Source organism: Bos taurus, chromosome 29 (genome assembly GCF_002263795.3).
Source record: "Bos taurus isolate L1 Dominette 01449 registration number 42190680 breed Hereford chromosome 29, ARS-UCD2.0, whole genome shotgun sequence".
Taxonomy (NCBI): domain Eukaryota; kingdom Metazoa; phylum Chordata; class Mammalia; order Artiodactyla; family Bovidae; genus Bos; species Bos taurus.
In genome coordinates this window covers 28,526,657-29,103,372 of record NC_037356.1, presented here as the reverse complement: position 1 = coordinate 29,103,372, position 576,716 = coordinate 28,526,657, and the positions used below count along the sequence as shown (strand labels likewise).

Below are 576,716 nucleotides of genomic sequence, written 5' to 3'. Positions count from 1 at the left end.
TGAAAAATTGAAAGCATTTCCTCTAAAGTCAGGAACAAGACAAGGGTGCCCACTCTCACCACTACTATTCAACATAGTTTTGGAAGTTTTGGCCACAGCAATCAGAGCAGAAAAAGAAATAAAAGGAATCCAAATAGGAAAAGAAGAAGTAAAACTCTCACTGTTTGCAGATGACATGATCCTCTACATAGAAAACCCTAAAGACTCCACCAGAAAATTACTAGAGCTAATCAATGATTATAGTAAAGTTGCAGGATATACAATCAACACACAGAAATCCCTTGCATTCCTATACACTAACAATGAGAAAATAGAAACAGAAATTAAGGAAACAATTCCATTCACCATTGCAATGAAAAGAATAAAATACTTAGGAATATATCTACCTAAAGAAACTAAAGACCTATATATAGAAAACTATAAAACACTGATGAAAGAAATCAAAGAGGACACTAACAGATGGAGAAATATACCATGTTCATGGATTGAAGGAATCAATATAGTGAAAATGAGTATACTACTCAAAGCAATCTATAGATTCAATGCAATCCCTATCAAGCTACCAACGGTATTCTTCACAGAGCTAGAACAAATAATTTCAGAATTTGTATGGAAATACAAAAAACCTTGAATAGCCAAAGCAATCTTGAGAAAGAAGAATGGAACTGGAGGAATCAACCTGCCTGACTTCAGGCTCTACTACAAAGCCACAGTCATCAAGACAGTATGGTACTGGCACAAAGACAGAAATATAGATCAATGGAACAAAATAGAAAGCCCAGAGATAAACTCATGTACCTATGGACACCTTATCTTTGACAAAGGAGGCAAGAATATACAATGGAGAAAAGACAATCTCTTTAACAAGTGGTGCCGGGAAAACTGGTCAACCACTTGTAAAAGAATGAAACTAGAACACTTTCTAATCCCATACACAAAAATAAACTCAAAATGGATTAAAGATCTAAACATAAGACCAGAAACTATAAAACTCTTAGAGGAGAACATAGGCAAAACACCCTCCGACATAAATCACAGCAGGATCCTGTATGACCCACCTCCCAGAATATTGGAAATAAAAGCAAAAATAAACAAATGGGATCTAATTAAAATTAAAAGCTTCTGCACAACAAAAGAAACTATAAGCAAGGTGAAAAGACAGCCTTCAGAATGGGAGAAAAGAATAGCAAATGAAGCAACTGACAAACAACTAATCTCAAAAATATACAAGCAACTCCTACAGCTCGATTCCCGAAAAATAAATGACCCAATCAAAAATGGGCCAAAGAACTAAATAGACATTTCTCCAAAGAAGACATACAGATGGCTAACAAACACATGAAAACTTGCTCAACATCACTCATTATCAGAGAAATGCAAATCAAAACCACAATGACGTACCATTTCATGCCAGTCAGAATGGCTGCGATCCAAAAGTCTACAAGCAATAAATGCTGGAGAGGGTGTGGAGAAAAGGGAACCCTCTTACACTGTTGGTGGGAATGCAAACTACTACAGCCACTATGGAGAACAGTGTGCCCTTAAAAAACTGGAAATAGAACTGCCTTATGATCCAGCAATCCCACTGCTGGGCATACACACTGAGGAAACCAGAAGGGAAAGAGACATGTGTACCCCAGTGTTCACCGCAGCACTGTTTATAATAGCCAGGACATGGAAGCAACCTAGATGCCCATCAGCAGATGAATGGATAAGAAAGCTGTGGTACATATACACAATGGAGTATTACTCAGCCATTAAAAAGAATACATTTGAATCAGTTCTAATGAGGTGGATGAAACTGGAGTCTATTATACATAGTGAAGTAAGCCAGAAAGAAAAACACTAATACAGTATACTAACTCATATATATGGAATTTAGAAAGATGGTAACGACAACCCTGTATGCAAGACAGCAAAAGAGACACAGATGTATAGAACAGTCTTTTGGACTCTGTGGGGCAGGGGGATGATTTGGCAGAATGGCATTAAAATATATATAATATCCTATAAGAAACGAATCGCCAGTCCAGGTTCGATGCAGGATACAGGAAGCTTGGGGCTGGTGCACTGGGATGACCCAGAGGGATGGGATGGGGAGAGAGGTGGAAGGGGGGTTCAGGATGGGGAACACATGTACACCCGTGGTGGATGCATGTTGATGTATGGCAAAACAAATACAATATTGTAAAGTAAAATAATAATAATAATAAAATTAAATTTAAAAAAGAAAATAAAAAGATTAGGATTATGAAAAAAAAAAAAGATCTTCTGACTTGAATTCTGGATGCTGTTCCTTTCAGTTAGCCTTCTACCTATCTGACTAGCATCCTCTCATTCTAAAGGTGCTTCCCTCATCCAACCTTGTATTTATTTTGATTTTTTGGCCACGCCATATGGCTTGAGGAATCCTAGCTCCCTGACCAGGGATTGAACCTGGGACTTCTGCAGTGAAAGCACAGAGTCCTAACCACTGGACCACCAGGGAATTCTTCAACCCTTTAACTTTAGTGTTCCTTAGAATTCCATGCAGTTCCTATCATTCAGCACCTGGGTCACTAGAAAACCACCTAACTCAGAATTTTAGCAGTTTATACATCCTTGGTTAGCATGTAGCCATTTATGATCCCAAACTTCACATCTCCAACTGTACAATTATCCAAGTGTTCATACCTTTGTATCCATTTACCAAGCCCATCATTTCTTATGTGGCCAATAAAGAATTCATTATGTTTGCAGAGAAAGGATCTCCCTTTCAGATTCTGTATGATTAAAAAACAAGCCACCCATTCAGCGAGGAGCTAAAACCAGTGTGAGAGATGAGAAAATGCAGTCAAAGTCCTAACCAATGGACTTCCAGGGAAGTCCCTGCAATGAAATAGTTGAGATAACAGTGACAGACTGTTTTTGGGGGGCTCCAAAATCACTGCAGATGGTGACTGCAGCCATGAAATTAAAAGAAGCTTGCTCCTTGGAAGAAAAGTTACGATCAACCTCAACAGCATACTAAAAAGCAGAGACATTACTTTGCCAACAAAGGTCCGTCTATTCAAAGCTATGGTTTTTCCAGTAGTCATGTATGGATGTGAGAGTTGGACTATAAAGAAAGCTGAGCACTGATGAATTGATACTTCTGAACAGCAAGGAGATCCAACCAGTCCATCCTAAAGAAAATCAGCCCTAAATATTCATTGGAAGGACTGAGACTAAAGCTGAAACTCCCAATACTTTGGCCACCTTATGTGAAGAACTGACTCCTTGGAAAAGACCCTGGTGCTAGGAAAGATTGAAGGCAGGAGGAGAAGGGGACGACAGAGGATGAGATGGTTGGATGGCATCACCGACTCTATGGACATGAGTTTGAGTAAGCTCTGGGAGTTGGTGATGGACATGGAAGCCTGGCATGCACAGTCCATGCAGTTGCAAAGAGTCAGACATGGCTGAACGACTGAACTGAACTGAACTGACTCAGGAAAAGGGTTGACATGTCCCCATGCCTCAGTCCTCAGAAATTAATAAGGTAAGACTTTGCATCATTGTTGTTGTCCGACCTCATGGACTGTAGCAACTCTTTGCGACCCCATGGACTGTAGCCCACCAGACTCTTCTGTCCAGGCAAAAATACTGGAGTGGGTTGCCATTCCCTTCTCCAAGGGAATCTTCCCAGCCCAGGGATCGAACCTGCATCTCCTGGGTCTCCTGCATTACCGCTGAGCCAGCATGGAAGCCCCAGGGTCCTGAGCACCAGTACCCAAGTCTCTGCCTCAGTCCATACAAGTCAGTTGTATCCAACTCTCTGCGGCCCTGTGAATTGTGCCCTCCAGGCTCCTCTGTCCGAGGGATTCCCCAAGCAAGAATACTGGAGTGGGTTGCCATTACCTCCTCCAGGGGATGGTCTGGTAAGACTAGATGATGCTGGGCCTTGAATGCCAAGCTGTGAGCTTTCTAGATTGTTCAAGAAAAGAGAAGGCTTGGGGGATCCACAAGGAAGACTAGAGGGAGCCTTGATGACTGCAGTTACAGAAAAGCTGGCAGGGACCTGAGCGGCCCACCTTTCTCTGAAGGAGCCTCTTCCTCTCCAGGGTCCCTGATGGGGGACTTCCAGTCTCCCCGGCTTCCAGGATGGGAGTTCAGGCTGGGACCAGAGTGGAGCAGGGTGACTAATGCCACAAGATCCATAACTGGTCGGATCTGGGCTCAAATCCTGACTCCAGCACTTACTGGCTGGGACAGTGGCCAAGTTACGTAACTTGTCTGAAAGCATCAGCTGCCTCATGGACTGCAGCCTACCAGGCTCCTCCATCCATGGGTAGGCTACACGGACTGCAGCCTACCAGGCTCCTCCGTCCATGGGATTTTCTAGGCAAGAGTACTGGAATGGGTTTCCATTGAAGGCAATGGCGACCTATTCTAGTGCTCTTGCCTGAAGAATCCCACAGACAGAGGAGCCTGGACAGCTACCATCCATGGGGTCACAAAGAGTCAGACATGACTGAAGTGACTTAGCATGCACACATGCATACCAAAATACAACAACAGATATCTTTAGGTGATATAATTATGACGTGTTTTTTCACTTTTCTTTTTGTGCACAAAAAGTCATTTTCACAGCCAAACAAATGTCACTTGTTGGTCCTGTCATCATACCCAGCACATCATTTATGACTCCCTGTGTAGGATCACCAGCTCCTTAATTCAGGTTGATGTAATTGGAAATGTGAAACTGCTTATGGCTGCAGTTTGCACCTGTGGTGGTTAGATTCTCAGGGCAGCTTTTTTTTTTTATTCTAAAGAAGTACAGCTGACTTACAATTTTGTATTAGTGTACAATAGGCACGCTATGCAATAGCTGTATAGCAATGTGATTCAGTTACACATCAATCAACCATCCTTGTGTCTCTGGAATGAATTCAACTTGATCATGGTGTATGATCCTTTTTATGTGTTGTTGGGTTCAGTTTGCTGAGATTTTATGGAGGAGTTTTACACCTATATTCATCAAAGATATTGGCCTCTAATCTTGTTTGGTAGTGTCTTTATCTGGTTTTGGTATGACAGGTGGCAGGAATACATGAAGGAAAAAAGACAGCTTCTTCAGGAAGTGGTATGGGGAAAATTGGACAGATACATGGAGAAGAGTGAAATTACAACATTCTCTAACACCATATACTGAAAAATAAATAAATAAATAATGATAGCCACCTCAAAGTAGATTAAAGACCTAAATCTAAGATGGGACTGTCCACTGATCAAACTCAGGCGCCCTCTTCCATCCACTACGACCCGCAAAGCTGCTTGCTCCACGCATTCTCACTAAAACCACCAGTGGAGGGAGAAGTTAGAAGTGTGCTTATGAACAGATAAAGATCTTCCTGTCCCCCCATATATGTCTCTGTGTTTGGCTTGAGCCACCAAATGATAGAAACCAATCCCTTTCATTGCTTCTCAGCTTGGCTTCTAAACCTACTTCCCTCCCTCCCTCCCAGTGCTAAGCATATTTTTACCTCTTAATGTTTTTTCTCTGTGTCAATTATCAGGGTTTTCATTGTGATTTTTATGGAAGGAAGAGACACGGAACTGGTGCATGGAAACTGATGGAAGGGCTGATTGGGATGGGGGCCAGCGATTCCATGAGAGAGAGAAGACTGGAAGCCAGCATACAGTACCAGGGGGTGGGATTGTTCTTAATCTTTCAATAGTCCCAAACAGGCTCTAGCCAATTGCGTAGGTTCCATAGTTGCCAGACAAACTGCTTGATCCCAATCATGATTTTCTTGCCCTTATGCCTTGCCAGGCATTCACTCATGAGTGTGTTGACAAGAGAAGACAAGCAAGGTGAAGGAAGCATTGGAAGCAAGTAAGCCATGTTTTAGGAAGAAATGAAAAGTCATGAGTAAAACTCAATCAAAACCAATTGGAACCCCCGTACATCATAGGATTATAAAATGGTGTAGCCACTTCTGATAACACTTGGGCAGTTCTTTTAACTTTTCTTTAAAAAGTTAAATAATGAATTACTGTGTGACATAGCAATTTCATACCCAGGAATTGGTGAAATAAAAATTTGTTTAAGGCAGAACAAGAAAAAAAAAAAAAATTAAGCATAAAATCCTGTCTCTATCCATTTGGGCCACTACCCCTCTTCACTGTGCATTATTTGCGTGCTCAGTCGTTGAGTCGTGTCTGACTCTTTGCAGCCCCATGGACTGTGCATTATAACATCCACATTATACATTAACCAGATCTCCTTGAAAGATGTAGGAATGCCTGCTTGACTGAAAAGAGAATTTTCTTCTGGCACCAGCAGGGTAAGTCCTTAGGAGATAACATTCTTTTTCAGTTCTGTAAGGGGTCACAGTGATCTGCTTTGGAAGTACAGATAATGGACTACGTAGACTATCCATACGCTGCTTTCACAGATAACCTTTCATCTCAAAAATGTACATAACTGTGCTTTGATCTGTTATAGGTGGAACAGGCCTCAGAGATTTCTGAAAGACTGTTTCCTGGGTTATAATCCTCAGATTAGGTTGAATAAAATTCTCCCCTTCTTTCTTAGATTGACTATTACTTTTTTCGACAGTATACATGTACAGCTATGAATTGTGAGTTTATGTTTTATTCAAGGACTTACTGAGGACTATAGCCTGGACACCAGCCTCTCAGTAGCTCTAAGGGGATTATCTGAAGAGGCAGAGGGGCTTCCCAGGTGATGCTAGTGATAAAGAACCTGCCTCCCAATGCAGGACATGCAGGAGATCTGGGTTTGATCCCTAGATCAGGAAGATCCCCTGGAGGAGGGCATGGCAACCCACTCCAGTAGTCTTACCTGGAGAATCCCATGGACAGAGGAGCCTGGCAGGCTACAATTCATAGGGTCACAAAGAATTGGACACGACTGAAGTGACTTAGCAGGCACACATGCACCTAAGAGAATTAAAAACAAGCTGACACAAAAATTTGCACACAGATGTTCATAGCAGCATAATCCATAATAGGCAAAAAGTAGTTGGTGATGGACAGGGAGGCCTGGCGTGCTGCGTTTCATGGGGTTGGAAAGAGTCGGACACGACTGAGAGACTGAACTGAACTGAAAAGGAAAAAAAAAACCCTATCCATACAATGAAGTGTTATTCAGCAATAAAAAGAAATGCTGTACTGATACATACTTGTCTACTTAAAGAAAAGTGTACAGCTAAGAGTTGTGAGGTTATGTTTTATTCAGGGACTTACTGAGGACTATAGCCTGGATGACAGCCTCTCAGTAGCTCTAAGGGGATTATCTGAAGAGGCAGAGGAGAAGCCAGTTTGTGGTTTTTGGCTAGGGAGTACATGAGGCCAGGTATACATCTTGATGAAGGTTAACTGCTAGTCAAAAAGAACACCTGTCTCAAGTTAATGACTTTAGGGTTTTTCCACTGTATAGGAAGATGCAAGAATATGGGGTTATTAACATTTTTCCTGAGATATATATCTAAGTACCTAAGGGGCCTGCTTGTCCACAGCACAGGGTGCCTCACCTGTTATCACCTGAATTTCCACTCAAGAGTGCCCAGTGAGGCCTGCAGTGGGTTACAACTTAACCCTTGAGAAACCGGGGAGTGAGCAATGCTCTCTGTTCTTCTTTGTTAACATGCCACAGCATGGGGGAACACTGAACAAACGAAGAACTATAGAGAAATGGTAAGTGCTTTCAAATGTCAGCTGTGCCTTCGTCTTTGGGTTTTCTTGCCGGGGACTAGCCCCGGCTGATCCAGGGTATTCGAAGGAGAGACGGCGTAGGCGAAGATCAGGAAACAATTGCTTAATTAAATGTTAATTAAGGATATAAAGAGTAATAGAATGAGGATAGCTCAGTAGGAAAATTCAGTGAAGAAAAGAGGCTGAAATAAGGATAGCTCAGTGAGGAAATTCAGTGGAGAAAAGAGGCTGAATAATTCAGCCAGAAGGTAAGAGAAAGAACGACATGGTGAGACCAAGTTTCGGTGAACAAGGCCCGTACTTTATTTTCCAAAGTAGTTTTTATACCTTAAGTTATGCATAGAGGATAATGGGGGAAGGGGTAGAGTCAGGCAGCAAGCCAGGCTTTCTTCCTGCAAACTTAGCATATGCAAAAGTTAGGTGATTTGCATCATCTTCTGGCCCGGAGGCCTGTTAACATTTTAAGACCCTTTCTTCAGAAAACTTATTTTTCTCTAAAGGTGATTGGTCAGGAGCCACCCTCCAAAAGCATTAGATAAAGTTACATTCCTACAGAGCAAAGGTGTGGTGGGCTATAACAAGAAAAAGAATTAACTCAAGGGTCGCAGGTTACAAACATTAAAGCTACTACTTACACCAATTATATTAATCAATACACTGCCAGGGACACAGCAGGTAAGGGATATGGAGACTTAGCAGCAAACATTGGCCCAAGAAGTGAAAATCCCTTCACCAATACAATTTCTAATCAATCTTTTAACTGCTCAAAGGAATCTGTATTTAGACAGTTTAGAACATCTCCTGCCTCTCACAGTTGGGAGGCTCTGAACAATCACATGAGGCCGGAAAAACCTATTCAGGCAGGCTAGAGGATTTCCAAAGGAGTTTGTAGGTTAAACACTGTCACACCCAGGAATTATTAACTGGAGCTGTAAGCTAACTTTTTTCAGAGAGGTAGTGGGGGACAGCCCCCCATAAAGTCAGAGGTGTAGGTGAAAGCACAAAGCAGAAAGTAGGCAGACTCTGGTTTTGGGGGTAGATTGCTCGAGAATTTCCAGGGAGACTCCTGAGGCTTGATCCCGCCTTTGCGTATGCCAAGCCTCCTTCCTCATGACCTTTGCCAGAGGCGGAGCTCACTCCCCGCATTTTCTTCTTTCTCAAAAGGAGTTTGAGATGGACGTGTACACACTGCTATATTAAAAATGGATAACCAACAAGGATCTACTGGATAGCACAGGGAACTCTGTTCAATGTTATGTGTCAGCCTGGATTGGAGGGGAGTAAGAGGGAGAATAAAAGAAAGTGAAAACTGCTCAGTCATGTCCGACTCTTTGTGACACAATGAACTGTATAGTCCATGGAATTCTCCAGGCCAGAATACTGGAGTGGGTAGCCATTCCCTTCTCCAGGGGATCTTCCCAACCCAGGGACCGAACCCAGGTCTCCCACATTGCAGGCATTCTTTACCATCTGAGCCACCAGGGAAGTCCTTGAGGCAGAATGGATGCATGTGAATGTATGGCTGAGCTCCTTTGCTGTTCACCTAAAACTATCACAGCATTGTGTTGTTTTAGTATATAGTGTCCTTTATTCTGTTTTCTTTTTCCTTTGGCCAGTTTTGGCTGCACGGGTCATCTTTGCTGCTCGCGGGCTCTCTCTAGTTTGGCGGGTGGGGGGCTTTGAGGTGGGTGGGGGGCTTCTCCTCTGGCAGCGTGCAGGCTCAGCAGTTGTGTCGCATGGGCTCCGGTGACCTGAGGCTTGTGGAACCTTCCTGGACCAGGGATCAAACCCACATCCCCTGTACTGGCAGGCAGATTCTTAACCACTGGACCACCTGGGAAGTCCTATCACAACATTGTTAATGGACAGTACCCCAGTACAAAATAAAAAGTTTAAAAAAAAGAACAACCTTTTAAAGACTGGAAAATTCAAGAGAAGAATAGTATTTTATAACATGCAAAAGCTACAAGAAATTCAAACACAATATTGTAAAGCAATTTTACTCCCATTAAAAAAATTTAAAAACCTAAAAAAAACTATATGAATTTTAGAACACAGCCATGCTCATTCCTTTACCTATTTTCTGTGGCTGCCTTTTTGCTACAAATGGCAGAGTTGAGTAGTTGTAAGAGATCTTTTGACTCATAAAACCTAAAATATTTACTCTCTGGTCCTTACAGAGAACATTGATCTGTTCTTACTACAATCAATAACTTTTGGATTGGAGAGCAGTACTGTAAACTTTGGAGACATATTGTCTGGGTGGAAATCTACTGCCATAGTTTTGGGAACTTACCACACTTCTCTAGTCTTTAGTTCCCTCATCTGTAAAATGGGAATAATAGTACCTCCCTCAGAGCTGTGAGAATAAAAAGATACAATGGATACAAGGGTACTGCTTTTGATACGTGCTACTTATGATTATTATTGTTATTATTATTATTGGCTACTTCACAGAAAGATATAAAGGCTGACAGCAGACACAGTCCCAAAGGTGGGATACACTGTCGTGACATTCAACGCCTTTGCTAATGAAATGCACCTTTGGGTGAAATATTTAGACATCAAGCATGGGTGGATGAAAAATGGGTACTCAGTGCACCAGAATTAGATCACATATGTACTCTGCTGCTTTTAAAAATATATTTATTTATAAATTATTTATTTATTTGGCTGCTCTGGGTCTTAGTTGCAGCATCCGGGATCTAATTCCTTGACCAGGGATAGAACCCAGGCCCCCTGCTTTGGAGGCATGGAGTCTTAGCCACTGGACCACCAGGGAAGTTCCTGCATTCTGCTTCTTATTCTAAAGATAATTCTACCACTCAGAATTGTCTCCAGTCTTCCGTTCTTTGCAGATGGGCTTTCTCTGGTTCTCCATCATGTGACTGAAGATGGATACCCCAAAGCAGCTGAGTTTCATATTACAGTTCTAATCACATTCAAAGAATTAGTTTCTAAAATCCAATAACAAAATGCCAGGAAAGAGAATTTTATTGAGTCAACTCGGTGGCAATCACCACTGACCCAGTCAACCCAGACCAGAGGAAAGTCTTAGTATGTTTTGCACCCTCGAGGAGATGTATCTATTAATACACTCATTCTCCCGCCCAGCCTGCGGCATGTATTCTGTGAATACAAAGCAAGCTATGGCCATCCAGAGACCATTATCAGGTAATAACCAAAAAAATGCAGAAGGCTGCAAACAAGAAAAAGAGTTTATTGAGAGTGCTAAGAATTGCATTTTGGGAGGCAACCATTTGAATGGCAACTCACATGTGCTCCAGGTGGGGCAATAGACAATAGTGGGGGATTATAAAGGCAACAGAGACATTCTAGAGAAGAAACAAAGGTTATCATTACAGAACTATGACTGGTGCTGGCAGGCATTCAGTCACTTGCTGGCAGCAGATTGGTTGCTAAGCTGTGCTCTCTAAGGAGAAAAGAAGAAAGTTCTAGGTGGTCTCAGGATGTCTGGGTTCAAAGTTTATGTTGGGTTTAGCAGTTGATGTGTGTAAGTTCCACTTCCTTAATGCCTCCCAGCTCCATCTTGGATCCCTTTGACATAAGCGACTCCATTTTTTTTAAGCCACTGATACTTAAGAGATTTGTGTTACAACACCTAGCCCACTGAACTAACCCATCATTTATGGAGCCCCTCACACTTCTACTTTTTTCAGCCTTGGAAGACTCCCCCTCCTCCTTCAGTTCCTGCCTCCAGAACATGCAGAATCACAAATTCAGCCTTCCCCAGACCCTGCCTTTTTAAGCAGCCAATCAGTGTGACTGCCAATTAGGACCTGAAAAGGAAGAAAGTATCCTTGGACCTGGCTATGCCCACTAATCTTCATCCCAATTTGGTTTCAAAGACTACATCCCTGGGGCTTCTTGCAGTGAAGGAAAAGGAGTTTGAAGACAGAACAAGTCTGAGACTGCTTCTCATAGGGGATTCACATTCAGATCAGAGAATCTTGGAGGCTGCAGTGGTTGCAATTTAGGGAGAGTCCCTTGGACTGCAAGGAGATCCAACCAGTCCATTCTAAAGGAGATCAGCCATGGGATTTCTTTGGAAGGAATGATGCTGAAGCTGAAACTCCAGTACTTTGGCCACCTCATGTGAAGAGCTGACTCATTGGAAAAGACTCTGATGCTGGGAGGGATTGGGGGCAGGAGGAGAAGGGGACGACAGAGGATGAGATGGCTGGATGGCATCACTGACTCGATGGACGTGAGTCTGAGTGAATTCCGGGAGCTGGTGATGGACAGGGAGGCCTGGCATGCTGCGATTCATGGGGTCGCAAAGAGTTGGACATGACTGAGCCACTGAACTGAACTGAACTGAACTGAAATTAGCTTCATCCATAAAAGATCAGGGCAAAAGCTGGGGGCCCTGACTTTAGAACTTGTTGCAGAGAGGCGAGTCATGACAGCATTTATATTCCACAATAACGCTGGGATTAAAGAGCTTCATGGGAATACATAGTTGGCTACAACCCTGGTGTCCGTAGGAAAGCGTGCCATCTGGAAAGGAGAAGAGAAGACAAGTGAGACCCCAGAACCTAGGACGCAGCCCCAGCTCAGCATATCCTGGGGGTACTGCTCAGTAAATATTCCTGAATGAAGCACAGGATTAATGCATCAACCAACTAATCAAGAATGAGGAGGAAATAGCACATTTCATGGAGGAGGACTCATACTCTTAGTAGAGAGAATGTCAGCCATCTGGGACTGACAGTCTGGAGGTAGGGCCCCCTGGTGGGCTCTCCTGGGATAGCTTTGCAAGCTCTGTATGCAAGCATGCATGCTCAGCCGCTTCAGTCGTGTCCGATTCTTTGCGATGCCATGGACTGTAGCCCGCCAGGTGCCTCTGTCCGTGGGATTCTCCAGGCAAGAACACTGGAGCCATGCCCTCCTCCGGGGGATCTTTCCGACCCAGGGAAGAGTCTCCTGCACGGCAGGCGGATTCTTTATCAGCTGAGCTACCAGGGAAGCCCAAGCTCTATATATTAGAGTACAATCCATCCCCCCACAAAAGAAGGCAGAAAGGATGAAGAGAAACTGTCCTCTCCGCCCTGCCCATTTCTCCCCCAATACATGTCCCTAATTCCCCAAAACCCCATCCCAGTCAGTCCCACTCAGCCTAGTTCCAGTTTCCTTCGGGAGCTGAACTCCCTGCTTTCCCCCTCTGTTCCTTCCTCCTCTCTCCCTCAGTCAGCCTTCCCTCTCTCCTTCATCCCTTTCCGCCTCCCCTCTCCTCCCCCTCCCTTAAAGGTCCCCATTCTCGTTAAGGGCCAGTGGCAGCCCAGTACCAGAACGAGGGGATATGCTTCACTAATTTAGCTTAAAAAAAGAAAACCAACCCCTTTCTATGTGGCTCCTGCTCCCAGGGTTCCTGAGGGACCACTTTCCTGAGTCCCACAGCCACCCCGACTTGTCCTTGGGGTCCAGGTACTCACAGGGTCCCATGGAGGGTTCATACTATCCCCTGAGCCCCTCTCCTGGAACACCCACTGTCAACCCCTAATCTCCAGCAAAGTTCACCCCCGAGACCTGTTAGGCACCACCTACTTTCGAAGATCCTCCTCAGAAAGCACTGCTGGCTGCCTTGAGTCTGGCAGGTGCTTCCCCCAGTCTCGCAGACCCCGCTGGCGTTGACTCTGTTACACTGGAAACATTCTAGAGCTGGAAAGTGAAACCAACATAATAAGGTTCTTCCGGACCAGCCTCCCGGCAGCTCAGGAGGGAGAGCACCCTTGACCCAGGGGCGCCTGGACGCTGACGGTTTCCCTCCTCCTGATGAATGTTCTGGAAGGCAGGTGATTTTTCCCTGCTTGGCTTCCACCCGGGCGGAGGCATGCGTGCCCCTAGGCACAAGACCTGCACCCGAGCACAGAGAGCTCCGCAGTCCTCCCAGGGACCCGCGGTGCCGCTGGAGGAAGGGCAAGTCCATCACTGCGGCTCCACGGATCCCACTTGCCAGCTGATTATCACCCCAACCCCAGGGGACGCCACTGAAGATGTTCCGTGTGAATGGCATCTGCAGGAGAGGCTCGATGAGGGTTGGAGTAAGAAGTCAGCACCGCCCACTCCCCTCCTTCTCGCAGAGCCCCCCATCCTCCACCCTTTCTGTTCATCTAAAGAGACAACTCTAGGACTCAGCCTAAAAAGGGGCAGGGAAGAGAGAGACAGGACAGGTGGGCGGAGGGGGTTGGGAAGAAAAAGAGATCAGGAGAGAGTAAGGCAAGATAGGGGGAGAAGAGGAGCAGAGGAAGGGAGAGAGAGAAGAGGCGGAGGAGGGAGAGGAGGGGAGGGAGGAAGAGGAGAGGGAGGAAGAGGGAGAGCAGAGAGGAGAGGAGGGGAGGGAGAGAAGGGGGAGGAGGGAGAGAGGGTGATTGACAGAGGAAGGGAGGGAGACGAGGACCAGAAGAGAGGGAGGGATCTGCAGGACAAACGCATGCGCCTGGGGTCACAGCTCCTCACTCCCTCCTCGCTGGTCCCCGAGTTATTTACCAAACAGTGAGTTCCTGCCAGTGAGAGGCGCTATTCTAGGTGTTGGAAATAGGGTGCTGAAGGGAGCACCGAAATATGCATTCCACCTGTCAAATACTAAACAAATAAATTGGGGAAATGGCTGACAATGAAGAAATAAGAAAGGTTATTTCAGGTCCTGGTGACTCATGACAATGGGAAGGAGGATCATGGAGGAGTGAGCGTGAGGAGGCTGTGGGGAGGCAGAGAGCTTTCTCAGGGGTGACTTGAGCTCAAACCTGATTTTTTTTTATGCTAACCACTAAAACAACTGGCAGTAGCTAGCAAACTGGTTCCAGCAACACACGGGCCAGTGCACAGACAGTTTCTGAGCTGCAGTTAGCTTGGCCAGTTTGAGAAAGAGAAGCATCAGCACAGGCAAAGTGGAAAAAAGGGCGAGAGTATTGTAAAACCAGACTGAAGAGGTTGATAGGGGTCAGACCACATGCACGCATCTGCTTGGACCTGCGCTGTTGCGGTGGTATTCATGGACCATGTGTGGCTGTTGAGCCTGTGAAATGCCAGTAGTCCAAATAGATGGACTGTAAGTCAATTTCAAACACAGCACACACAAATCGTTTAAATTGCTCATCAGTGACTTTGATGTTGATTGCATGCTGAAATGATAGTAGTGTCCGACTCTTCGTGACCTCATGGACTGTAGCCCACCAGTCTCCTCTGTCCATGAGATTCTCCAGACAAGAATACGGGAGTGGGTAGCCATTCCCTCCTTCTGGGGATCTTCCTCACCCAGGGATTGAACCTGCATCTCCTGCGGCTCCTGAATTGCAGAATTCTTTACCACTGAGCCACCAGGGAAGCCCAATAGTTTAGATATATTGGGTTAAATAAAGTGTATATTAAAGTTAATTTTCCACATTTCTGAGTTTTTTAATATGCCTACTGGAAGAGTAAAAATGATGTCTGCAGCTTGGCTTGCATCTTATTTGGACCATCATTTAGGCCATCATAAGAACTGACATTGTATTCAAAGTTGGAAAAGGCCATAAGAGGCTTTTTCAATAGGCAGTGACATTGACTAGCTTTTTGCATGTACACTCTGGCAACTCTGTAGACAATAGACTTTAAAGGAGAGAGTAACAGAGGCCCAGGACAGGGTTGGTGGAAACTGGGAAGTTGGGACGGAAGCCACAAGTCAACTGCGTCCAAGCAAAAATTTGAGAAATTATAGGTCAGGTATATTGAAATAGGATTTCTCAGGTGGTGCTAGTGGTAAAGAACCCACCTGCTAATACAGGAGATGCAGGAGACCCAGGTTCGATCTCTGCGTGGGGAAGATCCCCTGGAGGACAACATGGCAACCCACTCCAGTATTCTTGCCTGGAGAATCCCATGGACAGAGAAGCCCGGCAGGCTACAGTCCATAGGGTCACAAAGAGTCAGACACGACTGAAGTGACTAAGTTTGCACACATAAACGAAGTGTGTATGTGGGAAACAGGGACTAGGAAACCTACAACAGAGCAAATAGAAGGTCATTGCCTTGTGCTTCTCATGGTTTCATCTTTTTGTGTCATTTAAAACTACACATTTATGTTTTTATTTACTCACACGTTTTTATTTTGCAAGAAACGTTCCAAAATTTCAAAAATAATGAACTTTGAAAAATTCACACTCAGTTAAAAAAACTGAGCTCTCGATTCCGCTTCCTCTAAACTTAATGATGATTGTGTAACCTGAGCAGTCTGTCTTGTCAGTATTCACTGTCAACCCTGGATCTGTGATGTCCTTGAGCACATGAAACCCTACTGGAGATACGAATCTGCTTGAGGATTTCAGTGACTCTCTTGAAAGTTATAATCATTTCATTCGAACTGTGCCCTTGGATAATTTCATATGAGCAGCTGCAACAAAGGCCTCAAGTGCCACTGGCTCAAGCAGGTGCAATTCTTCTTGCCCAACCCACAGCCCCCAGCCTCCACCTGCACACGCTGAGGCAGCCCCTGCAGCACATGTGACTCTGACACACTCATCATGCACATCAGGCAGCTCAAACAGTGGAGAGCAAATGCCCCTGGGAGCACCCTTCTTCCAAGAACAGATGGGTTATTGGTGGATGAATACACCAACTTTCCTCCCGTGACTTGGATCCCCTACACTGCCCTCCACAATTTCCGGCAGGATGGGCTCCATTTGTTCACCATAGTGTCCAGCTTATTAATTTCTTTGCGTGTTCCCAGGTGGCACTAGTAGTAAAGAACCCGCCTACCAATGCAAGAGACATGAGAGATGTGGGTTCGATCCCTGGGTTGGGAAGATCCCTGGGAGGAGGGCATGGCAACCCACTCCAGTATTCTTGCCTGGAGAATCCCATGGACAGAGGAGCCCGGCGGGCTACAGTCCATAGGGTCACAGAGAGTTGGACATGACTGAAGCAACCAGGCATGCCTGCACATTGTCTTACTTCCCCACACCCCTCCTGGTATTTCCTGGAATCAGCTTCCAGACAAATGATTTTTTATTCCTATCAGCTTCAGATGATGGATTTTCATTTAGATCAAGTGTATGCTCTTATAAATTAATTTTTCATATTTTGTACTCCAAGTCTTCTTGTGCTTTTACAGAACAAACAAAACATTGACTATTAGCAGGCTGATTCCATTTGCTAAAGAACATTGGGAAAAAAGTGGTGCCTGTTAATGCCAATGATCATTCCAGTTTTAATCAATCATGGAATTAAAAAAAAAACTATGAAAGTATATTCTGTAGAAGGTGAAACACTTTTTGTAATGCTATAATACATTTAATTGGAAAATCCACAAAGCACATAAACGTGTTAATTTTTGCAGTGGAAGAATAAATACAAATGCCAGTAGAATATGATATTGCAGCAAAAGTGACTAAACTGAGAACCCAGAGAGTGAAAAATGCCCTTGCAGTTGGTTTTCATGCACACATAATTGTGAATTGTGTCCTGTGTCCAAACAAGATAGTATATGAATATAAATAAATATATATGTAAGTATATTTTAATATTTATACATTATAAACATATCATATATGAATATTAAAATACACAAATATCTATTAATACATGAATATTAAAGTAAGTGATGTCTTTGTATAGCATATATTATGAACCATATATATGAAAATATACATTCTATATGTATGTGCACACACACACCCACAGGTAAAATAACTGGACTGTAAAAGTTGTGTGGTAAAGGTGATGTGGAATAAAAAATAGTCTTCAGCAAAAATTCTCCCTGCTCCCTGTCATCAAGCAGATCAGAAAATGGTTACGCTTCTGAAGAACTACACTGGGATTCAATCTGTGTTCTACAACAAGTAAAGGACATTTTGTAAAAGGTCCTGCAAGTATTAATTGCATTTTGGTCACATAATAGAGTGTCTGACTCCGGTTTTTGATGTTTCACAGCTGGCAACCTTGAAGTCTTGCCCCTCGTGCCTCACATGCGGGCCCCAGGGGCTCCTTCTTTCAACATTGGTGGGAGTTTCACGCCACACAAGCCCCTACCTGAATGCAAGAACCATCGCCCTGCCTCTCTTCCTCACCATCATCTAAATTCAAGAGTCTCCTTTCTCTGATCCCCCAAGCCATCACAAGACACCTGGCAGTAAGCCCTGCTCTCCCAAGAAAGCCTCATGAGATAACTAATTAAGGCTTTTCACACCCTCCTGATAAATATGTGGCATCATCAGTCTTGACATGTAATCCAAGTTTGGGTGAGGATTCATCCTGTTTCTATCATATAACCCCAACAGTTTAACGTCAAGTGTTCAACAAATGAAGTACCCAAGTATTTCAGCTTTCAAAAATGTTTAACCAGTTGAAATGATGAAAAATAGACTTTCAAGCAAAAAAGATATAGAAATATATTCCTACAAAAGCAGAATGCCCCAGATTATAGGGTAAATGGTAATCTTATCTCTTGGAAATTCTAATGTCTAGGCAGGCAGACAAAGAGTGGAAGAGACAGGCAATGCCTAGAACCCTAAGCCGCCATTCAGCCAGGTTCCCCTCTGCCCTCCTACATGCTGAGCGCGGGGGGAGCAGGGGAGCTTACCTTGCGGGAGTCCGAGCAGTGAGGACAGGACCACCAGCAGCAGTAGCAGAAGGCACTTAGCCATCTCTGGATCTGGCTCAAGTCCCAAAGACTTACAGAAGGCAGGACCGAACCACAGCATCAAGAGCCTCTGAGATCCCGACTTTATAATTCCAGGCTGGGAGGAGCAGCCAATGGCAGCCCAGACAAAGGCTTGCACTTTCCCAGACAAAGAGAAGAGTGCCTGAAGGAACTAGGGCCCTACATTCTTTATAGCAATTACTGGTCTTGCTCACTTCCACTGGCCCTACTGAGGAAGCCAAGGTATGTAAGAAGAGCTGACTCTCCTGTGTCCCCATTGCGCAATTATAAAAATTGAAGACTAGAGTCTGACTTACATCACCTAGGGACTTGGGAATTCGGTCGAATTCATGATGTTTTACCATTTAAGAGGTTTACCATATTGAACGGAACTACTGAAGTATCGGAGAAGGCAATGGCACCCCACTCCAGTACTCTTGCCTGGAAAATCCCATGGACGGAGGACCCTGGTAGGCCGCAGTCCAAGGAGTCTCTAGGAGTCGGACACGACTGAGCGACTTCCCTTTCACTTTTCACTTTCATGCATTGGAGAAGGAAATGGCAGCCCACTCCAGTGTTCTTGCCTGGAGAATCCCAGGGATGGGGGAGCCTGGTGGGCTGCCGTCTATGGAGTCGCACAGGGTCGGACATGACTGAAGTGACTTAGCAGTAGCAGCACTGAAGTATGGTGTGGGGGAAGTGGGAACAAGCAACAGGTTCATTGCTCACTTACTCGCTCAGGGGGGGCAAGCTGGTTCCTTATATGGGGCGACGGTAGGGGTTTGTCCAGGGGTCAGGCAAGAGGAGTTACTTAGGTGGTTGCCCACCCCTTTAGCAGTGCTGAGTGCAGGGGCCATGCATATACCCTACATTTGCTCCCAGCTCTTCAGAAATTGGGTTTTTGGTCTCTTTTTATCTTGTCCATAATCTGCTCCAACTGCACATGTACGCAGTCATTTTTAGTTTCTGGGAGGTTTTTTGCTCAAGGAGCATTTGTCAGATACAAGGCCTGGAGCAAATTGTCCCAGCCTGTTTGTTAGATACAAGCACTTGAGCAAAGGATCCCAGCCTGTCTCAGTAGTATTGTCTCCTTTCTTGGAAATAAAACACAATTGCATTTGTTTTTTTCACTTTTTGGCTAATAGGAGCAAAATGGAGTATTTCTCCCCAGGTTATCAAAATCTGTACTACAAGTGTTACTGAAAGAGTGTAGGGGGGTCCGGCTGCTCACCGCTCAAAAGCCAAAAAACAGGCCAGGTTGGTGGAGAGTTTGCTTTATTTCAGGTGTTGGCAACTGGGGGTGGGGGCGGAGGTGGGCAGGGAGGGTGGTGGACGTCTGTCCAAAGGCTGGCTCCCCTCCCTCCCCTGGCAATCAGTGGGGCAAGAGCTTTTATAGACAGAAGGAAGGGGCCACATGCAGAAACAGCACAGTCAGCTGCTTCACATTGGTCACTGACGGTCTGGCCCCCATCATTTTGACTTTTAGGTATAGTGAATCTTCAGTTCCAGGGTCCATTTGTTCCCCCCGTTTTTAGACGAATTCTCAGAATTGTGGCAGCTTATGTCATGGGTACAGTTTGGTCATAATGTAACTAAGTTCTTCACCCTAGTGTTTTGGTATCTATAAAACAACTCACAGGATGTAGCTTAAAATATTATCTGTAGTCCTTGGTGGCTCAGATGGTAAAGAATCTGCCTGCAATGCAGGAGACCCGGGTTCAATCCCTGGATCAGAAAGATTCCTTGGAGAAGCGAATGGCAACTCACTCCAGTGTTCTTGCCTGGAGAATTCCACAGACAGAGGAGCCTGGTGGGCTATAGTCCATGGGGTCACAAAGAGTTGGACAAGACTGAGTGACTTTCACTTCTCTTGAGAAAGAACTAAAGGTCCTTGACATGACCATATTATTATTATTTTGGTCTCCGTTGACTGTTTTCCTTTATTTCTTGATTTCTCATTTGTCTGATTAAACTTATTCTTTGACTAAAGTTTCCCACAGACAAAAGGCAGATAGAAGACATGGAGGGAGTGGGTTGGGGGGAAGGACCATAGGGTCCTGCCCTGTTTCACAAGTGACCCAGAGTTTTCATTATTTTTTTAATCTCATTTTTCCTTTTTAAATAAAATTTTCTTTTCTATTCTGGATGCTGGACTACAGCTAGTGGAGAACTCACTTTCCAGAATGGTGTCAGAAGAAAATCTGCTGACCCATCCCCACACCATCCAATGAAATAACTAACTGGCAAAAAGGATCTTAAATACAATCATTCTAAATCTCTGAAAATTGTCATAACGGCATACAGCAAATCAGGAAACTATTTTTTTTCCCCAAGAAAATCTACTAAATCTCTGTAGGAACAGTGAGAATCTGGGCAGGTGGTGCCACCAAAAGTGGGATCCAGAGGCTTGCCACTCAGAAGCCACTGAAGAGGCCAGGTTGGTGGAAGGAAAGTTCGCTTTAGCTTGGATTCCAGCAGTCCATAAGAATATAAGAATCTGAAGCTCTCCCCCAAAAGAACAACCTTGATTTTAAACAGAGTGTGGGGATGTTCAAGAAAAAGGGCGCCCTCAAAAACAATGGAGATTTTGGTGGTAAGTAAAGAAAAGATTCTTACCTCCCTGCAAGGACCACCATAAACTATAGGTTAGCTAGTTTACCAGAGAGACCCAGAGAGAGAAACAGCTAAGAAAATCCTACTTGGGGCAGAACAGATTTGAAAGACTGGCCTGAAGGTTGACCTTTGCAAAGGGTCAACCCTTTGAAAATAATTGGATCAGACTCTGAAGATTTTCGTGTCTCAGGAGGCCATCAGCAGGTAAGCATGAAGTCCACAGCTTGGTGTAATGACAGTTTCACAGAAAATCAGGGAAAGATCTGGCATACCCTTCTCATCCCAGGATGACTGTGACCATGCACTGAACTGTGCCCTCTAAGAGTGACGTCAGAGCTGACACACTACGGGGGAAATAGATTTCACTACATTTGAAACCGCTGGGGTGTCATCTCGGGCGGCTCTGAAGAGCACTGGTACCATAGTCCCTTATGTCTCAGCACAAAAAGAATTCGGTGACCGGCAGAGTGATAGATGAGGTTCCCAGGTGGTGCGGTGGTAAAGAATTGCTCTGCCAATGCAGGAGATGCAAGAGACGCAGGTTCAATTTCTGGGTCAGGGACGATCCCTTGGAGTAGGAAATGACACCCTACTCCACTATTTTTGCCTGGAAGATTCCATGGGCAGAGAAGCCTAGTGAGCCATAGTCCACGGGGCTGCAAAGAGTTGGACACAGCTGTATTACTGAGCACACACAGCAGAGTGATGGATAAGAAGTGATGTATTAGAATAGGATGCTTGTGAGGCTTACAAGTAGTGGACAAGAGGGTACCATGCCTTGAGAACTTATGGGGCTACAGTTTTATAATCAAAGGAAAGGTGGGGAAGTGGAGAAGAACTTCTTGGTCTTTCTTGAATAGACATCATGTTTCTGTCATCAGCTCCTCCTCCAGTTGACCAGGGGAATTTTCTTGTTTCTACATGGTCAAGCTAGGCTCGCAAATTACTGTTTCTGTGTGTGAGAGCACATGCCCTAGGGATCATTAATTTACTGAACTCACCGGGTAGGCTGTGGGTCTCATGCCTCCATTGTTTTATTGTTTCGGGGCATGTCTCATGCTTCTGTTTCATGGTTTTGTTGTTATGCAAGCCTGCTTGGTTTTGTGATTAAGCAAACCTGCTTTCGTGAGTAATCATTAGCTTAGGGGGTCTCTCACATTTTTTTCTACTTACAATCCTCTAGTGGGATTAACTAATCACCGACTTTGTCCCTTTGTGCTGTCCCTGTCACAGTAGTCCAACCAAGTCACTAAGCAAATAAACAGAAAATCACAACAAAATAACAAACGCTGGGAGGCAAGGTGAAAGAGCAGGAATCAATATCCAGAATTGCAGTGATGATTTATTTAAATGTTCAGTTTTCAACCCCATATCATGAGAAATGCAAAGAAACAGGAAAGTATGACCCATACACAGAAAGAAAATAAAATAGGCGATAAAAACCTCCTATGACTGGGGGGTGGGAGGTGTGGAGGGGGAGATGCTGCTCAGAGGGCACAAATTTTCATTATAAGATGACTAAGTTCTGGAGATCTAATGTACAGCATGGTGACTATACTTAACAAAACTGTATCGTGTACTTGACACTTGCTAAGAGAATAGATCTTGAGGGTTCTTACAACATACACACACACCCAAAGATAACTATGTAAGGTAGATTTTAAAAAATAATTTTTTTATTTAACATTTGTTTTTGGCTATACTGGGTCTTCGGTGCTGTGTGCTGGCTTTTCTCTAGCTGTGGCAAGCAGGGGTTACTGTCTGGTTGCAGTGCTCTGGCTCCTTATTATTGGTGGCTCTTTTGTTGAAGAGCACAGACTCTAGGTGCGTAGGCTTCAGTGGTTGCAGCACATGGGCTCAGTAGTTGTGGCTCCCAGGCTCTAGAGCACAGGCTCAGTAGTCATGGTCCATGCACCACATGCTCCGTGGCATGTGGGACCTTCCTGGACCAAGACTGAACCTGTGTCTCCTACATTGGCAGGCATATTCTTTACCACTGATGCACCAGGGAAGTCCCATACATGTTTTAATTAGCTTGACTGTGGTAATCATTTCACAGCATGTACATACATGAAACCATTACACTGTATCTTCTAAACATACATAATTGTCATTATCGATTATACCTCAGTAAGGGCTTCCCTGTGAAACTAGTGGTAAAAAACCTGCCTGCCAATGCAGGAGACATAAAGACATAAGTTTGATCCCTGAGTCAGGAAGATCCCTGGAGAAGGGCATGACAATCCACTCCAGTATTCTTGCCTGGAGAATCCCATGGACAAAGGAGGCTGGCAGGTTACAGCCCATAGCGTCACACAAACTCACACTACAGAAGCAACTTAACATACACATATACCTCAATAAAGCTGGGGTAGGGGTTTCAGCTGGAAAAAAAAAAAGCGCAGTCTAAAAGTTGAGTTGTTGTTCAGTCACGTAGCTGTGTCCAACTCTTTTTTGATCCCATGAACTGTAGCCCAACAGGCTTCTCTGTCCATGGGATTTCCCAGGCAACAATATTGGAGTGGGTTGCCGTTTCCTTCTCCAGGAAATCTTCCTGACCCATGTCTCTTGGATTAGTAGGCAGATTCTTTACCACTGAGCCCCTGGGGAAGCCCATGTTGAAAGATATGTCAAACGTTTACTGATACTTAAAATCAGATATCCCAAGTTAAGGAATTTCGTGCTTTTCTATGTATGGGAAGATCCAAGAGTCTGAGCTCACTAAAATCTTTCCTTTGCTATGCACCTCAGCTATCTGGGGCTAGTATTACATCCTAAATTCCCTCAGGGCTCACCAGTGTTGCAGAGAAGAAGCCAATTGTGACTCCATGTTGGAAGCCGTTTCTTTGACTTGCTTTTCATTGCTGCTGTTATTACAATCATGCATAATGGCTTGCCTCATAGGACCCTACCTCTATGCCTGAATGTTAAACTAAAGTGCCTTTGTTCAGCTCACAGAGAGATAATCTGACCCTGCCCATGTGTGAATGGCTACAAAAAAGAGATTAACACACCCCTTCCAAAGGCTGGCCCTTCCCAGAGATGTTTTGCAAGACTGAAGACCCTTTTTACTTCCTCACCGCCTCTCTATTCTGCCTTATGACTTTAGTTCCTCATTGCTTCTCTCTCTCTGACTCTATAAAAGAACCTGTCATCCAGACCCTGACAAGATGGTCGCTTTAAGACATGAGTCTGCCATCTTCTCGGTCAGCCTCGGATTTATTGGCCTCTTGTGCACTGAGCAGAGAGAGCTTGGACTCAGTAACAAACTTGGAAAACCAGCCAATAAAACTGAGAGATGAGATGCTGAGGCAAGGAATATGACTTTATTTGGAAAGTCGGCTGACTGAGAAGATGGCAGACTAATGTCTCAAAGTAGCCATCTTGTCAGAGTCTGGATGCCAGGTTCTTATAGAGCCAGAGAGAGAGAAGCAATGAAGAACTAAAATCAAAGACAGAACAGAGAGGCAGAGGCAGTGAGGAAGTACAAAGGGTCTTCAGTCTTGCAAAACATCTCCAGGAAGGGCCGTCCTGTGGAAGGGGTGTGTTAATCTCTTCTTTTTGTCTAGCTATTCACAGGTGGGCAGGGCCAGATTATCTCTCTATGAGATGAACAAAGGCTCTTTAGTTTAACAGTCAGGCACACAGGCAGGAGCCACTGATGCAGGCCATTGTGTATGACTGTAATAACAAAAGGAACAAGAAGCAAGTCAAATAAATAGTTTCCAACATGGAGTCAGAATTGGCTTCTTTATAACAATATGGTTGGTTCTGTTTCTCTGCGGAACCCTGACAGGCACATTATCCAGAAAGCTCAACAAATTCTTAATAGGGTAAACCCAAGAGAGATTTACACCTAGGATTATCATGGTAAAAATGTTTAAAGATCAAAAACGTCATGTAAGTAGCATGGAAAAAAAAAAATGACCCATGACATACAAGGGACTTCCTAAATAAAGTTAAAAGCTGACTTCTCTTCAGAATTAGTGGAGGCCAGAGGACACTGTGACACTACCCCAAAGTGTGTGCAGAAAGTGAAGAGGAACTGAAGAGCCTCCTGATTAAGGTGAAAGAGGAGAGTGAAAGAGTTGCCTTAAAACTCAGCATTTGAAAAACTAAATCATGGCATCTGGCCCCATCACTTCATGGCAAATAGATGGGGAAACAATGAAAACAGTGACAGACTTTATTTTCTTGGGCTCCAAAATCACTGTGGATGGTGACTGCAGCCATGAAATTAAATTCTGTGTCCCCTTCCCTGAATTCCAAAGGGCAGGTTCAGGCAGTTGCCAATCATGGAAGGGATGAAATGCAGAGATAAGGGAGGAACAGTCAGAATGCAATAGTTGTAGCCTTGGGAGCAAGGCTCTGGTCCCCGCTCAAGGCATACACAAAACAATAATTTTGAGCTGTTTTTCAAATAGAGAAACCCCTCCAGGTGGGAGAGGCAAGCTGCCCAGAGGCACATAGACCCAGACAGCTGGAACCAGAGGCTAAAGGTGACCACTCTCACTGACCTCACCACCAACCAATTAGAAGAATGTCCACGAGCTGATCAGACCCTGTTCCTTGAACACTATAAAACTCATTAGTCCCTCTAGGTTGGAACACACAGTTTTGATGGCTCTGGACCCCTTTGCCTGGCAAGACGAAGAAGCTATTCTTTTCTACTTCACTCCAAACTCTGTCTCTGAGATTGAATTCGGTGTTGGGGCACAGATACCTATTCAGCTTCACCTTCTTCTGTCCTCCATGAGCATACTGACTGAAGAAAGCTGCTTTACCAAGTGGTTTTTCTAGTCTCCTGATTATGTGGTTTCTGGGGGCCTCAGGTAGGAAGAGGGATCTTCAGCTTAGCTCAGCCCTGTGGGATTCAGTCCCTGGGAGCTTCTCTACAAAGAATCCAAGTCTAGGGAAGCTTCCAGCTCACTGGGTGTTACAATCACATACTGCTCTCCTTGATGGAGAATGCTGACATTAGGCGGGGTTGGGGGGGGGGGGCAGGGAGCACAACATGAGGGTTGTGGTTGGTTTTATTTGGGGGGAAATGAGGACTATAGCCCAGGAGATTGCATTTCAGATAGCTCTGAGAAACTGCTCTACAGAGGTACGGTGGAGAAGGTCAGTATATATGTGATTTGGTGTATACTTTGGTGAAGAGGGAATTCATGCACTCAGGCACATTTTTTTTCCCCAGAAGATTTCTGCTAGTCAAGAAATTTCTGCTACATCATCATGAAGGATTCTAGTACTTTTCTAGATATGGGGAGATACAAGAACTGGGCTCATAAAATTGGCTCCTGAAGATATCTATCTAAAGACCTGTTCTGCCAGTTTTCCCCAGAGAACAGAATGTCTCATTTCTGTTCTTCGCCCTGAGCTTTTCAGGGGGGTATTCAAAGTCAGCAGCTGCAGCAGTACATAATTTAATCCTCGTAGAGGTAGATGGCAAGTGCCCATGGCAAGTGCTGATTTAAGAGGGAAAGATCTCCACCTGGGGTTATGAAGATGGCTAAAGACACAGCAAGTAACAGTCGGACAGGGGAGACTGATAGCAGTTTATTAGTCGTGTGTGAGTCTGTGTGTGTGTGTGCTCAGTCGTGTCCAACTCTTTGCAGCCCCATAGACTGTGGCCCACCAGACTCCTCTGTCCATGGGATTTCCCAGGCAAGAACACTGGAGCGGGTTGCCATTTCCTCCTCCAGGGCATCTTCCTGATCCAGGCATAGAAGCCATATCTCCTGCATTGGCATGCAGATTCTTTACCACTGCACCGCCTGGGAAGCCAGTATTAGTCACACAAGATGCCCCAATTATGTGGCAGGATAACAAACGGACACACTCAACTCTATCCTTTCCCCCTTATCCTTCCCTGAAGAACTCTAATTTCTTCTAAGAGGCTTCCAAGCTTTTTCAAAACCTGGCCTCACAGAGGGTTTTTGGCAAGCACAAACAGAAGTCGTCTAGGACAACTTCGGGCTTCTCAGCTGGCTCAGTGGTGAAGAATCCACCTGCCAATGCAGGAGACACAAGAGACATGGGTTTGATCCCTGGGTCAGGAAGATTCCCTGGAGGAGGAAATGGCAACCCACTCCAGTATTCTTGCCTGGAGAAATTCATGGACAGAGGAGCCTGGTGGGACCCCCGTCCATGGGGTCCCAAAGAGTTGGACATGACAGAGCAACTAACACTTTGGAACTTGAGGTCTTGTAGACTGGTGAGGTAAAGTTTCATTCATTGTTCTTTTAGGGGATTTTCCTCATTCTCTTAATTGAGAGTCATTCCTCTGCATTTTCATTTTACTGAACTTCATCTGTCTCTATGAATTTTGGAGAAACTATTGTCTGCTGTGGTGTTGAAGGAGTATTTCTATGTGGGAGCATCCCTGTGTAGTCTGTGTCCAGTATTTTTGTTACAAGGGCTGGTTTTAGTGTGGATGCCAGCCATGTCTTTCCTCCAAGTGCGCTGGCCATATGCCCTTGGTAGACTGTGTGTGTTGTCTTGGGGTTTTAGAGCCTGTGCAGGATATGAGGTGGGGCTTCCTGTCCACACTGTGCTGTCCCTGCTCTGGCAAGGGTGGGGTCTGCTCCCCAGTTGCTGAAGTAGAGGTCCAAGGGTCTGGTTTGATCAGGCTCCATTGCTGTGGAATGCATTCCTGGCCCCAGAGGAGAAGATTGCTGAAGCGAGTGAAGCCTGTGCAGGCGCAGAGGGTCCAAACGTTCCTGCCTAGGTATCCGTGGTTCCGTTCAAGTCAGTTCCAACTTCAAGCCTTTTCTGTTGTGTTGATCTCAGATCTAGGGTATGCCTATGGTGCGGAGTGGTGGTGTAAGTTTGGAGGTTGGGGTGTTGTGGCTGCAAGAATTGAGGTGACTGACATTTCCCAAGACCTGTCTTCCCCAGACCCTGGGCTGTAGCTAAACCAAGTCCTCTCCCAGGGCCTATCCGATGTTCAGCGCTTAACCACTGCACCCTCTGTGGCACCACCCAGCCTCTTGTGAAGGTGGTGGCCACTAAGGCCTATCCGAGTCATAGGCCAGCCACCCTCATCTGTCTGTGCTGAGCGCTTAGTCACTACGTCATGTCCGACTCTTGCAACCCCTTGGACTGTAGCCCACCAGGCTCCTCTGTCCATGAGGATTCTCCAGGCAAGAATACTGGAGTGGGTTGCCATGCCCTCCCCAGGGGATCCCTCCAGGGGATCTTCCCAACCTAGAGACTAAACCCAGGTCTCCCTCATTACAAGCGGATTCTTTACCATCTGAGCCACTTATGCACGCTTGTTCCTTGGAAGAAAAGCTAAAACCTAGACAGCATATTAAAAAGCAGAGACATTATTTTGCCGACAAAGGTCCGTCTAGTCAAAACTATGGTTTTTCCAGTAGTCATGTATGGATGTGGGAGTTGGACTATAAAGAAAGCTGAGTGCCAAAGAACTGATGCTTTTGAACTGTGGTGTTGGAGAAGACTCTTGAGAGTCCCTTGGACTGCAAGGAGATCCAACCAGTCTATCCTAAAGGAAAAGACTTTCCTGCCGGGGTCCAGCCCCGGTGGATCCAGGGAATTCGAAGCGGGGACGGCGTCGGCGAGGATCAGGAAACAACTGCTTAATTAAACTTTAATTAAGGATATAAAGAGTAATGGAATAAGGATAGCTCAGTGAGGAAATTCAGTGGAGAAAAGAGGCTGAATAATTCAGCCAGAAGGTAAGAGAAAGAACGACATGGTGAGACCAAGTTTCGGTGAACAAGGCCCGCACTTTATTTTCCAAAGTAGTTTTTATACCTTAAGTTATGCATAGAGGATAATGGGGGAAGGGGTAGAGTCAGGCAGCAAGCCAGGCTTTCTTCCTGCAAACTTATCATATGCAAAAGCTTAGGTGATTTGCATCATCTTCTGGCCCGGAGGCCTGTTAACATTTTAAGACCCTTTCTTCAGAAAACTTATTTTTCTCTAAAGGTGATAAGTCAAGCGCCACCCTCCAAAAGCATTAGATAAAGTTGCATTCCTACAGAGCAAAGGTGTGGTGGGCTATAACAAGAAAAAGAATTAACTCAAGGGTCCCAGGTTACAAACATTAAAGCTACTATTTACACCAATTATATTAATCAATACACTGCCAGGGACACAGCAGGTAAGGGATATGGAGACTTAGCAGCAAACATTGGCCCAAGAAGTGAAAATCCCTTCACCAATACAATTTCTAATCAATCTTTTAACTGCTCAAAGGAATCTGTATTTAGACAGTTTAGAACATCTCATGCCTCTCACAGTTTGGAGGCTCTGAGCAATCACATGTGGCTGGAAAAACCTATTCAGGCAGGCTAGAGGACTTCCAAGGGAGTTTGTAAGTTGAAACACTGTCACACCCAGGAATTATTAACTGGAGCTGTAAGCTAACTCTTTTTTCAGAGAGGTAGTGGGGGACAGCCCCCCGTAAAGTCAGAGGTGTAGGTGAAAGCACAAAGCAGAAAGTAGGCAGACTCTGGTTTTGGGGGTAGATTGCTCGAGAATTTCCAGGGAGACTCCTGAGGCTTGATCCCGCCTTTGCCTATGCCAAGCCTCCTTCCTCATGACCTTTGCCAGGGACGGAGCTCGCTCCCCGCACTTTCCAGTGATGCTGGGATAGATTGAAAGCAGGAGAAGGGGACAACAGAGGATGAGATGGTTGGATGGCATCACCGAATCAATGGACATGAGTCTGAGCAAGCTCCAGGAGTTGGTGATTCACCGGGAAGGCTGGCGTGCTGCAGTCCATGGGGCATAGAGTTGGACACGACTGAGTGGTTGAGATTCGGTGCTTAGCGGCTGCGCCCTCTTGTGGCGTCTCCTAGTACATACTCTGACGTCAGCTGTGGCTAGAGACTTGCTGCCCACTCACTGTTTATGGGCCCTCAGTGGACTCTGTGGCTCACGACCAATCACACCCCAGGCGCCCTGGTCTGTTTTTGTAGAGCTAGAGCAAATCTTATCCCAGATCTCGTGTCAGCCTTTGGTGTGTTGTGAGTGGGCTAGGGTGTTTGCACCTTCAGGTTGGGAAGTAATGCAAGCAACAGCAAGCCAGCATGCACGCATTCCTCACAAGTACAGTCTAGCCTTCTCCAGTCCTTGGTCTGTGTCAGTGGATTTCCTGGGAACCTGATGGGATGCCCTAATTTCAGCTTTCCTTGCTCACCCCCCAGGGCAGGAGTCCATCTGTATGGACCTTCTCTTCCTTACACATCCCATCAAGCGTGCAGGTTCCGAGGCAATGCCTTTGTTTTCTATCCTACTAGGTTACATGAAGATCTTTTTTACAGCTTTGATTGTATAGTTCTTTTGCCGGTTTCCAGTTTTAAATGGAATTTTTTTTTCATTTCTCTTTCTCTTCATTATTGGTGTATAGAAAATCAACAGATTTCTGTATGCTAAGCTTATACTCTGCAACTTTACTGAATTCATTTATTAATTCTAACACCTTTTTGATGGAGACTTCAGGGTTTTCTTTATAAAGTACTGCAAACAGGGACAGTTTTACTTCTTCCTTTTGTCTAATTGCTGTGGCTAGGACTTTGAACACTGTGTTAAACAGACACCAGCCCCTACTATTTTCTATTTTCTTAGAGTTCATCTGAGTTGCCACTTGAATCTGCCAGCTCCCTGATTGGAGCCCAACCTCAAGTTCAAGTTGGAACTGATGCCTGAAGGGCAACCGCTAGGAGCTGGGAGACTCGGGGAAAGGATCTGCAGAGGATCCTCTAAGAGGAGGAAGATGACAGACGGGATGACAGCTAGCTACTTCAGGGATGTGGCCCTCTATAACACGGGTGATGGAATGAAGGAGTAAACAGCTATGTTACATCTGTAAAGTAATAATAACTTTATAACTTATTATAACATAATATTATAACATTATAACATAATAACTTTATCGCACCCTTTTTCTGGGTTTTGGGGGGGAATGTTTTATCTGATACTCTACATGGAAAGTACAGGTATCTCCAACTTCTGGACATACTCTGAACCCGAAAGTGGTGGAAAGTAGCCTCTCTGTTGGACTTCCTGGGTGGTGCTGTGGATAGGAATCCACTTGCCAAGGCAGGGGACATGGGTTTGATCCCTGGTCTGGGAAGATCCCACATGCCTCAGAGCAACTGAGCCTGTGTGCCACAACTGCTGAGCTCTAGCTGCACCGACTGAAGCCCGTGCACCTGGAGTGTGTCCTCCGCAACAAGAGAAGCCACCACATTGAGAAACCGTCCCACCGAGAAGCCCAAGCACTGCAGCAAAGACTAGCCCCTGCTTGCTGCAACTAGAGAAAGGCTGTGCGAAGCAACGAAGACCAAGCACAGCCAAAAATAAATATTACTGAAAAGAAAAAGTAGCCTCTGTGTTACAACCAGGTCTTCCTTCCTAGTTAACTAAAATACTAAAATCCTAATTGCATGTCATCATTTAGAAACAAACTATAATATATTTACTTTCCGAGTTCAAACCTATTCCTTATGTCCAGTGATCCTCACAACTGTTCATGTGTGAAGCCAACTGGATTAAGTCCAAAGAGCATCCAACTGAGGTTCAGGGTCCTAATTCTGCTGCAATTGTTTTTCATTTGTAGATTAAATACTAAGTTTATGGAACCTAACATTCTTATTTCTGGTACCACCATTTTTGTTTTTCAATTTCCCACTTTATTTTTGCAATCAGAAGAAGCAAAATGAAACAATTTTGGAGTAACCTCCCGAACACTGCTGAGACCAAGCTGCCTGAGTTAAGTGAGGTGGGGCTGGTCAGTGGCTCCCTCTTGTGTCAAATGTGAGCATTCTTTGTCAGTAGCTCACAGAGTCGGACACGACTGAAGCGACTTAGCAACAGCAGCACCAGATTCAGCATTTAATGTTCAAAAGTACAGATTATGTAGTAGCTCAGCTGGTAAAGAATCCGCCTGCAGGAGACCCCAGTGTGATTCCAGGATTGGGAAGTTCCTCTGGAGAAGGGGATAGGCTACCCACTCCAGTATTCTTGGGCTTCCCTGATGGCTCAGAAAGTAAAGAATCCATCTGCAATGTGGGAGACCTGGGTTCCATCCCTGGGTTGGGAAGATCCCCGAGAGGAGGGCATGGCAACCCACTCCAGTATTCTTGTCTGAATAGAGGAGCCCAGCAGGCTACAGTCCATGGGGTCGCAAAGAATCGGATACGACTGAGCGCTTAAGCACAGCGCTGAACGAAAGTAGAAATGCATAGGACTGCCAGCATGTCAGTTTAGTGTGTTTCAGCAGCCAGCAGTCTGACAAAATTCATATAAGAATTAACTGTCAGAACTAGACTTCTGAGCTTTTCCATAGGTGTGAGCCATCAGACTTAGTCCAGGACTTCCTCCTCAGATGTACAGAAAGCCCTGTACATAGCCAAAGTTCAAAACTGTTTTCTGAATGCCTGCTAAGAAGTCTAGAGAAATCTACTGGCATAAATGGGTATTATAGATTAATGAGAGGAGCATATTATTCGTGTAATGGAGAAATATAATCATTGCAAACACTAATTCTAAGCGAATTGGCATCTCTTGGATGGATTAAGGTCCCTTCTGATGATGGCAAGGAAAAAACAACAAACTTTTCCAGTTCTGAAAGCTAAGGCCTCTGTTTCTGTAGAGAAATGGTGGAATCTGTACATCTGTGAAGGCAGAACCAATGGTAAGATAGGGGTTGGAGAAGAAAATTGTTCTTCCTAAGGATGTGAGGATGACTGGGGGAGATTTGTGGTTATTAGGGCTCCAGGGAAAAGAGAGAGAGGTGTGGAGAGGGAAGAGCAGCTGTAAACAACGCAGGTTGTCTACATCCTCAAACCCCAGACTCTCAAAAACCCTGGGCACAAAAATGTGGTGTGTTTTTTTTGGTCACACCACACAGCATGTAGGGATTGAAACTACACCCCTTGCATTGGAAGCGCAGAGTCTTGAGAGAGTCATTTCCTAGGCAGGTTGATAAGAAGTCTAGGGGTCTGGAATTGTTAAGGAGGAAGAAAAGACAAAACATTTTTTTCCTTCTCTACATTCCTTAGGATTATACAACAATAATGTATCCTGCCTGAGGACAGCCGCTGGATTAAATCTTATGGCTAATTCTGTTATCTTAAAATGTAAATTATGGGAGTTCAGTTCAGTCGCTCAGTCGTGTCTGATTCTTTGCGACCCCATGAATCGCAGCATGCCAGGCCTCCCTGTCCATCACCAACTCCCGGAGTTCACTCAGACTCACGTCCATCGAGTCAGTGATGCCATCCAGCCATCTCATCCTCTGGCGTCCCCTTCTCCTCCTGCCCCCAATCCCTCCCAGCATCAGAGTCTTTTCCAATGAGTCAACTCTTCGCATGAGGTGGCCAAAGTACTGGAGTTTCAGCTTCAGCATCATTCCCTCCAAAGAAATCCCAGGGCTGATCTCCTTCAGAATGGACTGGTTGGATCTCCTTGCAGTCCAAGGGACTCTCAAGAGTCTTCTCCAACACCACAGTTCAAAAGCATCAATTCTTCTGCGCTCAGCCTTCTTCACAGTCCAACTCTCACATTCATACATGACCACAGGAAAAACCATAGCCTTGACTAGACGGACCTTTGTTGGCAAAGTAATGTCTCTGCTTTTGAATATGCTATCTAGGTAGGTCATAACTTTCCTTCCAAGGAGTAAGTGTCTTTTAATTTCATGGCTGCAGTCACCATCTGCAGTGATTTTGGAGCCCAAAAATAATAAACTCTGACACTGTTTCCACTGTTTCCCCATCTATTTCCCATGAAGTGATGGGACCAGATGCCATGATCTTCGTTTTCTGAATGTTGAGCTTTAAGCCAACTTTTTCACTCTCCTCTTTCACTTTCATCAAGAGGCTCTTTAGTTCTTCTTCACTTTCTGCCATAAGGCTGGTGTCATCTGCATATCTGAGGTGACTGATATTTCTCCCGGAAATCTTGATTCCAGCTTGTGTTTCTTCCAGTCCAGCATTTCTCATGATGTACTCTGCATATAAGTTGAATAAGCAAGGTGACAATATACGGCCTTGACGTACTCCTTTTCCTATTTGGAACCAGTCTGTTGTTCCATGTCCAGTTCTAACTGTTGCTTCCTGACCTGCATACAGATTTCTCAAGAGGCAGGTCAGATGGTCTGGTATTCCCATCTCTTGAAGAATTTTCCACAGTTTATTGTGATCCACACAGTCAAAGGCTTTGGCATAGTCAATAAAGCAGAAATAGATGTTTTTCTGGAACTCTCTTGCTTTTTTGATGATCCAGCAGATGTTGGCAATTTGATCTCTGGTTCCTCTGCCTTTTCTAAAACCAGCTTAAACATCAGGAAGTTCACGGTTCACGTATTGCTGAAGCCTGGCTTGGAGAATTTTGAGCATTACTTTATTAGCATGTGAGATGAGTGCAACTGTGTGGTAGTTTGAACATTCTTTGGCATTGCCTTTCTTTGGGATTGGAATGAAAACTGACCTTTTCCAGTCCTGTGGCCACTGCTGAGTTTTCCAAATTTGCTGGCATATTGAGTGCAACACTTTCACAGCATCATCTTTCAGGATTTGAAATACCTCAACTGGAATTCCATCACCTCCACTAGCTTTGTTCGTAGTGATGCTTTCTAAGGCCCACTTGACTTCACATTCCAGGATGTCTGGCTCTAGGTAAGTGATCACACCATCGTGATTATCTGGGTCATGAAGCTTTTTTTGTACAGTTCTTCTGTGTATTCTTGCCACCTCTTCTTAATATCTTCTGCTTCTGTTAGGTCCATACCATTTCTGTCCTTTATCGAGCCCATCTTTGCATGAAATGTTCTCTTGGTATCTCTAATTTTCTTGACGAGATCTCTAGTCTTTCCCATTCTGTTGTTTTCCTCTATTTCTTTGCATGATGTAGAGAAAAGGCAACTGACTCATTCCTTCATGCAGGAAAAAAAATCTATTGGGGTGGCCAAAAAGTTCATTCTGGTTTTTCCATAACAGCTTATGGCCAACCCAAGTGAACTTTTTGGCCTACGCAGTATTAAACACCTGTTGTGTGTCAGCATGCTCTCAGGTAGCAAGGACACAACAGTGATCAAGACAGACTGAAACACCACTTTCATAGAGCTTAAAGCCTAATGGGGGAGAAGAGCATTCAATACTTATAAGAGTGACAAATACGTCTGTTCTAGATCCAGCATTCTGTGGTATACGTAATGAAGGGTCTAAGAGAGGTGGGCAAGGAAGAGGGAGGAGATGGGAGCTAGGTAGACCTCTGCCACCAGTCGTGTCTGTAGCCCTCCAGGCTCCTCTGTCCATGGGATTCTCCAGGCAAGAATACTGGAGTGGGTTACTATCCCCTCCTCCAGGGGATCTTCCCGACCCAGGGATCAAACCCACGTCTCCTACGTCTCCTGCACTGGCAGGTGGCTTCTTTACCACTAGCACCACCTGGGCGGCCCCGTCTTCCGAAAGTTCCAGTGAAATACCAGGTAGACGCTTCGCTGCACCCGTCTTTTCAGCAGTCAGCTCGAGGCTGGAGATCCCTTTTCCATGTCCATATCAGGTACATTCTCCTGTCACCCATCTGAGTTTGCCATCTGTTTCCTGCCGAAACCATGATTGATATGGACCTTTATGAAAAGATGATTGACAGAAGTGAGCAGGATTAAGGAAACAAGAAAAATAAAGTTGGGGCATCCAGGTTTAGCAACAGTAAGAAATCATCATCCTCCTTAGGCCTCAGCGGGGAGGGGAAGGAAGCCATGCTCCCACAGCCTGGTGGAGAACCGGAACCATGAGGAGAGACACTGAACAGAAACTGTCCTGTCAAGACCCAGCCAGCGTCTGAACTGTGGTAGGAAGGTAATAGAAGGAATAAATACTTCAGTCTCAATCTGTGTGTGTGTTCCCTTCTCCAGTGTTCCACTGGCTGAACACAATCTGAAGCCAAACCCAACCAGCCTTCAAGGTGATCAGCTCAATAGAGATCAGCCTTCTGAGGCCCCCGACCCAAATAAAAGGGCTCATACAGAGAACCAAATAAAAAAATAACCAGCTAATCACACCTCACTGTCATGAACACTTTAAAAAGCGAGTAGATGGCTTTTAAAATTTATTACAGAGAGTATATATGTTATTTTGGCAACTTGATTTTTTAAAGAAAAGGCAGAGAGCCACAATAAAGTGCCAGGCACGGGGCATATCAGCCCTCACAGTATGGTTTGCTGGGGGTTGCCAGAGCGTCAACATGCCGGATCAGGCACCTGATCAGCACAACCCATTGTGAGGAATCATGGATTGTTTCTGAGGTTCTAGAATTTGCAGACTCTGTGGCTCGGCACTGGAAGCCTCCGCTCACAGGTTTTCTTCACTGCTCTTGGGTGCCCCACACCAGGGTCCCCTCTTGCCCAAAATCCAGATGAAGAATTTCCTTCTACTAGTGAGTCTGTGTTTCCTTGGATCTGCCAGAGGTGAGTCCTCTCTCTTGGTTCCAGGTGGACATGGAAGAGGCCTGTTTAAGGCCCTTGAAGAACGAAGACCAGTATCTTAGTTACCCAGACCAATCTGAAGCAGGAGTGGCTGAACAAGTTCAACTCTGAGAGTTGCTGAATCGGTTGATTCCCCCTAGTTAATGGCTTCACCATCACAGACTAGCTTGGCACAGCTCATTCCTAATACTTTCAGCCACTTGACGTTGTACCTGATGCTCTGTGAAATGAGAAGACAGGTCTAGGGTTCTGGAAGTCTGGGAAGGTTTGCCCCAGTGAACTGAGTGTGTGGGATCCTCGTGTACTTAAGGTAGAAGGAAAGACACAGGAGAAAGGAGTGAGGTATGCCTGAAAGTCGTCCCGGGGCCAGAGATCCTAGAAGCCTCCCCTTCCCGGTTCTGGTCTATCTGTTCAGTCATCTGTTTCTCCTCTCTCAGGATGCCCATTCAGGGTGAGCTCTATTCCCTTCTTCCTCCTGCAGAGGCCAGAGGCCATGAGTTTCTAGCTCTCCATTAAATGAGAGTGTTTTCTGTAATGTTGGTTCTCTGAGATTTTGTCTTTTGCCCTCTTCGGTTTTCAAAAATTGACTCAGAAACAAGCTACATACCAGATGGTAGTATGTGCCAGCCACTTGGTGAGGCAGTGAGTCATAAATGATAAGAATGACTAAGAAAGGAGTGTGCTTTTTCAAGCCTCTTTTTTTTTGTATTAAAAATCTCTTTGTTGAAACTTCTGTTCACTTTTGAAGAATCAGTCAAGCAGGTAGTATTTCTGTAACAACTTTTTAAAATTAAAAACTCCTAAAAGCCTTAGTCGGATTTCCCAGGTGGCACAGCGGTAAAGAATGCCCACCTACCAACGCAGGAGATGCAGGTTCTATCCCTGGGTCAGGAAGATCTTCTGGAAGAGGAAATGGCAACCCACTCCAGTATTCTTGCCTGGAAAAATCCCATGGGCAGAGGAGCCTGGCAGATGCACAGGGTTGCAAAGAGTGTACACAACTGAGCACTTATGCAAAAGCCTTAGTCTATCTTATCTTTCCTTTATCAACATATTCTAATGTTAGTCTTTTGAAAGTCATTGGTTATAAGGACTTCAAATCACTCAAGATACACACACACACACACACACACACACACACAAATTCTTACAGGATTATAATCAGGATGATACTGACTATATTACATTCCTCTCAGCTTTTTGATAGGATTAATAAAATACTCATCATTAAAGTCTATTCACCACCCTCTTCTAGGTTATTCAGCCTAAATCAGTTACTCAAAGAGTAATAATAATTTAAAAAAGAGTAATAATCAAATTGTCTGCATGATGCTACACTTAATAAAATAAAAGCTGTACTTAAGGAGTATTCGTCTGACGGTCATTGATAAACTGGATTAAATGTAGGAGAGACAAGTCAGAAGAGAGTGACCAGCTAAGAGTTTTGGAATTCCAAATGCAAGGTCAGGAGAAGGAAAAATTAAAGTTAATTGAGCACTTCAGCAATGGACTAGGCACTTCACAATTTATCTTATTGAAGACTCATGACAACTCCATGAAGTAGGAGTAAATGGTACATCAAAAGGAGTCTCAAAGCAGAGATATAGAAGTATATCATATTTTTATCTTAATAATTCATGGCAACTTGGTTTTCGGTTCCCAACCACATGGATAGGGGATTGGGTGTGGGAAAAAACATGAACTTGCCAAATAAAGGTCTTAATCCCTTCTGGTAATTTTCGTGGCCTCATTATATATTTGTCCTCTCTAGTTTCAAAATCATTTTGTTTGGAGTTTAAAATCTTCCGCCCTTGGTTTCAGCTAGAATTACTCAGTTGCTGAAACACTGCAGAGTCTCTCTCCGTTGTATCTCCATTCCGACCTTTCACCCACAGGGGAACCGGAGGGAGGCGAGCGGTGGAATTCTGGTTACATGAACGATGGGATGTTGATTTCCTGATGCTGTCTTTGTCAGGGAGGCACAGGTGCTTTTGGTGCCCTGTGCCCACTCAGGGTACACAGATCCATACAAATACTGCGGATCTTAAAATTCTTCCCTTCAATCACAAAGGTAGCCTCTGCAGTTCCTTAACACCCCTGGCCTTCACGGTCCCTCGAGCAATCGGTTGACTGCCTCCAGCCTCTGCAGTATCTTCAGGTGCTTGACCAGACCCCCAGAAACCCAGCGCTCCCACAACATGAGCCTTGCTTCATAGGAAAGGACGCCTTACCGGGGCATCCTCTCTCACCCTCACCATCTCTCTTCTATTACTTCTCCACCGCAGCAGCATCAGCTCAATCTGATGAGTTTCTTGGCTCTATGGATCATCAAGCATCAGTTCAGCAACTCTCAAGTGACTACTTTTCACTTGCAAACCCTTTGGATGAGGCTTTATATGAGACTTCTTCAATCGACAACACTTTGAGTGAGCGTGGCTCAAGTGAGACCGCCGCAGCCCAACACGCTTCCGGTGAGCCCTTGGCAGTTGAACACGCAAGTGGGCCCACTCCAGTTGATCACGCTACTGCGGTTGAGCATGCTCCAGGGGAGGCTGCTGCAGGTGAGCACACTCTGAATGAGCACACTCCCGGTGAACAACTTTCTGTGGAACAACCTATAGGTGAGCAGCCTCTAGGCGAACAGTCTGTCGGTGAACAGGCCGTAGGTGAACAGCCCACAAACGAACAGGTTGCAAGTGATAAACCTGCAGGAGAACAGTCTGCAGTTGAACCGATCTCAGCCGAACAGGTCTCAGCCGAATCATCAGCGGAACAGCCCTCAGAACTCCCACCTTCAAGCACATTCTCAGGTGAGTCGTATTTGCATGGGTACCCTTCCTTGACTTGCGGGGGGAAGTAGGTGACACATCAAGAAAGCCAGTTTTAAGACATTCAGAAGAAAGAACAGTTCAGACAGAACGAACAACTCTCTCAAAGAATCTCTTTACATTTCTTTGCAATAATCCCCAGAGGCAGAATTCAGGTGTTGTGGGGCTTTTGAAGGCTAAACAGTTCAGAGGGCCCTCTTTAAGAAAAACAAAATACAAACTGCCAGCTGTCCCTGCAACTTCATTCCACATTAGAAATTAGGAAAATGAATGCCCACAGCTCCACTGGAAGAAGGGGCTCATGGAAGACAACCTTGGTGAGCTTCAGGCTAAATCAGCCTATTCACAAACTATGTTAAAATCTTTGCAAATCCTCCAACAACATGGCTAGCACCAGACAGGTAGCTCTGGGCTTTTTTTGTCTGAACATGATGTCAGTGGAAATAATAAACAATCATTAATAATAGAAAAGTTTTATTTGAGCCAAACTGAGGACTAGTTGGCTTCGCAGATTAGTCTGAGAAATGGCCCTGGAGAAGCAGTTTTCGGCAGTTTTATATCTCGTCCAGACAAGGCATATTGAACAAGTCAGGGTTATATTTCTTCGCGGTTTAAAAAAAACACAACAGACCAGTTCATACACATACAGCACGTACAGTTTGGGCTCCCCACCTGGAAAGGGAGTTTAATCATCAGTGGAGGACTTGAATCGGTGTCCCAGAAAGAAGGGTATTTAATCTTTATTTTTAATATGAACTTTTAACTTCTTGTCAATGTGACGTTTTCTTTACTAATTAAAAGAGATGTACAATGTATGTTTAATAGGCCACAAAGAAGCTATTGTAGTTAGCAAAAAATTCAAGTTAACTCATGTATAAGCCAGAATGACTTCTCTAGACCTCAATATGTGACCGTTTCTTTTATCATTGGAAAGTAAAGCATGCCAACACTTTTGTCTGCAAGATACAGAAATAAGTTCCCAGGACAACTGCAGCTCTTTGGCTCTTACAAGGGTTTGTTCAGGAAGAAAAACAAGATTTAAGGTTATCGTCTCAAGTTATTACTAGACATAAACACTTTATGTTCACCCCATTTGTGTAAGTAGCAGTATTCCAAATTTTCAGAAGAGAGAGTGAGGTTTACCTCATCTGGCTAGAAAGAAGCAAAGCTAAGATTCACACTGAAGTATGACTCCAAAGCCCATAATTCTTTCCACTTTATGCTTCCTTAATTAGGAAATTGCCAGTGGAAATAGGCAATATTGAGTCATTTCAGAGAGGCTCTGCCCTTTGTGACAAACTGCCCTGATTGAGGTGAATTTGAGAGTAGCAAATTGATACAAACACTTTACCAGGTTTGCAACATTAGAACATTCCAACGAGTTTTTCTTTTTTTTAAAGCAATTTCTCTTTTCTTTGTTATTTACTTTTGATGCATACTATTTAAAAAGTCTTTATTGAATTTTACAGTACTGCTTCTGTTTTATGTTTTGATCTTCTGGCCTTGAGGCATGTGGGTTCTTAGCTCCCCAACCAGGGATTGAACCCTCCCCTCCCCCTGTATTGGAAGGAGGAGTCTTAACCACTGGATCACCAGGGAAGTCCTTAACACAGCTTATTAATCAGTCAAATTTTACTGCAAGTGTCTGTACTTTATGGATAACTGAGAATATCGTGAGGAGTATGAATGTCATGTGAAAAGTTCCATCGCTCCTATTGAGTTAGACACAGCAGAAAGGCATCTAATGATCAATGTCCAGGAAGCCACTGGGCTATGAATTAAAGTCAGTACTGGAGGGAGAAAGGTGGGATTCATCAGCAATGAATATCATAGATGAAGCAGTAAGGATGAAGTCATTTTCTCTGGTATGGAAGGGAAAAGATGCTTTCTCAGACCTACAAAATGGTTCTACTTATTGTCCATCATCCCTTCCCAGATGTGTGACTCAAGGCTACACACCTGGATCACAGGGTTATTTCATCAGGCTGATCTTAAATTTTTCAGGCCCACCATTAAGCTGCCACACATGCTCTTATATGAATGACCAAGGGAAATGTCTTCGTGGAGAGGGAGTCTGCTCCACTCAGAATTCCCAGCAGTGCATGTTAAAGAAGATCTTTGAAGGTATGTGGGGACTTCATGGGCTGGTCTTTGACAGAGAACTCATCAGCCAGCTTGAGTACTGATGGGGGAGGGGGTGGTTAGGGTGGCAGGGGCTGGAGGAGGAATCAAGCTGAGATTCCCTAGAAGCTTAGAGATTCAAGAGGACCTCAATTCTTACAAGAATCAAGAGTAGAATTCCAGCTATTGAGGGAGAGGCCCTTCCCCAAAGGCCTCCGATGTCTTAAAAGAAGACAGGGAGATTGTCTCTTCCTATTAATGTGTGAGTTGCCCCTTGAGCCAGTGGGACATTGACTGCAAACTCAGGAATGTGTCTATCTTGTTCATGGCTATATATTCCTAGCACTTAGCACAATGCCTAGTCCATGGCAAGCATTTAGTAGTATTGAATAATTGAATATTCAATTGAATATTGAATAAGTATTGAATAAATGAATTAAGTAGTCAACAGTTGTCCACTAGTCTGTGTTCACAAGTTGCCAGGCCTGAGTGTATTCCGACACCCCTCCACCCTTACACTCAGTCCTTTGTGCTCGGTTGCTCAGAGGTGTTCAGCACTTTGTGACCCCAGGGAATGTAGCCCACCAGGCTCCTCTGTCCCTGGGATTCTCCAGGCAAGAATACTGGAGTGAGTTGCTATTTCCTACTCCAGGGGATCTTCCTGACCCAAGGATCGAACTTGCATCTCCTGTGTCTCCTGCATTGGCAGGCGGGTTCTTTACCATAGTGCAACCTGGAAAGCCCGTATTCAGTCCTTATCCTTCAAATAAGGGAAGGGATCTTGATTCCTTTATCCTGTGAACCCCATTGCCTGACTTCTCTTGTGGTTTGTCTGGTCCCTCACTAGAAAGCGTAGGCAACTGATGGGGAAACAGCCCAGAAGAAGCAGGTAGAAGGGGAGGGGAGAAAGAATATGTAAGTTGGAGGACTTGGTCATGCCTATGCAAGGACTCTGGGGACCATGATGAAAGTAAGATTCAGCAAGGAAGCTCTGTGCTCTTTACAGTCTGTTTCTGCTTCTTCCAGGTGGAAAACTTCAATTCATGGTTCAGGGCTGTGAGAACATGTGCCCATCCATGAACCTCTTCTCCCACGGAACCAGGATGCAAATTATATGCTGTCGAAATCAGTCTTTCTGCAACAAGATCTAGCAGCCTATGCCCTGGCTTCTTGACCTGACTCAGGCAGCAAAAATCCTCCACACTAATGGACTCAATTTAGTGTCTTCCCCAGGCAACTGTTAATGACATCTTTCTCTGCCTGTCAGACCAGAAGCCCTAATATCCTCTTTCCTCTCCATGCCATTACCCATCCTTCTCTGCCCTCCGTCTTTCCTATTCCTTCACCCTATCTCTCAACATTTTTCTTTCTCAATAAATTTTGCGTAATTAAAGAGTACTGACTCTAGGCAGACATCTTTTCCCATCAACCAGGGGCAGGGTCACCCTGAGCTTCCTTTTGCTCCACACACTACAGTGGTTGCAATTTTTAAAAAGATTTATTTCATTTTTTGGTTTGTTTTTGGCTGTGGTGGGTCTTCGCTGCTGTGTGTAGCTTTCTCTAGTCGCAGCTGCGGAGCACAGGCTCTAGGCACGCAGGCTGAGTAGTTACAGCACACCGGGCTTAGTTGCCGCGTGGCGTGTGGGTTCTTCCCAGAACAGGGATTAAATTGTGTCCCTTGCATTGGCAGGTGGATTCTTTACCACTGGACCACCAGGGAAGCCCCAAAGTGGATGCATTTTTAAACAATTCCACATTCCTCAAAGTTAAGGGGTCCCCCAGGGCAGGGACCATGAAGAGGAATGTAAAGTAGGTTCTAACATTTTAGGAGCTTAAAATAATATTGCAAGTCCTTGTCTCTGACCCCAACCTTTCCATCCCTATGGAAACCAAACTCACTTCTACTTACCACGATGTTCAAAACCCACCCTTTCTTGGGACCTTGAGAGTTATAAGTGGAGACTCTATGCTTAACAGAATTATAATAATGATTCCTTTTAATTTATCTACTACATAAATAGAACAGGTCATAATTATCTTAACTAAATCTTTTTCTCACACACAATGTCACTGGTTTGTCTCAGCATAGAGGGCAGGTGGAAACTGTATACAGCCCCTTTCATCTTGTATTAGAGTTACACTCTTCAAAGTGTTTTTACATCTAATCTACTGAAAAGGGCCCAGAAAGGCAGACAGGAAAGATAGCATCATCCTGAGTTCACAAGTAAGAAAGTCTGACATAGAAATGTTTTATATATTCAGATTCCATGTCATTCCAAACATATCAAGATTTCAGAGCAGCAGTGAGCCAGGGCCAGATTGCATGATCTCAATCTGAGCAAATAGCACAGTATAAATATTAGGTAAAACAGTTCTTTCAACACCAAAACCAAACCTCTGTCCCACACAAGCCCATTTCTTATCAGCCACTGCTCCCACACCTCTGTTTAAAAGCCCCTGAAAAATCAATGTTTTTGCTCTGGTTCTTATCAAGGATTTTATGTGTGTGTTTGTAGGAAAGATTTACTTGAAGAAATATTACAACATATAAAAACTACATTAGGTCTCAATTTCCACTCATACAGTGGTAAATTTGATATGATACATAATAAAAAACTTAAAAAATCCAGAGTAGACACAGTACTGCACAGTTTGATCAGTAAGTCAAATTAGCTAATAAGCAAACCTCACAGAACAATCTCAGCCAAGGTCAAAAACACCATGTACAACACATCTGAATTGACAGATTTTAAAATATATTAAAAATATAACAATGGTAGTGCATGTTGGGAACCCCTGGTGTCAGAAACAAAGAGAAATAAAATCCTACTAACATTATAGATGCTATTTTTTTGATGGAGGGAGATAAATATTAGCTAAATGTATCAAACATAGCTAAATCTACTGTGCTGTGCTTAGTCATTCAGTTGTGTCCGACTCTTTGCGAATCCATGGACTGTAGTCTGCCAGGCTCTCGTGTCCATGGGATTCTCTATGCAAGAACACTGGAGTGGGTTGCCATGCCCTCCTCCAGGGGATCTTCCCAACCCAAGACCCCCGCATTGCAGGGGGATTCTTTACCGTCTGAGCCACCAGGGAAGCCTAATCTATTAGCTATGTATTTTGAGGAAATAAATTCAAATATGTTGTAACAATTGAAGGGTGGGGGAGTTTCGGCTTCCAATAATGCTGGATTATTCAATATCTCAGTATTCAATATCCAAGTCTATGCCCCGATCAGTAATGCTGAAGAAGCTGAAGTTGAACAGTTCTATGAAGACCTGCAAGACCTTCTAGGACAACACCCAAAAAAGATGTCCCACTCCAGTATTCTTGGGCTTCCCTTGTGGCTCAGCTGGTAAAGAATCTGCCTGCAATGAGGGAGACCTGGGTTCGATCCCTGGGTTGCGAAGATCCCCTGGAGAAGGGAAAGGCTACCCACTCCAGTATTCTGGCCTGGAGAATTCCATAGACTATACAGTCCATGGGGTTGCAAAGAGTCGGACACAACTGAGCAACTTTCACTTTCACTATAGGGGACTGGAATGCAAAAGTAGGAAGTCAAGAAACACCTGGAGTAACAGGCAAATTTGGCCTTGGAGTACGGAATGAAGCAGGGCAAAGGCTAATAGAGTTCTTCCAAGAGAACGGACTGGTCATAGCAAACACCCTCTTCCAAAAACACAAGAGAAGACTACACATGGACATCACCAGATGGTCAACACTGAAATCAGACTGATTATATCCTGTGCTGCCAAAGATGGAGAAACACTATAGAGTGAACAAAAACAAGAGCGGGAGCTGACTGTGGCTCAGATCATGAACTCCTTACTGCCAAATTCAGACTTAAATCGAAGAAAGTAGGGAAAACTACTAGACCATCCAGGTATGACCTAAATCAAATCCCTTATGATTATACAGTGGCAGTGAGAAATAGATTTAAGGGACTAGATCTGATAGACAGAGTGCCTGATGAACTATGGATGGAGGTTCGCGACATTATATAGGAGGCAGGGATCAAGACCATCCCCAGGAAAAAGAAATGCAAAAAGGCAAAATGGCTGTCTGAGGAGGCCTTACAAATAGCTGTGAAAAGAAGAGAAGCAAACAGGAAAGGAGAAAAGGAAAGATATACCCATTTGAATGCAGAGTTCCAAAGAATAGCAAGGAGAGATAAGAAAGCCTTCCTCAGCAATCAGTGCAAAGAAATAGAGGAAAACAATAGAATGGGAAAGTCTAGAGATCTCTTCAAGAAAATTAGAGATACTGAGGGAACAATTGCATGCAAAGATGGGCTCAATAAAGGACAGAAATAGTATGGACCTAATAGAAACAGAAGATATTAAGAAGAGGTGGCAAGAATACACAGAACTATACAAAAAAGATCTTCATGACCAAGATAATCACGATGGTGTCATCACTCACCTAGAGCCAGACATTCTGGAATGTGAAGTCAAGTGGGCCTTCGGAAGCATCACTACACACAAAGCTAGTGGGGGTGATGGAATTCCAGTTGAACTATTTCAAATCCTGAAAGATGATGCTGTGAAAGTGCTGCACTCAATATGCCAGCAAATTTGGAAAACTCAGCAGTGGCCACAGGACTGGAAAAGGTCAGTCTTTGTTCCAGTCCCAAAGAAACTCAATGCCAAAGAATGCTCAAACTACCACACAATTGCACTCATCTCACACGGTAGTAGAGTAACACTCAAAATTCTCCAAGCCAGGCTTCAATACATGAACTGTGAACTTCCAGATGTTCAAGCTTGTTTTAGAAAAGGCAGAGGAACCAGAGATCAAATTGACAACATCTGCTGGATCATCGAAAAAGCAAGAGAGTTCCAGAAAAACATCTATTTCTGCTTTATTGACTATGCCAAAGCCTTTGACTGTGTGGATCATGACAAACTGTGGAAAATTCTTCAAGAGATGGGAATACCAGACCACCTGACCTGCCTCTTGAGAAATCTGTATGCAGGTCAGGAAGCAACAGTTAGAACTGGACATGGAACAACAGACTGGTTCCAAATTGGGAAAGGAGTATGTCAAGGCCGTATATTGTCACCCTGCTTATTTAACTTATATGCAGAGTACATCATGAGAAACGCTGGGCTGGATGAAGCACAAGCTAGAATCAAGATTGCCAGGAGAAATATCAATAACCGCAGATACACAGATGACACCACCGTTATGGCAGAAAGTGAAGATGAACTAAAGAGCCTCTTGATGAAAGTAAAAGAGGAGAGTGAAAAATTTGGCTTAAAACTCAACATTTGGGAAACTAAGATCATGGCATCTGGTCCCATCACTTCATGGCAAATAGATGGAGAAACAATGGAAACAGTGACAGACTATTTTGGGGGGCTCCAAAATCACTGCAGATGTTGACTGCAGCCATGAAATTAAAAGATGTTTGCTCCTTGGAAGAAAAGCTATGACCAACATAGACAGCATATTAAAAAGCAGAGACATTACTTTGCTGACAATGGTCCTTCTAGTCAAGGCTATGGTTTTTCCAGTGGTCTTGGATGGATGGGGAGAAGGAAATGGCAACCCACTCCAGTATTCTTGCCTGGAGAATCCCATGCACAGAGGAGCCTGGTGGGCTGCCGTCTATGGGGTGTCACAGACTTGGACATGACTGAAGAGACTTACCAGCAGCAGCATGTATGGATGTGAGAGTTGGACTATAAAGAAAGCTGAGCGCAGAAGAATTGATGCTTTTGAACCTTGGTGTTGGAGAAGACTCTTGAGAGTCCCTTGGACTGCAAGGAGATCCAACCAGTCCATCCTAAAGGAAATCAGTCCTGAATATTTATTGGGAGGACTGATGTTGAAGCTGAAACTCCAATACTTTGGCCATCTGATGCGAAGAACTGACTCATTTGAAAAGACCCTGATGCTAGGAAAGATTGAAGACGGGAGGAGAAGGGGACAACAGAGGATGAGATGGTTGGATGACATCACCAACTCAATGGACATGAGTTTGAATAAACTCCAGGAGTTGGTGATGGACAGGGAGGCCTGGCGTGCTGCAGTCCATGGGGTCACAAAGAGTTGGACAGAACTGAGTGACTGAACTGAACTGAATGGTGGATTAGTTTGGGTGAACTAACCTTCCTTCAGATAAGAATTAAAAACTATGAACCAAAAGTTAGAAACAACTACTTAAAAATTCCTCGAAAGGGAACCAGAGAGAAGTCACCCCTAAAAAGACTAGGACAGCACTGGGTGAGACAGACAGTTCTGAGGCTTTATGCCTAAGGGTAATCTCAATCCATATGTCATAGGGTGGCAAAAATCCAGTTTACTGGCTTGAGGTCAGAGAACATAGGCTGGAGCTGGCAGAGCAGCTGTAAAATTAGGGGGAAATCCTGGAAAGGGAAACACAGAGGGGATAAACTCCAAAACTTGAGTATAAACTGTGACCACATTCTTGGTTGACACTGATCCGAGGAGGCTCAACAATAGCACCTGGAAGGAGAGAGAACTGAGCAGAGATTTCAGCTATTGTCCACCTCAAAGACCAACTTTGGAGTTCAGGTCAACCCAAGCTACCTATCTACCAGAACAAATGTCAATACTCTTCAGAGGAACAGAGTCCAGAATCTCTCAAATACATCATTCACTATGTCCACCACATAATACAAATCATCAAGCAGAAAAAAAAAAACAAACAAAAAACAGGAAAATGTAACTGATAGCTAAGAAAAATTTTTTAAAAAGATACTGGCCCCAAGATGAACCTGACATTGAAATTAGTGAACAAAAGCAATAAACAACCATTTGAGACATGTTCAAGAGCTAAAGGAGAGGATTAAGAGGTGCAAACTTCCAGGGACAAAAGAAGTCAGGGGAATATAATGTACAGCATAGGAAACACAGTGAACAATAGTGTAGCAACTTTGTATAGTAAGAGATGTTAACTAGACTTATTGCGGTGATCATTTTGTAATGTATAAAAAACACCAGGGACTTCTCTGGAAGTCCAATGGTTAAGACTTCACCTTCCAATGTAGAGAGTGAAGGTTCGATCCCTGGTGGGGGAGCTAAGACCATACATGCCTCATGGCCGAAAAAAACAGAACATAAACAACAGAAGCAATACTGTAACAAATTCAATAAAGATTTCAAAATGGTCCACATAAAAAAATCTAAGAAAAATATCAAATCACTATGTTGTACACCTGAAAATAACAGAATACAAGTCAATCATGCTTAAAGATAAATGAATCCAAAATTTAAAAATTAATTTAAAAGGAGGGAAAGAATCTAAAGGAAATTAGAGTCATATGAATAAACAGATTCCCAAAGATTTTCTTTGGGATTTTCTCCCAAGATTTTTATGTTTGGAAACATAAAAACACAATTCTAAATGATCCATGAGTCAAAAAAATAAAATAAAATAATTAGAAAAAAAATTTGAGCCAGGTAACAAAAATCCAACACATGAAAAGTCGTGGCATTAAGTACAGTGAAACTTAGAGAGAAATGCATGATTTTAAATAGTTATATGCATAAATACTTAAGTGCGACACACAGGGCTTCCCAGGTGGCCCTAGTGCTAAAGAGCCTGCCTGTGGACGCAAGAGACAGGAGCCCCGGGTTCAGTCCCCAGGTGGGGAAGATTCCCCTGGAGGAGGGCACGGCAACCCACTCCAGTCTTCTTGCCTGGAGAATCCCCGTGGACAGAGGAGCCAGGCCGGTTACAGTCCACGGGGTCACAAAGAGTTGGACATGACTAAAGTGACTTAGCACACACATGCAACACATAAAACTGACACAGGGCTAGTATCCTGAAAGTAAAAAGTGCAAGTGTTAGTCGCTCAGTCATACAACTCTTACTGATCCCATGGCCTGTAGCCTGCCAGGCTCCTATCCATGGAAATATCCAGGCAAGAACACTGAAGTGGGTATTCTTGGGGAAGGGAGAAGAGTCCCTTCTCCAGGGATCTTCCTGACGCAGGATCAAATCTGGGTCTTGTTCACTGCAGGCAGATTCTTTACCATCTGAGTCACCAGAAAAGCCCAAATGTCTCTATTTACAGAAAACACAACGGGCAGTTGAAACATGTAGAAACTGAACCACAGTGATGCAAATTCAGACTAAGAATTAGATAGTCAACCAGCTGGTTCTTCTACCAATAAATTACAAGGAGAAAAAAAATCAGACAGAGGGAGAACAAAGGGGGAACTTGCAACCAAAAGCAACTTAGACATCAGTCAATTTCTAGTATGGACTTTATTTCAATCCTGATTCAAAAAACTGTAAAAAGTAAGAATTGGAAATCTGAACACTGGATGGATATCAATGAAGACCCATGGGGAAAGGATAATCTTTTCACCAGTGCTAAATTAGATAGCCATATGGGGAAAAAAATGCTACCTGACCTCCTATTATACACAAAAATCATTTTTGGGTAAACCGTAGATCTAAAGGTGAAAGCCAAAACTATAAAGCTTTTGGAAGATAACATAAAAGAAAATCTTCATGATTTTGAAGTAGGGAATGAGTGTTGAAGTAGGAAACAAAAACTGCTAGACAGAGGCAAGTCTTAAACTACATTAAAACTACAATCTTATATGAAGTGTGAAATAAGTCACAGAATGGAAATACACATGTTGTTGTTGTTCAGTGGCTCAGTTGTGTCTGACTCTGTGACCTTATGGACTGCAGCCCACCAGACTCCTCTATCCATGGGATTTTCCAGGCAAGCATACTGGAATGGGTTGCCATATGCCCTCCTCCTCCTCCAGGGGATGTTCCCAACCTAGGGATTGAACTTGAGTCTCTTATGTCTCCTGCATTGGGAGGCAGGTTCTTTAACAGTAGCGTCACCTGGGAAGCCCTATTTTGTACATATTTGCTGAATTAAATAGGAGCTGCTGAACTGAATTCAGAGTATGAAAACCATATCAAGGATGATTTCTAGAGTTTTGGCTTAAGAAACTAGGGGGCTAAATGTAGCACTTATTGAGGTGGGGGGAACTAGGGAGGAGTAGGTTGGAGGACAGGGATCAAAAGTTGTATTTGGTCAGGAGATGACTATTAAGTCAAGGGGAAATGTCAGGTAGACCATGGCTGTAAAAGTCTGGAGTTCAGGGGAAAGGTCAAAGCCAGGGACAACTTTGTTTATGAGAGTTACCAATGGTTGGCTGACAATTTTCTCTCTTCTTTTATTCTTTTGGCCATGCTGTGTGGCACGTGCGAACTTAGCTCCCCAACCAGGGATCAAATCCTCGCTCCCTGCAGTGGAAGCTTGGAGTCTGAACCACTGGACCACCAGAGAATTCCCTGGTTGACAATTCTCAAGAACAAAATTTCTTATTTGAGAATATACTGGCTTAATTCTTAGAAGTTGCCTGCAGGTTTAAATTTATTCCTCCTGTGGGTTGTTGTTGCTCAGTCACTCATGTCTGACTCTTTTTGACCCCATGGACTGCACCACACCAGGCCTCCCTGTCCTTCACAATCTCCCAGAGTTTGCTCAAACTCATGTCCATTGAATCAGTGATGCCATCCAATCATCTCATCCTCTGTTGTCCCCTTCTCCTCTTGCCTTCTATCTTTCCCAGCATCAGGGTCTTTTCAAATGAGTCAGCTCTTTGCATCAGGTGGCCAACGTATTAGAGTTTCAGCTTCAGCATCAGTCCTCCAATGGAATATTCAGGACTGATTTCCTTTAGGATTGACTGGTTGGATCTCCTTGCAGTCCAAGGGACTCTCAAGAGTCTCCTCTAACACCACAGTTCGAAGGCATCAATTCTTCGGTGCTCAGTCTTCCTCATGGTCCAGCTCTCACATCTGTACATGACTACTGGAAAAACAATAGCTATACGACAATAATACCATTTACCAAGATAAACAATATATGATAAACTCTATAAAGTTTCATGTTCTTGGCTTCAGACTAGAATAACTGGCTAATATTTATAAATCACCAAGAAACGGGAATACTGGGACACATTCAAATGTTAATATAAATTTCATTGAAAGAACAAAATCTTACTAAAATTAACAGGTGAAAAAAGCCAGGAATCAGATCAATTTCCATTACTTTCTTACATCTCCAACCTCTTTTATTCCTCACCATCTAGAAGTTTAGTCACCAATGAGTTTACAGAGTTAGCTATTCATTTTCAACATAGAATTTATTTATGTAATAAAGAATTAAAATATGGCTGTGAAAGTAGAAAATAATATAGAAAAATATTTAATATGTGCAACAGTAATTCCAAGTAAAGGTAGTTAAGCACTAGAGTTTATGCTCAACTTCTATTTGAAAGACCAATCATACATATTAACTATACCAGAAAAAAACATACCTACTTGCAATTTTAATTATTGTTCAAAAACAGCTTTATATACCTGGTCAGGCCCTTTTAAGTACAAATCTTGGGGTATACATTTTGAAGCTGGCTTCACTTCACAGACTGACTGATAAATTTACTGTCCCACAAATAACAAGGTTTTTTTTTTTTTTTTAGTTTATCCATGTGATTAAGTCAATGTGCAGGAAATATGTACTTTTTGGATGGAACCAAATGTTTTGGTAGAATGGGACAAGAGTATCGTTTTTCATTATATTGGTATAAAAGCTGGTAAACTCATGTAACCCCAGAGCATGGTTTCCACCAGGCGGGTCTCAATTCAGACGCTAAATGCAAATGAAGGAATATCTAAATGAATTCTATCTACCCTTTCCCCAAAGTTTCACTTACAGTTAGGATATAGATTATTATTTGTATGAAGAATATACAAAAGAATTGGAAAATGTTTGGCTAGAGGGAAGACAACTCTTCAGGGATTATTGTTTGCAGTTTGCAGAATAGATAATCTTCTCTAGGAAGAATAATGTCCACATAGCAGCACTATATTCACCAGGAATCCCAGAGCCAGTGGATCTATCATGTGACAGGAAGCCAAACCTTCTGGCTGCTCACAACATCACTCAGCTTCCCCTTGATCTTCAGGAAGTGTCTCTTGAATTCCAATCCATCACCCTATATTAGGAATATCCAAAACTCATGTTAAAAAAAAAAAAGACTATGCCATAAAATCAAACTTTCTTTAGTGGTACATAGAGACAAACATCCATAGATATGTCCAGCTATCCTCATCTTCAGGTCCTCTTACAAAGACAAAACACCTTCATAGAAGAAAAGTGAAAGTGAGAGTCGCTCAGTTGTATCTGATTGTTTGTGACCCCATGGACTATACAGTCCATGGAATTATCTAGGCAAGAATACTGGAGTGGGTAGCTGTTCCCTTCTGCAAGGGATCTTCCCAACCCAGGGACTGAACCCAGGTCTCCCGTTTTGCAGGCAGATTCTTTACCAGCTGAGCTACAAGGGAAGCCCACGAAGAAGAAATGGCTACATAAATAATTCTGACTGGACTTTGGGCCCATTACACTGGGCCCAGAGAGCAGAAACCAATGGCATCTTGTTTGTTTCAACTGTTGATAGCTCTGGACCTAGGTCACTGTTTTTCATAGGTACTGGGAGTTTATAAACTAAAAATAAGCTACACAACTACACTTAAGTCTTGCCAAAACACTGTGGCAACAAAGCCAGTGATTCAGTTATGAGAAGGATTTCACTACTCTAGTATCTTAATTTAATTCCATATCAAGCATCTGGACAATAGTATTGCAGCAAGCTGCCAATATAAAGAAAGTGACCAACTCTTCCAGCCTTGTTCAGAGCCATGTACAATCTTTCAGGAAATATAGAAAATGCTATTTTGGTCTTATGTATCAAGGGCTTTAAAACTATAACCTCAGAACCACTAATTTCTACAGAAAGAATCAGAAATGTGAGTAAAACTCTGTATATGATTATGAATCACAAAGTAGCTTGGAACAGATAAAGGCTATTAACTATAATGTGCAAACATTTTGACAAATCACAATTTTTATGAAAAATACCATATACAAATTCAATAAGGAAAAGCTTAAAATGCTACAAAATGCCAAAGGTAATTAAAGATAAAAATAATCTACGACTATTTTTATTTTGTTATTTACAGATTACACAAAAAACAAAAACTTTTATAATAAAGAATATTATTTGAAAAACTGTTTTAGAAGACTAGATAATGACAAGAACAAATGTTCATAATATTAACTAAAAAAAAACAAGTTAACATATATCTAAAATATAATGCCAGTAAAAACCTCCACATGAGTATTTCCATATAGCATGTATTACAAGTAATAGGTTGCTGCTGCTGCTAAGTCGCATCAGTCGTGTCTGACTCTGTGCGACCCCATAGACGGGAGCCCACCAGGCTCCCCCGTCCCTGGGATTCTCCAGGCAAGAACACTGGAGTGGGTTGCCATTTCCTTCTCCAATGCATGAAAGTGAAAAGTGAAAGTGAAGTTGCTCAGTCGTGTCCGACTCTTAGCGACACCATGGACTTCGGCCTACCAGGCTCTTCGGTCCATGGGATTTTCCAGGCAAGAGTACTGGAGTGGGGTGCCATTGCCTTCTCCCAATAGTAAGGTTACCCTAATACAATATCAAAAATAAATCTGTTTTCTATGGATGATAAAATTAAACTCGATTCTTACTTTCTTCTTTACACTTTGTGTTTCTAAAATTTCTAAAATGAACATGTAATACTTCTTCAAAAATAACAAAACAAAGTTTTCTCTCTTAAAAAATGTGCTAATCTATATACCTTAGAAAGCCGGAAGTCAACTAAGATCTTCTCATCCATTTCTACCAGATTCACTTTGAAAATCAGCTTATTGTTTCTTCTATCAGTTGTTGATACAGTAACCTAAGACAATAAAAATAAGGTTAGAGCATATGTGTGGATAGAAAATACTCTAAATAAAAGCTGTAATCTCAGTTCAGTGATACTACTGGGATGCAAATTTGAGAAAAGCTTCTACAATAGGAGCAGTGTCGCCGAACACCCCATTCCTTCCAGGACTTTTCCTCTCCCGACGGGTACGTGTGTGACCACCAAGACCAACGTGTAAACAGAATGCAGTGCATCACTAGGGATTGAGTCTATGTGAATGGTTAGCAACAGAAGAAATTTAGTGTTTTATCAAAATACAATTGAAAGAAGAAACAATTGAAGAGAATGAAACCAGAATGAGAGGGAAAACAAGATTATTAAAACAGAAGAAAGAAAAAGAGAGGCTAGGTTTTTGGGTAAAAAGCTACAACAGTGATCACAAGATGGCGAAGGTTCTAAGAGGTCTTTCAACTTCCATGTTCAGTGTTTTAGAAGCACAGGTTAGAAGACTGATTCGGAAAGAAAGGCCCAGCCAACAGGCAGCACCAAGATCCCAAAAGTGGATGAGGCTGCCTTGGATCACCAGGCATAGAAAAGCCATCAACTTCAGCTGGATGGATAAGCCCAAGATCAGCAGATTTGTCTAGCTAAGCCCAGCCCAAAGTACAAAAACATTTTTAATAATTCTCATCTCACACAGGGAGGGCTTTCATTAAAAAGAGACAATAACAAGTGTTGACGAGGATGAAGAGAAATTGGAACCCTCATACATGGCTGGTAGGAATGTAAAATGGTGCTGCTGCTTTGAAAAATCACTTGGCAGTTCCTCAAAGGATAAACACAAGAGTTACTGTATGCCCAGCAATTCTGATCACAGGTACATACCAAAGAAATTGAAAACATCTTCTGGACTGACACTGTGTCCCCTCAAATTCAGATGCTGAAGCCCTAATTCCCAATGCCTCGGAATGTGACTATTCTGGAGATAAGGCCTTTAATGAGGTAGTTGTTGTTGTTGTTCAGTTGCTTAGTCGTGTCCAACTCTTTGCCACCCCAGGGACTATAGCACACCAGGCTTCCCTGTCCTTCACCATCTCCCAGAGCTTGCTCAAATTCATGTCTATTGAGTTGGTGACGCCATCCAACCATCTCATCCTCTGTCGTCCCCTTCTCCTGCCTTCAATCTTTCACAGCATCAGGGTCTTTACCAATTAATTTGGCTTTGCATCAAGTGACCAAAATATTGCAGCTTCAGCTTCAGCATCAGTCCTTCCAACGAATATTCAGGGTTGATTTCCTTTAGGATTAACTGGTTTGACCTCCTTGCAGTCCAAGGGACTCTCAAGAATCTTGTGCACCACCACAGTTCAAAGGCATCAATTCTTTGTTGCTTAGCCTTCTTTATGGTCCAGCTCTCACATTCATACATGACTACTGGAAAAACCATAGCTTTGACTATACAGACCTTTGTTGGCAAAATAATGTCTCTGCTTTTTAATATGCTGTCTAGGTTTGTCATTGCTTTTCTTCCAAGGAGCAGGTGTCTTTTAATTTAGAGGTGACTAAGTTCAAAGGAGACCATTCAGAGGGCCCTAATCCAATCTGACTGCTGTCTTCATTAGAAAAGGAAATCAGGATACAGAAAGTGACAGATACGGGGGATGTGTGCACAGAGAGGACAAAGCAGAGGAGGGGACAGCAAGAGGGTGGCCACATAAAAGCCAAGGTTCCAGAGGAAACCTGCCCTGCCAGAACCTTGGTCTTGGACTTCAGTGTCTAGAACTGTAGGAAAATAAATTTCTGTAAATAAACAAATAAATACCTCCTAGTCTGTGGTATTTTGTTATGATGGCCCTTGCAAACTAAAATACCTGTGTTCATACAGAAACCTGAATGCTCACAGCAGCATTATTCTTAACAGCCAAAAAGTAGATACATCGTCCCAAATGTCCATCAGTAGATAAATGGTTACACAAAACAGTCTATTCACATAGCGGACTATCATTCACCCATTAAAAGGAATAAAGTACTGATAAATGCTATAACATGAATTAACCTTGAAAATACTATGTTAAGTAAAAGAAGACAAACACAAAGGGTCATACACTATATGATTCCATTTATATGTAATGCCCAGAAATAGGTAATCCACAGAAAGTATATTAGTGATTGACAGGGAGGAAGGAACGAAGAATGACTGCTAATCGGTACAGAGTTTATTTGGGGGACACTGGGAAGTTCTAGATTTAAATGGTGATAACTCCACAATCCTGCGACATACTTAAAACCACTAAATTGTACACTTTAAAATGGTTAAAGCGATTTTTATATCATGTGAGCTTTATCTTAATAAATCTACCTAAATTTAAAAAAAAAGTAAGATATCTATATAAGTGAAAGGATAATCAGGCTGGCTTCAGGTTTCCTCACAGTAACATTTTCCCCTAACTTTTAATTTTGAAAGTTTACAAATCTACAGAAAAACTGAAAGAATCCTACAATAAATAACCACAAATGTTTATTGGCCTTATAAACCTAGATAAGCATGTTTACTTCTTTTTTACGTGACTGTCTTTTTTTTTTTTTAGTTTTTAAACTAAGTTATAAGTTACACACACTACCATGTGTCTCCCGCAGACATTCTCTTACAAAGCACAGTATTATGATCACACCAAAGAAATCTGACACTGATACAAAAACATTATCTTACATAAAACTCATGTTCAAATTTTCCCAATTGTTCTAATAACATCATTTATAGCTTTCTTTTGGAGAAGGAAATGGCAACCCACTCCAGTGTTCTTGCCTGGAGAATCCCAGGGACGGGGGAGCCTGGTGGGCTCCCGTCTATGGGGTCGCACAGAGTCGGACACGACCGAAGTGACTTAGCAGCAGCATAGCTTTCTTTTTCTTTAAATCCATGATCTGGTGAAAGATCATGCATTACATTATTTATCAAGCCTCTTTAGTCTCCTTTAATACAAAATATTCCTTTCTCTTTGTTTTTCACAATATTAAGACTTTTGAAAAGCCTAAAGACAGATCAGAATGTCAGTATTATAAATATGCTATAACAATGCGAACAACAAAAATCAGCAATTGGGAGCAGGGAAGATGGAGGAAGCATGGGATTGTTAATGGATCCATCTTTCACAGAAGGAAGCCCATCGCTGTTACAATTTAAGTATAATGCATAGTTTTAAAGAAAATAAGACTTGAATCTCTTAGTATTTGTAATAACCTTAGAGAAGTCTTCTTTTAAGAAATACTAGTTCTTAAGGAAAAAACATTGTACTTAAAGTTCAATGGTTTCTTTTTCAAATTAAACTAATTACTTTATATTTTTAATATACACATAAATGATAGCACTTTAAAATTTGTTTTTAATTGAAGGATAATTGCTTTACAGTATTGCATTGATTTCTACCAAATATCAACATGAATCAACCATAGAATGATAGCTCTTTTTTTTACTCAAATATTTTAAATTTTTCTTCAGGAAAAGATCTAACAAAAATCAATGAAACATACCTGATTCATACAACTTTTCTTCCACTGATAGCCCAATTTCTCACAAGTTTCTTTCAGGCATTGATAAGATTTGTCTGCATCCAATTTGGTAAAAAATCGTGTCATTCTTTTGACTAAGCGCTGCCAGGGGTTCTACAAGTCAAATAGAGGAAAGCTGAATAAATGATCAGATTTACCACCAAAAGTAATCATACTATAGCTATTTGGCCTGAAAATTCTTTTTTTTGACTTCAGATTCTTATACATAAGTGTCTCCCCTAGGGAATTCCCTGGCAGCCCAGTGGTCAGGACTCTGCTTCCAGTGCCTGGGTTCAATCCCTGGTTAAGGAACTAAGAACCGCATGCCATGATGTGGCTAAAAAAAGAGAAAAAAAAGCCTTGAGTCTCAGGATTTCTCTGGTGGTCCAGTGGCTAATACTCTGCACTCTCAATGCAGTGGGCCCAGGTTGGATCCCAGGTCAGGAAACTATATCCCACATCCTGCAATGAAGACTGAAGATCTTGTGTGCCACAAATAAAACCCAGTGCAGCCAAATAAACATTAGAAAAAAACGTCTCCCCTAATTCTCTCCTCCATGACCAAAAAAAAAAAAAATCTGTATCAAGTGTTAATACTGTATTTCTTAGATTGACAAAAAGACTTTAAGACAATAAAAAATAGAGTTGCCATTATTTATTTGAGGAACTAAATTCCCTTACCTGTGAGGATCCTGGAGTGCCGAGCAATTGACTATTCAGAAGCATGTGATCAGGACAAGTAGGCTGGGAAAAGCTGATCCCTTGTACCAGTTTGTCAATGTATGAAGGGCTGGTATCCCATAACGAAAGGCCTGTCCGTGGTTCTGGCTGAGAACTGGAGTACTTCACACTTTCTTCACTGAGGCATTATGATATGGAGAAAAATATAGCTTTAAATAAAGTTCTTTAGGCCTTTCTTATAAGGCATTATCATTCTCACACTGAAAAAAATTATATTCATCTTCAGAAAACCTTATGTACATGGATTATTTTTCATGGGGACTATTATATCCAACAACTACTTGATTTTTTATTAATTATTAACTGACCTTACCTAGAAGCACAGTTTACTGGAGAGAAGTCCAAGTTGGATTGAATGTGCTTAGAGAATCCACCAGGAGACTCTGATACACCACTAGAAGTGGCCCGGGGCCTCTTTGCCCCTAAAAAAGAGAACAAATACAAATGCTTTCCCAGTTGGCAACTGGAAGAAGCAAAACCATACCTAAATTCATTTCTTAAACACAAAATACTTATACAATAGATAGTGGCTTTTCCTACATGATTTTATGAGATATGTAGTTAGGAACTTCTGACTCGGACTCACTTGTCAAATTGCGCAAACCACACATTTCATAAATCTTGACCTATAAGTATGTCCCAAGTGCATAGTGTCAATGTTAAGGCAGTCATTTTAATGGTACCGTTTTTGGTAACAGAACAATGTTCTATGAAGACTGAGAGACCCAGCAACAGGATCAAAACCTTTTAAAATAAAAAATAATTCGTGATAATGACAATGAAAGTTATGAATCTGCTCTACTCAATCTTCTTTGCTTGTGAGAGAGTCAGTTCCTAGGTAGGTTGATAAGAAGTCCAAGGTTTCCAAGGAGGAGAAAGGGGTCTGGGGCTCTCAAGGAGAAAAGGTCAAACCTTCTTTCTACATTGCTTTGTCTTAGTCAATATAACAATGTTTCTTGCTCAATGACATGTTTCTCCTCAGTAAGAACTTTCTGACTAATCCTGTCATCTTAAAATGTGTATTATGGGGGTGGGTGGTAAGATCTTTCTATTGTTCGTTCTAATCTTATTAATTTAAGATGTATGTTGTGGGAGTGGGTCTGATAAGGCCTTGATAAGACTAGCTGGCAGGGGTGGGGGGCGGGCATTCTCCCTTCTGATGTCTATGTCATACGCTTTCTTAGTCCCTTTTCACTTTAATAAAACTCTGCTATACAACAGCTCTTGAATGATCAAGGCTGGTCCCTGGTCCCAAAGTTAAATCTTCTTTGAAGATCACTAATCCAAGATGGTTCACAGTAAGCTATCTGCTGCTGCTGCTAAGTCGCTTCAGTCATGTCTGACTCTTTGCGACCCCAGAGACGGCAGCCCACCAGGCTCCCCCATCCCTGGGATTCTCCAGGCAAGAACACTGGAGTGGGTTGCCATTTCCTTCTCCAATGCATGAAAGTGAAAAGTGAAAGGGAAGTCGCTCAGTCGTGTCCGACCCTCAGCGATCCCATGGACTGCAGCCTTCTAGGCTCCTCCATCCATGGGATTTTCCAGGCAAGAGTACTGCAGTGGGGTGCCACTGCCTTCTCTGAAAAGCTTTACGAAAAATAATCATTATAGAGAACAGGATGCCACTGTAAATTCACGGCTACTCCCCTCCACTGGATCCTCACCCCTAACACGCTATGCTACATTTCTCTAATCCGTTTCCTCTTCCTTTCCCCATAATGATTCTTTCAAAACTTCTGTACTCCTGTCAAATTACCAAGACACCCTCCAGTACCTCATTACTTACATATATCTCCCATTTCAGTCATTGGAAGCTCCCTCAATTTGCCACTACCAAATCTAATTTACTTGTATTCCTACCTGTCCTCTCTTCCCTTCCATCCTCCCATCAAATGTTCATTTCTCCACTTGAAAAGGAGCCCATACCCTCCTTTCTCCTTAGGGACCTTGCTGCTTTTTTCTTTCCTCTCTCTTAGACTTTTAGCATCTTCCTCCCAATTGGATCTGGTGGCTCAATGGTAAAGAATCTGAAATTCTAGAAAGATCTTTTAAAACCAAATATATAAGTATGTCATTTTCTTGCTTAAAATCTCCCAGAAGGTTTTCCCATGGCCTTCAGTTAAAGCCCAAGATTCTTAGCATGGGTTATAAGGTCCTCCATGGCTTGGTTCCTATCTACCACCTCATCTCAAATCTCTCTCCCTCCCCTCCTTCTCTACTCACTTATTCACTCCATGAACATTTATGAAATGCCTACAATGGACTACACACTGTACTAAGCACCGGTGATGCAATGCTGAACAAGCCAGACATGGTCCATGCCTCACCTGCCTTTTCCAAGCTCCTCAAATGCACTACTTTCTAACCACCAGGTCATCCCTGATGCTGCTGCCGTATTTGGAATCTGCCACTCGTCTTGCTGCTACTCATCTGGCTAGCCCCCCTTTAATCTTCGAATCTTAGATTTAATGTTATTTCCTCAGCAAGGTAAGCGTTCTCTGTCACTTAAGATTAGGTCAACTACTGTATAGCTCAGAGAACTCTGCTCAGTGTTTCGTGGCAGCCTGGGTGGGAGGGGAGTTTGGGGGAGAATGGATACGTGTATATGTATGGCTGAACCCCTTCGCTGTCCACCTGAAACTATCACCACAGTGTCAATCAGCTATACTCCAATACAAAATAAAAAGGTAAAAAAAAAAAAGACTTGGTCAAATTCTTAGCTACAGTACCCTGATTTTCTACTTTATAATTATTAATGAACTAAAAATTATTTTTTTATATTTCTGTTTTTTGTACCAGAGGCTATCATCTCCACGAGGACAGAGACCACAGCTATCTTGTGTTGTTGCCTTATGCTGACTTTACAAGTACCTTTTCTTTCGCAAAAAAAAAAAAACACTTAAAAAAAAATTTGTATTTTAAGCATATTACCTTTCTTGAATGGTTTGTTGTACCATCTGTCTTTCTTAATGTCTGAGATGGTAATCCTTACTGATGGGTTCTCAACTAAGATTTTATGTAGCAGAGCTGAAAACAAAATATTAAGACAACATTTACAAGAGTCATGCAGATTAGAAAAGCCTATAGCTTGTAGTGTAAACACACATTCTCTATTGCTCTCCTTATGTCCAAATATTACTTCTGGGAAGAGAAAACAAAGCCACTAAATTTTTGCTTGAATGTCATGCAATTATTCCTTGCTACTGTCTATATCTTTGAATATTCTTCCCAGATCAGACTCTCAGTTGTTTGCAAACAGAACAAGAGCCAGGTGGAAATGTTTCTCTCCACTTGATGATATTTACACAAAGATAATAAAAAATAAATAAAAACCCTGAAAACCCCTATTTACACAAAGATAAAAAAAAAAAAAACCTCATCCATTTTCAATACCAAACTTCATTGTTCTAACATATCATATTAAGTTCTCATTCACACAATTTTATAATGAAAATTTACTTTCCAATAACTTTTTAAGAGACAGTAATAAAAGCAACAATCATCCTAAAACCTTAATTTTATTGATAAAGAATTCATACACCTCCCAATACCAAAGAATCTTCTAATGGACCAAAGATTTAAATGGAAAACAAAACAAAACAAAAAAAGCCATGAAAACACAGGTAATTTTTTTCTACTGTTGAGGGTAGAAAAGCGGCACCCCACTCCAGTACTCTTGCCTGGAAAATCCCATGGGCGGAGGAGCCTGGTGGGCTGCAGTCCATGGGGTCGCTAAGAGTCGGGCACAACTGAGCGACCTAACTTTCACTTTTCTCTTTCATGCATTGGAGAAGGAAATGGCAACCCACTCCAGTGTTCTTGCCTGGAGAATCCCAGGGATGGGGGAGCCTAGTGGGCTGCCGTCTATGGGGTCGCACAGAGTTGGACACGACTGAAGCGACTTAGCAGCAGCAGCAGAGGGTAGAAAAAACCTTTCCAAACATGACAATATAGTCAGAAATCAAAAAGGACAAGATACTAGATTTAAATACATAAAATATAAAACTTCTGTATGTTCAAATAGCATAACATAAAGTAAAAATACATGACAAACTGTCAAAAATACTTGTAACAAATGCAATGATATGACACTAATATTTTCTTAAAAACGTCATATAGAATAAAAGGAAAACTTCCTACCAAAAATGAGCAAAATAGACAATTCCACAAAAACAGACAAAAAAGCTAATAAATCCAAAATGGATGTACAACTTCAATGATACTAAATTTAAAATAAAAATTTTAAAGTTAGAATATATTTCTTATAGGTAGGCCTATTAGATCAGTCAAAAAGAAAAATGTGTAAGGGGCTTCCCTGGTGGTCCAGTGGTTAAGACTCACTGATTACACTGCAAGGGTACAGGTTCATTCACTGGTGGGAAAACAAAGACCCGTATGCCTCAAGGTGTAGCCAAAAAATAGCTTAAATGTAAACTAGGTAGACTGTGATGAAATGGTACAAACTTTCTGGAAAACAATCTGGCAAAGTAAACCATAATAATTAAACGCTGTATACATCTTTGACCCTGCAATTCCACTTCTGGGGTTTCACTTTAAATAACTGAGACGTATGTACAAAGATTAAGGTATATGGATGATAATCATCTCTCTTTCACAACAGTGAAAAATTAGAAAAAATTCTGAATCTCTAAAAAGGTGAACCGGAGAAATGTAGTAAGGCAAGTCCATATAGCAGAATACCATCACAGCTTTTAAAAACAGTGATGAATACTTACAAGTATAGTCATGAAAAAGTGTTCACTTAGCATTAACACACACACTCACACAAAGTTTACAAAATAACATGTATAGTGTGATGTCATTTTTTTTGTGAAAACAAATATACTTATAAATAATATACATATATAACAAACATATATACTTACATATTTTCTACTACAAAACACAGAAGCAGATATCAAAATATTAAAGGAAGCTATTTCTGAGTACTAGAATTATAGGGTTGGATTTTTAATATTTTATTTATTATTTTTCTACTTTATCTACAAAGATCATGTATTATTTATATAATGAATTAAAAGTTAAAAAGAAAAATATACATAAAAAAAATTCAAACAGCACTAGGTTTCATTATCCAGGAAATCAGTACTTTATATCAAGATAACCCAGTTACCTAGAGGAGCAGAATCAATTTTTTTCCAAGGGTTGAGGTATGTTTTCTTTTCTTTCCAATCACAATATTCCTGACAACTATCACTAGGCTGGTCCCACGGCAATTCTAAAAAGGAAACAAGACTTGGTTTTCTGAATGTTCAAATCATTTTACAGTAACGATTTTAAGGGAAAATAATCAGTGACACAAATCCATTAAAAGTTTTCTTCAAATTAATTAAATTATGGTTTAAGAAATTTTAAAGACACTTCTAAGACAGATAATCCACTTCCGTCTTACTATTTCCAAAGTATTCACATAATTTTAAGAGAGAGCTACTGTGATATTTCATTTAATAGCTACACATAAATCATTTTTTTAAATCTTTGGGTTTAAAAGTTCCAACTTAGTTATAAATAGGTTAATATTAAAATACTATAACATAAATATGGACCTCCTTGATTTATTTCATTTATATTGGTACAGGAAACCTGGTTTTCCAAAGGACAGGAATTTCATCATGATTAAACAGCTCTTACCTCCAGCCAACATTGCAGTAAGTACTATTCCACAGGACCAAATATCGACTGGCTCTGCATGAAATTCTTTTCTCTTTAGAAGTTCTGGAGCAACATATGGTAAAGTACCACACATCTTGTTCAACAAACGCTCCCGATTATTATGCCGAAACACGGTTGCCAAGCCAAAGTCAGAGATTTTGAGGTTATCTAAGCCAAAGGAAAAAAGGATGGCACCGAATGAGAATGTTTTATAAATAGGCATGCTTACAGGGGCTTCCCAGGTGGCGCAATGGCCAAAGAATACACCTGGCAATGCACAAGACTCGGGTTCATCCCCTGAGTAGGGAAGATCCCTGGAGGAGGAAATGGCAACCCACTTGGTGTTCTTGCCTGGAGAATCCCACGGACAGAAGAGCCTAGCAGGCTACAGTCCATGGAGTCACAAAGAGTCGGACCCGACTGAGCAACTGAGCACACACAAATACTTAAAGGAATCAAGGTTTACTGGGAAAACTGCTGGTGTTATTTTAGATTTGTGGAACTTCTCTACCTTAAAGTGATCAAAAATAAATTGTAATAAAGAAGAAATAAGAGACATCATCATATAACTAAAACTAGAAAAAGGCCTCATGACTTCTATTAACGTAAGACAAATACTGTCAATATACACACAGCATGGACCAGGTTATAGAAGATCCTGGAGTCAAAAGGGTCTTCTAGAAAAGAGCACTTAAACACTGAGAGCAGAGCCATGTCCTCACCCGGCTGTGCAGAGGCAGGAGGTATCAATAATACTCTAGGCACAACGTTCTCAGAGATGTAAAAACCCAGCTGGCTGGAAAGAAGCATATAAAGACACATAGAAACTCAAGATCCACAAACCTCCAGAGCTTCTCATCAAGGTGGCTATGTTTATAAAAGGAGGAGTAACTCTGTACAAAAAACAAATAAGAAGAGCAAATTTCCTCTCTAACTTCCCACCTTTAAGACACACAAACCGTAGGCAGAACTTTCACCTTAACTATACTTACTGAATATTTACCGTAACTGAGTGGCAAATTAAGAAGCTGCCTTGAAATTTCAGTAATGCAAAAGCCTTGATCCTGCCTTTGTAAGGCTGTATTAAAATGATTTTGGTATAAGTGACAAAATGCTAAACTTACCCCTTTCATCCAATAGGAGATTTTCGGGCTTAATATCCCTGTGAGTTATTCCAATACCATGCAGATAAACCTAAAAGAGAAGCAGAGGGAAGCATATCAGAACTGAGTAACTTATTTCACTAAGACTAATTTTAAATAAAAGGAAAAGAGACCACTGTACCTACCACCCCTGCCATAAGTTGATGGAAGAACCTCTGAGCATCTTGTTCAGGCATGCCTATGTCTGGCTCTATAAGAATTAATTGTGAAAGTTAGTTTATCAGGTAAATACAGTCAGGCATCAACCACATAGTTTCCTAATTCTAAAGTTAAACATCTATGATCGTACTTTTGCAAAGAAAATCTAATGCTTACAGTGAAATGATTCTGGAGTCCACTAATAAATATATTGCTAACAATTCACATTTCCCCAGCTGTTAAGTGGCAAAAATAAGTTAACATCACAGGAAAATTAGAGAATAACAAAATATAACCCAAATCAAGAATGCAAGATACACCTTGAAAGCCCTGACTTATACTACTTATGATTTACTTTATATCCTTCAAATTCACCCCTAATTTCTTCTAAAGGCTATGCCAATATTTTTTCTACTCCTGAAATGTAACTGTCAAAGCAGAAGCCTAGGCAAATCTGATTTCCTAAATATTTAACAACAAATTTAAATTTCATATAATTTCTCACACCACAAAGCCATGCATGTCTATGAATTGATTTCTTGTATACTCAATTCTTTTCTGAGATACATTTCTTTGGAGATTCTAATAATCACTTTTTAACTATTAATACATCTAAATAATAAATTTAGGTCCACAAAATATATTTTATGTACTTCTTGGTATTCTTTAACATCAAGACTTTTAATCTTTAGTAGCAAAAACAGTACTTAATATATATATATAAATCCTATAAAATTCTCAATTATTTCACTTATATAACAACCTCTTATTTCAGATCTGTAAATGAATGCAACAATTTCATGAGACTAGAATATCTACAAAGAAAACAACTGCATAGGCATACAATACATTGCACTTAGGATACTTCACGCACCAAGAAACCACAGCTTATCATTCTTACACTCTGCAAAACAGAAATGCCAACCAAAATCACTTATACAACTTGGGGAAAAATTTCTTTGATGATTCTACCTATGTATTCAGTGTTGACATAAGTTGTAAAAACAAAAAAATTTACTCCAGTTTCACTATTGCATAAGCAATTCTGAATGGACAGTGAACAAACAGAAGCCCCAAGATTAAAAGACAAATTTAAAAACTTATTTAGCAGAAGAGTTATCTGAAATTTTTTCCATACCTATTCTATCAAAAAGTTCTCCCCCACTGCAGTACTCCAAAAATAGATATTGGATATTGCCTTCTCTTCTGTGACCGTAAAATTTCACTACATTCTCATGATTTAACATTTTATTGATACAGATCTCTTTCTTAATATTTTCTGGACAGTCTACGGCACGTTTCATATCCACAATCTTCACTGCAACTGCTTCTTCAGTTCTTCTATTCACAGCAAGTTGAACTCTAAAAAGGAAGAAATATAATATTCCAGACATTTGAACTGTATTTCTTTTAAAACTTCAAAAGATTAAACATAACTCATCCAAAACTATTTTACCTTTATTACTTTCGCCACCTGGAAGAAACCATGGGAATGGTTTCTGCCATGTCCTCAACAGATAATACTCCTTTCTGAAATGTGAAGTATAATAGCTAATGCTCCAAAGAAGTCATTCCGTTGCACATCCAAAAGTAATATATAAACACTTGATAGATTAAAAATGGAATAACAGCAATTCTGGGCCACATCACACATATACATGCTCTACTCATTTAATTTCTCTTCCAGTTTTACTGAGATATAATTGCCATAAAGCACTGAAATGATTACCACAATAAATTTAGTGACAATCCACTTTTTACAGATAAAAAATTTAAAAAATAGAAAAAATAACTTTCCTTGTGATGAGAACTCTTATTATTTACTAAATTTAATGTATAACTTATAGCAATGTTAATAATATTAATAATGTTGTACATTACATCTCTAGAACTTATTTATCTTATAACTGGAAGTTTGTAGCTTTTGACCATCTTCACCCAAATACCCCTCCCCCCACACCCTGCTCTGATAACCACAAATCTCATCTCTTTTTCTATAAGTCTGTTTGTTTTTGAAGTATAATTGACTTACAATGCTGTGTTAGTTCCTGTTACAAAATAGTGATTTGATATTTCTGTACATTTCAAAACGATGACCACTGTATGTCTAGTTAGGATATGCTACCATACAAAGATATTACATAATTACTGACTATACTCTCCAATTGTACATTTCATACTGGAGAGTTATTTTGCAACTGTAAGTTTGTACCAGTATTTCTCTCCCCCTCCCACCACCCTCCCCTCTGGCAACTACCTGTTTGTTTTAACTCTGTTTCTCTTTTGTTACTTTTGTTCATTTGTTTTGTTTCACCTAGTAAGTGAAACCATACAGTATTTGTCTTTCTCCGTCTGACTTATTTAAACTTGGCATAATACCCTCCAGGTCCACGTTGTCCCAAATGTCAAGATTTCATTCTTGCCCTAGTCATTTAATTTTAATAACACTACCTAACATTATGTCTATGGTAAATGTTCTAAGTACCTACACGATATGTACTATTACTGCCATTTTACAGCTGAAGAAACAGGCACACAAGGATATTAGGAAGCTCACCTAGGGACTTCCTTGGTGGCCCCCTGGTTAAGACCCCACCCCATGTTTCTACTGCTTGGGACACAGGTTCAATCTCTGGTCCGCCTCCCTGCAAGCAGGATGGCACGGCCAAAAAAGAAAAAGCTTGCCTAAGCTTCACAAAACAAAGGCCAGTAATGTGGCTCCAGTCTGTTCATTTGCTCATTTAACCACTATGTTTAAATCCCAGGAAAGAATATATGGGAGGAGAAACCGACTTCAGAAATCTCCTCTAAATTTTAGGGGGAAAATGCTTTGCTTTGCTGTTTTGCACCCCACCCCCCCAAAAAAGAAGAAAAAACAGTTAACCCTTACAAAAGACTGTGTAGCTTCAGTTTCCCAAAGTTTTGGAATTTGCATGCAAAGATCTGTTCTTTTGGGCGCCACAGTGTTAAAATAAACAATTCCAGAACAATGAATATGTACTCAAAGGAGACAGAAAACTAAACAAGTGTGAAGGCGGGTAAAATGGACTCAGACTCACTCTCCATAGGCACCTTCTCCCAGGGTTTGCACCAAGTCCCAGTCTTCCACAAAGGGCACTGCCATGACTCCACTCAGTCCCGCGGCTGTAAGAGCAGGAACCCAGAAAAGACGGTTGGTGAGGACGAGCCTCAATCATTTCTAAAGCCTCTGAGCTCCGCCTCTTGCCGTGATTCCCTCAAGATAAATCAGCTCCTGGTTTCACATCATCCGTATTTTATCCAAGTCTTTTAAAGCATGAGCAAATATCCTAAACTGCGGCATTTGATTGATAACTCACAAGCCCCACTGCCACGCAAACCCAAAGCTGAAACCCCTCTTTCTAGGCGGCAGAGGAAATGTACTAGCAGCGCCGAGGAGCTGGCGACCAGTGCTGTACGGTGGGGACTGGTGAAGGGGGTGAGAAGTGAAGTCTCGGGTTAGAGTAAGGGGGTGAGGGCTAGTGGAGGAGGAAATAACCGCGGGGACCGCAGCCACTCCTCCCCACCCGCTCACTCCCAATTCCCACCCCTACCCCGTCCCCCAAGGCCAGGAGGAGCCCGGGGCGGGGCCAAAACTGCCCCAAGAAGCGGAAGGAAGGGCTGGGTGGCACGCGGACCGCCGGGCCCCAAACCTTGGGGGCTCCCAGCCAGCAGAGGCGGCTTCTCTCCAGTCCCTGTACAACGGGGACCCCAGCCACCATATTCCTCCACCCTCCGAAACCACCCCTCCGAGGGAGCCTCTCCGATCCTTTGGGATCGGAACCGAGAACGTTCTGTCACCGTGCCCCTCCTAAATCATGTAGTCCCCGAACCCCAGCTCCAGGAGCCCATCCCACTCTACCGGCCGCCCTTCCTCACCAGGCCGTCCTTTGCCCGCCACCACAGGAATCCAAATGCAGGGCTTTTCCCGCCAAAACTTGCTGGCGTCACATTGTCGCAAACGCGCGCTCCCTTGCCGTAAAGCAGAGAGGTGCGCGTTCCCGGCCCGGCGGATCTGCAGATTGGCAGCGCCTGGGGCCAGCGTTGGTCCTCCGTGCCGGCGGAGACCGGCAGGACCAGGGTTATTTTGGAATCGGGACGAGATCCTGGCGGAAGAGGTTCTGGAACTGCGGACTGCATCGGTTGCGAATGACCTCCGGGCCCAAACGCGAAGTGGGACTCGGCCTGTGACTCGGCCTCGCGCTCCCGGGGAGAGCGGCCCCGCGGGGCTCGCTGCCCGCCACCGAACCCCCGAGCACCTCGCCCCGTGGCCTGGCAGGGTAATCAGGAGCACACGCCGTAAGAGCTGCTTCAGTGACTTTAAAGCTCGGCCCAGGTAAAACTGGAGCCTAGAAGCTGGGAACAGCTGTCGAGAATTGATCCTGTTTAGAATGAAAGGAACTTTGTGATGTGAGCGAGAAGCATCAAACACTGGCCACACAGCAGTGGGGTGGGAAGGCATCCGGGTGAAGAAAGCTATTCTTTTGTGGCTTGAAATAATGTCAGGAAAACCAATTTTGCCCTGTCTTGTCCGAACAGGCACCAAAACAATACCTCCAACTCAACCTTTTTGAAGGAAGTGCAACTGCATAGCTTAGTTCTACCCACTGTCTTTAATGTATAAGAAACAGGCAAAACAGCGTTTTGTATAAGCAAAAACGCTGCGTTTTTACAATGCATAGTTTAAAAGCATAATAACCAGTTTAGGTGGGAAAGTAAATTCTGGGAAAGAGATTGGCTAGAGAACAAAACAATGTGGAAAAACTGAAATAGATACTCCCTCTCGACAGTAAAGACTAGGAACTCAAGGCGCAAGTAAGGTCATCTTCATCAAATTCTCCAGTCCTTAAAACTGGGCCACATACATTTAACGTAATTAGCTCTTGATTGTGATACTGGTAAAATAAGTGTATAAAAACGCACGCACTGGATTTAAAGTCAGGGACAAAAAACAAGTCAGAACACTTCGAAATTCAACCACGCCTGAGGTTTCATGTAAGTTTTCCAGGTTGTTTACTCCATTGTCTCTAGTTTCTGCACGGCCTGTTGCAAGTAAATATGAAGCAAAGGCCTGCACAGTTCTTTGTGTCTGGACACAGTAACGGTATCTTACCCTGAAAAAAAATGAGGTATACACATTTCAGGCAGAGGATCAGCTAAAGACAGCATATGGGAGAATAGATACAAAAAGCTCTGTTCCTTTCTGAAACCTTACTAAAATAGTAAATTTTAATAGTAAATATTAAAATATTCCATTAATTTAGTTTAATATTTACTATTAAAATTTACTATTTTAGTAAGGTTTCAGATTGGAATAAAGTTTACTATTTTAAAGTAGACTTTTTAAAGGCAATAACCTACAAATATAGATGAAGAAATAAAATTTTAACATAGATGAAAGATGAATTCCATCTTAGAATTGCCTAAAGGCTCAAGTTAAATTAGTTATATGACAACATGTAATTGAATGGTGTTTTGCAGGTGGTGCTACTACTAAAGAATCCACCTGCCAGTGCAGGAGACACAAAACACAGGTTCAATCCCTGGGTTGGGAAAATGCCCTGGAGTAGGAAGTGGCAATCCACTCCACAACTGAGCACACACATACATGTAACTGAATGAGGCAAAAGTGAAGTTGTTCAGTCTTGTCCGACTCTTGGTGACCCCATGCAGGCTCCTCCATCCATGGAATTTTCTAGAAAAGAATACTGGAGTGGGTGCCATTTTATTCTCCAGGGGATCTTCCCAATCCAGAGATCAAACCCGGGTCTCCAGCATTGCAGGTAGACACTTCATCCTCTGAGCCACCAGGGAATCCCTGGTGGTAAATGAGGCAAAGGTGAGGCTAAAAGATGGTGAAGGACTATTTATGAAGCAAACAGATCCCTGGTCTCCTCCCTTTTCTCTGTAGGGAAGGAACTGCCCCTCTCTAAAGTAGGTCCTAGACTTGAGAGGGAAAATACATGGTTATCTAAACTGCAGAGGATCAGGCCCAGTTAAGTCTTGGGTACCTAACTGAAAACAAAAGGATTAAGTTTATACACTGCAGGTTATTTTCCAATCCCAAAGAAAGGTAATGCCAAAGAATGTTCAAACTACCATACAACTGCACTCATCTCACATGCTAGCAAAGAAATGCTCAAAATTCTCCAAGCCAGGCTTCAACAGTACATGAACCATGAACTTCCAAATGTTCAATATGAATTTAGAAAAGGCAGAGGAACCAGAGATCAAATTGCCAACATTTGTTGGATCATCGAAAAAGCAAGAGAGTTCCAGAAAAACATCTACTTCTGCTTTATTGTCTACGCCAAAGCCTTTGACTGTGGATCACAACAAACTGTAAAATTCTTCAAGAGATGGGAATACCATACCACCTGACCTGTCTCCTGAGCAGTCTGTATGCAGATCAGGAAGCAACAGTTAGAAAAAAAGGAGTACATCAAGGCTGTATATTCTCACCCTGCTTATTTAACTTTTATGCAGTGTAAATCATGCAAAATACCAGGCTGGATGAAACATAAGCTGGAATCAAGATTGCCAGGAGAAGTATCAACAACCTCAGATATGCAGATGACACCACCCTTATGGCAGAAAGTGAAGAGGAACTCAAAAGCCTCTTGATGAAAGTGAAAGAGGAGAGTGAAAAAGTTGGCTTAAAACTCAACATTCAGAAAACAAAGATCACGGCATCTGGTCCCATCACTTCATGGCAAATAGATGGAGAAACAATGGAAACAGTGAGAGACTTTATTTTGGGGCACTACAAAATCACTGCAGATGGTGACTGCAGCCATGAAATTAAAAGATGTTTGCTCTTTGGAAGAAAAGTTATGACCAACCTAGAAAGCGTATTCAGAGAAGGCGATAGCACCCCACTCCAGTGCTCTTGCCTGGAAAATCCCATGCACAGAGGAGCCTCGTGGGCTGCAGTCCATGGGGTCACGGAGAGTTGGACACATCTGAGTGACTTCCCTTTCACTTTTCACTTTCATGCATTGGAGAAGGAAATGGCAACCCACTCCAGTGTTCTTGCCTGGAGAATCCCAGGGACAGGGGAGCCTCGTGGGCTGCCGTCTATGGGGTCGCACAGAGTCGGACATGACTGAAGTGACTTAGCAGCAGCAGCAGACAGCATATTAAAAAGCAGAGACATTACTTTGCCAACAAAGGTCCGTCTAGTCAAAGCTATGGTTTTTCCAGTAGTTGTGTATGGATGTGAGAGTTGGACTATAAAGAAAGCTGAGTACCAAAGAATTGATGTTTTTCAACAGTGGTGTTGGAAGACTTGAGAGTCCCTTCAACAGCAAGGAGATCCAACCAGTTCATCCTAAAGGAAATCAGTCCTGAATATTCATTGGAAGAACTGATGCTGAAGCTGAAACTCCAATACTTTGGCCACCTGATGCAAAGAACTAACTCATTGGAAAAGACCCTGATGCTGGGAAAGATTGAAGGCAGGAGAAGGGGACAATAGAGGATGAAATGGTTGGATGGCATCACCGACTCAACAGACATGAGTCTGAGTAAACTACAGGAGTTGATGATGGACAGAGAGGCCTGGCGTGCTGCAGTCGATGGCGTCGCAAAGAGTCAGACACAATTGAGCAACTGAACTGAACTGAAGGTTAAACCTCTGAACCTTTTTTCCTCACTTGACTCCCAGAAGTCTGGCAGCCTGGCTTATATTCTTCCAAGGACATAAAAGCCATCTCAAGGAAATCTTACCTACACAGAAAAGATTTAAAGATAGCGATATCAGGGACTTCATAATGTTAACAACTCAGCCAGATCACAGGAGCATGAAGCCCACATTCAGTAATTCTCTACCCCACCCCCAACCCCCACCCACTTCCAATCAGCTTTTTGGGGTCCTTCTTTTTTTAAAAAAAGAAATATTTATTCATTTGGCTGCACGGGTCTTAGTTGCAATATATGGGATCTTTAGTTGAGCATGTGGGATCTAGTTCCCTGGCCAGGGTTTGAACCCAGGTCCCCTGCACTGCGAGCACAGAGTCTTGGCCACTGAGCCATCAGGAAAGTCCCAGGGTCCTTCTTTTTAAAAACAGCAGACAAGCAAGAATTTGAAAAGGACTTCAGTACAAAAGATGTCCAAACAAAGGAATATTCAAACACAAGCAGCTCTTGGATATTAAAAAAATACGATAGTAGGAAAAAAGGAAACAAAATAGATAGGAAAAAAAAGTTTAGGAGGTCTCCAGAAGGAATAATAAAGATAGAAAACAGAGGAATAAATATAAGGATATTGGAAGACTAATCCAAGAAGTCCAAAATCCAAATAACTTGTTTTTCAGAATGTAAAAGGGAGTTGGGGGAATCCAGAAACAACTGAAGGAAATTTCCCAGACTGAAGAACTTGACGTTCCGTATTTTTTTCGTATTTTTCCAAGTTTAAAGTACCCAGCTTTCTGGATACATTATTGGGAAAATTTCAAATTTTACATACAAAGGGAAGAATACTAAGAGTCTGGGGAGGGAATGAGATGGAATAAAAATTATGAATCGGAATATCATTGCACTTCTCAGCATTTGGAAGACAGAAAGCAATGGGCCAATGCCTTCAAAAATAATTCTAAGGAAAAGTTATTCCCAACCTGGAGCTCTACACCAAGCTAACCTATGATTCAAGTGTGACAACAGACACTCACGATCTCAAGAAATTACCTCCCATACACTTTTTCAGGAAGGTAGTGGTGATAAAGCAAGAAAGAAGTCAGGAGATTAACACACAATATGACAGTGAAAGGACACACGACACCAAGTCCAAACTGGAATACACCAAACAGAAGGCACTGCTAAGAATGAATACCTGGTGGATCTGAACACACCATAAGGAAGCCGGCACAAATGAAGGAGAACTAGGGGAGAAATTAGTGACAGCTACAGAACACCAATGAAAAACCTCGCCCCCTCAAAAGTTATACAGAAACAAAAAACAAAACTTGTTGCAGTATACCACATGGTCTCGTGAACAGCCTTAAGGTAAAAACTACTGAGTTAACCTCAACCATAACTGTAATAGAACCTTGAGATGCTAAGGATGTGTCCTTGGGAATAGCAGGATGGTGAAAAAGAGCTAAATCCTCATTTTCCACACCAGAAAGTCAACAGATGATACTAAAAATTGAAGACCCAACACAGAGCAAAATAAAGCAAGTTATTTAATGATATAGAGGTAAGTAATGTGAGAATCAGCAGAGTTGAAAGTACCTGAACCTTTGGGTACCTCTGAGGGGGGTTGAAAACAGTGTTGTCTCTTTTTAGAATTAATGTTTTTTTACACTCAGTTCACTGTAAAGTGGAAATTACAAGTAATTAAAAAATATATATATATAGCTTCATGTAGTCTAGAAAGTAACAAAATCATAAGAGCAGCAAGTGCGGTGATAAAGGGTTATCATGCTTACAGAGGAAGACACTAATGATCTCTGGTATCCCATTGATTTAAAAACAAAAAAAAAAACCACCTTAGAACAACCTCTTCCACTAGGAAGGAATTCTGTATATAAATCATGTATTTACATACAGTAAGTCAAGTCTTAACATCAGTTCTAAATCTCACCCACAATTGAAGCACCTGATTCATAAATTGTCTTGGAAGGCTGCTTCCTGGGTACACAGGTACACCTTTAGGAACACCATTCTGACTTATCTCAAAGTCATGTCATTGCTCCTATTTCTTAAACAGGTAACAGAAAAGAGTTACCTTTTTCTTTTTTTTTTCAAATAACTAAGGGTTTATATATCTCACTGATGTAAGTCTTAAAATACCCTAGTATAACTGAACATAAGGCTGTTTGTCCTGACATTAAATATGATGGGACTCCTGTGCTTTCTGTAGCTAACTTGGCAAGGCCTTCAAAACCAGATCACAGAGCTTCTTAGTAAGATGTAATAATAAAGAAGCTGAGACAAAGGGACAAAAGCAGCTCACCTTTAAGTAAAACCAACAGGCTGAGTGCACAAGCTAAAGGAAACTAGCAGAGACATGGACTATATCATGGATGGGTGAGAATGCTAAAAAGCGAGATTTCAAACAGCTATGTATGGTTACAAGTCAGCTAATTCAAGAACACCTACTGACCATCAAGTTCTATACATAATGTTGGAGGAGATTCTTCTGTTCCATTGAGAACACTGTACTGTTTGCCTCAAGTCTTCAAAACTATTGATTTAGTCTCCCTGGATGAACTCCTGCTCAAAAATAAAAACACACAAAAATACCTAGGCTAGTCCCAAAGAAGACTGGTGTGATCAGGTCTGGGTAGCCACTTCCTGTCCCTTTGTAGTCAAAGCACCGCTAAGGACAAGCGATGTTGAACAGAGACATCATGGCAACACAGCTGCCTTTCCTACCCAGAAATGGCACTCCTCTGGTCCCGTGAACTTTTATTCATTCAGTAAATGCTTAATGAGCACCCACTATGTGCAAGGCATTGGGCTAGGTGCTGCAGTTTTTGAAATGACAAAACTGTGTATGTAGGATCGGCTAGTCCTTGATAGTTTTCCTGATTTGAGAGAGGGAGAATGACAGAATGCCCCCATACATGGCTCATTTAGAGAGCTAAGACCACAGATGAGGTCTGCTCTCTGTCCTTCTACCAGCCTGGCATAAACTTTAGGCTTCCTCAAATCAGTTATAAGTCAAAACAAATAAGGCACATTTAAAAAAAATTCCCCCCTTTAATTGACCAAAGTAAAGCCATGACATTTCATTTGGTAACCTGCTCAGAATTAAAAGATCATTCCATTTGGCCCAGCCCACACTGCCCAGGGCAGAACCTCCGGACAATTCTAATCTCATCGCGCTCTGTTCATATCAACTGCATATTTTTTAAACCATCTTCAGCGCCCTAAATGGGACGCACTCAGTGCGAAGCAGATCAGAACCAGACGTAACATTTATGTTCTTGACAAGCCTCGATTATCCAGGTCCTTCACCTGCAACACAAAGGTATCAGTTTAACGTTTATAATCAGGTCAGCACGGGAGAGCTTTTCTACTGAGTTGGGTTCACCCAGACAGGAAGGCGTTACACTGGATTCTGCTCCCTGGTTTGCCTCTGGTGTGAGACTAGCTATTCTCTGCTGAGCTTCTCAGGGTACCTTGTAAGGAGCTGTGTAAATGATCTATCCTCCAAATACAGCAAAGGTTCTCAACCTTTTCTTATGTAAGAGATACAACACACTTCTATGTGACTCTGAGCACTGAAGAATTGATGCTTTTGAACTGTGGTGTTGGAGAAGACTCTTGAGAGTCCCTTGGACTGCAAGGAGATCCATTCAATCCATCCTAAAGGAGATCAGTCCTGAGTGTTCATTGGAGGGACTGATATTGAAGCTGAAACTCCAACACTTTGGCCACCTGATGCGAAGAGCTGACTCATCTGAAAAGACCCTGATGCTGGGAAAGATTGAGGGTGGGAGGAGAAGGGGACGACAGAAGATGAGATGGTTGGATGGCATCACTGACTCGATGGACATGAGTCTGGGCAGACTCCAGGAGTTGGTAATGGACAGAGAGGCCTGGCGTGCTGCGGTCCATGGACATGACTGAACGCCTGAACTGAACTGATGTGACTCTCTATGCCATAAATTCTTCAGTGGGAGAGAAGAAACATAGTTCGAACAACACATACACTCTCCTACTACCTCCCCCAAGCCTGAGAATCACTAAAACAGACCAAGCCTAACTCCAACTGGGAAAATATCACTGTAACCACTGCCAGAATGACAGCAGACTGGGGTGTCTACTAAGAACAATCTAAAATAAAAGAAAAATTCCAAACAGGCTATTTTTCAGACACAGAAATATCCCTATTTTAGAAATACGTGGCCTATTTTTAAGCACTAGAGCTGCTTTCACAGTGTAACACCTGCTCACCTTGTATATCCTGACCAGCCAATGTTCTGTGGTGTATGCTTCTTCTAGGACATCAAGCTCGAAGTCTTTATTCCCAATCTCAGCATTCCGGACACGGTCATAGCCTAGTGGACGCTCTAGAAAGGCAGGAAAAAAGACGATAAATTTCTTTCTACAGTGCTCATTTCCTAAGGAAACAGTAAGTCCATGTGCTAAATCATCCCACTGGAATGTTACTCCCTAGCATGCAGTTTGTGTAGAGAGTAGGGCCTACAAAAAAGGACATCAGTCAGGAAGGTCAAATTGAGTGCTAGCCTAACTCACATCTTCCTCAAGATGGTGCTTGGCAGAGTCCACGGAGGTTCTCTCTTCTAAAAGACAGAGGCCTGACCTCCAAGCACCTCTATTCCTGAGGACTACCACCCAGGACCTCTGGGACACACCAGTAACCCTTCCATGGGACAGAGAAGAACTTTCCAGATGTCACAGCCTGCATCCACGAAACAGTCCCAATTGCAGAGCCAAGAAATTGTGAGTCAGAAGGAAAGACTTAACCTAAGCACATTCCTTTCAATTTATCTGAAGAAATGTAAAGTCCTTTATCATACTCTATTCCCTTTCATAATCCTTTCTCCGGTAAAACACCTTTTACTGAGAGGTAAAAAAAGTAATGAATAAAAGCACAGACTTTTCTAGAGCCAGACTGCCTGAGTTTAACCTGACTCAGCACTAGTTATAGGACCTTGTGCAGTTAAGGAACCTATTTGTACCTCAATTTCATCACATATAAAATGGGAATAATATTAGCATCAACCTTTTGGACTGCTGTAAGGTTACATGAATTAGTAGAAATAAAGCATTTAGAGCAGTGCCTGGAATATAAAAAATATCCTGTATGTGTTAGCTACTACTCTTCTTACTGTTGTTAAGGTTCTCAGGAATCACTTACTGGCTTCTGTGTAAACCTGTCCAAATCGGTAGTAACACATCTTGTACATAAGGCAGTTGAGCAGCACTGGAGAGCCCTCACGGTCCACACGAAACTCCCCAGTTGGAGTATAATAATCGTGCTCCTTGATGTGTTTCCCTGTATCTGTGCTCCCTCCAATCCGGACCATCCACAGAAATTTGTTGATGTCTAGAAACAGAAAAAACTGCTTTATACCAAGGTAGCTACAGCTAAATCACATAATGAAAGTTCATTATTTCTAATCCTTTCCTGGTGGCATACAGTACCATATAACTCTAAAGTTATAAAAATAAGAAAGCTACTAATGAGCATTGTGATGAGGGTGAAAGAAGAGAGTGAAAAAGCTGGTTTAAAACTCAGCATTCAAAAAACTAAGATCATGGCATCTGGTCCCATCACTTCATGGCAAATAGATGGGAAAAAAGTAGAAGCAGTGACAGATTTTATTCTCCTGAACTCCAAAATCACTGCTCATGGTAACTGCAGCCATGAAATTAAAAGATGCTTGCTCCTTGGAAAGCTATGACAAACCTAGATAGTGTATTAAAAAGCAGAGACATCACTTTGTTAATAAAAGTTTGTATAGTCAAAGCTATGGTTTTTCCAGTAGTCATGTAAGGATGTAAGAGTTGTACCATAAAGAGGGCTGAGTGCCGAAGAACTGAAGCTTTTGAATTGGAATGCTGGAGAAGACTTGAGACTCCTTTGGACAGCATGGAGATCAAACTAGTCCATCCTAAAGGAAATCAGTCCTGAATACTCATTGGAAGGACTGCTGCTGAAGCTGAAACTCCAATACTTTGGCCACCTGACGTGAAGAGCTGACTCACTGGAAAAGACCATGATGCTGGGAAAGATGGAGGGCAGGAGGAAAAGGGGACGAAAGAGGATGAGATGGTTGGATAGCGTCACCAACTTACTGGACATGAGTTTGAGCAAACTCCAGAAGACAGTGAAGGACAAGGGAAGCCTGGCATGCCCTACAGTCAACGGGTCGCAAAGACTCGGACACCACTGAGCAACTGAGCATGCACGCAGGCAAATCAGAACTACAATGAGGCATCACCACGTACCTGCTAGAATGACTCTTGTCAAAAAGACAAAAGTCATGCTGGTAAAGATGCTAAATAAAGGGAATCCTTGTGCACTGCTGGTTGTAATCTAAATTGGTACAGACACTATAGGAGTCAGTAAGTAGGTTCCTCAAAAAATTCAAAATAGAACCACCATGTAATCCAGAAATCCCATTTCTTGGGATATATACCCAGAAGAAATGAAATCACTATTCCCAAGAGAAATCAGTATTCACTGCAGCATTACTCAAAATAAACAAGATATGGAAATAACCTCAGTCTATCAACAGATGACCTAATAAGAAAATGTGGTAGACAGATACATATATGTCTCATGGAATACTAAAGATTTTAGGGAACCATCTATTTCTACCACCTATGTGTATACATTCACACATATAAAAATACATATGCATACAAACACATAAGCACACAAACATACATACACAAAAAACTTTCTGTACTTTTTGCATATATTATTATTATCAATAAGAAAAAAACCTAGAGTCACACATAACCAAATAGTGCCGAAGCAATTGTTTGTGAAAGTGCAAGTCCACGGGAACACATCCCGGCTATTGTCATTCCTCCTCTGCCTGTACAAGACACACATAGAAACTAGTCTTACTACATTATACTGACACTTTATACATTCAATCCAGGTGAATCCGGTAAGTCTGTCCATATCAGAAGCCAGATATAATCTAAAATTTGAACATCTCTAAGAAGCAACCATATAGTCAAAGAAAATTAAGATAGAAATAAGAGGTAATTATTAACTGCAGGAAAACAAGTTATTCTAGATAAGAATGTTAACCCCAGTGTACAGGTTGACTCAGCAGTGCACAGTATTTATTTAGTCATGATTGTGAAAACGCTTTATCTGGATTTAACCAAAAACTGATCATTAACTCTAATGAGAAGATTCAAGATGAGAAGGGGGAGAGGGAAATACAGAGAACTAAATTCCTTATCTAGTACAAGAAGTTGATAAAGCGTATCTAAAATGATCGATCTGTGAATAGAATATACATATTATTTAGAAATATGAATATAAGTACTAGAAGAAATAACTGAAGGAATAATTTTCCTGGGAACTGATATTATAAGGTGGTTTAGAAGCAGAAGCACCATTTTTATTATAAACTTTCAGAAGTGTTTAACCTTTTAAAGTTGAAACAGGTATTGCTTTAAGTTTTTCAAGGATTTTTTGAGGCAGAGAACTGTATTTGGATGATTCTTCTAACCACAGGATTTGCTAATAATTATAAGGAACATGGTTAACATATGCCATATATATATATGTATATATACACACAACACACACACATATATATATATATGAGAAACATTTTAAGTTGGGAGATGATTCTATGGCTTAAACACACTAAAAAATGCTAATTCTTAAGCTCATTTTCAGAGGCCTTATGTTCTTTATTGTTCACTGCTTGTGGAACTATTCCTAGGTCTTCAGACAATTATAACATGCCATACTTACAATGGCACCCAACTCCAGTGCTCTTGCCTGGAAAATCCCATGGGCGGAGAAGCCTGGTAGGCTGCAGTCCAAGGGGTCACTAAGAGTCAAAGACGACTGAGCGACTTCACTTTCACTTTTCACTTTCATGCATTGGAGAAGGAAATGGCAACCCATTCCAGTGTTCTTGCCTGGAGAACCCCAGGGACGGGAACCTGGTGGGCTGCCGTCTATGGGGTCGCACAGAGTCGGACACGACTGAAGCGACTTAGCAGCAGCAGCATACTTGCATGGAGCTTCCCTGGAGGCTCATGGTAAAGAATACGCCTGCAATGCAGGGGACCCAGTTCAATCCCTGGGTTGGGAAGATCCCCTGGAGGAAGAAATGGCTATTCTTGCCTGGAGAATCCCATGGACAGAAGAGCACAGCAGGCTACACTCCATAGGGTCACAAGGAGTCAGACATGACTGAGTGACTAACACTTTCACTTTTCATACATGCATGAGAATTCTTTACATCTACTTCCTACTTGTTTGAAACAAAAATCAAAATAACCAAACCTCAAGTTGCATATATGTATCAACTAAGAAAATATGTTGATAAAATTAGTAAAAGGATAGAAAAGTAGGATTTCATCTAGTTTTCTTAGTCTTGTAGCTAGAAATATATCAATTTCATTACCATCTGAAGAATACCCAGTGAGGCCTCCAAAAATGACCAGCACATAGCTGACATCAAGCTCCCTCATGATCTCATAGGCTTTTTCTTCTGTGGATGCCATTGCCTAGAAAAACACATGCACATTTCTCAGAGCGAAATTCCAGGCCATATGATCCCTGGTGGAGAAGTATTTCCCATGAGACCCTGTGCATCAAACACTCAAATGACCCCTTCACCTTACCTGCCCTACTCGAGATATATGGGTATTATTCCACGTGTTATTATCCACTAAAATCGTCCGATTCGCCATAGCTGTAATCTGGTAGCCATAATCCCACCATGACATGACCTTCGCATCCTGAAAAGAAGAATGAGAAACAGAAATTACAAGTGTCTCACCAACTCCAAAAATAAAATACTAGTAGTGGAAGGGCATTTGACAGGAATTAACATACAGCTAATTAACATCTTTACAGAATCAGTTCAGTTCAGTTCAGTCGTTCAGTTGTGTCTGACTCTTTGCAGAATAACGCGTGCCTAACAAGAAAATAAATCTTGGCACCTGGTCCTACCTTTGTATACCATAATGAAATCTTAAGGCAAATTATACAATCCAACATTGCCAATACTTTCATTCCAGATAATCTTATAAAAATAAACATAATGGCATGGAAGGTGTAGGGACCTATGTAATATTTCCAAATAAACAGCTTGGTGTCATCAGAGAAATGATCATCATAAAAAATGATCATAAACAATATCATAAAAATCAGCTCCTATAAAGAAAGGAGGTAGGAGGTGGGAGGGGATAAATCGCAGGATATGACGAATAAATAAAAAGAAATTCTTATAAGAATCTAACTCACAATTGCCAATCTCAGTAACTACTGGAAAGGAAATGCTCCAAAGGTATAACCAAAATATTAAAAGTGGTTATCATTAGGTGATCCTTTATAGAAAATTTGTGTCTTTGTTTTTTGCTTCTGTTTTCTGATTTTTCTACAATAAACATGCATTACTGTTAACCTTTCTCTTTTATAATTGGGATGGCCTACCTCACAATAATATCACCATGCTGTCAATACAAATGTCCAAGCAGAGTGCAGATAATCTGAACCAGGAAGCACTGCTACAGAAGACATCCTAACTTGAGTGGAGGTTGACCTTTAAGGCCCATTCAGCACCAGGTTCTATAGTTTCAATTTCTCCAAGCTTCCTACCATCTAAAAGCTATTTGATTCACTGTAACAGCAAATGTCTTTCCCGTCCTCCTACCCCACAATCCCACACCTCCCAAATTTTCACCTCTGGAGTATTGTGACGAAGCCAATAGTACGCTTCTCGAAAATCATCAAAAATGATCCTACTGCCATCTCCACCACGAGCAGACAGCACAATGGAGGGAGAAGAGTAGGCCTCACTGGTCACCCAGGTCGAGTGGAAGGTGTAGGTAATGAGAAAGAAAGCCATGACCAGTATCATGCCACTTGCCACCTAGACAAGAAGAATTGTGTCGTAAACCAAATTAAATTTACAATAGCACAGAACAGCTTCTTACAGACAGTAAATGATTTAGAAAAAATGAACCAAAATAAGTGAGAGGCTATATGAATTAATCCTAACTTCTGGTGACAGTGTTCCACTTTACTCCCCCTCACTCAAAAAACACCCCACAGATGCTTGCACACGTGCGTGCACACACACAACACACGCAGTTCCCCCAGCCTGTTCTATGTGTCGCTTCTCACTTCATTCTTAATAGGGTAAGTAGAATCCTGCTGTTTCTTGCTCTTCTTGTCTTGTCGACTTATGTCCAAATTCTTCATGTAAGTGGACAGCACCTGAGAGACTCCAATGCCAGAAAGAATGCACATAACAGGCGCCAACACCAGCATCAGACGCACCTAAAAAACAGGAAGCGAGATCACAATCTAATTGGTGTTTTACAAATTACAGGTTTCAACCTATTAGTAGATGATGACATCTGTTTAGGGGTTTTCAACAAACATGGTCAATGGAACAGAACAAAAAGGAGAGAAAATACTTGACACATCTAAAATAGAAGTTATGTGGGTTTTTTTTAAACTTTTTTTTTCCCCCCAGTTCTACATGTATGAATGTATGTACATCTTGAGTAATGACAGGCTATAAAAAGTATTTCTTAATCGTGGTTTGGAATCAAAAAAGTCTGAGAAGCACTGTCTTTAACTGCAATATATAAAATCTCTCCTCTCTCCTTTTAACAATCTGGCACTCAGCACCCAAGCCTTTAAGAAAAAAACATCATCTCCCTTTTTGAGACTCCAGGAAGACGGGGGAAAGAACCTGCACAGGGCCTCTCCCTGACACAAGGGTACGAATCCAAGAAAGGTGGGCCTCACAATCAGAAAATGTGAGTACCCTGTACCTTCCCGGGAAAGGTCAACAACAGTGAGCAGCTTTACCACGCAGCCCCTCAAGTGCTCAGAAGGAAGCCTCTGCACAGCTGTCAGCACTGACTCCTCCCGTGCCGGGGGAAGAAGAAAACCCCCGGAGTCAAGATGGAAAGCTGCACCAGGACTGAGGGCATTCCAGCACTGCATCCTCCCGTGCCAGGGGAAGAAGAAAACCCCCGGAGTCAAGATGGAAAGCTGCACCAGGACTGAGGGCATTCCTCACCATTACAGCTGAAAAGTACATGCTGGTCACACCATACATGATGATGAAAATCCGGGCATCAGACAGGTTGCTAAAGCAGTAATAGAGACCAACTACAAAAATAAAGGGAAAAAAGAAGTGAAGAGCTGGAAAAACAATCAGACACATGCAAAGATGTTACTATGGCACTCTAAAATAGCACAAAATCTGAAACCACCTAAATGTCCAACATAAAGGAGGTATTTAACTACAGAATATTTATAAAACAGAATAAAACACATCAATTAAAATTTTGCTTTGGAAGTTTATGGACCATTTGCCACCTTCTTTACATACCTCTGTACTTAAAAAATTAACAAATGCTGTATCTTAAACACTATTTCACTGACGTAATCCTAAATAACATAAATTATGATTATAAAATTTTAGAAGTCAGGAGAAAAACTCTATCATCTGACTTTTAATCAGTAAACAACTGGATGAATATACATTCCAACTGTTAACAGGAGCAACAGGTGTGTGGTGAGAATTCCTGAAACTTTAATATTTGTCTCTATTCGTATAAAAGACAACTTATTTTCACAGTAAGAAAAAATATAGTTATTTCAATTAAAAAAAAAAGTTCCCTACCAGTGGTAAATTCTTATCTCTGAACTGGCCAGAAGGTAAGTTAGATGAAGAAGCTTTACAATCAGCTATGCCTACTATCAAAATAATATCAAGAAGATAAATGGGAAGGAGTCAGGGATGAGGGGTTGGGTACACTAGAAGTACTAAAAAAAAAATCTGAATTAGAGTTGAATTTTATAATACAACTGAACAGAAAACTGTGACACTCTGAACTTGCCAGTATCTGCAATTGTTCAACTTCTGATTTCCATTCTGCTTCAAATATTAGAAAAACGTGTTTAGCCATCTTCTGTACCACATAAATACACAGGCAAAAAACAAAAACAATAAAAATATATGGATGGGGGTATTTTACTTATTTTCAATCAAATAATTCTTGCAAAGAAGACCACTTCAGAACAAGGCAGACAGACCTGGAAACATGAAGACAAGAAGCTGTAGGTCGAAATAGTACGAGGACCAGGTCGTAGGCTGATGCTCAGACACGGAGGCGATGATGGGGATGTTGTTTTTAGCATAGGAAGGGTCCAACAGTGAGTAGAAACGCCCCGTCCAGGGAGATATTTTTCCTGGCAGCAAAGAGGCAACAAATATTTCACAATTACTTCTGAAACAAAATAACATCTGATCCTAACTAATCATAACTTTCCATTTTAATAAGATTCTCTGAGACAAAGCAAGACTAGGTTTTTGTCTAAATGTCACGAATACCTTGAGAACTTCACTGATTCCTTTCTTTCAAATTTGAGAGTACTTATGTCAGCACAGTCAGCAGAATAAAGTCAGGCTGTATGATAAACTCAGAGAAGGAAGGTGGAAATGCTTCCTGGAAGGGTTAGACTAAATCTGGTCAAACCAAGGCCAATGCTATAAACTAAGTCAGGCCGTCCTCCAGTGTTGCTCTGAATTAGACAATACAGAGGACTGGGCAAAATCAAATTAGACTCTGAGACATCACGTGAGGAAAATGTGCAATGCTAACCAAACTAAACAGACACAGTCCTGTCATTTAGGATTAGATGAAGTCACGTTGTAGGGCAAACAATGTTAGGATTTCCCCTACCCTACCAATACAGGAAAGAAAAGGACAAAAGAAAAAAGAGAAAGACAAGCATGGTAAATATAGTTCTGTTACCAAGTGTGAGTCTTCTGAGGTTAAATACTGATCCAATAAGATCTTTTTTCTATGCTGAATCCAAACACTGGCTGACAAATGGATTGAGTGTGTAATATGGATTTTATATGCATGAAATCAAGACAAAGGGGAGAAAAAGAATGCATCTTCCTGTGGTCAGGAAATAACCCATGTTTTCGGAGTTTATGCTATGTTCATACCCATTTATACTTAATACTAAAAGCCTTTCCTACCTGTCAGCATGAGAAGAGCTCCAATGGTGAGAAGGACAAAGCCCACTAGGGAGATGACACTTCGGAAAAGAACTTCAAATTGCTGTGGATTCAACTTGCTGCGTAGATAATCCACAAAGGCATGAATCTGGCAGAGACCAAACACCCCAAAGGCTGCCATGTGCTCTGATGAAAGGACGGGCTGCAGGTGAAAGCAGATGTGTGAGAATGTCAGGAAAACAACGGGTCCAGCCTTGACCTGAATTATCCAGACCAAGTTCAGACCAAAGGGTCCAATGAGTTCTGAGGCTACCAAGGAATTAGGGCCAATCCAGGGGAGGGTCTAATTTACCTGCCACATTTCCACAGAATACCTGGAGTCCAAAGTGTACCATAGTCTATCAATATCACATGTCTGGCCTTTGCTCAGGCTATTTCTTGAGCCTCGACTGTAATTTTCTCATTTTCCCAAAATTTGCATTCATTGAAATTCCCTTCAAGGCCCCAAGCAAATACTATTGCCTCCTACTCTGCCAAGCTGAAATCCATTGCTCTCCTCTGTATCTACACACCTTAGATCTCTCCTGTAACTTAGACAAACGGTTCTCAAACTCCACCAGGCAGCATAATCATGGTAGAATGAAGAGGGGGTGTTCAGACACAGACAGCTGAGCCCCACCGCCAGAGCTTCTGAAACTCAGTAGATTCAAATCCTGAATTTGCATTTCTAATGTATTCCCTGATGCTGCTGAGCCTGCTGGTCCAAGACTACATTTCTAGGACCACTACATCACAGAGAGCTACATGGGTGTCTTTCCCAGAAAGACTTCCTTAAGGACCAGGATCACATCTTTACTTTTTACATTTCCCAGTTATTAGCAAATTGCACATTGTAGGGGATGAGCAAAGGAATACTTGCTGAGCTGAATAAGGGTTCCACTTTTCGTAAGAATTTTACATGAAAAATCACACATATCGCATCATTCCTCGGATTTAATAGCTGTCTCTTAACCCTATGGAGTAATGTGGTTAAAAGCTCTATGTTCTGCTTCCTAAAGGACTTAATTACTTGGCCCCATTAACAAGTTCAAGGGTCATTACTACTGAATGGGATCATTCACATTAAGAAGGACTGAAAAAGATAACTGTGATCACTCACATCAACTCAGTTCTACCAAAATACCCCTGCTTCTCCCCAAACTTAAGCTAACTTAAGAGCAATTAAACAACATGAACAAATATTAACCCTCTCAGGGGGCAGACTTTATTGACCAATGATTCTGTTGTTTCAGTTAACACAAGCAGTCCAAGGTCAGACCTGTAAGTTTTAACATCCTCACCAGAATCCAAGATAAATCAATTTAGTTGGAGATGATTAGGAAAAAAGTGGAAGAAACTAAAAACTCCACTCAGTCTAGGGCTCACCTGGAAACCCACAAAGGAGATCTGCATGGAAAGAATGGTGCCCAGGCAGTAGACAGTACAGTACGCCACGTAGATCCGGTGCGAGAAACGTCCCGTGAGCATCAGCACTAGTACATGAAGAGGGATCAAGTTGATCAAGAACACATAACCTCCCCAGGAAGAGACCTAGGACAGGAGGAAAAAGGACAGCTCCTTTCAGCACTCCTCCTCGTTACCTGTGACCTTTTTACAGAACACCTTTTTATAGTAACCAAAAATTTTATTAATGCCAAGTGGTTTAAACAGTTTAAGTAACTGACTTCTTTAAACAGGAAAATCAAATTAAACCCATTACTGTTAACTCAGTCCTCTGTTCTATATGGCTCTTGTCATTGTGATCACAAAACAAAAGGCCCCTAACCCTCGGCGTTAATCTGGATGCGACCTACTATAAGGTCACATGGAGGATTTAGGGATACACGTGAAATGTGAGCAAGCGAAACAGTTAAGGGAAGAAGTCTCAGGGTTAATGAAAGATTGAACAGAAAAAAGTATGTGTTAGGAAAGAAAAAATTTAAGGGAAACATATCAGAAAAGAGAGCTAGCCAACCAATATGTATCCATAAGAAATACAGTATCTGGAGACCTCTAAAAATTAAAAAAAATTTCCTCTATCTTATCATCCGCCTGCCTTGGGTTAGGCTTTGTATGGACACAAGAGACCATAAAGGCTTCTGTCCTCTACTCTATGGTCTCAAACCCCAAGAGCTACTTCCAGTTTACATCAGTTAATCCCAACAGGTATGCAAACATAGAGAGACTCCTGGAAGAAGGGAGTGAAGAGTTACCATGTAGAAGTAAGCAAGGGCACACTTTGCTGCCCAGTAGATGGAACCAGTCTTGACTGCTTTGATCCACATGTAATAGGTAAGCAGCATGCAAAAGATGGCAATCCCTGCAGAAGGAACACAAAATTCAATAAAGCCACACTGGGATATTAAATCCTGATCTGCAACAAACTACCTGCATATCTCAGACCTACAACCCAGTAACAGTGTAACTGCTCTACATCTCTTTGAATTAGTTTCTGGTAAAAGAAAAAGAGTCCATAATAGTGTCCACTTCATAAATGTGTCATAAAGACCAATTTAACCACTGCATGTAAAGCACTTGCAACAGAATCTAGCCTGCAGCAAGCACTCAGTGTTAGTCATTATTGCTACTCTTCTTTTCAGGCACTGAACCTGCTATCTGAGTCCTAATGATATCCCATACTATCAAGCACCACCCTGCTTCTGCGTTTTACCACAAGGTGGTCTTTATGCCCTGACTGCCTCGCTCTTTAATATTTGCCTAATGAAGTTCCAACTTGAGGGCCCAGTTCAAACACAACTACTTCCAAAAAGCCTTCCCTGATCCCCAAATTGGAATCTCTTCTCTCACTGCGCTCCCAAAGTACTCTGTTCATATTTCTCTCATAGCATACAATACTATCTGCCCGTTAAGATTTATTTTTATAGGTCTGCATTAATCTGCATTAATAGATTATGGGCTAAATTATTTTGTTCATTATCTATCTCTGTAATTCCTTAACTATAAGCCAATACTCTTATTCATTAACTATTTCTGTAATACCTAACACTGATTACCAATAACATTCAATAAATACAGTGATTTGGAAATAAGTCAATAAAAGTCATTATGGTTTTAAGAATATCCATTCCTTTCATCTAAAATAAAGCAAATGATTACAGTGTTAAAACAACAGTATCATTCAACCCTGGAGCTTCGTGGGATACAGCAAATGAGATCGCAAAAGAATCAGACACCACTGAGTGAATAAACAATAACAAAAACCCATCCAACCCTAAAACCTAACTCTCCTTTTAGTAATACAGAGATGAGCCAGAGGCCTTATTTAAGGAAAATTACCAGCTACCTTTCTAGAGAAAACGAGAGAGAGAATATAAACTTAACAGTCTGAGGTCCCTTCCTGCCCACTTCTAATCTTCTCACCCAGACACCATTTTTCCTATTGCTAAATAGCAGATTTGAACCCAGATTCTATTACCCTTCACAGAGCTCTACTGGATAATAAGGTGAACTTTAAGTCTTACCTTCATTATCATAGGAGCCAGCCACAGACCGGGAGATATAGCCAGGAACCACAGCAATCATGGCGGCAGCAAGAAGCCCAGCTCCTGCATCCTGTAAGACAAGAAGGGTAACAGGAAGTCAACACCAACACAGCTGTGGGAGAGGAGAGGGTCCACTAGTCCCATCTGCTTCTACGGGGCCCAGAGAATAGTTCGACACTTTGCAAGGGAGATGTGATGCTAGGAAAGCTTGCAGCACAAGAAAGTTACACACCTCACAACCAGTTCCCTCCCTGCCATTGTACTAAGTCTGAAACTGAGTACACGTGTGCTAAGAACAGACAAACCATGAAATCAGGCAGATGCTGCCCCAGAACGGGCGGCTGGGTCGGAGTACCCCCAGATTTGAGTCCCCCTTCAACAACATGTGCACACCACAGGAACACGAGTCACACCCCTAAAAGCTATGCAAGCATAGACAAAGGAAGACATAAGTATTTGAGCTAAAAAGTCAACAAACAGAGGTGATAATATACAGTAGACTAAAGATACCAGCTTAGATAATAGAGCTGGAATATTATGAGTCAATCTGTGAACTCGGGAAAAAGGAAAAACAAAATATAACCCACACAAGGAAAGAGGAAGGACCTGTCTGTTGATACGCGTCAAATCTGTAACAGGGCAGCAAGGAGAAGGATGAAAGAGCTTTCAAACTAAACTCAAGTTTCCCAAGCCCTCCAACTGGTTTAGCACATCTGGTATCTCCCTGACACCACAGCCACAGAGAACAGCATCCTAGGAGCCAGGGTCAGCGAGGCAGACACCTGGGGAAGCAGAGCCCGTATCACAGACTCTAAGTATAAAAGCCAAGGGGTTTCAGAATTTTTAAATAAATGTTTCTTTAAAAATCAACAAATAATTGTTAAGCTAAGTGTCCGTTTCCAGTAAGAAGAACTACCTGTTTTGGAACATATCTTGTAGCTATTTTCTCTCTCCCTTAGTAAGGGATACTAGATTCAAAATCTAAATCTCACTTTATATATTCTTTTCCTAAGACTTCCTTGGTGGCCTGGTGGATAAGAATCCACCTGCAAATGCAGCGGACACAGGTTAGATCCCCAGTCCAGGAAGATTCACACGCTGCAGGGCAAGTTAAGCCCGTGCGCTGCCATCATGGAGCCTGTGCTCTAGGGCCCTTGAGCCGCAACTACTGAAGTCCATGTGCCTAGAGCCCAGGCTCTGCATTAAGAGATGCCACCACAAATAAGCAGCCCCCCCTCGCTATCTGCCCAAAGCAATGAAGACAAAATGCAGCCAAAAATAGTTTAAAAAAAAAAAGGCAGTCCTGTGATGAGTAAACTAACACAAAAATTCTTTTTCCATATACAACAATTTATATTTGACCTTCAAACATTCCCTTATATGGACAAACAGTTGTTAATGATAAGACACCACATATTCTAGGGAGGGATTGGGATGAAACTAGCAATTCGGCTCATCAAAAGCTGTCTTTAGCCCCTAGCTCCCTGCCCTTCTTAAGCTCTCAGTCCCCCACCCTTTAGCATCTACTAGAGAGGTTCAACAACATCCATTCCCAAGCCTCCTGTCACCCCAAATCCTTCACCTTGAGCTCTTTGGTAAGGTGGTACGTGACGATGGTAGTGAAGGAAGAGAAGAGAGGGGCCAGGAACACACAGACATTCCGAATGTCGATGGTGATGTGGAAAAAATGGAGGACATGGTAGATTGCAGCAGAAGTGATCATTAAGCCTGCAACAGGAAGAAGAGAGGCCAATAGGTTATCCCCTAAGACAAAGAACGCAAGGGAATGAGAAAGGGAAAATCCAAGTTATCAATACGGTGGTAACACGGGTCTCAACAACCCACCAGAAACACTAACATAGCAGCTGCAGGAGACCTATAAATTTCCATCCTGTGCATTCAATGAGAAGTCCAGAATTTATGAAACGCTACCCACTCCCACTCTCTCATACACGTTCTCCCTTCTATATAGGATCTACTTTTACGAATCTGTAATCAGAATGAAATTACAAGTGTCACAAAACAAAGATATTAGGAATAAAACACACTGTTCCATATTATACAAATAAGTTACTGCTGTAAGGAAAAAAAAAATCCTGTTCCCCTCACCTGGGTAAATTGTTCCTCCAATGATTCGTCCCAAGGGGTACCAGGCCCGGTCATCAAACCAGTTATGGAATTTATAAAATCCCTCCTCAGCCAGGAACCGGGTGGTGCGATAATTAAAGTACCTGCAGAAAGACAGGGAAGAACTGTGTCTGCTCCTCCCCACACCCAGGTATTCGCCCCAGTGTGCAGTGAATCTGGCTCCTCAGGTTATACCACCGAGGAACTTATCATCACTCCAATCAAAGTCAGTTTGGTACCCGAAAGTATGCGAAGCAGGAAAATCACTTCACATTACCACGAGTCTCCTCATTTGCAGCTCCACGTTTGTCTCAGTTAAACGCTGCTTCTCTCGTAAGGAAATGCAACTGGAGGCTAATTAAACAAAGGACACTTCACCAGGCTGGCATGTAGTAGGCATCAGCCCCAGCCAGAAGATTCAAGCACTCAGAAGACAGGACAGCTGAGATGTGGGCACCAACAGATTTGACTCTTTTCAAGTGACAGCGACACACAAAAGAACATTTCCATAACACACACGAGAACACACGGGGAACTTCAAGTGAGGAGCATCTCTAAAGATGTGGGTGTAACACCAGATGCAGGATGAACATTTTTTAGTCTACTCTATAACACACACCTCTTAATGAGTATTTAAATTTGTAATCAGATCTACTCATGTTGTTATTTAAAATAGTTCTGAATGCCACCTACATGGTAGCATAAAAATAAAAATCACATAAAAAGCATTTTATACAAAATGCTTAAGAGTTATACACAAAAAAACACAGTTCTTTAGGCTCAAGCTATGAAGCCCCATAAGTTTCTCATTTAAAAAGTAAAAAAGAAAGACAAATAACATATTATGTATATATATATATATAATTTATCATATAATTCATTTTATATATCACATATATATTAACAAATTTATTACAAATAATAAAATATAAACAAGTAAAATGAAAAGAACTGTTTAATCACTAAAGATGATTATGACTAACCATCTTTCCTGCCCACTGCTCTAACCCTATTTCCTCCTTGGTCAAATTTTAGCAGCTGAAGTGAGTAAAGTAGCAGATGGCATAGATATCTATCCTTCTATTTATTCTGACGAATGTTATTTTGGTTAACTGTCAGAGAGACAGAAAGGATAGGGGTAGCAGGCAGTCACCAGGTGTCAGAATCATGTCCTTCACCTAATGGCAGGAGCAGCAGAGTGAGACAGAGAAGTGCAAGTTAGTGGGAAAAGGTCTGGCCTGGGGTCACACTCTGGGCATCAGCTTCCTGCTCTGCAAAAGGAAGTGTCAAATCACATGATCTGTACCATCCCTTCTGTCACTATGACTACAGAGCAGATACTCTTGCTTTCCCTGACCATCTCATCTCAATGTTCACTCATCTAGAGGGTGTGAGAAAAAGCCCTAACATACTGGTGATCAAGAACCAAAAGAATGTAAGTTATCTCATTCCTGAGGGAAAAAAATTGATGATTGTATGCCTCCAAAGTGCTTTCAAATATCTACCCAAAACAATATGACAAACTTGCAAACTTATGTGGGTATTAAACTTGAATCAATGTTCCATAAGCCTAATATTCTATTTTTATGATATCAATGACGCATCAAGATTCTATGATTCTAGCTCTCTAAATTTTAATTGAAGCCTTAACTTTCAGTAATACAAGTTACTCCAGTGTCTAGAAACAGAGACAAACCTCAGTTCAAATCTTGGCTCCTCCATTTACTATACATGTAACATTTATTATATGTGTTAACATTTACCATACATGTGACATTTACCATATATGTAACATTTACTATACATGTGACCTTGAATGGCCTCTGCCAGCCTCAGTTACATTTGTAAAAAGGGGACACTAATACCTCCATCTCATAGGGTTACTGGGAGGATTTATAGGTAATCTGTACAACAGCTCTTGGAACAGAATGAAGCTCAGTAAATGTCTTTCACCTATGCCTCTTTTTAGCTAATAAAATCCCTAATCAAAATCACAACTTTAAATTTTCCTCAATGTCTTAGAACTTAACTGACAGACCCAATTTATACCACACAAATTGTTAAACAGAAAAAAGTCATGGATCTCAAGTTTACGACCTCTGATTTTTCTCTTGAGCCTCAAACACACACCAGGCCCAGTCCCCTTTCCCGTAGCCTGTACCATTAAGTGTCAACCAAGCTGAGAAGTCAGACTTCTCTTAGCTTACCCAGGTCTTAAGCAATAGGTAGGCACACCAGCAAGGCCTCTCTCATTTTTTATAAGTTTGAGAGACTCACTTGGTCTCAAATTCCACTGGAAATGTTTCAAAAAGGGGACCATTGTAGAAATGCATAGAAAGTACATCCCCATTACCAAGAGTTCACTGGAATTTGAATCTGAAACCCATTAACCTGAATGCTTCTTGAAGGAAATACCAGACCAAGCAAAGGTACTCACGGATCAAATTCATGGATGACACTTTCAAATCTCAAGACAGCAAAGAGACGAGTGGAGAATGCTGCACAAAACAGAGAACTAATATTTAATGGCAATATACCATGAAAAACAACAGTAGATAGTAATGTTACACAGACAGTAGTATTATCCAGCACAGAAGTCACAGGAAATACAAAATAATGACTGAATCAAGTATTTATCCATCCCTCCCACACACAAGAAACAAGGAAGTTCATTTTCCCGTGACAATAATACCCACATTTCCACTGAAGTAGGACACATTTAACTACTTGTTATCAAGGCCTATAACACCACATTCACCCACTAGTGTTGCACCTAATTTACATGGTCATCTTCTAATACGTTGACCTCCCCTTTCCACAACCTTAGCTTTGGAGTGAACTAAGAAGTAAGGGAATCTAGACCACTTATGACTCATGAAGAGCAAGAAAAACCTAAGAAAACAGAATAAGTGCTGGAAAGACTTTCAGAAATACTGAGGCAGGCAACTACGGAAGACAAATATCTTTTACAAAACTCAGTATCCCAGGGTCTCTGGTACCACTTTCAGTTCTAAGAAAAACCAAAATTGACACAGCACGCTTCCCATTCTTTCCCAGATGATCACTAGTCCAAACTTCTACAATCCTTGTGTTTCTTTTGATTTCACAAAATTCTACTGGTTGAGAACACTAAAAAAGAACACATTACAATCTGCTGGAAGAAAAGCAAAGCATTTAAGAAAGCCATTGCTAATTTTTTTTTTTCTTCAAAATTTTCTCCCTTCCATATTCTGAAGAAAGGGAGGTCCACATGCACACTCACATAACACAGCAGCCATCGACAGAATCAGAAGCTTCAGAAGTGTGTCCTGCTTCTCATAGGACAACCGCAAAAATCCCAGCTTGGTCATCTTCACATCAATGGGCGGCAACAGATGACAGTCAAATAGCTAAAACTGGAAAGCCAAGACCATGAGATATCAAACACCTTCAATTTAGCTAATTCACTTTCATATTTTATGGTGGGAGAGAACCACAGAGAGAGGAAGTAGTGAACACACAAGAGAGGGTCAGGACTAACTGAGACCCAAGCTGACCCTGAATTATGACCAACAGACAAGGAAGTTGGCATGTCAGAGCTGTAAGTCAAGGATGAAAAGGAATGATGAGACTCTATCACCATAATTCTGTTTCTCAGTCTTTGCAGCTACCAAGGAGCACAACTGGCAATCGTGTGGTACGACAGGAGTAAAGAAGAAACACATAGAAAAAAAGAGGGTTGGAGGAAGAGAGGCAAAGCAAACAGGAAAGACTGAAAACAGAGAAAAGAATAATTAAATGGAGAAACACAGCATATAAGAAAAGGCAGGAGTGTATGAAGGAAAGCAGGGAATGAGCACAGAAGAGAAAGCAGAAGGCTGAGAAACAGAAGTCATGACTGAATCGGCACCGTTTACATCCCTAAATTTCAGCTCCAAACTTTCTGGCTACACGCTTCTTTCTGTTCCAAATCCCAATGGGGTTGCAGGGTCAACTAGAGCACACGACTCTTCAGGAATACAAGTAGTTATGCACTCAGGAGGGGAGGGAGAGGCACACAGACAGATCACTGCACTTTCAATCTCTTCTATCACACTTTAACTGCTGCTCAAATCTACACCCACTTCCCATCAGCTGTCTCAAAGCATCCTGTAACTGACACTGCTGATTTAAGCCACTGATCTGAGAGACAGAACCAGATAATGATCTGGAGGGTAAAGAAAATAAAATTTCCCTACTAAGGCCAAAAAAAAAAAAAAAGATTGGACTGTATGTGGGGCCGGGGGGGGGGGGGGGCGGTGTATTAGATTAAAATAAAATGTTGAAGGAGGGAAGTAGTCTCTAGACCATTCAGACCATTCAGAACGGTGATCACTTGATGAACAATATTTTATCAGCACTCAGTAGGAGCATAGGTATTTCTGTTTAAAACAGCACTGCCTTCTTAAATCATAAGCTGGTCAAGGGCTAAGTGATAAAGAATATGCAACACTAAAGACTGCAGGAAAAAAAAATAAAAGGAACCTGGATCCCTCCTGATCTTTTTCCAACTATTACTAGAGGAAAGGAGGGAAAAAATTAACACTGGACTAGATGGAGGGCATCAAGAATCATATATTCCTAGCTCCAAAAGTAAGGACTCAAGCATCTTTTTCCATAATTAACTGTCCCAGAGGAGCAGATGTACATTTATTTTTAATTATAGTCCCAAAGGAAAACCATACCTTGCAATCAAAAATAAACACCTAACTCTAGGAAGTCCATAACACAGTTACATCCCTCAGGACTGTACTTGTTTTCTCCAACGCCTGAAACAGGAAAACTTACCACTACTGAGCTGATAGGAGCCACATGCCTAGAAGACTAAGCGGAGGAAATGAGAGCACTAGAACCTTTCCTTGAAAACGGAGTAAAGAAGCTGGTAATTTAGGCCAGGATCTCAAGGGAGTTTCTATACTGTGCTCACTGGTAGTGTTTGCACATCGCTTAACGGCAAAGACACTTTTCTTAAAACACTGGGCATCTATCCTCCACTACAACTGTGCCTGCAAAGTGCGGCGTCTTGTCTCACCCTGGTTCTTGTTTCCAACTTGCTCACACTTCCTCACGCCTGTCCCTCCCTCCCCCACTTCTGCCCTCTACAGCAGGTCCCTCCCTCCGTCTCCCATTTTCCCAGAACTCAACACCTCCTGCACCACCCGGCGTGGGACACCCCACCACCCAAGGATCCTAAGCGCCACCCCCTCCCAGGACTAGTCGGTGCCCGAGCCCCATCTTTCCCACGCCCACCTGGCCTATGTGCATGATCCATCCCAGACGCTCACATCCTTCCATGCCCCCCACACCACGTCCCACGCCCCCTCCTCTGCAAGGCCCCAGACTCTGCCTGCGCCCACAGCCGCCGCCATTAAAGCCGCACCTCCTGCGCTTCGCTCAGTCCCACCAACGCCTTGGACTGCACCTGCCGCTAATCCTCAAGTTACATCCCAAGGCCTTCTCACCTGACCGGCGTTCCTCAGGAATCCGCTCGCCTCCCTCTGCCATCTGTTCAACGGTGCACCCAACCCTGGCAGCGCCGGGTCCGCCTCCCGGACTGCTCCCCATTGGCTAGTTCAGGTACAATTCGACACTTGAAGAGAGCGATAGGGTTCTGGAACTGTCTGTCAGACTCGGAGGCGTGAACGCAACCGCTCTCCCATGTTTTAACTGGAAAATACAGATATCACTTAGTACCAGGAAGGCGGGACTTCGTCCAACTGCCCAGCCGTGATAGGCCGGCTCTTGAGAGCCCGAGCACGAAAAGAACACGCTCGGAGCAGTTTGGTTGAGGGACGAGCAGTGACGTGTCGGTCTGCGGACGGCGAAGGAGTCGCGGGCGGAAGATTCGGCGCGTTTAGCCCAGTAACGTGACAAGAAGCGGAAACGACGCAAAGGCATAGGCCGAAACTGCAAATCCCCCAAAGCTGAACTGAGACCGCCCGCTTCCGTTTCAGAGTGTTGTTTTTTTTTAAGGTAGAAATTGACGTTACCTTAATATAAGGTTAAAGGAGAGGTGAGAAAATTTTTTTTTTTTTACTAATTCTCAATGAAAACTCAAGCGCTTCACAATCCAGACTGTTACATCTTGTACAGGATCTTGTCTGACAGTTCGCTGGAAAGTCATTTTGACTTTGCTCTGGTAAACCGGTGGACGAGAGACCTGCAAATACCACGAGGCATTTCTCTTAAGCCCCTGATTCGTGAATGGGCATGCCTAGGCTAAAGGGGTCGTGGGGTTTCAGTGGAAGAGCCGACGCGCGGGCTGCGTCCACCAGGACTGCAGAGGCGGTCCTCCCAAGTTATAGACAGGCTTCTTCCTGGAACCAGTTTGCAGCCTGGCGGTGCTTTGCTTATCCCTTTGTAAGTTACCTGCCAGTGAAAAGTGTCCTAACTGCCCCATCTTACCCCTCACACCCAAAGAAACGTTGCTGAGGGCAGGGAAAGGGGCGAAGTTTCAGCAACCGATTCTATCATCTCTCAGACACGCACTTCCGCTCCCTAGAGACCTCAGTGAACAAGAGCCACACCGAAGAAAATGGGAGCATCTGGCAATTGTGTAAATCTAGTGCCAGTGTACTCAGTTCTCTTTAGCAGTTACAGTACTATGAATCAGATCAGATCAGATCAGTCGCTCAGTTGTGTCCGACTCTTGGCGATCCCATGAATCGCAGCACGCCAGGCCTCCCTGTCCATCACCAACTCCCAGAGTTCACTCAGACTCACGTCCATCAAGTCAGTGATGCCATCCAGCCATCTCATCCTCTGTCGTCCCCTTCTCCTCCTGCCCCCAATCCCTCCCAGCGTCAGAGTCTTTTCCAATGAGTCAACTCTTCGCATGAGGTGGCCAAAGTACTGGAGTTTCAGCTTTAGCATCATTCCTTCCAAAGAAATCCCAGGGCTGATCTCCTTCAGATTGGACTGGTTGGATCTCCTTGCAGTCCAAGGGACTCTCAAGAGTCTTCTCCAACACCACAGTTCAAAAGCATCAATTCTTCGACCCTCAGCCTTCTTCACAGTCCAACTCTCACATTCATACATGACCACAGGAAAAACCATAGCCTTGACTAGACGAACCTTTGTTGGCATACAACCCACCAAACTTACCGAAAGCATATTAAATTATTGCTTTTAAAAAAATAAATTAGTGCTTCAACATCACAAGTACTTTTTACAAAATTCACATGGCCAGGTTCACCCCAGGACGTCATGTTCCAATAGATCTGCTTTTTCATTTTGTCTTTATAATGTATTCAATGTAATTGTATTAACAGAAGGAAACTGAAGCTGAACCTGAAGGAAACTTCAGAAGGAAACACACAACTTCAAGTAAATGCTTCTTCAAAATGAGGTTTTTTTTTTTAATGAAATAAAATTAGGAAGATTCCTCTAAATGAGAAAACATACCGTTTCAAGAACATTAAGATATCGAGATTCTCAATTTTTTAAAATTACTGAATCTGTTTCTTAAAGGGCATACATTTAAGTTTCCAAGTGGTAAAATTAAGTCAATTTTTTCAAAAGCCGAAATATACATCTAAAGAATGAAGTTCAAAATCTAAGTCAAAGGACTTTAATGGTGGCCCAGTGTAGGGGCCTGGGGTTGGATTCCTGGTCAGGAAACTAGATCACATGCTGTAACCAAGAGTTCCAGTGCTGTAAGTAAAGATCCTGAATGCTGCGACTAAGAAATGGCCCAGCAAAATATAGTTTTTAAAATCTCAGCCAATTTTTAGGATGATACTTTAGTATCAATTGATAGGGAAAGGCTGAACTACAGGTAAAACTCAGGATGGCAAAGTTGTGGGGTGGTGGGGGGGAATTATTATAGACCCAGAGATTATATATGAACATTCAGCATATCAGTTAATCCTTCTCCCTCCTAACTTATTGCACCAAAAGTTTTGAGTTGGTTGTTTCAGAAAAATGTTTTACAATCCCATCATTGTTTAAAATAATGCTATTTTTTAGCTTGCTTTGTAGGAGTTGACTTGAAGAAAGTAGGGAAAACCACTAGACCATTCAGTTATGACCTAAATCAAATCCTTACAGTTATACAGTGGAAGTGACAAATAGATTCAAGGGATTAGATCTGATAGACAGTGCCTGAAGAACTATGGATGGAGGTTCGTGACACTGTATGGGAGGTAATGATCAAGACTATCCCCAAGAAAAAGATATGCAAAAAGGCAAAATGGTTGTCTGAGGACACCTTACTTACAGCTGTGAAAAGAAGAGAAGTGAAAAGCAAAGGAGAAAAGGAAAGATATACCCATCTGAATGCAGACTTCCAAAGAATAGCAAGGAGAGATAAGAAAGACTTCCTCAGTGATCAGTGCAAAGAAATAGAGGGAAAAAATAGAATGGGAAAGACTAGAGATCTCTTCAAGAAAATTAGAGATACAAAAGGAACACTTCATGCAAAGAAGGGCACAATAAAGGACAGAAATGGTATGGACCTAACAGAAGCAGAAGATATTAAGAAGAGGTGGCAAGAATACACAGAAGAACTATACAAAAAAGATATTCATGACCTAGATAACTATGATGGTGTGATCACTCACCTAGAGCCAGACATACTAGAATGCTAAGTCAAGCAGGCCTTAGAAAGCATCACCAGAAACTAAGCTAGTGGAAGTGATGGAATTCCAGTTGAGCTATTTCAAATCTTGAAAGATGATGCTGTGAAAGTGCTGCACTCAATATGCCAGCAAATTTGGAAAACTCAGCAGTGGCCACAGGACTGGAAAAGGTCAGTCTTCATTCCAATCCCAAAGAAAGGCAGTGCCAAAGAATGTTCAAACTACCACACAATTGCACTCATCTCACACACTAGCAAAGTAATGCTCAAAATTTTCCACACCAGGCTTCAACAGTACATGAACCGTCAACTTCCAGATATTCAAACTGGATTTAGAAAAGCCAGAGGAACCTGAGATCAAAATACCAATATCCACTGGATCGTCAAAAAAGCAAGAGAGTTCCGGAAAAATATCTACTTCTGCTTTATTGACTATGCCAAAGCCTTTGACTGTGTGGATCACCACAAGCTGTGGAAAATTCTTCAAGAGATGGGAATACCAGACCACCTTAACTGCCTCTTGAGAAATCTGTGTGCAGGTCAGGAAGCAACAGTTAAAACTGGACATGGAATAGACTGGTTCCAAATCGGGAAAGGAGTACATCAAGGCTGTATTCTGTCACCCTGTTTATTTAACTTCTGTGCAGAGTACATAATGAGAAATGCTGGGCTGGATGAAGCACAAGCTGGAATCAAGATTGCCAGGAGAAATATCAATAACCAAGATATGCTGATGACAGCACCCTTATGGCAGAAAGCAAAGAAGAACTAAAGAGCCTATTGATGAAAATGAAAGAGGAGAGTGAGAAAGTTGGCTTAAGACTCAACATTCAGAAAACAAAGATCATACCATTTGGTCCCATCACATCATGGCAAATAGATGGGAAAACAATGGAAACAGTAAGAGACTTTATTTAGGGGGACTCCAAAATCACTGCAGATGGTGACTGCAGCCATGAAATTAAAGGATGCTTGCTCCTTGGAAGAAAAGCTATGACCCTAGACAGAATATTAAAGAGCAGAGACATTGTTTTGCAAAGAAAGGTCCATCGAGTCAAAGCTATGGTTTTTCCAGTAGTCATGTATAGATGTGAGAGTTGGACCATAAAGAAAAGCTGAGTGCTGAAGAATTGATGCTTTTGAACTGAGGCATTGAAGAGTCTTGAGAGTCCCTTGGACTGCATGGAGATCCAACCAGTCCATCCTAAAGGAAATCAGTCCTGAATATTCATTGGAAGGACTGATGCTGAAGTTGAAATTCCAATATTTTGGCCACCTGATGCGAAGAATGGACTCCTTGGAAAAGACCCTGATGCTGGGCAAGATTGAAGGCAGGAGAACGGGACGACATGGGATGAGATGGTTGGATGGCATCACTGACTCAATGCACACGAGTTTGAGCAAGCTCTGGGAGTTGGTGATGGACAGGGAAGCCTCGCGTGCTGCAGTGCACGGGGTCACAACGTCGGACACGACTGAGTGCACTGACGGAACTGACTGTAGGAGTTGTCATTCCTGTGGAGCGTTTGGTCTTTCCTGAAGTGTCTACTTATCTCTTTTATGTTACTGATAAACATAAACACGTCTTCATCTAATCGGGAGCAGATCAATATGACATCTGATTTTTTCTTGAAGACGTTCTCCCCAGAACCACCTTTCCAGGTTTCACCATAGCTATAATACCAAGATTTCTCCTCAGCACATTCGGGTTCCACTGTTTCACTTTGTTTGATTGGGCCTTTGTTTTAATTAGTTATCTATTTCTTGGACTTTTTCCCTTTGGTAGATTCTTCAAGTAACTTTTTCAGAAAAGTTGAATGGAAAGCAAACAATGCCTTTATTTTGTCCTTGATAATATCGTTAGAGTTGTTAAGAACACAAAAGGGACTCACCAATCCTACACACACACACAAGCACACATAAAAGCACACTTTCAGGGCATTACAATTTTATCTTCTATTACTCAGAGTTGTTCTTGAGAAGTCTAATACCAATGTGAATCACAGTCTCTTGGAAGTAACCTACTTTTCTGATATTTTTCCTTAGAGATCCCATCTGGCTTTTGTTTTTTCCTTTCATTGCTTTTCACTTGGCAGTGGAAAGCATCTTATATGGAAACTACTGGGACTCCCCTGGTGGTGCAGTGGATAGGAATCCACCTGCCAATGTTGGGAACACAGGTTCAATCCCTGGTCTGGGAAGACTCCACATGCCTTGGGCAACTAAAGCCCAAGTGCTCTGCTGCTGCTGCTAAATCGCTTCAGTCGTGTCCGACTCTGTGCGACCCCAGAGACAGCAGCCCACCAGGTTTCCCCGTCCCTGGGATTCTCCAGGCAAGAACACTGGAGTGAGTTGCCATTCAAGTGCTCTAGGGCCCTCAAATGACAACTAATGAGCCCCTGTGCCACAAGTACTGAAGCGTGTGCTCCTCAACAAGAGAAGCCACTGCAATGGGAAGCCCAAGCCCCCACTCACCACAACTAGAAAAGTCCATGCAGCAACAAAGACCCAGGACCATTAAAAAAAAACCCTGTAGATGAAACTATCTACATGAAAACTCCGATTGTAGACCCAGCACCACCAAAAGAAAATAATTTAAAAAAAAATAAAACTCCAGAGGAAACTATCTATATGAAAACTCCAATTGTCATGATCAGTCCAGAAAAATTTCCTGATTTTATCGTCTCCATGCTTCTGTTCATTTTTTGAAATAAATGTTGGATCTGATCCTTGGACATCTCCATGATTGTTAACTTCTCCCACGTCTTAGTCTTTTTGGCCTTTGTACTGAGAAATTTCCTCAAGTTTACGTTGTGGTTCTTCAGCCTCCTCAGCATCATTTTTATAAGCCATCTCATTTTACTTCCACGTTTTGTTAATTTCCAAGAACCTTCCTATTCTGTCCCCTTTTCACAACAATCTGTTCTTACTTATGGATGCAATAGTTTACCAAGTTCCTGTGAAAGTAGTTATTAGAATTTAACTTTTATTTTTAGCATTAAATTTCCTCCAGGGACTTCCCTGGTGGTCCAGTGGTTAAGAAACCACCTCACAATGCAGGGGATGGGAGTTCAATCCCTGGTTGTGATCTAAGATCCCACATGCTGTGGGACAACTAAGACCACAGCAAAAGATCCCGCATGACACAACAAAAACCCAATGTAGTCAAATAAAAATGCATTTTAAAAATAATTCCAGGTCCAAGTGGTGTTCCTGTGCCTCTTAGGAAAGTCCTCAGATGATGCTGATGTTAAACCCCTGGTTAAGAACTACATACTTATCTAAATGATCAAATGGTCACTACTTGTCTCATAGGTCTGAAGGTGCAATAAAACATTTAAACTTGAGATCAGAGAATAAGTCTGAGGATGGGAGGCTGAACACATGGGAGAAACTCTTATCTTACCCAGAGCTTCTCTGAATTCCAATGTTTTATCCAGCTTTGAGACGTATGGGAAACAGAAGGTATTTGAATACAGAATTCTTCAGAAATTGATCATTTCTCAGTCTCCTACACGGTACTGTTAGATCCAAGAGGACAGCAATCATCTCTCTGGCTTACCCTTGAGTCCTCAGTGCCTTGCAAAGACTGACAGGGAAGGCACTCAAATGGTCATTACATGAGTAATGTTATCTTTTAACGTGGTTCACTAACCCCTAACCCATTAGTCACCCTCTTCTGAGTTTATCCCAGTTTGTCACTTCTCTTAAATTTAATCTTGGCCCCTGTCTATGTTCAGAGCACCGAACAAGTCAGTGCATACATATGTCCATTTAAACACTTCCAGCAGACTTGAACATACTCATGTCTGAAGCTTTTACTTTTTAGAGTTGCTATAATGGACAACTCGACTCTAGATAGGATAAAAGGGTCATGCCTGGAACCACACATACCTGTTCCTAAAGAGAGCTTTGTGCATGTGATTACTTAGATCCTCCTGGCTGCATGACTGAAGGTCAAGCTCTCATTTTCATCTGTAGTGATGTGCTCTCCCTTATTTTCAGTTATTATTAGTCCACCTTAAGCTGACCAACCTAGATAGCATATTGAAAAGCAGAGACATTACTTCGCCAACAAAGGTCCATCTAGTCCAGGCTATGGTTTTTCCAGTGGTCATGTATGGATGTGAGAGTTGGACTGTGAAGAAAGCTGAGTGCCGAAGAATTGATGCTTTTGAACTGTGGTGTTGGAGAAGACTCCTGAGAGTCTCTTGGACTGCAAGGAGATCCAACCAGTCCATTCTAAAGGAGATCAGCCCTGGGATTTCTTTGGAAGGAATGATGCTAAAGCTGAAACTTCGGTACTTTGGCCACCTCATGCGAAGAGTTGACTCATTGGAAAAGACTCTGATGCTGGGAGGAATTGGGGGGCAGGAGGAAAAGGGGACAAGAGAGGATGAGATGCCTGGATGGCATCACCGACTCGATGGACATGAGTTTGAGTGAACTCTGGGAGTTGATGATGGACAGGGAGGCCTGGCGTGCTGCGATTCATGGGGTCACAAGGAGTTGGACACGACTGAGCGACTGAACTGAACTGAAGCTGCCATTGTGAATTTGGCAAAAACAGAGCCTGCTCTCCCTTTGATCCCAATTTCCTAATCACTGCCCTCACTTCCTGTGTGCTAGTGAAAAGGCAAGAGCAATTTACACTGCTTCTGTGTACACCTCGCGAGATTAGGCTTATCTACAATAGACATTTGCTAACCTAGCTTTTGTACACGCCTGGTCTCTCAGTCACACTAATAAAACTTTACAGATCCCTCACTTCCAGTAACTTAAATCATTTTCTATAGCCAGGCATATACTGGATAATATCACTTACCTTTATCTACTCAGTTTCCCTCATCCTTCTAAGACCAGCTTAGCAGACACAATTACTAATTTCAGACAGCAAAAATGTGACCTTTTAAAATTTCATTTTAAAAACTACAACAATTTATCTTAAATAAGGCAACTGCCGATCAGTTGCAAACTGATGAAACAAACTACACACTACTTTAAAACCTTCTGTATTCAAACTTGGTTCACATCTCCTGGCAACGATTTTTAAATCCTTATTTTTGTCTTGTACTTAGTAAAGGTTTCTGTTAACCAAATGTCTCTTCTCTTCCCTCATGAGAATGTCCAATTAGTTGAAGTCTGGAAGGACCTCTCTTCTTCACAAATACAGAGGAGATGTATAGACTTTAAAACAACTCAATTCCAAATTCTTTCACTAGGTGCCAACACGATTATAACAACATAACCCAAACTTCCTCAGGGAGTATTTTTCAGAACTAATTTTTAGAATTAATCATGACAAAGTCTTGTGTTCCATGAATATGTTTCCTGAAGTGACAATTTATAAATTCGACGATTACACATATGTGAGAAACCAGCTCACACCTGTGACATCTTAACACTGTACAGGTGTTTTGACATCTGCCCCCTCCCTCCATATTTAGTCTCTTTGAAATGACAGGAAAAAAACCAACCAATCACAGGTTTAATGGGTTTAATAAGTTTACCCCTTCAGTTCCTATTTGCAGCACCCAATATTCCTTTGAAACACCAGACAGACCCAGCAGTGGCCAACAGTCAAGATCAGACCTCCAGAGTTTAAAAGTTCAGGTTCTCTGAGCATCCGTGGTGCAGTGGCACTTGTCCGAAATTGGTACCTCCCTATCTCTGGGGAGCTTTAAATGTACCAGTGAAAAAAGCTTTTTCCCCTGCAAGGGGAAGAAGGAAAGTCATTCCTCAAACCCAGTGGAGATCTGGCTGAGGTCTTTCTTCTGTCCCGTGTCTTCAGGCTTGTGTTTTTGTTTTGTGTTTTTTTTTTTGCAGTGGAGCAAGAGACCAAAATCTAACCTGAGTTACAAGAAACAAGACAGTGATGGCTATAAAGGGAGTGACCAGGAGCAGCGGAGCCACCTGTCCCTCCCACATCCAATATATGTGCTTCACAGAAAAACAAAAAAACAGGTCCACAAAACACAACAGCTAAAATTACAAAAATCCATTCATCCAAGGGCGGTGGGAGGCAGAAAGGGTAAATGGAAGGGAAATGGCACAGGGAGAAAAAGTATTCAAATCAGTCCAGGCACGGGGCTGGCAAATGCTAGAAAAGAGCTGCAGAAAAACCTGTGGTCCTTTCAGACTCACCAGTGTTTAAAATCCATACTGGTCGCAGGAAGATTCTGCCTTACGTGCACCAGAGACAAAAATCTGGATTCCTCAGAGAGAAGGGAATGTGGGCAGGGCCCTTGGCAGGGTGGGCCCTGCCTTCCCTGGGAGAGGTGGAGGTGAACCAGAGAAGAGCCGCCACAGCATCCTTCCGATCCCACCCGGCCCCTCCAGATGGCGGGTGACCGACTCAGCGGCCTGTGGCAGCCTTCAGTTTGGCAGGAGACGGGTGCGGCGAGGGTAATTTTTCTGCAGAAGTGGAGCTGCTCAGGGCCGACTGTAGGTAGACCGTCTTATGGAAGAGTCTGTTGCTTAAGAAAACCACCAAGGAGAAGAGGCGCAACTGGAAAAGGCTGCAAGGCAAGAGAGACCCAACCTGTTAGACCGGCCAGCTGAGAACAACCGTTTTAATCATTTGGCCACTTATTTGACTATTTTCAATTTAAAATGATACAGGGGAAAACAAGACCACTGAAATTTGATTAAGCGACTATAGATATTGGACACGCAGATTAAACAGGTAGCAACTACAGAAAGCGCTGGGATTGTCACTGTCAGGAGGGCCGTGGAATCGGGTTCGATCCCTGATCCAGGAGGATCCCACATGCCACGGAGCAACCAAGCGCGTGCACCACAACTACTGAGCCTGTGATCTAGAGCCCACGATCCGCAGCACGAGAGAAGCCACCGCAACGAGAAGCCCGTGCACTGCAACTAGAGAGAAGCCCCTGCTCGCTGCAAACAGAAAAAAGCCCATGCAGCAGCAAAGACCCAGCACAGCCAAAATAAAGACTTCAAGCTGTGGTCTGAAGATATCATATGCTAGGTATGGTTCACTTGCAGGAGAGTTCCAAGAGAAAGTCAATTACGCTAAGATACACACTTAACATTAGTGGATAGCAAGAACATGTGAGACCCTAAAGCAGACTGGAAATTTTTCTAATGCATGTGTCCTCACTGACTTAACCAAAACTGTCAAAAGATTGAGTTTTTTTCTGAAGTGATCTAATTTCCAGAGTGCTACTATTGCTAAAGATTCAGTTTTAAAATACTGTTTTGTTATCATTATCAATAAACTCATGTGGCCACATCACATGACCCAGTATTTTTAAAAATGTGGCCATTCTCACAAAATGAGCTTAACTACAGGTATAGGCGTCTTATTCAGTGAACTGTTACATTTTAAGAATATGTATAAATATGTATAATAGCATCAATTTTTGAAACAGAAATGCACACATATGCATGGGGAAAATCTTGGGATATATCCCAAAAGTGCTACTCTCATAAAACTGTATATTAATATTTTCCTGCAATGTGAGGAAAATAATGTCACAAACTTCAGCAACTTTTCAGTTGTAGAATAAGCACCCTATAGTGTGTTAATGACTGAAACTGTAATTGTCTTCAGGTTGTGTCCTAGTCTGTCAAGTTCTGCTAGACAGAATTGTAAAATTGTTTCCTTAATAAACATTTTTCTCATTTGTAAAAAAAAAAAAAAGCATCAGTTATACAGTTTTTTTTAAAAACTGTAAAAATGTCTCATTCACATAACTGCAGTGTTACAACCCCAGTATTTTACACAGAAAATACTTGCTACATTTTAGCTAATACTGGCTAATACTTACTATGCTTTGCCAGGGGTCTTTGCTTCATTGGCGCTGATAATGAATAAAGGAAAGAGGATAGAGAAGAGGCAGCCACTGTTTGTGAGGGAAAAAAAAAAGAATTAGTCACCTTCAAAATAGCCATGACTTTGAAGATATTAGAAGCCCAAAGTTAGTTACCTCCAGTGCTAAATAGCATGGCTTGATGGACCCTTAATCTATCAAACATATGTTTAAATTTTTTTTTTTTTAAAAAAAGGATTTTTCTAAACACAGGCTATGTTTAACATTGTTCCAGGAAGCAACATAGAAGAAAGAATATGGGATATAGGATCATGCAGACAATATTTTAATGCTAGGAATTCCTTGGCAGTCCAATGGTTACAATTTCATGCTTCCACGGCAGGGGGGCTAAGATCCTGCATTCTTCAATGTGTGGCCCCCCACAAAAAATAAAATAATGCTAACTGACAGACATCTGTGACTATCTGTCAGGGAGAAAAATCCTACAGACCTCTAGACGGCCAAGTAAAAATGCAGAATGCCTAGCACAGAACCAGTGCACTCAAGGCGCTCCCTACACTGAGTTATTATTGCTATTATTATTACTTTTTTTTAAACTAGTTCCCGCCAAGTCCTTGCAGTCCAATTACCTGACAATGTAGGAGGACTGCATTGCTGTGAGGAAAGCCAGGGGCAAACCAAATCCAAAGTAGTAAGGCCAGTTCCTTTCTATGTTTGATAAGCGCTGGTGCATTTCAATTCCTAAAACAAGGAGCCAACATAATTAGGCTGCGTTACCTCCTTTTAGTCAAATGACTAAATATCACTGACAATTTATTTGAGGTTTAAGTTTTAGGTTCAGATCTGCTATTTACAATACAACTAAAGTATACTGGAATTGCCCAAATCCCATAAAGCTTCCATGCAAAGATTTTACAACTGAACCATCACAATTCAAAGCTGGCAAGCCAAGTGAATTCTGCATTCAATACCAGCAGCATCATATGTCAGTATTAGTTTTGAACAAAGCAAGATATATCAAAAAAAAAAAAAAAAAGGCAGCCATCCTCTAGAAATCAATTAATCTCTTTCAACCATCCACACCCAAATATACCAAGGACTTTCAACACATCCCTCAAATGATCTGTATGCACCAGCATCAAACTAACTTCTCTGATTCAGAATAACTGGGGCTTTTACGCCACCTTATGGCTCTGTCAGAGCTACATGACATTGAGCTCCACAGGGTAGTCCTACAGGGCTACACCCCCCAGCACCAAAGGGTTAAAAAAAACCTCTAAGCCAAATGTAAGTCCCCTCTTGACAAAAAGGCTGCTTCATCCCAATGATGGGTTTGCCAAGGGCCTCAGTGTTGAAGAATTTAAGAAGTTTCCTTGGCAGCACCATTTCCAAACTGGGCCTCCAAGCTCTTGAGTTTCTTTGGACAGGCTTACCTTTATTGAACCAACGATATTCGAAGCAGTATAGTGAGTAGAGGAGAGACATATGCAGGAGACTAACCAGCTGACCAACAAGATGGATGGGAAAGAGACTCACAAACATCCCCTGAAGAACAAGTATGGAAAAGCTTAATTCCAACACTTCAGAGACCTAACATTGTTCACCTGTCACTCTGAGTTATTGCTCTCGCTCTCTACCCAGACAGCCAGAGAGCTGCTTCTAAAGTTTCTAAAAGAGCAGGTGAGTGCAGAAGGCTCAGGGTGGCTGGTAAGAGCAGGTAAATTCATGTTGTTTTTTTTAAAAATAATTTTATGATTTTAAAAGTCTCTAGTTGTTTCTATGAAAAATGATTTAAAAATCAATACCTCCCATAAACATATCTGCTCAGTATAAACGGGATACCCTGTTTTTGTGAAGCTCCCTCTAGTGGATCTTTCTTTAATCCGCCCATGTGCCCGGAAGGCCAGTCTCACCTGGAGAAGGAAGAGAGCCTGAAGCAAGAGGTTGAAGAGCATGTCAGCAATTATTTTGCTGACACTAGGAAATGGGTGAGGTTTCCTCCCAGATACCTCGAAAGCCAAGTCCGCTATATCCTGCAAGAGAGAAAAGAGCTCACCAAAACGTTCAGTCACTCAGTCGTGTCCGACTCTGCAACCCCATGAACCGCAGCACGCCAGGCCTCCCTGTCCATCACAAACCCCCGGAGTTCACCCAAACCCATGTCCATTGAGTAGGTGATGCCATCGAACCATCTCATCCTCTGTCGTCCCCTTCTCCTCCCGCCCTCAATCTTTCCCAGCATCAGGGTCTTTTCCAATGAGTCAGCTCTTATCAAGTGGCCAACGTATTGGAGTTTCAGCTTCAACATCAGTCCCTCCAATGAACACCCAGGACTGATCTTCTTTAGGATGGACTGGTTGGATCTCCCCGCAGTCCAAGGGACTCTCAGGAGTCTTCTCCAACACCACAGTTCAAAAGCATCAATTCTTCGGTGCTCAGCCTTCTTTAGAGTCCAACTCTCACATGTCCACTGGAAAAACCATAGCCTTTACTAGACAGACCTTTGCTGGCAAAGTACTATCTCTGCTTTTTAATATGCTGTCTAGGTTGGTCATAACTTCCTTCCAAGGAGCAAGCGTCTTTTTATTTCGTGGCTGCAATCACCATCCGTGGTGGTTTTGGAGTCCAGAAAAATAAAGTCAGCCACTGTGTCCACTGTTTCCCCATCTATTTGCCATGAGTTAAATGGCCTAATTATCCATCCCCAAAGTGAAGGCCACTAATTTGCCACGAGACCTACCAGGGGAGAAAAGCCCCTGGACACCTGGCCATGAGACACCCTTGTGAGCTGAGAGAATAATTTCATTTTACAAGAGCCCAGAGCTCACCCGCTGGCTGCCTGACCAAGAAAAGTTCAGGCTGTGGAGTCGCTCCCTACGTAGCTACTAAATTGACAGACTGAAATCTGCCACCTGGTGACCAATCATGCCGTCAGACCCAGACTCCATGCTGCCCTGGACCGACCTGAAACCAAATCGCGTTGACGACTTTGCTGAGCACAAAGAGGGGGAGCACCCAGAGAGCACTGAAAATTGATGTGAGGAAGAACTCCAGCCACGACCAGACATCCCCGTGTAGCAATGGGTCACCTAGGACAGCAGGGAGGGCTTATTAGTTTACCTGGAGAAAGGGAAAGCCAGAAGAGCAAAGGTGCATCCCCTGATTTGTGACCGTGCTTCCCCTCCACACACACACCTTTGCTTCTTGCCAGCACATCACTGTACCTGTGCCAGGTAGTCTTACTTTGTCATAGAAACACCACATTCTGGCCATGACTCCAATTCAGAGCGGCCATGGATATGTGCTGCTTACTCGGACACAAAAGTGCCCACTTGGTGGTGGCTGACAGGTCAGTGACTAGTGGTCACTGGATGCAGGAATCCACCTGAGTTCATATTCCAGCTTCGCCACTTACTAATGGGTTAACCTTGGTAACCAATTTGCATTTCCTCATCTACAAAACGGTATCCACAGCAATACCTACTCAAAGGGTTGCTGAGAGATTTGACTTAGAGGAATCTGCCTTGCAAAGCAGGGGCCAGGGGTTTGATCCCTGGTCACAGAACTAAGACCCCACATGCCTCAGGACAAATAAGACCTGATGCAGTCAAACAAATAAATACATAAAAAACCTAAAGCTCCGGGTTCAAAGTAAGTGTCCAATAAACTGAGAGAGACAGGAAAAACCTCCCCCCTCTATCCTGGGCAGAGAGCACAGAGCAACGGAGTTACTTACCAATAATCTGGGCCGTTACTGATTGAAGGACAGGAATAAACACTCGATAAAACAAGAGGAGACTGAACTAAAGGAGAGAAGCAACAAGGTAAGCATCAAAAGCCCTTCTTTAAAACAACAATTTCAAGTTTCAGCGTACTCATTTTCCAGATGGAAGTGCCTTTTATCAATCAGGAGTCCTGCAGTGGCATCAAAACCGGACTCGCTGTTCTTTACCAGTCCTCCAGCGAGAGGCACACACCTGACACTGCCTAGGCTGCTCTTTACCAGTCCTCCAGCGAGAGGCACACACCTGACACTGCCTAGGCTGCTCTTTACCAGTCCTCCAGCGAGAGGCACACACCTGACACTGCCCATGGAAACAAACTTTGGGGGCACAGGAGCACAAGTCAATCAGTATTCGTGCCAAGACTAAGAACGCAGCCATATTTTATTAATTAAAACTAACACCTAAAAACATCTGTGAAATGTTTAGATTAACAAGTTGAATTATACTGAATTTCAAGTCAAAGAAAATATTTTGACTCTTTGTTTTTCAAAGTACTCAAATTTCTCCTGGGGCTGTGTTGGTTCTCGGTCAACTGTAGACAACTTTCTGGTGTGAGTTTCCACAGTAATCAGTTTGAGGACACTGCTATGACCAGCTGACGGGAGAGCCTTGCTCATGTCCATCTGTCCCTCCCCTTTGAGCTTCCACAGTCACTCTGAACCAAAATGTCCAGACAATGTCATGAGAAATTGTTACCTATGACAATAAAACTTGTTAAGTCATTTAACAAAAGAGTGTATGTGCAGGGCTGTCCCTGACATTTACATACACGAAGTCTGAGGGGACATAAAATGACTGAAAATGCACAGAATCCCGAGTGATGGCCTTAGCAATGTATTACTACGTGAAAGTTACCTGTCTCAGGTTTAAGAAGACAGCTGAGAACCATGAACACTGCAACAACCTGAATAAAGATGCTTCCAAGGCACTTGGAATTTGAGGAAAAAGAACTTACCCAGAAAACTCCACCATTCCAAGCGCAGCACTGAAAAATTCTGCTCACAATACGTGGTTCACTGGAAAAGACCACATGTGTTTAGCTCAACAGGTATATAGGCTATTTCCATATTGTCATTCAGCAGCTCTGTAGCAGCATATTATTTTTTAGCACCTATTGTTCTTCCAATGTTCTCTCCTAATATCAATGGGAAAGGCTAAAAATATTTCAAGAGAAGCATTTTTTTCTTAAAAACAAAACAAACAAATAAACTCCTTTATTTCCTAAGTCCAAGACTGGAGAAGATTAGAAGGGAATGTCAGGTTCTTTTATCAAATTCCACATAGGTGCTCCTAGAAGCATCCACTCAGCCAAAAATATTTTTTATGCTTCTCTATTCACCATTCTTGGAGAAGGAAATGGCAACCCACTCTAGTATTCTTGCCTAGGAAATCCCATGGACAGGAGCCTGGTGGGCTATAGCCCCTGGGGTCGCAAAGAGACGGACATAACTTAGCAACTAAAACAACGATATTCATCATTCTGATTTCTTTTAGACACCACAATATTGTGAACAAGGATTACTGCTAGACCTCAGTTTAATTCAGTGTGAGGGAAGTGGGGAAAAATCACCTGTAAATTTTATGGGGAGAGAGTACAAAAGACAAATAATGCGGTACTGAAACTCCACATCATTATGTAGTGTCTGAATTTTATGCTCAATCTGATCACTTCCTAAAGTGCCCCCCTACCCCCGACTGGAAGGGAGTTCAGATGCTCCCTGACCTCAGCCTCCACTCCTTACCTCTCCTGCTTCCTCTCTATGCTCTGGGCTCTCCTCTGAGCCAGGATACTGCTTGCCCTTCTTCGACGCTGCTCCTCTCTCTTTTGTTGAATTCGAGCATCTAGCTTTGAGATGGTACAAATTCCCCAGATGGAGTCTTTGATTCCCTGTCGACACGAGTATTTATTATTTTTAAAGAGGGAAAATTATGGATCAGAAGACTTCTCAAAGTTAGATACAATGAAATAATAGTGTAAATCATTCTACTTAGTTTGATACAAGGCTGAAGTGACCCTTGATATTCTTCTGTTTAGAAATCATTCCCAATTTACAGAAGAGTTGCAAGAATGAAGAAATTCCTAATATCCTTTCTCGAAATCACCAGTTGCTGTGCCACACTGTTATTTACGGGCTTCCCTGGTGGCTCAGAGGTTAAAGAGTCTGCCTCCAATGCAGGAGACCTGGGTTCGATCCCTGGGTCAGGAAGATCCCCTGGAGAAGGAAATGGTAACCACTCCAGTATTCTTGCCTGGAGAATCCCATGGATGGAGAAGCCTGGTAGGCTACGGTCCACGGGGTCGCAAAGAGTCGGACATGACTGAGCGACTTCACTGTATACATATATACTCATTTCTTTCTGGATCATTTGAGTAGGTTGCTATATCGTGTCTCTTTACTTACAACTGTTCATTGTGTATTTCCTAAGAACAATGATATTCCTTAATACAAGATCAGTTCAGTCAGTTCAGTTGCTCAGTCGTGTCCAGCTCTTTGCGATCCCCATGAACCGCAGCATGCCAGGCCTCCCTGTCCATCACCAACTCCCGGAGTCCACCCAAACCCATGTCCATTGAGTCGGTGATGCCATCCATCCATCTCATCCTCTGTCGTCCCCTTCTCCTGCCCTCAATCTTTCCCAGCATCAGAGTCTTTTCCAATGAGTTCATACTACAATTTCCCCATTTGTCTCCGAAATGCCCTCTATAGCATTTTTACCCACCGCATACCAGACATCAGTTCAGAATCACACTTTGCACTTAGCTCTAGTATCTCTTTAGCCTCCCTCCATTAGGAACAGCTCTATAGCTGTCTTTCTTTTTGAAGTATACACGTCAGTTATTTTATGCGGTGCCCTCAATTTAGGTTTGTGACTCATGATTAGACCCCAGGTTACACATTTTTAGCAGGAGTTATCACCTAAGGGGGGCTTCCCAGGTGGCTCAGTGGTAAAGAATCCACATGCCAGTACAAGAGACATGGGATTGAATCCTGGGTCGGGAAGATCCCCAGAGAAGGAAACGGCAACCCACTCAAGTATCCTTGCATGGGAAATCCCAGAGAGAGGAGTCTGGTGGACTGTAGTCCATGAGGTCGAAAAAGAGTTAGACACGACATAGCGACGAAACAACAAGAATCACGTAAGTGATGGTGTGCCTTTCCAGGTGTTACACCCAGAAGCACGTGATGTCTGTGTTGGCCCTTGCAGGTGACACTGATTCTACATATTTGGAAGGTGTTATCCAGCTCCATTGTATGGCTGCAAATTTTTCTCCTTGCAACCAGTAAGGAATCTGTGGGCAGACATTTCTGAGACCAGGCAAATATCCTGCTCATCAAGTCCTCTTCCCTAGATTTGGGCATCAATTAACAAGTCTTGATCAAACCAATCTTGAATAACACGTTGCAAAATAGTGGTTTTCTAATCCGTCTAAGAGTTACCAATACTGTTAAGCCAAGTTATAGCCTTCCTTTATACTCTTCTAATATCAGTTGAATGCCTACAAGTATGATTTACATCCTGTATCAAACCAGTGATACAAGGATAGATTAAACACTGGTCTCCAAAAAGGACCGGGGCTGGACCAAGGCTGAAGAAGACACAAAGAAATAATTAGCATAAAAGTATGAAAAGCTATTGCTGAGTAAGACAGAAACAGCATGGCAGTATAGCTGGAGAAGAATGTCTTTAAACATGTATGGCGAGGGAGAGAATGATTAAGTCTATAAGTCACTGACGGAACCACTTGCCAATAACTTTAAGAGCCTCAGTGGTAGAAAGGTTACTGTCATTACCACGAACATTAGACCTGCCTATTACCCAGTTCAAAGGACTACCCTCATTCATCGACCCACTTTCATATCGAGCGTCCTTAATGAGCTAGACATCAGTCATATGGACGTGCTTAAGAAACTCATAACTCGGCAGGAAAAGTACGTAAGTAAACAACAACAACAATGTATAGTTTAGTAAGTGCCAGAACAGTTTTATATCCAAAGTAGAGAGGGAAGAACTAGGGTATTCAACATCATCGAGAAGCAGAAAAAGGTATTCTAGAAACAATGGTCAACCTGGATTTAAGAATGACATTTTCTCCTATTATGAGCAAAAACAAATTTTAGAGAAAATTGTCAGAATACAGAGAAATGGACACGTTTATGAACTACACACTGAAAGGAGCATACATTGGCAAGGTTCACATGATCTTTTACCTATGAGTAATGTTTATTCTTATTTTGCTTTTTAACTTGAGTCTTCCACCAACAGTTTAAAATTTTAAGATCATTAAGTTCAAGTGGCTTAAGGCCTAGCATGTGCCAGAATGACGACAGGATCCCCACCTCTGATACTTGCAGTCTGTCTGAGGCAGACAAACACACAAAGTGCATGCTGTATAACTGATCCACAGTTGACATTTTATCGCACAAGAACGGCAAGACAAGGATGTAAGGTATTAAAAGAAGGTCACATTGCATGAATTCGCTTTGGCCCTTCTAAGATATTCCTTCAATTCCACCTCTTTTAATCAAAGGAAATAAACTTATAAACACTCCCACTCCCAGGCAGAACTGGTCTCTCTCCTGCCCTCAAGAATAAAGCGACAGGGGCTCCAACTAGGGCACTGGACCTCAGACATCATTATAATGGAATGTCACACGATAGATCATTCGGGTTACTGGGTCCTAAACAGACCTTTATGGCTCTGTTGATTAGGGGGTCCTAAATGTCCCTTTAATGGGACATTTTCCTAGAGCATCATCATCTCCACCTTGTAGAATTGGAGAATAAGAGAGGTTCTATACTGTAGATCCAAACAAAGTAGGTTAGGTATTAGCATTACACCAATGTTCATTGCTTGGTTTTCAACAATATACCACAGTTACATAAGATGGCAATATTAGGAGAACCTGGTGAAGGATACAGTGGAGCTCTCTGTATGACCCTACAACTTTTCTGCAAGTCTAAAATTATTCCAAAATAAAATTTAGGGAATTCCCTGGTGGTCTAGTGGTTAGGACTCCATGCTCTCAAGGTCAAGGGCCCGATTCAATCCCTAGTAGGGGAACTAAGATCCCACAATTTACTTGGCATGGGAAAATACAGTTAAAAAAAAAAAAAGACGGTCTGGGCCCAAGCTGAACAGGGTCCCCATACTACAGACATTCACTAGACAGGTCTCCCAAGTTTCTGTGAGATGCAGGATAATTCCTCTCTCTTAAGTAGTATGGATTAGAGTGAAAACCTGCATGTGAAGAATCCAACAAATACAACAACACTACGTAACAGATTTTCTAGTCCGTTCTTGCAGCAAAAGGGTCAGAAGAAGACTGGACGTACTCACCCTGGCAAGGTCCTGCAGAAAGGTTTTGACACTGTCAGCCATCTCTTTACCGCCCAAACTATCAGCTACACAAAGGAGAGAGAAGTGTCCCCAGATTTTTCATTATGAAGGACCTGCAAATAGATGGAGTATAATCAAGGAAAAATATTTATCTTCAGGTTACATGACGACGTTTTCCACATACTTGTCTAACAGGAGTGCAGTAGATTCTATCAGTTACATAGATACTAGCAAGTGAACCAAGTGAGATTATAGCTGTAACTGCTGAAAAACCTGAAATCAACCATTTTTAAGTCACTTACCTACCTTTCACTTTTATTCGGGGTAAATGTGCTCTTGGACCAGTAGCCTCTTCTCTGGGCCATGATGTCCCTAACTATTCCTCCTCCGTCGTCGTTCAGTTGCTAAGTTGTGCCCAACTCTGTGACCCGTGAACTGCAACACACCAGGCTTTCCTGTCTTTCACTATCTCCCAGAGTTCGCCCAAACTCATGTCCACTGAGTCGATGATGCCATCCAATCATCCCTGTCACCCTCTTCTCTTCCTGCCCTCTATCCTTCCCAGCATCAGGGTCTTTTCCAATGAGTTACATCAGGTTACCATCCCTTCTACATGTCCCAAGTATTTTTGAGATCCAAGATCATGAGTGACAATTACACTTCAATATCCTCTTAAGCAATATTTGTGCTTGAAGTTACGTGAATGCAAATACAAGAGCAAGATGAAAGTTCTAACAAAAATTGTTAAATACGCACTTCATACACGGGGCCCTCCGGCAGAGGTAAGTTTGGATGATGATGTGAAATTTCCCGCCAAGACCCTCAAATACGCCTTTCCTGTTTTCCAACTTTAAATATATACATACATATGTAAAATTTTAATAAGCATGCAAAAAATAATAAATTTTAAACTAGGCCAAAAAAAGGTTAAGTTCACATATACAAATATTCTTTAACACACTATAACTTTCCCACTGTATTTTTTGAATCCATCTATGTCTCTGTAAACAACTCAACTTTGCTCCTTTTTACGGCTGAGTAGTACTCCACTGTTGTACTTCCTCTGTTGATGAGTATCTAGGTTGTTTACATGTCTTGGCTATTGTAAACAGTGCCGTAATGAACATAGGGTTGCGTGGGTCTTTTTGCATGTGACTTTTTGAGTTACGGTTTTCTCTGGGTTCCCATTGTATTTTTTTATTAGGTGAATGAAAAACCTAGCTTCACAAAATAGTAACTTGAAAGTTCACATGTATAAATATTCTTAGAATATTATGCTCCCAAGTAATGTGTTTAAGGTGAACAAAGAACCCATTTTCAAAAATTTAATTAAGAACTTGGGATTCTAAACTTCTCAAATGTGACTTAATCAATCTGAGATACCCTCAGTTTAAGAGAGAGCGCATAGTGACAGTATCACAGGCAGCTTCTATAAATCTCAAATTTCAAAACATAAGCACCCTTTGCTTAATGACCACTTCATCAAACTATACCTTACTGACCCAACTGGACTACTGCCACCCAGAACAGGAAGAGCAGGGAATACAGCAGTAGGAAGGCAACTTGCCCAACACTGTATGTTCCATCTGCTCCTTGGGTCAAATCCTACACAGATACACTCAGAGTCAGGTGAACAGTTAATGCTCATGATGATACATAAGACATGGTTGCTAAAGACTATCACAGATTCACTCTTAATCGTCTACTTCCTCATTGATGAATTAAAGGTATTAAATTTCTTCCTAGGTGTTGAGTATACAGTGCAATAACATGAAAATAAAACCTTAACTTCTAATATAAACATAATCCTACTACAGAATGAGCTAGTTTGGGAGTTTAAGGAAACAGATTACTTAGTCTGGGTTTCTCATAAGGCCCTGACACAACTTGAAGCATGTTGGTCCTAATTCAAGGGGAAGAGCTCTGTTATCTGAACCATGGCCATTAACACCTGGCTTCTGCAGGGCTTCCCTTGTGGCTCAGCTGGTAAAGAATCCGCCTGCCATGTGGGAGACCTGGGTTCCATCCCTGGGTTGGGACGATCCCCTGGAGAAGGGAAAGGCTACCCACTCCAGTATTCTGGCCTGGAGAATTTCATGGACTATACAGTCCGTGGGGTAGCAAAGAGTCAGGCACGACTGAGCGACTTTCACTCTGCAGGTAACAAGTCGCGAGTTACCTACTGACCAACAGGGGCTTTTGAGGACAAGTCACTTCAATTTTACACGGAGACCCTAGCAGCCTTGCTACAGAAATAGGTGAATTATCCGGTTTGACAAAAAAGGTCAGATATGGAGAAAAACCTGCCACAACTGGAGACCAGAGACTGAATAATAATACGGAGGGAATCCTCGAACTGAGGTGAAAATAAATGAGATACATCTAGTTCACATGATTTCACAGACGGAGGAACTGAGTCTCTGAAGTTAAATGGCTTGCCCAAGATTACAGCACGCGAAAGGCTACAGAGAACTTCAAAACCCCGGTATTCAACCCTCAGTCGAGACTGTCTACTCAAGCTTTGCAATGAGGAATTTTGTTTAACCAGAGCATCCCAGGGACAAAATGTTTCTTACGCCTGTAAACACAGCTGGCCATTAAATTCCTAAGCAGTCATGAGAACGGACCGAGTATCTACTGAGGCACAGTCCTGTACTTTCATTTCTAAGTCACTAAACCCAAGTCCGGAAGGCAGGTGGCTGTCACATCCCACTCCAGGTCCGCTAAAGGTAAGCATCCTCTCTTCTCACCGGGCTTCGCGGACGCTCGGAACCCACAGGTCCCTTCGGACCCGTCTCCCTGCAGCTCCTGGGCAAACTCCAGTAGAGGCTGGTCTCTCTCGGCAACCAGAGCCGTGCACGAGGCGCGGGGCAAGCTCACTTCCCGTCACACGGTGAGCTAAACCGAGCCGCGCCGCACCTGGGCAGAGGTTCGCCAGATTCTGCCGGCTGCGTCCCCCGCCCCAGCCCCGTCCCGCCGCCGAGGCACTTTCCGGTTCGGGATCCCCGCCCGCAGCCTCCGCCCGCACCTCCCATCCCCGCGCTCGGGCCCTGCTGCCCTCCCACGCCCTCGCCGCCCAGCCGCCGGGGTCCACCCCGCGAGCGTGCTGCGCGGCGCCAGAGCCTGGCTCGGCCGAGCTGCACCTACCCGGCAGCTTCGCCGCCGCGGCTCCGGCTCCGGCTCCAGCCGGGTCTCTCGCCCACCGAGGGTCCGCTCGTCTCCTCCGAGCCCCTCCGCACCGGGTCGCACGCTCCCGCCCGGGCGCTGCCAGGGCCGGGGCCGCTGCGCCCGCACTGGGCATGCCCGGGCCGCACGGGGCCGCTGGGAAGTTGGGCGGGCGCCGAGTTCAGCGGCCCAGGAGGAGGGGGGCGGGGCCACGGCGGAGGAGGGGCGGGGCTACGTGCGGACGCAGCCTGGAAATGCCCGCGGTGCGCAGAACCGGTTCCGCGCGCCTGGTCTGTCGGCGCCGCTTTCCCGGACGCTGTTCCTCCACCGTCGCCCGGTTGCCCTCCTTCCTGATCCAGTATCTATTAACAGTTCTTTGCTCTCTCTTTTTTACTTCTCCGAGGTTGCCTGTCTTTCTTTTATAAAGCCTAACAACGGAACAATAAGATGCAGAAGTCATTTTGATCTATTTGGTTAGAGATTTTCTATAACCAAAGAGTACTAAGGAATGCTGGGTTTAAATCAAGCTCATTCACCTATTAAGAATAAAATGACTAAGAATAGGTCAGTGGGCCTTCCCTGGTGGTCCGGTGGCTGAGGCTCCCGCGCTCCCAACGCAGCGGATAAGGGTTTGATCCCTGGTCAGGGAACTAGATCTCACATGCCACAGCTAAAATCTGCTCCTGCTGCTGCTGCTAAGTCGCTTCAGTCGTGTCCGACTCTCTGCGACCCCATAGACGGCAGCCCACCAGGCTCCACCGTCCCTGGGATTCTCCAGGCAAGAACACTGAAGTGGGTTGCCATTCCCTTCTCCAATGCATGAAAGTGAAAAGTGAAAGCGAAGTCACTCAGTCGTGTCTGACTCTTCGCGACCCCATGGACCACAGCCCACCAGGCTCCTCCATCCAGGGGATTCTCCAGGCAAGAGTACTGGAGTGGATTGCCATTGCCTTCTCCAACTAAAATCTGGCGCAGCCAAATAAATAAATAAATATTAAAAAAAAAATAAGAAGAAGAATAGGTCAAGCTGCCATGCAGTTTAGCTGCATTAGACTTTGTCTTCTGGCAGCACAGTGTTGGCTGAGTAAATAGAAATGAAACTGTTTTCACCTCTGAGGCCCCACTCTGTCTACCCCAGGGCGTCGAACCATCAAGCCTGACTTATAACCTTTTTCTCCCCTATTCCCAACCTCCTGTATCTCTCACTCCACATATTTTTTCTTTCCATTTCCGTTTTCCTTCACCTCTAGGTGTGCTTAGAGCTGCTCTGCTCGGGCCACCAATAGAATCAGAATTTTACAACTAGAAGCTATTTAGTATAATCTTACATAGTGTAAGCCCAGATGTCTTCTGACTTACTCAAGGTCAGTGACAAATACCCAGACCTCTTGACTCTCCTTGAGTTAGTTACTGACCTCTTCTTCCCTGACCAACTTCCAGCCCCATTCCAGAATAGCCAAGACCCCTACCCTGAGCCTGTGGAAACTACCGGGAAGACTGTCCCGGAGTAGAAACTAACAAGATGGGAGAAGAAAACTAAGTGTTGAGAATAGCACAAGCCTCTGAAATAAAGGGCCAACCTGGAATTTATATATGTAAACCCCTTGGGAGGGGAACTTTTTTCTTATTTGTTTTGCCTTGGCAATAATTTCATTTTCACTAAGAATAGATCTATGAATATCCAGTCAAGTTTCCTTTTCTTATAAATCTACTGCTTGATTTTTCCACAATTAAAGAGAATGGAAAGGTGGAGCAGGAAGAGGTCTCATCTCACTTGCCTTCCCTCTCAGGATGCCTGTTTCGTGTTGCCTGATAAATTGTTTCATGTATGTTGTCTGTTTTACTTAATGCATTTATTTTATTTTTTGGCTATACCTCACAGTTTGCAGGATCTTAGTTACCCAACCAGAGAGCGAACCTGCACCCCTTGCAGTGGAAGCATGGAGTCTTAACCACACCAGGGAAGTCCCTGTGTTGTCTGTTTTTGTATTGTTTCAAATGGAAGGTGAATTCAGGTCCTGTTACTGCATTGTGGCCAGGAAAGGAATTCCCCTTCCTACTTAATTTGAGTCATAATTACTCTGCAGGGCTTCATAGGTGGTGCTAGTTGTAAAGAACCCTCCTGCCAATGCAGGAGATATAAGAGACTCGGGTTCAATCCCTGGGTTGGGAAGATGCCCTGGAAAAGGGAATGGCAACCCACTCCAGTATTCTTGCCTGGAGAGTTCCATGCACAGAGAAGCCTGGCGGGCTAAGGTCCATGAGGTTGCAAAAGAGTCGGACATGACTGAGTGAGTTAACACTTAAAGTCATCACAAAGAGGAGACAATCCTAAACTTCCTTTTTGTCACAAGAGTAAATATCTTCAACTATTTGTTATAAGGAACTACATAGAAATGATTTTTATTTCTTTTGGAACTTAATTTTGATTAAAATATAAGCAGGTCATCTGCTGAGTCTTAGCTATCTTGTTATAAAGAGATTTAAGTGGTTTAATGATAAACTGATTATTGTAATTATTACAGTAGCAGTGATTCCTCCAAGCTGCAGCCTTTCTCAAAAGTGTGAATTTAACTGCTTTATATAAAATGGATAACTAGTAAGGACCTACTGTAGAGGATAGGAAACGCTGCTCAATGTTCTGTGGCACCCTATATGGAAGGGGAGCTCGGGGGAGAACCAACACATGTATATGTATGGCTGAGTTGCTCTGCCATGCACCTGAAACATGTCATGGTCCGGGTGCAGGTTGGAAAAGAATTTCCAGACATGAGGCAGAGTGAAAGAAGAATCAAGTTTATTAGAGTGGTGAGGGGAGAGTCGCTGCCAGCACAGGGGGCCAGCTTCCTGATAGTCAGAGAGAGCTGATGTTGAACAGGGGTCCTTGATTCATTTTTGTACCCAGGGTGTAAGGAGCAGGATAGGGGTCTTGGATGAGGCAGTTATATGGGAGGGAGGGCGGGAGAGAAAGACATACCTTCTCCCTATATGCGGAAGGAGAGGAGACGGGTTATGCTGGTCAGGAGGATCTGAAATTGATTAAGAGTTACAACATTGGGGATGGGAGGGAAGGATAATAAAGGTCTGGTTTTTCCATTCCTGTATTCCAAGACCCTCCTTGGTTTTATCTGCTCTTTCCTCCTTCAGTTCAGTTCGTTGCTCAGTCATGTCCGACGCTTTGGACATGTTGGACGCCAGCCCTCTCTGTCCAACACCAACTCACAGGAGTTTGCTAAAACTCATGTCCATCGAGTTGGTGATATCATCCAGCCATCTCATCCTCTGTCGCCCCCCTCTCCTCCCACCTTCAATCTTCCCCAGCATCGGGGTCTTTTCCAGTGAGTCAGTTCTTCGCATCAGGTGGCCAAAGTATTGGAGTTTCAGTTTCAGCATCAGTCCTTCCAATGAATATTCAGGGCTGATTTCCATTAGGATGCACTGGTTGGATATCCTGGCAGTCCAAGGGACTCAAGAGTCTTCTCCAACCTCAGTTCAAAAGCATCAATTCTTTGGCGCTCAGCTTTCTTTATAGTCCAACTCTCACATACATACATGACTACTGGAAAAACCATAGCTTTGACTAGATGGATCTTTCTTCACAAAGTAATGTCTCTGTTTTTTAATATGCTGTCTAGGTTGGTTATAACTTTTCTTCCAAAGAGCAAGCATTTTTTAATTTCATGGCTGCAGTCACCATCTGCAGTGATTTTGGAGCCCAAAAAAATAAAGTCTGTCACTGTTTCTGCTGTTTCCCCATCTATTTGCCATAAAGTGATAGGACCAGATGCCATGATCTTAGTTTTCTGAATGTTGAGTTTTAAGCCAACTTTTTCACTCTCCTCTTTCACTTTCATCAAGAGGCTCTTTAGTTCCTCTTAGCTTTCTGCCATAATGGTGGTGTAATCTGCATATCTGAGGTTATTGATATTTCTCCCTGCAATCTTGATTCCAGCTTATGTTTCATCCAGCCCAGTGTTTCTCGTGATGTACTCTGCATATAAGTTAAATAAGCAGGGTGACAATATACAACCTTGATGTACACCTTTCCCAATTTGGAACCTGTCTGTTGTTCCATGTCCAGTTCTAACTGTTGCTTCTTGACCTGCATAGATTTCTCAGGAGAAAGGACAGGTGATTTGGTATTCCCATCTCTTGAAAAATCTTCCACAGTTTGTTGTGATCCACACAGTCAAAGGCTTTGGCATAGTCAGTAAAGCAGAAGTAGATGTTTTTCTGGAACTCTCTTGCTTTTTTGATGATCCAGCAGATGTTGGCAATTTGATCTCTGGTCCCTTTGCCTTTCCTAAATCCAACTTGAACATCTGGAAGTTCTCGGTTCACATACTGCTGAAGCCTGGCTTGGAGAATTTTGAGTATTATTTTGCTAGCGTTCATGATAAGTGCAATTGTGCAGTAGTTTGAACATTCTTTGGCATTGCCTTTCTTTGGGATTGGAATGAAAACTGACCTTTTCCAGTCCTGTGGCCACTGTTGAGTTTTCCAAATTTTCTGGCATATTGAGTGCAGCAGTTTCACAGCATCATCTCTTAGGATTTGAAATCCATCACCTCCACTAGCTTTGTTCCTAGTAATGCTTCCTAAGGCCCACTTGACTTCAAATTCTAGAATGTCTGACTCTAGGTGAGTGATCACACCATTGTGATTATCTGGGTCATGAAGATCTTTTGTGTATAGTTCTTCTCTGTGTTCTTGCCACCTCTTCTTAATATCTTCTGCTTTTGTTAAGTCCATACCATCTATGACCTTTATTGTGCCCTTCTTTGCATGAAATGTTCCCTTGGTATTGCTAATTTTCTTGAAGAGATCTCTAGTCTTTCCCATTCTATTGTTTTCCTCTATTTCTTTGCATTGATCACTGAGGAAGGCTTTCTTATCTCTCCTTGCTATTCTTTGGAACTCTGCATTCAAATGGGTATATCATTCCTCTTCTTCATTGCCTTTCGTATTTCTTCATTTCATAGCTTTTTGTAAGGCCTCCTCAGACAATCGTTTTGCCTTTTTGCATTTCTTTTTCTTGGGGATGGTCTTGATCCCTGACTCCTCTACAGTGTCACAAATCTCCATCCATAGTTCTTCAGGCACTCTGTCTATCAGATCTAATCCCTTGAATCTATTTCTCACTTCCACTGTATAACTGTAAGGATTTGATTTAGGTCAGACCTGCATTGGAAAAGACCCTGATGCTGGGAGGGATTGGGAGCAGAAGGAGAAGGGGACGACAAAGGATGAGATGGCTGGATGGCATCACCGACTCGATGCACATGAGTTTGGATGAACTCCGGGAGTTGGTGATGGACAGGGAGGCCTGATGTGCTGCGACTCTTGGGGTCACAAAGAGTTGGACACGACTGAGCAACTGAACTGAACTGAATGGTCTAGTGGTTTTCCCTACTTTTTTCAATTTAAATCTGATTTTAGCAATAAGGAGTTCATGATCTGAGCCACAGTAAGCTCCGGGTCTTTTTTTTTTATTTTCTGACTATATAGAACTTCTACTATCTTTGGCTGCAAATAATATAATCAATCTGATTTCGATATTGACGATCTGGTGATGTCCATGTGTAGAGTCTTGTCTCGTATTGTTGGAAGAGGGTGTTTGCTATGACCAGTGCACTCTCTTGGCAAAACTCTATTAGCTTTTCCCCTGCTTTATTCTGTACTCCAAGGCCGAATTTGCCTGTTACACCAGGTATTTCTTGACTTCCTATTTTGCATTCTTTTGTCCTTGGGTCACCACGAAGCTGTCACAACATTGTTAATCCACTATGCTTCAATATAAAGTAAGAAGTTTTTAAAATAAATAAATGCCCAAAAAGTGTGAGTTTAGAAAGAATTTAATAGGTGAATCTAACTTGCCTGATGAAGGGCATTTTACAAATTCCAACATGTATAATACAATCTAGATTTTAAAAACAGTAACAATTATACCTTACATTTTTAAAGAGCTCTTGCATACTTATTGAATATTGGGTGTCATCCATGAAACAAGTAGAAGGTGTATTATTTTCCTAATTGTATTTTTGTGTAATTATTTATTTTGTGCAATAATTGTGTATTATTGTGTATTATTTTCCTTACTGAGGAAGCCTTGTGGCAGAGCCCTGAACTCAGAAGACTTGATCTCCAGTCTAACCTCAAGCCTTAGTCTCCATAACACAGGGCTGCTAAATGGGATCTATGTGAAAGTCCCTTCTAACTCCGTACTTTCTTGATTTAGTGAATTGATGTCAATACTAGCTCCAGAAGCCATAAATCCTAGTTTCAAGCCTTAGAATATTCTAGGGGAGAGACATTAGTACTATAATTTATTAGGTATCTACTATGTACCAGACCTTTCCCATTTATTATTTCACAACCATCTAAGTGTCATAATTGATTTAGGAAAAAAGAATCCAACCTGGTTTGCCAGGTTCCCAGAACACTGTCTTTTTAAAAACATATTTATTTGTGTTTATTTATTTGGCTACACCAGGTCTTAATTGTGGCATGCAGGATGCATATGGGATCTAGTTCCATATGGGATCTGTTTACTACTATTGGCAGGACCAGAGATCTAACCTGGGCACCCTGCATTGGGAGCACAGAGTCTTAGCTACTGGACTACCAGGGAAGTCCCTCATGTTTTTCTCCTTACCACACCTGCCTTCCCTTATGGCTCACAAGGCCACTCAGTTAAATTAGGGCTTTGTGTATCATCACTAAAGTAGCACCCCTCAAATTCAAAACCCATCACCTGGAGATCTTGCTAAATAGATTCTCATTCAGTTCATCTTGGGTAAAGGCGAAGAGTGCATGTCTAACAAGCTCCCAGACATATAAGCATTTACCTAGTGCCTATTCTGTATCTATTGGTTGGCCAAAAGGTTCATTCGGGTTTCTCTGTAAGATGTCATGGGAAAACCTAAACAAACTTTTTGGCCAACCCAGTACCTATCTTGGCTATGTGTTTGCCCTCAATTTGCTTCCCTCCAGTGGGGCTTCCCAGGTGGCGCTAGTGGTAAAGAACCCGCCTGCCAGTGCAGGAGATATGAGATGCGGGTTTGATCCCTGGGTTGGAAAGATCCCCTGGAGGAGGGCATGGCAACCCACTCCAGTATTCTTGCCTGGAGAATCCCGTGAAGAGAGGAGCCTGGCGGGTATATAGGGTCACAAAAGTCAGACAGAACTAAAGTGACTTAGCACACACATGCTTCCCTCCAGTGGGAAAACAGACAAGAAAATGCAATGGGATAAACGCAAAGTCTCGAGGGACAATGAGGAATTAGCAAAGAGAACAAAGGATGGCAAGGGAATTCTACTCAGAGGAAAAAACACCAGCAAAGCTACCCAGAGTATTTAGAGCACTGTAATTTGTCCATTATGGCCGGAATAGAAGAGGAGGAGAAATGGCAAGAGATAAACTTCCTATTTACTGAGTGCCCTCGATTTGCCAGACTCTTTTCAAGTAATAGGATTAAGTGGTAAGCAAGACAGACAAGATGTCTGCTTTAATGGAGTTTACATTCAAGTAAATAGAATAAAATAATGTAATAGTGATAAGTGATTTTAAAAAGTAAAACATGAATATGTCCTAGAGACTGATTGGCAGGGCAGCTGCCACTGGCTCTTTGAAGGGAAGGCAAGTTTGAGGAGCTGATCTTGTCTTTAGATTTGAATACAGAGAAGAAGCCAGCTATGTAAAGGTCTGGGATTAGCAGAGGAAACCAAGGATACAGCTGTAAGATCAAAACTTGCTTGGTCTGTTCCGGGAACCAGGACAATGAGGCTGCAAATATGACGAGGCCGTATTTGGCTGCCTCTCCTTTACCTCCCATATCCAATCAGTTACCAAATAGTTTTTTTTTTTTTTTAATATGTATTTATTTATTTGGCTGTGTTGAATCTTAAATGGGGCACACAGGATTTTTAGCTGTGACATGCTGGATCTGGTTCCCTGACCAGGGATTGAACTCAGGCTCCCTGCATTGGGAGTGCAGTCTTAGCCACTGGACTGCCAGGGAAGTCCCAATTACCAAGTAGTTTTGATTGTACTCCCTAAAGAAATGCTCAAATACATCCCCTTGATTCCATCTCTACTGGGCTTCCAATCAACTGCCTCTAATTGATTCCCTACACAGTAGCCCCTCAACCTTTAGGAAATGGAAATTCAATTACTCTTTCTTCTACCTAAAACCCTTGAGTGGCTCCTAATTCCATCAGAATAAAGTCTAAACTTTTTATCATGATTTGTAAGGGCTCTGGGGGGTCTGTGTCTGCATACCTCTTTTACCACATGCCTCTCTGTACTCTCTCTGTCAGTCATCATTCCTAAAACACACCAATTTCCTCTGCCTACTAGGTCTTCACATAGCATTCTTTCTGCCTCCCTCCATCCTCCCCACATACATATCTTTCTTCTGGTGAGTCCTCCTCATCCATCACATCTTCTGTGAAACCTTCTCCAGCTACCTCCCTGTTCATCCTTTGAGCTTCTGGGACATCCTGAACTTCTCTTATCAGAGTGTTCATCCTGCTAAATTGTAATCACTTATTTAATCTGTTTCCCCCATTTATATCCACATGTCTAGTATTGGAGTAGTAGGGCCTCAAAAATTTGTTAAAAGAATAAGTCAATAAATTAATGGAAGTCAAGATAGGCAGTTATATCATAGCTTTAGGTCACCACATGAAATTTGGACACTATCTTGATGGCAGCAAGGAGCCACTGAAGAACTTTAAGGAAATGATTCTATTTGTATTTATGAAAGATCAACGAAGCAACAAGACACAGATTTCAAGTGAATGAAACTGGAAATAGTGAATGTAAAGGTAGGAGGCTGGTTGTTTCCATTACAGAAGGGAGGAATGATGAATACCTGAATCTGAAGAAAACAGTTTAGAGAGATAGCAAGAAAGAAGAAATTTAAGGACTTGGTAGCTGGATGAGAAGGTAGAGAGAAAAAGGGCTCAAGATTGGCACCTACGTTTCTAAGTTGGCTAACTTGATGGATAGAAATGCCATTTCCTGAAACTGGAAATATATAAGTAGAAATTAAAGTAGAAGATAAATTCAGTTTTAGACATGTTGAGTTCCAGGCCATATGTACAAGTGGAGATATTTTGGTAGGCAATTGAATCTGGACTTAGGAAAGAGATCTGGGTGGCAATACAGATTTGGGAGTCATTGGCATATAGATGAGATTTAAAATCATGTAGGTGGAAGAGATCACCCAGAGAAAATGCACAGATATTAAGCAGCATAAACTGAAACCACAAGCTTAACAGTTTTCAGTGAGTGGTGTATATCCTTCTAGCAAATTGTCAGAACTAAGGAAGGTCTTGGAACCCATGACTTGCAACTAGTGTCAGTAGTACGGGTGATCTAACAGGCTGTGCTCCCTCAAATTTCACAATTCACCAAAAGTCACACCTAAGGATTCATAACAGCACTCTTCCTAACTGTCAAGTTCAAGAAACAAACAAACCCCAAAACATCCATCAGCAGTAAGTGCATAAAAAAATTTTCAGTGTATTTTTAAAGTTGAATACTATATACATAAAAGTGGATCAATCTCATACATGTTAAATTTGGGGAAAAAGACCTACACCTAAGGTAGCTCAGAAATTAAAGCATCTGCCTGCAATGCGGGAGAGCTGGGTTCAATCCCTGCGTTGGTAAGATCCCCTGGAGAAGGAAATGGTAACCCACACCAGTATTCTTGCCTGGAGAATGCCATGGACAGAGGAGCCTACCAGGCTACACTCCATGGGGTCGCAAAGAGTCAGACACAATTTAGTGACCAAACATCAACAAGCGACTTAGCACACATGCACTAAGAGCCAGGAATACTTTGTGTTCCCACCAGCCACAGTGGGAAAAACCTGACAATTAGAAATTGCCTCAGCAGGAGGGAAAACTAGCCCCTACTAAAGGCTACTCTGGTCCTCCCTTAGGTGAAAGTTTAAAAGCTATCCTTATTCTTGAAAGTACCAAAGTATTTCAAGTAAGATAACTATGTCCTAGGTTTCCCTTGTAAGTCAGTGGTAAAGAATTCACCTGCCAATGCAGGAGACAAGAGTTTGATCCTGGATCAGGAAGATCCTCGGGAGAAGGAAATGGCAACCCACTCCAGTATTCTTGCCTTGAGAACCGAACGGACAAAGGAGCCTGGTATGCTGCAGTCCATGGGGTTGCAAAGAGTCAGACATGACTTAGTGACTAAACAACAACAACCATGTCCCAGGAAAAAAAGCTCAAGGATATGTATATGAATCCAAAAATATCCAACTCCCAACAAGAAAGTATGCATAGTGTTTGGCATTCAAATAAAAATGACCAGGCATGCAAAGATGCAGGAAAATATGATGTGTTATAGAATAACTAATCAATAGAAACGTCCATGAATGAGGTAAATTATAGAATAAGTCGACAAAGACATAAAAACCCTTTTTAAAAAGACAGTTTATTTATTTGGTCGCATCAGGTTGTAGTTGCAGCTCTATGGATCGTCATTGCGTCATGTAGGATCTTTCCTTGCCAACTCTGTATAAGTGTTATGTTATCGATTGTTTCTCTCTGAACTAACAGATAAGAAACTGAGATTTAGAGAGGTAAAGTAATTGCCCAAGGACAGACAGATAAGTGGCAGAACTAGTCCAAACACAGATCCATGTTACTCCAAAGTTTATACGCTTAACCATTGTTCTATGCTGTCTCCTGAAATTGAAGAGGAAACTACTGGTTCAAGATGGTCACTGATACCAAATAATTAACAACTGCCTTAGACCCAGTTCTGACACAGATGCTAAGGATACAAACACACACACACACACACACACACATATATATAGATAGACATATATTTGGGCTTCCTTGGTGGCTCAGTGGTAAAGAATCCATCTGCCAACACAGGAGACTTGGATTCAGTCCCGGGGTCACGAAGATCCCCTGGAAAAGGAAATGACAACCCACACCTGTATTTTTACCTGGAGAATCCCATGGACAGAGGAGCCTGGCGGGCTACGGTCCATGGATCACAAAAAGTTGGACAAGACTTGCAACTAAACGACAGCTATATGTGTAACACATATTTATATACATACACAGTATTTGTGGTATTACATCAGTTGTAACTGAATGAGTTCACTGAACTTCTCAGTTTTTCTGTCATTTTCGGTCTTGTCAAGGTCTTATTTGTTTTACTTGTTTTTTAATTGACGTATAGTTGATTTACAATGTTTCAGGTATATAGCAAAATGATTCAGTCACATATATATTATATATATAATAATACATACATTCTTTTTCAGACTATTTTCCCTTATAGGCTGTTACAAATACTGAGTGTAAGTTCCCTGTGCTACACTGTAGGTCCTTGTTGTCTGCCTATTTTGTATATAGCAGTGTGCATATATTAATCCTAAACTCATAATTTATCCCTCCCCAGCCCGATTTCCCTTTGGTAACCATAAGTTTGTTTTCTATTTCTGTGAGTCTATATTCATTATCACAGTAATCCAAGTCTATGCCCCAACCAGTAATGCTGAAGAAGCTGGAGTTGAATGGTTCTATGAAGACCTACAAGACCTTCTAGAACGAACACCCCAAAAAAGATGTCCTTTTCATTATAAGAGACCGGAATGCAAAAGTAGGAAGTCAAGAAACACCTGGAGTAACAGGCACATTTGGCCTTGGAGTACAGAATGAAGCAGGGCAAAGGCTAATAGACTTTTGACAGGAGAACGCACTGGTCATAGCAAACACCCTCTTCCAACAACACAAGAGAAGACTCTACACATAGACATCACAAGATCTTCAATACCAGAATCAGATTGATTATATTCTTTGCAACCAAACATGGAGAAGCTCTATACAGTCAGCAAAAACAAGACCGGGAACTGACTGATGGCTCAGATCATGAACTCCTTATTGTCAAATTCAGACTTAAATTGAAGAAAGTAGGGAAAACTACTAGACCATTCAGATATGACCTAAGTCAAATCTTTTATGATTATACAATTGAAGTGAGAAATAGATTCAAGAGATTAGATCTGATAGAGTGCCTGAAGAACTATGGATGGAGGTTCGTGACATTGTACAGGAGGCAGAGATCAAGACCATCCCCAAGAAAAAGAAATGCAAAAGGCAAAATTGTTGTCTGAGGAGGCCTTACAAAAAGCTATGAAAAGAAGAAATACGAAAGGTAATGAAGAAGAGGAATGATATACCCATTTGAATGCAGAGTTCCAAAGAATAGCAAGGAGGGATAAGAAAGCCTTCCTCAGTGATCAATGCAAAGAAATAGAGGAAAACAATAGAATGGGAAAGACTAGAGATCTCTTCAAGAAAATTAGCAATACCAAGGGAACATTTCATGCAAAGAAGGGCACAATAAAGGTCATAGATGGTATGGACTTAACAAAAGCAGAAGATATTAAGAAGAGGTGGCAAGAACACAGAGAAGAACTATACACAAAAGATCTTCATGACCCAGATAATCACAATGGTGTGATCACTCACCTAGAGTCAGACATCCTAAAATGCGAAATCAAGTGGGCCTTAGGAAGCATCGCTAGGAACAAAGCTAGTGGAGGTGATGGAATTCCAGTTGAGCTATTTCAAATCCTAAAAGATGATGCTATGAAAGTGCTGCACTCAATATGCCACCAAATTTGGAAAACTCAACAATGGCCACAGGACTGGAAAAGGTCAGTTTTCATTCCAATCCCAAAGAAAGGCAATGCCAAAGAATGTTCAAACTACCGCACAATTGCACTCATCATGAACACTAGCAAAATAATACTCAAAATTCTCCAAGCCAGGCTTCAGCAGTACGTGAACCGAGAACTTCCAGATGTTCAAGCTGGATTTAGAAAAGGCAGTGGAACCAGAGATCAAATTGCCAACATCCAGTGGATCATCAAAAATGCAAGAGAGTTCCAAAAAAACATCTACTTCTGCTTTATTGACTATGCCAAAGCCTTTGACTGTGTGGATCATGACAAACTGTGGAAAATTCTTCAAGAGATGGGAATACCAGACCACCTGACCTGCCTCTTGAGAAATCTGTATGCAGGTCAAGAAGCAACAGTTAGAACTGGGCATGAAACAGCAGACTGGTTCCAAATTGAGAAAGGAGTACATCAAGGCTGTATATTGTCACCTTGCTTATTTAACTTATATGCAGAGTACATCATAAGAAATGCTGGGCTGGGTGAAGCACAAGCTGGAATCAAGATTGCCGAGAGAAATATCAATAATCTGAGATATGCACATGATGCTATCCTTATGGCAGAAAACGAAGAAGACCTAAAGAGCCTCTTAATAAAACTGAAAGAAAAGAGTGAAAAAGTTGGCTTAAAACTCAACGTTCAGAAAACTAAGATCATGGCATCTGGTCCCATCACTTCATGGCAAATAGATGGGGAAACAGTGGAAACACTGACAGACTTTATTTTGGGGGGCTCCAAAATCACTGCAGATGGTGACCGCAGCCATGAAATTAAAAGACGCTTGCTCCTTGAAAGAAAGGTTATGACCAACCTAGATAGCATATTCAAAAGCAGAGACATTACTTTGTGAACAAAGGTCCATCTAGTCAAAGCTATGTTTTTTCCAATGGTCATGTATGGATGTGATAGTTGGACTATAAGGAAAGCTGAGCACAGAAGAATTGATGCTTTTGGACTGTAGTGTTGGAGAAGACTCTTGAGAGTCCCTTGGACTACAAGGAGATCCAGCCAGTCCATCCTAAAGAAAATCAGCCCTGAATATTCATTGGAAGGACTGATGCTGAAGCTGAAACTCCAGTACTTTGGCTACCTAATGTGAAGAACTGACACATTTGAAAAGACTCTGATGCTGGGCAAGATTGAAGGCAGGAGGAGAAGGGGATGATAGAGGATGAGATGGTCGGATGGCATCACCAACTCAATGGACATGAGCTTGAGTAAACTCTAGGAGTTGGTGATGGACAGGGAGGCCTGGTGTGCTGCAGTCCATGGGGTCACAAAGAGTCAGACAGAACTGAGCGACTGAACTGAAATGATTTCTGTTCTTGTATGTAAGTTCATTTGTATCATTTTTTTTGATTCCACATATAAGCGATATCTTATGATAATATTTGTTAGTTTTCATTTATATGTTCCTCTTTATCACCAATAAAAGTGATGAAAGAGATTCTCCCCTCTATCCTTTCCTACACAGGTGTTCCAAAATGTTTGATAGCTATGTATTAGTTTATTTGAATTTGTTCTTGTAAAATGTGAATTGTTTTATTATGGGTACATAGTTTTAGTTTTTGTAAAAGATGGGCTTTTACAAAAGGATGGCTCTGAGCCTGTTTCTTTTTTCCACTCAGCTCTGTTTTGAAAATGGCACCACATTTGATACTAAATGACAGCTAACCGTTTACCTCTCATTGCTGCCTGAGGAGACAATTTTGTTTTTTGACTTTTTCCTGCAGACCCAGAGGAACATTCAGACATGGTTTTGAATGTCAGATGTCTGCAGGGCCTGTGACAGGCTGAACAGGATGCTCTTGGTGGAGAAGGCTGTCACTTGGGTCCTGGTAGTTGCTGCCATTTGGTAGTTAAGGAAGTGCCACAGAATGGTCACACTCATCGAGAGGCCAGAATCAAGATTTTCAAGTAAAATCTCCTTATTTTTTAAGTGTTGGAAAAACTGAAGACTAAACAAAATACTGGCTTCAGCAGCCTGGATTCAGCCAAGGATTGCTCCAGCCTGACTTTTACATTAAAACGTTTGAATCCGAGAAGGAATGAGATCAGATTTGTTTCAGAAATTAAGAGGAGGATGAAATAGAGTAGAGGGTAGAAGACGGAAGATTAGTAATGGAGGCTTAAATGTGAATGAACCTACGGCTTATGGGTTGAAATTCCAACACATGCTACATGGAGGAACCTTGAAAACATTATGCTAAGTGAAAAAAACCAAGCACAGAAAGACACATATTGTATAATTCTACTTCATGAAGTACCTAGAATAGAGACAGAAAGTACAATAGTGGTTCCGGAGGGGAGGGCGGCGGGGAGGCTGGTGCCAGGAGAGGGTGGGGAGTTATTGTTTAATGGTTATGAAGTTTCAGTTTGAGATGATGAAAATGTTGTAAAGATGGATGGTGGTGGTTGCAACACTCATGTGAATGTGTTGCAGAGAAGCCCAGGTTCTGATTTCTTGGTGGATTTGTTTCTTTGACTTTAACCTTTGCTTCTCATTGTTTTTATCATTATAATCACATGTAAATGACCAGCCTCAAGGAACCCTGCCCCCTCTGATTAACACATCCCTGCCCTGAGGTTGGTCATTCCAGGAGATATCTGCATGATAATAGCCTTTACTTCCTCAATTCCTACCCTTCTCCATCCTATAAAGGAACCTGGAATGGTGGTCAGCCAGCTCTGTACCTTGTCTCTCAGTTAACTGGCCTGCCATGCGGTGAGCGGACTGAGTTTGGACTGGGTAACAAAGCACTTAATGTCATTGAACAATACACTTAAGGGTTAAAATGGTAAATTTTGTGTTGTGTGTATTTTATCACACACAAGCTTACTACCAAATCAGCCCTCTTCTGTTAACAGGACAGAGCTGAGTTTATTTCTTAGGACAGTAAAAGGGAACACCACCAGGACAGAACTTTCACAGTGTCTTAGAGGTCAAGGTTAAGTTAAAATTTATTGAGAAATTGCAGTTTGGTTCAAGGCAATTCTCCCCGTACTAGGGACTTGATTGGATAAGATGAGTAAGAATCGATAATCAGACTAGGCATGGTAGAAAAAGCAGGCTGAGGACTTGAGAGGAAGAATTTAAAGAATCTTTTAAAATAGGAACTTTATGGAGATATAACTCCCATACCATTAAATTCAACTATTTAATGTGTACAATATGATGGGTTTTAGTAACTTCACAGAGTTATGCAGCCATCATCACAATCAATGTTTAGATATTTTCACTAACCCTCCAACTAAACCCCCTACCCATTAGCAGTCACCCCCATTTTCCTCCAATCTTCTGCATCCCCTCTGTTGGGAGGAAAATCTTTCCTCCTACCAAATTAGGTTCAATAGTTTGAATTAACAATTGAGTAACTGGAGAAAAGAAAGCAAGTCTTATTTATAGGCAGACAGGATCATTAGTCACTTTCACTTTCAGGACCATTCAGATGAAGAGGCTCTCTGAACTGCTGGGGTGTGTGTCCGATTCTTTGTGAGCCCACGGATTGTAGCCCGCCAGACTCCTCTGTCCATGAGATTCTCCAGGCAAGAAGACTGGAGTGGATTGCCATTTACTTCTCCAGTGGATCTTCCTGACCCGGGGATCAAACCCGGATCTCCTGCATCGTAAGCAGATTTTTTACCATCTGAGCTATAGGGAAGTCCCAAACTGCTGGGGACAGGAGTTTATATATCATTTTAATAGGGTAATGAGAAAGAAGAAAAAGAGCTTCCATGGGAAGCACAGAAGGCTTGCTGTTGTTTATTTTGTTTTAAGAAAGACAAAAGGCTTTATAGGAAAACAAATGCATTGACAGTTCTTGATAGTTTATGCAATTTCTCTTACTGGGAGTGAAGCTCCCCCAGGTGATTAATGGCAGTTTTACACTTGCAAGGACTTGTCTATTGATCAGATAGGGATGCTCTTGAAATGCTTCTTTCTGCATTTGCTATGTCTCTAACATCTTCCATTTAAAGTAATCTTTATGTTCACAACACTGTAAATCAACTGTATGTGTATGCTCAGTCATGTTCAACTCTTTGTGACTTCATGGACTGTAGCCCACCAGGCTCCTCTGTTTAAGGGATTTCTTAAGCGAGAATACTGGAGTGGGATGCCATTTCCTTCTCCAGGGAATCTTCCCAACCCAGGGAGCGAACACCCTCTCCTGCATCTCCTGAATTGGCAGTTGGATTCTTTACCACGGTTCCGCTTGGGAAGCCCAGGTTAATCAACTGTACTTCAATTAAAAAAAAAAAAACCATCAGTGAGACTTCCTTGGCGGTCCAGAGGTTAGGGCTCCGCGCTTCCACTGCAGGGAGAGAATAGGTTCAACCCCGGGTCAGGAAACTAGGATCCCACATGCTGCATGGTGCAACCAAAAACACGACAAAATCATCAGGAAAAAAATCTTTTTTCTTTCTTTTGTCTGCATTGGGTTTTAGTTGCCTCGTGCAGGCTTCTCTCTCTGGTTGTGGCTTATAAGCTTAGTTGCCCTGCAGCATGTGGGATCTTAGTTCCCTGACCAGGGATCATATTGTCCTGCCTGGGACAATACAATATGATGTTAGGGATTGCCCCTCAATGAATGTTTAGGAAGGTTAGTCACATTTATTCCCTTCACTATGACAACATCCAGGAGTTAAAAGTAGCAAGACATTTATGGCAGAGTTAAAAACAAAGGTTCTGGACTGAATTTGCTGAGTCCAGGAATTAGGACAAACTTTAAAACAATCCCCTCCATAGTTAACTGGAGATTCAGGCCAAGAGGTCTGCTTTGCTTGTCTTTTTGCATTAAGTTACTAGAGCTACTGGAACTCAACAGTTTAGTAAGATCTAAATACTAGTTTTGTTTTTATTTTTCAATTTTTAAGAAAAGTTTTACTGAGATATAATTCGCATACCATACACTTCACACATTTAAAGAGTGTAATGCCATATTCCCTGGTGGTTCATATGGTGAAGAATCTGCCTGCAATGCAGGGGTCCTGGGTTTGATCCCTGGATCGGGAAGATCCCCTGGAGATGGAAATGGCTACCCACTCCAGCTGCTCTCTCTTGCCTGGAGAATTCTATGGACAGAGGAGACAGGGTCGCCAAGAGTCAGACATGACCGAGGGACTAACACACACACGTACGATGTTTTATAGTAAATTATTCCATGTAACTGAGTGGGGCCCTCTGGGGCTCCCGGGCACGGAGGCCTCTTTGTCCCCCATTTCTTGTAGGTGTTGACTAAAAAAAGATGCACAAAGTGAAAGTTGTAGATTAAGTTTTATTTGGGGGCAAAATGAAGACTGCAGCCTGGGAGACAGCACCTCAGATAGCTCTAAGAAACTGCTTCAAAGAAGTAATGGGGAAGGCAAGACTACAGCCTTTATGACCTTTCCTGTGTTCCTAAGGTCGAATTTAAACAGTTGCTAATTGAGGAAGGAGCCGCCAAGAAATCATCTGATACAGATTAAGGGACTAGAGAGGAGGCTGACCACCTGAGATCCTGCACACACCCTAATCCTGTCAGACCCCACCTTTGACCCACGGTTATGAAAACCTTCATCAAGTTCTCTGGGGTTGAGATGCATAGTTTTTCTAGGCAGAAGTCTGGTGTGTCTCCCTTTGCCTGGCAAAGCAATAAAGTTATCCTTTTCACTAGCCTGGTGGCTCAGATGGTAAAAAAAAATCTGCCTGCAATACAGGAGACTTGAGTTCAATCCCTGGATTAAGAAGATCCCCTGAAGAAAGGAATGGCTATCCATTTCTATGTTCTTGCCTGGGAAATCCCATGGACAGAGGAGCCTGGCGGGCTACAGTCCACGGGGTTGCAAAGAGTCGGGCACAAATGAATGACTTTCACTTTTCTAGTTTACCCAAAACCCTGTCTCTAGGACTTAATTCAGTACCATGTACAGAGAGGCCGAGATCTCGATAACACAACCATCACATGGTCCTCAAAAATGAACCGTTCCCAGTAGCTGTCACTTCCAGTCCCACCTCTCTCCCAGCCCTAGGTGAGCACTAATCTTTCTGTCTCTATAGATGCCTATTCTGGACACTTCACATACTTGGAATCTTACAGTATATATCTTGTGTGTCTCGCTTCTTAGCTTTTCAGGTTCATTCATGTTGTAACATGTAGCAGTTCTTTCTTCCTTTTATAGCTGAAATAATATTCCATTGTATGATAGACTATCCATCAGCTAATGGACTGGTGGCTTGTTTCCTTTTGTTTTTTGTTTTTTCAGGAATAATGCTACTGTGAACTTCCCAGGTGGCTCAGCAGTAGAGAATCCACCTGCCAATGCAGGAGACACAGGAGACACAGGTTCAATCCCTGGGTCGGGAAGATCCCCTGGAGAAGGAAATAGCAACCCACTCTAGTATTTCTTGTCTGGGAAATCCAATGAACAGAGGAGCCTGGAAGGCTACAGTCCATGGAGTCACAGAGTCAGACACGACTAAGTGACTGAGCATGCATGCATGCATGAACTTCCTGCACACATTTTTATGTGGACATATATATTTTAAATTTTCTCCTGGGTATGTACCAAGGCATGGAATTGGTGGGTCATATGGTAAGTCTATGTTTGTTTGTGTTTCTTAGATTGTGGTATAACGCACATAAAATGTACCCCCTTAACCATATTTTAGTGTACAGCTTCGTATTAAGTATATTCACACAGTATGACCCATCTTTAGAAGTTTTTCATCACATAAGCTGAAGCTCTTCACTCATTAAGCAATTCCTCATTTCCCCCCTTTCCCTAGCCCCCCAGCAACCACCATCCTGCTTTCTGTTTCTCTGAATTTAGATACCTCAGAATTTATTTTTCTGTAACTCATTTATCTCAGTTAACATAATGTCTTCAAGGTTCATCTTTATTAGAGCATGTGTCAGAATTTCCTTTTCAAGGGTCAATGGTACTTGTATTCCATTGTATGTGTCTGTATATACTACATTTTGCTTATCTATTCTATCTATTGTTGGACACTTGGATCCCCTGGAGAAAGAAATGGCAATCCACTCCAGTATTCTTGCTTGGAGAATCCCATGGACAGAGGAGCCTGGCAGGTTACAGTCCATGGGATCCCAAAGAGTTGAACACAACTAAGTGGCTGACACACACACACACCTGGGGCCTGTGAATTAAACTGACAAAAGGCCAATCGAACAGGAGCTGCCGCTGCTGCTAAGTCGCTTCAGTCGTGTCCGACTCTGTGCGACCCCATAGACAGCAGCCCACCAGGCTCCCCCGTCCCTGGAATTCTCCAGGCAAGAACACTGGAGTGGGTTGCCATTTCCTTCTCCAGTGCATGAAAGTGAAAAGTGAAAGCGAAGTTGCTCAGTCGTGTCCGACTCCTAGCGACCCCATGGACTGCAGCCTACAAGGCTCCTCTATCCATGGGATTTTCCAGGCAAGAGTACTGGAGTGGGGTGCCATTGCCTTCTCCAAATTGAACAGGAGAAAAGACACTTAATTTTTAATAATGTTCATATGCATGTGAGATGACAGAGAGTAAAACTCAAAGAAGTGTTTACACTTGGACCTAATTTACTCTTTTAACAAAAAGAATTTGGGCTTCAACAGACAATAAATTGTGGGCAAGTGATTAGGAAACAGGAGAAATTGATGGGAGATAAGGACAGTTTCAGTAAGGTCTATTTATGAAAACATATCTTGATGTCAGCTTCCCATCTTCAAGGATAAAAGTCTCTTTTCTCTCAAAGACAAGTTTACCCAGGTTTTAGGCACAGAAGGTCTATGTTTTCCTGAGGAACTGCCATTTTAATTGACAACTAATAGAAGCAAAGACAAAAGACACCATAGCAAAACCTGAATAAACTAAACTGTATTCCAAAAATGATGTTCCACAATTACCCTATACAAACCAGTAGCAAACAGCAGCAGCAACAACAAAAAGCTGTTTATTTTTAAGAGAAGAAGTAAATATTTTGATTTTGGAACCATGAATGATTTTTTCCTTTGTTTTTGAATTCTGTATTTTAATCCACTTCTTTATATTTAAGAGAAAACAAACTTTGTTTGAAAAAACAAACAAACAGTCCTGGTGTGGCCTAAGACAGTCAACCCAGGGAGGAACACCATAAGGAGAAAAGCATATTCTCAGAGAAGATACCCAACAGACAAGACCACAGAGTGTGTTTTGCCTTTTGCCATTTTCCTAGCCAGAGCCAGACAAACAGCCCAGAAATATTAGTAAATTTACATATCAACCTGGTCTTCACAGTCTCCTGCCTATTTGGACCCCACACTAGGTGAAACAATGGACTTGAACTACTGCTGGGTGCTCTCTCCCTAGGCTTAAGGAAGGGAGAACTTGAGTGGAAGCCGCAGGATTTGGTCCAAGGTCCAGCCTGGAAACATCAAAGATAAACAAATCTGTCCTTCAACATCCCCTGGACTGAGATCCCCTTTGGTCCCCCTTCCCTCCCCCCTCTCCGTTTTTTTTGCCCTGGGGGCCATGCTGGTCTTCTTTTCTCTTTTGTTAGGTAGGTGCTGCCTATGGGAATGCAGCAGCTCCTCTTAGTAACCATGGGAACCTTATTGGCATGGCAACCTGGCAGCCCGAGGGAAAGGCAGCAAGAGGAGGAGGATGGGAGTGGTAGGAGGTAGTTCTATGGCAGAAGGGAGGGGGTAAAGCCGGCTTTCTCCCTGCTGAGGCAAGAAAAGGAGCAGAAAAGATGCCCACCTCTCTAGATGGCCCCAAGGAGAAGCCCCTGATGAGTTTAAACCTCACTGCATAGTCCAGTTCAGGAGGAGCTTGGGCCACGGCTGTAAGCCAAACTGGACACCAGGTCCTAGACCTACGGTGCTTTTTTATTCTATGGCATGGCTCAGCAGGGGCAGGGGGGCTGGGAGACACAGTGAAGCATCTCATGTGAGCACGTTCTGACACTACATTCTAATTACAGGCAAAATACCACGTGGAGCTGTTGTTAGGCTCCGAGAGTCCAAGCAACTTTTGTTAAAGATGTCTAGGGGCCAGGAAATTTCCAAGCAGCATCTAAAGCAAGAAACAAATCTGTGCAATACGATTAAGGAAGGCTATTGATGGGAGAGGGGTTTGGGGGAGAACAGATACATGTCTATGTATGGCTGAGTTCCTTTGTTCTTCACTTGAAACTACCACAACATTGTTTATTTGGCTATACCCCAATACAAAATAAAAAGTTTAAAGTTTGGAAAAAGAGAAAAGATTAAGGAAGGCTGTTGTTTAGTCCCTAAGTCATGTCCAACCTTTGGAACTTTAGCTCACCAGGCTCCTCTGTCCATGGCATCCTCCAGGTGAGAATGCTGGAGTGGGTTGCCATTCTCCAGGAGATCTTCCTGACCCAAGAATAGAATCTGAGTCTCTTGCTTGGCAGGTGGATGGCTGAGAATGTAGTAAAAACAAAACAAGATTGAGAAAGTACTTCTACTGGAGAGGAAGGAGTGAGCAGCAGGGTCGCTGGCAGTGCCCTGATGGTCCTGTTGCTAGGCTGAGCTAGAATCCCTGGCTTTCTGGGTTTCTCCGGCAGATAGGTGTGACCTGAGGCTACCCTGCACCATGGAGTCTGATGCTGCCTTGCACGGTACTTACCTGTGTGTGCCTCAAGCAGATTGGTCTCTCAGAGTCCATTTCCCCTTTTCCTAAGACAGAGGATAAGAATACTCTATAGGGCCATTGTGGAAATGAAAGGAGATTAAGAACTTTAATAAACAGTAATAGTAATTGAAACTCCTTGCATGTCAGGCACACAAATAACAGCTACTCTGGTTACTCTGCTGCTCTTTAGAACTGGCTCTCTTTGTCTGGTTCTGTACCATCACCTGCGATTTGACCAATGTTTTTTTTTAATGCATTGACATTTTTTTAATGTCATAAAATTTTTAGTTAGAAAAATTAATAAGATTTCTAGAATATATATATTATACTTATTATTTATATATGTGTATACAAGAGCTTTTCTACACTTGATAAAGGCTTGAGAAAGAACATTAAAAAAAAGAAGAGATGGAGAAATCAGAGAACATAAACTAAATGAAATTGGAACACTGAATATGAAATAGAAAAAGTGAAACAAACTAGATAAAAGTAAAAGATCTTCATATAATTCAATTGTTTTCAAACCTGGCTTTAACGCATTGACTTTTAAAAAAGCAACTTTATTGAGATGTAGTTATATATCATTAAAGTCACACTTTCCAAATTGTACAATTCTGTGGATTTTAGTATAGTTACAGAGTTGTAAGCATCGTCTGATTTTAGTACATTTTGATAACCTCAAAAGAACCTAGAGAGGGCCTTCCCTAGTAGGCCAGTGGTTAAGACTCCAAGCTCCCAATGCAGGGGTCCCCAGATTGATTCCTGGTCTGGGAACTAAGATCCCACTTGCTGCTGGGTAACTAAGCTCACAGACTGCAGCAAGAGAAAGTTCGTGTCCAACATCGAAGACCCAGTACAGCCAAAATAAAAACAATTTTTTTTTAAATGAATAAAGCTGCTATGAATTCGGTGAGCCCTGAAGAATTGATGCTTTTGAACTGTGGTGTTGGAGAAGACTCTTGAGAGTCCCTTGGACTGCAAGGAGATCCAACCAGTCCATCCTAAAGGAAATCAGTCCTGAATATTTATTAGGGGAACTGATGCTGAAGCTGAAACTCCAATACTTTGGCCACCTGATGTGAAGAGTTGACTCATTTGAAAAGACCCTGATGCTGGGAAAGATTGAAGGCAGGAGGAAAAGGGGATGACAGAGGATGAGATGGTTGGATGGCATCACTGACTCAATGGACATGGGTTTGAGTAAACTCCAGGAGTTGATGATGGATAGGGAGGCCTGGCATGCTGCAGCCCATGGGGTCTCAAAGAGTTGGACACGACTGAGCGACTGAACTGAACTGAACTGATGAATTCAGGTATAAGTTTTTGTGTATATGCATTTATCGAGTTTTAGTTCATGGTTTATCATGCCCCATGGCCTACATATGACCAGATAAAGAAAATATAAATATGAAAGATAGGTTGACATGATTATTTCTTTTTAAATTTCCCTCAGACTACTTTCCTTTACTCCTATTCTCCTCCTTACTCTTACTCTCATCTCTCTCTAGAGAACAATCTAGTCAATCTCATGCATATTTCCAGATATGGCATCTGAAATGCTCACAAAGGATATTTTCCCCCACAAAAATATCCTTAAAGTGTGGAAAGGGGAGAGGTAGAGAGGGACAATGAAGTGTAGGCCAAGTTTATTATTCAATGACAATCAAAATATCACTTAGAAACATTGTTTTAAACTTTACTGAGATAGGCTATCCACTCTAAAAACTGTACAAGTCAATAAATTATCACACACACACCACCATTTAGGAATTGCCTACCTTTACCAGTCCGTCCTAAAGGAGACCAGTCCTGGGTGTTCATTGGAAGGACTGATGGTGAGCCTGAAACTCCAATATTTTGGCCACCTCATGCGAAGAGTTGACTCATTGGACAAGACCCTGATGCTGGGAGGGATTAGGGGCAGGAGGAGAACGGGACAAGAGAGGATGAGATGGCTGGATGGCATCACTGACTTGAAGCACATGAGTTTGGGTGAACTCCGGGAGTTGGTAATAGACAGGGAGGCCTGGTGTGCTGCGATTCATGGAGTCGCAAAGAGTCGGACACGACTGAGCGACTGAACTGAACTGAACTGAACCAACGTAAGGATAGATGTAGAGTAGCCAGAAAAATTACAGAGATAGACTGCCCAGTGACATTTGAATTTCAGATAAACAATGATTAATTTTTTTGTACAAGTCTATTTTAGGCAATATTTGTGACAGTTTTTTTTTTTTTTTTTAATCCATTGTTTAGGGCTTCCCTGGTGGCTCAGTGGATAAGAGTCTGCCTGCCAATGCAGGGGACATGGGTTCGATCCCTGGTCTGGGAAGATTCCACGTGCTGCAGAGCAACTAAGCCAGTATATGCCACAACTACTGAGCCTGCTGGAGAAGGAAATGGCAACGCATTCCAGTGTTCTCGCCTGGAGAATCCCAGGGACGGGGGAGCCTGGTGGGCTGCAGTCTATGGGGTCGCACAGAGTCGGACACGACTGAAGCAACTTAGCAACTGAGCCTGCACTCAAGAGCCTGGGAGCTGCCAGCTACTGAAGCCTGTGCTGTGCAACAGAAAAGCCACTGCAGTGAGAAGCCAGTGCACCGAAACCAGAGAGTAGCCCCTACTCTCCGCAACTAGAGAAAGCCTGTGCACAGCAGTGAAGACCCAGTGCAGCCAAAAGTAAATACATAAATAAATTTCTTAAACAGTCAAAGACAGGGATTGAAAAAAAAGACTAACTGGATGTCCCTTATCTTCCCTTGGAAAATCCCTAGAAGGGGAAATTAAAGAACATCCAAAGAATAGAAATAATTTTCATGACTGGGTAGCAACTGAGGTTTAGTTGTAGGAAATCTCAGAATAAAATGGAATTTAGAGCTAATTTGTTGATTTAATTTACTTTGCTCTCTCCCTAGGGTTCTGTGCGACTAAGTGTTGTGTCATCTTTCTTTCTCACAATATCTCTATGAATTACTTAGGAGTCTACACATGGAGAAAGAAAAGCAGAGATATTTAAAGATACGCCAAGGACTCCCCTGGTGGTCCAGTGGTTAAGACTGTGCTTCCAATCCAGGGGATGCCATTCAGTCCTTGGTCGGAGAGCTAGGATCCCACATGCCACGGAGCTACTAAGCCCATACATCAACTATTGAGCCTGAGCATCACAACTAGAGAGCCCAAGCACCGCAAGGAAGACCCAGCACAGCCAAAAAACAAAAGTACATATATATATATATATATATATAAATATATATATATATACATTCGAAGTGAGTTTGGAGTCACTTTAAACAAAATATCAGGAATGGTTTTTGAAAGAAAACATAGATTTTAAGAAGAAAGGTGTGAGGATGGATAATCGGGAGACTAGGATTGACACGTACGCATACACCACAATGTATAAAATAGATAACTAATAAGAACCTACTGTGGAGCACAGGGAACTCTACTCAGTACTCTGTAATGGCCTATACAGGAATGAAATCTAAAGAAGAGTGGATATGGGTATATGTATAACTGATGTACTTCGCTGTACACCTATAACTAGCACGACATTATGTATCAACTATACTCCAACAGGAATTGAAAAATAAATTAGAAATATACATTGTAGATTCATTAAACTTAAGATTTTACTGGAAGCCCTTTACATTAATATTATGAAAGAGGAAACCAAGATTCAGAAAACCTAAATAATTTTCTCTAAGTCACAAAGCTCACTAAGGGTAAAGTTGATACTGAAATCTCAAACACTGGACTCCTAGCCTATGGAATTTTTCCTCATTTAAACTAAATTGTGCCCCTTCCCTTTAGTTCGTGTGCTTCTGTCTCAGTCGCTTCAGTTGTGTCCCACTCTTTATTACCCTGTGGACTGTACCCTGCCAGGCTCCTCTGTCCATGGAATTCTCCAGACAAGAATACTGGAGTGTGATGCCCCTAGAGTTCTTCCCAAACCGGGAATTGAATCTGTGTCTCCTGAATTGCAGGAGGATTCTTTACCGCTGAGCTACCGGGGAAGCCCTCCCTTTAGTTTTCCTCTCCATTAATGTGGTCTAGATAATCAGATCACCCATAATCACACAATTAGTGAAATGTGAAACTGGGAATTCTCCTTAGATCTTCCAAGTATAAGAGCTAGATTCCTTAACACGGAACAAATAGTTTCCTGTTCTAAACAAGATTTCTCGAAGGGTTTGAGATTAATTTCTTTTCATATCTTTTAGCTGCAAAGAGTTGCCGTGATCGAATTTGGGGATAATCTTTCTTTCCTAATGGGAGCTTTCCTAGCTCAGCTGATAAAGAATTCGCCTGCAGTGCAGGAGACCTGGGTTGGGAAGATCCCCTGGAGAAGGGAACGGTTACCCACTCCAGTATTCTTGCCTGGAGAATTCCATGGACAGAGGAGCCCGGCGGGCTGGGTAATGAGTGAGATTCCCCTGATTTATACATTTTGCATTTCCAGTGTCCAGTCATTATACCCAACAGGCAAATTCTTACTCCGTAAAGTAGCTGGATTTGTTTGAATATGCAAATCTGAAAAAATAAGTCAGCAGATTTTTGAATGCTCATAGATTGCCAAGCCTCTCAAATCTTCTGGTTTTACATTCATTCTATGTGGAACTAAAACAACAGTTTTAGTACTTGGCCTCATTACCTTCTCACACATTCCAGGGATCTGATCAATTTCCAAAAAAAAAAAATTTTTTTTCCTTTCATAGCTCTCCAAAACTTCCAGTCCTGGGTCATATCAGTATTTTTATTTATTTATTTAAAAATTTATTTCGGTCCGTGTATTTTATTTAATAAATTACTTTATGTTATTTATTTACTTGGCTGTACTGGGCCTTGGGTGCAGCAGGCAGGATCTTCAGGTTTCGACTTTGGAATTCTTAGCTTCAGCATGTGGGATCTCGTTCCCTGATGAGGGATCCAACTGGGCCCCCTGCATTGAGAGTGCAGAATCTCAGCCACTGGACGGACCATCAGGAAAATCCTGGTCTGTGTACTTTAAAGGGAAAAATCTTGACCATCACCAATCCAGCATTCTTCTTTGATCTTGGTATTCAATATGGTCAAACTGTCACCCTGCAGGATGTGACAACTAGAAGACTTACATGACTTACATGACTTACAAGACTTACATGACTTACATGAAACCTGGCTACGATGACTTTGCCAAAAAGACTAACTTGAAACTGAGACTTTGGGGAAGAGATGGCTTCTTTGCTCATCATTTTCACAGGGTTGAAAACGCTGTTGTCGCCCATGCCTTAGGATAGCTACGGCCCAGGGCAGGATTTGCAGAGTGTGCTGGGCTCTAGGGGTTTGCAGGTGAAGTGATTTTTATCTGGCTAGACTGGTGCAGTAAAATGGCAAAATTTTTTTGGCATTTTATTCCCTCAAGTTTATTTCTGATTTGTCTCTGAATACCAGGGCATCCTGGGGATGGCAGAAAATAGAGACGTTCCTTGAGATTGAGGGGATGGGAGTCAATCTTCAGGGATTTATACAAATGATGTCCCTGAGTGGACGAGGGAGGGGCTCATAAAGAACCAAAAGTTAACCTAAAAGTGAGCCTGTGGAACTGAACCATGTCATGAGTGGCTTTCCCTCATGACACTGCCTCTAGGCTCTTTCCTATTGTGAGGACGTGGCAACAATAGCCCAGTCTATTCTGTCCCCATTCACCCAGGGCACATGCTGATTTGTCCTAATGAATCACTTAGTAGCCACTGAGAAAGGGAGATTAATGACCTTTATTTTATTTTATTTATTTTTGGCCGCACTGGGTCTTTGTTGCTGCTTCGCTGTGGGCTTTCTCTAGTTGCAGTGAGAAGGGCTACTCTCTTGTGTGGTGCACGGACTTCTCATTGTGGTGGCTTCTCTTGTTGCAGAGCATCAGCTCTAGGCTCGTAAACGTCAGTAGTTGCGGCATGCAGGCTCTAGGGTGCAGGGACCTCAGTAGTTGTGGCTCGTGGGCTTTGGAGATCCTGCTCAGGACTTGTGGCGCACAGACTTAGTTGCTTGGAGGCATGTGGAATCTTCCTGGACCAACAAGGTATTGAACCTGTGTCCATCCACTGGCAGGCATATTTTTATCCATTGTACCAATAGGGAAGTCCAGGACCTTTCTTTTTGACCACTGTAGACATGAAAGCTTTCCTCACACTGGGGACTTCATTTGTGTTTTCCTATTAAAATTTGTAGTTCTCCTTTCTTGAAATATCTAACTCGTTTCTAGAATAAAAAAGTTGTCATCACATTTACACTTACAGCATGTCCAAGGGAAATCTCATTCTTTAAGGGATGAGATTCTTCAGGATCTTAAGGGATCTCATTCTTTGCCAACTAGCTCATGTATTTTGTCTTTTTTCATCAGAAAACAGAAGTGACTGTTCTAGAGTTTATCATTGTTCTTGGGTGTGATTTATTGTCAATTTGTATAATGTTGCTTACTCTTTTTGAAAGTAATATAGTCTTGTTCTTGGTGCACGCACGTGCTTTGTGGTAGGAAGTAATTACTTGCTGACTGTATGGTTATGAATGGAATTTGAATCTTGGGGAATGTTCCTTTTCCCTTGTGGAAACAAATCAGGGAGTTTAATTAACCCTGGAGCTTGAGGATGGAGATGAATATAGGCTCAAACTGAATGTTGCTGTTCAAGAACTACCAGTGATAGAAAAATCAAGTAATCTTACAATGTTAGCAGGTGTGATGATCTCATCTTTATTTGCTGGGCTGTGATAGACATAAGTTTTCAATGAAGATTTAGCTGCTCATTTCCAGAATGTCATGGAAAACTGGCTTCTTCAAGAAGGGTCCTTTTAAGGAAGATCAAATACGATGAGCACAATACATATCGTGCTTTCACTGAATTTCTAAATTGAAAAAGCCATTTCTAGCCTTGAAAGCCATTTAAAAAAAAGGAATGGGCAGCCCTGTAAGATCAAGTTTCTCATCACGAGAGGCATCTAAGTAGAAGCTGTGTATAACATAATCTAGAAGGATATTGGTTTCTGTATCAGGTGAGTGATTAGACCAAATGACCTTTAGGTGCTCTATTTATGCTAAGATTCTTTGATTCCATCGAGTAAATTTGGAACTAAAATAAGTTCAGTTCAGGAACTAAAATAAGACCCTAGAAAGTTTTTGGCGAAATTTCAAGGGTGGTGGTTTACCCTGTATTGTCAACAATCAGTGGTTTTTACCTCTAACCCAGTCTTCATCTTTCATACTTAAAAGGTGTGTGTGTCTAGGCTTTAGTCCTGCTAATGCCCTCTGTAGGAAAAGCCGCACCATTCTAGCAGAATGTTTACTCCTGAAAGATTTACATCAAAGCTAGTGGTTTTCAGCTGGGGCAATTTTGTAATTTTTTTTTTTTTTTTTTCAGCCCTGCAAATCCAGTCTGGAAACATTTTTGGTTGTTACAGCTAGGGGGTTGCTACTGGCATGTATTAGCCATGGATGCTGTTAAAACATCCTACAGCGCCCAGGACAGCCCCCAAGGACAACCACTCAACTCAAAATACAACAGTGCCAGGTTTGAGACCCTTGGTCCAAGTTAGGTGACCTTTTGGGCGACCCCCTGCTCTGTTCTCCACTATCACATAGCAATCGTGTGTGTGTGTGTGTGTGTGTGTGTGTGTTCAGTCTCTCAGTCATGTCCGAGTCCCTGACCCCATGGACTATAGCCTACTAGGCTCCCCTGCACATGGAACCCTCCAGGCAAGAATGCTGGAGTGGGGTACCACTTCCTACTCTGATAGCAATTATAGAGCTTTGCTTAAAACGCTTTTTAACTTCTTTAAAACACATATACCTTTGTCCATTGGGAGTGTCATATTTTAGAAACTTTTAAAGCTCTAGGATGGAGAAGAAAATGGCAACCCACTCCAGTATTCTTGCCTGGGAAATCCCATGGACAGAAATGCCTGGTGGGTTACAGTCCATGGGGCCGCAGAGTCAGACGCGACTGAATGGCTAAGCACACACTGGGTATTGTATATCCTAGGGCAAAATTCCTCTCCATTTCTGGACCTGTGAAACTGATCTGCTTCCAAAATACGATGGTAAGACAAAGGATTGACTTTCCCATTCAGAAAGGGAGAAAATGAAAGAAGAAAAGAGATTACTAGTGTAAAGCTAGTTCAAAACCCAGCAGGGCAAGTTCCATGAGGTTTCAAGGACTGAGAATCATCCTCTGAGGCTCGAAGCTCCATCCTCTTGGCCCTGCCTTCAGAGTCATTCTTTCTGTTTCTCGAAGGATAACGTTCACCTCTATCAGCCTGTTTCTTAAACATGAAATTTCAGAAGTCTTAACGGTCTATCTTTACCGTGTTCCATCTCTGTGCCTTTCAGTTCAGGCTGGCAGTGTTTCTGCTGGGATAACATTCTCAGAAACGTTACATGCAATTTGATGCTTCGGAGCGAAGGGTGTCCAGGCCATCATCCTCACTGCATTTTAACATCAGCAGCAAGTAGAAATCAGGCCACATCCTCCACACTTTAAACATCTCCTCAGCTAAACATCCAAGTTCATTGCTTACAAATCTACTCACCACTCAACAGCAAAAGACATTCCAGCCAAGCTTTCTGCCACTTTCTAACCAGGCTGCCTTTTGTCCAGTGTCTAATAACGTGTTCCTCATTTCCATCTGAGACCATAATTACGAGAAGCACTTTAACATTCATATTTTTAGCAACATTCTGCTCATGACAATACAGGTACTCTCTATGATGATAGAAGCTTTCTCTATAATTCATCTTTTTTTTTTTTTTCTGAGCATTTGCCAGAATTGCCCTTTAACCCATATTTCTACCAACAATGTCTTCAAGGCAACCTAGGCTTTTTCCGTCATGTGTCTCAAAGTTCTTCTAGTTTCTATCTTTTTCCCAATTCCAAAGCCATTTCCACATTAAATTCTTTTTTTTTAAGCTGCACTGTGCAGCATGTGGGGTATTAGTTCCCCATCAGTGATGGAACCCATCCCCCATGCTTCAGAAACTCAGAGTCTTCACCACTGGGCCACCAGGGACAGTGTGTGTTAGCCTCTCAGTTGTGTCCGACTCTTTGCAAGCCCATAGACTGTAACCCTCTAGGCTCCTCCGTCCATGGGATTCTCCAGGCAAGAATACTGGAGTGGGTTGCCATGACCTCCTCCAGGGGCCCTTCCCAACCAAGGGATTGAACCCAGGTCTCCTGCACTGCAGGCAGATTCTTTACCATCTGAGCTACCATGGAAGCCCGGATCACCAAGGAAGTCCTAAATATATGTTACAGGAGCACTCCACCACCAAAGTCTGTGTTATTTCCCTAGCATTGCTGTAACAAATTACCACAAACTGATGGCTTAAAACAGGAGAAATTTACAGTCTCACGGTGCCGGAGACTAGAAGTCCAAAATCAAGGTGTCAGCAGGGCCATGCACCCTCTGAAAGTTCTGGGAAAGAATGGTTCCCTTCCTCTTCTTGGCTTCCTGTGGCTCCTGGCATTCTTTGGTGTCCCTTGACTGGTAGTTGTATCACTCCAATCTCTGCCTCCATCATCACGTAGCTTCTTTCCTATTTCTCTGTGTCCTTTCTTCTTATGAGGATATCATTCACTGCATTTCAGTTCAGTTTAGTTGCTCAGTCGTGTCTGACTCTTTGCGACCCCATGAACTGCAGCACGCCAGGCCTCCCTGTCCATCACCAACTCCCGGAGCCTACCCAAACTCATGTCCAATGAGTTGGTGATGCCATCCAACCGTCTCATCCTCTGTTGTCCCCTTCTTCTCCTGCCCTCAATTTTTCCCAGCAGGGTCTTTTCAAATGAGTCAGCTCTTTGCATCTGGTGGCCAAAGTATTGGAGTTTCAGCTTCAATATCAGTCCTTCCAATGAACACCCAGGACTGATCTCCTTTAGGATGGACTGGTTGTATCCCCTTGCATTTAGGACCACCCTAATCCACTACAGCCTTTTTTTAACTAACTATATCTGCAAAGATTCTGTTTCCAAAAAGGTCACATTCTGAGGTTCTAGGTGGATATAGATTTGGGGAAAGACATCTTTTAACCACTACTGGTTCCAAGTAGCAGAGTGTGGAAATTGACAGACTAAATTCTGCACCTCTTGACGACAGGCCTGAATTTTTACCTCCTCAGTGTCTAGCACAGGTCATAGAACAATGTATTTTTTTTTTTAGAACAATATTTTTAAAATGTTGCCTGAAAAGTGTACCCCTATGTTCAACAGCTGAAAGGCAGAAACAACCCAGGTGTCCAGAGATGAAAGAATGGATGGGTCTAACTCTTTCATGACCCCATAGACTGTAGCCCAGGAGGCCCTTCCCTTCATGGGATTCTCTAGCCAAGAATACAGGAGTGGGTTGCCATTTCCTCCTCCAGGGGATCTCCCCAACCCAGGGATGGAACCCCCGTCTCCTGCCTGAGTATTTTACATTGGCAGCTGGATTCTTTACCACTTGAGCCACCTGGGAAGTTTGTTTTATGTACATTCAATGGAATATCACTCAGCCTTATATGGAAATAGAATGCTTCCACATGCTATAACCCGGATATACCTTGATAGCCTTATGCTAAGGAAAATAAGACAGACACAAAAGGACAAATGATTCCACTGACAAGAGGTACTTAGAATAGCCAAATTCATTGAGACAGAAAGTAAAATGGTGGTTACCAGGGGCTGCAGAGGACTGAGGAGTTAATGTTTAACTGGTACCGAGTTTCTGTGTGGGACCCATGAAAAAGTCCTGCAGATGGATAGTGGAAATGTTTGCAGCTTTCTTGGCCTGAAGCCAGCCCCTACCCTGCATCTTTGGGTGCTAAAAGCGTTTATTACTTTTGAAACCTCGAGTGGGTTGTAGGCATGCCTCCGCTTGCTCACGCCAGTCCCCAGCAGAATAAAACGGGGAGTCCAGAAAGTCCAGGGAGGTCTTTGAGTGTGACTGCGGGCATCCGCCTGCGCACCCCGCCCATCCATTCGGCCACCCGCCTACGCTTTCATGGTGAAGCTACAGTGCCCGGCCCTCCCAGTGAGAAACCTACACTGGGAGTTACTGCAAGTTCGCATCTTGAGCTTCTGAATATTCATGAGCGAAGCAGAAAGGCCAGCGCTGAAGGGTAGGGGGAGGAAAGAGAAATAGTAGTCATAAATATTCATAAAGGCAAGCCACAGGCACCAAGGAAAAGCAAGGAATGTTAACGAGAAGATGACGTCCGGGTCCTGAGCGTGCCCGCTGTGCGGGTGCCCGGCGCGCGCCACCCTACCCCCTCCCCGGAGCCCGGGCACGAGCGCGGGGAGGGGGCAGAGGGGGCGGAGTGGAGGAGGGGAGCCGAGAGCAGGGCGCCGGCGGAGCTGCGAGGGGAGCGCTCTCTGGCTCGCCGCTGCCGCTGCCGCTGCGCTCCGGCCGCTCGCCGCGGCCCTTGGATGGGGGTGTCCAGCTGAGCCCCGCGATCCGCCTGCCTCTGCCAGGACCCGCACAGGTGCCGTCGCGGGGGGCGACCTTTAGTCCGGACCGACCCACTGCCGTGGGTGGGGGGTGGACCGGGTTGTTGAAGGAGGCCCCGCGCGACTTGGGATGCTCCGGTGGGCAGGGCTGGGGGCACCGAGTCTCTGCACCCCATCCTGTCCCATCCTGGAATCGTAAAGGGAGAGTCCGAGGGCCATCGCCCTCCTGCCCAGCCCTTCGCGGGAGAGCACGGTGGGCTGCCGTGCCCGGGGCCGTGGGATTCGGGAAGACCCGCATTTTGAGCATCCTCAGAGCCGCGGCCCGCCAGCCAGGGGCGCTCGCGCGTGTGTGTGTGTGTGGCTGGAGGCTGCCTGGTTTGGGGCTGGGGGAGGCAGGGGACGCTGCCGGGTGGTGCTGGAGCAGTGGGTCAGTACCTCCTCCCAGGACTGTCATCTGTTCCGGCTCCCTTACACGCCCCAGCATCTTTCATGCCTGTAAGAACCTGGCCCTCAGCCCGCCCGCGCCCCTCCCTGGGATGCCGAGCCTTTCCCCAGGACCGTGCATTCCTGCAGTGTCAGAACCACTGGCAGCTGCCGCAGACGCTGGCGGAGCGATTGTTTTACTACGAACAGGTCGGAGAAAGGACGAGTGTGATGCTGGTGGGGGCGCACTGCGCTCCTGTGGGCCCAGGGCCTCTGGGGGCTGGGGGCGCATCCGACAGAGCCCCCCAGGGGCCTATCAACGCCCTCTCTTCTCCTGTCTTGCCCGTCCCTTCCCTCCTCGCCGCGACACCACCTCCTGACCCCCCATTCGTCCCCCGCGTCCGGGTCTGGTTGGGCCGAAAGGGCCGTGGCCGTGGAGTATGTGTGCGGCCTGTGCGGGGTGAGCCCGGCTTTCTCGGAGCACCAGGCTTTGTGCTGCTTGGAGGGGCCTTTCTTTACCCCGGCAGCCTGGGGGAGGGGATGTGGGATGAGGGTGGATGGAGCAGCAGGAGGGAGAAGGGGGGAGCAGAACTACAAAGAGGCTGCTGACTTCTATGCGGTCAAATACTCTCTGTCGAAAGGTGCGGCTTGGCACTGGTTTTTGCTGAGCAGCAGTGGGGAAACCGAAGGTGGGTCAGTGGACCATCAGCTTCGGGGACGGTTTGGAGGGCGGTGGGCACATAGGATCATTTGATCTCTGGGGCAAGTAGTGGGAAGAAGGGGAGCTGGAGTGGGGCCTGTGTGGAGATGCAGAGGCCCGGCAGGGGGAGGCATGGTGAATTCTTTGCTGCTCAGCTCAGCAGAGCAGGCACTGGGAAACCGGTACCCGCAGCCTGAGCTGCGGCCACCGTGTATCATTGTGCTGCACGAGAGGCTTGTTTCCTACTGGGTCTCTCTTAAGCTCCCCGCGGTCCTTTCTTTTCCAAATTACACCATCTCTTGGGAGCCTAAATAAACGGAATAGGACATAAGCAAACTGTAGTCCTGCACTCTCGTTCTATGATAAAGAGAAAAAGACAAGACCACCCTCCTATGAGTCCTTTTTTTCTGCCATTCTTCATTTTTATGTTTCTTCAAGTTGATTTTGGAAGTACAGAGGAGGAGGATAAATGCTCAATTGAATTCACCCCAGCTTTAAGGGAAGGAAGCTTCTGAAATGAGCTGTGACTGAAGACAGGCATGAGCTTGCCAAGATACAAGAGTAGGACATCTTATTTGGGGGCAGAGGCACTCCACTAAGAGAGAAGAGGAAAAGGAGGAGAGAAGGGGCACCGTTTAAGAAGGATGGCCAGCCCCAATTCAGGGAGCCCTCCTTGAAGCTGAGGTGGGCCAGATGCTTGCCTCTCACCTCCTCTGCCACAGCCTGGGCTCTTTCTACAAAATCTGGGCTCAGTTTGGGTGTCAAGTGCTTTCAATTTTAGCTTCATCCGCAGCTGGTCAATCATGCAGACCTTCTTGGCGCTTGGGGAGCAAATGAGTTGATGAAAAGAAATAAGGCTATATTGAGAGTTTTCCAGTGATCATGTTTCTGAACTCCAGAGTGAGTGGTGATATCCATTTCTTCTTTTATAATCTTCTAGGTGAATCCATTTTCTCTAGAGCCTGTGCTGAGGACAGGTGCTTTTAGAACAATCTTGCTTGTTGCTGTCACTCAAAACTCAATTGTAGTCTTAGATTCTGATTGGATTGCCCTCTTGTTACTGGTTGATGGGATAGATTCTGTTGTTTGCAATCAGCATCCTCCTTGGTATACCTTCTCATGCCAGCTCCCTTGTCCCCTCCAGGAAGAGTACAGATTTAAAGAAAGTGTGAATATTTGGAATACAAGCTGGTTAGCTTTCATGTCTTGCTGAAATGGAACCAGTGATCTGAGAAGCTTTGACCACATGAATTGAAAATAGCAGGAGTGCCTTAGTAAAAAGCATGATAACATTCATTCAGCGATAGTTCTCTCTTTTGATAAGCATTCTGAAGCATCACACAGGGAATATCTTGGCAAGGGTAGTTTTTATTTTACTTGAAGCACTGTCATCTCACATTTTCATGTAACTATCTTTGCTTTCCTAATATTGTTGACATTTTTGGACACTTCATGTATTCCGTACATTGTGAGTAACACTTCAAAGATTGTCTCATTTATTGCACAAAGCAACCTCCAATATAAGTACTATTGTAAACCCCATTTTACAGATGAGGAAATGAAGTCAAAGAGGTTTATAATTTGCCCAGAGTCTCAAAGCTGGGAAGTGATAGGACCAGGATGGGAACCTGGGGCTCTCTCAACACAAATCTCTCGTCTGTAAACCTTTCCCTAATTTCTGTCACGCTGAGTGATCTTTTCTAAACTCACTCTTTTGGCACTCAGGGATTCCTAATCTTTTTTGTGCGATGAGCCACTTTAGCAATGTAGAGGAGTGCTTTGGGATCTTTCTCAGAATATGATTTTATCTCTCTTCTTTTTTTTTTTGGCCACATTGAGAAGCATGTGGAATCTTAGTGCCCCAACCAGGGATCAAACCTGTGCCCCCCGTAGTGGAAACTCACCGTCTTAACCACTGGACCACCAGAGAATTCCCTGAAGTATGCTTTTAAATGCAAAAAATGAAGTGTGGTATATTCAAAGAACCCTCAGGAGTCTGTTGACCATAGGTGAGGAACCTCTGACTGGCAACTAGTTGTGTATTACTTAATAGTTGGGGTGTCCGATATGGTAGCCACTAGCCATACGTGGCTGTTGGACACTTGCAATTTGACTGGTCCAAATGGAGACACAGTGTGAATGTAAAATACACAGTATATTTTGAAGACTTAGTATGAAAAAATAGTGTCAAATGTCTCATTAATATTTAAAAATTTGGATTAGATATTTAAATGGTAATATTTTGGATATAACTATAATATTCAAATATACAGTTAAATTATTAATTATGTTAATATCTTATTAAAAGTGACTTCCAAAAGTATTAGCTCTATACCAACACTTTCTTTTTAACAGTTGAGGAAATCAAGACCCACAGTACTTCTTACTCAGTCAGACATTGGCAGGTCTGTTGACTCTTGACCTGTGTTCTTTCTAAGCTGTCATACTGCTTTTGTAGCTTTTTGTATTTTGAGGTCTTAATCACATTGCCTTTGCAAACCATAAATACTCAGAATGTGTTTTGTTGAGATGTGGTGGTAACTGACTCAATCCCAGTAAAATCCCAGGAAGAACTGTCCAGGTCCTCACCTGGCATGCCATCTGCCCTGCTTATGTAGAATTTTAGTTTTAAAGGTAGGGGTGGAGGATGTTTTTGCTCTCTGTTTGCTTCTCCTTGGGTAGTGGTTCCAGTTTAAGCATCTGACTGGATCCGTCACCACACAGATAAGAGATAGAAGTTTGGTTGCCTTGCTGTGTTCCAGGGAAGGAAACGGAGTAGGTAGAGAAGGGCATGATAGACAATAAGCTTGTGCAGCCTGCAGTGGAAAATGAAAACTCTGTGAGGGGGACGGAAGATCATTTGTCAGTGAGCACACATTGATTGATTACCTTGCCGCAGGCCGTGTGTGCTAGAAATCGTGGAGGGTATCCAGAGGATGTTCATGTCCTCGAGGAATTTAAATTAAAATTGGGGAAGGGCTTGGTTGTATACATACGGATGGATAAATCACAGCTGAAGGCCCGGAGCTATTGGGAAATAAAGGGAGGCCTGAATGTACAGCCTTCTGGGGTGTGGTGCCCCAGGTGGCTGTGGAGTCTGGCTTTGGAGGACACGGGTAGTTGGGTCTCTCTCTTACAGGTCACTAATCCACTCTTCTAGTTCCAGACGTAAGCTGTGTGTCTGGAGAAAACTCAGGTACTTGTATGAAAGTCTGTATTAGTGCTCTATTAGTCCACCGTTTATTGATGAGAGTAGTACTACCCAGGTCCATGAAGCCCTGTCCAAAACCCCTGGGGCCAGGCATGTTTCAGAATTGAGATGATCTCAGGTTTTGGAATGCAGTAATAGAGTGCATATTCTGCATATCATCCCTTGGGGGCTGGGGATGGGCAGCCATCTCTATAATTTAAAAAAAAAATTAAAATTTCTGCAGCAAAACACACTAAATGGGATACATTAAAACCATAAACAGCTCTGTAAGCATGTAGATCAGGTTTAGTTGCCACATGAGTTTAGGTCATGGCAGGTTTTGCCACCAAATAAGTAATGGAAAACTTCCAGGTTATTTATTTGTTTTGGCTGTCCTGTACCACGTGTGGAATCTTAGTTCCCTGACCAGGAATCAGACCCGTTCCCCCTGCGTTGGAAGTGTGGAGTCTCAACCTACTGGGCCACCAGGGAAGTTCCTTTTCAATATTTATTAAAATTAAAAAAAATTGCTTATTTGGCTGTGCCGGGTCTTAGTTGCAGCACGCAGACTCTTAGTTTTGGCATGTGGGATCTAGTTCCCTGACCAGGGATCAAACCACGGCCTCCTGCCTTGGGAGTGCATGTAGTCTTAGCCACTGGACCATCAGGGAAGTCCCACAAACCTCCAGTTTTGAGAGCACATGGTTAAGGATGTAGACCCATGTTAATCATCACCATCATAATACAAAGAACATAAATTGAACAACATCGATGTTTATTATCTCCCAGGCACTGTTCTAGGCACTTACCTGTGTTTACTCCTTTAACCTTTAGGACAGCCCTTTGAGGTAGGTCCTGCTATTATTTCTGTCTTAAGGAGAATAAAAGAGGAGCAGAGAGAAGTTAAATTACTTGTACGATTACAGCTGGGCAGGAGCTGAGGCGTGAGCAGATGCACACCTAGGCAGGCTGGTCTAGGTGGGTTGCATCCTTAACCTTTGTTAAAGTTAGGCTTTGTTTCCGGGGGCAGGGAATGGAAAGCAGGTGTGTCTCCAAAATGCATGCTTATTAAGTTAGCATTATTCACACTGATAATGACATTCGCACTCGTTAAGGGTATAATAGTGAGGAAGCACAGACAATGGAGCCAGTAAAGCAGGATCTTTGTTTTTAGGGGCTGAGAGTAATGAGTGATTATGTAATAAGTGATTGTGGCTCCTCAACAGAGCTGGCATAAAAGCCCAGTCCAAACTCACATTACCGTGTCTATTTCTTCCAGATAAACGAATCCTGAACGTTGCAGTTTTCTGATTGCTGTGCAAGGATGGAGGCCCCACTGGTGAGTTTGGATGAAGAATTTGAGGACCTTCGGCCCTGCTGCTCGGAAGACCCTGAGGAGAAGCCCCGGTGTTTCTATGGCTCGTCTCCCCACCATCTCGAGGACCCCTCCCTATCTGAGCTGGAGAATTTTTCTTCTGAAATCATCAGCTTCAAGTCCATGGAGGACCTGGTGAATGAATTTGATGAGAAGCTCAACGTCTGCTTTCGGAACTACAACGCCAAGACAGAGAACCTAGCTCCTGTGAAGAACCAGTTCCAGATTCAAGAGGAGGAGGAGACCCTGCAGGATGAGGAGTAAGGCGTCTCAGTTGTTCTCTGTTGTCTCAGATTAGAGCCCTGGGGTCTGGGGCTCCCTGACATAGAACGAGTTTCTGTCCGTGGGTTTATGGCATACTACTTATATTTTTGTATCAGTGAGACCACACCCTGGTAACTGCTGACCTTGTTCCCTTATATCCCTTTACAGTCACCTGTAGAGTTTTCTTAAGTTGAAACCACAAAGGAATAAAGTATTTTTAGGAAAGAGATTTCCTTAGATACAAAATCAAAATTCAGGAGCATGGGAAATTTGGGGGTCTGTCTATTTTCAGCTTTCTTTATATCGTAATAATCCATCCAGATATTAGAGATAAGGGCAAGAAAAAAAAATGAACTAAGAGGAACTATGTTGTTGAAACAATTTGCTTTACAAAACACCAGAACTGTGAAAATCTCCAAGTTGTTTACACCCCCTCAGGACTGGAAAGATAATCTGCAAAAGTTAAGTCCAAATAAGAAAGCATGAACATTGAACCAAGAGATTGGGGAATTACCCTGGACAAAGTAAAGATGATAAGCAGGTGAAGTGGCTTTTGAGTATTCCCTGTGTCACTTAATAGTCACATTCCAGGGTCTTAACCGGAGAAGGCAATGGCACCCCACTCCAGTACTCTAGCCTGGAAAATCCCATGGACGGAGGAGCCTGGTGGGCTGCAGTCCATGGGGTCGCTAAGAGTTGGACACGACTGAGCGACCTCACTTTCACTTTTCACTTTGGTGCATTGGAGAAGGAAATGGCAACCCACTCCAGTGTTCTTGCCTGGAGAATCCCAGGGGTGGGGGAGCCTGGTGGGCTGCCGTCTATGGAGTCACACAGAGTTGGACACGACTGAAGTGACTTAGCAGGGTGTTAACAGAAGTCAGGAACAGAGATTTGAGAAAAGTGCTGTTCAAGGAGGAACTAGAAAGAGAAGAGGGTGTTTGTTGTATGAATTTGGGGTATTTAGTAAAAATAGGCATAAATTCCCCATAGGGATAAATATGCATCAACTATTCTTTAGGGATCACACAGGAAATGTCGAGTAGTTGGTAGTGGAAGTTTCAGCCAAAAGAGCAACTGCACTTTGGGTTTCTCTTTTTTATGTACTTGGGGGGAAAAGTTGCCCATAAGTAAGTGGGGGAAGAAGACCCCTTCTACAGCAGGGGTCCCCATCCTACAGGCTGTGGACTGGTACCTCTTGTCAGGTCAGCGGTGGCATTAGATTGGAGATAAAGTACACAGTAAATGAAATGCGTTTGTCATCCCCAAACCATCCTCCCTACTCTCGGTCTGTGGAGAAATTGTCTTGTACAAAATTGGTCCCTGGTGCCAAAAAGACTGGGAACCTCTGCACTACAAGATTGAACCTGATTATATTTGGCAGATAGTTGCTTATTGGAAAACTACTGAGATTGTATCTCTGTGAATATTAGGGCTGTCTGTCTGCCTTACTCGCTATTCTGTCTCCAGTATCTGACACAGTGCGTGGTATGTAGTAAGTGATCAAATCATGTTTTTTGAGTGAATATTGAATGACCTGGATGAGCAATAATAGCTAGCCTCATAGGTACATGTAATGCATTTCCTTTTCTTTTTAATTAATGCTAGCCTGAAGGTACGATCACAAAGGACATTTCACTCTGGTGACCAATACTGTGACTGTGGGCTTCGTGTTTCAATTCAATTTTAAGTTTCAAACTGATTTTTTAGATTCGGAGCCTGTTACAATTTGCTCAACTCCTCGAGGTCATAAAAGAATGGTTCTGGGGCTTTATTATAATACAGAGCTTTTTTGACCATAGTTCACTGCAGTGCGCGATGGACTAGAAACACTATGAACTGCCATTTTTACATTCTCACTCCCTGTGTGAACTTGGGCTCATCGCTTAAGTCTAGTTGACTGTGATGGTGCTCATCTTTGGAACCTTGGAGCTCAGTTTTGATGCAGCAGGGCTAAGGACTGGCTAAGAACCTCATTTCTCACCTCACCCAGGCTGTGCTCTGAAAATTCCTTTGCTTCCAATAGATCATGTCTCCTTGTCTAAACCCCCCTCTGCCTCATTAAGGACAGAGGTTCAACAACCAGGTTCTTACCCTTTTCTAGCACATTAGCAGAGGCCACTCAGTGTGAATTACCATCACATGGGATTATTGGCCTTATCCTGATTTCTCTGACTTGCCTCCTTCATTGACTGCTCAGCTAAATGACTGAAAGCTGAATAATTCTTTAGAGGTAAAATATGATGTGGGGATAGTGTGGTGGGAAGAATCTGGGGAGAGAAATTGTAATACTGTGCTCTCTGGGCATTCAGCGTGTGTTTCATACATATCTAAAGCTTTACTGCTTAAAAATTTGAATCAAAAAAAAAAAAAGAAAAAATTTGAATCAAATTATACAGTTTGTTTTATAGACACCCATCCAGCTACTTCAACTGTAATATTATGATGGGGTAAAAGAAAAAGATAATTTAATATCCAACCTGGTTAATAGTCTCCTAAGCCCAGCCTTCTTGTTCTAATAAACTTGGTAGGATTTGGTAGTTAGAGGTTTCATCTGCCAATGAATTGCAAGTCTTTTGGATGGGTTAGAACTACATAATGGAAGCTTCAAACAAAAACAATGAAATTCTTAGCCAAAGTAATCTGAGTGAGTGAGTGAGTGAAGTCGCTCAGTGGTGTCCAACTCTTTGCGACCCCATGGAATGTAGCCCACCAGGCTCCTCCTGAAAGATAGCACAAATCAGAAAGCAGGGGGAGTGATTCCCTTTGAAGTTTTGGTTTTTTTTCTTTTCTTGTTCTTAGCCCTGCCATGTGGCAGGTGGGATTTTATTTCCTCGACTAAGAATCAAAACTGGACCACCTGCATTGGATGCACAGAGTCTTAACCACTGGATGGGCAGGGAAATCCCAAAGTTTTCATTTGTAACTATTTGGCTCAAAGAGAATTGGCTGAGATATCAACTTATCTCTGCCTTGTCAGGGCATGGAAGTCATTAAAAGAGAGTCAATCTGTATGAAAATGTATTTTCACTTTTTTAAATTTAGAAAATACTCCAGAATCTCTTCTCTGCATATGTAGACTCACCCTTTCTTTGTCATAAGAGATCCAACCTGGAGGCCTACCGAGTGGGAATGGTCAGCCTTCACCCCACTTCCTACTTTTCTGGATTTCCCTGTCTGTCCTCTTACAAGGCCCCTAGTGACAGAGGGGCCAAATATATAAGAACACTGAGTTTCCTGTTCCTCCAATAGAATTACTGAGTTAAAAGTGAAGTGAAAGTGAAGTCGCTCAGTCGTGTCCGACTCTTTGCGACCCCATGGACTGTAGCCTATCAGGCCCCTCCATCCATGGGATTTTCCAGGCAAGAGTGCTGGAGTGGATTGCCATTTCCTTTTCCAGGGGATCTTCCTGATCCAAGAATCGAATCCGGGTCTCCCGCATTGCAGGCAGATGCTTTACCGTCTGAGCCACCAGGGGGTCATGTTAAAAATCAAGTTCCCATGATAAGTAAACAGATTGTAGTCAGCCATGCTTTAACTTGAAGACAAGTAAATCCTAAATAATCAGATAGGGAAAGTCGACAGATAGCTGTGGTTTTTAGGAAAGTTAGTTCTCTTCTCAGAGGTTCTGTTTCCCCATATGGAAGGCAGACATAGTGTGGATTCTTTTGAAGCATTTGAAAGAATCTAAAAAGTTGTTCAAGGTCATTGGTGTGTTAATAATTCGTAATTCATAAGCGTTAACAGCAAAGGTGTACTCATGTTAACACACATCTAAGTGTGGATATTGGCCTGACTTGAAACCGATAAAACAATGGATGAAGGCAGTACAGCCTAAGAGATGTTACCAAGCTGGAATTCTAATGAGCACCTTACCCTGTCTACCATCGGGTCAGGAATATGTATATGGGTGTGTGTATGTGCAGCAGGATTGAGGTAGCCTTGATGGCTATGTTGCCAGTTCCAGACCCAGATTTTAGTGTGCACGTCTTGTCCAACTTCTCTTGTGGCTCAGCTGGTAAAGAATCCGTCTGCAGTGAGAGAGACCTAGGTTCAATCTCTGGCTTGGGAAGATCCCCTGGAGTCAGAAAAGGCTACCCACTCCAGTATTCTGGCCTGGAGAATTCCATGGACTGTATAGTCCATGGGGTTGCAAACAGCTGGACACGACTGAGTGACCTTCACTTTCACTTGTCCAATAAATTCTATTCGCTTTGCTCATCCTCTGCTAGCATCTTTTTCCAATCCCTAGCCCTCCACGGTAAAAGACAGTTTTGTCATTTCTACAGGTATATGTGTGTGCTCAGTCATTAAGTTCTGTCCTACTCTTTTGCCACCCCATGGACTGTAGCCCTCCAGGCTTCTCTGTCCATGGCATTCCCAGGCAAGAATACTGGAGCAGGTTACCATTTCCTTCTCCAGGGAATCTTCCCTACCCAGGGATCGAACCCAAGTCTCCTGCAACCATGTAAGCCCAAGATATAAAATATGCACTTGAAAAGGCATTTCTATTATTATAGGGACTGAGGAAAGGTGGCATAGTGGTAAAGAGCCTGTCTGCCAATTCAGGAGACATAAGAGAGTCGAATTCAATCCCTGGGTCGGGAAGATCCCCTGTAGTAGGAAATGGCAATCCACTTCCGTATTCTTGCTTGGAGAATTCCAAGACGTGGGAGCCTGATAGGCTACAGTCCATGGGTTGCAAAGAGTCGGACACGACTGAAGCAACTGAGCATGCATGAGGGAACAAACTGGATTTCAGGTGTCATGACAGCATAATACCGAGAATTGCAGGAACTTGTTTAATCTGAGTTTTTTTGATGAAAGATAATAGTGGATAGCTTTCAAAGTCTCCTTTCCCTAAGATAAGAGTAAATAGGAGGATTCCTCTCAGGAAGTGGAATTTTACAGTCCACCCAGGGTACTTCTGACAGGGAATACATCTCTTCCCAAGGATCCTGCTTAGGATAGGATGGACAACCTCTCTGGGGACAAAAGTCTAACCCATTCTCTCCCTCCAGAAAGCTTTGTGTTTTCCCCTCCCAGGCCTCTCTTGGTTCCCGGGGCTGCGTGCCTGCCAGTGTGCCTGCCTTTGCCTTCCATTTAACCTTCCCTGGGCTGGAGATCTAAACAGAAAGCAGGCGTGTACCCCTGCTGACCTTGCCAGTTCTCCTTTCACAGATTGATGAAAGCACCATGTCCAGAATAATGCAGTTATAGACCTTTCACACAGAGGCGGCTGCTGCCCTGCTGTTCTCGGTTGTGATTTTTAACTTGGCATATGTTCTGATGCTCACGAGAATCATAAAATTTATAAAGAATTGGAATAGTCAAGTGGGTAGGAATATAGGCTGTAATAACTGTATTGCCTGGGTTCATATCCTACCTCTGTTATTACTGTGTGAATTTTGATTAATTAACTTCTCTGTGTTTCAGTGTTTTTTTCCTCTGCATCTGCTTTACAGTGTTACTGTGAGGAATGAGTGAATTGATCCACATAGAGAGTTTAGGATAGTACCTGGCTTGTGTTTAGTAATTGCTCAGTAAGGTTGGCTGCTATGGTAATTATTGTTAAACAAGCACTGAATGAATATGGGAAGGCGTGCAAATGATGACAATGAGTCATTCTATTAAAGGTTGCTTATAACCTCAAAGGATAAAAAATATGTCTGTGAGAAAGGAAGGAGAAAACTTGAAAGAGAACAAGGATGCCTTGAAATCCCAAGGAGATAAAGGTTTAGGGGATTGTCACTAAAAATCTGGAACTAGATGAAATCCAGGGTCTGTCAGTGAAGGCTCAGGTGAGAAAAGTTGCTGCCCTAAATGATTTTAGAGCATCTTCATGTGTCACTTTAAAGATGTAAACAGTTTCAAGGTCATTGGAAAGTGTGTAGTCCCCCATTCAAGGTCCCAGCTTCCACCCTATCTAGGAGAGGCACAGAAGGCTCCTGCCTGTTTTGGGCTTTGCTGAAACAGTTTTCCAGGCACTTGCTGCAGGGTCAGACTTCAAGGTCAGTGCCTGCATGCATGCCGTTCATTCTGAGTGTAACGCCGTGATGCTCGGAGGGTTTGTCTGTTGATCTTCCTGGTGGGTGTAGTGCTGGGATGTTTGTCTTGAAGGCAGCAAATCGTGTTTGCTCCTTGGCGTTCGAGTGCTAACAAGACTTGGATTTAGAATTAGGCTGGATTACTGACGCTCTAATAGTGCTTGATGGAGGCTGGACTGTCACCCATGTTTAAGATGTAGACGCTCAGTCCTGCTGAATGAATGTCTAATGAACACTTGATGAGCTCTGTGGAAGTGCTTCCTTATAATTGTAGGGGAAAAAATGAATCGGTGGAGAGCCAAAGCAGTGCCATTAAGTTGTGTTTTCTTGATTGCTTTTGTTTCATCACCAAATTGTGTGCATTGTACACTAGGAAAATCTCCCTGTTTATATACTTGTATATTATACATTCCATATTCTATATATGTTAAGAACACTCCCCTCCCTCATTTTATGTATCTGATTTCAAGTGTCTGTGCTCTGACATATATATATATATACACACACACACACACACATATCTACTTGTATATATATCTATATACTTGCTATATATATATAATGTACACTTATCTTTTCAGCATCTTAAACCATACTTTGTCATGTTTTGATTTGATCCATTTGTGTACATATTTGCTTGTTTTTAAATGGCTATTTCCTTATATTTGTATAGCTAAATAAAATATCCCTTCTTGCACTTGTTTCACAGGTATCAGTCCTGTTTGATGTGCACAGGCATCTGAAGGAGATTGCATCGAGCCCTCATTATTTCATTACTTCATATTAACTCAAGTGCTGCTGACTTCCATGGAGAGCGTTGTTTTAGGAGCTTGGTTTACTGATTTACATGAACTCTTGCTGTTAACTGATTTATTTATTTTCCTGTGTGTGAAAGTTTGTGACTTCAGGATTTTCCCCAATCCCCTTCCCACTTTTTTCCCCAAGAAAACCTTTCTGAAATTGTGAGCTAAACAAAAAGAATTGTGGAATATCCTTTTTTATAATGTACCTATCAGAAAATTTTTTTAAAAATATAATAAAGGGGACCCCATCTCCCCCCACTAAAAACTAATTGAGTAGGCACTGGTGTGTTTCATATTCCTTTCATATATTTTCCTTAGAGTCTCTGTGATGGAGACAGGGCACCTTAAACTCTGCATTCCTAGAGGACAGGGTTGTGCCACCCTGGGATCCCCAGAACATTTTGGGTAATAAGAAGCTTAATAACATTGGCATCATCCCCTTACCTCCATTAGGGGTCAAGGAGTTAATTCCGGACTGGATTGTAGGCATCTGAAACTGAAATACAGTTAACCCTTGAACAACAAGGGGGATTAGGGGTGCTTACCCCTTACGAAGTGCATTTTTCTGCTATTTATGCCTCAAAAACAAAGGAACTGATAAATGACAAGGGCAGGAAGCTGAAATAGTTTGAAGAGAATCAGGACTCAAACCCTAGTTCTTTTGATTCCACATATTGTGATCTCTAAACTAACACAAACTTTCCCCTGTACTTTTTAGTTAATATAAAGATCTGTGAGATGAAAATATTGGTACTACAATATTCCTTGGAAAAATATCCACATGTAAGTGGATGCTCACAGTTTAAACTCGTGTTGTTCAAGGGTCAGCTGTATCAATAAACCAGACGATGACCTTGTTCTTAATGAGATTCAGCCAGAAAATCTGCCCAGATCAGTCTGTCTCTCTTTTCCTTCCTCTTCCTCTCATTCTTCTCTGCCCATAAGAAAGGAAACATGGACATTTCTTAGATTCATGGGACAGGAGCCATTTGGTTGAGGGGCAGATTTAGTTCTGGAGTAGTTTCTTTATTGCCAGTGGTGTTTTAATTGTAGACGCTACCATTGGTATCTCAATGATGAGAAATTCCTCCTTTTTTTTTTTTGGCCCTGAAGTTCCTGGCTAGGGTCCATTCCCTTGGCTCCTTCTCTCCTGGTAGTGCCTGAAATTCAGTTTTTAAGCTGCTTCACTCCTACATGCTGGAAGGCAGATGATCTCAGCCTGGCACGCACAGAAGCCTCTCTCCTCCCCCGGCCTAGCTCTTCCTTCCTCCAGGCGGGGCCAGGCCACAGATGTGCGCTAATGAGAGCTTCTCTTTGTTTCCAGGGTTTGGGATGCTCTGACAGACAATTACATCCCTTCACTCTCAGAAGACTGGAGGGACCCAAACATGGAGGCTCTAAACGGCAACAACTCTGACACCGAGGTACCTCTGGGGCCCCTAACTTAACAGGGCTTGAGGAGCTGTGGATTCCAGTTTAAAAAAAATTAAAAAAAAAAACACCCAGTAACTCAGCAGTCTTCCCCATTATGTAACGAAGCTCAACATCATTGCTGGGAAGGCAGGGATTGTGGAGGAAGTGAAAAGTAAGATGAAGGAGGACATCCAGGGTATATGAGGTGAATGGAATGATTGTAAAATAGTGTAAATGCAGGTCACTTCTGTTGCTCATCTCTGTCCTCAATGTGCAGAATTAGGTGATCTGAAGTAAGACAGGAGGGTGAGTATCACAGGCTTCTTTTGTGTTCAAACAATGATGGTTAAAAAAAAAAAATCAGGGTTTACCATCTAAAATGAACAGTTCAGTCCCATCAAAAAACAGTATTGACAACATGCATGGCTGAATTCCTTTGCTGTCCACCTGAGGCTATCACAACATTATTAATTGGCTATACTCCTATATGGCGCAGAGGTTAAAGCGTCTGCCTGCAATGTGGGAGACCTGGGTTCAGTCCCTGGGTTAGGGAGATCCCCTGGAGAAGGAAATGGCAACCCACTCTAGTATTCTTGCCTGGAGAATCCCATGGACGGAGGAGCTTGGTGGGTTACAGTCCACGGTTCGCAAAGAGTCGGACACGACTGAGTGACTTCACTTTCACTTTCATACTCCAATATAAAATAAAAAGTTGAAAAAAGCAGTATTGACAGGCTTGTGACAAGCTCAGGGCCTGGCTAATGGCCACGGTTGGGGCCCAGATAATAAAGAGGTCGTCATGCAATAGAGAGCAATTCTTTTTTTTTTCCATGTAATTTTTGTTGGCATATAATCGCTTTACAATGTTGTGTTAGTTTCTGCTGTACAGCAGAATGAATCAACTACATGTATATATATCCCTTCCCTCTTGGGCCTCCCTCTAACCCTCTAGGAGTAATTCTTTATGAAACTCAACCAACCAGGCATGCACATGACTGGACCTGAGTCATAGTCTGTGGTTACTGACACCAAAGAAGAAGGTAGCCTACTGGCTTCTGAAAAAAGCAGAAAAGGGAATACTTGTTTTGAGTTGATTTGCATAGGTTAGAGGAGCTCCAAAATGTCCCTCCTAGCTGAATATACGTGTAGAAAACTATTACTAAATCATATAATGGCTCTGTCCTTGGTCAAAGCCTCATTCTACTCTGCTTAGTTTTCTAGTTTTAGCTGCAAAGCAGATCTGACAATTCCCTATCAAGAAGTGCTGTCACGATTCTGTGGGCTCGGCAAACGAGGGAGGGAGGTGGATCTGATCTTTCTAGGTGCTCCAGGATTGAGTCCAGGGAAGGGCAAGAACCAGATTTCCCTTACCAGGCAATATTTCTGTAGACCATTGCCCAAAATATCACAGCAGAGAGATCAGCAATCAGTTGATTTGTTGAAAGCTGGCTCTATATAGCCTTTCTAACTCTTCTAATGATTAGCTATTCAAAATACCCAGAACCTTGAGGCTTCATTTACTGGGCAAAATAGACTTTGAATCTCAGAGATTTGCTACAATCCTACTTAGCATGGATATAGGATGTCTCAGGTGCTGTTTTGAACTCCTGAGTGCTTTTTTTCCTCTTGTAGTGCTTATATGGATAGTGTTGAGTCCTTACCCAAAATGCAAAGGAGAAGATAAGCAGTAATAGAGTAAACCTCATCACTGAGATGAAATCAGGCCTGTCGTGTGCAAAAGGCAGATTTTGCTTTATTATCTCCTTTGTCACCTTTCTAACTCATTTTGTGGATTTAGCCAAAAAATATATAAGATAACCTCCCCTTCGAAAGGACTCTAATTTATCCTCACTTGCAGATTTCCCTTAAGAGGGTTAATATTTCAGGGGAAACTGAGTGACCCTGGGAAAGATGATCTTGATCTCCTCATAGAGTTTTCTCTATCTAACCCACGGAAAAGGACGGGGTAGCAATAATGGATGGATTAAGGCTGTTTTATTTCAGCCTCCTTTATTATCTGTGTTCATTACAGCAGAAGCCCTTTTCACTGACCTCAGTTTAAATCACTTGCTATGTTACCCATGCTCTGTATTCCTTCTGTAAAACATGGTGACCAAACACCCTTGGCATGCAGTGTCCCCACGGCTGGTCGGCCTCTCTCTCTGCCAAGTCCTCTTCTCTCTACTTCTGCTTAGTTCATTGCCAAGGATCAGTTATATTTGCTTTCAAACCTGTTCATGCTTGTCCTTGTGACTATAACCAATTTAATGAAATAGAAGCTGTAGGGTTATGACTGCAAAGAGGGTCATTTTTGCTTTTATAAAATTAAAGTAACACATGTAAGTAATTTTAAAAGTCAAATCATGCTTTTAAAATAATAGGAGACAGCAAAAAATACATACAGCAGCCCCTGACTTACCTTTCCCTGTTCCACAGAGGCAGCCACATCTGCTGTTTTTAGTTATTTTTTGGTCAGGCATCTACAGTTTCCTAAATAACACTTTTATATTGCTATTTCTTTGATTATTTAAAAAAGCAATTTTGTTTGTTATCTATTATGGAAGAGAAGATTTAATTCTTTTGCATCACCTCAAATACTCCCATTTGGCCTTCCCTCTTGTCACCAATTTATCGTTAAATCAATCTTATGTAGAGATACTGGGCTTCCTGATGGTTCAAATGGTGAAGAATCTGTGTCCAATGCGAGAGTGCTGGGCTTGATCCCTGGGTCAGGAAGATCCCCTGGAGAAGGGAGCAGCTACCCACTCCAGTATTCTTGCCTGGAGAATCCCATGGACAGGGGAACCTGGTGGGGTACAGTCCGTGGGGTCAGAAAGAGTCGGACAGGACTGAGCGAGACGGGAAGAGGATATGTAAATACGAGTATAACTGAGTAAATACTCTTTGTTGCTGAATCATGGAGTTTTTGAAAAAAATACTTCCTGTCTTAACTCGGAGTGAAAAATTGCCTTGGTTTTCATTTGCTTAGTTTCCTGTACATCTATCATTAGTTCAACTCCAAATTCTGAGTGAACTCTAAATCTCATATATATATTTTTAAAATCAGATAGTCTTTTAATTTTTAAAATTAATTTTAAAAAATCAAAATTAGTACCCTCTATCTTTCTTCTCTAAACGAATATGGTTGTATTCCAGATCTAGTGCACAGCTCTTGTCTTGGGAATTCTCTTGCCTCTCTCTCCTGTCCTGATTGCCATATTTTTATCTTTCTGGGTGTATTCTCTTGTTCTAGTGAAAATAAATTCAGTATATTCTTAAGAAAGGGTGGAAGGAATGTATTTGTTAGAATAGATGAGCGTGTTTTTATTTTCCTGTCATACATGTGACTGAGAATTTGACTTGATAGAGTTATTTTAGGTTGCAAAGGAATATTTACTTAAAATTGCATAGTACCATTCTCTTATCTTGCAGCTTTCAGTCACTATTGAGAAACCCCAAATCCATTCTGATTCTTTGTCTTTTATATGTGACTCTCTTTTGGTTCTCTTTAGAAGCTTTGAGGATATTCTCTTTTTCCTTTCTCATTTCTTTTACAGTAATGTGCCTTAGAGTGAGCTGTGTTTTTTCATCCATCCTGCTTTATACTCCGTGGGCCCTTTCCACCTGGAAGCTCATGACTTTAACTTGTGGGATGCTTTCTTGTTATTTCTCTGAAGACAAACTGTTTCTGTTTTCTGCCTCTATTGAGATGATTATATGGTTTTCTCCTTTCTTATGTCAATGTGATGAATTACATGAATTGATTTTCAAATGTTAAATCAACCTTGCGCTCTTGAGATTAAACTCACAGCTTTACTGAAGAATAATTGGCATGCAGTGAACGGCACATGTTGAACTGCGCAGTTTGCTAGGTTTTGACTTATGTTTCTTATGTTTATGTCTGTGAGACCATCACCACAAGATATTAAGCAAGATAGGAAGCATGTCTACATGTCCATCGCTCTTCCTTCCACCCCCTATCTTCAGGCGACCTGATTCTGTCACTGTAGATCAGTTTGCATTTTTTAGAATTTTGTATAAATAGAATCATGAAGCATGCACTCTTTTTGTCTTTTTTTAAAAATTCAGTGTAATTATCTAGATATTCATTCATTTAATTGCATGTATCTACATTCATTCCTTTCTATTGCCGAGTAGTATTCCATTATATGGATATACCATTATTTTCCTATTCATTCACCTGTTAATGGACATTTGGGTTGTTTCCAGCCTTTGAATATTGCAAATAAAGCTATTATGAACATTCCGGTGTAAGTCTTTTTGTGGACATATGTCTCTGTTTTTCTTGGATAAAATTCTATGAGGGAAATGATTGGGTCATATTGTAAGTGTATGTTTCACTTTTTAAGGAACTGCCAAACGGTATTCCAGTTTAGAACTCAAATTACCCCACCAACCCTTGGCATGCACAGCCTTTTTGATTTTAGTCATTTGAGTGCGTATAGAGCAGCATCTTATTTTGATTTTAATTTGCATTTCCCTGATAATATATGATGCTGAGCATCCTTTCATGTATATCCTCTTTGGTGAAGTGCCTGTTTAAATCTTTTGCCCGTTTTCTTAGTGGGCTGTTTGTGTTATTATGGAGATGTTCGAGTTCCTCATGTTAAAAGATAAAATGAAGCATATTAAGTCTTTGACAGTTTATTTGAGCAAAAATCTGTTGAAATCTGACAGTGCCAAACCCAAAGTGGTTAAGAGTGCTCCGCCCACAGAAGTCAGAGGAAGGACTTTTACAGAGAAGAGGTGGAAGCAAAGGAAGGAAATAAGTTGATTGGCTCTAGTTTGAGTGGGTGTATTATTTGGGAAAATCTGATTGGCTGTTTGTGAGTGGTTGTCCTTTGGTTTGATTCTTAACTTTGAGGCCTTGGGGGTTTTGGTTTTGCTTTGCTTAGGAACCTCCTGAAGCATTGAAGTCACCTTAGCCTAATGGTCTCTTTGTTTAATTAATTTAACACGTACATTCTAGATACAGATCCTTTGTTTGTTGTATGTTTTGTGAATATTTTTTTCCTGTCTAAGAAAGTTAGAACTTTCTTAACATTATCTTTTGAAGAGAAAATGTTCTTTTAAATGAGACAAAATCCAATTTATTCGGTTTTAAAACTGCTTGTACTTCTTATGTAGTATTTAAGAAATTGCCAAGCCCAACATCACTAAGGTTTTTTCTTTTCTCCTAGAAGTTGTGTAGTTTTAGCTTTTATATGATTTATGATCCATTTCAAGTTAGTTTCTGTATATGGTGTTAGGCTAGCTCAGGGTTCATTTTTTGTGCATGGGTATGGCTATCTAGTTGTTTCAATACAATTCATTGGAATATTATCTTTTTCATATTTGATTGTCTTGGCATCTTTGTTGAAAATCAGTGGACCTAAATGTGCGGACCTATTTCTGAATTCTCGATCATGCATCTATCTGAGTGCCAATACTCTACTGTCTTCGTTACTGTAGCTTTATGGTAACGTCTTGACAGAAAGCATATGTCTTTCCACTTTGTTCTGTTTTTTCAAAGTTGCTTTGGCTATTTTAGGTCCTTTGCATTTCCATATAAATTTTGGAATCACCTGATAAATTTGTACAAACAAACTTGCCAGAAGTTCCACTGTGATCGTGTTAAGTCTATGGAACAATTTATGTGTATAGATCAATTCTTTATGTTAATGTGATGAGTTACTGCACTGGGTCTCCATTGCTGCGTGCGTGGGCTTTCTCTAGCTGTGAAGAGCAGGGGTTACCCTTCCTTGTGGTGTGCAGGCTTCTTAGTGCAGTGGCTTCTCTTGTTGTAAAGCACAGGCTGTAGGTGCTCAGGCTCAGGAGCTGCAGTGCATGGCCGTAGTTGCTCCGTGGTGTGTGGGATTCTCCTGGACCAGGGATCAAAGCCCGTGTCGCCTGCACTGGCAGGCAGACTCTTATCCACTGTGCCACCAGAGAAGTCCCTTGTTAACATTTTATTAAGGATTTTTGCTTCTATGTTCATAGGACTCTTTTAGTTTTCTTCTCTTGTAATGTCATAAAATGAGTTAGAAATTTTTATTCTCTTTTCTGAAAAAGTTTCTGTTATGCTGGTATTATTTCTTCCTTAAATGTTTGATTGACTACACCAGTGAAACCATCCTTCTCTGTGAAAGTTGTTTTTTTTTTTTTTTCTGTGAAAGTTTTTGATTACCAATTTAATTTCTTTAATAGATATAAGGCTATTCAGATTTTCCATTTCTTGCTGATTTTCTTTAATTTTGGTAAATTGTGTTTTTCAAGGAATTTATTCATTTAATCTAAGTCATTGAATGTACTGATCACAAAGTTCTTTCTGATATTCTCTTATTCTTTCAATGTTAATAAGAGCTAGAGTGATGTTCCCTTTTTTAATACAGATATTGTTGATTTGTGTTTTCTCTCTCCTTCTGTCCCTTCCCCTTACCCCCACTGCATCAGTTTATTTATGAGTTTATCACTTTTATTAATTTTCCCAGGGAACCACTTCTGTTTTTTTTTCCTTTGTTGTTTTTTCATTTTCTGGTTTGTTTATTTCTTCCCTTACCTTTACTGTACCCTTCTTTGTGCTTAAACTAGGGTTTTACTTCACCGTTCGTTTCTTTAAGCTTCTAAGATGGGAGCCTGTGGCTTCCTTGGTGGCTCAGCAGTAGAGAATCTGCCTGCCAATGCAAGAGACTCGGGTTTGACTTCTAAGTCAGGAAAATACCTTGAGAAGGAAATGGCAACCCACTCCAGTGTTCTTGCCTGGGAAATTCCGTGAGCAGAGGAGCCTGGCGGACTACAGTGCATGGGGTCACAAACAGTCGGACTCGACTTACTGACTAAAAGCAGCAACAAAGGTGGGAGCTTAGATCCTATTTCAAACTTAGAAAAAATGATTTTGTTCCATTTGGGCTACAAAGTACCACAGACTGGATGGCTTATGAACAATAGAAATTTACTTCTCACTGTTAGGGAGGCTGGATATCCACAATCAGGGTGCCAGAACGGTTGGTTCTGTTAAAGGGCCTCTTCCAGCTTGAAGACTGCCAACTTGTGGCTGTGTCCTCACAGGACACATTGTGCAAGGGAGCTCTGGGAGCCTCTTTGATAGGAATACAGACCCATTCACGAGGGTCCCACCCTCCTCCGCACCTCCCCAAGGCCCTACTTCCTAATGCCATCACACTGGGGGCTAGCATTTCAACATACGTGTTGGGAGGACACAAACATTCAGACCATAGTCATAACACAGCATCTTAAAACAGGAAAGTTTTAAGCATTGCCTCAACTGAATCTGCAGTTTTAATATGGTGTGTTTTCATTATCATTCAGTTCAGAATATTTTACACTTTTCTCTTGTGCTTTCTTCTTTGTCCCATGGGTTACTTAGAAAAATGTTTATAGATATCATTTTGTCATTGATTTCTAATTTAGTCAGAGAACAAAATCTGTACAAATAAATCTTTTAAAATATACTGAGACTGATGTATGACCAAGCGTATGTTGTATCTTGGTGAATGTACCGTGTGCCATTGAGAAGAATGCTTATTTTGCAATCGGTTGTGATGTTTGTACAGGTCAACTGGATTAAGGTGGTTTATGGTGCTGTTGGACTGTCCTATATCCTGATTTTTTTGTCTCTTTGTTTTATCAGTCATCAAGAAAGAAGTGTTAAAATCTCCAATTATTAATATTAAATCATGGATTTGTCTGTTTCTTTAGTTCTGTTAGTTTTTGTTGTACATATTTTGAAGATCTGTTATTAATTACACACACTTTTATTATTGTTGTATATTCCTGATTGACCCTTTTATCATTATGATATGTCTTTTAATTTTATTTATTTACCTATTTTTGGCTGTGCTGGGTCTTCATTGCTGTGCGGGGTTTTCTTTAGCTGCAGATAGCAGGGGCTATTCTCTGTATGTGGCGCATGGGCTTCTCACTGCAGTGGCTTCTCCTGTTACAGAGCATGGGCTCTAGAGCACAGGATCAATAGTTGTGGCGCACTGACTCAGTTGCTCTGCGGTGTGTGGGATCCTCCTGGACCAAGGATCAAACCTTCCTGTGTCTCCTGCATTGGCAGGTAGATTCTTTACTCCTGAACCACTAGGGAAGCCCTGAAATATCCTTCATCTCTGGTAATACTCCTTGTTTTGAAATCTACTTTGTCTGATATGAATTTAACCACAAAAGCTTTCTGTTGCTGTTAGGTAAACATTTTTCAATCCTTTTACTTTTCACCCATCTGTGTCTTTAAAAATATATCTTTTATAGATTATATGTAGTTGGCTCTTTTATATTTAGTCTGACCATGATGATCTGTGCTTTTTAGTTTATTGTGTTTAGTTCATTTGCATAGTGTTTAATTCATTAACTTTTAATGTTAATAGTTTGTGTTTAGGCATACCATCTTGCATTTCTATTTGTTCCACCTGGGTTTTTCTTTTATTGTTGGTATTCCTCTGTTTCACCTTCTCTGCCTTCTTTTGGGTTAATTGAATACTTCTGGTCTTCCATTTTATTTCTGCCATGGATTTTTAGTTATACTTCACTCTTTTATTAATTTAAAAATATTTTTTAAATTATGAAAATATGATAACACTTTCATATTATCATGTCATATCATATAAAAGTATAATATGAAAGTTTACAGGAAAATCAAAAAATACAGAACAAAGTTACATATAGTCCCACTATATCTTAAATTATTTTTTAAGCAAATAAATTAAGATTTTTAATTGGAATTTCAATATCAAACTCTCAAAAATTAATAGAATGAATATAAGAGAAATAGAAGAATACAGTAGACTTGAAAAGCACTGTGAACCAATTCAACATAAGTAAGATTTATTCAATTTTCACACAATAAGGATACAAATTCTATTCAAGTTCCCATACAGTGTAAACTAGGAGACACTGGAATATATCCAGGGACATAAAACAAGCTGCAAAAATTTCATGGGATCTGGGGACGTATGAGTTAGGTATAGCTCCCATGTTACCAGGAACTCAGTAGCTTTCACACATGTCTGACTCTTTGTGACCCTGTGGACTGTAGCCCGCTAGGCTCCTCTGTCCATGGGATTATCCAGGCAAGAATACTAGCGTGGGTTCCTAGTCTCTCCTCCAGAAGATCTTCCAGACCCAGGGATCAAACCTAGGTTTCCTGAATTGCAGATGGATTCTTTTACTATCTGAGTCATCAAGGAAGCCCTCACAAGCTTACAATTCATTTCAAATCTTGTTTTGCCCACGCCTGACAAATCAGACTAGTACACTGTACAACAGAGAGAAAAGAGAAGGCTCTAATTAGGAGTCATCCATGCTGCTGCCCAGCTTCCATGCTTCCATAATGTCTGAATGGCAAGAAGGGTCAATGCCTAAAAACTCTCTCCCCGCCTTCACCAGGAGCCCAGGGGAGGACCTTGGGCAGGGGGCTGGGATAGTTGAAAGATGCAGTATTAACAGTCAGTGAGGTAAACTCGCTAAAATTGGCCATATCTCAGAAAATGTAAATATTCCATTTAAAAAATATATTTACTAGGACAAAAATTCTGTTTAGAGACTGACTAACACTGGCTGTCAGATGCTTATATATTATTATGAAAAATAATCCAAACAAGAAAATAAAACTTTCTGAACAGGAGCCTAACTCCTACCACAGGATTTCCTAGCCCTAAAGAAAGTTCTACCATGAGAGAGTAGCTGTGAAGAAGCCTACAGGAGTTTCCTTCTACACAGCTGGGAGCTGTGGGAAGCAGGCATGTACCACAGGCAGTGGGCTTGGCAGAGAAAGGAGCATATGGGTTCAACAGCAGAAATAGATGTCACCATCTGGCACAAAAGCCCCTCAAATAATCCCATTACCTCGCTGTCCTACCCCTTACCCAGGTTGAGAGCAGATGGCCTTTGAGATTGTTGTTTTTGTTCTTTTATGACATAGTCCTGGTTTTAAGCAAAAGTAGATAGAAGGCGATACATTGTTGGGGGTGCCTGCCAAGGTAGAGTTTAAGGAAACGGGGAGATGTTTCTGAGGATGGATTCCCTCTGACATGACTGCTTGGACTGGAACAGGGGTGTTTCCTGGGGGTGCTAATTAGAACAGGAAATGTGTAATCCCCAGTAGTCAGACAGACCAGCATGCCAGCTGTTGGTGTACAAGTGAAATTGATTCCTGGATGAGAGGTGTCTGCAGAAAGATTTCCTGGAGACACTTCTTGCCAGGCTGGAGATGACTTTCAAATGAGACTCCTGGACACAGACAGCTTGTTAGTTTGTTAATGGCTAGTTGTTCAGTCACTCAGTCGGGTCCTACACTGCGACTCCACGGCAGCACTCCAGGCTTCCCTGTCCTTCACTATCTCCCGGAGTTTGCTCAAACTAATGTCCATTGAGCTGGTGATGCCGTCCAATCATTTCATCCTCTGTCTCCCCCCTTCTCCTCCTGCCTGCAGTCTTTCCCAGCTTTGTGCTTATTTGTGCAGGATTTGACCAGCAGTACCAGGCCTCTTGGGACACAGATAGTAAAGTCAAACACGTTGTGAATACCTTGCCGGGCTTCAACATCTAGAACCTCGATGGTTGTTGACTTTCAGTCTTGCTTGGGATGGAATTTTGGAGACAGTGCAAATATTTCAGTATTTTCTATTGCCGTTGGAGTTTGTTCTTTGGTTTGTGTGGTCAGGTTGTTCCATGGCATGTCCTGTGGAGCTCTGACACATCCTTCATCCTTCATCAGCTATGACACCATGCCTAGATTCCAACACGATGACTTTTTGTCAGATTTTAAAAGCATGACTATTTGGGCTGGAACAACTCACCCTTTATGATATCTGCATGCTAAGTGGCTCCAGTTGTATCTGACTCTGTGTGACGCTATGGACTGTAGCCCGCCAGGCTCCTCTGTCCATGGGATTCTCCAGGCAAGAATACTGGAGTGGATTGCCATGCCCTCCTCCAGGGACTCTTCCCGACCCAGGGATCAAATCCATGTCTCCTCATTGGCAGGCAGGCTCTTTACCACTAAAGCACCATCTAAAGTAAAATCTGGAAACAGAGTCCCATTTGAAAGTCCTTATATAAACAGATGTGCCTTTGCTGCAGGAGTTGGTTGCCATTATTATTCACCTTGAGAAGGTTCCTTGTTCACCTGAAGGTGACCTGTCTATGGGTTAAACAACTATACTTCTTCCCTTGGGTGAGAATGGTGCTGGCTACACATGCCTTACTGTCTTTTTCTGACCATGTTGGACCCAGTGATGTATGCTGTATGGACAGAGTATTCTTGGAATTGAATGAAACTCTGCACACCTCTCAGATTCTCTCTTTACACAGTGGATAGCCAGGGTGGTCTCTGCCAGTGCCATCTGTTCTAGAGACTGGAGAGAATCCTAGTTCTGCTGATGGTCAATCAAAATTCCATCCCCCTTCTTTACCCCTTTCAGATCCATGAGAAAGAAGAGGAAGAGTTCAATGAGAAGAGTGAACACGATTCTGGAATCACTGAGGAGCCTCTACTCACAGCAGATCAGGTATGAATATGTCTTGGTTCTTGGGACTTTTAGTTCTTTTGATAGAGAAAAAGTTTGAGTACGCACTTGCCACATCCCTTTAAGGTGACAGAAAAATGTGTGGTCTTGTGGTGGCTATGTCCTGACTGAGAGTGTGTTTGATAAGGGATTGCATGTCTCTTTAAGACTCAGTTTACCCACCTGCAATAAATGGGAATGTAACTCCTGACATGTGTGTCGGGTGGGGTCCGTGTTTGGTAACAGCCAGAGAGGGGCCCAGCATTTACTGCCTCCATTTCCTGGAGGCAGTAAACCTTTTTATTGCCTTTTTATTGCAACTCATTGTACTTGGTGTCAAGATACTTAAACAAGGGTCCTAAATCCTTGTTCTCACGAGAATAGAAATGACAGATGAGGCTTTCAAGTGATGGATATTTTCTCATATTTCATAAAACATTGAAAATGTTGAACCTTCCTAAAAGAGTCTTAGAAACACTCATTTGGTAAAAAAAAAAAAAAAAGATATGCTTCACGTTTTATTGACTTACTTACATTTTGGTTTTAATAACTTGTTACTTAGGGAGAATACTCCTGGATCTCTGGATTCCTCATTCAACCTTTCAGTCAACAACTATTTATGGGCACTTGCTTTGAGCAGGCACCTTTCAAGCATTTTTACAGAGCGATTCTGAAAAAGCTCTACCAGGAGCCTTTGGTGCCAGAAAGTGCTTTTCAGTAAAAGGAACTCTTTCATATCTGTGGTAAAGGGTGGGATATAAACAGATAAGGATCAAGAGATTAAAGGGAACTGGATTGAAAAGAAGAGGTACTAGCATTTATTCTTGTGAATTTCGAGAAGAAATGCAGTTCAGTGATCCAAATTCAATGATAACGACTTCGAGGGAAAGAGGAACTCTGCCATAAAATTCCAAAGAGGGGTCATGTCATTTGCTTGTATTCCATGAACGGCTTAAGTATCCCTACATTTGTGAGTGGAGATGGGGAAGCTTTGGAATAAAATGGAAATTATTCCAAAGGAGGGAACTCTAAGCACCTTTATCTTTGGTCCAGCCTAACATAAAGGAACCCACTTCAGTGACCAGTGGCCTTGGAGCCGGAGCCCATCACAGCATCGAGAACAAATATACAGATGCCCTGTTCTGACCAGACTCATCAATGGCTCCTTCCAAAGAAGCAGCCTTTGCTCATTCCCTTTTCTTCATGTGTGAACAATTAGTGTCCAAAGTCTTGTGCATTGTTCAATAGTTCACACTTTTCCCTTTTGGCAGTTACCTAATTTTACTCTCATCTTCTAGAACCAGTCCCCTACAATAGTCTAGATTATAGCTGAGTTTCTTACCTATTTTCTGCTGTCCAGACCCTACTTTTTCTATTATTATTTGTCTTGATTTGCACTTGTTGGTCAGCTTTTGTTCTTGTCCTGGTGAATTCTGGAGGTAGAGGTCTTTTCTTCTATGTGAAAAGCAGTACATGAGTTTGAGCTGTCCTAGGAACACGGCCATTTCCGGTCATAAGCATCATCACAATGAATGGACTGGATTTTGTGTTCGAGTTGGGTGGATGAAATATTCTCCCACTCAGGAAGAAAGTGCTCAGCAAATTGAAGTAAATGTTCCCTTCCAGGCAGCTCTGCTTTGGTTCCTGAAAGAGCAGTTTATTTCCAATAAAGCACTCATCTAAATGGTGTTCTTGGAAGAGGTTTGACGTTAAAGAGGGCTTTGTATTAAAGGGAGAATGTTTGCAAGCCTTCAGTCAGATCTATTTTTATTATTATTCAATATTTATTAAGTAACAATATTGCTTTAGGAATTTTACAAAGAAAATTAGGCACATCCTTCATTGATCATCCTTCATGCTGAGATATTCCTGCAGCAGAGAAGAGTGAGTGCTGTCTTGTGTACCCTCCTCAGGTGATTGAAGAGATTGAGGAAATGATGCAGAATTCCCCCGACCCTGAAGAGGAAGAGGAGGTCCTGGAAGAGGAGGATGGGGGAGAAACCTCCTCCCAGGCGGACTCGGTCCTCCTGCAGGAGATGCAGGCCTTGACCCAGACCTTCAACAACAACTGGTCCTACGAAGGTGAGGGTCCTGGGGGTGGACTCGTGAAGGATGAACTCAGCTCTGCTGGGTAGGGCATGAGCTTCACGTGTCACTAATAGAGCCTCAGGATCTAGGGAGTTGACGTCACTGTTCTTACTGTATATCAGTAGAGAAGTTCGCATCACAGAGGGTGGGGAGGAGGCAATCGAGCAAAATTAAAATGGTAAAATGAACCAAAGAACAAGTAGAGGAAATCTGAACTCACTATTCCAAATGATGCTTCCCTGGTGGGCTTCCCTGGCAGTCCAGTGGTTAAGACTGCAGTTCCAACACAGAGGGTGTAGGTTCAATTCCTGGTTGGGGCACTACGGTCCCACATGCTGCACAGAGCACCCCCCGAAAACCCCACTTGATACTACCATAAAGTCAATGAAAAAAATCTACAAACAGTGATGATAATAATAGCTTATATATTTAGAGAGCTTTGGAGTGCCAAAGCCTGTTCTAAAGCTTTGTACGCATAATCTCATTTCATGCCTGTAGCAACCCCATTAGGACTGAGCTAACTGAGTTTCTGGACGAGTAAGTGACTTGTTTGAGGCCATTGTCGGGGAAATATGATTTAAAAATAATATCTCCTCCCCACCCGAGAAACCTTTTCACAGTAAAGGAGAAAGGAAACAATTTTATTATCGAATAAGCATTAAGCCAGAATATGGTGCATATCACAGTTCAATCAGTTCAGCTGTATCCAACTCTGCGACATGAACTGCAGTCTGCCAGGCTTTCCTGTCCATCACCAACTCCTGGAACTTGCTCAGACTCATGTCCACTGAGTTGGTGACGCCTTCCAACCATCTCATCCTCTGTCGTCCCTTTCTCCTCCTGCATTCAATCTTTCTCAGCATCAGGGTCTTTTCTAGTGAGTCAGTTCTTTGCATCAGGTGGCCAAAGTATTGGAGCTTCAGCTTCAGCATCAGACCTTCCAATGAATATTCAGCACTAATTTCCTCTAGAATTGACTGGTTTGATCTCCTTATCACAGTCATCCACCAAAGGGCTTGCGAAACCAGAAAGAAATCTCACCTTTACCTACAGGCAATTGGGCACAACCCATTACATTGAGGAAGTTTTGCCATTTGGAGTCAGGTGACGAGTGAGGCCCCTGTTTTGTTTCTTGGTGATGACTTTTCAAAGCAGTGGCTCCCACATCCTTGAGGAAACATTCCTGAGTCCTGAGACTGGCAGGAGGTGTATTTAGCCATGAAAATGAATGACACACATTTGAAAAGGACAGAGAAGGAGATTCTGGAAGAAAAGGAAGGGAGGGGGGAAGTCTCTTCCCTCATTTTCAACAGGGAGAATCAAGCCTCTTTTTTTTTTCCCCATCATGTGGCACGTGGGATCTTAGTTCCCCAACCAGGGATTGAATCACACCCCCAACAATGGAGCATGGAGTTTTAACTGCTGAACCACCAACGAAGCCCCAAGCCTCTTATTTTTAATGCATATTTGCCCCTACACCACCTTCAGGTCATAAGGGGTGGAGCCAAAATTTGAAGGCAGGCAGGTTAGCTGCAGAGTCCACACTCTTAATCTGCATATCGTATTAACTCTCTGACACAGGTTTGTAGTAATTATGATCCTGCAAACAAAGAGGCAGATGAAGCATGAAATTAAAAGATGTAACACCAGTGGCAAAAACGGGTATAAGCTTATCAGTCTGCAGGGATAATGGTAACCATGCTGCCTGAAGGGCCACGTTCCCTGGGAGTGGATTTGCACGGGGGTAGCGGGACTTAACAAACGACAGAGAGGGAAGGCGGGATGGTTAGGGTATAAAAGTCCAAACTCTGATGAGAATAGTGGCGAAAACAGAGGCGTGACCTGAGGGACCGAGTCCTATAAGTAAGACCGTGGCTCCAGAGAGTGGAAGCAGGGCGATGTTAGCAGAAAGAATCTGTTGGGAGCCATGGATTTGGCCCCAGCACTGCATTCACAGCGGCTCCAATCAGGCCATTCTCCGCCACACAAAGGTCCCATACAGAGAACTGCTCAGTGAAAGACTGGGGAAAACAGCTGAAACGCAGAGTTAAATGGCAAAAACAGAAGGAGGAGGACAACTCCAAAGAGTGAATTGAAGGAGAAGGTTGAAGTAAGTCAGCAAATACCCCGGGCAGAGCAGGGAACGCAAAGAGAGAGGAGAATGGATTCTGATGTAGAAGAAACAAAAGATGCCATTAGAAAGGAATACATTCGAAAAGATGCTCCCGGATCTACTTTAAATGAAGAAGTCTGAGGGGATAAGAATTTAAAATAAAGTGATCTGTGTTCTGTTCTCCCATGTTTTTCTTTTCTCTAACAGTAGCAGTAGACTCGGTGCCAACAGGCCAGGCTTCATTTTCCCATGTGTGTTGCCTGTCTTTGCATGTCTCACGTATTTTTGGACACGTATGCTGTGACGCAGGACAGTCAGTGTAGAGAGGCCTCAGATGACTCTGCCTGTTTTGCTGTTGGCTCTCTCTTGATCAGGTCTTGGGAACAGACACCACCTCTCTATTGCTCTGCGACACAGATGTCAAAATCTTCATGTCCCCCTTTCCCAATTCTTGACCCATTTCACGTGAGAAATATTATATGTGCTCAGTCGCTCAGTCGTGTCCGACTTTCTACGGCCCCATAGACAGTAGCCCGGCAGACTCCTCTATCCGTGGAATTTTCCAGGCAAGAATACCAGAGTGAGTTGCCATTTTCTACTCCAGGGGATCTTCCTCACCCAGGGGTCAAACCAGCCTCTCTTGTGTCTCCTGCATTGGCAGGTGGATTCTTTACCACTGGCACCATCTAGGAAGCCTGAGGAATATTATAGAGACAGAGGAAAACTAGGGAGACCAATCAAGCGATCAAATGTCACATGTGTGTCCGCCTGCATTTTTGTGGACAGAGTCCACAGGTCTCCCCTGGGGTTGGTTTTTCTCTCCCCTTTGTTTTCCCGAGATGATGTTTTCTTTCACAGTCCATAACTGGTCCTCCCCTCTGGCATGTGCCTGAATCGTGCAGGTCCTTCCGGGCCCCGGGAGCCTCTCCCGTGGGCTGGAGGCAGTGACCCTGCAGGATGGTCTTCCCCTGCAGGCCTGAGGCACATGTCTGGGTCTGAGCTGATGGAGCTCCTGGATCAAGTAGAGGGAGCCATCCGAGACTTCTCGGAGGAGCTGGTGCAGCAGCTGGCCCGCCGGGATGAGCTGGAATTCGAGAAGGAAGTGAAGAACTCCTTCATCACGGTGCTCATTGAGGTGCAGAACAAGCAGAAGGAGCAGCGAGAACTGATGAAGAAGAGGCGGAAAGAGAAAGGGCTGAGCCTGCAGAGCAGCCGGATAGACAAGGGAAGCCAGATGCCTCTCAAGGTAAGAGGACAGCCCGGCACGAGGACCAGAGGTGTCCAGCTTCTGGGGTCCCCATTGCGGGTCCCGGGACCAGACCAGCTGTGGCCCCAGACAGACCTGTCCTGAGCCATGACTGGGCAGGAACCCCGGGCAGACAGTGAGGCCACGAGAGGGAGAAGAGCCCACCCATCTCCTCTGTGCCCCCAGAGGATGCCTGGTCTAATTGAAGGAGACAGGCTATAACTCTAGAAGAGAAATAAGTACAGCTATGTGCTTTAATAGGCAAGACTCTAGGAAGTGGGGTGACGGTATTTAAGACTGAGTGGAGTTGTGCCCTGGGACTCTGGGTTCAGAGTCCCTGTTACCAGCAATTTATAGCTCTGACTCATCTCTATAGGAGGTCATTGGGGTGTTTCAGGATTGAAAATTATGACACCTTGTTATAGTGACCAGATTCTTCCAACCAGTGGTTTTCAATCAGGGAGGCTCAGCAGAATCATCTAAGGAGATTTCTCAAAATACCTATTTCTGAGTTCTCCCCGAGAGCTACTGAATGGGGCCTTGGGCATGTGCATTTTGGAGAAAGCTTCCTGGATGAGGACAGGTGCTTCACATCCATCCTTCCCAATGACTAGGCATTTTGTTTTCTTCCCTGAGACATTTTCATCGTCATCTGTCCAAGTTTCCCTGTGCTGCTTTATTTTTCTATTTACATACAGAGGCTGAAATGAGGAAATCCAGGAGTACCTGGGAGAGGTGGGGGGGTGCTGGGGTTGGGTCTTATCACCCAAGGGACTTACTCAGATAAGAGACTTTGAGATGCTGCTATTTCTTCTTGCAAAGCACAGGCTGAGGTGCTTTGCAAAAATTTTGGCCCAGGTCTTTACTTTCTAGATATAAAACCCCAGGGCCCTGATCTGGGTTGGTGTAGAAACTGACAGGTCTGGGTAGCTTAGGGAAGACTTGCCCTTCTGAGTCTTGCTGTCCTCCCCCAGCGCTTCAGCATGGAAGGCATCTCCAACATCCTGCAGAGTGGCATCCGCCAGACTTTCGGCCCCTCGGGAAGTGATAAGCAGGTACGGCCTGTCTCTCTGCTCCCAGTTTCCTTCCCAGGCTCTTGCCACTCGGTCTCCTCAACAGAGTGGGGGATGGGGATACACTAGAATTATCCCAGCATGGGGGAAGATTGAGGGCGTGGGAGGATGTCCTAACAATTTCTTCCATTAGGGTCTTCCATTCGAAGGAGAAGCAGAATGTGTCTTTTTAAAGGCAAATGGTTTTTTGAACTTTTGTATTAGAGGCCATGGTGAAAACTCAACACTCCTTGTAGACCTGTGAGTTCAGTTGCTTTCAGAACAAAATGCGTTAAGGGAGAACCTGCTTCATGAAAGATGCTGTCCAAGAGCTTAATTAGCTTTACCACACTGGGCTTCCCTGGTGGCTCAGTGGTAAAGAATCTTCCTGCAATGCAGGAGTCACAAGAGATCAAGAGATGCAGGTTTGATCCCTGTGTTGGGAAGATCCCCTGGAGGAGAACATGGCAACCTACTCCATATTCTTGCTTGGGAAATCCCGTGGACAGAGGAGCCTGGCGGGCTAAAGTCTGTAGGGTTGCACAGAGTCAGACACGACTGAAGCAACTTAGCAAGCACACTGGCCTCCTAGCGGAGCCAGTCCCACCAAGACTGCCTCTTCAGCTGCCTTGCTGACTGTAACCCACACTGCGGGGTCTCCAGTTTGGCTTCACTTAATCAATTACTTCCCTGAGAAATGGTTTGCATTTCTGGCTATCTGGTGCCTGCCATGTGCTGAGCTCTGTTGCTAGGCCCCTAAGCAGTACAGAGATGAATGAGTCCTGGTCCTGCCCTCATGGAGTGCATAGTCTAACAGAGAAAGTTGGTATGTCCAAAGACATCTTTGAGATCGTGCACAAAACTGTATGTTTTAGGCCTATTTGTGACTGAATCCTAAGTATTCGAATTCTGGAGCTACAGGCTGGGAAGAGATTGTTGTTGTTGTTGTTCAGTCGCTCAGTCGTGTCTGACTCTTTGCGACCCCATGCACTGCAGCATACCAGTCTTCCCTGTCCTTCACTGTCTCCTGGAGCTCTCCCTGGAAGAGATTTTATGAACATGTAACTTGGTCCCCTGAGTTCACAGAGGTAGAACGAAGGCTCAGAGAGATTAGGCAATTTCCCCCAGGCCACACTGCTAGTGGCAAGGCCACGGCTAAAACACAAGCCTCGTGCTTTAGAGCTTTTCTCAATCGTGATGTCAGGCTCCCTCAGGACCTTCCAGGTCCCTCTGGCCAGTGCTTTTGGATAGCGCCCTGGGCAGTAAGATGATTTTGTTGTAGGAGCACCTCATCTCCACCAGAGGGAGCAAAACCAACATCCCAGATCCTGGGCAGGGTTGAGGTTTTCTCACTAGTCATTTTGACAAAAGAGAAAGCATTCATTCTCTAGTTGCACTGCAGAGGAGAAGAAAATATCATACGCCCGTAAAATGTTCTCTGCTTTTAGCCTGGAGGACCAAAAGCTCACCAGTATTCCTAAATAAATAAAGTTTCTAGTGTTAAAAGAAGACTTTGTTAGTTGGAGGGACCCTTTTCCTGGCTAATATGATCAAGTCTTATTTTGGTGGGAGGGAATTGTACTTTCTTTTTTATTTTTTTAAATTACGAAAGTATGGTAACATATTTACAGGAGACCTGGAAAATACAGAACAAAGTTACATATACTACTACTACTACTAAGTCGCTTCAGTCGTGTCTGACTCTATGCGACCCCAGAGATGGCAGCCCACCAGGCTCCCCCATTCCTGGGATTCTCCAGGCAAGAACACTGGAGTGGGTTGCCATTTCGTTCTCCAGTGCATAAAAGTGAAAAGTGAAAGTGAAGTTGCTGAGTCATGTCCGACTCCCTAGCAACCCCATGGACTGCAGCCTTCCAGGCTCCTCCGTCCATGGGATTTTCCAGGCAAGAGTACTGGAGTGGGTTGCCATTGCCTTCTCTGAAGTTACATATAGTTCCACTATATATTATAATTATTTTTTAAGTAGATAAATTAAGATTTTTAGTTGGAGTTTCAATATCAAACTCTCAAAAATTAATAGAATAAATAGACAGAAAAGTAGAAGGATATAGTAGACATGAAAAGCACCATGAACCAAAATATGGGGGTTATTTTCAAATATCTTTTGATATTGATTTCTAACATCCCATGATGATAGAAAAGACTCTGTTGATTTCAGTACCTTTAGACCATGGCATTTTTGCACTCTGCTTTATGTCCCCAGATATGTTCCAGTGTCTCCTGGTTCATAGTCTATGGGAACTCAGAATTTGTATCCTACTGTTTTGTGAGAATTGTATAAATCTTAATTATGATAAAGTCTTCCTTTAAGAGACATTTTCCAAAGATGGGGGGAAATCCTGAAACAATGGTGTGCACATTGTCATGTATGTTGTTGAGAACATCAGATTTGATGGAGCGCGTGTGTTTTAGAGAAAAACCCAGTTCCTGTGCAAGTTGTCGACCCCTATCTCGGCCCCGGGAATGGGGCTTCTGTCTCACGTGCAGCATGCCCTGTTTGTCTCCTAGTACCTGAACACAGTCATCCCTTACGAGAAGAAGGCCTCGCCCCCGTCAGTGGAAGACCTCCAGATGCTGACTAACAGTGAGTTCCTCCCATTCTCAGCCAGATCAACTGCTCATTTCTGTCCCTCTTGCCCTGTGAGTTATACCCTTGGTGTCTCGGGTCTGAGGTTTCCCCAGGGCAATTTCTTTTTTATTTTTGTTACTATTATTATTTTTAATTGGAAGATAATTGCTTTAAAATGTATTGGTTTCTACCATGCAACAATGTGAATAACTCATAACTATATATGTGTGTGTGTGTGTTTGTGTGTATATATATATATCCTCTCCTTCCTGAGTTTCCCTCCCATCCCCACCTTTAACTTTTATTTTATATTGGAATACAGTTGATTAACAATATTGTGTTAATTTCAAATATACAACAGAGTGATTCAGTTATTCATGTACATGCATCTGTTCTTTTCAAATTCTTTTCCCAGTTAGGTTGTTACAGAATATTGAGCAGAGTTCCCTGTGCTATACAATAGGACCTTGTTGGTTATCTATTTTAAATATCTATTTTAAATATAGTGCAGTTTCAATGGATCAAAATGTGCTCCACACCATTGCATCATGTCCCCTCCATGGGACAGAATTAAAGAGCTCTTCAGTGATACTAGGAGCTGCTTTGTCTTTTCCTGGTTCCTGGAAGGGAAGAGACTTGCCAGAAAAGACAAGCTGATGGAGGAGGTTGAGCAGGGGAACTTTCTGTGGTTCACCCACAGGTCTCAAGGCCATGCGCTCTCCGCCTTGCCTGCAGTTTGAGGTTGCCTTGTGTTCCCAAAGCAGGGAGCTCCTTCTAAGGGACTGACTGTATTTAATGAGAAGCAAGGTTTCTTGGGTGGGGTAAGGCTGATGGGAGAGAATAGATTCTGGTTTTCCTCCCAGGCCCTGACTCTATTGTCAAGTAATATTAGCAAGCATTCAGAGTGGTTGGGGAAAACAGCCTGTGATGGAGAGCCTTTTTAGGCAAAATCTCTTGATACCCATCAGACACTACAGCCCCCAAAGGGCTGGGGCCACAGGGTATTAGCCATCAGTGCCAGCTTGATTTTTTAGGAAGAGAAAAATCCTAGGCTGAGATGTGAGGAAGGGCTCAGTAAATCACAAGGCCATCCATCACCCTGGCAACCGTGCTCTGCATTGAGTAACACACTAACGGGATGCCCGCCGTTGCTGTGCTGCCTCAGAGGGAATGGGCCGCCGTAGGGCTTTTTGATGCCTAAGGGGAGGGAAGGGGGTCTTCATCTATTTGGCTGAAGAAGATAGATACCTCCTGGGCCCATTGCTTAAGGTGTCCAAAGATTTCATTTTTATCATTTTGGAGAACGAAAGAAGACATTTCTGATAAATGGAAATCTTGCCTCCATCAATAGACACCACGTCCTTGAGAACCTGGAAGTTTAAATTCAAAGTGCATCAGCTTCCTCTTAACTCATCTGAAGCTCTTTTATTTGCATAAATATGCACTAAGATTTTTTTTTAATGGGAGCAGATAGAAATGAGCTGACATTTATAGGTGTTGGTGTTTTCACAAGCAGCAAGCATTTGGAAAATAATTTGGACAAATTATGAAGGTTGATATATGTAGAGCACTCTATCATGCTGTTTTTTGAAAAATAAAGAGCTATAAATTTATTACAGATCCCCATTCAGAAATTTAGTGTGAAATCCTTTCATTTTAATCAAGAAACAGTGGTTTGTGTACACTTTGAAGTTCATTTAAAAAATTAGGGCTAGAGTATATCCATCATTTAGAATACTTTGGAAACAGAAATGTGAATAAAGGGAAATAAATAGCTTCTTCCTCCCTTCACTGTGGTTACTATATGGTGTTTTTCAAGCATAGTATTTTATGTCTTTCCCATATAGTTGGGATTACACAGGCTATTAAATTTCATATCATGATTTTAGTCACATCAGTTAACATTTGGTTAACATTCTTTTTATGGCTCTCTCTTCTGTCGTATAGACATACCACATTCCAATATTTTATTCTTTTTAAAAAAAGCTGCCAACTTCCCTGAATACCAACTTCCCTGTATGTTATGAGAGCTCTCTTTTTTGGCACATCTGTGTATGGGTTTGTAAACAGTAATTCTTCTTTTCCCAACTCCTGAGTCAAGAACATAAGCCCAAGACTGACTCTGGGGACTGGACAATTCTTATAAATTTTGGATTTTGGAGACCACCTGAGTCACATGTTGGCTGGGCTGAGTGCAATTATTGTATTTTTATTGCTATCTTCTTGGTGGGCAGCATTTATTTTAGTCTTCACATGCCCAGCTGCAACGTATTTTCAGCCTGTTATGTTGAAATGAATCCATGTCTAAAAATGCAGAAGAAAGAAAACAAACCATCGCCTGAATGGCCTGAGGTCCAGTCTTTTTCTGGGCCTAGCCATGGACTCATGCCAACGTCAGCCTCTGTCTCTTACCCCCTCCTGAGTTTTGGAGTCAAGTGGGCTTCCCTGGTGGCTCAGATGGTAAAGAATCCGCCTTCGGTGTGGGAACCCTGGGTTTGATCCCTGGGTTGGAAAGATCCCCTGGAAAAGAGAGCGGCTACCCACTCCAGTATTCTGGCCTAGAAAATTCCATGGACAGAGGAGCCTGGCAGGCTACAGTCCATAGGGTCGCAAAGAGTTGGACACGACTGCGCGACTTTCACTTTCCATGACCTTGATTTGCAGCTTGTTAAGGTAATCAATGGAGAATAGGACCTCGGAATGGACTGGGAAGTCTCTCAATTGTCAAGTTGCCTCCTGACCTCAGTCATCAGGGCCAGTTGATCTTCAGTGTTTTCTTCACTTGCAAAAAGCAATACATGTACACACTGCTATATTTAAACTGGATAACTAACAAGGACCTACTTACAGCCCAAGGAACTCTGCTCAATGTTTTGTGGCAGCCTGGATGGGAGGGGAGATTGGGGGAGAATGGATACAGGTATATATATGGCTGAGTCCCTTCCCTGTCCGTCTGAAACTATCACATTACACTGATAACTGGCTATACCCCAATATAAAGTAAAAAAGTTAAAAAAATGAAATTAAGTGCAAAGATTATTGTATCCAGTGGAAAAAAAGAGTAATACATGTTCATGGAAAAAATCTGGACCTTATAGCAATACGATGCTGAAGAGAACATGACCTGGGGCCTCATACTCAGAGGTAACTGCTTTTAAGTTTCATGCACATTCTTCCAGATTCTTTTCTATGAATATTAACATTTATTATTTACTCTTTTAAAATTAATATATTAAGTTCCACAGCCTCCTTTCTTCATTGATAAGTATGTCTTGTATACATACACATCTATCTTTTTTTATGAAGCTGTTTGACATGGCATAGATAGCATATACCAGAGTTTACTTAAGGCATCTATTGATGATGAAATTTCTTGTTGGATACTCCCATCCCTTCCCTCATTTTTTGATAGTATAGACAAGGTCCAGATATTAATTTTTTTGAAGGATTTTTTTACAGCACTGATTTCTGCATCATGAATAATGAATATGAGAAGGTACTTCTTAGTTTAATAACAGAAAAATCTGTTCTATGAAAAACCTTAAGTTTTAATCGCTTTCCTATTGTTCGCTTCATATGTAGTTCATATCCCTTTTCAACAAAAAGTCTGTAAGCTCCTTGAAGGTCATCAGTACTTTTGCATTTCCACAAATTCTAGTGCTGTACTGGGCATAAAGTAGAAGATATTTGTTGAATTAAATTCATTTGCTCTTAATAAACTGGAGATGAGAACTTTCCTAATAATATCTGTATGAATAGGATGTCTTTAAAGACAGATTTGTCAGAGTTTCAGCAGTGTGACAGCTGTTATTCTTAACATTTGGATTGCATCTAAAAGTTGATTCCTTTTTTAAATTGCTTTATTTATTTTTATGATCATTAAAGACACATAATTCATAGGTGATGGGGAAATTACAGATGAGCACATGCCTACAAAAAGGAAAGACTAAAAGAAAAAGAGAAATAAGAGAAAAGAGGACGTCAACTCATCAGTAGGGCTACCCTGATCCTTTTGGTGGCTTCTCCTTCACCAGCAGGTGAATGCTGGCTCTTGACAGAGGCTTCTAGACTTTGCTCAACACTCAGCAAGTGTCTGATTTCCTTGACTTCTCTCTCACTGTCTTTGGGTTGGTGGACTGTCTGGCCCAGAAGTGAGCTTATGTGTCCTGATTCGTCTTGACTCTTCTCTCTCCCCTCCCACAGTTCTCTTTGCCATGAAGGAGGATAATGAGAAGGTTCCCACTTTGCTGACGGACTACATTTTAAAAGGTAAGAGCAGCCCAGGTCTCTGGGAGCAGAAGTGGCCTCCGGGGCTCCCCTCCCCCAGGACTCTTGTCGGCTGGACGCACAGAGCCCACACTGTGGGCCTCCCAGAGCCTCCACACTGGGCCAGACCAGGCAGGGCCGGGGAGCTTCGTGGACAACTGTGAGCGGGCCCTTGGCTTTGGATGTTGCTAGGAGGCCTGAGGAGAACATTCCATCACCCCCGAGTCACCAGCGCGACTCCACACAAAGAGCAGCCAAACCAGTACAAAAGGCTTATTGTTAAAGTTCTGTGGCGCTTGGGCTGTTTAGTTGGCAAAAACAAAGCCTCAGGATACCTTTAACAGTCTCGACTACTTGAAAGGCAGCAAACTAGGGACATGATTAGCTACATCCTTTTATAGCTATTTCTTGTTTCATCTTTCATTGTGGATGATAGTTTTTTGTTTCATCTTTCATTTAACATATGCAGAAGTAGAGCAAATGGCGTAGTGCAGCAGTACCCAGCGTTTCTGGCACCAGAGACAAGTTTTGTGGAAGACAGTTTTTCCAGGGGGAGGGGAAGGGGATGGTTTGGGGATGATGCAGGTGCGTTGCATTTATTCGACACATTATCTCCATTATTATTACATCAGCTCCACCTCATATCATCAGGTGTTAGATCCTGGAGGTTGGAGACCCCTGGATAGTGAACCGTCACGTGCTTAGCATGTGGCTTTAAAAATTATTGACTCCTGGCTGATCTAGTTTCATTTATAACCATACCCAGCTTCTCCCCTCCATATTATTCTGAAGCAAATACCAACCATTATATCTTTTTTCATCCATAAGTATTTCAGTATGTATTTCTAAAACATGATCACAAGATCATGATCACAGCTAGAAAAATACAACATTTTAAAGTATCTTTGAGGGACTTCCTTGGTGGTTCAGTGGTTAAGACTCCACACTTCCACTGCAGGGGGCAAGAGTTCAATCTCTGGTTGGGGAACTAAGATCCCTCATGCCATGTACATTGGCCCCACCCCCCACCCCCGCCGTCCCAAAGTATCTTTGACTCTTCAACCAGTGTTCAGATTTCCCTGTAAAATTTTTTCAGTTTATTTCTTTGAATTAGGATCCAAAGAAGTTCCATACGTTACAATTTCATAATGTTTCTCTTAAATCTCTTCATTTTATTTATTTGACTGCACCGTGTTTTATTTGCAGAATGTGGACTCTCTAGCTCCTGCATGTGGGATCTAGTTCCCTGACCGGGGATGGAACCTGGGCCCCTGCATTGGGAGTGCATAGCCTTAGCCACTGGACCACCAAGGATGTCTTTTAAATCTCTATTAATATAGATTCCCTGGCGGCTCAGATGGTAAAGCGTCTGTCTACAATGCAGGAGACCTGGGTTTGATCCCTGGGTCGGGAAGATCCCCTGGAGAAGGAAATGGCAATCCACTCCAGTACTATTGCCTGGAAAATCCCATGGACAGAGGAGCCTGGTAGGCTACAGTCCATAGGGTCGCAAAGAGTCGAACACGGCTGAGCGACTTCACTTTCACTTTCACAATATATATACAGTTTCCCCTTTCCTTCACCTCTCACATCCTTTGAATTTTATTTCATGAAAAAACCAAGTGATTTGATCCATAGAATTTCCTTATTCTGGCTTTTCCTTGTTAGTTTCATCCTCGTGGTTTCATTTAATATGTTCTTCCACCTTTTGCACTTCCTGTTGTCCAGCGGAGCCAGAGGGCTGAACACATTCAGAGCATCCACACCAGACCGGACTGGGGAGGGCCAGGGGACTCAGTACACTAGCATCCACAGTTTTTTGGAAAGCATTAGTTATCAGTGGTTGAGAACTTCCATTAAGAGACAGCTACCATCTGGTTGTCTTTCTTTTGGGGGATGTTAATATCTATATTAGTGTGCTCAGGCTGATAAAACAGAATACCACTGGGTGGCTTAAACATCAGAAATTAATTTTCTCACAGTTCTGGAGAGTAGAAGTCCATGATTAAGGGGCCAGTAAATCGGGTTTCTAGTGAGGGTTCTCTTCTCAGCTTGCAAGCAGCTACCTTCTTGCTATGTCCTCACATGGCCTTTCTTCTGTTGATGAGAGAGTGCCAGAGCCTCTGTGCTTCTTCTTACAAGGACACTAATCCTAGCAGATCAGCACCCCACCCACATGACCTCATTTTAACCTTTCTTTCTCAGAGGCTCCATCTCCACGTATACCCAGGGGTTAGGGCTTCACCATGAATTCTTGGGTTGGGGACACAAACGTCGACTCTGTAACACTTTCCACTGGCTGTCATTCATAGTCCAGATCCTTTTTCTCATTAGATTTTGCTCCACAGGCGCAGACAACCTTGGGTGCAGTTTCTGAAGGCTTGTAGACCTCAGTTTAGAACCTCTGAGCTGTACTGTTCTGTAAGGATCAGAAAGATGAATCTTAAATTTCTGCAGGATGGATTTAGGAAGAACTCAACATTAGGAAGAACTTCTGGCTCTTAAAGATTTTAAAAGAGCATCCCATTTCTCAGAGGAGGTTTGTGGAAATGGGTTCTATAAGTCTGGGAGCCCAGGGGCTAGACTTCACCCCTCACGATCAGCTGAAATGTCAGTGAATGTATAAAACTAGTTAACATTTATGAGTACTTTCTGTTTGCCTCTGAGCAACGCTGTGGGCTGGGCAGAGGCACAGGCTACTGTATACATGAAGAAAAACAGACACAGGTTATTTCCAGAAGGTTGTGGTTAATAACAGCCAGACCTGGGATTTGAACCAAGGCGGCTGGACAGCAGAGAAGACCCACTTCATCACTACACTGAACCACCAGCCATCAGTGGCTCATTCTCCTTCTGGAAGGAAAACACGTGATTGCCATCCTTCCCTGGTTCTAAGGGGGCGGGTGGTTCTCTGCTCAGGACACTGGCGAGAGGTCAGGGCCACCCTGGGCCGGGAGGTCCGGCCCCACACTTGCTCTGACATGCCCTCTCGCTTCTCTTTCCAGTGCTCTGTCCCACCTAACCTTGCCCTTGGGAGCAGCCTTGCTGCGGAGGTCACCGAGCAAGAGTCATCCCACCGCAGGGACTGCATGACACCGCGTAGCCTCCGCCGTGTATTTAAACGTGTATAGCTTAACCCGGATTAAACATGAGCAAACGCGCGGGGTCCTTTGCTGTTGGCTTCTAGTCCTAGTAACCATTGGATGCATGACTGTCGGGCAGGGCTGGTGACGTCGCCTCTTCTCCGCCCGTGTTGGAGGGAGGCAGATGCTGTCACCGCTCATGATGTAGTCTGGCTCCAGCCCTCAAAAACAGCTTCTACTCTAAGACTAATTTTGAAATAAACCTTCATTTAATTAGTATGCTTCATGTGCTTTGGCGTGTGGTGTCCCTCGGCGCTCTGGTACAAACCTCCAGAGAAAGGACGTGTCGCTGCCTCCACGCAAGGCTCCTGGCCACGGCAGCGGTGGGGTGTTAGGGGATGGGGTGGTACCTGTTGTGACCTTCGGTGGGTTCTGGTGGCGCTGCCATTGTCCACACAGGGAGGAGGCCATCCACAGACTCCTAAGATCTTGTTGCTTGACAGTTCCAGATGGGGCCACACAAGGTGTGGTAGGAAGGACTGGCTGGGGAGGAGACTGGGAAGTTAGCAGCTGGAAAGTGAGGCTTAGGGGTAACAGGGCGGCTCTAGTGCCTCCTGTTGGGATGGCCGGGTCGACACCCTGAGGTCTGAGGGCTGGACGGCTGAGCTCCACTGGGCTCTCTCCGTGTGGGGGCTGCGGCTGCTTTCCTGACCGCCCCTTCTGACCCCTGGTGGCCTCTGGCTGTCTGTGTCCTCCCCACCTCCCCGAGGCCCTTGCCTCCCACATGCTGTCCCCGGCATTGGTGACAGGCAGCTGCAACCAGCCAGCAGGTGAAAGCTGTCCGTGTGTCTGGAAGGGGCTCCGCTTTGGCACAACCTGAACTGTCTTGGCTTCCATCTTCTGGCTTGAATGGCATTCATTCTGCGGATTCTCCCAGTCCCATCTTTAAAAAAAAAATCTATTTTTTTTCTCGTGGTAAAAGTCATGTCATATAAAACCTGCTATTTTAACCATATTGAACTTACAGTTCAGTGGCACTAAGTACATTCATCTTGTTGTGCGACTCTTACCACCATCGTCCAACTCCCCAGTTTTTTCACCTTCCTAAACTGAAATTGTCCCCATTAAACACGAACTCCTCATCCCCTTCCTCCTTCCCAACCCCTGCCCCCTGGCTTCTACCAGTGTACTTTCTGACTCCATGAATTTGACTATTCAAGGTACTGCATATAAGTGGAATCAGTGTTTGCACCTAATATATATCGGAATGCATTTTTAAGGTTAACTTAATATATGTGCTACAAACAGGACTTTTACCCCCCATGCTATACAGTAGGTCCTTACCAGCCATCCACTTCATACGTAGCAGTGTATATATGTCAATCCCAACCTCCCAGTCCATCCCAACCCTTCTCCCCCGTCGGTGTCCATACATTTGTTCTCTACATCTGAGTCTCTATTTCTGCTTTGCAATGGATTGGTTCATCTGCACTGTTTTTTCTAGATTCCACATGTATGCGTTAATGTACGATACTTGTTTTCTCTTTCTGACTTACTTCTCTCTGTATGACAGTCTCTAGGTCCATCCACCTCTCTGCAAATTGCACAATTTCGTTTCTGTCTTAAAAACTTTTCTCAAGTACTTGCTATGTACCTGCCACTGTCATAATCACCTCGAAATCATCTTGCGTCTCAGCATTGCCCTGATAGACGGACGAGGACACCAAGAAGCAGAGACGCTCAAAGCGGTGGAGTCAGCTTGGCGCTTGCCTCTTGTGCACCTAGATCTCCACGCCTCCTTAGGACTTTGGTGTTTGTGTGCCACACGGAAAGCTGTGCTTCGTCCCACGGGCAGCTCCCTAGAAGGTCACAGATGGACGCGGGTGACAGTAGAAGGCATCTTGGCACTCTCTCACTCCCTGGGCCTCTGCTTTTCTAGGAGCTCTGCTACAGAGCAGTAGCAATCTCCCCCGGGGGGAAGGGGGGACCCACCAGGGAAACCACCCCACTGCCGGCAGCTCTCCAACTCAGGCATCCACACAGAGCAGGGCTTCCATGTGGACGGCACCCTGGCCACTACAGGAAAATGGAAACAGCACGAGGTAGTTTTACAGATGCTCAGGCTCAGCACGTGGACCTAAGTACCCGAGCTTTGATAAAAGGGACACCTGCAGCTCTGCGTTCCCTGGTGCCACGGTCACGGGGCAAAGGGCCACTGGCAGGGTGAGGTCCTTGGCACAGTTCACGCTTTGCCAGCTCTGGGGGAGCAGTGAATTCCCCAGGAGCCTGCCTTCCTGCCTAGGGTTTGTCATATCTGGGTCAGCTGCTCCTTTCCCCCAATTTATCCTGCCAGCAGGTGTCTGAAGCAGCAGTGACAAGCTAATCAAAGCGGCTGGCAGATAAAAATAAATCTCAAGTGTCAAGGAGATGCTCCATCTCCGAGGAGGTGAGTCTCGGAGGAGGGGTGGGAGCAGTGACTGCTGTTTCTCGCCTATGGCCCACATCGGGAGCCTAGTGGGACGGTAGGTCCATGCCTCTGGTTTTGCATGGCTCTTTCCTCTGTCCTTGCTCCTCAACACGTGGGGCCCAACCCAGCAGCAGAGACAAAACATCTAGGAGTTTATTACAAATGTAAAGAGCTCAGATCGCAATCCCCCGCCCACCCATCCTCTACCCCAGTCAGAAGCTGCAGGTTTTTTCCTTTTTGCCAGGCCATGTAGCACGTGGGGTCTTAGTTTCCCTGACCAGGGATCGAACCCATCCCCTCGGCTGTGGAAGCCTAGAGTCTTAACCCTGGCCTGCCAGGAAAGTCCCTGGAAGCTGCATTTTAACGCAATTTCCAGGCAGTTGGTGTTTGTGTTAAGTTCAGAGACACTTTGAGAGTTGCTGGAGCCCTGACTCTCAAAGACTGAACCTGGAAAGCATGGATAGTGTGATTAACACGTGACTGCACCTCTCCTCCCCTCATCTTTCAGGAGGAGTCCCTGGGCAGATGATTCTTCAGGCCCCAGTCAGTTTGGACGGCAAAACTCAAGTCCACCCAGGGTGTCCACTCTCAGCCAGAGCACTGGGGAGACAAGTCCTGCAGGTGCCCTCCTGGGCAGGTGGGACTTGGCCTGGCCAGCGGGCTCCTTTACCGAGGCTTGTCTCCATCAACTGAAGGCCTCCATGTGGGTTTGCGAAGCCTAATCTGATCCAGCCCTGGTGAGGAAATGTCCCTGTAGGGCCTGACGCCAGCCTTCAGTTGTGTAGAGTTGAAACAAATGACCCTGTGAAAGTGAAAGTTGCTCAGTGGTGTCCGACTTTTTGCGACCCCATGGACTATACAGTCCATGGAATTCTCCAGACCAGAATACTAGAGCGGGTAGCCTTTCCCTTCTCCAGAGGATCTTCCTAACCCAGGGATCGAACCCAGGTCTCCCGCATTGTGGGTGGATTCTTTACCAGCTGAGCCACAATGACCCTGTGGGGACAAGCTATTGTCCAAATGGAATGTCCTCACACTCCCTAATCTTGTATCTCTGCTTCAGCGTGGGAGACAGATGGGGTATCTCAGAAAGAAAACCCAAAGGGAAGGGTGTTGGGGCAATACGTTTTATGGGGTAAATTGGATTTTTAAAATGAAGTAAACCTTTTGCATATGCACTGGAGTATTATCTGGACTAGAACTGTCTTCACTTAGAGGTCAGGCAAGAGATGCGAAAAATCCAAAAAGGTGCGCTCCTCTGGATGTCTTAGGATGCATGATGAGCCAAGTCCTAATGGACGTGATGAATCTGTTCTGTGGGCTTTGAGCACCACTGTGTCCTAGGGACTCCTTGCATAGCCCCGTTATGCAGACCACTTCGTCTCACCAAAGGCCAGGGGCAGGGGGCACCAGGGGCCACCCCCTCCTCAGCAGAAGCCTGAATCGGAGATGGGGGCCTCATCTCCAAAGGAGCCAGGAGAGGTGACTCTCACCAGGGCCAGCCTCCACGATTAGTATGCGTGGAGGGGAGAGTAATTAGATGCCGCTCTTGGAGAAGAGACACTCACATTTTGTTGGGGCCTGATTATTTATTTTCTTGGGAGGATGAGAGGAGAGTCCTTAAGCTTTCTGTCTGAGCCTCAGCTTTGCTCTCTTCCTCTCTTCACCAGAGAGGCGGACGTAGAGGCCACTCTGCTGACCAGGAAGGTACTTAGCTTCATATTAATGCCTTTCTTTAAAAAGAACAATGAGCCACCTTAGCCCACAGCCCTGCAGCTCCACACCCCCACCCAGGCCCTCATGCATATTCATCCTGCTTCAAAGAGCACAGCATGGAATATGCAAATCGGCCAGGCAGGAGCTGGTTGGCATTTTGATAATAGCTTTGTCTGAAAAACCCCAGAGACAAAAGCACATCTAGTCCCTCTCTCTCTCCCCTTCCCTCCCTCTCTCTTCTTCCTCTATCCTAAGTCCCCGTCTTGGTTCTCTCTTCACTCTCCAACTGCCAGAGAACAGGAAAATGAATCACAGAACCAGAGGAGGGAGTCAGTGAAAGGCCAGGGGTCTGTCCTCCAGTCCCATGTATTTCCACTTCTTTCTCCTCTAATCCTCCTCAAACAGAACCATTTTGTTTCTCCCATTAAAGCGCTCCCGACCTGACCATGTTGGGGTCCCTGCGCCTGCCCTCTGCTCTCAGCAGCCTCCCCTACTTCATCTAGGCTCCATGCTCCATTCTATCTCCCAGAGATGAGCTCCTTTCTCTTTGTCCTTCCATCTTTCAACCTGGTTTTACTCTCAGTGCATGCCTGCTCGGTCCCTTGGTTGTGTCTGACTCTTTGCAACACCATGGACTGTAGCCCACCAGGCTCCTCTGTCCATGGGATTTCCCAGGCAAGAACACTAGAGTGGGTTGTCATTTCCTCCTTCAGGGGATCTTCTAGATTCAGGGATCGCACCTGGGTCTCCTGCATTGCAGGTGGATTCTTGACTGTTGAGCCAGCAGGGAAGCCCTCGGTATTCCAGCCTAAAAAACCCAGGAATCTGGCCTTGCCCTCTGAACAGAACGGAGGGCATCATCTACAGAGGCCGGAAGTGAGGGAGGGAGGGCTGCTGTCATACTGTCAGTTCACTGACCTCACGCGTCCATCTCTACTAGAAAAGGACGCAGAGAAATTTCTTAAGGGCTTACGTCCTGCCCCTCCTCCCAAATGTAAATAGTTCCAGTGGGAGCCAGTGGACTAGTGGGCAGATGATCTGTTGTGGGAGAAGCAGCTAAGGTCTGGATCCTACTTCTTTAAACTTTTTTGGCTGCACTGTGCACCATGTGAAATCTTAGTTCCCCAAACAGGGATTGAACCAGCACCTCCTGCATTGAAGCACAGAGTCTTAACCACTGGTCCACCAGGGAAGTCCTGGACCCCATGTCTTTGAAGTCTGTTTCATCTCAGAAACTAAGAGGAGGAAAGCAAAGGCAGATGCAGGCATGCATGGACCTCCAAGGAATTCAGGGACCAGAGGAGTCTCTTCCCTTGGCCTTGAAGCTCAGCCCTGATCAGGCCAAAGCTCAGGAGGCAAATTATCTCAATCAAGGAGTGTGGGTTTGAGGCCTGGGGTCAAATCCCAGCTCTACTACATATTCGCTGAATACTTTTTGAGAAATTTAATTTCTCTATCTCCTTATTTTGGGGCTTCCCAGGTGGTGCTAGTGGTAAAGAACCCAACTGCCAATGCAGGAGACATAAGAGACACGGGTTCGATCCCTGGGTCAGGAAGATCCCCTGGAGGAGGGCATGGCAACCCACTCCAGTATTCTTGCCTGGAGAATCCCATGGACAGAGGAGCCTGGCGGGCTACAGTCCATGGAGTTGCGATGAGTCGGACATGACTGAAGTGATTTAGCATGCACACATCTCCTTATTTTAGAAATGGGAATATTAATATTAGCAATAATACCAGTAATTCTCTCAGGGTTGTTTTGAATCATTTACAGTATCTAGCATATAGGCAAAGTGCTCAAGAAATTGTGACTTTTATTTTTGCTGGTAAACTTCAAGGAACATAAGAGAAAGAACTGAGCCCAGGGCTTCTTGAGCCTCATCATTTTTTCAAACCAGTGGTCACAGAAGATCTGAAAACAAGACCAAAACAAGACAGGCTGTGACCTGTTCCCCTAAAATCAGCCCCACCCCACGCTTTATGCTCTCTAAATCCTGCTTAGTGGTGGCCCATCTGACTCTAGAACCCATGGCCTCCAGGCTCTCCTGCATAAAGAGACAAGCAAAGAGCTGGATCATGTTCTGATTTCTCAGCAATTTCACTCAAGGCAGGCAGTGGAGGAGGGGCAGTGCAAAGTCACATTTATTTTTGCGCTTAGAGAAAAGATTCTATTTTCACTGGCAAAGAGACAGGTGGAGTGACAGCAGAGGAATCACACAGACCACCCCAGACACACTTTGAGAAGCCTCACATGCTTTGTGATTAGGCCACACAGGTGGGGCCTAAGGAGCTTTCTGGTAAATCAGTTGGTAAAGAATCTGCCTGCAATTCAGGAGACACTGGTTCAATCCCTGGGTGGGGAAGATCCGCTGGAAAAGGGATAAGCTACCCACTCCAGCATTCTTGGGCTTCCCTGGTGGCTCAGCTGATAAAGAATCACATGCGATGAGGGAGACCTGGATTTGATCCTGGGTTGGGAAGATCCCCTGGAGAAGGGAATGGCAACCCACTCCAGTATTCTTGCCTGGAGAATTCCAAGGACTATATAGTCCACGGAGTCGCAAAGAGTCCGACACGACTTTCACTCTAGAGGTTGGGGAAAGGTGTTGCAATCTCTCGCATAGGCGTTAAGCCTGGAAGACCGCCACTTCCTCCCCCCGCCGCCAGAGGGCAGCTCTCAGCTCGCAGGGTGGAGGTTGGCGAGATCACCGGGAGACACTGGGTTCCCTCGCTGGACGTGGATGGTAAAGGTGGATGACAATTTACAATGCTGTGGATGGGGCTCACACAGAGGGTGAGAAAGTTGGGTTTAATGACCTTAAGTTCCCTTTCCGGGACTGAGAAACGATTGTTTTCACTCTAGACTTGGATCCTTGTCACCTGCAAAGACCCCTGGAGGGGGAGGTACTGAGGGCCACAAGGCTCTTTCAGTTCAGAGCGACTGGCCGCAGAGCTTTTTCCGAAATCAGGCTTGGGTGAGACAGTGATTCGGCATCTCTGGGTTGCTATTCAAAATGCACTGACCTCGGCCCCACTGTTGGAGGGTCTGCTCTAGCAGATCAAGAATAGAACCTGGGTGCCTGCACCTCCAAAAGCCTGCTCAGCAATTCTAAGGTGCCCCCAGCAGAGTAGTCCAAGGGTGGGAGTTGGGGTGTCATAGATGAAGATGGCCTTGGACCGGGAGGTGCTGGGGGATTTCATCACAAGAGTGCTGGGTTATTTCATCTCCTTCCAAAATGTTGAGGGACTTCCCTGGTGGCTCAGACAGTAAAGTGTCTGCCTACAATGTGGAAGACCCGGGTTTGATCCCTGGGTCGGGAAGGTCCTCTGGAGAAGGAAATGGCAACCCACTCCAGTACTCTTGGCCTGGAAAATCCCAGGGACAGAGGAGCCTGGTAGTCTACAATCCATGGAGTCGCAAAGAGTTGAACATGACTGAGCGACTAAACTTTCCAAAATGTTGACCCCACGTGGATACCGAGCACCATACAGTCAAAGGGGCAGCAGGAAGTGTGGAGAAGCCCGGCTGCTGGGAGCCTGGGTGGTGATGTGGTTTCAGCTTCTCCAGCAGGGTGGGGGCTCCCAACAGAGGAGCAGCACTCCTAGGAGATGCTGGGGGCTCGCAGTACTGTCGTCTGTAGGACAACATAGAAGATCCCCCGAAGGCGGACTTAGCAACCATCCCTTCTCGCTTTCTCACTGTACAAGGGAGGAAGTAAATTTAGATGGTCCCTGTGTGTGAGGGGCTGTATTGCCAGAGTCTCCCCCAAATCCAGGGGAATCCAGTGTTCTTCCTTTTGCTGCAGAGGACCCATGGGAGGCCCACAGGTGGGCAAAGCTGGCCTTCCATGAGTCTGATGTCATAAAAATATTGCAGTACCATTGGGGGAACAACCACCCAGAAATGCACGAAAGAACAGGTGGATGAGAAAACTACACACCTGATGTGAGTGCTCTGGATAATGCTTAGGTGTAATAAGATGGAAAAAAAAATCTGAAAATGAAAAGGTATAATGAGATGTACACAACTGAAGGGAATTGTCTTAAATGGCTGATTGTAATGAGATGTACATAAATTGTCAGACTTGTAATGAAATGAAAAAAAAGTTCTTGCCTGCTAATACTGGGTGTAATGTCTACACCTGAAATAAGTCGTCTCAGTGCACTGAGTAATGAGATGCACATAATTCTAAAGAGTGTAATGAGATGAAAAATAAATCAAACACTTGTCTTAAAATGAAAGATGTACTAAGATGCACACACCTGAAGGGCATTGTCCTAAATGGGTTTGGTTTAATGAGATGCATTTAATTTGCAAAGGGGCTAAATGAGATTGGCCCAGAGAGAGGCTGAGAAATATAGAAGTGTAAGGTACACTTGACAGTGGTATAATAAAATCTGCCTGGGGGCTTCCCTCGCCATCCAGTGGTTAAGGCTTCACGCTTCCCCTGCAGGGGACTCTGATCCCTCAAGGGGGAACTAAGATTCCCAAGCTTCATGGTGCAGCCAAAAAAAAAAAAAAATCTGCCTGGTCCGAGGGATGAAAATAAGACACCACCACCGAAACATGGAAACATGTGAGGCTTCCCAGGTGGCTCAGTGGTTAAGAATCCGCCTGCCAATGCAGAAGATGCAAGAGATGCAGGTTCGATCCCTGGGTTGGGAAGATGCCCTGGAGAAGGAAATGGCATCCCACTCCAATATTCTTGCCTGGGACATCCCATGGACAGAGGAGCCTAATGGGCTACAGTCCATGGGATTGCAAAGAATCGGATGTGACTGAGTGATTGAGCACACAACTACATAAAAACGTGTGGCTGCTGCTGCTAAGTCGCTTCAGTCATGTCCGACTCTGTGCGACCCCATAGACGACAGCCCACTAGGCTCCTCTGTCCATGGGATTCTCCAGGCAAGAACACTGGAGTGGGTTGCCATTTCCTCCTCCAATGCATGAAAGTGAAAAGTCAAAGTGAAGTCGCTCAGTCGTGTCCAACTCCTAACGACGTTGGAGTAGGATGCTATTGGCATTCTTTCTGCCAGTCCTCTGTGACCCTTGCCCTGGGATACTCTGCAAAGTTGAATCATCCTCTGTCTCTCATTCGATGCCAGGCACATAGTAGGCATCCGTGGATGCTCACTGAATGATGAACAGGTTCAGGGGGTTGTAGTGTGTTTAGCAGAAGGAAGTTCATGGGAGCAGCTGTAAAGCAAGGAACTTCTAAAAGGCAACTGAGAGCGATTTTCTGAGAGCGGTGTTTCTCAAAGTCTTCAGCATCTTGATCAGAATCTGGGAACAATTAGTCGTCGTGAGACCTGATCTGTGTATAGCACAAGCAGCCCTGGTGGCTTTTATGCCCCAAGGCTCACGACCCCCTCTGGAGGTCAGGCAGACAGGTAACACAGGACTGAAGGCGTCTGGTTATAAGACCCAGGTACCTCTGCAGTTAAAGGTAGGAGATTCTTCTCTTCCACAGGCAAATATATTCTCCCCATTTTTTATTTTTAACTGCAGAACCCTCTTGGATTATCTTGTTTTCTCACTCTGGATGGAGCAATGGGTATAGAGATATGTTTTCCTTTTTATTTATTTTTTAATTAAAAAATTTATTATTGTTATTTTTGTGGCTGCATGTCATGTGGGATCTTAGTTCCCGACCAGGGATGGAACGTATACCCCCTGCTTTGGAAGCTCAGAGTCTTAACCACTGGACCACCAGGGAAGCCCCAAGTTTCCTTTTTAAAGACAACTGCTCAAATATTGGAGGGAAAGGTAAAAAAAGGAAAAAAGAGAGGAGAAAACATAATTAGCCAGTGAGCCAACTGAAGAATGGCAGCCCAGTAACAAATGGCAGCTGACCCTCAAGCTCCGTGTTGGGAGACCACATGAGTGGCCAATGTCACGACAGCCTGGAGGCCACGTTGTCAGGGGGTGCAGTGACTCAACTACCCTCAGCCGTGGCTGGGTGGGAATCTAGGTTCTAGGTTGCCTGTTTGCTCGATTTTTCGAGATAAATCAGGAACCCGCATTTTATGTGCAAACTTCTGACTTAAATGTTGGCCCGCAAATTTTCCAAAACAAAGTATGGTCCAAACAAAACATGACTGTAAGCTGGATTTGACCTAAGTGTCTCCTGTTTGCAACTCTGAATGATCAAGTTGGAGGTTATTGTCTAGGATATGGTCATAGCTCAACCATTATGAGGATATGATGAGTTCTCTTTCAGTCTCAATCTTCCCCTAGAGTGTGAATTCCCTGAAGGCAAGAACTGTGTTTTTGTTGATCACAGCTGTAGTCTCAGTATCTAACACTGCCTGGGACAGAGTGTTGCTCAGTGCTTGAATGAATGAGTCCGTGCTGGCTGTGTTGCGACAGTCAATGCCATCATCTGGTCATGTGCAAGGCAGCAGAGAGGTCACGTGGTCCAGGAAGTTGAGCTCTGGTCAAGAACTTCCTTGGGCAGGAATCTCCAATCAGGTCATCCCTGATGGGTTTACGGGGTTGGGGCCAGAAGTCAGTCTGAACGTTCCAGGGTCTGGATATCACAGCTCCGTCTTGAGGATAAAGGAGATCTTCCTCATCCCCACACCACCTTGTCCCATCTCTTTCTTTCCACATGGACTTTGAGACATCCCCACGGGTTGGATAGGGTCGGGGTCTAATGCAGACAGAGGTTGCTGCCTTCTCACAACACAACCACCCACATCTCAGATGATTTAGGAGACCACTTTTTAGTTAGCCGCTTTGTATAAAAAATGGCAGAACTTGAGAGAAAAACTTAGGAAGGGGTGGGAGAGGCTGGGCTCAGGCTATTACGTAAGTTCTCAGAGGTTTGTTTCCTAAAATGCGTTTTGTGCCATGCTAGTACGATTGATTAGCTATTACTTGAAAAACAAAAGATAAATACATTTGGGGAACACGTTAAACAGGTTTCTTTCCTGTAGTACCTTTCAGAGGCTTTTATATTCTAATTCACATTACGAAACCCCTTTAACAAAGTATAATATGCACTTCATCCTAGACTAAGCCAACTATCTCTTAAGAGTGTGTTCCTTAACTCCAACTACAAAATCTTAATTTATCACCTTCAAAAAATAATTGTCACATATAGTGGAATGATATGTAACTTTGCTCTGCATTTTCCAAGTCTCCTGTAAATGTGTTATCATACTTACATAATTTAAAAAGTTAACAAGAAAGAGGGAAAAAAGTTTGTTCCTCGCAAATCACTGCTTTGAAAGTTGTCTTCCTGTCGCCAGCCCTTGCCAATGGGAACGAAGAATTCTAAACCCATGCCGGGACGTCTCAGCACATGGCCCAAGTAAGGAAACCTCTAGGATCAAAGTAACAAGGCTGCCTCTCACTTAGTTGGGGATATTAGCTGTCTCTCAAATTCTTCCTGCCCCAGGGAATATAGTGCTGAACTCTGGGATTCAAAGGGCAGGCTCCCCTCCAAACACAGCTCCTGGATTCAATGTGTCAGTCAAGACTGCCCATCCTTCCTGATTCCTGGGGCCTTTCGCACAAGGGATAGGGCGACGGGGGCATGTGAGGCTGGGGGATGGGCAGTGTTGGCACCAGCTTCGATGGAGGTGGGATAAGCAAGGGTCTTTGAGGGTTGGGCGAGGTGAAGAGGACACGGAGTTCTGAGCTCCCCTGCCATGACAGCAGACCGCCAGGAGAGGGCAGTGCAGAGCCTCTGCCTGTCTTTTGCTCTCTGTCTTAGAGAAGATACCGCTGCGGTGATTGTGCCAAACTTGGCCATCTTCCTCCCCAGACTGGCAAGCTGAGGACACCCAGAAAGCCCTCTTCCTCGGTCCCTTTCATGGGTAGTCGAATGAACAAGGATTGTGATGAGGCCTCCAGATTTCCTCTGGTCCAGGGTCCCCCTAACCCTTAACCACGTGAAAAGAGAATCACGCACCAGAATTACGGTAGGTAATAAGGTTTACTGAAAACTCGGCCACATTCAGTACTGGTTTGGTGGATACATCAGAAGAGGTTGCATAACATTAGGCAGGTGGAGGGGGGCTGGGAGGAGGATGTGTGGGCACGTGTGTGCAAGAGTGTGGGGTGGGATGCCTGTCCAGAGTGATAAGTGGAAGGGTGTATGTGTGTGTGTGCATGTGCGCGTGCGTGTGTGTATGAACAAGAAAAATGAAGCAGAACAGGAAATGTATTTATCCCACTGCACGTTGCAAAAGTCTCACGCCAAAAAAGCTAGACTTTCCTCTACCTATGGCATCAAAAGGGAGTAAAAAATGATTGGATCACCCAGATTATAAATAAGGTTATTTGTTTCTCAAAAATCCCTATTAAAACATTAAATATCAGCTCTTTTGGGGGAAGAAATACATTCATTTCAGGGAGACCTCAGGAAAGCCACCATCCTTTTGCTCCACCTTACAGGGCCCTGGCAGGGGGCCCTCGAGTTGAGCCCAGCAGCCCACTCACATCCTGCTGCTGCCGGAGGTGGCCAACGCACATCTGACAGATGAAGCTGCAAGTCCATTAAATTAAATTCAATGGAAAACACACGTGTGATCAGTCCTGTGGTTCACAGCCGTAGGGGTGGGAGGGAACAGGAGGGCGGGGCGCCAATCCTGGGGGCCTGGGGGTTGGGGGTGGAGGCTGTGTGTCAGGGCAGATGGTGGGAAGACTCCTCCTCCTTGTGGAGCCCAGGTTCCTCCAGGGCTGTGGTGGGGATGGAGTGTGGAACAGTGAGGCGGGTGGGTGGGCACCTCCCCCACACTTTGGATATTGATGGGAAGGGGGATGTAGCTAGCACCTTCTCCAACCCCTGGCTTCACACTGGGCTGGATGCTTCTTTCCAAAGTTTCTTCTGCCTTCTCGGAAGGATAGAGTGAAGAAGAGAGGATGAAGGCTGGTGGAGCCAGCCTGGGGGCAGAGGGACAGCGGCGAGGGACAGGAGGGGTGGACATCTGCCAAGCTAACCTGGTTCCACCCTCTCCAACAGCCCATGGAAGGCCTGGAACGTCTGGAGAGCTCCATCCCAGGGCTGCGACATCTGGGCTAAGACACCACTGACCGCCTGGGGACGGCTGTGGTCCCCAAGGTCGCCTTGATATGGCTCCTAGCCCAGGTCTTGCCATCTCCTTGTGTCCTGAAGCCGACCCAGGTGAAGAGCCTCCACTTAACCTATAATTTGAGCCCATCAGCTTACCACTGATTTCCAGGAGGCAGAGAGAGAGAGAAGGTGGCTCTAATGGCTCTTGTCCCCCTCTACCAAGTCCATGGGCCTTGGAGGACTGAGGGGAGCCCTACAGAATCGAGGTCCCACCTTATTCTACAGGATGTAATGCCGTGGCACCCCTCTCCCTCCAGAGTCATGCATTCCGGTTCCCTCCTGCCTTTGAATGTCTCTCAAAGAGCTGAGGACCCTGTGGAGGTGGAGCCCAGCCCCCCTTTGTCTCTTTCCTCCTGACTCTGTTCCCTGGCAGAGGCTCACTCCGTGAACAGCACTGGTCCATGTCCCAGGGTGGGGCTTGTAAACAACTCAAGTCCTTCAGTGGGGGGTGCTGTGGGTGCCCTCTGTCCTCAGGGATGCGGTGAGTCCAGATCTCACTCCTGCCTCTCCGTCCAGGCTGCTCGACCGGCCCCGCCACGCTGAGTCCTCTGCAGTACTAGGGAAGTGGGGCTGGGGTTCTCGGTGAAGCTTGGTGGTTGGGAAGGAGCGGGTGTTTCCTGTGCATTTCCTCCAGCTCCTGATTCCGGGAAGCCAGGGCCCAGCTTCCTCTGTGCCGCCTGCCCCGTCCCCTTCCCCCCCACCCCGAAGCCCTCCTGATGACACTCCTCTCCCGCTCGGTGACCAGTGCCACCTGGGCGGCTCGGCTACTCCAGGGAGTCACTGTGTTCCAAGCCCAGGTCGCTGACATTCGTTGTCTGCAGCTCGTCCGCCTCCTCCTCCAGCTCCTCTTCCTCCTCCTCTTCCATTTCATCCTCCTCCTCTTCTTCCGTCCCGTCCAGTGAATCGTCGTGTGCCGCCATCATAGCCTGCTGCATGGCCATGGTGGCGTTGTCTGAGGACAAGGACTGCAGGTTGTCCAGGTTGATGGACCCTAGAGCGAGAAGAAGGCCGGGGTCAGGCTCAGGAGCCCCTGTGGATGGGGTGGTGAGTGCCTACGCCGGACAGTTCCCTGGTGTGAAGTCTCCCGTCCATTCACTGTCAGCCACGCCTTGCCCCATCCCAGGCAGCAACACTCCTGGGTACCACTTCCTGCCAGTTTCCGTGTAAGTGTGGCAGACACTGCTGCCTTTCGAAGAATTCTGTAAGTAGGTATTGTCATCCTCACTCTAAAGAGGAGGAAATAGTCTCAGACCGTTGAGTCATTAGCTCAAAGGAACACAGTCAGGCACGATTTTGCTGCGCTTCTCTCCCTGGTGGGTTTAGCTCAAAATCTGTTGATTTCCACTCTACCTCATAAGACTGTTGCCCACCACATGGAAACTGGTTCACAGCCATATACATGCACATATACATGAAGGTGTGCACATACACGTGTACACCTCCACTCCACTTCCCACACGGAGCTAGCTTCACATGCCAAGCTATAAAATGCCTGGCTCATGGCTCATTGAATTATTCATTGTGCACCAGGCGACTGGCAATTAGAAAAGTGTATACGGAGGGTGTGATGGAGAAGCTGGGAAAACAAAACTCTTCCTGGCCTCTGTTCACAAGTCAGCTGCCTGCCTTGGTATTTATAGATGGCCCTGGCTCCTGGGGGACCGTGAAGACACTGACTGGTGCTAAGAAACTTCGGGTGGGTGTGGGAGTGAGGAGGGGGGCTCTGCTGAGCAGCCATTGACTCAGATGCCCACCAGTGGACTCCCACTCATCCTGGTGAGATTGCTTTTGACTTGTTAAAATATGTACCAGAAAATCTCCTTCTTTCAGGCTTTACGTACATCCTTTGGCCGGGATCGGGAGAGTTAACTATTGTGACAGAGCTGACACTGCCACTCAAGTGAGTAGACGTTCAACCTTTGACTCTGCACAGCCGCACCTGTAGGAGCTTCAGGAGTCCCTTTTCCATCCCCCGACCCCAGGGTCTAGAGTACCCTCATCCCCAGTTCTTACCATCGGGGTTTGTCCCTGGGGCACCGCCCTGTTGCTGCAGAACCCCTGCAGCAATGGAATTGGGCCAAAATCTTTGGGTGGGCCGGTGCTGCGACTTGATTTTCTTGGCTTTGGGGGCAGGGTCGGGGTTGCTGGCATCAAGCATAGGCTGCAGTATGCGTCTTCGGGCATTGATGAACCTGTCCCGGGGTCAGATGGAGACAGGTTAGCCACCACGGGGGCGGGAATGTGTGTGAGCATATGTGTGCACATGTGAGCACACATGTGTGCACATGTCCTGTGTGCATGCACGCACGTGTGTGTATGCACACGTGTGCATGGGTGCACATGTGTATGCACATGTGTGCAGGTGTGAGCATATTTGGGTACGTGCAGGTCTCTGCACTCATGGGCACATATGGGTACGCACATGCATGTATGTGTCCATGTGTGCATGTGCACACCCATGGATGTGTGTATGTGGGCTTGTGTGTGCACGTGTATGTAAGCACATGTGAGCATGTGTGCAGGTGCACATGTATGTGTGTACACACATGTGCAGAGAGCACTAAGCTGCTTCTGGACTCCCACCGGCTGGTCCTTGAATGGAGCCGACTGGGGGTCTAGTCCAGGGTATGAAAGCACAGCAGTGATGAGCCCTGGGCACCGAGGAGCTTGTGAGTTCACCAGGAGCTTGGGTACAAGTTGGGATGAACGTATGAGAAGGCCTGGGAATCTGCTCCAGACCCGTCAAGACTGAACAGTGAAGGAAGAGCTCCTTAGTCAAAAGCACTAATCTCTGATCTCTCTCCGGGGGGCCAAGGGTCCATTCCCACCCACCAGACCTTGCCCTCTGAGATTCCCGTGACACCCAGGCCAGCCACAGAGGAGGGAACACGGGGAACCCTGTGGGTCAGGACTGTTGCCTCCTCCCTCCTTCCGGCTCCCAGCTCTGCAGAATGTTTTAGCTTGAGCTCTGTTTACACAGGTTGTGAGCAGAGCAGATAACCCCTGGGGGCCTGGGGGCCTGTGGGCTTGGGATGCAGCCACGCCTGTGTGTCTATTCAAGTTTTCCGTGATGTTCTTGACACAGCTTCCCAGCAGAGGGCGCTGAGAAGCTGCAGATGAAGCTATAGGTGTGGATTTCAGCTTTTCTGTTTCCAGCCAACATGGGAGGGCTGGCACGGTGGCTGGGCGGAGACTGAAGTGAGCTGGGCACTCCCACCTTTTCCCCTGCTGTGCATCCCCCTGCTGAGCAAGTGGCCCCTGGGTCTGATAGCCTCTGGGCATGTGATGCTAACTCACCAGTTATTCACTTGCAAGAGGGTGAGGTTTGTCTGGGCTGCGATCTGCCTCTTCTCATCCTCCGTGGGGTAGGGGTGCTGAAATGAGAGGCGAAGAGCTAGTGAGGGGTGGGCACGTGGTGACCTGGTCCCCCTAGAGACCATGCCCACGACACAGGCAGCGTCCTGGGCAGGCAGCCTCAGTGGTTTGGAAGCCCAAACAGGGGAAAGTTAATGTTTGTTCCCCAGAAAGAATGGACTACCGGCCTCAAGGGAGGCTGCTCTGTGCCTAAGGAGGGCCACCCACCCTCGGCCCAGCCCCCCTTTGGTGGGGAACCAAGTGGTCTCCCAGGAGCCGGTACAGTTCAATGGTGGTCACTCCCACAGCACCGTCACATCCTCCAGCCCGCCCCCCAGCAGGCAGGTCAAGCGTGATCAGTATTAGGATTTACAGTGGCCTCCAAAGCCCAGGGGACTCTCAGAAGGTGGTAAACGGGGTGAATGAATCCATTTAATTTACACTAACTGACATTTACTGAACATCTACTCTGTGTGCAGATTCATGTAGGCATCCTAGGAGACAGAAGATAAATATAAGGACAACTACAATTTGTATATTTTACAGCCTGTGAAATGCTTTCATGCACTAATTTCACTTAATAAAATCACCTCACTAAAACTCAGTAAGGGGCAGGTTAGGGGTTGCTCTTCCCACTTTACAGATGAGGAAACTGAAGAACCATCTCCATTGTCCCCCAGATGGTGGCATCAGCTTGGAACTCAGTTCTCCTGACTGTGGCCCGGGCACCCCCATCACTGCACACTGCCACTCTGTGACATGGAGTCTGTGTCTTTGGAGGGGGGTGAGTGAGGACGTGGGCCAGGGCCTTCAGTCCCTGCACTGATTCCATGCTTATCTGTCTCTCGACCTGTGCTTCATGAGGGCAAAGACCAGCTCTTATTAATTCATCTTATTAATGTATTCCCAGTGCCCTCCACATGTGCATAATGCACAAATGACGTCGTGACGTCAGTGACACACAATAACACCCAGTGAAAGGAAGCAGACACGAGGCAGTAGATGCTGGGATGAAAGAGCAGTGGGGTGTTGGCCGGAGCATTGGGAAGGCTGAACAGGTCACATTAAAGACTGGGAAATTTTGTGATGGCAGTTGGTTAGGGTGGTGAGTCCTGTGATGACCAGTTCTGTGTGACTCTGTGTCTTTCTCCGGCTTCTGCATGCCACCTGGTACCTGGCAGGCTGGCAATAGGTGTGATGAGAGTCTGAATGGGTTGGAGCCTTGCCCGGGCAGCTAGGGGAGGTTTGGGGGCTCTTAGGGTAGAGGGCCCAGCTGTCCTCAGGTTGGAAATATCCCCTTATTGAGGTGGTACGAGATACTGGAGCTTGGGTCTTCCAAAGTCCCAATGACACAGGACTCAGATTTTTGCTCTATCATGACAACTGGTGAGATCTCCAGACCATCGCTTTACCCTACATCAAAAGGTCATGTCATGATTAAATGAAATTGTACTCGTAAAGTGCTCAACAAGAGATGGCTCTTCAAACTATTATTGGATGATGCTGGCAAGGTGCTTAAAGCTGTCTGAGGGATGAGCTTGAGATCAACAGCCTCGGTGGAACGCTCATTATCAGTAACAAAGGAAAGCAACCTCTTCAGTGGCCTCAGCGTCCCCCGGCTGAAGCAATCGGGATCGTGTGTTGTTTTAATTCACACCTCTGACCCTGCCTGCCACGCCAGGGCAGCTGGGGCTTGTGAGCCACATAATATTAAGATTCTAACAAGAAGGAAAGCACAGCAGTGTCGCAGGAGCCAATTCCATCTAAAAGGGGAGGAGCAGAGGGAGGTGGGGATGAGGCTGTTGCCCTCAGCGGCAGAGGAGGAGGGGCTCCGTGTCTTCTGACCCCCTCCGTGGAGGGGCGGTGGCTGAGCCCTCCTCCCCTGCCCGTGGAGTTTCAATCTCCGTGGCCCTCATTAGAAGCCGAGCAGCCTCCGTGTCATCCATGGCAGCTAGTCTGAGGATACAGTAAAAACTGAGCAATGTTCTGGCCTCTCCAGGCCCTACTAGCTCCTTCACATCTTCACGCCTTTGCCCTGCTGTCCCCCTGCTGGAATACTCCATCTCCCACCTTTCTACTGCGTGCGTTTCTGGGCTTCTGCAAAAGACCTCTCCCAGGTCAAGTCCTTTGTGAGGTCTCTCCCAGCTCCCCAGGGCAAGTCAGTCGCTGCGGCCCTTGAATAACTGCCTTCAGCCCACTCTCCGGTGACAGATCTCTCCCCTATCCTGGGAGTTGCTCAGGCAGGGACCCTGTCTTATCAGACACCGCATCTCCAGTGTCCAGACCAGTAGCAGGTGGCGTGGCTATTCGGTGTTTGTGTATGAGACAGATGAGTGAACCAGCATGGGAAGGAGCTGCGTGACTTGTTCCCTGAGCCTTGACAACCATGCTGGCACATCAACCACAAACTCAGGGAAGCTGCTACGGCCCAAGAGAGAGACACCCACCCATGGAGCCCACAGCTTAGAGGGAAAAGCTTCAAGCACAGAAGAAAGCCTCTATTAAAGAGGAGTGTGTAGGGGACTTCCCTGGTGGTGCGGTGGATAAGAATCTACCTGCCAATGCAGGGGGCATGGGTTCGATCCCTAGCCTGGGAAGATCCCACATGCCGCAGAGCAGCTAAGCCCAGGTGCCACAACTATTGAGCCTGAGCTCGAGAGCCCGTGTGCTGCAGCTCCTTAAGCCCGTGCTCCACAGAAGCCGCCACAATGAGAAGCCCGGGCACCGCGACAAAGAGCAGCCCCCGCTCGCTGCAACTACAGAAAGCCCACCACAGCAATGAAGACCCAGGGCAACAAAAAGAAAAAGATACGTAGCGCGTTTCAGTGCACACTGGGTGGTCAGAGCAGTCAGAGGAGCCTTCTCTAGGGAGGCGGGCTTCAGCTGGACTTTGAAGAATGGCCAAGCCATCTTAGTAATGGAGGGCACGGGCTTTCCAGGCAGGGGCTTTGCGCTAGGACTTATTGTCAGAGGCAAATTTCTTCCACTATTAAGATCTCCAGAGAAGGAAATCCTTCAGCCTCCCACAGATAAAGTTTGCTGTCTCTAAGGAGCCTTCCAGGGCAGGCCTCCATTCTGAGTGGATGTCATAAATCCACAGATTAAGTTAATGGGAAGGGATGAGAGGTGGGGTCCCCCAAACTGGCTGGTTATTCTCTTACAAACACAGACACAAAGCCCTGATCCTCCTTCAGTGCAAGTCCCCCCTCCCCCATGGCTCCTGGGATGGGTATCTCAGGAAGCATGCGGTGGAGGCGGGGGAGGCTGGGGGTGGTGGTGGTGAGTGCAGGGTTTGGCATGGCCTTGGGGACAGGTGTGTTGCCAGAACATTCCTGGCACCCCATCTGAGTGCTCGTGGGAGCAGTCCAGCTTGTCCACGCCTCAGACCAGATGATTCCTGAGGACAGAGTCAAAATAGCCCTGGCCCCTGGACAGCCCTTGATTTGGTCAGCACTACTTTTAGCACCATCGGAAAGGCTGGGGGCCAGGGGCAGGGAGAGGAATCCAGCGTGATGGCGGTGAGCCCTCGGGCCTCGGCTCACTATTTGGACGAACTTCTCCTCCGCAGCCAGGAGGGAAGGGTGAAGACAGAGGCCCTCTAGAAGAGACACGGATGGACCAGACAATGACAGCTCCTTCTCAGGCCAGCCAGGAGCCCCGTGTGACTGGGCAGTGCTGCCTGCTGGTTAAGAGCACGGCCTCTGCAGAGGTCACTCACTCCAGTATTCTTGCCCTGGAAACCCCATGGACAGAGGAGCCTGGTGGGCTATAGTTCATGGGGTCACAAGGATTCGGACACAACTCAGCAACTACATCACCACCTGTACCATCTTTGCAGAGGTCGAGTCCTGCATCCACCGCTTAACCAGACACAGGACCTTGGCAATGTATTCTTTCACATCTGCCATCCTCAGTTTCTGGGCTTAAGATGGAAATAACAAGATGGGGCCTACTCCTTGGCCTTTGAGGATGACTGAATGAGAACATGCTGTGCTGACTCACTCTGGACCAACAGTAACACCGGCCAGACTTCAGCGTTCAGTTGAATATCCAGGCTCTGGGGAAGGGAATTGCCGGATGTAAGCTGAAGAGGCATTTCACGGTACTGCAGTTGCCATCAGGAAGCTCCTCTGACATCTAACCCAAATCTTTGCTGACACCTCCCTTTGGGCCCCATGACTCAAGTCTCATCTGGGCTAAAGTGAAGCTGAAGGCATTTTTCGGTTTGAACTACGTGTCCCCTCTAGGGTCCTGGGTCCGAAAGCAGCTCACCCAGGCTGGTACGTGGGCCCTTGGCCACTTCTCTCACTCAGAGCCCACCCAGTAGGGAGCACCCACCTCCTCACCCAGGCAGACAAGCGGGAGGCTGGCCAGATCCCTGAGGGACACGGTGCATTGGAAGCAGCAGCCTGCAGGTGTGAGATGGAGCTGAGGCTGGAGCAGAGCTTGAAGCTGCTATCCTGGCCTGCTTTCCCACACTGGGGTCAGCCACACCCTCCTTCCCTTCCTGCTCCTGACCAGCTGTGTGCATGTAGCCTGCTGTGGCTACAAAACTTCTTAATCTGGCCACTGCTCTAGCAGGGCCAGAAACCAGCCAGAGGGAGGCAGCTGGGATGGTGAGGGGCCCTGAAACAGCCACACTGCATCACACAGAAGATGCCACTGATGGCAAGGCACACCCTGACCTCAGAGACGCTCAAGTGGGAGAGACGAGCAGTTTAGAATGGAGAGGGGTACAGAAGGTACCCAGGGGCCCTGCCTTTCCTGCCAGAGCTGTCCTGGCTCAGATGTCCCACTTTTCCATTCCTTTCTCTTTTCCACTCACCTCCCCGCTTACAATTGTGCACACGCAGAAAAGCACGGGGCCTTCCCAGGTGGCTCAGTGGTAAAGAACCCGCCTGCCGATGCAGGAGACAAGAGATGCGGGTTCAATCCTTGGGTTGGGAAGATCCCCTGGAGGAGGAGATGGCAACCCTGCTCCAGTATTCTTGTCTGAAAAATTTCATGGACAGAGGTGCCTGGTGGGTTACAGTTCATGGGATTGCAAAGAGTCAGACATGACTGAGCGACTGAACATGCAGGAAATCACAGAGAACTAAAATCCATAGCTTGGTGTCACCGACACCCATGTGACCACCACCTAGGTCAACAAAATAGATTTCTACTGTTGGCCCAGAAGCCCCTTTTCTGTCCCCTGCCAATCACAACTTCCAAAGATATCCTCCCCTAAGGTAATCCGATGCTCCTTGTAATTCCTTTTTTTTTTTTTTTGCTTTTCTTTATACTTGTACAATCTATGTTACATTCTTAATCAATATGGTTTAGTTTTGCTTGATTTTTGGACCCTATATAAATGCAATCATAGAGCATGCAGTATTTCACTCCATAGTATAGTTGGGAGATCCATCCATGGTTGTTCTATGTAACAATCACCTTCATGTTCATTGCTATATAGTTCTTCATTGTAATAATCTACCACCTTCCTGCTCTTCATTTGTTCCTCCAGTCACTAAGTTGTGTCCAACTCTTCGCGGCCCCATGGACTATAGCCTGCCAGGCTCCTCTGTCCATGGAATTCTCCAGGCAAGAATACCGGAGTGAGTTGCCATTTCTTTCTTCAGGGGATCTCCCTGATCCAGGGATTGAATGCTCACCTCCTGCATTGGCAGGCGGATTCTTAACCACTGAGCCACCTGGGAAGCCCTTCCTGCTCTTCACCCTTCCCCCGGTTTCTATTTCAATCAGTCCTCCACAGAGTAGTAAAATTTTGGTCCTTAACCTGCCCCCAACCCCTTAAATCCATTTGGAACATGCCCTCCACTGCCATGAGGTCTGAGCCCCACCCTATCCAGAATTCCACACACTACAATGATGGTCTGGTTTTCACCCCAACCAGACAGGCTGCAAGTTTTGAGAAAAGGGTCCACACTGTTCTTTTCGCCCCCACCTCACTGGCGCAGAGGAAAATGCCAGGTTTGTGCCAAGTGTTCAATACGTCTTCGTTGAATGACCATAGGATCCTGGGGGGTAAGTGGTACTTGTCATCATTCCCTTTGTGCGTGTCTGTGGGTGTGAAAATGAGTAGGAAGGTGGTGGGGGGCATCAGTGATTCAGGCTCCCCAGGCCACCTGCTTATTAACAGTGCTGTTCTCACAACCAATGGTTTCAAACATATTTGTGGGGGGATGAGAAGGAGAAGGGGGTCCTTAGGAGTCGACTACTTCTCTAGAAGGGTCTCGGAGGCAGCATGGTAGCAGTAGGCAAGGACAAATAAGAAGGCCTCTAGGGACTTCCCTGGAGGTACAGTGCAGGGGGCCCGGGTTGGATCCCGGGTCAGGGAACTAGATCCCGCAAGCCCCAAGAGTCTGTGTGCCACACTAAAGATCCTGCATGCCGCAGCTAAGATCTGGTGCACCCCAAAGAAGAAGAACGGGGCTCTAGAATCAGACTGCCCGGCTTTGAACCCTGGTCTCTCACCAGCTCGAGACCCTGGGCTCTCGTGTCAGCTTCTCCTTCTGTAAAGCGGGGAGAGCAAATACACCTTCCAAAGGTTGTTTCATAACAATCAGTGTGTTAATATTTGAAAGGTGCTTAGAAGGGTGCCTGGAACACTCCATGATGCTGCTGTTTAGTCTCTAAGTCACGTCTGACGCTTTCTGACCCCTTGAACTGTAGCCCGCCAAGATCCTCTGTCTATGCGATTTCCCAGGCAAAGATACTGGAGCGGGTTGCCATTTTTCCCTCCAGGGGATCTTCCCGACTCAAGGATCGAACCCACGTCTCCTGTTTGACAAGTGGATTCTTTACCACTGAGCCTCCTGGGAAGCCTAGCGCGCTCCATGAGTGTTTGTTAAGTAAATCAGTAACATAAAATAAACCTGCTGCTCAGCGCAAGTGGCTCTCTCTCTGGGAAAGCCACAGCTTGTTTTTCTGAGGGCAAGACCCCCAGCAGCCCCTGTGTGCATGTACAAATGTGCTTTCTTTTCAAATAGGTTTATTCACCAGCCCCTGGGTGTATATGATGGGGCATTTTCTGCTAACCTGCCTTCAGGCTCCTTGGGGGATGCTGTGGAGGTGTAAATCTCCCCTGGCCATTTTCAGGTGGAATCTTTATTTTATTTTTTAGTGCTTGGCAGCGCTGTGGCAAGTGAGATCTTAGTTCCCCAACCAAGGAATTCTCTGTTGAACTCATCTGCCGCCCTATTGTCCAACCAGAGAGAAGAGACTGTCTTCCAGAGCCACACAGGGTCCGAAGCACCTGCCCTCACCTCCTAACAGGGCTCACCGCCACTTCCTGGAAGTAGACAGCTTTTTGGAGAACTCTGAGCACTTACAGAGCATAGAGCACCCTGTGAGAGTACTTGACATGTATTCTGATTGAATTCTCAACGCATCTATGAAGTAGGCATCATTATTCCCATTTTACGCACAAGAAAACTCAGCTCAGAGGGTGAGAAACTGGCTCCAGTTTACACAAGGGGTATGAGGCAGAGTCAGGACCCACACTCCCTGTATTTTTTTTTTTTTTCTGCTGCCTCGGGTCGTCGTTGCTGCAGGCTGTCTCTAGTTGCCGCGAGCGGGGCTGCTCTCTAGTTGCCGTGCAAGGGCTTCTCACTGCAGCGGCATCTCTAGTTGCCGAGCAGAAGCTCTAGGTGCGTGGGATTCATTAACTGCAGCACACAGGCTCAGCAGTTGTGGCTCTTGGGCTCAGTCGCCCTGTAGCGTGTGGAATCTCCCCGGACCAAGGACTGAGCCCGTATTTCCTGCATTGGCAGGCAGATACTTAACCTCTGGACCGCCAGGGACGTCCAACCCCCTGCATCTTTTTTTTTTTCCTCCTGTATCTTTAACCATGTCCACTTCACCTGTGTCAGCCACTGCGCTTTTTAACATATTATTGATCTTCACCATGCATATGTATTATTGCCTTCACTTTATGAAAAGGAAACTGACATCAGAGAAGTTAATTGACTCATTCAAGGTCATACAGTAAGTAAAAAATGGGGCAGAGCTCAACCTCAGGTCTGTCTGCACAGGCTGTCCCAAAGGTCCCACAGACCAACAATCTCCAGCCCTCAGCCCTCAGCCCTTGTTGTGTGACTTGCTTCCTGTAGGAGCCATCTGAACAGATATGTCCCCATCCTGGCTGCCCTTCCTTGGACATGACTTGTCAAAGGACCTTTTGGAATCTGATGCCCAGTCCTGGATACACTATGCTGGACATGTCTGACCAGGAAGATGGGCAAACCCCCTCCCCTCTATTGAGTTGCCAACGCCCTGCAAGTGTGTTTGTGTGAGAGCACTGGGTTACATCATGGGGTGACCATTCGTAGGATGTGTATGATTTATCCCCTCAATTAAATGACCAGTCCTAGGAGTGCTGAAATCATCTCTCTCACCTGAAGGTCAGGTGTTAGTGGACAGAGGTATTATTTGGAACTTAGATCACCTTTCTCCATAGAAACAAGTTTTTTTAAATAGGTAGTTTTCTGGGCTAGCCTTAAAGACCGATTTGGTTGAAGATCTGTGTTCTGGTGGAGAGAAGCCCCCAGGATTCAGGAAGAAAAAATGAGAGATCTTCCTCTGCTTTCAGGGAACAGAACTAGACCCAGGTAAATGCTGAGACTGGTGAGCATAGACTTCCTCAGCTTTTCCCTTTTTGTGCTCCATTGACTCTTCCCAGTCCCTCCTGTGACAAATCCCTGGATCCTTATGCTATCCTCCCGTCTGCTTCCTGAATCGGAGGCTTCCAGCCTTTAGGACTTTACGGTCAAATCCCCTGCAGTGATGTTCATGATGATGAAGATAAAGCTTTCATCAGATTCTCAAAAGGGTCAGGAGAGGTTGAAGACAATTGCTAGGAGCCTTTCCTCTGGCACCCCATTCTGGCCTACCTCCTCAAAATGCTGTGCTTACAGATGCTCTGATCTTCATCTTCCACCACGAATAAACACTGGCACTCTTTGCCTGAAACTGATCCTAGTGGAGTGGGTGTAGAAAACCAAGCTTTTGGACTAATTCATACCTAAGCTATGAAGGAGTGATGACCTCACCGTGGGCATTCTGACAGGGATAGGATAATTTTAAATGAGTGAGATTTCAGATAAGGTGATGAAATTAAAGGAAAAAGTAATAGATAATATATGCTGGAGCAAGAATGGTGCAGTCTCCCTAAGCTATTTTCTTGCTTTTCCATGTTTTTTTACTCCAGTTTCCCTAGAAGTATCAAGTTTTCTCTCTGAGGTTTCCAAGGCAGAGCAGATCACGGGGACTTTCAGAGGTATTTGTAGCAGGTATTTGTAGCAGCAGCTGTGTCTGTTTCAGGACAAAGGACCTCCGCATCCATCATCTTATTCTATCCTCGCAATAGCACTATGAGCTGGATATTGTGGCTCCCATTTCACAGCAGAGGAAACTGAGGCTTGATGAGGCCCAGCAATTCACTGCAGTTCTGCTGGCTAGGCACAGAGGGCGTGTGCGCGTGCGTGCACGCTCAGTCATGTCCGACTCTCTGTGACCCTGTGAACTGGAGCCGGCCAGGCTCCTCTGTCCATGGGGTTTCCCAGGCAAGAATACTGGAGTGGGTTGCCACTTCCTTCCTCAGAGGATCTTCCCTGACCCAGGGATTGAACCCAGGTCTCCTGCTTGACAGGCCGACCACTAAGCCACCTGGTAAAATTCTTTACCACTGAGGGGTCAGTGAGACTTATATCCAGATCTTGTCTCCAAGTACCATGCCTTTTGCATAAACTATCTCTATCTGCTGCGTAGGTGGGTGTCTGATAGGGGTAGATGCCCTCTTCCTTTAGACTTAATGCTACGCTAGGCACAGGGAAGCAGGCAAGGATGTTTGCTGAGTGATTGAAGGCAACACTGATGTGCAGAGGCAACCAGCTGACTCTCTCCTTCACAAGCCCTCCTTGGCCGGGAGCCTGCATGCAGGGCACATGCTGTACCTGGGTGACTTCCAGCAGGGATGAGCCCAGCATGTGAGGCTCCAGCCCTGTGGGTGAGAACAGCTGGGAACCGGACAAAGAGTCTCAGAGACAAGAATCATGAGGTATACGTGTGTAGCAGTATCAGTCAAAGCCAAGAAGGTGAAACCCAAATGTTCATAAAGTGATGAATGGATAAACAAACTGTGGTCTCTCTAACACAATGGTATATTCATACACAGAAATGAAGCACTGCCATGTATTACAAGAGGGTAAACCCTGAAAACATCATGCTAAGTGAAAGAAGCCAGTCACAAAAGATTCCATATCATACAATTCCACGCACGTGAAATTTCCAAAATCAGCAAACCCCTCAAGACAGAAAGTAGACCACTGGCTTCTAGGGGTGGGCAAGTGATGGCTAAAGGGTACAGGGTTTCTTTCCAGGGTGATGAAATGTTCTGGAATTAGATAGTGGTGATGATTACACAATTTTGTAAATACACCTAAGGCCTCTGAACTGTATAGCTAAAAAGAGTGGATTTTATGGTATGTGAATTACACTTCAATACCCAAAGAATCAAGCGGAGAAGGCCCTTGGTTTTGTACACTCAGTCTGTGTGACAGCAGCCAAGTGTATCTGACGGCCCTGGAGCAAGGTCGTCAGCTCCGTGGGGTGGGGGCGAGGTGGCAGCAAGCAGAGTGCAACCCTGGCGAGACGTACGCCTGGCTGGTGGATGCGATGGAGGCCGGAGGAAGAGGAACGGATGAGATAGTCAGGCAGCCTCACTGTATCTGAAAACGAGGGCCGGGCTATCAAACCCCACACCTGTCCCAGGATGGGGCTCTGTGCCTCGACTCAGGGTTGGGGTCCCCTTGTACTTTACCTAGACTTTGTATGGGAGCCAAGAGATGCTGCTGTTTCTTGAGCCAGTGGAGAGGCGGTACATCCTAGTGGGAAGAAATTAGAGCCACACGGACCTGGTTTCAAGTCTGGTTACCCTTTCGGAGCCTAGTTTTGTAATTGGTAAAACAAGGATGGTAGCAGTACTCCCTCCTAGGCTGACTGGGCAGGTGAAATGAGACGATGCAGAAAGAAGCTTAGCCCGCACCCGGCAAGCCACAGAGGCTACTGGAGTAGGGGGCTCCGTTGGTGGTGGTGGGGCCACTAGGGCTTGGTTTCCTCTCCAGGATCCCCCCATAGTGAAAACATTCTGTAAAGTGGCTCCTGTGCCTTGGGTGGCAGCAGCAGGGAGCAGTCACATTTTTGATGGAAATGAGCAGAATCATGCAGGCAGGATGGTGGGGGGAAGCTGTGATCTGGACCGGAGGGGATGAGGGCAGAAGTGGGGACTGGGGAGGCTGGGAAGAGCAGCACCCCTCACCGTCCACAGAGGGGACCGGATGGTGGGGGGAAGCTGTGATCTGGACCGGAGGGGATGAGGGCAGAAGTGGGGACAGGGGAGGCTGGGAAGAGCAGCAACCCTCCCCTCCACAGAGGGGACCCTCTACCAGGGTTTCCCACCCAATCTGGATTTGCAATGAAATGATCGCTTCCAGCAGGAATTTAGCTGCTTTCAGCCAGAATGCAATAGCAAGAAAATCTCACTGGAGCAAGGAACTAATGGATGAAACCATCCCAATCTCACAGTAGCCTAAGAGCAAAAAGGCTCGGGGGTTGAGCCTCTATCTCAGGAGCACGCTGTCATCTGAACACATTTCCGGAGCTGCAAGTGCCATGGGACAGTGGAAAAGACAAGAAGTCTCTGACACAGGGCAAAAGGATGAAAGAATACTAACTTCTGCCTGAAGGAAAGAAGACAACAGAGAACCAGCACCCACAGAAGAAGTTCTGAGAATTGGTATCTGTTAAACAAGTCTGCATATTATACCGTGCTCTCCCCTCCTGCTGTCAGCCATTAGAACTGCTGTCTACATCCTGAAAGCTTAGGAGGAATAGCTTACTTTGTAGAATGTTCATTAGTCAATTTATCTGCTTATCAGGAAGACAGCAGTTCTGCATTGACTAGTTTATGCTACTTCTGTGTGTTACTGTAATTATGGAACTTAATTAACTATTCTGTAAACCATGAAATATGAGTGCAAAAAAGCAAGAGTTGTTGCTAAGAAAACTAAGTGGAGTGCTTTGGAAGACTCCAGAGTCAAATTCGCTTAAAAGTGAGATCAGGTAAGACAAGTGAAAGAGACCGGGATATACAGAAAAAATCTAAAAAGATCCTACAGCCAGATTACTTCCCCAAAGCCAAGGGGCTTATTCCATTTTAAATAAAAATGAAATTTATAGATGCTATATATAGGAGAAATATGTGCAAGTAAAAATGACAAACTTCAATGAGAAAATGACCTTGTTCCTGTATCAAAACATTAGCAAACAAATATACATCTTTTAAATCCAAATAAAATGTATCTTTCTTCGCCTTGCTTGCATGTGCGCCCAGTCATGTCTGACTCTTGGCGACCCCATGGACTGTACCTCACCAGGCTCCTGTGTCCACGGGATTTCCCAGGCAGGAATCCTAGGGCAGGTTGCCATTTCCTACTCCGGGGGATCTTCCCAACCCAGGGATTGAACCCACATCTCCTGCGTCTTCCTACATTGACAGGTGAATTCTTCACCACTGAGTCACGTGGGAAGCCCACGGTGGAATACGGCTTAGCCATAAAGATGAAATAATGCCATTTGTAGCAGCATGGACCTAGAGATTACCATACTGATAAAGTAAGTCAGAGAGAGGCAAATACCACGGGATATCATTTATGCATGGAATCTAAAATAGGACACAAATGAACTTATCTACAAAACAGAAAGAGACTCACAGGCAGAGAGGACAGATCTGTGGTTGCCAAGGGGACGTGGGGGTGTGGGAGGGGTGGGTTAGGAGTTTGGAATCAGCAAAGGCAAACTGTTATACTTAGAATGGAGAAACAGCAAGCCCCCACTGTATGGCACAGGGAACTATATTCAATATCCTGTAAACCACGGTGGAAAAGAGTACGAAAAAGAACATATATACGTATAACTGAATCACTCTGTTGTACAGCAGAAATTAACAACGTTGTAAATCAACTACACTTCAATAAAATAAAATAAAAATTAAAATGTATCTTTTTAATGGTTGTTCCTTTCTTCAACAAACTTTTCCAAATAACCAACCAACAAATTAGTTGCCTTGCACTGGATATGAGACCATCTACTGATACTGAGATCTGCCCTTATTCATACCTTTTCTATGCTTCCTTCCTAAAACTGAGCAGCTGCTGCTACTGCTAAGTCGCTTTAGTCGTGTCTGACTCTGTGCGACCCCATGGACTGCAGCCCACCAGGCTCCCCTGTCCCTGGGATTCTCCAGGCAAGAACACTGGAGTGGGTTGCCATTTCCTTTTCCAATGCAGGAAAGTGAAAAGTGAAAGTGAAGTTGCTCAGTCGTGTCCGACCCTCAGCAACCCCATGGACTGCAGCCCTCCAGGCTCCTCCATCCATGGGATTTTCCAGGCAAGAGTACTGGAGTGGGGTGCCATCGCCTTCTCCGAACTGAGCAGCTACTGTGTGTCTAACACAACATTGCCACAGAGCAGTACTCGCCAACAACTATATAGAGTTGTTCCTCAAAGCAACAATGAAAACAAGAGTATGACTCAGAGTGGCCAAATGTCTGGGGAAAGCTTCAAGCCATGCACCCTCTTGCAAATTCATGAAGCCCTCTAGGACACTAAGGGTAAAGAAAGAAGCTAAACTTCGGATAACCCAGATTTTCCTAAACCTATTTCATCGCGCTACCCTTTCTTGGGAGCAACATCTATAATATCCTGTAAGACACACACTTGGGGATCAATCAGTGCTTTGGGGCCCATAGAAGAGGTTTCATATATGATCCCTATTGAGGAATTTACAACTGAGTCAGACATAAAACATGTAGACTGGACACACACATATACACACCGAACTGACAAGTAACAGAGTTAGTCAACGCATTCTTAGGATCAAGAGAGAATCAGTAGCTATCACGGATGAGAATGGATCAGTCAGCTACCTCTAAATAACTTTCACAAATGTTGAGTCTTAGCCTAAAAACCCTGCTCATGGTCCACCCTTCTAGAAAGTTTAAAGAGAACTCACATTTCTTAAGTGTGACTGTGTCAGGCATGGCTCTTTATATATGTTATTTCACTTAATCTTCTCAACTGTGGGAAATGAGTTACTATCTCCTTTTTCAAGGAAATAGAATGCGTGCACAGCTAGTGGAAGGCCCTCAATTCACACCTCTGTCTGTCTGGCTTCAGAGCCTGTCTTCTTTTCACTGTGCCCTGTGACCAAGAGCTTTCACAGAGCCTGTCCTGAGCTGGTGTTTAGCGGGGGCTGTGTGTCTGCCTGTATCTGCAGAGCCAGCCTTGGGCCTGAAGAGGACAGCTTGTCATGCTGAGTTACTAGAGCCGAGACTTCTCCCGACCCTCTTCCTCCCCCTCATCCAGAAGTCCTGAGTTCTGACTTTAAAGGCCGAAGGGTCACTCCCTTGTCCTCTCTCCATGGCCTCTGCGGGGAGGACTTGCCAATGTCAAGTGCTTTATCAACAGTATCCACTCTGAGTGCACTCTGAGCTGCAGAGGGCCCGGGGTGGGTGACAACCTCACTCCCGCAGCTCAGCAGGCCCCCCCCCCATCGTTCCAGGTCCTTCTGCAGCTCTAACCTGGGTCCTTCCTTTCCCTCTGCTTTGCTCAGCTGCTCTGCTGTCTCTCGCCTGTCTGGCTGGAGGTGGCAGTGGAGTGGAAGGCAAGGACCCTGAGCTATGGAAGGGGCTGGGCAGGAAGGGGTGAGAGGCAGGGTGAGAGGCGGGACATTGACCTGAAGTCCAAGGTCAGAGGGCAGGCACAGCCAGGAGGGAGGGATACTATGACCTTCTGCCTCAGGCTGAAGGCTTAACTCGGGGGGTGGGAGAGCTGCCATCTGGGGGTGGGAGGCAGCTGAGGTGATGGGAGGCAGTGGGGGTGCTGGCCTGGATGCTGGGCTCCTGGGCAGTGGGGCGGGGACTTGTCTTGCAGCCTCCTCTCCCTACTACACTTGCGTTTTCTCCCCTGAAAAGCGAGGTTGTAGATGTGTTCAGTCTTCAAAAATACACTGGGGGGTTGGGACAGGGGAGAGAAGTCAGCTAACACTTTTTAAGACCCAGGACGTCAGGGCCTCTGCACTCATTTCATTCCTTTGTCATGATCTCCACAAGAGATGAGTGTGGCCAGACCTCAGAGAATTGAGGGAAAGCCTAGATACGGAGCCATACTTGGTTGTCTCAAAAGCCCACACGTTCCCAGCATTCCCACTGCCCTACAGTTACGCATTCTCACAGCATGACACAGGGGGCGCCTGCTATGGCTGGGGAGGTTGCCTGGGTGCCGCAAACCTGGGTGTCACAGGTCAGCACAGACACAAAACCTCCCCTACTGAAGCCCTCTTCTGGGGTCGGGGGCAGGGCTGGAGCTCAGCACAGACACCAGGGTCTTAGGGCCACTACAGCCCTCTGCTCTCTGCCCGCGTGGAAGAGAGACCAGGCAGGGGACCTTGGCACCCCCACCACGAGCTCCAGATCCTGAGTTAGAGGAAGAGGCTGGCCCTGGCTCCCTGGCTTCTTCACTAGGCTCTGGGCGTCTCTCCATCCTCCTCTCCTCACCTTAACTTTCAGCCTTCCAGCTCCTTCTCTCTAAATTTGGTTATCGTCTGTGCCCAAGGGGCTGCTTTCAAAATGGGCTTCCTCAGCAAAGTACTGGGGCGGCCCTACGTCCCCAGAGTCTGGGCAGGGTGTGGATCTGGTGGTGGATGCAGAGCTCCAGCCGCATCCAGCACCCCAGAGCCATGCTGGCTGTCTGCTGGGTGGGCAGACCCCCTGCTTCCAGGACAGAGATCCTCAGTTTAGTTCAGTTCAGTCACTTAGTCATGTCCGACCCTTTGCAACCCCATGAACTGCAGCATGCCAGGCCTCCCTGTCCATCACCAACTCCTGGAGTTTACCCAAACCCATGTCCATTGAATCGGTGATGCCATCCAACCATCTCATCCTCTGTTGTCCCCTTCTCCTCCTGCCCTCAATCTTTCCCAGCACCAGGGTCTTTTCAAATGAGTCAGCTCTTCATATCAAGTGGCCAAAGATCCCCAAACCCTGGGCCTGGGCTCCATGGCTTTTGGAGGCTCTCCCATTTCAAATAAAGGGCTGATGATTAATTAATTAGTTCCCAAGATCCACTGACTTTCTCTCCTCTCTGAACAAAGAGCCTCCCTAACTCCTGGTTCTTCTCCACACTTTGCCAGCCAATATGCCTACAACCCTAAGCCTGGTATTTATCTTCTGTCTGTGTGTCTATCACTTCCATGCCAGGCCAAGAGCTTGCAGACCACTGGGAGCCTGCCTGTGCTTGAAGATTCTGCCTCCCCATCCCAGACACACACACACACACACACACACACACACACACACTCAGCCCAGACAGAGTCACCAGCTTTATTGCTCCAACCCTTGAATGATGCAAGAAGGTCACAGTTTTGAAGTCACTCCTGATACTCAACCTAAGGCCTATCTGTTGCAACTTACCGTGCACACAAACACAACCACCATCCTGCTAGGTGCACACGGCAGGTTTTTTATAAACCCACGCCCCCCGCAGTGGAAGTTCAGAGTCCTAACCACTGGGCCACCAGGGAAGCCCCTATAAACGTTACTCTTTTGTTTTTTAGTGAAAAAAAATTTTGGCTGTCCCACGGCCTGTGGGATTAGTTCCCCGATCAAAGATTGAACCCAAGCCACCTGCCTTGGAAGCGCGGTGCCTTAACCACTGGGCCATCAGAGAAGTCCCCCATAAATGTTACTATTAAACCTCAGGCTGCATCATCATCTCATGAAAGAGACCCAAGGAAACAACTGCTCACTGCATCTCTGAGCTGAGCTGGCTATCTGATGCTAGGATTTCAGCCTGGGCTGGCTGCCCACCTCGGGGTAGGGGTGGGCTTAACCACAGCTCGCCAGTCCACGCTTCTTCTGGCTGCTCTGATCAGAAGGAAAGGGATGCACACCCTCTGCTCCCTCCCCGAGCACCAAGGACTCAGGAAACAGAAGGGTTCTGGTGGAGAATCAGCATTTTCTTCCATGGGAGAGGACAGGGGTGAGCGTGGCTGCTGCAGGAGCAGTAACCACAGCCCCGCTCCCACAGAATCCCACTCTGTTCATGAAACAACACTGCCCACTTGCCCACAACTTTACGCTCTTCAGAACGTGTCCATCCCCGTTACTTCATGGACGTCATATTCTTTTGAGGCAGTAGCCACAAGCACTGGAGGAATCTCCAGCTTTAGGTCCCATTTAAGCCTCCCTCTACCCTGGCCTCTGGAAGATGGTATCCCTACAAGAGAGCCTCTCTCTGAGGCCACGCCCTCTGAAGATGTGGGAATCACGGGCCGGTGTCCCAGGGCTTACTCATACCCCACACTGCAACTCCACACCCCATCACACACACACTCACCATGAGATGCTGGAAGAGCCAAGAACGCATTATATTGGTGGCATGCTTGGGCAAGACTCCTCGTTTGTTCTTGGACTTCTTATCCTCATTGTCCAGGAGGGAGGTGAGGTCAAGGTTAACCTTCAGGGCACGTGGAGAAAAAATCAGCATCAGCAGCCTGGCGGGCCAGCAGCTAGGGACCTGTTGCCATAGAGATGGCAGGCTCTCGCTGCCAATCCCCTATCCCAACTCATTCTGAGGGTCCGGGGGAGGTCACCTTTCCTGTCATCTGGCACCAACCCCTCAGAGAATGGGAGAAGGGAAGAAGGATAGAGAAAGAGGAGAAGGAGGAAGAGGGGAGGAGAGGTAGGGGATGAGAGAGGAGACAGAGGAAACAGGCTCATGCAGAAGGTATAGGAGAGAGAGGTTAGCCATAAACCATCCAATGGTCGTTAGCATTTCTGGGGAACGTGATCTTTTTTGGAGGGTTTTCCTATCAGTTACCATGGTCAGCCCTCACATCAGCTCTGTAGGCTGGTGGGGCCATGAGCAGCTGATGTGAGTCCCTCTTCTATGGAGAGGAACTCGGAGGTTCAGAGGGCTCAGCTGACCTATCCAAGATGGCGGAGCCAATGTCCGCCCTCCAGCCTCTGCCTTCAGATCTTCCCATCCCAGCCTGGCCTCTGTGTGTGCCCTCTACCCCACTGAGCTACAGACTGGCTCAGAGTGCAGAGCAGGAGGAGGAAGTGTAGGATCCCTCCATGTGACCCCGAGATCTCAGGAGCTGGTAGAACCTTTCCAATGCCCACCTTCTTGCCCGTCAGGTGGGGGTGATGATACCTCTCCGGGGAATGATGAGAGGCGAGGGAGCTAGTGGTGGAAAGCGCCTAGCAGACGGCGACTGGGCACGGAGCCCTCCCCCACGCCATGCACATATGCACACACCTGCACTGCACACACACACTCACCTGTGTGTTCTGGATCTGGATGGCTCCCTGGGGGATTGCCTGGGTGACCACCTGACCCTGGGAGGTTACCATGGTAACCGGCTGGTATAAGGCTCCACCTGAGGAGACAACCAGTTTTGGGGTCCCCTGCCATAGGGATGGGTAGGAGTGAGGGCAAGCAGGGCTCCCAATCCACTTGGCACTCACGTGTAAACACTCTCTACTCTGGAGGCCTTCAGCCCCTGTGGGGAAGGGGTGGGAGGGGATGGGGTGCAGAGAACAGAGTCTCTGTGTGTGTTTGCGGGGGGGAAGGGTCTTTGGGTGGGGCTCATGAGACTCCGACCCAAATTTGTTCCAAACCACCATCGTCAGGTCTTGCTAATGATCTGTAAGCTTATGGAACACTTTAGGCAAGAAACTCAGCTGGGAGCCCCTCCCTTGGCAGGGGGCACCGCCTCCCACATCCTAGGACACTATGTTCAGTGTCTTGCCCCCCACCAACCCTGGAGTTCCCTCAGGGCCACCCGCTCTCCTCCCAGGGGTGTTCCCCAGGATCCCCTGCACAGACCTGACACCACTTGTGAGTTGACGGTTGTCATGGCGATGTTGCCCTGCTGGAGCGCTGAGGCTGGGACCACAATCCCCTGGGGGTTATTGGAGACTCCAGACATGGAATTGGGGGAATTCTGCAGGAGGTCCTGGCAGCAAGGGAGGCGTGGTTTGTGACAGTGTCACTAAGGGCTTAGCTGCCACAACCCCAAATTCCTCCTCTTCCCTCCCGCTTCCTGCCTTCCCGCCTCCCGCCTCCTGCTCCTCCCAGACCCAAATCCAAAAGGCATTCTCCCTAGAAAATGTGAATAAGAAGGTTCAACTTTACAAACAACTAACCGACAAGAGTCATCTGCTGACCTATTCCATTCCCCTGTGAACTTGAGACAGAAATTATCCCCCACACCAGTGGTGCCCACCTTGGCTTCACAGTGGAAGCTCCAGTATTGATGCCTGGGTTCCATTCCCAGACATTCTAACTTAATTGGTCAGGGGTGTGGCCAGGGCTCTGTGGGGAAAGTGCATGTTGAAAGCTCCAGGTGACTCGGATGTGAAGCCAGGGCTGGGAACCAGGCTTTACCTGCTTAGCGCATACTCATCCTTCACCCTCAGCTATCCCCAGAAGCCTCCTGCTACCGAGGGCCTTGCTGCTCAGCACCCATATCACGGCGTTTATGACACAAAGCTCCCCACAAAGCAGCCGCCAACGTACTATCTGTACTTAGTTCAGATCTGCCGTATCGTGGCTACTAAAATATTTGCTAAATAATAATAAAGATAGCCCCCTGTCCTCTTCATCACCCGTCTTCCAGGGCATCCCATAGGAGTGTCCCCTCAGCTGGGGGCACATTTCATCAGCTCCCCCCCTCCTTAGGTCCCCAACACAGAGCCCCCTGAGGAGGCTCACTCCCCAGGCTGTCACCTGCGGGCCCCTTTCCTGCAGACAATCCAAAGCAGCTAAGGGGCCTTTTTTTTTTTTCTGGCACACTCATCATTGCCACCTAAGAGCTGGGCAGAGAGTCCTTGGACTCTGATGTAGGTGGACAGGAAGCAGGCTCAGCTGAGAGCCTCCAGGAAGGGGCAGTGAGGCCTCCCTCCTTGGTCACCGGGCGCTCTGCTCTGCTAGGGAGGGTTTGTGAGGAAGGAATTGAGTGTGAGGGTTGGGGTCTCTAGGTTTTGTTTGGAGAAAGCAAGGCAGGCATGAATGGTGGAAAGTAAGTGAGCCTGAAAAGACCCACTGGGGTCGCTGAGCACCCCCCAACCACAGTTCTTCCTGTGAAGACAAGACTTATACTGGGTAACCTGCTGGCTAGGATGGTCATTCCCATGGCGAAGCCTGGAATCACAGGCCTGAAGCTTTTAGGATTTAGACAGGAAAATGGTTAAGAAAATGGACAGCAAGGGTGATCAAGCCAGTCCATCCTAAAGGAAATCAACCCTGAATATTCATTGGAAGGACTGATGCTGAAGCTGAAGCTCCAATATTTTGGCCATCTGATGCGAAGAACCAACTCATTAGAAAAGACCCTGATGCTGGGAAAGATTAAAGGCAGAAGGAGAAGGGGGTGACAGAGGATGAGATGGTTGGATGGCATCATCGACTTAGTGGATAGGAGTGTGCGCAAACTCTGGGAGACAGTGAAGGACAGGGAAGCCTGGCATGCTGCACGCAGTCCATGGAGTCGCAAAGAGTCAGACATGACTGAACATGCCATGGTTAAGAAAATCCGGGGGAAGAGAAAGCCCCCAGTTCCCTAGCTTTGGTTTAAGGACCGGATGAGCTTGGACCATCAGCTGCAGGAAGATCGAGAGCATGCAGCAAGAAGTGTGTGCCTGGAGCAAAACCTGGAGCCACTGCCTGCAAATCTGGAGCCACAGACCAAGAAGACACATCAGGGGCCGGGGGACAGCCGTGGCACGTCACTTCCCAGACCCTAGCTCTCAGGAGCTGGCTGAGCCTTGCAGGTGGAGGCAGTCGGTACAGACAGTTTCACTCGATTCAGCTGCTTACCCACCCTTGGCATCTTCTCCAGAACTGCCTTTTTTACCCTCCTGGACTGTCCGGCCCAGGGCTGAGGAGATCAGGCTATAAATAAGCAGCCGTGGGACTGGAGTCTGGTTGCCCCTCCTCCACGCCCTCGCCTCCTATCTGGCTTCTGATGGGGCGGGGTGGGGGAGGAGGCCTTGCTTCCCCACTGGCTCACCTCTGCGGCTGTGACCTTGGTGAAGGGAGGAGGGGCCAGCTCCTGCCTCACTTTTTCCTTTCTGGGACCTGTGAGGGCCTCCCCGCCAGAGAGGTTTATTCTTTGAGCAGGACTCTCAGCCTTTCCATTTGGACAGCTCAAGTGTAACACCATCTGAGCTGCAGAAATCTAGAAACTGGAAGGGCCCTTTTGCTGCTGCTGTTGCTAAGTCGCTTCAGTCGTGTCCGACTCTGTGCGACCCCATGGACTGCAGCCCACCAGGCTCCCCTGTCGCTGGGAGAAGGGCCCTTACAGCCTGAGTATTCCAGCTCCCTGGGGTACAAACGAGGAACTGAGGCTAAGAAACCCAAACCACTTGCTCAAGGTCCCCCAGGTGGGTAGCAACAACAAGGTTAGGCCACAGCCCTCCTTCACCCACAAACACTGCATCCCCACCCCAGGGCCAAGAACTGGGCGGCAAGGTGCTCCTGGAATCACAGGGGTTCAATGAATATGAGCAGGTGAGCAGATAAAAACAACCCAAACCCGGACATACAGAGGCGGCATGGGCACCCGAGGAAAGGATGGTGGATTAGGAATTAGCACGTCATGGCTCTTTGGTCCCATGGCAACCCACCCCAGTATTCTTGCCTGGAGAATCCCATGGACAGAGGAGACTGGCAGGCTACAGTCCATGGGGTTACAAAGAGTCAGACACGACTGAAACGACTTAGCACGCATGCACAGCCCTTCAGTAGGCTCTTTATTTATTAGATGTGTCTGGCCCTGTGTTCACACCCAGGAATCCTCGAAGCCTGACTCTTCAGCTTGAGTCTGTTCCGAACTTGAGCTCCCCTCGATCCAGCCTCCCAGCCAACCTTTCTCCCAGGGTGTAAACCAGTACTGAGATTATGAAAAGCTGGGACAAACTTGAAAATTTAAAAAAAAAAAAAAACTACTTATTTATTTTATTTGACTGTGCCAGGTGTTAGGTGTGGCCTGCAGGATCTTCAGTTGAGGCATGTGGGATTGAATTCCCTGACCAGGGATTGAACCCAGGCCCCTTGCACTGGGAACATCGAGTCTTGGTCACTGGATCACCAAGGAAGTCTCTGGAAGGTACATTTAATAGTTGAGGACAGCCACTTCATTGACACTCACCATAAAACTCATGGCAAATGACTTTTCAATGACCTCTGGTTTGGAACCATCCATGCCATGGTGCTCATCACTGAATAAGGATATTTGGGAATTTCCAACATAAAAAGTTGCTCCAGACCTTCTTCCATTCCCAAAATAAATCCAGCAAGGTTAGGAAAATATATGCAAAGCCAGTAAAATAAATACAAGATGTATGACTTGGGATTCAACCAGCACATCTTTACTAGCCAGAGGCAAGAGAGTGAGTTATCACTTGGATCTTCCCTGGCTTATTCACACTCTGACTGGTTCTCAGCCTTGTGGCTTGGTTAACCTCTGTGCCAGCTTAACCCGGTTTGGGTAACTAAAGGCAATTTATTCTTTGCATCAGACCCTTCACTTTCCTACCCTCTCCTCCTACTCTGGGTCTTTGCTGAGAGGTGCTAAGAGGCAGCTGAGTTACATCAGTAAAGGAATGAAACAGAGAACCTCCTGGGTGGAGACTGTGGTCAGGGGCCTGTGCTGACCACAGCTTAGCTGGGACAGAGAAGAAGCAAAATATTGGCATCTCTGGGGTCTAGGGAAGTGATATTCATCTCTTTGTTGGTGTTGTTGTTGTTGCTCAGTTGTGTCCGACTCTTTGTGACCCCATGGAGTGTAGCCTGGCAGGCTCCTCTGTCTTCCACTGTCTCCCAGAGTCTGCTCAGAATCATGTCCATTAAGCAGGTGATGCTATCTAACCATCCCGTCCTCTGCTGCCCCCTTCTCCTTTTGCTGGCAGTCTCTGACATTTGTAAATATGAGCTGTTTCACAAACCTGCCTGAGCACTGGAGTGTTTTTAAAGACACAGATTCTCAGGGCCATTAAATGAGACCATTGGCCATCTCGTGTTTCTTTTCTTTTCTTTTCTTTTTTTAGTTGTTGGCACGTGGGATCTAGTTCCCCGACCAGGGATTGAACCGAGGCTCCCTGCCTTGGGAGCACAGTCTTAGCTGCTGGACCACAAGGGAAGTCCTAGCAGTCTGTGTTTTTAAAAAACCCCTCTCAGATGGTCCCAAAGATCAGCTGGGACTGAACACCACATTTTTATTACACACACCGAGTATCAGAGAACATTCTCTCACTGCACTATTTCATCTTAACCTCACCACTACCTATGGGGTCAGCAGAGGAGAGAATTCCCAAATATCGTCGATTCTGTTCGCCTGAGGAGGAATCAAGGTCCTGAGAATGGAAGTGACATTCTTGAGTCACATAGCTCTTGAATCCGGGTCTTCCAGTCCCAAGTGTGGCACGGATGCTGCGGTGGGGAGATGAGCTTTGGAGCCAGTCAGCCAGGCTCCAAGGTAAGCATGGTGTCTGGCACATTTAGGCACCTAGTAAATCATTTCCCACTTCCTCTGGCTGAGGTCACTCCACTAGGGAACGGCACAGCCAGGGTTTAAAACCTGTCCTAGAAGTCGCAGAGCCTTGAGGGTTCCTTACTTAGCAACAGCAGAGGTTCACCCAGAGTTGCACACCTAGCCATGGTGGTCAGTGCCACGTGCCCTGTGCCAGCTTCCCTGCCCAAATGGTGTTCCTGGTCCAAGGCCAAGCCACAGAATTCGAAGCTGCAGTCTCTGTCCCAGACGAGCCCCGTGACTTGACTTCGCAGCTATTTCTGGTCCTGCCTTAGTCTCCAGCCTGCCAGAGCCTTGTCTCTATGGAGACAAAGGGACTGGGTCTCTGGGGACCACCTCCTGGTCTTTTCTGAAGGAGGAGCTACTATGGCAGCAGCAGGAGCCCCCTGGGGAGAAGACGTTGGCTAAGCACACAGTGTTATTATCTTCTTGACAGCTTCCTCCTGGGGCTCATCACACTCCAAACCAGGTGGATGCTTCTCCATCTAGACCCAAACAGAGCTGTTTCCTGCCAGGCTCCTTGGCCCCATAAAGAGGTGAGGGGCACATGTGGTACTTTCAGTGACATCCCAATATCCGGGGTCTCACATCCCTTGAGTTGCCCAGGAACCAGGGGCTGAAAGCTAGTTATCCAGCCCAGGAGTTCTCTGCCGTGTTCAGGAGCATGGCAGGGGTGTCCCCAAGCCTCTGGAAACTGCCAGAAGCCTAGGAATCATGGGCATTCTTCCTGGCTTCTCTGCTGGAGCTGTTCCACTGGGTCTCTTACTTTCTAGTAGGAAATGGGCCAAAAAGCTGAAAGCTTAGAGTTTCCCAGGAAGGACATCCTTTAGGGCGGGGACCAGATGACCAAGAGGTCAGATGGAAACCAATGAGCTGGACTCCACAGGCCTCATCTCTCTCCTGCTCCTTGTGTGCTGTTTCTCAGAGACACAGGCTGAAAGCCCCTCGGGGAGTGGGGCAGAGAGAGGCAGGAGAGCAGCTTACGACAGCTGAGAACTTGCACTCCTCGACACCGCCCATGGGCCAGCTGCCAGGCCCTTGGGCCCTGGGGCCATCGGTCATTCCTTCTGACCCACAGTGGTCACTGGGTGAGTTCTACTCCACATTTCATTTCTGGAACAAAAAAAGATGACTTGTTCAAAAGGAAGCCCTTTTGAACTACGAAAAAGTGAAGGGCTCCATGATTACTTTTAAAAGCAGAGGGTGGGGTTGGGGTTGGAAATAAGCTGGCATTGACTGTGAACTCTGACACTGTGGTCTGATGTCAGCCCAGGGGGAGGTATGTCAGCTCCTTGGACTGTCTTCCTTCACTGTTATTAAGGGGAGGGCTTGTGCTGCCTGGGAAGACTTAATTTCCACTCAAGGAAGAAATTCCTGGAACAAATTGTGATGGCAGGAAGAAATGAAGAGTGAAGGAAAGAACTGATTAGAGTTTTCCTTTAAGTTGTTTTGCAATAGCTGGAATTTTATCTTATTAGGATGCCTGCGAAACAGGGGAGTGAATTGGATGAACTCGCAAAGGCCCTTCCAGTTGGGGATTTTAGAAAAAAACACCACCACTCCCTGAGATGTATTGTGAGTGGGTGGAGGGTATGCGGGGGCGGGGCGGGGGGGGGGGTGGGACAGCCAGAGCGGGCGGCCCCAGATGTCTGCCATCCACCCCCAGGCCACTAGGGGTCTCTGCTGATCCACCAGCCCAGACGTTTCTCCCAAAGCCTCCCCAGCCTCCTAGGAGGACCGGTTTGCGCCTATCTTGCCTGGGCTGGGGGTGGGGAGCCAGTTCTGAGAGCCTGGGTTCTGCTGGGAAGCTTGTCCTGACCCACTCGGGCATGCCCTTGGCCCATCCTCTCAACTCCTTTTTAACGCTTCCTGTTGGCTTGGCACACTGGGCACACAGCAGAAGGCATCTTTCTTATACATGTGTCTTTTCCCCTGTTTGGTTTCAGGGTTTTTCTTTTCTTTTTTTCTTTTAGGGAAACAGGGGTCTTTAAATTCCCCCAAGCTACCCAGCACAGCACTGGGTGCCTGATAGACGCTCGGTAGGTCGGCGGCCTGCCTGAGCTGAGGTCTGGACCTGCTGAGGAGGTTACCGTTGTCCCCAGGCACCCCATTCTTGGCAGTGTCCCTCCATTTCTGGCAAAGCCAGCGGGCTAAGAAGAGTCGGGTTCCCGAACCCAGGAAGCCAGTCACATGTAAACAAGCCACCTAACCCCGTTCCTCTTCCTCTCCTGGTGGGAGCTGACATCTCAAGGGAAAGGCACTTGGCCTGCAGGGACACGCAGCAGCTGCCGCTCTTAAGGAACCCTCCCTTGGAAGGAGGGAGCCGCTCTGGTTTCCGAGCCTGGTAGGGCGGCCTTCAGCGGGTCCTGGCCCCTGAGCTGGAGGGTGGGTGGGGTCGTGGGGTGGGGGGCTAGGGACCCAGGAGGGACAGCCTTAACACCCATGGAGGAAGAAGGCAGTGGAACTCAGTGTCCTGTCACTTGGGTTGGGGGTGTCCCCTTTCCATCTCAGTAGTGACCCTGCAGAGTGGACCACCACTCCCACGCTCGGCCACGACGCAGAACTTCCAGGGGCTGGCCTGAGGTGTTGGCCCTCCACCCCCTTGGCTTCCTGCTAATCCTGGAAATGCAGACTCCCTGTGGGTCAATGGGCAAGTCCCCTTCCCCAGGCGGGGGTGCACTGATAATGCCCTTCCTGTATTTTTAGAGAGCAGCCCACCTGCGGAGTGACATCTGGTGGGTGAAGCCTGGTATCTCAAAACTCTGCTCTCTGTGGCCTCTCCCCTCCCTACTTTCAATTAGCGAACCCAAATTCTTTCTTCTCCGCAATTGCTTTCTCACTTGCTCTCTCATCCCTGATTGACAACTAGACAGGGTCATGGCTCCCCACTAGGGGTCCAGGAACCCTGGTTCTCCTTCCTACACATCTCTGAAAAAGTAAAAGGACCTAGGAAATGAAAATGGACTCTGGAGGACTCCATCCCTGACTCTGTCGCTTATTAGGCATGGGGCCTTGAGCCTTAACTGCCCTGAGTTTCCCTTTCCTTGAGTATAAAGTGGAGAAAAGAATGTGCACTTTGCAGGCTGGTTGTGATGAGTGAGAGAATGTGTGTCAAACACCCAGTACACACAGTGTCTGAGACCAGGGAGCTCCATAAACGTGGACGTTTTCTCCCTTTCCTCTGCCAGTTCTCCCTTGAGCAGCTCAAGAGGTAGCAACTTAGTTCATTTATCTCCAATGCGTCTTCCAGCCTTAACCCATTGCCCACATTCTCACTGAAGAACGGAAGTCTTTGGCAGTTACGATGATCAGACTCAAGGCATAGCCCCCACAAATCTGGCTGCAAGATACTCCATTTGCAGTTAGAGATTGTGTGGCAGTGGTTTTTATGCCCTTGGAACTGAGCAGGCTCGGTAGATCCCTGAACAGATGCTTGAGGCGTGAGTTTCCCCCTAAACCCTGGCCTCTTTGCTCCAGGGACTGTTCTCTCTGTTCCTCCCCTTCTCCAGACTTCTCTTTACACTGGGAACACTCACACCAAGAGCTCCTAGATTGTCTACTAACCGCCCTCCACTCACCTGAGTGAAAAGAAAAAGTGAAAATGAAAGCTTTAGTCACTTAGTCGTGTCCGACTCTTTGCAACTCCATGCACTATAGCCCACCAGGCTCCTCTGTCCATGGATTTTCCAGGCAAGAATACTGGAGTGGGTTGCCATTCCCTTCTCCAGGGGATTTTCCTGACCCAGGAATTGAACCTGGGGTCTCCTGCACTGCAGGCAGATTCTTTACCATCTGAGCCACCAGGGAAACCCCAAGCCTAACTACCCCAAGCCCCTACTGGCCCAAGCCTGCCTGAAATGCTCCCTCCCTCAGGAGGTCCTCCCAAAGCCAGTGAAGCTACAGCTTCTCCAATCACATTAGCTTTGGAAATTCTCCTGCACACCTATCTGATCCCTCCTGAGGTTGGCTCAGTCTGTCTCTGGGCCGGAACAGACCCTGGCCATGAGGGTATACAGGTGGGGCCTGGTCTATCCCAGCCGGAGGTAGAAGGATGCTGAGAGGTGACTGGGCAACCTCAGGCCACGTACATGCTTCGCTCAATCCAGACCCCTTCCAGCGGCTGCTTTCCTGTCCTTCCTCAGGGTCCTCTTGCCCCTGAGCACTGTATGCTCACAGAACTTATCTAGATCTTCAGGTGGCTCCCTCCCACTGAGGTTGAGTGCTCATCCTGGAAAATTCACAGTGTTCTCTCAGGACCTAGTGCAGTGCATACAGTAAGCGTCCCTCCAGTGCTTGGCAACTGAGTGAGAACTGTGGCTCAGCCTGATCTGCCCTGGAAGAGAGCTGGGGTTTAATCTCCAAGGCGAAAGACGGTTTAAGGTTAAATGCAAGCTTGGCGTGAGGGTCTCTTCAGTGGAATCAAGGAAAGTGAAAGTGTTAGTTGCTCAGTTGTGTCTGACTCTTTGAGACCCCATGAACTGTAGCCCGCCAGACTCCTCTGTCCATGGGATTTTCCAGGCAAGAGCCACTGGAGTGGGTTGCCATGCCCTCCTCCAGGGGATCGTCTCAACCCAGGGATCGAACCCAGGTGTCCCTCATTGCAGGCAGATTCTTTTACAGTCTGAACCACCAAGGAAGCCCCTGGAATCAAGGAAGAGGTTCCTTGCTAAGGATCTGCCCACACAGGAAGCCTGGGCTCTGCTGAGTAAGAAGCTAGGATGTCATTAGACACAGGCAGGGCAGGATGGCTTCCTGGGGAGGGGGAAGACCAGGCTGTGGTCCAAGCCCTTGGAAACCCCAGTTTAGCTCTCCTGCTTGGACGAAGCAGTCTCCTCCACTCGGCACTCCCATTCTACCCCCTATAGAGAAAGCTCACGCATCGAAATGGAAGGCCACGTGGGGAGTATGCCCAGACCCCATTGTGCCAGATGAGGACACGGTATGGCATCCGAGAGAGGGGGACCAATGTGAGTAAAAAAAAAATATCTCCCACTTTGCAACACAAGACTGGATGATCAGCACACAGGCAAAAGCATGAGCCAGCACTTTGCAACAAAGCTGGCGGGCGTCCGGAATGTTGATCCCGTGGATCATGTTCCGGAGGGGAGACACCCCTCCCCAGGCCAGGCTGGCGCGCACTGCGGCTATTTCAGGCTGGGGGGGATTAAGGTCGAACCATGACGAATGTGTATGCAGATACACACACACACACACACACACACTCACACACACACACACACACATGCTCCTCCTCTCTCCTTTCTGGTGCTGATTTCCATGCTCAGACCCCAGGCCTGCCTCCTGCACTGAGTCTCTCAGCCCCATGGGGCTCTCCTTCCTGGCAAGGAAGAGATGGGAGCCTGGGAATGAGGATGGGGCGACACACACAAAGCATCCTGCCCACCTTCTCCTCTGCACACCCCAGGACACTGCGCCGACCCCGCCCCGGCCCCTCCCCCCACTGTTGTCACCATCTCTCTTTCCATCTCTTTCTGCCTCTGTCTGTCTCCAGACTCACTTTCCTCTTCCTTGTCTGCGTCTCTTTGTCTTTGTTGCTCTTTTCCTCCAGTTCTTCATCCTCTCTGCACCTCCCTCTCAAACATGACCCTTGAGACCTACTGTATAGCATAGGGAACTCTGCTTAATGTTATGTGGCAGCCTTGGATGGGAGTTTGGGGAAGAATGGATACATGTATATGTATGGCTGAGTCCCTTCGCTGTTCACCTGAAGCTATCACAACATTGCTAATCAACTAAATGCCAATATAAAAATTAAAAGTTTGAAAAAAGAATATAAGACAGAAAAGCAAAGCATACCCTTGATATTTGCCTTTCTTTCCCTCTTTCTCCCTATTTTTCCTTCCCTCCTCAGCCTTCTTCTTGCCTCTGATTTTTCTCTCTCCATCTTTCTCATCATATTACGTCCTCCAACAGAAAATTATTGGTTAACTACCATGCACCAGACTCTGTGTGGTTACTGTCGGGTATAGATATAATAATACATGAAATCCCGTCTTTGCTCAAAAAATGTTTGTTATCCAGGAGAGGAAAATAAGGCTTACACAAGTGATGATGATGCAAAGTCACATGTGATATTTACCACATAAATGGCCCGCCATGCCCAGGAGTTAGCTGAGAGAAAGGAAAGTCCAGCTTTGAGGTGGGGCGTCCAGGAGGCCTCTATGGGGAGGGCAGCCTTCTTACTGCCCTTGGCGAAGAAGCTGGGTTCGGTCCTGCAGAGGTGTGGGGACATCACCCAAACACACGGGCATGGAAAAACAGTGACCTAGGAGGGCCTTGAATGTTACGTGAAAGGATGTGAAAACCCTGGGGGAGCTGGTGATGAAGTTTTTGAGCAGGAGAAGGGCTTGAACAGTGCTTTAGATGATAAAGCCAGCCGCAGAAGCCTAAGAGGTGTGCGGGTGTGAAAGCGTGTGTGTGTGTGTGTGCGTAGGAGGGCCTCGAGGTAGCCACAGAAGAGCAGAATAGGAAGCTTTGACAGTAGCTCGTGTGTAATTACCTTATTCACCCACTGAAGCCTGAACCGAGGAGCTGGGGGCAGAGACAGGAAACGAAAGGGGCGGTCTAAGAAGCGGCGAACAGGACCACCTCGCCAAGTGTCTTCTCTCTTTTTCAGTGTCTTTGTTTTTGTCAGATTGTCTGAGCTCCCCTTTCTAAGCGGATCAGAGGCCTTTCTGCAGCGGTCACCCCAGGGCCAGCTCCACTGTCAGGCACCGATGTGATGCTTGCAGTGATAGAGATCAGAGTTCCTTCCTCTTCTCTCTAAACTCAGAGGCATTGGATGCTGGGATCCCCCAGGAAGACTGACTTCTGCAGACAGTATCGCCCATGCCTGGTTCACCCAGCACCCACGTTATCCTTCTCTACTAGTGTCTCCCAGTGACCCTGCTTCCTGCAGGACGAACCTGTTGGCCCCGGGACTCCAACATTTTGGAGGCCCCTGAGGCTACTAAGCCCCCTGGCCCTCCTTTCTTTCCCCTCTACCCTGGTACACCCTCAATGCCAGAGCTCGAGTTGGGGTTGGAGGGCCCAGAAGGGGAAACCTGGTGCCTCTCCAAGGACCTGATTATTTCCAAAGACTTGTGCTAATTTTCTGATATGATCCTCACATCTCTGTGAGGCACTAAATCCTCATTACTTTTCCTGACCGATGCATTCTAATTAGATCAACACTTAAAACAAATTCACAATAGCCACAGGATGGCTTTCCATCTCATTAACTCCTCACTTATTATTTTCATGAAAATTACTGATAAAAATGTGCATCTCCATTTGGTGAGGCCTCACAGCCTCCTCGGCTCCTATCTTGCATCTCTCCCGTCACCGGGGCTGCGCAGCGTCGCCATGGTAACCCACAATAATAGAAACTAATAAATTACAAACGAGATGCTCGTTGAGCAATTATTGTCCTCTTTTATGCAAGTTTCTTGCTAATTTTGATCATAAGGGAAAGTACAATAAGACTCTGAAGGAATGAGTCTATTTCAAGAGAATATTAGCAAGCAGAAGCCTGGGCGGCGGAGTTTAGATCTGTAATAAAGTGATTTGGTGATTTCAAGCAAAGGGAAGAGGAAATAAACTTCCTGCCTCGTGTCTCCTGCAGTACTCACTATTGAGTCCCCCAGAGATCCCCTGGGGGTGGGTTCGATGTGACTTTTGTGGTCAACATGTACAAGGAGTGGCTGGCCTTCTAGAGGTCACCCTGTCCCTTCCCCTGCCTCTGCCAACCTAGAGAAATAGATGATATGTGTTGGTCCTTAAAATTTACAGGTTAAAAATGGCATCACCTTTCTTTGGCACTCTTTCCAGCACATTTCATCAAGCATTCTTAGAAAGTTCAACTGTATCCCCAAGCCTGATTGTCTCATGGGTAGAAGGCTACTGCAAACCTCCTGTGGGATCTCCATGTGCCTGTCCTGGACTCAGAGCTCAGTGGGAGAAGAAGGGGATGAGCCTAGGGCTTATATAGACACCAGTGAGTTGGAAAGGTATTGCCAGGAAGCTTTTATAGTTCATAGGTTTGGGGGGAATATTCTGCCCTGGAGAGAACCCATTCTCTCCTAGAGCACAGAGTTACTGTTTCCACAGCTCCCGGTTCCCAGGATGAAGGTGGCAGGTGAATCTTGAGAGGAGGGGGTGACTTTAGGTGACTTATACAGTGGCCTTGAACCACAAGGAGACAGATGTGCCAGGGTGGGGTGAGCAACTAGAGAATGATCGGGGAAAAGCTGCCCCTTGGGAAGCTTCTGTATTCTTCTATTGAGTGGAATTCAGGAGAGGACCACTTCCCCCAAACCCTCCTGCCCAGAACACAAGAACTCATTAAACCAAAGCCCCTGGAGAATCCGAGGGGTGGTGCTGGCATGTCTGATTCCATTCCCAGCTCTGTCCTGCCTCATCCTCCAGCAAAACTCTCCATCTCCTTAACTTTTGTGCTTATTTCCTGCAATTTCTTGGACCCGGAAGCCAGGAGTCGCTTTGAACATTGTCCCTCTCAGATTTAGTCATTTTCTAGGGAATATTGATGCCCTGGCGTGGTGAGCACTGGGCTTTCGAGGGTCTGGCTGCCTGAAAATAGCAGGAGGAATGGACCAGAGGATGCATCTCATGATGAAAGGATCCAGTGACTCTAAACCATTTCCCTAAACCACGGGACCTTCTGATACCTGGCTTTGGAGCCTGGCTAGGAGTGAGGACCCAGTGCTCTGTGTTACCTGTGAGTGAAGGTTTATGGAGGGCTGGTTGGGGGAGTAGGGTCCCCCGAGGTCGTTCCTGAGCAGATTATCACTGTGCATCTTGGTTTTGAGGCAGGTGATGTACCGGTTACAAAAGTCCTTGCAGAGTTCATTGACTTTCTCCAGCTCCAGCAGGTGGATCCTCAGCACCTGGATCGCCTTCACCATCTGTGGAGAGGAAAGATAGGTGAGCTCAGGTGTGTCCGGATTCCAGTCCCCTCACTGTCTTGACCCTTGAACCCCAAGCACACCAGCAGAGAGAAGCCCTGCTCTGGCGATGGAGGATTTAAATTCTCTCTGTGGGTACATGCAGATTGTTAGCTTGTATTTTTAAATGCACAGATTTTTTTTTTTTTACTTAAAAAAAAAATCTATACACAGCTACCCTGGGTCTTTGTTGCTGCACGCAGGTTTCTCTAGCTGCGGCGAGAGGGGGCTACTCTCTAGTTGCGGTGCCCGGGCTTCTCATTGCAGTGGCTTCTCTTGTTGCAGAGCGCAGGCTCTAGGCACTTGGGCTTCAGTAGCTGTGGTGTATGGGCTTAGTTGCCCCGAGGCACCTGGAATCTTCCTAGGCTCGGAATTGAACCCATATGCCCTGCATTGGCAGGCAGAGTCTTATCCACTGGACCACCAGGAAAGCCCCTGTTTACTTTTTTGAGCCTCCTGTTATCATAGCTGTAATGAGGGCAGATGTGCTATTCTGAGAACAGCCTTAGAGATGGAAGGCCAGGTTTCCAGCTCTGGGCCTGCCTGTCTGTGTGGCCTTGGTCAGGTGCGTAAGTTCTGTACCTTACTACCTGACAGCTGGACGCAATGATGCCCTTCCTGACAGCTGTGCAGGATTGCAGAAAGGAGCGTCTTAGGGAAGGCACAAGATTCGAAGGGTGTGGCCCTGAACCGGCATGAGGAAGACAGGGATCAGAGCTTCTGGTAAGAGCCCCAAGAGGCCAGGGACCGGCTATTCTTAGACGTGTGGTCTGAGGGCCTCATGTGACGCCAGTCACCGTGCAGACACCCCATCAACGCTTGTTGACTGACCGCGTCATCCAGCGTGACTGAGCTGGGCGCTGGGATACTCAACTGTCTGCGCTGGCTTTTTCCATACCCTTCGGGTGGTTGTACGTGAGCCTGCCGCCTCTTCAAATGGACCTTCCTAACCTTTCAAGGCAAGAGGCTATTTCTCAATTGAACCTTTTCTTTTTATTGTTGCTATTATTATAAAAAGAAAGCACTATGGGAAGTAAGGAAAACAGAGGATGAAAAAGGCTGCCCTTGACCCAATCACCCTAGAAGATAATGGGTTTTCTGGGGGAGGGGTTCACATGCACATATGTCAACACAGTTTCAGTCACTTGGCACACGCAATTTTGTTTCCTGTTTCTCCCCTTAGTTTACCAGATGTGTTTTTCTAAGTGGCAGCATTGTTTTCTCTATTCTCGCTTCTAGCCTGTGGGCTTCTAGAAGGGAGACGTGGCATCTAATTTGCTCATCCTGTTATTGTGGTTATTAACACATGTGGATACTGAGTATATAGTTCTCGAATGGGTAAAAGTTATTGAGTAAATATATTTTAAATTATTGCATACCATTCCATGCAATAATAAAGATAATAATATAATAAAATAATGAAAAAAAAAAAAAATTCCATGGGGCTTCCCCGTGACTCAGACGGCAAAGAATCTGCCTGCAATGCAGGAGACCTGGGTTCAATCCCTGGGTCAGGAAGATCCTCTGGATAAGGGAATGGCAACCCCCTCCAATATTCTTGCCTGGAGAATTCTGTGGACAGAGGAGCCTGGTGGGCTTCAGTCCATGGGATCGCAAAGAATCAGACACGACTTAGCGACTAACAGCAATAACATATCATTCCATGTGTGTGCCTTACTTAGCCAATTCCTTATTGTTGGGCATTTAGGTTAATTCCAATTTTTCAACTTTATAAAAAATGTTAAGTGAGTATTTTCCAACTTTACAGCTTATTAATCCTTCTTCATTATTTCCTTAGGACAAGGTCCCAAAAGTGATCGGGAAAAAAAATCTATGGACATTCTTTTGGTTCATGGTAGATATGGCCAAATCACTTTTCAAATAAAGATGTTGGAGCAATTGGCCATCTACAAGCAAAACAGTGGATTTTCACATCTTACACAAAAATTAACTCAAAGACCAAAACATAAGGCATAAAACTGTAAAATTTTTAAGAAAGAAAAAAAAGAAACACAAGAGAAAATAATCAGGACAGAGGGCTAGGCAAAGAAGTCTTAGATTTGACACCAAAAACATGACCCAGAAAAGGGAAACTTGATGAATTGAAACTTATCAAAGTGTAAAATGTTTGCTCTTCAAAAGACCCTGTGAAGAAGATGAAAAGACAAACTACAGAACAGGAGAAAATATCTGAAAAACACGCATCTGGCAAAGGACTTATATCTAGAATATATAAAGTACTCTCAAAACTAACCAGTAAAATAACAAGCAATCCAATTAGAACATGGGCAAAAGACAACATCAGACATTTCACTGAGGAGGATACATAGATGGCAAATAGCCGCATGAAAAGATGTTCAGAATTACCAGGGAAGGGTCTTCTCTGGCGGCTCAAATGGTAAAGAATCTTCCTGCAAAGCAGGAGACCCAGGTTCTACCCCTGAGTTGGGAAGATCCCCTGGAGGAGGGCATGGCAACCCACTCCAGTACTCTTGTGTGGAGAATTCCACAGACAGAGAAGCCTGGTGGGCTACAGTCCATGGGGTCACAAAGAGTTAGATACAACTGAAGTGACTTAGCACACATGCATGCATCATCAAGGAAATGCAACTTACAACCACAGTAAGGTGTCACCACACACCTATCAGAGTGGTTAACATTAAAAATAGAGATAACACTAAATGTTGGCAAGGAATTAGAAACTGGATCACTCATGTGTAACTGGCGGATATAAAAAATGGTCCAGCCACTCTGGAAAACAGCAGAATAGTTGATTACAAAACTGAATATATACCATCCAGCTCAGCAGTTGCATTCTTGGGCATTTATCCCAGAGACACAAAAACATGTGTTCACCTCAAAACGTGTATATTCAAAGAAATCTTATTTTTAATAACCCCAAGCTGGGAACAACCAAAATACACCTCAACAGGTGAATGGATAAAGAAACTATGGTACATCTGTATCATGAAATCATACTTAGCAACAAAAACAAACCACTGATATACTCAACTACTTGGATGGATTTAAACGGAATAATGCTGAGAAAAAAAGCCAGTCTCAGAAGGCTACATACATAATGCCATTTATACAACATTCTTTTCTTCTGTTTTTATATAGAGAACATTCTTTAAATGACTAAATTGTAGAGATAGAGAACAGGTCAGTGGTGGCTAGGGGGTACGGTGGGGGAGGCAGGGAGGGACTGCTCTGTATCTTGACAGTCGTAGTATCTCCATGAATACACACGTGACAAAGTGGCACAAACTAAACACACACGCATACCGCTATGATGATGCGTAACACTAGTGAAACCTGAATAAGTTTGGTGGTCATACCATTGTCATTTCCTGGCTGTGAAACTGTCCTCTAGCCATGCAGAAAGGGAATCAGGTCTTCGCTATACTAATTCTTACAGCTGCATGTGAATCTACAGTTACATCAAAATAAAAAGTAAAAAGAAAAGGTGGTTGCCTTCCAAGACGATTGATGCTGACATAAGCCATGTAGAGGCGTCTTACGTTAATCCCACGCTCCTAGCTTTTGGCCAACATCTTGATGCCCAGGAAGTCTTGTAAGGGCATCGCTCCCAGAGAATCCTATTGTCCAGGTGTGTTGGCCACACCCTCCCTGAGCCTCATCAGCATTTCAAGTGGAGAGTGATAGAGGAGCCCCCAGACTCTCATCTGGATTGTCTAATAGGTAGGGATTCAGTTCAGTTCAGTTGCTCAGTCGTGTCCGACTCTGCAGCCCTATGGATTGCAGCACGCCAGGCCTCCCTGTCCATCACCAACTCCCTGAGTTTACTCAAACTCATGTCCATTGAGTCGGCGATGCCATCCAACTATCTCATCCTCGGTCGTTCCTTCTCCTCCCGCCTTCAATCTTTCCCAGCATCAGGGTCTTTTCTAATGAGTCACTTCTTCGCATCAGGTGGCCAAAGTATTGGAATTTCAGCTTCAGCATCGGTCCTTCCAGTGAATATTCAGGACTGATTTCCTTTAGGATGGACTGGTTGGATATCGTTTCAGTCCAAGGGACTCTCAAGGGTCTTTTCAAAAGCACCAATTCTTCGGTGATCAACTTTCTTTATAGGGACAGGGATTGTGCTTGGCTAATTAAAGGTTCTTGGAGAATTAGATGAAGTATCACTCAGAGGCAGAAACTGACAAATATATATTTTCCTCAGTAATCAATGTAAAGAAATAAGAGGAAAACAATAGAATGGGAAAGACTAGAGATCTCTTCAAGAAAATTAGAGATACCAGGGGAACATTTCATGCAAAGATGGGCACAATAAAAGACAGAAACGGTATGGACCTAACAGAAGCAGAAGATATTAAGATGAGGTGGCAAGAATACACAGAAGAGCTATACAAAAAAGAACTTAATAACCAAATAACAATGATGGTGTGATCACTCACCTAGAGCCAGACATCTTGGAGTGTGAAGTTAAGTGGGCCTTGGAAAGCATCACTACGAACAAAGCTAGTGGAGGTGATGGAATTTCAGCTGAATATTTCAAATCCTAAAAGATGATGCTGTGAAAATGCTGCACTCAATATGCCAGCAAATTTGGAAAACTCAGCAGTGGCCACAGGACTGGAAAAGGTCCATTTTCATTCCAATCCTAAAGATGGGCAATCCCAAAGAATGTTCAAACTACTGCACAATTGCACTCATTTCATAAGTGGGCAAAATAATGCTCAGAATTCTCCAAGCATGGCTTCATCAGTATGTGAACCAGAACTTTCAAGCTGGATTTAGAAAAGGCAGAGGAACCAGAGATCAAATTGCCAACATCTGTTGGATCATAGAAAAAGCAAGAGAGTTCCAGAAAAACATCTACTTCTGCTTCAATGACTGTGTTAAAGCCTTTAACTGTGTAGATCACAACAAACTGTGGAAAATTCTTCAAGAGATGGGAATACCAGACCATCTTACCTTACCTACCACCTTACCTGACCTGTATGCAGGTCAAGAAGCAACAGTTAGAACTGAACATGGAACAACAGACTGGTTCCAAATTGGGAAAGGAGTATGTCAAGGCTGTATATTGACACCCTGCATATTTAGCTTATATGCAGTGTACATCATGCAAAATGCCGGACTGGATGAAGCACAAGCTGGAATCAAGATTGTCAGGAGAAATATCAATAACTTCAGATATACAGATGACATCACCCTTATTGCAGAACATGAAGAGGTACTAAAGAGCCTCTTGATGAAAGTGAAAGAGGAGAGTGAAAAAGCTGGCTTAAAATTCAACATTCAAAAAACGAAGATTATAGCATCTGATCCTATCACTTCACGGCAAATAGATGGGGAAACAATGGAAACAGTGACAGATTTCATTTTCTTGGGCTCTAAAATCACTGCAGATGGTAACTGCAGCCATGAAATTAAAAGGCACTTGCTCCTTAGAAGAAAAGCTATGACCAACTTAGGCAGCATATTAAAAAGCAGAGACATTACTTTGCCAACAAAGGTCCATCTAGTCAAAGCCACGGTTTCTCCAGTAGTCATGTATGAATGTGAGAGTTGGACTATAAAATAAGCTGAGCACAGAAGAATTAATGCTTTTGAACTGTAGTGCTGGAGAAGACTCTTTAGAGTCCCTTGGACTACAAGATCAAACCAGTCAATCCTAAAGAAAATCAGTTCTGAATATTCATTGGAAGGAACGATGCTGAAGCTGAAGCTCCAATACTTTGGCCACCTGATACAAAGAGCTGACTCATTAGAAAAGACTCTGATGCTGGGAAAGATTGAAAGCAGGAGAAGGGGATGACAGAAGATGAGATGGTGGGATGGCATCACCGGCTCAATGGACAAGAGTTTGAGCAAGCTCTGGGAGATGGTGAAAGACAGGGAGGCCTGGTGTGCTGCTGTCCATAGGGTCGCAAAGAGTTGGACACAACTGAGTGACTGAACAACAGCTTTCGATAGGCACCAAGAACTAGATATCTAGCGCCTCTATCAGTACAATCTCTCTCAATTTTAAAAAATATTTGCGTATTTGTCTGAGCCAGGTCTTAGTTGCACTATGTGGGATCTGGTTCCCTGACCAGGGATCAAACCCAGGTCCCCTGCATCGGGAGGGTGGAGTCTTAGCTGCTGGATCAGCAGGGAAGTCCCTACAACCTCCCTTAATTTAACATTATTATTTCGACAAATAGTAAGTCTCATTAAATGCCAAACGCTGTACAAGACCTCTCACTCGAATAAGATGCCAGTCAGCTTTGTCTTCTCCAGCCAAAATAATCCTAATTCCTTAAACCTTTCTTCTTTTTCTCCTCCCTCTGTTCCTTCTTCCTTCCATCCTTTCATTTCTTCTTTCCTCTTTCTCCGAGCTTTCCTTAACTGGACTTTTTCCTTTTCAATCAACATTTACTCACTTTAAAATCTTTCTGTGAATACACACACATACACACACACACAGGAAAGTACACATACCTGTAGTCGATAAATACTTCTTATGTAAAAAGAATCAGAAAATACAATTAAATAGAACAAAATAAAATCTACACAGAATAGCTTTGCTCAGATGAAATACACGTGCAATGTGTTTAAATCAGATCTGATGCACAGTGGCCGAAAGTGGACCTACCTTTTGGTTTAATGAAGCACAGGTGAAGGATTACTTTTTTATGAGATAACAGACTTGGTTTAAAGATTTAAGAACATAGAGTAAATCACAATGGTATTCCAAGGCAATGAATATGTAGGATCTATTCAGTATTAGAGAAAAAAGTGGGCAATGCCATTAATATGGGGCAGCTGCCTGGCATAGCACAAAGCCTGTGGGATTTACCGTCAGCCCAGATTTGAGCCCAGGCCTACTGTTTACAGATTGAGTGACACTGGGCTAATTCCACGACTTCCCTTAGCCTCAGTCTTCCTCATCCCTGACTCACAGGATTTGATTAGGGCTAAAAGAGATAATAATGTGAAAGTGCTTTATAAACCACAGGGAACCAAAGGCATATACATTTTTGCAACCTCTTTTAATGATTTCTAATATCCTGTTGGCTTTTCTATTGCTATTCCATTTTCAGAGAGTGGAAAAATAATCATCCCCAGTTTTTTCTTCTATATTTATGTTTCGTGAATCATCCTCTAGCTTATTTCTAATGCAATTTTGGGTTTTTGCCTCTAAATCAGAATAAAACTCTGGTGTATTAAACTATTTCCCTAAGTGATCGATGTCATGTAAAAGGTTATTCCAAATCTTCTAGTGCAATGAACAGTTCCATTTAATTTAATATCATCAACAACTGTGATGAATGTATCCTTAATTCCTTTTCTCCCAGTTTGGCTTCATCTTTTAGCTTCTCTCCCCACCCTTCTCTTTCAAAATACTAATTAAAAAAGCAGCCCTCTTTTTCTAAGTAGCATCCTTCACTAAGGCAAAACAAGCTGCACTCTTACATTTTAGTCTCATATCATAGCACACGGGCCCCACATGCGTGTGTGTGCTCAGTCGGGTCTGACTCTTTGTGACCCCGTGGACTGTAGCCCGCCAGGCTCCTCTGTCCATGGGATTCTCCAGGCAAGAATACTAGAGTGGGTTGCCATTTCCTCCTCCAAGGGATCTTCCTGAACCAGGGATCACTTAGGTCTGAACCTGCATCACTTAAGGCTTCCTGCATTAGCAGGTGGATTCTTTACCCCAAGGGCCACCTGAGAAGCCCGCATGGCCTCACAAGTCTCAGGAAAGCCCACAGGATGGGACGAGCCTCTCTTTCTCCGGAAAGTCCCTTGGTGTGATGTCCTAAATCTATTATTTTCTGTCTGAGTATTTGGAACCAGACCTTTAACTTCATCTGTAACATGTAAGCTGATCAATAATACACCAAAGAGCTGTTGTGAACAGCTTCACATGGTTGAATGAAACCATGTACACGTGTGTCCTGGGCACACAGCAACTGTGTTGTATGTCGATTATTTACATCAACGTGCCCCTCCCTCCTCCATCAAGCACTTTTCTGAAAAGTGGCCTCTCTTGTAAGATTGCGACCTCTTCATTTGATAATAATAAATCCTTGCCTTTCAAAGCATTTATATACATAGCATTTTACAATATGCAAAACGCTTCTCTCTCCATTACTTCATTTGAGTCGCATAAACCTGGGGACCCACAGGCACGGTTATCATTCTCCTGGAGAACAGGAAATCAAGACCCAGGGGTTAGGTAACCTGCGAAATTCCAGGCAGCAATTAGGGAGTAGCTCTGCCCTGGAGGGTAGACTCCTTTTTCCCTCTCCTTCTTCTGCATTTTGGGAAGCTGGAATAGTCTGCTTCACGTACAGATGAATCAGTAAACATGCATTCCTTCAAGTGCTCTGAAGTGCTTCCTGTGTGTCACTAAGGCAGCCGGAGAAGGCAATGGCACCCCACTCCAGTACTCTTGCCTGGAAAATCCCATGGATGGAGGAGCCTGGTAGGCTGCAGTCCATGGGGTCGCTAAGAGTCGGGCACGACTGAGCGGCTTCACTTTCACTTTTCACCTTCATGCATTGGAGAAGGAAATGGCAACCCACTCCAGTGTTCTTGCCTGGAGAATCCCAGGGATGGGCGAGCCTGGTAGGCTACCGTCTATGGGGTCACATAGAGTTGGACACGACTGAAGTGACTTAGCATAGCATAGGGCAGCCAAAGCTAAAATCTAATTGGGAATTTTTCCAGGCCAGCCCAGCCTGGCCTGAGCAGTTGGAAGGGTGGGGTCCCTGGAACAAGGCCTGGAACATGGAAGAAAGGTGAAGACCAGGGGCTAGAGACTGCCAGATGACTGAGGAAGAGGACGAGCACTTAGAGAGGCTGCCACGCAGGACAAGTTAAATACTTTTAAGTCACAATGTGGCACTTCCCCCGCCTCCTCCTCAGACTCTGGAGAGGCCTTGTGGTTCAGGGAAAAGAGGTGGGCTTCAGGAGCTAGACAAATCCCAGCTCTGTAACTTAGTGACTACAGGGTTCTCAGTCTTGGATTCTCCCTTCTGTAAAATGGGTATAATGATAACCCCTCCCAGGGCTATCTCGAGAATTAAATAGCAGAGCTGGGTGCTAGGAAATAGTGGATTTTGGAGGCTGAGTCTGGGGCCCTCCACCTTCTGGGATGCCCTGCAGGATTCACATGATCTCTGTACTTCCTTGTTCTCATCTGTAAAATGGGATCATAACAGCAACTCCCTCAACATCATACTGAGGATGGAAGGAGATTTGGCCAGAAAAGAACTAAAGATGAGTGCAGAGGAAGTACTAAGAAAAGACGGCGCCTAGGGCCGCGTAATTGCTGAGTGTGGGCCAGGGCTCCATGCCTGTGTTTGACTCACGTTTGAGCTGCGTGGTCTTGAGCTATGATTTCACCTCATGTCGCAAGATCCTCATCTTAGTGAAAGTCGCTCAGTCCTGCCCAACTCTTTGTGACTCCGTAGACTGCAGCCCACCAGGCTCCCCTGTCCATGGAATTCTCCAGGCAAGAATACTGAAGTGGGTAGCCATTCCCTTCTCCAGGGCATCTTTCTGACCCAGGGATTGAACTTGGTTCTCCTGTGTTGCAGGCAGATTCTTTACCATCTGAGCCGCTAGGCTTCTCTCATCTTTAAGCCCTCTCATCTTAAAATAGGGATAGTAATAATCTGTGCCTTGTGGGTCTGAAAAGAGGATTAAATAAGATAATACAGGTGTAGTGTTTAGGACGACAGCACCTGGAACCCAGTAAGTATGCTATAAATGTTATTTATTACTGGCTTTGATTATTATTTCCTTTCTCTGTTCTGGGGTCTTGTGGGATTTTCTACTCCTGTCGAGGTGAAGAGGGTCTGGACAGAAGGCAGGAGGGAATGACTCTCTGAACGGGTGCTGCCTGGGGTCCCTGTGGACCCATGGCTCCAGCCTGCCTCCTTCACGTGTCTCCATATTCACAACCTCTGGCCTCTGCACCCCACCCCCTTCAGAGAGGGCCCAGGGGCCTGGGGGGCCCCATGTTGGAGCTGGCTTTGCGATCAGGCAGCTCTAATCTGTCCCGTGAGCCCCACCAGAGTCTCATTAAAACGTGCCCCATAAATGTTAAAAAATTTACACATAAAAAAATTCCATGCATGAAACTGAAACCGTACGTTTTACAGCCTCAGTTTGAAATCTTGCATAATATATAAAACCTCGGCCCTGCACTGGGGGCCCGTAAATCAGATTTTATAAAACAAAAAGCTTTTGCCTTTCAAAGGGGTTTGGGGAACTTGCAAATTTTACAAACTGTACCAACTGCCAGTCAGAGGCTGCTGGGCCCAAATAGGGGATCGATGGGCCAGGTGACAGAGGGCTGGTGAGCACTGGGGTATGTGTGTGGGAGTTGGAGCCGGAGCAGGGGGTGGGGACTGTCCCTGGGGGAGCTGACCAGGGGAAAGCCACCCCCATGGTACTGAAATGGGGAGGTGGAGAGAATCAGGGAGTGTGTGTACCAGGGGGAGAGATGCTTATTTTTTTATTTTTTATAATTAATGTCATATGTTTTTATTATTCAGACTTGCACTCCTCTTCACCTTTCACATCAGGGTTGTTTTTTGTAAGATGGTCATTTATAAATGAGGGCTTTGCTGCCCCTGGGGAAGCAGAGAGGTTGGTGATGGGGTGGAAGGAGTCAGCAGACCTGGGCGCTGACAAGTCACCGCCCTTCTCCGGACTCCAGTGTCCCCATCTGTAAAATGGACACGCTGCTCTCCATGCTTGGGGTTTCCCCCAGTGTTTTATGATTCTAAGTTTATATTCCGGCCGCTGGCTAACTGAGAAGGAAGGTTCACTTAGAAACCTACACTCTGGGAACCTCTCTGGTCTCTGAACATCTCTGGGAGGGCTTTGTCAGCCATGGTTCCCATGGGAACCTGTCAGGAGATCGCAGGAGCCAGGGAGGTGGACACAGCGATTTGCTTGGATGGGAGGAGAGGGACCAGCAGGAGCGGGGAGGACCCGTGTCCTGGGGGATGGGATGCCTGGTGGGGCTGGGGAGCAGGCAGGATCTGAGCCCCGCTCCAGGATCCAGGGTGGGACAGTTTGGGGGGATCCCAGTATCCTCGTGACAAGCCCATCTGTGAAAGTCAACATTCAAGGGCAAAGGAAAGCCGCCCTGACACACATATATATAAAAAATAAATCTCTCAATTATCTCAGCTCATTTGCTTGGGGTCTCATTTTATGTCCCTGCTCCGCTGCGCAGTATATCTGTCCGGATAAAGAGTTACAGTCCGCTGGGCTACGTGTGCGGGGTTGTAAAAAATACAGATGCCAAATTAACTGGCTGTGGCACTCGGCAGCTGATTGAGCTGATAATGACGCGATCTGACCTTTTTCTAATTTCTAATTATGTGCATCTCGGCAGTGCCGGCTGCACGACTCTTGTTCTAATGATGGCTCCTGTGGTCGGCCTCCTCACCTCCCCCCTCCTGACACAGGACCACACGTGGGATGGCAAAGGGCACTGCCTGATCCCAGCCCCAACCCCCGGAAAGTTTCAGGCTCTCCGCCACATGGTCTCTCTGATGGCCTGGAGGTGAGGCGAGGCGGCTGGAATGCCTGGCCTTAGTGATACTGCATTTGACCTTAACCTTCTGGATGCCACGCATTTTCAAAGGCCATTTAGTTCCACTAGTCATGGCATTTATTTTTCATGACAGTCACAGGAGGCAGGTGTACTGGCTCTACAGATGGGGAAACCGAGCTTCAAAGGAGCTGTCGTCAAAGTCTCCCAGAAGGTGAGCTTGGCCTCGGGTCCTTGGCTCCTTCAACCACCTCCATTTAAATAATTGACCCATCCATCAGTCACTGACTGTGGCCAACTCCCCCAGGTAAACTCCTCTGGGTCCATGTGAGGGGTGGGCGGTGCTAAGCCTGCTCCGCCAGTGGATGACTCCCAGCCCATCACTTGGGATAGAAGCCCAGGGAGCACCAGGGGTCTGGGGCCACTGGGGCACCTCCTCCAGCAACCCCACCCTCAGATCAGGCATGGCACATGGTGGATACTACCACGTCTTGCTGGATTAGATGAAGAAATCTGAGTCTTTCCGTGAGCAGACCCCTGAGAGACCCAGGTAGTGTGGGCCAGGGGAGAGCATGGAGATGGTCACTTTTTGGTATTTCCAGGCTGTACTCTTGGGTTGGCCAAAAAGTTTGTTCAGATTTCCCCACCACATCTCAGGGAAAAATCCAAATGAACTTTCTGACCAACTTAATAGAATAAGAGGTTGTGGGGCTGGGTGGGGGTGTCTTCCAGAACTCACCACTGCAGGTGGCAGTGGGCAAGTTTGTGAGGTTGGTTTCGCCAGGACTCCTACTTCTGAAAAAGTGTATATTCTTTCGTATTACTCAGCCTATTTTAGGTATTTCCCACCAATTGAGGCCTCAGCTTCTTTGGGGGGTCAAGTGAAGGGAGTGTTCATTCCAGCTCCCACACAAACGGCTGCTTCACATCCTGGCCCCATGACTGCTGCAGGGGTAGCTTCTAAAGACCTGATTCACAATTGTGGTTCTGAGATTTTGATCAGATGAACAGCAGGGCAGGGGCAAGTCTGCCTGCACTAACTGTCCAACCAAACGGAGAACCTGCATGGGGACGATTCTCCCAGGGGACCTGAGAGATAGGGGACTGCGTTACCGGGAAGGATGTTAGCTCAGTCACAGCCAGGAGCCGAGCAGAGGTGCACCTGGGGCTCCCAGAAACCTGCACTCATGCTCCTGACCTTGGCCAAGTGCATATCCTCTGTCCTGTATCATAACACCATAACACTTCATAGATTTCCGGGCAAAAGAGAGGGGCCTCTCCTGGTAGGGCTGCTGGACTCCATAAAGTATCATATTCAACTCCTGAGAGAAGCGGTGGGGTGGGTCATTCACAACATAGAATAATACCCAAGTCATTTAAGTCTGCTCTGCAGATGCACTGCATGTGTGCGTGTGTGTGTGTGTGTTTCTTCCTTCCTTCCTGGAGTCACATTTGCTTTTCTAACTCTGTTTCCCTTTGGGGAGTAGGTACTAACTAAATTCTGGATGGAGGTCAGCCCTATAATCAATCAACTTGTGGAAGACATATTTTCAGAGTTTCCAAATTTACCATGCACGATCTGGATAATCCACCCACAGCAAAATCAAGAATCGTGGTTAATAATCCCAGGATAACTGTTGTCACGATGAACAAACAGAGCGGTCTCTCCAGAGCTCTTTTCTCAGCAGGACTCCCAGGGCTAGACGAAGAGTTAGAGTATCATCTAATCTATTGGCTCCCAAGCCTTACTGAAGATTGCAGTTGTCTGGGAAGCCTTTAAAAATGTACGTGTGCAAGTCCCACTAAACTTACTGAATCCTGGTTTCCAGGTGGAGGGGCCCAGGAGCATGTACTTTTTAAGGCTGTAGTGATGATCTGGATGACAAGCTAGGCTTGGGAGCCTGATCTACTGTATCCTAAATGGGCAGGACATCTGCTGGTCTTCTCAGTAGAGAAGCTGGTCTTCGCGTCTGTTGCTTCCAGTCTTCCTATCTATCCACTGATGTGCTTGAATATGCATGTCACCCTCCTCCTTCACAATGTAGCACATGGCCATCAGCTCCTCTCTGGGCAGCCCAAGACAGATTTCCCAACATGCCAGGATTCCAGCCCTCGGAACATTCTGGATGCCATGGCCCTCCCCTCCTCCCGTCTGCACTGCAAGAGGGTGGGAGGTGATGCTGGTGCTGCGGGGGAGGAGGAAGGCAGAGCTTTGGCAGCATCACCAGTGTGTGCAACTCTTGGTTAAAGGTTCTCAGCTGCTGGAACACCAAGGCCTGCCCACAGCGGGGAAGCACATTTCTTTGTTGAGTGAATAAATGAAAGGATTGCTTTTGGGGCATTTGGAGGGGATCAGAGGGCGGGACGACCCTAGCCAGGGTGGGGGTTGGAGGGTCTTTACCAGATTGTCCAGTTCCGGGTCATCGCTGAAGAAGGGTTTGTGTTCCTGCTCCTGCTGGTGAACGAAGTTCTCGATGTCCACATCGAAGCTGGCGGACGTGATGCACTCAGAGCCCTGGGTGGCCTGTTCACATTTCTCAAACAGCAGCGTCAGGAGCGGGAAAAGAGGATGCCTGCAGGGACAGCGAGAGCTCACACATGTGCACTCAGAGACCTGCTGCCATCAGGGCTTCTAACAGTGCAAAAGCCTTCAGGGGCCCACCTCACCTTCCCATCACCTCTTCTCCCAGGGTCTCACTCCTGGAGGAAGGCCCCGTCCCCACGGTCTGCCGGGACAGCAGCATTTCATACCCTGGCACAGAGGATCCAACCTCCTCATTCCTGGGGCCTCAGTGGCTTCTGTTCCTCCCCTACTGGGAGCCTAACTGTTCTCTTTGTCTAGATAAATTGTGTGGATATTTGATGAGGGATGCTGGGTATAACTCTTCAAAGAGGTAGGTGTCCATTTCGGGCTCAAGGTCAACTGGGGAAGGAAATATGGGAAATGTCCAGAAAAGTCCTAGATGTAAACATTCATCGTTGGTCACAGATCCACACTTGGCTGTGTAGAGTCAGCCAAGGGCAGTACCTGTGTGTTTGCAAGTGTCGATGGGGGTGGGGGTGGGGGCGGGGAGGAGGGTGTGTGTGTGTGGACCTGGCTACTCGTCACATGTGGAGGGCAGATGTCCCCACCCATCCTGCCTCTGCTGGCTGATTCAGTTTAGGTCAGACACCCCACTTACATGTGACAGCTCCCTACACATTTCCATCAACACCCACTTAGCACAACTGCAATTAAATAATAATACGCATCATTACTTGGCCACTGTTTTTCCCCAAGACTGTCCCTGTCTCATTGATCATTGTATCCTTAGGACCTTGCCTTGACACTCACAGCAGGCACTTAATACATATTTGGTGACTGACAATGAACTGATGAATGAAGAATATGTGAGCATGAGCATGTTTGACGACACGGGTGGTTCTGTGATGGATGGAGTGAAGTGCTGACCTGGCCGCTCTCTAGGTCTTGGCTTCCACATCACCAACTCTGCGAACCTGCCCTGACTGCCCGACCCTGAAACCTACACAGACGTGGCTTGTTTGCCTTACCATCTGCCTTCCTCACTAGACTATCAGCTACATGAGGGCAGGAAGCAAGCCCATGGTAGTCTTCACTCTCTGCCCAGAGTCTAGCAGTGACTGTACGTGATCCGAATAAACATTTGTTGAATATACATGTATGCTATGTGTGAGATGTCATTTGCACATGTAAGTGCATCTCATTCTCATTTCTCTGCAGCCTGAGTGAGCAGCTCTGTCTTCACACCCAGCACCTGTGCATGTGCTTACATGGGTGTTGACACTGGACTCTGGAGCCCCATTCTCCCCACTGTGGTTCCCAAAAGCATATGCACATCCCTCTCTGGCTTCTCACTGAAGTCCCCTGGGACCACGAAATCTGGCTCCTTTCTTTTTGATGAAAATCTGTTTGCTGGGAGAGGAGAAAGCATGTGTCAGGCCTGGTCCCCAGGCTCCTGGGGTAGCCAGCACCACCCAGCAGAACTTCCTGCGATGATGAAAAGGTTCTACAGTCTCCACTAACTAACCGAGGCCAGCGGACACTTAAAATATGGCTGCCGTGATGATACGAATGAACTGACTTACAAAGCAGAAACAGACTCACAGAGAATGAACTTCTGACTGCCAGCGGGGCAGAGTGGGAGGAAGGATAGTTAGGGAGTTTGGGTTGGACATGTACACACCGCTGTACTGAAAATGGATAACCAACAAGGATCTAATGTAGAACACTGGAAACTCTGCTCAGGGTTATGTGGCAGTCTGAATGGGAGGGGAGTTTGCGGGAGAAAGGATACATGTATATGGATGGCTGAGTCCCTCTGCTATCCACTTGAAACTATCACAACTTGTTAATTGGCTATACTCGAATATAAAATAATAAGTTCAAAAAAATGGATGCTTTGCCTAGGACCTTGAATTGTTAATTCTAATTTAACTAATTTTAATTTAAATAGCAACATATGGCTAGTGGCTACCATATTGGAGAGCACGAGAAATCTTGAAGAGGAAACCCAACTACGCTTCTTCCAGCAGGAACACTGTGATTAACCACGCCAAGAAGGAATGAACAGCCAGCCTACAGAGTGTTTGTAGGCAGATGGGGAACCCCTATGAGCCTGTCCCATCCTGGGATTCTAATAATTCTGGACAGAAAGGCAGAAAGTGCTGAGACCCATCCACACCCAAACCCATACCTGCTGGTCATTCTACCCAAGCTCAAGGGCAGGGGGCACGGAGGGGAGGTGAACTCCTGTCTCCGATGAGCCACCTGGCTTGGCAGAGCTGCGCTTGGACACTGCCGCCCTGACTCTTGGTTTGGGAGCTGATGCATAAACAGCTGGGCTCCAAGGCTGCAGGCTGGGTGATAGCATGGAGAGAAAAAGGGTCACTATCCGAGGCTAGCCCATCTGCAGCCCCCAAATTGCTAGAAGATCTACTCAGCCCCCTCAGGAAGCTGGTGGGAAGACAATGGGTTTGCTCAGCCAGCCGCTGAAGACAAAGAGAAAACCAGGTGAAGGGGTTAAACTCCAGTCTAAGTCTTCATTTGCAGCCACTAATACCGCAGCATATTATAGTCTAATCTAACCTGATCCCAGTTTAATGCAAGATTCTCCTGGCCCTGAGTGGAATACCAAAGAAAGCCTCCGCGGCTGTGATTTAAGCAGAGCCCTGCAGTAGTTTAGCTGAGGGACATGAAAGGCAAATTCCAGACGGTGTTATGAATTATTGCGCCTTATGAACCTTCCTACTCTCAACAGATGCCTGCTGCCATTTAAACAGCCACTAGATCAATTAGGAATGAAAGGCACAAATCGACTCTGTACAAGGGCACTAAATTACCAGGAACTAATAATCCGCAGCATCGTGCCAGGTGGTGGGGGTGCAGCCCGCCCCCCCACCCCCACGGCAGCGGCTGGTCACTGCACGTTCCTTTCTCACGGGTTGGAAGGAGGGTGGGCAGCTGCTGGAAGGAGAGGGGATGGTGTGTGTGTGTGTGTGGGTGTGGGTGTGGGTGTCCATGCATGCATGTGCACCTAGGTTGAATGTAGGCTGTCAACAAGAGCAAGTGTGAGTGGCGTGTCAGTGGACTGTCCTGGGTGCTTTTATTTGTGTGCACACATGGTGTTATGTCTTGCGGGACGATGCACATACGGGTTGTGTGCATGGAGCTGGGGTGCAGGGATCGTGTGCTGTGAATACACTGTGCATGTGCCCTGTGTTATATGCAGTGTGTGTGTGTGAGCGTGTGTGTGCTACATGTTATTTATATGCAGTGTGTGCGAGCATCGTGCGTTCTGTGTACACAGTGAGTGTGGCATGTGAGGCAGGGAAGAGGGAGCTGCTGGTGGCTACATCTCCCAGCCACCAGCCTTGGGGCTGAGGTGGCAGCAGGAGGCAGGCTCCTCGGCTGCTGTCCTGGCCCCTTCGGACAGGAGAGTGGTCAGGGAGGGCCTCTCTGAGGAGGTAGCATTTGAGTGAAGCCTCCAACGATGAAGAGGCACTCAGGCAAAGATCTGAGGGAGGGGCGTTCCAAGCAGGAGAAGACCAAAGCACTTGGGATAGAAATGAGTGTGGTGTGTGTCTGGAACAAAGTCCAGGTGTGTGTGGCTGCAGTAAGGTAGGCGAATGGAGGGAGATGGAGTCCAAGAGGTGAACTTGCAGATCACGGGGCTCACAGTGAAGTGGGCTTTCAGGGACTGGGGTGGAGGCTCTGTCCCTTCCACTGGGGGACAGTGTACACCTTCAAGGCAGAGCTCTAGCACTGCTCCATCTTATAAGCATCTCACCAGGAGGGGACAGATCTCCCTGCTGTGGGGGGTGTGTGTGAGAGAGAGAGAGAAGGAGAGAGAGAGATGAAGGCATACCCGGAAGTGTTTTCTATGACTTATGTCAAGTCTCAGTAGAAGAAAACCTGCTTTCCTTCCTGGTCCTGCAAGTGAAGGGAGCACCTGTAAGCCCAGAGCAGGCTTCCTAGTGGCTGCCATGGCCCCTCTCCCCAGCCCCTCCTGGCCTGAGCAGCACTTTCAGCTCCCAAATCCTCCCTTCATGTCCCACCCTCCCACCTCTGGGTGGAACACCCACCCTGATGCCAGGATCCTTGAGCTTAGGAGCTGGGATGACACCTGTGCTAACCCACAGCTTCTCACATGACCCCCAGGCAGGGTTGGTGGGGCTGCCTGTGGCTCCCCTGCTTATCCATCTGGATCTTCCCATCACCCGGACAGCTACCTGCTAAGCCCAAGTGTGGGGGCTGCTGAGACACTCTGGGCCAGCCCCAAGAAGCAAGTCCAGTTTCCCAGTGACTCAGCTGTTTGTTCCATGGCTGCATCGATGCTATGGGCACCTTGAAGGCTGTTTCCAGCCCACTCCACGGCCCCTTCCCCAGTGGCCCATCTTATACCTGCCTAAGCGTTGACTTCTATTTCTAAGATACCCTCCAATGTCACTCCATAAAGCTGGGGAAGAGGCTAGAAGCCACCCTCAAGGAGTCCTTTCCAGTAGCCCTATTTTGGCCCTGGAATGGAGGACACAGTGGCTAGGGCAGGGACCATGGGAGCTGGACACATAAGTTACCCAGAACACGAATGGCCAGTCTGATCCAGGCATGGGATGGGGAAGGCGGATTTCCAGCTATGGATGGGATACTGATGCTGCCATTCTTGACATTCCCTGAGCTTCACCCTCTCCAACTAGAAAATGAGTTTTAAGGAGTTTCACATCCCTCTGTCCAGATCTCGCCCACTGTGGATCAGTACCCTTGAGAGGCTGCAAGCAGAAATGTGGAGACTTGGTCTCCAGTGCCCAGATGCTGACGATCGAGATGTGAAAGATGGCCATTAGGCTTTCTTTCCAAACAGCCGAGGACACCTGACCTCCAGAAGAGCTCACCTTCTCCCTCCCCGATCCCTCTCCACTCTTCTCCCTGCGTTGCCTCCCGCCTGGCCGCCCCCTCCACCCCAATCTCTCTTAAGCCGTTCAAAATTTGGAGGAAATAAATCTCACCGCACTAATTCAGGGAGAGTTTGAGCCTCGTCGGTGCAGAACAAATAAAAGGAGTGAACTGGCATGACATTTTACTGCAGAAGAGAGGTCGTTTCCAGCCACTAATAAAAAGGATTTGACACAGACTAATAAAGAGAAATGAATTTCTCTAATGGCCTGATTTAGCACATTCAGCACTGTGCCTCTGCCTGGGTGCCGGGAGGGCGGGACGCCCCGAGAGCCGACAGAGCCGGGCACGGGGAACGAGAGATGATCTCAAATAAGATTTTATTATTTCTTTTCTCTTTTCTGAGTCCTCACCAACCACCGCCCCCCACCCCACCTCCACCCACATCAGACCTCTCCCCAGGAGGATATGAACCAAAAGCAAGCTCAAGATACGCACTTTTTGTTAACGATCCAAAGAAATAAAGAACCCCCTTCACAGACCCGCAGTCTTGTGCTAGCTTAAGAAGGTGATTAAACCGGATGTGTTGATTTCTACAGGGGTTTAAGCCATCATTTGGTTTAATTACTTCTGACATTTCTGCCTTCTTGTTTTTTCTACATTGCCCAAATTCGGCAGCCTAGAATGCCCAGTTTGGGGCCAGGATGTGTGGGGTTGCCCCTGGGAGACAACCCACCTGCCATAAACTGGGCAGGATCTTGGCTGAGTCCTTTGAAGAATTGAATGTGACCCTCCCTCCAGCAGCAGAGAGGCCGAGACCCCCTCGGCAAAGCCCCAGATTTTCTTGAGAGCGAAGTGAGCCAGGTCCTCCCCACCTCCCCCCACACTGGACACATATTTCTGATGAAGCTTCTGAGCGCATCCTTGGGCAGCTGTGCATTTTATTCCTTCCTGTCTCAAGACAGATGTTCATAATGTAGATGGCCCGATAGGTCGCACTAACATTTCCAAAGACCTTTTGGGATAGAGACCCCAACCTCCTTGGTAATTTTTACACTCACATCTAACTCAAAGTTCCCTTCTAAGGCTGAAGTTCATTGCCTTTTGTTAAAGGACTCAAGCAAAGACAAATAGACCTTTTTCTGCTTCCCTCCCTTCCTCCTTGGACAACCTGGATTTTAAAAAGTTTTTTTTTTTTTTTTTAAACATTTCTTTCTACTCAGAGGACCACAGACAGAGAAGCAGAGATAGGAAAAGAAAGAATGCAAAAATATAGAGCTTCAGTAGATAACCAACAGAGACCTACAGGACAGCATGGGGAACTACACTCAATATTTTGTAATAACCTATAAGAAGAAAGAATCTGAAAAAGAATATATATACATAAAACTTAATCGTTATGCTGTACATCTGAAACTAACACAAGATTGTAAGTCAACTATGTTTCAGTTTAAAAAGTTTTTTTTGAATAGCGCTTCAGAGAGGCTACAATGCAAAGAGCACAAGAGACAGAGAACAGATAGGTAGAGAGAAACAGAGCCCCATGGGCTGGGGGAGGGGAGATGATGGTCACACGCAGGGGCAGACATTAGCACTGAGCTCCCTTTCTGGGTGATAAACCTTGTGATTCACAGTCATGCCACTCCGTCACTTCTGAGCCTCTCAGCCATCCCTCGCCTTGTGACCTTGGCCAGAATTGCAGACCTCAATTATGGGTCCAGCCATGTGTGTGGCAGCCTGCCTGGCTGTCCACTCCCTGACCTTGGAGCCCCCAGGCCTGTCCTGCAGCTCCCTTTACAGCCCATCGTCAACGCTCACCCCTCCCTGAGCCTCGGCTGCTGCCTCCAGTGGGGATGGGGTGGGATGTCAGAGCCCCCAGGCACTTCCTAAGAATGGACCATCCCAGAGGAGGCAATGTAGAGTGGGAGAGGAAAATTTCCAGGTGGAGGTTTTTATTTTTATTCTATTTTTTTTTTTAATATTTATTTATTTATTTGGCTGCACTGGGTCTTCGCTGCGGCATGCGGGATCTTTAGTTACGGCACATGGGATCTAACTCCCCAACCAAGGATTGAACCTTGACCCGTGCACTGGGAGCTCAGAGTCTTCTCTACTGGACTGCTGGGAGAGTCCCAGAATGTGGAGGCTTATAGTGATGAAGCAGAGGGACTAGAGCCTGGTCAGGGTCAGACCTCTGCACAGGACATGAGTCACTGGCCAGAGAGGTGGGGTGAAGGAGGGCAAGCAGTGACATGACCGGCTCACCAGCCACCCAACCTAGTCTCCCACACAGTGGGGGTCTCAAGTTGCCAAAGGCCCACCACCCTGGAAACTACCCAGGGGGCTGGCGTTGTGACCTTTAATTTCTAGTGCCCCTGTCGGAGGTCGCTGGGACCACAGAATCAGAGTCAATAGCCTGGAGCCACTTTGCCTGGTGGCCCCGCCCCTTTCCCTTTCACAGCCAGAAGGCCTATTACCAGCAGTCAGTCTGAGAAATATAGAGACATCGCTCCTGGATGTTGAGGAAATAGAGTCAGCATCATCAGATGAGGCTTCACAGCGTGGCCTCAGGCTTCTTTTCAGCACTCATTGACAGACTCAGAGGAATACGTGATGGCTGGACAGATAGCAGGTGGCCCCCAGCCCCTTGTACCTCTATCACACCCTTCACCAGCTCAGGCAAACCAGACTGTTCATGCCCCTGCTGTTCCCTCCACCTGAAATACCTGTGCGTAGGCCTCTCCTAATAGCCTAGCTCAGAGTGCCAGCCCTAGTACCAAGGCTGCCCGACTGGTCTCTCCAGCAAGAGAAGTCATTGCCTCCTCTGAGTTACCACTGAGATGTGCTTGGGGGTGGGAGTTCTACTTTGACCTCACAAATTCAGTGGGCTGGGTGGTCTGAAACCAGCACAGTCTCTGGAGACGGATAATTAACTGTATAACTCTGGGGCAAGTGACTGAATATCTCTGAGCCTCAGTTTCCTCTTTTATAGAAGGGGATGATACCACCTACCACAGAGGTTGTAGCAAGGAGAAAAGGAAGGATAGTACAGAGTGGCTGGCACTTAGGAAGCTGTCAGTTAATGCTTGTTCCACTTTGCTGGAGTGGCGTGGGGGCACCTTTTTTTAATTCAGAGCAACGTCGATGCTATCCGCTCCAATAAATGTATAATTCCATCTCCACTGACTCATTTGGTAGGGAAACAAGCCCACGTGTCAATTCAAATAGAGGCAGAGAAAGAGGAGGAGGAGGAGAGGCAAAGTATAACTCATCAGAACTCGAAATCCTCTTTTTAAACCAAAAAACACTGCCGGTAAGCATTTATTTTTCTTTCCTTTAGGACGATTGTTAAACTCTACTGACTACAGTTGTTTGTGCTCAGCCGTCTTCCTCACTCCATGGGGAGCTCCTGTGATCCACAATCTCACTTTCTCTCTGAATTCCCCAGGGTCAAGCACGCTGCCCGGCACACAGCAGAAGGTGGATAAATCTTTGATGAATCAATGCATGGGGACGAATGAATGAATGAAGTGACCACCGGCAGCAAGTGGGGGTTCTGAGACACAAGCATAAAGTGCTCTTTGGGCTCAGAATCCACTCACTCCGCTAAGGTACCCAGACCAGCTACGGCCATCTGGCAGTTTCTAGCTGCTACAAAGGGACCCTCCTCCTCTGGGCTCTGCCGGGGGTGGGGGCTGCCAGGGTCCCGGAGGCAGAGGAGCCAGTGTGAAGGAAGAGCTTAGCCAGCCCGCCTCCTCTCCTCCCCGCTCTTCCCCTCGAAAGACCAGATGGAGAGAGCAGAGCGAGGTGGGGGAGACCAAGCCAGCAGCTCCCGGTTGGATGTATTTTTACTTCAGGTGTGACGTGGAAACCATGCGGGTGTATTTTTAGCCCTGCCCAGTGGGCGGTGTGTTCGCCTGGGTTGCCTTGGAGAGGACTTCTTCGTGTTGCTAAATTGGAATTGCATCTGCTGGGTTCCTGGGCTCCAACCAGCTCTCCTCCCGGCAGGTGGGCGGACAGGTCCGTCCCTGGAGAGGGTGGGGTCCGGGGCAGGCCAGAGTCTGCTTTGTCTCCATCCCTTTACACACACACACACACACACACACCTCCCTCCTGACACATTAAAAAAAAAAAGAAAAGAAATGTGAAATCTCCACAAATTGATTGTTAAGGCTAGTCTACAAGGGCAAGAATACAAAGAACCTAAAACTTGCAACCTGTTAGGATCTTATGTCATAGTCCCTTCATTGCCGGCAAACACGGCACCACCGCCCCCCCCCCCACCCCGCCCCAGTTTTATTGAGAAATAACCAATTACTTCACTGTATAAACTTAAGCTGTACAGCATGACGGTTTGATTTACATACATTGTGAAATGATCATCACAATAGGTTCAGCTCACACACATCTTCTCAGATTGATAAAAAGAGAAAAGGAAAAATTTCTCCTTGTGATGCGAACTCTTAGAATTTACTCTTAACTTTGCTGTATATGATACAGCAGTGTTAACTACACTCATTGTGCTGTACGTTACATCCCTTATAGCTGCTGTGTGTGTGCTCAGTCGTGTCGGACTCTTTGCAACCCCGTGGACTGTAGCCCGCCAGGCTCCGCTGTCCGTGGGATTTCCCAGGCAAGAATACTGGAGTGGGCTGCCACGTCCTCCTCCAGGGCATTTTCCTGACCCAGGGATTGAACCCACGTTTCCTGTGTCTCCTGCATTGGTGGGCGGATTCTCTACCACTGCGCTGCCTGGGAAGTCCCATGTTACCTCCTTATACTTACTTATTTTATAAATAGAAGTTTGTGCCTTTTCTCTGGAAGTTTGTGCCTTTCAACTACCCTCCAGGATTGCCCCCTACCTCTACTTTCCGCCTCTGGTAACCATGAACCTGATCTCTCTTGCTCTAAGCTATTTTTTATTTATTTTTTGGTTTTCACATATAAGTGAGATCACACAGAATTTGTCCTCCTCGGTGAGGTATTTTACTTAGCATAATGCCTTCAAGGTCCCTCCATGTTATCACAAATGGCAGGATTTCCTTGTTCCTCTTCTTTTAATGACTGAATACTATCCCACTGCGTGCATATATGCCACAACTGCTTGGCCCACTCATCCATCAGTGGACACTTTGGTTGTTTCTGCGCCTTGTCTCTTATAAACAATGCTGCTCTGAACGTGGTGGGGGGTGGGGTGCAGATATCTTCTCCAGTTAGCGTTTTCATTCCCTTTGGGTCCCCAAAGAGGGATTACTGGATCTTACGGTCACTCTAGTTTTAATTTTTTTGAGGATCCTCCCTACTATTTTCTATAGTGGCTATGCCAATCTACAATCCCAACAACAGTTCACAAGGATTCTCTTTTCTCCAATCCTTACTATTATTAATCCTTGTTATCTCCTGTCTTTTTCATGTTCAGCCCCTTCATTTTAAGGGGAGGAAACTCAGAAGAGAAAAAAAATAGAAGTATCTTTCCCACAGGTAGGCAGCTACAAAGAGGCAACTTCTATCCAAGTCCCCAGAGATTCAACCAGTCCCCAATGAAAAAGCCCTGGGGAAAGGGATGCTTTGGGAAGGGGAACTCTATCCATTTTGCTTTGGTCATTGGTATTGACACACCCATGCACATTTGGTAGCAATTGGTAAGTCGCATTTCATGCGCTTATTGCACTGAAACACCCAATATTTCTTATTATTCCCACTTTACTGATTTGCAAACTGAGGTGCCATGTGGTTAAATAATTACATCATCAGGCTAATAAATGATTGCGTTTAGATTTAAACCTGGGTATCCAAACCCTAAACTTCATGCTTTCTCCCCTCTCCCAGGTACCATTTTTGAACCATTATTAGAATCATTTCATTGTCCTCCCCTTTTTTCTCTACTGCCCTTGAGTCTTGGGTGTTCTGGGGTCACAGAACTGAGCTGCCAGACTTACCCTTTGAGCATTAGGACCTTTGCAGCACAAGGGTGCCTCATCAAATGAGTTCCCAAAAGAGTCTTTTCCCATAGTAATACATCTGTGTGTTGAAGAAGACTTTGACATTTTTATAGATCTTTGATTTTCTCATTTGATGCCTACTCTATGGAGTAGGAAAGCTTATCTGAAGAGGTTAAATGGGTTGCTCAGTGGTAGAGTCAGAACTTAGTCTGAAGTCTTAGTCTTATGTTCTTTTCACTTGACCACAAAATGGTCCAGTGGCTTGGGAAAATCAGAAAGTGGGGCTTAGTTAAAAGAAGGGCTAGGGACTTCCCTGGCAGTCCAGAAGTTAAGAACTCGCCTGCCACGGCAGGGGACAAGGGTTCAAGCCCTGATCCAGGAAGACCCCACATGCTGCACAGCAATTAAGCCTGCATGCCTAGAACCCGTGCTCTGCAATAAGAGAAGCCACGGCCATGAGAAGCATGTGCACCACAGCTAGAGAGCAGCCCCTGCTCACCAAAATTAGAGAAACGCTCACACACAGGAACTTATACCCAGAGCAGCCGAAAATAAATGAATAAATTAATTTTTTAAAAAAAAGGAAGGGTTACACTAGCTTAGTCCATCCCTGCTGAGAAGGCATGGGCCACACGAGCCCTCAAAGCCCCAGCTTGCCGGCTCCCATCCCAGCCCATTTGCACCAGCAGCAGGACCAATGACTGCCATCCTCCGCTAGGAAGGGGGCCTGATCCACTGTCACGACTCACAACTGTGGCCACCATTCACTGGGAGCCTTGCCTGTGCCAAGCACTGTCAGCTGTGAGCGTTGGTTATCTCCTTTAATCCTAACATAACCTTGTGAGAATAAGTCACTGGGATTCGGGGCTCCTGGATCTCTCATCCATGTGCCTGGTCTTGGGGAGTATCTGGACTTCTCAGCTCTACCTAGGCCAGGTGGTGAGCCGTGGAAGCAGCCAGAGCTGCTGCCTCTGAACACACCTGCTCCCGGGGCCAGGCAGCCGGCATCCCAGTGCCTGCCAGCAGCGTGTATGGAGGCTGGGCCCAGGGGCGGGGGCCTTCAAGATGCTGGCAGGAAGGGCAGGGAGCAGGCGATGCCTGGCGCCTGGGGGAGAACTGAGCATGGTTTGACTTTCAGCTGACGGCTCCGGCAGGATCACTCCCCTGACTGTAGTCAACAGCTGAGATGTTTTCTCGGATGCCAGTGAATCCAACTGCTTCCAAAAGCAAGGAGTGTCTGCTAGAGCCCCAGCCCATAAAACCCTGCCTGGAACATCTGCTCCCAGCAACTCGTCCGGAAGCATCTGGTCCTGACTCTTCAGTTTGGAATGGCTGAACTTCTATCCCCCTCCATCCTCAGGCCACCTCGCCCAGCACGTTCCAGGAATGACCCAGCCCTCTGCCAGGGAAGGCACAGGGTTAAGCCCCAGGGTCAACTCCCTGGAGACGAAACACCCTTTGGTCACAGGGTGGAAGAGTTCCCTCAAAGACGCTTCAGCAGGAAGGGCCAGTTCCCAGGGTCCTGGCCAGGCAGCTGCTGAAGAGGTCGGTCACACGGCAGCCAGCCCCCCTGCCCAACCTCAAGCTGCTGGGGGCTCCTCTCATCCCATCCATGGTCCCGGTCCCAGGAGAGGCCTCTTGGCTACCATTTCCCTTGGGCTTCATCTCCCTTGGGAAAGCAGTCCAACACTCCCACACTGCACCATGGGCCAGGGGCCTTGCAGTCAATTCCACAAATACTTTTTGAGCCCGAACCATGTGCCAAGTTTATACTCTAGCTACTTCCTACGCCTATTTTCCTCCCACTCCCTGGACCGATCCATTCTAATTCAGAATCCCTCTTGGAACTTGACACGATGCTTACACATGGCAGAGCTCAATAAATGTTTAACCAAATTGCAGTGCGAACAGCACTCAACTGGGAGCCCTTTCCTATCTTGCTTCTTGCTGTCTCGCCTCTCAGCAGTCACCTTCTAGTCCTACCAACCCCCGTTTCATTTCCTCAAACATCTAATAGCAGCTAATGCCTGCAGTGCACTCTCTAAGTACCAGATTCCTCCCCCAGCACTTTATGGTATTATCTCACCTAATCCTCATGACCAGCCTAATGAGGAGAGGGCACTATTTTCAGTCCCATTTTACACATAAGAAAAGGCCCAGAAAGGTTTAGAGGCCAGTGGTGGAGACAGAATGGAAACCCAGGCAATTGAGGTCCCCAGGCCCTGTTCTGATGCCTGAATTTCACCTCCCCAAACACACAAGATGCCTCATGTACTGAAAGGACCAAGGGGACCGAGCTGGCCCCTCTGTTTAAAACACCCCCATCTCGGGACTTCCCTGGTGGTCCAGCAGTTAAGATTCTGCCTGCCAATGCAGGGGACACAAGTTCAATCCCTGGTCCTGGATGATCCCACATGCCAAGGAGCAACTAAGCCCATGTTCCACAACTATTGAGCCTGCACGCCTAGAGCCCATGCTCCGCAACAAGAGGAACCACTGTGATGAGAAGCCCAAATGCTGAAACTATAGCCCCCACTAGCTGCAACTAGAGAAAGTCCATGCCCAGCAGCAAAGACCCAGCACAGCAAAAATAAATAAATAGTAAAAAAAATGTTTTAAAGAAGTAGCTTCACCATTAAAAAACAAAAAAACCCCACCTTCACTTCATCCCATGCAGCCAACACTGATCTGTGTGTTAGATATCATAACATCATCTCATTTTAGTCTAGCTATGACTATTTCCTTTTTTTATGGTTGAGAAAACAGGCTCAGAGAAACTAACTTGTGCGAGCTGACCAAATTAATTACCACTACATCCATTTCTAGAGCTCATCCTGCCACCCAGAATAGTTGTTCTATGACTTTTGCCCCCCTAACTACAGGACCATCAGGACCAAGCCTGAACTTCAGTGACCTTTCGAGGGACAGTCTCAAGGGAGGGACCTGCCCACTACTCTGTTCTGATCTTTCGCTAAACAAGAGCAGAGTCTAGAGTGATCCAGTCTGCATGTGACAGGACAAATGGATTACAAACAAGGCTTTAGGAATGAGTATTGCTTTCACTGTGCTAGAAGTGGACTTCTTCAGCATGAGCTGTCTAGGGCAAGGTCCCACGTGTGCAGAAACTCTGAGCGTGGTTTACAGAGAGATGAGACCGACAGGAAGAATGACAAACGCTACATGGACAGGCCAAGACTGACGGCTGAGAAGCTAAAGAGGAGGCAGAAGACTGGTTTGATGACAGGTTTCTGGAGCTGCAGCAAAGGAGCTCATTAATGGAGAGACCAGGAAACATTTGGAATCTCCTTGGGGAAAGTGGGAAAGTTTGGGCTTTGCTCAAGCAGATGCTGAGAGCTGGATGGAGCTGGATAGATTCTAGGAAGGAGAAAACTCACTGTGTTGGGGTTGAGGTGAAAGATCACAATTGCAGACACTTAGAAGGCATTCCAGGACTTCCTAGGTGGTGCCAGTGGTAAAGAACCTGCCTGCCAATGTAGGAGACATTAGAGATACAGGTTCCCGCCCTGGGTCTGGAAGATCCCCTGCAGGAGGAAATGGCAACCTACTCCAGTATTCTTGCCTGGAGAAATTCATGGACAGAGGAGCCTGGTGGGCTAAAGTCCACATAATTGCAAAGAGTTGGACACGACTGAAGCGATTTAACACACACACACACAGAAAGCATTCATTCTATGCTAGGTCTTGTTCTAAGGATTAATTTGTTAAGAGAGACCATTTCAGATTTGAAACTGAGGAGTGGACCGGATAGGACCAAGGAGTGCAGAATTGTGGCTAATCCATCCTGTACAATCAGTTATAAAGGAACTGGTAAAACTGGGTACCTGTAACTTGGCTCCTGTGTGGGGTTTGTACCTGAGGCTGGTGGGAGCCATCTGTGTGCTTCTCTTCCCAGCTATGTCATGCAGCATCACACCGTAGCTTGAAAAGGGCCGTGGTGGGTGCAGTCACACCATGGAGATTGACAGACGTCACAGTGAGGGCTCTCCTGGTCCCTCTCCCCCCAGGACCAGTTTGCCAGCACCCCAACCTAGAACCCTGAAATATGTCCAGTCCTTCCTCGCCTGTTTAAGGAATCCACTCAACAGCTCTGATTTAGTACACCCTCGTCCAGGCTGCAAGCTCTAAGGTGCTGTGGAAGGCACTGGGGATAAATCAATGAAAACACACAGACCCTGTCTTCACGGAGGCAACGATCTAGCAGTGGAAACAGAACTAATATTAACACAATCCATTCAGTTTCGAGTAACGCCACAAAGGAGAAATACAGGGCTCTGCAGCCCCCTCAGCCTGCCCACCTGATTCACAACTCAGCTCCCTGGCACTTTTCATGGTGGGACTGCCCCCACCCTTCGCTCACTGTTCCGACCTCTAGCCCAGCACTTCCCATCACTAGCAGGTAACTTCTGCTGTGCCTGGCCGGCCTCTTCCCGGGTCCTCAGACAGAATGTCAGCCTAAGCGGCAGGAACTCAGCCTTCGCAGAATGGTCTTACCAGAGTCCCCCTCCTCCCCACCGCACCTGGCCAGGCCCAGCTCCTGCCACTCTTCTGCTCCCCAGGACATCATGGTTTCCATGGGAACCCACTCACTTCAAAGGGGAACCAAGGAGACTGCAGGGGAGGAGGGACAGTGAAGGCCGGATTAACCTCACCCTCTTGGCCCGTCTCTGTGGTTGCTGGCAAGCCAAGCCCCAGGTTCCCAGCCACCTAACACCGTCCAGCCCACAGCCCACACTGGAGGAGGAGGCGGGGAGGTGTGGTCCAAGCTAAATTTTAACTTCTTGTGAGGCGAAAACCCCAGGGGTGAGGTGGGCCTGGGGAAGGAGATTTTTGAGCTGGGTCCAAACCTGTGGTCCCCACTCCACGGGGCCTCCCCTCCACAGACCCAGGCTCGGCATTGCTCATGGGCCACAAACACAATTACCCACGATGTGCATCTAATCATGGGATCTGCTTGGATTAGACTGCAATCATTAATCTGAGCCCGAGCTCCTGGTTGCCTTGCTGATTAGCCCAGATGATGCTCTGGTATGATCCAATTAAAGACAGGCTCTGCCTCCCCTCTCCCCGGCCACACACACACTACACACACACATATACAGACACAGACACACACACACACACCCAGCTTCCACATCAGAAGGAACCAGTACATTTCATTAACACATCCTCACATACAAATAAAGCGTCAGGGCACTGACAGGCTCCCTCCCTTTCGTGGCACTGTCTCCTGCCGCCCTGAAGACCTGGCCAGGGAGGGGCCTCCCCCACACCTCCATTCTTCTTCGGATCTGGGAGGGGCCTCAGAGGGGGCTCCCAAAAGTCAGAGCCGGGCACTAATCTCCATGGAAAGGGTCTGGTTACATTTATTGACATGAAATGCAGACTCCCTGATGTGCTCTGGAGCGCCGGCTGCCCCAGGCAGGCAAATCTAATTAGAATTACCCGACCCTGCAGGAGGCGGGGCCCCCTCCTCCTCCCTGCCTCACCCCCCAACAAGGGCTGTGGAGAGGGCGACTGGCAGTAATGGGAGAGGTGTGGTTGTGGGAGACAGACACCCTGAGGCCCTGGGACAGGAAGGGCTGCAGAGGAAAGAACCGGGCAAGGATGCTGACGTCTGTCCGCTTGGTCGTCCTGAGAGGCTGGGTGGCAATGTTTGGCTGGTTCTTTGGTGGCATCAGCTCGGGGTTTCTTCTTCACCTTCAGACAGTTGCAGAGATTATTGTGCAAATGCCATGGGCTGTGAGGGGACCTGCCCCACAAAGGTGAGACATGTTGATTGAAAGACCATCTGGGCCTCCATACATCAAGTGACGCCATGATGGACCGTGGGAGGCAGCTCACTTCCTGGCTGGGCCTGGTGGGGCATGACCCTGGGGTCTTGGGAAGGGCTATGGAGCACGTGGGTCCCACTGGTGGGACATAGAGAACTGTCTGCTTTGTGCTAGACATGGAGCCGGGTGCTGACATGGGTTGTCTCATTATTCTTGCTGAACCAGTGATTAGGCTCTATCGTGAAACCAATGCTGAGATGAGTACCAGGAGAAGGGAGGACTCGAGTCTAGGTTTCCAGAAGCTTTTTGTCACACCACTAACTGGGGGTCTTTCTAGACTACGATCGGTGCTCGCTACATGCCCTTGCCCCCTGGAGTCTGGGAAGGGGTCGGGGACCCATCTGCAGTGGGCACATGAATCACCCAGGATCTCGTCAAAGAGCAGAGCAGGAATCCCGAGGTCGAGTGAGGCCTGAGAGTCAGTGTCTCCAAACAGCTCCCAGGGGATGCGATGCTGCCAGTCCGGATCGCACTCGGATCATGTCAATCACTATCTAAATGAGGTGTGATGACTGTACCCCAATGCATTTCAGAGGCCATGTCACTCTCCTGTGCCTGCTTCTGTTCCCCACAAAGGCACAAGCCCACCACATAGTTGAACTTATAGACCCCATGCAGCCTCGTGTCCCCACACCCAGCTACTCTGGCCAGCGGCTGTGCTGGGAACTCACCAGGCTCTCCTCTGCCTGGAAGCCACACCCGCCTCCATTTCTCCTCTTGCTGAGCAGTCTTACTCAGGTTTCAAATCAAGCTTGAATACTGCCTCCCCCTTGAAGCTGTCTCTGTTAAAGCTCTGACTACTCTGTGTTGGTTTCTTGTTCTCGTTTTCAGAGAGTCTGGCAAGAGCCCGCACATTACCTTTATAATTTACCCTCTTTCCCCTGCGCCCAGCACAGCACTAGTAACAGCAAGGACTCAGTGCCAAGGTGGTGGGAGGACAGGAGCACTTACTGGTCTGTGTTGCGGGAGGGGGAGCTGGAATCTTTCTCAGGGTCTCTGATTGGCCCTGTGACACCAGATCCAGGCATTCTTCAGAGCCCAAGGCAGAGGTCTCTATGCACAGGAGCTGGGCCTGGCCTGAGTGTGTGTGTGTCTGGGGGTAGGGGGGTGGTCCTTGGGGGGCAGGCACTGTGTTATCCAGGCCTGGGAAGAACCTCCAGTCATCATGATCTAGGGATCAGGGCCCATTGCTCTGGACTTCCAACTGTTGGATTAGAGGCATTCATTCAGCCCATCTGAGTGCCTACAGGTAGTGCCAAGGATAATTATGATAACAGCTAAAATTACGACCATTACCATAAAGCCTGTCAGGACTGGGGGCAGGGAGTGGGGGTGAGTGAGGAAGGACTCAGTCCTCTGATTCACCCTGGGTGGGCCGGTCCGAGTGTGGGTGGCCTTAGCGCCCACTGCAGGGCTCGCCCAGTGGAGGTTAATGGTGCTGATGCTCATGGCTGTTCGTGCCCACACACAAGTGGATATGCACAAGGGTTTGACCTCAGTACCGACGCCTCCATACTTAGGCATCTTTTCTTAGTGATGTGGGCTCCCCATGGATAAATGATGGCTGAAATCCCTGCCAGGGCCTCATCAGATCTGCCTTCCGAGGACTGCATCTTCACTTCACCCGTGTACACAAGACAGACCAGTAAGTCCCTGAGCCTCACCCACCCTCTGCAACAATCAGGGCCCAGCCCTGGGTGCCAGGGGCTAATGCAGACTAAAACAAGACAAGCAGCCTGCTCCCTGCAAGCAGCCCCTCTCGGGGAGGGTGTCAGAACCTCCACCGTCACGTACAACCTCTACTGCTGAAAACCAAAGTCGACCGTGAATCACAGCGTGGGCCAAGAGGTAGCTGCATTACATCCACCTGGAATGCTTGTTAAAAATTCATGTCCTCTTCCTACAGCTTGACCTACTGATTCAGCATTTCCAAGCATGGAGTCCAGCTATGCGTGTTCTAACAAGCCTCCCAGAGGCTTTCAGGTGGACTCAAGTTCGCTCATGAATGAGTCCTGGACGGTGTGTGTTGGAGTGAGGGTGACAATGGGCACTGGGGCCGGGACAGTCCTGAGGCAGCTCTGAGTGGTGGGCGGGTAGGGGCATTCTGATGCTCATCGGGACTCATCCCCCCAGTTGGGCTGGGGAGGGCCCCTCCTGGGAGACACAGCCCAGGCTGCATTTCCCTCCCTGGATGATTCCAGGAAGCTGGAGCCCACCCTGTGTGGCCAGCTGAGGGCTCTCTGGGGTGATTTCAGGGGGAAGCGGGGAGAGAACAGCCCTGGCTACTGGCTTCCATGAGCCCACCCTCGGGCCTGCACTCTCATCTCTCAGGGCTGGGCTGGGCCTGAGGCTACCTGGGGGCTTCTGAGCGCAGCCCGGCCAGAGTGTCTCCTACCTGTACACAGCGCGCTTGTCAGCCTCCAGCTGGGCCTGGGGGTCAATGGGGGCGGTGGGCACGGGCGTGCTGGCAGCAGCTGAGGGCGTGGAGATGTGGACAGCCTGGGCCTTAGAGGGGGCTTGAGCGGTCGCCGTCATCTGCAGAGACAAGGGAGAGGAGGTGTGGGTTAGTGGGCCAGGACTGCTGGTTCCCCGACTGGAATCGTGAGGTCTACATCGTCCCGTGTTGTGTGTGTGGATAAGAGAAAAGGTACAGAGAAATGCGAGTGTATAATGAGCACCCATATGTACATGTGTTACAAGTGGGCAGAGAGCAGGCGTTTCTTCAAAGCAGAAAGTTCTGGAGAACAGTTTAGGACCATCCAAAGCCAAGTGATGCTGAAGTGAGCTCACTTTAAAAGCCATAGTTCTTAATGCAAATTAAGGTGGTGGCCTCTGCCCAGAAGCTGGGGGAAAAAAAAAACCCGAATGATGAGCCCTTTAAATTTTGCTTACGAGTCACTTGGGCTGTGCCGAGCAGTGCTGCGTTTGATTCTGTGACTTTGGAGGGCAGGAAAAAATTAGCTGAGTCAGTTCTCAGTTGGGCAAAGATTTATTCCATTTAACGTAAGCCAGAGGTAACTGTTTTAATGGTTTTGATGGATAACTGAGTGTTCTGCAAATTTTGGTTTACCTGGGCACTTGAAGATAAGCGGGTTTTAGTGGACAATGAGCAGATTTCTGTTCTCAAGTCTAACAAATATTTGGAGTAGTCATTTTCCTCCTCTGTTACATGCCTTGGAAGGTGTCCCAAGTTTACATCAATCAGAGCACCTTTTAAAAATATATTGGACTTTCTGTATAAGATTTCATTTGACAAAATGATTAAATGGCTTTAAAATTTTTGGCAACAACCATCATTACAGAACTTAATGCTTTTATATTTTATTTTCTTTGATTAAATGGATCCCTGAAACATCATATGTGGTGATAAGCCTCAACTGTTGCCTTCCTCCAGCCTGTCCACAGCACCTCACAGCTCTCATCCCCTCTGCTCTTGGGACTTGACATCCTTGTCTGCCTCTCGAGATAACACCTTGTTCACTCCTTCATCCCCAGCATGCGGATGGCACAGAGTGAATGCTTGGTATCTCTTGAGAAGATGAATGAGGGACTAACGAGTGAACACACCTTGAGAGAATTATGTTTTCCAGCTGGAAAGTTCGTCTTATGATCTAGGTCCCTGCTTCCTAGAAGAAAGAGTATGGTATTTCCACAAATACGTAACTGGTGGTGCCAGTGGCCCCCAAACGCTTGCTGTCTCAGTTTCTTCATTAGATCTGTCAGATGCCACATCTTCAGAGTGAAATAGAGTCCCTCTGCCCCTTGCTCTCCCCCTTGCTCTGCCTCATTTCACAGCCCTTATCGTGACCATGTATTTCACAACCCTTGGACTAGACACTACACTACTTGCTATTTTCTCTCCCACCTCCAACTCAAATTTAAGCTCAAAGACAGCTGATTAACAGTTGTGTTTGCAGGGCCTAGAATAGCCTGGCACTAGTTGATGTTCAACAAATATTTATTGAATGAATGAGTGACTGATGGTAAATAAAATTGAGACTATAAAAGAAATATACTGTCTCCTCATCATTTTTTGTTAGGTAGAGATATTCTTGTCTCTGTTGGCTGAGCTGGGGGAACTTTCTCAAACTTAACAGGCTAGACAGAACATCACGATACCTTGAGGCCAGCAAGGTACCACACTTGACTCCTACTGTCTCCTGTTAATAGCTTTTTGACTTACAGCAAATCCCTCAGCTTTCCTAAGCTCCTACTTTCTCATCTGTAGGCAAACTGGTGTCCTTTTAGGATTCACGGGTATTAGGGCAGCAGTCTATGGGGCCACAAACTGTCGGACCCAACTGGGTGATTGAGCATGCACAATAAGGGAGAAAGTAGAAACAATCACTGTTCTAATCTTCAAAATACAGAAATAAGGTGCAATCAGGAAAACTAAATACTTCTAAATTTCACATTGACTTGGACCGGTTTTTTTTTTTTTTTTCACTCACTAATGCAACTGATTATTTTCCCAATACTTTTTGAGTTCCCACTGGGTACTTAGGCACTGGGGTGACTAGGATGAATGCCTGCTACAATAGTGCCCACTTTCTGGGTTTAACACGCTAAAGAGCAGGAGAATGTAGTAGACAGAGATGCCGTAAATGACCTCCTGTGATTTCCTCATGGAAAACTTGGACACATGGCCCGGTGGACAACTGTGTGGATTATTAGGACCCAACACCCAACGGATGGCAATGAAAGGAGAGATGTCAGTAGGAGAAAGCCTTCTGGGAGATGCTACATTCTTTCTCCTCGACCCTCTTCCTCGATATTTTAATCAGTGACTCAGAAAAGTTCTGAAAAAACGCTTGACAAATTTATGGGTGACATGAAACCTGGATCCAAATGATCTTTACGGATTTTGGCAATGTGCTAATTCTAATAAGATTAATTCTCATCTAATAAGTTGGAATTTAAACTTCTAACACTTTGGCCAGAAAAAAAAAGGTCGATAATATAAGTACAGAACGGGAGATGTGGTTTAGCACCATGTTTCAGTTGACAGCAGGCTCAGTCTGTCCAAAGTGTAACGTTGTCTGTCAAACAAACCTCTATACTGATGCTCTGTGAGGATCCACGAGCAGAGGCGTGGCTCATGCAGAGCTTTCAACCCCACGCACTAAGCTGAGACGTGGCAGAAGGTACACTCAGAGGAGAGTGGGCCAGGCTGCTGAAGGGATTCCAAAGAACATTTGCAGGGATCTGCAATAATACTAAGACGTAGAAGGCAATGGCACCCCACTCCAGTACTCTTGCCTGGAAAATCCCATGGATGGAGGAGCCTGGTAGGCTGCAGTCCATGGGGTCGCTGAGAGTCGGACATGACTGAGCGACTTCCCTTTCACTTTTCACTTTCATGCATTGGAGAAGGAAATGGCAACCAACTCCAGTGTTTTTGCTTGGAGAATCCCAGGGACGGGGGAGCCTGGTGGGCTGCCATCTATGGGGTCGCACAGAGTCGGACACGACTGAAGTGACTTAGCAGCAGAAGCAATACTAAGAAAGATCTGGGGGATGGGTGGGAGATGGAGGGACATGCGAGCCCCCTTTGAACCACTGAACCCGGGGTTAGATTGTGCAAGTTCTGTACTGTGGACTCCAAAGTGTCAAACTGCAACCGACACATCAAACCTGCAACACATAAAGCACATTTGGGTTCGACCCACATAGTAAGTTTCCAAGCCTCTGAGCTCTCCAAGGCTGGGATGCACTGCCTCCAGGAAGTTGTTTCCACTGGCACAGGGGCCAAGCAGAGACTCACCCGGAGATGGTGGAAGCTCCCTAGCTGGATGTGTTGGCTTAGGTGGTATCTGAAAAAGCACCTTCTTTTAAAAAAAATTTATGTATTTATTTTTGGCTGCAACGGGGCCAGCTGTGAGAGGGCTTTCTCTAGTCGCAGCTCCAGGGGCTACTCTCTAGCTGTGCGAACACTTCTCACTGCGGTGGCTTTTCTTGTTGCAGAGCACGGGCTCTAGACTGTGGATTCAGTAGCTGTGGTGCGCGGGCTTTCTGTAGTTACGGCACACGGGCTGATTTGCCGCATGGCACGTGGGATCTTCTCAGACCAGGGACTGAACCCGTGTCCCCTGCATTGGCAGGTGGATTCTCAACCACTGAACCACCAGGGAAGTCCCAAAACCCCTTCTATTAATAGCAGTGACAGGCCATGAGAATGCTTACACCATCACTACCCACCCCAAGCGATGGCACATGGCTCCCATTAGATGACATCCGGTGTGTAAAAGTGCTTTGAAACCCTAAAGTTTTGCCCACAGGGAGGGTGGTTGTAGTTATCAAACACAAGATTTCCAGAACATGTATCTTGCCAAAAGCAAAGCACAGCTATGTGCACAGCTCATTCAAGAGTAAAATACACGTGGGCTGGTGTGCTCTGCTGGGCTCAGTCCTCTAAAGGCGAATTTCCTGTGTCCTTGAAGGAATCTACAAGGGGCTTCTTCTATGCAGATGAGCTTCTAGGAGCAGGAGGGCTGAGGGGAGGGGCTTGTTTTCCTCTGACCTCCCATTTCTAGGCAGGACTTCAGGGAAAGATGGGGCAGAAGGGCCTTCTGGGGTCTAGAAGAAAGCGTAAATCAAAAGCAGTCATTGCCAGCATCCCAAGAGGCTCTAGTTGAGAGGCTGTTGTTGGGGTTCAGAGAGCCGGGGAGCTGGTCTGAGGAGGACAATGATTCAGATTTATTTAACTCCTGGGGGTTAATTCAGCAAACTTGGCATTTCCTCCAGGTTTGGAGAATGAGTGTTTATCTCCAAATAGATTTCTTTATCTAGCCAGAGACACCCATTTCTCAAGAACTAGAGCGCAGAGGGAGAGGCCCACAGCTGTCCCAGGGCCCGGGGGCAGGGGGAAGAGGGTGTTGGGTGGTGAGATTTTGGCAGGAGGTTCTGGCCCTACAACAGAGAAGCTGTTGGGAAAGATTGCATGGATGGAGGGCAGAGATCCCTTGCTCTGGTCAATGAAGGCCAAATGATAATTTTTCGGGAATTTTGCAAGTTTGATAATCACATTAACAGCTTGAGAGTGGCCATGGTGGGAGCAATCACACCATGGAAACTGACAAATGTTGCAAATCAAATCCTTTCCCAAACCCCACCCTGACAGCTGGTTGTTAAATATTTACAAGCACACCCCTAACATCAGAGTTTCTCTCCAGGTAACGTTCTCTTGTTCTCCTCAATCTGTAGTGAAGAGACTACACTCTCTGAGGCCACTTGCTGTGTCTCCAGCTGGTCCCAAAAGCGGCCACTCCAGACTAGGAACCCTTCTCCAAGGAGAGCCCTGGACATCCTCCCCAGACAGGCTGTGAGCCTTGATTAAGAAAGTAGGGGACTTCCCTGGTGGTTCGGGGGTTAAGAATCCGCCTTCCGATGTAGGGGATGCGGGTTCCATCCCTGGTTGGGGAACTGAGATTCCCACGTGCCACGGGGCAACCAAGGCCATGGCCACAAATACTGAGCCTGCAAGCCGCAGTGAAAGGTCCCGCGCCCTCCAACTAAGACCTGACACAGCCACATAAAAAAATATTAAAAAGAACAAGAAAAAACTGGATACAAAGAGTGGATAGGGACAGGTGACAGCATTCCCCAGAGGCCTGCCCGAGGTGAGCTGCACTGCCGGGTCCAGAACCTACACAGGCTTCTAAAGTCCCCATCGCCTCTCCTAGCATGGGGTCCTTGCATCCCACAGATGCTCTAACCCACTGGACTCTCCGCTATCAATCAGCTCTGATCCAGCCCTGCATTAAGCCTGGAGCTAAAGGTCCCTGCCCAGATTCTCCATTTGTGACATGGTGAGATGAAAGTTCCTGATGCCCCAGCCCCAATCCTAAAACACCAAGGGAAGAGTTGGGGGGTGTACGCTGTGTGTGTAGGAAGGCAGGAAGGCAGAATCTGGAGGGGCTTAGAGATCCATCCCCTCAACAGTCTAGTCTGCCATGAGAACAAGCAGAGGACGCTGGCATGGCTTACGAGGTGCTTGCTGATACTGGATTAGACAGGTTCACCCGGGTACCTCCCACATGTGCTTTCTGCAAACCCTGGGCCTCCAAGGTCTGCACCCCCCACCACGACTCAGCCCAGACAGCACTCCTGAGGGAACACCCCCTCATCTGACATGGCAAGGTGGGGCTGCCCATCCCCAGGGCCTGCCGGCCAGGTCAGGGAAGCCTTGTGTTTTGAGAACATGGGGGCCTACACAGGCCCAACCACTAGGGGCCGCTGAGGCTCCAGGAGGGCTGGTCTGCTCTGGGGGGCGGTAGAGCCAGATCTGGCTTCCCCAGTGGCTCAGCAGTAAAGAACTCTTGTGCAACGCAGGAGACTTGCAGGAGACCAGGGTTTGATCCCTGGGTTGGGAATATCCCCTGGAGAAGGAAATGGCAACTCACTCCAGTATTCTTACCTGGAAATCCCCATGGACAGAGGAGCTTGGCAGGCTACAGAACACAGGGTCGAAAAGGGTCAGACACGACTGAGTGACTAAAAACGAACAAAAGGCCAGATCTGGTTTCCTGTAACCTAGATGGAGTCCAAGGACCTGGAGGTCAGGGCTTGAAGCCATTTAGTAAATATCAGGTTTGGCCTGAGCAGTGGGGAGGCAGAGAGGGTACAATGGATGGTTTTGAGGGGAGGGCACAGTCCAGGGTGCTCAGGCCTGGACCTGCTCACTGATCCAGCCTCATCTCAGGTACAGCACCCCTCTCCCACCCCGCCCCCCAGCAGACCCTCCTGGGTGGGGGTGCCCAGACACGCCCCATGATTGACATCTTCACGCCCCCGCCCCCACGGCTGCCTCAGCAGAAAGGGTCCAGGTTTCCCCGCCTGGTGTCACCCGCCCCACACCGGTCACCCCGGCATGCCATCGATGCTGTGGTCACTCTGTCTGAGACACTAGGGCTACAACAGTGAATAGAACAGACATGTTCGCTGCCCTCCAGGATCCCCCCCGACCACGTGTGAACACACGTCTCTTTCAAGACTCAGCTGGAGGGAGTGTCAGCCCTCCCGGGAAGCCTGTCCCAATTCTCCACGCCCCTGTCTAGGTGGAGAAGGAAATGGCAACCCACTCCAGTATTCTCGCCTGGAAAATCCCATGGACAGAGGAGCCTGGTGGGCTCCAGTCCATGGGGTTGAAGAGAGTCAGACACGACTGAGCAGCTAAGCCCTGACCAGGTAGCCCCGCTCCCTGCCTCCTCTGCACGTGTGGTGATGGACCTTAAACCCTGTAGCACTTCGGGTCCTCTTCTATCCATCTCCCCGAGTGGACTGGAGTCCAGCTCCCATCACCAGCCCTGGCTCCCATGGGCTCCAGGCCTGTCTGTGGAATGGCTGAATGACTGACTGAATGAGGATACGAGAGCATGCATACTCAGTCATGTCCAACTCTTTTGTGACCCCATGGACTGTAGCCCACTGTCCTTGGAATTTCCCAGGCAAGAATACTGGAGTATTCTTGTAGATTCTTGAAGGATCCTCCCACTGATCTTCCTGACCCAGGGATTGAACCTGCATCTCCTGCATTGCAGGCAGATTCTTTACCAGTGAGCCACCAGGGAAGCCCAGGAAATGAGAGAGTGGCATGTTGAAAGGGTTAGGGATCCAAAACCAGGAGGAGTCAAGCATGGTTCCTCCAAATATGCCCCAACCCAGTCAGCTCAAGGAAAGGAAGGGCTGGAGGAGAGGAGGGTAGTCCATTTGGCTCAAAGGGGTTCCTGCAACAGCAGGCCTGGCGCATCTGCCTTCTGATTCCAGGACCAACCAGATAGAACAAGCCATGCAAAGAAGTTACTTTGTGGTGCAAAATGGAGGTCTTCAGCAATTAATTAATTTTAAAAGGGTTTGTAGGCAGTGGCTTACAGAATGAAACTTGAAAGTGTTTGCTACCCTGCCTGCACTGCTGGGGTGACTGACCATACACCTAAAGGGAGGAAGACCATGGACTGTGATCCAACTCTTTCACTTCCCAGCTTCACGCACTTTCACGGGCGCTGTCTTCTCCCCATCTTTCCCTCCATCCCTGGAGGACCCTTTGCTTGTATAATAGTCCCACAACAGTGAATTCAATTAGGCCCTTGAGGGTATGCGTATATGTGTGTGTGTGTGTGAGGGAGTGTGTTTACAGCTAGAGACACATACTTGATATCCCTACTGTGTTCCCAATAAAAAGGAGAGTAATTAAAGTTCAATCCAGTCTTGTCTACTGGAGACATACAGAAGATCAAGAGAAAAAAAAAAAAATCAATGTCAGGGTCATGGCTGAAAGAAAGCTGGAAAACACCATGGTACCCTTCACATCCACACTCTCAGCCGCCCTGTGAAGCAAGGAGGGCAGAAGTTATTCCCATTTTACTGACGCAGAAGGGCTCCCAATAAGCCATAAGCTCCATTAGGGCAGGGACATGTGTCCCTGGCACATGGCACAGGTTTGCAAGACCCATGGAAAGCCCCTTGTATTTATTAACTGGTTGAGTGAATGAAAGAGATAATATTGAAACTTCTTGTCCAACTTTGTATAATTCGTCAGCATTGGAGTGGGACAGGCTTAGGATTCTGAATTCCTGTTTTACCACGTTGACTTGAGTCAGCTCGCTCTTCTTCCTCCAGACCGCAAACTCCAAGGACAGCATACACCTCAGGGCTGTGCTCACCCACCCCCATCCCACCCTGCTCCGCAGATATCCGAGCTCCTAGAAGATCAACTGGAAAAGGGGGTGGGGAGGAAGGCAGGTTCCAGCTCCCTAGGCCCGCTGCTGACGGATCACCTGTTGCCTGATTTATTTTAAGCTTTGTGTACTTCGGCCATCAGCTATTTTTGTCACTGTTTAGAATGCTCATCCTGCTTGCAGGCAAGAGGATAGACAATAAAATATCTGAGTTTTTTTTTGTAAATACAAGAATTCGAGTAGGAAGTTCGTCAAATAAAAACCCTAGGCAAGGCCATGAGAGCACGGGTGTCTTCTAGCAAAATCCTGTGGCTAGGCCACTGTCTCCTAAGCGAGGCTTAAGGCCCCATGGTCAGACCTGAAGGCTGTTTTCGCCTTTGCCACAGTGAAGAATCCAGGCCTGGAGTGAGCTGGAGTTCAGGAGCATGTCCTGTTGAAAGACATGGGTGACCCAAGCAGGCCACGGAGAGAGGTCACTGTGCACAGTGAGAAGAAAGGCCCGGCAGAAAATAAAAAAGAAAGAGAAGAGTCCGTTTTGATGAGTCAAAGCGAGGGAAGGCAGGTCACCCATATGGTCCCTCTGGTGCTGGCCCCAGGGGCAGAGGGAGCCGTCAATCACAGACACAGAAGAGGCTTTCAAAGCTGTGGAATTAACTCTAAAGCTGCAGAGTGCCTCACCAGCAGCTGAGCAGAAGGTCCTGCATGGCAGGGGGCTCCTACCCGTAAAGAGATGAGAGGAATGTAAAGTGTGAAAACAACTGAACCCGCTTCTGCCTGGCCCAGCTGCATGGCCTGGATGGAGGAGGGCATTCACAGCCAGGGGCCCTGACTACTTCCCATCCCCCTCCACCTAATGAAGCCAGCGTGGGGATCCTAATGACTGATCAAAGCCCTTCCAGCTCCCCCAGGTATCTGCTCAGGCCTCTGCTCAGAGAGGGCACGATGCCTGGACAGGGAGGGAAAGAAGTTACTCAGAGGGCAAGAGAGACAGGTCTGGTCTCCCCCGACATGGCTGGCCCAGCCTTAGCCTTGCCGGTGCCGCATGGGGGTGGGTAGCATCATCTGGACCCCTCATCTCCCAGCACGGCATCTGAACACCATTCTCCTGGCTCTGAGGGTGGCAGGAGGATGGAGGGGGTGGGGGGTGGGGAGGAGTCCCAAGCAAGGGTTTGACTCCCTTCTGAAGTGAGCTTCCCATCTGGGTCCTGAGCTGAGAGTTCTGACTTTGTCTGTCTTGCCTGCCTCTGGTCAATAATGAGGCTGCATCCTTGGTGAATTGCCAGAACCCTTTCAATACCCCCTATCATGATGTCACACTATGCAAGCACCTAGCTACCTGCAGAGCAATTGGCTCCTAATCCAAACTGCAAGAGTGCCCCCATCCATTGCCACTGTGCCTAGTGGGTCAGACTGGCCACCAGGATTTCTGCTTTCTACTCAAATGCTCACACAGCCGACATGCTGGGGACACGCAGAGGAGTACTAAACGCTGAATACACACACACAAATAGACCAGATAAAATATTTGTCTTGCCTATAAGCCAAGGGCAAAGGTATTTGTGGAACAGTAGGTATGTGTCTGTGTTTGAGGAAGGGCGGGGGGAGGTTACTGGCAGCAGGAGTTTGGGACGAGGGGGTTAGAGTGAGGGGTGGGGAAGCCGCTGCCTCCCCAGTAAAGCTGTCAGTTTCCTAAAATTGCTGGTGGAGCCACAGAGCGAGAACTCTGGTGGGTGGGTGGTGTTGCCCACGGGGTGTTATAGGAAACGGGAGAACTTGAATGACACTTCAGAGGTGGAAAGAATGCATGGTTAGACGGTATGTACCTGGATGGATGAGAGAGAGGCTGTGTTACCAGGAAAATTCTGGGAGGGAGACTGGAGTGGCGCTTGCTGGGAGAGGGGAGTAACAGCAGAGAACATGACTTTGAGGCTCCCTTAGGGATCCGTGGGGGTGCTGGGGCAGCGGGAGGAGGGGCTGGGAAAGTCCAGGTGACAGATGGGCAGGCAGAGGCAGAGATGCCAAAGGATGAAGAGTGATGTAGGCGCCGAATGGAGGGACCACAGGCCTTGTTCGCATCCAGGTCTCTCTGGAGACAATGTCCTCATTAAACAATTATTGGAGAATTCCACAGTCCTGTGACTTGCCCTACCTCTCCGAGCATAAAGTGAGAATCTGCATCCAGGACTCAGGTGTCATCACGCCAGAACTGAGGTACTGGAGGTGGACAGCAGAGGGCGCTGTGGCCCTGACAGAATTCAACAGGGAGCCACAGGAAGGAGGAAGCAGGCCACAGGAAGGGTCCCAGTGGGTTGTTGCTTTCGTACTCTCTAAACTTACGATCTGTCTTCAGTGCACAATGAACACAGAGGGACGTTCTTACGAGTAATCACGGAGTTTTCCAGGATGGACGGGAACAGAACTGAGGGGACCGGAGGCTGCTTAACTGTTATACCACTTGGTTTGTGCCCAAATAGCATAGAACCATAACCACGAACATTTCTGGACTAAAATGGGAAGAAGAAGAAAAAAAAAAAACCCTCCCTCATTTTTAATAACTTTATTCCCCAAACTTCAAAAATGAAATTGCCAAGTTAAGAATTTGCCTTGAAAAAATTTTTCTTCCTAATTTATTATAAAGAAGGTCCGGGGCTTGGGAATTTTTTAATGCAGATTCCTAATTTTCCAAAGCGAGATTCTCCTGTGCATTTGAATAGATTATGCTCGGAATTGCTAGCCCTTAGCACAACGGGAACATTATTAAAACGACTGCATGGGTCTCAGAGGACGGGTCCTGCTTTCTCGCTTCCTTTTTCATTTTGGGGACTTTGTAGCAAAAACTGTCCATTTCTGCCCATGGAAGAAACTGGGTTTCTGAAGAGGTGATAAAGAGATGCACTCAGCGGTCTAGGCCTTGAGGAGACAAGTCATATCGGGTCCAAAGGTAATGAGATTAGACCTGAAGGAATGGAGAAGTGTGGGACCCTTTCCAGACAGCCCTGTTCCAGAAGTGATACCCTGTGGGCCTGGCCCACACTATTGGGCTGGGCTTTCCTGAGGACATGGAGTGTCAGAAAGCAGCTGGTTTGCCAGGATGATGAGCATGATGAGGGCAATGGAGCAGGCTTCTCCTGGGAAGCAGGGCTCCGCCCCTGATTGCTCAAAGGGAAGAAGGCAGGAGGACCAGAGAAAGTTCCCCATGCTTGAAAATCCAACACGGAAGACATGCTCACATGCAGCCACTCAGAGAAGCCCTGAAGAGTGGGGAGAAGGGCCCCCCGAAAGCCAACTGGCCTCAAAGTCTAGCACTCTGGGGAGAGCAGCCCTTCTCTGTGAGTCAGAGACTCTGCCTGCAGTCTTCATCCACCTCCTCTATCCCACCCATTCCATCCATGCCCTAAGTTCTCCCTGTGATTGCTCATCCTGGTCAGTTTCCTTGGGAACCAGTTTGGCTCAGGGAGGACCCATGGGAATCTAGCCACAGCCTAGTGGCCTAGCCAAGGCCATAAAGACCCCAGGCCTTGGCCTGGTCACTTTACCATGGACACTGAGACTTCATCCCTGGACTTCTGTGGTTACAAGGAGATATGTGGCTTTGCCATGGAAAATTATTCCTCTGCTATAAATGTGAGTATTTTCGATGGCGAGGTTCCAGTGGCTGCTGGAGAAGAGAGCCTTAGGACAGCCCCCTCATTGGGTTTCTGCTCTGAGGCCTCAGCTGGGGGCTGGAGCCTCCCTTCCCTCCCTAAAAGGCTACAGCAGCTTGGTGGTGGCTTCTGGAGGTGGGGGGCTGAGCACCATCAGGCTGCAGCCCCACCTCCCCCACCTCCCTCACCTCCCTCAGCACCTGGGATGGACGACTTCTCAGCTGTACCCTCCTCACTCCACCGGGACCAGCATTCCTGAACAACACAGGTCTTTGCTACAGCTCTCCTACTATTCCCCCACCAAACCCAAACTTCTCCCAGCTGCCTGGGAAGGCAAAACAGGGGGTGCGGCTGGAAGCAGGGAGGCAGCTGGGCCAATCTGGTGCTCCCTGACCTCTCGGCCCAACTCTGGTCTGTCCCTGAGCCTTGGGGATGGGGATGGGAGCCCTGGCGCCCACCACCTGCTAAACACAAGCAGTGTCCTGACTGTCATTCCCGGATCCCACTGTGGAACTTAAGAGAGCATCATCCAGCTACAAAAGAAATGGAGCTGATGTTCCTGCCTCTTCATTAATACCCTCAGGTATCAGTACCCATTAGTACCCGACACGGCCTGAGCAGACGGGGGGTGGTTCTGGTCTATGGAGGAAGGATGGTGCCTCTCCCCTGTAAGGTCCTTATGTTCCCAGGTCTCCACTGTTTCAGGCCTCCTTCTATGCTTGGTTCTGACCACAGAGGGAAAGGCCCTGACACAGCTGCACACCTGGAGGCTTTCAAACAGGGGGACCATGCAAATGCCAAGCCCAGCCCACAGTCGTTCATGGGAAGCTACTGACATGAGCAGAGGTTCTGCTGAAGCCAAGGTCAGGGCAGGGTGAGCCTGGGAAGGAGCACAGAGTTGACGAGCAGGAGCAGGGATGGGGATGAAAGGACGTGCACTCGGAAGTCAGCGCTTCCAGACTTAAAAGGGGAGGAGTCAGGGGTGGTCCATGTGCTGGACCAAGTGGTCATTTTGTCGGGGGGATGACAGGGTGGACAGGGCAGCCCCACAGGCTCACACTAGGCTGGGGTGGCAGGGCCGTGGGACAAAAGGCGATGCCCCCTGTACCTGCATCTCTGCATCCTGTCCACGTGGCACAGATATCCCCTGTGGTCAGGAGAAGGGCTGTGTCTGAAATGCTAACGAGTGAGGGATGGCAGCGCAGGGCAAAGACCAGCGATCAAGACAGAATGGGAATGACGGCCTGGCACACAGTAGGGGCTCGCTGCACTTTCATGAAATGAAAGAAGGAATTCAGTTCAGTTCTAGCTGGCTGCATTTCACATTACAGGGACTCGATCAGTAATAATTGAGAAAACAGGAGAGTGTGAAGGTGGAGCCTCCTGTGAACACATAGCCTCAGGAACTCTGAGTCTCAAAGAACCCAGCATGGAGGGGAGGCACACACAGGGGACCAGATCAGAAGTGATTGGTCTCAAGGACTTGGGGAGCCCGAACCACAGAAGTTGGGCCGGGTATCCGGAGGATAGGGAGGAGAGAACAGGAATACAGGGCGAGGCCGATGCCTCCTGCAGGAGGTGCAACTGGGCTGGGCGTCTCAGAAGGACTTAGGGCTGCCGTGTCCGAGCTGTGGTTAATGGAGACTGGGAATCAGAGGAAAGGATAGGAGGGTGTAGAGAAATAGTCCTGGCCTTTTTCTGGATACAAACTGAATGGAGTCCTGAACAGAAGGGAGATTCCTCCCATAGGCACACAGAGACCAGTGAATGAGGGAGCTGGTAGATCAGATCAGATCAGTCGCTCAGTCGTGTCCGACTCTTTGCAACCCCATGAATCACAGCACGCCAGGCCTCCCTGTCCATCACCAACTCCCGGAGTTCACCCAGACTCACGTCCATCGAGTCAGTGATGCCATCCAGCCATCTCATCCTCTGCTGTCCCCTTCTCCTCCTGCCCCCAATCCCTCCCAGCATCAGAGTCTTTTCTAATGAGTCAACCCTTCGCATGAGGTGGCCAAAGTACTGGAGTTTCAGCTTTAGCATTATTCCTTCCAAAGAAATCCCAGGGCTGATCTCCTTCAGAATGGACTGGTTGTATCTCCTTGCAGTCCAAGGGACTCTCAAGAGTCTTCTCCAACACCACAGTTCAAAAGCATCAATTCTTCGGCACTCAGCTTTCTTCACAGTCCAACTCTCACATCCATACATGACCACAGGAAAAACCATAGCCTTGACTAGACGAACCTTTGTTGGCAAAGTAATGTCTCTGCTTTTGAATATGCTATCTAGGTTGGTCGTAACTTTCCTTCCAAGGAGTAAGCGTCTTTTAATTTCATGGCCGCAGTCACCATCTGTAGAGGGACCCTCTATTCAAGGGTTTCCCTAAACACTCAAAGACAGACTCAAGTACCTGGAGCTGTCTCCCTGAGTGAGGGGTTGGGGCATTTGTCTGATCTGAGCAGGAATCGGGGTGGGGAGGGGCACCAGACCATGAGCAGGTACCGCACCCTGGGGTGCCAGGTCCTTGATGCAGGCGACAGCTGCCCAGGTGGGATCTGAACCTGGTGCTTTGCCAAGTGCAGACTCCTCTCAGGGAGTCTGGGAAGAGAGGTTCCCCAGGCTGGACAGGAGGAGAGCTGGGGTAGGCTTGGCCCTGCCCTTCGCCCGGGGAAGGCCTTCGGGTCCCCTCCACCCCGCCGCTGGTCAGTCACTCACCTGTGGGCTGTCCTGGTAGGCTGGGGGTGGGACATTCTGCGTGGCCATCATCGTCAGAGCGGGGGCTGGGGAGGCATGTTGCATCATGGGATGGATTCACATGGGGGACCTGTGGCAGGAGAGAGGGGGCCGCACTGTTAATCGCTGAGCGCAGGGAGTCCTGGGGACCAGCCACTGGATGTGTACCCAGGCCAGGCCCCCGGGGACTGACCAGATACAGCAAGGGCTGGAAGCCCATGGGGGAGTGCAGGAGAGTTAAGGGGAGAAGCCTGAGTAGGGAGGGACTTGCTGTGCTATTTGGACTTGGAATAAACAATATTCAAATCACATGTAAAGCAATCTGGGAAGCCAGCAGCCCTGCTTCTGTTCAGCACCAGCTCCAGCCTGGTGGGGGCCCAGGGAGAGGCAGGAGTCGGGAGGGGGCCTGGTCCGTGGCAGCACTGGAGGAGGGCGTGGGAGGGGGCATTGGAGGTCATGTGGGCACGCCATGGTCAAGCATGCTTTCCCTTCCCAGGCCTCCTGGAGCCACCCTATACCCTCAGGGCAGAAATCTCAGCGCTGGTCCTCATCATATACACTTGCCTGACTGTATGGCCTCTCCCTGTTCACCTGGGAGGGGGCCCAGTTCTTGAGGCTCTAGCTTACTGTGTTCCCCTTTTGCCTGGCACAGTAATAAAGCCACTCTTAACCTTTCCTCTTCCATAAGAAATAAAAGAAGACGAAGCCTCAGCCCTCACAGTTCCAGATTTCCAGATTCCCCCTCCCCTCCCCAGGAGTCTCCCAGCACCACAGTAACCCCGGAGGTGTGCTCACCACACCCCCTAGTGATGGGAAGGGACCTGGGGCACCGGCTCCTCCCCAGCTGGAGGGAGGGGCGCGTAGCCCCAGGTGACCGCTTGGAGGCCTTCCAGGAAGGGACAGAGGCAGGGGAGCAGGGGCCGCTGCCGCATGAACGCTCCTGCACATTCTACTAAGACTTCCTCAGCCTGTGTTCAACTCTGAGTTCAACCGTAAGTGAAGCCAGAAGAGCCGCAGAGCCAAGGGTCCTCTTACAGAGGAGGAAGCAGAGGCAGAGAGGACAGACGTGTGTGTGTGTGTGTGTGTGTGTGTGTGTGTGTGTTTCAGGGAGGGTGTGGTGCTTGGGAAGTAGGTTCGCCAAGATCTCTAGATTTCCCCCGGTGGGGGCTGCCCTCATCTACCAGCCCTCCCATCCCATCCCCCAAAAGCGAGCTGCCCCCATTGGCCTCGAGGTCTCTTCTTGAATCACTAAGTGGTGAAGTAAGAGGAGACAGCCTGGCTGTACCACCCAAGGAAACAGAATGCTCAGAGAGCTGTTCAGTTGCAGGAGAGGCCCTGAAATATTTAGAGCTGGAAACCACGGCTCATTGCCCGATACAGGCCTGTCCATCGAGAGATGCGGGGACTCCTGAGAACGTCCGCGAGTGCAGGGCCTGGCCTCCTCCTTGCTGGAGGGCGCTCAGGAGCAGGCAATCTTGGCGAGCGTGACAGTCAGACCCTCCCTGCCCTTCCTCCCTCTCCCTGGGGACCTCAGGGCTCCATCCTCTTCTTCCCTGATGTCCTCCCAACACCCCCTCCGCAAGGCCTTCCAAAATGTTCACATCTCTGAATTCTGTGGGAATTGGAGGGAGTCAAAGGGAGGGTCTCCAGGGCCCCATATGGAGTGTGTGTGGGTGTGTGTTGCTGTGTTAGTTCTTTTTCAGGAAAAGGAGGAAAGACCAGCTTTGGTGACCCGAGTCTCCAAACCACCAGGTGTGCTTTGACCCAAAGTCCACGTGTGAAAGCCCTGGAAATCCAGGCATTCATTCAGTTCAGTCCAGTTCAGTCGCTCAGTCGTGTCCAACTCTTCGTGACCCCATGGACCACAGCACGCCAGGCCTCCCTGTCCATCACCAGCTCCCGGAGTCCACCTGCCGGGAGCTGGCCTGAGGAACTCCACCCGTGGCAAAGGCCATGAGAGAGGAGGCTCAGCATACACAAAGGCGGGATCACAGGAGGAGTTCCTCAGGCCAGCTCCCGGCATCCACCCAAACCCATGTCCATTGAGTCGGTGATGCCATCCAACCATCTCATCCTCTGTTGTCCCCTTCTCCTCCTGCCCTCAATCTTTCCCAACCTTTCCCAGGGTCCTTTCAAATGAGTCAGCTCTTCGCATCAGGTGGCCGAACTATTGGAGTTTCAGCTTCAACATCAGTCCTACCAGTGAACACCCAGGACTGATCTCCTTTAGGATGGACTGGTTGGATCTCCTTGCAGTCCAAGGGACTCTCAAGAGTCTTCTCCAACATCCAGTTCAAAAGTAGCAATTCTTCGACGCTCAGCTTTCTTCATAGTCCAACTCTCACATCCATACATGACTACTGGAAAAACCATAGCCTTGACTAGACAGACCTTTGTTGACAGAGTAATGTCTCTGCTTTTTAATATGCTGTCTAGGTTGGTCATAACTTTCCTTCCAAGGAGTAAGCATCTTTTCATTTCATGGCTGCAATCACCATCTGCAGTGATTTTGGAGCCCAGAAAAATAAAGTCAGCCACTGTGTCCACTGTTTTCCCATCTATTTGCCATGAAGTGATGGGACTGGATGCCACGATCTTAGTTCATTCAGCAGAGGTTTATCAAGAGTCAACTATATACAAAGACCTGTGCTGGGGGTGAGGGGACAGATGAAAAGAGGCAAGGCATTCTCCCCAGGGAGGGAGGTGATGGTGCAGTGAATCGAGGTTCCTGTGGAGAAGGTGGGGGGGAGGATGACTTCCCATGCTAAAAACCCGAGACTGCAGGGAACGCCTCTTGGCCTCACTGAACTTGTACCCCATCCACCCTGGCCTCACTTCCGAGACGGACCGCCAGGTCATCTTTGTAGCCAAAGCACCCAGGGTCACCCCATCTCACACGCACTAGGTACTGAGACCCAAGCTCTACTTCTGCAAAGAGGCTTGGAAGGAAGCCCCAGGTGGAGCCTAACTCTGCAGGCAGGGAAACCAATGCCTTTTTCATGGCTGGGTCTTGTCCAGAAGGTGAAAAACATCCCAGAAAGGCGAGAGCAGAGTGAAGAAGATTGGGGGACAGGGCATAGGATATACACTCCTTGAGACATCAGAAAGAACCTGAAGAATGAAGACTTCTGAGATATTAAAAGGGGCACGGAATCTCTCTTTTTCAGAAAACCTGGAGGGAATAAAGGAAATACAGGCATTTCAGGGATGTGCTAGGTTGAGCTTTCCTGGAAACTCTGGCAGATGGGGTAATTTTGGATAGGTCGTACGGGTCCTGAAGGCAGGATCCCTTCCGGGGAGCACCAATCTTAAACGCTCCTTGCCCAGAAAAAGCAAACATCTGTGGGGCTGTAGGGCCAGAAGCCTCCAGAAGGGGGAGCCCGGGGGGCAGAGTTTGGCGGCAGATTTTTCTTCCCCTTGTGGGGGTAACTAGGGACAGGGGAGCCTGGTGGGCTGCCATCTATGGGGTTGCACAGAGTCGGACACGACTTAAGCGACTTAGCAGCAGCAGCAGCAGCAGTTCCCTCCTGGGTTTCCCAGGTGACTCAGTGGTAAAGAATCTGCTTGCCAATGCAGGAGACATGGGTTTGATCCCTGGGTCAGGAAGATCCCCTGGAGGATGGACAGAGGAACCTGGTGGGGTGCACTTGATTGAGCACACTCACAGTTCCCTTCCACCTTGGGTTTGGGTTTATATAAATATATATATACACCTATTCCCCAGATGAGAAAGTCATCGTGAAGGCAAAGCACAAGAAGCTCAAAAGGAGGAAGACTGAGGCTAAGAAGAGGACTCTTTAGTTTGCATTCTTTTGTTCACTGTCCAATGGATGGGAAGTAGGGTCACTTTAGAAATGTTTGTAACAGCTGATGAACTGCCCTACCTGGGGGTTAAAGAGAGATGGCAAGAGTAGTCTAGGGCTTCCCTGGTGGCTCAGATGGTAAAGAATCTGCCTGCAATGTGGGAAACCTGGTTTCGATCCCTGGGTCAGGAAGATCTCCTAGAGAAGGGAATGGCAATTCATTCCAGTATTCTTGCCTGGAGAATTCCATAGACAGAGGAGTCTGGCGAGCTACAGTTCATGGGATTGCACAGAGTCGGACATAGCTGAGCGACTCACACACACACACACACACACACATACACACAAGAGTAGTCTGCACCCAGAAACCAGCACTATCCAGGCTGACAGGAGATTTTTCCATCTGGAGCCTGCTGGGCTGTGGAGCAGGGTCTAGAGGCCACGGGAACAACTTTCTGAGGACCCAGATGGCCTCTGCCCCTCCTCTCCTCCTCTCTGGGGTCACCACAGGCCACTAGGCCACTGCCCTACTGCCCTCTGGGGGCTTCTCCTGCAAAAAACAGGAGGCCTTTTCATCACGGGCTTAAGTTTCCTTCCCTACGTGCTCAAGCACAGAGCCTCTGGTAACCCGACTCCGGGGGGACCGGGAGCCCACCACCACATCCGGAAGCTATTGCTTTTCTTCACCCGCACAGGTGCCCCTTCTTCCCACCAGCTGGGCTTGGGGTGCAGAGGGTCCACGAGGGAGCATCCCGGAGAGGAATGTGGGGGTCTGACTTCTCTTGGCCGAGGCTCCACAGCAGGGGTGTGGGGGAACTCCTTGAGCCATCACTGGGCGCCAGGCCCTTTGGGGAACCCTGCCTTTCTGGCGCTTTGTTTGGGAGGCTGGAGGGCGCGGGGGCCTCGGAGTATTTGTTTGTGGCCGACGGCCGGGAGGCTGCTCCACCCTGTCCAGAGGCCCCAGCCCTCTGTCACCGGACACCAGGGCTCTGGAGGGACACAGCCAAGACTGCAAATGGAGGACACACGAGGAACAGTTTACCACTGAGAAATATCCCACGTCACAGGACTATTTTCAACGCTGAGCACCTTTATTAAGGGGAAGCTGGGAAGGAAAAAAAAACAAACAAACCCTAATGCAACACTCAACCCCACAGTGACATCCAGAAGAAATCATTTGTCACTGATATTATCATCCGAAAGAGCTAAAACTGCCATTTTACAGAGCTCAGGGGCCGAGAGAGGATGTGCGCACAGGTTGGGGGTGGCTGAGGGACGTGAAGGCCACCCCTTAGGAATTAGGGAGGAGCAGCCCGGGAGCACTCACTCCCTCTGCCTCCTCAGCTCCAGCTCCCCAGCCCCACAAAGTGAGGCTCGACTGGAGCCCAAACTCCAGCTTGTTGACAAACAGATTGAGAAAAAAGACCCAAGCTTGTTAGGAAGGAGCTCATTAGGACTTGTTGACAAGAAACCCATTAGACCAATTAACATTCTATTAACGGCCCGGGGCACCAAGGGGTTAACGCTGCCCAGCAGTAATTGGGTTGGGGTGCCTGGGTTGGGGGCTCAGGGCCTTAAGGATGAGAAACTAAGTCTAATTGGGAACTCTCCGGCCAGCCGGCCCCACAGCATCAGGAGCAAGCTCCCTGACCCCGGCCGACCCTCCCCTGGAAGGCCTGAGGTGGGAGAGGGGACAAAGGGACCAGCTTCCCTGTGGCTCCCCACTGTGGGCCGCTCCCCCCCTCCACTGGAGGCTGGGTAGGTGGCTGGCACAGGACAGGCTGGGGAGATGTTTCCACCCTCTGGGACACCTACCCTTCTTCCCTCCCTTCCCCTAAACCCCCTGGACCAGGGAAGGGTTCTGTATTAGCCTTGGGAAGTAAGTCTCCTCTTTTGGAGAGCTTTTCAGTAATATTGCCCTCTCTTACAGAACCTCTTTGGAGATGCTAGGATCCTTGAGAGCCCAGGGCCTGAAGAGGGGTAGGGAGGGGTGGGAGGCAGCTCTGATCCTGGGCCTGCCCCCTTTCCTCCCACCTCCCCCCTTTCCTCCCCACCCCCACCGCCCATCACCCTCCCTGCCTCCCTGTTCCCATCTTCCCTCCCTCCTTCTCTCGCTCCACATAAGGGCATCAAAGAGGCGGCACTGAGGTGCCCCCTGGCCCAGGAGCCCTCCTCTTCTGTCCCCCCCACACTGGTAGTATCATTTTCCTTTCCCTGCTCCTACAAGAGGCTGTGGCAGTCTGGGCCTCCATTTCCTCATCTGTAAATCCCCAGTGATCATATGGAGGCTGAGCTTAGGGTCAGAAAAGGCTGGGTTCCACACCCAGCTCTGCCACCTCTCTGTGACTGTAGGAGTCCCTTTCCCTCTTGATCTGCAAAACGAGGGAATTCACTAGAATATTCCCAAAGCCTCTGCCCAGGGTTAGCACACCACACAAGCTCTGCTGAATAGAATGGAAACAGTTGAAGCTGGTAGCTTCATTCTAAAGCCTCCCTCATTTGAGAGTGAAGCAAGGGGGCCCCGGAGTCCAAGAGAGGCAGGAAGCCTCCTCCACGCCCCCAGCCCAGGGGCCCCAGGTGGCTCCCGCCCCCTCCCCCAACCGCAGGCCCGCCCCTCTGAGCAGCTGCCCAGGCCAGGGTTCTGACGTCTAGACAGATTTGCAGGAGGCTGAAATAACACAGTGAACTCAGCAGGAGGGCCCGAAAGGCTGCATTAGTAACCTGGCTGGCTCAACCGTAGGCAGTTCCCTTTATTTTCCTTCCGCGGAGAGCCTGGTCCAAAAGGGAGTCTCCGGCCCAGCTCCCTTCCCAGAAGCAGCCTGTAGGTGGCGCCGCGGAGCCCCGCTTTAATTGCATTATATAATATAACCTGTTTACTAAATCATGTAATCAGTCGGTTTAGGATTTACAGCTTCGGATGTGTATAGAGAATTGGACTTTGAGTCAAATTTAAAAACAAATAAAAATGAGAGGCAGCTGTTGCTGATAGTGTGATATTCATCTTTTGGAAACAAATTCACCCCGCTGCTATAAATTATGCCTGGGGAAAAAAAATGTGTTGGTGGTGGGAAGGAGTTGGCTACGTCTCCTATGCTGGCAACTCGGAGCGATGAATCTTGAAATAACGGTGTCAACCTGTCACTGATTTCATGTGACTCTGTGGATTTATCTAAAGAAACGCAAGCATGCGCGTGCACACACACACTCAGACAAACACACACACACACACACACACACACACACACACACACACCAGGTCTCTTTCGCAAAACCCAGTAAGGGTTAGAAACCGCAAGTGGAAAGCTGAGTGCCTAGAGGAACTGGATGGTCCCCGATCCTTGGTGCTTGGAGTCAGCACCGGGGTGACAAGGCTTAGGCCAGTGTGGGGATAGATGGTAGGAAGGATGGAGGTGAGAGAGAGGACACACCCATGGGTGGGAAGCTTCAAAGTGTAAGCAGGTCTGATGGAGGTGTTTCAGAGAGGTGAAGGGTCCTTGTAGAATAAAGGGAAAGGGCCAGCCCCCAAGAGCCCCCCGCCCCCCCGACCAGCACAGCAAGCGCTGGATCTGGGCTTGCCGTTCAACCCAGGTGCTAGGGAGCCAGGCGGAACCTCAGGGCCTGGGGTGACAGGAATGCTGTGGCCTAGTGACTGTTGTTCCCCACTCCCCCCCCCCCATCTTTCTGACTTTAGGGTCCTAGGGGCAGATAGAATCCTCTCAATGTAATCCTCTCAACGTCTCAGCCAGAAGGGCGACCTCCCTGGCACCCCTCTGGTTCCTGCTTGGAACTCTCAGTGGGGAATGATTCTCTACAGCAAAGGTGACAGCCAAGACAGCAGGCAGCTCCGGCCCTCATGGTCACCCACAGCCCTCTGCTCTGACTGCCCTTCGCCACCTCTCTGGGCAGCCCACTTGGGAGGTGGAGCCAGGTCATGACCTCTTGTGACGGTGCTGGTTTCCAAGGAACAGAGGAGCCAGTGGGTCCAGCCTGAGTTTGACCAGCCTGGCCAGTTTCAGACTCCTTGGGAGATGGGGAATCTCCCTCTCTCTACCTCTCTCTCCTCCTTCAGCCCGTAACCTCCCTTTGGTCTCTGGAAGAGGTCGGAACCATCTGTGGACCGTCCCAGCAGCGAGGTCCTCTCCATGGCCTGTGGTCCGCCCTCCAGGAGCCTGCCCCTCCTCCCCTCTCCCCACTCCAAGGCCATTTCATTCTTTGTGCTGGAATAACAATATGTCTCCTCTGGGGCCGGGTCTAGGAGTCATTTCTGTGCTCACGGACCCCAGTCTGGGGATGGGCTACAGCTTGCTGCGAGACCCAGTTCTGGGAGGAAGGGGCTTATAATCCACTCTGGACTCCTCTGTGCCCACAGTGTAGTGTGTGTGTGCTGGGGTAAGGGGGGTGTGGGCGGGGCTTGTGACATTCCCTGGGTGTTGCAGGGATGCTGAGAATCTCTGACCCAGGTCAGTGGCTCTCCTCACCCCTGATCGGCTTTCCAGGGGAGGAGACCCATCCTGCCCCACTGCCTCTGACTCACGGGGGCTCCTGGCACCTCAGCACCCAGAGTTAGGGCTGTAGCTTTCTTTCCTTTATGTACCCGGTTCCCTTTTACTGTTCAACTTGGTTTCAAAAAAAAATGGACCCGGGTCAGAGTTAGGAGAGCAGCCTTTACTGTGGCCCCAGCATCTCTCCTGTCTGCTCCTTCTTCGCACACAGGGACCAGGAAGTGACAGTCCCCCATTTTCCTCCCTGCCTTGGCTGTCACACCTTTTTTGGCTTCAAAAAGCCGCTGATATATTTTACAAACTGAAACAGCAATTTAATTCCCCCTGATAGCGGCAATTGTCCATTAGATCTTCCTACCGAGGAGCTTAACAATAATTCCTTTCATCCAACTGCTTGCTTCTTCTTGATCTGAGAATCAATCCCATAAATAGCAGGCGAGAGTCTTCACATTACTCTCCCCCTCCAGCTTTTAGCATTTTGATGAAGATTCTCATCTCCTCTTTAAGCACTTTACAACTTGGTGATTTTTCCCCCCTTTGGTTCCTTTAACAAAATAAAACAAAAAAGCAGAAAGGGGGTGGCAGGGGAGGGGGGAGCATGCTAGCTATAAGGGTAAGCACAGCCCTGCATTCTTCTTACAGAGAAGTGGTATGTACTTTCTCCTGCTGGAAGGCAGGGGGTTGGCAGCAATGACCTCCAAGGGTCATCTCCAATCTGCCTTCAAGCAAGTGCTGCTCTGCCCCAGAGGCCCCATTGGTCTGGTCCTAAATTTCACCCACAGCTGGGTCCTGCTTTTGCCAGTGATACTTGACTTAGAACACAGTTTCACTTTCTCTTCTGCCCTGTCTCTGCATCCCAGGAAAGGGGGTTGGAGGAGGCCATCGCTGGTTCCAGGCATGAAGCCTCTCCCCAGGCCCGTAACCAGGGTCCCGCCCATCCCTTGGGCAACTCTGGAGCCTAGAGATGGGAGTCCGCCCTCTCTTTTTCATCTCCAGCCCTCTTCATCTCTATCCAAACAGCATGAGTGGGAGAGGTGGGGAGGAACGGAGACAGGAGAGAGCTTGAGGCCTTTCATTCAATTATTTTTCTTCTCTCTCAAATGTGCAGGCAGTCCTAGGGGTCTGGGGCAGAGGAGGGCCCTGCAGCTCTTCCATGGGAGCAGCCAGGGTGGATTGCCAGGGCAGCTGGGAGCCCCGGCCAGCTCCCCCGGGACCCCATCATGTGCTCCTGGTCTGCACACATACACAGAGAGAAACAAATCTAAAAATGAACCCAGGGACTGAAATCCCCCTCGACAAACCCGAATCCCAGGTTTATTATTATTTGTTGAGAGCTGACAGCAGCCACTGCTCAGGAACTGAGCTGAGAAAACAACACGGGCTGGGCCCCTGAGGCTTGCGACTCAGCAGAGACAGACAAACAGCTCAGACGCTGGGGACCCCAGATGGAAGGAGCGTTTCTGCTGTCCTACCTGCCTGCTTCCTCCTATCAGTCAACTGCCTTCTCAGAGGCAGTCACCCGGGAGGCCGGCCCTCCCTGGGAGCCAGGAAGAAGAATAGAAGTGAGGGGCTGGGATGGAGGTGCAGGGAGAGGTCTGGTTAGCGGAGTTCCCAGAACTAAGGGACCCAGGCACCTATCGGGCATGGCACCTGAGACGCTCTCAGATTCTCCTGGAAGCAGAGGATGCTAAGAGGGTCAGCCAGGCCACCTTTCTCTCTGAGAAGGACTGCACTACATTATCTGGCTGGATAATATCTGATTTCATTTTTAAAAACTTCCTCCAGAGGGGGAAAAAAAGGGGGTCAAGAATCAGGGCTATGAAAGCAAGTAGTCCTTTGGGCTCAGTTTATCATTGAAAAGCCACTCATCCCCGACACTTCCTGACTCAGCCCATAGCTGTCCTCACTCTGGGACCTCGGTGAGCCCGTGAGAAAAGACAGGGGGACCCCGTAGAGTCCACAGCAATGTGGTCAGCTTGTGGGAGGAAAGGGCACCAGCTGGGTGCCTTGGTCCTCACGGCTGTTTGGAACTAGAGCAGGTACACTGGCTGTGTTCCTGATCTGTCAGAAAGGCAGCCCTGGGGGGTAAGGGAAGGGAGGATGGCATCTTCCATGTGAAAGGGGGTGATGCCGGGCAGTCACCCCTGGGTTTCAGCATCCAAGCCCCAGCTATCAGACAAGCCCCATCTACCTCCCGAGAAATAGTGCCTCTGCGGTGCTTCTCTGCTGGCAAGGTCCTCTGTGTTACACGACCACACCTCTGCCTGCATCAAAACTTTGCTCAAAGCCTTCTCTTCCACGAAGCCTTTCTTCACTTTCTACTCCAGGACCATCCTCTCAGCTGGAGCCCTGCCGTCAGGCAGAGGGAGGGCATGCAGCAGGATTTAGCGCTACGTGTGTTTCTATGTCCTGGAAAGCCTGCTTCCCACTTGGGTCTCATCTCGCCCATTGACCTCTATGTTCCCAGCAGACAAGATCATGGCCTTGCCTTCCTTTTCCTTCTGGGGAAAAAGGTCTGTGCAATGTGATTTTACAAGGTCTACCTCCTTATGGAGGGCTTCCCAGATGGCTTAGTGGTAAAGAATACGCCTGCCAATGCAGGAGACACAGGTTCGATCCCTGGGTCAGGAAGATATCCCTTGGAGAAGAGAATGGCAACAACTCCAGAATTCCTGCCTGGGAAATCCCAAGGACAGAGAAGCCTGGTGGGCTACAGTTCATGGGGTTGAAAAAGAATTGGATACGACTGAGTGACTAAACAATAATAACAACCTCCTTACAGAGCCTGGATAGACATAAAACTTCCTTTGGTTTATTGTTGAAATGTCAAACAGACCAATAAATCTAAGGATATTAGATACTAGGACTTGAAGAAAGGATAAATCTTTAAGTCCCAGCAGTCATTTACACCTTAGTGAGAATAAGTTTGTTTCCCTGGAGCCAGTTTTGCCCTGGAGTGAGATGATAATCCAGAATTATTAACAACGTCAACTCCTTGAGCCCTTGCCATGCACCAGGCATTATGCTAAGCCACTGTCACAGAGAACCCTATTTATTGTTCCCAGCAACCGTAAGGTACAGCTGTGATAGTTGTCCCCTTTCAAGGATGTGAACACTGAGGTTTGGAGTGGTGGAGAGAGTTCTCAAATGTGACACAAGGCCTGATTTCAGAGTCTGGACGTTTAACCTAGAAGTCTGGGGTGGAGGCGGGGAACACCAGCGGAGCCCTGGAAATGGAACAGGAGAAAGACAAAGCTGACTGTGCAGAAGCTACCATCTGGAGTCAGGACACCCAACACAGGTGGTCCCTAACTTCCACATGCCCTCAAGGTCAAAGGGTCACATTGTAGCAACACACCTAAATGTCACCCGTCTGCCAAATTTGAGCTTTTGCACCTCACTAACGGGCACATACTTTATGCCTGTGGATGGTGAGGCCTCTTAAACAGCAACTGTTCATCTCTGTCAGTCCTGTCTTCTCTGGACAGCAGGGTGTGTGCAAATTCATTTAAAATCTGTATTGCATTTGCTCTTATTATTGTATAAAAATGAGTGGAAGACAGGAGACAAAATGCTGCTAACACCCATGAGAAGTCGGGGCCTCACAAACACGATGCAACCAAGACAGAGATGCTTCCATGAGCGCTGAGAGAGGCAGGTCTGAGCCTCCGTCGCGGACTCACTGGACTGTGGGTTCAATTATGAAGGGAAAGAACAAGATTTGAGAACGACTATGAAATGACGGAATACATGGTTGAAGACGGCACGTAACAGGCGATCACGTGTCTCAGCCGTGGGCTCAGAACCCTGGGAACTGGTGCCAGGCGGGGGCAGGGGCTGCCTGCCCCCTGACCCCTCACCACGCAGGCAGCTCGGGGCCGGGATCCGACTCATGTCGGCGGGGATGCTGGCTGGCAATGTCTCCCTTCTGGGCTGCGGCCCGGGCGGGGTGGGGAGGGAGGGGGTCTGAAGTCTACTTGCTCCCTGTGAAGTCTCTCTGCTTGGCCTTCTTTCTCCGCCCCACCCATGGTTTTCCAAGGACCACCCACAGCTGCAAAGAAGTCCCTGTTCTGGAGGGAAATATGCCGTGACTCACAGGCTAAGAGGCACCTGGCTCTATCTGCGGAAAGCCTGTCTGATGAAACAGGACTGGCTTTTATTCAGGTTAGGGGCACCCCATGCTCAGGGAGCATCCCTTGACATAGCTCCCTGAGTCCTAACTTTATGCCCTTGCAAAAGCCCCTTCCCCGCAAACCTTCCTTTCAGAACTGCCTCCTTCTTCTCTCAGCCCAGAGAGGTTTCAGGCAGCTTCTGAAGGGGTGACCAGCAAAGACATCTTTGCTGGCCAGCAACGGGATTATTACCCATAGCCTCCAAAGCAGGAAGCAATTAAACAAAAGTGCAGGGGGCTAGAGCTCTGTTCTGCGTCCCCCTGGCCCCTGCCAAGCTCCATCCCTTCAACCTCCAGCTTTGAAAAGGGGTCAGTAGTTCTCGGGTTTCTAACAGGGAAAACTTGAGTCATATGCTGGCCCTTTCTACCGCACTCAACCAAGAAGTGTTCCATATTAGCAGCGGGTGTCTTTGAATGCTAGCCACTTGTCCGAAAATTATAACTTGCCTCAAATGCTGCCCTTTGCAGGGACGACTCATTTCCTATCATTGTGGTCTCGGTGGAAAGAAATCCTGCCTTCATTAGAGAAACTTTGTGGACTCGAAGTTCAAGTGCTTCTACTTGTGTCAGTTAAGACAGACCCCATGGAGGGCAAGTTCAGGGCGGGGAGGCGGGGACGTGGAGACAAATTCACACAGTGGACTCTGGACCTGGGGGACCAGTTAGGATACTTCGATTAGAACAGAGAATGATCTTTTGGGATCTGAGCGCTTGTTGATCTGGGTGTTCCAGGGTCTGGCCCGTTCAGGGAGAAGGAGTGAAGCATGTCAACTCCCAGTGTAGAGATTCTATCCAGAGCAGAGTGGCCTGGGCAGGGCAGGAGAGAGGAGTGTGAGGTGTCTGCTCCCAGAGCCCATCTGTGGGGAAGGGAGGAGGAAAAAGTGGGAATTCTCAGCCACAATGCCTCCCCAAGGGCACAGATCGCCTCAGGCTGGGCAAGATCCCTGCTATCCACAAGCCTCTCTGATCTCCTTTTTAGGGCCTGGCTGTCTCAGGTTAGAGCATCTGCTCTGCAGCCCTGGGAAGAGAAGTCTGTTGTTTCTTTGTTCTGGGATTCATAAAAGTGTAAAAAAGGATCTCACCTAATGAGGCCCTTGCTGTGGTCAGGGATTATTTCACGAACAGGAGCAGTGTATGCATATGAGCTGAGATAGTCTGAGGAGTAGGGGGCAGGGTGGGCAGAGGGAGATGAAGAGAGGAGGCCCATGTAAGAATGATCAGGAAGGTCAAGGAGAGCGGTCCCAAACAGGATCAATGTTCAGGGGATGCTGATGAGATCTGAGGTTTCAGAGACGTGTCTGTCGCTGGGGGCTGGCCACTATGGCTGCCCTGGCTTGAGCTGACCGTTGTCCTCACTCCTTACTCTTAGCTTCTTCCTCAAGCCCAGAAGCAGCGTTGGACGCAAGGCTCCAAAGAAGTCTGTTCAGAGCAGTTTGCCGGAGGGCTGGCAGAGCCGTGGTGGGTCTGAGTGCTGCCTAGAGGAGAGGTACAGAGGAGAAAATCCCGTCCGAGGCCACAGCCAAGTTGAGCGGGGCTCCTACCCGGAAACCAACAGTCATTTACTGAGCACCTGCCATGTGCCAGGCTCTGTAAAAGGCCTTGGACGTCCCAGAAGGAGAAAACAGGGACGAGTGGAATAAATAAAGATACGAGATGAAGCAAGATAGATGACTTCAGATTTCAAGGGATCCCGAGGGCTGAGTAAGAGAAATAAAAAAGGAGCAAACCAAATCTCAAGCCTCAGCACACAGTGGTAGAAATTCAGAACTTTAAAAAGAAAAGAAATCTAAAAGTGGATTCTTACTGCCAGACTGGAAATAAGAGAGTGAAGCAGCACCTTCAGGACCTACGAGAAAATGCTGTGGAACGTGGGACTTGCTCTGAGTTCTGTCAGTCAGGTTCAAAGAGAAGATCAAGTCTGTTTTGGGTACATGAGGACTCAATTTACTCCCTTCCCATCAATATAAAAATAACTAGAGGTGATAATTCAAAAAACAAGGAGGCTGGAGGAAGAAGACAATGGAAAACAAAACAGAGCTGCAGCCCAACGGGAGGAAGGCAGCTGGAAGGACGGAGGGGTGGGCATCAACCCTGGGGCTCAGGAGACTCTAGGCAGTAGCCGGGTGTTGAGGACAGTGTTCCATTCCTTTTCCTGGGGTCAAATCCCAAGAGTAAGTCCTGTGGCTGAATAACATTTCCACCTTGTTATCAACCTATAGACAAGGCCTGGAAAATTCAATGGACTGTATAGTCTATGGGGTCGCAAAGAGACAAGACTGAGTAACTTTCACTTTCACTTTGGGGCTTCCCTGATAGCTCAGTTGATAAAGAATCTGCCTGCACTGCAGGAGACCCTGGTTCTATTCCTGGGTCGGGAAGATCCCCTGGAGAAGGGAATGGTTACCCACTCCAATATTCTTGGGCTTCCCTTGTGGCTCAGCTTGTAAAGAATCCGCCCACAATGCAGGAGACCTGGGTTCGCTCTCTGAGTTGGGAAGATCCCCTGGAGAAGAGAAAGGCTACCCACTCCAGTATTCTGGCCTGGAGAATTCCATGGACTGTATAGTCCATAGGGTCACAAAGAGTCGGACACGACTGAGCGACTTTCACTTCACTACCAACCTATAGTCAACATGCGGAGGTAACCACAGTTATTTAACAGAATAAAAATCTTCTAAATCTTATAAAGTTAGCACATAAACTATACTAAATAGTATAACACTGTGCACTCTGTAATATATATATTCCGTATTATATATAATACTATCAACTAAAAATAGATAGCAAATATAGTTTGATCAAACTAATATAAATTGGAAGGAGAAGAATGTGTGCTCGTTTCCCCAACTTCCACAGCAGATCGTTCATAAATAAACACATACATTAACAAGAGGGACTGAGGAAATTTCCTGGTGGTCCAGTGGGTAAGACTCCAAGTTTCCACTGTAGGAGGCATGTGTTCAATCCCTGGTCGGGGAAGTAAGATTCCCATGCTGCCCAGAGAGGCCAAACAAATAAATAAATAAATACAATATCTTAAAAAAGAGAGAGACTGACACATATTGTATGACATAATAAGCAACCACGTGCGTACATGCTCAGTTATGTGACTCTTTGTGACCTTATGACTGTAGCCCGCCAGGCTCCTCTGTCCATGGGATTCTCCAAGCAAGAATAACCGGAGTGGGTTGCCATTTCTTCCTCTAGGGGATCTTCCCGACCCAGGAATTGAACCTGTGTCTCCCACATTACAGGTAGATTCTTTATGACGGAGCCACCTGGGAAGCCCAATAAGTGGCCACAAAATCAGCTAAATCAGAAACCGTTTCTTGGGGTTGACTGGATGGTGAACTAGTGGGCAGAGGTGGGGGAAAGAAGGGAGGCTTTTTAGAATACTATGCAGCAATCAAAAACAATAGACTGAATCGATTTATCTTGACCTGGAAAACTCTCCATTATATAGCCTAGTTTAAAGCAAGTTTTTAGAACAGCATTTGAAACTTAAATCTCACTGTGTTCAATTAAACACCCAAACCGATAAGACACAGTCTGTGTCCTCAAGCAACCCCACCTCTGCAGCCCCTCTCCATGCCTCTGCTCTACCCCACCGGCTTCTGCTTCTGGAACATCTCCCTCGCTCAGAATTCTGCAAGATGCAGATCTCTTTCTATGCTAGGGGAGAGCTGTTTTATGTATGTTTCAAGTCACAAATGCAAGTTCTTGACTACAAGTAGTAAGTTCAAAGATGGACCTGGATGAAGCCGCTCAGGAGATGAAAGCTTCACGCACAAGTAACTGGCCAGGGGGAAATCAAGTCGGGAAGGGAAATCTGAGAATTACAGATGCCGAGGCTAAAAGGCATCTCACAGAGCTCCCATCCGCGTTTCACATTCACAGATAAAGAACATACGTGGGGCGTGATGGAAGGTCACTGTATTGAATTAGTGCCCAGAAGAGGGGGAGTTGGGCTTGTTATCAACCAGAGGCAGGAAAGAAGCCAAGAGATGCTGAAGCTGGAGTAGCAGCCTGATGCCAGGGCCCTGCAGAGGAGCCCATAGGGAGACGGTGGGGGGTGTGGTGTGTGGGGCTGGGGTCCACTTCAGGAGCTGCTCATGGAGAAGGTGGCTTGACTTTGGGGAAGACCAGGGGAAATCAGACAGGAACACACTTCCTTAGTGTCCACAGAAGCTAGAAAGAAGCAGCTTCAATCTGGGCAGGAGGGGACACATTGGGGAAGGGCTGGGAGCATCCATCGTGTGCCAGATGTGCATGAGGTGCCCTACAGTAGTTCCGGCATTTCATCCTCACACAAGCCCTGCAAGGTAAGCGCGGTTGTCCCAGTCCATCAAGACAGTGATAGTTAGAAAACCTAAGTCATGTAACTTGCCCCAAATCCCGCAGCCAGCAAATGACAGAGCTGGAATCTGAAGCTGGGCTGCTTTGATCCAAAGTCCCTGCTCAAGGCATCAGAGGGCATCAATCAATGTGTGGTCACTCATTGCTAGGAGGAGTGTCTTTCCCAAACTGGGATAAACTAACCCTTCTCACCTCCTGAATCCTGTGTATGGACTCAGGCCCCCTGCCCAATCCATGAACACCCAGGCATAATGGCTGGCTCAACTGGCCCAGTAGGACCCTGAAAATTCCCACCTCGGAGGAGAACAGGAGTTGTGGTTCCCTTTCTCCCAGCCCTGAGCCCTGCATTGCTTCTGAGATGTCTGGAAGGAGGTGCACTGGGATGGAGCATGAACACAGAGTGGAGAAGAGAAGCTGGAAGCCTGGACCCTTGGTTTTTAGTGCTTAGCTCCATACCTGCCCTCCTCCAACCGCCAGGGCACCTCATTGCCCTTGATCCCACCCCCAGATGCTGTCGGCTCCCCCACGTCTCCCCCGGCGCCTCCGCCCCCATGGAGCCTCTGACTTCAGCAGGAGGCAGGCAGGCAGGCCCACAAGAGAATGTATGTCAGTTAGGGGTTGTCGTTGACACGTGGAGATCATTAACGAGGCTTATTTTTAAATTGTAATTGCAAAATGTAAATGCTCCCCAAACTGATGTGTAATTGCTACCCCCTCCACCCCAGCCCTTCCCCTCTGGTGCCAGCTTTGCAAGGAGAGAATTAGAAAATAAAAAGGGGGTGGATTATGTAAGCAAAATGATTTTAAAAAAAGAGAGCGAGAGAGCTAAGAATTTAAGTGAGACAGCTGGCGGCTCCCTGATTGCCACACTTCCAGCATTAGCTGCAAAAATTGTCCTTGCCGACTACACCCACCCAAGCAACGGTGTCAACTGTATTGAGTCCCAGAACACAGAACAGACTGGAGCTCCCTTGGCAAGATGGTTCAGTGGTCAGTGTGTGTGTGTGTGTGTGTGTGTGTGTGTGTGTGTGTGTGTGTGTGTGTGTGGTCCTCTTCAATATACATGACATTTCTAATTACCTGCCTCTCTCCTTCTTCTTCTCTTGAGGGAAACAAGGTTTTGTGAGGAATCTGGCAATGATTACTGCCCCCCAAACAAAGACTGGATCCCAGGTGGGACTAGTAAAGAATCTGCCTGCCAATGCAGGAGACTCAGAAGACGGGGATTCAATCCCTGGGTCAGGAAGATCCTCTGAAGAAGGAAATGGCAACCCATTCCAGTATTCTTGCCTGAGAAATCCTATGGACAGGGGAGCCTGGCGGGCCACAGTCCATGGGGTTGCAAAGAGTTTGACATGACTGAGTACTGAGCACATATTGGGTCACAAAGACTGGGAAACTAGAAGATCATGGTGGCCCTAACACATCAGGGAAACTTACAAACACCCCAGCAGGGTCCTGTAGATTTGGGGTGGGGAGGGGGTGGAGCCCATCTCACCATAACAGATCCAGCCCTTATCATGGCATACTGGAAAGAAAAAAGACTTGTTTTGGATAACTGGATTTCTAAACCCCTGCCTACACTGCTACTTAGGTCTGTGAGATCATCAGGTTACTTAAGGCAATTTTAAGAACCCTATCTGATAAGAGGATTAAGTGAGATTCTCTGCTTTATACTCTCTAAGGAACTAGTTCTCATAGTTCATCACACACATCTTCGATGCAGTTTTCTCTGTGTTCATCAGAAACACTGGGGGCAGGGTACAGATTCTCAGTCTAAACCTAGACTCACAATTTGGGATCTCTGGTGTGAGGTCCAGGAACTGAGTTTTTCACAAACACTCCTGGAGACAAGGCTTGCTCCAGAGGGCTGGACAAGTATTACCGTCATGGGTGTGAGCAACAGCCCATCCCTACATAGCAACAAGAGTTTCTTGTTCATGGAATATGCAGAGCAAAATAGAGGTAGGCAGGGACTAGGCATAGCTCTCGCCCCATCCTCCAGGGGCCAAGGAGAAACAGAACGGGTTTGCGTGTTCTGAGGTCATGTGCAGTAAGTGTCAGCTAACGTTATGGGCTGCTTCTCAAGGTTGTCAGAAGAAAAGACAATCTGCCTGGAGGGTTTGCTAAGTACTAGTCACTCAGTTGTGTCTAATTCTTTGCTAGTCCATGGTCCGTAGCCCATCAGACTCCTCCATCCATGGGATTCTCCAAGCAAGAATACTGGAGTGGGCTGCCATTCCCTTCTCCAGGGGATCTTCCCAACCCAGGGATTAAACCTGGGTGTCCTGCATTGCAGTCGGATTCTTTACCATCTGAGTCTTCAGGAAAGCCTGGAGGGTTTAACCACGTGTTGAAGGATGGAGAACGTTTCTTACTGTTCGGTGATCCTGGCAGCCTCTAGGATGGCCCTCAGGGCACTCAGTCCTCTCCTCACTTCCAGCTGGGCCAGCAATCCTTCCTGTTGACCAGAACCAGCGCACCTGTGAGAAAGGGAAGAGCAGCACTCAGAAGGGAAGGCTAGAGGTGCAGGGATAAAGGGGGACCCCACTCTGCTCCCCCTCCTCCCAGGCTGGTGGTGAAGGATACACTCTGTGTGCTCTGCAGACCTCCTACTACACGATCATTCAAGCCCCTCTCCTCGTTGGGTGTTCAGACCCACCGAGCCGTGTTAGAGCCCAGCCCTTCTCTCGGCAGGAAATGGCCTGTGGTTGCCCATCTGGTCTCCTGGAACCAGACAGCCCCTCTGCCCCAAGTGTGGTCAGGTCACTGAGTGATTTGTGAAGCCTGGGGAAGCACAGCCGGTTTCTTGCTTTAAACTGTAGGGAACTCAGAGAAAGAGTGGCAGTTGCCACCTGCTCAGATGTGTGCAGGAGTTTCAGACACTTTCCCAGCAGACAGGCTTCATCTGGGGGTCTGAACACTGGTGGGTGGGAGGAGGGCACTAGTCGGCAGCAGGAAGGAAGAGTCTGGAGGGCAAAGGACCCAAAGCAGTGAAGAACAGCCTTGACCTAAAGGGGGCTTCAGCTGCATGACTTATTTATTTATTATTAGATTTGTTGGTGTTCAGTCACTCAGTAGTGTCCAGCTCTTTGCGACCCCATGGACGGCAGCATGCCAGACTTCCCTGTCCTTCACCATTTCCCAGAGTTTGCTCAAACTCATGTCCGTTGAGTCGGTGATGCCATCCAACCATCTCATCCTGCGCTTCCCCCTTCTCCTCCTGCCCTCAATCTTTCCCAGCATCAGAGTCTTTTCCATGTGACCCTATGGACTGTAGCCCACCAGGCTTCTCTGTCCATGGAATTCTCTAGGCAAGGATATGGGAGTGGGTTGCCATCCACTCCTCCAGGGGATCCTCCTGACCCAGGGTCTCCTGCATTGTAGAAGGACTCTTTACCATCTGAGCCACCAGGGAAGACCATAATTAGATTCAGTTCAGTTCAGTTGCTCAGTCATGTCCGACTCTTTGTGACCCCATGGACTGCAGCACGCCAGGCCTCCCTGTCTATCGCCTGTCCAACTCCTGAAGCTTGCTCAAACTCATGTCCATTAAGTCAGTGATGCCATCCAATCATCCCATCCTCTGTTGTCCCCTTCTCCCCCTGCCCTCAATCTTTCCCAGCATCAGGGTCTTTTCCAATGAGTCAGTTATTTGCATCAGGTGGCCAAAGTATTGAAGCTTCAGCTTCAGCATCTGTCCTTTCAATGAATATTCAGGACTGATTTCCTTTAGGATTGACTGGTTGGATCTCCTTGCAGTCCAAGGGGCTCTCAAGAGTCTTCTCCAACACCACAGTTCAAAAGCATCAATTATTCGGCACTCAGCTTTCTTTATGGTCCAAGTCTCACATCCATATGTGACTACTAGAGAAACCATAGCTTTGACTAGATGGACCTTTGTCAGCAAAGTAATGTCTCTGCTTTTTAATGTGCTGTCTAGGTTGGTCATAGTTTTTCTTCCAAGGAGCAAGGGTCTTTTGATTTCATGGCTGCAGTCACCATCTGTGGTGATTTTGGAGCCCAAGAAAATAAAGTCTGTCACTGTTTCCCCATCTATTTCCCATGAAATGATGGGACCAGATGCCATGATCTTAGTTTTTTTGAATGCTGAGTTTTAAGCCAGCTTTTTCACTCTCCTTTTTAACTTTCATCAAGAGGCTCTTCAGTTCCTCTTCACTTTCTGCCATAAGGGTGGTATCATCTGCATATCTGAGGTTATTGATATTTCTCTCGGCAGTCTTGATTCCAGCTTGTGTTTCATCCAGCCTGGCATTTCGCATGATGTACTCTGCATATAAGTTAAATAAGCAGGGTGACAATATACAGCCTTGACATACTCCTTTCCCAATTTGGAACCAGTCTCTTGTTCTATGTCTGGTTCTAACTGTGGTTTTTTGACCTACATACATATTTCTCAGGAGGCAAGTAAAATGGTCTGGTATTCCCATCTCTTTAAGAATTTTCCAGTTTGTTGTGATTCACTCAGTCAAAGACTTTGGCATAGTCAATAAAGCAGAAGTAAATATCTGTCTGGAACTCTGTTGCTTTTTCTGTGATCCAATGGATGTTGGCAAACTGATCTCTGTTTCCTCTGCCTTTTCTAAATAATTAGATTAAAATGGATTTTGTTTCTCAACATTTGAAATGGACCAAAATGTTCAAAAATGAGTTTGGTGGTCAGCATTGGTATAAGGCTTGGCCTGACACTTCCCAAACACATCAATTTCTCCTTGTGGATCGAGTTTCTAATTTGACTCCAGTTGAGGCTGCGCTTGGGGCAAGGATGACAGGGGGTCGTGGGATGGGGGTGTTTAGGAGGGGGGCTGCTATACCTGAGCTTTGTTTTCAGGGCAGCCTCAGGGACCACCTCCAGCCAAGAGCCTCAACCCTGCAACCAGAGGTAAGTGTGTCTTTAACATTGATAATTCCTTCCTAGTTAACACCATCTTAGTCTCCCTGTAAAAACACATTTGCACCTTAGTAAAGAATGTAATTAACTAGTGACATGACAACAGGAGGAGCTAAACAGCGGCTAGGCTTGGAGCTGCCCTGGGAACTGGGAATTCAGACATTTGCCTGAACAAGACTTGCCTACTTCCTTCCTGGGAGTTGTGCGTGCGTGTGTGTGTGTGTGTTTGGCCTACATGCACTGCTGGGAGGTGAGGATGGCAGAAGCGCAGCATCCTGGATCCTGAAGGGTGCATGAATTCCCAGCTGCAGGCCCGAGGAAGCAGGGGAGCTGGGAGATGGGATGAGCTGAGAAGAACTCCAAGAACAGGCAGTGTGGTTAATGAATTTCCATGAGCACAATCTGGGTTGAAACAACCCCCTTCACCACCCTGGACTCAGATTTCTCCAGAAAAGAGATGGCGGATATGAGACATTCTAAGTGGCAGGAGGCTCAGGCCCCTTGGCTACTGCCCAGAGAGGATGCCGTGAGCACCAAGGTACTCCTACTCCAGGCCACTTCTCCTCCACTGGTCTTGACTGTGACTTCTGTGAGTGACTCCCAGTCCTCTGCCCCCAACTTCAGAGAACAAAACTGGGGGACAAGCCCACTTCTTCCCTCCTTAAGCCCCACCTCATGTCCTCCTCCTCTCACTTCCCCACTTCCCATCCCTTTCCAGTCCAGGCGGAAGATGGTCTCCAGCCTTTCTGTTAGGGAAAGAACACTGATTGAAACCACCCACCCTGGCCAGACACCATAGTAACCATTTGCATGAGTTGTTTTACAACAGGAGGTCCTGGAAAGGAACACAGAACTAATAAGCCTCCACCAACTGAAAGAGTTCAGGAAAGGTCAAAATGAGACACCACATGTCTGACCACCTCCCAGAATCCTCTCTGGCATTCATCCTCCCAGAATCCTCTCTGGCATTCATCTTGGCTGAACAAAGTATGTACCACCAGGAAGGATTCTTGACTTAGAATGATTGGCTAAAGACAACCCAGGAATTAACCCCACCACCATAAAACCCAAAACTGCAAGCCATGTGACAGAGCTGTTCTCCTGGGTTGCCTTACCCTCCTGCTCTCTGCCCAGGTGCCCTTTCCCAATAACATCTCTTGCTTTGACAGCACACGTGTCTCCTCAGACAATTCATTTCCAAGTGTTAGAGAAGAGCCCAGTTTCGGGACCCGGAAGGGGTCCCCCTTCCTGCAGCATTTCCACTCTCAGGGACATTCCTAGAAAGGGCCCTCCTTCCTGGTCACGCGGGCCAAGTCCCTCCAACTGCCTGCCACCTCCAGGCTTCCCAGGCAGCCAGCTGCATCCTGCATCTATCCAGACCCACGCCCGGGATGGGTGCACAGCTGTGTCACCTCCCACTCCAGAATCCTCAGTGACTCCCTCTTCACAGGCACCTACAGGTGTTCAGTCTCACGGCAAACCACTCTGCCTTCTGGGCTCAGCTTCCACCCTTTACCTGCAGACTGCCTACCCTCCATCCACTCACAACACCTTCCATTCCCCAAGCTGCCCCACAACCTCCTGCTGTTCTCAGTGCCCCAGTTCTACATTTCTACCTGAAAAGACCCTCACGATTCTTCAGTGTTCAGCGTGGACATTCTGGCTTTTTCCTCTACAGCTGGCTGCCATTGTATCTCCCTCTGAGTTTCCTAGGAACACGCTGCTTGTCATCTTCTGAAAGCTCTCGCCACATTTCGTATTATGGTCTAGTTATTTTACACGTCTTTCATCTCTTTCCAAACTGGAGACTCCTCATAGGCAGAGACCCTGTCTTACATCCACGTAATTGTTCAGTTTACAAAGTACTTTGGTATGTAATATCTTCTTTAACTCTTTAAACAATCTTTAGAGGGCAATATTTCAATATAATGGCTTCCCAGGTTGGGCAGTGGTAAAGAATCCACCTGCCAATGCAGGAACTCACACTGGATCCCTTGGTTGGGAAGATCCCCTGGAAAAAGAAATGTTAACCCACTCCAGTATTTCTTGCCTGGAAAATCCCATGGACAGATGAGCCTGGCGGGTTATAGTCCATGGGCTTGCAAAGAGTCAGACACAACTGAGCGACTGAGCATGCATTCATTTCAATACAGTAACAATTTTTATTACCTTTACAAACTAATATATGTTTATTGCACAAAATAAAGAAGACAGAGAATTTTTTTTTTTTTTTTTTGGTGGTGTGTTGCAGCTTGTGGGATCTAGTTTCCGAGCCAAGGATTGTACCTGGCCTCTGGCAGTGAAAGTACTAACTCCTAACCTCTGGACCTCCAGGGAAATCCCAGAAATTTTAAAGTGAGTTGTGATCCTACCATACAAAAATAATCACAGTTAATATGAAGGGTAAAACCCTTCTTTCTTCAAAACAGCATCATACTATACATATTGTTTGTTCTGGAAGCAGTTGTTTATATTTAGCAGCATACCATAAATACCTTTGCATATGATCTTAGTGACTATGTGGTGTTCCATTTACAGATGTACTATAATTATCCAACCAATTGTCTATTATTTCCAGATTTTGCTACTATAAACAAATAATTCCCATTCCTTTATTTTTTTTAATAGACTATTTTTTAAAGCCTCCACTGAATTTTACAATATTGTTCCTGTTTTATGTTTTGTTTTTTTTTGGCAAGGAAGTGTGTGGGATCTCAGCTTTGCGACCCAGGGATTGAACTCACAACCCCTATATTGGAAGGCAATGTCTTAACCACTGAACCGCCAGGGAAGTCCCATAAAGCCCATTCTTACAGCTGAGTTTTGCTCCAGACTTGATTATTGTCTTAGGAGAAGTTTATAGATGTGGAGTTGCCAGATCTAAATGCATATTCATTTGAAAGAATAATGACTTGCCGAAGGTCACACGTATTTACATCACATCTGCAATTTATGCGAAATACCTTTTTTCCTGTTGGGTAGTTGATCTCATCGTATCAAGGTGGATATCGAGGTTGAGGAAAGTCGAACATCAGACTTGCCTAAGAAGACAAGCCGGCACACAGCATGTCTTCTGGCTCCGGATATTTCGCTCTTCCAACCTCCCCACCTCTCTTTGTTCTTGAATTTCTTACCGGCACAGAGGGAAGCCTGCAGTGTAAATGCTACGGAAACGCTGGGCTTCCTGAAGGACGAGGCAAGGTGATGTGTCCTAAGTAGCGGGGTAGGCCACTCCTGGGGGCTCAGCTCGTGTCAGCCTCCTCTGCCTCGTGTCCCAGGGATCTGAGACCTATTTTGGCAGAGGACAGCTCTGGTCTTAGGTAGACTTTTAACTATTGCTTCCTCCCTTCTTCTGGGCAGATGCAAACTGCTTCAATGTAGACTCCATGCATTGAGAATCTACCATGTATTAGGGCCTGAGCGTGCAAAGATGAAGCACACACACACACCGAAGCTCCCCACATCTCAGAGGGCATAACTTGTCGCGCGTGGATGCTGCTGCTGCTGGCTGTTGGTCCCACTGCCCCTCCTCTGCCAAAGCCCTCATTGCCAGGGGCAGAGGACAAGGCCCGAGTCAGGGTTGCAGAAGGAGGCTGACCTGCCTGCCCAGTGTGTCCGGCAGCCCCTCCTTCTAATTGCAACCCTTTCTGGCCCTGAGGGGCCAGAGCTCCCTCTCTGCATCTCGCTGCAGTGCTTGCTTCTCTGTCTTTCTGCTCCAGCTGTACCTCTGTCCCTGCCCTCACCCCTCACACAGCACAGAGGGAATCACACCAGTTTAGGGAAAAGACGCCAACCCTGCCCCACTGGGGGACTAATAAATACATAGCCGAGAGGGGAAGGACGGTCCCTGGTGATGCCCATGTGTCCTATGCAGGGCACCGCTTCAGGGCTACAATACACACAGATTTCCCCTTTCCCAGAACTGACGACTGCCTGGTTCCCCCCAGCCTGGAGAAAGCTTCAAGGCAGAAAGAGAGCCTGTCATCTTTTTCTGTCACTGCCATCTCTTCCTCTGAGCATAACAGGGCAACTCATAGGGCAGAAGGGCCCGAGGAAAGTGAAAGACAGTCTGGGCCAGAGGGCAAGTCCATCCTCCCCCATGCTCACGCCCACCTTGCCCGAGGAGGGTCCCGCGTGTGCCTTTTTAGATCTTTCCAGAGAAAACTCGTTCCCTTTGTTTTGTCACCATACAAAGTCCTTCTCCTCTAGAGGCTTGCAGGCAGTCTGTAATACCACTGCCCTGACCCTGGAGCTGGGCTGGGGTCCAATTAACAGGCAGCTGGATAGGCACGGAGGCGGACAGAGACAGAGAGACAGATGGGGAGACATGGGCCCCTGTGACCCAATGGCCCAGATGCTTAAGGGACAGGAGGAGCCAGGACCTTCAGCTTGAAGAAAAGGTCCCTCTGTCCCCACAAGATCCCCAAGGAAAGCAGTGGCCCTGCCCCTGATTTTTAGCTCTGGGCCCTGAGGCATTTAACCAGGGCGCCCTCTGACCTCTGATGGATGGCAGGCTTCCCTGGAGAACACCTTTGCCTGTTCAGCGGGTCTGATTTACACTTCTCAGATGAACAGGGCAGTGCTGAGGACTGAGCCTCTGGAATTCTGGCCAGACACCCAAACCAAAGGCCTGCCCCCGTCCACTTTAGGGAGCTGCCCCACCCTGGTATCTGCCCCACGAGCAGAAACACTGGAGTCTTTGTCCTCACTGGCCCAAGAGCCTGGAGAGAATCCATTCTGTCCGGAGACCCTCCAGGGCCTGTGTTTGCATAGTGCAGCCCTGTGATTTGCCTACTAGGACCCTCGGGCATTTCCCCAAAGATCCAGGTTCCTCTCACCTCCTGCTGGGGTGGCTGGTTCCAGCTCTGCCAGGAGCTTGCTCTGCAATGTGGCACAAAACCCTCCACCTCTGAATTCCGGTCCATCCCCATCATCGGCACTCTTCATCACTGCTGTCTGCATATAAGAGGTGGGACCTGACGCCGTGTCCCGTTCTCACACGACCCCATTCTCTGACTGCTCTTGAGCAGCTATCGAATTCAAACATCCCAGCAAAAGACTCAGAGTTCACCAGGGCTGTGAGGACCATCTCAAAGAGACCGGATTCCAATCCTCTAGGAAGAGAGGGCCTCCTTGGGCTAAAATAGTTTACAGGCTTGTTTATACTGCTTCTCCCCGACTCAGAAGTCTGCAATGACTTGCCGAGGTCTATGAAGACAAAATTCAAATTTCATAGCCTCTTTTCTTGTCTTTCATCATCAACCCCAACCTATTTATCTTACTTAATCCCTTGGTTTTTCAAGCCTAAGCCTTTGCTCCAGCCATACCAGCCTGCCCTATCTCACAACTGAGCACAGGTCATGTCTAGGCCCTCTTCCCCTCTTTCTCAGCCCACTAGGGCTGCCTGGAGGGCCTGGTGGCCCTCCTTCCTCTGCGATACCCAGGTCCTAGCCAACCCTCAAGTCTTACTTTTCTCTGAATTTCTGCAGCTGAGTGAAGTCAAATTCTTGCTCCTCCATCCTATGACTGGCCCTGAATCTTACTTTATTTTGGCCCTTATTTTGTGAACTGCTTTCCGTGTTTGTCTGAATCTCAATGGCATGCATCATAGATGGTTGAGCACAAGACTGGTGTCTTTGGGACTTGCCTGGTGGTCCAGTGGTTATGACTCTGAGCTCCAGGGTGCCCAGGTTCAGTCCCTGGACAGGGAACTAGATCTCACATGCTGCAACAAAGATTGAAGATCCTGAGTGCCACAACTAAGACCCGTGCAGTTAAAGAAATAAATATTTTAAAAAAAAGAGAGAGAGAGGCTCAAGTCTTCCATTTCGCTTATGTCTGCCATGTGTAACTAGGCTAGTGGTGTGCCTATGCAGATCATCAGCAGGATCATTCTTATCATAGGAAGGGCAACCACGACTGGAAAACTAAATCAGATCAGTGCTTAACCAGTTCAGCTAGACTTTGCCTGTTTAGTCATTGTTACTCATTGTCAAAGGCATCACAATTCTCTATGCCTCAGTGTGTCTCTGAATTGAAAGATTTGAAGAAAACAATGGGTTGTTACACATGCTCCTTACACATGCCTCTTAATAAGTTGGTGGGGGAGACAGTACAGTGGGAAAAACTGGATTCAAATCCTAGATCTCCCTTTTCCTAGTTGTATGTGGTATGCTCAGTCACTTCAGTTGTGTCCAACTCTTTGCAACCCCTTGGACCATAGCTTGCCAGGCTCCTCTGTCCATGGGATTTTCCCAGTAAGAATACTGGAATGGGTTGCTGTTTCCTCTTCCAGGGGATCTTCCTGACCCAGGGATCGAACTCACATCTCCTGCATTGCAGGCTGATTCTTTACCCCTGAGCCACTGGGGAAGCCCCTTTTCTAGCTCTGTGATCACCAAACTCAACAACAAGGTGTTTACTGGGACTGAACTGAGCAGTTTTACATCAGACATAAGATGTGCTCAGTGGATAATAAAGGACTCAGCGTTGACATAGACAAAGCCTGTGATAAATGGTGACTATCATTGTTAAGACAATGACAGCATGGTGGTTTGTTTAGATCTTGTTTGGCAAAATCATACTCATCCTTTAAGATTCAACTCTGTGAAGTTATCGCTCAATGCTCCTCTACCCTCTACAAGGCAAGTCACTCCCTCCTTCCCACTCCCCTGATAACTGGGACTGTTTCTCCTATAAGATAAAGCCCAAAGTTCTTAGCTATGAACTCCAGGCTGAATCTCATCAAATTATTATTATGTGTCACTAGAGGGGTCCCTCTCATTCAGCTCTGAGCTGAACAAGGACATCCTCACCTTTTATGTTTTCAGCTCTGGCCTAGCATCAGGATCAATGTGTGTTTGTTAAATGAGGGGATGAACAGATGAGCAGCAGGGCCAAGAGCAGTCAAGAGGCCCGGGCAGAATTTGCCCAGACCCAAAGGTGAGCCTGGTGATAGGAAATCCAGCGTGGAAAGCAAGTGTCCCTTTATTTTTTTTTTTTAATATTTTTTTTTGGATATGGACCATTTTAAAATTTTATTCTTAAATTTTAATTGGAGGATAGTTGCTTTACAATATTGTGTTGGTTTCTGCAATAGAAAACCATAATTGAAGGGGGCTTTCCTGGTGGCTCAGAATGTAAAGAATCTGCCTGCAATGCAAGAGACCATAATCGAAAAAGACATGTGTGCCTCAGTGTTCACTGCAGCACTATGTACAATAGCTAGGACATGGAAGCAACCTAGATGTCCATCGACAGATGAATAGATACAGATACTGTGGTACATATGTACAACGGAATATTACTCAGCTATAAAAAAGAAAGCATTTGAGTCAGTCCTAAGGAGGTGGATGAACCTAAAGCCTATGGTACGGAGTGAAGTTAAGTCAGAAATAAAAAGACAAATATTGCATATTAATGCATGTGTATGGAATCTGGAAAGATGGTGCTGATGCAGACCATTTTTAGTCTTCATAGAACTTGTTACAACATTGCTTCTGTTTCATGTTTTGGTTTTTTGGCCATGAGACATGTGGGATCTTGGTTTCCTAACCGAGGACTGAACCCACACCCCCTGCATTGGAAGGCAAAGTTTTAACCACTAGGCCACCAGGGAAGTCCCTAGCAATTGGCCCTTTAAACTCACCTAAGATCGGCCTCAAATTTAAAGAATTTGCTCAACTTTTCCAGCAGGATAAACCTTCTTGGGGAAAGCCAGCAGCTCCATCACAAGCCCTTTGACCTTCTCTGCAAACCCTTCCTATCTGCAGCCTCCTTTTCCTCAGCTGGGCTCCATCCTTCTCCTGCTGCTCCCCACCATTCCTCTCCCCAATGGTCAGACCTCCAGCCTTGAAGCCCCTGCTCCCTCAGCCCCCCAGGCTGTTGAATGACCCTGGGTTCTAGGACGGCCTTCCCAATCCAGAAATGGGAGAAGGTCAGTATGTCCTGACACAAGCTTATCATTGTCTTTTGCCCCCAGGCAAAGCAAGCTGCACTTTCCTCCTCTCCATCACCTCTGCTACACCTGGCTCAGCAACAGCCTCCTAATCAGTTTCCCTGAGCCTACCCCCTCCTCCCCATTTGAATGCAGATTTCCAAAGAATAGCAAGGAGAGATAAGAAAGACTTACTCAGAGATAGATGCAAAAAAATAGAGGGAAACAATAGACCGGGAAAGACTAGAGATCTCTTCAAGAAAATTAGATGTACAAAGGGAATATTTCATGCAAAGATGGGCACAATAAAGGACAGGAACAGTATGGACCTAACAGAAGCAGAAGATATTAAGACAAGGCGGCAAGAATACACAGAAGAACTATGCAAAAAAGATCTTCATGACCCAGATAACCACGATGGTGTGATCACTCACCTAGAGCCAGACATCCTGGAATGTGAAATCAAGTGGGCCTTAAAAAGTATCACTATGAACAAAGCTAGTGGAGGTGATGGAATTCCAGTTAAACCATTTCAAATCCTAAATGATGATGCTGTAAAAGTGCTGCACTCAATATGTCAGCAAATTTGGAAAACTCAGCAGTGGCCATAGAACTGGAAAAGGTCCGTTTTCATTCCAATCCTAAAGATGGGCAATCCCAAAGAATGTTCAAACTACTGCACAATTGCACTCATCTCACACAGCAAAGTAATGCTCAAAATTCTCCAAACCAGGTTTCAACAGTATGTGAACCATGAGCTTCCAGATGCTCAAGCTGGAATTAGAAAAGGCAGAGGAACCAGAGATCAAATTGCCAACATACGTTGGACCATTGAAAAAGCAAGAGAGTTCCAGAAAAACATTAACTTCTGCTTTATTGATTATGCCAAAGCCTTTGAGTGTGAAGATCACAACAAATTCTGGAAAATTCTTAAGAGATGGGAATATCAGACCACCTTACCTGCCTCCTGAGAAATCTGTATGCAGGTGAAGAAGGAATAGTTAGAACCGAACTTGGAACAATGGACTGGTTCCAAATTGGGAAAGGAGTACATCAAGGCTGTATATTGTCATCCTGCTTATTTAACTTATATGCAGAGTACATCATGTGAAATGCTGGATTGGATGAAGCACAAGCTGGAATCAAGATTGCCAGGAGAAATATCAATAACCTCAGATATGCAGATGACACCACCTTTATGGCAGAAAACGAAGAGGAACTAAAGCGCCTCTTGATAAGTGAAAGAGAAGAGTGAAGAAGCTGGCTTAAAACTCAACATTCAAAAAATGAAGATCATGGGATCACTTCATCACAAATAGGGAAACAATGGAAACAGTGACAGACTTTGTTTTCTTGGGCTCCCAAATCACGGCAGATAGTAACTGCAGCCATAAAATTAAAAGACGCTTGCTCCTTGGAAGAAAAGCTATGACCAACCTAGACAGCATATTAAAAAACAGAGACATTACTTTGCCAACAAAGGTCCATCTAGTCAAAGCTATGGTTTTTCCAGTTCAGTTCAGTTCATTTCAGTCGCTCAGTCGTGTCTGACTCTTTGCGACCCCATGAATGGCAGCACGCCAGGCCTCCCTGTCCATCACCAACTCCCAGAATTCACTCAAACTCACGTCCATTGAGTCGGTGATGCCATCCAGCCATCTCATCCTCTGTTGTCCCCTTTTCCTTCCGCCCCCAATCCCTCCCAGCATCAGAGTCTTTTCCAATGAGTCAACTCTTCGCATGAGGTAGCCAAAGTACTGGAGTTTCAGCTTTAGCATCATTCCTTCCAAAGAAATTCCAGGGCTGATCTCCTTCAGAATGGACTGGTTGGATCTCCTTGCAGTCCAAGGGACTCTCAAGAGTCTTCTCCAACACCACAGTTCAAAAGCATCAATTCTTTGGCGCTCAGCTTTCTTCACAGTCCAACTCTCACATCCGTACATGACCACAGGAAAAACCATAGCCTTGACTAGACGAACCTTTGTTGGCAAAGTAATGTCTCTGCTTTTGAATATGCTATCTAGGTTGGTCATAACTTTCCTTCCAAGGAGTAAGCGTCTTTTAATTTCATGGCTGCAGTCACCACCTGCAGTGATTTTGGAACCCAGAAAAATAAAGTCTGATACTGTTTCCATGTTTTCCCATCTATTTCCCATGAAGTGATAGGACCAGATGCCATGATATTTGTTTTCTGAATGTTGAGCCAACTTTTTCACTCTCCTCTTTCACTTTCTTCAAGAGGCTTTTTAGTTCCTCTTCAATTTCTGCCATAAGGGTGGTGTCATCTGCATATCTGAGGTGATTGGTATTTCTCCTGGCAATCTTGATTCCAGCCTGTGCTTCCTCCAGCCCAGCATTTCTCATGATGTACTCTGCATATAAGTTAAATAAGCAGGGTGACAATATACAGCCTTGACATACTCCTTTTCCTATTTGGAACCAGCCTGTTGTTCCATGTCCAGTTCTAACTGTTGCTTCCTGACCTGCATATAGATTTCTCAAGAGGCAGGTCAGGTGATCTGGTATTCCCATCTCTTTCAGAATTTTCCAGTAGTCATGTATGAATGTGAAAGTTGGACTATAAAGAAAGCTGAGTGCCAAAGAATTGATGCTTTTTGAACTGTGGTGTTGGAAAAGACTCTTGAGAGTCTCCTGGACTGCATGGAGATCCAACCAGTCAATCCTAAAGGAAATCAGTCTTGAATATTCATTGGAAGGACCGATGCTGACGCTGAAATGCCAATACTTTGGCCACCTGATATGAAGAACTGACTCATTGGAAAAGACCCTGATGCTGGGAAAGATTGAAGGCAAGAAGAGAAGGGGCCGATAGAGGATAAGATGATTGGATGGCATCACCGACTTGATGGACATGAGTTTGAGCAATCTCCAGGAGTTGGTGATGGACAGGGAAGAAAGAAGTGCTGCAGTCCATGGGATCGCAGAGTTGGATACGACTAAGTGACTGAACTGAACTGAACTGACTCCCTCCTCCACTTGACTGCCACAGGATATTTCTAGCAGCTAAGAGCACCCTGTGCACAATTCTCTTAGCACTTATCCTGCAAAATTGTGGTTCTCTCTTTGCCTACCCCACTAGATCATATCATCCTAAACTGAAAGTGTTTAGAGCCTAATGTGTGTTTTGTTCATATTAAGTGTTAAATAAGTTTTGGTGGAATAAAGGAGTAAATAAATATATCTATTCAGCAGAGGGGCTTTCCCAGGTATTGCAGTGGTAAAGAACCCAGCTGACCATGCAGGAGATGCAAAACCCTCGAGTTCAATTCCTGGGTCAAGAAGATCCCCTGGAGTAGGAAATGGCAACCCACTCCAGTATTCTTGCCCAGGAAATCCCATGGACAGAGGAGCCAGGTGGGCCACAAGAGTCCATTCGGTCACAGAGTCGGACAAGACTGAGGACACACACACACACACACACACACACACACACACACATATTCAGCAGAGGATATGTAGAATGTATGGCACACAACATGCTATGTCCTTTACAAAGAACTATATCTCCCGGTTTATTACTCAATCCTTGCAACAGCCCTGTAAAGGAGGTAGTATTAATCCCTATTTTTGAAAGAGGGAACTGAGGCTAGAACAGTGACTCGAATAGTCACAAAGCTGGTTAAGGGGCGAAGGGAAAGGGCAGAGTCTAAGGCTGGCCTCCTTTGCCTCCCTAGCCCCCTGCCCACCTGTCCCCTTCCCTGCCCAGCTAGGGAGAGGATGCACAGAGGCTGAGCTGCTGCTGCTGCTCTGCCTCACTTGGGAAATAAACAAGAAGAATTCTTCTTCTCATCATTTGGTGAGTCGGTGACATTTCGTTTGACAAAGAATCTAGGAAAAGCCTCTCCTGGGACCAGTTTTGGGACTAGGCTGTGATAATATTGCTTTATTGAAAAACGATGCTAGGAACTGAGCTCCGGATGGCCTTTTACTTGGAATAATTTATGCAGGAAATGAGAAATAATTTTTTTAAAAAGAAACACACATTGATCTACACATGGTCACCAGATAGAAGTGATGGCAACACACACACACATGAATAATCCCAGAGACACAGACATGCAAAGGCATAAATTCCAGTTCTCCATCAAGATTGTGGCCACACACCCTGTAAAATACCGAAAGATTGCAAGTGTGGTCAATTCAGAGCCCTGTGGACACACCCACTTGCAAAACTGTCTGATGGCTGTGACTTCCCCTCCATGCCTTCCAGGGGAAATTGTGATTTTCCCCACACATGTAAATTTCAGTCATTAAGGGACGCACAGGAAGCTTGACATTGGAGAAATTAATCTCTCCGTGCCTCCGTGCCCTTCGCACTGCCCTGTTCCCTCCTATGATGATCACACAGTGTCCGGAGAGGCTGCCTATCAGATGACCTGCGCCCCAGGCACCAAGTCCCCACTCTGGATTCACACTGCCTGCGCCTCCAAGGCTTCGGTCATAACCAGTGCCTGGAGGACCACAAACGAACCAGGAAAAGGCTGAGAAATGAAACGTCTGTAAAATTCTCGTTCGGATACCTCTCAGAAATGAATCTCAGATGCAGAAGGGATGGGAAAGGGGTTTTATCTGAACTATCTCCCTCCCTAGACTGCTTGGGAAGGGCTGGGATTTGAAAGGAAAGCTGAAAGTCAAGAATTCCCCTCCAGCCATGGTGCTTTTGACCTGGGCTGAGAGCAGCACCCAGGATCCCTATTCTTGTGGAATCAGCAACTGAGGAACTCAGAGAGGCCAGGAACTGCACCAGAAGTCAGGACACTTGGGTTGTATCCATCACCCTCCTGGTTGAGCTCGGGATGTGACCCTGGGTACATCACCGTCTGGTCTCAGTTTCTCCATCTATAAAGTAAGAAGTTTAGGACTGCGACTTCCCTGGTAATCCAGTGGTTAAGAATCTGCCTGCCAATGCAGGGGACATGGGTTCGATCCCTGGTCTGTGAAGATTCCGTATGCAGTGGGGCATCTAAGCCTGTGTGCCACAACTACTGAAACCTGCGTGCCCTAGAGCCCATGGTCTGCAACAACGAGGGGCCCAAGCACCACACCTAGAGAGCAGCCCCTGCTCGCCACAGCTGGAGAAAGCCCAAGCACAGCAATGAAGACGCAGCACAGCCAAAAGTAAGGCAGAAAGACAGGACTGGATGGTCACTTCTGCTGCGGTCTCATCGGGTGAATCGTGGCTCTGCCTCCTGCATGCGTGCTCTGTCGTGTCCAGCTCTTTTGAATCCCATGGACTACCACCCGCCAGGCTCCTCTGTCCGTGGGGTTTCCAAGAATACTGGCGTGCGTTGCCATTTGCTACTCCAGGGCATCTTGCCCACCCAGGGATTGAACCCAAGTGTCTTGCATCTCCTGCACTGCCAGGTGGACTCTACCACTGTGCCACCTGGGAAGCTTGGCCAGCTGCTAATGAGACCTCGAACACCTCTATGTACCCACGATGATTATATATCCCAAAGCATGTCCAGCTAGCTTTTAACATTTTGCTTGATAAAAGATGCTTACTCCTTGGAAGGAAAGTCATGACCAACCTAGACAGCATATTAAAAAGCAGAGACATTACTTTGCCAACAAAGGTTCGTCTAGTCAAGGCTATGGTTTTTCCAGTGGTCATGTATGGATGTGAGAGTTGGACTGTGAAGAAAGCTGAGCGCCAAAGAATTGATGCTTTTGAACTGTGGTGTTGGAGAAGACTCTTGAGAGTCCCTTGGACTGCAAGGAGATCCAAACAGTCCATTCTAAAGGAGATCAGCCCTGGGATTTCTTTGGAAGGAATGATGCTAAAGCTGAAACTCCAGTACTTTGGCCACCTCATGCGAAGAGTTGACTCATTAGAAAAGACTCTGATGCTGGGAGGAATTGGGGGAAGGAGGAAAAGCGGACGACAGAGGAGGAGATGGCTGGATGGCATCACTGACTCAATGGACGTGAGTTTGAGTGAATTCTGGGAGTTGGTGATGGACAGGGAGGCCTGGCGTGCTGCGATTCATGGGGTCGCAAAGAGTTGGACACGACTGAGCGACTGAACTGAACTGAGACAGTACTTTGTGAAGTTGGTAGTACTGGAATCAATACACCCATTCTACAGATGGAATAATCAAAACTGAGACTTGGAGTATCTTGGCCAAGGTCACAAAAAGAAATCAGTATTTATTCAACTCACAAGAAGTTTAAATATTCCCTTGGACATCACTCTCTATTAAAAAGGAAAAAAATGTACAACATACCTTGGAAACCCTGAAATTTGCTCTGGAAAATATTTGTTTCTTTTGGCCAGCTTGGACTTGTTAAGTAAAAACTGTGATTTCAAAGCTTCTGCTGCCTTTTTGCACAGCTTAGGGTAGAGGCCCAGGGCAGATGTTCTTTCATTTAGGAAAAAGGTTTAAGGTCTTCTGGCTGTTAAAGGGGAAGCCAGGCCTACTCCAGGAGGGGAAAGAGGAAAACAAAAGGGAACTCAATTGTTATTCACTCATTCAACAAATATTTATTGAGTCTCTGCTATGTGCCAGGAACTGTTCACAACTGTTAACAAAACAGATACAAATCTCAGCATTCATGGGGTTTACTTTCTGGTCTGGTCGAGATGGGAGTGGTGGACACGTGATAACAAGGCAGTAAATAAAATACACAGGACCGGATAACAAGGGCAAAGGAGAAAAGGTAAATGAAAGGGAGTGTGGGGAATTGAAAGTTCCCCACTCACTTCCGGCGAATCTAGGCCAGAGCCTTATAAACATAGAGGAGCATAAAACTCAGAGCAGAAGGGAGGAGCAAGAAGGTGCTGGTTGGGAGAACAGGTGAAAAGGTGGCAAGCCAGGCTGTGAAGGAGAAAATGGACAGTGAGGAGGAATTTCTTCTGTGAGGATTCAGTTCAGTTCAGTTCAGTCGCTCAGTCGTGATTAGGAGAGGGATTTAAAGACCTGGTTATCTCCTATATCAAGTTTAACTTGTTCTGCCCCCTGCCCTAGAGCATACCCCCTCCTCTGGCATCTCCTGGGGCTGGGACCACTGGTACCTGCCTTGGCCACAAAGTTTAAGGGTGCTCCACAAAATGTAATGGGGATGAAATCAGGACCTGTAAGTGTGCTTAGACACATTTGAATTTAACTCAAAAGGAAGAATCAGTAATACTGATTCTGCCAGTGTTGAAAATGTTGATGCTTTGTTTATCATACATTTTTGTCATTAATTTGGAGGTCTAAAAATATTGCATTAAAATATGATTTCTCTTGACTGCTGAGTTTGGGGGCACCCCCTTAAAGTTATGGGTTTCCCAGGTAGCTCAGTGGTAAAGAATCTGCTTGCCAGTGCAAGAGACTCGGGTTTGATCCCTGGGTTGGGAAAATCCCCTGGAGAAGGAAATGGTGACCCACTCCAGTATTCTTGCCTGGAGAATCCCATGGGCAGAGGAGCCTGGCGGGCTGCAAAGGTCCATGGGGTCATAAAAGAGTTGGACACAATTTAACAACTAAACAACAACAACTTAAAGTTATGCCTGGGGTTAGACCCTGGCTGCAGAGCTGAAAGGGGGCGCAGTTAGCCATCTGCCACCTGGGGTGAGTGAGCCTGGCACCAGTAAAAATGTACCCAGGCAGCAGCTTTGTTACAGGAAAGAAAGAGAAGGGGCCCTGCCCACAGTGGAGAGAGCTGTGCTGGGGGGCCGAGGAGGCCGCATGCCTAGGACCCCAGGACTGAGGGAGGAAGCAGAGCAGGGCTTTCTGCTTGACGAGACCCTGAAGCAAAACAAGATCAGGAGAACCTAATGCCCCTTCTCTCTGGGACTCCACAGAAGCTGTGCCTTCCGCAGTGTGGGAGGACATCTCCAGTTGTTCTGTGGGGATGTTCACAGGAACAGTGGGCTTGGGGGACACGCGGGTGGTTTGTTCTGTGGGGATGTTCACTGGAATGGTGGGGCTTGGGGGACACATGGGGGACACATTGCTAACTGCACCCCCTTTCAGCTCTGCAGCCAGGAGTCCTCCATAATAATTAAACCATGAAATCACCAGAGTCCATCCCTCGGGAGTGCTGGGGATGGAGCGGGGGCAGTCCCGGGGTACCCCCATGGTCATGAGACCCTGACCAGCCATCCTGCATAACCAGAAGGTGCGGGGAGGGTGGTCTCCAATTGTTTTGGCTCCTCGGGAAAGGAGGGGGTGGCATCTTGTCACAGGGTCTGCCCACAAGAGTGTGAGCCCCCTGAGGACAGGGAGTGGGCAGGGTGTGTGTCAGAACAAAACGGAAGGTTCTACAGAGGACAGAGTCCAGGAGCACATCCACAGACCTGCCTCCAGGGGGCTGTTGGGTGGGCCCAGCCAGTCTGCTTTCCTCACTGCTCCCTGCTTCTCTCCAGTGCGCTCCAAACCCTAGGGCCTTTGATGAGTCACTCCTGTGTTCACAAACACTTTTATTATTGACATAAATAAGTCAGCTATTTGAGACCTCTCAAGTCCTGCGGAACTTTCCAGGCATATGTCTCACAACTCTCCTTCATAACCTCTAGATCGGGGCTGGCAAACTACACCCAGGCCAAATCCTGAAGCTGCCTGTTTTTTGTAAATAAAGTTTTATTGGCATACGGCCCTACTGTTCCTTTACTCTGGCCTAGGTCTACTTTCCACACCAGTGGCAGTTGAGCAGCTGCAACACTGAAACCTGAAATATTTAAACATAAAACCTGAAATATTTACTGTCTGAAACGTTCCATAAAATGTTTGCTGAGCTGGTCTAGGCTGCAGGTAAGCTGTGCTCATCTCCTCACAGCCTCTGCGAGGCCTGTGCTGGTCCTGCTTTCCAGGATGAAGATGCTACATTTCCCTGCTCTAGTCACTGGAATACGGCTGATTCTTCAAGGGCTCAGGTGAAACATTATTCATCATGTGATGTCTCCTGGATTCCTGCAAAGAGTAGCTCACTCTTCTGTACAGCCTTGATCCATTGTTAGGGTGACCATGAACAAGGTACCACCAAAGCTGAACAATTTTGACAGGGGAGGAGAGCACGATTAATAATTACACAGACACTACAGGCTTCAAGGCTTCCCTGGTGGCTCAGATGGTAAGGAATCAGCCTGCAATGCAGGAAACCCAGGTTCGATCCCTGGGTTGGGAAGATCCCCTGAGGAAGGGAATGGTAACCCACTCCAATAGTCTTGCCTGGAGAATTCCAAGGACAGAGGAGCCTGGCAGGCTACAGTTCATGGGGTCACGAAGAGTCGGCTGATACTGCAAGGCTTCAGCTGAAACAGTCCCAGGCAAACTGGGCTGTCCAGCGGTCCTACACTTGATGCTTGATTCATTCTGCCTCCTTTGGGTCAATCGTTTATATACCTGGCTCCTCCAATAGGCAGGCTGCTCCAGGGCAAGGAAACTGTGGGGGTTTTGGCCCTCAGAGCATCCTTATCTATAGGCTAAGATCAATGAATGTCCATTGAAATGAAGGAGAAAGAGCTCCATTCTAAACAAGAGCAGTTTCTGTAGGAGCAGCAGCTGGAAAAACAGAGACAGAGGAGCCATTACCCGGAACGGGGAAGAGGCACTTGCAGTCCATGGAGGTGGCACGCTTGTGTCTGCGTCATTGTACTTGCATACCCAGCGCAAGACTTCCCTGGTGGTCCAGTGGCTAAGACTCCACACTCCCAGGCAAGGGAGCCTGGGTTCAATCCCTGGTGAGGGAACTAGATCTCATGTGCCACAGCTAAGACCTGGCACAGCCAAAATAAATAAATAAATTTATATGTTTATGTTTTTAAAGAGCCAGGATAGTGCCTTATCCTCCGGAAGTCCCGCCTCTGCTTCCCTGCTCCTCTGCAGCACCCACCCTCTCCCTTCCTGCTCTCCCCGTCCATCCACTCAGCTGCTGCCCCTCCTGGCACCTCCCAGGGAGGTGGTCACAACTACATAAGTCTCTGCAGAGTTAGAAAAAGGGGCATGCCACTCCAAGGGTGAGAGTTTATTTTTGCAAGTTCCGAGCTGGGTGATCAGAATTTAGGTATATATACATCTCCCTTCATAAAGTTCCAGCAACAGGGGACTTTCCTGGGGGTCCAATGGCTAAGATTCCAAGCTCCCAATGCAGGGGCCCCGGGTTCAATCCCTGGTCAGGGAACTAGATCCCACAGGCCACAGCTAAGAGTTCACATGCCGCAGCTAACGATCCCACATGCTGCAGTGCAGACTGAAGATTCCAAGTGCCGCAACTAAGAACTGGTGCAGCCAGATAAATAAATATTAAAAGAAAAAAAAGCTCCAGCACATTCTACAGACTTCAGCTCACCAAAGTGGGAGCTAGGAAACAAACGGCTAGGGACTAAGATGACCCACTGAATACATAGATGCTCGCCATCTGTTCTCTGCTGAACAGCTGGGAGACCTCTTTGAAGTGAAAATTCCATTCTAAGCCCTCGCCTTCTTCTCGCTGGTTTCAGTTACTGGTTTCCCACTCTTCTGGAGATCAAGACCAAAATCCTTACCTTGGCTCAGAAGGCCAGGTGTGGTCTGGCCCTGCCCACCTCTCCTCCTTCATCTAGTTGGCGCTTGGCCTTCCAGCCATTCAGGCCTCTGGTCCTCAAACAGGACATGCTTCTTCCCATCACAGGCCCTTTGCCCAGCCACCCCATTTCCTGCAAGATGCTCTTTCCTCATCCACCTGGCACTAGCAAGTCTGCTTCACCTTCACATCTCAACTGGACCTGCTTCCTCCAGGGGAGCAACATCGACCTCTCAGACCAGGGAGGCCTCCTTTGTATATTGCATTTCAGGCTTCAGTACCACTTACTGCTGTTTATAATTACATACTCAACTGCAATGATGTGGGCAATGCCTGTTTTCTCCCCTAGGCTCCCTGTGGGCATGGATTCAGGTTTGCTCAGCTCACTTTGACTCCTAGCACACAGTGGCACTCACAGACATTGGTTAAATGATCATCCATGCCAACCCAAGCCAAAGACCAGGAAGGTGACCTCTGGCCACTGCTCATGTCGTAAATTAAAGTGGTTGGAAGTGAGAGCTGGGCATTAAAGTCCTCTCTCTTCTCATCCTCCACTTTCAGCTCTTACTCCTTCTCCTGAAAAAGCTGTCTTTAGGGACCTATAACACAGAGGACCACAAAATGGAGCTTACGTGGGGCTAGATGCTGACTTTGAGTTCACAGGTCAAGACTGGCAAGAGATGTGGACAGACCCTAACAGAGCAGACAGCTAGCCAGTAGGAGGAGGGCTGAGCCAGCACCAAGCAGGCGGATTGAGGGCCTCCCAGCAGGTCTTGTCTCTTCCACAGCATCTTGGGCTCAGAGAAGCCAGAGGAGCCCTTTGTACCGCTCAGGTTTCCTCTTTCCTCCCGCCCTTCCCCAGGATCTTTTGTGCCTGGGGGGTGGGGGGCGGAGGGTATATGTTCACCTCACTGCAGGGCAATCTCTCTGAGGGCAGGAACTGGGCCCTGAATGGCTTTGGCTCTCCATAGCTCCTGGTTAAGGTGCAGCACAGGACTCACATTTGTAGATTCTTGTTCTGATATGCAGGGTATAGGGGCTGCCTGCTTAGATGCAGAGCCAGAGGATGGCGTTCAGGCCTGGTGAGGGTGGTGCCAGGTAGCCCATGGGGCACAGTGGGCTGAGATGTGCAGAAAGGTCCAGACCAACCCGAAGGCCTTCACAGCTGTGCTAGACTAAGAGGCTGCCTGCTCCCTGGGCTGGCTCACCTGAAATGTAGAGTGGCTCACCACACCCTCTCGGGTCAGAGAAAGACATGTCCATACCTCCGTTCACCCACCCACCCACCCACCCCAGCAACCTGGCAGCTGAACCCTGGGGTGGGCCCAGCCCACCAGGGAGAAGACAAAGCGGCTGCCTCCAAGCTGGCACCAAGCCCGCTGCTGTGAAGAGAGGCCTCTCTGCACGAGGCCGATAAATAATAGAAAGTGCAAGTGGCCCGAGGTAGCGACCAAGCCGCTGGGCCTCAGGCAGGATGGGGCGAGCGGGCCCCCAGGTCAGGAGCACAGGGATTAATAACGTATCAATTTTAATGTAGGGAGAGGGTTTTTTTTCTGCTTCACAAACAGCAAAGTGAATGTTTGAGCATCCCGGCAGGGGGTTAATGAGGACTCTGATTAGTTATTCGGATTTCTCCACACTGCCTCAATCCATCCTGCTAGGAAGCAGAGGAGGGAGGCGGCCGGGTGGAGAGCTGCACAGGGCCCCTCCGCTGAGAAGACAATCTCAGTCTGTGAGCAGGTCTCAGCCCAAGGAAAACTGCAGCCCACTCCCACCCTGTCCTTGCCACCTCCACACACCGTGGTAGAACAGGGAGCTAGACGGACTTCCAGATGACCTGTCCAGCCCCTGGATTGGAGGGACTTGACTCTGCAGCCACACGGAGTGTCAGTGAGAGAACATGTCCAGGCTGGAGTCCAGAGGCCTGGGGCTTTCCCAGTACACCAGACTGCCCTCCCCACTCCTCCTGCCCAGCCAAGGCGAATATTCTCCTTTTGCCTTCAGGGAAGCAGCGGATCAGGGATAAGCCCATGTCTGTCTATCAGAAGTCCTCAGCTAGGGCTGTCTGCTGGGCTGGGGGACCTTGGGACCTCCTTGTTGGGAAATCTCTGTCTTCTGGTCCGGGCTAGTGCCCAGCTCAGGGATGGAAGATGAGGCTTGCTGTGAGAGCCCCTGAGAACAGGAGCCTCCCAGCATCACTACCTCCTTCTCTGTCCCAGCTGCCCGGGGGAACTCCAGCCACAACCCCTCCACCCTCCCTGCAGACTCCCAGGTCAGTGACAGATCCTGTTCATTTGGCCCCAGACACGCAGGGCACAAAAGAGGGGCAGGAACCTGCAGAGACGCAGCACGCGCTCAGGAAGAGACATCGCCAGGCCATCTGGACGCGTGCTCCATGCCTTTCCCGCTATTGCACCGCAGATGGACTTTGGAGCCAGGGGCCCCACTCCCCTCCCACTCCCAGGTCCCAGCCCATCTGCTACAGTCTGGGACCCAGACCCAACCCACACCCAGATCCACAAGGAAATGATGTCACCATAGGCACCGCCCCGCAGTTTTCCCGAGATCATCTGAGGTCCCCCAAGTGCCTCTTTCCGGAGGTTCCTGAGGAAGCGCCTCTCGCATCACCCCCAAAATCCTCAAAGCGCATGCTGAGGTCCTGTCAGCTCTCCCTGACATGAATATTTATCGTTCCCAAAGCCAGGGACTGTCATATTGGCACTCACAGGCACCTGTGGCTTTTCATCTTGGACTGTCGCCCCGTTCACTGTGAATATTGCAGCTGAAGTTTATTGAAGGTTCCCGTGAGCCAGCTGTCTCGTCCAGCTTTACACACATGACCTTGTTAACCTTTGGAGACCCAGTGAGGTGATGCTTATGTGCACCTCCCCCAGAACTCTCTGCAGCAAGATCTCCTCTCTTCATTGTATCAATACCGGAGACACCACATGGCTAGTAAGCACTTGCATTGTGGTTGTTGCAACTGAGTAACTGATTAGTAATTTAATTTCCTTTTAATTTTAATAGACACATATGTCTGGTGGCTACCAAACGAGACAGCATAGACTCCAGGGTCGAGCAGCACACTCCGTACCCCAAGCCTGGTAGGGGCACAGACTGGAATCACTGGGTTTGTCTGCTTTAAAGAATGCCTTTAAAGGCATTCTTGAGTGTGTGAAGAAACTCAGGCAGAGAAGATAAAGAGATAGCGTGTAACCGTGGAGGGCTCATGCTACATGCCAGAACTGGGTACAGAGGTGAGTGGGATCTAGTCTCTGCCCTCAGGGGCTCTAGTGCAGCTGATTCTACTCGGGACAGCAGGACTTAGGTGCACGACTGAAGGAGGTGGGATGTGGTCCAGATACTCCATGCCACCCCCTACCCCAAACTCAACCACGCCCAGCCATGAGCCCCACCGTCTCCACTCTGCCCACGCTCCCCACGTTTGTTCCTCATTCTGGATGAATGGCATCATTGTCGCTGCAGTCACTCAAGAAGGAAACCTGGGGACTTCCCTGGTGGTCCAGTGGCTGAGACTCCATGCTCCCAATGCAGGAGGTCCAGTTTCCATCCCTGGTCCTGGAACAAAGATCCCACATGCAGCAACTAAGAGTCTATGCCCCACGACTAAGACCCAAATAAACAAAAAAGGTTTTTTTGAAAAGAAGAAAACCTGGAGACACCCTCACCTCCTCTTCTTCCTTCCTCCCCCTTCTCTCACCTCCTTTCCATCACATCTGATATCTCACTGTTAAGGTACTTTACTCTCTCCTTCCCACCCACACTGTCTATGCTCCCAGCTCTGCCGTCTCTTCCCTCTCTCACGTCACCCCGTGATCCAACCGCACAGTGTAAACAGGCATTTCTAGGCGCTCAGCACACTTCCCTGTGCCCCGTGCTTCTGAGTCTGCTGTCCACTCTTCCTGGAACACCCATGCTGGCCTCATTTACTTGGACACATATGCTATGTCTCTGGACTCTCTCCCGCTGAAGGCTTTGCTGAGTATCCTTCCTCTCTGGCCGCTGGTGGCTCCTGAGACCCTGAGCACTCCTCTGTTACGCACTAATCGCCTTGGGTTAAGAGTTCTGGCATCTCCCCTGGCCTTCTCTGAGGTCAGAGACTGTGGCTTTGTCATCCCTGTGTCCAGAGGGCGCACAGGGTGCGGCATGTGGCGGGAGGTGGACAGGCAGGGCACGTGTCTGCACCAGCAGTTGTCTGAGGCCTGGAGCACCTTCAGGCCCTGCCTTCGCACCTCCCACGCCCTGCCTTTCCGCATTAGGAGTCTTGCAGCCTGGCACCGAGAACATTCCTGATTCACCTCACAGCCTGCTTCCTGGAGGCATGGCAGGGTGACGTCCCACAGAGCCCAGCACTCAGCGTGAGCTCCCGCAGCTCTGAAGAGTCTCAAAAACAGCCCCAACCGAAATGGGCTTGGGTCTGTGACTTCCAAATGGCCTTGCGCACATCTCTGCCTTTGTCTCTGGCCTCCCCACCCAGCCCCACTCACCTTCCCAGTTCCCTTCACGAGTCTCTAAACTGCCAAGTGCATTGGGCACCACCCACAGGAAACCACAGATTCATTCCTGACAACTTACCACCCTGGGCTCCAGCCCTGGGAGGGACCAGCATCATCGGAGAGGCGGTGCCCTCGCTTGCCTGCAGTGCTACCATTCGCAAAGCAGTTCCTTCCACGTTTTCTCATCTCATCCTAACGACCCTCCTATGTGGGGAGGGAAGTTAGGCCCTGTTCCCCCGCTTTACAGATAAAGAAATAGAGGCTCAGGGACTTCCCTGGTGGTCCATGGATAAGACTCTGTACTCCCAATGCAGGGGGCCCAGGTTCGATCCCTGGCCAGGAAACTAAGATCCCACAACTGAGTCTGAGTGCCCCAACTAGAGAACATGTCCACCACCACTGCTGAGCCTGCGTGCTCTAGAGCTGACACACCCAGTGCACTTCCGGCACGCTGCAAGAAGACCCAGCACAGCCAAAATGGACAGAAAACGAAAGAGAAGAAATAAATGCTCAGGGAAATGAAGAGCTAGACCCAAGATTCATGTGGAGATCTTTTGATTCTAAGTTCAGTGTTCACCTTACTGGGAGGATGGTGATGTCACCAAGAAAGGTGGATGAGAGAAGTGATAACAGGGGAATAATAGGTTCAGAGGAGGTGTTGATGAGTTTATTTGAGAGTGTGTTGTGCTCAGTGTTTTTTTTTTTTTTTTAACTTTTTGTTTTGTATTGAGGTATAGCTGATTAACAAACAATATTTTGATAGTTTCAGATGAACAGCGAAGGGATTCAGCCATACATATATATGTATTCACTCTCCCCCAAACTCCCGGCCCAGTGTCAGGATTGGGCACCATGGTAGAGGACAAAGCTTGGGATGCCTGTCTGGGGGTGTAGTCCACCCCAGTCCACCCTGTGGTCCAGCTACATAAAGTCATCTGCTGTTACCCAAACACCATCCTGTTTCTTCACCTTTGTGCCTCCCTAAGGAATTTACAGCCTTCTCTGCATCTCTGATTTCTGATACACTCCCCAGCCTTCCATGACCGCTTCAGATGCTACCTCATGCATGATCTTTCCCTGATCTTCTCAGGTAGAAATGGTCCCTCTTCCTTGGGGACTCCTGCAACACTTTGTATAAGCCAGCACCGTCGTCTTCATCTCATCCTGTCTACGGCTTTGGTAATTTGCGTGTCTGCCGCGTCCATCGTGGGGACATTCTTGCTCACCTCTGTATCACCCACTATATTTAGAACTATGCCTTGAGCAAAAGAGGAAATATTGGTTGGGCTGAATTTCATTGCTAATTATGTTTTTAAGAGAGGAGGGTTTGACCTATGTCTTTCTAATGGGGAATAAGAAATGTAATGGACATCGCATCTTTTGCCTGCATTTTCAAATCTGAGCTCCACGAAGGCTTAGAAGCACACATGCAGAAGATGAAAGGAGGGGCTTATCAACAAAAAACAAGACACAAGAGTAGCCTGAACCCATTAGAAGTGCACTGGGAAGGCCAAAGACTAGAATGAAGTGGAGACTGAAAACACTCTCCTCCCTACACCCCCTCCCTCACACGCTCCCTCTCTTCTCTCTCTTAAAAAAAAAAGCAATACTTGAAGCAAACAGAAAGAGACAAAAATAAGGGATGAAGGCGGCTACAGCCTGGGGCAGACGGAGGAGGTTACAGATGACAGAAGGAAAGCAAATGATTTAACTCCCACTTTGCTTTGTTTTCTTCAAGGACAGTGATCATCAAACCAGAAAAATGATTTATAAAGGTTTCAAGTTTGAGATAGGTGAGGAGATGGTAAATGAGCATCTTATAGCTTTAAATAAAATCAAGGCTGCAGACACAAGCAAATCACATCTTAGAGTAAGGAAAGAGCTTCGAACTGTAGAACCACTGCTATCTATTTGTGAACTGATGGAAAGAAATCATTTTTAGAGATGGAAGATGCAAAAGCTGTGTTGTCTTTCTTTTTTAAAAAAAGATCTTTTTGATGTGGATCATTTTTTAAAGTCTTTATTGAATTTGTTACAATATTACTTCTGTTTTATGTTTTTGGGTTTTTTTTTTTTTTTTTTTTTGGCTAAAAGGTATGTGAGATCTTAGTTTCAGGGATTGAACCAGCAGCCCCAGCATTGCAAGGTGAGATCTTAACCACTGGACTGCCAGGGAAGTCCCAGAAGTTGTATTTTCTTAAAGTGGTAAACATTAGATTCTGGAAGCGACATGAGAGTGAGTCTGATATTCATTGCTAACAAAAATTCCAAATTGGAATATTTATGAAAGAAATAAGTGATGACCCCAAACCAGAATAGTTTCATTGAAAAACAATCACATCAAACTAACTTTATGGCCCTTAAAAAACACTTAGAATCCCTAGGCTGGTAGATAAGGAAGATTCCAAGACCTATCTTGATTTTAGCAAGCTCTGTGACATCTTTCACAATATCTGTCTGGATAGGATAAGATGGGATAAGATGGAAGTGTAAGCTGGATGCACGGGGACAAATAAACAGTTACTAGACCTACCATCGGAGAAGGCAATGGCACCCCACTCCAGTACTCTTGCCTGGAAAATCCCATGGACGGAGGGGCCTGGTAGGCTGTAGTCCATGGGGTCGCTAAGCGTCGGACACAACTGAGCGACTTCATTGTCACTTTTCACTTTCATGCATTGGAGAAGGAAACGGCAACCCACTCCAGTGTTCTTGCCTGGAGAATCCCAGGGATGGGGGAGCCTGGTGGGCTGCGTCTATGGGGTCGCACAGAGTCGGACACGACTGAATCGACTTAGCAGCAGCAGCAGCAGCAGACCTACCATGGGAGGCATTTTGTAATACATGCAAATATCACATCACTAGGCAGCACACATGAAACTAACATGATATTGTGTGTGTGCTATGTTTCACTAAAAAGGAGTAAGTTGGATGGGGAAAGTGGTAGGTGAACTTTTAGCTAGATTGTGATTGTCCCCAGTCAGTATTGATTAGTAGATTTCAGCACGAAGGGAGGTCTTTCATGTTGAAATAACCAGCTTGGGGTGTTGAGCATCGTTACCAACAATTTGCATACCACTGTAGAAGGTGTGTCTACCATCCACGCACGGAAGGGATACTTAATGTGTTTAAACACAGAATTAAGATTTAAAGCGTGTGAGGCAGGAAACACAGGCTGAAAGCAAGGCCTGTTGAACAGAGAGAAATAAAGTTATACTGGGAGAGTAAAATGCAGACAGTGTAAGTGAGGGAGATGGAGCTTAAAAGCATCACATATGAAAAAAAAATTCAATAGGTACCAGTGTTATGATGTGGCTGCCAAAAGCAATAAAAAGGTAATTGCAATCTGAGGCTGCACTCCTACGAGTCCAGGTGAAGGGGGTAATGGCTCAGACCACTTTGGAGGGTTGTGTTTACATCCGAAGGGGAGACCTGATCATCAGCTGTGCATCTGGGGAGGGAGGCTAGGATGCCAGAGAAAGGTAGACACCTGCAGAACAGAAGACGTGGGGAGAGGAGTGCGTATTACCTTCAATATTTAAATTAGAGCCATTGTGCAGAGGAGGGGCTTCCCAGGTAGTAAAGGGGCCCAGTGGCAAAGAATCCGCCTGCAATGCAAGAGTGCAGGAGTTCCATCCCTGGGTCGAGAAGATCCCCTGGAGGAGGAAATGGCACCCACTCCAGTATTCTTGCCTGGAGAATCCCATGGAGAGAGGAGCCTGGTGGGCTACAGTCCAAGGGTTTGCAAAGAGTCAGACACAACTGAGCACACACACACACACACAACGCAGCTGCAGCATATGCCGAGGACACGTTGGTTTCACACTGGGCTGCCTGGAGGACAGAACTGAGACAGAGAGGTGGAGGTGACAGAGACAAATCTCCCCATCACGTGAGGGTGTTCTACCAGCGAGAGCTGCCCCAGCAGGAAGAGCCGCCCTCCCCGGGAGTTATTAGGAAGGGGACAAAAGTCTGCTGCTGGAGGTACCTTCATGGTATGGCAGGTTAAACCCATTGACCTCTGAGGTCCCCACCGGCTCTAAGACATGACGAGATCCCTGAGCGAGGAAGGTGTTTCTGATTGGGGCCAAGCCTCTCCAGGGTCCCTTGAATGCATTGCAGAGGTTGCCATCTCCTTCACCGGCATAATAAATCTGGTCATGCATTCTGGGCACTGCTCTTGGGAAAGATCATAGTCGTCAGGATGTGTGGCATTTGGAAGAGAGCCCTCATGCTCCTTTTTGCTCCTCACAGAGATCCCCCGCTGCCAGCACTTCAGGAAGGAAGGTGGGCTCCTGCTGCACCTTCCCCCGGGGCTGAGCGGGATTGGGCAGAGGTAGCAGAGAAGCTGCCATCCGTGGAGCTGGCAGGGCCCAGCCTGGGCACAAGCCAGAGAGCCAGCCACGCGGCTGAGAGCGTGACCACAGGCTGATAACTGGTCAGGAGGGAGCAGCAAGGAGCAGAAAAGGGGTAGGTTCTAAGGAAGGCCGACCTAAGAGCCAAATGGTCTCCCGGGATCGTGCGCTCAACACCTGGGGATACGAATTAAGCATCTGCGAGGGATCCTTATTTCCAGCCATCTCTGTGCCTTTGCCCACATGGCTCCCTCTTCTCGAATGTTCTCCCTGGCCTCCAGGTTTGCCTTTTCTGGTTTTGTTCATCCTCCAAGGCCCGGATCCTTTGTCCCACCCTTTAGTCTCCCAGTTGAGGACGTTTCCCACGGCAGCACCCCTCGTGAGCTTGACCCCTGGGTGAGGCGAGGGGTCCCTGGCACAACCACTTTGCGGACTCACCCACTAGGTCAATTCTGTGCCTCCTGTGTCCCCTGCACTAGGAAGCAAGCTCCTTGAGAATAGAGAAAGGTTCTCTTGTATATGACTAGCCTGCGTGTCAGTGGCAAGATGACAGGTGGTAGAGAGCTGAACCCAACCCTCTAGGTATCCTGTTCAGAACGAGTGAAAGGAGCACGGTGGCAAGCCCCGAAGGCCCATTTGAGCCCACACGCTTATGATTTTCCTCCGTAAATGTTGTTTCAGGTATTTCCTCCTTTATCACATACGTCAAACCCTGTTCATCTAATGGCCTGCTTTCATTTCTGGATCTTTTTCTGTTGCTCTCCCTCATCCAACTATCCATCCATCTACCTATCCTTCCACCCATCCATGCTTCCCCACTTTTAACCAACACATAATGAGCATCTGCTACAGGCTAGGTTACCAAAAAGACTAAGATGTGTTTGCTGCTTATATGGAGGGCACGGTTAGAGCAGGGGACACAGCCATGTAAACAGATAATGAAAACCCAAGGTGGTAAGTGCTGCACCAGAGGTGAGGGTGGTGTGCTGGGGCCGCAGGGGGAGTGATGGAAAGAAGGATGCTGCTGGTCAAGGTACCGAAACCGCTCATCACCCTCTCAGCCCTGCATGTGAGTGGGTGCCTCGCATCCTTTTCCCTGGCCAATCCTCCTAATATAGCCCTCAGAAGAAGGATGGGGACTGTGGAGAACAGGGACAGAATGTAAAGGGCTTGGCCTCGTGGTCCATAGAGAGTCCGTGGTCAGACTTAGAATGAGCCCCAGACCCCTCTGCAGCCATGCTGGGGTCTCTAAGGTCCAGAGTCTGCATTTTCGAGCCGCTCACCTCCCCCCACCCCCAATGCAGCAGCACACTCGGCAAGTCATTTATTCCTCCATAACATTTGCTCGAAGGAACGCTGCCGCTGAATTATGGCTGGGACCATTATCTCACAATAACTGTCTGGGAAATGTTAATGTTAATGCATGGATCATGCAGAATGCCACATTAGGGGTTTTATGGTGGACATAACATTTTTATGAACTTTTTCTCTGGTAGCATCAGCCTTTGATGGAAAGAAAAGAAAAAAGAAAAGGAAGAAAGACAGGGTGGGAAGGAAGAAAGAGAGCTGGCATGGGGAGCAGAAGTGCCATCTGAGAGTACCCCGGACTGAGCCAGTGAGCTGCTCACCCCCAGGAAGGCCCACCTGGCCATGCTCCAGGGGCCGAATATCTTCAGCATTAGGTATTTGTGAGCAGGAAGCAACCGGCCAAATTGGCGACTGGTGGGAGACAGGGTCTACTGGGGCAGACCCATAAAACTTCTCAGTCTTTTCAGCCACCTGCTGCCAGGCGGGCACTTGGTGCCAGCCAGGGAGGGCTGGGGAAAGGTGTGCGAGGCTTAGGGGGGCGGCCAGCTTGCCCCCTGGGTGAGGGGAGGGGTCCCTGGCACAACCGCTTTGCGGGCTCACCTTGAGGAGTGATGGCTAATGGCTTAAGGAGATTTTAATTTCTGCCATTAAAAGACAAAAAAAGGAAAAACACGATCTTGGGAATGGCAGTATTTTACACCTGGCTTTTAGAAAGGACTAATAAAGGCAGTGTTTAGCATTTTATATCCTTACTCAAAAATAACGATCTTTGGTTCTCATCTCAGACATATTTTAAGTGAACTCGTGTCTCCTATCTCCAGAATCTTCCTTCAGGAGGCTGGATTTATAGCTCTGTTCTTTACCTGCCCTAGGCTTCAATTTAAGTCTCATAACTGCTGCACAACGGTCAGTTTGCCTCTCCTCTCCCCCGCATGCCCGCACCCCTGCTTCACCTCTGCAGTTGCCCTGATGCTGTTACTGCAATTTTTCTTCCAGACAAGAGTACTGTTTAGCTCCTGACCCTGCAAGACACCTGACACCTGTTTACAGTCATTGCTTCAAGCACAAACTCGGGCTGGGGGTGGCACAGCCACACTGCTTGGCGGGCCCCTCCCTGGAGCCTCCAGATCCTGGCCCAGGGGAGTCAGTCCCTGTCCAGCCCGTGGGTCCCTCTGACCCGGGACAGGCAGGGCAGGGGGACCTGAATAGGGGGGTCCCTGGCCTCTGGAGCTGGCAGGGGGCTGGATCTTAACGGGAACACAGCTGCGGGAGTGCTGAGAAGAACTGACAAGCTAGCATGGTTCCCTAGAAAAAACTGCCTGGCTCCTCTTGGATGACAGTGTGACTGGAGATGACCTTAGGCAGGTCACTAAATCTCCAGGAGCCATTTTTCCTCCGGGAAAGCGAAGCCAGAGCAATCCGTACACCTCCCTGCGCCGGAGTCGGTGATCCTACGGCTGCGCAGACCACCTGGAGGCTGGCCGTGTGGGCTGGGGTGTCTTGTCTGCCCCTGAGGCTAGGTGAGCGCCATGGGCATGGGGCCAATGGGTTTAGATCCAGACCATGCCTCTTCCTAGCTCGGAGAACTTGGACAGGTTTTTACAAACTCTGAGTTTCCATTTGCTTGCATGTAAAAAGGCAATCACAGTGCCGACCTTGTCAGTTGGGAAGGCAAACCTGCAACTGACCGCTGTGCCACATGTGAGGTTCCATGCTAGAGTGGAAACACCACGAGGGCAGGGGTCTTGGCTTGTTACCTCCACAATGTCTCTCTCTAATACCTGGGATGGTTCTTGGCACAGAGTAGCCCCTGCCATCAGTATTTTCAGTATTTAGGGAATGAATGAACATCCAGGGATGTCTGGATAAATAGGAGCTCCTCAGGATCCCCATCTTTACCCAACAGAGACCCTGGGCATCTACCCTGAAGCTGCCTAGAGGAGGACATCCCCCAGGCTCATGGGGCTGTTCCACTCTCCTGACAAAATGCCGGCTTAAGGGACATCGGATGCAGTCATGATCTGGGATGCAGAAGGCGTGTGTGCAAGTCCACACTTCTGCTCCCTCCCACAGAGAGCAGGGGTACTTGCTTAGAGCACCCCCTTTCCAAACACCCCTCAGCTCCTAGCTAGGCCACTCCCCTTCTTCTCAGGATGCCATATTCTCGTTCCTGGGGACCCCCCGCCATATGTTCCATTCGAGCTCTAAACTGCATGCTAATTGTCCTGAATGAACAGCTCCAGCTGGAAAAGCAGGCAGGCCATTTACAGACCTTAAGATAACACCCAGTTTCCCGTAAGTGAGGGGGTTTCCTGGGAAGGGGAATGGAAAGTCTTTCTTTCAGGGCCAGAGCTGGGCGAGACAGGTCCCTGGGGCTGGGGCCACAGTCCAGGGCACCGGCTCCTTCTGGTCTCTACCCAAGCAAACCCGTTTCTGAGGGGCCCTCCCTGTGGAGATTCAGAGCCATTCTCTGGCTCCACCAGGCAGCCAAGCTCCCATACGTACACTCGCTCTCCACTGGTGATGAGGGTCCCTTCCAACCATTTCCCTTGCCATTCCAAGAGTCCAGCAACCTCCCTGCATTCTTCAGGAAGCCTGTGGGATTGGCCTGCATTAAGCTCCTAAAGAAGGCTGAGCACTGAAGAATTGATGCTTTTGAACTGTGGTGTTGGAGAAGACTCTTGAGAGTCCCTTGGACAGCAAGGAGATCAAACCAGTCAATCCTAAAGGAATCAACCCTGAATATTCACTGAAAGGACTGATGCTAAAGCTGAAGCTCCAATACTTTGGCCACCTGATGCGAAGAGCTGATTCACTGGAAAAGACCCTGACGCTGGGAAAGGTTGAAGGCAGGGGGAGAAGGGGACGACAGAGGATGAGATGGTTGGATGGCATCACCAACTCAATGGACATGAATTTGAGCAAGCTCCAGGAGATGGTGAAGGACAGGGAAGCCTGGTGTGCTGCAGTCCATGGGGTTTCTAAGAGATGGACATGACTGAGCATCTGAACAACAACAACAACAGAGCCCCTAATTCAGACAGGCTGCTCATGTCCATCTTGAGGCAGCAGGGAGGGAGTGTGGATGGAGGGCGGGTAGAGAGTTAGGCAGTGAACACGTTACCATGTTATCGTGCAGGTGAGGACCCCTGCACCTACTCTCACCCACCGGCCTCCGCATCCTCTGGTGGTAAGGGGTAGAGATGGGGTTTTTCTCTGTGTCACCTTCCTAATGCCTGTTCCTACATGGAGGCTCAATTCTTCCCACGGTTCTGCAATGCTGATTCAGCTCTGTCCTCCATTTCTGTCAACGTTTCCCCAAAGCAGAAGGAGAAATGTTTAAGCAGCAGTTTTCTGATAAAGCAGGAGCCTTGAGGATGGGAGGCATCTCAGAGGCCCGGGCGCCAGACTTCCTGAATCAGGGCAGGGGAGGCCGAGGCCAGGTGTGGAGTCTCTAGACTGGTGCTGGCTCTGGGCGGGGAAGGACCCACCGCTGCCCTTGCCCCTTTTCCAGGGCCTGAGGCCTCCCTGGGGGCTCAGTAGAGAGGCTGGGGCCCAGTGCCAGCTCTCCACAAATGAGCTGTATGCACTCAGACACGGCACCCGGGCTGGGCCCCCATGTGCTCATCTATAAAAGTGATGGTGAGGCAATGCTTGTTCTCCTTACCCCTCAGGGGAGTCTGAGGCTCACAAGGAAACAACTGCAAACAGGAGATGAAAACTGAAAAGCAGACTCCAAAGGTAAGCGACTAAGGTTATGCTTATTTCCAGGGCTGGGGTCCTCGCACCCCCGTGGGGATTAAGGTTTTGGAAGATGGGAGACATAGCCGTCCGGGTGGAAGGAGTCTTCTGCCCGGCTCTCCGCACCCAGCACGGCGGCAACAAGTTAGTTGCTGCAGAAACCAGGCAAACACTTGGGCCCCCTCGGCCTGTCCCTTCTAGAGCCTGGAGTTGACAAAGCCTGACCTCTGGACAACTGGCCGCTCACAAACCTCCCTGTTTAGGAGGAAGCCATTGGTGGAAGTCTTCAGGTGGGTGAAAGGAAGAGTCCACCAGCCCTGAAAAGGGCACCTTGTGGGCTGAGGAGCCGGGTTAGAGCTGGGGGTTCAGGTTGAAGCTGGACAACCACACTGTACCAAAGGCTTCTGCGGCCCTCAAGGTCTCTCAAAACTCAGACATCCCCTGACTTCTGTGACCTCCTGGTGAAAGAGAGGTGGGGAGGGCTGGGAGGAGGGGATCCTGAAGCTCCCATTGAGGGGGTGTCCAGTCAAAGAGGAAAAGCTGGGGGTGGGAGCTCCTGGCCCACCTGCCTGTCCTGCTTCTTTGTCAGGCATCGTGTGTACACGAGACTGATGGCTCCTGGCAGTGGAAGCCTCGAGGGCCTTGACCCTGGAGGGTTACCCCAATCTCCTCTGCCCTGTGGCGTCCCTGTACACGGGGTGGCCAAGAGTTCCCCACTAGTGGGCCTCTCTCCAGCCTGAGGAGGGCAGCTGGGGAGTGAGTTAGAGGCCAGCTTCCTCCTGGAGGGCTCTGAGTCCAGCTGCAAGCCCAGCCTGCTGAAGGCAGTGGGGCCAGGTGGTCAGTGGGAGTGCCACAGGTGGAGAACCACACCCATATCAGCATCAGAGGCTAGACAGTGTCTAGTCTCTGAAAAGCAGAGACATCACTTTGCCGACAAAGGTCCATAAGGTCAAAGCCATGGTTTTTCCAGTAGTCATGTACAGATGTGAGAGAGAGACCGTAAAAAAGGTTGAGCACTGAAGAATTGATGCTTTCGAGCTGTGGTGCTGGAGAAGACTCTTGAAAATCCCTTGGACAGCAAGGAGATCAAACCAATCCATCCTAAAGGAGATCAATCCTGAATATGCATTGGAAGGACTGATGCTGAAGCTGAAGCTCCAATACTTTGGCCACTGGATGAGAAGAGCTGACTCATTAGAAAAGACCCTGATGCTGGGAAAGATTGAGGGCAGGAGAAGGGCGTGACAGAGGATGAGATGATTGGATGGCATCACTGATTCAACAAACATGAGTTTGTGCAAACTCCTGGAGATGGTGAAGGACAGGGAAGCCTGGAGTGCTGCAGTCCATGGGGTTGCAAAGAGTCAGACATGACTGAGAGATTGAACAACTGCAACATCAGGGAGAGAACAAAACAGATCTCTTATCAGACACGGCCTCAGTTACTCAATGGGTGGCCAGGGGCTGGGGCAGCTCTGGACTCAGGTACCCTCTGCCCTTTAGGCCCAACTTCTAGGTCTGATGCCTGGGTGTGGCCTTTCAGCTCCTGCCATCCTGCTATCTTCTCTGTGCCTGCGATGCTGGTGCTCCCCTCCTGGGCCAGCAGAAAGCCTACTCCTCCTTCAAGGTCCAGCTTGGATGTCACTTTCTCTGGGAAGCCTTCCTGGATCTCCTCCAGGCATCACAGCCAGCCTCTCTCTGGATTCTCCAGGCAGACGGAGCTAGCTGCATCCAAGATGCTATGACCACATAGTGGACCATCAGCACTGGGCCCGGAGCCCCTCACACCAGCCCTGGAATCTCCAGTAGCACCACACTCAGAGCCCTGCACACAGTAGGCACTGACACATTTACAAGCGTGCAAATGTGTGATCTCGTGCTTGCTCTGGCCTAAATATCAGCCAATCCATCTGTGAAACTCACACCCAGAAAGGAAAGAATGAGAAAGCTGGCCCTGGGAAAACATGTGTATCTTCTTCTCCTAGTGCCCGTCTCATGCTTCAGCCCAGAGCCCCCCAAACCCAAAGCCTGCAATGAAACAATAGATGATCTTTTGACATTTCCAGGGCTGTTTGGAAGGAGGAAAGATAATATGTAATAAATTCATATACTTCTATGTGTTTCTTGGCTCCGGCGGTTCTATTTCCATCTCTTTATGCAGGAGTCCTGGGGAGCTGAAATCCTTGATAATGCCAAACAATTCAACACTTTATTCTCTCTTTACTCTGTCTGCAACCACAAAAAAATATCGACGTTATGCTAGCAGCTGTGGGAAGTGAAATCAGATGCCACGTTCCTTCCTGCACGCAGGAGTCAGTCCCGCTCTGGAGGCACTGTCCCTATGCCAGGGTCCTGGGCAGTGAGAGTTTAGGACCTTTTGTCTGATGGACCCAAGGGGAAGGATGGCCTGGCCGCCCCCCTTTCCCCAGGGGATATGGACTGGAGGGTCTTGCATCCCTGAGACATCCAATATGAGCTGAGATGTTTTTCTCTCTGCCCTCTGTCCTCACTGCCTGTGGTCTTTTTCCAGTCCTCCCACCTCCCTCAGTGGACTGGCAGCATCTGATCTGACTCCAAACAAAAGCTTCGTGGGCCAGAGCCAGGCCAGGGCCCCGGAGGAAGCCTGAGCAGGCTGCTATCTTTGAGCTCGGGCTTGCAACTTGTGCAGCCAAGTTTCAGCCCGGGGCTGAAATAAGCATCTATTACCATCACCTTCATTTCCGGGAGGAGGGAGCCAGGGACTAGAGCGAGGACAAGACTCGCCCAGGGCCACACGCTGCAATCTGCTAGAGCTCAGAATTTCATCTTCCCACCCCTAGGTCAGAAATGTGTCTATCTTTGTGAGTCATCTAACACATATTAGATGCCCGCCATGTGTCCGGGTCCCAGGAAGCTTTCCCTGGGTCTGGAGCCTTTGTTTTGTTTTCAGGTTTCCCTGCAGAGGTGAAATCTGGGGCTCTGCCTGTTTGGATCTGGGTATGTCCTGTCCGGACAAATAACACCTGACATCAGCAGTCACTAAAACCCCTCTCTCTGCACCCACCTCTCTCTTTCTTTCAACCATGCACACAAACACACACACTCACGCACACTCACCCCCTTGCACTCCAGGCACCCTCAAGCACACTGAGCACCCCGAGGCGACTCCCCTACGTGAATGGACTATCCCTTCCCTTCTGGGCTTCCCAAGTGGAGCTAGTGGTGAAGAACCCACCTACCAAAGCAGGAGACACAAGAGACGAGGGTTCTATCCCCAGGTTGGGAAGATCCCCTGGAGGAGGAAATGGCAACCCACTCCAGTATTCTCGCCTGGAAAATTCCATAGGCAGAAGAGCCTGGCGGGCTACAGTCCATGGGGCTATGAGAGTTGGACCTGACTGAAGCGAGTGAGCACAAAAAACAAACCCCTCCTTTGCATGTAATTCTCAATGCCAGGGTTTGAATCTTGGTTCTGCTTCTTGCCAGCTGGGGCACCCTCTGTGCCTCACTGACTGTATCTGTAAAATAGGGATAATACTAATAAACCTCCCCCTGCCCCAGAGAGGACTGAATAGGACACACATGCCAAGTGTTTAGCACAATGCCTGGTGCAGAGTGTTCAAAAACCGCTTGCCGCCATTATTATTATTTTATTTTTGTTATTATCAATCTGGTAGGGAGTGCTTCGTTCCAGGTTTAGGAAGAGCCCTCCAACCAGGTGGCCAGGCTGGGCGATCGGCAGGCCAGGCGTGCAGGGAGCAGGCAGTGATGTTCCTGCAACCCTGTGACCAATTCCTGCTCCAAGGCGCCCCACGTGGGTCTCTGGCCACGACCCTCACGTGCACAGATGGCCCCCAGGGCTTATGTCTCTTAGCAGGCTCAGCCTTTCCTCACAGCCCATTGTAAGGGCCCCTTGTGTGCCCCACCCACACTCCACAGCCCGGGAGCTACTGTTTCCTTGACGCCACCTCCTGAGGGACCTGACCTCAGTCTACAGCTCATTCCACCAGGGCTGCTCAGCTGCTGTTTCCAGCCACTCTCATGCTGGTGGGTCTTCCCAACCACAAAAGTCCTCTTCTCCCCTCCAGCCCAGGCTCAGCTCAGTCCAGCAGAAGTATGTTGAGGGACTTCCCTTCCAGTGGTTAGGACTCCGCGCTTCCCCTGCAGGAGGCACGGGTTTGATCTCTAGTCAGGGAACTAAGATCTCAAAAATTGTGTAGTTTGACCGAAAAAAAAAAAAAAAATACATTGAATGTCCACCACGTGAGAGGTCTGCTGATATCACACAGCAGCAAGAATGACGGGGTTAAGACTGTTTGTCCCCAGAGGGGTCCTGGTTCGGAGGGGGTCACACAACCGTGACAGTGAGCTAGTCTGTCAGGAGGGTAATATGGAGCTCAAAAGAGGGCACAGGGCCATCCTGGGGTGGAGGGGACACTGAGGGGTGGGGAGGAGGGCGGTCCAGACAGAGGATGTGGTATTTGCAAGGGTAGGAAATAGCAGCGTGATCCAGGAACCAATGAGAAGTTTATGGAGGAGACGAGGCCGTGACTCCAGTGCAGACTCAGCTGTGGCCCCACGTGCCGGGCTCAAGAGTTTGGCCTACGAAAATCCCTGATGGTCCAGTGGTTAAGACTTTGCCTTTCAGTGCAGGGAATGAGGGTTTGATCCCTGGTCAGGGAGCTAAGATCCCACATGCCTCGGGGCTAAAACCCTCTAAAAACATAAAGCAGAAGCAATGTTGTAACAAATTCAATAAAGACTTTAAAAACAGTCCACATTAAAAAAAAGAAAAAAATCTTAAAAAAAAAAAAAAAAAAAAAGATCTTGGCCTGTATCCTTCCAGGAAGAGCCTATTTTCTTAGACATGTAACACTCATTCAGAGATTCACTGCCAATGTCACCTCCTCCAGGAAGTCCTCTCTGACTTCTCTAGATGAAACCCTTTCTTGCCCATGCTTTCTGAATGATGAGTTTCTATCTCTTTCAGCACCTACCATATTGCTCTAAGTTTTGTTTAAACAGCTGTTTCCACCATCAGGCTGGACACTGAGAATAGTTTTCTATTCAATTTCAGATCCACAGAAACTAGCAGAGGACGTGACATACTCAAGTGCTTCCTGAATATTTCATGGGTGAATGAATGAGAGCAAATGGAAGTTGAATGATCTCCTCGTCCCCTCTACCTTGCTCTCTGCCTCTAATCTGAATCCTCAGCTTGAATAATAAATATTGATTTATATCTGTATTTATCTGTTTCCTCATCTATACAATGGGAATAATAATACTCTACAGATTGCTTTGAGGAATCTGTAGAGTATTATTTGATATGCTTTAGAGTAACAGCTTAATATTAGTCAAAGTGTTCAAGACACAGCTCAGTACATCTTAAGTACCCTGCGAATGTTAGTTTTCCTTCATTCAGCTCCTGTTTATTATCCACCCACTATGTGCCAGGCACTGAGTTCACAGCAATAAAGAAAACAAACTCTCCATCTTCATAGAATACACTTTTAGGGACTCCCCTGGTGGTCCGGGGGTTAAGATTTTGCCTTTCAACACAGGGGGTATGGGTTCAATCCCTGGTCCAGGAGCTGAGATCCCACATGCCTTGAGGCCAAGAAACCAAAATATACAAAAAAAAGAAAAATTTTGTAACATATTCAGTAAAGACTTTAAAAATGGTCCACATTAAAAAAAATCTTAAAAAAAGAATACAATTGGATTAGATAATAAATAGACAAGCAAATGCACAGTGCTCAAGACAGACAAAATTAAGCCAGAACCAAAGGGGTTGGGTATCAGGAGTCAGGCGGGGGTTGCTGTTTTCTACGAGGTGGTCAAATTGGTGACAACCTATAGGCGTCTCGCCGGTTAGATGACAGCAAAGCAGAGACTGGACAGTGTTCCAGGCGGGAGGGGATGTTGGAGGAACAGAGGAGGCCAGTGTGGCCGCTCTGGGAGATGTGGCTGAACTGGCAAGCACCCGGTCAGGCAGGGCCGGGCTAGGCTTGCATCTTCATTCTGGGCAAAATGGGAAGCCACTGGCGGCTTTTGGGCAGAGGAGTGGTGGGATCTGCTTATCATGTTGGAGTTTCTGGCTGCGGGCTTGACAACAGACCGAAGAGGGAAAGGGTGAAGCAGGACAATGGGTCGGGGGTTTTCACAACAACCCAGGTGCAACGGAGACACGGACCAAGGTGGGAACACCAGTGGTGACGGGTTTGGTCCGACCAGGTTTCTGAATTCACGGGTGTCAACTGTGAGAGGAAGAGAGGGGCTGGGATGACCCCGAGGTATTTTTCCTGAGCACCTGAGAGCTCAGCTTCATCCTTCACTGGATGGAGAAGCTGCCTCCCAAGGGCGAGGTGTGCAAGGTGGAGAGAGCAAAAGGACATTCTCATAATGCTTGTGCACACTCGGGCAGGGGGAGACTCACACGCGGTACAGATGAGGGAAGAGGGGGACCCAGCAATCTAGGAAAGAATAAACAACTGAAGCCGGACGCAAACACGGTCCAGACAAGAAAGGTTATGGCTGGGCAGGAAGGGGGCAGTTGTGTCGGCTCAGGCTCTGAAACCGCCCTCTCTTTGAAAGCCACCTTCTCACGAAATCCAGCAGCCTTGTCCTGACCTCATTTCCCTTTAACTCGGTGCCCATACGACCCCGGGATCCACCCTATTCGATGTGGCCCCACCCCTACTGGTCACTGTGGACACAGGCGTCCACCAAAGGCCACCTCGAGCCCTCACGATGCTCTCTAGCTCTGCGAGTGGTGCACACATGCAGATCACACACACACGTGCACACACGTGCACCATACACAAATGCACGTGCACAATTGTGCACACCGCAGGTTCGATCCACGGGAGGGCGTGACTCACAGATTCCTCTGGAGCTGACCACTCTCCCTAGGACTTTCCTCTCAGCCTGACGTTTCCTCTGGGTGTCCAGCTGTCACCTCAAGTCAAGCTGTGCTCAGTACCGACCCGCCAACAGTTTTTCAGGGCGCCTGGCTCCTTTCTGTCCACAGCATCATGGCAGTCTCTACACTCTGGCTCCAAGGTCTAGGTTCATCATTGACTTGTTCTTCTGCCAATCTTTTTATCCACAAAGTCTTTAAGCCCGATCCCTGTGTTCTAGGAGATGCTGCTTATATCCCATGACAGAATTCCTGCAATACTGTGGCCCTGCCTCTAGTTCCCCTGCCTGGCCAGTCCTCCCGGACAGAGGCCACCGTGAGATGGATCCAACTAAAGTATGACCCTTACTACTCTGCTTCTCTGGGTCTTTGTGCCTGGCAAGACAGAGCTCCAATTCCTCAGCCTGGTGTTTACTTCTCCCTGTAACCACATCTCTCTCCTTCCTCTTGCATGTGTGCAAGAGTGCTCAGTTGCTTCAGCCATGTCTGACTCTTTGCAACCCTATAGATTGTAGACTGCCAGGATCCTCTGTCCATGGGATTCTCCAGGCAAGAACACTTGCTTGGAGTGGGTTGCCATGCCCTCCTCCAGAGGATCTTCTCTACCCAGGGACTGAACCCAGGTCTCTTGCATCTTCTGCATCACAGGTGGACTCTTTACCACTGAGCCACCAGGGAAGCCCCTTCCTACCTCTTACTGGACCCCAATACTCCACAAGAGGCAGGTGGTGAGAGAGCTAGCGATTGTCAGGTACCTAGTAGCACCACGCATGTGCTTACGGAATCTCAAGACAGCCTTGTATGACGTGCCAGCACCGTGCATGCAGACAAAGAAAAGGATTCTTGGTAGGGTAACATCCTGGATGCCACGGAGCTGATGAATAGCAGACGCAGGATCGATGCACAGGTGTTTTTACTTTAAAGCTCATGCCCTTCCCATCAGAATCACACAGGGTCCTAGACACGCACAAATCTTTTCTCAGGAGAGCTGGATCTCATTTCCCAGTTCACTCAAGTGCCGACCACTGCCTCTCCACCCACCCTTCCCTCCCCCCTCTATCTTTCATCCTCCATGGCCAATTCCCAAGGCTCTTTCTCCATCCAATTCCATTTCTCCTAGACTCTCTACTCAGCTCGATTTTCTCCTTCCTTTCCATGCATGTTCTTTTCTGGACTTCTCTGCTGGCCGCGTAGGCAGAGAATGTCCCCAAGATGACTGGCAGCTCCTAAGTTTGGGGAAGGGGGCTTATCTCAGGCTTCTGAATATCCCACAGTTCTGTCAGGGCCCATAAATACTTGTGGAAACGAAAATAATGAAAATACAATAACAACTAGTTCCTTCATAGGGACATTCAAAACAACTTAAAGCAAGAGTCATTTGTGTTTCAGTTTAATGTCTTAATTTCCTCCAGTTAACATGGAAATAACTGTCTGAAATTACAAGTTAAGTGGGATAGTCATGTTAGGCAGCTTTGTTATTTAAGAAAAATATTATGACAACATTAATGGCAGTGAACTACAGAGTTCAGCTCAGGAGACAACTTCCTTCCTTAGCACACAGTTTTCCATTGCTCAGAATATTCTGTAACACTCTGAGTGTTTTTCTCCTCCATCAATGTCTGGGGAAATGAGATTAACGGTAATATCCTCAGCCATTTTGAAGACATTTGAGTAAGAGGGTTATAGTGAGAAGGGAGACGTTGTATTTCCCCAGGGATGTGTGTGTGTGTGTGTGTGTGTGTGTGTGTGTGTGTGTGTGTTACAACTATTCAACAAAAACTTCAACATGAGGCTGCTCATTGATAAGGCCTGCTGCTGCTGCTAAGTCGCTTCAGTCATGTCTGACTCTGTGCGACCCCATAGACGGCAGCCCACCAGGCTCTCCAATCCTTGAGATTCTCCAGGCAAGAATACTGGAGTGGGTTGCCATTTCCTTCTCCAGTGCATGAAAGTGAAAGGTCAAAGTGAAGTCGCTCAGTCGTGTCCGACTCTTATCGACCCCATGGACTGCAGCCTACCAGGCTCCTCCGTCCATTGGATTTTCCAGGCAAGAATACTGGAGTGGGGTGCCAGTGCCTTCTCTGCATTGATAAGGCCTAATTCACCCCAAAATTTAAAGAGAAAAGATGTGCAAAAGAACCCTTTGAGGGAGAGGAGACTTTCAGACACCTGGGCATAGGTATTCCTCCAGGAGGTTGGACAAAGAATAAGCAAATGAATTCTGAAGAAGAAATTTCTCTTCCTAAAAAAGAGATGCCAGGAACACCCAACACCTGGATGAGTTTCCTGGGGAACAAGGGCGCCTCTCTGCCCACATGTCCACCATCCCTGGAAGAGCGCTGGCCGCAAGGACCCAGAGGAGTGGGTGCATAGCGACCTCTCCATCACTTGCCCATTAGCCACCTGCCTACTTACAACACATAGTTTGGCTAAAAAAAAAACCAATTAAAATTTGTTTCTCTAACTAGGCGATTAAAAGCATATGGCAGGACTTCCCTGGTGGTTCAGTGGATAAGAATCCACCTGCCAATGCAGGGGACACGGGTTCCATCCCTGGTCTGGAAGGATCCCACATACTGCAGAGCAACTAAGCCCGTGGGCCACAACTACTGAAGCCTAAGTGCCTAGAGCCTGTACTCTGCAACAAGAGAAGCCACTTCAATGAGAAGCCCTCGCGCTGCAACCAGCTAGAGAAAAGTCCGAGCGGCAAGGAAAACCCAGTGCAACCAAAAATTAATTAATTCTTAATTAAATTTTAAAAACATACAGCAAAGAAGGTAAAGAATTTAAGGAGCACAAAACATTAAGTATGGAAACCTAAGCATTTCTCCTACCTCTGACCTTGAATCCCCATTCTTCCACCTCACAGCCAGAGGCGATTAGCATCACAATTTCTAGATCTCCCTCCCAGGGATGTTCTGTGCACACCCAAACAGGTCTGTTTTCACGCAAAGAGCAGGGTGCTCTAGGATGCTGCTTTGCCCTTTGTTTGGTCCCTTTGGAGTTGGCCTGTAAATAGCGTGAGGGTCCCTGATCAGCCTGTAAATAGCTTTGTGCGTCCATGGTGACTGCCCCCCTTTCCCTAAAGCAAGCCTGTAACACCCTCAGTCTGCCCCACCCTCTGGGTTCTTGTTCACCCTGCACCCCCCCACCAGCTTCCACATTTCACACGCACATCGAGAGTGGATAACTGTCTCCAGTCTTGACCTGTTGTACTTCCTTTCTCTCAGGGCAAACACTTCTAGGTATAAAGTAGCCCGGACTCAGGTCTGAAAGGACCCCCTGCCTGTCTTCTAAGGCTGCAAAGTCACTGATAGATAGAAAGGGAACGGGGAAAGGAAGGGGTGACCACAGCCAGCCTCGTGGATGGAAGCCATCTTCCGCACAAGACTGGACCTGCTAAGTCCTGAGGATCCTAAACTGAGGACTCATTACCTGCCCAGCCGTGTAGTAGGATCTGGGGAGTCAAACACGAAGCCTGCCTTGCAAGGACACCACAGCAGTGCCCCCAGGATCCAAAATCAACGTTACCACCAGCAAGGGTTCCTTGAACCTGAACCAGCTGGTCTCAGCCCCTCACCCCCTACCCAGTTCCTGAACATGACGCACCAAAGGGGACCTGTGTCGGGGCGGAGCTGGCACTCACTCCAATCCTGCAACCGCCGCCGCCTCCACCAGAGACTGTCATTAAAGCTTTGTCCCGGGCGCTCTGATTTACATGTACAAATAATCGCTGTCAGGGGCACGAGCCCCGGAGAGCAGTAATAGATTCTGGTGGTAGCAGATGCAGATGCAGGAAATAAAAACAAAAATGAAACACGCCAGCCTGGCAGAACTCAATGCTGAGAGAAATCCTAGGGGGCAGAAAAGCCTGCCGGGTAGGCGGGCCAGAGAGGGTCCATGAGATCAAGTATTGATTGGTTCGTTCATCTTTTGCAAAAGCCAGCCTAGGACTCTTTAGAAAAAAAAGAGTGGTGGTCACATATATAACATAAATATGCCATTCTAACTACTTTGAAGTACACAATTCAGTGTCATTAATTATATTAATGCTATGCAACCATGATCACTACCCATTTCCAAAACTTCTCCATCATCCCAAACGGCATTGCTATATTATTTTTCAAGCAATAACTCCCCAGCCCCGTGATGCCCCCAGCCCCTGATAACCTCTAATCTACTTTATGTCTTTATGAACTTGCTTGCTCTAGACAGTTCACAGAAGTGGGTACAGGGATTTCCCAGGTGACCCAGTGGTAAAGAATCCTCCTGTCAATGCAGGAGACGCAGGTTCGATCCCTCATCCGGGAAGATCCCACATGCCGTGGAGCAACTCAGCCCGTGTGCCACAACCATGGAGCCTGCGCTCTAGAGCCTGGGAGCTGAAACTCCTGAAGCCCGCATGCCCTGGAGCTGGGGCTCTGCAACAAGAGAAGCCACTGCAGTGAGAAGCCCATGCACCGCAACTAGAGAAAGCCCGCAGAGCAAGGAGGACCCAGCACAGCCAAAAATTAATAAACAGATTTTTTTAAAAGTGGGTTCACATGACATTTGTCCTTTTGTGTCTGGTTTGTTCATTTTTTTTTCACTTAGCCTAATGATGTCAAGGCTCATACAAGTTGTAGCAGAGTCAGTTCGCTTTTATGGTTGGACACTCGTCCCCTGTACCTGTATGTATATACTACATCTTGTTTATCCATTCATCTGCTAATGGCTGCTTTTCCACCTTTGGCCATTGTGAATAACACTGCTGTGAATGTGGGCACACAAATGTCTGTCAGAGTCTCAGCGGTCAATTCTCTAGAGTATAGCCATAGGACTGGGATTGCTGGGCTATGTATGTGGCGACTCTATGTCAAGCTCTTTGGGGAACTGCCATACTGTTTTTCCCAGTGCCTAGCCAAAGACGTGAGGGGATGACTCGGTCCCGGTCTAGAAGGTGTGTTCTGGGCACCCTGGCCTTGGAGACCGCACATTCCTCTCGCCTGGCCAGCGTGGCCCAGAGTGAGAAGAAGAGAAGAGTCCAGAGCTTAGAGGCTTCAGAGTAGGGCCTGATAGGCCTGGCCCCCCAAGCCCCTCCCCAAGTACCCATCCAGCTCCGGGGAGAGAGCCTACTATAAACTCCCAGGGTGGGAGACAGCGAATCAGTGCCCACTGCCTCCTGCTCTATGTGTGAGACAGTGACCCCGCACTCCACCAACACTTGTCCTGGGTCCCCTCGCTCCCCCCGCTGTGCCAGCTGCCAGCTCTCGGCTGGGGCATCGTCATGACGCCCGTGTGCAGTCATAGTCCTGGGCCTGGCTCTGCTCCCTCTCAGAGACCCCTTCTCCCAGCAGTGCTGCCTGGCTAACTCCTGTGCACCCTTCCAGACTCAGCTCAGGTATTACTGCCCTGGGGAAGCCCCCATCTCCTCAGTGGAGCTGGGTACCCCTCTCTGGGCTCCTCAGCACCTTGGGAATCCACTCTCAAGGCTGTCATCATGCACTCACTGATGCTTTCAGCTTACTGATGTGTCTCCCCAGCAGAGAATGAGCATTTTATCTGTGCATTCCCAGGACAAACCAGGCCTGGGGCCTAGTGTTTACTGAATGAATGAATGAATGAAAGTAAATGACTGAATGAACTGCACACTGTTTGTAACCCTGATGAATGTTTGTTGACTGACCTAATGAGTGAGTGAATGAATGAATGGGATCCCCGGGACTGCATGAGCCTGTGGAGCAGACCCTCAGGCCTCATTCATGCATTCATTCGCTTATTCCAGTCACGGCTAAGTGTCAGTCTCCATTAGGTACTGGGGTTCAGCTGCAAGTAACACTCAACTTCAGCCATCAGGAAGCCCACTGAAGAAGAGGAGACCGAGATGAACAAGCAGTGAGCTTCAGGCAACTCCATCTCCCCCTAAAGCACACAGGGACTTACATCACATCAAAACCCCGGCCAGGCCTCCTTGACTCCACCAGTTGCTGGCACAGCTGGCTGCGGGCAGAGGGGCGATTAGCATGCTATATACACCTGTCCGCGCTGCTCCGCAGATCCAGGGGCCAGAGAATTAACAACCAGGAGGATTTTTTTGGAGTTCCCGGAACCCAGCCCCGCTCACATCAGAGACCTCATTCCCCTTTAGGGATTCATTCGCTCTGCACAGCTGGTTAATTTTTCATCAAGGGTGGGGATGGGGATTGGGAGAACGCTCTGATCCTTCACTCTTTCATGCTGGGGGTGGGGGAGAAACACAACATCCGATCCATTTTATTTTTAGATGAAATAGGAACAGATTGTGGTTGCCAGGCAAGACCCAGCCCTCACAGGGCTGGTGCTGCTGCTGCGGGCTGATTAACGGTTATTGGGCAAAGGATGAAGCATCCAGACGGCACAGGCCTCCGGTGAAGGTGCTTACACATTTAATGAGCACCGGGTGGCATGCTGGTGGTAAGCAGCAATTTTTTAAAGTGATTTAAGGTCCTAGTCTTCCGACCCACACCTTCATCTCCTCCGCCATTAGGACCTGGTTGGGTGAACTCCGTGCTCTGGCCAGGGTGACCCTTGTTCCATTCCTCTGTGAGCACCCCCTCCTCTCACGGAGCCTCTGACTACAGCACCAGGGGCAAATGCTTCTGCTCGAATCTGACCCAGAACCCACAGCTTGGAGCTGAGAACTGGGCCTCAGTTTGCTTATCCAGAAAATGGGAAAGAAAAGAATAAGAAAATGGCCTTAGAACTTCCTTGGTTGAGTGGTAAAGACTCCGCCCGCCATGCAGGAGACATGGGTTCCATCCCTGATCCAGGAAGATCCCACATGCCTTGGGGCAACTAAGTCCGAGCGCCACAACTACTGAGCCTGTGCTCTAGAGCCTGGGAGCCACAACCACTGAAGCCCTTGCACCATAGAGCCTGCGCTCCACAAGAGAAGACACGGCAATGAGAAGCCCAAGCACCGAGAGAGTAGACCCCGCTCGTTGCAACTAGAGAAAGCCCATGAGCCTCAGCAAAGATTCAGCACAACCAAAAATAAATAAATTAATTAAAAATAAATAAATAAATAATTTTAAAAAGAGAAAGTGAAGTAGCTCAGTCGTGTCCGACTCTGTGCGACCCCATAGACTGAAAGAGAAAATGGCCTTATAAATAAATCAGGGTGGAAGTGGCAAAGGGCCTTCATGCTGATTATCTCATTGAATTATCATTCAAAGCATTTACTGGCTGCCTACCAGGTATCCCCTGGCTTCCCTGGTGGCTCAGATAGTAAAGAATCTGCCTGCAATGCAGAAGACCTGGGTTTGATCCATGGGTTGGGAAGATAACCTGAGAAGGGAATGGCTACCCACTCCAGTATTCTCACCTGGAGAATTCCACGGACAGAGGAGCCTGGCGGGCTACAATCCGCACGGTCACAAAGAGTCACATGAGTGAACGACTAATACTTTCACACTCTCACCAGGTGCCCCAAAGTTGAGGTGACCTCAGCAGGTCTGTGGAACAGATGCTGCTGCTGCTGCTGCTGCTGCTGCTGCTGCTGCTAAGTCGATTCAGTCGTGTCCGACATAGACAGCAGCCCACCAGGCTCCCCCGTCCCTAGGATTCTCCAGGCAAGAACACTGGAGTGGGTTGCCATTTCCTTCTCCAATGCATGAAAGTGAAAAGTGAAAGTGAAGTCACTCAGTCGTGTCCGACCCTCAGCGATCCCATGGACTGCAGCCTTCTAGGCTCCTCCGTCCATGGGATTTTCCAGGCAAGAGTACTGGAGTGGGGTGCCATTGCCTTCTCTGGTGGAACAGATACTAGCCCTCTATTTCAGAGAAAAGGAACCTAGAGGACCAACCTGCAGTACCCACCCAGGTCACACAGTGACCAGTGGCCGAAGTGGGTGAGGAGGAGATGCTCCGTCCTCCCCTGCTGCCCTGGCTGGGAAGTGGGCTTGCTCCACTGGTTGGGGGTGCTCCCAGCCGGCAGCTGAGAGGTCTTCCCTGGGTGACAGGGCCCTTGGCTGCTATGGACTCTGGACTCTGTGTCCGTTCTCCTGAGATGTCCACACACGATTGTTCCAGGTCAGGGAAAAAGCACCTACTGTGCGCCTAGGACTGTGCTCTGAGTTCCGTGCTCTGTGTGAGACCCAACAGCCATAGTCCCCTTTCTCAAGAAGAAGGCAACTCTACTGTTGAGACACAAAATCTCGACACGCGTGACTCTGACAGAGGGTGGGTGTTAAAGAACAAACACCAGTGCTTCTCCACCTTCCCGGTGCTTATGAATCACCTGGGGATCTTGCTCAAATGCAGGTTCGGTGGGTCTGGGTTCGGAGCTGAGACTGGCAGAGGCATTTCTAACAACCTCCCAGATGGCCCTGGTGCTGCTTGTCCTCAGGCCACACTTTGAGCAGCAAGGCTTTGTATGGTCCCTTATGACAAGTGAGAGGAGCTTGGGTGGACAGGTCCTGCAGGAGGTGTGCTGATGCCCAGTTCTGAGGAGGGGAGGGACATAGGCATCTTCAGTACAGGCTCTGGGAGTGAGGAGTTGCCTGCCTTGCTTAGTCGCTCAGTCGTGTCCAACTCTTTGCAACCCCAGGGACTGTAGCTGGCCACGCTCCTCTGTCCATGGGATTTCCCAGGCAAGAATACTAGAGTGGGTTGCCATTTCCTCCTCCAGGGGATCTTCCCAACCCAGGGATCGAATCTGTGTCTCCTGCATTGCAGGAGAGATTCTTTATCTGCAGAGCCATCAGGGAAGGAGCAAGAGGTTATGGGGCCACAGAAGAGGGCCCCTTGTGGCCTGGTAGAACACATTTTCAGCTGGGACTGGAGGCAGAGTAACTGGTCCTGATCATGGGACTGTGAGCTGATCGCTTCCTCAACCTGGGCCTCATTTTCCTCCTCTATAAAGGGAGAGTTCACCGGTTCCCAACCTGGGCAGCTCGTTGAAACATCTGGGGAGCTTTTAAAATAAAACATCTGGAATCCTTCCCCAGAGGGTTTTACGCAGTGATCTGGGGTAGGGCTCAAGCCCAGGTCGTTTTTAAAAGCTCCCCAGTGATTCTAAGGGGAGACCTGGGTGGAGACCATGACACTGGACGATCTCAAAAGTCCTTCCTCACCCACCTCATCTTTACATTTGGACAAAAAGCTCCAGAAGTCCCAGCTTCCGTTCCTGGGCATGTGGACTGAAGCAAAAACAACAACAACAAAAACCCCGAAACCAGTATTATAGAAATCCTCAGAAAACCTTCACCACAATGCCAGAAATCTGAGCATTCTCTGGTGGAGGCCAGGTGGAGGGGCCGTCCTGCCCATCTGGTTCCCATTAATCCCAGGGCATGTTTCACATCCCTGGCAGGTACCTGGGAGCAGCCCCCTGGGTGGCCCTCGGCAGGGGCCTTTCAAGCCAAGCCCTGCTGACAGGCTGCAGGGCTCTGGGGGGCCCTCCTGGCTTCCAAGTCACTTGCCCCCTCTCGGGGGCAGAATCCCAGGCAAATTAGAAAGCAAAGAAAGCAGAAGCCCTGGCCGCCCTCATTAGCAGTCTGTCATAGCACGTGAAGGCCTTCGATAAATTCTGCAGCTCGGCAGCAGCTGCCGAGGAGACCCGGGAGGGGGAAGATTCGTTTGTTCCTCAGAAGACTAAGTCTTCAGGAATTTCCAGCCCCATTCCTCCTCCCCACCGCCCCACCCCCTTAGCTGGGAACTAGCCCAAAGCCACGTGTTGCTGTCTGCCTGTGGATTCCAAGGCTTTGGATAGAGCGGAGAGGGAGTGACTACCCTGTCTGGTGAGACCCTGAGGACCCCTTCCTCCCTGCCAACACAGGTGGGGGATCTGGGCTCTTTTTCTAGAAGGACCCCCAGAGTATTTGGCTGCTAACACATCCTCTCCCCAGGCTGCAGCCCCAGTGGCTCTGTGCAGGGTTGGGGAGTAGTCTTTGCCAAGTCACCCCACAAGAGATGCTCAGTCAGCTTGGTGGAGTTGGGAGTGGGTGAGTAGCCTGCATGCAGGGTGCCTCGGCTGAGCCTCCACTTGAATCTTCCCTCAAAGAGATGCTGCTTCTTCTTTTCCCACCAGTCACTCCCTAAATGCTACAGCATTGGCCTGGACCCTGGGGTCACACAGATCTGAACAGAGTCCCCATGCCACTGCGTAGTAGCTACAAGATCTCCTTGTGCCTCTGTTTTCTCATCTATAAAATGGGATAGTAAAATCTGCACTTCATACGGTGATGATGGGGATTAATGCAGTAAGATGGTTAATGGTGAGGGGCCAAGGGAGAGAAAGGCCCAAGTCAAAGGGTCTCCGCATCCCCGGCTGGCAAGCAGCTGGGCAGCAGAGGGTTCAGAAGGGCCTGCTCTCATGAGCTCTCATGAGCCTGGTCTCATGAGGGGACCCACATCCAGGATGAAAGCATCGGTGACTCCGGCCCTTTCAGGAAGGAACAAGAAGAACCTCCAGCTGTACTCTGCCTGACACTTACGACATGCACCATCCTTCCCCACGCATTCTGGCCAAGCCACCCCTGGGAACTCTGGCCAAACAGCCTCGCCAGCCCCCTGAGCGGGAAAGGGCCAAGGGCTCCAGCTGCAGATGTCCCTCCCAGAGGGAGCCTGAGGCCCGGCTCACACGGAACTTGGAGGGGAAAGGGGAAGAAATGCTTAGTCACTCAGTCGTGTCTGACTATTTGCAGCCCTGCAGACTGTAGCCCTCCAGGCTCTTCTGTCCATGGGATTTTCCAGGCATATTTCCAGGCATATTCCTCTGTCCAGGGATATTTCCAAGAATACAGGAGTGGGTTGCCATGCTCTCCTCCAGGGTTTCTTCCCAACCCACAGATTGAACCGAGGTCTCCTGCATTGCAGGTGGACTCTGGACTGTCTGAGCCACCAGGGGAAGGAGAATACACTGCCAAGCGCTGCCCTGGCCCTTATGCGGCCAGCCGAGTAGTTACCCAGGAGGGAGGCTCAGCAGCACCCTCAGGCCAGGGCGCCCCCAGCCCCAGGGGCTGGCAGGGAGCGGTGGGGAAAGGGGCTCCCAGCCCCTTTCTCAGCTGGCAGCAAGAGATAGCACAGTCGGTCAGCACACACCAGGACCTTGGACTCAATCCTTTTATGAAGTCTGATGAACTTTACTTTGAAGGAATTGAGTCCAAATCCATTTTTACACAAAATTTCGGTTTGAGGGGAAGAAAGTTTTATTTCAGAAGGATTCTTTGCTCTACAAAATTGTTTACCAGGAGATGTTTCAGTGACAGCTTCCTAATAACTTTAGGATATTACTTGAATTTTAAAAAACCCAGTTGACACACTAAGTGTTCAGGAATCCAAGTTGGTGAAACACTAAAATCCCTTTCAGGTGTTGACTCTGCATGTTCACCCACCTGTCAGCATCGGTGTCCTGTCCCAAGTTCTGCTCTTCCTCCTTCCTTTCTTCCTTCCATGTCTCTGCAGTTCTACCCATCATTTACTGAGTGTGCAGGGTTTCCCTGGTGGTCAAGTGGATAAGAACCTGCCTGCCAATGCAGGGAACACAGGTTCGATCCCTGCTCCAGGAAGGTTCCACATGCTGCAGGGCAAATAAGCCCGAGAGCTACAGCTGCCAAGCTTGAGACTGTGCTCGGTATTAAGAGAGGCCACTGCAATGAGAAGCCCACGCACCACAACCAGAAAATAGTAGAGAAAGCCAGCGTGCCTCAGTGAAGATCCAGCAGTGTCAAAATAAAGAAATTAACTAATTAATTAAAAAAAAAACTGAGTGTATGCCGTGGGCCCAACACTGAGATGGGGGCTTGTCTATTGGTCTCTCGTTAATCCTCATGACCAGACCCTCACAACGCCTCCCTGGTCACTCGTGACCCACCCAGGACCTGTGGACTGCTGGTAAATATTCAACAACAAACTGCTCTCTGAAATAATATTCCTACGTGGCCCATTTAAACATACCAATAAGGGCAGAGATGCAGAGTAAGTAGTATGCCATGATATATAATAGCATTTCCACCATTCAGACACAATAGGCATCAACAAACTCAAGGGCATAGATAACAGTAAAATGTAGAAGAATGCCCAGGAACCCATGAGTTTTGAGTATTTATTACCTTTGTGTTCAATATAATTTAATTGAAGCCTACATAATTTTAATAATGGCTATGCTTTTGGCTTGCCAAATTCCTGAAAATTTAACAGTCAGCTCTTGCAAGCTGGCCCACGCTGGCCCTGGTACCCCACTGCCTAGGACTGAACTACTGCTGTGATGGGGCTGCTGCCTCCACTGCTACTGCCACCACTGCATTAACCCCCAGGAAGAAGGAGGAGGTCAAGCACAGCATGTTAAATGCAACCTTTCATGGGCATCTCATTGCAAACCTCTGGGCTAAGTCATTTATTATCCCCATTTTACAGATGAGGATCCCAGTGAGGCTACCCTGAAGCTTCAGAGACGTTCAGTGATTGATAGCCCCTCTGACAAACCTAGACAGCATATTAAAAAGCAGAGACTTCACTTTGTCAACAAAAGTCCGTATAGTCAAAGCTATGGTTTTTCCAGTAGTCATGTACGGATGTAAGAGTTGGACCATAGTAAGCTGTTGTTCAGTTCAGTTCAGTCGCTCAGTCGTGTCCGACTCTTTGCGACCCCATGAACCACAGCACACCAGGCCTCCCCGTCCATCACCAAAGAAAGCTGAGCATTGGAGAATTGATGCCTTCCACTTGTGGTGCTGGAGAAGACTCTTGAAAAGTCCCTTGGACTGCAAGGAGATCAACCCAGTCTATCCTAAAGGAAATCAACTTTAAACATTCATTGGAAGGACTGTTGCTAAAGCTGAGGCTCCAATACTCTGGCCACCTGATGGGAAGAGCCGACTCACTGGAAAAGACCCTGATGCTGGGCAAGATTGAAGACAAAGGAGAAGGGGGTGGCAGAGGATGAGATGGTCAGATAGCATCACCAACTCAATGGACATGAGTTTGAGCAAACTCCAGGAGACAGTGGAGGACAGAGGAGCCTGGTGTGCTGCAGTCCATGGGGTCATAAAGAGTCGGACACAACTTAGCAACCAAACAACATTAGATCAAATCCAAGCCCCTCAGTCTAACTGTCAAGGCTATAGACCAGACAATTGGGTCTTCATTTTATTCAGTTTAATTTCTCAACACCTTATCTCAAGTGGATTTCAGGAGAGAACTGGGAATCTGGGGAAGGTTTTCTCTGACTAGCGTGAGAGCCTTTTTTGAGATAGAAGAGATGTGTAGGAGCACTATCCTGGGTTCTAACTTTGGCTCTGTCTCTGATTTATTGGACCTATTACCCACCTGAGGCCTTGGGGTCCCCAGCTGAAGAAGAGGGGGAACAACGGTCTGCATGATCTTGATCCCCCTCCAGACTGTAGGCTCATGGCACAGTGTCTGCCTAATAGCCTACAGAAAGCACAGGGGCAAGCCTGGATTCCATTCTCCACTGTGTGGCTGACTCACTCCCAGATAGGGCTTCTTCTACTTCTCTCAAACTAGAGCCAATCCCCATGTGGTCAGTCTTCAAGAAGAAGATTGCTGCTGCTGCTGCTGCTAAGTCGCTTCAGTCGTGTCCGACTCTGTGCGACCCCTGAGATGGCAGCCCCACCAGGCTCCACCATCCCTGGGATCCTCCAGGCAAGAGTACTGGAGTGGGTTGCCATTTCCTTCTCCAATGCATGAAAGTGAAAAGTGAAAGTGAAGTCGCTCAGTTGTGTCCGACTCTAGCGACCCCATGGACTGCATCCTACCAGGCTCCTCCGTCCATGGGATTTTCTAGGCAAAAGTACTGGAGTGGGGTGCCATTGCCTTCTCTGAGAAGATTACTGGTTACCTAAAAAGCTGGACCAGTACGTGCCCTCACAGAAGATGGGGGACCTCTGTAGTGAAACAGTCATGAATGAGGAATGGTCTGGGGGAGGCTGCTCAGATCTGGGGATGGGGATGGGCAGAGGCTCAAATGACCTCCAGAAGTCTCTGGTGTCCTCTCCCCGAGGAGGCTGGTCTTGTGGGTTTCCTGAGATAGATGGATTACAGGCCTGGAATCCATCATTCCCTTCATAACACAAATAATTGCCAAATGCGCTGAAGCACTCGGTAGCCTGGATATTCACTCTAGCAATTCTCTGTGTGGACGGTGATTAGACCATCATTATCTTAATGCTTCTTAATTTATCTTTCTGATTAGCAACTTACCATTTTATTTGCAAAAAATAGCCTTCTGCTGGGTGGAAGCCAGCCGAGCACAGCAGCTGTCATTTTCTCTGTACTAAATCAGGCCAGGCTTAAGTTGGTTCTCTGGTGATGCTATTTCTTGTGTCTTGGCGCTAACACGCACCACTATCCATCATGGTTGTTGTAAAGGCTCACTCCTGGGGAGGAGGGCTACAGGCTTAGGGGTCACCTCTGCCCAAGGAAGGGACACCCCTCCCCGATCCACTCACCCAGGGAAGGACTCCCAGAGTCTGACCCTCATGCTGCCCTTATGGGACAGCCCATGGCTGCTGAAACTACGACTGAGGTCAGTGGTGTATGGAACATAATAATAGTTCCCATCTCAGAAGTACATCATGTAAAGCACACGAGCCCCATGATTTGATTTAATTCTCAAAACAACCCTGTACTTGTGTATCACGATTATTTCCATTTACAGATGGAGAGACCCAGACTTAAAGAGGTTACGTAATTCGTGTAGGACACTATGACTCGGAAGTGGCAGAGCTAGTTTTGAACAAGAACCTTTTCCCTTTCAACCTGACCCTTTCATTTTCCCAACTTAACCATGAACAAATCATACTGCTTTCTGGTTCCTATTTCCTTCCAGAAAATGTCTTTATTGTTTTCTCTCCCCATAACACATGAGTCACGACCCTGGTGTGTTGCTGCTGACATTGTCCCTAAGAGATCCATCATATTCACTCTACTTGGATATCCAAACCCTACCCTTCATGTATTCCAACTATCCCTGTCTCCCCCAGAGAGCAATATACCTAGATATTCATGTACATAAAGGAACGCAGAGGTTTCATTACTTGACTCCAGAGAAGGTCCTTAGGTAGAGGGAACTCACTGAAGGAGGAGGTGGCTGTAATATTGTGTCTTAACCTAGCCTTGGTTCTTGAGGTGCCATCCACTTAATCACGAATCTTCCTGGGTAACAGGATATTTGCCCTCACTAAGCTCTATCTGGCTTCCCTGATGGCTCAGAGGCTAAAGAATCCACCTGCAGTGCAGAAGAGATAGGAGACACAGGTTCTATCCCTGAGTCAGGAAGATCCCCTGGAGAAGGGACTGACAACCCATTTGTGTTCTTGCCTGGAGAATTCCATGGGCAGAGGAGCCTGGGCTACAGTCCCTGGGTTCATAAAGAACTGGATATGACTGAGTGACTAAGCACACAGCACAAGCGTGAGACCAGTCTGCTCGCCCAATATGGCGGTCATTGGCCACACATGGTTATTCAAATGTAAACATAAAATTCAGTTCCTCGTTGTACCGGCTGCATTTCAAGTTTTCAGTCACTGGATGTGGCTGGTGGCTACCAAATTGGCCAGCACAGATATAGAACATAACTATCACTGCAGAAAGTGCTACTGGACAGCATGTGTCTAGATAATTCAGACCTCTAAACCCACTTGGAAGCTTTTGTTAACTAGCTTGGATATCTATAAGGTGCAAATTTAATGGATTATGGTTAACTATTTTCCTTACTTTGGATAGCATTTGTTGTTGCTTAGTCGATAACTAGCGTCCGACTCTTCTTTGACCCCATGGACTGTAGCCCAAACCAGGTTCCCCTGTCTATGTCATTTCCCAGGCAAGAATACTGGAGTGGATTGCCATTCCCTTCTCCAGGGGATCTTCCTGATGAGGGACTGAACCCACATCTCCTATCTTAGCAAGCGAGTTCTTTACCATCAAGCCAACAGGGAAGCCCTTGGATGGTAAAGCCTGCATTTTCAAAATGTGATCCTGTCTTCTGGGAATTGATGAGAAACGGGAATCCTCAGGTCCCATCTCAGACCTGGGTCAGCTCGGGCAATCTGCGCTTTAACGCTCCAGGGATTCTGCATGCTCACCAAGTACTAGTACATCCCTCGGTATCCCCTGGTGATTGAATCCAGGGCCTCCAAGGACACCCAAATCCATGGCTGCTCAAGTCTTTTATATATCATGGAAAAATAGTTGTATATAGCCTATGCACATGTACCTATATACCTTAAATCGTCTCTAGATGACTTAAAATATCTAATACAATGTAAATGCCATCTAAATAGCTGCTGGAGTACAGCAAATTCAGGTTTGCTCTTTATAAGCTTCTGTATTTGGGGGAGGGAATATTTTTGATCAGAGGTTGGTTGAATCCACATAGAGGAACCCACGCTTTCCGAGGTCTGACTGTGTAGATAAATAATGATGCCACATGCTCAGAGGTTGCTGTGTGCTGGGCATGGCAGTGAGCTCCTACAAGTATTATTCCCCCTTAACCTGGCAATGATGCTGTGAGATAAACATCATAGTCCCATTTCACAGATAAGGGACTGAGGTGCTGAATAGGAAGCATCTTGCCCAAGATCACTCCGCAGTGGCAGGGTGGTAAAGAACCCACTTGGAATACAGGAGACATAGTCCCATCCCTAGGTCTGGAAGATCCCCTGGAGGAGAGCATGGCAACCCACTCCACTATTCTTGCCTGGAGAATCCCATGGACAGAGAACCCTGGAGGGCTACAGTCCATGGGGTTGCAAAGAGTTGGACATGACATGGCAACTGAGTATGCATGCATGCAGTCCAAGGTCACTTAACAGCTGGCAGAGGCAGTTTTCAAACCCAGTTTGGTACGACTCCCAAAGCCTGTGCTGTAACAGCCCCATGTTTGAAGCTAGCAGAGAGCTCCTCCTGTCAACTGAAGGGACTTGGAGATTCTCTCATTTGACAAGCTGAACAGTGGGACCCGAGACGGGAAAAGGGATGAGGCCAAACTTCCCACGGAGCAGCCATGACAACAGCAGTTCCCCAGCAAAAACAGCTCCAAATGGGGAAATGTCCCAAGTGGGGAAATGAGCTGGATTTGGGTAATTCATAGACCAAGCCTCCACCATTCAGGGCAGTGGTCTTTTTTTGGGTCTTTCTAGTTTGGCCAGCCCAAACTCAGGCATCTTGTTTTAAGGGTACATGTGAGTTCAGAGAAACGAATTGCTCTAAAAATAAAGTTCTTCCCTGGAAAAACTGTGGATTTGTTTTTCTTAAGAGTTCAAGAAAACCTCCCATGATTGTTATAGGGGATTAGAGCTCGAAATTGCTGTTTCCTTCTTTAATCTCCGCGGTGGTCCCTAGGCTGGCAAGTTGGATTTCACAGTAAAGGAAACACATGATTTGTTTTGTACAAAAGTTATGTGCCCGAAACATTCAACAAACATCCACTGAGCATCTATGTTATCCAGATACTTTCCCTCAGGTCATCTCATTTAATCTTCAGAACTACTCTCTCCGGACATGTTATTTAAGACAGTGGCCATTATTATTACCTCCATTTAATAGATGAGGAAAGAAGGCTATTCACTGGGTAAGTGGCCAGTCAGAATTCAAACCCAGGTCAGCCCATTTTACAATTTCTCACTGTTTACCACATATACAAGCTTACTCTGTCTGGCACTGGGGTAGATTAAGGAAGGGACTGGACTCTGGGGATCTGGGGACAAATACAAGAAAATCTCAGGCACACTAGCCTGGTAAACACGGAAAAGGAAAGACGTTCGTTCTAAGGGACAGCAGGTCAACCTCTGGGAAGACTTCGAAGGAATATTTCTAAACGGATTTGTATAAATTTGGCCTGTTCGACATATTCCTGGAATCACACTTGACCGAATCCCATGTCTATATCCCAGGCTCTCAATTCCTTTCCTCCTGAGGCAGGTCTGGGCTGATTCTGGCCATCAACTCCTACAGCCCCAGGGGGAGGCTTGGCCCAAGCAAGTGGCCTGGGCTCCAGAGGATACTGACCTCTGGGCAACCCTGATGTGACAGCTGGGCTTGTCAGCTCCAACCAGCAAGTTCTGAATAATCTTTAAAGTGTGAGCAACTCCGGGTTACAGGAAAGCTGTCTAGCCAGTGTTCAGGAGGCCAGTGGGATCACTCAGATCCCCAGGTCCCTCTGGCTCGCCGTCTGTCTTAACTCTTTGCTTGGAGACCCTCTGCCTCCTGGCCTCACACAGACACCCCTGAACCCCCTGATTCCTGGAAAGCAAGCAGGACTGGAGGAAGGAAGGGGCCAGGAATAATCCTTGCACAATTCAGCCATGGATGTCCAATCGCCCTGGCACCGCAGACAGCCAGACCTTGCCATGCCTGTGCTATTACTGGCCAGGCTGGGTGGGGCGTGGGGAGCCCAGGAGGGCATGTAAGGGGTGAGCTCATGAAACTTGGAGCCTCATCTGTGGGAGGACTCCAGCCAGGTCCTTTACATGGAGCACCAAGTAGAAACATGTGTCACCCCCTCCTCCGCAATACTGCCTATGACACTCGCAAAGGAGCCTACACCAGGGCATTCCATTAGAACTCAGATCCAATAAGGATTTCTTCCAGATCACCCAGGTATTCTCTAAATTATGGGGGTAAAGCTAGAAAGGACCCATTCCCTCCTCTCCCTGACTCAGACTGACCTGGGCTGGTCCTTTCCCCAAAATTTTTGATGCTAAGAGAATCCTGGATGCCAGAGAGGAACTTTTTTAGGGGAGACACGGCCTCCGTTTGCCTCTGTGCAGATGGCCTGGCCCCCTCCTCCCCCGGCCCTAATTTCCCATTCAAGATCCCCAGTGTCATTCCCCAGATGCCGGCAGGTTAAGAGGGGTGGTTATAAGCTGAGCTTCAAGCAGCCCCAGGAGTCTGGGTGCAGGTTCAGACTGTCACGAGGTGCATATCAAAGCTGGAGTTTAAAAACTGTACTGGGAATAGTGCAATTATCTCGCTTCACCACATTTCTCAGCCCCGACTGAGGTTTAATTAAAGCCAAGTAAAAACACAGAGTCGCCATTTCAGTTATCACCCCCATTGCATGCTGGTTAAAAAAAAAAAAAGAGGAAAGGGAAAAAAAAAACCCTTTATCAGGGACTTAAAATTTTTTTCCGTGGGTATCTTCCAGCTCAGTTGGATATTATTCCTTCATAACAGCCACTTTAAAGAAAAAAATATATATTTAATATATACGTATAAAATGAGTTAATCCCCCATAATCTCCTTGAGTTGTACCTAAAACACAGTTTCTTGCAGGTGACCTTTTCAGAAGAGGCTGTTCCTATGGCAACCGCATTGTTTGATTCAGTCAAGAGAAAAATGCTTCATGGAAATGTATTTAATTTTGCTTAATTTGATGCTGTATTTAACACTTGCGCGGGCTGAAAGGGGAGAGGGGCTGAAAGGCAGGAGTTGGCTCTTCGGGCCACATTCATGGGCATCCTATTCTGAGGTCCCGAGGGCCCCCCAGGCCCCATAATGCTCTCAGTACAGGCTCCTGGCTCAGGGCTGAGGGAGAGAACTCCGAGTTCTGCAGGGAAAAAGAGGGATAGGGCCCATGGGGCAGCCGCTCCAACGGTGGGCCACCCAGCAGCCATTGCAATTTGAATAAAAAGGTAGGACACACGGGTGGCAAAGCTTTGGACCAAGAGTTAAGGGGCCTGGGTGAGGTCTTTGTTCTACTGTTCCCCGCGCATGTTCTCACCCGAAACATGAGCCACCGAATCCGACCACCTCCCAGGTATCTTTTAGTGCTGAGCCTGAGTCCCGTGTGCAAGACTGGTCTCTTCAAGCCATCTCTGAGCTTCACGGAAAGAGCACTGGGCTTCGGGTAGGCACACAGTAAACGATTTGTTCGTGTCATCAGGTAGGAGCCCACTCAGGGGCACACCGCAGCCCGGTCCTGAGAGGGCTGGGTGCAGCCTCACCCACCGCAGGTCACAGGTGCTACACCTACTTCTCACCACCCAGGCGAGTCCACCGTCACAGACAGGGTCCCAGAGCGGACAAACGCAGGCACTCGACTAAGGCGCCCCCGAAGCCGACAGGGCTGGAGGTCCTAGTCCAAGGCGCCCCCGAAGCCGACAGGGCTGGAGGCCCTAGTCCAAGGCGCCCCCGAAGCCGACAGGGCTGCAGGCCCTAGTCCAAGGCGCCCCCGAAGCCGACAGGGCTGCAGGCCCTAGTCCAAAGCGCCCCCGAAGCCGACAGGGCTGGAGGCCCTAGTCCAAGCTTTCTGGTTTGCAGTGGCACCTCTGCTGTTTGGAGCAAACCACGAGGTGAGACCAAGTGTCCTCCCACCCACAGCTGCTATGCCTCGGCTCCTTCTGCCTCAGCCTCAGACGAGCAGCACCCATAAACTATACATGTACCTCTGTTTTTTAAAATTTTTATTTATTCATCCATTTATTTATGGCTGCTCTGGGTCTTTGTTGCTGTGCATGGGCCTTCTCTAGTTGCGGCAAGCAGGGGCTACTCTGTAGTTGCGATTCGTCAGCTCCTCGCTGTGGTGGCTTCTCTCGTTGGGGAGCACTAGCTCTAGAGAGCCCTGGCTGCGGAAGTTGCTCCGTGGCATATGAGATCTCCCGAGACCAGGGATCGAACCCACGTCCCCTGCATTGGCAGGCAGATTCTTAACCATCGGACTACCAGGGAAGTCCCGTACCTCTGTGCTGAGTAAATTCTAACTCCACTTTTTAGCTTGATGACCATGGACAAATCGTTTCACGTTACTGGTCCTAAATTTTCTCACCTGAAAAATAAAGGCATTGACTGGGGATATCTAAAATTACATTCTCTGTGATACAAATCTAATCTTCCATTCCCATATGCCAACAGCTGACACATGTCCAGTGGTGGACGGGATTAGCCACCCAGATCTTCAGTCACCACGTGGCGCTAACTCCAGCCATTCAGCCCTTCCGCTGAGGTCTCCCGCTGAGGCCGCCACTTCCCCATCACAAGCCAAGCATGGCACTGCCACTGTCCTTAACCACAGACTGTGATGACTTTCAGGACAAATCCCGTCGTGCCTCAGCTTCTCACTCCCCCGAGTTGCCATCAGTATCTCAGACCTCCCAGATTCGACATCGCCGTGTGGACACTGAAGTCCATGCTGTGCATGCCCCCTAACCCCCTAACCTCCCCTCCCACTTCTCTCCCTATCCTTTTACTTTGCCCTCTAGGAATTCTGGTCCACTCTATCTCCTTCACTTTCTTGCTATAACTGAATCCTGGTGTCCCCCCTTCCACCCCAGGGTATATTTTCTTGGAAGCCCTTCTTCTTGGTGGAAGAAGTTTTGTCTCCCACATCTGACGTTACTTCAGAATGGGAAGGTGAGTATGTATCTTCCTTGCTCCTCTAAGCAAGGAAGCTGTCTCAGCTGTCTCTTTTTGCTTTCAAAATTCCAAGCTCCTTTGAAAAGTTTACCATCAGACTTCGTGACCCTCCCCCTACATACATAACGCCATCATTCTACCAAGTTCCTGGTCACTCCCCCTCATTCCTGGATGATGAATGAGCATCATGCTGAATGAGCAGCACACGTATCACTGAGGCTTTCTCTCTACTGTTCCTGCCACCATCGTTGGAGACTCCAACATCCATGAAGACGGTCCATTCCACATCCTGACCTCTTAGTTCCTGGGCTTTCCTTGCTCCAATGAGCTTTTGCTCCACTCACAGGGCTTTTCCCTAGGCTTGGTCACACCAATCACTGAATCTCCCTCTACGTGAAGATTTCCACCTCCCACTTTCGGACCATCACCACCCTTTTTGGGGCTCGCTTACTCCAACACTCCCACTCCAGTCATTCTCCAACCTTATCAAGATCTCATTTCATCAAAAAAAGAAAACAACACTTTTTCTTTTTGTCATCGATTGCTGCCACTCCCCACACATGCCTACTTTCTTCCTTGCCCAGCTCTTGATTCCAAAATCCACACTCCAGCCACCTCCTCACCAACAGCCCGAAACTTCTGGCTTCTCTCCTTCTGCTGTGCTGATCCGTTATGCCTCCAGCCTGGTGTCCTAGCCACTTACGTGGAGCCTGCACCAGAGCAGCTGAACATTGCTGGAGAAAAATGACCCAGATTTGCTGACTAGACTTGGTACAAACATGACCACAAATCTCACTCAACACTGTCAGAAAAACCTACTACACTTCCCTAGAAAATTCAATTTCCCAATCTCTGAGGAAACCATCACACTTCCTTCTCTCCGCTTGACTCGCCAACACACCCTTCTCTGTCCCGCTCTCCAGCTGATGACCTTGTCATATATTTCACAGAGAAAATAGATTTCTATAAGATGAGAACTACCTCATCTTCCCATGGACAAGTCCTTCACTGTATCTGCACCCGAACCCAAATACGCTGCCGGCCCCTTCCCCAAGTTCAGTCGAAAAAGAATCCTGGCTCCTTACCGAAGGGCAGCACCTTCACTGGGCTCTGAACCCATTCTTCTGTGCCTTTTTGATAACTTTTTTTTTTTGCAACTTCTGTATTGCATTATCATTTCTCCCTCTTTTCTGAGTTATTTCCACCAGCATGCTAACATACCTCCTTTTAATAAATGCTCCCTGGACCCCACTTTGTCCTCATTTTCTTTATTTCTTTTTAAAAAAAAAACATTTATTTTATTTATTTTTGGCCATGTGGGGTCTTAACTGCAGCATTTGGAATGTTTCATTGCAGAGCTTGCAGTGGTCTATTGTGGCTTTGAGAGCTCCAGAGCACGCAGGCTCCGTAGTTGCCACACTCAGTCAGGCTTAGTTGCCATGGGATCTGCTATATAGGATCTTTACAAGAGACTCAGGTTCCAGCCCTGGGTCAGGAAGATCCCCTGGAGAAGAGAATGGCAACCCACTCCAGTATTCTTGTCTGGGGGATCCCATGGACAGAGGAGCTGTGGGGTCACCATGCCTGAGTATGCACCTAACATTTTCTTACTGCCGTGCTTGTCTCTCGTTTGTTGACTCTTTCCCTCCCACTTAGAACAGGGACTCCCTCAAGGCAGGGACCCTGTCTTGTTTAGCACTATCCCCTGCACCTACCACAGGCCTTGCACACAGGAGGAATTTTGCATTTATTGAGTGTCTGCCTGAAGGGAGCAATCTGTGGCTAGGTGTGGGGGCAGAGGTGGTGAGGGCAGGCTCTGCCATCTCACTCACTCTGTGCCAGGACTGGCCCTTCCCGGCGCCTGGTGCACAGCCTGTGATGGGGAATACGTGGGATGCATTATTACGTCTTAGAGTTGGATGCTCTCTGAGCAGCTCTGGTTAAAAGAAAAAGAAAGAAAGTGAAGTCTCTTAGTCATGTCCGACTCTTTGCGACCCCATGAACTGTAGTATGCCAGGCTCCTCTGTCCATGGGATTTTCCAGGCAAGAGTACTGGAGTGGGTTGCTATTTCCTTCTCCAGGGGATCTTCCTGACCCAGGGATCGAATCCAGGTCTCCCACATTATAGACAGATGCTTTACTGTCTGAGCCGCTAGGGAAGTCACCAGGGAAGCCCTGGTTAACCCTCCACCTAAAGTAGGATTTTCCCTGTATTCAGACATCCCTCTGATGCCAGGTGGTCACTGAGCCTTCCGAGATCCTCAAATGTTCAGTGAGGAAGCCCAGCAACTGAGAGGGTAGCCTGGGGCCACTGCCCACGGAGCCTGGCCGGGCGGGGCCATCTCCTGCCCCTGGTCAGTGCTGTGTCCTGGGCCCCACCTCCCGGCCCCCTGTGCTCCTTGTTGCACATCCGCCTGTGTTCTTCTGGTCTACTTGGTTCTGCAGTTTATCAAATGGTGAAAAAATAAAAAATAGCCACAGTTTGGGGAAGAACCCTCCACTGCACACCGGGCTAGAACCACAGCAGTGACGGAGCTGCATGAAGCATGCCCTCCATCCGAGCTCCCCCGAGGACCCCCCTCTGGGAGCTGGGGTGCCTCACTGACTGCTGAACATCCCTCTCCCTTCTAGGGTCAGGTGCTCCCTTCCGCAGGACCCTAAGGTCATGAAGACCACGTGGTTAGGGATGTGGGCCATTCAGACCTGGGTAAGACTCAGCTCATGTGACCATGGGCAAGTTACCTGGCTGAGTCTCAGCCGTGAAGTGGGGATATTAATCACACTGAGCTCAAGGGATCAGTAAGAAAGTAAATGAGGTTGTGGATTCAAATCACAGAGCACAGCTATGGATATACCGAAAGCCTTCGAGAAACGAGACTGGCCATGGGTTTTAGGTCCTCCAGTTCCACCCTCTGGCTCCAGAGCCTGGTAACACCCCCTTCCCCATGGTTGGGAGGAAGGAACTTCTCATCAGGCCTCACCCTGGTCTGACTGGGAAGAGAGAAGATTTTTCTTCTGCTGGTACTGTTTCTGGGAGGGGACCAACCTAGGGGAGTCTCAGAGAGTACATTCCCAGAGAATCTGGGTTAATCACACCCATACTCTCTTGAATCTCACAGATTAACAAGGAGTTAGAACTTACCCAAGTCTTTGTTGATTATGGGGCAGGGGCGGGGGGGGAACCAAACTGCAATATGTTAGAGCTGAAAGGATCCTCCCTGTGCTCCCAGAAATCATCTAGTCCTGCCTTCTCATTTTGCTAATTAGGAAACTGGAAGGACTTCGCTGGTGGTCCAGTGGTTAAGACTCCATGCTCCCAATGCAAGGGGCACAGGTTCTATTCCTGGTCGGGGAACTAAGGTCCTGCATGCTACAACCAAAGACCCTGCATGCTGCAACAAGACCAGGTGCAGCCAAATAAATAAATATATATATATATATTTTCTTTTTTAAAAAAAGTAAACTGGAGTCCATAGGCCCCCACAAGATCATACAGTAAGAGCCGGAGCCTCCTAACTCAGGACAACACGCTTGCTCCCAATTCCCTCCCACTGTAGATAACCACGTGTAAGGCACCAAACCACAAGGGATTTCACTCCTAAGTGGCTCCATCCAAGCCAAAGCCGAGAAACTCTTTCTCTGCTCTGTTTTTCCTCACCCCTTGAGGAAGAAAGTGGTGGAAGGGGATCTTCCAGGAGAGAGGGCAGCACCGTGCCAAGAGGGCTGGCAGTGGAGACCCTGGGCCAGGTTCCTGCTGGCCTCTGCATCCCTGGCCTCTCTTTTTCCATCCGCCCACCCCTCCTTTTTCATTCTCTTCTTTTCTCGTTTCGCCTGGGCTGCCTGCCTTTTCGGCTGTTTGCTTAGAGCTGGGCTCTGTTTGCTGAGCCGTTATTCATTTTCATATTACCTGGGATATTTTCAGCTGCTCCTCTGGGTTTTTAGGAGAATTTCAAGCGGCAAGAAGCAATGTGGGCTGCAAAGGCAAACACACATTCATGACCTCTGAGCCTCGCCGGGGAATTTGTGCATCTTATCAGCTGCCTTCCTGACTAGCACGGCCACTGTCTCCTGGCCTGACACTCGGCCCCTTGCCCTGGGCTTCTGGGGAGCAGGGCACACTTTCAGGGAGACAGGCTGCAAGATCTCATAAATCTGAGACTGAGGCAGCGGGCTGGCTTGGGTCAAGAACATGCAAGGCCTTTGGCCTTTCCTCCTCTTGCAGGACAGCCTCCCTGCACTGTGGCCAGAACCCAGAGAAGAGCATCTCAGAAGTGCTTTCATCACCTCTCAAACAGGGGAACAGCGAGGCATCCAGAGCAGTCGATACCCCCCTCCTCCAGCCAACAACTTCCAGAAGGCACTGTTCACTGCTGGTCCTCTGCACATCCCAGCCCAGCAGTGGCGGCCCAGGGAACAGGTGGGAACGACAAAGGAAGGGGCACCAGGGAGAATAAGGTTGCTCCTCTGGGGCTTGCTGAAGCTTTGCCCCTTGGACTCTATTTACTTGACAAGATCAAAGCCTGAGGAAGAGCTCCTGAATCCTCAGCCTGGTCCCTGGTGGAAGGGGACCTGAATCCCTCACATTAAGGAGTGGGGGCACCAAAGGGCACAAGCAGTCAGAGGAACCTGGGGTATAAGATCAGATCTTGACTGAGTCTTGGCTGGCCCATGGATTAGTCATGTGACCTCAGCAAGTCAAACGTTCAGCATCTCAGTCATCTCAGTTAAAAACCTGGGATGAAGACCCATCTCAGGGTTAATGGAAGCATCAGTAAGTGGTGAAGGGCTTTGGAAATGTCATAGATTACTCATCCAGAGTCAGACATTCCATCAGCGGATCAATCATCCAGGATCGAGAATCAGCCCCATCGAGACAGATGCCTTGCTGTCCTCACAGCCCCGCTCTTAGAGACCCAGAGGCACCGCGGCTGCCAGCTCTCATCTCTGCCCCTCCTCTAGGCCTCCATGCAATTTGTTCCAAATGTTCCAGGAGACTAGGCGAGAGGCCTGGGTTATTGGATGTCAGGTTTAATAAAAGGCCCTGAGCGGCTCTGGGCTTGTCATGCTCTCTGGCTTTGTCACCATAGCACTGGTGGCCCTGGCCCTGAAACTCCAGGCGCTAGACATCAGGAAAGCAAGAGGGGGTTTTATCAACAGGCCAAGGGAAGAGTGGTCATCTGTCCCGGGGGGACAGGCAGTGGCAGCCTCCCCATCAGCACGCCGGGCCCCTCTGCGGCTCCAGCTGCAGTTACCTCACTTCTGGGCTCCGTGGGCTGAGTGAGTGGAGCCAGGAACAGGCCCATGAGCTGGAGCAGGGCCTGCAGAGGAGATGACTCCCTAAAGAACTGGTGGTTTTTTTCTTTTTCTCTTGAGGAAGTCATCAAGTTACTGCCAGCTTTCCCTTAACTCTGCTAGTTTTGTGACAGCGCATACATGGATGGACCGAGTAGAACTGAAACCAGAGCCTCGGGGGTCAGGAACCACGTCTCTTCTGAAAACCAAGCGCCCTGAGGCACAGAGTCTGCTCAGTGAGTATTGAGTGAATGAATGAATGAGACAGGGGAGGGGCTGAAAGCTGAGCCAGGCATGCACTCCAGGTGCAAATGAGGGGAGAGAAAGTCCACTTAGAAAATTCGAACACGAAACACATATCCAGGTAGCGTTCAACATCCGAGAAGTCCAGAAAGAGATTATGAATCTCTTTACCCATAGGACACAGTGGATGAATGGGAATGTGTTCTTATAAAGGCAGAAGCTGACAAAAGAAGGTGAATATACAGCCCAGAGCCTGGCTAGAACCCAGGGGGTAGCATCCTGTGGGCACTGCCGTAGCGGGGAGAAGGTGACATGGCACAGGGCAGCAAAGTTATTCACATCTTCCTGTTCCTCAACCCCTAGAAGCAACACCGGTCCCCTGTGAAGGACACAGAAATCATGCTACTGGGCGTCATTGTCTAGAACCTTCTGTTTCATCCTCAAGCCAGCAGAGGCTCAATATCTTTGATCCCAGCTAAGGGGGAGCCCCTGACAGGCCTGGAAAACCCTTCCCATGGGTCAGACGTCACCCGCCCCAAATAGCCCATGCCTATCACAGACCCAGAGCCAGGAGCCCGAGCGTAGGAGAGAGGGTGTCAGTTCTGGTTTCCATGTTTCTTCCTATCATCCTATTTTGGGAGACAGTAAATGCAAGAGCATCTAGGAAGGTGGGCAGGGAGTTAGGCCCCACTTGTTCCAGTTTTCTCCTCAATGAAATTCCAGGCTGGGGAGGCCGCACTGGCCTTCCAGACCATGACGAGTAACATGTGGCTAAGTACAAAATAAAGATTTTTCCAAGGCATTTGTTATCCTCTCATTATCCTCTACCCCACCAGCCAGTTCACGAGAGTCTGGACCATAAGTGAATGGGAGATTTTAAGCTTGGGAATGCACATTGAATGAAGATATGATGCCAGGCCTGGGGACAATTTGAGAAGCCACCCAATGGGGGAGAGACTGACAAATGCTACATTAAAGTTAAAAGTGAATCCCCTGGGACTTCAGCCCAGAGTCTGGGCCTTGAGGATGACGCGCAGCGGGGCGCGTCACAGCAGGATCAGACTCAGTCGCTCGCCTCCTGCAGAGGGAGGACCACACTGGGGCCCAGGAGCAAAGGATGCGGATGCCACTCCCCTGTTCTCAGGATCCCTCCTCAGGATTTAGCAAGGTTGGGTTACATCCAGAGGCATCAAGAAATCCAGAAACACCGAGCTATTCAAATATTAGACCTTGAAGCCTGGGGGTGGAGCTGCTCTCCTACAGGTCCCTCGAAAGATTATTAATGGGGACAGGGGATGCACAGAGGCAAAGGGGGAACAGTCAGGACCCCGGGACGTTCTCCTCTCCATCGCCTGTCTTGTTTGCTGTCGCATCTCTAGTGCCAGTGACAATGCCCAGCAGAGAAGAAGAATTCAGTAAACTAAAAAAAAATTAGATGAATACAAGCAAGAACCCTGATCTCTAGGAAACTATTTGTTAGCCAGTCCTTCGTGGGAACTTACCAAAACAAAACCCAACCCAAGGACTGCCACCACCCCCTGCCTCCACCCTCAAGATCTAAGAATGCCTACATCTCTAAGTCCCAGCATCCTGAAGGATGCAGGCTATCAAATGCACTTGAAGAGACCTTGGCCATCCCACTTCCTTCTAGCCTCACTCCCAGCCCCAGGCTGGGCAGTGGACACCATCTACCTCCATCAACTAAACACACACGTAACCAATGGCCAAGGGGTCTTTCCCTCAGAGATTTGTCACATCTCTGCGAGTGTGAGCAGACGGGCTGGATTCTCCAGCCCTGGCGTTAATTGTAGCCCATGTGCTATGATTACAAAGAGGAATTAAATGACACGCCAAATTAAAGAGTTATTTTTTCTAATAAATATTTTGCATAGGATGTGTTTATAACGGCATTAATTATTTATGCTGCCATATAGAGAAAGCATAAATATAAAGAGAGAGAGAGAGATCAGACAGTTCCTGTAGGAGAAATAAAATGAAAATTTCCATCAGGATGATGAATACCTGCAGGGTTCTTTGGGGGTAACTTTGGACTGGGGCTGGGGGGAGGGTGGAGAGAGAGAGACGGCTCGAGAACAAATCTGACAAACAGTTATCGAGGCTTTTGAGGGAGGAATACGTTAGAAATGAAAGTGAGTACAGAAAGTTTAAATATTTAATACCTGCATTAATTCTAATTCACACTTTCTTTATTTTTCAGATTAAAAATTTACAAGAATTCCCATCTCTATCATCCTTCTCCCCTCGTGAGACACTTCTCGGTCACACTTTCAGGGACCACATATAGCAGCACCCTGGTGGAAAAGGGCATGTGATGGTAACACATCCATCCCCCCACCACATGGCACCCTCCCCCACTGGCAGTTCCCCCAGTGCCACCCCAGGAGGCTACAGTTGTTGGCCTCTGGTGCCAGAGTGACTGATGGACCCAAAGCCACTTCCTGGCCTCCTCAGCTCATCCCAGAGACGGCCATAGAATTCTCAGAGATGACGCAGCCACCTTGTGGGTTTAAAGTGCTCGCCCGTGTCCAGACCTTGAGGGTAGAGAAGAAGCACCACCACTGAACTGATTCCTCCTTGAAGCAAGAGATTTCTGTCACATACAGCCCAGACCCCCTGCCCTCCAGGAGCTTTTGTTCTAAGGCCTTCCAACTTCTATATGCTTTAAATGATGTTGCTGCAAGCCAGAGTTAATTTGGATGCAAGGGAGGAATAACTTCCTGAAGATCTGAAGGTTGCACTCGAGAGAGTAAAATTCTGCATCTGTTCCAGCTCCCAGCTTCAGGCCCAGCCTCCAGCCCAGCATTAAGCTGGTGAGCAAAGTCTGCTCATAAGAATAATAAAACATATATCCGTAAGCTTTGAAAAGGAACTTTCCCACATCACATTTTAATATGCTAGACAGCATATTAAAAAGCAGTCATTACTTTGCTGACAAAGGCCCATATAGTCAAAGCTATGGTTTTTCCAGTTTTCCAGATGAAAACCAAAACTATGGTTTTCATCCAGTCACGTATGTATGTGAGAGTTGGACCATAAAGAAGGCTGAGTGCCAAATAATTGAGTCTATTGAACTGTGATGTTAGAGAAGACGCTTGAGAGTCCCCTTGGACAGCATGGAGATCAAACCAATCAGTCCTAAAGAAAATCAATCCAGAATATTCATTGGAAGGACTGATGCTGAAGCTGAAGCTCCAATACTTTGCCACCTGATGCAAAGAGCCAACTCACTGGAAAAGACCCTGAGGCTGGGAAAGACTGAAGGCAGGAGGAGAAGGGGACAAGACATGGATGCTGGATGGCATCACCAACTCAATGGACATGAATTTGAGCAAGCTCCGGGAGATGGTGAAGGACAAGGAAGCCTGGTATGCTGCAGTTCATGGGATTGCAGAGTCAGACATGACTGAGCAACTGAACAACAACCACACATCACATTTGACCTCACAGTGTCATAAAGTGGTCAGAGGGTTGTTGGGAGCCTTCATTTTAGACACAGGAAACCCAGGTTTGGAAAGCCCACACTACAGGTCCAAGGTTGTCTACTTCAAATCAAAATTGCTCCCACTGTTACAGGAAGCAGTTTCACCAGCACATGGTCCCAGACACTAGGTACAGAGGGAGAGGGGAAAATGGACCGAGAGGTGCTTTCTGAGCCCACGCACTGACTTCGGAGCAACGGTTGGCCTGGTGACATTTGCAGAGATGGGGACAATACGGGGGGGGAGCGACTGCTCTCTGCTCACTCCAGGGGCCACTGGGTCCTGGCCCCATGCTCCTCCTAAGGCTCCTGTGACCCTTAGGCCAGAGACTCTCAGAGGTGAGCTGCAGACAGACCTGTCTCATGTCTCTGACCCTCTGGGTGTCAGACACCCATGTGGCATTTTCTCCTTTTCTCTCTCACAGCTCTCCGCCTCCTCCCATCACTCAACACAAACTCCTGTACAAAACACCTTCATAAATAGTGCTGATTAGCTCCTTGTTCTAATCAGGCCTCTGCTCAAAGACAATACCCTGCCCCCAGCCCCCCTCCTCCTCTTGTGTCGACCGATCCACAAAGTGTCTATAAATCAGCAGAGAAAACACACACACACACACACACACACACAGGCTCCTCTATCAGAAAACTGAGCAGGAAACCGCCTGTGGTGGGATCGGAGCTTATCGATCTGATGCTGGAAGACGTTTGGGGTTGTTTGTTGTTTTCACTCCAGATACCCGCTGGAGCCAGGCCAGCCCTTTACGTGAGATGAGCAGAGCTAGGATCATCCGGGAGACAGAATCTTCCTTCCTCCTCTTACTCAGAAAGTCTGCATCGGAACGGGCAGGGGGAGAGAGGCCCTGGCAGGTGGAGGGCAGGACCAAAGGAGCTGAGGAAAGCTGACTTCAGGGACATTCCTCTCCAAGCACATCCTTCGATTCACTCCAGGGACAGGAGGGAGGTCTGCCTGGGCACACGAGTGTGCCCGTGAGCACGTGGAGACAAGTCTGGTAGACCAGCTGCTTGAACTTCACCAACGGGTCTACCCACCCCTCCCAACTTCACTGGTTGTGATCTTTTTAGATGATGACGGGGGAATGGAGGTGGCAGAAAAGAAGGTATTGGGTTGGCCAAAAAGTTCATCCAGGTTTCTTCATAACATCTTACGGAAAAACCCAAATGAGCTTTTGGCCAACACAATTACTTAGCCAAATGAACCTGCTGACCAGGGTCTATGTTGTGCTCAGATGTCAGTATCAGACCTGATGACAGTGATAGCAATCACAGAGCTGACTCCTTGCAGGAAAAGAACCCCTTTCACCTAAGGCTCTGAACAGCTTCCCTCTCACCGACATAAAAATCAAAAGCTAGAGACGATGTTTGCAGAAAGCGCGCTCCTAAGATCCTAGCACAGCGAGGAGCACATTAAGGCATTCTTGTTTTTCTCATTTCTCTCTATTCTGTCCTCATTTCCGTGCGCTAACTAAAATGATTTAAAGCCTGAGTCGAGTCGGGAGAAAGCACTGAGGCCTCTCCTACTTCCCACCCCCACCCCCAGGTTTATGCGTGTAGATGGGTTTTGCTGCTATAAGAAAAAGGGGCAGAAACTGGGTAAGAAATTCTGCAGGTGACGTGAAGAGCTACCTGCTGCTTTCTCAAGAACAAATGCCCGCTTTCCACCTCCACACCCCCAGCCAAACTCCTCCAAGAAAGCAGGCCTGTCCTGTTGTCTGTCTCTAGAAAGCATTTCACTTGCTCAGGGAGAGTAATAAGTTCAAAAGTAAAGGAAATCACAATGGCTAAACGCCCTCCAGAAACAGTGAGACATGTGCCCACTCAGAGGCATTTTCCTGGAAATGACATAAAATGGGAAAGCAAAGGATTGGAATCAGGAGGCTGAAAATTGTGAGACCTTGGATAAGTCGCTTAACTTGTCCGAACTTCAATTTTCTTCCCACTAAAAATAAAGAATTCTTGCCTCTTGGGGGATTTAATTCCCCTAAGCTGAGGCTTACTGGGTTCTTACGTGTTGGCCCTGTCGTGTTTATCATATCATTTAGTTCTTTGAAGAATCCTGCGAGAATGCAACTAATTCTTCCTTCTGAGAGACAGGACAACTGAATGGAGGATCTGACGGAGGGAGCCCAGGTGCTCTGCCTCAGGGTCAGGTGTCCGGTCCGTCACGGCTGTCCCCTCACGGGCAGATGTGGGCATTTCCACCCAAGGTCTTTGGAAAATTTAAAGGCTGGAGAATGTGAGGTGTTGTTTCTGAGAGTTTGGACAGGAAAGAGAGGAGAAGGGCACTTTTCCTTTTTCGGTTTATCTATTTTTGGCTGTACTGGGTCTTTGTTGCTGCTCAGGCATTTCTCGAGTTGCAGCAAGCAGGGGCTACTGTCTAGCTGCGGTGCGTGGTCTTCTCACTGTGGTGGCTTTTGCTGCAGCTCCTGGGCTCTAGAGCCACAGGCTCAGTAGTTGAGGCCCACGGGCTTAGTTACTCCGGAGTATGTGGGATCTTCCTTGATCAAGAATCGAACCCATGTCTCCTGCATTGGCAGGCAGATTCTTTATCACTGAGCCACTAGAGACGCCCCCGTAGTTTTCCTTTTTTAAGCTTCACCACTCACGGTCCTCCTTCTAGACGCTTGGGAGCCAGAACTTTCTCCTCCCTTTGTTCTAGAAGCACTGCCTCACTTTTTAAAGCAGTAAAATCACAGATGACCCATGAGCCTTGGGGGGACAGTTGGGGGTAGGGGTGGAGCCATGAGGGCTTCCCTCCCTCGAGAAACCTGAGACATCCCAGCACACTGCTTCTCCACTTCTGCCCTGGCTCTCGAGGGTCCAGGGCGAGACCTCTCCTCGTACCAGACACCAGTGTCTCCATCTGGAATGGAGATAATCTGAGCAAAGCTGAGCAGCCAGCCAGTAGGAGGTGGTGGTGGAGGGAGGGCAGGAGGGTTGAGCCCAGGGTTGGGGTGTGGTCACAGGACCGTCCGTGGTGCCGGGAACATCTCAGATGTTCAGATGTGGGGGAAGCACCTCAGATGTTGAGGAGTAACTTGGAAGGCCTTAGAAAGTCTGGTACAGGCTGATAACTGCCAGGTGGGTTTGTTCATAGAATGTGCACTAAGGGTGCCATGGTCATAAATGTTTAGGAAGCCCTGGGTTGTCTTGCATCCTGAACTTGTTAAAATCTTTAAAATGGTAAAGAGCCCTGTAACTCTTCAAAAGGAATTGTTTAGGCAGCATTTCCCAAGTTTGCTTGGCTTCAGGGCTCTCCCCTCCCCACCCCCCGCCCCACAAGGAGCCCACTGTGCTGCAGAGCCCACTTTGGGAAGTGCTAATCCAAGGCAACACGCCCATTTCACAGAGGGGGATGAAAACTCATGCAGCTTCTAAAACTGGTCATCTTCCTGAATGCCCCTCATCCCCAGGGGCTGAGAAATCCTCCACACCTGTTTCCGGGGGCTAGGGGAATGTGTCCGGCTGCAGCTGTGGTGTGTGGAAGAAAGGACATCTGTCCCGTCCTTTTAAGGGGGTAAGAGGGTAGATGGGATGAGGGGAAGAGAAGGAAGAACTAGGCCCTTTGAAAGTGCATAACCGTTGATCAGAAAAGATGAGCAAGACAGCCGGACAGGTCACTCTGGGAACACTACGCCTCCCCAGGCACCACCCTGGTCACTTGTCAGGACACCAAGTCCTAGCCCTGTGCCCAACCCTGAGGTTATTAGGCCTGCTCAGAGACACCAGCCCTAATCCCAGTTTCCCCATTTGCTAATGGCTCCCTTCTGGGAATAAACTTAAGTCCAACAACAAGGGCCCTATGGCCCCCAAGTTCCCTGTGGCCTGAGCTGTGTTCCAAGGGGCCTGGGGAAGAAGCTCTGGCCTCCCTCACCGTTTCTGGACTTGAACAGCGAGCCCAACCAGGGAGAGGAAGGAGGGGAGGAGTGATGGCCTCTACCCAGGAATGGAGGCCTGGTGCCCCCACGCTATCCCATCCTCACACAAAGCAGTCCAACCCCTCCACCACCCCGATTCCTCACCCAGAAAATGGATCAAGGTCCCTGTGAGCTTCTAATGTGTCTGTTCTCTACTGAGTCTCCCTTTCCGAAAGTGTCAGGCATGGCACCAACCTGCTCAGGTTAACGGAGTTTATTTCTAAGGGGCTTGAGAAAGGTGACCTTTCCCATCCTCTGACCCTGTCTTCCCCAGAGGTCACTGAGGGCGGGCGGGTGGAATTCCGATGGCCCTGGAGTGGGATGGAAGGGTGCGTAGATGGAGGACAGCAAGCCCCCTCCCCCGCCCATCCTACACCATTCCGGAACTTTCTCCTCCCAGCTCTGAGCCCAGCCAAGGCAGCTGTGATCCAGACAAAGACCTGATACGTCCAGCCAGGCCGAGCTGGGCGGTCTGTGGATGAGTGGGCGTGGGAGGGTGGCAAAGAGCAGGGGGCGAGGGACAGCCAGAACCGGAAGAGAGTCCGCCTGCCCTGTCCTGCTGGTCCACACCCTCTGTACTCAGACGAGACTGGAGATAGCCACTTTCTGCAGGGGGTGGGGGGGCCATCTGGCCCTCGGGCAGCCTTTCCCCCTCCTGCTTTGCTCCTCAGCCACATGCCCTTGGGCTGAGCTAAGTCCAGAACCCGGCTGAGTAGGGGAATTGTTCTGAGAAAGTGGCCCGTTGGCTGGTTGCTATGGAAACCGACATACCACAGCGCTGACCCTGGAGAGGTTTAGCACGCTCCCCCAGCAGGGATGCCAGCAGCTGGACTGCAGCTGTTACCGCGTAAGTGGGGGCTGGAGCCTCCACCAGCAGTCCCTGCTGTTTGCCTAAACTGGTCCGGGCAGCAGATCCCCTCCGTGTGCTCCCCCCATCTCCCAGTTCTCACACCACCTCCCACTCCTGCAGCCCAGGCAGGAGGCGGGGGGCGGGGGTGGGGAGCACACACCAGGGAAGCATTCTTGAAGAGTAGTGCCACATCCCCCTACTGCGTTTCTGGGGAAACTGAGGCACATAGAAAAGGGGGGTTGGCACACAGGTGCCGTGGATCTTCGCTTATGTCCCTCTCAGTACAGACAGGCATGTACCGTAGGTCGTCTGCTCCTGCAGATGCTTAACCCAGCATCACTCCCGGACACAAGCCTGGGGTCGAGGGGGCGTCGCTGACAACAAAAGAAGCACCAACCAGTGAGCATAGAAACAGAAAGAGGAGCACAGAGAGAAGGAGCGAGCTGGCGAGCCGTGGGAGAGGCAGACAGGTCCGAGGGGCAGAGTCAGAGATGGAGGGAAAAGGGGGTGATGAGGTGCCCAGAGGAGAGCCTAGGTCTCAGCTAGTTCTGACCCCCTACCCCAAGCATGTGGCCTTTGAGGACAGGTGGTGGCTCAGAAGGTAAAGAATCTGCCTGCAATGCAGGAGACCTGGGTTCGATCCCTGGGTTGGGAAGATCCACTGGAGGAGGGCATAGCAACCCACTCCAGTATTCTTGCTGGAAAATCCCAGGGACAGAGGAGCCTGGTGGGCTTTAGTCCATGGGGTCACAAAGAGCTGGACACGACTGAGTGACTACCCTTCACTTCAGGGGATGGGTAGTGGTAGAGGGCAAAAAATACTGGTTTCGGGGTGGCATCTCCAGCCATCCCACAATGCCTGGAGCTCCTCAAGTGGCCCCGAGCAAACACACCAACCTGTCAAGACTCAGGCTGGACGCTAGACAAACACCCCCTGCCGGAGAGGTGAGATGGCTCTCTCGGCCCGCCCCCCTCCTCCACCCGTTAGCTGGCCATCCTCCTGTGGCAGCCAGAACACAGGTTCCTTTCATTCTGAGGTCTGCCTCATGCCCGGCTTGCTCTGACCCTCATCCCCAACCTTGAAGGTCACTCAGGCCTGCTCCCTCCCCCACTTCCCTTCCTCTAGAACTGGGATGTGAGCAGGCAGCCCCCTCCTCCTCTCCAGTACCCCTGTCTCACCACTCCCGATGAGTTTACATCTTTTTCAATAATCTTCCCCTCCAGTCACCCTAAAATCGTTGGTTTCAGACGACTGGGTGGCCACTCTGCACCCCTTCTCCCTTCTGAGCTCCCTCATGAAGATCAGGCCCTGGGGCAGCGGTTTGCTTTTGCACTGACCACTTTGAAAACTCCAGTCTCTCCAGTGAGTGATTTCCACTGTTTCTGCAGCTCCAACAAGTACAGCATCAGAGCCGGTGTCATGTCCGCTGGCCCAGCCCTCTGCCTACAGAGCAAGACCAGCTGTGTACATCTGGGCCCTTGGCCTTGACTTGGGAGTGAGCAGGACTGGAGCCTGCCCCTGGCCAGCAAGGTCATCGGAGAGCGTTTATTGAACAATGACCCAGAACCAGGCATTGTGGATGTGGTGGTGAGGGGAGCATGTGGAAAAAATCTCAGGCAAGGACCCCTGTCCAGAAGTTTGCAGTTTTACCTATCAGAGGAAGCAGACAAATCAGCGCTCATCAGTACCTTGCATATGATGCCACAGGTGCTGAGTCCCCACTCCTGGGAGAAGAGCTGCCCACGGGGAGGGTCCCTGCCCCCTGCCCAACGCCAAATGCAGACACTCACTCAGCATCGACGGATCATTGCTCAAAGTGTGGTGGTGAGGGTGAAACCAGACCCACCAAACCCTCCCAGTGGTACAGCTCCGACCAGAGCTGGACATAAGACACAAGCAGTGGACTCCAGGAAGCAGCAACATCCCAGCCCGACAGCATGCATCTCTTTACCTTCTCACCAGGCCATCCAAGACACGAAGTGGGCCAGGACCCATGGTGTGACTCCCTTTAGGACTCAGTCACATTGCACCTGAATAATGAGCAGCATTTACAGTTTCCATCATCACTGTCTCATTTAAATCTCTACCATCTCCTGTGAGGTGGGTGCCATCATGACACTCATGTAACAGATGAGGGCAAAGAGGCCTAGGGAAGTGAGGGGCCGCACACAGCAGAGCCAGAATTCAACTGCATCCTTTGCATCCTTCCCACGTGGGCCAGTCCACTTTCCATGACCACGGGGCCTCTCTGATAGTTTTCTGTCTCTCACAGAGTCTAGCACAGGACAGCTGGTCAGTAAACCTCTCTTGCATAGCAGGAAAGCACCAAGTCGCCCGGAAGGTTGCAGCAAGGCGTGTTCTGCTGCATCCATGTGCATGGGGTGGGAGGTTCTGGTAGAGGATGAAGCCCACCCTGTGGTTGTGGTCAGCCTCCCAGGAGGCTCCCCTAGCTCCGAGCTGCCTTTTTGAAGGGATGGCGGCAAAGGAAACGGAATTCGTTTTAAGTCGAATTTGCTTCTAAAACATCTCCAAACTCCCAACCCAAAAGAGCAGCAAACATCTTTCTGATTAAAAAAACAAAAATTGTGGAGAAGGAAATGGCAACCCCCTCCAGTATTCTTGCCTAGAAAAAATTCCATGGACAGAAGAGCCTGGAGGACTAAAGTCCATGGGTCACAAAGAGTCAGACACGACTGAGCGACTGAACACAGCACACATGCCAAGAAGACCCAGCACAGCCAAAAATAAATAAATAAAATCATAGTTTCAAAGAAACAAAAATTGGAGGGAAGGGTAGGTGGGAGATGAGGAGCGAGGTGGGACGGTCAGCAGAGAGCAAGCTCTGTGAGGAGGAGCAGAAGTTCAGCAGGAAGACGACACAGGAGGCTAGGCAGGTCCTTAGGCAGGCTTCCCATAGCGAGGCCCACAGCCAAGCTTGTGTCAGCAAGGGAAGGTGGGCTCGCCCTGGGGTCCTGAGAGGAGGAGATGCCGTGGGTGCCCTTTGGCTGGAGCAAAGCACTGAGAAGGAGAATCCTGGTGGCCAGGCTGAATGACCAAGAGCCGGACCACAACGCCTTATCCATCTGAGCAGATGCCTGGGGAGCACTGAGCGCTGGGGCAGGACGGCTGGAAAACAGAGAGGCACTCAGGGTGCCTGGCAGAAAGAGACCAGACCCTGCGCGCACATGGATTGATCTAGAACCAGAAATCCAAGCTGGAACAAAAAGGCCACTTTACTTATTTATATTTTATTGGTCACTTATTACAGTTATTTTTAAAATGCGGGAGCTGGTGGGGATTTTAGGGATCACTTTGTACATGTCCCCTAGAACACAGTATGTGTGTTAGTCACTCAGTCGTGTCCAACTCTGTGAGATCCCATGGACTGTAGCCCTCTAGGCTTCTCTGTCCATGGAATTCCCCTGGCAAAAATACTGGAGTGGGTAGCCATTCCTTTCTCCAGGGGATCTTCCTGACCCAGGTCTCGAACCCAGTTCTCCTGCATTGCAGGCAGATTCTTTACCGTCTGAGCCACCAGGGAAGCCCTGGAACAGAGTAGGTGCCCCCCAAATGTTTGTTGAACGAATAGAGAGAGAAGCAGAGCTCTGACCCTGTAGCTAATTCTCATCGCAATGTGCTGAGACCCTAAGACATTGACAAAGCTTCTGAAGCATCCAGGAGAAGAATGTATGCTGTACACTCGCTAACGTCCTTTCAGGGTTGGGTTTGAAAACCAGTGCTCTGCTTCTGATCCCGGGAAAGAAGGCAAACGAAGAAGGGGGCGGCAGAGGATGAGATGGTTAGATAGCATCACCGACTCAATGGATATGAGTTTGAGCAAACTCCGGGACATGGTGAAGGACAGGGAAGTCTGGCGTGCTGCAGTCCCTTGGGGTGGCAAAGGGTCGGACATGACTGAACCACGGAACAACAACAAAGCTCTGATTACGGCAACTCCTTGTGAATCAGAATTCAATTCAACTCCATCTCATCAGCCTGTATGGGGTTCCTAGCACATGCCAGATACTGTGCAGAAGTAGCCTGTGCCCCTTTGGTTCCAGATTGTTCACTGCTGCAGCAGCTGAGGCTGCAGAGGGGGCCAGGCTGCAGCAGGAGCTCCGAGGACCCCAGGGCCAGAGGCATATTCTGTGCATCCCCTTGGGTCCCGGGCAGCTTCTGGTTTGGGTTAATGGGGACCTAGCTGACCCTCTCCTGCTCAGCCCTCCCACATCAACAGAGTCCCCCCCATCCCCCACCCTCCCTAGCAGCCTGGGGAGGCCAAGGGAGGGGCGGAAGGCTGCCTCTCTCCCCTGCCATTTCCTCTGCGGCTCCCTCACTGGCCCTGTTTTTCAGACCTCTTGTAATAAAAACAAGCCAATAAAATGAACATGAAAATATATTCATTAGGATTTATAATGCTCATTAAAACTGCCTGTGTACGAAAGCATGACTTAGCTTCATATAAGTGGGAAAAAAATGCAAATTATACTGCATGTGAAGAAGATATTTCCCTAATCGTCCAATCAAATGCCAGCCCAATTATCTGTGGCCAACCCAATGGGTTAAAATTATACTCTCTCTCCTTGGACACAGTGAGGCGCCTGAAAGTGTTTCATTTTAATAAAAATGAAATCTGGACCCTGCAGAAAACCAGCTTCACTAATGACGTGTTTACACAGAGAAAGACAATTTCTAGTTAATGGTGATTACTACCGAGAACAAATTAAACTTCCCAGAGTATATGGGTTAGAGATAATGGGAAAGGGGGGAAAAGTTATGGTTTTAGTGTGTGTGGAGGCATGGGGGACCGGGTGACAGGGAAGAAGGAAGCTGAGGGGACCCCAGGAGGAGGCTGAGAAGGCAGGGACCTTGGGCTGAGTGCAGGGAGGAGAGCTCCAGACATGGGCTGCATTGCTCCTGTCCGGTCCAGCTGGGGCAGGGGACTCTGGCATTTGGCTCTGGGCTCTCAAAACCCCAGGGCGGGCCACCTTCATAGGGGCAGAGCTCCATTCCCTCCGCAAGCTCAGGCCCCTGCAAATCTGCCCTGTTTTCTTCCTGAGAAGGTAGGTAAGTTACTCCTATCAGCCCCCAGTAATGGGGAGCATATGCAAAGCACTTGCGATTCCACTCCACTGGCTTAGTGATGACAGAGCAGAGGAAGGCTTAAGGGGAGCCAAGCGGGTAAACTTGGGGACAGGCGATGGAAGAAGCAAAACAGACAGGAGACAGAACGAGAAGGTGCTGATGATGAGGATACTGTAACTCTACCTGCCCCTCGCTAAGTCCTCCTCATCTGGCGGGCACCACTATCCCTTTTCATCCTTACCAGTGGGGCAGTATTATAGCATCATCAGAATTTTCCTGATTTTTCAAGCAGAATCAGAGGCTGAGCAATGTTATTTAACAGCCCAATGTCACAGGCCTAAGGAAGTAAAGAAGCTGGTAATTTGCAGGGTATAAAAACGAAGCCTCAGGACTTCTAACGTGGTCCAGTGGTTAAGAATCCGCCGTGCAATGCAGGGGACGTGGGTTCGACCCCTGGTTGGGAAGCTAAGATCCCGCATGCTGCGGGGCAACTAAGCCCATTCGTTGCAACTACTGAGCCCACGAGCCACAGCTAGAGCTGAGCGCTGGAAGGAAAGATCCCACATGACGCAACAAAGACCTGACAGTCAAATAAATAAATACTAAAAAAAAAAAAAAAAATGAAGCTCATTCGCCACCCCGCCCCCAACCTCGAACTCAATTTCCAATCCTCTTCTTTGGCCATTAGAGGCTATGAAGGTGCTCTAACAGGAAAATCTCTTAAAAATTGTCAGATCCCCTTTGCTGTCTTCTCTCCCCCATCTCCTACAACCAGGTGAGTCGAGGGGTGGGAGAGGAGAAGGGAGCCAGGATTCCTCCAGTGCTGAGTTGTAATGTATGTTCTTTTGTAAACAAGAACAATCATTTGTGAACAGGCCCAGATGCAAACAGTCCCCAAATCAGGAATTCCAGCTCAGAGGCGCAGAATAATACAGCTTTGGGGAAGATTTAATAATAGTAAAATTAAAATTGTAACTGAAGCATAATGAAGAATGTGGTACAAACAGGCACTCCAAAGAGGGGGAAAAAAAAAACCCAGCACAGATTAGCCCCTACGGAATAGTGATTGGTTGAGAGCAACAGTAAACAATGCACAGAAATGCAACTTAATTATCTCGCAATTCTTAACATTCTACCAAAGCCACGCAGAAAGCTTTGATGTTGGCAGCAGCGGAGGCAGCGGCAGCAGCTCCTCTCTCTCCCTGGATCCTGGAAGAAGATCATTACTAAGAAATCTGTACCCACCTCAGCAGCTGGGTGGGGGAAGAGCAGTGGGGTCCATCTGCTGAGAGACCCGGAGTGGCCAATGACCCGGGAAGAAAGCATCTCTCCAGGGGCTACTGAGTCAGGGGACTGGTGGACAAAAAGGGATTGAGCACAAGAATCAATACACTAGGAGGGGAGGCCCGGCTGACCATTAACCCCTAGGGCTAGGTGAATAGGCCCCCTTGGGGATTCCCGGATCTGTCAGCCCAGGACTGGACTGAATGAAATCTGGCCTGCCCCTCTGTGCCTACCCCAAATACAGACACAGTGGGTGTTATCTGGCCAAGAATGTCTCTGTTGTTCCTGGTTTTGCACCTGAGATGCCCAGTTAGGGTGGGAGGCAATGAGGATGAGGCCCAGAAGAAGGAAGACACTTGATTCTGAGTCAAATGTTTCTTTTAAGAATTCTTCTGATGGATGTCCAAATTGTAGCGGAGGGAAGTCCCTGAGCCCCTCAAGGGGATAGTGGTGAAATCTGAGGGGTCTTATTCTGGATTCGCTACTTCCTGCTGTGGGTTGGAGGCTGGGCAGGGAGGAAACAATCTCAGTACTGCTACATCATTTGGGAGCCTGAGCTTTAGAGGTGAGGGGATAGAGCTGAGCAGAAGTTCTCCGTATGCCACACCCCTCATTCCTGGCAGGGCAACTTTTAGAAGCAAAGAAAATCTGCCTCAACCCCCTAGCCCACACCTCACCTTCACTGCCCCCTAACCCACTATCTGGGTAAGCTCTACTAAATCACACTGCAAAGGAGTGCAGTGCCCCCTGAAGGCAGGAGAACAGGGAGGCAGAGTGTGAGATGGTTGGATGGCACCACCAACTCAATGGACATGAGTTTGAGCAGACTCCAGGAGACAGTGAGGGCAGGGAAGCCTGGCGTGCTGCAACCCATGGGGTCTCAAAGAGTCAGACACAACCGAGCGACTGAACAACAGCAACAACAACAAAAAATCCTGCACAGGACTCTCACAGCACTCTCATAACACTTATCATTTGGCAAATACGTGGTTTACTTATGGTCCAACCTCCTTCTCCATTGACAAACAAACCCCTCAAGGGTATGGGGCTTGTGGGGTTGTTCAGTCCCAGTGCCTGGCATAAGGCACACTCTCCATAAGCCTGGGTTGAATAGAAGAATAAAATGCCAAGAGCCGGAAGCCTCAGACCCACTGTCCTTCCCACCCTCCCTTTGTCAGTGTCACCTTAGAGGTGCGGCGCAGTCTCATCTCAAACACGTGGACTCAGGACACAAGAGGTGCCATGTGAGTGCCACTCCTAGAGCCTGTGGCCCCAGCGGATGCAGGTACAGCGAACTCACTAGACAGGTGCCTAGCATGGCTCTGAGCCCTTGGCGTGTATCAGCTCATTTTAGCCTCACAAAGCAGATTTTTGATCCTGCCAAGTCCACCGACTGGCTATGTGACTCTGTGATAGTCACTTTATCCCCTGGCCGTCTGTTCTCTCATGGAATGGAGAGGATTGGGCACTAACCTGGAATACCTGTTAGCCCATGAGTTCTGGAAGGCCAGGGGCTGCTGGCACAATGCCTGGCACGTGGTAGGTCCTAGGTAAATGCTTACTAAATGAACAGTGATGTTTTGTCCAGCTCCATTCTAGGATCTGAAGACTTCTTATCCACTGTTCTGTAGCACAAAGTTCAGTTCCCCATTTCCCTTGGGCTCAGGAGGCCTGGCCTGTTGTTTCCAAGAGCCCCAGGAAGCCCCAGATTTAGAACTCACTTAGATCCTCAACCCCTGTGGAGAGTGAGGTGGGGAGCCCTAACTCAGCTTCAGAGCTGGCGGGAGAGAGCACGGCAGAGGGTTCTGTGCTACCCAACTTGTATGAGAGGCCACATTACAGAGGGGTCACGATCCCACGCATTGCCATGGGGTGCCGCTGCTGCTGCTGCTAAGTCACTTCAGTTGTGTCCGACTCTGTGTGACTCCATAGACGGCAGCCCACAAGTCTCCCCCATCCCTGGGATTCTCCAGGCAAGAACACTGGAGTGGGTTGCCATTTCCTTCTCCATGCCATGGGGTACACAGCCTCAAAACAACAAGGCTGCAGGTGAGGGCAAGGGTAATGGTTCTCTTCATCCACAGATTTAGAAACTGAGACTCAGCAAGGGCAAGGCACTTGCCCCAGGTCACACCGCTGTTTAGTGATCAGGAACCCTAGTGCTTCCTTCCTCCTCCTTCTCCCCTTGTTTGCCCTCCAGCTGTGATCAGAGCCCTGATTCTGCAGGTTGAGAAGGGACCTGCTCAAGAGATGGCCCCAATTCTCCTGAGCACAGCATCTCCCGGCACCCCATCACGGCCTGGGAGGAATGGCGATCAGAGCAAGATTTGAGGAGCTGGAAAACTATCGTTGACTTTTGCACTTGAGTATTTAGACACATTTTATTCTTTGTAACAAAAAGCTGCCTGGCAATTGCACTAAATTTTCACAGGAGACAGCAGATGCGAGCACCTCTTCACTTCGCTTGTCTAATACAGCGAGTGGCTCGCCGCTGTCTTCCGTTTGTTTGTTTCTCTGGTGTGTGCTCCCTTCAGTCCCCGGGAGCCCAAGGAAGCCTGGTGTTACATAAGCACCTCATCGGAATAAACATCCAGTTCCACGCTGCTTCCTTCAGTCCTTGCCCTGGAGGAGCGCTTACCTCAATCCCCACGTTCTCCCAGAGCACACAGAAAATTCTGTTCCTGGCCGCTGGCTGCCCCTTATCAGCAGGCAGCCGACCCAGGGAGCCAAGCCCAGTCTGGCGCGTATCTGGGCAGCTCGTCTGCTCCTCCTGTAATGGACAGGGGGCAGGAAGTTCCTGTCTGCTGACCTCCCAGGCCCCCCCTGAGCATCCTGGCATCACTAATAGTATATTCATAGATCACCAGTGCACCAGGCCGGGTGCTGGGTACCAAGGGTATAAAGAGGAGTGAGCCAAGATCCCCTCCCAGGGAAAACCCAAAGTACAGCTGAGGTGACAGACATGCTAAGAACTCACTACAGATCAGCAGCTATAACAGAGAGAGAGGAGTGTATTCTGGGAACCAGGGCGGGGGCGAGTGCCAGCTCTGTTCAGGAATTAGTGGCATTTGCATGAGGCCTTGAAGGACTCACGTGAATGAACGAATGAGTGAGTTAGGACATAAGCAGAAAAGATGATCCATAACAAAGGGCATGAAGAGTACAGAAAAACAGCAAGCAGAGGATGGAAGAAGCCACTTCTCTTAGCCCTTGGCTGCCCCCAAACCGGCTTTGGCATAGCCCATTCCTTCCTTGCCCTGAGAAGGAATCCGCAGGCTGGAGTTCCAGGGGGCCTGCTTATGTAACCTGTTTGTGATGATAACAATACCAGCACAATGGGGTTGTCACAAAGACTAAATAAAATACTTCAGGCAATGCCTAATAGAGTGTCCTGGACACAGCAGCCTGGATACACGGGGAAATCATCACGATTCCTTTTATCACTATCACCACCACTGTGGTACTCACGAGCTTCCAGGAATCCAAAAAAAAGTGCTCGGAGGCATAAAACACTTCTGGATGAACGTGATTCACCACTTGTTGTAAGCTTACATTCTTCACTCCTAACCCAAACATATCAGGAAGGGTCTTCCTGCTCCTTCTTGACTATGAAATAAAAAACCCTTTAAAAGAGACTACCCTGGGGACTTCCCTGGCCGTCCAGTGGTTAAGACTCCACGCTTCCAATGTAAGGGTCAGGGGTTCAATCCCTGGTCAGGGAACTAAAATCCCATATGCCATGTGGCACGGCTGAAAAAAAAGAAGAGATAGCCCTTAACTATGGGAGATGCCTGGGCAATGCTCGAAGGCCTTGGTACAGGTTGTGTTGCCTGGGTCAGAAGTCAGAGCCCAGAGGGGACCTGCTTAGCCTGGAGCACAGAGTTTGATGATGAAGCTGCTTATCGCCCCTTAACGGAGTGAGCTGATGCCCACCTGCAACCCACGGACCCCGCTGGTGAAGAAACTGGGGCTCCACAGCTGTCACTGGGATTTGAGCTGGGATTTGAGCCTGGTAGCCCCACATCCTAGGGAGCTCCCCGGACCTCTCACGGTCCTTGTCCTGAAATGGGAACCCCACCACACACATTCACCTGACTGCTGGAGCCAGAAAACAGCTCTCATCCTTAACACCCCCCTCCCTCACCACCACCACCCCCACTTGGAGCCCAGCATTTCTCCGCCTGTAACATCTCACTAATGTACACAGCCTTCTCGTTCTCCTCCGCCTCCTCCAGGCAGGACACCACCATCACCCGCAGCAGCTTCCTCAAAGGTCTCTTGCCTTTTTGGGGGGGCCTTCCTCAATCCACTCTATGGGCTTCCGTGGTGGCTCAGTGGTAAAGAATCTGCCTGCAATGCAGGAAATCTGGGTTCGAACCCTGGGTCAGGAAGAACCCCCAGAGAAGCAAATGGCAACCCACTCCTGGCTGAATTTGTCCTGTCTTGGAAAATCCCATGGACAGAGGAGCAGAGTGGGCTACAGTCCATGGGGTCGCAAGAGTCAGACACGACTTAGCGACTAAGCCACCACACCACAATCCACTCTACACACTCAAGTAGGAGCAATCTTCCCAAGGCACATCTGGCCAAATCAATCCTCAGCTTAAAATTCTCCCATGTCACTCAATCTCTCAGTAGCCGAGCCTTCGGTACTCTTCCTGATCTCCAGCCCCTCCTCCCATCACAGCCCTTGCCCCACACCGGCTCCTGTCTTGCATCTCACTCTTCCAGGCTACAGAAGTTCCCTCAGCCTCAAAGACTTCCACCCACGCCCTTGTCGCCTGGCAAACTGGTCATCCTCCCGGTGTCAACCCAGACCCCATCCCCTGCCCTCTAGAAGTCACCCTCGACCCCACAAGATTTTACTAGGTGCCCTCCTGAGAGCTTTCCGGTGGTCCTCCCTTGCCTGATGACAGCACTTAACACGTTGTACTAGAAGTGCCTGCTTGCCTGTCATCTACCTCTGTTCTTTCACTGATCTGTAAGCTCCAAAATGTCATATCCCCATCCTGAATCATGCCTGAACACAGCAGGCAATAAACATGCATTGGGACTTCCCTCGTGGTACAGTGAATAGGAATCCACCATGGATTCGATCCCTGGTTCAGGAAGATCCCACGTGCCGCAGAGCCCCTAAGCCCATGCACCACATCTACTAAAGCCCGAGGGCCTAGAGCCTGTGCTCTGTCTGCCCCGATAGAAGCCACCGCCAAGAGAAGCCTGCACACCACAACTAGAGTAGACCCTGCTCGCTGCAACTAGAGAGAGCCCACTTGCAGTGACAAAGACTCAGTGCGACTAAAAATTAATAATCAAATAATTAAAAAAGAGTCCATCTCCATTTTTAAAAAAACAAAAAATGTGCTCAATGAATAACAAATGAACAAGTAAACAAATAAACAACAATGAATGAATGAATGAGGATATATAAACTGAAAAAAATTATATGCAGCAGGAGGTGGTACATCATCCAGTGGGACTCAGCACAGGATGGAGGCATCAAGAGGTCAGGGGTCGACAGGAAGGGAGGGGACCTGGAAGAAAGGCAGGGAGGATATCCGAATAGAATGTCCCTGTCTTCCTGCGCCCTGGAACCCTGGACCCCATCTGCGTCAACCTCAGCTACCCAGGAACAGAGAGTTTCGTCAACAGGGAGACTTGCACTATTTCATAAACTTTCTTTAAATTAAAATCAGGCAACACACACACATACATATATACCCCACAGACATCTTCGTCGCTGAAAAGTTGCTCCCTATAAAATAAAAGAAGCTGTTTAAATGTCTTCCTTCCAAGCTAGCCCCACAGAGCTGGAGCTGAGAATACATTAGCCTTTAATGAAGTGAGACTCTCATCTTCCAGGAGACACCTCATTTAGCGCAATTGTTTCAGAGCCATTACAGAAAGACAATTACAAGGAAGCGGGGAGAGTAATTGGAAATGCTGGCAGGAGTTGGGCGAAATGATAATAAATAAAAATATTCAACCTAATAAGCTTCCAGGAGGGGGTGGGATGAAGAAAATCAACATAATTAGAACTGAACCTTAGCAAGGAAAAACAGACAGCAGGGTGGCAAGTGCTCAACTCGTACAGGAAGAAAGAAGAAGTCACACACAGCCCGTGATCATTCTGAGGCCGTGGGCCACTGGCCCCTCCAGAAGCTGCTGGAGGGAGGTGGTTGCATCCGCAGCCCAGAAGCACTGGGGACTTTGAGGATTCTGGTCCTGGCTGCATAACCACCTGGGGTGGAGGAAGCAGGTCCAGCCTGTGCCCCAGGGTCTTCTGTGTGTGGATCCCAGGGAGGAGCCTAGAGCCCTGATTCAGCCACTGACTACCTCCAGTTCTGCAACCCTGGCCAAGAGGCCCCCGGCTTCTGGTCCTAAGAGGAGGGAGGCCAGCTGTCAGATCTATCAGTGTCTGCCTTCTCGAAGGCCATCTCCCTCTACTGATGGATCTTCCCTTCAAACTCAGCCCTTATGATAGGCCCCTGCTTGGCTTCTGAAATTTCCACATAGAAGCCTAGAAGTTGAGCTAAGAGACAGCCTAAGTATCTTTCCTGGTCCCATTCTATCTCCCCATCCCACCCTCATGGGAGAACTATCACTCCCAGCTTGCACTGGACTCTGACCACATCCATGGAGGGGTAGCAGGGCCCCTAGAACACAACTGCATTGGTTGATGGGTTCTGCCCTCCCTAAAATACCAACAGACCGACAGTCTAGAGCATCTGCTGAGGAAATGGTAAGATTCCACAGGACCTATGACCGAAAAATAAATAAATAAATAAATAAACATTTTGAAAAAGGAATATAAATAACTTGAGATCAGAGACCTCAGATTTGTCACCCAGGACCTAACTCACAACCTGGTACCCAGGAGGCATTGCTGTTCAGTCGCTATGACACGTCAAACTTTTTGCAACCCTATGGACTGCAGCACTGCCAGTCTTCCCTGTCCTCCACTGTCTTCTGGAGTTTGCTCAGATTCATGTCCACTGAGTCAGAGATGCTACCTAACATCTCATCCTCCGCCAGCCTATATACTTATTTTTTGTTGTTATATAATAGACCCCAAGTAAATATATCAAGCATACTCTCTGAGAGCAGACATTTGAGGATTAAAGTCAAATTTTAAAACTTTAAAAGACTCTCAGATGTCTCAATTTAAATAAATAGTGTTCAAGCCCCATGTAATTTATTGAGTATCTGCCATGCTCCAGACCCTGTGGAGTCACTGCCACATGTCACCGCTGAAGAGGGTCCCCAAATTACCATCCCCAAGGAGTCTGCCCTCCAGCGAGATTCAGGCTGTAAAGCTTTAGGCATGATATGGGGCCAGGCTAGGGGACAGGACATTTGTCCGGAGACACTGGCACGTATGCATTGAACTCACGTCCTGGACAGTGAGCCAGGGGCCCAAGTCCAAGGCTTTCAGACGTGTTTACAACTCTATCAGTAAAGAATGTTTAACATACCTCAGTACCTACATATACGAAGATGCATGTGTGGGAGAGTATATATAAAGCCTACTGCTCTGCCAATACATGAAATGTCTTACGGAGCATATTCAAAAATAGAAATCTGGACAGGATGAGATAAAATATCCATATAAACAAAGGGCTTCCCAGGTGTTGCTAGTGGTAAAGAACCAACACAGGAAACATAAGAACTGCTAGTTCGATCCCTGGGCTGGGAAGATTTCCCTGGAGGAGGGCATGGCAACCCACTCCATATTCTTGCTTGGAGAATCCCATGGACAGAGGAGCTTGGTGGGCTACAGACCATGGTGTCGCAAAGAGTCAGACACGAGTGAAGCAACTTAGCACGCACACAGCACAGAAACAAAGTTGTACTGTTTTCTTCTCTTATTCCAATGGCCCATCTTGCTCACTCTGGTTTGGAGACTCTGCGTGTAGCGTATCAGTGTCTGGGACTTGACAGTCCTGCCATAGAGAAGTAATTCCAGTCTGCTCAGTACACCAAACAGAATTTAACACCTGTTTTTCTTTTGCTGGCTGGAGCCTCCAGTTTCCAGAACTTGGTGACAAATGAGCCTCCAGCTCCTTTAGAATCGTGGGGTAGAAAAGTCAAAGCAAGAGGATGTAGGGAGAACCCAGACATCCCCCTCTCTGAGACAGACCAGGAGTAATCCTGTTCATTTGGCAAACATGTGCAATAAATTCAGAATGTGCCAGGCGCCATGCCACGTGGAGTGAGGGCTTACTGCATCAGCTATGTGCCCTGTTCTGACATATCTCCATGGAAAAGGACAGACAGGTACACCCAGGATGCAGGCAGACTCTGTTCAGAGTCACCAGGCTCTTGGGAAGGGAGACACTGCTTGCGTTCCCCTCAGGGCTCTGGAAGAGGTGGTGCGGGACTGGGGAGGAAGGGCAGGCTTTGGCTGAGCAGGGAGGACTTTTCAGGAAGAGGAAATGTCCGTGGCAAAGACACAGGGGCAATAAATCAATGGGCGCATTCTTCTCTGCCATTCTCAGCTCCATCTGGAGATCCCATATCCTGAGGCCGGTGAAAGGGAGAGAATACTTATAGAATTGAATATAAAAGGGACAGGGACATGCTCTCAGACCAAACACCCTGGAAACTAGAGAGCCAGGCGTGCTGCCATGACAGCCTCCCTTCGAGCCTGCCAGTGGTTCCCCCAACAAAATAAGCACTTCCTGAGAACCAGAGGCTAACAGGAGGGGAAGGCATTCTAATAACAGGCATTCTCTGCTCTGAGGGATGAATTGAGCAGGACCTGGCCTGCGGCGAGGTAGAACGAGTAGAACGAACGAGTCCTAGGGTGCTGCATACAGTAGCTTTCCTCTTAAAGAGCCCAGCATCCCTAGTAGAAGCATAATGAAAATACGATGTGATTAATAGTCACAGAAGACTTCCCAGGTGGCTCAGTGGTAGAGAATCTTCCTGTAAAGCAGGAGATGTAAGTTGGATGCCTGGTTCGGGAAGATCCCCTGGAGAAGGAAATGGCAACCCACTCCAGTATTCTTGCCTGGAAAATCCCATGAACAGAGGAGCCTGGCAGGCTACAGTCCATGGGGTCGAAAGAGTCGTACATGACTGAGCGACTAAACGACAACAACAGTAGTCTCAGAGAGATGCCCAGTGTGCACCAGGAGCTCAAGGAGGATAAACCCTAGCTGAGATGAGGTCACAGACCTACTGATCATGGAGAGCCTGAGCTCTAACCAGGTAAATGAGGGGGATGGGATGGAGGGCACTTCAAGGCAGAGACGACCTTGTACAGAAGTCGAGAGGCAGGTAAGGGTACCAAAATCCCCAGTCCTGTTAGCAATGGCGGATTGTCTTGGGATCTGGCAAAGCCAAAGAAAGCAACGGTCATCGGGGCCCTTGGGAGGAGACAGGAAGCCCAGGGATCACTCCCAGGCTGACCCTGCCAGGCCTAGAACTGGGTACCACACACAGTGGTGCTTAATAAATGTGTGTTGATTGTAGATTGTCATTTCTAGGAAGTACTGTAGGCCGGGATAAGCAATTCATTCTTATAAAGCCCCAGGAAGGACCACATGCTGAGATGCATTTATTAAAGTCTTCTGATGAGAGAGAGAGGGAGGGAGGGAGGGGAGAGAAGAGGGAGGGGGAGGAGCTGAGATAGGGGCTGCCCACCCTTGGCTTTATAGAGCCCTTGGCCCCTTGTATCCAGTTCAGAGTCTAGAGGGGAAAGTAGAGCTGAGCCATGGAGAAGAACGGAAAACAACAGAGCTCTGCTTCCAGAAGTAGGGTCAAGCATGCCTCCTATTTCCTTTGATTTTCCCAAATATTTTGTAAGATGAGGTTTTCTTTTTCTTTAACAGATGGGGAAACTAAGGCTAAGACCTGGTCCTGGCTTGTTGGGGAGGAAGAGAGAGAGGGGACTGGAGTTTGAGTCCATGGCACCCTGGGCAGATGGGGAAGGGGGAGGTGAGCTGGACACCGTGGGTGCACAGTCCAAGGTCTCTGGACTCCTCCAGGCTCCCCAGGTTCTACAGCCCCTGGACATCCCCAGGTAGAACTCTAGATGCTGGTGCAGACCCGCTGTAGGTCAGACTTGGCCAGTAGCCCTCTAGGACCTGGGAGGTTCTTCATTAAAGGTGTCCAGAAGCATCCTTAGTAGACGAGTCCACAGCAGCCATCCATCCCCTTCTCACCCTGGTTCCTTCTCCAGCTTTGACTTACACACTTTGTATCTAGAATGCCAGCACATCCTACAGAACCCCTGCAGCCTCCCGAGGCCCTGACATCACTACCCTGCCAGGAGGTGAGAACCCTAGTTTCCAGTCCAGCCTCTCCCACTAAACCCTCAGTGGCCTTAGGCAGGGGATGCCTCCTTTGAGCCTCAGTTTTCCTATTTAGTTCCAAAGAATTCAGCGATCTCTAAGTCCTTGAGCAACTCATGAGCCTCTTCCTCACTTCCTCTCCTTTTCCTCCCTGCCCCACCACGCAAAAACCAGGAATCCCTTCTCTAAGATAAGTGACCATTGAAGCCCCTGGGCATCCCAGTTTATGCCACCTGAAGGCTCTTGAGAGTCCCTTGGACAACAGGAAGATCAAACCAGTCAATGTGAAAGGAAATCAACACTGACTAGTCATTGGAATGACTCATGCTGAAGCTGAAGCTCCAATATTTTGGTCATCTGATGTGAAGAACTGACTCCTTGGAAAAAACCCTGTTGCTGGGAAAGATTGAAAGCAGGAGGAGAAAGGGATGACAGAGGATGAGATGGTTGAATGGCATCACTGACTTGGTAGACGTGAGTTGGAGCAAGCTCTGGAAGTTGGTGATGGACAGGAAACAGTCCATGGGGTCACAAAGAGTCAGACATGACTGAGTGACTGAACTGAACTGATAGTCATGACTGCTTGTCCATTACACATTTATCCAAATCCACAGAATAGAGTGAACCCTGTCGCTAACTACAGACTCCAAGTGATGATGTGGCAATGCAGGTTCATCAGTTATAACAAAAGATTGAAGGTAAAAGGAGCAGGGGGCAACAGAGGATGAGATGGTTGGATGGCATCACCGACTCAATGCACATGAGTTTGAGCAAACTCTGGGAGATAGTTAAGAACAGGGAAGCCTGGAGTGCTGCAGTTCATGGGGTCACAAAGAGTCTGACACGACTTAGCGACTGAACAATAAACAGAGGCAGGCAGGCAAGCTAGGGCCAGGGGCCTCTGCACAGCCCAGCCAGGGTGTCCTGGCCACGACATCTGGGGATGGGGCAAGGTCCCTGACCCAAAGTCAGCTGCTTCATTCCCAAGAGATGTCCTAATGTGGCAGGAAGTACATACATCCTCTCCGGGGTCGTGTAGACCTGAGTTCACATCCCCTCCGCTCCTCTTTAGCTATGGACCAATGCTGAGTGTGTTGCTCACTCTGTCTGATTAAGCCCGGCTTTCTGATCTGTCCTGAGGCCCCGTCTCAGAGGGCTGGGGGGAGGGTTACGACAGGTAAGCGCACTGAGCAGAAGCTGTTCTTCAGTGCCTCCTGGGTCGGGTTAACGGCAGGACTCCCAAAGTCCTCTACAGTCCTGGGGGTCACGCGGTATGCGGAGCAGTGCCACCACCCACACTCGGCCAAGTCACCAAGGCTGAGCAGTTCCGTGATGAAAAAGCCCACCTTCCAGCAGGAAATGTCTCCTCCAGGGCGAAACCCAGGTGGGTCACTTGAATGTGATACAGTTGTTTTCGTTTTCTTTTAATGAGTTTAGTTATAAAGCATCCGCAGTGAATTCCTCCTGCTTCTGCAGGTACTAATACTTGGACAGTTGGGGATCATGCTAAGTCACTTCAGTCGTGTCCTACTCCTTGGTATCCCATGGATTGTAGCCTGTGAAACTCCTGTGTCCATGGAATTCTCCAGGCAAGAATACTGGAGTGGATTGCTATTTCCTCCTATAGGGGATCTTCCCGACCCAGGGATCAAAACCCTGTCTCATGTCTCCTTCATTGGCAGACGGGTTCTTTACCACTAGCACCACCTGCATCAGGGGCATTAATTAAACTCATCCAGCCTCCCCCACAAGGCCGGGTGGTCCCCAAATCAGACACATCCCCTGCGTGGCCCCCTGCCCCAGAAAGCGGCTCCTCCACCAGTTCCGGCCTGGAGATGGGTCCGCCTTATGGACCAACCTCACAGGCACCCTGAGACGCCCACCCCAACACCCACCCCAAGCTAGCCTAATTCAGTCCTAAGTATTCCTAAGGTGCCTTCCCATTTCCCGCTGTAATAAATGGCACAGAATGCAAATGGAGGTGGATGTGGGACACAGATGTTTGCACTAATTTAATTGAGGGAACACCTTGTATTAAACACTTTGCAAAACACTCACAAATAGGTTCAGTGCATTCGGTAATGAAAAGCCTCCCAGCCCCCTGGCACTTGGCTGCGGCTGCCTGGGGGCTCTGGAAGGAGCAGTGCTGGGAGTGGAAGGGCATGGAGGAGAGGCCAGAGCAAGGTGGAGACAAGATGCCTCCAAACACAGGGAGAAGGCGCCGGAGCCAGGGTCCTGGGAGGGCTTCCAGCAGATTCTTCACCAGCTGGGACTGACTTCACCGACAGACAGGATCTGGGGGTGCTGGGGATGGCGGTAGGCAGCACCTGCCTCCCCACATGGATGGCGGCTCATCTCTGGGGAACCATGACAGGCCGGTGCCTCGCTCCTCGAGACTCAGCCCCAACACTAACGCCTCACTGCTCGCCTGGCTGCTGGCCAGTCACCAACCTGCATGGGATTTAGGACTCCAGGGACCCCAGGGAAGATCAGCCTACTTGACCCTTTGGGCCTGAGAGTGGGTGGGAACTCTCAGAGATTTGGGGGTTATTTACACAGCAGTGCTAATTTCTCTGAAGCTGCTTCTTCCTTACCTTCCCCTGCAGCTTAGAGTGCTTCAAAAGTTCAAATTCTGTGCCTCTACCAACCCCCGAGCACTCCTTCACCTTTCACCTACCCACCCATCCATCCATCCATCCACCCACTCATCCATCCATCCATCCATCCACCTGCCCACCCACCCATCAATCCATCCACCCACCCTTCCATCCATCCAACCACCCATCCATCCTTCCACCTGCCCGCCCACCCATCCATCCATCCATCCATCCACTCATCCATCCATCCATCCCCTACCTCTGGAACTACAGACATGAGTAACACCTGACACCTGCCCTGGAGGTACGTGTTGTGTCCCAGGAGGCAGACTTCACAGTCCCGGGTCCACATGATAAATGCCTTCAGGGAGGTAAACTTGGTAACCTGAGAGCCCAGGGACAGGGAAGCAACTTGGCATGACAGTCTCAAAAGACCAGAGGAGAAAAGAAGAGTTTACCTAGCAGAGGGAACAGCATACGCAAAAATAATGAACGTAGAAAGCCTGGCAGCAGCTGAGACTCAAGAGAGATCGTGTGTGTGGGTCCACACGGGGGACACGTAGCACAAATGAAGATCTGCCTGCGCCATCTTCACCAGACCCATTCTCCCACCCCAGCCCCGAAAGGTCCCATAGTCGGGCCAGTGTGGAATCAGTTCCTGTGATGCTTGCTCCTACGTCTCAAGAGTTCCAACAAGGTCTGGGTGATTTTACATTCCTGAAAACAGAATCCTTAATTTTCAAACACAATGATCACTTCAAACATAATAACCATTATAATAATAACCTCCTATACTTGCATAGTGCTTTATAGTTTATAAAACACTTTCATGTATCTCTTGTAATCTTCCACCAACGACACTTAGAGAAAGATAGAATAGGCACTATTAGTATTTTTGCTTTCTGGATGAGAAAATTAAATCCCAAGATCCCAGCTACCTAAAGAACAGAACTAGGGCTCACATTCAAGACTTCCTGATAGCAAAGGGCATGCTTGCTGACTCATTCACTCATTCAGTGCATCATGGAGTATTTGTTGAGCACCTATTATGTACCAAGAAACCCTTCAGACTCAGAGCATAGATAACATGGTGGGATGTTAAGATGACTGGAAGCCTCGATGAAGAGACAGAACATTGGCACCAAGCGGAAAACATCAGGGCAAAAAGCAAAGCACTGAAACTCAGAAACAGAGGAAAACATAAAGCACTATCTTCAAACACTGCCCCCCGTCCCACACACACATGAACACCCTACAGTCTGCACACATACAAGCAAGAGGCATATACCCTTATCACATAGGAAGATATGAGCCATTTCTCCTCAACTGCCCTCATGTTTCCCAGCATGGCCTGCAGACTCCTTTATCCTTACAGCCCCACTCCTAGCTAGGCAACAGACCAGAGCCAGCAGCCGGAGGCTGCCTGTGGGGCTTCAGCTTCACCCGTCTCCCAGCACACACACAGGTTCTCCCAGTGCAACAACCCAGGAATTCCAGCACGGGGAGAGCCCAGGGTGTGCCCATCCAGGGCAGCTTAGGTTATAGTCAGGATGGATAGACGGGATGGGATGGGATGGGATGGGATGGGATGGAGAGATGGATGGATGGATGGATGGATGGATGGATGGATGGGTGGATGAGTTCATGGATGAATGGATGGAAAGATGGATGAATGGATGGATGGATGGATGGATGGAAAGATGGATGAATAGATGGATGGATGAATAGATGGATAGATGGATGGATGGATAGATGAATGGATGGGTGGATGAATGGATGAATAGATGGATGGATGGATGGATGGATGAATGGATGGATAGATGGGTGGATGGAGAGATGAATGTATGGGTGGATGAATGGATGAATGGATGGATGGATGGATGGATGAATGGATGGATGGATGAATGAATGGATGGATGGATGGATGAATGAATGGATGGATGGATGGATGAATAGATGGATGGATGGATGGATGGATGGATGAATGGATGGATTGATGGGTGGATGGAGAGATGAATGTATGGGTGGATGAATAGATGGATGGATGGATGAATGAATGGATGGATGGATGATGGATTGGATGGGTAGATGCATGGGCTGGTTGGATGGCTCGCTAGCTGGATAGATGGGGAGGGAAGGCTGGGAAGCATAGGAGCTTTCACCTACCTAGAGCCTGCTGGGGCCCTGCCATTCAGCCAGTTACAGGCAAGCACTGCCTTACTCTCTGATGAGGACAGATAAGCCTCAGTGCCCTCTACAAAAATAATATCCATCTCACAAGATCCATGTCAAAATGTACGACAAGAGATGCTGATGTACCCTGCTGATGTGCAGGGTCTGGCACACAGAGGGAATTAGGACCTTCCCATCCCGGAACCAAAGGTAATGGATGAGCAAGTAACTCTGCAAAGCCTCTACAGAAGTCAGTCTCCTGTCGCTGCACTACCATCACTCATCCTGGGGTTTGGAAGACTTAATGGAGAAAACCTCTCCATCACTCCACCCTCTTCCCCTTGGCTCATTCATTCGTTTTTCCATTCATCCAAAACTATAGGGGCCTACTGTGGCCAGGCATGATTCTAGGTACTGGGATCAGGAGAAGAATAAGATTCAGTTCCTAACTTGGTTAGACAGACAGATACCTTGTTTGAGGTCCTGTGACAATATACAGGATGTGGAAAGACAGCACCCTTTCAGGAAAGGCAGGAAGCCCCGTCAACGGTAGTCAGAGAGGAGATGCGTAAGCTGGGCATTGCAGGAGGAGCAAGTCTATCCAGGCCGAGGAGATTACAGATGGAGGGAGCAGCAAGTGCAGAGGCACCGAGGTGCGAAGTTACGCAGAGTATTTTGGGGAAACCGAACAACCTGGCATTCTGGGCACCAGGAGTAGGAGTGTCTGTAAGTAATGGGGAGGAGGGAGCTGCAAGGCGAGCAGGAGAGAAAGCTGGCAGGTAGACAGAGCTGAGTTGTGTGGCCCATGGCCAGCCAGGCCCAGGAAGCCGCAGACAGTAAAGAATCCCTGGGGATGTGGGGGCACAAGTGTGACATGGGCACAGGCTCACAACAGCATTTATTAAGCTCCAGGTGTTGCAGGCCCAGAGCTAGGCTCCTTCATATTCTGGCTGGCTCTGTCAAACATGAATTTGACAAGGTTTTCTCCTCTTTGATTCATTCAGTTATCCCTAGAGAAATGGCCAGTTTGGCCAATCTTCCTCTCTGAAGAGCCAGGCTGGCTGGCTAACAGCAGAGACCAGGGGAAGGTTCCCACATCGCCACCATCACCAACCGCAGCTAGAGCTGCTAGAATCAGTGCCTAGAAGGCTCACAGAAGCTCCTGAGGATCGGGAAGAACTTGAGAAAGGATAATGGTGGAGGTGACAGGAGCCACAGAGGAAGCAGACAGCAGGGAAATCCTTCAGGCTGGACAAAGAGAATAGGAGAGAAAGGCCAGGTGGGTGGTGGCAGCCACTTTGTACTTCCAAACCCTACTGGAAGCTTCTCCAGGCCTGCTCGCAGCAGGGAAGTTTACCCTCCTTCCCTTCCTTTTCTCCCCTCCCTCTGTCCCTCTTCCCAGCTCCTCTCCAGAAAGGTTTATGGAGAAGACTCCAGATAGCCCTGTCTCCTGCAGGCATAGTCACACCAACTGAAAGGAGATTTAATTAGCAAAATCTCGTTAGGCAAACGAAATTATCCGTAAGACAATACTCCTCTGGACAGGGGGTATGATTAAACAAAGCCATTAATTGAGAGAGTCGCTTGGGCAGCCCCCCGAAAGCGTTCATCTCTGGGCCTGGCTCCACAGTGCCTCCTTGGGCCAGTGGAACAGACCCGGTCCCCTCTACCCACCACACACCCTCCCCACTCCATCTCTGCTCTTCCAGGACCCTTCCAGTTGGGGCTGCAGACCTCGTAGCTCATCAGCGGCCTCTCTGTCGTCAGATTCCTGCTAAAGTGCCTTGATTGCATAATGTCTATTTGCATAATGTAAATTGCAATCTCCTAGCTCGGGAGGCAGGAATCACAGAACAGCCATTATTTTTTACCACTCCACAAAAATTCTACATTTAGAAAGCAGATTTGCAGCTCAGAAAGCCGTATAAATCTGAATCCGCCACCAACGCCATTAAATCACACCAATTAAGCCGGACCAACGAAGAGGCCCCTGTCACTGTTCTCTGCACACTCAAGGACTCCCAGCCCAGATGGAGGCCATGGAAAACCGGAGGCTGTTGGCGGCGGGGCTGGAGCCAAGTGGCAAAGGCAGGATGTTCTGTCTTGTAAACCTTCAGACACACGCCCCGAGCACAGGTGCCCATAAAGACTTGGTGGGCAGAGGACAGCCTGATTTCTTGTGGGCACATTATTTGAAGACTCTTCATTTATAGAGCAGGACACTAGCGACTGAACTGAACTGAACTGAACACCGTAAGTGGGGAAGAAGCCAGCACCTTCCTCAAAGAGAGAGGAGAGATTCCAGGAATTTCACACAAGGGTGCAAAGTCCAGACCTTCAGCATCTCTTTAATGAACTTTTTCTCTTTTCCCAAGTCCCCTCCAGCCAAGAGAAAGAAAACCAAGGGCAAATTCTGCTCAGACTGGGCTGGGCTGGGCCAGATTCTGAGCTCTTTCTGAGAGCTGTTTCCTAGGGGTCACTAGAAAGACAGAAGCCAGTCACAAGTTCCCCAGAGAGGAGCCTTTCCTCTGAGAACAGCTTCCCCATAGCCACATACCTGGTTACTCTTTTGCTTCTTTATTGCTCATTCAATATTCATCTGTCAAAGGGCAGGATGCTAATGTGTATTATTAAAATATCAATAGTTTATGAGTGAACTTTTATGGAGAGTACAGTTAAAGGGAAGATGCTTGACCATTTCCGTCAGAAGCGATGGAAAGGAACAGTCTTTCCAACTCCACTTTTTTCCCTATGTACTGTGGGGAGGGGATGGCTGAACCATTACAGGGTATCTAATGTGTGCCAGGAATGGCCCTAAAGCTCGTATGTGCTGAATTTCATTTAGTCCCCAAGCCGCCCTGGGACGCGTGTACAATCCCATTTCCATTCCAGAGATGAAGAATCTAAAGACCAAAGAGATGTGTCCAGAATCACAGAGGTTCTAAGTCATAGGGCTTAAACTTGAACCCCAGCTTTGGGCTTCACACCCGATGCTCCACCCCCAAATTGAGGCCTTGAAAATACAAATGGTCTTTTAGGTTCTTATCTGTTTCCTTCACCTGCCCAAATTAAACATTGGTTTCCTGACTCAAGTTTCATGAAAGGAGAAAGGAGAGAAGAGGAAATCATTCCATGCTTTCACACAGACCCATGCCCACAGAGTCAGTCTCTGCTTTAGAGATGTCTAAGCCAGTTCAGTTTTCATTCCAATCCCAAAGAAAGGCAATGCCAAAGAATGTTCAAACTGCCACACAATTGCACTCATCTCACACAGTAGCAAAGTAATGCTCAAAATTCTCCAAGTGAGGCCTCAACAGAACGTGAACCAAGAACTTCCAGATATTCAAGCTGGATTTAGAAAAGGCAGAGGAACCAGAGATCAAATTGCCAACATCTGCTGGATCATCGAAAAAGCAAGAGAGTTCCAGAAAAACATCTACTTCTGCTTTATTGACTATGCTAAACCCTTTGTGCAAATCACAACAAACTGTGGAAAATTCTTCAAGAGATGGGAACACCAGACCACCTGGCCAGCCTCCTGAGAAATCTGTATGCAGGTCAAGAAGCAACAGTTAGAACTGCACATGGAACAACAGACTGGTTCCAAATTGGGAAAGGAGGACGTCAAGGCCGTATACTGCCACCCTGGTTATTTAACTTATATGCAGAGTACATCATGTGAAATGCGGGACTGGATGAAGCACAAGCTAGAATCAAGATCTTTTTAATCAATGTTGAGGGACTGGTCTGCCCAATACACAGAGGTACTTTCTGAATCGACCCTGCTGGGCACTGATGTAGGAATTAATCATATGCTTCTCAGGGCCCCTGTATTTTGTCTTATATTACAGTTTTATTACATCTGTCTCCCTCCCAGACCGTAAGTTCCTTGTGGCCAGGAACAGTACCTTGCTTATTTATTCATTCATCCAGTCATCCATTTATTCCATTTATTATTAAGTTAATAATAACTGAGTACATCATGCAGAGTACAATATGCAGAGTACATCATGAGAAATGCTGGCCTGGATGCAGCACAAGCTGGAATCAAGATTGCTGGGAGAAATATCAATAACCTCAGATATGCAGATGACACCACCCTTATGGCAGAAAGTGAAGAGGAACTGAAGAGCCTCTTGATGAAGGTGAAGGAGGAGAGTAAAAAAACTGGCCTAAAATTCAACATTCAAAAAACTAAAATCATGGCATCCGGTCCCATCACTCCATGGCAAATAGATGGAGAACAATGGAAACAGTGACAGACTTTATTTTCTTGCGCTCCAAAATCACTGCAGATGATGACTGCAGCCGTGAAATTAAAAGCTGCTTGCCCTTTGAAAGAAAAGCTATGACCTAGACAGCATATTAAAAGGCAGAGACATTATTTTATCAACAAAGGTTTGTCTAATCAAAGCTATGGTTTTTCCAGTAGTCATGTATGGATGTGAGAGTTGGACTGTGAAGAAGGCTAAGCACCGAAGAATTGATGCTTTTGAACTGTGGTGTTGGAGAAGACTCTTGAGAGTCCCCTGGACTGCAAGGAGATCCAACCAGTCCATTCTGAAGGAGATCAGCCCTGGGATTTCTTTGGAGGGAATGATGCTGAAGCTGAAACTCCAGTACTTTGGCCACCTGATGTGAAGAACTGACTCATTGAAAAGACCCTGATGCTGTGAAAGATTGAAGGCAGGAGGATAAGGGGACGACAGAGGATAAGATGGTTGGATGGCATCACCAAGTCGATGGACATGAGTTTGAGCAAGCTCCGGGAGTCGGTCATGGACAGGGAAGCCTGGCATGCTGCAGTCCATGGAGATGCAAAGAGTCGGACACGACTGAGCAACTGAACTGAACTGAAGCCAGTTCCCATGAAATTAAAAGACACTTGCTCCTTGGAAGAAAAGCTATGACAAACATAGAAAGCATATTAAAAAAAACAGAGACATTGCTTTCCAACAAAGGTCCCTATAGTCAAAGCTATGGTTTTTCCAGTAGTCATGTACAGATGTGAGAACTGGACCATAAAGAAGGCTGAGCACCAAAGAATTGATGTTTTCAAATTGTGGTGCTGGAGAAGACTCTTGAGAGTTCCTTGGACTGCAATGAGATCAAACAAATCAGTCTTAAAGGAAATCAATCCTGAATAGTCATTGAAAGGACTGATGGTGAAGCTGAAGCTCTAAAATTTTGGCTACCTGATGGAAAGAGCCAACTCATTGGAAAAGACCCTGATGCTGGGGAAGATCGAGGGCAGGGGAAGAAGCAGGTGACAGAGGATGAAATGGTTAGATGGCATCATCGCCTCAATGGACATGAGTTTGAGCAAACTCATTGAGGAGATGGTGAAGGACAGGGAAGCCTGGTATGCTGCAGTCCATGGGGTCACAAACAGTTGGACACAACTTAGTGACTGAACAACAACAAAGCCAGTTTCCAGAATCTTTTCTGCACGTTTGGAAGGTAAGGAAGAACTGAGGGTGATGTTGGAGATGAGGTCATCAGACTTCCCCCTTTTACGGGAGAGTAAACTGGGTTTCTCGGAGCCTCAGGATAAAGTGATTAAGGCTTTAGAATAGAGTCTTAAGTTTGATTTCAGGTCTGTGGCTAACTTACTGTATCCCTGACTAGGGTTCCTCTCTGGTGTCTGGACCTCTGCCCTCTTTCTGTAGGTACTACTGAGATAATAACAGTGTCTCATAAAGCAGTAGAGGTTTTTAAGGAGAACATGCCCATCACATGCTGATCAGAGTTCTAGCACATAGTAAGTGCTCAACTAACATGGTTATTAATATTAATATTTAGCCAACTTGTGGAAGACTTCAGACGCTCCCTCCAAACCTTTTCATCAAAGTCATGCCCCTTTGCCCCCTCTCTTCTCTACCCCCTCCCTTTTGTCACTAGCCATTCCCGTATCTTTGGAAAAACAAACTGGTTCTCCCTCAACTCTTCAGCTGCTTGAGTTCTGGTTGTATCCCCTTAAGTCAGGACAGGGCATCCAGAGGACTCAGATCCTCTTTCAAAACTTGGCTGCAACTGGCTCAGGAAAATGACAAAGGACAGGGAGTTTGGGCCTCAAGGGTTCTGCCTCCCACAGGGTATAGTGTGTCTATGTGTGTGTGTGTGTGTTGTGTGTGTGTATGTGTGAGTGAATGTGTGTGAGAGTGTTATGTTTGTGAGTGTGAGTGTGTGTGAGTGACTGTGTGTGAATGTTGTGTGTGTGTGAGCGAGTGAGAGTGTTGTGTGTGTGAGTGAGTGTATGAAGGTGTGGGGACGAAGCAGACTGTGGCCTGCCCTGAGCCCCATCCAGGGATCGACCTCGTCATCCAATCTTTGGCCAAAGCTGAGTCTCCAGCTTGGAAAGCCCTGGAGTCAGGGGTGGGGGAAGGAGCTACACCCCAGGGAATGAAGGGCTCAAGGCTTGTGGCGTCTGTGTCACAGGTCTAAGTCCCTCTCCAGACCTGGCATTTCAAGCTGTGGGCTGCAAACTGGAGCCCCTCTTGCTGAGAAGGACCATTGGGTAGAGGTTTCTACCAGCTGCAGAGCCTCAACACCAACATGTCCTCAGGGAATCCTGCCAGGGGGAGGAGCCTAGCCTTCCAGGGGGGCTTCAAACACAGACATTGTGTGAGTTAAGAGACAGTTTGATTCTTGAAAGCAGGGCTTTCTGTAGCTTGCCTCAGGAGGCTGTGCTTTGCCATACCTGATGAACACTAGCTGTGGGCGTGTCCTCGCCAAAGACAGCTGCAATGACATATTACCACCCCCCAACACATTCTTCATTGAACGTGCTGTGCCTATTCCTCCTTTGAGACGGGATTAGGGGGTGTCCACGTCCCCTTCTTTAAACCCAGGTGAGCCTTTGTGTCTGCCCCAAACAGAGGAACGTGTGGAAGTGATAGCAGGCAGCCCCGCCCAGCTCCTGGCTCCTCTCGGGGGATGCTCCCTCAGGGCACCCATGTTATGAGGATGTCCAGGCCACAGGGAGAGGGCACATGGGTCTGATGTCAGCTAACACCTCGGCTGACAGTTGGTATCCACCCGCAGAGTGACAAGCGAACGAGCCTTCCGATGATTCCAGCATTCAGCTTCTGCCCCCGAGGAGACCCCAGGCCTGTTGACCAGAGACAGTACCCCCCACCCTCGTGCCCTGTTGGGACTCTTGACTCACAGAATAAATGAACTCAATAAATGTTGTTAAGTCACTAAGTCTTGGGGTGGTTTGTTACATAGCCCTAGGAACTGGAACACCACCCAAATTATGTTTGACTTTTCCTTTTCAAATCCAGCCCTCACTTCAGACTTTGAGACCTTTCCCTTCTCTGCAGGCTCCCCTGCATGGGGCAGCCTGAGCAAAAACCCTGCTCCCTGAAAGACCCTTTGAATCATCCCATTTCAGCATCCTGGGACCTGCAGATTCCCGCTCTGCCTCCATCCTCTGGGCAGGTCCCAGATTGTCCCCGAGAGGGCGCTCCCCAGAGGCTGGGTGGTTGCAGGCTGGGCACCAGCTGACCTCACGGATCCAGGCAGAATGTGTGCAGACCTAGTTCCCCTACTTGCTGGCTCTCACGAAGTTCACGCTCGGCTTGCTCCTCTCACACTTGACTTGACTTATGGGGTCCCTCTAACCTCTGCCGCGAGCAGACATCGATTCTCACAAAGGTTATTATCATCCTACCCTGGCTCCCCCCTCCCGCCCCCTCGGCTCCATCTCTGAGGTAGGTTTTCCTGGAACAGGAGGGAGGGAGGCACCCTTTCCCACCCCCGGGCCTGCGGGCTTGAGAGGGGGTGCCCTGGGAGCCGCACCCGTCAATCACGGAGGCACCGGCACGGCCTCGCAGGCCATTAGGCGGAGGGCCGGCGCCCTGCTCAGTCACCGGGCAGCCATCGGCAGGATGTTAGACGATCGCGGGGTGGCCATTCTTATGATTTATTCAAATACTCATTACAGTCAATCTATTTTTACACAGAGGTAAAGATGTGCGCTGATAACGGTTAATCATTTATAATTCCATGGACTGGTTGGGAGCCAATGTACTATCAAAGTCGCGGCCGCTGGGGCCCCGGGAGCCCCCGAAGCAGAGTGGGGGAGGTTGCCCAGCCACAGGCCCTTCCAGCTGACACTGCCTGAACAGGGCCGGGATGGAGGGCACAGCTGGAAATAAGGAGGAGGGGATCCCAGACCAGTCTCCAGAAGCTCAGCCTCATGAGGGCACTGTGCGGGCAGAGAGATGCCCAGCAGACAGATAAGGCAAAGAAACCCAGAAGATGGAGAAACCACCTCTAGCTGGATTACCAAAGAAAGTTCCACTGAGCAGACTGGACAAAGGCCAGGGCCTACGGATTAGAAGACTTCTGCCAAGTGGGAGAGTCTGATGAGCAAATACACACACATATAAGGTGCAGTGGTTCCTAGGCTGACCAGAGGGAAGCGACCAGCAGTATTTCCTTTTTCCTCCCTTGTGTCTCTCTAGAAACAACCAGACATAAAAGCAAGTGCGAGCTCTGAACTTCGCCCGGTTCCTCCTCTCACAGCCTCCCACACTTAGCTCGCACACCATAGTGGCTGGGGTCTGGCCTGGCCTTGCAAACTCCAGAATCTCCCTCTCCAACACTCATGACTCACAGAACACATCAGACCCACCGTAATGCACAATCAATACAATCTAATTAAATAGGATGTCCTGTTACAGGGCCTCTTCGTCACATTCAGGCCTCATCTAATTACAGGTCCACCATATTTCACGTCCTGACCGGCTCATTGTCGAGCGCGTCCCTCGCACAAGGCATGGTTGTGGAAGATCAGGTTCAGGGCTGGTCTTTAACCCATAACCTTATTGAGTTAGCTTAGAAAATGCCAATCAAAGCTACTCACAGTTCACAGTCCCTTTGCTGGTGAGCGGCATGGAGGTCGGCCTCAGAGTCCCACTCCAGTTTCAACCTGATGGTGAAAAAAGACATCTTTATAGACTGCGTGTGATTCAACACCTCCCCTGTAGGAGTCCCAGAGAAAAAGCAGCTCATGGCTGTGGGGCGCCCTGAGCTGAGCAAAGCAATGATCATTTACCAATGCCTCTTGTCTGACCAAAGACCCCAGCAGAGCGGGACAGAATGGAGGAGCCCCTGGGAAAGCTTGAAACTCATATGGGGGAGCTGCCCAGACAAGCAAACACCACCACCAGTGCTGTGGTTTATGGCAGGATTACGGAAAGTGAAGAGTCAGTCCCCTTGGGTTAGAAGGGAGACGTTCATGGGGAACAGTGATGGGGTGTGACTGATAAGATCAGAAAACATGATTGCTTTACCCTGGGATAAAGCAACAACAACAATAAAAAGAAGAAAACCCAGCACAGGGACTACCCTGGTGGCCCAGTGGTTAAGAATCCACCTTGTAATTCAGGGGACTTAGCTTCAATCCCTAGTCAAGGAACTAAGATCCCATATGCCTTGGAGCCACTAAGCCCGAGTGCCCCAACTCCTGAGCCCAAGTACTGCAACTAGAGAGTCTGTGCACTGCAGCGAAAAATCCCACATGACACAGCGAAGATCCTGCATGTTGCAACTAAGACCCAGTACAGTCAAATAAATACATTTTTAAAGGAGAGAAAAAAAAAAAAGCCAGCACATATTTATACCATCTACACTCACCCAGCCCAGCAGGAATAAAATCCATGGGTCCCATAATAAAAGTGCTGCCACGTCATTGGTGAAACAAGAATATCCATCAGATAAGATTGAGAACGTACATAAAGCAGTGCTGAACTGTGTGGTAGAGACTATAACTCGCTCTCTCTCCACAGAAATGGGGACTGTGAGAGCTGGAGACTTCAGGGAAGTTTTCAGGGAGATGGAGAACTTGACCGGGATCTTGGAGGACAGGTCAGGCAAGATTCAGCTGGTGGAAGAAGAGAGGTGGCATTCCAAGAAAGGGTGCAATCTGAGCAAGAATGATGGGGGAAATTGTGGAGTGTCCAGGGACAAGGCAGAGGCTGCGTGCCTGAGACACTGGAGGAGGAATTAATGCTGAGTCAGCCGGCTGGGGCCAGAGCATCCCAGCTCGAGTGGCAGCTGGAGAGGTCAGGCTTGGGCTGGGAGCTCCTGGAGCCATGGAAGGTTTTCCTACAAAGAAATGTCATGAAAGAGAGAACCCTCCCCACCCCCACCACTCTGTAGTATTTTCCTTTTAGTTAAGATGAGAGGTTCCCTGGAAAAGGTGGAGTTTCAGACAGGATATTCAGGAATGGAGTGTGATACAACGCACTCCTGGAAAAGATGTCTCTCTTGGTCATGATGACGGCACCCAAGGTGAGGCACTTCCTGGGGCTGTCTACTAACATCTCCAGGACCAAGACTGCTGACTCATGGAGGTGCTTCAGAGACAAGACCAGACCACCGATGGCACATGGCTGAGGATGAGGACTGCATTTATGCATCTGTTTAGCCCACAACATAACAGGTTCTCAACAAGTGTCTGCTGCAATGTTCAGAGGTGGACTCTGTTCATTCTAACCAGAACCTGACAACCAGCTCGTAGCTGGCAATGGGCTCCAACTTGTAATCTTCTACGCTATTGACACATTGCTACTGAGCGTATATGAACTCAAGACAGGAAGTTTCTTGATTGAACTGCATGCAGTGCGGATTTATCCCTTCCTGCTGGGACTGACTGTTGAGACACCAGAGACTTGGAAGGAAATAGGTTGGACCTCCAGGTGCACATGCTGGTCAGCTGGACAGGACGGCCACTCTGTTCGGGAGATGGATTCTGATGGGCACGTGTTACAAAGCTTTGAACAAGTTGAAAGGATGGGCCAAAACTAAAAAGTCAATTTTTCCCACGACCAGTTTTTATCTCTCATACAATAACATCATGACAACCATAAATGAAATAAATTTGAAAATAAAAAAATTCTTATTACATCCTATCACTCTAAACCATCAAATTATTATATGCTATGTCCACATGCAAATCCATTTTAGTTTTTTACTGAGTTGTGGAAAAAGATTTGACAAGAATAAATATACCAAATACTACTCTTAACATTCAAAAGTCAATTGCAAAAGTCACACATTGGGAATTTCTCTGGTGGTCCAGGGGTTAAGAATACGCAGGGGACACGAGGTCGATTCCTGATCTGGGAAAATTTCACATGCCAAGGGGCAACGAAGCTTGTGCGCCACACCACTGAAGTGCAAGCCCCTAGAGCCCACATTCCACAATGAGAGAAGCCCTTGCCCTGAAACTAGAGAGTAGCCTCAACTAGAGAGAACCCATGCTTAGCAACAAAAACCCAGCACGGTCAAAATAAAAGAAATCACAGATTGGGGTGACCTGGTTTTTTAAAAAAGGGCAAGTGTTATTTGAGTTAAATGCAAGTTGAGGTAGAGCCCAGGGTGTGATGTTGCTGCCAAACCCCTTACATTGATCTCAGTTGCCTTAATAGCTGTATGATAGGCAACCAAGAGAATGGTCCTCTCACTTTAGACGTAGCGATCTACAGTACTTTCAGATGCAGTTTTGACATCATATTTTAATAACTTTGACAGTGATGGGTAGAAGAGAGAGGTGAGCAAAGATGTCTAGTGGTCAAAGTACTGGCTAACAGTTTAGTAATTCAAAGCACAACCTCTGGAATCAGACAGTACAGGTGTCTATCACAGCCCCACCGCTTCCTGGCAGTGGGCCCGTGGGTAAGTTACTTAACTTCTCTATGTCTCAGTTTTTCATATGCTGTTGTTCAGTCGCTAAGTCATGTTTGACTCTTTGCAGCTTCACGGACTGTAGCACACCAGGCTCCTCTGTCCTTCACTATCTCCCAGAGTTTGCTCAGATTCATGTCCATTAAGTCAGTGATGCTATCTAACTATCTCATCCTCACCACATCCTTTTCCTTTCACCTTCAATTTTTCACAGCATCAGGGTCATTTTCAATGAGTCAGCTCTTTGCATCAAGTTGTCAAGTATTGGAGCTTTAGCATCAGACTTTCCAATGAATATTCACGGTTGATTTCCTTCAGGATTGACTACTTTGATCTCTTTGTAGACCATAGGGACTCTCAAGAGTCTTCTCCAGCACCACAATTCAGAAGCATCAGTTCTTTGGCACTCAGCCTTCTTTACAGTCCAACTCTCACATACATAAATGACTACCGGAAAAACCATAGCTTTGATTATACAGATCTTTGTTGGTAAAGTGATGTCTCTTCTTTCTAATATGCTCTCTAGGTTTGCCATGGGCTTCCCTGGTAGCTCAGCTGGTAAAGAATCTGCCTGAAATGCAGGAGACCCCAGTTCAATTCCTGGGTCAGGAAGATCCCCAGGAGAAGGGATAGGCTACCAACTCCAGAATTGTTGGACTTCCCTGTTGGCTTAGATGGTAAAGAATCCACCAGCAATGCAGGAGACCTGGATTTGATCCCTGGGTTGAGAAGATCCCCTGGAGGAGGGAATGGCAACCCACTCTAGTATTCTTGGCTGCAGAATCCCCATGGACAGAGGAGCCTGGCAGGCTACAGTCCACAGGGTTGCAAAGAGTCAACATACAACCCCATGACAGAGCATCTAAGGATAGCACAGCACAAGTTTGTCATAGCTTTCCTTCCAAGGAGCAAACATCTTTTAATTTCATGGTTGCAGTCACTGTTTGCAGTGATTTTGGAGTCCAAGAAAATAAAATCTGTCACTGCTTCCATTTCCCCCCTTCTATGTGCCATGAAGTGATGGGACCAGATGCCATGATCATCGTTTTTTAAAGTTGAGTTTCAAGTTTTTTCCCTGTCCTCTTTCACCTTCATCAAGAGGTTGTTCAGTTCCTCTTCATTTTCTGCCATTAGAGTGGTATCATCTGAATGTCTGAGGTTGCTGATATTTCTCCCAGCAGTCTTGATTCCAGCTTGTGATTCATCAGTCCAGCATTTCGCATGATGTACTCTGCACATAAGATAAATAAGCAGGGTGACAATATACAACCGTGACGTACTCTTTTCCCAATTTTGAACCAGTCCACTGTTCCATGTCCAGTTCTAACTGTTGCTTCTTGACCCACACACAGGTTTCTCAAGAGGCAGATAAGTTGGTCTGGTATTCCCATCTCTTTAAGAATTTTCCTTTGTTATGATCCACACAGTCAAAGCCTTTAGCATATTTAATGAAGCAGAAGTAGACATTTTTCTGGAATTCCCATGCTTTCTCCACGAATGTTGGCAATTTGGTCTCTGTGTCCTCTGCCTTTCCTAAACCCAGCTTGTACGTCTGGAAGTTCTCAGTTCATATACTATTGTAGCCTAGCTTAAAGAATTTTGGGCATAACCTAGCTAGCATGTGAAATGAGTGCAATTATAAGAAACTTGAACTTTCTTTTGGATTGCCCTTCTTTGGGACTGGAATGAAAACTGACCTTTTCCAGTCTTGTGGCCACTGCTGAGTTTTCTAAATGTGCTGGCATATTGAGTGCAGCATTGGAACAGCATCATCTTTTAGGAGTTTTAAATGGCTCAGCTGGAATTTCATCACCTTCAGTAGCTTTATTTGTAGTAATGCTTCCTAAGGCCCACTTGACTTCACATTCCAGTATGTCTGGCTCTAGGTAAGTGACCACACCATCATGGTTATTCAGGTCATTAAGACCTTTTTCATATAGTTTTTCTATGTATTCTTGCCACCTCTTCTTAATCTCTTCTGCTTCTGGTAGGTGGCTTCTGTCCTCGCTATTGTGCCCATTCTTGCATGAAATGTTCCTTTGGTATCTCTAATTTTGGGGAAGAGATCTCTAGTCTTTCCCATTCTACTGTTTTCCTCTACTTCTTTGCATTGTTCATTTAAGAAGGCCTTCTTATCTCTCCTTGCTCTTCTTTGGAACTCTGCATCCAGTTGGGTACATCTTTCCCTTTCTCACTTGTCTTTTGCTTCTCTTCTTTTCTTTGCTATTTGTAAAGCCTCCTCAGACAACCACTTTGCCGTCTTGCATTTCTTTTTCTGGAACTCTCTTGCTTTTTCCACGATCCAGCGGATGTTGGCAATTTGATCTCTCGTTCCTCTGCCTTTTCTAAAACCAGCTTGAACATCAGGAAGTTCACGGTTCACATATTGCTGAAGCCTGGCTTGGAGAATTTTAAGCATTACTTTACTAGCGTGTGAGATGAGTGCAATTGTGAGGTAGTTTGAGCATTCTTTGGCATTGCCTTTCTTTGGGATTGGAATGAAAACTGACCTTTTCCAGTCCTGTGGCCACTGCTGAGTTTTCCAAATTTGCTGGCATATTGAGTGCAGCACTTTCACAGCATCATCTTTCAGGATTTGGAATAGCTCAACTGGAATTCCATCATCTCCACTAGCTTTGTTCATAGTGATGCTTTCTAAGGCCCACTAGATGCTTTCTAAGCCACCCACTAAGGATGTCTGGCTCTAGGTCAGTGATCACACCATCGTGATTATCTGGGTTGTGAAGATCTATTTTGTACAGTTCTTCTGTGTATTCTTGCCATCTCTTCTTAATATCTTCTGCTTCTCTTATGTCCATACCATTTCTGTCCTTTATCGAGCCCATCTTTGCGTGAAATGTTCCCTTGGTATCTCTGATTTTCTTGAAGAGATCTCTAGTCTTTCCCATTCTGTTGTTTTCCTCTATTTCTTTGGATTGATCACTGAAGAAGGCTTTCTTATCTCTTCTTGCTATTCTTTGGAATACCAGACCACCTGATCTGCCTCTTGAGAAATTTGTATGCAAGTCAGGAAGCAACAGTTAGAACTGGACATGGAACAACAGACTGGTTCCAAATAGGAAAAGGAGTACGTCAAGGCTGTACATTGTCACCCTGTTTATTTAACTTATATGCAGAGTACATCATGAGAAACTCTGGACTGGAAGAAACACAAGCTGGAATCAAGATTGCCGGGAGAAATATCAATAACCTCAGATATGCAGATGACATCACCCTTAGGGCAGAAAGTGAAGAGGAACTCAAAAGCCTCTTGATGAAAGTGAAAGAGGAGAGTGAAAAAGTTGGCTTAAAGCTCAACATTCAGAAAACGAAGATCATGGCATCCGGCCCCATCACTTCATGGGAAAGATTGGGAAACAGTGGAAACAGTGTCAGATTTTATTTTTCTGGGCTCCAAGATCACTGCAGATGGTGACTGCAGCCATGAAATTAAAAGACGCTTACTCCTTGGAAGGAAAGTTATGACCTACCTGGATAGCATATTCAAAAGCAGAGACATTACTTTGCCAACAGAAGTTCGTCTAGTCAAGGCTATGGTTTTTCCTGTGGTCATGTATGGATGTGAGAGTTGGACTGTGAAGAAGGCTGAGCGCCAAAGAATTGATGCCTTTGAACTGTGGTGTTGGAGAAGACTCTTGAGAGTCCCTTGGACTGCAAGGAGATCCAACCAGTCCATTCTGAAGGAGATCAGCCCTGGGATTTCTTTGGAAGGAATGATGCTCAAGCTGAAACTCCAGTACTTTGGCCACCTCATGCAAAGAGTTGACTCATTGGAAAAGACTCTGATGCTGGGAGGGATTGGGGGCAAAAGGAGAAGGGGATGACAGAGGGTGAGATGGCTGGATGGCATCACTGACTTGATGGACGTGAGTCTGAGTGAACTCTGGGAGTTGGTGATGGACAGGGAGGCCTGGCGTGCTGCGATTCATGGGGTCGCAAAGAGTCAGACACAACTGAGCGACTGATCTGATCTGATCTGATTTCTTTTTCATTGGTATGGTTTTATTGTTTACTACCTCTTGTACAATGTTAAGGAACTTTTGTCCATAGTTCTCAGTTCCCATCTGTAAAATGGCGCTAATGAGGGTTCTGTTCTGCCTTTGAGGTTGGCTGTAAGGGTTGAATGAATCCATATACTGTAAAATGCCTAGAACAGTGCCTTGCACAAAATAAACACACATTGCATATTACCTGTCATTGTTGTGATTTTAATTATCAGGAGCCATAAAATAGAAGATATGGGAGAAGAAACTGGAGATGGACCTCCATTTGCCCCTCTTTAACATGACCTATTGGTCCTAGTTCTATTGACAACAATCTCTCTCCCACATGGAGTCCTCCAGATATTTGAAGAGGGGCTGGTGTTGCTCCACAGGGTAGACTTAGGGCTAACTGACAGATATTAGAGGAAGCGAATCTGCAGTTCAATATATAAGGACTTCTCTAGTCCGCAATGGCACCTCACTCCAGTACTCTTGCCTGGAAAATTCCATGGATGGAGGAGCCTGGTAGGCTGCAGTCCATGGGGTCGCTAAGAGTTGGACACGACTGAGTGACTTCACTTTCACTTTTCACTTTCATGCATTGGAGAAGGACATGGCAACCCACTCCAGTGTTCTTGCCTGGAGAATCCCAGGGACGGGGGAGCCTGGTGGGCTGCCGTCTATGGGGTCGCACAGAGTCGGACACGACTGAAGCGACTTAGCAGCCGCAGCAGCAGAGGAAGCCAATCTGCAGTTCAATATATAAGGACTCCTCTAGTCCAAAGAACCATCCAACAGGGAGTTAGGCTTCTTTGGAAAATGAGCTTCCGACTCAGGAAAGAGGATCCTTTGTTGGGTAAGAAGATGCCCCTGAGTATGGTCTCCCAGACGTGGCTCCCCTCACCCATAAAACACTAATAAGGAAATGCTGGGAGACTGGGAGAGGTGACAAACACGCGTATCGATAAAATATTAAAAGTGTCTTCTTTTATCATTGTTTTATAAAGTAAATCAACCCTTCAAAGTAAGGTGAGCACAAAGGGCCACTCATTGAACTCTCTGAAATGAATGGGGCATCATAAACAGCAGCAGCCCTGCCCCACCACTGTCACGCCTGTCTCCTCTTTCTGTCTCTGTCTCTTTCGGTCTCTATGTGTCCATCTCTCTCTCTCACACCCAACACACATGCACACATATGTGCACACACAACCTCTCCACATTGTCCTTGATTGCCACTCCTCACTCTGCACCAGCGGAAAAGTCTTCTTGTCTGGCACTGACCCAGGGGTGCTGCTGGGGAGCCAAGTACATGTCATTTTTGGGCTTCCAAGGCCAGCAGCCTCTCTTCCTGGAATGCCACATCAAAGGCCTTGTGACAAGCAGCCCTGCCACTATACAACCAGAATCTAAACTCAGGCCTGCCTTACTCACCAATGAAGATAGATGTGAATCATAAATGGGATTTATAAATATGTGGACATTCATGAAATGGTAAATGAGGACGGAGCTGAAGAACATTCATCATTAAGAGGTTGAGGGGGACAGAAGAAAGCTTCCCACAGGAGGGGACACCCTAGAACTTGACTCTGCATGCCCCAGGAGAGCTGAGCCAGCTCCCACGAAGCATCCTGGGTAAGAGAGAAGGCTGGAGGGAGATGGGCTTGGAACTTAGCAAGATGGGTCTAACACAGAGGGCACTAGACCAAGGGCATCATGGGTTCACACCCTGACTCCATCATTAACTTACTGTGTGGTCTTGAACATGGAACTTTAACCACTGGCTGCTTCCGTTTTCCCATCTGCAAAATGATAGTGCTTGACTAGATGATTCTGGAAGCATGTGACTTCTACACATCTCTGATGTTGCCCAGACTCACCCCTTCCCCCACCGCCCCATGGAAGCCCTGAAGCAGCTCAGTCTATGACTGTGGTTAAGAATATAGAAGTAGGAGGCAGCAGTTCTGGGTTTAGCATGGGTCCATCGCCTCCCTAACCTTAATCTCTACAAACATCAATGTTTGCATCTGTAAAAGGGGAATAAGAGCAGCGCCTTTAAATGAGGGGATGCCCCAAGAGAGTTTTGTGCAATGACTGGAACATACTCATAACAACGAATGGGGCTGCTGTTGCTGCTCTTCAGCATGAGGAGGTGAGGGCTGGCAGCAGCTCGATGGGGAAAGGGAGGCAAATCAAGAAGCCTGAGGGCCTCTGCCTTCATCCCACCACCCATGACAAGCCGCTCTGCTCTTCCCCCGACCAGGCCTTTAGGAGGAGGACAAATTGTGACATGACAATCTGTTCTCAGGCACCTGGAGTCTCTCTGGATGGTCCCCATCTCTGATAAACCTCTGTAGGCACATAAGTAAAACTCCCCAAAGAGAAACAAAACTTAAAAAAGACGCGACCAGGGCTTCCCTGGTCGCTCAGTGGTAAGGAGTCCTCCTGCTAATACAGGAGACTTGGGCTCGATCCCTGGTCTGGGAAAATCCCACATGCTATGGAGCAACTAAGCCCGTGCACCACAACTACAGAGCCTGTGCTCTAGAGCCCGGGAGCCCCAACTGCTGACGCCCTCACTCTACAGCCCACGTTCTGCAACAAGAGAAGCCACCACAATGAAAATCCCACATACCAGAACTAAAGAGTAGCCCCTGATTGGCACAACTAGAGAAAACCCACACAGCAATGAAGACCCAGCGCAGCCAAAAATAAATAAGACCCTCTGAGACAGAGTCACCTGTAGGGTCACAGTGGGTCCTGCATCTCCCACCTCATCACCCCGAGAACCCTCTCTACTCCACCTCCACTCCCCTCACACCCCCCCATGAAAGCTCGCTGTGGTTTATGTTAATGTTAGAGTGAGGCGGTCAGTCAGTCACAGCATCGCAGGCCCTGAGCACCAGCCTCTCGATAACACAACGACCGAGGAAACGAACACCGAGAGACCCGGCTGGCACTAAGCGCTTGGCTCTGGGAAACGTATCCGTCCAGCCCTGAGGGTGCTGCACAGGTCTCCTCAGAGCCGGGTGAGAACAGGCTCATTTCCCGCCGTCCTCAGCGCCCTGGGCTGCAGGCAGGTCTGGGCGCCCAGCTGCAGAGAGGACCAGGGAAATTGCCTCAGTCGTGCCCTCCGGCCTCAGCCCGAGACTCTAAGCCAGGTCCTACACCTGTAAAGAGGGCACCCTCGGGGGTGAGAAAACACCGAGACACAAGACGTACTTATTCTCCATCAGGAACGTCACTGCTCTTCTTCCTGGCCCATCGTCACCTGCCAGGCTTCCTTCTCTCTGCTGGGCCCCTAATCCATCTCTGGGCCTCCAGCCTCATCCCCTTCCGGCCCGTCCACCACTTCCCCCAAGCCCGGGATCTCCCTGAAACACAAATTCCGTCATGTCCGTTCCTCCTCCAAACCCTCCAAGGACAGCTCAGCGTCTGGCAGAGGTCACCCCCCGGCAGCCCTGAGCCAGCCTCTTGCCTGCTTGATGTTTTCGTAAACACTGACAACATCTAAAACGCTGAAAGTTTCACATTTGAAAATCCAGATCCTAGGTTTTTCTCCCGAATTCGGGATGAACGCCAAACTTGCATCTTCACGTGGCAGTCGCTGGATGACAACAAGTGTCAGAGGCCCCCTTTTCAGGCCTGGGTCCCCCTGTTTGTCTCACAGAGAGAAGGCAGGTGTCGCTTGCAAGAAGCCCACAGGGCCGGGCACCTGGAGGCTGACTCATGCTGCCGGCTGAGGGCCCAAGGTGGCAGTGTGGAGGTGACTTATTGCGTTCGCAGCCGCGCTGTTCCCAGCCAGGCCCACAAGCGTTCCTCCTTCTCTCTCCCCTGGCTCGCTGCTTCACCTCTGGCCAGGAGACAGCCAGAGAAGGTCCTAGGGCAGTTTCTAGGAATGCCAGGACTACAGGGCCCCACCCCTGAGTCCAGCCTCTCCCCACCCCCAACTCAGTGGAAGCTGCACCCCCTCCCTTTATTTCCATCCCACTGTTCCTATCAAAGCCCTAACAGCACATATTTTGTTAATTGTACAAACCTAATGGGGGAATGCATTGGCAAAAAAGGGTAATGGCCATCAGACCAGCAATAAAACAAAATTAATGGCCCATAGGAAGAAATCATGTCCACTTAATCCCGGCTCTGAAACTCTAATAGAATAATGGAATACCAGCGGAGGGGTTTTTCTCTCCATGCAGATTGCTTACACCATGTTAATCACTTGCAAAGCAGGCCACATACCACTCCGGCTCACATGACCCTCCAGGGAAAGTAGCAGACCAGAAACATTTAGTGCCAGGCTCATTACTGACATGCCCCACCAGCAGCGACACCTTCCCCCCTTCCTCACCGCCCCAGGTGACTCTGGGACAGCAAGTGGGGGTGTCGTTGACAGCCATCGGGTGTGGTGGGCTGGAAAGCGAGACACACACCTAACAATAGCAGACCTTTACTGAGTGCTTACTATGTGCCAGACACTGGGCTGGTTGAGCACTTTCCAGGTATTATATTATATCTTCATCTACTGTAGCTACAGACACCAGCAAGATAGCCACTAGCTACCTCTGGCTTTTTATTTATTTTTGAAGTTTTTTTTTTAATTAAAAAAATTATTTTTGGCTATGCTGGATCTTCAGCACTATATACGAGCTTTCTCTAGTTGTGGTGAGCAGCGGCTACTCTCTAGTTATGGTGCTCGGGCTTCTCGTTGTGGTGGCTTCTCTTGTTGCAGAATCTTCCCTGTAGCTCAGACAGTAAAGAATCTGCCTGCAATGCAGGAGACCTGGGTTCGATCCCTGGGTCAGGAAGAACCTCTGGAGAAGGAAATGGCAACACACTCCAGTACTCTTGCCTGAAGAATCCCATGGACAGAGGAGCCTGGTGGGCCACAGTCCATGGGGCCACAAAGAGTGGGCCACGACTGAGTGATTAACACTACTGCTACTACTCTTGTCGCAGAGCATGGGCTCTAGGGCACGTGGACTCATTAGTTTCAGTTCCCAGGATCTAGAGCACAGGCTCAGTAATTATGGCATATGGGCTTATTTGCTCTGCCACATGTGGGATCTTCCCGGATCAGGGATAAAACCAGTGTCTCCTGCACTGGCAGATAGATTCTTTAGCACTGAGCCACCAGGGAAAGTCCTATTTCAATTTTTTTAAAGGTAAGATTCTTTTTTGTTTGGCTGTACCACGAGGCACGTGGGATCTTAGTTCCCCAACCATGGATGAACCCGTGCCTCCTGTATCGGGACCATGGAGTCTCAACCACAGGACCATCTGCCAAGGGAGTCCCTACATCTGGCTTTCAAAATACAAATCCTAATTCATGAAAATTAAATAAAATCTAGTCTTCAGCCTCACTGGCCACATTTCAAGTGCTTGACAGCCATGTGTGGCTGTACTGGGAGGCCCAGAAAGACCACGCTCCCATCATCACAGGCAGGCAGTGCTGCTCTAGTATATGAAAGTCAGTTGTCTTGCTCATTGAACTGATTCTGAAATCAAGGCACAGAGAGGTGAGGCAAGCAGCCCAAGGTCATGGCTGAGCTGGGTTCGAGCCCAGGTCTCATTCAGCCTGGCTCCAGAATCCCCACCTTCCACACAATTTCTTGATAGAACGAGTGGTCGAGGTGGCTAGAAGACCCTTTAATGGTTAGCTGTAGAAAGACTCTTCTGTCTGCCGCAGGCCCCTGGATCCCTAGAGAGCAGACAGACCACAAGACTCCACTTGGGGGCCGGCACTATGGGGTCTCAAACCCTGGAAGGTCATCTGGAGAAGGAGGGCTTCATACTTCATCCAACCCAACCTCCTTCAATTTATGGATGAAGAAACCGATACACAGAAAAGTTAAGTGGCTTGTCCAAAGTCAGACAGCTGATTAGTGACAGAGTTAGGACTACAGTTCAGATTTCCTGACGACCATGCCTCACTGGCCAAGGAATAGGATAGAACCAGGCTCTGAGAGAAGGTGAGAGAAGGAGGCGGTGTCCCTGCAGCCTTCCTGGGGAGTCCTGGCCAGGTCAGAAGATGCTGGGAGGCACCTGAGGGGACTGGGCTCCGTGGATAAGCAGCAGAGGAAGAAAGAGGGGCAGCCACGGGCCTAGAAACTTCAGCGATTCAAAGCATGACACTGCATGGCTACTAACTTTGGAAAAAATAGTATGTCAAGATCTATTGCAATTAAAAGCACACAGACACTTCTCCTCAGCAGCCCCAGTCTGAGAATGTATCCTATAGAAAGGAAAGCACCAGAGATTTCCCTGGAGGTCTAGTGGTTAAGACTCCAAGCTTCCAGTGCACGGAGTATGGGCTTGATATCTGGTTGGGGAACTAAGATCCCACATGCCAAATGGCACAGCCAAGAAATGAAAATAAATAAATACAATTTTTTTTTTTTAAAAAAAGGAAAGTACCCATGCATGAGGATAATGCAGCAGCAATTTGTAGTGGGAAGAAGTGAAAAAGAAGCTAGATATCCACCAGGTGGGGAATGTTCGAATAACCTGCAATACAGCTATACTGTCATTAAATGCTGCTACTCAAAAGGCCAGGGCTTCCCTGGTAGCTCAGCTGGTAAAGAATCCGCCTGCAGTGAGGGAGGCCTGGGTTTGATCCCTGGGTTGGGAAGATCCCTGAAGGAAGGCATGGTAACCCACTCCAGTATTCATGCCTGGAGAATTCCATGGACAGAGGAGCCTGGCGGACTTCAGTCCATGGAGTTGCAGAGAGTTGAATATGGCTGAGCACAGCACAGTGCATCCAAAGGAGCAAGTTAGATCTACATCTTTTGCCACAAGAGACGCCATAATGTTCCAAGTAAGAAAACCGAGTAGCAGAATGATGCGTGCGGTGTGATTCCATTTCTGGAAAAATAGAGAAAAACTCCAGATTGAGTGTATCCATGTGCATGAGTCTGTGTGAGCACAGAGATGGAAGGCGCAGCCCGCGCGTTCACGCCGGTGCTGGTGTGGGACAAGGAACCGAGGGGTGAAGGCCACGGCGGTTCAGACGCCTTTGCCTGGTTTCAGGTCGCAGTGAGCACTGCTACTTCTGTAATTTTTGAAAAGAAACTCAGTTTTTTTTTTTTTGAAAATTGCTCAGTCATGTCCCGGACTGTACAGTCCATGGAATTCTCCAGGCCAGAATACTGGAGTCGGTAGCCTTTCCCTTCTCCAGAGGATCTTCCCAACCCAGGAATCGAACCGGGGTCTCCTGCATTGCAGGTGGATTCTTTACCAACTGAGCTATCAATAAGGAAAACAAGATAACTGATAAAAGGAAGAAAAACTGGCTGGACTTGGGAGGTAGTCAAATCCGACTTCAAACCTGCCTTACTGGGACTTTCCTGGTGGTCCAGTGGCTAAGACTCCAAGCTCCCAGTGCAGGGGGCCCAGGTTCGATTCCTGGTCAGGGAACTAGATCCCACATTCTGCAACTCAGACCCAGAGCAGCCAAATAAATAAATTACAAAAAAAAAAAAAACCTGCCTTACTAGCTGCATTGTGTTGGGCAAGTTACTTAACGTCTGTCCATCAGTTTGTTTCCTCACCTGGAAAACGTCTGTCCATCATTGTTTGTTTCCTCACCTGGAAACTAATGATAATAATATCATAGCATGGTTGGCGGTGGATGGGGGGGTGGTGGAGATTGATAAGAAAATAAATTTAAAGCTACTCAATAGCCTAGACCTTTTTAATCAATGTTGAGTGACTGGTCTGCCCAATACACAGAGGTACCTTCTGAATTGACCCTGCTGGGCACTGATGTAGGAATTAATCATATGCTTCTCAGGGCCCCTGTATTTTGTCTTCTATTAAAGTTCTATTACATCTGTCTCCTTCCCAGAACATAAGTTCCTTGTGGCCAGGAACAGTACCTTGCTTATTTATTCATTCATCCAGTCATCCATTTATTCCATTTATTATTAAGTTAATAATAACTGAGTACATCATGCAGAGTACAATATGGAGAGTGCATCATGAGAAATGCTGGGCTGGATGAAGCACAAGCTGGAATCAAGATTGCTGGGAGAATTATCAATAACCTCAGATATGCAGATGACACTACCCTTATGGCAGAAAGTGAAGAAGAACTAAAGAGCCTCTTGATGAAAGTGAAAAAGGAGAGTGAAAAAGTTGGCTTAAAGCTCAACATTCAGCAACTAAGATCATGGCATCCGGTCCCATCACTTTATGGCAAATAGATGCGGAAACAGTGGAAACAGTGTCAGACTTTATTTTCTTGGGCTCCAAAATCACTGCAGATGGTGACTGCAGCAATGAAATTAAAATACGCTTACTCCTTGGAGGGAAAGTTATGACCAACCCAGACAGCATATTAAAAAGCAGAGACATTACTTTGCTAACAAAGATCTGTCTAGTCAAGGCTATGGTTTTTCCAGTAGTCACGTATGGATGTGAGAGTTGGACTATAAAGAAAGCTGAGCGCCGAGGAATTGATGGTTTTGAACTGTGGTGTTGGAGAAGACTCTTGAGAGTCCCTTGGACTACAAGGAGATCCAACCAGTCCCTCCTAAAGGAAATCAGTACTGAATATTCATTGGAAGGACTGATGTTGAAACTGAAACTCCAATACTTTGGCCACCTGATGAGAAGAGCTGACTCATTTGAAAAGACCCTGATGCTGGGAAACATTGAGGGCAGGAGGAGACGGGGCCTACAGAGGATGAGATGGTTGGATGGCATTACTGTTTCAATGTACATGAGTTTGAGTAAATTCTGGGAGTTGGTGATGGACAGGGAGGCCTGGCGTGCTGCAGTCCATGGGGTCACAAAGAGTCGGACACGACTGAGGGACTGAACTGGACTGAACTATTAATAACTGAATAACTGTGTCTTAGACACATGCACCAACACTGTGCCTGACATCAGAGATGCAACAGTAAATAGAACAGAAAAGCTCCTGCTTTCATGGAGCTCATATTCTAATAGTTCACATTATATAATTCACAATTATATAATATTGAAATGATAAGCACTGAAGAAAAAAGATGCCCAAGGCAAGGACTTGCTGTACAGCACAGGGAACTCCACTCAATGTTATGTTCCAGGCTGGATGGAAAGGGAGTTTGGGGCAGAATGGGTACATGTATTAATATATGCATGGCTGAATCCCTTGGCTGTCCACCTGAAACTATCACAACACTGAATATAGACTATACCCTAATACAAAATAAAAAGTTTTTCTTTTTAAGGAAAAAAAAAAAAAAGCAACAGGCTAGGGAGCAGAAGTGACTGGGGAGGGCATCTTCGAGAGGTAGGATATGAAAGAGCCTCAGAGTTCCCTAAGAAAGTACTCTTCGGGCATATTCCACAGACCCAGTGAGGTTAGTAGTTATGCAAATGATGTTAGTTGAAGAACAAAGTAAAAATAGATTCGATGGAGAACAGAGAATAATTAAGACTCCTTAAAAAACATCCCTCTACTTCTAAGTTTATACCCCAAAGAATTGAAAGCAGGGACTCAAAAAGCCAATTTGTATTCCCACGTTCATAGCAGCGTCATTCATGGGAGCCGGAAAGTGAAAGCAACACAGGCATCCACGGCTGGATGATGGATAAACAGAAGGTGGTCTCTAAGTACTACGGAGTATGGTTCACCTGACAAAAGGAAGGACAAGTGCTACAACGTGGATAAACCTGGAGAACATTATGCTTTGTGAGATAATCCAATCACAAAGTAACAAGTGCTACCTGGTTCCACTCACATGAGGTACCCAGAGTACTGGCATTTACAGAGGGAAAATAGAAAGGGGGTTATCAGGGACTGGGGGAGAGAGATGAAGAGTTTTGGTTAATAGATACAGAGTTTCAGGGACTTCCCTGGTGGTCCAGTGGCTAACACCCTACGCTCCCTATGCAGGGGTTCTGGGTTCGGTCCCTGGTCAGGGAACTAGATCCTCAGTTCAGTTCAGTCGCTCAGTCGTGTCCGACTCTTCACGACCCCATGAATCTCAGCACTCCAGGCCTCCCTGTCCATCACCAACTCCCAGAGTTCACTCAGACTCATGTCCATCGAGTCAGTGATGCCATCCAGCCATCTCATCCTCTGTCATTCCCTTCTCCTCCTGCCCCCAATTCCTCCCAGCATCAGAGTCTTTTCCAATGAGTCAGCTCTTCGCATGAGGTGGCCAAAGTACTGGAGTTTCAGCTTCAGCATCATTCCCTCCAAAGAAATCCCAGGGCTTATCTCCTTCAGAATGGACTGGTTGGATCTCCTTGCAGTCCAAGGGACTCTCAAGAGTCTTTTCCAACACCACAGTTCAAAAGCATCAATTCTTCGGCGTTCAGCCTCCTTCACAGCCCAACTCTCACATCCATACATGACCACAGGAAAAACCATAGCCTTGACTAGACGGACCTTTGTTGGCAAAGTAATGTCTCTGCTTTTGAATATGCTATCTAGGTTGATCATAACTTTCCTTCCAAGGAGTAAGCGTCTTTTAATTTCATGGCTGCAGTCACCATCTGCAGTGATTTTGGAGCCCAGAAAAATAAAGTCTGACACTGTTTCCACTGTTTCCCCATCTATTTCCCATGAAGTGATGGGGCCGGATGCCATGATCTTCGTTTTCTGAATGTTGAGCTTTAAGCCAACTTTTTCACTCTCCACTTCCACTTTCATCAAGAGGCTTTTGAGTTCCTCTTCACTTTCTGCCATAAGGGTGGTGTCATCTGCATATCTGAGGTTATTGATATTTCTCCCGGCAATCTTGATTCCAGCTTGTGCTTCTTCCAGCCCAGCATTTCTCATGATGTACTCTGCACATAAGTTAAATAAACAGGGTGACAATATACAGCCTTGACGTACTCCTTTTCCTATTTGGAACCAGTCTGTTGTTCCATGTCCAGTTCTAACTGTTGCTTCCTGACCTGCATACAGATTTCTCAAGAGGCAGATCAGGTGGTCTGGTATTCCCATCTCTTTCAGAATTTTCCACAGTTTATTGTGATTCACACAGTCAAAGGCTTTGGCATAGTCAATAAAGCAGAAATAGATGTTTTTCTGGAACTCTCTTGCTTTTTCCATGATCCAGTGATGTTGGCAACTTGATCTCTGGTTCCTCTGCCTCTTCTAAAACCAGCTTGAACATCAGGAAGTTCACGGTTCACATATTGCTGAAGCCTGGCTTGGAGAATTTTAAGCATTATTTTACTAGCGTGTGAGATGAGTGCAATTGTGCAGTAGTTTGAGCATTCTTTGGCATTGCCTTTCTTTGGGATTGGAATGAAAACTGACCTTTTCCAGTCCTGTGGCCACTGCCGAGTTTTCCAAATTTGCTGGCATATTGAGTGCAGCACTTTCACAGCATCATCTTTCAGGATTTGAAATAGCTTAACTGGAATTCCATCACCTGCACTAGCTTTGTTCATAGTGATGCTTTCTAAGGCCCACTGGACTTCACATTCCAGGATGTCTGGCTCTAGGTCAGTGATCACACCATCGTGATTATCTGGGTCATGAAGATCTTTTTTGTACAGTTCTGTGTATTCTTGCCACCTCTTCTTAACATCTTCTACTTCTGTTAGGTCCATGCCGCAATTAAAAGAGTTCACACACCACAATTAAAGAGATTCCACATGCTGCGACTAAAGACCCCGCATGTCACAATCAAAACTGAAGAACCCGTGTGCCACAACTGAGAACCAGTGCAGTCAATAAATAAAGAAATAAATATTTTTTAAAAAATACAGAGTTTCAGTTCTGCAAGATAAAAGCATTTTGTAAATGGATGATGGTGATGGTTCAACAGTATGTGGACCATGAACTTCCAAATTTCAAGCTGGAGTTAGAAAAGGCAGAGGAACCAGAGATCAAATTGTCAACATCCGTTGGATCATCAAAAAAGCAAGAGAGTTTCAGAAAAATGTCTACATCTGCTTTACTGATTACACTAAAGCCTTTAACTGTGTAGATCACAATAAACTGTGAAAAATTCTTCAAGAGATGGGAATACCAGACCACCTTACCTGCCTTCTAAGAAATCTGTATCCAGGTCAAGCAGCAACAATTAAAACCAACTTGTTTCAACAAAACCAGACTTGTTCCAAATTGGGAAAGGAGTACGTCAAGGCTGTATACTGTCACCCTGCTTATTTAACTTATAGGTAGGGACGATGGAGCCTGGTGGGCTGCCGTCTATGGGGTCACACAGAGCCGGACATGACTGGAGCAACTTAGCAGCAGCAGCAGAGTACATCATGCAAAATGCCGGACTGGATGAAGCACAAGCTGGAATCAAGATTGACGTGAGAAATATCAATAACCTCAGACATGCAGATGACACCACCCTTATGGAAGAAAACAAAAAGGAACTGAAGATTCTCTTGATGAAAGTGAAGGAGGAGAGTGAAAAAGCTGGCTTAAAACTCAAAATTCAAAAAACGAAGACCATGGCATCCGGTCCCATCACTTCATGGCAAATAGATGGGGAAACAATGGAAACAGTGACAGACTTTGTTTTCTTGGGCTCCAAAATCTGCAGATGGTGACTGCAGCCATGAAATTAAAAGATGCTTGCTCCTTGGAAGAAAAGCTATGACCAACATAGACAGCATATTAAAAAGCAGAGACATTACATTGCCGATAAAGGTCCATCTAGTCAAAGCTATGGTTTTCCCAGTAGTCATGTACGGATGTGAGAGTTGAACTATAAAGAAAGCTGAGGGCTGAAGAATTGATGCTTTTAACTGTAGTGTTGGAGAAGACTCTTGAGAGTCCCTTGGACTGCAAGGAGATCCAACCAGTCCATCCTAAAGGAAATCAGTCCTGAATATTCATTGGAAGGACTGATGTTGAACCTGAAACTCCAATACTTTGGCCATCTGATGTGAATAACTGACTCATTTGAAAAGACCCTGATGCTGGGAAAGACTGAAGGCAGGAGGAGACGGGGCCTACAGAGGATGAGATGGTTGGATGGCATCACTGCTTCAATGTACATGAGTTTGAGTAAACTCCAGGAGTTGGTGATGGACGGGGAAGCCTGGCGTGCTGAAGTTCATGGGGTCACAAGCGGTCAGACATGACTGAGTGACTGAACTGAAATGATGGTGATGATTGTACAATATGAATGTGCTTAATGCCACTGAATTGTAAGCTTAAAATGGTTAAGGTGGTGAGACATATGCTCTGTGTACTTAACTACAATTATGAAAAAGAGGATAAGGGAGTTCAGGGCAGTAACAGAGATCAGGGCGCCCCAAGTCTGTGCAGCCACAGTGGGGGAACACAGAGGGACTGGGGTTCCCAGGCCAGTGGGCCAGCAGGGGAGGCAACCTTCCTATGGGAACATCTGATTCCAGAATGCTGAGGCTATACAGATGAGACAGCTTAGGGTGAAAAAGAAAAGGAACTGTTGGGAGGCTTTGTAGAGGCCTGGGTTTCCCTAGTGGCTTAAATGGTAAAGAATCCACCTGCAATGCAGGAGAGAATCAATCCCTGGGGTCGGGAAAATCCCCTGGAGAAGGACATAGCAACCCACTGCAGTATTCTAGCCTGGAAAATCCTTATGGGAGGAGCCTGGAGGACTATAGCCCATGGGGTCACAAAGAGTCAGACACGACTGAGTGACCGAGTGCATGTCCCCAGAGAGGTTAAGAATCACTGGAGGGGATAATCGTTAGGCTTATATTCAACTAGAAAATTCTAAGATTCTGAGAAATCTTGGACTAAGTACCAACAAATATTGGGCCTCAAAGAAGTCAAGATGCTTATTCCTGCCTTGCCTGCAACAGAGATGTTGTAAAAACGGAGCAAAATGATGATATACTTTGAAAAGTTAAAATTATTTCCTTTGTGCAAATAAAGATGGTTATTGCTGCTGTTTCACGGAAAGCAGGGGCAGTTCTGGGCCAGACACACAGGTGGAGGAGGGAGGCCAGCTCTCGTCCAGGCCCTGAATCCTCAACAAAGGATATACAGTGGCTGGAGGGGATGCTCTGCAGGGTGACTCTCCTTTGATAGGAAATGAAGGCCCCCGATCTTTCTTGTGGAGAGGGGTCTCAGCCAGAGAGAAAAGTAAACACAGCCTCCCCAGGAGGTGCAGCTCCAGATAGAGCAAAGGCGTCCTCTGGGCCAACAAGCCCCCTTCTTGCATCTGGCTTCACACTTGGGAGGAAATTTTCAACTGGGCGAGTGGCAGGCTGAGGAGGCAACTGGCAGAAGAGCCCAAGTGGAGGATGGCATCTACCACGGGAGAGCAGGACCCGGATTGGAAACCTGGGTCATGACGAAAGCAGGGGCTTGGGAACCTGGGGCACCAGGGCAGAGGGAACCTGGGCATAAAGGAAGCACCAGCCAGGAAGAGCAGCCCAGAGGCAGTGTCAGAACCGCACGTGCTCGGACCTGGATGGGACCTTAGAGACATCTATTCTGACTCCTCTTTTCACATGTGAAGAAATGGGTTGAGAGAGGGGTGGAGACTTAGCAGGGAAGTCAGGCCAATAGCTCCCTTCATTCATTTATAAGATGTGCTTTGCATATCAGAGGCTTCCCTCCGGTTGGAGATCAATAATAAAGGGTGGGGCTTCCCTGATGGCTCAGTGGTAGAGAATTTGCCTGCCAATGCAGGAGACTCAGGTTTGATCCCTGGTCTGGTTGGAGAAGATCCACAAGCCTTGGAGCAACAAAACCTGTGCGTCACAACTATTGAGCCGGTGCTCTAGAGCCCGCGTGCCACAACTACTGAAGGGCATGCCCTAGAGCCTGTGCTCTGCAACAGAAGAAGCCGCCGCAATGAGATGCCTGCACACCACTGGCAAAGAGCAGCCCCTGCTCACCGAACTAGAGAAATGCCCACAAAGTAAAGAAGACCCAGCACAGCCATACATAACTAAATTAACTGATTTTTTTTAAAGGGTAGCAGTTTTTTAAAATAATGATAATAATAAGTGGTGCATCAGCTCCCTGCCCCCAAGGAGCCCAGTGTGATGAGAGAGACAGACGAAAGGGTGAAGGGTCGAGGGTCCCCCACTCCAGGCAGGTGCATCCAGATGGGGTGAGGTGGGGACTCAGCCACTCCCTCTCAGACCAGTCATTGCTGGAGGGAGTGGGAATATTCCCTCTGAGGTCAAGCCAAACCAACAGCCCCTTGCATCTCAGAGAAGGGTACCCACCATGGCAGCCATGGAAAGGAGCCTCGAGGGTCCAGCCCTGCTATTAGAGGCCACGCTTGGCCGGCCAGCCACAGGTCCCAGGAACCAGACCTCTCTAAACTGCGCTTCCAGTCCATCACTTCCTAACTCGTCATGGGGCCATGGGGCCTGGTCTTGGATATTGCTTCGTCAGTAACATGAGAGGGCTCCAGCTTGTTCAGCTGAGGGTAGGCAGATGCACTCAGCACAAATGATGATGCTCAATGGCTCTGGGGTGCTGATTCTCTGCAGAGCGGTGGCTCCGTGGAAGAGAAGCCAGCCACTCTGCTAGTGTCCCCACCTGGATCCTCAGATCGCAGCAGGATGCTGAACGAGCATTTGTTCCCAATTGTTCTTAGCCACTAATTTGGCTCCAGGGGATAACACCAATCTGAGAACAAACGGAGTAGGAAAACTGTGCCTTTCCTGAAGGAGGCCCAATTCACCATCAACAGGGAGGGTGCAGGAGATTTCCCGAGTATGTCACACTCACCCTCGGCCTCCTGAGCAGGCCTGGCCGCCTCCCTCTCCAGCCCGGAGTCACCTGGCTGCCCTGCCATCTGCCGTGGCTCACTTGCTCAGGGCCCCTCTGAGGTGCCTCCAGGAGATTATTCTGAGGGCAGGTAGATAAAATGAGATTCCTTGCTAACAGTAACTAGCCAGAACAATCTCTCTCCTGAGCTGCTTACAGTCTCCACCCGCCACCTGCCAGCAAAAGAACTGGTGAGAGTCATAGGCTGGCTCAGGCCACCCTCCCCGGGTGCCGAGAGGGCCACTGAGGCCCTCTCCAGGCAGAACCAGCTCAGAAGGCCCTCTGTCGGGTTGCAGCAAGGTCGGCTTGGGATGCCCCTCCCGAGAGACACAAAAGCAGCTCTGTTTCTGGCTGAGTGAAGAGCAAGCACCCTCCAGGGGTAAAGGGGAAGGAAGAGCTGGTGAGCAAGGCCCCAGCAGCAGATGCTTTCTCAAGACTGATGGGCAGAAACCCCTGGAAACAAGAGGCCCTGCTCGTCGTGAAATTGCCTCCTTGTGGCTTAAAATAACTGAATCAGAGAACATTCCCTGCGACGCTCTTGAAAGCAAACTGGTAGATAAAATACCTTTACCAACCCCTGCAGCAGACAAGCCAGAATTTCTATGACAAAGATACCTTCTTCATCAGCATGTGGCTTAGCTCGTCAGTAACCTCATAAATTCAGCATAGTATGAGAACACTGGAAAGTAAACAATGTTTAAAAAAATCTCTGAGCAGTCAAAGGACATGTTGCAAAATCTTTGCACTAAAGTCTATAAACCTGAGTCATAAGAAAACTCCCTGGCTTTGCTTAGAGCTTCTTCACTGATTTCATTTCTTGTCATTTTTGTTTAGTCGCTAAGTTGTGTCTGACTCTTTGCAACCCGATGGATTGCAGCATGCCAGGCTTCCCTGTCCTTCACTATCTCCCAGAGTTTGCTCAAACTCATGTCCATTGAGTTAGTGATGCCATCCAACCATCTCATCCTCTGTGGTCCCCTCTTTTCCTTCTGCCCTCAATCTTTCCCAACATCAGGGTCTCTTCCAGTAAGTCAGCTCTTCTTATCAGGTGGCCAAAGTATTGGAACTTCAGCATCAGTCCCTCCAAAGAGTATTCAGGCTTGATTTCCTTTAGGATTGACTAGTTTGATATCCTTGTTGTCCAGGGGACTCTCAAGAGTCTTCTCCAGCACCCAGTTCAAAAGCGTTAATTCTTCGTATGTGTTTTTTATATGCTCAGTTATCTGAACCCTGGAGCCACAGCTGATTAGAAGCAAAAACATGAAGACGGAGCTTGGGCTTTGCCAGAACGCAGGTTGAGGGGATGGAGGATTGACCAAGGAGAGAGCTAAGGGGAACCTTGAGAATTACCACACAAGTTGCAGTCATTTTCAGGGTCATTTTCTCAGGAAGTTAGGAAGCAGTCCACTGATGATGTTTAAAATATCTTTGGAGGACTTTCAGGAGTAAACCTTTACCCATTCAGAAATCCCAAGTGAGTCTCCTTCTAGATGCTTCCAGGTTGCTGGGTCCTTCCTGTAGGTTGTCTTTTTTTTTTTTTAACCAAAGGAAAGCTTTACTTCTATTTCAGTGACTGCAGCCATGAAATTAAAAGATGCTTGCTCCTTGGAAGGAAAGTTATGACCAACCTAGACAGCATATTCAAAAGCAGAGACATTACTTTGCCAACAAAGGTCTGTCTAGTCAAGGCTATGGTTTTTCCTGTGGTCATGTATGGTTGTGAGAGTTGGACTGTGAAGAAAGCTGAGCACCGAAGAATTGATGCTTTTGAACTGTGGTGTTGGAGAAGACTCTTGAGAGTCCCTTGGACTGCAAGGAGATCCAACCAATCCATTCTGAAGGAGATCAGCCCTGGGATTTCTTTGGAAGGAATGATGCTCAAGCTGAAACTCCAGCACTTTGGCCACCTCACTCGAAGAGTTGACTCATTGGAAAAGACTCTGATGCTGGGAGGGATTGGGGGCAGGAGGAGAAGGGGATGACAGAGGATGAGAAGGCTGGATGGCATCACTGGATGGACGTGAGTCTGAGTGAACTCCGGGAGTTGGTGATGGACAGGGAGGCCTGGCGTGCTGCGATTCATGGGGTCGCAAAGAGTCGGACACGACTGAGCAACTGAACTGAACTGAACTGAACTCTTGATCTCACTCATGTATTTTTTTAATCTTGTTACTAATTTTATGTGACTATAGTTGCTTCACAATGTTGTTATTTTCTGCTGTACAGCAAAATGAATCAGCTGTACGTATACATGTGTGCTGTGCTTAGTTGCTCAGTGGTGTTCGACTCTTTGTGACCCCATGGACTGAAGCCCGCCAGATGCCTCTGTCCATGGGGGTTCTCCAGGCAAGAATACTGGAGTGGGTTGCCATGCCCTCCTCCAGAGGATCTTCCCAACCCAGAGATCAAACCCAGGTCCCCTGCATTGCAGGCGGATTCTTTACCATCTGAGCCACCAGGGAAGCCCAAGAATACTGGAGTGGGTAGCCTACTCCAGGCTACCCTGGATTTGCAGGCGGATTCTTCACAGATCCCCTATTTTTTTTATTTCCTTCCCATTTAGGTCACCACAGAGCATCCAGTGGAGTTCCCTGTGCTATACAATAGGTCCTCATTAGTTATCTGTCTTATACTTTGTATCAATAGTGTAAATATGTCAGTCCCCATCTCCCAATTCATTCCACCCTAGCCTTCACCCCCTTGGTATTCATTTGTTCTCTACATCTATGACTCTATTTCTGCTTTGCAAACAAGTTCACCTGTACCATTATACTAGATTCCACATATGTGTGTTAATGCACAATATTCATTTTTTTCTTTCTAATTTACTTCATTATGTATGACAGTCTCTAGGTCTACCCACGTTTCTGCAAATGGCACAACTTCATTCCTTTTTATGACTGAGTAATATTCCACTACATTATGTACCACATCTTTATCCATTCCTCTGTCGATGGGCATTTAGGTTGCTTCCATGTCCTAGCTATTGTAAATAGTGCTGCAATGAACATAGCATGTATCTTTTTGAATTATGGTTTTCTCTGATACATGCCCTAGAGTGGGATTTCTGGGTCATACGGTAGTTATATTTTAACTTTCTTAAGGAACCTCATACTGTTCCCCATAGTGGATGCACCAATTTATACTCTCACTAACAGTATAGGCCCCTTTTCTCTACATCCTCTCCAGCATTTATTGTTTGTAGATTTTTTTTTTTTTTTGATGATGGCCATTCTGACCATGAGATGATACCTCATTATAATTTTGTTTGCATTTCTCTAATAATTAGTGATATTGAGCAACTTTTCATGTGTTTGTTGGCCATCTTTGTGTCTTTGGAGAAATGTCTAGTTAGGTCTTCCACCCATTTTTTGATGGTTGTTTGGTTTTTTGATATTGGGCTACATGACCTGTTGGCCTATTTTGGAGAGTAATCCTTGTCAGTGGCTTCATTTGCTATAAACCACAGACCTATCGGTCATCTTGAGCTTGTGCAGAAGCTGGTTATATTCATTCCTGGTTGGCTTATTCATTCAGTCAACAGGCATTGACTCTCTGGATGCTGGAGTGGTCTAACAATGCATAAAATGAGAAGAAGGCAAGGGTGGCTTTGATACATTACACACACACACACACACACACACACACGCACGCATGCACACCAGGGACACTCATTATGCCTTAGTTGCTCAACAGACACATGTCGTACAGATGTAGAAAACACATCTGTAAAGAGGATAGGCAAGCCAGTCAGACCATCCTTTGACCCAGTCCCTAGCTACTCAAATGAGAATCTTTGTGGGGAGGCACTGTAATATTTCAGGAGTCAACTAAAAATGTCATCTGATCAAAACTGTAAACTGCTCCACCAAGAAAAACAAAAAGACAACACAGCATTGGGTCTGGAAAAAGACGGAACAGATTTTCCAGTTCGTCTTAGAGAAAGCGGTTGCCCCTCGGTGAGCCTGGCTTCCCCATCAATAAAACAAACAGTTTGGAGCCATCAATGTCTGAAACACTTCCAGCTCCCTAGTCAACAGGATCTGAGCTTTATGCAAGGACTGACCCTCCCTACTTGATTTCTTTTATTTTCACCAAAGATTTGGAAGGAAGGATTTTTGACCAACAGTTATGGCCTCCAGCCAATCATCCAAAAACACGTGTGTTTTCTCCAGAGTCCCTTTAGATCTCTGCCCCAGATGACTGACCAGAGGGGACAGCAAGGGACTCTTCATCCTCTCCCCAGTCTCTCAGACAGCAGGCCAGGGGACATGGTGCTGTCATCGTTTGGGAGACAGGAAAATCTTTATGACACTCATAAGGGGTGGTTGGGAGAGCTTGGAATTCGGGCAATGTGTTCTGAAGAATTCGGGTTAATAATTTATATATGTGTTTCTTTAAAAATAAAAAGCCTCTTCTGAAACAAATTACATACAAATTGTGTGACATTTGAAGGAAATTTGCCAATGTTGCTCAGTGAAGCATAATAAATATATGCAGCTAGCTCATAATAATAAGTTACTTAAACTCAGGGCACTAAATGATTTATTAATTGTCTCCTAATCCTTTCCAGCTACAATGAAAACCAGGAGTGTGGCCATATTTCACATACCAGTTCATAATGCTTCCGACGCCAAACAACAAGGCTGCCATTAGCTATCTCATCCATTTTTCACTCTGGTCCCTGACTCTGCAGATGGGCCTGGAGCAGGGCTTGGAGGAGGGGACTATCACTGGCAGCAAAGGGGTAGATGCACGCCAAAGACACCCCAGCCCACTGGCATCTCCCAGGGATGTCCACTTGGCCTCGAGTTCTCCTCCTTGGGGTCCGCTTCCTGCCCGTCAGCACTGCCGTCCGTACACGGTGTGCCTGGATCTATTAGTCCTGGAGAGCACAGCACATTGTCTCCTGGGATGCCCAGCGCCAGGCTCGTAGCCCTGAGTCCTCTCCAGCAGCAGAGAGTGAGCCAAAGCGATCGGAACCAAGATGGGAAGTAGAACACCAAGACCTGCCCTTTCTCGAGAACAGGCTGACCCAGTGGGGAATGTGGATTTCTGCTGTCAGTTCCACTCATCGGGCCTCCTCCCCACCCCTAGTGCTCCAGACATTAGCCTCTGCTTCCTGGGAAACTCTGTGCTCAGACGGTTGCCCAGAGCCATCTGCAGCCCCAGTTCTCTCTTGGGATTCACACCCACGTGGCTGCGCTGACCGTGTGTCTGGCAGGAGGAACATCACCAGGAAGCTAGAAGTCTAGCCAGATACACTGCTGGTGGATGGACAGCTAGGACAAGGTAGGGTCTCAGGAACTCAGTGACTCGAGAATCACAGAGATTGAGTTCAAGGGTGAAATGATTCTCCAGGCCGCCTCGCCTCCCCCAACATTGTGTTCTTCTTTTTGTTTAGTCTCTAAGTCATGTCTGACTCTTTGTGACCCCATGGACTGTAGTCCACCAGGCTCCTCTAGCCACAGGATTTCCCAGGCAAGAATACTGGCATAGTTGCCATTTCCTTCTCCAGAGGATCTTCCCAACCCAGGATTGAACTTGCATCTCATGCATTGGCAGGTGGATTCTTTACCACTGAGCCACCTGCGAAGCCCACCCCCAACATGCTTCTCTCCAATATTCCCATCTCAGAATCTGCCACCAGGTGCCGGCATCTGAGAAGCATCTTCCATCCTGCCTCTGCCCTCTTTCTCACTCCCACACCCAGTCCAGGGGACCTCACTCCCCAAGCACACTTCTCAGATCTATCTCTTCCCATCTCCACTACCACTGCATAATTCAGAGCTCAGGGGTGAAAATCATAAGCAGCTCTTACCCAAGTTTTGAGGGATATCCTTAGAGTTTTATTTCTACTTTTTAACAGGTAATATGTAACCTGGTTCCAAAATCAAATAGCACATAAAAGTTTACACTAAAATGTCTTCCTCTCATCCCTGTCTCCCGCTTGCTCAAGCAAACACAAATGTAGATTCTTGTTTTCCCCTTTTGTGCACACTTTTCTGCATCTTGGTGGATTTTTTTCTTTTTACACAATGTATTTTTGGAGGTCTTTCCATATCAGTACAAAGAGAGCTTCCTTATTCCTTTTTAAAGACATATTATTCCACTGTCAGTATCGTCTATAATGTAGCTAATTGGTCCCCAATTAATGGACACTTGGGTCTTTTCCAATCTTTCACTCTTACAAATGATGTTGCAAGGAATAAATAAATAAATACATTTTTTTTTTAAAGGGACTTCTCTGGTGATCCAGTGGCTAAGACTCTGTGCTCCCAATGCAGGGGGCCCAGATTCCATTCCTGGTCAGGGAACTGGGTCCCACATGCCACAACAAAAGATCACAAATGATGCAACAAAGATCAAAGATGCCACATGCTGCAAGTAAGACCCAGCACAGCCAAATAAATAAATATTTTTAAAAAGAATAACTTATGCATATGTCATTTCATATATGTACAAATATATCTTTAGGATCAGTTCCCTGATATGAAATGGCTGGTCAATGGGGATATGATTTATAATTCTGACAGCTATTGCCAGATTGCCCTCCAAGTATAGCTGTACTGATTTATACTGTAAGTCAGCCAGCTCCCCCCGAGACTTGCCAGTACAGTGTGGCAACAAACTTTTGGGATTCTTGCACATTTAAAAGATGAATGAATAATGCTCACTCAGGATGGTTTCAATTTGCATTTCTCTTATTATGTGTAAGATTGAACATCTTATACATGTTAAGAGTCATTTGTATTTTCTTTTCCGTCACCAGTCTGTTAGAATTATTTGCCCGGTTTTACTAATGGGTTCTATTTTGTTGTTGATTTTTAGGAACTCTTTGTATAAGAGGGAGAACAGCCCTGTGATTCAAGTTACAAAACTTTTCTCCCAGTTAGCCATTTGTCTCTTGGCTTTGCTTTAGGTATTTTGCAGGTGCTTCCTAAAATGTTTAATTTCAATTCTAAAAGGCCAGCAGCATCCACTCTCCCATTTGTCGCAAGCTCTGTGACTCCCCAGTTTTACAGTTGACTTGCTTCACTGTTTTTAAATGTGAGCCAGGACATCAGTGTGATGTCTGAAACTGCTGCCATCATTGTGTGACCCAGAGGGAAGCTGGTCTGAAAACAGCTGATATACAGAGGGGGACAGAGAAAGAACCTGGGGGCTTGTAGATGTCCTTGAGTCACTGAGCTTATCCAACCCTAGAGCAGTCCTGCTTCTGAACTTCACAATACATAAGAAAATGAATCCCTTCCTGTTTAACCCACTTCGGGTTGGATTTGCCACTATTAGCAGCCAAAGGCCTTCTGACCGATATACACCTTGAATGTTCTAGCAGAAGTCTGATCCCTTCCAACCCACGCCCACTGCTGCTGAGGCCTGTGTTCTAGAATATTAACCTGGCAATGCCCTTGCCTTATCCTAATACATCCCAAGGCTCCCATCACCTACAAGATGCGATCAAGCGATGGAGCACATGGTCTGTCGCTGCCCCTCCTCCCTCCCTGCTCCTGCTGCCTTACGCCTTCTCCCTCCATGGAGAGGCCATCCCTCCTTCTCCTGATCCCCAGGACAGTCTGTTCTGACATTACCTCCTCCAAGCAAACTGCACACCAAGTCCCTGTCCCCACCCCATCACCAGCATGAGCAGCCAGAGCTTTCTCCCAAGGCTGCACTCACCTCTTGGTCTATACTTCTTTCTACGTGCCCAAGCCCCGACCCTGCTCATGCCCTGTGAGCTCCTTGAAGACAAGGAGATATCATGTTTATTCTGCATCTCTAGCTCAGGATTCCACATGTGGCAGGCATCTGAGCAGTGTCTGCAGACCTGAACAGAGCTCCCTAATTTCATCTCACCTGTCCCCCAGATGTCCCCTCCCACCTTCTTCCTACCCAAGTCCACGTCACTGTAGAGAGAAGCTAAAAGAGAGGTCCCATCAGAAAGGGAAGCAGATGACCTATTAAACAACCAGATTAAACCAGGCCATTTGCCCTGGGTGTGGGTACCACACTTGGGGACCCGGGATTGCAGCCCATCACCCCCACCGCACCAGCAGGTTGGGGCCGGGGGCCGGGCTCCAGCCACTTAACCAGCTCTGTGAGCACAGAGAAGTCACCTAAGGCCTCTGTGCTTCCGCCTCCTTATTTAGGAAGGAGGGATGAGATGAAGATGACCCAGCTGTCATCAATCAGCTCACAGAAACTGCTCGGTACCGAGAGCCACGCTGGCTCCCCCTTAGAGCTGAAAGCAGCCCCCGGAGAGTGAGGCAGACCCCGACCCCTCACTAGGAGGCCACTTGTCTAGTTCACACACCATCCTGGTGACTACAGAGCAGAACTGTATTTATGGGAACAAGAGGGAGAGGAGAGCGCGGGCGGCCACTGGGCGCTTCTGTGTGTGGCTCGTGGTGCCTGCGTGTCCCCACACGCACATCGCAGCCACCCTGCGAGGTGGTGCTTTCCATCTGATCTAGAGAGAGCGAAGCTCACGAGAGCCAGACAGCTTGCCAGTGTCCCCGGCAGGCACCCGGTGCAGCGGGGCTCAGGTCTCAGCACAGCACTGTCCGGCTCTCACACCTGAGTTCTCCTCACTGCCTTGTGCTGTCTCCACACCACGTGGAATGCAGCCGGCCTGACAGATCCAGGACTTGTGTTCCTGCTGATGAAATCAGAGGTGGTGACCAGGGAGAGGGGAGGAGAGAGGGGTCCAGGGTGAGAGACAGGGAGATGCGAGGGCGAAGGAGAAGCTCCTAGAAGAGATTTCTCCCTCGTCACCAGCATGCCTCTGCTTGTGTGTGTATGTAAGACTCCGTGTGTGCTTTGTGTGTGTCTATGTGAGACCACGTGTGTGATTCTGTGTGAGCATACGTGCACACATGTATATGACTGTTATACGTATGACTCTGCACGTGTGTGTGCATGCCTGTGTGTGTATCTGTGTATGTAAGACTCCGTGTGTGCTTTCGTGTGTCTATGTGAGACCATGAGTATGATTCTGTGTGTGCATACATGCACGTGTGTATATGACTGCGTGTTATAGGTGTATATGACTGTGTTAAAAGTGAATATGACTCTTCAATGTGTATGTGCATGCCTGTGTGTATATAAGACTCTGTATGTGCCTTCGTGTGTATCTATGTGAGATCACATGTATGATTCTGTGAGTACATACATGCACACGTGTATATGACTGTGTTATACATGAGTGTGACTCTGCAAATGTGTGTGTGCATGTGAGTGCCTGTGTGTATATTGAGGAGGGCTGAGGGGAGCCCACACGGACTGGCCCCCTGCTTCCTTCCATGCCAATTCACACTCAGGCCACAGCAAGCCCAAACCTGCCCCCGATCCCCATGAACTCTGCGTGGGGGCAGCAGGGGGAAACTTCACTTGTTAACTCGCCTCTTCACAGTGTCCCCATGTTCCCGGCAGTGGCAAGCAGCCATGCGACACAGCAGGACTGGCTCTGTTATTAGCCCAAGGGTGACCCAGCCAGGGTGCCGAAGGGACCGAGGGGGAGGCAGGAAGCGCCTTCTCTGGATGGACCTTCCCCAGCCTGGACACATCACGGTCGGTCCAGTCAGAGAGGACTCTGTGGAGGCCCTTCTGCCCGCGGGTCTCTCAGTTTTCAAAGACTTTCAGAGCACAGAGTGAGACACACTCCTCTTTCCAATCCATCAATCAGCAGCGTGGCCTCCAGCTGGGAAAGGAGTTGGGGGGTGGGGTCCCAGGAGAGCAGGCGGCCTTGGTTCCTGGCCAGCTCTCTCAGGACCCCTTGGCACCCACCAGCACTGCCCCCAAGTTTCTCTTCCCTTCTGCCCTTCATTCCATCTGACGCTGTCTGTGGGGGAGAAACATGCCCAAGATCGTCCAGCCTGTTGGGAGCAGACAGACTCGGAATCCCAGCTCTCCCCATCCCTGGGCACTGCTGCCCGAGTCCTCTGAGCTCTGTCTGATGACAGTTACAATCAAGGATTTTCTCTCTCAGAAGGGTGAAAGAAGACAGTTTGATGCGGCCTGGACGCAAAGCCAATCCTTACCCTTTCCCCAAACTGAGAAAAGAAAAAAAAAAAAAAAATCCCAGCAGATGAGGCAGAGAGGCTCATTGTCTGCATCTCCAAACCCTTCGAGGACTGGTGCCCCCAAACCAATTCAGAGAGAGGCCAACACAGTTGATTTAAGTCAAAAGGCCCTTCTTTAGCCATTCCCCGCAGCTTCTCTGGAAAACAAGATGCAGACACTAAACAACTAAGCTTGGAGTGTGACCACCTAGGCCTGAGAAGGAACAATAACAACCCTCCGGCATCCCTCGGTCTTATGATGTCTTCAGAGATCTTTCACCTCTGTCCTCTGGGTCCATGAATTACAGGCTCAGGGACAACAGAAGTTTACTTCCTGGCTCAGACCCTGCTTTGCTACAGGGCAAATTCTGCCCATTTTACAGGCAGGAAAAGTAAGGCCTGGAGGATTCGGGGTCTGCCCCACTGGACCACAAGCACTGCTGTGTCCGCGGAGACCCTAACCCACAGTCCAGGGCTCTTTGCATGGTCCCCAGCTTTTCTCTGACTCTTTGTAACCTTGATCAGAAAACCAATTATCACTGTACCAGCTCCCAAGCCCTGTCTTCCCGGCGGGAGGAAAATAGTCCCCTAGTAGCAAGCTGATATTTAGAAAATCTGAGATCCTCCCAACTGCTCCGGAAGACCCAGCCTTCCCCTTCCAGGACTTAGCGTCCTCGCTGCCAAAACAGGGGGAGAGAGCTTCCAACAAAAGTTTGTTTTCACGGAGATTTTATTTCCTTCGCAGAGGCTCTCCCTTCACAGATTTCTCTTTGTTGGAGTTTGCACTCAGAAGTCACCAGATACACAGCCCCCTGACCCTTCAAGCCCTCGGGGGATCTCACGCCTTTATCTCTCCTCCCAGGCCCACAGCCTGCCTGCTCCCTACTGAAAAGGCCCTTTGAGCCCCTCTGGAGAGAGAGGGGCTCTTCAAATGGACCTAAGCTTCAGTGGGACTGAGTCCTGCATGTCAAGGATGGGGGAATAGGGAGAGAAAGAGAGAGAGGGAGAGGAGGAGGGGGAAGAAGGGGGAGGAGGGAGAAAATGGAGCGGGGAGGTGGAGGCAGGGCACTGCATGTCTCAGACTGTCAGCAACTAACCACAGCCCTGTATCCATCGGGTGGTGGCTGGGCTCTCCGATGGTGGAGGATGTGGGTCTCCCAGACTGTCCGCAGATCTTGGGTCAACTTGCACCAAGGCAGGGACAGCTCTGGTGAAACTCGGAAGGGGATGACATTTGTCCTAGCTGGGCAAGCCTTTCTTATTTGCCCTTTTGGGGATCAGCCACTCTCCAGGGCACACAATTTAGAGATTCTGCTCTGGCCGTCTCTCTGAGCCAAGAAAAAAGGGGCTGACAACATGAATCCATGCCTCATGGGCAACCCTCCTGGTGTGTGCGGTCAAGAGAGAGGAAAGAGGGAGGGAGTGAGAACAGGAGGAAGAGAGAACCAGGAGGGTAAACGCTTAGCTCTGGGGACCAAATTGCTCAAGGTAGAATCACAGGTTCAAGATGCGGGTGGGATGCGGAGGCATCAGTGAGCCGCTGTCACTGATGGAGGCCAGCCATCCTCAAAGGCTTCCTCCGGGAGGGGTGATGTCACACGCGTGGGCAGGAGGGCCAGGAGGAGCTGCATCTGATTCTTTGCTTACGACTTGCTCACTTTGTGATCATGGACAACTTATCCCATCTATGTGAGTCTTCTCTCCATCATCTGCTCAAATGGGGACAATGATTTCAAGGGCAGTGGGAGTCCTCAGACTCCCACAGACAGCAGACCCTTAAAGCCAAGCAGGGGACCCCAGCACAAAGCCCCCCACCACTGTGAGGACTGGAGTCGAGCTGGACAATCCATCCTTCTCTTCAGGTCTCCTCTGTGCACGGCCTCACCCTTGTCCCAGCAGCAGAATTTTATTTTGTTCTGTGTTTTATTTTTGACCATGCCACACAGCAAGTGGGATCTTAGTTCCCTGACCAGGGATCAAACCCACATCCCCTGCACTGGAAGTGCAGCGTCTTAACCACTGGACCACCAGGGAAATCCCCCGACAGCAGAATTTTAAATGTTTAAGTGTTTATACTAGCTTTTGTCATAAGGGCACAGTGAAGAGAATTTACAGAGCACTTTTCAAAACTATGGGCTTCCCTGGTGGTTCAGTGGTAAAGAATCCGCCTGCCAAGCAGGAGACACAGGTTCAATCCCTGGGTTGGGAAGATCCCCTGGAGAAGGAAATGGCAACCCACTCCAGTATTCTTGCCTGGATAATTCCATGGACAGAGAAGCCACAGGCTACAGTCCCTGGGGTCAAAGAGTCAGACATGACTGAGCGACTAAACAACAACAACAATTCCTTTTCCTTTTCAAAACTAGTATCTCATTTGTTCCTCAAATGGTCTTATTCCCATTTAATAAATGGGAGATAACTGGGAGTCAGAGATATGATGTGACTTTTCCAAAGCCACGCAATATGTCAGCAGCACCAGTAAGATGAGGCCGAACCCAGATGGTGTCCAAGGCAGACACGACTAAGAAATGCCACCCTGTACAGGACATGGCGGCAGGGGACCAATGGGAGGGAACCTGGGGCTTCTGCCAGAAGGGAAACCACGAAGGACGACAACTTTTGGAAAATGAAGGATTCTAAGCAAACCTTTAAAGCCTGGATTGGAAAAACCAGAATCTGCGAGCAACGCAGAGGGACGTCTGTTGGACAAGGAGACAGGAGACAGCAGCAGCACACCATTTCCGTGGCCTGAGCGGGAATCCAGGGAAAGCTGTCCACTACATCTGGGACATGAAGACCCGCGAGAGGGGGCCCTGGGCCAGACTGGGGCGCAGGAGACTGATTAGGTGGTAGAACCCAAATCGGTTAAAGTCCACTTCCCAAGGCCACTTACTAAGTGTGGACCCATAATTACCATAGGACAGACGAGCCTGGTGGGCTATAGTCCACAGAGTCATAAAGAGCTGGGCACGACTGAGTGACTTAACACACACGCACGCACACACTATAGAACATGTGTCCGAGATCTCCACCATATGGTACTCAACAGCAGTGGGGGAGGAGCCAGAGAAAGCTTTGGGTCCTGGTCTAATTCAGACCCACCCAGAGGACCTTCAGCCTCGGGGCTGGCTTTCTGGCTCCTATTTCCTCTCCACACATGCCTTCCAGGAGGCTAGGGACATCAAAGATGGGTATGACGTTCCTTCTCTTTCCCCTCTCTTCCCACCCTGTTCAGTGGGGTCCCTTGAGAGCACTGAGCTCTGACCAGCCCTTTATGAACTCCTCCTTAACCTCCTGACTGGTTTTAACCCACCCCCAGGGCCAGGCCAGGTGGAGTCCCACTTGGACTAGAAGGATGACTCCTGGCAGACGGTCTAGCCAAGGATTCTGGGGCCTCAGATCCATAATTACCAGCTCCAGAATATATAAGACTGCCTCCTCCAGAACACACAAGATTTCCTACACTCTTCTAGACTGCTCTCCTGCTTAACTAGCTGCAAAGGAACTCTTTTAGAGGGAAGATGAGGAGTCCCTCCTGGGTCTGGGGAGGCTTATAGTGAAGCAATTTCAAACCGTCTCCTTTTGCTTTCAAATGTACTTAATCAACATGAAAAGGATTGTGAGGGCTGGAGCTCCTACAGGTAGACCGATGGAGAAGAATAAGGTTCATAAATCATTTAGCATGCAATCCAAACAAGGGTGCATCTTTTTTTCTTAAAGTAAAAGGCCATGTCAAAGAGTGGAGCTGTATAGGAAACCAAAACCACTGTAACTTGTCCCAAATATAGAGTGCCTTCAGGTGGGGTTTATTTTATTTTCATCTGTGATCTGACCCTCAGTACTCTTTTCCCAGCCTGAGTCCCTCCCCCATCCTGTAGGCTGAAACCAGCAAAGGGGTCAAGACCACAGAGAGACAGCTGATATAAACAGCTGCACCCCACCTCCCCTGCAGGCCAAATCGGGCACTGACAGTCTCTCCTCACCAGCTGACTCCACCCTGGGCAGCTGGGCCTGCAGTGGGAGCTCTGGGAGGAAGGGAGCAGGCCCATGGGACCCAGGCAGCATTCTTCACGCCTCAAGTGTCACCTTCTCAGAGGGGCCGTCCCGCCTTCGGCATAGAACATAGACGTCCCAGCCACTCCACCCCCAGACCTGCTTTGTTTCCCCTGATGAGCAAATATTACTGATTTACATTATATTAGATAGATTTTTAAAATTTTATTTTGGCCATGCCATGCACCATGCAGGATCTTAGTTCCCCAACTGGGGATCCAACCTGTGCTGCCTGCAGTGAGAACGTAGAGTCCTCACCACTGAGCCAGCAAAGAAGTCCCAAGATAGATGCTTACTGTGCATCTCCCCCATGCGCGTCTCCCCCAGCAGGATTTAAGTCTGAGAGGGTAGGAAATTAATGTGTTTTGTTGACAGTTAAACTCTAGCACCTAGAGCACTACTTGGCACATGGTAAGTACTCAATATATATTTGTTGAATGGATGGCTGGATGGATTGGGTGGGTGGGTAGGTGGGTGAATACATAGGTAAGTAGATAGATAGATAAAAATGTAGTTCCTTTCCCTCATCCAGGGAACATTCCATATAGAGAAACTCTTATCCAAAGTAGGAAGATGGTAGTCAAAAGCTGCAAGTCTGCTGTTGATTTCTAATTCTGACTGTCATTTTGATCCAGAATAAAATAAACCCGCTCATCAGCCTCACTTTCTCCATCTGCAGAATAGGTATCCCTCCAATGCAAGGAAAAAGAAGAGTGAGAAATTAAAGAGAATTAACGCTTACTGGAGCTTCCCTGGGGGTTCAGTGGTAAAGAATCTGCCTGCCCATGCAGGAGATGTGGGTTCGATCCCTGGATCAAAGGGAAGATCCCCTGGAGAAGGAAATGGCAACCCACTCCAGTATTTTTGCCTGGATCACTTCATGGCAAATAGATGGGGAAACAGTGGAAACAGTGTCAGACTTTATTTTTCTGGGTTCCAAAATCACTGCAGATGGTGATTGCAGCAATGAAATTAAAAGATGCTTACTCCTTGGAAGGAAAGTTATGACCAACCTAGACAGCATATTCAAAAGCAAAGACATTACTTTGCCAACAAAGGTCTGTCTAGTCAAGGCTATGGTTTTTCCAGTGGTCATGTATGGATATGAGTTGAACTATAAAAAAAGCTGAGCACCGAAGAATTGATGCTTTTGAACTGTGGTGTTGGAGAAGACTCTTGAGAGTCCCTTGGACTGCAAGAAGATCCAACCAGTCCATCCTAAAGGAGATCAGTCCTAGGTGTTCATTGGAAGGACTGATGTTGAAGCTGAAACTCCAATACTTTGGCCACCTGATGAGAAGAGCTGACTCATTTGAAAAGACCCTGATGCTGGGAAAGATTGAGGGCAGGAGAAGGGGATGACAGAGGATGAGATGATTGGATGGCATCACTGACTCGATGGACATGGGTTTAGGTGGCCTCCGGGAGTTGGTGATGGTCAGGGAAGACTGGCATGCTGCGGTTCATGGGGTCACAAAGAGTCAGACACGAATGAGCGACTGAACTGAACTGAACTGAATCCCATGGACAGAGGAGCCTGGAGGGCTATAGCCCTTGGGGTTGCAAAAAGTCGGACACCACTTAGCAACTAAACACACACAGACACACACACACAATGCTTTACTGATGGTCTCCTTCCAGTGTCCTGTGCTAGGCACCTGACTGACAAAAGTCACCCCATTTAATCCTCACAACCACCTGTGAGATTGATACTGTGATTACCTGATCCCAGACAAGGACACTGTCAGAAATATAAAGTAACTCACCCAAACTTGAACACTTAGGCAGTGACAGAAAGGGGATTCCAACCCAGGCCTGTCGATCCCTAGGCCACAGCTACATCACACACTGCAGAGTTTATCCATGACCCATGTGGAGAGTGCATCCACCCAGAGGAAAATCCAGGCTGTACCCAGTGGAATTTGGAGATCCTGAACTTTGCCCTTTTCTAGAAGTCAGCGTGGGGACTGAGGTGACCAACTTGTTCCAGTTTCCCTGAGACTTTCCAGGTTTCCATATGCAGGACTCCTATCCCAGTTCCAGGGCCTCAGTTCCAGGCCAACAGAAACAGCCAGCCTCCCCTGGTGGAAGGCAGCCACAGCTAGAGACCCTGAAAACTCTGAACCCAAGTGCAGGGGGCTTCCTGCGAAGGACCATGGCCCCCATGTGCTCCCACTGCAGCGATGGGAGGGCCCAGCTGTGTCTGGTCCACTTGGCTGTACGTCCTCCAACACCTCGCCTGCAACTGATTCTCTACATGCAAGTCCTAGCCCATTTTGGTGCAGGGGGAGGACAGGAAGCTATGAGGGGTCCTGCCCCTCCTCATTGCCCCAAATGCAGACTTTGGCCTCAGAACAAGAACAGTGTGGGCTCCTTCCCTAAAAGATTGCAACCGCAGGGACAAGATGACCTGCTGAAGGCAAGGAGGGCAGATTCCTGGAATTCCAGCCAAGGAGCTGGGCAGTAAGCGCAGAATTTAGGACAGCCCAGAAGTTAGCAAGAAGCACGGTAGGGCCCACGGGGTGGAGTGTCCTGGCTTCCCAGACCACAGGCACAAACTCGAGCATAAGGTCACCTCTGTGAGATGCTCTTTCAGTACAAGAGACCACATCTCTGCTCCCCGGCAGACTTTGGTGGAAACTTTACTCCATGTTTTCATTCCCCTGCCTCCAGAGGGGTCCATCCTCCAGCCTCCCTCCTCCACCTGGCTTCCCCTCCATCCGGAGTAGGGGTGGGTCACTCCTTCTCCTGGGGCCTACAATAAGAACAGGTTGGGCAGGAAGGTCACAGGAGGCCAAGGGCAGGTGAGGGTAGGAGTGAAGAAAGATGCTGGGGCGCATGTAGGGTTGCATAGGACACACTCCTTTGAGATTAATCTGTTCAGGGCCTCAGAAGAGGGGCCCTCCACCCTTCCGTTCATTTGTTCTTTCACAACAAAGGTGGCTCTGACCTGCATCTTCTAGGCCAAAGCAGTGGGCCCACAGCCCACTCATCGCCTCGCACATCCTCCAGCCAGTCCAGCTCATCCCTGTGCTCATGGGCACTTTACTTCACAAATGCCTGAGTTTTTCAGCAAGGCATTTTCAGTGTCCTTCCACTCTGGGACTCTGAGTTTGCCTAACAGCCTCCCTTTCTTCTCAGCATATATCTTTAATCTCCCTTTCCTTTCCTCCCCTCTCAAAAGCAGACCCCACTTCCTCCTTCCTAAGGCCTCGCCTGTGCTCTGACCCTCCATCCCACGGTGCCCATCTCTTGTGAGTGTGTGTGTGTTCATGTGTCTATGGTCTCTCCCTCTGCTCAGGCACCTGGACCTATGCACATAGAGTCTCCCAGACCCAGCTATCATGTGACAGGCATGTGTTTGTTAGTCATGTCCGACTCTTTGCGGCCCCATGGACTGTAAGCCACCAGGCTCCTCTGTCCATGGGATTCTCCAGGCAAGAATACTGGAGTGGGTTGCCATGCCCTTCTCCAAGGGGATATTTCCAACCCAGGGATTGAATCTGAGTCTCCTGCATTCCAGGTGAATTCTTTACTGTCTGAGCCATCAGGGAAGCCTCGTTACAGGCATGACAGCCCTGCAGACCCATCACCGTCACAGATACGAAAGCATAGTGGGAAAAATGATAGCCCAGAAGGCAGGACTCCCCTCAAGACATATATTGGCCCCTGTGTCCCCAGAAACTCCATTTCTTCATCTGCAACATGGGTGCAATGGCCCGTGTCTGATTCCCCATCCAAGGGTCCTCTGGCAAAGCCAGGCTGACAGCTGGCCACGCCCCGCACACACTGGCTGCCCCCGCTTCCTCACCGCATTCACGGCTCTTGTCCCTCTGTACCCTCTTCCCTGGTGATCTCGTTCGCTTTCTTGGTTTTGACCACCAGGCGTGGCTCATGGTTTCCACACCTTTATCGCAGTCACATCCTCTGAGTGTGCATTCAACTTCCTGATAGACAACATCTCCAACTAAGTATCTCACAGATGCTGGAACTCAAAATGTTTCCTTTTTTGAAAAAAGAATGAAGGAAGAAGGGAGGGAAGAATCTGCAGAAGGAAGGATGAAGGAAGGGAGGGATGGAGGGAAACGGGGAGGGAGAGAAGGGAGGGAAGACTCCCAGCCCAGAAGACCCTTTGCTCCTCCTGGATTTCCTGGCACAGTTGCTGGAAGCACCGTCCACCCAGTGGTGTTGTTGTTGTTCTGCCACTCAGTCATGTCCGACTCTTTGCGACCCCATGGACTGCAGCACGCCAGGCTTCCCATCCTTCACTGTCTCCCAGAGTTTGCTCAAATTCATGTCCATTGAGTCAGTGATGCTCTCTAACCATCTTCTCCACCCAGAACGTAAAGTGAAAACTCAGAAGTCTCCTTGGAGCCCTCCCTTCCCCTTATTCTCACAAAGTTCTGGGGTCTGGCCCCTGCCCTCTAGCCACAGCGCCCCGTCTCCAACCAGCCCTCCTCACTGCATGCCTGGAGGGCTGTGCTAAGTTTCTAACTGGCTTCCTTACATCTAGTCTTGCCCACATTGATCCAGTCTTCTCAGGACGGCCAACATGATCTTTCTAAAACACAAATCTGCCCGAGGCACTTGCCAGCCTAAAATCCCTTAATACCAATGAGGGCTACAATTTACTGAGTATTCTCTTTGTTCCAAGACTGCTCTCTTAGCACTCTGTGGTGACTGACCCACTCAGTCCTCATGAGAGCCCAAGGCAGTCAGTACTATTATTACACCTTTTTTACAGATTAGGAAATTGAGGCACAAAGAGATGATCTTTCGGCCAAGGTTACACAGATGATGAAACAGAGCTGGACCTGTTTCTCCAGTGCTATTTCATGTTGCTCCCTCAAGGGTTCCCCCATGGGCTAGATGAAAACGCCAAGTTCCTTAGCTGGCATTTGAGGCTCTCTAGGACAATGGAGACTTCCTCCTGCCCCAGAAACCCTGAGATGCTCGCTTGGTACATCTGCAGTTGGCTGGTTTTGTATCTGAGCCTCCATGCACATGACATCCTGGCTTGACTCTCCCCCTCTCGCATTTGGCCACATTTGGACAAACTTCCCCTCAGGTCAGTTTAGACGTCACAAGGGATGGACCCCGCCAGCCCCGCTGACGGCCATCAGCCTGAGCCAGGTATCCCTCCTTGGTGCTCTACAAACCCCCACTCCGCCCTTGAACTTCTGTCCACAGTTCTCCCCTGGATTGTAGACTCCTCAGGGTTGAGGACTAGGTCTTATTCCCCTCGTCTCGGCAGGGCACAGCATGGTGCCTAGAATGTAGTAGCAGATGCCCCGTAAGTATTCCCTGAGATAAACTCAACTCTGCCTTCCTCAGCTTACCCCATCCCACGCCAGTCATTCCAGATCACCTCAGCGTACAGCAGTTTCCTTGTTCCAGAATTCCCTCAGCACAGAGAATCTGTGCCACTCATTCGGTGATTAATCCATCCCGTCCCGTCTCGTGACACCTCCTGCCCTGCCATCTTCATTATTATTTAACTCCTACATTGTCACTTTCTTCTCATGAACCACCTCCCCAGTTAGAGGATAAACTTGGAGGTGGAAATTAGGGGCTAGATTTCACTTCCTAAATGCTTCCTGGTGGCTCACCAGTAAAGAATCTGCCTGCAATTCAGGAGACCCAGGCTTGAGCGCTGGGTCAGGAAGATCCCCTGAAGAAGGAAATGGCAACCCACTCCAGTATTCTTGCCTGGAGAAACCCATGGACAGAGGAGCCCGGTGGGCTAACAGTCCATGGAGTTACCAAGACTCGGACAGGACTGAGGGGCTAAACAACAGACAACGAGTGCCTTGTGCAGCCTCAGTGCTCAGTAAACGCGCAGTGATGTAACTAAATGCAGCCTGAGGAAGCCGAGGCTGGGCTGAGGGCAATGAGAGAGGGAGAGACCCTGACTTTAAAGTAAGGGCTGCTTCGAGGGGCCAAAAATCGGGGGCTCATCCTCATCCCAAGCAAGAGAGTCAGCTGCTGGCTTTGAAATCGATTTTTAATTGAACGTAATAAAACACTGAATTAAAATTTTAGATCAGGAGTCACAGTGTATGCATAAAAGCCAAAAATATCACTCCCTGCCATCCGTCAAGAAGCAGCCACCCTGGCCTGCTGGGCCCCAAAGCCCAGTCCCCCTCAGTTGAGCCAAGAAGCATGTGGAGCCCCTGCAGGCCAAGTGGTAAAGGGGAGAGCCCACCTGGAGCCTCGGGGTCCCAGGCCTTCGACAAGGGCTCACTCCTCCCCTTCCTCTCCAGAAGCAACTCCGTGCCCAGCCACACAGTTTCATTAAAAATAAAAAGTATCCAGCCCAGTACTGCCAGGCAGAATGGATACAAAAATAAATGCCAAGAACTCAGGCATAGAAAACCATTCGTGATTAAACTATGTACTGAATATCTTCTAACTCACTCCAACGTGTAATGAACACATAACAGGCACAAACTCTGTGCCAGGCCCTGCCCACTGAGTCTTGGGAATAGAGTCGCCCGCAGGACAAGCCCCATCCTTCCAAGAATAAACAACTGCTGTGTACATGGCATGCAAAGGACGCAAAGAAAGAGGGGACACGGTCCTCGTCCTCCGGGAGTGAGCAGCCTATCTCTGGAGTCAGGCCCTTTGTGTATCAGATCAGATCAGTCACTCAGTCGTGTCCGACTCTTTGTGACCCCATGAATCGCAGCACGCCAGGCCTCCCTGTCCATCACCAACTCCCGAAGTTCACTCAGACTACCTTTGTGTATGGGTGTGGAGTGTTCTCATGGCTGCCATTAGTCCACTTGACAGCCAGTGGCACCAGAGAGCCTGCGCCAAACACAGTTGGTCCCAGAGCTCAGAGAAGGGGAGGATCACCTGGAGAAGAGGCAGGTCCGTGGCCTGAGGAAGACTGTCCCGATGTGTTATAGAAAAGGCATTAGCAGAGTTGGGAGAAGGACAATGCGAGCCTGAAAGGGGGTTTGAAAGTGTTAGTCACTAAGTCGTATCCAATTCTTTTCAAACCCATGAACTGTAGCCCCCCAGGCTCCTCTGTCCATGGCATTTCCCAGGCAAGAAGATTGGAGTGGTAGGCATTTCCTTCTCCAGGGGATCTTTCCAACCCAAGGATCAAACCCGGGTCTTCCAAATTGCAAGCAGATTCTTTACCATCTGAGCCACCCGGGGAGCCCCATAAAATCTCATCCCACCTTTAAGGCAAACCCCTAGGGGCTGCAAAGTAAGGCCAGGAGTGGGGTTTGGACTGGGGTCAATTAACATTCTAAATGGAAACCATATGACAGGGTGAGGCCCAGGAAAGAAAGGTGATGGCCTTAAAGACATAGTCACCTGGAGGAGAGGTTTGGAACTGGGTGGTCAGCCATTTAGGGAACTTTCATTGACAAAACTGGGGAATTCCCAGGGAAACGGATAAGCGGTCATGCTTTGACAGGAATAGAGCAGTCGTTCAAGCCACAGGCCAGCAACTTTTCACTTAGTGAGCACAGCACTGCCAATCCACCAGCCCCGAACTGTTCACTATTCACCCTTACCGTGGGTGTGGCCCACAGACCAGCAGCATCAGCATGATCTGGAAGCCGGTTCAAAATGCAGGATCTCAGCCCAATCCAGACCTATTGACTCAGAATCTGCATTTGGCTTCTTTGGTGGCTCAGTGGTAAATAATCCACCTGCCAATGCAGGAGACACGAGTTTGGTCCCTGAGTTGGGAAGGTCCCCTGGAGAAGGAAATGACAACCCACTCCAGTACTCTTGCCTGGGAAATCCCACAGACAGAGGAGCCTGGTGGGCTACAGTTCCTGGGGTTGCAATGAGAAGGACGCAACTGAGAATCTGCATTTTAACAAGACACCCATGTGTCTCATTTGTTCAATAATGCTTGAAAAACGTGTTCCTGGTGGCCCTTTGTCCCCTGGACATCCAACTCCTAGCCACCTTGGCTGCATCCTGAGGACCAAAACCAGAGCCCCGCCAGCTGCACCCACGATCCTGCCATGGACTAAACCTCCTCTGCTTAGAAAGCAGGAGGCCATGGCTTCTTCCCCGCGCAGCCCATCATGGGGATCCTCTCCAGCTTCAGAGTCTCTTAGATTCAAGCAACTTTGAAAATGAGATTTACTCTCCAGGGTGTGATCTTGCTCCCTGCCAACCCCCAATGTATGAATTTCTGGTAAAAAGCAGTTCCAGGAGCCGCAAAAAGCAGCACTGATTTTTTTTTTTTCCCCTTAACCTACAACCCGCCCTCCAGACAGAGGAACCTAAGAGGCTTGTACTTCTCCCTACAAGGGAAGCAGAGGTCAAGGTAGAGCATTGGTCGGGGGACACGAAGCTTGGGATGAAAAGGGCCGACGCCAGATTGCCCCAGAAATGCCATAGAAATTCTGGAGTTCTGAGTTTTAGTCCCTGCTTCAGGGGCCGGGCAAGCAGACACACACTTCTTTCAGCCGCACAATACACTACGTGGATCAGTTTGCTGATGCAGGTCACACGTGGCTTCAAGCATCGTGCTGGTGTGCTAACGAAAGACCACCCCAGCCTGGGTTTCACTAGCCTGACTGTGCTCCCAGAAAGGCCGACAGGGAGGATATTAGGGTTTGTGGCTTGAAACTGTAGACTGGGGGAAAGAATGCCCTCGTCGAGGGGATGGGGGTGGAAGGGAGAGAAAACCAAGGCCTTGCAGTCCTGTCTCCAGGAACATTTTACATGCTCTCTTCCCGCCCAGGCTTTGCTGTCCCCCTATTTCCCTGAAGGGCCAAGGAAGCAGGGAGGCATGGGAAGGAAGCAGGGGCCTGGCCCCTGCTGAGGTGGCAGCACCCTGGCTGCATATCAGGCCTGATGAGACAAGATAAATATTGATAATTAGAGGCCAGATGTGAGGACCCACCCCCGGACCCTCTGTTTTGGGGTTTTGTGCATGGTGTGTCCACAAGGCCTAGACTCATCCAGCTCCCAGAACTAGAGTCTTTCCTCTAAGATTTGAGATGAAGGAAACAGGAAGGAAACTTTACCACAGTGAAATTCCATCGTGAGGGTCATATATTTAGGGACTGCAAATGTTTTACCTCATCAGAAAAGGTTTTTTTGAATTTTAAAAAAGAAAAAAAAATTCACCAGGCAGCCGAGGGCAGGCAGTGAGAGAACAGTGAGTGCTCCCTCTAAGGCCTGATGCAGCCAGACAAGTACATTTTTAAAAAGACCACTCTGCTCCTAAACCAGGACCTCTCCCCGCAGTGCACCTGCCGAGCACCCCCGCCTCTGGGGGCAGGCACTTCTCCACCTGGCAGTGCAGGTTCCTCTGCTGTGGGGGGTGTAGGAAGATGTAGGGTTTGAGAGGAGAAGCAAGGATCGGGAGATGGAGTCCAGAGACAACTGGGCACGTCCACTCCCTCCCCTTCCACACCCCCCCCACCAGCATTTGACATTTCCCCAGGACCCAGAGAGACCAGGGCTAATGCCCCTGGAGGCATGGGGGCGGGGGAGTCACAGCTGCAGCCCCGCAGGGCCCCAGCATGTCTGGGGTGAGATGGGGGGCTCTCTTGGGGATGCCATTCAAGCCCTGTCTTTTGGGGGAAAAAAGCCAAAGAAAAACATGTATTTATAACATGAACTTCCCTCCGCTCCTTCCCCTCAGCTAACTGATTAATTAAATGAATACAAAGGCCGTCTTGTTGGGAGCCCCAGCCGCACGGACCCTCTGTGTTTTCTTTAAGCCGGCCTAGCAAACAGGAAACAAAAGGCTTAATTCTGTCTGGTTTCATGAAGGGGGCTGTATGTCACAGCCAGAGGCTGGGGCTCTGCCAGACCCCGCAGAGCAGCCACAAGGCAACTCGCGACCCCTAGCCCCCTAGCCGAGCCCACCACCCCTCAGACACCTCTCTTCCCCAAACCAGAGCTGATGCCAGGCTAGCCGGGCTCTAGGGGGAAATGACTGCATGCAGGAGAGAAACTGAAAAGAGAGCTGGGAGTGCCCAAGAGAAGGCTCTGGAAGAAAACCTTCAAGGCAGTGGAGGAATTGGATCCATGGGGTCGTTCACAATGGGAGAGTGGGAGGGTGTGCTGAAGCTGGGGCTCTCCTGACGAGTGAGACGAAAAATGACCATTTCCAAGCTGTCTTACTTTCTATTCCGGAGCCTCTCAAATAGTCTTCAGCTTGGCTGCACACAGGTACCCCAACCTCCCTCCCACAGGTGGAAACCGCGGCTCGGAGAGGGACCGAGGTGGGTAGTCCCAGCACAGCACGCCTCCCAGAGCTGCCTTCTCCCCAAGGCTTTGTCCTCTCTTCTGTGGCCAGACCTTGCGGACACTTTCCGTGTTTTCTGGGAGTCACCAGAACTTTGAATGAGGAGGAGGTAGGCTGCTTTTCTTCTTCAAAGGAGGAAAGCAATATTTGAGAAGGATCAGAGCTGCATTGCTGTAGTTCCAGCTTCCCAGGTGGCGCTAGTGGTAAAGAATCCGCCTGCCAGTGCAGGAGACGTAAGAATCATAGGTTTGATCCCTGGGTGGGGAAGGTCCCCTGGAGGAGGGCATGGCAACCCACTCCAGTATTCTTGCCTGGAGAATCCCATGGACAGAGGAGCCTGGGGGACTACAGTCCATAGCATTGCAAAGAGTCGGACACGGAACGACTGAGCATGCACACTGCAGTTCCAAAGTGCTCCGAGGCTTGTTCTTAAAAGTTCACGGGACCAAAGGGCATGGCCCCAGCACACCTCACCATTGCTCACCCTAACCCAGAAATGACAAAGAAGACACCACTTCCTCCTCGAGGGGGTCGCAGGACACAATCGATAGCAATTCAGCCCCAACCTAAGCTCCCAGCTCAGAAAGCGCTTCTGGAACCAAAGGCCTGGGAGGCCTGGAAGAAGGAAAGAGAATGAGGTGGTGGTCTGAGAATGTCGTGGTGGTCTGAATCTCGGCCAGTGGTCTGAGCTCAGGAGCCTGGTCAAACCTTCTACTTTAGAGCCTCTCAAATCACTCGGCTCTATGACCTTTACAGAATTTTTGGATGTGCAGGTGTTCTAGGCTCTAAGGAGACAACAGTGTATAAAAGAGACAGACCCCTGCTCATGTGGAGTGCACATCCCTTTGGAGGAGAGAGCAAGAAAGCAAATGCCCCACCTGGCCCTCCATTCACTCATTTGCTCAACAGTTGCTTATCCAGAGTGCTGGGGTGCCTGTGGTGATCAATCCAGACACTCTCCTTGACCTCCTGGAGCCTGTCTAAGCGGCAAGTCAGACCACACAAATAAAGACTCGGCTGCAAATGGCCTCGATGAAGAAGAGACTTGGGGTAAGGAAGATGGCTCTGGCTTCCGTGTAGAGGAGAGATCGGGGCACGAGGGTGAATGGGAAGCCAGTTGGAAGCACTGCAGCGGCCAGGCTGTAAGCAGAGATCTGGCCGAGGGCATGGTGTGGGGAGTGCAGAGCCATGGTCGGGCCAAGACTTACCTTAGACCCTAAGTCAAACGGACAGGATTGGCTATGTGGAAATGGGGGAAAGCGCAAAGTCAAGGGTGCCCTGGTTTTCAGTTCAAGCAACCTGGTGAATGCTCCTGCTGTCCCCTGGGGTGGGGAAGGCTGGGGAGGTGCAGACTAAGTTGAGGGGGAGGAGAGCAAGTTGGGGTGACCTTTCTGTCCCCACCCCACACTGACTCCAGCTCTTGGAAGAGAATCTCTGCTCATCACTTTGTCTTATTTCCTTCTGTGACTAATGACTGCGACCAGGAAAGCAAAACGTCTTGACAGCGGGGACCTTTGGCCTCACCTCATTACACCTGCAAGGCAGGGAGGCCAGGGGCTGGGACCCGGCGGCCAGGACCCGGCGCTGTGCCTTAATGGAACACCAGGTGTGCTCCGCGGGTACTGCTCTCAGAGGACATCAGTGTCGCTGCTGTGTCGACGGGAAGCCTGGGTTCCCCTGTGAGTGGACACGGCCTGCATCTTAGCCAGTCCACAGAGCATCACGGAGAGATCGGGAGCCGCACGCGGCTTCATCGGGGACAGCGAGGTGCATCACACCATTTTCTTTCGTGCTGACTGACTTAACCTCCTGGTTTGGTTTTTCTCAGATGGATAATAAATTTAATTTGTATGAATGAATGTGAGAGGGTGGCAGGGGCACCTGGACCTGAATGACAGTGAGAATGAAAGAGGGCTTTGCAGCGAGGAGAAGCTCCCTCCTTGCAGACAAGGAGGGAGCAGCCTGCATCCCACTGCAGCCAAGCTCCTCGGTCTTTTCAGAGTAGACAGGGGCCTGGGTGGGTGACCAGGGCCAGGGGAGCAGAGGCTGGTCAGCTGAAACATCAGTCAGGTGCCACCTGGGGGTGGGCTGAGGGCAGGGGGGTGGGGACTCTGACAACCACCAATGAGAAGGAGAAAGACAGGAAAGAAGAAGGAGGGTGAGGAAGACACAGGGGAAGAGGCAGGTGGGGAGCAGGGCCAGCCAAGGAGCAGAGAGGGGAGGTGGGTGGCCGGGTGAGTGGGGTGGGGGAATATCTTGTCAGAAGAGTCTGGAGGTCAGATCTGCAGGGTTGGGATGCAAGGCCTCTGGCTGTCACAGGTCAAAGGGACTCAAAAGAAGTGGAGACAGAAACAAACCTACCCTGGTGAATGTGCCCGAGTTCACATGTGCCCAAGTCAAGTTGACCTTGGCACTCATATCGCCAGGCAACAATGGGCAGGAATGAGTGTTTTGAAGTAGAACCCAAAGCAAGTTTTGAGGGAGGGCTGCCCCCTCCCTTGCTACCCCCCACCCTTCTTATCTCTTGGGGAAGGCAGCAATAGGGAAGCCAAGGTGGAAAGGCTGGTCCACGGGGTGTGTTACCTGTTCCCCATCACCCCTTTGCCTTTCTGCACTTTCCATCCAAAAAGCTGACGGAAGCAAGGATTCCAGACAGAATTCTTTGTCCCCTTGGGAGGGAAGCCTGCTATAGAAATGATGGTGGAACATCTGGCCTCCTCCAAATGAGACCTCCACTCTAAACTCCAACACAATTCATCTCTCTTTGGTCAGTAGACTTGAGACCCCCCAGCAAGTCCCAGGAAGATGGCCCTCCAGGCCTTAGCCTGACCACAGGTTGGCAGACACTGCCAGAAGGCCCAATCCTCCCAAGCTTCTTTCTATTCAGTCACTTAGTCGGGTTTGATTCTCTTTGCAGTCCCATGGACTGCAGCATGCCAGGCTTCCATGTCCATCAGCAGCTCCTGGAGTTTGCTCAAACTCATGCCCATTGAGTCGGTGATGCCATCCAACCACTCATCCTCTGTCATCCCCTTCTCCTCCTGCCTTCAATCTTCCCCAGCATCAGGGTCTTTTCCAATGAGTCAGCTCTTTGCATCAGGTGGCCAAAGTATTGGAGCTTCAGCTTCAACACCAGTACTTCCAATGAATATTCAGGCTTGATTTCCTCTAGGATTGACTGGTTTAATTTCCTTGCTGTCCAAGGGACCCTTAAGAGTCTTCTCCAATACCACAGTTTGAAAGCATCAAGTCTTCTTTATGGTCTAGCTCTCACATTCGTACGTGACTACTAGAAAAACCATAGTCTTAACTATACCTTGAGGTCCAGACAAAGAATCAACTGCCTCCCAGAGGGCCCTCCACTGGCCTACAAGCCAGGATTATGCTGCTAATGTGTCACGTGGGGAGGTAACAGCCAGGTTTCCCAGGATCTTCCAAGCTGCAACCCACAGCTGTGGTGTGGTCCTCAGAGACGACTGTGCAGGCGACTGTGTGCAGGGCAGTGTAAGCAGGGGTGGAGGTGACCCAGCCAGAGGTCACCGTGATCCTTTTCCAGGAATCCCACCAGCTCTGTGCACAGAGAGCTGCTGCGAAAACAACCCCAACCCCCTTACTGACCCCAACTCTACAGCAACCCGGGACCTCTGGGGATGTGCACTCCTCCTTGACGACTCTCAGCTCACTCCCGCTGCAGCTGCTGCGTCGGAACCTCGACCTGGGTCTCTTTCTTCCCTGCCAGGGGCAGGCAAGGCTCTGAGGCACAGTTATTTATTACTAACAAGTCCCCAGTGGGAGAACGCTCCCTATCTGAGGCCTCAGCAGAGACTGGAGGGAAGCCGAAGACCCCCGGTGAAGGCCTAGGCAGGACCTCTTTCTCAGGTGGGTATGGAGCAGAAGAGCTTTCTCTGGGGCCCCAGTCAAATAGAGGTTCAGAAAGAAAGACCCTGGGGTGGAGACAGTCACAGGACACCAAGAGCAACCTCTGGGCTGTGCTCACTGCCTGCCCCAGAGGCTGGGCAGTAAATAAATGAGTCTGAAGGTCAGAGTGGCTGTGCCTGAGAAATTGCATCTTCCTTTCATCCTAGATACAATGAATTACACAAGACTGGGGTCTCCCCAAGCGCCATCAGTCAACACCCACCCACTCCAACCGCACAAGGCCTCTGCCCCCTCAGAGACACTGGGCCCTGGCTGGGGCTGGCTTCTACAGTAGCTCCATCCAGCAGAGCTTCCTGAGGTGATGGACATGAGGTGACTGAACTCTTGCAATGTGGCCAGTGAGACTGAGGAACTGAGTTTTTCATGTGATCTCATTTTAATTCGCTGAAATGTTTTAAAATTTTTATTTACTTATTTATTTTTGGCTTGTGAGATCTTAGTTCTCCCACCAAGGATTGAACCCAGGCCCATAGCAGTGTAAGTGCTGAGTTCTAACCACTGACTGCCAGGGAATTCTGGCTCAGAGCATCTGCCTACAATTGTAAGCGTCTGCCTACAATGCGGGAGACCTGGGTTCGAACCCTGGATCGGGAAGATCCCCTGGAGAAGGAAATGGCAACCCACTCCAGTACTCTTGCCTGAAAAAGTCCATGGATGGAGGAGCCTGATAGGCTACAGTCTATGGGGTCGCAAAGAGTCAGACATGACCGAGTGACTTCACTTTCACAGGCACACCGTGGTGGCTACCATATTCTTACCACACAGGGTAAAAGCCAATGGTCTCAAGGAAGAACATTCTCCATGCCTTCCCAGCACTGACACAGGCCTCCTCTCTAAGTGATGAAGCACCGGGACCCTGCCTGGGGGAGGCATGTTGTCAAGTCCCTTTAGTCGTGTCTGACTCTTTGCGACGCTATGGACCACAACCCGCCAGGCTCCTCTGTTCATGGGATTCTCCAGGTAAGAATCCTGGAGCGGGTAGCCATTCCCTTCTCCAGGGGATCCTCCCGGCCCAGGAATGGATCCCACATCTCTTGCATCTCCTGCTTTGGCAGGCCGGTTCTTTACCACTAGTCTGGGGGAGGAGGCATGCTTTATATTCATAGTCTCAGGGCCACTTCCTTCCGGGAGCCTCTGAAAGCAAGCAGCGGCTCTATACTTAGAATCATGGAAAATTAACTTGGATGAGACCTTGGCCATGACCAGATCCAGCTCCTCTGCTCTATTGATATGGGAATCCAAGCCCAGAGAGGTGCGGCAGCTGGCCAAGGTCACAGAGGAAACTGTAGCAGGGCCATCAGAAGCCAGGCTTGACGTCACTGCTCTACGACCCCCGCCCTCCCTGGACCGCCTCCAAACCCCAGTGTACCCTCCCTGACTGCCACACTTCCACCCCCGTACAGACTGGAAATTCTGTGAGAGATATGCACAACACTCCGTGAAGGTGCCGGGGAGACACCCTGGGTCTGGCGATAGGCTCAGAAGACGGACTTGACGGAAGCATCTGATGGGCTCGGGCCCTGCTCAGGCTCTGTCCGGAGTCACCATTCCTCAGGGGACGCCTAGCCCAGCCCCTGACACGCGGTCAGCACGCAGCAACATGAGTGAATGAGAGGAAAAAACTGAACAAACTCAGGGCCAAGTTTGGGGCACACCCAGGGATGCACAAGCCCAGGAAAAATGACCTGTGACCCTCCCGTTGGCTCAGAATCTGAGAGGAAACCCCACCCATGCTGTTTCCAGGTACAAGCTTTGAAATGGGGAAGTGTCCCTTTGAGGAATTCTGGCCTAATCCACACGTCCAATACGCAGAGACAGAGCCTCCCAGGACATCCATCTCCAGCTTCCCAAGCAGACCCAGTGGTGGCAGAGCGCAGATGCCCTCAGCCAGGACAGAGGCCCTAAACCGAGTGCTGGTAACCTGGAGACCCTGAATCCTAGCGATCCCCCATGGGATATTGTCAATACACTTTGTGTGTGGGTATGCATGTGTGTGTGTGTGTACGTTTTTCTTGGGCTAGAATCCATCATTCTACCACGCTCTCCAAGAGGCCATGACACCCAAAATCAAATTTGGAAGTTGGAGAAATGATCGAACATTGCTCACAGAACTCCTCCCCCGGATGTTTGCACGGGGCTCAGAGTCAGCACCCGTAAAAAGAGACCCTTGTCCCACAAGAACCTTGCTCTTTTCATGACTTAGGATGTCACTCCCTCAACTCTTCAGGCTGGAGATTCCACCCCAAGGCAGTCTCCCAGTACCTGGTCAATCACCAGGTTCTACTGGTTCTACAGAGCTCTCAAGTCCATCCTGTCGCCCATTCCTCCCACTCTAACCTGGACCACACCCCCTCTCCCATCACTGCCCAACTCCTGCCAAGTTCATCCCCTTGCTCCTGCCTCTCAGGTCTCCCAGCACAAACCATCCATATCTTCTTAAAAACTTCAGTTTTACGATATTACTCATCTGCTCACAATGTTAAGAACTGGGGGTGGGAAAACCATGTGTCTTGAACCCATATCTTAAGCCAGTCAGCAAAAGGATGGAGGGTGTAACAGAAAGACCTTAGGCTTGGGAGTCAGACCAATCCTGGTTCAATTCTGGTTCTGCCTCTTCCAAGTTGTGTGTTATTGAGCAAGTTATTTGACCTCTCTGAATATCAGTTTTTACACCTATATGCATACTAAGTAGCTTCAATCATGTGCGACTCTTTTGACTCCATGGACCCTCGACTTCTCTGTCCATGGGATTCTCAGCCAAGAATACTGGAGTGGGTTGCCATGCCCTTCTCCAGGGGATCTTCCTGACCCAGGGATTAACGCTGCATCTGTTATATCTCTTGCATCAGCAGGCCAGTTCTTTACCCAGCACCACCTGGGAAGCCCTCTTACACGTATAAAAAGGAGTAATAATAAACACCTTCCTTAAAGAAGCAGTATTTCTTGTGTAGTGGTTAAGGACTCAGAAACCAGACTCCTCGGGTGCCAATCCTGTCTTCCCAAATGCCTAGCTGTGTGACTTTGGGCAAGTTCCTCAACCTCTGTGTGCCTCGGTTTGATTATCTATAATATCAGAGGATGATAATAGTACCTACCTCACGGAAGTGCTGTGAGGACTGAGTTCATGTGAAGAGCTCAGAACAGGGCCTGGCGCATAGTAAGGGCCGCATCCCCTTTAGTATTATTACTGGTAGGATTTGTGGTGATAATGAAATTAGGAGCATACAAAACACTTTGCCCACCGCCAGCCAAATCGTTGATGCTTAATAGGTGACAGCGTCTTTCCCTTCACTAAAATGTGCGGAATGAGCCCGTTTTAAACTCGTGGAGTTCACATCAGTGGCAAAATATCCAAGGGTGAGCACTCCAGCAGAAGCAGAGGAGGGATGAGGCTTAGAGGGAGGCTGAAGGAAGGGTGGGATTCAGGGGACTCACCCACACCCCCAAGGAAGGGCTGAACGTCCCCCTCTGTCAGCTGGTGTAATAGAGCGATCCCACCTCGGGGGATCGAGGGTCGACGCCCCCACAGTGCAGTGAGGGCCCCACTGTGGGGACACGGGGGACTGGGGTACAAACCGCCTTCCTCTGGGCCCCCAAGACTACTGGACAGCAGCCTCCCCGGGAGACTGCTAGAAAAGCCGCCTGTGTCATCTCCTGATGAAAGGCGTCAGCAAAGGCCAGGAGAGGATTACTGCCCCCGAGGAAGGTTAGGGGTGGAAGCAGGCCTGGAGGTGGGGAAGAGGGTGCCAAGGAGCTCTTACCCAGGGTTCAAAAGATCCTGGTGGGAAAGGAGGAGCTGAGTTCCCAGGGTTCCCACGGCCTGCCCCGCATGACAGAGCAGAGCTTGGCGAGGCCCGCCAGAGGCACCGCCACTGGACTTTGGAAAACCCTGAGGCATCACGTTGAGCCTGGCCATGCCCCCTCCTCTGGGGCCCTGCCCACAGTTCCGAGCTTGGAACAGCTACCAACCAGCCCTAAGATGTTTGTTGCCTAAGCTTGGGACGGGCTCTCACAGCCATCATTCTCCTTGATACAACACCCCAGTGAGAAACCTCCAATTGTACCCCCATCCTGCAGATGAGGACACTGAGGCTTAGAAGGTTCCACCTGGAACCTGCTCCTTTCCAGCCTGAAATCCTGGTCTCTTGCGGCTCTGACCTTCCGGCTCGCTGCATCCTGCAGCACCAGAAAGAACCCTGGAGCAGGTTCGCACAGTGAATTCCTGCCATTCACCACTTTCTGTTCCCAGGCCAGTGTCCCTCTCCGTCTCCACCCCGGGGCCCCCTCCCGGGGTTTGAGGAGGGAGCGGGAGGGAGTCCGGGTTAACTCGGGCACAGGACAAAGCTGCCAAGCCTCTCTCGTAACCAGGAAGAACTGACTGTACATTATGCACACATTTGTAAGTTATGAGCATCCCGGAGAGAGAAAGAGGCACATAAATTAAAGTGGCCAACTTGTATGCACACATGCACACTGGCACGGGCAGAAGGCTGGCTTTAAATGGTAAAAATTAGCAGCTTGAAACAGTAAAAAAACCTCAACTTTGCCTCAGAAAGATGCAGGGCAACTTCACAGAGTTTTATGTGGCCCATAAATTAGAGCTGAGAAAGGGCCTCTGCAGACTCCTTGGGACAGACGGGGCTTTCCACCGAGCAGATAGGCGGCGTGGCAGCATTACAAATGTCCCGAGCAGTTTATATACAACAGCACAGCGTGAGTTTGCTGGGGGATATTGGAGCTGGTAATTGCTATTCTAAAACTGGCCTTGTAAGCTTGAAGAAATGTTTTGAGGGTGGGGAAAGAGCCAATTTAAGAGCTTTATAAAGCCGTAAATGCCTTCCGAGCAAACCAAACATAATCTGTCTGGGGAGACAGGTTGTCCCTCGAACCCAATGGCGGACCCTGCAGGGCCACACAGGGGGGTTACCCTGCACACCCCACTGCAGCAAGTGGGTCACCTGTACGGAGACAGGGGACTGTCTCTGATGACTGCGGTGCTTCTAAGTCTCCCCTGGGGCAGGCTGCTCTCAGGGTACCTCGGGATAAGCTTCCCATCCAAAACCCCACTCAGCTACTTTCTCTGCCAGCCAGTGCTGTTTCCTTCACCACCAAGACCCGTCCCCTGCGCACCCCTGCCCCCCACCACACACACACAAACAGGACCAGCTGGGCCTGCTTCTTACTTGCTGACCAAGTGTTCCACTTCCTGTGGCCCTCAGAAACAGGGAGGGGCTGGAGACCCCAGAGACATGGCAGGGAGTCCTCCAACTTGGCCTCGGTTCCACCCAGAAAGAGGGGCTTTGTAAGAATTAAGTTAGGAAATGGACATAAAGCACCTGCCACATGGCACTCAATAAAGCATAGCTATTATTACTTTATGGTTGCTGTTACTTAGGGGAGGAGCGTGTGCTCTGGGTAAGAGGCTCCCTCAGGCTCCTGGTTCAGGTCGCGGGTCGTCATTGGAGAGGCCCCAGGCATGGATGCCGCTGGCTTCCCGGGAAACCATTCCAGCGCCTGTTTCCTGACTTAATTTGCCCTTATCTCCCCCAGAGGCCTGCAGACACATTCTTTCTCCCAGCCCCTGCCCTCACCTCGAAGCTCTGCCAGGACCCCAGAGTCCTTTTCTAATCCTCTGTCAGCTCAGAGCCTCTTCACGCCCTGAGATGTGTGAATTTCCCCAGGTTTATGGCTGGAAAAGCCAAGACCTGCCGGACTAGAAGCAGCCAGATGCCTGCCCTCCCCTCCTCTGCCCTCACGGGCCCCCTCGGCCTCCCTCTCACGGTATCTCCCACAGCGCCCTCCACCACGATAATCCCACTCTCTTTTCGGATGTCAATATTTCATATCGGAAAACAAAAGCCATATAATGCACAATTACCCACTTTCCATTGTGTTTTAACAGCTCTACTGCCAGCGTGAAGCACCGCACAGGAGCAGTAGAGAGGGATTCGAGATCAGGCTTCCAGTGAAATGTGTTTTTAGTTATGTGTATGTTCATAGTTTCTGCAACACCTTATTAAAGTTGAAAGCTATATATAACGGTGTTACCGGTGGCGCTTCTCAACACCGCTCAAGTCGGGCTTCCTTACCGCCCAAAGTAAATGTGACCCAGCTGCCTCCAAGCGGGCACCTCCTGAGACCTCCTTTGCCCCTCCTGAGCTCTCTCCCACTCCCCCGCCCCTTCTGAAAGAGGCATGTGTCTTAGGGAAGAGACATTCTTCTAACAGTCTTGCAGGTGCCTTTCTGTGACAGACATCTTACAACCCGAATCAGGAGCTCGGAGAGCTTCCTGAACCCACCCCTCCCCTAAAACTCTCACATAGGAACAATCTAGGCCTGACTGCTCTCTCCACATAATTATGCCAAGCAAGTTTCATCTCCGGGACTCTGCTAAGGCCGTTTCAACCTCCTGGTTTGCTCACATTCTTTGCCTGTGCCTTCTAAATGCCTACTCATGCTTCTAAAGTGTAATCCACTCACAAAATAAAATCAACGCAGGTGGGAGCCTGGTATTGGGGAAAATACAGCCACTGCCTGATACACACAGGAGATCGGTGCCAGAACCCCATGGGTACCAAAATCTGTGGATGCTCAAGTCCCTTATATAAAATGGTGTCGCATTTGTAGATAACCTAGCACATCCTCCTGTATACTGTACTTTGTAATGCATGCGTGCTAAGTTGCTTCAGTCTCATCTGACTCTTTGTGACCCCATGGACCCTTCCAGGCTCCTCTATTCATGGTATTCTCCAGGCAAGAATACTGGAGTGGGTTGCCATTCCCTCCTCATACTGTACTTTAAATCATCTCTAAATGGCTTATAATACCTAATATAATGTAAATGATATGTAAATAGTTGTAAATACAATGTAAATGCTATGTAAATAGTTGCTGGCATGTGGCAAATTCAAGTTTGGCTTTTTGGAACTTTCTGGATTTTTAAAAAAATATTTTTTGATCCACGGTTGGTTGAATCCACAGATATGGAACCCGCGGACAGAGAAGGCCTGCATTTGAATCCTGTCTGTGCCATTTGCAGAGCTGGGTCACCTTGAGCAAGCCTGTTGATGTCTTCTGTGTTCATTTTTCTGTTTAGCTACAAAATAAGAGTCTGAACTACCTGATTAGAAGGGTCCTTCCAATCCCAGGATTCCTAGATGAGCACCGATTCAGGGTTTCTGGGAAGAATTTCTTTATACCTACCAGGCATCTGGTCCCATCACTTCATAGCAAATAGATGAGGAAAAAATGGAAACAGTGGCAGATTTTATTTTCTTGGGCTCCAAAATCACTGCAGACAGTGACTGCAGCCATGAAATTAAAAGATGCTTGCTCCTTGGAAGAAAAGCTATGACCAACCTAGACACCATATTAAAAAGCAGAGGCATCACCTTGCTGCAAAGGTCCATAAAGTCAAAGTTATGGTTTTTCCACTAGTCACATACGGATATGAGAGCTGGACCATAAAGAAGGTTGGGAACCAAAAAACTAACGCTTTTGAACTGTGCTGCTGGAGAAGACTCGAGAGTCCCTTGGGCAGCAAGGAGATCAAATCACTCAATCCTAAAGGAAATCATTCCTGAATATTCATTGGAAGGACTGATGCTGAAGCTCCAATACTTTGGCCACTCGATGTGAAAAGCCAACTTATTGGGAAAGTTCCTGATGCTGGGAAAGATTGAGAGCAAGAGGAGAAGGGAGCAACAGAGAATGAGATGGTTGGATAGCATCATCAAATCCAGGAGATGGTGAAGGACAGGGAAGCCTGGTGTGTTACAGTCCATGGGGTCGCAAAGAGTCGGACAGAACTTAGCAACTAAAAAAAAAACAACCACCAGGCACTTGGTGCCATAAGGAATATAAGCATGAATAAGACTCAGTTCCTGGCCTCAAGGAGCCTGCAATTTCATTGAGGAGAAAGGTCTATGAGAACCAGAGTGAAATTACCACAAATACTTGCAGCCCTTGTGCAAGAGAGCAAGGGCACATATGCACAGTCATGAGGCAGTACGTGATTAGATGCTAAAAGAGTTGCGCAGCAATAATTGCTTGAGGCCGAGGAGTTCAGAGGATGAGGGAGCACCGAGGGACACCTAGTCACAGAATACTGAATGGAGAGGTGGGCGCCCACGTTGGGCTGAATGACACACGGACAGGGATTTGCATCAGTGGGAACTGCCAAGCAGGAACTCTTCATGAGCATGCGTACTCACTAAGTCGTGTCCAACTCTTGCGACCCCATGGACTGAAGCCCACCAGGCTTCTCTGTCCATGGGATTTCCCAGGCAAGAATACTGGAGTGGGTTGCCATTTGCTTCTCCAGGGGATCTTCCCGACCCAGGGATTAAACTCAAGTTTCCTGAATTGGCAGGTGGGTTCTTTACCACTGAGTCACCAGGGAAGTCCTTCATGAGCAACAGTGGTTCCTAAAGGGCAGGTCGGGGGACAGGGCATTGACTAATGAGAGTGTAAATTTTAAAGAAATCAAAAGGCAGAAGACAAAAGCAGAGGTTGAGTTACAAAGGATTTTAAGTGCCAGATGCAGGAGCCTGACTTATGTGCTGTTATCCAGCAAGGGATCAATGGAGTGAGCACAGAACACTGTTTTTTGAAAGGACGAATCAGGCAACAGTTTGCAGAGTGGACTGGAAGTAAGAAGACCAGACAGAAGGCAACTGCAGCAGTCCAGGCAGGAGGTGACAGCATCTGAGCCAGGATGGTGGCAGTGAAGATGCAGTGACATGCCATTTAAAAAATTTTATTATTAGAGTATAATTGCTTTACAATGTTGTATTAGTTTCTGCTGTGCAACAATAATCGCATATATGCCCTCTTTCTTGAGCCTGCCTCCCACCCCTCTAGGTCATCACAGAGCTCCAAGCTGAGCTCCCTCTGCTACACAGCAGCTTCCCACTAGCCATCTAATTTACACATGATAGTGTATATATTATATATGTCAATACTACTCTCTCAAGCCATCCCCCCCTCTCCTTCCCGCACTGTGTTCACAGTTCCATTCTCTGTGTCTGCGTCTCTATTCCTGCCCTGTACATAGGTTCATCAGTATTATTTTTCCACATATATGAGTTAATATACAAATTTGATTTTCTTCTTCTGACTTACTTCACCTTGTATGACAGACTCTAGGTCCATTTACATCTCTACAAACCACCCAATTTTGTTCCTTGTTATGGCTGAGCAATATTCCACTGAACATATGTACCACATCTTCTTTATCCATTCCTCTGTCAATGGGCATTTAGGTTGCTTCCATATCCTGGCTATTGTAAATAGTGCCACAGTGAACACTGGGGTACATGTGCCAGGCATGGAGAGGGATGGGAGGACAGCCTTGGCCTCTGAAAGTTACAGACTGGATGATCAGTTACTTATCACCTGGAATTGGACACTCCAGATGATGATAGGCGAGCCATTACAATTACACTGGTACAACAGACTTGGCACCAGGACTGTCCTGGTCAAACCAGAGAATGAAGCGGGGGGTGGAGGAGAGATGGACTCCAGGGTTTCAAGCCTGCAAGCAAGGAAAAGCTTGGAATTGACAGGGACAGGTGCGAGGGGTGGTAGCACAGAGCAACAGAGAAATAAGTGATGAGAGCAGTTTGTCGAAATTGAGTGTCCAAGCAGATTTTAAATTCTATAAAGACAAGAACTGCCTCTAACCTGCATTATCACACAGGTATTTGCTAAATTGAATTGAGACAATAAAGACCTTCTGAAGTTAATCCAAAGAGGACCAATTGTTGGGGAAATAGGAGGCAGGGTTACCCCTCTCCCCTCAGCTTCGTTTGTTCATATGCATGCTTTTAGAATTTCAGTCGCTGTGTCTCTTGGTGGGCTTGTCCTCGTAGCCATCTGCAGCCCAGGGAAGTCTCATCATGAACTGATGATTCTAATGTTGCTGAAAACATAAATGGGGCATCGAAATGGCCAGCGCTGGCAGGAGACTCAGTAAATCCTGCTCCAAGCAGAACAGAGGGAGCAGGGAAGTAAATTCACCAGGTCCCTCTTCCAACTAAAATGCAGAAAATGAGGCGGAAAAGAAAAGAAAATAAAATTCAATCCCCTCAAGATCAAGAGAGCAAACATGTAGTCTTCCCCTGTCCTGGGCTGACATGGACTTTTGTGTGAGGACTCAGAAAACCTAAGAGTTTTCTACAGGCTGCCTCACACCATCCTCTTTCCACAGTCGGGATTCTCTATTCCAGGATCATGTCCACCCTTTTTCTATGGAAGACACACAAGTCCACCAACTGGGTCTTGTATCATTGTCCAGAATAGGATCTTACAGAGCTCCAGTGACCCAGAAATTTGAGGCAGAAACTAAGCATTGGCTATGAATTATCCAAGTACCTGTGGCTGCAGTTTCGCGATAAAGCTAATCTCTCTAAGAGTGTTGATTACTCCTGAGTTAACAACTCAGGGTTTGGGGTAGGACAAAGTTGCCTGGCCCAGCACTTCTCCTTGAACTCCAAGTATGGTGCTCCTAATCCTCAGAAAGTTTTCCCCCTTGGAATCGCCTGATGGAATCAAGTCCCCAAGTCTCTCTAGCCGATCTGGTGACATCAACAATGTGAAAGAAAAAGGATGCTGTGGTTTGCAGTGGCCCTCAACCTTTTTTCCACTGCTCGCCCCTGCAGTTTGCAGCAAGCTCGGTAGTCATGGTGAATCCTTGCAGCGATGATTCCCTACTGGGGTCAGATCACCCCTGAATGAGTGATCAGTCAGGATGGGCTGAGGGGTGGCAATGTCTTTAAGAACGCCTTCCTTCCCTCCACCCCCAGGGAGGTTCTGAAACACCCTGCAAAGAAGGGCAGTTATCACTCTCTCCCCTTGAAAATTACTGGACAGAAAAGAAGTCAATTTACAAATCAGGAAAGTCATCATACACACCTAACTTCTTTTGAATATCTGTCTGCTGTATAAATCATCTTGCCCCGTAGCCTTCCTTTCCTCGCCTCTAAAATGGGGGAGGTAATAATAAAAAACCTGCTTCCATGGGCTATCATAGGATCACATGATGTAAAGAAAGTGCCAGCAACATAGCAGGAACTTAACAATTGCGGGGCGGGGGGAGGTTGTTAGTTCAGCGAACACTTTATTAGTGTGATTGGTGTTGCCATAAAATTAATATTTTTGAATTAGTGGGTATTGTCTTTGAACAGGCTCCAGATATGATTCTCTGCTATACACTGAAAATGTGCTCCCAAAATTCACATGAGAAAATCCCAGTTCCTTAATATGATGGTATTAGAAAATGAGGCCTTTGAGAAGTGATTAGGTTGTGAAGGTGAGGCCCTCATGAATGGAAACAGTGTCCTTATAAAAGAGACCCCGGGGAGTTTCCCTGCCCGTTCCGCGTGTAAGGTCACAGCATGAAGATGGACATCTATGAATCAGGAAGTAAGCCCTCCATAGACACCAAATCTGCCAGTGCCTTGATCTTGGTTCTCCCAGCTCCATAACTGTGAGAAATAAATTTATATTGTTTATAAGCTATTGAGTGTACAGTAATTTGCTATAGCAGCCCCAAAAGACTAACACATTCTCCTTCAGGAGAAATACATCTATTCAGTAATAAAGCAGATAATATCCCCCATTCCCACCTGGCTCAGGGCCCTAGGAGTGGTCCATCATCAGAAGGGCAGTGGACAGCTAACTCGATGATGAAGGACTTGCCCCCTGAGATCAGGAATAAGACAAGATGCCCACTTTCACCACTACTATTCAACATTTAGTAGAAGTTTACCCAGATAAATTAGGTAGAAAAAAAAAAAAAGAGCTAGTGAATTTGTTAGTCACTCAGTCATGTCTGACTTTTTATGATCCCAGGCTCCTCTGTCAATGGGATTTCCCAGGCAAGAATCCTGGAATGAGTAGACATTCCCCTTTCCAGGGGATTTGCCCATCCCAGGGATCAAACCCAGGTCTCCTGCATTGCAGGCATATTCTTTACCATCTGAGCCACCAGGGATGGGCATTCAAAAGGAAGAAATCAAAATTTTTATATGTAAATGACATGAACCTACATATAGACAATCATGAAGAATCCACAGGAAAGCTACTAGAACTAATAGATTCAGCAAAGTTGTAGGGTACAAGATCACATGCAAAGATCAGTTGTGTTTTTATATACCAACAATGAGCAATCTGAAAAGGACATTAAGAAAGCAATTCTATTTATAATAGCATGTAAAAGAATAAAATACCCAGGAACATATGTAGCAAAGAAAGTGAAAGACTTTTACCCAGAAACTTGAAAAAACATTGCTGAAAAAAACTAAAAAAGGCCTAAATAAATGGAAAGACATTCCACGTTTATGGACAGGAAGACTTACAATTGCTAAGATGTCAATACCACTCAAAGAAATCTACAGATTCAACACAGTCTCTATCAAAATTCCAACAGGTTTTGCCATGGAAAGAGAAATACTGATTCTCAAATTCACATGGAATCACAAGAAGCCCTGAATATAAAAAACAATCCCAGGGCAAAAAAAAAGAACAAAGTTGAAAAACTCACACTTCCCAACTTCAGATTTTACCACAAAGCTACAGTAGTCTAAACAGAGTTGAATCAAGAGTCCAGAAGTAACCCTATACATTAATGGTTAATTGATTCTGGCAACTCACTCCAGTATTCTTGCCTGGAAAATCCCCTGGACAGAGGAGCCTGGTAGGCTACAGTCCATGGGGTCGCAAAAGAGTCAGACACGACTGAGCTACTGAGTATATACAGGGTACCAAGGCCACTCAACTGGGGGAAGGAATAGTCTCTTCTACAAAGAGTGCTGGGACAACTAGATTTCCATATGCAAAAGAATGAAGCTTTAGACCTTACCTCATGCCATACAAACCACTAACTCAAAATGGATCAAAAACCTAAAATTAGAGATAAAATTCTTTAAAAAAAAAAAAACAAACATGGGGATAATTCTATATGATCTCAGATTTGGCAATGATTAGAATACATCACCCAAAGTGTAAGTAACAAAATAAATGTATATAAATTGAACTTCATTAAAATAAAAGCTTGTTCATCACAGGACAATATCAAGGAAGTGAAAAGACAACCTACAAAATCTTTGCAAGGTACATTTCAGGTGAGTTTGATATTCAGAATATATAAAGAACTCCCACAACTCAACAGCAAGAGGAAAATCCATTTTTAAAATGAGTAAAGCACTTGAATAGAATTTTCTCCAAAGGAGAGATATAAACAGCCAATAAGAAAAAAAAATTTTAATAAAAAAAATTGGCCAGTAAGTACATGAAAATATGCCTCACCATTAGTCATTAGGGAAATGCAAATCAAAACCACAATGAGACACCACTTCAAAGCTAATAGAATGACTATAAACAACAACAATAAAAACAGAAAACAAGTGTTAGTGAGCATTTAGAGAAATCCGGACCCTGGAGTTTTGCTAGTGGGATGGTGCAGCCACTGTGAAAAACAGTTTGGCAGTTCCTCAAAAAGTAAATGTAGAATTATTACGTGTGTGTCAGTCACTCAGTCATGTCTGACTCTGCGACCCCATGGACGGGCTCCTCTGTCCAGGGGATTCTCTAGCCAAGAATACTGGAGTGGGTAGCCGTTCCTTTCTCCAGGGGATCCTCCCAAACCAAGGACTGAACCTGGGTCTCTTGCACTGCAGGCAAATTCTTTACTATCTGAGCCACCAGGGTAGCCCAAATTACTATATGACCCAGAAATTCCATCCCTAGGTACATACCCAAAAGAGCTCAAAATAGAGACTCAGACAGTTGCAGCATTATTCACAATAGCTAAAAAGCAGAAACAACCCAAGTGTCCATCAACAGATGACTGGATTAAACAAAATATGGTACATATATATACAGTAGAACACTGTTCAGTCGTGAAAAGGAATTAAATTCTTCTATATGCTACAACACAGACAAACGCTGAAATAGCCAGTCACAAAAGGACAAATATACTATCATCCACTTATATAAAATAGCTAGAATGGATAAATTCCAAGAGACAGAAAATAATTAGAGTTTACCAAGGGCAGAATGAGGGTGGAATAGGAGTTATTGTTTAATCTGCCTGGAGTGGTGAAAAAGTTTTGACGATCGATATGATGACATTTGTACAACATTGTGAATGTGGTTAATATCACTGGATTATACACTTAAAATAGTTAAAAATGGCAAATTTTTATATTTTACTCAAAAAAAAGGACAAGGATAAAGTGTCGTTATTTAATTTCTCACGTGAAACTAAATTGAACACAGAGAACCTAACCAAAGAGAAAAACTCAGATTTCTTTCAACCTTGAAGTCAATAGTTATAAATGCATGTGGGCTTTGCAACAGCTTCTACTTGGCTGAGACATGGGGCCACTGGGCACAGAGAACAAACTCTAGGAGAGAAGGACAGAAATGCTGCTTGCTTTCCACAGAGGGGCTGGAATCTGGTACACACAAATGGAGTGAGACCAAATAAATGTTTATTGAGCACCTCTTATGTGCTGCATACACAGCAATAAACAGTGAGTAATCTTCCTGGAGCCCTGGCCTGTGTTCAGTCGTCAGGACATCTTTCTTCATGGTTTGTTTCAGGTCTCAAATGAAAGGACTGTGTAGATAGAAATGCATTATACAGGTGAGATGGTGTTGTTATCATTACTGTTACCACTAGGGATTTATTGGGTCTTCTTGGAGGATGCTGGCCTAGCCAGCCTCTGACTCAGGCCAAGAGAAAGACATTGGGTGCTCCTGAGTGTGGAGAGGAGAGGTCCTGAGGAGAACAGCAGTCAGCATGTGCAAAATTCTGGAGGCTCAAGTGTCTACCCCACAGTAGACTGGGGGTGCTACTCCCCAGGAGAAGGCTGACTTTTCCCGCTCCTGGCCAGCTGGCTAACACCCCAACACACACCCTTGCTTACGGCTCTTCTTTCCCTGACTTTCTTTACTCACACCCTTGCTTACGGCTCTCCTTTCCCTGACTAGTCAATCCTTCCCAAATTTCAGGGTCTAGCTCATGGGAGACAGGCTTGCTCTTGGAAAAGTTGAGACGAAGATAGGCCTGGCTTCTGCGCCAGAGTTATCAGCTGGGCAGCTCGGCCTTTGCCATATGTATAGATAGAATCAGTCACTCACAGACTTAGCGAATGAACTTATGGTTGTCGGGGGGTGGTGCTGGGGGGAAGGATGGAGGCAAGGGATAATTAGGGAATTGGGGATGGACATGTACACACTGCTATATTTAAAATGGATAACCAACAGAGATCTACTGTAGAGCACAGGGAACTCTGCTCATTGTTATGTGGCAGCCTGGATGGGAGGGGAGTTTGGGGGAGAGTGGCTACATGTAGCCACTGGGGAGCCATGTACTTTGGGGGAGAGTGGCTGAGTTCCTTTGCTGTCCACCTGAAACTATTACAACATTGTTAATCAGCTATACTCCAGTATAAAATAAAGAGTTTAAATACTGGAAAAAATAAACAAATAAAAAAACCGAGGCAGTCACACCTGCATCCCAAGCCTGCTCCAAGATCATACATATCAGGGGTTTGGTACCCCACCCGCCTGTTCCATCAGGTCTCTGGGTCTTGCAGCCCTCTACATCGCCTTCCTCTGAGACGCTCTTCTCTGTGTCTCTTGTTCGGTAAGGAATCCTCTCTGTCCTGGAACATCTCTTCTGATGATCCACCCTCTTGTATTGCTATGTAACTCCTCCAAAATAATTTAATTTTCCATGTTTCCACACTTCTCTCTCCACTCAAACTGTAATCTCCTTCACGTAGAGGCCAAAGCTCATCATCTTTGTTTTCCTCCCTGGTGGCTGGTGCACGGTGGGTGCTAAACAAATTGAAAATGGATTTGAGCCAAATGGAGGGGCCACAGGCAACAGAGGAAAACCTCACAGGAAATAGAGCGTGTTCAGCTTCGAGTAACAGCCCATTGGTCTTCTCTTCTCTGCATGAGTCCGTCCCCTGCTCAGACTGGCCCTTCAAGAATACTCCGTTCATCGAGGGAGTGCAATCTGCTGATGCCCCCGGCTTGTCAAAGTCAATGTTAGACTGGAAATCCAGGAAAAGAGTTGATCTGAAAACAATCATCTCTTCTTGTGACTTTTAGAATGCCTTGGAAATCATGTTTATCTCCTTTGTTTCATTTTGGCCATTGAAATAAGCAATGTAGGGACTTCCCTGGTGGTCCAGTGGTTAAGACTCTGTGCTCCCAATGCGGGGGGCCTGGGTTCGATCCCAGGTCAGAGAACTAGATCCCATATGCTGCAGTGAAGATCTGTGTGCCATGTGCTTAGTCGTGTCTGACTCTTTGTGACCCCATGAACTGTGTCCCGCCAGGCTCTTCTGTCCATGGGATTCTCTAGGTAAGAATACTGGAGTGTGTTGGCATGCCCTCCTCCAGGGGATCTTACCAACCCAGGGACTGAACTCACATCTCCTGTGTCTCCTGCATTGCTGGCAGATTCTTTACCTGCTGAGCCATCGAGGAAGTTCCCAGTGCAGCCAAATAAATAAGTAATAAATTTCTTTTTTTTAAAGGTCAATGTAAAAAATTTATAAAAAAAAAAAAAGAGTTCCTGTCCCATGAGCACAGTTCACCCTCCATCAGAGAGGCAGGGAGTAGCTGGCCATGAATTTGAGACGTGTCTCCAATAATCCACACGGCAGGGGACCCACGGTCAGAAAACATACTTGTCACGTGCTGCAGCTATCATGCCCTGAGTCCCTTGACCAGATGACTCCCAGCCCATTTAAGAACCCTCTGTGCATGGCACTGGGGGTGCCTAGGCCAGCCTCTCTGAGAGAAAGGAAGTGGTGATTTCTCCCATCCTATAGCAGAGACATTACTTTGCCAACAAAGGTCTGTCTAGTCAAGGCTATCGTTTTTCCTGTGGTCATGTATGAAGGTGAGAGTTGGACTGTGAAGAAGGCTGAGCACCGAAGAATTGATGCTTTTGAACTGTGGTGTGGGAGAAGACTCTTGAGAGTCCCTTGGACTGCAAGGAGATCCAACCAGTCCATTCTGAAGGAGATCAGCCCTGGGATTTCTTTGGAAGGAATGATGCTCAAGCTGAAACTCCAGTACTTTGGCCACCTCATGCGAAGAGTTGACTCATTGGAAAAGACTCTGATGCTGGGAGGGATTGGGGGCAGGAGGAGAAGGGGACGACAGAGGATGAGATGGCTGGATGGCATCACTGACTTGATGGACGTGAGTCTGGGTGAACTCCGGGAGTTGGTGATGGACAGGGAGGCCTGGCGTGCTGCGATTCATGGGGTCGCAAAGAGTCGGACACGACTGAGCGACTGATCTGATCTGATCTGATCTGATAGCCAACACTGGGAATAAATGCAACAGCAGGGATGACCTAGCCTGTGACAGGAACACCTATCATGTGCCAGGAGTTATATACGCATCAGGCCATCTGAGTCCCCACCCAACACCATCGTGGAACTATTACAGTCCCCATGTTTACAAAAGAGGACCCTGAAACGCAGGTTTACATGATAGTCAAGATGATAGTCCGCAGCAGACATGGGATTTGAACTCTGGAGAAGGAAATGGCAAGCCACTCCAGTTTTCTTGCCTGGAGAATCCCATGGACTGTAGCCTGCCAGGCTCCTCTGTCCATGGGGGTCTCAAGAGTTGGATATGACTTAGCGACTAAACCACTATCTCTAGCCACAAGCTTCTATCTTTCTGTTAGGCCCTCCGGGGACTTCTGTTATTGCTGAGAGATTCAGAAGCCGGATGGAGGGAGCAAGGGGACAGCTTTTAGTGGCTGTATGAGTCTGTCTGAACTGACTCACAGGGTTACCAACCACCCCAGCGCCCGGGACCCAGGGCTCCACCTGAAATTGGGGCTTTCAGCACCAAAGCACTAAACCAGTATGGCTCCCGGCAAACTGAGATAGTTGGCCTCCGGTGACTGAGGCTTTCCTGTGCTCTGTGGCTCCAAAACAAAACAAATGCATTTTCAGAATGCAAACAACAGCTGAAGGATAACGTTGATGGCTCCCACTCTGAGTAGGAGCACAGCTTGAGGCCTGTCCCCCAGCACAGCCCCCAAAGGCCCAGGCACCAGGGCAAAGACATCTTCTCTGTGTATCCCAGCCCCAGCCTAAGACCAAGAGTGGCCAGTCTGGGTGGAGCTCGGGCTTGAGGGGGCGGGCAGAAGAGCAGAGTGCTCAACACTGGAAGCTGATTGGACCCAGGTCTTGAGAAACAAATGCTCATCATCGTTGGGAGATTATTTGCCCACCTCACACACAGAACAGCCACAACCTCATAGACCATTTGGAGCAGTGGTACCCAACCTTTTTGTCACCAGGGATCAGTTTCATGGAAAACAATTTTTCCACGAACCAGGGGTCAGAGCAGGTGGTTTCAGTGTGATTTAAGCTCATTACATTTACGGGGCACTTTATTTCTACTATTATTACATCAGCTCCACCTCAGATCACCAGGCACTAGATCCCAGAGGTTGGGGACTCATGACTTGGAGGATCTTCTCAGAAGTTCCCCAAATGTTTAAGAATCCTGAATCCTGAGGGTCTCGCCCTCAGCTCTGCCTAGATCAAAGCGAGTCAAACAAAGGTCAGGGAAAGAGGGCTCCAGGCAGAGAGAACAGCCAGTATAAGAACCCCAAGGGAGAAGCATGTCTGACCCCTCTGGGTTCCACAGGGAAATCTGGGTGGGGATGATCTGGCTGGCCAGAGCAGTGCAAAAGGAAGACAGCGAGAGGAACGGGACTGGGGAGGTGGGGATTCTGCCACGGTGAGGGCTTCGGCTTTTATTCAACGATGAATCCAAATCATTAAGGCTTTGACGTAAATGAATTTGACACCGTTCACTTATATGATGGATTTGCTCATTTTTTACTTCTACCTCCCTCCTCTCCACCAAGGACCTGCAATCTATTTATGATTTTTATTATTATTACTTTCATTTCTGTTTCTCTCTCCGGGCCTATAGCCAGCGTTTTTAAATTTTTTATTTCTTTATTTATTATTTCTGGCTGCACAAGGCGTTGGTTGCTGCACTCGGCCTTCTTTCCAGCTGCGGTGAGTAGGGACTCCTCTCTAGCTGGGGTGTGCCGGCTTCTCGGGGCGGTGGCTCCTCGTGTTTCGGAGCACAGGCCCTAGGCACGCAGGTTTCAGTCACTGTGGTGCACGGGCTTAGTTGCCCCTGGGCAATCTTCCTGGACCAGGGATCGAACTCGTATCCCCTGCATTGGCAGGTGGATTCGTCACCGCTGGACCAGCAGGGAAGTCGCTTTAGCCAAGCTTTAGCCTTGTCTCTACTTTAGAATCACAGCCTTGGTCTTCCCTTCTCATCCAAACGTGCTGCCTGGTCCAGATCAGACTGCTTGTGCGTGCTTCCCAGCTCTTCCAAGTTGTCCCTCCTGACATGGTTCTCTGCCCTGGCCCCCTGGCCATCCATCAATACCTCCTCTCTCCCCAGGGCCTTCACACCTACTGTTTCCCCCAGGCACACACCCTGGAATACACTTTGCATGTGTGCACAGTTGCTTCAGTTGTATCCGACTCATCAGGACACCATGGACGGTAGCCCACCAGACTCCTCTGTCCATGGGATTTTCCAGGCAAGAATACTGGAAGGTGTTTCCACGCCCTCCTCCAGGGGAACTTCCTGGCCAAGGGATTAAACCCTACTCTTTGCTTCCATCTTTATTCACTCATTTCCTCCTCTCCCTTCAGATCTCAGCTCAAACTTCTCTTCCTTGCAGACTCTTCCCTGCTCTCTCTAAATAAAATCTCCTGTTTAAATGCTCTCGTAGTTCCACATTTTTCCCGTCAAAGCTCCTTTTACATGTGTTGTTTCAAATTTATTTGTATGATTTTTTTTTAAATTAATGTTTCTCTCCATCCACTGAAAACTCTATCAGGCTAGAGGCTACATCTGTTTTTGCTCCTTTCTAGCCCTTGGACTGCAAGCAGATCAAACTAGTCAATCCTAAAGGAAATCAACCCTGAACATTCACTAGAAGGATTGATGCTGAAGCTGAAGCTCCAATACTTTAGCCACTTAATGTGAAGAGCTGACTCACTGGAAAAGATCCTGATGCTGGGAAAGATTGAGGGCAAAAAGAGAAGGGAGCAGCAGAGGATAAGATGGTTAGATGGCATCACTGACTCAGTGGACATGAATCTGAGCAAATTCCGGGAGACAGTGAAGGACAGGGGAGGCTGGTGCACTGCAGTCCATGGGGTCACAAATTGTTGGACATGACTTAGCAAGTGAACAACAGCAACAATAAAGCCCAGGCACCAAGACAATGCCTTGCACACTCGAGAGATTCGTAGTAAGTACTTGAATAACTGAATGAGGAAATGAATGAGTGCCCCCAGGCCTCCTGTGTATTGGCACCCTAGTGGGGACAAGGCTGGACCAGCTCAAGGCTCTTTGGAGGCCCTGTGGGTGTGGTCAGAGCCCTGAGCCAAGTGGGGAGGGGGCAGGGCTGAGAGGGGAAAGGATTCAAGCCCACAGAGCCCCCTTATCATATCGGGCACTTTATCCAGGTAATCTCATTTCTATTCCATGGCCACCACTTGAGTCGAGAATTACTATCCCATCTTACAGCTGAGCAAACTGAGGCTCAAGAAGTAAGTTTCAAATGTGTGTAAGCACATTTGTAGTCAGACTTAGACTGTCTAATTCCAAAATCTGTGCTCTTTCTGCTCTGCTCCAACTGTCCTGGCCTGGGCAGTTTCTAACCTACCTCTGCCACCAGTTTCCTGTGTGACCTTAGGCAAATTACTGCCCTCTCTGAGCCTCATTTCTCCATATATAAAATACAGAGGCTGAAATAGATGTCTTTATGTCCTTTCCAGTTCTGAGATTTCTGAGACTTTAAAATTTTATGCTTCTACATTTATAAATTCACACAATGGGTGCTAAAGCACCTAGCTCAAGGGCAAGCACAGAGCAGCCTCTTCCTAAGTGTTCATTTCCTCCCTCCTATCCTCCCAATTCAAAGAATCTCTGCTCTGCAGCCCTCCCACGGCCACTTACCCTGTTCTGATTATTGCGGGAGCCCCAGAACACTGTGCCCGGCCTTTGGGGAAGACTCGCCAGCTCTGACATCCATGCCTCCAGCCTGCAGTCCTCGGACAGCCATTCCAGCTGGGCTCCCCAGAGAGGCCCACACCTCCCTGCACCCACTCCTTCCTGACTCCTGAAGGGGAATTTTGTGTCCAGCACTGTGGGGAGAGAGAAGGACATGCAGGAAAGGAACCCACACATCTTTAGTACCCTGTGCCAGGGACTAGGGGCTTCCCTAGTAGAGAATCCACTTGCAATGCAGGAGACCTAGGAGACGAGCTTGATCCCTGGGTCAGGAAGATACCCTGGCGGAGGGCGTGGCAACCCACTCCAGCACTCCTGTCTAGAAAATCCCATGGACAGAGGAGCTGGGTGGGCTATGGTCCACAGGCTCTCAAAGAGTTGGATACAACTGAAACAATTAAGCAAGCAAGCAACCAGGCACTAGACCAGGCTCATCGAACCTCTGCAGAGTCTTTGTTCTCCCAATTTCACAAAAGGGAAGAAACTCAGGCTCAAAGGCTTAGGAAATTGCCCAAAATCACACATCCAGCCTGTGGCATAAGTGAGGCCCTACCTCTCCAACCCCAAGGCAGATACACTTTGCCAACCCCGGGGGATGCTGATGCCTCAGGCAAAGGTCCATTCTGTACCACCAGCTATTCCCTTGCAAGCATCCATTTTTTTTTTTTTTAAATCATCTGTTTAACTTTGCATTTACAGCCCTAGTCACTTAAACTCATCAGTCTCTCTCTGGCTACCCACTCCTGCCTCTCCATTGCCCCCTCCAAAGGACCAGACTACAAAATATTCATCTATTGTTCCCAGTGTTTCCAACTTCACCAAGGAAACAACTCAAGAGGTTGACTTCATCCCATCTAGGGGGAAGGGCCAGATCTGTGATGAATACAGTCCTCTCAATGGTACCAAGAAAGAAGGGTGAGCCTTCCTCCCCAGCTCACAGCTGCTGCCCTTAAGGGGTTTCCAGAAATCAACTCAGGTGAGACATGAATGTGAACATCACCAGGCAACATCACCAGGCAGCCCCAGATACGAGCAGGGCCCCAGCCAGCAAAGAATGGGCAAGGGAGGCCTGCATCGCTTAAAGGCTCCCCTGGAGGCTGTGCCCTGGAGGAGTGTGGAAGGATGGGTTAGGGGGAGGGGCTCTGTGGGAACAGCATCAGCTCTGCTCTGTGAAGCTGCCTGGTAAACTCTGCTGCTGCTACTGCTGCTAAGTCGCTTCAGTCGTGTCCAACTCTGTGCGACCCCAGAGATGGCAAGTGAGAGCAAAATCCCTGGCAGGCTGTCTCTGGTGCCCACTGGCTTTCTCTCACCTTGTTCTGCCCTTGCCTGGGATGGAAAAGGAGCCCCCCGGGATGAGGGGTTGGCCTACTCTCTCTCTTCAGGAAGGGCCTCAAGTGACCACGAGGTCAGGCAAAGCCAGCCCAAGGTGACTAGAATCCTCACCAGTTCCCCTTAAACCTCAGCATGAAGCTCATGTCCCCAGGATGCCCTCCAGATCCCCAGAGGAGCGCACATCCCCCAGCTATGTGCTCATCACTTTCTGGACTTCTCCTCCATGCCTCTTATCATGGTTTCACTAATTACTCACAGAACTCAAATGCCCATCTCCCCCGAAGACTGTGAGTTCCATGGGCAGGGTGCCTGTCTGCCTAGTTCACGGTCTCCTCAGCACCTTCACCAGGTCTGACATGTACAAGGTGCTCAGTAAAAATCTATAGCATGAATGTTACCTACAGGGAGGAGCCTATGGCCTGGTGCAGACTGACGGGACCCAGCAGAGGCCAAGCCTCCCCACACCAGGCCCGAGATGGCCCCTCACTGGGCCAAACGGGAAAACGTAAGTGGTGACAACCACTGGCACATAGTAGGCTTGCAATTCCGGTTTGCTGACTCTGCGGGAATCTAGAAAACCACCCATTCACGCCCCAGCTGTGGGGCCATTGTGAACGGCCACCCTGCCAGCTTTCAATCACTTAAACAGGGTTGTCATCACTCTCTGAGTGAGCATGAGGGGTGTGTGTGTAGTATGTATGTGTGTGTGTGCATGTATGTGTGCTCAACCCTAAACTATTAAGAAACATAGAGTCTGTGCCAACCGATTTTCTCCCCGACATGTTACGTGTGAAGCACAGTGCAGGCACTTTTGTTTATGTTTATGTAATATGCCAACACATCCTCATCTGCTAGCTCAGGTGGTCCTGGCCAGTAGGCGTTATCACCACCATTTTACTGAGGAGGATGGTGGGGCCAGCTTTTAAGGCCATGCACTAAGCATACAGCTGAGTCTCAGCTCAAACCCAAGGCTCTGGCTCATGAGGCACTGGTCTGCCTCAGTCATGCTCCTTGTCACACCAGAATCTCATCACCTGTGACCTACGCAGTCAAAGCCCTGTATCTCACATTGAGCCTGCTATGAGCTGGAGCAGAGGGTCTAGGCTGGCAGAGAGAAGGAGAAAAAAGTTAGCAAGCCATCCATAGCAACTTACCCCTAAACACACGTCTCCCTAGAGCAGGCAGCAAGCTGGGCTGGAAAGACCACTGATCCAGAGGGACACCGAACCAGATGGGTGACCCTTGGCAAGTTCTCTTACGCACGCTGAGCCTCACTTTCTTTCCTGGGTCTATGATGATGGCCAGATAAAGAGTGAGTGCTCCCAGAACATAGTGAAAGGGTCCCCACTCTCCTGCGGACTTGTGCAGCTAACTCAAAAATCACAGGACTCAGAAGAGCCCTTTTCTTCCCGTGGTCTGCATGCTCGCTATGGGAGCTGGTCTCCTCCCTCCCAGCGGAATCCAGCCCCACTGTGGACGGGCGGCAGCTGGACTCTGTGCAGAAAGAAAGTGGGGGATGTTCCCCTAGTCCCCTGCCAGCAGCTAACTGCACCACCCAGAGCACAGCCCGCGAGTGCAGAGCTCTCTCCATCTTTTCTCCCTTCCAAAGCCAATGGAAACGACTCTGAAGAGTATTCCAGGAGACCAGACGTCCAGCTTGGAAAGGGCTTTTCCCAACAATCTGGGCGTCTACAGGTGGTAGCATCCTCCCATCTCACTGCTGCTAACGGGATGCCTTCCTCTGGCCCCCAGGGAAAGCTGGGGAGTCCCACCAAGCTCTCTGGCTGTCCTCAGGGTCATACTAACGACGAGTGAGGAGCCCCCAGGGGACTGCCGCCCCACTGTGCATCTAGTCAGCTCCTCCCAGAGAGGGCTGGAGGGAGATGGGGCCATGAGACACGCTCCCATCAAGGCAACAGTGCAAAACCACCACTTCTGCTCAGGCCACAGGAGAGCATCAGACTTGAGCTCCCTAACCGCTGGTCTCTCCTGCTTGATGACTATCCCCCCCACTCAGAAAGGGCCCCTCGGTGGGAGCTCGCCAGCTCCAGCACCCAAATTAAGTGAGACCCGACTGCCCTTAAATCTCCTTCTCCCCACCCCGCCCTGCTTAGTCAGAGCCAGGCAGTCCTACCACCGCTGGGCTGAACATTCCCTGAAGCCCACCACCTCCTCCGGACGCAGGGCGCCTGGGCGTCGGGAGCACACACTCGAGCATGGACAGCCCCCAGAGTCACAGAATAGCAGATCCGGAAGGGGCCTCGAAGACAATCTTATCTAACCTCCTCCTTGTATAAAATGAGGACGCCAAGATCCAGAGAAGCTAAGAGGCGTGTCGAAGGTCAAACACGAGGCCCTGAGAACCACACAGCACATGGCCAGGCTTTCATTAAGCAGGCGGCTCGCTGACGGATTTAAGGACCACCAGAGAGGGCTCATGACTGAGAACACACTCCTGTCACCACGAGGCCCTGGGTGCACGTGTGGAATCTCTCTGGGCTGCTTCTCTCAGCCTCTGACCTGGAGTTGAACTCACAACCCACACAGAGCAGGGCCTCACCTGAGAAAGGGTGGGGACAGCCCTGGACCCCCGGCTCAGCACAGGCCTGAGAATGGAGACTACTCAGAGACAAGGGACAGCGCAGTGAGGACCACATGAGGGACCTCTGGGTGTGGGCTCACTTCCCCTGCTCCATCTAGACTCCCTGAACCACCCTGGACTCAGCCCAGACAGAGGCCCTGCCACTTACAGCCTCAGGGTCCCCCGTGTCTGTCAGGACGGAGAGCCAGAGGACCACACGTGTAGCCCCAGGACATCACATCAGTCGGCTCACTCTGAGCCACCTCCCAGCCGCGGCGGCCGGTGGAGGCAGGGTGATGGCATTGCAGCTCTGCCACCCACTGCCCCTGCCATCACCCCGCCTCCCTGCCCAAAACCCACCTCCCCATCTCCGTGCCAGGCACCCCAGCCCTCCTGAAAGCTTTGTGGAAGTGAAAAAACAGCAGCCCAGAGAGACTCCAGGTATGCGCCCAGGGCCTCAGGGTGACAGGAGCTCGTTCTCAGTCCCGAGCCCTCCCTGGCGGTCCTTAAATCCGTCAACGCAGATAGTCTGGGTTTCCATAACAGCCGGGAGGTACCCGCAGTTTGCCAAACAAAGGTTTGGGTGGCGGGGAGCTGGGTTCAGGCGGCTCTTGTGAAGAGACTCTCAGGAGAGGGCAAGGTAGAGTTCAGGACACGGAGGCTCTTAGAGCTCAGCGGTGCTTGTTCTGTCTCTGGAAGGCTAAAGAAAGAGCCCTCATCATCATAGGTGGACGCAGGCCACCCTAATTACGGTGTGTCCCCCTGGACAGAGGCATCTGCCGTCCCTTCCTGGCTCTGTCGCTTCCGCCACTCTCTGAGCCCAGGTTCCTCTCCCTTGTAAAGTGAGACAGCGTCACAAAGTTGAGAGGCTCAGACGAGAGAGTGCATGAGAAAATTCTCTAATTGGGGGAAAAAAGCTAATATTCACCGTGAACGCTTATGGATACTTTCTTCTAGAAAAGTCACAATACTCCTCTTGTTGTGTTAGTCACTCAATCCTGACTCTTCTCGACCCCAAGGGTTGCCATTCCCTTCTTCACGCAACAGTCCTATGTGCTTAGTATTATTACTATCCTGCAATGGCAACCCACTCCAGTACTCTTGCCTGGAAAATCCCATGGATGGAGGAGCCTCGTGGGCTGCAGTCCATGGGGCCACTAAGAGTCGGACACGACTGAGCGACTTCACTTTTACTTTTCTCTTTCATGCATTGGAGAAGGAAATGGCAACCCACTCCAGTGTTCTTGCCTGGAGAATCCCAGGGACGAGCGAGCCTGGTGGGCTGCCGTCTATGGGGTCGCACAGAGTTGGACACAACTGAAGCGACTTAGCAGCAGCAGCAGCAGCAGCCTGTCTAGCTAAGAAAACTGAGGTTCAGGGAGGTTCGATGATGTGCCGAAGGACACAAGCTTAGTTGTAGTAGATCCAGGGTCAGAACACAGAATGGCTCCAAAGCCAGTGACCCTTCTCCCAGCACCACACTAGCTCAACAAAAGAAGCAAACGGCACTTTTTAAAGAGGCAGGTGAGCCTTCAGATAAAAGGCCACCTCATGGAGCTGTCCCTACCATTCTTTGTGAGTTATGTGCTCAGTTGCTGTCGTGCCCAGGGACTATAGCCCGCCAGGCTCCTCTATCCATGGGATTTCCCAGGCAAGAATACTGGAGTGGGTTGCTATTTCTTCCTTCAGGGGATCTTCCTGACCCAGGATGGAACCCATGTCTCTTGTGTCTCCTGCACTGGCAGGTGGGTTCTTTACCACTGTGCCACCCGGGAAGCCCGCCCCTACTGCTAGACTTGCCCATTCACCCTGGGAAGGCCATCGATCAAGCCAAAGCCATTGTCAACTCCCCATTGTCTTGGGAGACCCTACAACAGAAGGACACCCCAGGGCCAAGCCCTCACACTCCGTGCCTTGGCTGCTACGCGTCATACTTGTTGGTTTGGTGTTTCAATAGTGGTTCCAATGACCATCTCTGTGTGAATCAAGTCCATGGAAGGAAACACAGGATCAGAGAACTTTGGGCTGAGCGGGGCCTCTGAGAGCAAGTTCCAGCTCCTGGTTAGATGGCCGAAGTAACTGACATCCACAGGTCAGTCACATGTTGTAGGTCAACAGCAAGCCAGTGGCCAGTCTGGAGCAGAATCCTTGTTCTCCACATCCCAGCTGTTCTGGCATCAGCAGCTTCGTGGCCCCCGAGAGAGCCGGGTGTGGGCCTAGCCTCTGCTCTCCTGGCTTAGGGAGTGCAGGGATGGTAGGTAAGAGAGTCGCATCACAGCCGGGAGTGAAATTAGCTGGTTGGCCCCCTGCACTAAATCATAATCCTAAATTCTATGCATTGAAAGATCAAGGCGTGAAACCAGCCTATTCCCCAACAGGGAGGCCTGGGAGGCTCTCCTGAGGCAGTGGTGGCCCCTTCTGGCCCCCTGGCTGTGGTCAGAGGAGGCTGGACTTTTTAACCTAGTACAGTCTGCCCACCACCCACCCCCCACCGCCAGCATCACCAGGACAGTACTGGAGCACCTTGACCTGGACAGTCTCATGTTTTGCCCCTCCAACTCCAGACCAACTGAGAGCTCACCTCCACTCAGCCCCCATCACTTGGCAGCCTCCCATCCTCCTCTTGCCTCTGTTGTTAACAATTGATTTCTACCTTTTTTTTTTCTTTTCACTTCAGTGCATGCGCACGCATCTCTCAGTCCTTTGTGGGTCAACTTTGTCCTTCCTGGAGCTGCACAGTCCCTGGGGACACGCTCTGTGTCCCCATTTCTACCACAGCCCCTCCTGAAGTCTGCGTGCAGACGGGAGCACACGGCTGTTTGTTCAGCACTTGTTGCTGTGCCAGTGACCTGTGGGAGGCCCAGGCCATGTCCTGGGGAAGGAACGGCAAGGGAAAGGGGAGGCTGGATAAGCCACAAGCTGGACAGAAAACCAACTGAGCCCATCCTGGGGGGCAGACACTGTGCTCGCACTTTACAGACCCTCTCTCCACAGTTCTATGAGCTATGTTCTTCTATTTCCCTCTTTACAGATGGGGAAACTGAATCAAAGATGGTAAGCAACTTGTCTGTGTGTGCATGGTAAGTCACTGCAGTTGTGTCCGACTCTTTGCAACCCTATGAACTCTCTCTCTCCAGGCTCCTCTGTCCATGGGATTCTCCAGGAAAGAATACTGGAGAGGGTTGCCATGCCCTCCTCCAGGGGATCTTCCCGACCCAGAGATCCAACCCTCTTATGTCTCCTGCATTGCCAGGCAGCTTCTTTACCACTAGTGCCACCTGGGAAGCCCACAGCAACTTGTCTAAATTCACCCGATTAGTAACTAGTAGAGTTAGACTTCTGATGTGGTTTTTTTCTGAAGCTAACCTGTACTCTGAACTTGTTGCAGCAAACTACTCGAGGGCAGTGACCTGATGGTCACATGTGTTCGTTCCATTTGTTTTTGATGCTGCGTCCTCAGTGCCGAGGACCATGCCAGGCACAGAGGAGCCACTCTAAGTATTTGCTGAATGAAGGAACAAAGGGTTGAATAGACCCCCTGCTGCCCATCCTGGTCAAGACAGAGTGAGGGCTTCTTCTGCCCCATTATTGGTTACTCTATTACCAGGAAGTCTGCACAACTGCTTGTTCCTCTCTCCACCCAGAAAAATACCCAATAAACTGAAGTGAAAGTGAAAGTCACGTTCCATTCTTTGGGACCCCATGGACTGTAGCCCCCCAGCCAGCCTCCTCTGTTCATGGAATTCTCCAGGTAAGAATACTGGAATGGGTTGCCATGCCCTCCTCCAGGAGATCTTCCCGATCCAGTGATCGAACCCAGGTCTCCTGCATTGCAGGTGGGTTCTTTACCTTCTTAGTCAGGAAAGCCTGTACAAACTAAGGATCCTGCAAAGGCCACGTGGCGGATGGCTGGGTTAACTAGGCTTGGGATGGGGCAGTGGGGGGCGGGTAGGAGCATAAACTGAACACAGAAGACTAGATGATGTGAGGGAGTTAAAAGGTTCTCAGTGCCCTGTGACCTGCTGACTCAGGACCACTCTCTGGCCCCTTTGGGTAGGGTCTCCTCCCTGTCCTCAGGCTCCCTCCTCCCCCCACAAGGCACCCCGCTGCCTGGCCTGAGCTGTACTGAAACTGGCCACGTTCCTACTGAGCAGAGAAAGTAACAGTTACGCCACCCTCCCCAGCCCCATCCAAACCCTCTGGAGTCTGCCCTGGGCCCTAGGGCTAGTGGCTTTTCTCCACATTCCAGCCAAAAATAATATGAGAGTGGAGCTGTTTGGTGGAGAACTTAATCTAATCTTCATTGCTTCAGTTTTAAAATATCCTGCCTGGTTTAGGGTTTCTTATTACACACTAAGATGTGTTTTTAGTGAGATAGGTCTTAGCAGAACCGTCCTTCTTGTAATTAGAAACCCAGGCGGGCAGGGCTGGGGGGTGAGAGATCCAAGCCAAACAGCAGATCTCCCTCAAGACAACACTCTGGCAGCAAGCTCTTCCCCAGCTGCCCAGGGCTGGTTCCTCCTTCCTCCTGGGGGATCTGGACCGAGGAAAAGTCGAGCTCTGGTAGAAGGAGTGCCTTCCATCTCCCTCTACCCTCATTCTGTGTGTCCCAGCTCTTCCCCCATCAGACTGGAAACAGATGCTGCCTGTGACCACTGGAGAAGGATGTGCGGAGGGAAAAATTACCCCAAGAAGTCTCCCCCCACCCCCGGATGAGGGAGATTTAAAGGCAAAGCATTCCACTGCAGCCTGTCTCCAGTATCACTGGCTAGCTTTGAAAAATCAGGCGCCGGAACGGAAGGAGGTTCCAAGTGCATATGCACTTTTGTGTAAGGGCCGGGTGTAACTTCTCAGGCTTTCTGGCCCAGAATCTGCTTTGATCTGCCAGCGTGGAAGCTGCTCAGCGAGGTTCAAGCTGCAGTTAGCTCCAGACCAGCGCCCACCCTGCTCCCCACCCCCACCCCCCACCCCCAACCCCAGCCTCTTCTTCCCAGTGACATAAAGAAAAGAGACAACATTTCTGATCGGTCAGATTCTGTGTTCATCTGATGGGTGAAAGCTACTCCAGGTGGCACTGTTGGGAATCAGTACCCTGGTTCCCCCAGCTCGGGGTTAATTGCCTTTCCAGGAAAAGTCCAGGTGGATTTTGGAATCACGGCAGGGATTTCAAATTCTAGGATATAAGAAAGGCAGGAGTTCAGTCCCTCCACCCAAGTCTAACTGGGAACTCCTGAGAGTTGTGGGGACCAGCTCTGGGGCTCGGCAGAGCAAGAAAACACAAAGAAAGCAACTTTACTTCTCAGAAGTCTCCTCCCTCCAATTTCCTTTATTATTTAGAGTGAGGGATTAGGCAGCAGTCTTTCTCAGGGCCTAATGAGGAATTTGTGTGAGACATTCCACTTTGCAGACGAAGAAACCAAGACCTGGAAGCTTAGCTAGCTGAGCCACTTTAGTCATGAAGCCAGACAGTCACAGGGCATAAAACTGCCAGGGCCCCAAGCTTCAGCCTGAACACTGCGCGGCACGCTGACCTGCCAGCCTCCATCACCTCCCTCCTCCCTTTCGCACCAGGCATTGTTGGTGCTCTTCAATCGCACAGTTGTGTCCAGTTCTTTTTTGACCCCATGGACTGTAGTCCACCAGGCTCCTCTGTCCATGGAATTTTCCAGGCAAGAATACTGAAGTGGGTTGCCATTTCCTCTTCCAGGGGATCTTCCAGACCCAGGGATCAAACCCCGGTCTCCCGCATTGGCAGGCAGGTTCTTTTCCACTGAGCCACCAGGGAAGTCCCACCAGGTATTAGCTTTAATTAAATTAGCAGATCCTCATCGCAACAAGCCTGGCCATGCAGCCTGGACGGAGCCCAGCCAGTAAGGCTCCTCCTCCAAAATTCGGCTTCTCAGCCTAATTCAATCTTCAGTAAGTCACGGATCTCATCTGAAGTGTCATACAAAGCATGGTGTGTTGGCTAGAATCATGGCTAACGGTGGCTCGTGATGATTTCATTCCCCACGTAACTTCCTCTGTGGCATCATTTTCATCCTCTCCCTACACTGATCTGCATTTTGTTTGATCCAGACACTCTGCTTCACATGCCGGCACCTCGGGCAATTGCATCACACATTTATATATATCTTACAGCATCGCTGTCCTGGTGCCGCACGGCACAGGAAAAAAGAAAAACTTATAACTGCATTTCTCACCTTCCTTGAACTAATTTAGAAAATGTGCTCCAAATTAAATAAATCGGGAACAAAAAGTTTGAAATTGAAGATAGAATTTCAGAAGAGGGGGAGGAGGCTAAATAAATAGCAAGGAAATCTTGCAACATGTTGGAAGCCTATAAATTTTATAGGTTGTTTCTTTAATAAAAACAAATTCAATTGCTAACAACACAGTATTATTAAGCCGCTAACATTTAAAAATCTAATTTGGTCTGCTCTGCTGCTGTTTCTGTTGCACATTGCATTCATCCAGGGTAAGGAAGTCAGGTTGATGGGTTTGGTTTGGTTTCTAAACCAGGCTAATAGAGAGCCCTTTAAACCCAGCTTTTTTGCTTTCTAGGCATGCCTTGGTCCCTAATGAGTTACAGCCCCAGGTTGAAGATGGACATAGCAGAAAGAAATTTAACACACACTCTGGTACACCCATAAACATCAAGGCCAAGGAAGAGGAGGTATGTTTCCAGTTAAGCTAGAACTCCATGAATTCAGGATTCTCCACTCACAAGACAGTAATTCTCCTTATTTCATCACTAACTTACTTCAAATGTGTTTATACAATTTATTGCTACCGAACTTCCAGGCAACTGGTGTAGAGTTAATGAAACCCAGCTTGGAGAAGCTTTGGGCTTTGAACAACTAACCACAGTTTAAATGGTTATGACATGCGGTCAAAGCCGCAGGCCAGCCCCACTGCAGTTTCTGTGTTAGGACCTAGTCAAAAACCTTGTCATCTCACCTTTTGTGCCAAATAGATTGAGAAAAGGAAAAAAGCCCAGGAAAACAGCCTTCCATGTGTCTTCTCAAGGTTCCCAGCCATCCTCCCTGACATTTTAACACATCTATCTCCCTGAATGCCAGGCAAAGCCCCTCCCCCAGTCCCAAGTAAATATTTTAGTTGCAGTTTGAATGGGCAGCCAGTTGAAATCCTGAAATCCAGTTTGAGTTTAATTGAACAAGGTCAGGCCTACATAAAGCAATGCGGAGAGGGGGGTGTCAGGGGGAGGCACCCCGCCACATTTGCAGTCAGACTCAGTGCAAGTCCAAAAGGCAAGACAGGAATGTACAGATGGCGCTGGACTGGAAAAGAAGTGAGCTCCTCTTGCCGAATGACTTGGACACTGATTTTTATTAATCCTCATTGTCATACGGCGTCCTCCCCCCAAGCTCTGTCCATGTGAAAACTCCAGGAGGCTCCCTCTTTCTAAACAGGCCCATTTTGGAAGAGTAAAGGGGAGGTGCTGGACTTGCCAGGGCCGCACAATAAAAGCCCTTTTTGAAAGCAGCACTTTCATTAACTTAAAGCAATCTATGGACTTAAAAGCAGAGAGCTGTAAACTCGCAGAAAGGATCATAAAACAGCCAGTCTCAAGTTGGGTACACTTCAGTGCAATTTGCACGAGGCATTTTACTGTGAGCGGTGGCCGGGCCCATCTCCCTCCGGTAACCCCCTGCCCCTTATTCTGAACAGCATCCCTTTCTCTCGGCTTTCATGCTTTTCGCGCTCACAAAGGGGGAGGCGGTGACCGGGGAGTCTCCGTGGGGTCACGGCTCCCTCCCGCCCTCGGGCTCTCCGCGGGAGAGAGGGCGCCTGAATTCCAAGCCTGCAAAACAACAGCCTCGGAGCTCCGCCGCCGGGCGGCCGCCGCGCCCCGGGGCCGCCGCGGCCACTCGTGGGTCGCGCGCCTTCTGCGTCCCGGAAGCGCCTTCTGGCTGCCCGGGAGAGGGGCGCGGTGTGTACAGAGTGCTGGGACAGTGGGTTTGAGATGGCAAAGGAGAAATTTCAAATCTTCCTCCTGTTCACTTCCCAACTCTGCTTCTCCAGTGGCCCAAGGGGTAATCTCCGTTCCTAGTCGGGACTTCTCTTCCCCCTCCCCGGCCCCACCAAGCTAGGCCAGAGCCAAGAGGGGTGCAGCTTGAGTGGGCGATCAGAGACAGGAGACCCTCCCTACCTTCCGCCCACCAAGGTCCTGAAGCCTCGGGAAGGCCAGAATGCAGGGCACGCGGTCGGGCTAGGGACCAGGACTTTGCGTAATAGAGCTTGTGTTTGGACACCATCATTTTCTTAAATTTGAAGAGGAGGAGATAGTCCAAATCTGCTTCAGATGTGAAGCTTTCGGTTTCCACTAGTTGGAAAACATTTCAACACGCTGGAGGAGTACTGGGGCAAAGGGTTAAGGGCAGAGGACCCCAAGTTCCCCCCCTTTCTCAAGCGGATCGTCACACGGGCGGCCCGGCGTGTGGGCTTCCGGACGAGGCCGGGGGGAAGTGCAGACAGAACCTGCGGGTCAACAGCTGGCGGCTCCGGTCCGGGCGCTTGAGTTCGAGCCCAGCATGCCCTCCGCCGCAGCCCGGACTCCCCAGGCCTGGAGCGAGGCCTTACTGCTAGCGCCCCCCGCGCAGGCCGCGGCCCCTGCGAGCCACGGCACCCACCCCGCCGCGCTGCACCCGCAGACTCCAAGTGGCTTCCGGAGCCCGCCGAGCCGCCAAGGTCCCTATCCATCCCTGGCCCTGCGAGGCTACCCTGTCGCTTCGCCCAGAACACCCCTTCGAATTGTCCGCTTCCCGGAATCTTTCTCCAAGGACCCGGTCCTGCGCTCCTCAAGTCCTTTCCTCCAGATCCTCTTTCGGGGATAAGCGGCAGGAATTTGGGGCTCGCCGGCCATGGCGCCCATCAACTACTTTCATTGCCTACCTAATCGTTTTTCAACCCACTGACAGTGGGGACTCCCGGGCGCGACCCTCCCCAAATTCCAATAGTTTTAACTCCCCACCCCGCCTCCAAAAAAAGCCGTGAACCCGTGGCTAAACCTTAAAAAACGCCACCAGTTCCTCCGATTCCAGCCTCAGATGTAAGCCCAGGCCCCTAACTCCAGCCTTCCGGCTCCCTGCTTTGACCGGTGTGCAGATTCGATCGGCGGCCCTTAGATCCGGCTTCTGAAAACAGCTTGGATCCTAAAAACCCGAACTCTAACCTCGTCCCGAAGCCCAGCCCTCATTCAGGGCTGATGCACAACCACCGCCCACCCCTCGCCCTACTCCCAGTCCTAGCCCCTGGTCTCCACACAGCGCCGGAATCTCGGGTTCTCCCCTGAGAGCCCCCGGAAAAGGCGGCCCGCGTGGCTCGTTTCTTCCTCTGGATCTGGAGTCGGGAAAGCCCCGCACGCCTCACCCGAAAGAAACGCAAACTTTGCGCAGCAGACTCGGGACCCTGCCCCATCCCCCTCGGCTCTCTCTCTTTGAGCGCTTTCCGACCCCACCTCTTACGAACTCGTGCCCTAGTTCTTAAGCCAGGAGGGCTTCCAATTCCCGAATCTCGCCTAGGGCCCCTACGCCTCCCCACACCTCGCCAAAGACTCCCAACAATCCTTGGAAAGCTAGTAACGCTACAAATTAACGGCTCCTCCCGCGTTAGGGTCCCCGAGCCTGGCCCCTGCGATCCCGGCTTCCCTGATCCACAGCTCGTGCTCCGCTGTCCCCACGGATCCGCCTGCAAACCCTCACTCGTCCCGGCTCCCCAGGCCGGGCAGGACGCGGCCGCGGCTCCCGGACTCCAGCCACCCGGCCCGAGTCTGGGGCTGCTCCGGCTTCCAGCCGCTCGAAGGCAGCTCCAAGCTGTTGGCGCCAAGGAAGCGCCGGCCCGAAGGGCGCCCGAAGCCGGGAGAAAGAAAGCGAACCTGGAGCCGGCCCGCCGATCTCAGCCTCCCCCGCGGAGCGCCCAGCCCGGAGCTCCCGGCACCGGGGCTCCACCGGCCCGCGCGCGAGTCCCTACTCGGGTCCCCGGCGCACCCAGAGCGCAGCTCCCCGCCCGCCCGCTACGGTGTCTTAGGCCCGCGGGGGTCCGAGTCCGCAGCCCCGCTCCTCGCACTCGTGGACAATGCACGCCCCGCCAAGGGCCCGAGCGGGGCGAGGCGGCCGGGCGGCGGGGCTGCGCGCTGGCCGGGCCCGGGCGCGGGCGGGCCGCCTCCTTCCCGGGCCTCAACGCCGCTCGCGCTGCTTCGCTCCGCGCTCTCCCGGCGCTTCCCCAGCTCCTCTGCACGCTCCCGCCGTCCCTCGCTGCTCCCTGCCTCCCTCCTCCCTGCTGCCTCCCTCTCTCTCCTCCCTGCTGCCTCCCTCTCTCCCTCTCTCCTCCTTGCCCTGTCGCAATGAATAATACTCTGGCTTGGGGACTGGAATAAAACACACGCGCTCTGAGGCAGCCGCCCGCAGCAGCAGCACCCGCCGCCGCCGCGCCGCCGCCGCCTGCAAAAGCGTCTCTGACATGGAAATGAATGACAGCTTACCTGATGCCAATCTTCATCAGACTGACACCGGCGTGACAACACAGCCTATACTTCCCAGCACTGCTCGGGACGTCAGCGGCACAGGGACCCGCCCCCCGGAGCCCCCCCCCTCCACACACCTCCCCTCTCCCCACTCCCCCTTTCTCCCCACCCCCCCCCATCACCCCCACCCACTCCCGGCCCCGGCCGCTTCCAAGTCGGAGCAGCCGCCGGAGTGTCTCCCTCTGCTGGAGACTTTTCTAAGACGTCTAAGCCGGCTCCGGCTGCCGGGAGAAAACCTCAGAGTGAGAAGTGGCCTCCGACGGAAGAACGCAGCCGACCCCCCACCCCCTGCCCTCCAGGAACTCGGGGATACTACCTGCAACCCAGGCCAAGTCCCCCTCGGCAGACAACCGAGGCGGGGCTTCCAGACAACTTGAGTTCAACGGGGTGGAGATGCGGGGAAATTTTCTTCTGTGGACCCTGAGAGCACTCCCCAGAAATTATGAAACTTAAGACTGGCAAGAAATCCTTCCCCCTACCCCCACTCCTCTCCCAGCTCCACCCCATTGCTGCCTGGCTGGCCTCATTTTTATGATTGCATTTGAATAATTCTCATTACCCTGGCCCCAGAAAAGGTGCTCAGATGACACTCTGGTTAGTTATTCCTGTTCTCAAGAGCTCCTTCTGCTCTGGGCTTCCTGGGGCGGTTGGTTCTTCCAGGGGAAGACTGTTAGCAGGTGGGGCAGAGGGAGAGATAAAAAGGTGTGGGGGCTTTGTCAGTAAAACACCTCTTTGCAAATGCGAGGCAGGCCTGTTTTAAGCCTCTTCCTATTTTCATTCTAAAAAGTGGCAGAGTTCTGGGGATCGGTGAGGTGGTGTAAAAGGAGAGGCCAGCTGGACTGTTACAGCCTGGGACTGACTACTGGGGTGGCTTCCTCTGCTTCTGGGAGGAAATTCAACAGGAGGAGGACCACACAAGCATATGTGGTCAGACATGTGCCTTCTTTCATTCCACCAAGATTACAGTCCTACTAAGTGAGTGTCAGGTGGAGGCTTGCTTGCTTCCACAACTTAGCACGTGGCCCTCTGTGTAAGGGACAAGAGAACCCCACTTCCCCTATGAAATTTGCTTCTTGCTCTCTGGAGAGGAGCCATTTCAGCCACTGTCAGGCAGCGATTGATCCTCTGACCCCAGACCAGGCAGGGGGCCTGGATAAAGCCTAGACAAAAGACACGGATGTAAGTGAGGAAAGCAGAAAGTGAAACCCAAGCAGCCCAGGTTTTCAGGTAAAGAAGCTGACCCAAGAAGCTGAAGGCTACCCCTTCGCTCTTTCCAGGCCTCTGGGTCATTCCTTGTCTGCCTCCTTCCTGGCCAAGAATGAGAGCCATTAGCTACTGCTCAGAGGAGGCAATTGAATCTTTTTTTTTTTTTACATCACAACCCAGATATAGCAAATACTGTTTATACAGATCCTCCCAGTGCCCGCCCCCACCCTCACCCCACCCCACCTCCCACCACATTCCACTTCCAAAGTCGCTTGTGGAAGATACTTCACTGGAGCCCCCATCATAGACAGAATTGAATCCTCTCAGCTTCTCATAGACTCTCCAAAGACCTCACTAGGTGTATTTATGTCACCCCAGCTTGATCTGTGGTCAGAAACTCTGGCTGCTGACAGTATAATCGCACTTATATATTATACATTGATAATAATATAATAATAATGAACACACTTGCCCTTTTTATGTAGTACAGAAGCAGCCAGATTCTCCAACTCAGAGGCTGGAGGTCAGGCTGCCATAAACTCTCAGAGGGAAGCCCAGTTCAGATCCAGGAAGGGGAGGGAAGATCCACTAGCTCCTGGATCCCTGGAGGGAGGGTTTTCTCTCTTTCCCAGGGCTCCCAGTGAGCTGCTGTAGCTTGCAGAGTCAGAGGGAAGAATCAGGCTGCATGTAAATACTTAACCCCATCAGAGAGGTGTCACTGAGCCTTAAATAGTGCTGCAGGCAACGGCCATGCATCACTGACTCACACTTGTCACACCCCTCATTTTCTGAAATCTAGTTCCTTGCCCATCTCTCTCTCTCGGTACAGGAGATCCATTGCCATGAGCTATTCTGGAGTCTACTTAAATACTGTGATTTCTACACTAATATTCTTTTGAGGCTTTAAAATGCACATTGTAATTTTAAATAAAGATATCTTACTTTGACTATTTTTGTAATTTGCAGAAGTTTTAAAATGATTATCTAAATGTAACTGTTCTGGGACTTCCCTGGCAGTCCAGTGGTTAAGAATCCGCCTGCCAGTGTGGGGACACAGATTTGATCCCTAGTCCAGAAACTAGGATCCCACATGCCACACAGCAAGTAAGCCCATTCGCCATAACTACTGAGCCCAAGCTCTAGAGCCTGAGAGCCGCAACTACCGAAGCCCATGCACCGATGCTTACAAGAGAAGCCAATGCAGTGAGAAGCCTGTGCACCGCCGCTAGAGAGTAGCCCCCACTCACTGCACGTAGAGAAAGCCCATGCACAGCAACAAAGACCCAGCACAGCCAAAAAAAAAATTTTTTTAATGTGACCATTCTTATAATCATTCAAAGCAAATGTTTGTCCTGTACCCAAGCTCAGCTGTGTGCTAGAGCTAAGGATAAAGGGCAGAAACAAAGAAATTCAAGTAACAGCTCCTGTCCTCAAGAAGCTTCCATTCTTGTTGAAGAAGGCAAAGTCCCAATAGAGAAAACATTAAAAAATAATAATACAAGAATCCAACTGATGACACAGCTCACAAAAAAATTAATGAACAAGTGAATCGACAATATGTCAAATTCCATAAACTCCATTTCTAAATGTTGGCTTTGTCAGTGAGTAGAGAAGGAATAGAGTAGAAATGAAGTCTGTAGAATTCATTTCAGATACCCACCATCTCTCCCCCATCATCCTTCTGAGGATGAAGAAGAGGGTAGAGAGGGGCACGTATGTCACTTAAGTCACCAACACATCAGCATTAGAACCAACAGGAGTTCCTACCACTCTTGCCATCTTTCTTCAGTGCTGGAGTCCATCAGGCGTGGTTCTGGGCCATGTTCTCAATCTATCTGCGCTTAATCCATCTTTAGCAGAAGAAGCTAACAGCAACCTAAGTCGTCCCTTCTGAGCCCTTGTGCTCATCCTCAGTCATTCAGTCATGTCCGACTCTTTGCGACCCTATGGACTGTAGCCCACCAGGCTCCTCTGTCCAAGGGATTTCCCAGGCAAGAATACTGGAGTGGGTTGCCATTTCCTTCTTCAGGGCATCTTCCCAATCCAGCAATCAAACCTCTGTCTCCTGCAGTGGCAGGCGGATTCTTTACCACTGAGCCACCTAGGAAGCCCTCTTCTGAGTCTTAGACATGTCTAATCAGTGGCCTAACTGAATCCTGTCTATGCTGCTGTCTATATCACCTTGTAAATTAAAGACTTGTCTGTATTAGTCTGCTTGGGGTACCATAACAAAATACCACAGACTAAGAGGCCTAAACAACAGACAGTTATTTTCTCATGGTTCTGGAGACTGGAAGTCCAAGGTCAAGGTGCCAACGAGGATTAGTTCCTGATGAGACCTCTTTTCCTGGCTAGAAGATGGCACCTTCTTGCTGTGTCCTCTCGTGGCCTTTCCATTGTGTACGCCAGACAGCAGAATGCCCTCTGGTGTCTCTTCCTCTTCTTATAAGGGCACCAGTTGTATTGGATTAGGGGCCCACCCTTATGATCTCATTTAAGTTTAATCACCTTAAAGCCCATCTTCAAATACAGCCACAGTGGGAGTTAGAGCTTCAACACATGGATTTAGGAGGGACACAATTCAGTCCGGAACACTGTCCACGTGCTTGTTTCCTTTATTCTCAACATAAAGACTGTGAGTTCTTTGAGCATGGGGACAGTATCTTATTTCATCTTAGAATCCTTAGAACCTGGTACTGTGCTCAGTCAAAAAACAAAAAAACATTGTAGAAATACTCGTTGAATTGAATGGAATGGAATTTCTTTCTCTGTCATTGTCCCAGTCCAGTTTAGGGACTTATCACCAATCACCTCGAGTATTTTGATGATTTTCTAACTGGTCTCATTACTCCAACATGTCCAATACTTCCCCTATACTGTCACCAAAATGTTCTTTCTAAAACAAAGGTTGGCTCACACATTGGCTTCCCCTCAAAATCCTCAATCACTTTTCACTGCTTATAATATTTAGCCTAAAATGTTTATTGAGCCTTGTAATAAAAAGGATGGCTTTCAGTGCCACATTCCCTACCTCCTCCTCTGGCCCTGGCCACCTTTCAGCTCATCTCCTGTATTCTTGCATACACCTCCCAACTCCAGCTTCAGTGGTTCCAAGTGCTGCCCATGGACTTCCTGCATGACAATCCCCTGGGAAACCTCTTTATAAATCAGGGTTCCTGGTTCCAGCCCTGGAGGGAGCTGGTCTGGAGAAGGGCCTGGGAATCCGTCTTGTTAAAACTACTGCATGAAGAGAATGAGAAGACAAGCCACACACTGAGAGAAAATATTTGCAAAGACATGATAAGGGACTGTTATCCAAAATATATTAAAAATTCTTAAAATTCAACATGAATAAAACAAACAACCTGATTAGAAAATGGCAGAAGACCTGAACAGACACCTCACTAAAGAAGGTATACAGACAGCAAGTAAGCATATGAAACGATGTTCAACATCATATGTCATCAGACACATGCAAATTAAAACTATTCAGATACCACTGAATAGTTATTAGAATGGCCAGAATCTGGAACGTGACAACATCAAATGCTGGTGAGGATGCAGAGAAACAGGAACTCTCCTTCATTGCTGATGGGGATGCAAAACGGTGCAGCCACTTCGGAAGATGGTTTGATAGTTTCTTACAAAACTACGCATGGATCTTACTGTAAGATCCATCAACTACACTCCTTGGTGTTTACCCGGATAAACTGAAAACTTACATTCCCACAAAAATCTGCTCACAGATGTTTGTTTCCAGTAGATTTATTCATAGTTGGCAAGCCTCAGATGCAACCAAGATGTCTTTTGGTAGGTGAATAAACTGTGGTACATCCAGACAGTGGAATAATATTCAGCACTAGAAAAGGAATAAACCATCAAGCCTTGAGAAAACATGGAGGAAACTTAAATGCATATTACTAAATGAAAGAAACCAACCTGAAAAGGTTACACACTGAATGATTCCAACTGTATGATTTTCTGGAAAAGGCAAAACTGTTTAGACAGTAAAAGGATCAGTGGTTGCTAGGGCTGATGACTACTGGAAAAACCATAGCTTTGACTAGACAGACCTCTCTTTCTATAGAGGGGGAAAGGATATGAATAGGTAGAGAGCAGAGGATTTTTAGGGCAGCCAAATACTTTGTATGGTATTATAATGATATATGTATGATATATGATCCTATTAGTATGATACTATAATGAAACAGGTCCTTGGAAGAAAAGGTATGACCAACCTAGGCAGCATATTAAAATGCAGAGACATTACTTTGCCAACAAAGGTCTGTCTAGTCAAAGCTATGGTTTTTCCAGTGGTCATGTATGGATGTGAGAGCTATACCATAAAGAAAACTGAGTGCTGCAGAATTGATGCTTTTAAACTGTGGTGTTGGAGAAGACTCTTGAGAGTCCTCTGGACTGCAAGGAGATCAAACTGATCAATCCTAAAGGAAATCAGTCCTGAATATTCATTGGAAGGACTGGTGCTGAAGCTCCAATACTTTGGCCACCTGATGCAAAGAACTGACTCATTGGAAAAGACCCTGATGCTGGGCAAGATTGAAGGCAGGAGGAGAAGGGGATGACAGCGGATGAGATGGTTGGATGGCATCACCAACTTGATGGACATGGGTTTGCTGTTGGACAGGGAAGCCTGGCATGCTATAGTCCATGGGGTTGCAAATGGTCAGACACAAATGAGCGACTGAACTGAACTGATAGTGATGACTGCTTGTCCATTACACATTTATGTACAATGACAGAGTGAACTACGACACTCTGTACACTGTATGGATGTGAGAGCTGTACCATAAAGAAAGCTGAGTGCTGCAGAATTGATGCTTTTGAACTGTGGTGTTGGAGAAGACTCTTGAGAGTCCCCTGGACTGCAAGGAGATCAAAGTGGTCAATCCTAAAGGAAATCAGTCCTGTACATCCCACAGAATGTACAACGAAAGAGTGAACCCCGTTGCTGACTACAGACTCCGAGTGATGATGTGGCAATGCAGGTTCATCAGTTATAAGAAAAGTTCCACTCTGATGTGAGATGTTGATAATGAGGGAAGCAGTTCATGTTGGGGCGGAAAGCCGAGAATATAGGAGAAATCCCCATGCTTTGTGTTCAGTTTTGCCATGAACCCCAAACTGCTCTAAAATATAAAGTTTCTTAATGTTTTAAAAAGTCACTGTGATGGAGAGGTTTGGGCACTTTCATCCCAGCCACCCTGGGCACTCATGGATGTGAAAACACTCCACATGCACCCAACACTTTCCATACTTGCTCAGCTTGACTTTTTATTCTTACCCTACCTTCCAAAATTGTAACTGCTGTCGAGACTTCACTGAAATATCACCTCTTTTCAAAACTTCCTTGGTTCTTCCAGCAGAGAGCACTCACTTTGGAATCGCAGGGACCTGACTCAAATCTCCACCCTATCACGAAATAGCCAGGTGTCTGGGAGACTCCTGATGCTCTCCAAGTCTCCGTTTCTGCCCTTGTGAAATGAGGATGATGATAATATCCCACTAGTGAGCCCATGGAGATGAAAGGACGTACTGAAGGCGAGGAGCTCAGCACAGTCCCTGGCACACGGGAGGCTCCCTAATAAGCAGAGCCATTAGATTTAATGGCCCTTTCCCAGGGTTTCCATGGCACTTGCCCATGCCTTTATTATAGAGCTTCTTTAATTGGCCTGAGGATGGGAGATAGCATTTATTGAGAATGCTGCAACAGGCTCTGAGGGCTGAAAACACAGATAATGGGAGCAAGGGAAAGCGGAAAACGGTGCTTACTCTTTACCTAAGGCCCTTTCCTAACCCTGGAACCAGGTGGGACAGTGGTGCTCTGGCAGTCAGCGCCAAGTGAGAAGAGTCTGCTTCTGATTAAATGCCTGAAGGCACGTTCCCTCAGAGACTGGGGCTGGGGACCAGAGCAGTGAAAAATCAGCCTCTATAACTCATCTGAAAGGCAGAGCTCCAGGACGGTGCTCTGAGCTGCAAGAGGGGACGTTGAGGCCCCTCAGACTCTGATTCTTTTTTTTTTTCTTTTACCCTGAGAAAGCCTCTCTGGGTATTCCGTTGCGTTCCACTCCCGCCCTCTGAAGCACGGGGGCTGCAGCCTGTCCTCTGGGCACAGACAGGCAGCTAATTGGGTCATGTCTCTAACCGGCTTCCCTAATAGAGGAGCAGTATGGTCCCCAAGGCCTTTCAGAAAACCCATCCTTCTTATGGTGCCGACAACGTTTGGGGGGATTCTTTAAGCACCATCTCCCGCCCATGCCTTACTTCTGCCAACCCCCACTCCCAACACACACACACACACACACACACACAAACACACACATGAACACACACACGAATATATAAGCTCTCAAGGGAGCTGCCAGGCCTTAGCTCCAGATGAGGGACTCCGCCGGAAACAGGAAAAAGTTTAGAGTGATTCTGCACTTTGTTCCAGGTGCTAGCAAGAAGTAGGCAGTGTCACAGCTGGTCTGAAAGAACGGAGGAAGAGGACTATTGGGAGAGAGGATATTGAGACTGGAACATGCTGAGATGATTGCCAGAAAGAGCCACTTGTGGGAGGGGATACATGTATACATACGGCTGATTCATGTGGTTGTACAGCAGAAACTAACACAACATTGTAAAGCAAGTGTCTTCCAATTTAAAAAATTGATATTTAATGGATTAAAAAATGAGTCATTTGTGGGAAATGGCATCCCAAGAATTTAGCCGCCAAAATTTGAGGAAGAAAGATGTAAAGCTGTGCTTACCCGCCTGGCAGCCACTGGCCACTAGAAGCTGCTGAGCACTGGTGTGCAAATTGAGATGTGCTGTAAGCGTAATGCCCATAATAGATTTAGAAGACAGTATACAAAAGAGTGCAAAGTATTTATTAATAATTAGCTTATATGTATGAGATAATGCAGGCTTCCCTGGTGGCTCAGCAGTAAAGAACCCACCTGCCAATGCAGGAGATCCAGGTTCCACCCCTGGGTCAGGAAAATTCCCTAGAGAAGGAAATGGCAAACCGCTCCAGTATTCTTGCCTGGGAAACCCCATTGACAGAGGAGCCCAGTGGGCTATAGTTCATGGGGTCACAAGAGTCAGACACGACTTAGCAGCTAAACAAAAACAACAATAAGATACTGAGATGATAGTCTTCTAAATACATTGAATTAAACAGAATAGGTTACTAAAACTATTTTCACCTGTTTCTTTTACCTTTTTAATGTGGCTATTGGAAAATTTTAAATTATTATGTGACTTGCCTTCGATTTTTATTAAAGCCTCTTGTCTGGGCTTTGGATTTGCCCTGGTGTAACTGTGTCTGGATGCTGAAACTTTTATCATTGATCACGTATCACTCTGGTAGCTGAGGGGTGATGGGGTGAGGGGAGGCCAGCAGGACATCCAGTGCCTCCTCCCTCAGACTTCAGATCCCCCCTCCTCTGCCCCCAGGGTTATATGGAGTATTTGAAATATCCCCCTCCAAAACCAAGACCTCTTCTCCTATCTGTAAGGAGGGACCCAGCCCCCATATCCTTTTCAACCACCTTATCAGCATCACAGTCGTCACCCTCTCACCACCCTCTCCCTCAGCTCCATCCCCATCCTCACCACGGTCTTCATCACCGCCCTGCATCCTTCCTCCTGCCCAGTGGACCATGTCCTCCCCATCTCCAGGGATGAACTCGATCTGTATTTGTTGCCCCTGATGCTGCAGCCAACCTCTAGGCCCTCCTGAACAGAAGGGCTGGATGCCCAACTTCATTCTGGTGGCTGGGACCTACAGCAGCCTGATGGCAGGGCTCTGAGAACCAAGGAACAACTCTGGGAAGGGGAGAGGGCCACAGCCCCAGCAGAAGCTGATCATGTCTTATCACTTCATAGGAGGAGGGTGCAGAAGAGTGGTCTAATGAGAAAAGAAGATATCCAACTTAAGCAGCACGGGGAACACGGCTTGTTTAGCAAAAGAACAAAATCGAGTGACACCAATAATAATAATAGCCAATACGCATGGATTTATTTGTTCAGTGCCAGACTCCATGTAAAGTGCTCAGCATGCCATGTCTCATGAACTCCCCATAGCATTCCCGTGAAAGCTTAGGTAAGTAACTTATCACCAGGAGGGGACTCAGGCAGCCTGCCTCCAGAACCCACACTCCAAACCACGGTCCTGCGCTGCTTCCTTAAAAGCATACACGTCCACTTCCTCACTCCCTCATTCACTCATTCATCCTCCTTCTGCATGTGTGTGACTGAGAGCCGCTAAGCCACGTGCCAGAGTATTGGTTCCCCTTCAGCATCCAGGCTGACCAGGCACATCCTAAGCCCTTGGACTCTATGGATGAACAGATCACCCTCCCTGAACGCACAGGGGTCTTACAGGTGTTTGCCTTCAGATCCCTCTCCCATTCTACAGGCAGAGAAAGTGAGGCTGGGTCAGAGGGGCAAGAAAGGAGTGAGTTTAAAGTTCTCCTGGCTTAATCTCAGCTTGGATTCTCCAACCAAACCAGGGTGTGTCATCCAGCCCCACCCTTTCCAGGACCTCTGGACAGATTTGGCTTGGCTTCTGCTTTCCTCCCCACTGGCCTCTATTACAACTTGCAGTGGGAAAGGCCACACTCACGTCAAAACTCAGCCTCTCCAGAAACTCTACATTTGGACACCCGTGTCCTGGATCCTTCTGCATTCTTATGCTCACATTTCCACTCTAGCAGTGTGCAGTGGAAGGCTGCTTTGAATGTGTTCTTTAATTTCAAGTACAGAGACTTTTGTGGCAGTCCAGTGGAAGTCCAGATTCCACACTTCCAATGCCAGGAACTCGGGTTTGGCCCCTGGTGGGGGAACTAAGCTCCCACACAGCACACAGTATGGGCTAAAAATTTTTTTAACAAAGTAAAAATAAAAAATTTCAAGTATGCATTATATCTCCAAGCAGATTTTGAACTTTTCAAAACCAAGGAGTGTTTCTTTTCTATCTTGTCCTTCCCAATCTCTCAGCATTTGTTAGCAACCTCGGCCTATCTGAATTGCCTAATAAATGCCGATGGCTTGATGTGCCATGGGCAGACTTACTGTGTCTGTCTGTCTGTCTGTCTGGGTGGTACGCTGAATCAGTATGCACAGCAGGGGTGTCTGTGCATCCAAGGATCAGTGTCAGCATGATGCACGTGTGTGGATGAATTCTCCAGCTATTACAGTTATGGAAACTTAGACACACATCAGCACAATCCGTCAATTTCCAGACGTTATCTCTCATGATAATTTCCTGCCAAATCTTTGAGTTGCAATTAAGAAAGCAGATAATTTGAAACATTCTCCTCTGCATGTTGAGATGGATTATAATCCTAATTTGATAAAGACTCTTAATGACTCATTAGCCACCCTTGGCTTCTCCTCAGGTCAGCCAACTTCCCAGGCGCTGGGAGGCAGCGACGCTCGGGCCATTACATGTTATTGCTTCAGCAGCACTAAAACAAAAAAGACACGACAAAGCCACAACCGCCCCGCGGCTCTTGAATTCTCTCTTCTTCAGCTCCCAGATTTGGGCGTCGATTTTCTTTTCCTGGCTTTGAACAAAGCCTCTAATTTCCTGACAACCACATGCTCTCCCCAGAGTCTGCTCACGGCCAGGAGCGGCCCGCACGCCGCTGCAGCCAGCCGTCTGCTTGGGGAGTAGTGGGGGCTGCCGCTTCTCCACCCACAGTGTGTTTCCTGGGAAGTGATCCCCAAGACCAGAGGGTGGGGTCCTTGGGAGCAATGACGATTTCAAGTTATTTGCGGGTGATAATCACATAACAGTCCCCTCCTGTGTTGGCTGAACAGGGGTCAGAAGTAGAGGAGGCCATTTAGAGCAGGGGTCCCCAACCTCCGGGATCTTAATGCCTGATGACCTGAGGTGGAGCTGATGTAATAATAATAGAAACATAAAGTGCACAATAAATGCTATATGTGTGTGCTGTGCTAGTTGTTTCAGTCGTGTCCCACTCTTTGCGACCCCGTGGACTGTAGCCCACCAGGCTCTTCTGGCCGTGGAGTTCTCCAGGCAAGAATACTGGAGTGGGTTGCCATGCCCTCCTCCAGGGATCTTCCCAACCCAGGGATCGAACCCAGGGCTCCCATATTGCAGGCAGAATCTTTACTGTCTGAGCCACCAGGGAAGCACTAGAATCATCCCAAAACCACCCTCCCACTCCTGTCCATGGAAAAATTGCCCCCAAAAGGTAGGGGACTGCTGATTTAGAGGCTTCCCCACCCCTCCAGCCCCAGGCTTCAATCATTAAATTTTTCACAGAAGCCAAAGCCATGGTTTTGCTTGAGTCATCCACTCTAGAATTTAAGAAGCTTGACTCTCGGAAAGTTCTTTCTTGAGTGTGGGCTTGTGTGGACATGTGTGCAGTACACATGCACCTGTGCATGCACACACACACACACTCATCACAGATGAATACGTGGGACCCACACCCACACATCCACAGAAGCACAGAGGCAGCATGCTTCTGTGTGCCAGGACGTCTCAGAATGGTCTCTGAGCCTGAGATCAGGTAAGGAAGGAAGGAGGAAGGGAGGCTTGGTCAATCAACAAATGTGTGTCTCTGCAGCATGCCTACCACGCAGCGGGCACAGTGCTATAGGAGGCTATAGGATGGTACCAATAGGATGGAGAAGCTGGTGGTCGTCCACCGTGGCTGGACCTGGGGCTGCTTGCTACATTCTGAGTTGGAGCACGCAAGGATAGCACTGGTGGTCACCAGCAGCCTTCTGAGTTCCAATTCCCTTCCTGCCCTCCCCATGTGTTCTCTCACCCTCGTCCCCCTCCACTCAATCTCTGCTGTCACAGGGTAGGCTTGGGGTGAGCTAAAAAGCCCCCAATCCCCCCACCCCTTCCCGCCCTGTGCCTTCGATCAATGTGACAAATGCTCTCTGGGCAGAACCCCTGAGGCTGTCTTCTCTGCCACCCACCCCTCCTTCCTTCCCAATGAGTCCAGGGAGATCTGAACAGAGGGGTGATGGATAGCCCTGTCTCATTGTTCCAGACTCCGAATACACCAGGGCCGGGGAGAGCTGCATAAATCAGCCCGGGCTGGGCTCTCACCAGCGTGATGACTCGACAAGAGGAATGGAAGGCGAGGGACCGTAAAACTGTCGATGGGCTAAGTCGTTTCATTCCAAGTCAGGGCCAGGGAGAGAAAATGTTTGGTTCTTGGGAGACAGACTTATTTGAAGAGGATGGATAAGCTGACGGAGGGAGGTCTGCATGTCTGGATGCTCAGAGGGAAGGAAGCAGAGAGGGGCTGGTCCACCAGGAGAACTTCAGCTGAGTCGTCCCTCATCTGTGTCCATTCACTCCCACCATCCTAGAGGGGCCTCATCTGTGTCCATTCACTCCCATCATCCTAGAGGGGTGGGAGATACTCGTGTCCCAAACTTGCATAATGTTTGGAAAAATTAGCCTCTAGTGAGGATGGAAGATTCTCACCCAGATGGCTGATAAAACATACTTTCCCCTTCTCTAAGGCAGGAACAGTTCAGCGGGGGGCATGTTGAACAGAAGGCACCACTGGCCATGGCTCTATCAAACTGTGATCAGGGACTTCCCTGGTGGTCCAATGGTTAAGAATCTGCCTGTCAAAACAAGGTTCACAGGTTCGAACCCTGGTCCAGGAAGATCCCACAGGCAGGGGAGCAAGCGTGCCCATGTGCCACAACTACTGAGCCCACGCTCTCGGGCCCATGCTCCACAAGAGAGGCCACCGCACTGAGAAGCCTGCACAGCACAAGTGCACAGAGAGGAGCCCTGACTCGACGCAACTAGAGAAAAGCTCATGCAGCAATGACGAGCCAGCACAGCAAATAAATAAATAAAACTGTGATCAGGAGTTTTATTCCCATTTTGTTTACTCAAATGTTTACTGAGCAACCCTGAGTGCCAGACACTGTGCTCTGTGCTGGGGAAAACCCTGTTAACACGGGAGCTCACAGTCAAGTGGAGGGACAAGGAAGTAGAATCATACATCAACAGCAGGTACGTCATTGTCCTTAATCACAGCACTTCTGACATTTGTTGATTTGCTTGTCGTTCTCCCCTTATGAGACTGGAAGCCCCTTAAAAGGAGAAAGGGGAAGGAGACAATATCTAAGGGCCAGTTATATGCTCCTGTGTAACGTACCATAGTCATTCCATCTCCACCCTAACGCTTTGTGGTGGATTTATTATCTTCATTTTACAGATAAGAAGATTGAGGCTCAGAGAGGTTAATTCACTTGCCCGAAGCCAAAGCAGCGTGTGGGAGAGCTGGGACACCTAACTAGGACTCAACCCAAGGCGGCATGTCCCCACACACTGCTCAGGGTCTCCCCACATTGAGCCCCTTAGCCCCCGCAGCAGTGCCTAACCCAGGACATTATTGATTATATCAGGAGGGAGGGGTTAGGAGGAGCGTGGTTAAGGCCGGGGAGCGGGTCAGGGAGGACTTTTTTAAAGAACAGACGGACTTTGCCAAAATGACAAGGGAAGGAAAGCCAACATGCAAACGACAGGGAGACGTGAAGCAGCCTGCTACTCAAAGCCTCCCCGCTCCCCATGAGTCCCCCTCCCCCTCCCCCTCCCACCCCAGGCCTGAGAAACAGGAGCTCGGCAGTGACACACTCGGGGCTTCTGCACTATGGAGTGGCGGGCTTTCGTTTTGTTGTTATTGTTGGTAAATTTCCTGGGACCAGATGATAAGATCCAAGGAGGATCCAGTCTGCTTTTCTCCCAAGTGTAATTCCAACACCTAGTGTGGTGCCTGACTCATTTTGGAATGGGTGAAAGAGCTGGACCAGGAAAAAAGAGGTTTTCCTTACAGGCTTGCCTTCCCATGAGGCCCGTATAATTGGGCCAGTCTGGGAGCCCCTCCTGTTTGGGGTCACGAAAAACCACTTTAAGGCCAGACAAGCAGCAAGGTCAGACCAAAGGAAGAGAGAGCAGAAGAGAGAGCCAGGGGCCTCGAGCAGTTGGCAAAGAGCAGCCCTGCTCCTCCATCTTCTCTGCTTCTTTCTCCAGTTCTGGAGCCAAAACCAAGCTATGAGCTGAGAGGAAGGGGCTGCAGAGCAGAGAGTAGTCCTGGCCCCTGTCTTTAGCTCAGCAGATGGTGCTAGTAGTAAAGAACCTGCCTGTCAATGCAGGAGACATAAGAGACTCAGATTCGATCCCTGGGTCAGGAAGATTCCCTGGAGGAAGGCATGGCAATCCACTCCAGTATTCTTGCCTGGAGAATCCCATGGACAGAGGAGCCTGGTGGGCTACAGTCCATAGGATCACAAAGAGTCGGACACGACTGAGGTGACTTAGCACGCACAGGGCCCACAAGAGTCCTTGTGTGGCAGAAGCCTGAGAAACACCAACATTCAAGGGACAATATGTTGAAGAGGAGCCAGCAAGGGGAATTCAGGAGCTGTGAGACCCAGACGGACATCCAGTCACCCATCCCCTTCTTCTCCAGGACACAGGCATCACCCCAGGGAAGCCTGTGAGCCTGTGGGTCAACAGCCTACCCTTTAGTAACAAACTACAAAGACGCGAACCAAGGACACGAATGTGAGAGGGGAGAACTGAGAATTAGAGAGTTTCACAATTATTTTTCTTAAGAGAATGAGGGAGGAAGAATGGTAACTGGGTCAACAGAGAGAGGAATCACAAGCCAAGGGTCCGTGGAGTGGGCAGCCTCACCCTACAGAGCCCTGGAAAGCTCAGCCTTTGGCGGCACCAAGCACTGTGGGGCTGGGTTCTGATGCCTGGCTGGACAGGGGGCATGGGTGGAAAGTCTGTCTGCGGAAGGGGCCTCTCCTCTCCCAACACAGCCAGTCAGTCATGCCCTTTATCCTTCAGGAAATGAGAAATGTTTTCTTTGGAGAAACTAAATAAGCACAATATCGGACTTGAGAACACCAAGTATGGTGGAAGGTGAAGAGTAAGGAGGAGAGGTGGATTTAGTCCTTTTTCTGACCCACCTAGCAACTCTGAACCACCACCAACCAGTAGATTAAAACATTCTACTCTGAAGAATTGAACAACCCCCAAAAGAACTCCAGTTACTGATATCTGAAGTTCCCTCAATAAGAAGATTTATTTTCCATCCAATCACCCTGATAAAGCCCACCGGTCAGCAAATTCTGGCACTTACATAACAAGCCTCTAAAATCAACGTTTAGTGCCTCTTTCTTAAATGTGAATAAATAGTTGAGAATCATCAGAGTTTTTTTTTTTTTTTTAATTTTTAAAGTTTTAAACAGGAAAAAAGGAGCAAGTAAACAGGAAAAAAGGGGATCTAACAATAGACATTTTGCAAGGAACAAAAGTTCAGAAAGAGTAATAACACCAGTCCACAAAGATAAAAGGAAAGATTGTATTCACAAAACAAGAAGAGGCTACAATGAAAAAGGAAAAAATTAAATGAAAAAAGCCTCTTTTAAGTTAAAAATATAATTAAAATTTTTTTCAAAACTCACATGATTCAGAAGACAAAAACTGAAGAAATCTTCCAAAGAGTGAAAATGCAAAAGAAAAAAGAGAAGACTAGGATAAAAACAAAGGATGTTAGTCTCCTGATTAGCCCTGCACAAAAAATGAGAAAAAGATATATACCAGTCAGTGCCTGCCACCATGATCATTATGACATGTTAAATCATGAGGAATAAATGGAAGTTTCTGAAGTCTTCTAAAGAGAAAAAAACAAGTAAAAGACACAAGAAAAAGAAAACATCAAACTTCTTCAAAAACAACATCAGATGTTACATATACCTTCTAAATTCTGAAATAAAATATTTTTAAATCTAGAATTCTATCTCAAATAAATTATCAGTCTCATGCCAGAATAGTATAGAATATTTCCAGGTAGCCAATGACTCCAGAAAATTACCTCCCAAGCACGAATTCTTAAGAAGTTATTAAAAGTTGGAGTTTAGTGGGGTTCAGTCCACTAAAGAGATGAGGGATTCAGTAAATAGAGGATCCCATGTGGGAAGGCAGTAAAGGAAATATTCATAATGATGATAAAGCAAAGTCTCAAGACGACAACTATACACTGTTTCAATTCCAAGAGCAGCCAATCCAGACTGGAGCAGAAAAACAGAAAGTTCTTGGAGGAATAGCTGTAGAACAAAGTGGAACTGTAGGAAAAATTGACAGGTATTAGCAGAATTGTTAAACCATCTGAGAAAAATGCATGATAAGTACCTTTGGACATCAGGTCAATATAAAGGAGGCAATTATTAACTCTAGGAAGAAACAAAGAACTGTACAAAAGAGGACACGTGGTCGCAGTACACTATTTGACTCGGGAAGAAATATTTGCACATTCATTAATATATAAACAAGATATCGATTTAACAAAAAATAAGTTTATGTTGGAAAGATAGAAGGAGAAGTGTAGGAATGAAATTGAGGGAGAATTGTGTGGGAGAACTAAGTTCTCATCTATCATGATAGAAAGTCAGTGTACAAGTTCTAAAATTAGCAAGTCAAGAAATAGCAACAAAGGAGCTCATTTTAAAACACAGCCATGTATTAAAAAAAAAAAGAGAAATGAGTTATAAAAACAGAGTGACTGGTCTGGAGAATGGGAGTGTGAAGGAGACAAGCAAGGCAAACTATGTATATGTACTATGTGATTAAAATAAAAATTAAACATTTGAAAAAGGGCCTCTGTGGCTCACACACAGTCCAGCTTACATCCCCAGGGTGTGAGAGCAGATGAAAAATTTTAGCCAAAGCTCTGATCAAAATAAATGATGCAAAGTTAAATAAAAATTAAAATGAAATAAATGATACATTTTTTTATCTGAGTGTCTGCATATACCCAATAGGCTTCAAAGATGAAGGGATCTGATCCTGGCCTCCAGTTGTGGACATTACAGGCAATTCTCAAACATACCGTGATATTTCATGTCTGTGCGTGCTGGTCTTTCTGATTAGAATGCCTCAAAAAACAAACCTCCCAAGCCCCTAAGATGATGAATTTCTCTTCAACCTTTAAAACCCTTCAGAGTTACTGCGTCTTTTAGAAAGTCTTTCTTGATACCTCTTCCCCAAAGTTCTTTTTCCATCTTTTGGCCTACGTCTGACTCTTCTGTGTATCCCTCTAGCAGAGCATCCGTCACCCCATGTTTCAGCTGGTAATAAGCTGACTCTCTAACTAACCCCCGACCTTCTCCGCAGTCATCAGCTTGTGCTAGTTATGCTGCAGGATGAGCGGCCACGGGGTCTCAGACACTCATTGCAAGAAGGTTTATCTCTCGTCACGTTATACGGCGGCTGTGGCTCTGGATCTACTCCATGTCTTCTCCCCAGGTGGTACCCAGCTAAAGGTGCAGCCCTCTTCTAGACACACCACTCTCCTGGAAGACAGAAAAGAGAAAATGTGGGCAGGACCATAAAGTGCCCCTAAAAGCCTCTGCTCAGAAGTGACCTACATCACTTCTGCCCAAGCCTCATTGGTTAAAGCTACTCAGATGACCACATCTGACGTCAATGACCCAGGTTAAGTACAGTCCTCTCTCGGTGAAAGGAAGTAAAGAACTGCATACAGTAACACCATCTACTGCAGTCTCCTTGGTGGGGTCCACAGCTTATTTTTGCATCCGGGACCTGACATAATGTTTGGCACCAAGTAGGCATTCAGTGCATTTTCACCAACTTGAACTGAATTATCAAATATACAAATCTGAGAACAGAAAGAGAAAAAAGGGGAAGGGCTGAGGTACAAACTCATGGTATGTGAAATAGCACTGGGCTTGGAATCAAAAGACTAAACTCCAAAAGCCAAGGAACCTTTCTGGGCTCATCTTTAACTGAAGGAGATGAACTAGAGGATCTCTAGGGTCCCTTCCAGTTCTAACCTTTAAAAGAGTTTGTAATGTGTTCCTTAGTATCTGCTTGTCAATCTGCCAACTTCTATTAGTCAAGTGTCTAGGCCTAAAACTGGAAAAAAATAAAAATAAGCCCCTAAATCAGTTCACGTGCCAAAACTGAAAATTCACCCATGTCTGTAAAAGAAAACAAAACTATACTTCAAAAGGGAATATGTTTTCAACAAAAATATTGTGGCAACAGTGTTTTTCTTTAATAAACTATTTTCTGTTTTGAGCACATTGTTCTAAGCCACAAGATTTCCAGCTACAGGAAAGCTAGCGTGGCATTGCAGAGGGGTGATTACACATCTGAATGGATCAACACGGGGTTCAGGTTCACACGTGGAAATTGTCACATCAATTAAAACTGTCTCACACATAGCAGAAATTCTTTGTTTGTTGAACAAATACATACCCGTCTAGGTTGGATTTGTTAGGCTTTGAAGCTATCATTCCCAATCCAATTTATCCTTATTTCTGTATATGTGTACGTGGTCTTTTTTTTAAAGCTTTTAGAAAAAAAAAATATAAAAAGGGTTGAGAAATCCTGTAGCTAATGGGCTGATCTACTAAGAGAATTATTTAACAGAGGCTGAGTCCTGAGCCCTGTGTTCGCCTCAGCAGAAGGTGAATGCTGTGATGACCCTGTTTGATTAGAGAAATGTGTATCCTTAAGTTTCCATCCATAAATCACAGGTGCCAACCCAGGTATCCATCACTGTCAGATCATAAAAACAACATGTACATGGCATTTACTATATACCAGGACTGTTCCAGATTCTTTACATATATGAACTCTCATATTGATCAGAGCCACTCTAGGAAATAGGTCTTGTTATCATTTCCATGTTACTGATGGGGAATCAAGGTACAGAAAGTTTAAATAACCCATCTGAGGTCACACATTAAGAAGCAGGGCTGGGTTTTAAAACTGAGCAATCAGGTTCCAGTCTGAACTAAAGTCAGCTCTTCTTTATTCTGCCTGAGCACGTGGCATGCTGTCAAGTGAGCTGGTTCCATTCCTGGATACAGGTATAGCCTGAAGCCATCAGCATACAATCTCTCTCTGTCTTAAAGACCCTTGCCATAAGGCTTCCCTGGTAGCTCAGTGGTAAAAAAAAATCCACCTGCCAATGCAGGAGACACGAGTTCCATCACTGGGTTGGGATGATCTCCTGGAGAAGGAAATGGCAACTCACTCCAGTATTCCTGCCTGGGAAATCCCATTGTCAGAGGAGACCATGGGCTACAGTCCACGGGGTCACGAAAGAGTGGGACATGATTGAGCGATTAAACAACAACAACAAACTTACCCTGCCCAGCCCAGGAGACTAAGGTTTCCACCCTCAAACTGGGCACTATGATTAAAGTGAGTGTGTCTGGCTCCCTCAGATGCCAGAAAGAGTCTTTTTTTTTTTTTTTTTTAGGATGAGGATGCTCATCTATCCTCATCCATCTCCAAGCCTTGAGACTCTGTGCCCTCTTGCCTGGATGAGTGTAAGCAAAGATGATGTCTCACTGGGACAGCAGGGTCTCATTCCTTGTGGCCACAGCACTGCAATCGTCAGGCAAGGCTCTTTCCTGTAAAGGCCAATCAATACTGCTCCACCCCACGTCCCCACCCTTTCCTGCTCCTCGCTCTATAACTGCTATTGATTACAGCAGAGCTGGGAAGCAAATGCCAAAATATATCAATCAATCACCAAGATGGCAGAGAGACTTTATTAAAACCATTACACCTTCTTCTGTTTTCCTGCCCACCCCAGCTTCCTCCGCCCAGTGGCCATTTCTCTTGGAAGGTTTCCAAGAACTTTGCAGACATGATCTGATGGCTGGTGGAATTTCCTCTATTTGGGGAAAATTTAGACCCTGAGAAGGAGCAAGAACAAGTCCCGTCGTGAGAAGATGGAAACCAGGTGTGTGAAAAAACACGCATGTGTCTGTGTGTAGTACGCATATGAAAATGTGCACGTATGCCTGTTGGTTTAAAGGAAAACCTAGAACTTAGTCACATTTCAGAAACACTTGGTAATTATCGCTGAATTTTTTACAAATCAATTCCTTCTGGTCGCTTAATGTCCTTCACTAAGTGGTTTAATTGTGAAATTTCACTTTATAATTGGGTTCATTTTAATGCAGAAAGTGGTAGATTTGCATAAGCAAATGACAAACAGTTAACAAAATCCATTAGCAGAGAAGGAGGCATCCAATGAGCCACACACCTGGGCTTGGAATCAAACCTGCGGTGAGGGAGTGCCCGCCCCAGCCCAGTGCTGTTGCCCCTAAGCAGACGGAGGGGAAGCAAAAGAAGCATTTCAAGTGCTTTCCTGTTGCTCAGCATGGGAGGAAACCAGCCCGTGCGCAGAAAACACAAAGTGAGGAAGAATTTTTCCTTGTCCCTCAAAGACCAGAGACCTTTCTGTGCAAGGAAACTCAGGCAAGGATTTTTAAAGAATCCAGAATGTACACAGATCTTTGACAACTCTTATTCCGGGTTTCTGAAAAGACCATTAGACTCAGAATAATCCTGTCCGGTATTCTCACCTAAAGAATCTGATGGACAGAGCAGCCTGGTGGGCTACAGTCCATAGGGTCGCAGAAAGTCAGACATGACTGAAGCAACTTAGCACGCTCACAGAAGGGAGTATGGAGCCCTGACCTCCAGTCCTCATTCTGTCATGAGCTAGCAAGGAGCCTCCTGTTGGGAACCTCAACAGATCCTGTCTAAATGTCTGTGTGTCTCAAGCTCCTGCTATCAACACTGACAAAGTGATTCATTCATTTCAAAAATATTTACTGAGCCCTTGCTATGAGCAGGTACTGTAGAAATTACAGAGACTCACAAGGAGGTGGGGTAAGGACCAAGCTGGAGGACACGCAGATAAGCTGGAGAAAAGGCCCTGCTCTCATGGAACTTAGGGTCTGATGGAGCGTTATGAACTGGACTGTATCCTCCCTAAATTCACATGCTGAAGCACTAATCCCCTGTGTGGCTGTGTCTGGAGACAGAGTCTTTAGGGAAATGCGTGCATGCATGTTCAGTGGCGTCTGACTCTTCGTTACCCTATGGACTGTAGCCCGCCAGGCTCCTCTGTCCATGGGATTTTCCAGGCAAGAATACTGGAGTGGATTGCCATTTCCTTCTCCAGGGGATCTCCCACGTCTCCTGCATTGGTCGGAGCCACCTGGGAAGCCCCTCTTTAGGGAAGTAATTAAGATTAAACGAAGTCATGAGAGTGGGGTCCTGATCAGGAAGGGATGTCAGAGCCTTCTCTCTCACCACGCACACACAGAGAAGAGGCCACGTGAGAACACGGGGAGGGGGGTCCATCTGCCAGCCAGAAGGAGAATCCTCACCAGAAACCAACTCCGCTGCCAGCTTGTCTGGGCCAGGCAGCCTCCAGACCCATGACAAAATAAAGCTGTGTTGTCTCAGCCACATACTCGGTGGCATTTTATTATGGCAGCTGGGGCAGCGTAACATGTTTCAGGATGGGAGGGGGCCAGATCAGGTGCACCCTGCCTGGTTCTAGGGATAAGGGAAGGCTCCCAGAAGGATTGGCAGGGGAAGAGAAACCAGGGCAGGGCACATCGGTGGACGGAGCCTGTAGTGTCAGAGGAGGAGTGGAGAGAACAAGGCTGAGTAAGTGAGGGGAGCCCTCTGGGGGAGGTCTCATGAGTAAACGTGCCCTTGAAGATCTTGAACACCGAGACATTGTTCTACCTTGTAAAACTTTGGACACACCCACTGATGATTCTGATTCTGCTGGGGGGAAAAGAATGCCAGTGTGGGTTCTACAGGAACGAAGAAGTAGTCAACTTTCCTTGCCACCCTATGCAGGGGAATCTCCCTTCAGCATGTCTGCATACATTCCCTGTGGAAATCTTTTGCTTTTCTGTCTATAAGCTTCCCCCTAGCCTTTCAGAGCATCTGCTGGGATGGTTCCTTCTTCAGGTGCTTGCTTTCAATTCTGCAAAATTCCCTTGCTTTTTGTTAATAATTGCTAACATTAGCCCCCAGTGGCTCAGCTATAAAGAATCTGCCTGCAGTGCAGGAGATGCCAGTTCAATCCTGGGTTGGGAAGATCCCCGGAGTAGGAAATGGCAACCCACTCCAGTATTCTTGCCTGGAAAATCCCATGGACAGAGGAGCCTGGCATTCATGGGGTGGCAAAGAGTAAGACAAGACTTAGCAACGAAACAACAACAAAATTGAGTTAGCTAACACTAAGGTGATGGACAGGGAGGCCTGGTGTGCTGCGAGTCATGGGGTTACAAAGAGTCAGACACGACTGAGCAACTTATCTGATCTGAACACTAACTGTGTACCAGACACTGTTTTGAGGGCTTTTTGTGTATTGGCTCTTTTAATCCTCAAAACCACCACATAAAGTAGATTCTATTAACTCTAGTTTATGGATGAGAAGGCTGAGCACAGAGAGATTAAGACGCTTGCCTTGGGCCACTCAGCTAAAATGGAGCAGCCAGGATTAAAAGCTGCAGTCTAGCTTGGGTGTCCTTACTCCTAACCACAAATCCATATTGTCTTTGGCGGGGGGAATGGACAGAGAAACCGAGACTCGGGTTCCCATAGCTAGTTTTAAGTGCAAGAGTCTTTCTGATTCCGGAGCCTATGCTCTTGATCTCTTAAGGAAATGGAGAAGAGGTAGGCGGCTTTGAGAGTCACTCAGGAAGGAAATTAATTAGAGCCACCATGGCACAGTTGAAAACTAAAGGAGAGGGAGAGAGAGAAAGAGGAGGTTGGGGTGACAGCCAGGTCTCTGGTAAATCGCACAGCCAGACCTTCATCATCTTGTGACACCTTCTTAATTCATTTATTTGTTCAGTGGCATCTGACAAATACTTAGCCAGAATCTACTATGATTTGGCACTGGGCTGAGAAAAGAGGAACAGCCACATACTGATGACCATGACACTAATCTGCCCCTTCCCCTTGCCCTCATCCAGGAGCTCAAAGACTTTACATTCTAGGAATGGGTTGATATCTGAATAAATGCAAAAATTATCACAGTGTGATTAGAGACGTCTATCAGTATATGTCTTTCTATCCATAAAGCATTGAAAGGAGGACAGCCCTTGAGGAAGGTGCCATGTAAGCCTGTTGTGAAGGATGATGGGAATATCCCAGGAGAGCAGCTGGGCTCCTTGGAGCATCCCTGGAGAGCGTATGAGAGATCCCTGAATCCCTGGACACAGAGGCATAGAATCAGAGCATGTGAGCAGTGAGAGGAACCTCAGAGGTCGTCTCCTTTCAGCGCCGTGTCAGGCCCTGCAGGCAGAGCCCCATCAGAGAGTCAGTCCAGCCCGAGTTCCAGCCCGGAAGCCAAGCGCAGCTCCCTTGGGGAGCACAGAGACAGATGATCCACAATCAACAGGACAGCATCTGTGTTCTGGGCCTTGTGATCCACCAGTAGCAGAGGTAAGGGAGACAGAAGTGGGGGAGGAGTCAAGAAAGTCTCCAAGTCCCTGGTTTGTACAACTAGAGACAGCTCCGAACCTCCGCCTCTCCCAGCGTCTCCCAGGTTCCCAGCTTCCGGCTTCCACACCCCGCTTCCACACACCCCCCCCTCGCCCCGTCTTAGGTTTCCAAGTAAGGATCTCGTTCTCAGCCCCTCCCTTCTCTCTGCTCTTCCAATTCCACCTTCAGTTGCGGGCTCTCTTTTCAACTGTTCCCGGGGAACCCAGCTACTACCCGTGACCTCCTGCCCTGTGTCCATCACGGTCAAAGGGTTGCCGTTCAGCAATCGGCCAGCAGGGGGCAGTCCTGCAGCCGGTCTCCGTCCCGGCTCGAACCTCCCAGCCCCCAGGCCGGTCACAACTTCTTAGAGATGCAAATTGAGAGGCAGCCTTCCTAACCCGAGAGGGCTGCTAATTCTCTGAAGAGTATGCAGATTTCCAGCCTGCCTTTGCCTGGGTTTGTTTGTTTTACTTTGCAATAAATTTAATACAGATTGCCTGAAGCAGAGAGGCAGATGGACTATAAACTCTGCATTTTGAGCAGCCTTAGTTACTGGGTTGGTATGGGTTTTGATCCCTGTTTAAATTATATCTATGAAATTTGACATGGATTTGGGTCTGGGGTTTGCTGGCTTCGTGGTGCTCTGGAGCCGCTTCTAGAGAATTTACAAGGGCTGATTTGATTATGGGGACTTTAATTTCTCACAGAGGCTAACAAGGAGGCTGAGAAGCCTGGCTGATGTGTAACAGAAAGAAGGGAAAAGGAGAAAGTTAGGTCAGGTTGCTGCCTGCCCCGGTGCACATGATGTCAGTACTGTTTTCTCTCACCCTTTGCAGGGCCTTAAGTTAGACACCCCAGGGACCCTGGGCTGAAGCCTGTGCTGACCCAAGGGGAGGGAGGAGGTGGAGTTGTGCAGTGGAAAGTGTCCACAAGAAGCTCAGTGTCCAGGAAAGAATCAGGCGGGCATATGGGGCAGACAGAACTAAAACATCTATAAAGAGACATTAACAAGCGCACACAAAGCATTGTATAACTGTGTAAACTGGGCTTGAGGGGACGTGGCAGAAGCAGGGGAACTGCAGCTCATCCCTCCCACTGGCGCCTGGTCTGTGTCCCAAGGGGCAGCCCTCTCCCCTCCCCGCTCCCTCTTAGACCACCAAAGGAAAGATGATGCAATGAACCAGGAGTGGGACAAGCCTGATTCTAGTCCCAGCTCCTCCAGATGTTTGTTGCAAAGTTGGGTAATAGGTTCTGTTTCATGGATCCTCAGTTTCTCTATCTGCAAAATCAGAATCACATGATTGTCACAAGGCCCAAGTAGTATAACTTGGGTAAGAATGCATGTATGTTGGAAAAGACTGGAACATAAACTGTCTCTAAGTGATCGGGCCATTTTCTCCATTACGAAAGAATCACTGATTAGAATGGGAAGGCCTGGGGCAGAGGGGAGGTATGAAGGGAATTCTGCAAACTGGTCTTAAGACTGAGAGTCGGGCCCCACAGTCCAGACAGGTTCAGAGGCCGGCTCTCGGACTTGGCCCTTCTGCTTACCTGCACACAGAGCCTGTATGTGAGCAGAGGCCTGGCTGGGCACCAGGGGTGGTTTCCAGCAGTAGCAGACTCCGGGCACTGTTCTGGGGGACTCTGGGGGCCTGGACCCCCAACCTGAGCTGGACAGGCAGGTGGGACCACAGACTCATCTTCCCTGGGAAATCCCAGAGTCCAGGCAAAGCCAGCCACAGGGGAAGGGCCCTTTCTCTGCACCTGCTTCTATGCATGTCTGCATCCTTTCACAGAGGCTGGGCCGGGAAGGGAGCTACAAAGAATCACTGAGGCAAAGGGACAAAGAGAAGGAAGGAGGCAGATAAACGAAGAAGGAAGGAACACAGGACATGCTGATGTGTGTTCCTTGCTGGTGCGGGAAGATCACCAGAAGACAAGCAGAGAAGTGGGAAGCCTGCAAAGCGACCAGAGAAGGAAAGGGCCAGGCTTTGCAAAGGGAGGGCGGCTGTGGGAGGTAGAGGCTGAGATTAAATGGAAATGAGGGGCTTGGTCACCATGGAGAAAGAAGCTGGGAGCTTTGGCAGCAGTTAGTCTATTAGGAGGAGAGGAGGGGATGAAAGCTGCTGTGGGTGTGTCTCTACACACCAAGGGGTTGGAAAATAGCCAGCTAATTCAGCCCCAAGCAGGGGGTGGGGGGGAGGGGAGGGTGAAGACCACCAGTTGAATGGTTGAATTCTCCCCAAAACAATAATCCTTTTCCATTGTCACTTCGACATTCTACCTGTTCCTCTGGCCTCAGAACACAGTAAATTAAAACTGTTAGTTGTCAAGATTTTGTTATATTAAATTTGCTGACCCTCTCCACCACACCCACACACTCCCTCTCTCTCTCTGTCTCCAGCGATCTATATGGCAAGGAAAAGAAAGTGTGTTAGTCGCTCAGTCGTGTCTGACTCTTTTCGACCCCGTGGACTGGGATTCACTAGGCCCCTCTGTCCATGGAATTTTCCAGGAAAGAATACTGGAGTGGGTAGCTGTTCCCTTCTTCAGGGCATCTTCCCAACCCAGGGATCAAACCCAGGTCAGGGCATCTTCCCAACCCAGGGATCAAACCCAGGTCTCCCACATTGCACGTGGATTCTTTACCAGCTGAGCCGCAAGGGAAACTCAAGAATACTGGAGTGGGTAGCCTATCCCTTCTTCAGGGGATCTTCCTGACTCAGGGCTCTAACTGGGCCTCCCACACTGTAGGCAGATGCTTTACCATCTGAGCTACCAGGGAAGCCACCAGACAAGTGAGGGAAGGAAGCCCTAAATCCTGTGGCAGCGATGGAAGGAGGAAGATGAGGCTGAGGCCAGGAAGGATTGGGGAGGGGGGAGGGATGATGGTGGAAGTGAGTGTAACCAGACACCTCACTCTTCATAGAACCTCCCGATGGAAGATGAATAAGTTCAGCTAGCACAGGCCATAAGCCCAGAGGATGGTCACTCTGCTTTCCAGTTTGTGCCTGGGCAGTACCATCCTTAGACCCACCACTGGGACTCTGCCAGACCCCACACTTTAGAAGGGCTTGTGTCCCCTCTCCTATGGGCATTCCTCCCCAGGAGGTAGGGAGCAGAAACCTTGCTCCCCTTTCTGGGTCGTGTTCCAGGGGCTGGGCCAGCCTCAGGGTGAGCACTGGAAGGGGAGTGGGGAGTTATTATACAGACACATCTTGGGACAGGGATCAAGGGACATGGGGCTCCTGGCAGACCAGAGCTGTGCTGGTGATGGAAAGGTGGGGTGGGGAGGTGCTGGGGGCAGGCCTCCCCGCACCCCCTTGCCTTGGCCTGAGAATGTCAGCTGCTGCCCTGAGCAGGGGAGAGCCTGTCTTCAGAGATGGAGGTGAGGAGATTGAAAAAAAGCCAGGAATCCAAGATTGTTAGAGGTTAGAAGCTGAAAGAGAAAAAGGAGCCAGAGGAAGGACAGTTGAACTCTGAGCATGTGTGGCATAGGACAGGGGAGAAAACGAGAACTGTAAGGGCATCTCCTGTGAGGTTTGGTACACGCTTATACCAAAACCCATTCATTGTTTATCTGCAATTCGAATTTGACTGGCTGTCCTGTATTTTATCTGGCACCCTCTCCCTGAGGCTGGAGGAGTTGGAATGGTGGCCGGGAGGCTAGGTCACGAGTTTGGTGAGGACAAGAGTATCTTCATAGATCTAAGAGGTAGACAATCTTCCTAAAGCTAAAGCATGCCAGAGAGCCCTAACCATACAGCGTCAGTGGGTCAGGCCAATTCTTCCAACTATGATGGATTATGAAAGACCCCATCATTTCCAAAGGCCCTGGGCTGTGTAGAGAGTATGGCCCCTTATCTGTCAATGACTGAGATGGAACCAAAATTCAAGTGGTAGACAACTGAGTCCCCCAAAGGGGAAAAAAAAAATCTCTTTTTGCACCTGCTGGAATCCCAGAGGCTAGCGAGGTTCAAACTGATAAGAAAGAATTTCCTTCACTGAAAGCATCTTGCCTCAGTGCTTCATGTTGAAAAGGGGGTCTCTGCCAGCAAAGGAGAAGTGTAATTCACACTTTTTGTGAAAGTTGACACAACTCTATGCTATTTTTTACACTAAAACTCTCCTACTGTAACTGATGCTCTTGTTTTCAGAATCTAACCTCTTAGATGCTACATTCCAAGAAGAAAGTAAACAAAGAAATACATGAATCAATAATAATCCTACATTAATTTTGAACTCAGTTATGAAAACAGAAGCAAAAGAAATCAATGGATCCCAAACAAAAAAGGATGGACTCAGAAAAACAATTTTTAATCTCCAAAAGTTTCACAAGGGTAAGACAGACAACAGAGAATATAATAATATTAAAGCCAAAATAATAAAGGAACATAACAGCAGTGTCCTGTTAAGTAACTGGATGGGATTCATCAGTGTAGCAACTGGTGCTGAGCGTTTTTTAATTTTCTCCCTGCTGGAGATTCGCCTCTCACAGTCTCAACAAAGAGATGAACTGCTTGTCAGAGATGAGAACTTCCACAGAGCAAAATGGCATTCTCCAGTGTTTATTTTCTTCTTCATACCTCCTCCCCAAAGAGGAAAAGCTGATCATTCTTTAAAAGACCCAAAATCTAGAAATGATTCCTTCTGTCCCTGAGGATCACCCAATTACATCATGCAAAGAGTTAATTTCACTATGGTTCATGCTGGGAAGCCGGGTTTAATACAAATTACTAATTGTCTTTCCTTAGGAAGGAATCAACTTTGAAAAAGCAGAAGACAGAGGCAGACCCAGTATTTAAAGGATGCATCTGGGCCAAGGGAAGGCCCAGTGGTGCCATGGTGCTTTCAACAATCTTAGAAAATTTGAATCCAGGAGAACAGTGGGACCCAAGTACTAGGGGAGCCACATGAAAAGAACCCACAGCTGAGCAGTCAGGGCTACATGTCCTCCACAGGGTGATTCAGCTGCAGGGAAATGACATGATGGCTCAAACTGGACTAACATTGTTAATTTTTTTCTATTTTAGAATTTTGTTAGCATTTAATTAATTCTTAGATGTGAAAAGCTACAAGTGTTGGGAAGTCATACCTATTCTTTTGTCTGCACCTTTTAAGTCATATTATGATACAAAAAATCCAGGTCCATGTTAGATGTCTGAGAGACTATTTTTCCTCTTTGAGAAAACTCTGAACACTAATCAAATATGAGCAACAATGGTAGAGTGGAAGGACTTAGGCTTAGGGCCTGAGTCTAACATCATTACTGGGTATCAGGGGCAGGTCAGGGCTTCCCTGGTGGCTCAGGGGTAAAGAACCCGCCTGCCCAAGCAGGAGACATAAGAAATGTGGCTTCAACCCCTGGGTCGGGAAGATTCTCTGGAAAAGGGAATGGCAACCCACTCCAGTATTCTTGCCTGGAGAATCCCATGGAGAGCAGAGCCTGGTGGGCTACAGTCCATGGGGTCACAGAGTGGAATATGCCCGAAGTGACTGAGCACACACAGGGGCGAGTCTGTGCCTTTTCACTTTCTCAGGGGTGCTATGAGAATCACAGGACACAGTGGATGTGGAGTAACCATTTTAAAAGTGAAAGTTGCTCAGTTGTGTCCGACTCTGCAAGCCCATGGATATAGTCCATGGAATTCTCCAGGCCAGAATACTGGAGTGGGTAGCCTTTCCCTTCTCCAGGGGGTTTTCCTGACCCAGGGATTGAACCCAGGTCTACCGCATTGCAGGCAGATTCTTTACGCTGAGCCACAAGGGAAACCATTTTTAAAAGTGTTGCTCAAAGCATGTGAAAAGTATTTTCCATAGTATTGTAATAAAAGGTAAAGAGTCTAATTTTGAGATGCATAGTCCCTGGATTCGCCTGCATGAACTCAGTGAGATGAAGAGTATTGTTTTGGGGGAACTTCCTGGTGGTCCAGTGGTTAAGACTCTGCCTTGCAATTCAGGGGGTGCAGATTCATTCCCTGGTCTGGGAGCTAACATCTCACATGCCTAGTGGCCAAAAACACAGAACATAAACAACAGAAGCAATATTGTAACATATTCAATAAAGACTTTAAAAAAAGAAAGTGTTGCTGCTGTTGTGGTTAACCTAAGAAGACTGCAGGGAAGAGAAGGAAGGACATAGAAGAGGGAGCGTGCACTGAGCCTGCTGGTTTACTTGCTCAGCTCAGAGACACTGCAGGGCTGCCTCTCCAGCCGTGCTCCCTGATGGGGTTGGTAGACCCTGCTGCCCTATTCATTCCCAGCTCTGCTTTCTTTCTCCTGCCTTCCAAGACCCCCTTCTGAGTCAGTCTGGGAAATGAGACAGAAAAGGTATTACTTAATGGTGTCTGAGGAAGACTTGTCAATTTTTCCTGCTCTGGCCCTCGCCCAACTTTCCAATCAGCAGTACCGCACACCACGTTGGACCCACCAACCTTGGTTCAGTCAGAAATTCCAGGCACTGAATTCTCTGAAGGAGAGAAAGCAGAAGTAGAGAAGGCTGGGGTAGAGGCGGAGGTGCATGTTAGCACCTACCCAGTGTTGACATTGGAAAATGGATGCAAATAAAAATTAGTGACATCTTAGTAGAGAATTTAGACATTAGGAGTTTCCAGACAACAGCAGCATTTTTGGTCATTATTTGACACCAAAAGGGAAGAGGCTGCTCAAATATTGCTTTTTTTTTTTTTGTATTTTTACCCCCAGAGCATGAGTTGGCCATTGTCTTACCAACAGAGAATAAAACACAATTCTTTTTTATAAGTAAAAACAAATTCAGTATATAGTAAGATACCATTGCCTGGAGAATCCCATGGACAGATACCATTGTAGCCTGGCGGGCTACAATCTGTGAGGTTGCAGAGTCGGACGTGACTGAAGTGACTCAGCACGTGCCCCTCCTGAAAAGAGTGAAACAGGCCGATTCGATGGAAGAGCAAATCCAAAAACAGGCTTATGCACGGAAAACTTGACATATGATAAATCTGGCATCATGAATCACAGTAAAAAGAATTATTATTTTGTACATGGTAAAATAAATTTGAATCTATTTCATAACTGAATAAGAAAATAAACTCTATGTGGAGTCAACACCTCAATGGGAAAGGTGAAAACATAGACTAGTAGAAGAAAATATATGATAATATGCTGTGACCTTGAGGTGGGAAAAGATATCATAAGGAGAAAAATGGCTGGAGTTTATATTGTCATTAAAGACTGCTGTTCGGTGAAGTATACCATCGACCGAGTTAGCAGACAAGTAACGCCTAGAAGAAGACATTTGCACGAACAAATGTTCAGGGAATCCAAAAAATTAGTAAGAAAAATAAAAAGAGGAGACAACAGAAAAAAGAGCAAAGTATAGGTCTATAAATAGGTAGTTCATAGAAAGGGACATCTTAACGGCTAACAAGTCCTTGAAATGATGCTTAAATTCACAAATAATATGAAGAACACAGGGAAAAAAAAATAAGGTATCACTTTCCAGCAGGGGTCCCCAACCTCCAGGATGTAATGCCTGTTGATCTGAGGTGGAGCTGATGTAATAATAATAGAAATAAAGTGCACGAGAAATGCAATGCACTTGAATCATCCCCAAACCATCCCACCCCTGCCCGTGGAAAAATTGTCTTCCGTGAAACCAGTCCCTGGTGCTAAAAAGGTTGGGGCCCACTACTATACAGCTACTACTACTACTACTACTACTAAGTCACTTCAGTCGTGTCCGACTCTGTGCGACCGCATAGACTGCAGCCCAACAGGCTCCCCCGTCCCTGAGATTCTCCAGGCAACAACACTGGAGTGGGTTGCCATTTCCTTCTCCAATGCATGAAAGTAAATTAGCAAAAAATCAGAAGTCTCATCATACTAAGTGCTGGCAAGGATGTAGAGAAACAAGAAAGCTGATAAATGTGCACACTAGCACAGTTATTTTAGAAGGCAGTTTGGTAGGACTTACTGAAATGAAGACTTCTTGGAGCCCAGGACCCAGCACTGCCACTGCATTGGTACACACGCCCTGGAGGAAGTCTCGCACTGAATGTCTGTCACCTCCCTGATGGAGGTAGCAAAGCGCTGGTGGCTCTGGGCGTCCATTAACAAGGGAAGAGAAGGGTAAATGGCGGTGACTACAAATGACGAAACCGCGTGCAGTGGTAAGACGGAATGAAACAGAGCTGCTTAAGGCAACAGGCTTCCCAGGTGGAGCTAGTGGTAGAGAACCTGTCTGCCAAGGCAGGAGACCCAAGAGACTCAGGTTCAATCCCTGGGTGGGGAAGATCCCCTGCAGAAGGAAATGGCAACCCACTCCAGTATTCTTGCCTGGAGAATCCCATGGACAGAGCAGCCTAGCGGGCTATACAGTCCATGGAGTCGCAAAGAGTCAGACACGACTGAACCGACTTAGCACAGGACAAAGCAACGGGGATAGGCTTCCAAACTGCAGATGGGGTATCATGTGGGGGAGAGGCTAGATTCATAGCACAATGCCATTTACATAAATTTTTAAAAGACACAAAGGAACCCTACTTATGTTTCAAGGGTACATTTGTGGGTGAATAAACTTCTGGAAGGTGAATTAGAAGGACATAACAGGACAGTGGACACTGGGGTGCTCTGGGCATCCCCCTCTTCAGGGCCAGCGCACCCACCGCCAGCTGCTGGGATGTTAGTGCTGAGACTAAGGTGCGCCCCGCAAGGGAACTGCTTCACCAAGGTTAGGCCCCTTCTAAGGGAAGCGATCCATGGTTGGCTGAGGCAGGTCTCACAAAGGACCCTTGGGAAAGCTCTCAAGGGTCCTGCCAGCTCTCGAGCTTGCATGGCCTCAGCTGAGTCCTCATTCGCAACCATGATGGGAATCAGCTTCACCTGCAGTCCTAACTAGCCATTCTCACTTCTTCATATGTTTCTCCTGAGCAAACCTGTGCACAAGTCTCATCTTAGAACCTTCTCCAGAAAGCCCTCATCAAGGGACACATTAAGTAATCAAGAGTGGGAGCCCTCAGTGTGGAGAAGAGAGCCCGCATGGAGACAGGGAAACAGAAGGAGGCAATGAAGTTCCAGGAAGTCCACGAGAGGTCCCGGTGGACCAGCCCTGATGGCTTAACTCGGAATCAAGAACGTGACCGACGCCGTCAGGTGCAAAACCCACCAGATCAAAACCATCCGCCTGTGGGCAGTTCACACGCTGCCCCTTCCCTGTTCACTTTACTCTGTCACTGAACACCTGCCTATGGGCCAGTGGACTCAGAAAAGCCAGGCAGGTAACTCGGCGAGGTCTTATGTTTTCTTACCCTTGTCACCAGGCACATCCTTGAGAACTTGGAAGCCAGGGATGACCCCGCCTCCCTACCCTCACCTTGGCCTAAGCCTATCCTTACTGCAAGGAGCTATGAGAGAGCTGCATCCTGTCCACAGGGGAAGGTGGGAGTCAGTGTGGTGCCTGTGTGAGAGTCAGACACTGTTTTCAGCTCGGGCCTGGCACAGCCCCAGATTCAACAGAGATAAAGAGCATTTTTTTTCCATTCACTCTGTCACCAGATGGAGCAAGATCTCTTCATGGCACTTGTGAGGTGGGGATGTTTTCGGGGGAGCAACCCCGGCTGCCTCTGCGAAGGTGCCGCACTAACTGTGCTCCTGCTCTGCCTTCTGCTCCCCGTCCTGCTGCCCTCTCTTCTCCTCTGACTCTCCTGCTTGATGCTTTTCTGGGATAGGAACAAGTTCACTTCCTTGGGCTCTGACCCAGTCTCCCCTGCACCCGCCACCTCCCCACCCCCCCACCTCCCCATCTCCCGCCCCGGCCAGATCTCCAGAGTCTTTTGCCCTCTTCAGGGTCTCTGGGTTAACTTTATGCGCTCAGACATGGAAACAGATGAGGCTAAGGAAAGAGGAAAACTCTTTAAGAGAGAAGCCAGAGCACCTGTCCGCACCTTGGAAAGTGTGATGTTTAGTTAAGCCACCCAGTGGCTGACCAGAGGCTGAGTTCTTGCGCCTCATTAAAACAACAGCAGCAACAACAGAAGACCATGTTAGAAGGAATATGAGTGAATTATAATATGAACTCGCCAACTCACCCTTTTAATAAAATGCATTGCACTCCTGCAGTATGTATAGCATATAAGTATGTTTGGAAGGCAGGGGCTTCCTGAAGGAATAAGATACCATCCTTCATGTCTGGGAGCTTACAATATGATAAGAAGGTAAGGCTTGCACACAAATATCTATGATGTAAAGTGCAACGATGTAAGGTCACTGAGAAAGTTACTCCTGAATGCTCCAAGTGTTCAGAGTGGGGAACCTCATGTTAGAAAAAAGAAGCCAAGGTTTCCTGAGCCATATAACTTTTTGAGATGAACTGCAATTGATGGAGAGAACTTGTTGTTAAAATAATTTTCAAATTAACTTGGATGCATTTGCAAAAATGAATTGGATAGCATTTTTTAGTTTATTATTTGACTGTGCCAGGTCATAGCTGAGTTGCAGCATGCAAACCCTTAACTGCAGCATGTGGGATCTAGTTCCCTGACCAGGGAATAAACCTGGGCCCCCTGCATTGGGAAGGTGGAGTCTTAGCCACGGGACCATCATGGAAGTCCCTTGAATATCATTGTTTCAAAGATGATCAACAACAATTCTACTTGTTTTTTAAGAGTTATAGAGGGTAAGAAGTCAATATTCTCTTCTCATCCACCCCATTCCATCCCCCCAGATTAACTATTTTAACAATTTGTTGTGTATCAGCCCTCATCTTTAAGTGGAAATGATTTTCACAGAAAGAGTAGGAAAAGGGTATCACAGGTAAAGAATGGGAGTAAGAGAAAAGGCAAGTCATGTGCCTGGAGTGCTCAGCAAAAGCAGAAGAAGATGAGAGAGGACAGGGTGAGGGGAGTTGGATTCTTGCCGCAGAGGTTCCCCTGTTTGGAATTCTGGACATTATTCAGTAGGCAATGTTAGATAAGAAACGGTAAAAAGGAATTAGGAATTTTTAACTAAAAGAAAAGATCTTAGGAGGCTCATGGCAGCAGCAATAATTCAATTATATAAAGTGCTCTCAAGTGGAAGACAGACAAGGCTTTTAATGTGAGAATCCATAGGTCATAATTTGGGTCAAAAACTAGACCCAAATTACAGTTACAGGAGCAAGATTTCAGTTCTGTGTAGGAAAAGACTTTCTAACAAGCAGACCTGTGCAGTGAGGGAATGGATGGCCCCGTGAGGAGTAGGTTCCTCCCCACGGAGATGCTCACTCCAGCAGAGGCCCCATGACCAGTCACCGCAGACAGAGGACTCAAGCATCCAGCAGGCAGCTGGTGTGAAAAACCTGTAGCGTCTTTTCTAGTGTTAAGGTTCTATAGTAAAACGGGGACGCGTTTTAAGGATGTTCAAGGGAGGGGTTAAATAATTCGAGCCGTGCTATAGAAAAACTCATCTGGCAGAAACCTATAGGTTGGGTCAAAGAAGAAACCACCTTAAAACGTGAGCATGAGGCTGAGGGAACAGCTCAGTGAAAGGCAATCAGGACTCTGGTTAAACATGGTGAATTAGACATCTTTATCTATTTTCCCTCAAAAAAATCCAATTAAAATGATGGTAAAGAGAGACTTCCCTGCCAGCTCAGAGGTTAAGACTCTGCACTTCCAAGGCAGGGCATGCAGGTTTAATCCCTGATCCCATATGCCATGCAGCATGGCTATCCCCCAGATTTTTTAAATTGTTTCCATTTCTCATTGTATTCGAATGACCTCCCAATTCTGGAATGTGGGTGTCCTAGCAAGGCATTTCTTTTGACAGCTCTGCACCAACGTGTCTTCTTTCCTAAATACACAGGATGCAGTCTTGATTTCAACAATCCAAATCCTTGATGCTAAGGGCTAGGAAAGTGGATACGTTTTCCTTAGAAAGAAATCAAGCATTTTATATATGACCTCTGAGAATAACAACTTTAATTGAGATCAGCCACCTAACCCATTAGAAATTCTGCAAAAGGCCAGTCTGTTTTATGAACCAGTGTGTTAGCCATGCTCCTCTTTCTGTGATTACAGAGAGACTTAACACCCCTGAGCATTATTCTTTCTATCTGTAAAGCCCTTTTTGACTACTGGTCCTTGATTATAAGCTCTGTACAGCCTAGGTTTGGATTATCAACCTCCTAGGGTTGTGTTTATGAGGGCTTTGTGGAAGTAGTGCTAAGTTTCTATCTTCTATTTGCATTAGCCAGAGGAGAACTCAGGGAAATCTAATGACAGGCTTATGATGAATGCTGTTATGAGAAATGCCCAAGAAACAGATGGGCATTTGAAGAGATTAGACATTTTGAACCATCATTAACCCACCCTCAGCCTGTTTAACTTTTGACCCAGCTCTGGCACCTGACTGCAAGAGGGCCATAGGCGTGAGATACCCCCCTACCCTCCCACCTGGGTGGGAGCTGATAGGGGCAAGGCGGCTGCCATGGGAAACAAAGAGGCAGACAGCTTCCCTGAAGGACAATGAGATGAGAAGCAGCTAGGAGGGTCCAAGGGACCAGGATACCTGGCAGAGAAGAACTGCATCCTTGCCCCAACTCCATCATTCCTCTCCCAGCCTCTGCCAGCTCTGCCTCTAGGGTCCAGGGGCTCACACGGCCCAGCTCCCTCCCTTCTCTTCCAATTCCTCTCCTGGTTCCTTTCTTTGTCCCCTTCCGTCCCCTGGTCTCCCAATGGCCTTATGCTGTGCTCTATCCCAGCTGCCCTCAACAGCATTCAGTCTACATCCTCAAAGTCACATGTTTTCCTTGTACACTCGTTGCCAGAAAGTCTTGATTGCATACGGACATAGAAGAAAGACTCCAGTCTCCAGGAAGATTGGAGAATGTCTTTATTTCTATTTAATTACTAAATTATTTCAGTTTTCGTTTTCTTGATCCTGATTCTGGTTCTTGCTTAAGTATTAATTGGTAATGCTTGTTCTTCAAATTGGGGCTTCCCTGGTAGCTCAGCTGGTAAAGAATCCATCTGCAATGCAGGAGACCCCAGTTCAATTCCTGGGTGGGGAAGATCCCCTGAAGAAAGGATAGGTTACCCACTCGAGAATTCTTGGGCTTCCCTGGTGGTTCAGACAGTAAAGAATCTGCCCACAGTGCGGGAGACCTGAGTTCGATCCCTAGGTTGGGAAGATCACCTGGAGGAGGTCATGACAAACCACTCCAGTGTTCTTGCCTAGAGAATCCCACGGACAGAGGAGCCTGGCGGGTTGCAGTCCATGGGGTTGCAAAGAGTCAGACATGACTAAGGATGCACACACGCTCTTCAAATCACTTTTTACATCTCCCTAGCAATTCACATCTGATGACTCCCATCATTCTAGAACTAGGATAGAATCAAGGTTTTAAACATGAGGAATTTCTGTTGACTCTCACTAGCCACAAATATTTGGGATTTGCAGATTACAGCATGAGGGAGGGGGTTTCATATCTCCTTCAGTGCAGGTGCTCTGCTGAATCCAGCCCTACGTCCCTTACAATTAGAACAGCCTTGCTCTGTCTAACTGAAATGTATCATGTTGTTGTGCTTGCCATCCCATGAGGAATTTCATCACAGCACCTACCCCTCTGGGGAGTCTCTCGCAGGCCTTCAAAACAGCCACCATCCAATCTTCTCAAGCTGCAGGGGGAGGATCTGGGAGAGGGAGGGAGCATCCATCTGCTCTGATGGATGAGGACGCTGACGTCAAGCAGGAGACGGCGCTTCGTCAGAGTCGTGTACCTGAGGGCAAAAGCCAAGCACACAGCCTAGAACCCTGACCCCCAATCCTGTGTGCCTCCGCTGTGCTGCTCTCTATCCCCTTCCTGAGCTTCCACGCTGACCCCTGGGCCTTGTCTTTCTCGATGGCATGTCTCTAATCTATGCCCTCTGGGATCTCCAGCAGTGAGGTTTAGTGTTAGGTGGCTCCGTTTGTCTTTGATTCTAATCATGGGCCCTGCCAGGGGCTCTCTTTTAACCAAGAGGCCAGCTTTCCTCAGCATCTCTTATTGGCTGATTTCTGAGAAGGATAGAGTTGTATGTGTCATTAGCAGCTTATATCTTCTTTTTCAAACTTTTAACTTTTTATCTTGTGTTGGGGTTTAGCTGATTAACAACGTTGTGATAGTTTCAGCTGCACAGAGAAGGGACTCAGCCATACATATGCATGTATCCATTCTCCCCCAAACTCCTCTCCCATCCAGGCTGCCACATAACACGGAGCAGAGTTCCCTGTGCTCTACGTAAGTCCTTGTTGGTTATCCATTTTGAATATAGCAGTGTGTACATGACCTTCCCAAACTCCCTAACTATCCCTTCCCCACCCCGACAACTCTAAGTTCATTTTCTAAGTCAAAAGCAGCTTGTATCTTGACTTCCTGTCAGGATGATCAAAACTGATTTCTACTGGGACCTGAAGAAAGATGATCCAGCCAGGGCTCCTCTAGGGTAGAAGACAGAGTCTCCCAAGTGCCTCTACATTCCTTCTTTAAATTATATGGACTTTGAAATGAGTGATCTGTTTAGACCCTTGGACCAATTAGGCGATGAGAGCAAGAGTATCTGCAGCTCTTTGTTTCTTTGATGAGCTCCACAAGGAAAAGGAAGTAGGCGTCTGTGTGACCCACTATTCACATGACCCAGAGAAGGTGAGTCGCTCACCCAACTATCACTCTAGGCTTCTTGGAACACTCTGATCCAAAGGACCTGGAACTAAGAATACACATGGGAGGTGCCCAGTAATATTTGTTGAATGAATGAAAAAGAAGTTTTAATGTCCTTCAGTGTCTCTTCAGTATTTAGATAACCCTCACTCTGGACTTCCCAGCTGGCCCTAGTAGTAAAGAATCTGCCTGCCGATGCAGGTGAAGCAAGAGACGTGGGTTCCGTCCCTGGGTCAGGAAGATCCCCTGGAGGATGAAATGGTAATCCACTCTAGTATTCTTGCCTGGGAGATCCCATGAACAGAGAGGAACCTGGTGGGCTACAATCCATAGAGTTGCAATGAGTCAGACAGGACTGAGCGCTTGGGCACACACACAAACACTGGACTAGAGGTTAAAAGGAAAGAAATTAAAAAGAGTTTGGCACTGAGACAGAGGAAGGCTGTGTCTAAACATGAGATAGACATCACATCCTTTCTTAATGCCCCAGATTCTCCGTGTGCAGTGACTTGGGAGATAATATTGGCAGACAGAAGAGAATGAAAACTTATTTCCAAGCTCTCCCAAAACACCATAAGTGTTCCATCTCCATGATCCAGACATCTAGGCCTATTTTTGACCAAAGGAAAGAGACCAAAAGTTTGGAAACCCAAATTTTTGCAGAACTGAAAAATGTGCTGTTTCACAGCTTTAGCTAAACAACGCCAGCTTGATTATCAAATATTAGAATTGGGAGAAACGAGCATTGATGCAAGTAAAAGAATATTCTGCTGCTGATTTAAAGACAAGTGAATCGCTAAATATTTTTATTAGCAGCAAATTTGCTGCTTGCTGGAACTAATTTCACGCCCTGTAGATATGGTGCTTAAGTTGGAAATGGCGTTAAATTGCTCTCTCCTTGAGGCGGGTAAGGCTTCTGGTGGCAATAACCGCTAGATGGCACAGACCGGGTCGCTCCTCTAAGACAGGCAGCTTTGGAGCCAATCACAGGGGAGTTCACAGGAAGTTCCACCCTATGTATCTCCTTCCCAAGAAATGTTTGTGTCTCAAATAGCCAAAACTTTTAAAAAGGAAGTTGTCTAGAATGTGTTGCAGGGAGGAAGCCAATTCTAACTCCATGTTCGAACTGTTCCTTTGACTCGCTTTTCATTGCTTTTGTTATTATAATCATACTTAATAGCTGATCTCAGAGAATCCTGCCCCTGACTATTAAACTAAAATGCATTTGTTCAGAACCCTGTCTGTGCCATGGACGGCAGGAAGGAAGAAATTAACATATCCCCTGCCTGAGGCTTACCATTCTAGGAGACGTTTGCAAGATTAATGGCCTTTTTACTTTGCTTCCTCACCTCCCACCATCTATGATCTAGGAAAGAACCTGGTATCCAGACCCCATAAGATGGTTATTTTGAGGCGCTAGCCTGCCATCTTCTCTGTCAGCTGCTTTCTGAATAAAGTCTCTTCCTTGCCTCAATAGCCTGTGACGGACCATAATGGAAAAAAAATTTTTTTAAGAATGTACGTATGTATATAACTGAGTCACTTTGCTGTACAGCAGAGATTGGCATAACATTGTAAGTCAACTATACTTCAATAAAAAAATTAAAATTAAACACGCACACACACAGTTTGAGATGCTCACTAAACAGATCCTTAATAATTGGTTAATACCAGAGCCAACATGAGTTCACTAAGAATAAGTGTTGCCAAACTGAACTCATTTCCTATACAGTAGAGTTAATGACCTTGATACATCAGATCATGTTGCTCAGAGACTTCTGATATAGCTAAAACTCTTCACCTACAAGGTAAAGCCTGAATTCCTTAATCTGGTGTTCAAGATCCTTCTCACTCTGTCTCATTTCCTGCCACTCATTTCCCTGAACCTACACTCCACCTGTATTAGAAGGCCTGCTGTTTCTGAACCAAAGACATTCCCTCTTCCATATTCTGTTGCTTCAGTCTGGAATATCTTTCCATATTCATTCTCCACTTATGTTAAAATGTCATTTCTCTTGTGAAGACATGCATTTTCCTTTTCCCCCTATGAAGAAGTAATCTACTTTTTCTCTGGGTTCTCTGTATATTTTATCCTGCTAATATATAAAATGATATGATGTACGTGGGACTTCCCAGGTGGCACCAGTGATAAAGAACCCACCTGCTGATGCAGGAGATGTAAGAGACTTGGGGTTCAATCCCTGGGTCAGGAAGATCCCCTGGAGGAGGAAATGGCAACCAACCTACTCTAGTATCCTTGCCTGGGAAATCCCATGGACAGAGGAGCCTGGCAAGCTTTAGTCCATGGGGCCACAGAGTCATATATGACTGAAGCAACTTAGTACACACGCATAAGATGTACATGGCATAGTATCTATTATAGAAAAAACATTAAAAAATATATATCTCTAATACAAATTTGAGGTAACATATATTTAATTATAGAGCTTCCCTAGTGGCTCAGTGGTAAAGAATCTGTCTGCCAAGCAGGAGACACAGGTTCAATCCCTAGGTCAGGAAGATCCCCTGGAGAAGGAAATGGTGACCAACTCCTATATTCTTGCCTGGGAAATCCCATGGACGGAGGATCCTGGTGGACTACAGTCCATGGGGTTGCAAAAGAGTTGGACATGACTTAGCAACTAAAAAACAACAAATACTTAATTATACACATATTGATTTGAATGAACGTCACCTCCATGAGCTTTTTAAGACATGAGTGATGTCATGATCATTTTTGTATTCTCAGTACCTACCACAGAACCTAGTAGATAGGAGGTCAACAATAAAAATTTATTGATTTGAATGGGAGGACATGCCAAATACAGTGTATCAAGTTATCACATGAATAATGTTGTAAAATGGGTCACTGGGCAAAACTGAAGCTGTGTGAACACAGATCCAGACTGGAAGGAGGTCTCCAATGATACTAAATTCTATCCTAGACAGAATTTTTATTAGTGACCTGGATTAAAGCATATAACAAATGTTTATCAAATGTGCAGAGAAGCCAACTAACATCATAGGAAAAGAAAACTGAAGGCTTAAAAAATGAATCTAGGGACTTCCCTGGTGCTCCAGTGGTGGAGAATCTGCCTGCCAATGCAGGGGGCACAGGTTCAATCCCTGGTCTGGGAACTAAGATCCCACATGCCTCATGGCAACTAAGGCTGGGTCCCACAACTACTGAAGCCTGAACTCGCGGAAGCCCATGCTCTGCTACACGAGAGGTCTCTGCAATGAGAAGCCTGCACCCAGCAACTAGCGAGTAGTCTCCATCCACTGCATCTAGAGAAAGCCTGTGCACAGTGATAAATAAACAAAATACTTTAAAAAGGAATCTAATAGGCTGGAAGCTAGTAGTCTAGAAAACTAACAAAGTAACATTTAAATAAATGTAAAGTTCTATATTTAGATTTCAGAAATGAATCACACATACTGAATATGGTGGAGAATTTACTTGGCAGTAATTAAGGTGCAGAAGAGTTAGGAGCGTTGGTTAATCAAAAGCTTTAAAAGCAAACAGTGAGATGTGGCCAGTAACAAACTAAGGCCACGACAGTCCCGGACGGTCACAGTATGTCCAGCTCAAAAGAAGCCGCAATGTCACGGCCGTACTCCATGCCTTTAGGGTTTATTTGAAGTATTATGAGCAATTCTAGTGCCAGATTCTGAAAGGTGCTTCAATAAACCACAGTTCATCCAAATAGGTGTGACCGGGAGGGTAAGGGAGTCCAGAATCGATGAAATAAACACAGAACGAGGGAGCTCTGTGTGTACTTAACTTGGAAAACTGAAAAGGGAAGGAAGATTTCATTGTATCTTCAAATATTTTTCGAGTGGCCTTTTATGTGTTGCTACAAATGGCAAAGCTTAAACAGAATGAGTAGGAAATATGAGGAAGCAGTTTGACCCAATTTAAGAACTTTCTCAGGTTTATAGCTATCCAACAACGAAGCGGGCAGCTTTGGGAGGTTGAGAGCTCCTTAATCCTGAATATATTCAAGCAGAGACCAGAGAACCAGATAAATATCTATAAGAGATTTATGAAAGAGTGTATACACACACACACACACACACACACACACACACACATATATATATATATACACATATATATATATATATACATACACACAGGCTTCCCAGGTGGCTCAGTGGTAAAGAATCCACCTGCCAATGCAGGAGATGCAAGTTTGATCCCTGGGTTGGGCAGATCCTCTGGAAGAGGGCATGGCAATCCACTCTTAATATTCTTGCCTAGAGAATCCCATGAACAGAGGAGCCTGGCGAGCTACAGTCCATGGGGTCACAAAGAGTCAGACATGATTGAAGAGACTTAGCAGGCACACGCGCACACACCCTCTTACACTATTCAGAAAACAGAGGTGTAAAAATAAAGCCTAAGGTCACATAAACCAGCCACTCCCCATTGATCAGAACTCTAGTTTTTCAAGCAATGATGAGCATAATCAACATTCAATTCCCTCTCTGTCACCAGCCTTTTCCTCTTTTTCAGAATTAGACCCTAGAACATCTTCCCAGCATGAGAAATCTTTCCAACTATCAAATAAACCAAGTGAATACAGTCTTGTCATGGTTGAGGACCCTAAAACATTTCATTTGATACTTAACGGTAAAACTGACCAAGTTCTTCCTTATTTGGGCGAAACAGCTTCTTGCAGAGAATAGACAAAATGCCTGACTCCCAGCTGTTGAGCCAACAGGTTGAAATTTCTCTGAAGAACACTCTGGCTTGTAAGAACTGGCAAACAAAAATCAGAAATCAACAGCATGTTGCTTGTTTCTTCCATGTCTGAGTCCTGTCAAAGAGGATTTCTTCCCCCTTCTCCAAACCCAGGAAGACAGGGGCTTTTACGAGACACAATGCTGCAATAATTCTGAAGCAAGCCATCCAGGTTTGCTTTCCGTTCTATTGTCTTATCCTGTCAGCTCCCTCATCTCCCAGAATCCAGGCTTAATAATTTACAGCGGAAAGACATTTAATAAATAAACGGCCAGATTGGAGCTGTCAGCTCCGCACAATGGGGCTGTTTGCATCTTCCGCTCACTCGGCATCAGCACCCCGCTCTCCCGGTTTGCTTCAGCTGAAAAAATCCCGTTTGCTATTTTCATAAAATTAGTTCCTCTGCAGTTTCTATTAATCAGAACACTCTTTGGAGAGAATTATACTGGGATTTCATCACCCTCTGAGTTCAACCGTTATGTGAATCTGATGAATTTTTATCACCTTTATAAGTGACAGAAGAGGTAAAACACACACACACACACACACACACACACACACAACTTGGGTGGGCTGATGTAAGTGAGCAAAGAGCTCTTCCCTCATACCATCTAAGGTCTTACAAACCTGAGAACCTAGATCAAGTCTCCCCAACCACGCATCTGAGCAGCTTTCTCCCCAGAACACATCCCCTTATATATCTAAAATTCCAAATCTTCTTGGGGTTATGAACTCTTAACATCTTATGAAAGCTAAGGACAGTACTCCCTAGAAAAGCCCACATACGCACATATACACTAAACCTCACCCTTTGATGGGTTTGTGGACACCTACTGCCCCTATCCACACATAGGGTCCATCCATGGACTCCAGGGCAAAGACTGTGTCCTATGCCTTTCTAGCTGTCTTCATCTCTTTTAAGAACCTAGACTGGAATAGAAAGTCAGCCATCTCTGAATTCCTTTGTTGAAAGAGAAAGTTTTTTTTTTTTTAAACATAAAAGTGAGAAAGTTTTTCATGACTGCTATACACTTTTTGAGAAATGAGAAACATGGAAGACAGAAGACAGCTCATACTGGCTGAAATGGTGAAAATCCAGTTATCCATAAATTGATTGTGGTGCACTATATTTCTTTGATGAGACAAGAGAACAAAATTAGAAAGGTTTTTGAACGCTCCTTGTCTCCAGACTATAGAACATCACTCCCATCCTAAGATAAGCATCATATCAGAAAAGACACAACACAAATGAAAAAAACAAAAAAACAAAAACTTAGACCAATGAAACCACAGTTCTATTAATAATACTGGTTCTGTCCGCTGACTGTGTTTTTAGGAAGAAGCAACTTACCTTTATCAATGTAAGACTTTGAAAGTCTGTTTCAGTTTCAACATTCCATAGAAAAGGATTCATTAGAGACCTGTAAGATAGTAAGAATCAAAACTTTTCCTAAGGGCCCAATAGTAATTTTTTAGTCTTGTGGGCTTAACAGCCTCTGCATTAACTACTCAACTCCGTTGTTGTAAATGAAAACAGCAATGGACCACATGTAAATGTAAGAGCATGTCTGTGCTCCAATAATACTTTACTAACGGACAATGAGATTTGAATTTCAAAATTTTCACATTTTTGTTCTTTTGCTTTTTTCCCCAAACATTAAAAAATGTAAAAATCATTCTTAGCTTGCAGGTCATACAAAAAACAGACAGCAGGAAAGTTAGACCTACAGGCCATAGTTTGCCGACTCCTGATCTATGGCAATAGGTTAAAATTATGATCTGAAAAATCACACTGGTGATTCAGGGTAATGTTGGAAGGCCAGTAACTCAGGTCCAACTACTGACAGTAGTACTGGAAAGCTTTTTTTTTTTTCCTAACCCAGTGTCCCAACTAGCAGAATACAATGATGGTAACTTTTGAATTTCAGTGAATAATCAACAAGTATTGAAGTTTTGCGTACATTTTCAGACCTATGGAAACACATGAGAAAATATATACAAGAAATTTAAGGCTGTCTGGCAGGAAAAGTTTTGATAACTGTAATATGAATAGGAAAAAATTGTCTTGTCTTGAAATCATTCCTTATACTCAGTAACCCTAAACAACCCTTGCTGCTGCTACTGCTGCTAAGTCGCTTCAGTCGTGTCCGACTCTGTGCGACCCCACAGACAGCCTCCTACCAGGCTCCCCTATCCCTGGGATTCTCCAGGCAAGAACACTGGAGTGGGTTGCCATTTCCTTCTCCAATGCATGAAAGTGAAAAGTGAAAATGAAGTTGCTCAGTCGTGTCCGACTCTTAGCGACCCCATGGACTGCAGCCTACCAGGCTCCTCCATCCATGGGAGTTTCCAGGCAAGAGTACTGGAGTGGGGTGCCATTGCCTTCTCTGAAAGAAGCCTTTCTGCTACCCTATTTCTCTATCAGGTAGCATGATGAATGATTTTACACATTTGAGAGAAAGGAAATTAGACACTGGTTATTGTTCTTGCTTGGACTTTTCTGTTCAAGAGAAAAGAACATTGTAATTAAACAAATTATATGCATACATATATGGCATCTATGTATACTCTACAAGTACGAGGTAAGTGACATATACAGCAGAGCTGTGGAGTTCTATATGACACCTGGCATACAGAAGACGATTTTTAAAAAGAGAAAGATTGGATGGTCAAGTAATCACTCTTCTTTAGAGTGAACTTCAATTAAGAGATGACAAAAGATGGAATGCTACGGTGATAGCACCTCTCTCAATTTCAATGACAGGGTAAGATGTGAACATTTAATAAAACAACTACTACGGGCTCCCAGTGCAGAGGGGAGATAGGGATGGGTGTGGGGGGAGAGCCCCTTCTTACGAGGGAGAAAACCTAAAAGGCTATTTCCATCCAGGAAGATGTAAGAAGTTGGGAGTGCCTCATCACTCATGCCCTGTTCTTAATTTACAATTTAACTAAAGTCAGTTGGTCACTAGAAGTGTAAGGAGGTTAACGTTCCCAGTCTCAAGCTTTTGAACACTTTCCCCCAAAATATTAAGAGCCCAGACCTATCCTCAACAGCTGGTCTTCACAATGTTATTGTCCATTATTTGTCTCCACCTTATTCCCCGGATACTCTGCCCTCAATCTTGTCTTGGCCTCTTTGTTGAAACTATTTTCTCTCCTTGGATCCCCTTCCATCTTTGGTCCATGCTTCCCATTCCTACCTATATGCCAGGGCCCAGCATTAGTTCTAGCTGTACTGTGAAGACCCACATGAACTCCAGCCAAAGCAATATTTCCCCCGAATAATACAAGTCAGGAGTCCACAGCCTCCAGGATTTAATGCCTGATGATCGGAGGTTGAGCTGATGCAATACTAATAGAAATAAAACGCACAATAAATGTAATGTGCCTGAATCATCTCGAAACCATCCCCAGCCACTGCCCTCCCCAGTCCATGGAAACACAGTCTTCCACGAAACCAGTCCCTGGTACCACAAAGTTGAGGACCACTGAAACAATTGAAGGAGTGCTCTAAAAGCTGCAAAGCTCCTACAGATATGTAATATTACTATTAATATTAGGATAGTAGTATTACTATCTTTTGGAGAAATTAACTATAAATAAAGCTTGGCATTTCTCATATCTTGCTTTAGAGTGCTTCCTAATTGTTTCATACAGTTGACATTAACAAACCACAAGCTATTAAGGCAGGAGTCACACATCCTATTTCTTTTGTATCCTCAAAGTCTCTAGTGCTTAGCTACAGTTAACAAAAAATTCCAAGGAGATGAATTATCAAAATAATGGCTTTCTTAATCACAGAACTCCTCATTGGGCCAAGTAAACATAAGTTGTTAAACACAAAAGAAATCATCAATCAGAACACATGACTGCAAATGAAACCTTGAGAGCAGAATAAATGTGAGATGTACTTTCAATGGAATTCAACAATCTTCTTCCATTTCACTCATAAAGTTGTGGTTGGGGAGCTGAACCCCCTAAATCAGAGACTGAGTGTTCCAGAATTGAATAGTGTGCTTCGAGATGCTTCAGCATTTTGTGTAAGGTCAAAGGTTCGAATAGGGCTGCCGCTGCTGCTGCTAAGTCCTATTTGGTATGTTTTTTTGTCTGTCCACCCTTCCTGATTCAGCAGTGGAACATGCATTCTTTATCTTATTTCCTTTGGTTGGCCTGATATACAGATCTTTTAGTCTACACACTATAACCTCAGGATAAAATCTTGAAAAGTTTTAGTTTGCAGTTAGGCAAGAGCAGTTTGCTAAAAGCATGGACCATCTCCATTCCCAAATGCCAGGAGGCATAGCTACAGAAGATTTACTTGACTTGACCCTGACTTCTCTTTCCCAGTCTGCCCCGTGAGTAATAGGATGATCCTTGCCATAGTGTAAGTCCTAAGGCTAACATTAGAATAATGCTAAATACAATAAAGTGAGATGAGGACAAATGAAAACGTGACGTTATTACAGAATCAGTGCTTTAGGAACTCAGTTTTCTCCAAGATGTTTCTCAGGAATCCTTAGTGACTGGGTCTGACCCACTCTCTGAGGCCTAATTTGACTTGATCCCAAGTCCTTTGGTCCACGAAGCCAGTAGGACTTGAACTGTGATACCCACTAGACTCCGAAACAGGTGCTAAGGGGTTGCCTGGACTCTGGGCCTCACACCAGCTGTACTGTCTCCATAGTAACAGAGTAACAGTAACTGCTTATAACGCAGTTATATAAGTAAGCAGTTATAACTGCTGCTGCTGCTGCTGCTAAGTCCTATTTGGTATGTTTTTTTGTCTTTCCACCCTTCCTGATTAAGCAGTGGAACATGCATTCTTTATCTTATTTCCTTTGGTTGGAAGTTATAAGCAGTTATAACTTCCGCCCAACAACCCGCCCTCCGGCGGGACTGACCAATGGTCCCGTGGGTTACCTAAGGGATGGTGTGATTGACAACGGGGTGGGGCGAGCGCGGGGAGCCCGGACGACCTCTATTCAATCGAACTTGAGGCCTGTCCCAGCAGCCATCGACCAATCAGAGTGCGTAACGGAGGGCGACGTGTCCACCCACCACGCTCCCTGTTGCCTGGAGCCGCGGCGGCGTAAGCAAATGAGGGGAAATTCGGGAGTTAAAAGAGTGGCGCTGATTAGCCAATCCAGAATCTCCTAGATGAAAGCCCACTTGTGATTCGTCCTGAGTAGACCCAAGCCCCTGTGGGCTGAAACTGGCTGGGCTGAGAGTGTGGGACCCGGGAGATGCGAAGCCAGGTGAGCGGGGTGGAGGTGAGGAAAATAGGGGCGACTGAAGAGAGGAGAGAGAATGGTAGGGGATTGTGGCTGACGGGGGCTGGAATAAGGCTGGGAGCGATGGCGGGGCAGGGACCCCTCAGACTATTATCATCGCTAATCTCCACCCGAGGTCCGGCGGCCAGTAGATGCTGAATTGGGGGAAATCTTGTGATCAAAACCCAAATTTCTCTCCCAACTCCTGGGAAGTGGCCAGGCGAACATTCTGAAGATGAGACCTGGGGGGCACTGTTTTCCTGTTGCCGGTTTGAATCAGCGACTGGGCAGGGAAACTGTTCACTCTCCAGCACTGTAGGGCTGCCTGCTGGGGGCCCCCGGGTGGTGTGGATGACAGACAGGCTGTGGTTGCGCACTTTCAAATCGCAATAGCACCCAGGAAAAAGGGTGGAAGGATGTAATCTGCATCCACTGATCTTCCTTTTCTATCATCACGTGAAGAGATGGTGCCATATCGGTGTTATTTTGGTAGTATGGCAATTGGTTTTTTCCCAGACTTTCATTTGATTTCATTACAAAAGTAGAGGCATTATCCTAATATTTTAAAACTCAAACCATATTGAAGTGTTTAAAGTAGAAAAAAGTGTGAAAGTTCACCCTCTCCCACCCAATTATTTTTGAAGACTTGAAACAGCTATAAAGGAAAATGAAAAGGAACCCCCCAGAAAAACCGTTCACTACTGTAACCCATTCTTTTCGCTTTTCTTTAAGACTTACTTTTTATTGAGGTATTGGTTTATAACATTGTATGTTTCATGTGTACAACATTGTATTTCCATCTCTATATGCTCTACAGCGTGCTTACCACCAAAAATTTAGTTTCTATCAGTCACCCTACAGTTGATCCCCTTTAGCCATTTTTTATCCTCCCCACATTCTCCTCTGATAACCACTGCTCTGTGCTGTGGATCTCCCTCTTGTTTTGGTTTGCTTTGTTCATTTTTGTTTGTTTATTACTAGTATGAGTGAAATTATGTGGTATTTGTCTTTCTCCACTTATTTCACTTAGCCTTAAGAGTGATCCATGTTGGCATGGCAAGATTTCATCTTTTTTAATGGTTCAATAGTGTTCCATTTTATTTATTTATTTATTTATTTTTCCCCATTTTATATATGTATATATATTGGTGGCTCAAATGGTAAAGAATCTGCCCTCAATGTGGGAGACCCGGGTTTGATCCCTGGGTTGAGAAGATCCCCTGCAGGAAGGAATGGCTACCCACTCCAATATTCTTGGCCTGGAGAATTCCATGGACAGAGGAACCTGGAGGGCTACAGTCCACAGGGTCCCAAAGAGTTGGACACGATTAAGTGACTAACACTTTCACTTCATGGGTATCTCTCTCTCTCTCTCTCTCTCTCTCTATATATATATATATATATACACACCCAACTTCTTTATCCATTCACCTGTTGATGGGCACTGAAGTTGTTTCCATATTTTAGATATTGTAAATAATGCTGTGGTGAACACAGAGTCACATATATCTTTTCAAATTGGTGTTTTCATGTTCTTTGGATAAATGCCCAGAAATGGGATACCTGGGGGTTTTGGTAGTTGTATTCTTAATTTTTTGAGGAATCTCCATACTGTTTTCCATAGTGCCTGCATGCTCCATCACTAAGTCATGTCTGACTCTTTGCGACCTTATGGACTGTAACTCTCAGGCTTCTCTGTCCATGGAATTCTCCAGGCAAGAATACTGGAGAATGGGTAGCCATTCCATTCCCCAGGGGATCTTCCCGACCCATGGATTGAACCTGGGTCTTCTGCATTGCAGGCAGATTTTTTAGCATCTGAGGAAGATGGCTAACCACCAGGGAAGCCCAATTTTCAGAAGAGGGTTGAAAAAGCCTTGTATATTAATTAAAAGGCTTCCCAGGTGGCACAGTGGTAAAGAGTCCACCTGCCAATGCAGGAGACACAGGAGACACCAGTTCGATCAGTGGATTGGGAAGATCCCTTGGAGAAGGAAATGGTAACCCACTCCCATATTCTTGCCTGGAAAATTCTTTTTATTTATTTTTTTTATCAAGCTTTACTCAATAATTTAGCTATTCCAATAAGGGAAATAATCACAAGCATTATGCCCACACTCAGTTAACAAGATAAAATGACTAGATGTTCACCCTTTCCCCACAAAAACATTCTGTACTTTTCCAGCCCTGCCTTTCTATGCTTAGTAAGAAAATGTATGGTTTGGTTGTAAAGTGACAAACTTCATTCTTATAAGAGGTTGGGGATATTCATCTCAATACTTTAAAGCTGTACCGTGTACAGAACCCAATGTCAAATGAACTTTCATGTTTCTCTGGAGGAGTGAAGGGCAATATTTCTAATAATACCAGCTTCAACTACTATTCGCTCTGTATTCTAGGTGTTAGAGTTGGTACAAGTCTTACAGGTAATTTACATAATATCCAAAACAGCAGCAACTACACTTAACTAGTTCTCTTGCTAAGGGCAGTACAGTCAACCAAGCTGGAAACCTGAGTCACCTCTAATGCCACCTTCCTAAGCCCCTTCCCATTTCCACAGCTAAGATGAAGCCCAGACCTGCCTCATCTCTTATCTGGAGAATTGAAATAGTCTCCTAACTGGTCACTAGTCTCTATTCTCTGATCTCAGCTCATATGTACCCTGCTACCAATTACCTTTTTAGAAATTAATATTTATCTCAAAAATTTCGAAAATAGTGAATATTTGCCCTGGAAATTATAACAAAGACCTATACACAAACAACTAGATTAATAAACATTAACTTTTTTTCTCTCATCTGCTTAAGTTTTTTATTTTCAAGAAACAAACCATCACAGATTTAGTTCAGATCCCTTTGTTCTCTTTCCTGGCCCCATTCTCCTTCCTTCCTCCCTCCCCAGAGACATACAATCTCCTGAAATTGTTTTGCGCCATTTATGCCCATGGTTTTATGTTCACTGTATATCTCAAAATATATAATGATTTAGGTATTTTTTTTAATTTTAAAGATACAAATAGTATAGTATTGTGGGCTTCATTCTGCAACTTGCTTTTAGACTCGATATTGGTTTTTTTTGGGTTGACCAAAAAGATCATTTGGGTTTTTCCATAAGATGTTATGGAACACACTTTTTGGCCAGCCTAGTAGATACATTCATGTCAGTACAGCTAACTCAAGTTCATTGATTTTAAGTTGTCATGAGTATATAATATCCATCCCCTTACTGATGGGCATTTAGATTTTCTCAGATGTTTTGCTATCATGAACACCTTTGTTCACATCTCTTTATGCCAGAGTTTATTGATCTAGGCTTGGGCTTCTCTCATAGCTTAGTTGGGAAAGACTGCCTGCAATGCAGGAGACCCGGGTTCAATCCCTGGGTCAGGAAGATCCCCTGAAGAAGGAAATGGCAACCCACTCCAGTTCTTGCCTGGAGAATCCCATGGACAGAGGATCCTGGCAGGCTATAGTCCATGGGGTTGCAAGAGTCAAATTTGACTTAGTGATTAAACCTCCACATGGTTCTTTAAGGGGGTGGCACTTATATGTAGAGTACATCATGAGAAACGCTGGGCTGGAGGAAGCACAAGCTGGAGTCAAGATTTCCAGGAGAAATATCAATAATCTCATATATGCAGATGACACCACTCTTATGGCAGAAAGTGAAGAAGAACTAAAGAGCCTCTTGATGAAAATGAAAGAGAGAGTGGAAAAAGTTGGCTTAAAGCTCAACATTCAGAAAACGAAGATCATGGCATCCAGTCTCATCACTTCATGGCAAATAGATGGGGAGACAGTGGAAATGGTGGCAGACTTTATTTTTCTGGGCTCCAAGATCACTGCAGATGGTGATTGCAGCCATGAAATTAAAAGACACTTACTCCTTGGAAGGAAAGTTATGACCAGCCTAGACAGCATATTGAAAAGCAGAGACATTACTTTGCCAACAAAGGTCCGTCTTGTCAAGGCTATGGTTTTTCCAGTGGTCATGTATGGATGTGAGAGTCAGACTATAAAGAGAGCTGAGTGCCGAAGAATTGATGCTTTTGAACTGTGGTGTTGAAGAAGACTCTTGAGAGTCCCTTGGACTGCAAGGAGATCCAACCAGACCATCCTAAAGGAGATCGGTCCTGAGTGTTCATTGGAAGGACTGATGCTAAAGCTGAAACTCCAATACTTTGGCCACCTGATGCGAAGAGCTGACTCATTTGAAAAGACCCTGATGCTGGGAAAGATTGAGGGTAGGAGGAAAAGGGGATGACAAAGGATGAGATGGTTGGATGGCATCACCGACTCGATGGACATGGGTTTGGGTGGACTCCGGGAGTTGGTGATAGACAGGGAGGCCTGGTGTGCTGCGATTCATGGGGTCACAAAGAGTCGGACACGACTGAGCGACTGAACTGAACTGCCCGTTTGGTCATTTTGGAGTTTGTGAGGGCACCTTTGGTTATTTTTAGTGTGATTTTGGAGGCACTCCTGGGGTTTACAGAGCAGGACTGGGGCTGCTGGAAGTCCCGTGATACACTGGACAGCCCCTCACCATGAAGAATTGTCCTTCATCCTGCACAACATCCCAAGTGTCTCACAGGATACTCATTTCTAATATGAACCCAGAATCTAACTCCAATTTTTATATAAGCATAATGTATCTTTTGGCACAGTTGAACATAGTAAAATTTCCAGGAATGCAACTCTAATGTAAATCAGGGGGAAATTATACTTATTTGTAGTTTGGAACTCTTACCAGAGTCGTTCATCACTGTAGAAAACCCCGTAAGTGAAGGCAGCCCAGCCCGTGGTATTTGAGTTGCTGTGAAACACACCTGCATCAGCCTGCGTTTGTAGTTCTTGCGTTCATGCCGATTCTAAGTTTAGGTGCGAGCATCTGAGTGCGGTCCTTCATTATGTATTCTAGTGTAGTCAGCCTTGAACGTTTGTATATTTAAACATATGCTGTTTTATTACGAATAACTTTCCATTTAAAATTGGCTGCTGCGTATGATATAAAGCAGAGATCTGGTTTTATTATTTTCTGATTGGATAATCACTTATCCCAACACTGTCTATGAAACCCTCTACCCGTTGACTATGAAGCCAACTCTGTCCTGTGCAAAGTTCTCCTGAATGCGTGGCTCTGCTTCTGGGCTTTCTGTTTTGTTGCACTGGCCCATGTGTCTCTATGCCACGATCACACTGTTTTAATTACCGTGGTTCTATAATGTGTCTTGTAGCAGTTGGTAACATGAAAGGCGAGTTTTCCATCCTAGTTCCCAAAATTGTTTTTGCTATTCTTGGGTTTTTGCTCTTGCATGTGAATTTAGGATTGGTTTTCAAGTTCCACAAAAAACTATTTCGAGATTTTGGTTAGAATTGCATTGAGCTGATAACTTAAGGAAAATTGAATTTGAATATTAAACCATCCCATCCATTCAGGAACAGGGGTTATTTCTCTATTCAGGCCTTTAAAATATATAAATATATCTTGAATAAAGTTTTATACTTTTTGCCATAAAAATCTTTACATCTTTTGTTGGATTTATTCCTACTTCCCTGTATATACTTATTCATACACACAACCCTTTTATTGCAAAAGGTTCAAATATATTCAAAAGTATAGAAAATAGTATAGGAAAATTGATATATTCACCACTCCAGCTTCAACAGTGAATTCAGGACTAGCCTTGTTTATATTGATCCCTTTCTCCTCTGTCCTAGATAATTATAAAATTCCTAGACATCATTTTCTGTTATTTGTGTTGTGTGTGTTTGTGTATTTGTATATTAAAAGTAATCTTTTAGTAATATAACCACATCATCACATTAAAAAAAAAAACATTATTTTCACTTAAAAAATAAACAGTGATTCCCTAACATCGTCAAATACCCAGATACTGTTCAAATTCCTCCAGTCATCTCCTAAAAGGTTTTGTATAACAGGTTTGTTTGAGTCAGGAACCAAACAAGGCCCATATATTACATTTGTCTGGTGTGTCTCTTCAGACTTTCTTTGAAATAAACCTTTTTGGAAAAGTAAAAGACACATAATGAAAAATATGCAAATCAGAAGTGTACAGCTAGATACAGTTTAACAGAATTAACAAAGCTGTGTAACCCACACCCAGCTGAAGAAACAAAATTCCATAAGCACCCCAGAAGCCCCTTTAGTCACAAGGCAACCACACTCCTGACTTCTACCCCCAAATTAGTTTGAACTGTTTTTGAACATTATATATATGTTATTACACAGTGTGAACTCTTTTGCCTCTAGCTTTCTATACTTAATATTTGCAAAACTTACCCACAATGCTGGATATAGTTGTAGTCTGTTCATTCTTGCTTCTTTTTACTCTTCCATTGTATGAATGAATAAGTTGGATCTATAATACCAACTCTTTGCAACCCTAAGGACTGTAGCCCACAAGGCTCCTCTGTCCATGGAATTTTCCAGGCAAGAATACTGGAGTGGGTTGCAGTTTGCTACTCCAGGAGATCTTCCTGACCCAGGGATCGAACCTGGGTCTTCTGTGTCTCCTGCATTAGCAGGAAGATTCTTTAACACTAGCGCCACCTGAGAAAGCTAACTTACCTATTTAATTGATGTATATTCAGGTCATTTCAGGTTGTAACTATTTCTAATAGGTCTGCCCTGAATTTTTGTGCATCTTTTAGTGAACTTATGACATGTCTGTTGGGGACACACCCAGGAAGAGAACAGTTGGATCTAGGGTTCACATATTCAGCTTTATTAGATATAGCCAAAGAGTCTCCAAAGTGCTAGTAAGAACTTACACTCTCCCAGCAGAGTACAAGGCTTCCAGTTACACCACATTTTTGTCAACACTTGGAGTTGTCCATCATTTTCATTTTAGCCATTCTGGTAGGTGTCTAGAGGTACTGTATTTTATTTGCAATTTCCTAATGAAGGAGATTCTGAAGGAGATCAGCCCTGGGATTTCTTTGGAAGGACTGATGCTAAAGCTGAAACTCGAGTACTTTGGCCACCTCATGCGAAGAGTTGACTCACTGGAAAAGACTCTGATGCTGGGAGGGATTGGGGGCAGGAGGAGAAGGGGACGCCAGAGGATGAGATGGCTGGATGGCATCACTGAGTCGATGGATGTGAGTCTGGGTGAACTCCAGGAGTTGGTGATGGACAGGGAGGCCTGGCATGCTGCGATTCATGGGGTCGCAAAGAGTTGGACACAACTGAGCAGCTGAACTGAACTGAACTGAATGAAGGAGATGGGAATACCAGATCACCTGACGTGCCTCTTGAGAAACTTGTATGCAGGTCAGGAAGCAACAGTTAGAGCTGGACATGGAACAACAGACTGGTTCCAAATAGGAAAAGGAGTACATCAAGGCTGTATATTGTCATGCTACTGATTTAACTTATATGCAGAGTACATCATGAGAAACTGTAGGCTGGAAGAAGCACAAGCTGGAATCAAGATTGCTGGGAGAAATATCAATAACATCAGATATGCAAATGACACCACCTTTATGGCAGAAAGTGAAGAACATCTAAAGAGCTTCTTGATGAAAGTGAAAGAGGAGAGTGAAAAAGCTGGCTTAAAGCTCAACATTCAGAAAACGAAGATCATGGTATCTGGTCTCATCACTTCATGGGAAATAGATGTGGAAACAGTGTCAGACTTTATTTTTCTGGGCTCCAAGATCACTGCAGATGGTGACTGCAGCCATGAAATTAAAAGATGCTTACTCCTTGGAAGGAAGTTATGACCAACCTAGGCAGCATATTAAAAAGCAGAGACATTACTTTGCCAACAAAGGTCCGTCTAGTCAAGGCTATGGTTTTTCCTGTGGTCATGTATGGATGTGAGAGTTGGCCTGTGAAGAAAGCTGAGCGCCAAAGAATTGATGCTTTTGAGTTGTGGTGTTGGAGAAGATTCTCGAGAGTCCCTTGGACTGCAAGGAGATCCAACCAGTCCATCTTAATGGAGATCGGTCCTGGGTGTTCATTGGAAGGACTGATGCTAAAGCTGAAACTCCAATCTTTGGCCATCTGATGTGAAGAGCTGACTTCATTTGAAAAGACCCCGATTCTGGGAAAGATTGAGAGCAGGAGGAGAAGGGGATGATAAAGGATGAGATGGTTGGATGGCATCATTGACTCAATGGACATGAGTTTGGGTAAACTCTGGGAGCTGGTGATGGACAGGGAGGCCTGGCGTGCTGCAGTTCATGGGGTCGCAAAGAGTTGGACACGACTGAGCAACTGAACTGAACTGAATGACTAATGAAGTTGAGCACTTTTCACATATATATTGGCCATTTGTATATCCTCTGTCAAGGGTTTATTCTTAGCTGCTTGATATGTCAGTTTCTGAGAGAGACTTATTAAGACCTGTATTGATGACTCCTCCTCCCACATCAATCACCAGAAGTTTCCCAGAATGAATTCAGACTTTCTGTGTCTGACCTCCTAGGAAACCCAGGAACACCCAGAAGCCCAGCAGCACCCCTAACAGCAGGACCAGCTCATCGCACTGTGCCCAGTGCTCAGCCGCACCCCCCGCATGGCTGGCACGGTGCTTGGCGTAGGGGCCGGCGTGTTCGTCCTCGCCCTGCTCTGGGTGTCGGTGCTGCTGCTGTGTGCCCTGCTGTTCAGAGCCTCGGGGGCAGCTAGGTAAGGCCTTCTCTCCAGCTGGGAGTCCGAGGTAAAAGCAATCAGATGCGAAATCGCTGATGCTCATGAAACATTTAGAATTCAGAAGCTCATTGTCATTACCGGCAGTTGGAAGGAGTTGCATTTTAACCTCTTTATCATAAGCACTGACTGTGTTATTTATACTCGGAAGCAGAGGTGGGAGGAGAAGGGAGGGAGTACATGTCAGCTCTCAGCATACAGGAGATGAGGACATGGGAGATGAAAAGAGAATCTGCTTTCGCTGTCGCTTGAGTTTCTTGGGGTCACGCGTGTGCGTGTTTCTTAATTGTTAAGATTCATGGCAGGTGCTGGGTCCAGCCCGTGAGGCTCCAGCCCAGGGCCCCAGAAAGCTGAAGGGTCATGGGTGACTTGGACTGGTGTTGACTTACAGAATCAGGGTATAAACTGACTCTAAGGACACTGTAGAGTCATACTCCCTGGCCAGATTGTGTAGGTACAAAACAAGTTACATCATTTACTAAAGTTTTTTGGTTGCAAACACAGCAGTGGGGGATCAGGGAGGGGCCACTTCGGGTTTTCCTATGACCACACAGAGGTCAAAATAAAAACTACCTATTCCTGACAGGGTACGATTGACGTACATACACTACTGTGTATAAAGCTGACTCGTGGGAATCTGCTGAATAACACAGGGAGCCCAGCTCGGTGCTCTGCGCTGACCTAGAGGGGTGAGATGGGGGTGGGTGGGAGGCTTAAGAGGGAGGGGATATATGTGTACATATAAGTGATTCACCTTGTTGTATGTTAGAAACCAACACAGCATTGTAAAGCAGTTATCCTCCAATTAAAAATAAAATTTAAAAATCCCACCAATTCCCATTCTTAGGAACTTGGAATTCCCAGGAATAACAGGAATGCATCCTGCTAGTACCTATCTGGGAAGATGGGCTTTGGGAGGAAGGGGAAACGTTTCTGAATTCCCGTGGTGCTGGGGCAGCACACTGGGCCCTGTTAATGGACTGAGACGGAATGTGGACCCCAGGGAAAAGCCAGGCCCAGCCTAACAGATTGCAGAGGACGCTAAGCCGTGCTTTTAACTCCCTGTCTTTGGGCCGCAGGTTCTCTGTCATTTTCGTGTTCCTCGGTGCTCTGATCGTCACAGCCATTCTGTTGCTCTTCCCTCGAGCCAGTGACGCCCCAGCCCCCGAGGCAGAGACGAAGGTAAAAGCCTGGGTTTTGTTTCATCAGTCTTCTTTCTCCTGGTCTAGACCTCTGCCCTGCCCCGCGTGGTCCCCAGTGCCAGCAGGGCTGAAGTGTGTTCAAAAAATTACAAAGTTGAAACCAGGATGGGGTGTGGGACGGCTCAGGGTGGGTTTTAAACTCCCTCCCACTTCTTCCCGTGCCCACTGGCAACACCTCGAGGCAGCTGTTTGCCTGGATTTGCTTCCGAGCGAGCCTGCCGCAGGGCCAGAGACGAGCGGGCAGGCTCCCACTCCTGGTCGCCTTGGCTCGGAAACTCCGATCCCAGGTGACACTCAGGTAGTGCCCTCAGGTGCTAATCGACATGCTTTTTCATCATGTGTTTGGATTTTCCCGCTGGCGGTGAAGAGGGAGTATTCTCCATAGAGAAGGGCAGAGAGGAAGGAGGAACACCGCTGTGGTGCGTGGACAGTGTAGCCACAGATGCACTTCACACTAACAGCCTTCGGGAAGTCCCTTCCGTTCTCCTTTCCAGAACCAGATCTCCCAGCACATACCTGTCTAAATGGAGTTTTATCATCTCTCTCATAGACGCCCCCCATCCTGGTTCCTTCCCGACTGGGGCTCTGGCTTTACCATGGTCTCAGATCTCTACAGTCTTGATAATCTCTACAATCTTGACATCCTGTGGCCCATTACTCCTTCTAGCAACTTTTTTCCGCTATTTTAATTTTTTAAGATGTAATGATGGCACTTCCTTGGAGGTCCAATGGTAGACTTCACCTTCCAATGCAAGAGATACAGGTCCAATCCCTGATTAAGTAACTAAGATCCCACATGCCTCGTGGCGAAAAAATCAAAACAATGTTGTAACAAATTCAATAAAGACTTTAAAAATGCTCCACATCAGCAAAAAGAAAAAAAAAAAAAAAACTAAACAAAAAAGAAGTAGTGGTGATAATAGCTAACACTGTTTAAGGCATCACTGTGTGTGGGGTCCTGTGCTAAGCATGTTATTTACATGCTGTCATTCAAACCTCAGGACAACCCTAAGTAGCACGACACAGGTACTGTTAGTGTCCGTTTCATAGGTCAGGATGCTAAGGCTGGGAGGGGCTGGGGTAACTTACCCAGGAAGAGGCCGAGCAAGGATTCAAGCTGAGGTCTGTCTTCAATACCTTCACACGGGGGACCCAACAGCATATCGGGGGCCATCACCAAGAGTTTAAAGGCAACTGTTTTGACACCAGACATCAGTACACAAAATTATAACTTCTGAACTGGACTCGGCACCCCTTTCTAGTGCTATGTAGGACTGACCATGGCCAAAGGGAAGACATTCTGAAAATTCCAAGGGAAACAGTACTTAGCCACACAAAACTAAGGTGCTGTTTTCATACATGCTGGGTTTTTTGGTCAGCATCTGACAACCACTCTGACCATGCCAGGACAGTGACCAGTTTTCCTGTCTTAAATGGGGAAAGCGATGAAGTCTGGGTATTTCTTAATCACTGGGGATGTGAACATTGGAAGAAGGGCCCAGAGCAAACCTGTCTTGAAATCAATCCGTCTTCCTTCTTTGCTCTGTCATGTGAGTTTCAGACCCAGTTTCAGACCAGGAGAGCAGATCAGCCTTTTGAGCAAAATCTGTTCATCAGCACGGCCAGCAGAGATTGGAGTTCTCATTCTCAGGTTTGGAGCCCCAGCCCCTGTAAGCGGCCTGGCTCAATACTGTATCAATAATACATGGCCTGGGCCTTCCGCACCCAAGGCCTGCTAATTGGCTAATTAAAAAGTGAACCGTGTCGAACAAGGAAACATGTAGCCCGCAAGAGACATGTTCAGTCCTGGAGCCAAGGTCAAAGTCATGTCAGAGCCGTTTCATCCAACTGACCTTTGTTGTAAGCTGGCTGTTAGGGTAACCTCCAGAGCAGCCCTCTCCCCTGGTGTCCTTGGATCTCAGTGATCACAGGAGAGCTTGGACTTGACAGGTGCTTGGTGCATCTCTGCTGTATTAGTTACCGACTGCTGCTGTAACAAATCACTGCAAGATCGGTGGCTTACAACACACATTTACTATCTTATAGTTCCACAGGCTAGAATCCCAAAATCAGCTTCCCTGGGCTAAAATCAAGGGGTTGCCGGGGCTGTCGTCCTTTCTGGAGGTTCTGGGGAGAAATGTTTCCTTGCCTTTTCTGCTTCCAGGGGCCACCCTTGGGCTTGTGGACCCCTTGCTCCCTCTTCAGAGACAGCAAAATAGCATCTCTCTGTGTCTGCCTCCATCCTCACATCTCTGTGTCTCTCACCCTCTCTTCCGCCTCCCTCAACCTCTTCTGAAGAGCCCTGTGATTACATTGGGCCACGTGTATTAAACAGTTCAGACCAGCCTCCTTATTTTTTTATTGGAGTATAATTACTTTATGATGTGTTAGATTCCGCTGTGCAATGAAGTGAATCAGCCATATGTACACATATATCCCCTTCCTCTCGGACCTCCCTCCCACCCCACCGCCATCCCACCCCTCTGGGCCATCACAGAGCACCAAAACTCCCTGTGCGATAGAGCGGCTTCCCACTAGCTACCTGTTTTACACATGGTGGTGTGTATATGTCAATCCCAACCTCCCAATTTGTCCTCCTCTCTACTTCCCCCCAAAACATAAATACAATGGAATATTATTACCCTTAAAAAGGAACAAAGTTGAGGCATTTGTAGAGACAACTATGGACCCAGAGTCTGTCATACAGCATGAACTGAGTCAGAAAGAGAAAAACAAATATTGTATATTAACGCATGTATGTGAAATCTAGAAAAATGATGCAGATGAACCTATCTGCAGGGCAGGAATAGAGACACAGAAGTATGGACATAGAGAGTGGACAGTCTCCCTATTTAAGGTCAATGGATTAACAACTGTAATTCCATCTACAGCCTTAATTCTCCTTTGTCATGCAATTTAACACATTCAGAGTTTCTGGAGATCAGAATGTGGACATTGTAGAGCCATTATCGTATCAACCACAACCCTGCAGGTATTTGGGGATGTCTTCAGGTACTAGGTTCTGAAAGCTTCGGGAGGTTTCGATGTCCCTGGTCACTTGGTTTGTGTTCCTGCTCTATTAAGTCTGTAGATTAAACTGCTTTTTCCTGCCCAGACTTAGGCAGCACCCTTTGGATCTGTGGAAAACAGAGTTCCAGCAGTGAACAGTAGACAAGTGGGTAGAGCCAATATGAACGACAGGCCTCTGTCAGCAAAGACCAGCAGCTCTGGGGCCTCAAGTACGGCTGGTTGCCAGGCAGCCAACTGTACGAACTGGGACAAGTTTCCTTTCCTCTTAGTGTTTCAGGACCGCAGGTAGATGGCCATTCCCCAGCCCTTGGAATGCTGGGTTATGAATGTTAGGGTTCAGAACTCCTCTGGTAAAAGTTTTAGAGTTCCCTTTTCATTCTGGAAATGACCCCTCCTGAGTTGGCCATGGGTTGATGGCGTGGGGGTTTGAACCTTGAGTATGTGGGGGATTAGTATACTATTGTATTTTTAGACATGTTTAAAGTTCTCCATAATGAAAAGTTGACAGCCACAAAATAAGCCTTTCTGAGACCAAGCAAGCAAGGTTCTCATTCATTCTTTCAGATAACTCATTTCAGAACAGAAAAGGACTTGCCTTCAGAGTGTTTATGAATCTCCTACATCAAGCCTGTGTTTGTTCCCTGTACTTTATTAAGCCTTTTCATTAAGCTTCTGTTTATCTTGTATTTCTGCCTCAGCATGTTGAGAAAAAGGTTCTTATCCATTTACAAGATGTTACTGGAAGTTTTGAATATGGACAGATCCTGGGCCCACTCATTAGAGATTCCAGTTGAGCCCAGTCAAGGCGCAGACATGACAGTAATTTCACTTTTAATGTTTCTTTCTCCAGATTGTAGATGCCTTTTTCATTGGCCGCTATGTCCTGCTGGCTTTCCTCACTGCCGTCTTCCTTGGAAGCCTTTTCTTGGTTCTAATCCATCACATCCTGGAGCCAATCTATGCCAAACCACTGCGGTCCTACTGAGCCGCCTTCGGGAAAACCAAGACCTTGTTCTCCCTCTCGCTTTGATGTCACTGGTGAGCAGCAAGGTACTGTTCAGAGTTTTGTGTTGACAGCCTTCCTGCCTTAAAATCAGAGGATCATCTCTTCATCACGAAGACAGATCCGTTGAGTCCTGGCTTCCAGAAACAGGATTGCAGAACTGCCCCGAGGAGAGGTTCTCACCAGCTTAAGGGGGATTTCACTGTCTTCTCAGCACCTGCACCTCAGGTTCTCCACCTCTTTTGAAAAGGAAATAGCAACAGTGATCTGCTTAGGTTTTTCAGTCAAGACATCAGCAAGTGAATTTTGAGAAAAAGGGTACTTTAGCTTCTCCTGTCCAACAGATGGAAGAACTTGGTCCTTTTTGATAATATGTGAAATACTTAATTTCAAGGTCAAGATCATTTGGGAAAGAAAGGCCCTCAAAGTTCAAAAGATTATTTGAACGTGGTGACTTGGAGACATATATCAGATGCCAGCTTTGCAGCACTCTGCGTGTCACACCACAGGGCTCCACTAAGGCCTTGGTGTCACTTTCTGCTGCCTCGAGAAAGCAGTCAGCAGCAGCCAGAGGACTGACTTTCACCTCAAACTCCTGGGCACAGCTTCCTGAATCTAGCATTTCTACAGTTCAGGTTCATGGGGGGATTAGAGGCAGAGTTTGGAAACATCAGTTGTGTGTCCTGCCGCTCTCTCTAGATTCTTCTTCTTCCAGTATTTGGTGGTCTTTGTTCCTTTATTTAGTTACCGTAAGTGTCCATGTTGGGTTATTGTCATCCCTTTCATCTTTGTAGCTCTTTCTCCAAAGCTGATGAGGAATGTCTATCCCCAGGCTTAGATATAACTTTATACTTAAGTTCCCAGACCAAGTGAAATCTGTCATTAAATGGTGGGTGGGGGTGGGCAGCTCTAGGCTGTTTTCACCTTGGGAGTCTCAACCTGGCACCCGAGAACTATTTGAAGGACCTTCTGGCTGAAAATTAAGAACCAGAAAACAAGTTGGAAAAAGAACTTTGATAGAGTACATGCTATATGCCAGTTAGTGCACAAGTCTTTCCCGCCACTGCCGCCCCCCTCCCCCAACGCCCACCTCCCGCCGCTCCACAAATGTAAATGACAAGCCTGTGTGTTCAGGGCAAAAATATACTTTTGTACAAAGGGTATTTTAGCTCGGCCTGCCTTCTGTAGATCCCATAACTACCAGCAGTGGTGAAGAGAATGATGGATCACTTTATATCTTTATGCTCAAAGCAATCATGTCCAACCCTTAAGAAAAAAAAAACCCACAGGATTGGGATAAAAAATAGAAGGCTGAGAGGGCACAAAATCACAAAATGAATTTCGCTAAGTTCTATGGGGGGGACCCCCAATAATCAATGGTTAATATCGTTCCCCTTGTGCTCAGGCCTTCCTGGAGACAGACTTAGAGGGTGTCCCTTAAATACAAACAGAAATCATCTCAGTGTCCCCATTCGTTGCTCTATGATCAAGGCCTCAGCACGGGTTGTGCTACCCAGAGGGAATCCTGTGGCAAAGAAACTGGTGATCCCACTGTTTGGGAGGTGGGAGGAGAGCAATTCAGGGCTTCTATGCAAGAACACAGGTTATTTCAGTTCAGTTCAGTTCAGTCACTCAGTTGTGTCTGACTCTTTGTGACCCCATGGACTGCAGTATAGCCTCTTTTTTTTTTTTTTTTAATTTTATTTAATTTTTAAACTTTACATAATTGTATTAGTTTTGCCAAATATCAAAATGAATCCACCACAGGTATACATGTGCTCCCCATCCTGAACCCTCCTCCCTCCTCCCTCCCCATACCATCCCTCTGGGTCGTCCCAGTGCACTAGCCCCAAGCATCCAGTATTGTGCATCGAACCTGGACTGGCATCTCGTTTCATACATGATAGTTTACATGTTTCAATGCCATTCTCTCAAATCTTCCCACCCTCTCCCTCTCCCACAGAGTCCATAAGACTGTTCTATACATCACTGTCTCTTTTGCTGTCTCGTACGCAGCATAGCCTCTTAAAATTGTATCCTGACAAAGACCACATCAGCACATTACCCCGCACTGATCCACTAGATGGCGCTGTCTCAAGCTGGCAGAACACACCAGGTAATTTTTTGACAAGTTCTTTCTGTGTCTCATAAAATAGAGGTAAAGCTAACATTCTTTACTGATGCGCAGTATCAGATATTTAACCTAAAAATTCACCAGAGTTATTGTGCGCTGTTGCGTTGCTAGGAAATGTACTACCATTCACCCACGTTGCACACAGCAGGTGTCTCGGAGCTCATTGTGTGCTCACAGAACGTGAAGCGTGGTCCTTGTGGAGTAAATCCACTCGAGAACGAGGCTCTGAGGCTTCTCGGCTGCCTTCCTGACTCCGTCCTGGGATGAAGACATCCAAATCATTTCTAAATGTTTTTACTCTCACATAAAGTAAGCCATTTCTTGTTCTGTTCTCTGAGACAGACTTTTCTATCAACTCTGTCCTGTCGTTGCTGCAGTTGAACGATTTTGTTTTGCTTTGATTTGCATCGATGGGTCCAGCAACGTGCTGTGGGGACGTCCCTGGTGGCCCAGTGGTTACAGAATCCGACTGCCAACGCAGGGGACACAGGTTCAATCCCTGATCCAGGACGATCCCACATGCCGCGGAGCAGCCGAGCCCACGTGCCACTCAGTTGGCCCGTGTGCCACTGCTGACGCCACTGCAACGAGAAGTCCTGGTACCCCAACAAAGAGTAGCCCCCACTCAGCAACAAAGACTCGGCACAACCAAAAATAAATAAAAATACAAAAGAAACCTGCTGCAGTTATTTCACAGGTGAGAGACAAGCAGAGAGATAAGGGGATTGTAAAAAGTTGCACAAGTAGTAACGAGGCTCCCACTTGACACTGGGATCCTGGTATCTCATTTCTCAAAACAGTTTAATGATCAGTTTTGGCTTTCAGGCAACTCCTTATTTTTCCATTGGCTAATATTATTTCCTAACTACTTATACCCACCATTCCTGTGACCCATATCCAAAACAGATAAGTGAAAAGTGAAAATGAAGTCGCTCAGTGGTGTCCGACTCTTTGGGACCCCATGGACTGTAGCCTATCAGGCTCCTCCGTCTATGGAATTTTCCAGGCAAGAGTGCTGGAGTGGATTGCCATTTCCTTCTCCAGGGGATCTTTCCAACCCAGGATTCGAACCCGGGTCTCCCGCATTGCAGGCAGATGCTTTATCGTCTGAGCCACCAGGGTAGCCCATCAAAACAGGTAAAGGTCTCATTAAAGAATTCCTAATTAACACTTAAGTGTTAGTCACCCAGTCGTGTCCGACTCTGTGCCCACCAGGCTCCTCTGTCCGTGGAATTCTCCAGGCAAGAATACTGGAGTGGATTGCCATTTCCTTCTCCAGGAGATCTTCCTTACCCAGGGATCAAACCTGGGGCTCCTGCATTGCAGGCAGATTCTTTACCGGCTGAGCTGCCAGGGAAGCTCAACCAGTTAACATTTCTAGTACAAATAAAAAACATTTTATCAGGACTTCTTGGCATGCAGTTTTAAATATTTGGTTCTTACCACATAGGAGCAACTTTCCAGACGTTGGAATGGGAACCGCATGGGTATGAATCTAAAGAAGTGATTATCCTCACAGGAGCATAAAAACTCAGGATTGGAAGAGATTTTATCACCCACAGAATTCAACCTTTCATCTCTATTTCCAGCCCAGATACTTGGGAATATTCTCTTCCTTACCTGCTGAACTCACAATTTTTATTGTATTTAGCAAACACGTAGGAGGCGCTTTTCTAAGCAGCCCTCAAGTATTAACTAACGGCATCCTTATAGCAACTCTTAAGTATTCTTAATACCCCCATTTCACAGACAGGGAACAGAGGGGCAAGGTGGTTTGCTTGAGGTCACTCAGCTAGGAGTTAAACAGGAACCAGGACTGAAGTCAGGCAGTCTCAGCTCTTCACTGTCTTCTACTACGTCCCCTGTAAGGTGAAAACAAAGGAAAAGGGAGGAGGCAGGAAGTAGTGAGGAAATGCAGTTGAGTCTACTGCAAAATCTGGAATCTCAGGAATCCAGGGCTATGCAATCAGAAGCCACACGGACTCAGGGACAGCTTCACTGATCAGCTCTGGTTTGGGGGGCCCTGCGCTGTAAGACTTCAGCTTCCCCCTCAAGTAGGTGTCCTCACTGATGGAGCGACTGGTGGATTGACTGTCAAGGACACACACGACCATCTCTCTCTTCAACTCTGCCTGCCTGGAAAAATGGATACTCGGGTTGGTTTTCAGAGGCGCCAATGGAAGAACCAAAGCCACAAGGCAAGAATGCGTGTGCGTTTCTTGACCTCTGTCTCTAGCAAGCCACATCAGTTGCTGTTTACTCAAGGAAAATATTTCCAAGCCCCCTGCCCACCCACTCAACACACACCTTCCTGCCTCAGTTTCCTGGGACCTAGGAAATGACAGCAGGGATCAAAACCAGGGCCCAGCACCACAGACAGAATGAGAAAGTTCATCTTCTGGTTTTCCCCACACACATTGGATACTGTAAAGCAGGGGTCCCCGACCTCTGTGATCTAATGCCTGACGATCTGAGGTGGAGCTAATGTAGTAATCTAAGAAAGTGCACAAGAAACGTAATGCACTTGAACCATCCTGAAACCATCCCCCCAGCCCCTTGGTCCGTGGAAAAACTCTTCCACAAAACCGGTCCCTGGAGCCAAAAAGGTTGAGGACCACTGATGTAAAAGATGTGCATGTAGCCCAGGTCCTGCCCTCAGGGAACTCAGGGTAGTTACACATTTATTTGGTATTTGGTGGCATTTATTTGGTGGCCCCATGGCCATCCTCTCCACTTGTTTTTTTTAATCTTTGAGGATTTCTTTGGTTTTGCTATCTTCAGATTGATATTGGCCCCTTTTTACCCTGGGGATGTGTAATACTTTCCTTTGCTGCTGTAACAAATTACTACAAACTTAGTAGTAAAGAGGGCTTCCTTGGTGGCTCAGATGGTAAAGAAACTTCCTGCAATGCAGGAAACCCAGGTGTGATCCCTTGGTTGGGAATATCCCTGGAGAAGAAAATGGCAACCCACTCCAGTAGTCTTGCCTGGAGAATCCCATGGACAGAGGATCCTGGTGGGCTACAGTCCATGGAATGGCAAAGAGTCGGACACGACTGAGCAACTAACACTTTCACTTTTTTCACTAGTAATTTAGAACAATACCAGTTTATTAACTTATAGTCCTTTTGAGGTCAGATATCTGAAATGAATTCACAAGGCTAAAATCAAGGTTTTGGAGGCTCCAGAGAAGAATCCTGTTTCCTTGCCTTTTCCAGCCTCTGGAGGCTGTCCATATTCCTTGGCCTTGCCTCCATCTTCAAAGCCAGCATCTTCTGGGAATTCCCTGGTGATCCAGTGGTTAGGACTGGGCACTTTCACTGCTGAGGATGCAGGTTCAATTCCCAGTCAGGGAACTAAGATCTCGCATGCAAGTAGCAAGGTGGAGGCCAAAAATTAAAAAATTTTAGAATATTTTTTAAAAAGCCAGCATCAGGGACCTCCCTGGTGGTCCAGTGGTTAGGAATCTGCCTTCCAACACAGAAGACATGGGTTCGATCCCTGGTCAGATAACTAAGATCCCGCATCGGGACAACTGAGCCTGTGTACTACAACTAGAGAGAGAAGCCCGCGTGCCACAAGGAGAAGACCCCGTGTGCCGCAACTAGGGCCGCCGCCGCCAATAATAAATCAAGTAACTAATTACATGTTTAAAAAGGCCAGCGTCACCTAATCTGACACCTGACACTCCTGCCTGCCTCTCCGATTTATCAGGAGCAGCTGTGATTACACTGGGCCCCACCCCCAATCCAGAATAGTCTCCCCACGTCATGGTCCTTAACCGCATCTGCAGAGTCTCATTTACTGTGAAAGATAACATTCACTGATCCTGGCATTCAGGATGCGGACCTCTCTGGAGGAGGGGGCATTATTGTGCGCCCTCCCCCCCAATGTAGAGCCCCAACCTCCACCCCTAAGGACCACCTCCTTCTACCCTCCCTCACCCATCCTCCCCATACCCCACGCCTGCATAGCTGAGGCCTGCCCCTCAGCTCCAGGTCCACTCTCCAGTTCTCAGGGTGCCCACCAACCCCACAACGTGTCCATTCCTTCCCCAACCTCACTCTTGATGGCCCCCCTCAGAGCATGGAGATCCACTGAGAGAGTGGCTTTCCTTTTCTTGGCTTATCCCCACTCCCCCTCATTAGCCCAGCCTCCCCATGGATCTCCGAAGGAGGAATGCGAAGAGTTACTGCTTTTTAATTACAAGTGCTATTGTAACATCTATAAGGAAGAACACTTTAAGCTTAATTGAGACCAAATGTGAAGTTAAATTAAATGAATAACTAATTAACGTGATGCTCCCGCATTAGCCCCGAGTGAGTGCGGAGGCCCAGAGAGGAGCCAGGTAGGTCCCAGGCCTCCAGGGACAGACAGCCGGTGCCCAGGGCTGCAGGGGAGCAGGGACCCTGGGCCGGGGAGCCAGGTGTGCCAGGGCAGATCTCGAGGTGAGGGGGCCCCAAACTCCCACCTTCACCCCAGCCCTCATTTCTGAGGCTGGCCCCGAGAGTTCACTCGCCCTTAGCGTCTCCACAGCACCACACTGAGCCGGTGACCGTGTCCTTCGCGTTTTCCAGTCCCTGCGCTCACGTTAGGGGCTTCGTGCATGTTCATTTTAACTTCCGTCCTTCTGGACCGTCTCATTTGTTCGTCCTCTGCCACTGCGGCCACCCTCCCCGGCCCTGCCCCTTCAGGGCTGGACGGGCAGATGGCAAAGTCCTTGAGTCACCCACCCTGGTGTTTTTCTCTTGCATTGTTTAAACGCTTCCCTATTCCTGTCTCATCCCCTAACTAGACAAGCCCCTCAGAGCAGGGCATGTGTTTAACACTAACTTGTCTCCTTCACTCACAGGGATCCTCCGAAGGACGTGACGTTATTAGTTTTCTAATAAGGAGAAGGTTTAAAGCCACCAGCAGTGAGGCTGGGGAAGAGACTTCCAGAGGAAAAGCAAGCAGACGAGGGAGCCTCTGGAAGCCTAAAGAGCGGGGGCCACAGGCTACCATGGAGTGAAGGCGCCATCTAGTGGCTTCCCTGAGTGCGGCTGCTTTGTTGTTTTTTAAAGACAGTGACGGGGTCAGTTTATCTATTTTTATTTTTTATTATTTATCTGGCTGCGTTGGGTCTTAGTTGTGCCACATCAGGTCTTCCTTGCTGCACACCGACTCTCTACTTGTAGCACACGGGGCTCCAACACACGGGCTCAGTTGCTCCACTGCATGTGGGATCCTAGTCCCCTGACCAGGAATCAAACCTGTGGATTCCTTGTGACACTGCAAGGTGGGTTCTTAACCACTGGGCCACCAGGGAAGTTCCTAAACCTGGTGCTGAAAGATGCCTTCTAGAACCTAAATTGCAGCTCTGCCCTGGGGGCCTGAGGATTAAGACATCTCAACTCAGTTCAGTTCAGTTCAGTTCAGTCACTCAGTCATGTCCGACTCTTTGCCACCCCATGGACTGCAGCACACCAGGCCTCCCTGTCCATCACCAACTCCAGGAGTTTACTCAAACTCATGTCCATTGAGTCAGTGATGCTATCCAACTATTTCATCCTCAGTTGTCCCCTTCTCCTCCTGCCTTCAATCTTGCCCAGCATCAGAGTCTTTTCCAATGAGTCAGCTCTTCGTATCAGGTGGCCAAAGTATTCAAGTTTCAGCTTCAACCTCAGTCTTTCCAGTGAACACTCAGGGTTGATTTCCTTTAGGATGGAATGGTTGGATCTCCTTGCAGTCCAAGGGACTCTCAAGAGTCTTCTCCAACCCCACAGCTCAAAAGCATCAATTTTTCGGCACTCAGCTTTCTTTATAGTCCAACTCTCACATCTGTACATGACCACTGGAAAAACCAGAGCCTTGACTAGATGGACCTTTGTTGGCAAAGTAATGTCTCTGCTTTTTAATATGCTGTCTAGGTTGGTCATAACTTTTCTTCCAAAGAGTAAGCGTCTTTTCATTTCATGGCTGCGGTCACCGTCTCCAGTGATTTTGGAGCCCCCAAAATAAAGTCTGCCACTGTTTCCACTGTTTCTCCATCTATTTGCCATGAAGTGATGGTACCGGATGCCATGATCTTAGTTTTTTGAATGTTGAGCTTTAAGCCAACTTTTTCACTCTCCTCTTTCACTTT

The 576,716-nt window shown here is 47.1% G+C and overlaps 8 protein-coding genes and 2 non-coding genes across 28 annotated transcripts; 3 read left to right on the top strand and 7 right to left on the bottom strand.

Moving 5' to 3' along the window:
• Positions 1 to 2,415: 2,415 nt before the first annotated feature.
• TRNAE-UUC (transfer RNA glutamic acid (anticodon UUC)) lies at positions 2,416 to 2,488 on the bottom strand. The gene has a single exon. It is a non-coding gene; the product is annotated as a tRNA-Glu (tRNA).
• An 8,413-nt stretch (positions 2,489 to 10,901) lies between these two features.
• On the bottom strand, positions 10,902 to 18,399 carry SSLP1 (secreted seminal-vesicle Ly-6 protein 1). The gene is made up of 3 exons (NM_001105478.2): positions 18,281 to 18,399; positions 13,270 to 13,383; positions 10,902 to 12,222 (listed from the first exon to the last, which is right to left on the bottom strand). The coding sequence occupies exons 1-3, from the start codon at positions 18,342 to 18,344 to the stop codon at positions 12,098 to 12,100; spliced, it is 303 nt and encodes a 100-aa protein (NP_001098948.1). The 5' UTR covers positions 18,345 to 18,399; the 3' UTR covers positions 10,902 to 12,097.
• A 17,838-nt stretch (positions 18,400 to 36,237) lies between these two features.
• Positions 36,238 to 42,764, top strand: ACRV1 (acrosomal vesicle protein 1). Of its 2 annotated transcripts, none has more exons than XM_024987176.2 (4): positions 36,238 to 36,401; positions 38,708 to 39,229; positions 41,252 to 41,371; positions 42,395 to 42,763. In XM_024987176.2, the coding sequence occupies exons 1-4, from the start codon at positions 36,350 to 36,352 to the stop codon at positions 42,517 to 42,519; spliced, it is 819 nt and encodes a 272-aa protein (XP_024842944.1). In that variant the 5' UTR covers positions 36,238 to 36,349; the 3' UTR covers positions 42,520 to 42,763.
• Positions 42,765 to 51,501: 8,737 nt separating this feature from the next.
• CHEK1 (checkpoint kinase 1) lies at positions 51,502 to 69,320 on the bottom strand. The gene is given in 13 exon segments (NM_001098023.1): positions 51,502 to 52,372; positions 54,054 to 54,155; positions 57,654 to 57,785; positions 58,353 to 58,530; positions 58,726 to 58,834; positions 61,344 to 61,439; positions 63,547 to 63,651; positions 64,065 to 64,253; positions 65,210 to 65,279; positions 65,374 to 65,438; positions 66,525 to 66,748; positions 68,446 to 68,530; positions 69,284 to 69,320. Coding segments are annotated over 12 exon segments (1,431 nt in total). The 5' UTR covers positions 68,511 to 68,530; positions 69,284 to 69,320; the 3' UTR covers positions 51,502 to 52,276.
• A 6,768-nt stretch (positions 69,321 to 76,088) lies between these two features.
• On the bottom strand, positions 76,089 to 97,286 carry STT3A (STT3 oligosaccharyltransferase complex catalytic subunit A). Of its 4 annotated transcripts, none has more exons than XM_015461187.3 (18): positions 97,150 to 97,286; positions 95,014 to 95,146; positions 94,189 to 94,249; positions 91,734 to 91,855; positions 91,207 to 91,352; positions 89,604 to 89,694; positions 88,335 to 88,441; positions 87,508 to 87,672; positions 86,104 to 86,284; positions 85,149 to 85,304; positions 84,127 to 84,218; positions 83,217 to 83,372; positions 82,774 to 82,962; positions 81,710 to 81,826; positions 81,490 to 81,592; positions 78,237 to 78,425; positions 77,309 to 77,424; positions 76,089 to 76,366 (listed from the first exon to the last, which is right to left on the bottom strand). In XM_015461187.3, exons 2-18 carry the CDS (start codon positions 95,099 to 95,101, stop codon positions 76,328 to 76,330), a joined length of 2,118 nt encoding a protein of 705 aa, XP_015316673.1. In that variant the 5' UTR covers positions 95,102 to 95,146; positions 97,150 to 97,286; the 3' UTR covers positions 76,089 to 76,327.
• An 8,541-nt stretch (positions 97,287 to 105,827) lies between these two features.
• On the bottom strand, positions 105,828 to 120,592 carry EI24 (EI24 autophagy associated transmembrane protein). 4 transcript variants are annotated; one of them, XM_005226803.5, is made up of 11 exons: positions 120,417 to 120,592; positions 117,270 to 117,382; positions 113,671 to 113,816; positions 112,884 to 112,944; positions 111,880 to 111,946; positions 111,108 to 111,232; positions 110,057 to 110,176; positions 109,577 to 109,688; positions 108,773 to 108,884; positions 108,141 to 108,215; positions 105,828 to 106,865 (listed from the first exon to the last, which is right to left on the bottom strand). In XM_005226803.5, exons 2-11 carry the CDS (start codon positions 117,309 to 117,311, stop codon positions 106,703 to 106,705), a joined length of 1,023 nt encoding a protein of 340 aa, XP_005226860.1. In that variant the 5' UTR covers positions 117,312 to 117,382; positions 120,417 to 120,592; the 3' UTR covers positions 105,828 to 106,702.
• Positions 120,593 to 153,793: 33,201 nt separating this feature from the next.
• FEZ1 (fasciculation and elongation protein zeta 1) lies at positions 153,794 to 196,683 on the top strand. Of its 8 annotated transcripts, none has more exons than XM_059882849.1 (11): positions 154,403 to 154,476; positions 157,189 to 157,355; positions 159,816 to 160,171; positions 168,350 to 168,449; positions 179,883 to 179,969; positions 181,880 to 182,048; positions 185,142 to 185,413; positions 186,388 to 186,468; positions 188,995 to 189,070; positions 193,259 to 193,324; positions 196,327 to 196,683. In XM_059882849.1, the coding sequence occupies exons 3-11, from the start codon at positions 159,861 to 159,863 to the stop codon at positions 196,341 to 196,343; spliced, it is 1,179 nt and encodes a 392-aa protein (XP_059738832.1). In that variant the 5' UTR covers positions 154,403 to 154,476; positions 157,189 to 157,355; positions 159,816 to 159,860; the 3' UTR covers positions 196,344 to 196,683. The 8 variants fall into 8 exon arrangements, with proteins under 8 accessions (XP_059738833.1, NP_001019693.1, XP_059738832.1 ...); XM_024987066.2 differs by having other exon boundaries at positions 154,416 to 154,718; XM_059882850.1 differs by lacking the exons at positions 154,403 to 154,476; positions 157,189 to 157,355 and adding an exon at positions 153,794 to 153,895.
• Positions 196,684 to 208,514: 11,831 nt separating this feature from the next.
• Positions 208,515 to 506,731, bottom strand: PKNOX2 (PBX/knotted 1 homeobox 2). Of its 5 annotated transcripts, XM_059883036.1 has the most exons (14): positions 506,246 to 506,350; positions 419,908 to 419,973; positions 337,042 to 337,204; positions 312,647 to 312,751; positions 293,419 to 293,527; positions 278,779 to 278,918; positions 259,580 to 259,751; positions 245,418 to 245,606; positions 231,978 to 232,107; positions 231,431 to 231,528; positions 230,484 to 230,603; positions 212,971 to 213,047; positions 211,687 to 211,865; positions 208,515 to 210,664 (listed from the first exon to the last, which is right to left on the bottom strand). In XM_059883036.1, the coding sequence occupies exons 5-14, from the start codon at positions 293,503 to 293,505 to the stop codon at positions 210,438 to 210,440; spliced, it is 1,419 nt and encodes a 472-aa protein (XP_059739019.1). In that variant the 5' UTR covers positions 293,506 to 293,527; positions 312,647 to 312,751; positions 337,042 to 337,204; positions 419,908 to 419,973; positions 506,246 to 506,350; the 3' UTR covers positions 208,515 to 210,437. The 5 variants fall into 5 exon arrangements, with proteins under 5 accessions (XP_059739019.1, XP_005226864.1, XP_005226863.1 ...); XM_005226807.5 differs by lacking the exons at positions 337,042 to 337,204; positions 506,246 to 506,350 and adding an exon at positions 506,604 to 506,731; XM_005226806.5 differs by lacking the exon at positions 337,042 to 337,204.
• MIR2285R (microRNA mir-2285r) lies at positions 385,934 to 386,015 on the bottom strand. Its single transcript, NR_107819.1, has one exon. It is a non-coding gene; the product is annotated as a microRNA mir-2285r (primary transcript).
• A 47,733-nt stretch (positions 506,732 to 554,464) lies between the features above and the next one.
• On the top strand, positions 554,465 to 569,460 carry TMEM218 (transmembrane protein 218). Its single transcript, NM_001099159.1, is given in 4 exon segments — positions 554,465 to 554,532; positions 563,003 to 563,202; positions 564,303 to 564,405; positions 568,306 to 569,460. Coding segments are annotated over 3 exon segments (348 nt in total). The 5' UTR covers positions 554,465 to 554,532; positions 563,003 to 563,092; the 3' UTR covers positions 568,441 to 569,460.
• Positions 569,461 to 576,716: the final 7,256 nt, after the last annotated feature.

Excerpts from the sequence above, each read along its gene's own strand:
- SSLP1 (NM_001105478.2), bottom strand. The coding sequence starts at position 18,344 with ATGGCTAAGTGCCTTCTGCTACTGCTGCTGGTGGTCCTGTCCTCACTG. Across the intron at positions 13,384-18,280 it reads ACTGCTCGGACTCCCGCAAG|CTCTAGAATGTTTCCAGTGT; the intron begins GTAAGCTCCCCT and ends TTCACTTTCCAG. Across the intron at positions 12,223-13,269 it reads TCTGAGGAGGATCTTCGAAA|ATGGCACGCTTTCCTACGGA; the intron begins GTAGGTGGTGCC and ends TCTCCTTTCCAG.
- ACRV1 (XM_024987176.2), top strand. The coding sequence starts at position 36,350 with ATGAAGAATTTCCTTCTACTAGTGAGTCTGTGTTTCCTTGGATCTGCC. Across the intron at positions 36,402-38,707 it reads TTTCCTTGGATCTGCCAGAG|CATCAGCTCAATCTGATGAG; the intron begins GTGAGTCCTCTC and ends CCACCGCAGCAG. Across the intron at positions 39,230-41,251 it reads ACCTTCAAGCACATTCTCAG|GCCCACCATTAAGCTGCCAC; the intron begins GTGAGTCGTATT and ends TAAATTTTTCAG.
- STT3A (XM_015461187.3), bottom strand. The coding sequence starts at position 95,101 with ATGACCAAGCTGGGATTTTTGCGGTTGTCCTATGAGAAGCAGGACACA. Across the intron at positions 91,353-91,733 it reads TGGAGGAACAATTTACCCAG|GCTTAATGATCACTTCTGCT; the intron begins GTGAGGGGAACA and ends TTCCTGTTGCAG. Across the intron at positions 85,305-86,103 it reads AGCTCTTCTCATGCTGACAG|GAAAAATATCTCCCTGGACG; the intron begins GTAGGAAAGGCT and ends CTTTGCTGCCAG.
- EI24 (XM_005226803.5), bottom strand. The coding sequence starts at position 117,311 with ATGGCTGACAGTGTCAAAACCTTTCTGCAGGACCTTGCCAGG. Across the intron at positions 109,689-110,056 it reads AGGCTCTCTTCCTTCTCCAG|GGGATGTTTGTGAGTCTCTT; the intron begins GTGAGACTGGCC and ends CTTGTTCTTCAG. Across the intron at positions 108,216-108,772 it reads CAGTCCTCCTACATTGTCAG|TGGCTGCCTCTTCTCTATCC; the intron begins GTAATTGGACTG and ends CCTCACAAACAG.
- FEZ1 (XM_059882850.1), top strand. The coding sequence starts at position 159,861 with ATGGAGGCCCCACTGGTGAGTTTGGATGAAGAATTTGAGGACCTTCGG. Across the intron at positions 160,172-168,349 it reads GAGACCCTGCAGGATGAGGA|GGTTTGGGATGCTCTGACAG; the intron begins GTAAGGCGTCTC and ends CTTTGTTTCCAG. Across the intron at positions 168,450-179,882 it reads GCAACAACTCTGACACCGAG|ATCCATGAGAAAGAAGAGGA; the intron begins GTACCTCTGGGG and ends TACCCCTTTCAG.
- PKNOX2 (XM_005226807.5), bottom strand. The coding sequence starts at position 293,505 with ATGATGCAACATGCCTCCCCAGCCCCCGCTCTGACGATGATGGCCACG. Across the intron at positions 278,919-293,418 it reads CCTACCAGGACAGCCCACAG|ATGACGGCGACCGCTCAAGC; the intron begins GTGAGTGACTGA and ends TTGTCTCTGCAG. Across the intron at positions 232,108-245,417 it reads CCATAAACCTTCACTCACAG|GACCTCCTGCAGAATTCCCC; the intron begins GTAACACAGAGC and ends CCTTGCTGCCAG.